General features: G+C 43.2%; 5 protein-coding genes, 3 long non-coding RNA genes and 11 pseudogenes across 41 annotated transcripts; 11 read left to right on the forward strand and 8 right to left on the reverse strand.

Annotated features, from left to right (window-relative positions):
* Positions 1–2,858: 2,858 nt before the first annotated feature.
* On the reverse strand, positions 2,859–7,267 carry LOC146754695 (uncharacterized; annotated as a pseudogene).
* Positions 7,268–13,335: 6,068 nt separating this feature from the next.
* Positions 13,336–192,682, forward strand: CHD1 (chromodomain helicase DNA binding protein 1). Of its 17 annotated transcripts, XM_085527728.1 has the most exons (38): positions 13,573–13,706; positions 15,673–15,730; positions 37,434–37,541; positions 62,031–62,235; positions 66,202–66,341; positions 81,690–81,757; positions 125,546–125,695; positions 125,941–126,197; positions 127,471–127,696; positions 128,623–128,723; positions 128,968–129,146; positions 132,285–132,412; positions 132,508–132,724; positions 133,308–133,397; positions 134,037–134,227; positions 135,297–135,485; positions 135,655–135,817; positions 138,944–139,096; positions 139,374–139,445; positions 140,965–141,114; positions 141,826–141,974; positions 146,353–146,449; positions 146,541–146,636; positions 153,838–154,014; positions 154,212–154,372; positions 155,652–155,693; positions 158,813–158,943; positions 159,359–159,497; positions 160,228–160,378; positions 162,238–162,360; positions 162,713–162,835; positions 170,776–171,033; positions 171,463–171,603; positions 187,181–187,359; positions 189,441–189,537; positions 189,760–189,817; positions 191,265–191,475; positions 191,715–192,682. In XM_085527728.1, exons 5-38 carry the CDS (start codon positions 66,294–66,296, stop codon positions 192,055–192,057), a joined length of 5,058 nt encoding a protein of 1,685 aa, XP_085383854.1. In that variant the 5' UTR covers positions 13,573–13,706; positions 15,673–15,730; positions 37,434–37,541; positions 62,031–62,235; positions 66,202–66,293; the 3' UTR covers positions 192,058–192,682. The 17 variants fall into 17 exon arrangements, 15 of the variants coding, with proteins under 15 accessions (XP_085383851.1, XP_085383854.1, XP_085383849.1 ...); XM_085527725.1 differs by lacking the exons at positions 13,573–13,706; positions 37,434–37,541; positions 66,202–66,341 and adding an exon at positions 13,336–13,483; XM_085527723.1 differs by lacking the exons at positions 37,434–37,541; positions 66,202–66,341 and having other exon boundaries at positions 15,598–15,730.
* Positions 54,768–56,642, reverse strand: LOC146754696 (uncharacterized). Its single transcript, XM_085527737.1, has one exon. It carries the CDS (start codon positions 56,640–56,642, stop codon positions 54,768–54,770), a length of 1,875 nt encoding a protein of 624 aa, XP_085383863.1.
* On the reverse strand, positions 103,595–106,297 carry LOC146754697 (uncharacterized). 6 transcript variants are annotated; one of them, XR_014939005.1, is made up of 3 exons: positions 106,081–106,273; positions 105,671–105,805; positions 103,595–105,091 (listed from the first exon to the last, which is right to left on the reverse strand). It is a non-coding gene; the product is annotated as an uncharacterized LOC146754697 (long non-coding RNA). The 6 variants fall into 6 exon arrangements; XR_014939001.1 differs by lacking the exon at positions 105,671–105,805 and having other exon boundaries at positions 106,081–106,297; XR_014939003.1 differs by lacking the exon at positions 105,671–105,805 and having other exon boundaries at positions 103,595–105,237; positions 106,081–106,291.
* Positions 112,490–114,181, reverse strand: LOC146754698 (uncharacterized; annotated as a pseudogene).
* A 7,338-nt stretch (positions 192,683–200,020) lies between the features above and the next one.
* On the reverse strand, positions 200,021–451,510 carry LOC146754699 (nipped-B-like protein). Of its 12 annotated transcripts, XM_085527739.1 has the most exons (48): positions 450,857–450,981; positions 433,588–433,651; positions 416,749–416,892; positions 415,560–415,725; positions 414,365–414,495; positions 364,125–364,227; positions 346,544–346,695; positions 341,927–342,087; positions 336,324–336,417; positions 308,985–309,614; positions 299,168–300,670; positions 282,386–282,568; positions 279,875–280,072; positions 279,626–279,697; positions 279,435–279,524; positions 267,426–267,529; positions 265,356–265,442; positions 255,889–256,120; positions 254,715–254,866; positions 254,233–254,313; positions 253,095–253,195; positions 250,467–250,605; positions 250,168–250,250; positions 249,165–249,297; positions 248,639–248,782; positions 240,518–240,607; positions 240,055–240,269; positions 239,851–239,953; positions 238,922–239,020; positions 238,666–238,812; positions 237,346–237,480; positions 235,770–235,868; positions 234,961–235,014; positions 232,952–233,060; positions 231,705–231,841; positions 212,421–212,561; positions 212,015–212,108; positions 211,755–211,909; positions 211,414–211,504; positions 207,418–207,591; positions 206,703–206,893; positions 205,511–205,618; positions 204,555–204,755; positions 204,020–204,166; positions 202,424–202,707; positions 201,973–202,147; positions 201,303–201,488; positions 200,021–200,750 (listed from the first exon to the last, which is right to left on the reverse strand). In XM_085527739.1, exons 3-48 carry the CDS (start codon positions 416,810–416,812, stop codon positions 200,385–200,387), a joined length of 8,304 nt encoding a protein of 2,767 aa, XP_085383865.1. In that variant the 5' UTR covers positions 416,813–416,892; positions 433,588–433,651; positions 450,857–450,981; the 3' UTR covers positions 200,021–200,384. The 12 variants fall into 12 exon arrangements, 11 of the variants coding, with proteins under 11 accessions (XP_085383865.1, XP_085383864.1, XP_085383867.1 ...); XM_085527738.1 differs by lacking the exon at positions 433,588–433,651 and having other exon boundaries at positions 450,857–451,510; XM_085527741.1 differs by lacking the exon at positions 433,588–433,651 and having other exon boundaries at positions 346,544–346,692; positions 450,857–451,387.
* Positions 213,904–214,897, forward strand: LOC146754700 (uncharacterized; annotated as a pseudogene).
* Positions 245,638–248,094, reverse strand: LOC146754701 (uncharacterized; annotated as a pseudogene).
* On the reverse strand, positions 257,076–264,650 carry LOC146754702 (uncharacterized; annotated as a pseudogene).
* Positions 325,471–327,012, forward strand: LOC146754703 (uncharacterized; annotated as a pseudogene).
* Positions 357,497–359,238, reverse strand: LOC146754704 (uncharacterized; annotated as a pseudogene). Its single transcript, XR_014939008.1, has one exon. The product of XR_014939008.1 is annotated as an uncharacterized LOC146754704 (transcript).
* On the forward strand, positions 421,084–422,034 carry LOC146754705 (uncharacterized; annotated as a pseudogene).
* Positions 422,044–422,648, forward strand: LOC146754706 (uncharacterized; annotated as a pseudogene).
* Positions 429,756–434,493, forward strand: LOC146754707 (uncharacterized; annotated as a pseudogene).
* On the forward strand, positions 450,925–453,415 carry LOC146754708 (uncharacterized). The gene is made up of 2 exons (XR_014939009.1): positions 450,925–451,062; positions 451,373–453,415. It is a non-coding gene; the product is annotated as an uncharacterized LOC146754708 (long non-coding RNA).
* Positions 453,416–453,708: 293 nt separating this feature from the next.
* Positions 453,709–454,700, forward strand: LOC146754709 (uncharacterized; annotated as a pseudogene).
* Positions 454,701–454,712: 12 nt separating this feature from the next.
* On the forward strand, positions 454,713–455,318 carry LOC146754710 (uncharacterized). The gene is given in 1 exon segment (XM_085527816.1): positions 454,713–455,318. A coding segment is annotated over 1 exon segment (606 nt).
* Positions 455,319–473,810: 18,492 nt separating this feature from the next.
* On the forward strand, positions 473,811–479,083 carry LOC146754711 (uncharacterized). Its single transcript, XR_014939010.1, has 2 exons — positions 473,811–475,303; positions 478,470–479,083. It is a non-coding gene; the product is annotated as an uncharacterized LOC146754711 (long non-coding RNA).
* A 5,705-nt stretch (positions 479,084–484,788) lies between these two features.
* Positions 484,789–488,684, forward strand: LOC146754712 (uncharacterized). Its single transcript, XM_085527749.1, has 2 exons — positions 484,789–484,925; positions 485,524–488,684. The coding sequence occupies exon 2, from the start codon at positions 485,627–485,629 to the stop codon at positions 488,120–488,122; it is 2,496 nt and encodes an 831-aa protein (XP_085383875.1). The 5' UTR covers positions 484,789–484,925; positions 485,524–485,626; the 3' UTR covers positions 488,123–488,684.
* Positions 488,685–558,729: the final 70,045 nt, after the last annotated feature.

The following is a 558,729-nucleotide window of genomic DNA, read 5'->3' on the forward strand; positions in this document are numbered from 1 at the left end:
CACCTGTAATATCAAAAGTCTCAGCTATTAGGTGCTCATGCTTTCCAGCTCGAGCAAGGAACAACAGTAAGATTGCACCGCGTGTTGAATGGTACTGAACAGGAGAGGTGGCCAATGCTTTATCTTTATACTGATTCATGGATGGTGGCAAATGCCTTATGGGGGTGGTTACAGCAGTGGGAACAAAATAACTGGCAATGGAGGGGTAAACCTATTTGGGCTGCTGAACTGTGGAAAGACATTGCTGCCCGAACAAAAGTTATGGCTGTAAAGGTGCATCACATGGATGCACACGTGCCCAAGTGTCGGGCTACTGAAGAACAACAAAAAAAACATCAAGTAGACTGAGCTGCCAGAACTGAGGTGGCTCAAATCGACTTGGACTGGCAGAATAAGGGTGAATTATTTCTAGCTCGATGGAGCCATCAAGGAAGAGACGCAACATATAAGTGGGCCAGAGACTGAGGGGTGGACTTAACTATGGATGCTATTGCACAGGTTATTCATGACTGTGAAACATGTGCCATAATTAAACAAGCCAAGAGGATGAAACCTCTCTGGGGGGAAGGGCGATGGCAAAATTATAAATACGGGGAGGCATGGCAGGTTGATTATATCACTTTGCCACGATCTCGCAATGGTAAGTGTTATGAGCTAACCATGGTGGAGGCAACCGCTGGTGCCTTGAAACATACGCAGTACCCCACGCTACCGCTCAAAACACCATATTGGGTCTTGAGGTCTTGCCCTACGATGAGACTGAGATAATTACCCGAAACAACAGCCCATCTTGCTAGAGGACACAATCCTCTTCAGCAATGGGAGGTTGATTACATTGGGCCCCTCCCTCGGTTTGAGGGGGCAAAAAATTCCCTGACCTGCATCGCCTACTGCAGGCCTATCCAGTGCTGAGAGCGAACCAGGCATATAAAATCAAGGCACTTAATAAACTGATGTCTGCCTATGAGACACCTCACGTCATCGAGAGCGACTGTATGGGAAATCACAGCCTGAACCTTTGATGAATTAGCTGAGGCAAGTGTTGGGTCAGCTGTGGGAGCACAGGTGAGAGTAATCTTTCTGTGCTCCCTAAAGGGGTGGAGCTCGACTCCACCTCCTCTAAGATCTCATTTAAGGGCTGACCACTGCTGAGGCAGCATCCATCTCTTGGAGATTGTTCCCTGGTGGAGATTGCCCCAGCTTTTCCAGCCAAGGCATCATCATCATTGGTGAGTTTTCCTTTGCGAATAAACTTTTGAATATTTACCATCATCTTTGTTAATATCTTCATATCATTCGACCTTACATTTGGTGAGCCAGCCAGGAGCCTGTGGTGGTGGCCATTACATCTTTCCTTTGGAAGATGTACAGCTGGATCAAGGGGGAGAAAGTTTCCCCCTTAGGGAAGATGCTCCCTGGAGAAATTCCAGGATTATGGGATCCCCTTGTTTCTAGCTTGCTACTATCATTGAGCAGTGGGGCCTATTACATGTGGTGGATTATATTACCCCATTCTGCTTGACTGAATATTTTCAAGATTTATATAAGGATGTACTGATCACTAAGGAAAGACAACTGGCTGCATCCACAGTGGTGTGACCTTTATTAACTGCCTTAAATCTGGCAGATACCAGGTCCAATAATGTTGAATGTGAAAATCAATTATTAAAAGCTTGAATTGAACAGCTAGAACATGAGCTTAGTCTGTTAACAGGGAAAAAAACCATCTTTTTTTTCCCCAAACCTGGTATATATATCACTGAATGATGAACAGGATCCTGAAACAACAGATCAGGATAAGAAGGAGGTCACGAAGGCTGATTTAGAAGAGCCACCTAGGACGGACTCATTAGAAGTCTGTCCTATTGTGACCCAGAAAACAAAGAAGGTCCAGGATCGACCAGCGGGGGTCCCTCCCAATCAATGTCCCCCTGCTGAGACTTACCTTCATGTGACAGCCCACCCCTATACTCCCATGTAGCTGATGGATTTGGTACAGTGTTTTAGACAGAAGCCACGGGAAAGCATCCTGGCCTGGCTATTATGCTTGTGGGATTCAGGGGCAGAGAGTGTAGTGGTCAGTGGACCTGAAGTTTCGAAACTTGCCACAGTAACTATTCACCCTGCCCTCAGGCAGAGACTATATGCAGGGATGCAATTTCCAGATGACAACCATTCCATTGTGGAATGGTTGATAGCAGCCTGCCATATGGTTTGGCCGAACAAAAACGATATGCTGGTCAGCATGGGCTTATGGTCCTCCATGGTGGATCTTCAGGATTTTATCAGGGAATTAGGTATGAGGGAGATCATTTCAGAAGATACATCTGATAGCCCGGACATAAGATTTACGGCAGGAATGAGAGACTTAACTCTACAACAAGCCCCCCCACATATGTACAGAACTCTGGTTTCCATACTAAACCCGCTAGTAGCGGCAGAAGCAGCAGTTCAGCAGGCGGCCTAATTATTCTTCAGCTGTAGAAACAGCTGAAGGATGAACAAAAATTCCAAAATTACCCCAGAAAACTGGGGGTAAGAATTGTAGAATGGCAGCTGACGATAGCTTGGAATTTGGAAAATAATATTGTCCCTAATAGGAAGAAAAAGTCGCCTCAAGTGTCCCAAACCACAATGCCTGAACCATCTCAGGTTAAAGATGTGAGTCTGGCCCAATTCATGGCGTGACAAGGGACACCAGTCCCTCTAGGGCCTCCAGATTGTTTTGTCGTTACTTCTTAAGTCCTTCCGATTGCCGCCATCATGCTGCCATTCTGCTGAACCTCCTCCTCTCAGTCAGATGGGTATCCTGTGTGTGATATCAGTCCTACGCCCTGGGGCAGAACAGGAAGGAACGGTCAACGGTTGAGAATGACACCGCTGGGCAGCCGGAAGTGCCCAAGCGGTCTTTTTTCAACACTGGATGCTAGCAGAACTGAGGGCAGTAGGTATCCGACCGTCCCAGTGAACATGTGCTGGGGCCGGTAACAGTGCCGCTCCTGGTACCCTTTGTAATTCTCATCTGAGGGGGTAGAGTGTGGTCTGGCCAGAGGGGTGCCTAATGACTCAGGGAGAATAGACTACGTGTCACCATTTAGCGTTTGTTTGTTTCAGAGTTTTCCAGTGTAAAATCTGAGTTCCCTAACGATTTGAAGAAGTAAATATGCAAAATACTTTAGTGTATTTTTAGAAATATAGCCTTTGAGTTGTTGTATTATGTAATTAGTTTTAGTTGCAAAACTGTAGTAGCTCTTAAATGTTGCAAATTGTCATATGAAATTTGAGAAGGAACTCATTAACTTCAATGTAGTGTTAGTTAGTAGGCATTCTTTACCTGTAATGACAGATATGCAAGGGGATATCTCCACCATAACTGTATGTACCTTGAACAAAAGACCTTCAGCTTATATACACGTGTTACATATGCAAAAGGTTTCCCAGTCAGCATATATGTATTCAGTATTCCTCCTGAAATCATTAACATAGGGTCTGACCTCCTTGCATGTGCTCAGTGACTTTGATTGGGGTTCTCAGGACACTCAGACATAAAAATAAGCAGTCTTCTTCATGACCACAAATGGCCCTCCTATTTTTTTTCCAGATTGGTAGTTTCAGAGTGATGTACTGGAGTCCCTGTAGTGGAATTCCAGGGTCACAGTCTGAACCAATGGGTGAGCTATGTGAGTGCCTGGAGTGGTGGTGGTGGTGGGGGTCTAGAACCACCCTATTTCCATGCAATCTGAGTCAGCGTGGATTTCCCCATTCCACCTGCCCTTCTCTCCTGCAGTGCAACTGTACAAATGGGGGAGGGTCATGTTCCTCAGCTCATCCATTTCTCCAAACTATTACTGGGAGGGGTGAGTTAATTCCTTTTGATATCTTTTCCTATAGTGCCCATTTCTCAAAGGCTCTGTCATCCTCGTTTGCTCTACAGCCCCCACGCTGACTTAGATAACAATGAAACTCTGGGCTTTTTGAGTAGATAAAGGATGTTTTGCTTAGCATTAACTAGTTTTGTAAAAGCAAGCGTTGTTCATTTAATTATGTTTAACATCAGACCAAGTGAATTTTGCTTGGTATTAGCTAATTTAGTAATATCACAATACTTATGGATGTAGCATTATAGACTAGAAAGCATGTTGTAAGGCTGTTCTGTTTTAACTAGAGAACTTAAGCAAATGAAACACAATAATAAAAAGATGCAAGTAAACTTATCAAACATCAAAAGAAGCCAGGGCCTCCACACAAGGCTGAATTGTCTCACTCCAGTAGATTGGGATGCAACAGGCAGACCTCAAGATACTCCCCTCTATCCTGCTCTATCCAACACCCCAGTAAATATCATTAAAAGACAGGTTGCCAAACTTATCTCTATTTAAGTACAAACATATTCAGAAAAAAAAATGGCTGAGTAAATGTTACAGTACTGGTATTGTAGTGGAAATGCTAAGTCACAGCTTGAACCAATGATTGAGCACCTTGTAAGAAGGCAGGGCCTTCTGATTTCTAATTTCAATTAGATTGTATTATGTGGAGTTATGTTGTATTCCAATATCATAGTTAGTAAAATAAGTTTTCCTCCATAGATCGTTGCTGCTTCTCTGTTTCTTTCCTTGAGCCCAGCTCCCATCTCCCTACCCCTTTCCCTTTCTCCCTTCCTATTTGTGCCGTGACCTTATTCAATTCTCTACAGTCTACTGTCATTCTCCATGTTCCATCCGACTTTCACACTGGCCAAATTGGGGAATTATATGGGCTACGTGCAGGCCTTATAATGCCCATTCTTTCTAATTCCTGCACTGTTTTCGTTATTTTGTCCTGCCCACCCGGGAGTCTGTATTGTTTTACATTAGTGATCCGGCGTGGCTTTGGCAGACAAACAGGCTCATGTTTTGCATGGCCTCTCAATATTGTCTGTATTGCTCGGATACTAATGCATCTCTGTCGGAGCCGGAACTCCCCCACCGTTGTGTGGAGAGCCAGGCCCCACAAGATGTCAATCCCCAATATATACTCTGTAACTGGGGCAATGGATACCTTATACTCCCGTGGTGGGAGGCGCCCAACCCCCAATTTTAACCAGGTTTGGGTGACTGGAATGGTCTGTCCCCCAAAGCCTCCAATCATCACTCTATCACCTTCGAATTTTGTTGGGTCTCCATATATTATAGATGTTTCTGCCCCTGTATCAACTAAAGCCATAACCTTTTGAATATTCTTATGGGACCAATATATTGTTAATTCTACATAGGGCCTTTGGTTCCATCTGGAGGCCCTAGGGGGACTGACATCCCTCGTCATGCCATGAATTGGGCTAGATTCAAATCTTTTACCTCTGAAGTCTCAGGTATCATGGCCCAAGACACCATGGATTTAATATGGAACCTAATGTTCCATACATATGTGAGGGAGCTTGTTACAATATTAGGTCCCTCATCCCCGCAGAAAATTTTACCATATCAGGGCTATCGAATGTATCTTCATAAATGGCTTCTCGCATGCCCAATTCCCGTATGTAATTTGAAAGCCCTCCATAGAAGACCACATGCCTGTGTTTACTGGTACATCGGATTTATTTGGCCATACCATGCAGCAGGCAGCCATCAACCAACCTACGACTGAATGATTTTCATCAGGGAACTGGGTCCCTTCATATAACTTTGCCTAATGGCAGGATGGATGGTTATAGTTGCTAGTTTAGATACCTCAGGTCCGCTAATTAATACACTTTCTGCCCCTGAATCCCATAGATGCAACAGCCAGGCCAGAACGCTTTCTCTCAGCCTTTGTCTAAATTGCTGAACTAAATCCATGAGTTCAGTGGGTGTGTAGGGACGGGCTGTTACGTGTAGGTAAGACTCAGCAGCGGGCCATTGATCGGGAGGCACCCCTGTTGGCCGGTCCTAGATCTTTTTTGTCTTTTGGGTCACCACAGGACGGACTTCTAATAGGTCCGTCTTTGGTGGTTCTTCCAGATCAGCTTTGGTGACTTTGTCCTGATCTGTTGTTTCAGGATCTTGTTCGTCATTCATTGAAATATATCAAATTTGGGGATTTGGTGAAAAAAAACGATGGATTTTTCCCCGTTAATAAACTGAGCTCGCTTTCTAGCTTTTCAATTCGAGCCTTTAATAATTGATTTTCATGCTCAATATAATTTGATCTCATTTTAGCCTGATTTAAAGCAGTTAGTAAGGGCCAGGCTACTGTGGACACGGCCATTTATCTTTCTCTGGTAGTAAGTATGTCCTTATGTAATCCTTGAAAATATTCAGTTAAACGGAATGTGGACATATTGTCCACCACCCGTAAAGGACTCCATTGTTCAATAATAGTTGCAAGTTGTTAATATGGGGATCCCATGAATCCTGGCATTTGCCCAGGGAGGATCTTTCCTAAAGGAGTGACCTTCTCCCCCTTGAACCAACTAAATATATTCCACAGGAAAGACATCTCTTTTCCCATGTCCACAGGCTCCTGGCTGGCTCGCCAAAATGTAAGGGTGGCTAATATAAGGATGTTAACTGTAAGGCTAATATAAAGATGTTAACAAAGATGATGGTAAATATTCAGAGGTTATTTGCAAAGGAAAACTCACCAATATCAATGCCTTGACCGGAAAGCTGAGGCAGTCTCCACTGAGAAGCAATCTCCAAGAGATGCTGCCTCAGTGCTGGTCAGCCCTTAAATGAGGTCTTAGAGGAGGTGGAGTCGAGCTCCACCCATTCCGGGAGCACAGTTGATTACTCTCACCTGTGCTCCCGCAGCTGACCCAACACTTGCCTCAGCTGATTAATCAGAGGATCAAGCTGTGATTTCCCATACAGTTCCCTTTCTTCAACAGTCCGAGCAGCATTTAGCCATGGGGAATCCACAAAAACATTGAGTTCTAAACTCCCCCAGAAATTCCTCTTTGGGGTATTAGAAGTCTGAGTGACAAACCAATGCATTAATCCTTTAGGACAATTCATTATAAGTTTGTATATTGCTGTTATTCCTGGTTAGCTTGTCAAGTGTAATACAAAGGAAAGCACAAGACAGGAAAGCAGCAAGATCCCAAATCACAGCAAGTAAAAATCCATTCAAATACCATCCCTGCGGCTTGAACCTTATCCAGGTCCATAGCCTGTGCGGCTGACTCAATCAGCTCGCCCTGAATCATCCATTGGATGAGCCCCTACGTGTAATTAGAAGACAATGTGCCCCCCGCCTCTTTTGCAAGCACTTTTAAAATCTTTACTGTCTCTTTAACGGATCCTGCCGCCATGGTAAAGACTCTCCTGGACTTTCCCATCCACTCTCTCTTAGCCGCTTCTCCCGGCTGCACTCCTGGCTGCTTCTCCCAGCCAGTCTACCGAACCTTCCTGTCCTCCCAGCCGCTTCTCTCGGCTGCTTCACTCACGGCCGCTTCTCCCGGCTGCTCTCTCAGCCGCTTCCTTGAGTACTCGAACACCAAACTCTATAAAACAATCACTTCTACACTCACACCACAAGCAAACTCCTCAATCGTAAATCAACCACACTATAACGTCGGGAGTCACCACTTGACGTATTCGCCAATTAAACCGACTTATCCCGGGACCTCAACTGTCCGGGGGAGAGAGAGACAAACATGGATGCCATCATGTCTTCTCTCAATTTATTGCTGCGTCACACACCTTATATACCATCCTAAATCCCATGCAGACGCGTACACCCGCTACGCAAAACCCTATGCACGCGAGAGAACCTATACACACACCTACCTAAACCCCCCGCCCACTAACTCTTAACCTACAGGCCATCACTCAGCTATTCTAGAACACTCCATCTACTCAGAACTACTGTATGCACTCATAAATCCTTGCAAAGACAACTTAGCACCCCAACAAAAGAGCCTCAGGAGAGACCCAAGGCCGACCCCTGGGATTTTGGAGTTGAGAGTACAAGGGGTCTGAAGAGTGCTACACTCCAACTGAGAAGGAGATCTTAACCGCATATGAGGGGGTTCGGGCTGCTTCTGAAGTACTCGGTACTGAAACACAGCTCCTTCTGGGAGCTCGACTGCCAGTGCTGAAGTGGATGTTTAAAGGAGAGGTTCTCTCCAGCCATTGTGCTACTGACGCCACCTGGAGCACGTGGATTGCTCTGATAACACAACGAGCGCAGATGGGGAACTTCAGTTGTCCAGGAATTTTAGAGTTGATCATGGACTGGCAGAACAGGGGTGAATTATTTCTAGCTCGGTGGGCCCATGAGACCTCAGGCCGTCAAGAAACGCGACATAATAAGTGGGCTAGAGACCGAGGGGTGGACTTAACTATGGACACTATTGCACAGGTTATTCATGACTGTGAAACATGTGCCATAATTAAACAAGCCAAGAGGATGAAACCTCTCTGGGGGGAAGGGTGATGGCAAAAGTATAAATATGGGGAGAGGTGGCAGGTTGATTATATCACCTTGCCACAATCTCGCAGTGGTAAGTGTTATGTGCTTACCATGGTGGAGGCAACCACTGGGTGGCTCGAAACATATGCAGTACCCCATGCTACTGCTCGAAACACCATATTGGGTCTTGAGAAACGACTCCTGTGGTGATATGGCACCCCAGAAAGGACTGAGTCTGATAACGGGACACATTTCAAAAATTCCCTTATAAATACTTGGGCCAAAGATCATGCACTGAATGGATTTATCATATCCCCTACCATGCACCAGATTTTGGTAAAACTGATCGATACAATGGGTTGTTGAAAACTATGTTGAAAGCAATGGATTGTGGAACATTTAAGCACTGGGTGAAGCATTTGGCAGAAGTCACCTGGTTGGTCAATACTAGTGGATTAGTCAATCACGATGGTTCTAGCCAATCCAGCCCCCTACATACTGTCAAGGGAGATAAGGTCCCTGTAGTACATGTAAAGAACATGTTGGGATAAGCAGTTTGGGTCCTTCCAGCCTCTGGAAAGGGTAAAACTCTCCGTGGAACTCTTTTTGGCCAGGGATCTGGATGCACTTGGTGGGTGATGTAGAAGGATGGGGATGTTCAATGTGTACCACAAGGGAAATTGATGCTGGGAGAGTGCAGTCAGTAATTCTATGTATCTATGTATATATTTGCATGTGTAGTGTATTTTAGTTATTATAGTTATACATTTAGTTATATTACATTTAATTGTACTATTTAGTTATCATAGCTTTATATACATGTATGTATATATATATATATATATATTAACCATGATGTAATAATGTAGATTAAGGGGTGGAATGTCATGGTTTGTGGTGTTGCTGTCAATATTCCACATCCTAACATCATGTGCAGTATGGATTATTGGAAGGTTCATGCTTCAGTTCCATGGAATGGCGGCGTCCCGAGTGCTCAGCTCTCGGAGGAGAACTACATATCCCAGAGGATGTCGCGGCCAGAGATGGGTCACGTGAGGAGGACATATATAATCTCGCTCCCGGGCTGGAGTTCTCTCTCTCTCTCTCTCTCTCTCGGACTCTCGGGGAGTGAGAAGCGCTCCAGCCGTGTCGCCTAGAGTTCACGGTGGGCCTCTCAGTGCATAGTGCACTCTAATGCCCTCAAGTCACCAAGGGATAAAATCAATTTATATTCAGGGGATGTCGTTACTGACAACTGACCCCAGGTTGGACCCCATCCAGAATGGACCCCGTCCAGAGAGAGGCACAGGCATGGATGCCATGGAGCCATCTCCCAATTTACTGCGTCACATGGCTTATATACCAGCATGGCTTCCACGCATGCGCATCCCATACACATGCTACACAATCGCAATATCCGTAGGCCATGTACCTACCACCAGAGGGACTACTGAGCTACCCACCTCCAACAATCACCCCCAAGGTGCAAGTAGGCCACGCCACTTGGGTCCTACCTGCACCTTCCAAAACCATTTTATTCTATGGTTTCTCTGATCTAAACTCTCAGGGACAGGGAGAAGAAGATTATTTTCATTACCAATCTGGGGTCTTACCTGATTATCAGTGCCCGTAATTTGGATTATAAGCGAGGAGGCCCATATTGTTTGTAGCATTTTCAGGGCACTAGGTCTGCCATCTCAAGGCCTTTTGTTCAGGTCCCGCAGTGTTTCATATATTCTCTTTGTCCACCCCTGCAGGGACTGGGAGTCTGTCTTCAGGGCAGCCTTGAGAATACCATTATAACGTTCAATGAGGCCTGCCCCTGTTGGATTATGCGGCAGATGGAATCGGCAATCAATGTTATTTTATTTTGCCAGTGTTTTATCATTGCACCAGTAAAATGAGTCCCTTGGTCGCTGTAAGGTCGAATGAAATGAAGATGTTAACAAAAATGATGGTAAATATTCAAAAGTTTATTTGCAAAGGAAAACTCACCACTGTCGATGCCTTGGCTGGAAAAGCTGGGGCAATCTCCACCAGGGAGCGATCTCCGAGAGATGCTGCCTCAGCAGTGGTCAGCCCTTAAAGGATTCAGGGGCAGAAAGTGTATTAATTAGCGGACCTGAGGTATCTAAACTAGCAACTATAACCATCCATCCTGCCATTAGGCAAAGTTATATGAAGGGACCCAGTTCCCTGATGAAAATCATTCAGTCGTAGGTTGGTTGATGGCTGCCTGCTGCATGGTATGGCCAAATAAATCCGATGTACCAGTAAACACAGGCATGTGGTCTTCTATGGAGGGCTTTCAAATTACATACGGGAATTGGGCATGCGAGAAGCCATTTATGAAGATACATTCGATAGCCCTGATATGGTAAAATTTTCTGCGGGGATGAGGGACCTAATATTGTAACAAGCTCCCTCACATATGTATGGAACATTAGGTTCCATATTAAATCCATGGTGTCTTGGGCCATGATACCTGAGACTTCAGAGGTAAAAGATTTGAATCTAGCCCAATTCATGGCATGACGAGGGATGTCAGTCCCCCTAGGGCCTCCAGATGGAACCAAAGGCCCTATGTAGAATTAACAATATATTGGTCCCATAAGAATATTCAAAAGGTTATGGCTTTAGTTGATACAGGGGCAGAAACATCTATAATATATGGAGACCCAACAAAATTCGAAGGTGATAGAGTGATGATTGGAGGCTTTGGGGGACAGACCATTCCAGTCACCCAAACCTGGTTAAAATTGGGGGTTGGGCGCCTCCCACCACGGGAGTATAAGGTATCCATTGCCCCAGTTACAGAGTATATATTGGGGATTGACATCTTGTGGGGCCTGGCTCTCCACACAACGGTGGGGGAGTTCCGGCTCCGACAGAGATGCATTAGTATCCGAGCAATACAGACAATATTGAGAGGCCATGCAAAACATGAGCCTGTTTGTCTGCCAAAGCCACGCCGGATCACTAATGTAAAACAATACAGACTCCCGGGTGGGCAGGACAAAATAACGAAAACAGTGCAGGAATTAGAAAGAATGGGCATTATAAGGCCTGCACGTAGCCCATATAATTCCCCAATTTGGCCAGTGTGAAAGTCGGATGGAACATGGAGAATGACAGTAGACTGTAGAGAATTGAATAAGGTCACGGCACAAATAGGAAGGGAGAAAGGGAAAGGGGTAGGGAGATGGGAGCTGGGCTCAAGGAAAGAAACAGAGAAGCAGCAACGATCTATGGAGGAAAACTTATTTTACTAACTATGATATTGGAATACAACATAACTCCACATAATACAATCTAATTGAAATTAGAAATCAGAAGGCCCTGCCTTCTTACAAGGTGCTCAATCATTGGTTCAAGCTGTGACTTAGCATTTCCACTACAATACCAGTACTGTAACATTTACTCAGCCATTTTTTTTTCTGAATATGTTTGTACTTAAATAGAGATAAGTTTGGCAACCTGTCTTTTAATGATATTTACTGGGGTGTTGGATAGAGCAGGATAGAGGGGAGTATCTTGAGGTCTGCCTGTTGCATCCCAATCTACTGGAGTGAGACAATTCAGCCTTGTGTGGAGGCCCTGGCTTCTTTTGATGTTTGATAAGTTTACTTGCATCTTTTTATTATTGTGTTTCATTTGCTTAAGTTCTCTAGTTAAAACAGAACAGCCTTACAACATGCTTTCTAGTCTATAATGCTACATCCATAAGTATTGTGATATTACTAAATTAGCTAATACCAAGCAAAATTCACTTGGTCTGATGTTAAACATAATTAAATGAACAACGCTTGCTTTTACAAAACTAGTTAATGCTAAGCAAAACATCCTTTATTTACTCAAAAAGCCCAGAGTTTCATTGTTATCTAAGTCAGCGTGGGGGCTGTAGAGCAAACGAGGATGACAGAGCCTTTGAGAAATGGGCACTATAGGAAAAGATATCAAAAGGAATTAACTCACCCCTCCCAGTAATAGTTTGGAGAAATGGATGAGCTGAGGAACATGACCCTCCCCCATTTGTACAGTTGCACTGCAGGAGAGAAGGGCAGGTGGAATGGGGAAATCCACGCTGACTCAGATTGCATGGAAATAGGGTGGTTCTAGACCCCCACCACCACCACCACTCCAGGCACTCACATAGCTCACCCATTGGTTCAGACTGTGACCCTGGAATTCCACTACAGGGACTCCAGTACATCACTCTGAAACTACCAATCTGGAAAAAAAATAGGAGGGCCATTTGTGGTCATGAAGAAGACTGCTTATTTTTATGTCTGAGTGTCCTGAGAACCCCAATCAAAGTCACTGAGCACGTGCAAGGAGGTCAGACCCTATGTTAATGATTTCAGGAGGAATACTGAATACATATATGCTGACTGGGAAACCTTTTGCATATGTAACACGTGTATATAAGCTGAAGGTCTTTTGTTCAAGGTACATACAGTTATGGTGGAGATATCCCCTTGCATATCTGTCATTACAGGTAAAGAATGCCTACTAACTAACACTACATTGAAGTTAATGAGTTCCTTCTCAAATTTCATATGACAATTTGCAACATTTAAGAGCTACTACAGTTTTGCAACTAAAACTAATTACATAATACAACAACTCAAAGGCTATATTTCTAAAAATACACTAAAGTATTTTGCATATTTACTTCTTCAAATCGTTAGGGAACTCAGATTTTACACTGGAAAACTCTGAAACAAACAAACGCTAAATGGTGACACGTAGTCTATTCTCCCTGAGTCATTAGGCACCCCTCTGGCCAGACCACACTCTACCCCCTCAGATGAGAATTACAAAGGGTACCAGGAGCGGCACTGTTACCGGCCCCAGCACATGTTCACTGGGACGGTCGGATACCTACTGCCCTCAGTTCTGCTAGCATCCAGTGTTGAAAAAAGACCGCTTGGGCACTTCCGGCTGCCCAGCGGTGTCATTCTCAACCGTTGACCGTTCCTTCCTGTTCTGCCCCAGGGCGTAGGACTGATATCACACACAGGATACCCATCTGACTGAGAGGAGGAGGTTCAGCAGAATGGCAGCATGATGGCGGCAATCGGAAGGACTTAAGAAGTAACGACAAAACAACGTAACGCTCACTGTTATTCCCTAGGCTCCTCCTTGCCTCTGTCTGGTTGGTTGGGGAGTGAGGGGACGGACTCACTCTATTGTTCGAGCTGGGTGGGGGGGGGAGCCATACAGGGGTTCGCTGCACAGGCCTTGCAGCTGTTGTGGAAGCAGTCTTTCGACTTTAGCAGAGACGTCTTTGTGGAAGGTAGTGCTGTCTCGGACTAGGAGGCTCACTCACGCAGGTAAGTAGAGGCCCGTTGTGGTTCTTCTCTTTCTGGTTTGGAGTTATGTGGTGACTTTCGAGAATGGATGTGGAGGCGGCTGGTACTGAGGGCAGAAAATGGATGCCTACTGTGTGTCTAGGCTTCTGGGCTCACTGACTGCTTTCCGACGGGGGGGGAACTGCGAGCTTTTGGGATCGAATTTTTTTCGTTGGCTCTTGTTGGGGGAACCTGTGATGAGCCGGCTGGGAGGCACGAATGCGGCCTTCGCTTTTCTCTGGCAATAGGGGATGCTGGGGGAAGCGAACATGGAGGATAGCGGATGTCTTGGTGCCTCTGGGAGTCTTGACCAGGAACAATGTCTGTGCAGGTTGCACTATCAGCGGAGGGCTGTTTCAGGGGGTGGGAGGTGGGAGGGCATCTTTGGCCTAGGCTTTTTCTGGGATCGTATTGGGAGCGGTCAGTCACAGGAGACTGCCAGAGCGCGGTGCGGGCAGTCGGGACACGGGAAAGATCGCAGTGGAGCGGTGAGCGGGAGACAAGGAGCGACTTCCGTGGCGCTAAAAATGTATATCCTAGGGTACTAGACATGGAGAAGGTAGAGTGTTTGTCCGCGTCCTGGGTGTGGGAGGACAAATAGTGGGAAGCTAGGCCTCATTGGGTACCAGCAGCCTGTCCTCGAGGAACCACTAAGCTGCCTGGCTCGCTGCCGTTGGGGCCCCGGCCTCGCTTTGTGGTCTCTCCGAGGTTACAGGGCTTCTTCCTGTAACTTTTCTTCCGCCGTTGCCTCTGGTGGCTAGAGTGGTGTTTTTGGCTGACATAGTGCTTGAGCGCAGGGCTTTTTCCACCCCAGAAGGAGATAGCCCTCACCCCCATCATAATCTGCGAGTCCGGAGAGCATTTTGAGGCAGATGACCCGCTAATTACTTTCACACCACTAAATCTGTGAGAGATGCTGCTCTTTAGCAGATTATCAGGGAGTTCATGCTTGTACTCCATTTGAAGTGAGCCTAAACTTTTTCTAGGTGCATCTGATACTATAGTGATCTGATTGAAAGTGTTTGTGTGAAATGGCAGTCGTTCCATCTAAAGGATCTTGCTAGCTTGGTGTAGAGTCATTTTTTTGAAATGGAATAGTTTTTATTTTCCTGCTTCTGCCCCTAACTGCATGTAAATATTATGTCTATATCTGGAAATGTTTATTTTGTGTATGAAATAATTTAACTAGTCAGATCTTAGAGCATTAATATCCTTAGTTTATATTTATGCTTTTGGAGAGGCTGTTTTTCCTTTAAAATTATGATCTGGTTGTTCTTAAGATAGTACTATAGCAAAAGTCATGCTACTAGTTATGGTGCGGATACACAGTAAGTCATTGTTCTCAACCGAAAATAATTAAGATGCTTTTCAAAGCTGGTCTGTGGGCAGACCAAGACTAGCAGCAGCTCAGCAGAACTTGTCACCTTTATTGCACCATCAATGAAAAGTTGCATAAAGGCCATAATGGCTTGTATGTTGGGAGCTGATTGCAATTGGGCAAAAAGCTAATCAAGTCTTTCCTTTTATGCATTTCATGTATTTCATTTAGTTATTTCAGTTTTTCAGTGTAGCATACCAAAATTCATTTTTAAAGTTAAAAAGTGTAAAAATGTTAGATACACCTTTATGTTGGTATGATGGGGCAGGTTATTTTCAGTATCTTTCAGTTGCAACCACCAAATATTTCAAATTGTCAACATTTTCCTTTATGACTTCAGGTAATTTGGAGGGAAAAAAAAATTAAAAAAATCAATGCATGCAGAGAACAGTTGAGTAAACACATCACCTGGAAAACAGAGTACTTGGAAGTGGATTCTTGACATCTACCTTGTAACCTAAGTGACTTCTATTTATCTTTTAAACTTCTTAATAGTTACAATGAGTGGGCCCAGTGATGAAGAAAGTATAACCTAAGTGACTTCTATTTATCTTTTAAACTTCTTAATAGTTACAATGAGTGGGCCCAGTGATGAAGAAAGTATAAGAAACAGTAGTGGGGACTCAAGGTAAGCACTTTGTCTTTTCAATCCTTGACTATGTATTCTCTTATATTTTGTTTATTAGAACTGCTTTACCTTTTAATTTTGTGCCTAGGGTTTCTAGTGAGCAAGCAGGCCATATTTAGGAGAACTGGCCATACTTTTTTACAGATAGCTTTGTTTAATAACTGTAATAATTATGTATATATCTTATATAATCGAGCTTAAGTAGTATTAAAACTATTGCTCTATCCTCAAAAGTTGCCTTAAAAATCTGTCTGAAACAGATTGGACTGAAATGTTAAAGTAAGACTCTTGTCTATGAAGTGCAGGGCATGCATAATATGTACTGTATAAACCCTGAACTGGACCATTTCTGAGTTTGGAACAGTGGGCTGTTAATTCTTTTGATATGTACTACTTCATGAGGCTTCCTTCTTTGTTGAGCTGTCAAATCAGTATAATGGAAAGTGTTAACTTCATGTTTGTTTTCCAAAGTGAAAGCACAGTTATCTCAGCTGTTTTCTTAATTAAAAAATAAAAAATCTACCCCTTTAATGTGAATTGCTGATGCTCTAGCATGTATACAGAGTTTGCTTGGCTGGAGAAGCCTGATTAGATCTTCCCTGGTGCAAGATGAGGACAACAGCGAACTTGTGTGTATTGCTTGTATTCAGTGAATTTGAACGTGTATTCTTCAGCCTGGAGAAGTTTGCGAAATGACCTGATAGCAGCCTTTCAGTTTCTAAAGGGGTGCTACAGGAATGAAGGGGATGGACTCTTTAGCAGGGAAATGGCTTCAAGCTCAAAGTGAGTAGATTGAGATTAGATATAAGGAAAAAATATTTTACAGTAAGGGTGGTGAGGCACTGGAACAGGTTGCCCAGTGATGCCCTATCCCTGGAGACTTTGAAGGCATTGCTGGATAAGGCCCTGGGCAACATGATCTAGCGGTGGATGTCCATGTTCATTGCAGGGGACTAGGTGGCCTTCAGAGGACCCTTCCAACTCTAAGGTTTCTATGACTTATATTCTTAGTCTAGAACACTATTAAGTTCAACAAGTCTCTACTGCTTGAGGAAGTTCATATTTCTAAAACTGAGAATATGGTAAATGCTGCAGATTTAAGAAGGCAGCGTGAACATTCAAATTTAAGTGTGGACATGCTGTCAGTCTACCCATCTTTCTGTCTTCCCCCTCTTTTTGATGACAGCTTTTTGAACCTGTTAGTTCATTCCATTAGTCATAGGTCATAAAGAAAATTGAGTTCTGTGGGCTTTTTATGAAAACTGACAGTTAAATAGAGGAGGTAGGTCTAAATTATTGCCCCAAGTGAAGAAGTGCAAGAGGAACATAATGGCCAGCTACCTAGTGAATGCGTGCTTGCATGTAAGTGAGTAAGGAGTGGGAAGAAGGGAGAAATATTTAGCTGATGTTAGGTGCAAATCTCTGGGAAATCTGAGAAACTTTAATTACTTGTGTTTAATTTTTAAAATTTCAATCTTCCTGTGGTAACAAGGAATATTCTAGAAAGTCAATAAACTTTTGATCTTGTGAATAATTTGGAAATTATTTCCAGTTATTAATATAAAAACAAATAAAACAAGCTTTGTTGGTCATGGCAATCTGGGTTCATATATGGGCCAGCCACTGAAGGAAGAGCATCTGTTGGACCTAGGCTGCTTCCTGAGGAGTACTGTATGGCTAGAGGTTTACTTCACCAGTTGAGTAAATTCATTTCTTTCTGTGTATGACTATTGGCCTACTTGTTAATACTTTGCTTGGTATTATTGAGAATCTGTCACAAGGAATTTTACTTCTTCTCTGTGAGCAGAACAAGTGTGAACAAAGCTAGTTTTCTGAAATTTTAGAAAATTATAAATGAGACCTTTAACAAATGTTAATTAGGGACATCTCTGATCACTTTGTGTTCATGATTTTCTTTACTACTAGAAACAAGCCACCTAGCTACAGATAATGTATAAAAAATGCTTCGTATCAAACTGTGACCACTCTGATATATAAATACTGGTATGTTAAAGTTATTAAAGAGCTATAGCAATTCTCATGGGGCTAAACCAAGTAAATATCATTAAAGCTTCCTGACAACTGTAATAAAAGTAAATATTGGGAAAAAGCAAATTATTTGAAACTTGATAGTTGCTGGTGAAGTAAGACTTTGTTCTGCAGCATTTGAGGCACGGGCTCAGATGTGAATGATCCAAATCATTTATTACAAGTTCTCACATCCCTTATATACCTTCACAAGTTGTTATTTTCTAACTTTCCCATCCGCCCTTACAACTTTCCCAAACACCTTTACGTGTCAACAAAGCATTCTACAAAACACTTTTCAACTGTCCATGCAAGCACATATCCAATCAGAGCTGTGAGACTCTTCTTCTCCTTGCAGAGGTGTCCTTGGTTCTCTTGCTGTTTATCTTGCTCCACAGCTGCTGCTCTGAACAGCTTTTCTTGTATTCCCACATTGTTATGCATCTTAAATGTGCTGTTGAGCACATTTTAAAGGTTTAAAAACATTTTAAAATATTAAATAATTTTCCCTAGGCTTAATCCTGTAGCGTAATTTACAGAAAAATCTCAGAAGGTGTATTTGCATATTTGCTATCAGGAAACTGTTTTTGTAAATGAAGGGTGAAACTTATAGTTTTAAAGAATTGAGCCCTCTTTCTATCTAGTGTATTTACATTATTAAAATAATTATTGTGAGGAGTTTATATTGTTTTACAGAAACTCTTATCGTGAGTTGCAGAAGTTGTGGAAAGCTTGTAGTATTCTCAGCAATAGGAGAACTAGAGAAGGGGCTAATTGGAAACCTTAGATTTTATATGTTGACCAACACCGTGGTAAGGAATTGTAGCTGTCTTCCATTCCCTGTGACTGGCAGTGAAAAGGCATTACTGAAACATGAGGAAATGAATGATTAATTTGCCAAGCTCCTGTGTTCCTTTCCACTCAAGTCTCTTCATCTGACTGGTAGAAATCCAGAAACCTTTCCATTGGTGCAGATGCTAAGCCTGAATTTCTGTTTTGCTACAAGTATAAGTGAATATTTTGTATTTTTCATACTTGAATAACTTGTGCTGTTTGGACACTGCTTTGTCTATGTTCATGACCTCTGAATCTATAAATCTGTGTTAGTACCAAGCACAGTGAAGGTTGTAGACAGACGTAAGCATTAAGCTAATCTTGCTTGATGTCATAATTTGTGTAATCATTACAGTGGAGTCTAATCTTCAACTTTTCATTATTTGAAATCATTGTTTTGGATTATTTTTAGTAGTTTTAGGTTAAATATCACAGATAACGTTCATCTGAATAGCAAGTAAGTATAAGCATAAAAACTTCATAGCAGTACTCTGAGAAACTGACTCTTAAAGTTAAGCAAAGCATTTGCATTTTTGTGTGTTTTCTTGAAAGCATTCTGTTGCAAGCTTGAATAGGAGTAAATACATATTAGCTAGTAACAGGAAAGTTTAATGAGCGAGGAAGGGCAATATAAGCTCTAGGTAGAACAGAGAATGTGGAAGTGAAACATTGGTGCCTAATGAGTAGCATCTCTTTTGTTCTGGAGGAAATATAGGAAGATCAAGACATGAAAAAGCAGAACTTAATTCTCCTTAGGTAAAAAGAGATGTGCTCAGTATGCTCCATCTGGAAAGCAGTTCCTTTTTTTCCTAAGCAGGAAGTGGATTCATGCACCTTTCTCATTGCTTACATTCATGAAAGCTGGTCTTAATACAAGACAGTAATTTCACACAGAATTGTAGGGGTTGGAAGGGACCTCAAGAGATCAGAGTCCATCTCTCCTGCTAAGCAGGTACCCTAAAATAGCGCGAGAGCGGGATTGTGGAACTCAGAGGCGACTCAATGTGAGTTAACAACTGAGTACAACTTTATGGCACAAACAACTTTTTATACCCCAACTGCAGTTGTGGCAGATTGGAAAATATGATTGGATACGACATGGCACAACAAATGATTGGCTGCCTTCCACCCAACTAAACAATTTAACAATACCCTGACACCGTGACAACTCGGGACCCTCACTGCCTAGTCCACACCCCTCTGCCCCTCTTGCTCACCAAGCCTTCTCACAAGGTCGCAATGTCCTTGAAGCTATCATGTCCTCCCTGTTCTCTCAACCAACTCCCAACAATTCCTCCTTTTTCTTTTTGGGCTATAAATACCATGGGAATCATGTTATGTAGTATGCGTCAAATCATATTGATCACTAGTTTGAATCTGATTATATGTCCCATGATGATGAACAACCGTCTAATTTCCTCCAAGACTAATTCTTTTAACCATCCACTTATACCTATTCTGTTAAGAAAGTCATCAAACGGGTTATGATTTTGAGTAATAGCTTGTGTATGATTTCTTAGCCACTGCAATTGTTTGTGCATGGATTCACTATGATCAGATAAATTGAAACAACACATTCCATCAAAGTCATCACAGCCATGGCCCTGTGCCAGAAGCAGAAAGTCTGTAGCGGTGCGGTCCTGAAGGACTGCATGACAGAGGCTGGATTGGTCCATCAACAATTCTGTGAGGGCAGCCGTAGTCACATTGGCTTGTTTTTCAGCCCAAGAAGCAAGTCTCTCAATCTGCTTCATGGCATGTCCAGCAACAAAGCCAGGCCACAGGAGTGATGCAAAGGTCTTAGCAGTGAGAGACCATAGTTCAAACCGGTCATTACAGGCAGAAGGGAGTGATCTGATGTATCCGCCAATTAACCCGACTTATCCCGTGACCTCGACCGTCTGGGGGAGAGGGACATAAACATGGATGCCATGATGTCTTCTCTCAATTTATTGCTGCGTCACACTCCTTATATACCATCCTAAATCCTGTGCAGATGCGTACATCTGCTACGCAAAACCCAATGTCACGCGAGAGAACCTATACACACACCTACCTAAACCCCCCGCCCACTAACTCTTAACCTACAGGCCGTCAATCAGCTATTCTAGAACACTCCATCTACTCAGAACTACTGTATGCACTCATAAATCCTTGCAAAGACAACTTAGCACCCTAACATCTCCCCCCTTTCTTTGCTAATGTGATGTTTCAGAGTCACACGTGGACAGTGGTTGATAGCCATCTCCATGTAGTGCACTTAAAACTAAATTAACTGCGAGAAGGCGACTAACCGCTCGATCCAGAACACGGTGAACAATATGAATTATAACAGGAATCAAACACACAGCAAGCAGAATAACTGCTAAAGCAATCACACCCAGAGTAAGAACATTCTCAAGTCGTCTAGGAAGACCAAGCAAATTGGAAAAGAAACCCCAGTTCTTGTCCTTCAATATCTGGAACATCGAGTCAGCTATGTCCTTTGCTTCCCATCGGATCTTGTCTATGGCCGAAGATGCATTTGCGCTGAAGTCAAGACAGCAGAATCCTTTCAGGCCTAGGTGTTGTTCCATCTCAGTGCAACCTAGACCAGTCCGAGCGAGCAGAAAGTCTACCGCCATCTTAGTCTGAGTCAGTCCAGTGTCAAGGGAACTCAGTGATTCAGCTATATCAGTCAGTGCACGGGAAGTGCGATTCGCATTTGCTGCCCAACAAGCAAGCTGTGCAGTCACGCGTGTATTACTGCAGCGTTTGAGGCACGGAATCAGATGTGAACATTCCAAATCGTTTATTACAAGTTCTTACATCCCTTATATACCTTCACAAGTTTTTGTTTTCTAACTTTCCCATCCGCCCTTACAACTTTCCCAACCACCTTTACGTGTCAACAAAGCATTCTACAAACACTTTTCAACTGTCCATGCAGGCACATATCCAATCAGAGCTGTGAGACCCTTCTTATCCTTCCAGAGGTGTCCTTGGTTCTCATGCTGTTTATCTTGCTCCACAGCTGCTGCTCTGAACAGCTTTTCTTGTATTCCCACAATTCCCCCTTTTTTGTTTATTCACAAACTACTACCATACTATACTATAAAGTAATAACACTAATTATATTAATAACGTAATCATTATAACTTAATCAAGGCCTCAATTGACAATACTCTAAAAATGAAAAAGGAGATAAGGCAAATGACAAGAAATACTGTTAAATCCACTAAAATATCAGACACAGTTTGCCTGCGGCCAAAGTTCCTACAACCTGGAAAAGAATCCCTGAGAATCCAATTCTGTGTAAATCTGAAATGGGTTAGAAAAAGACTTCAATTTCGTGTTATCCATTTTAGACCATCCCGTTAGCAGGAAGCGAATACTCCCTAAGCTAGCACATTATTTCTTATTGTCCTTGGAGAGGCAGAAAACTGCAGAAAAGGAGAGAGAAGGATCATGTTAGCGGTGGATGCGATAGGCAGCGCCAGCAGGGCGTCCCCTGCTTCAAGGTGCACTTTCCCTTTCTCACCTACCACGGATTCTCTCTTGCTCTTTTCCTACTCAGGGTCTGAATGGTATTTTCCATTTGTACACTGCATCCGCATGGCCAGTGCGTGATACAGAGCCCAAGTGGAACACCTGCTTGCAAAACAGAATAAATTGCTGAGGTTAGCTCTTTTAGCAAGAACCTTTGTTTCAACTGATGTATGGTCATATTTTGAAAATCCCAATTAGTGAGATGAAAAAAAAGTTAATCATTTTATATTGAAGAATCATCCCTTTGTCCAGGATTTTTTTCCAGGGTCTTGTACTTACAAACTAAGAAGAGGCTAGTTGATAGGCTAATAAAATCATAACTGAACATTACTAATACATTAAAAGAGCTATTCCCATAGATTCCTGCATCAGTAACAGCAAATCCTATTTAACTTATATTCGATCTATTATCAAAATAGATATCAAAATAATCGAGATAATGCTTAATAATTCTAATTCTTAAATTTGTACCAGTAATGTGGAAGAGTAACCCACTATGTCCTACTATTACTAAAATTATTTGCAATAAAACAAATTACAAAGCAATACCAATGAAGTAAGAAGCATATAATCGCAGACATTATTAAGGCTGGATGCTATTTTCTGCCTTGAGATGAGGCCAAACATATCGTGCCGGAACACATATAGGGCCAGTCCCTGTAGAAACACAAGCATATCCACGACCCCAGGTTATCAGTGGTAAGAAATCTTCCCAATGCCCTGTGGCCATATTTTGAATGTTAACCATTGGCCGTTCCTTGAGCACTGGGGAGGCCCCAAAATGACAATCCACACAAATTGTATTTGCATGATCACAGTTCAAAAAATTCAGCACAGACAAAGCCTTACATAATCTTTCTTGTGGTGTGTCTCCCATATTCCCCCTTCTTTGTTTAATAAGAACAGATTTCAATGTTTGATGAGTATGCTCAATGATAGCTTGTCCAGTGGGAGAATGAGGGATGCCTGTAATATGTCTAACCCCCCATTCTTGAAGGAAAGTTCGAATGGCCTTAGAGGTATACGCAGGCCCATTATCTGTTTTTATAGTATGTGGGATTCCCATAGCAGCATAAGCAGATAACCAGTGTTTATGGGCGTCACGACTGCGTTCACCTGTATGTGCTGTGGCAAATATGTAAGAAGAATGAGTATCTATCATTACATGTACATATTTTAGATGGCCAAATTCAGGAACGTGAGTGACATCTGTCTGCCACATTTGAAGAGGTGCTTTGCCACGTGGATTTGTCCCAATTTGAGGCAAAGGGGCAATGGCCTGGCAGTCTGGACATGTTAGAATAATGTTATGTGCTTGATCCACTGTCAGTAGGAATTGTTTTTGTAAGGCTCTCCTGTTCTGATGGAAAAATTGATGGGAAAGTCGTGCTTGCTCAAATAATTGAGGGGTAGCAAAAGCGACTGTGGCTTGATCAGCCTTACGGTTGCCCTCAGTTAAAGGACCAGGCAATGTAGTATGCGATCGAATGTGCATAATAAAATAAGGAAGAGTACGGTGAGAGACATAATGCAAGACATGCTTGAGCTGTACAAACAAAGCCGGGTTATTAACTTCCTTAAGAAAGGATCCTTCAGTCAGCTGAATGATACCTGTAACATACAAAGAGTCAGTTATTATATTAAGCTTTTGGACTGAAAAATTTGGAAAGCTCGAGCTACTGCAGCGAGTTCTACAACTTGAGGTGATCTATCAACAACATGTACGTCTGACTGCCATCGTGTAGCAGTCGCACGCCAAAGAACCACTGCTTGGTGTGTCTTTCCGGAGCCATCTGTAAATACAGTAACAGCATTAAGTACTGGAACATGTGAAAGTAAAGTATTAGTAGTAAGGGGGATATCAGTCAAATTACGTAGTAACTGATGTTTGGGGGGATGGGTGGACAATTGTCCGGTATAGTCTGCCATAGCAGTCTGAAAAGCAAGTGACTGCGCAAGCATCCAATCTAAATATTTTTTAGTAGCGGGTACATATATGCAATCAGGGTCAAGAGCTCGTACGATGTCGACCTCGCTGTATTAGCATAGCAAACATTTCCACTCGTGATGTAATCGTTTTTGAAAATGTATGAGGTAAAAATACCCATTCGAGGATAATGAGAGGATCCTTTCTTGAGGTATCTCATTGACATAACAAGCCGTATGGCTGATAGAAGTTGGATATTATTATGAGATGTACTGGAAGTGATAAACAAACACGATGGCTATATCGATGTTGCACTGATGTTATTACAGAGTCTAAGCACTGTTGTGCTTCTGGTTTTAATTGTCTTTTAGAAGTTAGATCTGGGTCTCGTTTGAGTAGGTTGAATAAAGGATGCAGTTCTTGAGTAGTAATTCCCAAAAGTGGTCGCAACCAATTTATGGTTCCTAATAACTTTTGCAGATCGTTTAATGTCTGTATGTGAGGTACTATGTTGAGGATTTGTGGCTGATACAACACAGGAAAGGCTTGCAATGTGTCAGCATCACCCCTTAATATTGCTTCTTTTCTGCACTGCTCTAAAACACCGCGGTACGCTGTAGAAAAATTTGTCGTTCCTGCTCCCTTTAAATTATCATCAGGAAGGAACGCGTCCGTTTCGCCTTCCGGATATACTGGACCGGGGTCACAACGATACCCTAGTTTCGGTCCGTCCGTGTCTTTATCCACGTTACACGCGGGCTGCAGGGACGCAGCAGCGCACGACGTGGGGAGGGGCGGAGGGCGGAAGCGCAGAGAATGTCGAGGGCGGAGCGGAGGGCGGGGTCGGATTCGGGCAGGGGCTGCTTCCTGCAGCGAGAGGCAACGGCGGGGTTGGGACGGAGGGCGGCAGGGAATGGTCGGAAGAAATTCTTCCTTGTCGAAATTGCTTAAGCCCTTCCGTTATCCGGCTCCAAACAGGTAACAGCTTAGCAGCTGTTCTGTCTTTAGCGAGAGAAGCCTCATAGAGTTTTGAGCCGATTTTGTCCCAAAGTTCTGCATCGAGAGAAAACTCAGTTTTCGGGAATTTAGGGACATTTTTGCTTATCCATTTAAGAAAAGTAGCTAATGCTGAAGTAGACACAGGCTGATTCTGAAAATGTAAAACTAACCGTAATACTTCGAGATTTACTTGTTGCTCCTTTGTTAGTGAGCTCCCCATAGTTTCCGACTGCTCACCTTCTGTCCTGCAGAACGGTGCAAACGCACGCAAAACAGTCTCTCAGAAGTTCAGTCGGACGACGCTGCCAGACCGCCACTGAGCAGCAGCTTGATTTGCTCCATGCAGTGGGCGCCATTTGCAGCGTTTGAGGCACGGACTCGGATGTGAATGATCCAAATCATTTATTACAAGTTCTCACATCACTTATATACCTTCACAAGTTTTCTTTTCCTGTCTTTCCTTTACATGTCAACAAAGCATTCTACAAACACTTTTCAACTTTCCATGCAGGCACATATCCAGTCAGAGCTGTGAGTCCCTTCTTCTCCTTCCAGAGGTGTCCTTGGTTCTCATGCTGTTTATCTTGCTCCACAGCTGCTGCTCTGAACAGCTTTTCTTGTATTCCCACGTATTACGAACTATTTGGGGCCAGATAAAGATAGTACCTAGGACCTGGCACACGCTCCCATCGATATATACGCGATCATTGCATTCTTGTGTCAGCGTCTCTATACTCTGCCACCAATGCAAACCCTCTGTGAGGAATCGCTCGATGTCACGTGGCGAGGTAGGCACTATTCCCAGCCTGCCCAGGTGTCACGGTTTAAACGAAAAATCCACCTGTGTCCGTGACAGGGGCCGTGGGCCCTGCAGGGGCCCTAGGCTGAAAGGAAAAAATGTTAATTAGGAAAAGAAAACAGCCAGGCCAGTCCATGATCACTTCTAGAATTCCAGGACGGCTGAGTTTTCCCATTCGAGCTCGTTGAGTAATTAATGAAATCCACTTACTCCAAGTGGCATCAGTAGCATGATGGGTGGAGGGAACCTGTCCTTTAAACATCCATAACATTATTACTGGCAAGCGAGGTGCTAGAAGAAGCTGAACCTCTGTCCCAACTACTTCAGAAGCAGCCCGAACCCCCTCATACACGGCTAAGATCTCCTTCTCAGTTGGAGTGTAGCGCTCCTCAGACCCTTTATATGCTTGACTCCAAAATCCTAGGGGTCGGCCTCGGGTCTCTCCTGAGGCTCTTTGCCACAAACTCCAAGTGGGACCTTTCTCTCCAGCAGCAGTGTAGAGGATGTTCTTCACATCCTGTCCCGTCCGTACTGGCCCCAAGGCCACGGCATGGGCTATCTCTTGTTTTATCTGCTCAAAAGCCTGCTGCTGCTCAGGACCCCATGAGAAATTATTCTTCTTCCGTGTTACCTGATAGAGGGGGCTCACTATGTGGCTGTAGTTTGGGACATGCATTCTCCAAAAGCCCACTACTCTCAGAAAAGATTGGGTCTCTGTCTTGTTGGTGGGAGGAGACATAGCAGTGATTTTGTCAATCACATCTGCTGGAATGTGACGACGTCCATCTTGCCATTTTATACCTAAGAACTGGACTTCCTGGGCAGGCCCCTTCACCTTGCTGCGCTTAATGGCAAAACCAGCTTACAAAAGAATTTGGATGATCTGCTTTCCTTTTGTGATTATCTGTTTCCCTTTCTTGGAAACTTCTGCTGCTGTATGGCCCCACACTACAATATCATCAATATACTGCAAGTGCTCAGGAGCATTACCCTGTTCCAAAACAGCTTGGATCAATCCATGGCAAATTGTTGGGCTGTGCTTCCACCCTTGAGGTAAACGGTTCCAGGTATACTGAATACCTCTCCAGGTAAAAGCAAACTGTGGCCTACATTTTGCAGCCAATGGGATGGAATAGAAGGCATTAGCAATGTCAGTGGTGGCATACCACCTAGCTTCTTTTGACTCCAATTCATACTGGAGTTCTAGCAGAATGGGGAGCAATGAGTCCCTATTGGTGCGGTACTGCCATCTGTGAACCACTTTGGTGGCAATTGGTACCTCTTGGTCTTTTACCTGGAGCATCCCCACAGCAGAAGGATCATCTGACAGACCAGGTAAAGCTTACAGCTGCTTAACACCGTTTGTGTTAACAGCAGCTATCCCAAAGGCCCATCGATACCCCTTGGGATCCTTAAAATATCCCATCCTAAGGTAATCGATACCCAATATACATGGAGCCTCTGGACCAGTCACAATAGAGTGTCTCTGCCAGTTTTTACCAGTGAGGCTTATTTCGGCCTCCAACATAGTCAATTCTTGAGAACCCCCAGTCTCTCCATGGATATGTATTGGTTGTGTCCCTTGGTGACTTGAGGGCATTAGGGTGCATTGTGCACCAGTGTCCACCAAGGCTTTATATTTCTGTGGTCGAGATGTGCCAGGCCACTTAATCCACACAGTCCAGTATACTCTATTCACCCTTCCCCCCCCCGGCTGGGGACAGGGCCCCTCTATTGTTTACCTCGATGGTTTGCAGCAACTGGAACTTTCCCCCTTTTGGAAGAGTTCACCTTGGTGGTTGTTTTGCATTGTTATTCTTTCACTTGTGCCTGAAGAGCAGAAGTGGATGAATTATACCACTTCTTTATATCCTCCCCATGATTCCTCAAGAAATACAACAATGCAAAACGTATGGTCTTATTGTTGTCACTTGCTTGAATATGAGGACATCTCTTTTTAATGGTTGAGATTTTCGATGATATGGGTTGGGAGGAACCCACGTTGTTTAGCTTTCTCAAGAGGCGATTGTGGGAATCCTGGTCCCCATCATCTGGTACCACCATGGATTCATCTACATCAGGCACGTTAGTCAACATGTCAATAATATCATTTTGTGTTGCCTCCATTCTGTTTAACCTTTCAACTATTTTGACAATGGCTGAAGTATAACGATTAACTTCTGTAGTGCTTATAGATAATTCAAGCTCCTGAAGTTTAGCAATTAGTTCATTCACAAGGGGTTTCCTTTCCTCTTGGCCATATACTAATGCAAGTGCACTGGCATGCTTTTCTGGAGCCGCCCTTGTAAAGTCACGCCACATTTGTCATGGAACACGGACTGTCTCAGGATCATGTAATTGGTTCGGGTCATTACAGTTGAAGTGGGAGCTGTATAGCATTTCCACCAGAGCACTTTCTCAAAGTTTGGATACCTTTCTCTATATCAGTCCATTTCTTTTTCTCAGGCTCTATGTCCCATTTAAAGGGGAATCTATCTTTTACCGCTATCAACATTGGCTTCCAGAGGGTGTAGGACTGATTTTGGCATGTGCCAATACCTCTGTCCACACGTGAGTCCCTGGAAATGCCACCCAGTTGGCGAGCTTCATTGCCATCGAGCCACACACTGCTGGCACCATTGTCACAGCATCGAAGTAACCAAGTGACCATATGTTTTTTTGGTTGATGTGTGAAATCCTTTCTTAGATCCCGAATTTCACTCAGTTTTAAAGATCAATCAATAATGGTCGTAATACTTTGCTCGCCTTTTGCTCTATCAAGAGTCCCAGGTGTTGATTGTGGCAACTGTGTTGATGAGGTCACCCCATCTAGAAGTTTGGACTCAAGAAATTCTCGTAAAGAAAATCTATCTTTTGGCTCCCCTTCTGACTCTGACTCTGACTCTTCTATTATTTCCTCTAGGTAACCCTCTTTTTTTTCCCTCTCTCCTAACTTCCTCTGCTCCTCTAACTTCCTCTGCTCTTCTGACTCCCCCTGCTCTCCTAAGTCCCTCCGCTCTTGCTAACTCCTTCTGCATTTTCTCTGAGTGGAAACTCGTTTTATTTTTCGCCCTCTTACTGGGGCAACCAACATTGTATCTGGTGCCCCCGGTGGTTGGTCAAGTTGTGGTACATACGGTTCAGACTTGAGGGTGTTCCCCTTGGACTGGAGGGTGCATAGCTTGGATTGGAGGAGATCGCGCTCGAACTCAAGGGTGTCGAACTCAGCCCTGAGGGCGTTGTACTTGGACTGAATTGTGTTGAACCCGGACTGGAGCATGTCGTGTTTGGACTGAGAGTGTCGCACTCGGATTGGACGATGTCGTACATGGTCCGGAGGGTGTTACGATCGAACTTGATGGCGCTGAACTCAGCCTTGAGGTCGTCGTACATGGACCGGAGGGTGTCTCGCTCAGATCGGAGAGTGTTACACTCGGACTGGAGGATGTTGTGCTCAGACTGTAGGGCGTTGTGCTCAGTCTGGAGAGTGTCGCGCTCGGATTGGAGGGTGTCACGCTCAGACTGGAGAGTGTTGCGCTCAGACTGGAGAGTGTCACGCTCAGACTGGGGGCTGCTATGCTCAGTCTGGAGGGCGTCATGCTTCGACAGGAGAGTGTCGTGCTCGGACCGAAGGACATTGTGCTCTGACTGGAGAGTGTCATGCTCGGACCGGAGGACGTTGTGCCCTGTCAGGAGAGTGTCATGCTTGGACCGGAGGACGTTGTGCTCTGACTGGAGAATGTCGAGTTTGGATTGCAGGGATTCTTTCTCATACCAATATGTGTCTCGTTGATATAGGAGGTCTTCTCTCTCAGCTCTGAGACTCTCTTTCTCATACCAGAATGAGTCTCGTTGTTGTAGGAGGTTATTTCTCTCATCAAGGAGACTCTCATTCTCAGCCCTGAGACTCTCTCTCTCAGCATCAAAAACTTCCTTCTCAGGAATGGTATTGAATAAGGCCCGATAAGCATTAGCTAGGCCCCAAGTCATTTGTGCCTCCTGAGATCTGCCTGAGCCACAACATTCCTGTCTCAAATATGCGGTCAAACTCTCAGGATTCTTTAAGTGTTCAGGAGTAAAGCTCCATGACACTAAAGACGTCTGTCTTTTAAAAGTCTCTCCAAAGTCTTTCCACACTCCCTGCCATTCAGTATTCTCTGGTTCTAGGGAAGACTTTCTCCGGATGTTATAATTCCAGATACTGAGTGAGATTATTACAATAACCGACAGTAAGTTCAGGGAGATTAACACGATTGACAGTGTGGTCCACTGGGCCAACTGGTCATTCGAAGACTGCTTAAAGGATGCAAAGAAAAAAGGAGGAGTACGCTCAAAAACCACCATTTCTGTACTATTAGTTGCATTAGTTGCTCCCTCTGGAGCTGCATGCAGATACCAAGTAAGCGTTGCTAACCTTGCTTTCAATCCATTATACATTTCTATAGCTCCATAGGAAAAAGTGGCTAGCTTAAACACGGTCCAATATGTTTGGAGCATCACAAAAGAGGAACTAATGACATGCAGTCCCTTGTAAAACAAATTTACTAGAGAAAACATTTTTTTCTTTTTTTTTTTTTTTTTTTTTTTCCTTCAATAGAAAGAAAAATGTAAAAAAGCAAAGCTCAGCAGTGTTTACAAAATATCCCGGAGTATTGGCAGTCCGCCTGGACTTTCAAGGTCAAGCTCGCAGGTGCAGAATTGCAAACCTAAGATAGCTCCTTAACAGGGAAAAAAAACTCGTAGCTCTGTTAAAAGAGCAACAGAAGAAAACACAGAAAAACAGCAGCTCAATTTGCCCGCATTCTCCACCAAAATCTGTCACTGTTTAAACGAAAAATCCACCTGCGTCCGTGACAGGGGCCGTGGGCCCCGCAGGGGCTTTAGGCCGAAAGGAAAAAAAGTTAATTAGGAAAAGAAAGCAGCGGCAGCGATCTAAGGAGGCACACTTATTTACTAAATTACTATATCAAAATACAGGATAACACAATATAATACAATATAATTGAACACTGAGCTAACGAATCAAGCAAAATAGTAGAGAGAATGAGTCCCGAAACCGAGAGGCCTACTGTGAATCTGGGCGAAACGGTGAAGGCTCCCACACACTCCCCTGAACGCCAGAACTCGAAAGAAAGTTAGTCTAGCCTGCGACAGAGATAATATAGCGTCCAGGTCCCGTGACCCATCTCTCTGTCCGTGTTGTTCTCTGGGAGATGTAGTCTTCTTCTGTAAGTTGCAGATTCAGTAAAATTATTCATGCTTTATATGATGTTATGATGTGGAATACTGATAGCAAAATTACAAAATTATTAAACCATGACACCAGGCTGCAGAGACTACCCATAGGTCGAATGGGTATAACCGGGTAGACATATCCTGACCCGCAAATCAGGACCATACCCATGGGCAAGTGTATAGGGGCATCATTCTCCAGCTCAATCATCACATGGACCTTAGCATTGCATCCAGGGAAGGTCTCACTTTCACAGAATCACAGAATGACCCAGGTTGGAAGGGACCTCAAGGATCATGTAGTTCCAACCCCCCTGCCTAGCAGGGCCAGCAAACATACGTCTTTACTAGATCAGGTGTGCCCCGGTGGCGCAGTGGTAGGAATGCCGCCTTGCAACACTGGGGCCCGGGGTTCGAATCCCCCCTGTGGCGCAAAGTGGTAGAAGTGCTGCTGTGCTATACAGGGGCTCAAATCCCGGGGGTTGGACTCGATGATCTCTAAGGTCCCTTCCAACCCGCATGAGACTATGAGGTCCAACCTGGTCTTGAACACCTCCAAGGACGGGGCATCCACAACCTCCCTGGGCAGCCTGTTCCAGGGCCTAACCACTCTCCTAGTGAAGAACTTCCCCCTAATATCCAACCTAAATCTTCCCTCTTTTAACTTAAAACCATTTCCCCGTGTCCTGCTATTGTCAGCCCTTTCGAAGAGTTTACTCCCCTCCTGGGAGTAAGTTCCCTTCAGGTATTGAAAGGTTGCAATGAGGTCACCCTGCAAAGTTTTTCTTGTGTAAGGTTGAATAATATGAAGATGATAAATATTCAAAAGGTTATTTGTAAAGGAAATCTCACCAATATTGATGCCTTGGCTGGAAAAGCTAGAACAATCTCCACCAGGGAGCAATCTCCAAGAGATGCTGCTTTGTTGGTGGTCAGCCTTTAAATGAGGTCTTAGAGGAGGTGGAGTTGAGCTCTATCCCTTCCGGGAGCACAGCTAGTATATTCTCACCTGTGCTCCCACAGCTGATCCAACACTTGCCTCAGCTGATTAATCAGAGGTTCAGGCTGTGATTTCCCATACACCTTGGATCGTAGTCCTGGCTGCCTTGCAGCCTTGCACTAGGTGAGATGGAGTGAAACCAGACACACCTCACTGCTGATACATTGGGATGCACGGTGGCCAGGGCCTGCCATCGAACATTGCTTGCTCGTGGGTCCTGAGGCTGCTGGAGAATTAGCAACCCTGTCACTATTGCTCTTTGCCACAGGAGCTTACCTCCTTGGCTGGTCTATCCTGTGCTGTATCAGATCCATTCGCACATTCACCTAACAAGGGGCAGACGATTACCTCTGTCATTCACCACCCTGATCTGATTCAGCAGATCACTATTGGTGCAGGCTGTCTTGTTGAAACAAGGCATAGTGTATGGCAAGAGCACAGGTACAAAATGGATCACCTACCACCAAAAGAGCCAAGCGCACCAGGGAAGAGTTAGTCAGCTTCGCATACTGCAGCCAAAATTTCCCGAATGACTCAGGGGTCATTAGAGTCGACACCTGCATTATTTCCTCCGACAGGCTCACTCCTAGTGGCAGGAGCAGAAGTAGAGACAGCAGCAGCTGGCAACCACAGCCAGACCAGACAGGCAGGAATCCACGGGGTTCTGGCTCCTGTGGAAATACAAGCATACCCTCGACCCCATGTGAGAAGATCTGTGGGCGTCATTTAGAAGATTCAAGCATCCAACAACAGACCCCCAAGAAGATACACCAGAGCTGCTGTCTAGTTGAGCACTACCAGCACCTATTGCAATATCTTGGTCAGATCACCCTTGGCAGCTTGCCCTCGTCTCCCCCCTCCTTTAACCGCGTTAGCTGCAAGTTTAGTGTCTGATTTGCGCGTTCGATGATCAGTTGGTCGGTACTGTTGTGCAAGATACCAAGCATATGGCATACCACTTAACTCCTATAACAGCAGAATTAGTGTTTAATGATGGTAACATCAGTTCCGGTATCCACTGTCAACCGTCTACTAAGCATGGTAACAATGGTTTGTTTTTTGTCATGTCCCAAATCCACCAATTTGGTCCTTGATGCCAGGTCCAGTCAAAGAATGAAAAGGAATTAATCATTTGCCCTGTGGAAATAAAGCAGAGGGTGAGGGTATCCATGTCATTATGTTAAGCACCCCAGCATGGTCAGCATCTGTAAGTCCTGGAAAAAACAAAAATTTTATCTGTGTAACAGAAGAATATCCTAATAAGAAAGCTTTATGCCTGTCCCCAAGGGGGCCCGTGACACCTGTTGGAATAAGAGTCACGGTGTTGTCAGTCTGCGGCACTGACTGGGCGGTGGCTAGATCCACTCCTGCACTGCCGGCAGTGGCTGGTCTGAGTGAGCTGGACAGGGAGTGGCCGACCAATTCCGGACCGTATTTGCTGTCATAGCGTGTGGTCACACGCTCCTCTTCTCGTTTCCTGACAGATCGCAGGGCTGTGCGGCAACAGGGAGTTTGGATTGGCATTCTCTCACCCTGTGCAACCCGCTCCTGCATTGGGACAGGGTCAATGTGGAATAGTATGAGCAATTTTATTTGCTTGTGCAGGCTTTTTACAGTCCCTCTGTACGTGACTAGGCTCCCCACAATTGTAGTATTTCATTCTTTGAACTGTTCCTGCATCAAGTCGAGAAACAGCCAAGAAATTTAATGTAGGGCTGGGCAGCCTCCTGCATAACTAATATAAGTGAGGCATTAGGTAAATTGGTATCAGGTATCTGACAGATAACACATTACACCAGTCTTAAGTTGATCAAGGCATTGCCTGTCCATCTTTGCCTGGGCCTGAAGTATTGCCCAGACCTGAAATCATAACATAACTGTCAGCAACTACAGAAAAAAGAAGTAAGTGATCGTCTCTGTCGGCTCGATGTCAGTGGTGACGCAAGACTAGTAACCAACTCAGCTATATCTCGATGCTGTGGAGCCAAAAGTGTTAACCTTCCCAGATGACATGGCCCACCTTAAGCATCTGCAGGGATACCGTTCCTCGCAAGATCCCCGCAGATGAATGTATCCTGGGGCAATGCTTTAGTGCTCTTATTATTCCATAAATACAGTCCACCATAGTTCCCATTTTTTGTAGTCCCATATGGGACAGCACAATTTGGCTGCTTGTTTCCTGTTGTGTCATTATGCCAACCACACCAACAGTTCTTGATTGGGTTAGAATAATTACCTACTTTCGGACTGAGGTTTGTGCCAGCTGAATTTTTTCTAGCAAATTTTCTCAACAATCATTTGGGTATCTTACTGCCAAAGATAAAACATGCTGATTCATTTATTGGCATTGGTCCCACCACTTTTGACCCTAACAAATTCAATTCCTGCGGATTCCATCAAAGATTGACGTTTAAATTCTAATTAAGCATGCAGAAATGTTGCTAACAGACAAACTATTGTTACACTCAATGCTAGGATAACTAATAAACTCATGAAACAATTCCAATTGGTTAAGTATCGGAAGACCTATCAAACACGTCTGAAACGGACTACTAACAGAGTGTAGGCTAAGACAGAAATCTGACTGGTTAACAGAATTGGCCCATGTTACCCATGCGTTTGTCAGAGGCTCGATCTTGTGAATGATTGCACTTGTCTGACTTGGCAACAGGAGGCTGGTAAGGGTGAGTCCAGTGAGCCAGGACCCACAGAGGATCTGGCTGCTTCAGACTGTAACCCATTTTCTGCAACTGTATTTCGTAGCTGCTGCAGCAGTTTCCAATCAAAGCTAACATATCGGGCCACCTGGCCCTGACCTTGTTGTTGATAAACTACAGGGAATGCACTGTTGGATAACTCCCCTACCAAACCCCATTCACCTTCTAGCACTGTGTCCTGCAAAATAGCTGACCATTCCCCCCCTGGGGTACATAATTGCAGCTGCCCCCTGCCTGCCGTGCCCGCTGAGGTGGATATGTGTCCTCGTCGGGGTGAAGAGCTTCCAGTCGAAACTCAGGCGGGAGGGCTCTGGTGGCATGGGCGGGGCAGTAGGCACCATTGTAGGATCCGGTGTGCCAGATGTGGTGGCAGGATGGCGCACTGAGACCTCAGGGATGGTCAGTGGGGGGGAGGGATTGAACAGGGACCACTGACCAGTCCCGAACATTGTATCTGACGAGCCTGATGCCTTCCCGTTGTCTCCCACGCTTAGGACCTGCACAGCTTGCTGAGTGGTGATGCGTTCCGTATGGTAGTGTTTCAAACAGTTAGTAACCTCCTGCCAGGGAGCTTGAAGTTTCTTGATATTTCTGTTCGTCTATAACTGCGTCCCACAGATCATCCCTGAATGCCCACCACTCCTTGACTTAAAAAAGGGTGGCATTCAAGTCCTTAAAATGCCCTTTAGCCCGACCTGCCATGACCAGCGCCAATAGTGTTTTGGCCCCGAGCTTCACCCTTCGCTTCTCTAAGAAGCTTTGTAATAAAGACAGGGCTACCTCAAGCTCCATGTTGTTTGTCAGTTGCGGCTTTGGTGCGCTCCCGGACGCCATTCTTTCCCCCACCGGCACACTTCCCTTGTCATCAAGCATGACTGGGTCCCTGTTCGGGTGCCATTTTTCAGGAGCGGGATTGTGGAACTCAGAGACTACTCAATGTGAGTTAACAACTGAGTACAACTTTATTATGGAGCAAACAACCTTTGATACCCTGTCTGCAGTCATGGCATAATACGATTGGATAACCCAGACATGGCACAACAAATGATTAGGTGCCTTCCACCCAACTAAACAGTTTAACAATACTCTGACACCGTGACAACTCGGGACCCTCACCGCCTAGTCCCTGCCCCTCTCACTCACCAAGCCTTCTCACAAGGTCGTAATGTCCTTAAAGCTATCATGTCCTCCCTGTTCTCTCAACCAACTCCCAACACAAGAGGTCACTCAGGCATCCATAAGGTTCTTCAATATCTCCATAGAAGGAGATTCCACTACCTCTTTGGGCAACTTGTTCCAGTGCTCCATCACCCTTGCTGTAAAGAAGTTCTGCTGTAAAGAAGTTCTTACGTATGTTAGTACAGACTCATAGAATCACAAGGTTGGAAAGGACCTACAAGATCATCTAGTCCAACTGTCCTCCCTTTAACATACCTACAGAAAAACCACTAAACCATATCTCCTAGCTCCCTATCCAGACGCCTCCTGAACACTGCCACGGATGGCGACTCCACCACCTCCCTGGGCAGGCCATTCCAGTGCCTGACCACTCTCTGAGAGAAAAAGCTCCTTCTTCTGTTCAGTCTAAACCTCATCTGATACAGCTTGTGGCCATTTCCTTGGGTCCTGTTTGTTGCCTTGGAAAAGTGGCCAAGCCCCTCCTCATCACAACCTTCCTTCAGGAAGTTGTAAAGTATAATGAGGTCTCCCCTGAGCCTCCTCTTCTCCAGGTTAAACAACCCCAGATCCTTGAGTCACTCCTCATAAGACTTGTGCTCCAGACCCCTCACAAGTTTCTTTGCCCTTCTCTGGACACGTTACAGGGTCTCAATGTCTTTCTTGTAGTGAGGAGCCCAAAACTGAACACAGAACTCAAGATGTGGCCTCACCAGAGCTGAGTACAGAGAGATGATTACCTCTCTGTCTCTGCTCCTGCTGGCCACACTATTTCTTATACAGGCCAGGATGCTGTTGGCCTTCTTGGCCACCTGGGCACACTGTTGGCTCACATTCAGCTGAGCATCAACTTTGTACGTTCAAGTTTTAGACCATTACTCCTTGTCTTATTGCTATGCACCACCAAGAAGAGCCTGGCCTCATCTATTAGCCTCCCCATCTCCCTTTAGATTTTTATAAACATTTATCAGATCCTCTTTTAGTTGTCTTTTACCCAGGCTGAACAGACCCAGGTTACTCAGCCTTTTCTCATATGGGAGATGCTCCAGGCCCTTAATCATAGAATCATAGAATGGTTTGGGTTGGAAAGGATCTTTTAAGATCATCTAGTTTTAACCCCTCAGCTATAGGCAGGGACACCTCCCTCTAGACCAGGTTGCTCAAAGCCCCATCTAGCCTGGCTTCAAATGCTTCCAGGGAGGGGTCATTCACAACCTCTCTGGGCAACCTGTTCCAGTTTCTCACCATCCTCACAGTAAAAAATTTCTTCCTGATATCTAGTCTAAATCTACCCGCTTCCAGTTTAAAACCATTTCCCCTCATCCTGTCGCTACCTGCCCTTCTAAAAACTCCCTTTCCAGCTTTCCTGTAGGCTCCCTTCAGGTACTGGAAGGCTGCTGTAAGGTTTCCTCAGAACCTTCTCCAGGTTGAAGAGCCCCAGCTCTCTCAGTCTGTCTTTGTAGGGGAGGTGCTCCAGCCCTCTGATGATCTCTGTGACCCTCTGCTGGACCCGCTCCAACAGCTCCATGTCCTTGTGTTGAAGGCTCCAGAACTGAGCAACAAAACTCCAGGTGGGGTCTCACAAGAGCAGAGTAGAGGGGCAGAATCACCTCCCTCACCCTGCTGGTCACATTTCTCTTGATGCAACCCAGGATAGGGTTGGCCCTCTGGGCTGCAGGTGCACGTTGCCAGTTCATGTTGAGTTTTTCATCAACCAACACCCCCCAACTCCTCCTCAAGGCTGCTCTCAAGCCATTCTCTGCCCAGCCTGTATCTGTGCTTGGGGCATATTTAATCAACTTGTTGGCACTTCACTGGACTCCTTCTAGGAGACCCCAGTCTTTTTTGAACTGGGGAGCCCAGAACTGGACACTAGTCTAAATGTGGCTTCACCAGGGCAGAGTAGAGGGGGCGGATAACCTCTCTCAACCTGCTGGCCATGTTCTTTTTAATCACAGAATGTTCGGGATTGGAAGGTACCTCGTAAGATCGTCTAGTTCAATCCCCCTGCTGGAGCAGGAACACCTAGATTAGGTCACAGGAATGCATCCAGTTGGGTTTTGAATGTCTCCAGAAAAGGAGACCCCACAACCTCTCTGGGCAGCCTGTTGCAGTGTTCTGTTACCCTTGCTGTGAAGAAGTTTTTTTTTTTCCTCATATTTATGTGGAACCTCCTATGTTCCAGCTTGCACCTGTTGCCCCTTGTCCTATCATTGGATGTCACTGAGAAGAGCCTGGCTCCATCCTCCTGACACTCACTCTTTACATATTTATAGACATTAATGAGGTCACCCCTCAGTCTCCTCCAAGCTAAAGAGACCCAGGTCCCTCAGCCTTTCCTCATAAGGGAGACGCTCCACTCCCTTAATAATCTTTGTGGCTCTGTGCTGGACTCTCTCAAGCAGTTTCCTGTTATCCTTGAACTGAGGGGCCCAGAACTGGACACAGTATTCCAGAATTGGTCTCACCAGTGCAGAGTAGAGGAGGAAAACCTCTCTTGACATACTAACCACATCCCTTCATCCTGCTGTCCATCAGGACCCCCAGGACCCTTTCCCCTACTCTGCTCTCCAACAGGTCAGTCCCCAACCTATACTGTTACTTGGGGTTGTCTCAAGTCCAGCCAATTCTCTATCCACCTCACCATTCAGTCATCTATCCCACACTTCCTAAGCTTACCTACAACTATATTATGGGATATGGTTCCAAATGCCTTGCTTGAGTCGAGGTACACAACATCCACTGCTCTCCCCATCTACACTGACAGGGGTGAAATCATAGAAAGCTACCAGGTTGGTCAAGTATGATTTCCCCTTGGTGAATCCATGTTGACTTCTCCTGAAAACCACTTTTTCTTCCAATTGCTTGGAGAAGGCATCCAGAACAAGTTGTTCCATCACCTATCCAGGGATGAAAGTGAGGCTGACTGGCCTGTAGTTTCCTTTATCCTCCTTGCTCCTTTTGAAAACTGGAGTGACATTAGCTATCTTCCAGTCCTCAGGCACCTCTCCCATTCACCAAGTTCTCTCAAAGATGACAGAGAGTGGTTCAGCAGTCACCTCTGCCAACACCTTTGGCAGACGTGGATGTATCTCACTGGGGCTCATGAATTTGTATGCACTGATTTTTTATTTATTTATTTATTTTTGGCTAGACATTGACCATTTCCTCCTCAACCCTAGGGAAGCTTTCCATTCCTCAGACTCTCTCTTTAACTCTGGGGTCTGGTATTCCCAAGGGGCAGTTTGTAAAGACTGAAGGCATTCAGTACCTCCACCTTCTCAGTGTCTCCTGTTATCAGGGCTCCCACTTCATTTAGTAGGGGATCCACATTTTCTCTCATATTCCATTTTAGGTAGATTTGTTTTGTTGATTTTTAATAGTCTGTGGACTACAAAAGATAGTTAAGTAAAGCCAGCTCTTTGTCAGCAAGCTTGAATTTGCATTCATGCCTGTATAGGTGGTAACTATACAGATGTTAACAAGAATGGTAACAAACATACAGAAAGTATAAGCAAGAGAGGAACTCACCAGTGGTGATACCTTTGCTGAGGAAGCTGGGGCAATCTTCACTGACAATCTCCAAGAGATGCTGCCTTAGTGAGGGTCAGCCCTTAAATGAGGTCTCAGAGGAGGTGGAGTCGAGCTCCACCCCTTCCGGGAGCACAGCTAGATTACTCTCACCTGTGCTCCCACAGCTGACCCAACACTTGCCTCAGCTGATTAATCAGTGGTTCAGGCTGTGATTACCAATCTCCCATACAATGCCTTCCACAGAAGGTTAAAAATAGGAATTGAAATCTGTTACTGTAGTATTCCGCTGTTAAGAAAATTATGATTCCTCTAATATACTTCTGTAAGTATTCTCATCTATTGATTTATTTTTGGTAGAAGTTTGATAGATAATATTAATAAAAAGTTAACAACTGTATATGTACATAGAGAAGGAAGCGTGTATGTGCAGAGTTGGTTGTGGTTTATGTGGTAAGGTTTTGGTAGCAGAAAGCTGCAGGGATGACCTCATGCTGGAATACACAGAAATGCCTTGAATGAAGCTGCAGCCTATGGGAAACCCACACTGGAGCAGGCATCTGGCAGGAGCTATGGCCTGTGGATGACCCCTGCTGGAACAGTTCTTAAATAACTGTCCCATGGGTGGAACTCCCATATTGGAGCAGGGGAAAAACTAGGAGGACAGAGATGAGCTGTTTTGAACTGACTGCAATCCTCCCATGTAGAATATTGCAGTGAGAAGATCAGAAGAATTGGGAATGAGGAAGTGAAGTTGAACCTGAGGAAAAGATGGGTGATAAGCCAGGAAAATGATGTTTTAGTTTTGGTTGTGCTGAGTTTCAGTTGTGGTTGTCACTGTTGTTTCTCACTATCCTACTTAAATTGTGTCACAGGTCTTTTGTTCCTATGGCAGGGGTTAGAGCTCCCTCTTATCTCTTGTATAGTTGGAATAATACAAGTGTATAGTTGTAATTACAGAGTAAATAGCCGGAGGGTATCTAAGGAGAAAAACCCACCAGTGCTGAGGCTTTCAGTTGAGATGGATGCTCACCAATGTTGAGACTCACCACAAAAACTCCACAGAAGAGCAATCTCCAGAAAGAGATGCTACCTTAGTGGTGAATTACCTTCACCTGTGCTCCCACAGCTGACTTGTTGCTTGCCTCAGATGGTTAATCAGAGGTTCAGGCTGTGATCAACAGTTTCCCTTATACCCCTCCTCCCTGGGGGAAGCAGGTGGAGAAGTGAGAAGGAGGAACTCAATTGAGATAAAGAGAAACTAATTTACTAGAAAAGGTAAAAGATTGTGTGATAACACAATAAAAAAGGAATCAAAGGTAATTAATCAAACAAATGGGGGAGAGATGCCTTTCTAACTGTGTTGCAGAAGGTGGTACAGCTAGAAGGAAGATAGTGGTTATGTCACCTCCTTTCTTCCCAAAAACCACGTGGAAATGACTGGAGCTGCTGGGAACTGTAGTTCCCACCCAGCAGCACCAGGAACTGCAGCTTCCTAGTAGCCCTCCCAGATCTGACAGTCCACTGTATGATATTATGACATGAAATCCCTATGGAAAACAATGATAAAATGGCAATACGTTAATTTTCACTAAGTTGGATCTGTTTTGCCCATGTCAGTCATTGGTAAGTGATCTTCCAGCATCTGTATCTTGACCCACAAGCTCTTTCTTAATTTGTCCATCTGCCCTTTTGGAGTGGAGGAATAGGAGTGGGGATTAGGTATGGCAGCCAGCCAAGGTTAACCTAACACAAGAGTATATACCTTAAAGTATAGATATCCATATATTTTAGTGTAGAAGTCTTCTGAGATCAGGAAAAAAAAATGCCTGGAATGTAAAGGAAACTTTAGGTAGAACTTCAGGTGAAGGGCTAGTGGATGAAGCAAGCTCTTTTGTTAGCAATATTCCTCTCTTTAATTATTAAGTTGTGATTTTTATCAAGAACATTTGTTGTGGAATTAAGCATACTGAAGCATTATCAAATGTCATAATTTAAAGTCATCATTTTTCTTCATCTTACAGTTCAGACCAGAAAAAAACATAAGTATTTAAGTATAGAACCCTTTTCAAGTAAAAGAAGAAATTATAAATTGATGATACAGCTTTTTATTGTGCATGTGGCCTTTAGCTTGGCTTTGGGATTTCAGATGAGGTTTTTCCAGTTCCCAAGCTTTGTATAAACTAACTGGGCTTGCGGATAATTTTTTCATGTATGTAGGTTGCTCTGAATGTAATGCCTCCTACTTATTTCCGTGAAAACCACGACAGATACAAAGAGCACAATAACACTATTTGATAGAGTGAATTCTCAGCTACAAAACACTAGTTTTCAACATAGTTACCACCATTCACTGCAGAAATGCATAGCTATGAATGAGAGCCTGCATGTTGTGCTCCACACTAGTGGAGGTGACCCACTATCGCCGCTGCTGAAACACACCACCCACTGCCTCACTGTGCTCACTTCCTCTCTTTGGTCTCCATCAATGTTCAGCAAGCATTGATGAATGTCAGTGGGTTTCATTTTTTTCTGCATGGAGGAATTGAGTGACACACATTTGCTTCCCCTGTACTCATCTCTGGTGAGGCCACACCTTGAGTACTGTGTCCAGTTTTGGGCCCCTCACTGCATGAAAGATATTGAGGCCCTGGAGCGTGTTCAAAGAAGGGCAACAAAGCTGGTGAGGGGTCTGGAGCAGAGGTCTTATAAGGAGCGGCTGAAGGAGCTGGGATTGTTCAGTCTGGAGAAGAGGAGGCTCGGGGGAGACCTTATTGCTCTCTATAACTACCTGAAGGGAGGTTGTAGTGAGCTGGGGGTTGGCCTCTTCTCTGGTGTAACTGGTGATAGGACTAGAGGGAATAGCTCCAAGCTGTGCCAGATGAGTTTCAGGCTGGATGTTAGGAAATACTACTTCTCTGAAAGAATGGTCAGGCACTGGAATGGGCTGCCCAGGGAGGTGGTGGAGTTACCAACCCTGGAGGTGTTCAAGGAACATTTGGATGTTGTGTTGAGGGACATGGTTTAGTGAGAACTGTTGGTGAGAACCATCGGTAGATGGTTGGACTGGATGATCTTGTAGGTCTTTTCCAACCTTGTTGTTTCTGTGATTCATACCGGTTGTGCTTAATCACCAAGCTTATCTGCTTCAGAGCTTTCCTGGCCAGAACCACAGTGACAGATCTCAAGGTACAGGGGGGTTTCGGGAGGTTCCTTTGCCAGGGGAACCCTGAGAAAGTGGAGTGACCCGGCAGCTCTCAGGAGGGCAGCTGACATGGCATGGACGTTCCCAGGGCAACGGAACTGCATCCGTGCCCTTTACGTTAGAAAAATCTTCTGGGACAGATTGCTGCCCACTGGATGCAGCGAGAAGTTAGCATGTGTGCAGCACGCACAGCATGCTGCAGCAGCAGGTGTGGTAGCTTGTGCAGCAGGGCACAGAAGTACTGTCCCTCCTTGCTCAGGAGACCAGCTTACCTACTGTTAATCTCTAAGTCCACAGATTTACCATGGTTTCCACCAGGCAACAAGATTGCCCCACAAAGACTGTGGCTACTCAGACAGAGACCCTGCCCAAGAATGTGGCTTTTCAGGTCTCCAGCTGAAGGGAGTGCCTGAGCCTGTTCCTGCCTGGGTAGGGCGTCAGGAACTCTACCTGCATGAGGTGTGAGCAGGTGGAAGATCTGCTCAGCATGGTGGCAGAGCTCAAGGAGGAGGAGGTGGAGAGGTTGAGGAACATCAGGGAGTGTGAGTGAGAGATTGACTGGTGGAGTAACTCCCTGGCATGCCAGAGAGAAAGGTGCCAAGGAGATAACCCCCAGAAAGTGATGGACCCCCTGCCCTGTCACTGTTGGACAGAGGGGGGGAACCTGAGAGATGGGGAAAGTTGGAAGACAGTCCCAGTTTGGCATCGTGGGTGACCCTCTTCCCTATCAACCTTACTTCCCCAGGTTGCCCCTAAGTAATAGGTTTGAGGGACTGAGCATTGAAGTGGGAAGTGAATTAAAAGGTGTGGGAAGGTTTGCCTAAGACATTGCCAAGGGTGAGGTGGTTGACTCCATGTCTTCAGACTGCCTCTGCCAAGAAAGACAGGAGAGTTGTTGTTATAAGTGATTCTCTCCTCTTGGGAATGGAGGGCCCCATATGCAGACTGGACCCGACTCATAGGGAGGTGTGCTGCTTCCCTGGAGCCTCAGTCAAGGACATAACTAGACAACTCCCAGATCTGGTTCACCTCTCTGATTACTACCCATTACTAATAGTTCAGGCAGGCAGCAATGAAGTAGCTGAGAGAAGCCTGTGAATTATCAAAAAAGACTTCAGGGCTTTAGGGTGGTTGGTTGAAGGAACAGGAACACAACTGATACTTATTTCTTCTATCCCTTCTGGGGTGGCGAGGGACATGGAATGAGCTAGGAAAATCCAGATAACGAGTAAGTGGCTGAGAGGCTGATGCCACCACATGAACTTTGGGTTTTTCAACCATGAGGCGATTTACTCGGCGCCTGGTCTAATGGTTGCAGATAGCTTTCACTTCTTGCTGCATTTGATACATGGACTCAAATGTGAACGATCCAAATTGTTTATTATAAGTTCTCACATCACCTATATACCTTCACAAGTTTTCTTTTCTTAACTTTCCTGTTCGCCCCTACGTGTCAGAACATTCCACAAACACTTCTTCAACCGTTCATGCGGGCACTTGTCCAATCAGAGCCGCGAGCTGTTCTTTTTTCTTCTAGAGGTGTCCTTGGTTCTCATGCTGTTTATCTTGCTCCACAGCTGCTGCTCCATACAGTCCTTCTTGTATTCTCACAACTTGTCTCTAAGAGGGAAATGGATCCTAGCTCTAGAGCTAGCAGGGCTCATTGAGAGGGCTTTAAACTAGGTAAGAAAGGGGAAGGGGATGCAATGAGGCTCCCTAAGGTAGAGGAAGTAGTCCAGGGCTTTATACTAGATCTGATGGGGGAAGAGAGTTAAGTGTGGCAGGGCAGAGAAAGGCTTGGGATTGCTATCACACCAGGAAGTTGTAGGGAAAAACCTCTGAACTGTCCTGTAGGATCTTGTGGGAACTCCTCAGAGGAAGTAATGTTGCTGACCCCCTGTCTGAAACCTTCTCATGTCCCTCTAGGACGCAACGGGAGAAAACTTCAGATTTCTTCCAGAGGTTTGAGGGAGGGCCCCTCTAGAAAGGTGGTGTGTCAGAAAGCCCAGATGAAATGCCATTACACTAATGCATGCAGCATGGGAAATAAGCAAGGGGAGTTGGAAACTGTGATGAGCTCAAAAAATTATGATCTGGTTGCTATCACAGAAACGTGGTGGGATGACTCCCATAACTGGAATATCACTGTAGATGGGTATTGCCTTTCTGGAAGGGATAGGCTAGGTAGGAAGGATGGGGGTGTTGCATTCTATGTTAATAACTAGTTAGACTGCGAGGAGTTTCCTCTGAGAAATGGTGAGGAGCAGGTTGAGAGCCTGTGGGTTAGAATTAGGGATAGGACTAATAAATGGCACCTGATGGTAGGGGTCTACTACAGGTGTCCTGATCAAGGGGAGCCTGCTGATTAGGCCTTCTTCCTTCAGCTGCAGGAGGCATTGTGTTCACAGGCACTCATCCTGATGGGGGATTTAAACCACCTGGATATCTGCTGGCAAAATCACACAGCAAGATGTAAGAGATCCAGGTGACTCCTAGAGTGTGTGGATAGACCAACCAGAGGTGAAGTGCTGCTGGATCTGGTGCTCACCAGTGCAGAGAAGATCATTAAAGGAATTAAGATTGGAGGCAGCCTAGGCTGCAGCGACCATACCCTAGTTGAGGTTGTGATCTTGAAGAATGCAGGCCTGGCAAAGAGTGGGGTCAGGATCCTGGACTTTGGAAGAGTAAACTTCAGGCTGTTTAAGGAATTGTTGGATGAGATCTTCTGGAAAGCTGTCATTAGAGACAAAGGAGTGAAAGAAAAGATGCCTTTTTGGGAGCACAAGAGCTCTCTGTCCCTCAGAATAAGAAAGTGAACAGGGGAAGCAGGAAACTGGCATGGATTGGCAAGGACCTGGTGGTCAAACTGAGGGATGAGATTGTACCAGCTGTAGAATACAGGGATGTGGTTTTGACTTGCAGAGAGGGGATTAGGAAAAAAAACAAGGCAGAGGCGGAACTGACCTTGGGAAGCAATGTTAACAACAAGAAGGAATTCTATAGGTACATTGACCAGAAGAGGCAGTCCAAAGAGAGAGTCCTTTGGTAAATGAGAAAGGAGAACTGGCTACAACAGATATGGAGGAGGCTGAGGTACTAAATGAGTTTTTTGCCTGGTTCTTCGCTGGCAGCTAGGATTCCTGTATTTCTCGCATCCCTGAAGCTTGTGTCCCTGGGTCTCTAGGTGCAAACTGGGGGAGTAAATTCCCCCCCCCCCCCCAAACTGCTGTAAGGGCAGAGCAAGTCCAAGACCACCTCATGAGACTGAAGGTATACTGGTCTATGGGGCCAGATAACATACATCCCAAGGTCCTAAAGGATCTGGCTGAAGTGATTGCTGAGGTGCTCTCCATCATATTTGAAAAGTTGTGGCTGTCAGGAGAAGTCCTTGGGGACTGGAAAAAAGGAAATATCACTACCATTTACAAGAAAGGGAGGAAGGAGAACCCAGGGATCTACAGGCTGGTGAGCCTCACCTCTGGGAAGATAATGGAACAGATCCTCCTGGAAGATATGTTAAGGCATGTGAGGGATGAGCAGGTGATCTGAGACAGCCAGCATGTATTTACCACGGGAAGGTCATGCCTGACCAATCTGGTGGTCTTCTATGATGGAGTGATGACATTGGTGGACAAAGGGAAGGCAACCGATGTCATCTACCTGGACTTGTGCAAGGCCGTTGCCATGGTTCCCCACTACATCCTTATCTCTAAATTGGAGAGATACGGATTTGAGGGGTAGACTACTTGGTGGAAAAGGAATTGGTTGGAAGGCCTGTTGTGGTTTTATGATTTTTGTTATCGGTATTGCACATCATAACATCATGTAAAGCACTGGGAGTTAGAGTTAATGCTCCAGTTCCGTGGACTGACAATTTTCTGGGTCTCCAATTCACAGAAGAACTACATACCGCAGAGCACTTTGCGTTCAGAGGGTGAGATGTCATGGTTTTATGGTTTTTGGTTATTGGTATTCCACATCATAGAATTTTAGAATCACCAAGGTTGGAAAAGACCCACAGGATCACCTAGTCTAACCATCCACCCATCACCAAAACTGCTTTTCAAGGGAATGCATGCCATTGTTTTTTCATTCTTAATGCTCAAAATGTGCTGGGCCTTAATTAAGTTTGTTACTTTGCTCTGTGGAGCTATAGGTATATATAATTGATTGAAAACAATGATGGAAATACCTACCTGGTATATGCATACAATGTGGGATACAACTCCAGAAGGAGTTGATAATTCTACAGAAGTTGTGTTTTTTAAACAGGCTCTTAGTTTCTCCCTTGAATCCTTTATGCATTTTTTGAATGCTTGTCTGATCACATTGTTAATCTCCCTGAATGTACTGTTGACTTTTTAAATTATTTCACTCAGTATCTGGATTGTAATATTTTGAGGAAGCCTTCACCCAAACCAGAGAATAGTGAGTGGCAGGGTGCGTGGAGAGGCTTGGGAGAGTCTTTAGACAGATGGACATCCTTGGTGTCATGGAATTTTACTCCTGAACACCTGCATGAACCTGACATCCTAAACAGATACTTGAGACAAGGAGGTTGCTGCCCAGGTAGATCTGAGGAGGCACAAATGATTTGGGGTCTGGCTAATGCTTATCGGGCCTTATTCAATACTATCCCAGAAATGGGGAGAGAGTTACTGAAATAAAGAGAGAGGAGAGTGTCTCAGAGCTGAAAGGGGAGAGTTTGAGGGAGACAGTACAAAATGAGCGAGAGAGTCTCCAAGTTGAAAAGGAGTTTCCAGGAGAGACTCCGAGCCAAGAGGGAGAATCTCTGGGCTGAGCTGGAGAGTCTCCTAGTTGAAAGAAAAGAGCTTCAATCTGAGCGAGACACTCTCTGGTCCTAGAGTGACTCCCTCCAATCCAAGCAGGACTCCCTCTGATCCGAGAGTTGTCCACCAAATCAAGAGAGACTCCCTGCAATCCAAACTTGACTACCTTCAATTTCAATAAGACACTCTCCAGTCCAAGAGAGATGCCCTCTGGTCTGAACGAGACACTTTCCAGTCCAAGAGGGGCATCCTCAAGTCCGAATGTGACGTACTCCGAACTGAGCGAGATGCCTTTCAGTTTGCAAAATTCAGTCTCCAAATTGAACTAAACAGCATTCAGGCTCATAAGCCATGCTCGAATCTGAACTAAATGCCCTCATAATAGAAGGAGACAGACTGAGCTGAGCTGGAGAGTGAGAGCATCAAAACTGAACAACATGATCAATCAGTACAGGAGGCACCAGAATCAATGTCAGTTGCCCCTGTAAGAGGATGGAAAATGTAACAAATCTCTACTCACTTAGAACAGAAGACAGAGGAGGAGGAGAAAGTAGAGGAGGCATCCACTGTAAGAGGAGAAAAGAGGTCAAGAGGAACATCTCTGAGATTGTCATGGTGTTATCTAGATCAATCTATGTCCATGACGGGGAGGCGGTAGGCCCATGGGACCCCCGGCCCCCAACAAAGAGGAAGGGAAAAAAGGGAAAGGGGTAGGAAGATGGGAGCTGGGCTCAGGAAAACAAACAGAGAAGCGGCAACGATCTAAGGAGGAAAACTTATTTTACTAATTACAATCTAATTGAAATTGAGGCTAATAAATCAAGTAAAATAAAAGAGAAAGAGAGAGGTTTCCGAAGACCGAGAAACCTACTTTAAAATTGAAGGCACCACGGCTTGGAAAGCACACCCGCACCCGCTGCCAGGCAGTCAGAGTGAGAGAGCCAGCGTCACTTCTGTGACGTGTTTCCCTCTCCGACCGTGAGGTCCTCTGAGACATGTAGTTCTTCTCTGTGCTCCACGTGATGTTATGATTTGGAATACCGATAGAAAAATTAAAAAACCATGACATTCCACCCCTTATTCTACATCACTGGATGATGTACTTTACGGACCCCTTGTATGCTCAACTCCAAAATCCCAGGGGTTGGCCTTGGGTCTCTCCTGAGGCTCTTTGCCACAGACCTTTCCCTCCAGCAGCAGTGTAGAGGATGTTCTTTACATCCTGTCCCATCTGTACTGGCCCTAGGGCCAAGGCACGGGCTATCTCCTATTTAATCTGTTCAAAAGCCTGCTGCTGCTCAGGGCCCCATGCAAAATCATTCTTCTTCCGCATCACCTGATAAAGGGGGCTTACAATGAGGCTGTAGTTTGGAATGTGCATCCTCCAAAAGCCCACTACACCCAGGAAAGACTGTCACTTTCTTGCTAGTGGGTGAATGTCACAGTTTAAATGAAAATCTACCTGCGTCCGTGACAGGGGGGGCCGTGGGCCCCGCAGGGGCCCTAGGCGGAAAGGAAAAGTTAATTAGGAAAACAGCGGCAACGATCTAAGGAGGCACACTTATTTACTAAATACTATATCAAAATACAGGATAACACAATATAATACAATATAATTGAAATTAAGCTAACGAATCAAGCAAAAGAGGAGAGAGAATGAGTCCCGAAACTGAGAGGCCTACTGTGAATCTAGGCAAACGGCTGAAGGCTCCCACACACTCCACTGAACACCAGAACTCGAAAGACATCAGTTTAGCCTGCGACAGAGATAATATAGTGTCCAGGTCCCGTGACCCATCTCTGACCGTGTTGTTCTCTGGGAGATGTAGTCTTCTTCTGTAAGTTGCAGATTCAGTAAAATTATTCATGCTTTATGTGATGTTATGATGTGGAATACTGATAGTAAAATTACAAAATTATTAAACCATGACAGTGGAGACATGGCAGTGATTTTGTCAATCACATCTGTTGGGATGTGACTACGTCCATCCTGCCACTCTATACCGAGGAACAGAATTTCCTGGGCAGGTCCTTTTACTTTGCTTCGCTTAATAGCAAAACCAGCTCTTAGAAGAATTTGGATTATTTGCTCTTCTTTCATGAAAACTTCCTCTGCTGTATCGCCCCACACAACAATGTCATCAATGTACTGCAGGTGCTCAGGAGCACCACCCTGTTCCAGTAAAGTTTGGACCAACCCATGGCAAATGGTTGGACTGTGTTTCCACCCTGCGGGCAAACGGTTCCAAGTATACTGGATGCCCCTATAGGTGAAGGCAAACTGTGGCCTACATTCTGTAGCCAAAGGAATGGAGAAGAAGGTGTTAGCAGTGTCAGTGATGGCATACCATTTGGCTGCTTTTGACTCCAGCTCGTACTGGAGTTCTAACATGTACAGCACAGCAGCACTCAGTGGGGGTGTGACCTCATTCAGGCCACGGTAGTGTACTGTCAGCTGCCATTCTCCACTGGATTTAGGCATTGGCCATATGGGGCTGTTAAAAGGTGAGTTTTACTGATCAATCCCTGATTCTCCAGCTGGCAAATCAAATCATGAATGGGGAGCAAAGAATCGTCCCTCAAGGGTCTGTCTTGGGACCGGTGCTCTTTAACATCTTTATTAATGACATCGATGAGGGAATGGAGTGCACCCTCAGCAAGTTTGCTGATGACACCAAGCTGAGTGGTGCAGTCGATACGGTGGAGGGAACAGATGCCATTCAGAGGGACCTTGACAGGCTGGAAAGCTGGGCTCGGGTGAACCTAATGAGGTTCAACACGGCAAAGTGCAAGGTTTTGCACTTGGGCCAGAAGAACCCCAGGCACCTGTACAGGCTGGGAGGAGTTGTCCTTGAGAGCAGCTCGGCAGAAAAAGACCTAGGGGTCCTGATAGATGAGAAACTTAACATGAGCCAGCAGTGCGCTCTGGCAGCCCGGAAAGCAAATGGGATCCTGGGCTCCATCAGGAGAGGGGTGGTCAGCAGGGATAGGGAGGTGATCATCCCTCTCTACTGTGCTCTTGTGAGGCCCCATCTGGAGTACTGTGTCCAGGTGTGGAGCCCTCAATACAAAAAAGATATGGAGGTTTTGGAAAGGGTCCAGAGGAGGGCCACGAAAATGATCAGGGGGCTGGAGCACCTCCCCTATGAGGACAGGCTGAGGGAGTTGGGTTTGTTCAGCCTGGAGAAGAGAAGGTTGCGGGGTGACCTCATTGCAGCCTTTCAGTACCTGAAGGGAACTTAATCCCAGGAGGGGAGTAAACTCTTCGAAAGGGCTGATAATAGCAGGACTAGGGGAAATGGTTTTAAGTTGAAGGAGGGAAGATTTAGGTTGGATGTTAGGGGAAAGTTCTTTACTAGAAGGGTGGTTAGGTCCTGGAACAGGCTGCCCAGTGAGGTTGTGGATGCCCCGTCCTTGGAGGTGTCACGGGTTACTTAGATTTACCTATGCCCGTGACAGGGGAAGCCACCCTGTGGGCCCCCCCGGGGCCCGGAAAGGAGGGGGAAAAAGGGAGTGGGATAAAACAGCGACAATCTAAGGAGGAAAAACTTATTTTACTAAATATGATACCGAAATACAAGATAACACAATATAATATAATTGAGGCTAACAAATCGAACGAAACAGAGAGAGAGAGTCCCCGAAAACCGAGAGGCCTACTGTGAACTCTAGGCGACACGGCTGGAACGCTTCCCACTCTCCGAGAAGTTTGAGAGAAGAAGGAGGGCCCTCCAGCCTGGGAACGAGATTATATAGAGTCCTGGTCCCGTGACTTATCATTAACCCTGTTGTTCTCTGGGATATGTAGTCTTCTTCTGTGGACTGCACATTCAATAGAAGTATCCATACTTTACATGATGTTATGATGTGGAATACTGATAGCAAAATTACAAAATTACAAAACCATGACATTCCACCCCTTATTCTACATTATTACATCATGGTAAATATATATATACATATATATACACATATGTAAAATTATGATAGCTAAACAGTAGAATTACATGTAACATAACTAAATGTACAACTATAATAACTAAAATACACTACACATGCAAACATATATATATAAATACATAAAATTATTGACTGCACTCCCCCAGCATTAAATTCCCTTGTGGCACACATTGAACATCCCCATCCTTCTGCATTACCCACCAAGTGCACCCAGGTCCCTGGGCAAAGACAGTTCCACGGATAGGTTTGCCCTTTCCAGAAGCTGGAAGGACCCAAACAGCTTTTCCCAACATGTTCTTTACATGTACAACAGGGACCTTATCTCCTTCTACAGTGTGTAGGGGGCTAGATTGACTAGGACCATCACGATTGACAGATCCTCTAGTATTCACCAACCAAGTGGCTTCTGCCAGATTCTTCTCCCAGTGCTTAAATGTTCCACCACCCATTGCTTTCAACATAGTTTTCAACAACCCATTATATCGTTCAATTTTACCAGAAGCTGGTGCATGGTAGGGAATATGATAAATCCACTCAATGCCATGATCTTTGGCCCAAGTATTTATAAGGGAATTTTTAAAATGTGTCCCATTATCAGATTCAATTCTTTCTGGGGTGCCATGTCGCCATAGGACTTGTTTCTCAAGACCTAATATGGTGTTTCGAGCAGTTGCATGGGGTACTGCGTATGTTTCAAGCCACCCAGTGGTTGCCTCTACCATGGTGAGTACATAACACTTACCACTGCGAGATTGTGGCAAGGTGATATAATCAACCTGCCACGCCTCCCCATATTTATACTTTTGCCACCGCCCTTCCTCCCAGAGAGGTTTCATCCTTTTGGCTTGTTTAATTATGGCACATGTTTCACAATCATGAATAATCTGCGCAATAGCGTCCATGGTTAAGTCCACCCCTCGGTCTCTGGCCCACTTATATGTCACGTCTCTTCCTTGATGACCTGAGGTCTCATGAGCCCATCGAGCTAGAAATAATTCACCCTTATTCTGCCAGTCCAAGTCAATTTGAGCCACCTCAATTTTGGCAGCTTTATCTACCTGATGGTTGTTTTGTTGTTCTTCAGTAGCCCGACTTTTGGGCACATGTGCATCCACATGACGCACCTTTACAACCATATTCTTTGTTCGGGCAGCAATGTCCTTCCATAATTCAGCGGCCCAAACAGATTTACCCTTCCGTTGCCAGTTGTTTTGTTCCCACCTCTGTAACCACCCCCATAAGGCATTTGCCACCATCCATGAGTCAGTATAAAGATACAGCATTGGCCACCTCTCCCGTTCAGCAACATCTAAGGCCAGCTGGACAGCTTTTACCTCTGCAAACTGACTTGATTCTCCCTTACCTTCGGTGGCCTCTGCAACCTGTCGTGTGGGGCTCCACACAGCAGCTTTCCATTTGCGATGCTTCCCTACAATGCGACATGATCCATCTGTGAATAGGGCATATTTCTTTTCATTTTCTGGTAATTCGTTGTATGGTGGGGCCTCTTTAGCACGTGATACCTCTTCTGCTGGTGATGTTCCAAACCTTTTATCTTCAGGCCAGTCCATGATTACCTCTAGGATTCCTGGACGATTGAGGTTTCCCATTCGCGCTCGCTGTGTAATCAGCGTAATCCACTTGCTCCAGGTGACATCGGTAGCATGATGGGTGGAGGGAACCTGTCCTTTGAACATCCAGTTCAGCACTGGCAGTCGAGGTGCCAAAAGGAGCTGTGTTTCAGTCCCAACTACTTCGGAAGCAGCCCGAACCCCCTCATACGCGGCTAGGATCTCCTTCTCAGTTGGAGTGTAGCACTCTTCAGACCCCTTATATGATCGACTCCAGAATCCCAGGGGTCGGCCTCGGGTCTCTCCTGAGGCTCTTTGCCACAAACTCCAAGTGGGGCCTTTCTCTCCAGCAGCAGTATAGAGGATGTTCTTTACATCCTGTCCAGTCCGTACTGGCCCCAGAGCTACAGCACGGGCTATCTCTTGTTTAATCTGTTCAAAAGCCTGATGCTGCTCAGGGCCCCATGCAAAATCATTCTTCTTCCGCGTCACCTGATAAAGGGGGCTTACAATGAGGCTGTAGTTTGGAATGTGCATCCTCCAAAAGCCTACTGCACCCAGGAAAGATTGTGTCTCTTTCTTGCTAGTTGGTGGAGACATGGCAGTGATTTTGTCGATCACATCTGTTGGGATGTGACGACGTCCATCCTGCCACTTTATACCTAAGAACTGAATTTCCTGGGCAGGTCCTTTTACTTTGCTTCGCTTAATAGCAAAGCCGGCTTGTAGAAGAATTTGGATGATCTGCTCTCCTTTTGTGAAAACCTCTTCTGCTGTATCACCCCACACAACAATGTCATCAATGTACTGCAGGTGTTCAGGAGCACCACCCTGTTCCAGTACAGTTTGGACCAACCTATGGCAAATGGTTGGGCTGTGTTTCCACCCCTGGGGCAAACGGTTCCAAGTATACTGAATGCCCCTCCAGGTGAAGGCAAACTGTGGCTTACATTCTGCAGCCAAAGGAATAGAAAAGAAGGCATTTGCAATGTCAATGGTGGCATACCATTTGGCTGCTTTTGACTCCAGCTCGTACTGGAGTTCCAACATGTCCAGCACAGCAGCGCTCAATGGGGGTGTGACCTCATTCAGGCCACGGTAGTCTACTGTCAGCCTCCATTCTCCACTGGCTTTACGCACTGGCCATATGGGACTGTTAAAAGGTGAGTGAGTTTTACTGATCACTCCCTGATTCTCCAACTGGCGAATCAAATCATGAATGGGGAGCAAGGAATCCCTGTTGGTGCGATACTGCCGTCTGTGCACTGTCTTTGTAGCAATCGGTTCCTGCTGCTCTTTTACTCGTAGCAGCCCCACAACAGACGGGTCCTCTGACAGGCCAGGCAAAACAGACAGCTGCTTAATGTTGTCCATATCTACAGCAGCTATCCCAAAGGCCCATCGATACCCCTTAGGATCCTTGAAATGCCCCCTTCTGAGGTAATCAATACCCAGTATACATGGAGCCCCTGGGCCAGTCACAATAGGATGTTTTTGCCAGTCTTTGCCAGTGAGGCTTATTTCAGCCTCCAGCGCAGTCAATTCTTGAGAGCCCCCAGTCACTCCAGAAATATGGATTGATTCTGTCCCTTCATGACTGGAGGGCATTAGGGTGCACTGTGCACCGGTATCCACCAGTGCCTTATATTTCTGTGGTTCTGATGTGCCAGGCCATCGAATCCACACAGTCCAATAAACTCTATTATCCCTTTCCCTCCCCTGACTGAGGGCAGGGCCCCTCTATTGGTTACCTGTGATGACTGGAGCAACTCCACTGGTGGTTGGTATGTCTAGTAGTTCTTTCACCCGTGCTCGTAGTGCAGAAGTGGGCTGATCATGCCACTTCCTCATGTCTTCTCCACGGTCACGTAGGTAGCGCCACATGGAAACACGCGGTGCAATCGTACTGTTGTTCTTTGCTCGAGCTGGGAAGCGTGTGCGTTTAACAGCTGAGACTTTTGATGATGCAGGTGAGGAGTAGGACTGGAATACTTTGATCAGATCCTTCATTAGACCTGGTGGCCCGTACGAGGATTGACCTTCATCAGTTGTTTCTGATACTATTACGGGATCATTGCAATTAGTTGATGGAAACAATTTCTTGCACATTTCATCTACTCGGTTTTCTAGCCGTGAGATGGCAGAAACTGCGGCATGCAGTTGAGGGAGCTGCTGATCGGCGGTTTGAAGCATTATAATCAGCTCAACAACTCGGGGCCATCTGTCCACGAACCCTTTAGTCCCTGTTACCAATGACTGTGCCTTTCTCTCTGGTGCTGTACTTGTGATTTTCTGCCACATGTCAGGATCGGCCCTCACTCTCTCAGGGTCAAGTTCGCTTGGATCAGGGCTGTACAACATTTTCGCCATGGCCAATTCCCTCAAGCGCTGAATACCTTTTTGGACGGTATTCCAACTATCAAATTTAGGCTTCAAAGCATCCTTATAGGGGTACCTTTCTCTCACGGCTTCTAACAGCCGCAACCAGAGAGTGGCAGCTCCATCCGAACATCTGCTAATCCCTCTGTCGATACCTGCATCTTGGGCAATGCTTCCTAGTTGGCGAGCTTCATTACCATCTAGAGATAAGCTGTTGGCCCCATTGTCCCAGCAGCGAAGCAACCAAGAAAGGATACCTTCATCTTGACGCCGTGTGAACTCCTTTCTTGAGCCTTGGATTTCAGTCAGCTTCAGAGGTCGACAATAGGTGATTTCCTCCTCATCATCAGTCTCTTCTTCATGCCTCTTGGTTTTTGCCTTTGCTTTTTTCGGTACTGCTCCATGCCCGGCACCTGGGTCTTCTGCAGCCCCCCCCTGTGCTTCTCCTTCTTTTCGTTCTAGACGCATGGACACCCGTTTCCATTTCTTGCCTTCCACAGGGGCAACTGATAATGCTACTGATGCCTCCTGTGACTGATCAGAATTAACTTGGGCTTGAATCTCAGATCGGAAACTCTCTCTCTCCAGAATAGTATGATACAAAGCACGGTATGCATAAGCCAAACCCCACATAAGGTTTACCTCCTTAGATCTCTGACCCAAATACTCACTTAATTTCTTAGGGTCCCTTAGGTGTTCAAGAGTGAAATCCCATGACACTGCGGGTCCCCATGCTTCCAAGACTTTTCCTAAACCTTTCCATATTCCCTGCCAGTCATCATTCTCTGGTTCTGGAGGAGACTTCCGCATAGAACGAATGCATAGGAACATATATGCATTCATTAATAGTGATAACATGGATGCAAGTATGAACCCTATCTCAGTTATTGAAAGGCCTGTGGAAACCTGAGAGTACAACCTAAATAAAAAGGGTTTTTTTAGCCTGTACAATGAATTAAACATGGTGCTGTTTGTAAAATTGCCTGTTCCATCTGGGATGCAAGTACTTGTAAGATTCGCAATTCCATCTGGGGTGTAGGTGCCAAAATTCTGACCATACCACATCTCATAAAAGTACCAGGCAGGTGTCTCCATCAGTATCCACCTTATTAGGCTATATACCTGCACAATTCCACAACACCAAATTATGGTGTTAATAGTTGACCAATACTTTAAGAAGATCATAATTGCTTTCAATCCCTTAAACAGAGCAACTGGGATGAAGAGTGGATTCATAGCTGGCAGGCTCTGTAAAAGTCAGAGCTAGCTAGCTTTGCTCTAAGGGAGAAAGAAATCCCTTTGTTTTCTACACAAAAGTTAGATAGCAGTGCTGAGAATGTACAGCAGCCCTTAATGTTGACAATTTGTCTGGTATTTCAAGGTCACGTTCTCAGTGAGCAGCTACGAAAAGATAACACTCCCCTAACGAAGCTCTTTAAGAGTAAAGAGAGAGTCGTTCTAAAAGCTAAAAAGCTCTATGCCCGCATTCTCCACCAAAAAATCTGTCACGGGTTACTTAGATTTACCTATGCCCGTGACAGGGGAAGCCACCCCGTGGGCCCCCCCGGGGCCCGGAAAGGAGGGGGAAAAAGGGAGTGGGATAAAACAGCGACAATCTAAGGAGGAAAAACTTATTTTACTAAATATGATACCGAAATACAAGATAACACAATATAATATAATTGAGGCTAACAAATCGAACGAAACAGAGAGAGAGAGTCCCCGAAAACCGAGAGGCCTACTGTGAACTCTAGGCGACACGGCTGGAACGCTTCCCACTCTCCGAGAAGTTTGAGAGAAGAAGGAGGGCCCTCCAGCCTGGGAACGAGATTATATAGAGTCCTGGTCCCGTGACTTATCATTAACCCTGTTGTTCTCTGGGATATGTAGTCTTCTTCTGTGGACTGCACATTCAATAGAAGTATCCATACTTTACATGATGTTATGATGTGGAATACTGATAGCAAAATTACAAAATTACAAAACCATGACAGGAGGTGTTCAAGACCAGGTTGGACGGGGCCCTGGGCAACCTGATATAGTAAATGTGTATGTTTGTTGGCCCTGCTTGGCAGGGGGGTTGGAACTACATGATCCTTGAGGTCCCTTCCAACCCGGGTAATTCTGTGATCTGTGATTCTGTGATCTGTGATCTGTTGTTGCGGTACTGCCGTCTGTGCACCGTCTTTGTAGCAGTTGGTACTTGCTGCTCATTTACTCGTAGCAGCCCCACAAAGGACGGGTCCTCTGACAGGCCAGGCAAAGCAGAAAGCTGCTTAATGTTGTCCATATCTACAGCAGCTATTCCAAAGGCCCATCGATACCCCTTAGGATCCTTGAAATGCCCCCTTCTGAGGTTGGCCACTTCTCTTGTTTAATTAGTGATAGGACTAGAGGAAATAGTTTCAAGCTGTGGCAGGGGAGATTCAGGCTGGACATTAGGAAATATTACTTCTCAGAAAAGGTGGTCAGGAACTGGAATGGACTGCTCAGGGAGGTGGTGGAGTCAACGACCCTGGGGGCGTTCATGGAACGATTGGATGTTGTGTTGGGGGACATGGTTTAGTGGGAGCTACTGGTAAGAGGTGAACAGTTGGACTGGATGATCTTTTAGGTATTTTCCAACCTTGGTGATTCTATGATTCTAAAACCTTAACCAAGTCTGGACTCTCAAAGCCATCATCGTATATTGCTTCCACCACTGACGTCCATAGACCATTATTTATCGGAATATCACTTTTGTTTAGCCACGTGATTCTACACGCTGCCATTACCAATTGAATTAGAGAATGGTTTTCGTCATTATGTATCACATGGGCATATAGCATTTGTCTGAGAGGCTGATGTGTGGTAATGGATGCCAGTTTAGAAGTCACAGCCCCATTAATTACCACACTTTTGGCCCCCATGTCCCATAATCTCAGCAGCCAAGCTGGTCTGCTCTCTTGTGGTCTTTGCTTAAATTGTTGCAACATATCCATGAGCTTGGCAGCTGTGTACAGGCATGCCATTGCATGTAATGTGGTATGTGCAGGGGGCCACTGTCATGGGTTACTTAGATTTACCTATGCCTGTGACAGGGGAAGCCACCCCGTAGGGCCCCCCGGGGCCCGGAAAGAAGGGGGAAAAGGGGAATAGGATAAAAACAGCGGCAATCTAAGGAGGACAAAACTTATTTTACTAAATATGATATCGAAATACAAGATAACACAATATAATTGAGGCTAACAAATCGAACGAAACAGAGAGAGAGAGTCCCCGAAAACCGAGAGGCCTACTGTGAACTCTAGGCAACATGACTGGAACGCTTCCCACTCTCCGAGAAGTTCGAGAGAAGAAGAACATTCCAGCCTGGGAACAAGATTGTATAGCGTCCTGGTCCCGTGACTTATCACTAACCATGTTTTTCTCTGGGATATGTAGTCTTCTTCTGTGGACTGCACATTCAATAGAAGTATCCATGCTTTACATGATGTTATGATGTGGAATACTGATAGCAAAATTACAAAATTACAAAACCATGACAGCCACTCTTCACGTGCCAGCCCAGCTTGTTTGTCTTGGAATTTCTTTGTCTTCTGAGTTATTATTGGCCTTTTTTCTAGAGGATCTGAGGTTCCCAGATCCTCCAGTTGGCTTTTAGATACCTTGGCCTTCTTGGGCTCAACTAGGATCCAAGGATCCTGCTAATCTAAGTCTTTTTCCCCTTCTAGCAAAATGGGTCTTAATTTCAAGGAGGAAAGTCCAGTCAAAGGTAGGGCAGCTTGCCCTGTCAAAGATGTAACTTTATTTTCCAGCTGTCTAATATGAGTTTTCAAAAGCATATTTTCATCTTTTAAGTCTTTATCCAATTAAAGATGCGCATTAATAGTGAAAAGCAGCAGCTGCGCTATGGCAGAAGCTGCTGCTATTTTTTCCTCTGTTGTCAGAAAGTGCTGTCCTAATTTACTCAGGAAATCAACCATTTTTGACATAGATGTAATAATGGGACTATTCTCCCTTATAGGTCCCCATTTCTTAATAATCTGAGTAGCACTTAACTGCATTGCAGTCAGCCCTTAAATTGCCTTCACCTGTGCTCCCAGGCCTGACTGGGTCTTTTCACCAGGTGCTCAATCAGTGGTTCAGGCTGTGACTCAACAGTTTCTATACACGTAGATACAAATTTTTGGAGTGAGGGATTACTTTTTGTGAGAGATAGTGTCACTGTTAAAGTTTGTTTCAATATATTAAATTTCTCAGAGAAAAGTCCTTTGGTAAACAGCTATTGGTGTTTTAAGTATTGTGTGTGTTGTGGTTTAACCTAGCAGGCAGCTAAGCACCACAGAACCATTTGCTCACTTCTTCCCTGCAAGTGGGATAAGGGGGAAAATTGGAAATAAAATAACTTTCATGAGTTGAGGTAAAAACTATTTAAGGAAGACAAAAAAGGAAAAGAGAAAATTAAATATACATAGGTCATTCCAAAAGTAATGCTTCCTATTTATTACTACACAAATGACAACAGATACAAAGTTACAGATACAGTACAATAACAGTATTTGGTAGAACTAATTCTCAGCTACAAAACACTATTTTTCAATAATCTCTACCTTTAGCCAGTTTGCGTGGATGAGCTAATTGAGACACTGTTCATTTCATGGTGTGACAGATGTACATGGCTTTCTAGAATGTTTCTTGTCTTTCACATCACTGTTGCCATTGCTGAAATGCCCTACCCACTCCTCACTGTGCTCGCATCCACTGTTTGGTCTCCACAAATGTTGATGAATGTGAGTGGATACCATTTTTTCCGCTTGGAGGAGTTCAGTGATACACCTTTGCTTCTTATGCACTTCCATGTCAGATATCATTTTGTCATACTGCCCCTCTTCTGCCACGTGTTGTACGGCAACAAGATGTAATTGGATACTGGTGAGAAGGTTCAACCTCTATTGCCATACCACTAGCATCTGCCTATGACATTTTGGGCCAACATAATGAAACAGGAGGCATTACTTTTGGAGCAGCCCTCATATTTAATGATTAGAATACTGGGTAGGGCTGTTCTTCATATAATGGTTTACACTGTTAAGCAACTATAGTGCTTCTGAAAACAGAATGAAGTTTGGATTCCTTTGTTGAATACCTTTTAGAAATTTCAAATTCAATTCCATTCAAGCTTGAATCAAAGAATCATAGAATATCTTGGGTTGGAAGGGACTTGAAAGATCATCTAATTCCTACCTTCCTGCTGTGAACAGGCTTGCCACACACTAGATAAGGCTGCCCAAGAACCCATCCAACCTAGCCTTGAGCACCTCTAGGGATACGGGGCATCCACTATGACGTATCAGCCAATTAACCCGACTTATCCCGAGACCTCGACTGTCCAGGGGAGAGACACAAACATGGATGCCATGATGTCTTCTCTCAATTTATTACTGCGTCACACTCCTTATATATCATCCTAAATCCCGCGCAGACGCATACACCCGCTACGCAAAACCCAATGCACGTGAAAGAACCTGTACACACACGTACCTAAACACCCCGCCCACTAACTCTTAACCTACAGGCCTAACTCAGCTATTCTAGAACACTCCATCTATTCAGAACTACTGTATGCACTCATAAATCCTTCCAAAGACAACTTAGTACCCCAACACCAATACTTTTCTGAGCAGCCTGTTTCAGTGCCTCACCACTCTTAGTGAAAGATTTCCCCCAAACATCTCATCTAAATCTCTCCCCTTTTTAGTTTAAAACCACTCCTCCCTTGTCTACCTGTGCGAAGAGTTTGTCTTCCTCTTGGTTATCGTAGAGTATCCTGAGTTGGTAGGGACTCATAAGGTCATTGAGTCCAACTCCTGGCTCCACCCAGGAGCACCCAAAAATCAGACCATATGTCTGTCTGGGCCATGACCACTTCCCTGGGGAGCCAGTTCCAGTGCCCAGCCATGCTCTTGGTGAAGAACCTTTTCCTGATATCCAACCTGAACCCCCCTTTTATGCTCCTTTTAAGTACTGGAAGGACACAATGAGGTCTCCATGGAGGCTTCTCTTCTCCAGGCTGAACACTCTCGGCTCCCTCAGCCTTTATTCATAAATGAGATGCTCCAGTCCTCTGGACTTGCTCCAACAGTTCTATGTCTTTCTTGTGTGTGGGCCTCCATTTTGTATATAGTTGGTCCAAATCACAACATAAAATGTTTTTGGCAAATACTTCTTTATAGCTTTTTTTTTTGTGTGTGTGTGTGTTGTTCTCATGAAAAAAAGGGAAACAAACTAAGCTATATTTTCTTTAAAGAAATGTGTGCTTAAAAAAGAAATAGTGTAGACATACATACAAAAACATGTAAATGTGGAGTTTGATAAAGCTAAGGGTTTGAGTAGGCGAGGAATACCCTTGAGTTACTCTAAATTATTGTTTTTTTTGTTTTTTTTGTTTTTTTTTTTTTTGTTAAAAGTATCTTTTGATTAAACTTTGAGTTTTCATTCCTGACTTACTTAATCCATTGGAATCATTTGTACGATATCCATGTTCCTGTACTTATTTAACAGTTGATTTATAGGTGAAGCTAAAGTCATTTTTTAATCATGTTTCCTTAGCTATTGCATAATATCCTGCTATCTTATTTGCAGCCAATCAGATGATGATTCTGGGTCAACATCTGCTTCTGGATCTGGTTCAAGCTCTGGAAGCAGTAGTGATGGAAATAGCAGTCAGTCAGGTAGCAGTGACTCTGAGTCTGCTTCAGAGTCAGGCAGTCAATCAGAACTGGAGTCTGATGCGTCTAGAGAGAAGAAACAAGTTCAAGCTAAACCACCAAAAGTTGATGGATCTGAGGTAAAATGACATAAATTAATGCTCTGTGGTGAAAAAACACTGTGCAGATTAGTTTCAAGAGCAGCCTTCATTTACACAATCAATAGAAATTTAATTAGAATTCTAAGGTTGGGTTAGTGAATGTGCATGCTTAGTTCTCAAGCATTGGGATCTTAAATTTTTCTGTTTGTATGTATTTAATTAGCTTTTTTTCCATGCAGAGGTATCTATTATTGCATGTTCTTTAAGACAAAGTAGCACAATATTGTTACATCTAAAATTGTATTTGTTTCTCTAATGCTTAGTTTTTTCATATAAAAAACTGACTGTACAATAATTTCAGGCTTATGTACTGTTTATTTTTTGTATGGGGAAAAGTTTGCTAAAACTAGAAAGGAAGGATTGTTTAATAATTTCTTAAATACAATGGATGAAAATTGCCTGAACTCTCCTCTGTTTCTCTGTGATATTTGACCTTAATTTGGATGATAGACCATATATATGAAAGGCAATAAAATATTCACTATGGTAAGATTCAAAGACTATTAAGGATTCTCTTCTTTACTCTTAATAAAATTGAGGTCCATCTTTAAAGGACTTCTTTGAGGGACTAGGGTATCTTGGATGAGGAAAGACTGAGAGAGCTGAGACTGATTAGAGTGGGAAAGAGACAGGTCAGGGGCCAATATTTATAAATACTTGAGGGTAGAGGAGTGTTAAAAGGATGGAGCCACACTCTTCTCAGAGGTGCCTGGTGAAAGAACAAGAGGCAATGGGCACATGCAGAAACACAGGAGGCTCTGGAACACAAGAATCATAGAATGATGTGGGTTGGAAGGGACCTTTAAGATCATCTAGTTCTGACCCCCCTGCCATGGACAGGGATACTAACAATTAGATCAGGCTGACCAGGGCCCCATCCAGCCTGACTGTGAATGCCTCCAGAGCTGTGGCATCCACAACCTCTCTGGGCAACCTGTGCCAGTGCCTTACCACCCTCTGAGTGAGTATTTTCTTCCTAATATCTAATCTAAATCTCCCCTCTTCTAGTTTAAAGTCATTCCCCCTTATCAGTATCTGCCTGTGTAAAACATTGGTCTCTCTCCTGCTTCCAAGCTCCTTTTTAATACTGGAAGGCTGCAATGAGGTTTCCCCTGAACCTTATCTTCTCCAAGCTAAACAAGCCCAGCTCCCTCAACCTTTCTTCATACGAGAGGTGCTCCAGCCCTCTGAGCATTGTTGTGGTCTTCCACAACAGCCTTGTATACAGTTGGCCTTTTGGGGCAGCAAGCACACACTGCTGGCTCATGTCCAGCTTTTCATCCATCATGACACCCAAGTCTTTCTCCACAGGGCTGCTCTCATGGTGTTCTTCTCCCAGTCTGTACACATAACCTGGGATTCCCCCAACCCAAGTGCAACACCTTGCACTTGGCCTTGTTGAATCTCATTAGATTCTCATGGGCCCTCTTTGCACCTGTCCAGGTCCCTTCAGATGGCATCCTTTCTTTCTCTTGTGTCAACTGTACCATCCAGTTCAGTGTCATCAGCAAACTTGCTGAGGATGCAATCAATCCTACTATCTAGGTCATTGATAAAGATGATCTAGATCTGAAATTCTGTCGGAACTTGATGGTGATTGTCAATAGTTTATGGGCTGGTTCGGCCCGATTCCATGATTAATGGGGCGGGGAGACTCACAAACCCATGCCCCAGTAAAGGGGGAAAGGGGGAAAAGGTAGGGAGATGGGCCTAAAAGCAAAACAGTGGCAATAATCTGAGGAGGAAAGTTAATTTACAAAATATGATATGGGAATGCAAGATAACACAATACAATATAATTGGAATTGAGGCTAATAAATCAAATAAAATGAGAGCTAGAGTGTCCAAAACCAAAGGCCTTCCTCTAATGCTGAAGGTGAGACAGCTAGGGAGCACACAACCACAGCGACGAGCAGTAAAAAATAGGGACAGTCTCATGACTTGTGAGCAGTATTATCTTTCCTTCTGAACGAGAAATGGAAACAGAATAGTGAAAGCCTTCTGGGAAATGTAGTTCTCTTCTGAGACAGGTATACTCAGAACTATTGACAGTCCATGGAACTGGAGCATTAACTCTTTAACTCCCAGTGCACTACATGATGTTATGATGAGGAATACCAGTAACAAAAAATCATAAAACCATGACAATAATTGAGTGTTGGAACAGGTTTCCCCACAGAGGTTGTAGTCTCCTTCCATGGAAATCTTCAGAAACCACCTGGACTTTACTTGCACCCTCCGTTTCCCTGAAATGCCTGCATACCAATGCACACAACATAGGAAATAAAAGGAAGAACTAGAGACCTGTGTGCAGTCACAGGGCCACGATCTCATTGCAATCACAGAGACATGGAACAGCTCACATCTGGAATGCTGTCATGGATGGCTATGTCCTCTTTAGGAAAGACATAATGGTGAGGCAGTGGAGTTGCTATTTACATGAGAGCAACTAGAATATATTGAGCTCCACTTGGAGGGGAATGATGAACAACTTCAGAGCTTGTGGATAAGAATTAAGGGGCAGACTAACATAGGTGACACTGTTGTGGATGTGTACTACAGGCTGCCTGATCAGGAGGAGGAAGTGGACGAAGTCTTCTACAAACAGCTGGAAGAAGCCTTGCAATCCCTAGCACTGGTTTTCATGGGAGACTTCTAACCATCCTGATATTTGTTGGATAAGCAACACAGCCAGGCACACAAGGTCAAGGCGATTTCTACAATGCATTAATGATAACTTTCTCACAGAGGTGGTGGAGGAGCCAACAAGGAGGGATGTGCTGCTCGACCTTCTTTTTACTAACAAGGAAGGGCTGGTCAGAGATGTGATGCTTGGTGGAAGTTTAGGATGCAGTGATCACAAGATAGTGGAGTTCAAGTGTGCTGAAGAAGCAAAGCAATAAGGAGAATTGCTACCCTGGACTTCAGGAGAACCAACTTTGACTTCTTCAAAGACCTATTTGGAGGTATCCCATGGGCTAGCGTTAGAAGGTAAGGGGGGCCCATGAGAGCTGGTAGGCGCTTAAATACCACTTCTTCCAAGCTCAAGATTGGTGCATTCCTAAGAGTAAGAAATAGGGGAAAGGTAGCAAGAGGCCTGTGTGGATGAACAAAGAACTCGAGGGCAAATTGAAAGGAGAGAAGAAGATCCACAATGTGGAAAAAGGACCTGTCCACCTGGAAAGAATATAGGAATGTTTTCAGGGCCTGTAAGACAAAAAAGAAGGCTAAGGCTCTCTTGGAATTAAACCTCGCAAAAGAGGTAAAGGATAACAAGAAAGATTTATTCAGTATGTCAATGGTAAAAAGAAGACCAGGGAAAATGTGGGTCTGCTACTAAATGAAGTGGGTGCCCCGGTAACAGGAAACACTGAGAAGGCAGAGATACTGCATGCCTTCTTTGCTTAAGTCTTTAATGCAAAGACTAGCACTCAGGAATCCAAGACCCTGGAGGTAAGAGAGAGCATCTGGGTAAAGGAAGACTTTCACTTAGTCGAGGTGGATCTAGTCAGAGAGCATCTAGCCAAAATCAACACACACAAATCTGTTGGTCCCAATGGGATGGACCCATGTGTGCTGAGAGAACCAGCAGAGATGATTGTTGAACTACTCTATCATCTTTGAAAGGTCCTGGCAAATGGGAGAGGTGCCTGAAGACTAGAGGATAGCCGCTGTCACTCCAGTCTTCAAAAAGAGCAAGTGCAGCATCTGATGCACAGACTCGGATGTGAATGATCCAAATAGTTTATTACAGTTCTCACATCACTTATATACCTTCACAAGTTTTCTTTTCCTAGCTTTTCTATTCGCCCCTACATGTCAACAGAACATTCCACAAACACTCTTCAACCGTTCATGCAGGCGCTTACCCAATCAGAGCCACAAGCTGTTCTTTCTTCTTCTAGAGGTGACCATGTTTCTCACACTGTTTATCTTGCTCCACAGCTGCTGCCCTGTACAGTCCTAGTATTCCCACAAGCAAGGAGGATAAAGGAAACCACACACTAGTCAGCCTCACCTCCGTCCCTGGAAAGGTGATGGAACAACTCATTCTGGATGCCATCTCCAAGCAATTGGAAAAAAAGGTGGTTATCAGGGGAAGTCAACATGGATTCACCAAGGGGAAATCATGCTCAACCAACCTGATGGCTTTCTATGATGTCATCTCTGGCTGGGTAGATGGGAGAGCAATGGATGTTGTGTATCTTGACTTCAGCAAGGCCTTTGACACTGTCTCCCACAACACCCTTGTAGGTAAGCTTAGGAAGTGTGGGATAGATAAGTCAATAGTGAGGTGGATTGAGAACTGGTTGGACCGGCAGAGCTCAGTGGGTGGTCATCAGCAGCACAGAGTCTGGTTGGAGGCCTGTAACTAGCAGTGTTTCCCAGGGGTCAGTGCTGGATCCAACCTTAATATTTTTACCAACAACCTGGGTGAAGGGAGAGAAGAGGAGGTCTAGCAGTCTAGGAGGTTTCTGGAGTGTGCAGAGGATAATTTTCTGACACAGCTGGTGAGAGAGCCTACAAGAGGAGCTGCCCCACTAGACCTGCTGTTCACAAACAAGGACTGGTGGGAGCTGTGGAGGTCGGGGGCTGTCTCAGACAGAGTGACCACGAAATAGTAGAGTTCTCAATTCTTGGTGGAGCCTGGAGGGGGAGCAGAAAAACTGCTACCTTGGACTTCCGGAGTGCAGACATTGAATTGTTCAGAAGACTAGTAGGGGGAAAGTCCTCTGGCATTCAGTCTTAGCGAGTAAACGGGTCCAAGAGAGCTGCTTGCTCTTCAAGAAGGAAGTCTTAAGGGCAGAGGAGCAGGCTGTCCCCCTGAGCCACAAAATGAGCCAGCAGGGAAGAAGACTGGCAGGGATGAATAGGGAGCTATTCTTGAGGCTCCAGGAGAAAAAGAGAAGAAGGGATGGCCAACTCCGAAAGAGTACAGAGAAGTTCTTAAGATATGTAGAGAGAAAAAAATCAGAAAAGGCAAAAGCCCAGCTGGAACTTAATCTGGCCGCTGGGGTAAAAAGGACCAAGAAGCTCTTTTACAAATACATCAACAGTAAGAGGAGGACTAAGGAGAATCTCCATTCTTTACTGGATGAGGCTGGGAATGTGACAACTGAGGATAAGGAAAAGGCAGAGGTTCTGAATGCCTTCTTTACATCTGTCTTTAAAGGACAGACCAGTTATCCTCAGAGTACTCCACTCTCTAACCTGAGAGTCTTGGCTGGGGAGCAGACTAACACCCCCACAACTCAGGTGGAAACAGAGACCATTCAGACCTACTACTCCAACTGGCCTGCCAGAAGTCCGTGGGGCAGGATGAGATTCACCTGAGAGTGCTGAGGGAATTGGCACACATTCTGACTACTGTGTTAAGTTCCAGGCACCTCAATTCAAAAAAAGATCAGGGTCTCCTTGAAGGAGTGCAGTGGAGGGCCACAAAGATGATGAATAACCTGTAACATATCCCACATGAGGAAAGGCTGAGTAACCTGGGTCTGTTCAGCCTGGAGAAAAGACAACTGAAAGGGGATCTGATAAATGTTTAGAAATACCTAAAGGGAGATAGGAGGCAAACGGATGAGGCCAGGCTCTTCTCAGTGATAGTGATGTGCAGAAACCCAACTCCATAGCCCAAGAGATATAGAGCAGGTATGTTTCTTTAAGCAGTATGCATACACTGGGTGCAAGGGGGGAAAAAACCAACCAAACAAAAAACACTCCTCCTAACTTATTACTAATACATAATCAATGATTTTCCCAGAATTTGTATAACATATTCATTATACTTCCAAGAATCCCTTAGCATATGGTCCCTCCCCCTTGCACATGCGTCATGAGCAGTGAGGGTCTCCTCCTGGTGGTCATGGGATGAAGGCTCATAGTCTTCCTCACTATAAACTTCTGACCTGTGGGAGGAATAGCCCCTGAACCAGTTCTAACTTGCCTTGTTGATATCTTCTCACTTACTAAACGTCCTCTAGTGCTGCATCTGATGCACAGACTCAGATGCGAACAAACCAAATTGTTTATTACAAGTTCTCACATCACTTATATACCTCCACAAGTTTTCTTTTCCTAGCTTTCCCATTCACCCCTATATGTCAACAGAACATTCCACAAACACTCTTCAACCATTCATGCAGGCACTTGTCCAATCAGAGCCACGAGCTGTTTGTTCTTCTAGAGGTGCCCTTGGTTCTCATGCTGTTTATCTTGCTCCACAGCTGCTGCTCCGTACAGTCCTTCTTGTATTCCCACACTCCATCCCCATTCTTTTAGCAGCCTCCACATACTTGCTTCTGTAAACTTATCTTTTTCCTTCATTTCTGTGAACCACCTTTCACTCTTCAATTTCCCCCATTTTCTTTAATCTAGCAGAAACACCTACCTGCTAGATTTTCCCCTTCCTCCCTAATGATTCCTGGAAGCAGGCCTCACTTCCTACTGTTTGTCTCAGCTTCTACCTCTTCTTCCACTTTTCATATTCCTTCCCTGTGTTCTGACATAATCACATTGAGCACCTTAGAGCTAAACACGTAAAACCTACCAAGAAGAATAGAGCTATACTTGCCAAGAAAACTTGCTTTAGCCACCGAAGATTTGGTAACCAACTAAGTTTATCCCATAGTCCAGAGAAAGCTGTTCCCCAATCAGCGTTACCCCTGCTTACTTCAAGCAAGATTTTTGTTTGTTGCCAAGTTTTCCTAAATCTGTCTCAATCCTCCGATCCTTGTTTATACACACACAACAACTTTGATTTATTAGAGTACACATTTCCCCTTCCTTTGCAGTTAACAAATCCAGCAGCATACTATTTTGCAATAAGATTTTGGATAAAGAGGATAGCTCCTCCAGGATTGTTCATAGGGCATCTGCCGTAGCATTCTCAATTATTCCTAAAGTTGCAGAAATTTCCACTATAGCCCTTTCCAGCTGTGCTACTCCTAAAAGGGCTCTCACAAAGCTATGGTATCCTATATTATACCTTACCAATGAGTTATTTAACCTTTTAACCGTCCTTGGATTTTGATACTGGCTCCACATAGTTCTCATTATGCCTGGTGGGAGTTTGAGCTCTCCCATCTCCCCACAGCCACCAAAAACCTTTACCCAAACGGCACTTGCTCATTAAATTACTTCCATTTTGATATTTGGGCCCACTAATGATAGCGCTATTACTTTCCTTAATAGCGGCCACTGTCAAATATAGCGCCTGCCCCTAAGTAAAGTGGCCCTTTTGACCACTTTTATATTTGTACTGAGCAGACTGATTCAGTGACAGGACCCCAAACCACAGTACTTCTACCCCTGCCTTTGGTAGTCATGGACAGACCCAGCAATCAGAAGTATAAAGTTTTAGGAAAGTTACTAATTACATTGTAAAAACAGTTATCTTCCCAGGCTAAAACACCTCCCGTGTACATTGAGATAAAGCAAATTAGTAACCGACTCCTCTTTGTGAGTTTAACAGTGCACTTACCTTGCTTTACGAGTTTAATGGTGCACTTACCTTGACAGACCAAGTAGCTCCCCAGCATCTTGGAATAACCTCCTGTAACAATACTTTAGTTACCCCACATGCCTTATTAGTTTTACAAGGAAATGCCTCCGTCCACTTTAAAAAGGTATCAGTACCAACATACAGCAACACCCCCTTTTCTTGGAAGTTGTGAGAAATCACTTTGCCGTTGTCACCCTGGAAGGTTCCCTTTCCCAATGGGCCCACTTTTACCCTGTTCCTGGTACTAGGATTGTATTTTGTAGCATCTGTTTGCCCAATATATTTTCTTATCTTCCCTTAGAACCAATTTCCATAAAATACTAAAGGGCATAACAATGTGTCCATCTGGGCTTGCACCCATCTGTCATCTTGCTCTCTCTCCTTCTAAATCATTAATTAGACTCTTATCCTCTTTAGGATATTTTACAGGTTTTGACTCAGTGTACAGTTGGAATAACGCAATAGCTACGTATAATACAAATAATACAAGAATAGTTGTAAATGGATAGCCAGAGGGCATCTATGGGAAAAACTTCACCAACTCTTTGGCCTTCAGTCAAGATGGAAAATGTTGAGGCTTGCCACCAGAACTCCACACAAGAACAATCTCCAGAAAAAGATGCTGCCTTAGTGGTGGTCAGCCCTTAAATGAAATCTAGGAGAAGTGGAGTCAAGCTCCACCCCTTCTGGGAGCACAACTGAATTATCTTCACCTGTGCTCCTGCAGCTGACCCAACACTTGCCTCAGATGGTTTAATCAGAGGTTCAGACTGTGATTAACAGTTTCCCATACACTTGGGTTCAGAGATTTTAAGGTTACCATCTAGAATTAAAGCCTTCTTCAACTACCTGTTTCGCCACCTGATTCATCATCTTATTTCCAATTTCCCGTACAGTGTTACCTTTCTGATGTCCTTTACAACATTTAATAGCCATTGGTAGATTTACCTCATGCTGTTTTCCTTGCATGTGAGCAATCCTAGCTCTTTTCAGACGGTACTATGCGTGTGTGGCACCCCAAGTAGCATCTGTCCATATACTTAAAGCTCTTGTCAAGGCAGTTTTCCCCTCGGAAGTCCCCACAGGTAATGGTTGTGCTTTGATTACCTTGTCAGTAGCAGTTACTGCATATCCTGCCTTACAGTCCTCTTGTCTCACAAAACTGCAACTGTCAGTAAACCAGGTGTCTTCTGCATCCTCTAAGGGTTCGCCCTTCAGGTCCAACCAAACAGCTGGAATGTGCAGCTTCAGTTGTTTCAAAGTAGCCATGTAATACTGGTTCTCCAGGAGTTCCACTAAGGAAAGATACTGGGTTGACAATATTAGTTACAATTATTTCTACATCACCCTGCTCTACCAGGATAGCCTGGTATTTCAGAAATCTTTGGGGTGAGAGCCAGTGCCCCCCCTTTTACCTCCAATACAGTTAACACTACGTGATATTAAAACTGTCATCCTCTGGCCCAGCGTAGATTTACAGGATACCTGAATACTGAACACTAGTGCAGTCACCGCCCTCAGGCACCCTGGCCATCCCTTACTCACTTCATCAAGCTGTTTGGAGCTTTACCATCAGTCTGTAGTTGTGTACCCACAGTCGGCACCATCCTGTCATTCATTCCTGGGAATGGACAGATTTCCCTAGCAGTTTGCAGCTCAGGGGTTTGGCAGATGGCTTCTCTCCTGGCAGTCCTTAAGGTTCAAAGTCCAGCTGTAATCTCATATCCCAAATATGTCACTTGCTGCTGAGTTATTTGAGCTTTCTGTAAACCTAAAAACTCAGCAAACTCACAGTCCATCACACACAGTCCTCTTTTGTTGCTGTGGCATCCACATAACGCAGTAAAATTCCACCCTGTGATGGAGGAACCCAGGTCTCAGGCTCACAAGTTGACCAGTTCTCAAAAATCATTAAGCTGTTCTCACAACCCTGGGTAACACTGTCCAGGTTAACTGAATCTCTTCTCCCCGTATTAGGGTTTTCCTATTCAAGGGCAAATAACCTTAGGTTTCCTTTGGCCAAACCAGGCAGAAGAGACATCCCACAAATCCCAAAGGTAAACACCACCTACTCTTTCCTTGAGTAATGAAGTGCGTGGATGTGCCACCACTGAGGGTATGCACTCCATAATTCTATTACTTGCCCTCAAATCTTGTACCAAACTAAAGCACTTGCTGTCCAAAAATTTGGCAAAAACTGGCAAAATCGGAGTTTTGTATTTGGATTCCCATTCAATTAGTAACCCAAACTCCAAGAAGCTATCTATCATTTCTTTTATCCTTCTACAGTCACATATCCTCAAAGGGCACTGCTTTACTCTGACTAGGCTGGCTCTTTCTTTTAACTTAACTTCTATTTAGGGCTTTTCTTTTGGCTCTGACAGTTATCCCTGATACCCACACTCCTAAGCATACCTGATTTACGATTCCTGTAACTTTTGGAGTACAACATTGTTTTTCCCAGTTTGTGTTAAAGCCAGACTTAAAATTTTCAATCAGTAGATACTGTTTGACTCTTAGCTCCAGTTTTATGGAATTTAATTTCTACATACTTTTGTTCTAATAAGTCTTGCCAGAGTAACAGTTTTAGAGAACACAGCATGTACAAGAATTTACATACTCTTGTTTTCTCATGCTATATTTAATTGATTCCAGAAAATTCCTGTTGGGTAGTAGCTCCTACTACTGTTACAAAATCATCTATGGGTAGTAAGAAGCACCTGTATCCACCAGAAGATAAACCTCTTTATTGGGCTCCCCTAGCTGCAGTTTAACCAGCAGATCTGCTAGGATAAACTTCCAGACTCCCATCATTTAGCTTTTGCAATCAGAAATGGATCCCGCATCTCAAGTATTCAACACAGTCACTTGCAATCACACACAGTGCCAGATTAATCGAAATCTGACTTCAAGACAATATTTCAAATGTTTTGATAACAATCATTTAAAAATACAGTACCAAATACTTACAACAGATGGTAATAACCACGCAACATATAACTCCTGATATTACAGTCAGGAGAACTCACATTACTATTCACAGGATGCCTACTATATCCTGTCCTCATAGGAGGAACTGACCTAGGTCTGACTTATTACCAATCACCTAAATGAAAGCTACTGCTCTTCTCCTCACGTACAACTTACAGGTCCCCTTCGTGGGAGATTCCCTAAGGAGCCTTCCCACCTCAGCTGGCAACCTAACCTGTGAGCTCAGGTTCCTCGGGGGGGAAGCATATATGCTCCTTCATACCCTGTGTAGGATGTTTCCTCATGACTTACGGGTTCCCCCTTTCTATAACTGTTGCAGGTTCCCTAGATCTACCTGTGCCCGTGACAGGGGGCAGCCACCCCGCAGGGCCCCCAGCCCAAAAGGGAAGGGAAAAAGGGAATGGGAAAAAGAACAGCAGTGGCAATCTAAGGAGGAAAACTTATTTTACTAAATATGATATCGGAATACAAGATAACACAATATAATACAATATGATTGCGGCTAATAAATCAAACAAAAGAGAGAGAGAGAGAGAGAGTCCCCAAAAACTGAGAGGCCTACTGTGAACTCTAGGTGACATGGCTGGAACGCTTCCCACTCTTGGAGAGTCTGAGAAAGAGCTCCAGCTCGGGAGCGAGATTATATATATGTCCTCATCCCGTGACCGCAAAGTCCTCTGGGATATGTAGTTTTCTTCTGAGAGCTGAGTATTCAGGACATTGTTATTCCACGGAACTGGAGTATGAACTTTTTAATGATCCATACTGCACATGATGTTATGATGTGGAACATTATAAAACCATGACATATACACATACCTGGTCTACTGATGGATGGCCCTTGCCTGTTCCCACAATGATAGAAGGAGAAAGGGGAGTCCTTCTGAGAAATCTTAGGGCATGCCAAAGGCATCCCCCCTCTCAGCCAGTCCTGCAGCTGAACAGAGGTTGTCCCATCTGGGGTGCCAAACTGACATGCAGAAATCAAACTCCATAGCCCAAGAGATATAGAGCAGGTATGTTTATTTCAGTGGTGCGCATACACCAGGTTCAAGGGGGATCACTCCTCCTAACTTGCACACTGTAGGGAAAAGTTTGATACAGATATAGGCAGAACTAATACATTATCAATGATTTTCCCAGAATTCATATACATATTCATTATACTTCTGAGAACCCCTTAGCATACAGTCCCTCCCCCTTGCACATGCATCATGAGCAGTGGAGGTCTTCCCCTGGTGGTCATGTGATGAAGGCTTGTCATCTTCCTCACGAAGGCTCATAGTCTTCCTTGCTGTAAACTTCTGTCCCTGTGGGAGGGGTAGCCCCTGAACCAGTTCTAACTTACCTTGTTGACATCTTACCACTTACTCACTAAATGTCCTGAAAACACTTATCTTTATGTCCTCCACCCCCTACATTGCCCTAATCCCAGCTTGTTATCATCCCCATTCTTTTAGCAGCCCCCACATATTTGCTTCTGTAAACCATATTTACCCTTTGTTTCTGTGAACCATCTTTTACTCTCCACTAGGAGAAGGAGTAACAGTCTAAAACTTGAACATACAAAGATCCATACTAACATGCAGAAGAACTTCTTTACAGCGAGGGTGACAAAGCAGTGCAACAGGTTGCCCAAAGAGGTTGTGGTGTCTTCTATGGATCTATTCAAGACCCTTCTGGATGCCTACCTGTGTGACTTATTGTAGGGTACCTGCTTCAGCAGGGAAGTTGGACTTTGTGATCTCTTGAGGTTCCTTCCAACCTCAGTGATTGTGTAATTCTGTAACATGGTCCTGGGCAACTTGGTCTGGGTGCCCCTGCTTGAGCAGGGAGGCTGGACCAAATGACCTCAACAGATCCCATCCTACCTCAACTACTCTGTGACCTTAACAGCAATTCTGTTCATGTTAAGAAAAGTATGTGGTATTCTTTAAAGTTTCAATCTGTTTAAATGACTCCTGTACATAAAATCAATTTTGACAGACCAATCCAAGCATACTTTCTTTACAGAGATCAGTAACACTCAAGAAGCAACAACAGCAAATGACAACTTCATCAGGTAGTGGTTCTGAAGAGGCAAATAACATAAGTTAATCTATTTAAATCTGAATATAAAAGTCCAATTTTCCCATATGTTAGAATTAAGTTTTGTAGAGTCATGTTACATTCTCTTAAGTGTTTATATACAAAATAACTTTTAAAGACTAAAATCAGACACACTGAAATGACTGATGTGCATAGAAGAAACCATAGGGGAAAAAAAAAAACCAAACAAACTTCATTTGCATGTTTTCAGGTGTCTTGTGCTAGACTTATAGTAGTCTAGACCAGTATTTTTAATGGAGATAATCCACTATAATCACTGCTGAAACACACAACCCACCACCACACTGTGCTCATATTCACTGTTTGGTCTTAAGGAATATTCAACAAGCATCAATGAATATCAACGGGTGCCACTGATTTCCACATGGAGAAGTTCAATGACACAACTCTACTTCATATGCACTTCCACATCAGACTGCTCTTCTACTACTATCTGTTGCATAGAAACAAAACGTAATGAAATAGTGGTGGGAAAATTCAAGCTCTGCTTCTATACCACCACCGTCTGCCTCTGATGCTGTGGGCCGATGTAACAAAATAAGAGGAATTACTTGTGGAGCAGCCCTTCCAGTACTAACTTCCAGTGTATTTCTGGCTTTTAAGTTGCATAAAAACAGCTAAAAATACTAAAAGACTTACAAAACACTGTTTTCATGTAACAATAGTTGCTGAATTTAAAAAAAAAAAGCAATTAAAAAATAAATAAATAAATAAATAAAAACCTCACCTATAACCCCACCCTAGACTTTTACAACTTCCATAAGTCAAAACAACTACTGTATTTAAAGAACCAAACTCTGATTGGAGCTATTTTTCAAAACTAAATGAAAGGTTCAATGAACATCTAGATTGTACTCCAGAAACACCTTTCATAGGCATTAGAGACAGAATTACAGTTGACATATAAAGCAGACTTCCATAATTTTGTGTATAATCAACAAACATACAGAGTGGCATAGTAAGACTAGTAATTACAGATCACATAACTACATAGATTATCATGATAGAAACAAACAAACAAAAAAAAAATTAAAATAAAAAAGTACTCACCCACATCCTAGACATACAGAAAAACTCCAAAAAAAACAAACTCCAGAAAATTATCCTTCCTTGGTGGCAGTCAGCCCTTAATTATGGGTCTAGGTTAGGTGGAACCAGGCTCCACTCCTTCCAGTCACACAGGTGAATTGCCTTCACCTGTGCTCCCACAGCTGACTCAGTGCTTGCCTCAGGTGATCAATCAGAGATTCAGGCCATAACTCAACAGTTCCTATACACTCCACCCCTTCACAGCATGAACCAATGATTGGGTTAACTAGAGGATGAGTCTTCCCTAATACAGAAATCTGACACATCATGATGTATGTTGACACAATTTAAGACAAGAGATGATTGGTGTATGATGAAAGTTCATGTTCTTTCATAGGCTAGTGCTTGATGGTGTTACTGGAAGCATGTAGTCATGAGGTGCAGGTCCATCCTATGCTCCATGAGTTCCATGTAGACCATCATCGGGGATCATACATAATCTCACAACAACACTGGAACACTTTGATGGCATTTTGTTCCTTCCAGTGATCCTAGAGGCCCAAAGCCTCACAGGGAGTAATACAGATGTTTCAGGATTACCAGGAGGAGAAGGTCTGCCCTCCAGGGCAAGATTCAGGCCATATTTCTATCCTGGATCAACACTTCAGCTTGTCCTGGGGCATGCCCTGGCCGCCTGTACCATACTTTCTGGCCAGATGTCTGTGGCTGCATAACTATATCAAGCACCAAAGGGGGTGTCTTAATCTGCCACAGGGACATGATGGGGGTGCAATGAAGATTGGAGTGTTGACCACAATATCTGTAGGCCATGTATCTATCACTGGAGAGACTACCGAGCCTCCCACCTCCAACAATCTCCCCCAAGGTGCAAGTAGGCCACACCACTAGGTCTTACCTGCATCTTCCAAGGCCATTTTATCCTATGGGTTCCCTGATCTAAATTCTCAGGGGCAGGGAGCAGAAGATTATTTTCATCACCAATCTGGGGTCTTACCTGATTATCAGTGCCCTTAATTTGGATCCTAAGCGGGGAGGCCCATGTTGTCTGTAGCATTTTCAGGGCACTGACTGCCACCTTAAGGTATTTTATTCAGGTCCCGCAGGGTTTCGTATAGTCTTTTTGTCCACTCCTGCAGGGACTGGTAGTCTGTCTTCAGGACAGCCTTAAGAATACCGTTTTAATGTTCAATGAGGCCTGCCCACGTTGGATTATATGGCAATTAGAATCACCATTCAATGTTTTCTCCTGCCCAGCATTGTATCATTGCACCAGTAAAACGAGTCCCTTGGTCTCTCTCAATGACTTGAGGTGCCCTGTAGGCAGACATCAGTTCAGTAAGTGCTTTGATGATATATGCCTGGTTCGCTCTCGGCACTGGTTAGGCATGCAGTAGCCCAGCTGCAGTGTTGACACAAGTCAGGGCATATCTCACCCCCTCAAACCGGGGCAGGAGCCCAGTGTAATCAACCTCCCATTGCTGAAGAGGATTATGTCCTTTAGCAAGATGGTCTGTTGTTTCAGGCAACGATCTTGGTCTCATCTTAGAGCAAGCATTGCAGTGTTGGCATGCCTATGCGATGTCAGACAGTTGTATGGGTAGCCCCCATGCTTTATCAGCTGCCCACATTGTCTTTTGTCCAGTATGGCACAGCATCTGATGTAACCAAATGTCATGGAATTATCTAGATCAATCTATGTCCTTGACAGGGAGGCAGTAGGCCTGTGGGCCCCCCGGCCCCAAAAACGAGAAGGGAAAAGGGATAAGAGGTAGGGAGATGGGACCTAGGCTCAAAGAAACAAACAGAGCAGTTGCAATGATCTAAGGAGGAAAACTTATTTTACTAATTATGATATTGGAATACAAGATAATACAATATAATACAATGTAATTGAAATTGAGGCTAATAAATCAAGTAAAATAAGAGAGAGAGAGTTTTCTGAAAACCGAGAAGCCTACTTTGAAATTGAAGTCTCATGGCTTGGAATCACACCCACACCTGCTGTCAGGCAGTGAGAGAGAGCGAGTGTCACTTCCATGATGTATTTTTCTCTCTGACCATGAGGTCCTCTGGGACGTATAGCTCTTCTCTGTGCTCCACATGATGTCATGATATGGAATACCAATAGTAAAAATTATAAAACCACGACACCAACAGGCGATATTCTCAAATGGTGAATTCTTAATCCATCAAACTCAGGCCAGTGTGTCGCTTCATCATTTCCTAGTGACTGTAGGGGTTGGTGACCAGAAACGTGGTAGACATGGAAAGTCTTGCGTTTAACTGCATTCCATATGTCTAACCACATATCTTTGCCCCAGATTGGTCGGGCGTGGATAGTCCATTCCTGGGCGGCCCACTGTGCAATCCAAAGAGTGAGCCCACGGTACACAGCCCAACTGTCTGTGCAGACGTTCAGGATACCATCACCGGGTTCGTTGGTTATAACCATCCACATGGCTGGGAGGGTAGGATTGAATATACCCAATGCCTGGGCTTGTTTAACTGCCTGTTGGAAAACTGTCCTGTTCTGTTCTCCCCGTGTCCCATATTTGCCCCTGTTTCATGAGTCTGTACAGTGGCCTCAGCAGCTGCACTAAATGAGGTATAAAGGAGTGCCAGTACACCAATATACCTAGAAACTCCTGCAGCTGCTTTTGTGTTGTAGGGACTGGGAATGCCTGAACCTTATCTATGACAGCACTGGGTAGTACTTTGGTCTTTCCTGACCAAACTACACCCAGGAATTTTACAGACAGGCATTGTCCTTGCACCTTCTGAGGATTTATAGCCCATCCTCTTCCTTGCAAATAGGTAGTTAATGAATCCGCTGCTTATCCTACCAACTCCAGTGAGTTGGAATACCAACAAAAAAAAAAAACCAAACAATCACAAAACCTCAACAAATGGGGTCTAGGAGTGGTGGAGCCAGGCTTCATCCCTTCCAGTCACACAGGTGAATTGCCTTCACCTGTGCTCCTGTGGCTGACTCAGTGCTTGCCTCAGGTGATCAATCAGAAGTTCAGGCCATGATTCAACAGTTCCCATACATTCCTTCATTATAAATAAATAAGCACTGAATCGTTGCTTCATAGAATGCTTTGGATTGGAAGGGACTTTAAAGATCATCTAGTCCAACCCTGCTGTTATGGTCAGAGTGACATCTGTCACTAGATCAGGCTGCCCAGGGCCTCATCCAACCTGACCTTTTGCACTTCCAGGTATGGGAGCATCCACAGTTTACCTGGGTAATCTGTTGCAGTGTCTTATTATCCTTACAGTGAAGAGTTTCTTCCATACATATAAGCTAAATCTACCCTCTTTCAGTTTAAAATCTCTTGTCCCGTTGATAAGTGCCTTTTTAAGAAGTCTCTCTCTCTCTCCATCTAAGTCATATCATAGTATCATAGTCTTGTGCGGGTTGGAAGGGACCTTAGAGATCATCAAGTCCAACCCCCCGGGATTCAAGCCTCTGTGTAGCAGAGCGGCACTTCTACCACTTGCGCCACAGGGGGGATTCGAACCCATGGCCTCCGGTGTTGCAATGCGGCATTCCTACCACTTGCGCCACCGGGGCACACAAAGTGTGTAAGTCCCCCTTTAAGTACTGAAATACTGCAATAACATCTCCCCAGAGCCTTCACTTCTCCAGGCAAAACAACCCTAGCTCTCTCAGCCTTCCTTCATAGGAGAGGTGCTCTAGCCCTCTGATCATTTTTGTATCTCTTCTCTGGACCTGCTCTAACTGGTCCACCTTTTTCTGGTGCTTGGGACCCCTAAGCTGAATACAGTACTCCAGATGGGGTCTCATGAGAGCAGAGAAGAGGAAGAGAATCACTTTTCTTTACCTGCTGGACACATTTTTATTTTTAATTTAATTCAGGCTACAATTAACTTTCTAGGCTATAAGTGTCCACTGCCAGCTCACATCAAATTGTTCAAACAGCAATATACTCAATCCTTTCTATTCAAGGCCATTCTCATCCCATTCATCTCCCAACTTGTATTAATGTTTGGGATTGGCCCAGCCCAAGTGCAGCACCATGCACTTGGCTTTATTGATCTTCAGGAGGTTATAATTTGGACCTACCTCTCAAGCTTGTCAAGGTCCCTTGGAATGGCATCTCTTCATTCTGTCAACTACAACACTCAGCTTGGTGACACCCACAAACTTGCTGATATAACTCTTGATCCTACTGCAGTCAGTGAGATCGATCAGTTTATCCCGTTGTAGTCATAAGTCTTACATATATATATATCTTTAAATCATAGTTAAAACAACAATTTATAGTACTTCATAAGTACGCTTTTCCTGAAAACTTTTTCATTATAAAAATGATCTAAACTTAATCCTTATGAGATTGGTTTTAGGATTTTCTCAGATCATTTTAAAGATAATTTTAAAGGGTTTCTGTTTGTTTAGGAGTGGAAAGAGAAGAAACATGCTGCAAGGTGGAATGATATAAAGATAATAACAGATAATCAAAAGGCTATTTATAAGGGAAAACTCACTGATATGGACACATTAACCAGGAAATACTGAGACAATCCCCACCAGGAAGCAATCTCCAAGAGAGATGCTACTTTAGTGGTGGTCAGCCCTTAAATGAGGTCTAGAGGAGGTGGAGTCAAGCTCCACCCCTTCCAGGAGCACAGCTAAATTACTCTCACCTGTGCTCCCACAGCTGACTCGACACTTGCCTCAGCTGATTAATTAGAGGTTCAGGCTGTGATTACTGATTTCCCATACACTTGCCTACTATTTACAAAAATTTCTTAGTCTTGTTTAAAAGTCAGAGAATGTAAAAACTGAGAAAACAATTGCCGGGTCCTGCACTTTGGCCACAATAACCCCATGCAGTGCTATGGACTTGGGGCTGAGTGGCTGGATGACTGTGAAGAGGAAAGGGACCTGGGGGTGTTGATTGATGCTTGGCTGAACATGAGCCAACAGTGTGCTCAGGGGGCCAAGAGGGCCAATGCCATCCTGGCTTGCATTAGAAATAGTGTGGCCAACAAGGAGGTAATCATCCCCCTGTACTCAGCACTGGTAAGGCTGCATCTCAAGTACGGTGTTCAGTTTTGAGCCCCTCAATATAAGAAAGACATTGAGGCCCTGGAACGTGTCCCCCCTTCCCACCAGACTGTGAGAGGGCAGATGATCCCCTATTGTTTGAGGAGCATCTCCCCCATCTTGTAGGGATGGTGGAGTGCAACTCTGCCAATTGATTTTCTTCCCACAATCTCTGGAATGGCCTGCCCAGGAAGGTGGTGGAGTCGCCATCCCTGGCAGTGTTCAAGTGGCGTCTGGATGAGGAGCTACGAGATATGGTTTAGTAGCTTGTGGTAGCAATGGTGATGGGAGGACGGTTAGACTAGATAATCTTGTAGGTCCTTTCCAACCTTGTGATTCTATGATTCTAACTCTCAAAGGACAGGGGATTTTATTGAGGCTTTTTGATAGAACCTTTGTCTTGATTTATTAACTTGCAGCAGTTTAAGCCACGACAACTATATGCAGACACAATGATTAAGACTTTTTTTTTGTTCTATTACAGTGTTCTACTGATGTTGTATATTTGTAGATGGAGATATATGGAATCAATAGTAACCATGATCTTATTCACTATCAATGGGTACACTGAGGAGGGTGAAGAGGTTAAAACATGAAGAATATGACTTCAGTTTGAAAGTGGGAAAATAATTATCTTTTTAATACTAAAAATGCTACATTATTTTTGTGTTAATGAATTGTATATACTATTTTCTTCATCTGCAGGATTTATTGAGCAGTGAAGATTCTACAGATGGCTCATCCAGTGAAACCAAGAAGAAAAAATGTGGAGAGTAAGTTATTTTTCATAAATATAATCATTTTTTGTTATTGCAATTACACATGCTTCACTCCTGTCACGGGTTACCTAGATTTACCTGTGCCCGTGACAGGGGCCACCGCCCCAGAAATGAAGGGAAAGAGGGGAATGGACAAAAACTGTGGCAGCAATCTAAGGAGGAAACTTATTTTACTAAATACGATATTGGAATACAAGATAACACAATATAATACAATATAATTGAGGCTAATAAATCAAACAAGAGAGAGAGAGAGAAAGTCCCCAAGAACCGGGAGGCTTACTGTGAACGCTAGGCAACAGGGCTGGAACTCAGAGACGACAGGGCTGGAACGCAGAGAGAGCGAAAGAAGAAGAGAGCGTTCCAGCCTGGGAGCGAGATTATATATGTCCTCCTCCAGTGATTAATCTCTGGCTGCAACGTCCTCTGGGACATGTAGTTCTCCTCCAAGAGCTGAGCACCCGGGACACTGCCATTCCACGGAACTGGAGCATGAACCTTCCACACTTCCACATACCCTCAATTACACTTTCACATACCCTCTATTAATCTTCCACATACCCTCAATTACACTTTCTTATACCATCAAAACAGTTTGTCCCATTCAAACACCCTTAATACCATATAACTTTCCCTTAGCAATCCGTATCGTTCAGTTATAAACATAAACTTACTTTCTCTTTAACCCTTTATACCCTCAGTTAATGATTCATACTGCACATGATGTTATGATGTAGAATATTGACAGCAACAGCACAAAACCATGACAGCTCCTCTGCACTTGAAATATATAATCTTGCGCTTCTCATTTTTAATTGGTGATTTAGAATATTTTAAAATAAATACTATAAAAGGAAGATATATATCTTTATTCAGATATAGACCAGATTTTCTCAGTAGAGAGATGGTATGCTATTGCTCGCCACTTGCTCGGGTTGCCTTTGCTGGATCCATCTGTGTACCAGGCATCTTCAGGAATAGGATATCTTCCTTACAGAACAGGACCGATGGAGCGGCCATTGGTTCTTTTGGTACATCACTGTGATACATTACTGGGCCTAGGATTTTTTGTAATTCTTCTTTAAGTGGAGATAAAGACAGGCTACTTCTGTGGCTGAGATAAGCGACCCATCGTGCTACCATTTGTGCTTGGGCCACCCCTGTCTTAGGAGGGGGGGTCAAATCCCTTACCCGCCCCTGGATTGGTAACGTAGTTTTAACTATGACTTCTGCTGTTTGTGTTATTGGCTCTACTGCTTGTAACGCTGAATAGGCAGCCAATAACTGTTTCTCAATCATGCTATATCTTTCTTCTGCTCCGTGCCAAACTTGAGACCAAAATCCAATAGGGGTCCGAACAGAACTCTGGCGTTGCCACAGGCCCCAGCCAAAACTATTCTGAGTAACATGAACATCTAATTCAGCTGGGAGGGTGTCACGGTTTAAATGAAAAATCCACCTGTGTTCGTGACAGGGGGCCGTGGGCCCCGCAGGGGCCCTAGGCCGAAAGGAAAAAAGTTAATTAGGAAAAGAAAACAGCGGCAACGATCTAAGGAGGCACACTTATTTACTAAATACTATATCAAAATACAGGATAACACAATATAATACAATATAATGGAAAATTGAGCTAACGAATCAAGCAAAATAGGAGAGAGAATGAGTCCCGAAACCAAGAGGCCTACTGTGAATCTAGGCGAAACGGTGAAGGCTCCCACACACTCCCCTGAACGCCAGAACTCGAAAAACGTTAGTCTAGCCTGCGACAGAGATAATATAGAGTCCAGGTCCCGTGACCTATCTCTGACCGTGTTGTTCTCTGGGAGATGTAGTCTTCTTCTGTAAGTTGCAGATTCAGTAAAATTATTCATGCTTTATATGATGTTATGATGTGGAATACTGATAGTAAAATTACAAAATTATTAAACCATGACAGAGGGTAGGATCAAATATACCCAGTGCCTGAGCTTGTTTAACTGCCAGCTTTGCCTGTTGGAAAGCGTCCTGTTCTACCTTCCTCCAATCCCATGATTGACCCTTCTTTGTGAGTTTGTACAATGGTCACAGAAGCTGCGCTAAATGAGGTATAAAGGAGCACCAATACCCCAATATACCCAAGAATTCTTGCAGCTGCTTCGATATCGTAGGGACTGGAAATGCCTGGACCTTATCTATTACCACACTGGGTGATACTTTGGTTTTCCCAGACCAAACTACTCCCAGGAATTTCACGGATAGCCTTGGACCTTGCACCTGCTGCGGGTTTATAGCCCACTGTCTTTTCTGCAGATAAGCTGTTAACAAATCTGCTGCTTCTCCCACTGCCTCTAATGAGTCGGATGTTAACAGGAGATCATCAATATAATTATATAAATTGACATTATCCGGCTTTTCCTAATTAGCCAGGTCACATGCCACTAAATTATGACAATAGGTGGGAGAATGCACGTAGGACCTTGCGGTAGGACCTGTGAAGTCCACTGCCTGCCTTCCCATGTAAATAAAAACTGGTCTTCTGATTCTAATTGGAATACTGAAGAATGCATTTGCTAAATCTAGGACACAATGGTATGTTTTAATTTCTCTAATTAATGTGTCCATTATGGAGGCAATATTGGGTACAGCTGCATGAATAGGCAGCATGACCTTATTCAGTTCTCTATAATCTACTGTCATTCTCCATGTTCCATCCAACTTTCGCACTGACCATATTGGGGAATTATATGGGCTATGTGCAGGCCTTATAATACCTACTCTTTCTAATTCCTGCACCGTTTTCGTTATTTCCTCTTGCCCACCCAGGGGTTTGTATTGTTTTACATTAGTGATCCGGTGTGACTTTAGCAGACAAATAGACTCATGTTTTGCATGGCCTCTCAATATTGTCTGTATCGCCTAGATACTGATACATCTTTGTCGGAGTCTGTACTCTCCCACAGTTCTGTGGAGAGCAAGACCCCACAAGATATCTATCCCCAATATATACTCTGGAACTGGGGCAATAGATACCTTATACTTCCGTGGTGGGAGGCACCCAACCCCCAATTTTAACCAGGTTTGGGTGACTGGAATGTTCTGTCCCCCAAAGCCTCCAATCATCACTCTATCACCTTCGAATTCTGTTGTATCTCCATATATTATTGATGTTTTTGCCCCAGTATCAACTAAGGCCATAACCTTCTGGACATTCTTACGGGACCAATATATGGTTAATTCTACAGTGGGCCTCCAGTCCTGTCTGGAAGCCCTAGGGGGACTGGTGTCCCTTGTCACGCCATGAACTGGGCCAGACTTACATCTTTTTCCTGAGATGTTTCAGGCATTGTGGCCCGAGACACTTGAGGTGACCTCTTTTTCCTATTGAGAACAATGAAGTCCTCTAGATTCCAGGTTACTGTCAGCCGTCGCTCTATAATTCTTACCCCCGGTTTTCTGGGGTAATTTTGGAAGTTTTGTTCATCTTTCAGCTTTTTCCACAGCTGAAGAATAATATGGTTGGGCTGGTGATCAATTTTTGCAAACTGAACGCCTGCCCATAGGAGATCGTTAAGCATTTGTTTCCGGGATACTCTTATTGGTCCCGACTGAGGGATTCATGGGGCCGGCCTTCTGGTTTTAATTACTGGTTACATTTCAGCCTCCTCTACCACCCAAACATTATGTTTTGTTCGCAGGCATTCTGTTTCCCCCAAATCAGCGACTAATTGGGCCACCTACTGAACTGCCGCTCCTGCTGCTACTAATGGATTTAATATAGAAACGAATGTTCCATACATATGTGAGAGGGCCTGTTGTAGAATTAAGTCCCTCATTCCCACTGAATAGGTCATCATGTCTGGGCTATCAAATGTGTCTTCATAAATGGCCTCCCTCATACCTAACTCTCTGATGTAGTCCTGAAGGTCTCCCATGGAAGACCATAAACCTGCGGTGACCAGCATGTCATTTTTATTTGGCCAAACCTTATGGTAGGCTGCCATTAACCAGTCCACGATAGAATGGTTGTCATCTGGGAACTGGATCCCTGCATATAGTCTCTGCCTAAGAGCAGGATGGATAGTTATTGTTGTGAGTTTAGAGACTTTAGATCCGCTGACTATTATGCTCTCTGTGCCTGAATCCCATAAGTGTAATAGCCAAGCCGGCACTCTCTCTCACGGCTTTTGTCTGAAGCATTGTACCAAATCCATTAGCTCAGTAGATGTATAGGGGCAGGCTGTCACATGAAAGCGAGTCTTGGCAGGGGGCCATTGATTGGGAGGCACCCCCGCTGGTTGATCTTGGACCTTATTTGTTTTCTGTGCCACGATAGGACAGATTTGTAATAGATCCGTCCTAGGTGGTTCTTCTAAATCAATCTTTGTAATTAAATTTCCTAACTCAGGAAGGAAATTTCCTAACTCGTGTAAGGAACTCCATAAGGCATTACACGACATAGATTTACTACTGTCATTTGCATGAGCAGGAAGATGTTTGCCTTTAATAGCTGAGATTTTTTATATGATATAGGTTGGGATCAGGTTTCATCACCTTTAATCAGTTTGTTCAGCTCCTTCAGTAGACTCCTTTGATCATCCTGATCTTCATCAGGTGTTTCTGGTACCACTAGATGTTCATCACAATTAGTTGATAGAGACAATTCATGCAGTATACCATCCTGTTTCTTCTGCATTTTATCTAGTCTTTCTGTTTCTTTTTAGATGGCTGAAATGTAAGACAGAGATAGCCGTTGTTCAAAGTTTGGAAGCATAATAATCAGTTCAAAAATTAGGGGTCTTCTCTGTTGTTCTTTGTATCTTTCAAACATTGTTGCTAGTGTACCAGTGTACCTTTCTGGTACTGTTCTTGTGATTTTCTGCCATCTAATTGATGTACTCTTTACTCTCAGGATCACGGTCTTGATGTGGATTGTTAGAAACAAACATGGGGTCGTACAGCATTTCCACCACAGCTGTTTCCCTCTTAATACTGGATACCTTTTTCAACCATATTCCACTTTTTCATCTCTGGCTCCAGATTGTCTTTGAAGGGATACCTTTCCTTCACAGCTAATAACACTCATTCCCAGAGGATGGCAACAACATCCAGACATCTACTAATTCCTCCGTCAATAGCTGAGTCTCTGGCAATGTTTCTTAGTCTGCAAGCTTCATTACCACCTAAAAGCACACTACTGGCCCTGTTGTCCCAACAGTGAAGCAACCAGGTGACAATAGTCTCTTTCAGGTGCCATATGAACTCCTTTCTTGAGCCTTGAATTTCAGTCATTTTCAGAGGTTGATGGGTAGTGGTAACAGTGACCTCCTCCTCCTTGCTCTCCTCTTCTTGTCTTTTAGCTTTTTCTGTTGCCTTTCTCAGTAACGGTGGTTTTTGGACCCTGCAGGCCCTGACAGCATTTCTATATTCTTCCCAAGCAGTCAGACCATTTTTCGACATTTCATGGACCTTCTTCTTCCCTTTGAGTTTGCGCATGAGCTCCTTGCTCATCCATGAAGGTCTCCTGCCACCCTTTCCTTATTTCTTGCTCACAGGGATGCACTGATCCTGAGCTTGGAAGAAGAGCTGTTTAAATGCTGACCAGCTCTCACAGGCCCCCTTACCTTCCAACACCCTAGCCCACGGGATAGCTCCAAGTAGGTCCCAGAAGAGATCCAAGTTGGCTCTCCTAAAGTCCAGGATCTACCTAAGCCAGAACAACCCTGACTTAAATACTTGCTTAGGTTCTCGGGATTCCACAGGTGTTCAAGTGTGAAATCCCATGACACCATAGGTCCCCATTCCTCTAAGATTTTTCCTAAACCCCTCTGTATGGTAACTGTTAAGTCATGGCCTGAACCACTGATTGAGCATCTGGGGAAAGGACCCAGTCAGCCCTGGGTGTACAGGTGAAGGCTACTAACCAGTGCAACCAGAAGGAGTGGAGCTCACCCCTCCCAGTAACAGCTTGGAGAAAGGGACAAGCTGAGGAATGTGACCCTCCCCCATTTGTACAGTTGTGCTGCAGGAGAGAAAGGGGCGGGTGGAAGGGGGGAACTCCCGCAGACTCAGATTGCATGGAAGTAGGGTGGCTTCAGACCCCCCTGCTGCTCCAGGCACTCGTACTCTCATAGCTCACCCATTGGCTCAGGCTGTGACCCTGGAATTCTACTACACTCTACCCCTCCACAGCATGGTAGGGGGTGAGCTCCTGCAACTTGGTGACTTAAAATACAACATACATTATGACACATGTACAATACCTGCCTCAATGTAGAATAAGACAATAAAGGAAATTATGGACAGTCTTTTCTGTGGTTCTGTTGGGCCAGCACTTGATGTTCTTTCTTGAGGCATATCTTCTTCAAGAACCAGTAGTAGTTCTGATTCACGCTTGCCAGTTCCCAAAAATTCAGCAGTGCACCACAGCGTGTCACGAAGTTTCCTCATGGACACTGGAGCATGCTGGAATGATGTTGCTCTTGCCGGCTATCCTGTGAACTTATAACCTCAAGGGGAGTAAAACAGAAGATGAATAGGTATGAGGAGGGGTATGTCTGCCCTCCATGGTAAGATACAGGCTGTATTTCAGTCTTGACTCAACACCTCCGCCTGTATCGGGGCACATCCTCGTCTTCGATACCACACCCTTTGGCCTGATATCTGTGGCTGAATTATTATATCAGGTACCAAAGAGGGGGTTCTAAATTTGCCACATGGACATGATTAATATTCCCTTTGCAAGGAAAACAGGGGTGTCAACTACTACATCTGCTGGCCATGCACCGATTGCTGAAGACTTTACTGATCCCCCAACCTCTAACAATCTCACCCAAGGTGCAAAGAGACCACACCTTTTTAGTCCTGCTTGAACCTTCCAAGGCCATTTAGCCTTGTGTTTCCCAGACTCTAGGTCCTCTGGGGCAGGGAGAAAAAGATTATTCATGGTGCCAACTTGTGGCTTGAGTGAGGTGTCCTTGCCTGTAATTTGTATCCTAAGCAAGGAGGCCCTAGTTGTCTTCAGCATTCTTAAAGCACTGGGTCTACCATCTCTTGGTCTCTCATTCAAGTCTTGCAGGGTTTCATAAAGCCTCTTGGTCCACCCCTGCAAGGACTGTGAATCTGCCTTCAGAGCAGCCTTCAGGATCCCGTTATATCTTTCTATTAGGCCTGCTCCTGTTGGATTATAGAGCAGGTGAAACTGCTATTCAGTGTTGTTGTCTTCAGCCCACTTCTGCACAGTTGCACCTGTGAAATGTGTACCTTGATCATGTCCTGACATGCCTGGACAATATATGGTAACCGTATGGGCAGCCTCCATGCTTTATCCGCTGCCCACATGGTTTTCTGTCCTGCATATTGTAATTTCCGATGCAGCCAGTGGGCTGTGCCTTCTGCTGGTGTACTTCCTAACCATTGGACTTGAGCCAGAGTATCAGCTTCGTCGTTGCCTGGTGACTGCAAGGGTTGATGTCCAGTGACATGGTATGCTCATACAGTTCTGTGCCTAACCACGTTCCATGTATCAACCCATATATCTTTGCCCCAGATAGGTCGGGCATGAATCATCCAATCCTGAGTGGCCCACTGTGATATCCAGAGAGTGAGTCCTCGGTAGAATGCCCAACTATCTGTGCAGATGTTCAGTGCGCTGTTGCCAGGCTTTTGAGTTATCACCATCCACACAGCTTGTAGTTCAGCCCACTGGCTACTTTATCCATCCCCTTCTTCGAACCATATTTATTCAGTTGAGGGATGGTATGCGACAGTTTGCCACCTACTTGAGCTCCCTCTGCTAGATCCATCTGTGTTCCATGCATCTTCTGGAATAGGGTATTTCCCGTCCTGTACAAGACTTTTCTCTGGACAAGTAACCACTATTTCCTCAGTTGTCTCACTGTGGCATGTTACTGGTCCAAGTATCTGCTGCACTTCTTCCTTCAGTGGAGACGATGACAGGAGGCTTCTTTGACTAAAATAGGCAGTCCAGCATGCTACTGTTTGTGATTGGTCACCCCAGTCTTGGGAATGTGGGTTAGGTCTTTTACCCACCCCTGAATTGGTAAAGTTGTTTTAACAATAACCTCTGCAGTCTGAGTTATTGGTTCTACTGCTTGCAATGCAGAATAGGTAGCCAATAACTGGTTTTCAACCATGCTGTATCTCTCTTCTGCTCCATGCCAAATCTGTGAACAGAACCCAATTGGGATTCAAACGGAACTCTGGTGCTGGCACAGCACCCAGCCAAACCCTTCTTTGGTTACATGCACATTTAGTTCGGCTGGAAGGGTTAGATCAAATATAACCAGAGCCTTGGCTTGTTTAACAGCTATTTTTGCTTGCTGGAAGGCTTCTTGTTCTGTTCTACCCCAATCCCATACTTGGCATTTTTTTGTTAATTAATATAAAGGTTTTAGCAATTGTGCTAAGTGGGGTATAAAGGATTGCCATAATATACCCCAGAACTCCTGCAACTGCTTTGGTTTCGTGGGAACCGGTAACATTTGAATCTTATCTATGATTGCACTGGGTAACACCTTAGTTTTACCTGACCAGACAACACCCAGGAATTTAACTGATAGCCCTGGTCCTTCTACTTTTTGTGTATTTATAGCCCATCCTTTTTCCTGTAAATAAGTAATTAATGATGGTACTGTCTTCTCTAATACCTCAATTGAGGTTAGCATCAAATCATTAATGTAGTGGTACGTTTTGACAGTAGATGGTTTGTTCCAATTTGCCATGTTGCGCACCACCAAATTATGACAAAAAGTAGGTGAATACACATACCTCTGAGGTAGGACTTGAAAAGTCCACTGCCTGCCCTCCCATGTGAATGCAAACTGATCTTGAGATTGCTTAGCAATTAGAATGCTGAAAAATGCATTTGTCAGATCCAGAATGCAGTGATATGTTTCTGTCTCTCTACTCGATGTATCCATGAGGGTGGCTCCGGTGGTGCAGTGGTTAAGGACGCCACTTTGCAACACTGGAGGCCCTGGGTTCGAATCCCCCCTGTGGCGCAAGTGGTAGAAGTGCCGCTCTGCAACAAAGGAGGCTCGAATCCCGGGGGTTGCACTCGATGATCTCTAAGGTCCCTTCCAACCCACACAAGACTGTGATACTGTGATACTGTGAGGCGATGTTGGGTACTGTTGTAGAACTGCGGGAGAAAAGCAAACGACCACACCTGTCATTGACATATGATCAGCTAATCTCGTTTATTCCTTGTCTGCATATACATTTATAATACGGATAATTAGCTCATACATATTGCAAAAGCGGAGCTCACCATTGGTTCCCAATTACATACCATCCCCGAGTATCTTAGCAGCTTTTTGTTACCATCCTGAAAGTTACTCCCTTGCTGAGTTCACAAAACCATGGCTAGTTTCTCACCATCCCAGGGCATCCTGTTGTTCTTGCTGTCCTTGCAGGTGGTATGGCTGCTTGATTAACTGCACCGTGTTTACGACCCTTCTCAGCTAACTAGCTGTAAAAAACACTCTCTACATTTCCCCCGTTTTCTTTTAAGCTGAAAAAGGCTCAGTTTACCGACAGACTAATCATATCTCACAAACAATTCAGTTCATTTGTTCAATTAGGTCTCATGCTGTTTATCCTGCTTCGTAGCTGCTGCTCTGTGAACTCCTTATCTCAATCCATGGCTGCTGCTCCATAAAATTCTTCTTGTATTACAACAATTTCAAGATACTGCCTATAGAATAACAACACTACTTATATTAATAACATTACTATCATAACTCAATCAAGGCCTCGACTGACAATACTCTAAAAGTGAAAAAAGAGACAAGTCAAATACAACATAACAACATTACTGTTAAACCTACTAAAAAGAATAAACGTGTTTGTACTGCAACCTAAGTTTCTGCAACCTAAAAATCAATCCGTGAGGGTCCCATTGTGTTAATCTGTAACTGATCAGGAAAAGTCTTCAATTTTCATATACTCTAATATAATGATTTTTAATGACCACTAAAATTTGTGCAATAAATGCTTTTTAAGATGCTCATAACCATGCTCTACCAACTGAGTTATCTGGGCTAATAATTGATTAATGATCATGCAATTTCATGAAGTAACATGTCAATGGGAATCAATTTTAGAGGACAAAAGCACTAGAGTATTACTAGGGGCATTATTACTTATAGACCCTTGAAAAACAGCAAGCCATGTTGGTGGTGGATGCAACAGGTAGTGCCAGCAGGGCGTCCCCTGCTTCAAAGTGCACCTTTCCTCTCTCACCCATCACAGATTCTCTCCTGCATTCAGGGTCTGAAGGATTTCTTCTAGTTGTACATCATATCCGCGTGGCCAGTGCGTGATATAGAGCGCAAGTGGAACACCTGCTTGGAAAACAGAATAAACTATCAAATTTAGTTCTATTAGCGTGCACTTTTGTCTAAAATGATGCATGGTTATATTTCAAAAATCCCAGTTAGTTGGATGTAAGAGAGGTATCTATTCTATGATACAGGGTAATCTCTTTGACTGGTATTCCTTTCCAGGTTTTGTCTTTGCAAATTAAGAAAAGCTAATTAATAGGCTAATAACATCATAACCAAGCAGTAATAAAACATTAAAAGAGCTATTCCTGTAGATTCTAGCATTGATTACATCAAATCCTGTTTAATACACATCTGATCTATTACTAAAATAGAAGAAGCACACAACATCCTAGCTAATGCCTTAAACTCTAACTCTTGAGACTGCATTGGTAAAACAGAAAATCACACACTATGTCAAACTACTACTAATATTATCTATAACACAGCAAGTTACAAAGCAATACTACTAAGTAAGAAACACACAATTACAATTACTATAAAGGCTGGATGCTATTTTCTTCCTTGAGATGAGGCCAAGCATATCATGCTGGAACCCACATAGGGCCAGTCCCTGTGGAAATACGAGCATATTCACGACCCCAAGTTGTCAGTGGTAGGGATCAGTCCCAAAGTCCTGTGGCCGTATTCCAAACATTAACCATAGGCTGTTCCTTTAGCACTGGGGAAGCCTCAAAATGACGATCCACATAAGCTGTACCTCTAAGAACACGATTCAAAAACTTCAGCACAAGCAAAACAAGCAAAACCTTACATAATATTTTCAAAAAATTCAGCACAAGCAAAACAAGCAAAACCTTGCATAATATTTCTTGTAGTGTGTCTCCCATATTCCCCCTTTTTTGTTTAATAATAAGAATGGTTTTATATGTTTGATAAATGTGCTCAGTGATAGCTTGTCCAGTGGGAGAATGAGCAATGGCTGTAGTATGTTTAACACCCCCTTCTTGAAGGAAAGTTCGGGTGGCCTTAGAGGTATACGCAGGCCCGTTATCTGTTTCTGTAGTATGTGGAATTCCCACAGCAGCATAAGCAGATAACCAGTGTTTACGGGCGTCATGACTGCGTTCACCTGTATGTGCTGTGGCAAATACATAAGAAGAGTGACTATTGTTACATGTGCATATTTTAGACGGCCAAATTCAGGAACGTGAGTGACATCTGTCTGACACAGTTGAAGAGGTGCTGTGCCACATGGATTTGTCCTAATTTGAGGCAAAGAGGTATCAGTCAAATTATGTAGACGGTATTCAGTCACAAACACGGTGTATTGCGTAGGAGAGAGGATCATTCTTAACACAATTTTCCAGTCGTGAGGGGTCATAGCGTAACTGTCACCGTTTGCAACCAAAAGATTGTGTGTAAAGGCTGACTGAACTCCATATGTTCTCACTGACTCCCTTAGCTCCTTCACTGCCTCATAAGGCAGGGATTCCCAACGGGGGGCCTGATTCGGCTGATACAACACAGGAAAAGTTTGCAACGTGTCAGCATCACCCCTTAATATTGCTTCTTTCCTGCACTGCTCTAAGACATCACAGAACGCTGTAGGGAAATTTGTCATTCCTGCTGCCTTCAAAGTATCATCAGGAGGAAATGCGTCCGATTCGCTTTCTGGATCTACTGGACCGGGGTCAACGATCCCCTGGTTTTGGTCCATCCGTGTCTCTAACCACGTTACACGCGGGCTGCAGAGACGCAGTAGCGCACTACGTGGGGAGGGGCGGAGGGCAGAGGCGCAGAGAACGTCGTGGGCGGAGCCGAGGGTGGGGGCGCGGCGGCCGTCGTGGGCGGGGCGAAGGGCGGGGGCGCCGTAGAGGGCGGCAACGCGGCGAACGTCGGGGGTGGAGCGAACGGCGGGAGCGCGAGGGGTGGGGGTTGCGGTTTTTCGTCTCCCCGAATCGGGGTGGGTCGGAGCCGCCAGTCGGATCTGGGCACGGGTCGCTTCCCGTAGCGAGAGGCAGCGGCGGGGGTGGGACGGAGGGCTGCAGGGAATGGTCGAAATAAATTCTTTCCCGTCGTGATTGCTTAAGCCCTTCCATTATCCGGCTCCAAACGGGCAACAGCTTATCAGCCGTTCTGTCTTTAGGGAGAGAAGCCTTGTAGAGTTCTGAGCCGATTTTGTCCCAAAGTTCTCCATCGAGAGAGAACTCAGTTTTCGGAAATTCAGGGACATTTTTGCTTATCCATTTAAGAAGAGTAGCTAATGCTGTAGTAGACACAGTCTCATCCTGATACAGTAACACTGACCGTAATACTTCGAGATGTACTCGTTGCTCCCTCGTTAGTGAGATCCCCATAGTTCCCGACTGCTCACCTTCTGTCCTGCAGAACGGTGCGGGCGGGCGCGAAACAGTCTCTCCGAAGTTCAGTCGGGCGACGCTGCCGGACCGGGCTCGCTCAGCCGCGGGTTGATTTGCTCCACGCAGTGGGCGCCATTTGCAGCGTTTGAGGCACGGACTCAGATGTGAACGATCCAAATCATTTATTACAAGTTCTCACATCCCTTATATACCTTCACAAGTTGTTATTTTCTAACTTTCCCATCCGCCCTTACAACTTTCCCAGCCACCTTTACATGTCAACAAAGCATTCTAAAAATGCGAAAGGAAATGCGTCCGATTCGCTTTCTGGATCTACTGGACCGGGGTCACAACGATCCCCTGGTTTTGGTCCATCCGTGTCTCTAACCACGTTACACGCGGGCTGCAGAGACGCAGCCGCGCACGACGAGGGCGGGGGGCGTCATGGCGAGGCGCAGAGAACAACGTGGACGAAGCAGAGGGCGGGGGGGCCGTAGAGACCGACAATGCGGCGAGCAACGTGGGCGGGGGAGCAGGCGGCCGCTGGCTGGGAACGGCTGCTTGTGTCGGAACGCGGCCGCTGTTCTTTCTCGCGCTGGGCTGGAGATTTCCTGACCGGCGACGGCAGGTGACGGTGTTGTGATTATCCGAGCGGCAGTTCTGGCACCACACACCGACAGCTTGGCAATTCCGTCGCAAATGTCCCTTAACGCCGCACCGGAAACATTTAAAAGAGGTGCTTGGGCCTGCACTGGTTACCGCAGACGCTTGTAAGGGTGCAAGAGCTGCTAACACTTGATTCTGAGAAGCCTCAGCCTGTGCCTTTAATCCTGCCCCTATCTCTTTAATAGCCTCAACTATGAAAACCTGAGCCCCTGTGGGCACACTCGATAATCTGTCTAACGCCTCCTCTATTGTCCAGTTACTCCTCAAAGTACTTAGAATGCCACGAGCTGTAGCATTACAATTCTGAAGTGCACAATGTTTTAGCATTATTTCCCTCACGTACTCTGGTACTCCAGCCTTCTCTATGGCTCCAGCTACCTTATCTAGAAACGCTCCAAAATCCTCATTTCTTCCCTGCTGGATTCCCATATAAGACGGCAGCCCACCTGGTGCCTTGATCTTATCCATAGCCTGCCTGGCCAGATACATTGACTCTCTACATTTAACTGGTCCTAATAAAGCCTGGGCCTCCGTCCGGATGAAAGGACCCACCCCTAAAAGTTCTTCAACGGTTACATTATACAAGGGATCTCCGGGCTGCCTAACTATCGCAACGCTCTGTTGGCACATCTCTTCCCAATAAGCATTAAATAGCAGTTGTTGGTGCTGCGAAGAAATCAACCTAGCTATAGCCCGACAATCAGATGGCAACAAAACCTGAGTACTCCAGATATAATCCAGTATCTGTCTCGCTGGCTCACTTTTTACTCAAAACTGACTGACCGTAGATCGCAATTGTGACAACAACTTCCAATCTAAAGCACTGATAGTAGCCTGTATCCCGCCTGCAGAATTAGGTGAATACCCCACCGGCAGCACCATCTTTTGCACCTCTTCCAACGCCTCACCGTCTCCCGCTTCTAAACAAGCAAGCGCTAGCGCAGCCCAAGCTCCCCCCTGCTCCCGCGCGACGGCCTCCGCCAGGGCACTCTGTGCCCTAGGGAGCGGCTCATTGCAAAGAGGGGTCGAGGGGGCCGGCTGTAGCGCCATGGTCGATGCAGGCAGCTCGTCTGATGCAGACGTGCCGGGAGACAGAGACGGTGCACTCGGCTCCGCAGCCACCGGCAACGCAGGCTCGGCGGCCGGCGGCAACTTTACGGTGGACACAGCATGGGGCATCGGGCAATCTGACCATTCATTATAATTCTTATTCCTCCCCTGCACAGCGCTGGCTTGCTCTGCCGCTTCCTTTTCTGCCTGATATTGCAGCAAATCATTATAAACCACACGCCACCACTTCCCGCATTTTTTAGCCATTTTCTCCCCATTGATCATTCCCTGAAAATTTGCATCTCCAAATTTACGCCACTCAGCAAGATCATGCACTAAATGCGGATTCTGAAATAACTCTTTAGCATACCCATACGCTAATAACTCGGGGAGTTCCTTTTGCAAGTCTGTCCCCTTAACCTGATGCTTTTTTTTCAGAAAGCAAGAAAATACCTGACGCTTTTTTTAAAAAAAGCAAGAAAATAATTCATAAACCGCTTGCCTTCTCATACCTATTTGTCAGAGCGCTGTTGCAGCCTTAAAGGACGTCGGCAGCCCGTATCGGCTAGGCCCTTCTATATGGTCACCTAGAGCACCTGCACCTTCTTTTCCTGGCGCATGCTGTCACCGCTGCTTAAGGATCCGAACACCTTCGCCGCTGCGATCCTTCCTGGTAGGCCACGTCGAGGGTCACCAATTGTTGTAGAACGGCAGGAGAAAAGCAAACGACCACACCTGTCATTGACATATGATCAGCTAATCTCGTTTATTCCTTGGTTGCATATACATTTATAATACGGATAATTAGCTCATACATATTGCAAAAGCGGAGCTCACCATTGGTTCCCAATTACATACCATCCCCGAGTATCTTAGCAGCTTTTTGTTACCATCCTGAAAGTTACTCCCTTGCTGAGTTCACAAAACCATGGCTAGTTTCTCACCATCCCAGGGCATCCTGTTGCTCTTGCTGTCCTTGCAGGTGGTATGGCTGCTTGATTAACTGCACCGTTTTTACGACCCTTCTCAGCTAACTAGCTGTAAAAAACACTCTTTACAGGGTACTACCACACGGATCAGTGGCGTGACTTTATTTAGTTCTCTGTAGTCTACTGTCATTCACCATGTACCATCTGACTTCCTGACTGGCCATATAGGGGAGTTGTATGGGCTGCGTGCAGGTCTAATGATCCCTACTCTCTCCAGCTCCTGCAGAGTCTTGGTAATTTCTTCTTGCCCACCCAGGAGTGTATACTGCTTTGTATTTGTGATCTGGCGTGGTTTTGGCAAACAAATAGGTTCAGTTTTTGCACAGCCCCTTATGATTGCCTGCACTGCCCAGATATTAATACATCTTTCCCTTAATCTCAACTCTCCACAGTGGTCTGGAGCGTCAGACCCCAGAGGATGTCTATCCCCAGTATGTGCTCTGGAACTGGGGCAATAGACATTTTGTACTCCCTGGGTGGTAGATGCCCAAACCCCAGTTTCAACCATGTTCAAGTTACGGGGATCATCTGCCCCCCCCCAAACCATTGCCTTAGTGCCTGAAAACTGATTTGGATCACCATATTTAATTGATGTATCTTTACCAGTATCTACTAATGCAATAAAATGCTGCACATTTTTTTGGGACCAATGCATCCTTAGTTTGACGTAGGGGTCTCCTGTCCCCTCTAGAGACCCTAGTCTTGGGTAATTATGGCTTCTCTGTCACGCCATCAACTCTGCAATCCCCAAGTCTTTTTCTTTTGATAACTTGACTGTGCCTGCCTGGGCCACTTGAGGAGGTTTACATTTTTTCTATGGGACTATGAAGCCTTCTAGATTCCATGTGTTTTGTGGAATCCGTTCTATGAGTCTTACTCCTTCCCTTTTAGGGGACTGTTGGAATCTCTGACTGTTATGCGTGAGGCGTCTGGCTCACAGGCTCTTGTCCTGGTGGGGGACTTCAACCATCCGGACATTTGTTGGAAAAACCACACGGCGAGCTGCAAGAGCTCCAGAAGGCTCTTGGAATCCATTGATGATAGCTTTCTGGTTCAAGTATTGGACAGACCGACCAGAGGTCAAGCGTTGCTGGACCTGCTGCTCACCAACGCTGAGGATATCATCAAAGGCATCAAGGTTGGAGGCTGCCTGGGCTCCAGCGACCATTCCCTGGTTGAGTTTGTGATCTCAAGTGATGTGGGCCTGGCAAAGAGCAGGACCAGGATGCTGAACTTTAGAAGAGCAGACTTCAAGCTACCCAATGGAATGCTGGCCAAGATCCCCTGGAGCGCTGCCCTCAAAGACAAGGACGTTGAGGAGAGCTGGCTGCTCTTCAAGGATGCCCTCCTGGCAGCACAAGAGGTCTCCATTCCCCAGAATAAGAAAGTGGGCAGGAGAGGTAGAAAACCGGCATGGCTCAGCAAGGACCTGCTGAGAGAACTGAGGGCGAAGAAAGGGGTGTACAAGCTCTGGAAACAAGGCTGTGTCACCTGGGAAGAATACAGGGATGCCGTCCGGACTTGCAGACGTGGGATCAGGAAAGCCAAGGTGCAGGCAGAACTGAACTTGGCGAGGGACATGAAAAACAATAAGAAAAACTTCTACAGGTACACTGACCAGAAGAGACAGGCCAAAACAGGCGTACCTACTTTGGCAAATTTAAAATGAGAACTGGCTTCAACAGATGAAGAGAAAGCTGAGGTGCTGAATGAGTTCTTCACCTCGGTCTTCACTGGTGGCCAGGATTCTAGTCTTTTTCACGTCCCTAAGTCCTGCACCCCCATACCTCTATGTGGGGACCAAGGAGGTAAATCCCTCCCCACTGTAAGGGTAGAGCAAGTCCGAGAGTGCCTCCTTAGACTGAATGAGTACAAGTCTATGGGGCCAGATGGCGTGCATCCCAGGGTCCTGAAGGAGCTGGCTGAGGTGGTTGCCGAGCCGCTCTCCATCATATTTGAGAAGTCGTGGCTGTCAGGTGAGGTCCCGGATGACTGGAGGAAGGGTCACGTCACTCCCATTTACAAGAAGGGGAGCAGGGAGGACCCAGGGAACTACAGGCCGGTGAGTCTCACCTCCGTGCCTGGGAAGATTATGGAACAGATCCTCCTGGACAACATGCTCGATCACATAAAAAACGAGCACGTGATCCGAGACAGCCAGCACGGCTTCACCAGGGGAAGGTCATGCTTAACTAATCTTGTGGCATTCTATGATGGAGTGACAGCGTTGGTGGACGAAGGGAAGGCGATCGATGTCATTTACCTGGACCTGAGCAAGGCCTTTGACATGGTCCCCCATCACATCCTCATCTCCAAACTGGAGGGAAGTGGATTTGATGGGTGGACAACTAGATGGATAAGCAATTGGTTGAAAGGCCGCAGACAGAGGGTGGTGGTCAATGGCTCTATGTCCAGGTGGAGGCCGGTAACGAGCGGTGTGCCTCAAGGGTCTGTCTTGGGACCGGTGCTCTTTAACATCTTTATTAATGACATCGATGAGGGAATGGAGTGCACCCTCAGCAAGTCTGCTGACGACACCAAGCTGAGTGGTGCAATCGATACGGTGGAGGGAACGGATGCCATTCAGAGGGACCTTGACAGGCTGGAAAGCTGGGCTCAGGTAAACCTAATGAGGTTCAACACGGCAAAGTGCAAGGTTTTGCACTTGGGCCAGAAGAACCCCAGGCACCTGTACAGGCTGGGAGGAGTGGCCCTTGAGAGCAGCTCGGCAGAGAAAGACCTGGGGGTCCTGGCAGCCCGGAAAGCAAATGGGATCCTGGGCTCCATCAGGAGAGGGGTGGTCAGCAGGGATAGGGAGGTGATTATCCCTCTCTACTCTGCTCTTGTGAGGCCCCATCTGGAGTAGTGTGTCCAGGTGTGGAGCCCTCAGTACAAAAAAGACATGGAGATTTTGGAAAGGGTCCAGAGGAGGGCCACGAAAATGATCAGGGGGCTGGAGCACCTCCCCTATGAGGACAGGCTGAGGGAGTTGGGTTTGTTCAGCCTAGAGAAGAGAAGGTTGCAGGGTGACCTCATTGCAGCCTTTCAATACTTGAAGGGAACTTACTCCCATGAGGGGAGTAAACTCTTCGAAAGGGCTGACAATAGCAGGACACGGGGAAATGGTTTTAAGTTAAAAGAGGGAAGATTTAGGTTGGATGTTAGGGGGAAGTTCTTTACTAGGAGAGTGGTTAGGCCCTGGAACAGGCTGCCCAGGGAGGTTGTGGATGCCCCGTCCTTGGAGGTGTTCAAGACCAGGTTGGACAGGGCTCTGGGTAACCTGATCTAGTAAAGGCGTATGTTTGGTGGCCCTGCTAGGCAGGGAGGTTGGAACTACATGATCCTTGAGGTCCCTTCCAACCCGAGTCATTCTGTGATTCTGTGATTCTGTAATTCTGTGATTCTGTTTGGTAACTGTTTCCATAGTTGTAATAAGACCTGATTAGGATTCCCATCGGTCTTTTGAAATTGAACTCCCGCTGTAATCAGGTCATTGAACATTTGTTTTCTTGAGACCCTGATGGGTCCAGACCTTAGGGACAGGTCTCCTAGGTCATGGTAGTGGATGGATGTCCGACTTTTCAACCACCATTCGGAAATTGCACCTGGCCCATAGGTGCTCTGTCTCCCCCAGATCTGCCACCAATTGGGCGATCTGTTGTATTATGGCCTCTGAGGCCACTAGGGGATTCAGTATGGATACCAAAGTACCATACTGATGTGGTGGAGCTTGCTGCAGGATGAGGTCCCTCATTCCTGCTGAAAATTTAATCATGTCTGGGCTCTCAAAATCCTCCTCATAGATTGCCTCCTTCATACCTAATTCTCAAATATAGTTTTGCAAGTCCTCCATAGAGACCATAGGCCAGTATTTAATGGTATATCACTCTTGTTTGTCCATATTGCATGGCATGCGTCCATTAACCATGTAATGAAGGAATGATTTTCGTCATTATGTTAAACGCTTTTGCATGAGCGCAGGGTGAGTAATAATGGATGCCAGTTTTGAAATTTCTGGTCTGTTCACCATGATGCTCTCTGCACCCATGTCATACAATCGCAGCAGGCACGCTCTCTCTCAGTTTTTGTCTAAACTGCTGAACTAAATCCATTAATTCAACTGCCGTGTATTGGCAAAATGTTACATGCAGCATGCCCCGGACAGGGGGACACTGGGCAGGGGACAGCCCCACTGGCCTATGTTGTGTTTTTTTTGTTTTTTGAGTTACAACTGGTCGGATCTCAAAGGGATCTACCTCTAGTGGAGCCTCAAGATCCAACCTTTTAGTGCTTTTATTTACAGAGTCCAGATTCTGTGGATTCTCTTGTAGAAATTCCCAGTAATTTCTAGAGAGATATTATGGACTTTTTGAAGGAGAATGATAGGATTAGTTGTTTTCCCTCTCAAAATTGCAACCTGTCTTCCCAGTTCTTCAATGCGGTCACACAATAGTTGATTTTTGTCAGTGAGAGCTGCTTCATTTATATTTAGCAGGTTCAAGGCCATCAGCAGTGGCCAAGCCACCGTGGAGGCAGCTAACTGTCGTTCTCAAGTAGTGAGTACATTTTTGTTTAAACTATTGAAAAACTCAGCCAGGCGGGCTGGGGACTCCTGAACATTTCCTCTGTCCCGCAGGGGGCCCCATTTTTCAATGATACAAACAATCCCATGATATGGGGATCCTAGGAATCCCGGGATGTGCCCTGGGAAAACTTCACTCATAGGGCTAGTCTTTTCCCATGCAAACCATCCCATGATGTTGTTCAAAAGTTTCGTGGTAATTATTTTAGGGGGCTTATAATTGGGTACCTTTAAAGGTATTTGGCTGCCTGGCTCGTCAAAATGTAGGGCAAATGAGGGCAATGACAGAGCCTTTATTTGAGAAATAGGCTCTATAGGAAAAGATATCAAAAGGATATCTCACCCCTCCAGGTAACAGCGTGGAGAATGGGACTAGCTGAGGAATGTGACCCTCCCCCAATTGCACCGCAGGAGAAAAAGGGGCAGGTGGAAGGGGAAACCCACGCAGACTACTCAGATTGTATGAAAGTAGGGTGGCTCTATACCCCCCCCCCCCTCCACCACTCCAGGCATTCACATACTCTTGTAGCTCACTCATTGGCTCAGGCTGTGACCCTGGAATTCCACTACAATTGATTATGTAACTCCAAAACTGAGGATGGCAAACTTAATAAGAAACCAGTACATTCCAAGAATTTTAAGTTCTGAACATAATGGCCTTTAGTTGTTTATATAACGCTCATAAAAAAAAAAAAACAGCTTCATAGTTGGCAGTTGCTAAAAGGGAAAAAGAAAAACTCTGTGTCCAGAGTGTGGCAGAACGCTTGGTTTATAGTTTAATCTATGAAGGTCAAAGATCGCTACAGCGCTCTGCGACTGTTTGGCTCTTTAATGAATCTCTTTTTTGCTAACATTAAAAAGTTAATTTTGTATTTACTGACCAATTTTCTCCTCTAATTGTCACCGTTATCTCTAGATCTACCTGTGTCCATGAAAGGGGGACAGCAGACCCACCAGCCCCCAAAATAAGGAGGGGTAGGAAGGGAAAGTGAACAAAGAGGGTTTTTACTCTGATCCGCCAGGGAGCAAAAAATATAGGCTTGTGATTTCCAGTCAGTTATATCTTTCCCACCGACTGGGAAAATGGAAACGGAACAAAAAAGTTTCTGGGGAACTGCAGTACATCTCTTCTGAGTCTCCCAGTGCACTACATGATGTGATGATATGAAATACCAGTAACAAAAATAATAAAACCACAGCACTAAGGCATAGTTTTTATATCCTTCTTATACTGTATTGTCCAAACCTGTACACAGCACTTGAGTTGAGTGGGACTGTCACTCCCCTCAACTAGCAGTGCTGGGCCTGATGCACCCCACAATACAGTTGGTCCATTTGGCTGCCAGGGCATGCTGTTGCCTCGTATTCAAGTAGTTATCAAACAGAAGCCCTAGATCCCTCTCTGTGGGGCTGTTTTCTAGTCTCTTGTCTCCCAGTCTTTACATATTTTGAGAGTTTCCCTGTGTCAAATACAGAATCCAGCACTTGGTCTTGTTAATTTTCATGTGATTGGTGATTGCTCAGCCTTACCTTTTGTGGAGATCTCTCTTCAAGGCCTTTCTACCCTCAAGGGAGTCAACAGACTCTCCTGAAGTAGTATCATCCAAATACTTACTTAGTATGCATTCAAGTCCTCTATCCAAATCATTTATGAAAACATGCAAGAGAAGTGGTCCCAAAATGGAGCCTGGAGGAATCCCACTAGTGACTGTCCTCCAGCCTACTGTAAACCCATTTACTCTAACATTTTAGTGTGACCTATCAAACAGTTGCTCACCCATCAAATTATCCGTCTAGCTGTATGTTGGGTATTTTGTCCAGAAGGATGATGTGAGAAACAGTGCAGGTAGAGAAACGCCGCCAAGCTTGGCGCAGGGAAGCAGGTAGCCGACTCAATATGAGTGATAAACAAGCTTCAACTTTATTGCCTGAAAAGCCGTACTTTTATAGCAGACAGATGAGGCTGTTTGAAAATCACACACATTAATTGGAGGAAAGCTACTGCAATAACAACCCTAAAACCCCTCTTCAAAGCTGTGAGCCATTCATTCTTTTTCTAGAGGTGTCCTTGGTTCTCATGCTGTTTATCTTGCTCCGTAGCTGCTGCACTGTGAAGTCCTTATCTTGATCCATAGCTGCTGCTCTGTAAAATCCTTCTTGTACTGCAACAATTCCCCCCCCTTTTTTTTTTATTAATTAGCAAGCTACCACCTATAGAATAACAACACTACTTATATTAATAACATAATCATTATAACTCAATCAAGGCCTCGACTGACAATACTCTAAACGTGAGAAAGGAGACAAGTCAAACACTGCATAACAACAATACTGTTAAACCCACTAAAAAGAACAAACATGTTTGCTCTGCAACCTAAGTTTCTGCAACCTGGAAATAAATCCCTGAGAGTCCCATTCTGTGTTGATCTGTAATTGGTTAGAGAAAAGTCTTCAATATTCATATACTCTGATGCACTGATTTTGAATGACCACTAAAATTTGTGCAACAAATGCTTTTAGGATGCTCATAACCATGCCTTTGGGATAATAAATGATTAATAGTTGTGCAACTTTATGAAGTTGCATGTCAAATAGAACCGATATTAGAGGACAATTTTGCTAGAGTATCACTAGGGGCATTATTACTTATTGAACCTTGAGAAACAGCAAACCGTGTTGGCGGTGGATGTGATAGGCAGAGCCAGCAGGGCGTCCCCTGCTTCAAAGTGCACCTTTCCTCTCTCACCCACAACAGATCCTGCTTTCAGGGTCTGAAGGGTTTTTTCCAGTTGTACACCATATCCACGTGGTCAGTGTGTGATACAGAGCCCAAGTGGAACACCTGCTTGGAAAACAGAATAAGCAGTCAAGTTTAGCTCTCTTAACGTGCGCCTTTGTCTAAAGTGATGCATGGTCATATTTTAAAACTTCTGATTAGTGGGATAAAAGAGACATAATCATTCCATGATACAGGGTCATCCCTTTGCCTGGGATTCCTTTCCAGGTTTTGTCTTTGCAAATTAAGAAAAGCTAATTAATAGGCTAATAACATCATAACCAAACAGTACTAAAACATTAAAAGAACTATTCCTGTAGATTCTAGCATTGATTACATCAAATCCTGTTTAATACACATCTGATCTATTACTAAAATAGAAGAAGCACACAACATCCTAGCTAATGCCTTAAACTCTAATTCTTGAGACTGCATTGGTAAAACAGAAAATCACACACTATGTCAAACTACTACTAATATTATCTATAACACAGCAAGTTACAAAGCAATACCACTAAGTAAGAAACACACAATTACAATTACTATAAAGGCTGGATGCTATTTTCTTCCTTGAGATGAGGCCAAACGTATCATGCTGGAACCCACGTAGGGCCAGTCCCTGTGGAGATACAAGCATATCCACAACTTCCAAGTTATCAGTGGTAAGGGACTTTCCCAAAGTCCTGTGGCCATATTCCAAACATTAACCATAGGCCATTCCTTGAGCATTGAGGAGGCCCCAAAATGACAATCCATGAGCTGTACCTGTATGATCACGATTCAAAAAATTCAGCACAAGCAAAGCCTTACATAATATTTCTTGTGATGTGTCTCCCGTATTCCCCCCTTTGTTGTTTACTAAGAATGGATTTCAATGTTTGATGAGTGCACTCAATGATAGCTTGTCCAGTGGGAGAATTAGTAATGCTTGTAATATATTTAGCCCCCCCATTCCTGGAGGAAAGTTCTGACCTGCGGAACAGCACTCAGACTCACAAGTCAGAATGTAGTTTATTAAGGTGTATATACCAGCACACTGGGGAGTTTGCACTACCCCAACTGTGCAAGTAGTGTCTCATAAGCAGTCATATTTATACCACACAAAATGCACACTCATGATTACACACAGCAGGTATTGCTAACTGATTCTAGACAGTGGGTTGTCCTATGCTAACTAATTCCTTGAATGTTTTCTTACTTTCCACTCCTTCTTGGACATGCGTAGTGTACAGTCAAGTCAGTTTGAATAAGTTTTCTTTTATGGTGATTGGTCCAGTTTCTTATCTGAAGGTTTCAGGCCTAGAATTCCAGGAGCTTCTTCCTTTGCAATGTGCTATGGATAAGCGAAAGTCTTGCCCCCATCCTACCAAACTCCTCCCAAGTCCTGCCTATTCCTAGTAATCCCCTCCCCAAACTCCGCCTAAACTCCCCGAAGTCCTTCCTATTTTTGGTAAACCACACCCCAAACTCCGCCTCTGAAGTAAGCTTTCCTCCCCTCTTTGATTTCAATGGAATTGAAGCGAGCCCCCCCCCCCCCCCCCCCCCGTACATGTACAGGGGGTCCCCCTGTACAACCCCCCTGTACAAGGATTACCCTAGGGTTTCTACCTTTACTCAGTTCGAGTGGCCGGTCCATCCTTGTCTTTAGAGAAGTTATGTGCAGGCTGCAGAGACTCAGCAGCAGACGATGTAGACGCGGCAGAGAGAGGCAGCGTCACGGCGAGCGACGTGGGCGGGGTGGAAGGAGGCAGAAGCATCTCCAGCGCCAGGGCCGGAGCGGAGGGCGGGGGCGCGCGGGGGGGTCGTGACTTCCCCTATCCTCAGCCTGGGGAGGGGGGGGTGGGGGGGTCGGAGTGAGAGTGAGAGGGAGGGCAATGGGGAACAGTCAGAAGAATCCCCTCCTTGTCTAATTTATCCAAGCCCTTCTGTCCATTCCTGAATGAACAACAAATATTCTGATGGTGTTAGTAACAACCGCACAAGATTACAAGTGTCTAGCGGCATTTGCACATCCACAGTGAGAATCCATTGAATAATGTGCTTAGAAGCTTCGGATTTTATACCATAGTCAGTCACAGTCTTACAAGCTTGTTGTAACAATTTCTAGTCATGCACTTCCCACCGAGCAGCTCCCTGCTGATCGTATATCACAGGCAAGCGAGCTGAGACACAGCTTGCCACTGTCCCTCCAATACTGTGTCTCTAGTAACCTCGGACCAACGCGAAAATGGAAGACTGCTACGTGGTGGGGGAATCAACATAGGCAGGGGATGTAAAGACACTGGTGGAGCGCTCAGAGAGACCGATGCATCCTTCATATGCAGTTCCAAGTCCTGCAGCTTCTCAGTTAATGTTTTAATATCTTCCTCTAACACTTTCCCATTCCCACCATAGTCCAAGTCTCTTTCGCTCTCAGGAGCTTCCTGCTGTTCTTATACTTTTTCAAACTATTGTCAAAGAGTTATCTAGATCAGTCTATGTCCATGACAGGGAGGCAATAGGCCCGTGGACCCCCCGGCCCCTGACAAATGGGAAGGGAAAAAGGGAAAGGGGCAGGAAGATGGGAGCTGGGCTCAAGGAAACAGAGAAGTGGCAACGTTCTAAGGAGGAAAACTTATTTTACTAATTACAGTCTAATTGAAATTGAGGCTAATAAATCAAGTAAAAAGAGAGAGAGAGAGAGGTTTCCAAAGAACGAGAAGCCTACTTTGAATCTGAAGGTGCCACAGCTTGGAAGCACACCCAAACCTGCTGCCAGGCAGTGAGAGAGTGAGCCAGCGTCACTTCCGTAACGTGTCTCCCTCTCCGAACGTGAGGTCCTCTAGGATGTGTAGTTCTTCTTCTCCATGCTCCACATGATGTTATGATGTGGAATACCAATAGAAAAATTACAAAACCATGACATTCCACCCCTTATTCTACATCACTACATCATGCTTAAAATACATACATAGATATACAAGTAAACAATAATTAAAATGCATTACGTGTTGCAGAACGGCGGGAGAAAAGCAGACGACCACACCTGTCATTGACATATGATCAGCTATTCTCGTTTATTCCTTGGCTGCGTGTACCTTTATAATACGGATAATTAGCTCATACATATTGCAAAAGTGGAGCTCATCATTGGTTCCCAATTACATACCATCCCCGAGTATCTTAACAGCTTGTTGTTATCAACAGAAAGCTACTCCCTTGCTGAGTTCCCAGAACCATGGCTAGTTTCTCACCATCCCAGGGCATCTTGTTGTTCTCGCTGTCCTTGAAGGTGGTATGGCTGCTTGATTAACCGCACCGTGTTTACGACCCTTCTCAGCTAACTAGCTGTAAAAAACACTCTCTACAATTAAGCACTCAGGTCTATATACATATATATACATAGAATTACTCCCCCAACATCAAATTCCCTTGTGTTACACATTGAACATCCCCATTGTCACGGGTTACTTAGATTTACCTATGCTCGTGACAGGGGAAGCCACACTGTAGGGCCCCCCCCCGGGGCCCGGAAAGGAGGGGGAAAAGGGGAATGGGATAAAAACAGCGGCAATCTAAGGAGGAAAAACTTATTTTACTAAATATGATATCGAAATACAAGATAACACAATATAATATAATTGAGGCTAACAAATCGAACGAAACAAAGAGAGAGAGTCCCCGAAAACCGAGAGGCCTACTGTGAACTCTAGGCGACACAGCTGGAACACTTCCCAATCTCCGAGAAGTTCGAGAGAAGAAGGAGAGCACTCCAGCCTGGGAACAAGATTATATAGCATCCTGGTCCCGTGACTTATCACTACCTGTGTTGTTCTCTGGGATATGTAGTCTTCGTCTGTGGACTGCACATTCAATAGAAGTATCCATGCTTTACATGATGTTATGATGTGGAATACTGATAGCAAAATTACAAAATTACAAAACCATGACATTCCACCCCTTATTCTACATTATTACATCATGGTTAAAATATATACATATATATTCACGTATGTAAAACAATAATAGCTAAATAGTAGAATTGCATGTAACATAACTAAATGTATAACTATAATAACTATAATACACTACACATGCAAACATATATATATATAGATACATAAAATTATTGACTGCACTCCCCCAGCATCAAATTCCCTTGTAGTACACACTGAACATCCCCATCCTTCTGCATTACCCACCAAGTGCACCCAGGTCCCTGGGCAAAGACAGTACCACGGATAGGTTTGCCCTTTCCAGAAGCTGGAAGGACCCAAACGGCTTTTCCCAACATGTTCTTTACGTGTACAACAGGGACCTTATCTCCTTCTATAGTGTGTAGGGGGTTAGATTGGCTAGGACCATCACGATTGACAGCTCCTCTAGTTTTGACCAACCAAGTGGCTTCTGCCAAATGCTTTTCCCAGTTCTTAAATGTTCCACCACCCATTGCTTTCAACATAGTTTTCAACAACCCATTATATCGTTCAATTTTACCAGAAGCTGGTGCATGGTAGGGAATATGATAAATCCACTCAGTGCCATGATCTTTGGCCCAAGTATTTAAAAGAGAATTTTTGAAATGTGTCCCATTATCAGATTCAATTCTTTCTAGGGTGCAATGTCGCCATTTATACTTTTGCCATCGCCCTTCCTCCCAGAGAGGTTTCATCCTTTTCGCTTGTTTAATTATGGCACATGTTTCACAATTATGAATAATCTGTGCAATAGCGTCCATGGTTAAGTCCACCCCTCGGTCTCTGGCCCACTTAAATGTCGCGTCTCTTCCTTGATGGCCTGAGGTCTCATGAGCCCATCGAGCTAGAAATAATTCACCCTTATTCTGCCAGTCCAAGTCGATTTGAGCCACCTCAATTCTGGCAGCTTTATCTACCTGATGGTTGTTTTGTTGTTCTTCAGTAGCCCGACTTTTGGGCACATGTGTATCCACGTGACGCACCTTTACAACCATATTTTTGTTCTGGCAGCAATGTCCTTCCATAGTTCAGAGGCCCAAACAGATTTACCCTTCCGTTGCCAGTTATTTTGTTCCCACCGCTGTAGCCACACCCATAAGGCATTTGCCACCATCCATGAGTCAGTATAAAGATACAGCATTGGCCACCTCTCCCGTTCAGCAACATCTAAGGCCAGCTGGACAGCTTTTACCTCTGCAAACTGACTTGATTCTCCCTTACCTTCAGTGGCCTCTGCAACCTGTCGTGTGGGGCTCCACACAGCAGCTTTCCATTTGCAATGCTTCCCTACAATGCGACATGATCTGTCAGTGAATAGGGCATATTTCTTTTCATTTTCTGGTAATTCGTTGTATGGTGGGGCCTCTTTAGCACGTGATACCTCTTCTGCTGGTGATGTTCCAAACTTTTTATCTTCAGGCCAGTCCATGATTACCTCTAGGATTCCTGGACGATTGAGGTTTCCCATTCGCGCTCGTTGTGTAATCAGCGTAATCCACTTGCTCCAGGTGACATCGGTAGCATGATGGGTGGAGGGAACCTGTCCTTTGAACATCCATTTCAGCACTGGCAGTCGAGGTGCCAAAAGGAGCTGCGTTTCAGTCCCAACTACTTCGGAAGCAGCCCGTACCCCCTCATACGCGGCTAAGATCTCCTTCTCAGTTGGAGTGTAGCACTCTTCAGACCCCTTATATGATTGACTCCAGAATCCCGGGGGTCGGCCTCGGGTCTCTCCTGAGGCTCTTTGCCACAAACTCCAAGTGGGGCCTTTCTCTCCAGCAGCAGTATAGAGGATGTTCTTTATATCCTGTCCAGTCCGTACTGTCCCCAGAGCTACAGCACGGGCTATCTCTTGTTTAATCTGTTCAAAAGCCTGATGCTGCTCAGGGCCCCATGCAAAATCATTCTTCTTCCGCGTCACCTGATAAAGGGGGCTTACAATGAGGCTGTAGTTTGGAATGTGCATCCTCCAAAAGCCCACTGCACCCAGGAAAGATTGTGTCTCTTTCTTGCTAGTTGGTGGAGACATGGCAGTGATTTTGCATGGTCAGCCAGTCAGCCTCACTTCAGTCCCAAGGAAGGTGATGGAACAGTTGTGCTGGATGCCATCTCCAGAAAACTGGGAGAAAAGGAGGTTATCAGGAGTACTCAGCATGGGTTCACCAAGGGGAGGTCGTGCTCGACCAACCTGGTGGCCTTTTATGAAGATGTCAGTAGCTGGGTGGACAGGGGGCGAGCGGTATATGTAGTCTACCTTGATTTCAGTAAGACTTTTGATACTGTCCCCCATGACATCTTTATAACAAAGCTGAGGAAGTATGGGATAGATGAGTGGACAGTGAAGTGGGTCGAGAATTGGCTGACTGGCAGTGTGCAGAGGGTTGTTGTTGGCGGTGCAGTGTCTGGCTGGAGGCCTGTAACTAGTGGCGTCCCCCAGGGGTCTGTGCTGGGTCCAGTCTTGTTCAACATCGTCATCAACGACCTTGATGAGGGGATAGTGACCACCCTCAGCAAGTTTGCTGATGACACGAAGTTGGGAGGATTGGCTGACACGCCTGAAGGCTGTGCTGCCATTCAGCGAGACCTGGATAGGCTGGAGAGCTGGGCATTAAGAAAGTGGATGAAGTTTAACAAAACCAAGTGTAGAGTCTTGCACCTAGGAAGAAATAATTGCATGCACCAGTACAGGCTGGGGGAAGACCTGCTGGAGAGGAGCTCTGCAGAGAGGGACCTGGGTGTCCTGGTGGATGACAGATTGGCCATGAGCCAGCAGTGTGCCCTTGTAGCCAAAAAGGCCAATGGCATACTGGGGTGCATTAAAAAGAGCGTGTCCAGCAGGTCGAAGGAGGTGATCCTCCCCCTCTACTCTGCCCTGGTGAGGCCTCATCTGGAATACTGTGTCCAGTTCTGGGCTCCCCAGTAGAAAAAAGACAGGGATCTCTTGGAAAGAGTCCAGAGGAGGGCCACAAAGATGGTGAAGGGCCTGGAGCATCTCCCCTATGAGGAGAGACTAAGCGAACTGGGTCTGTTTAGCCTTGAGAAAAGAAGGCTGAGAGGGGATGTAACCCAGGTTTATAAATACCTGAGGTGTGGGGGGCCATAGTGGCGAGGCTGGTCTCTTTTCAGTAGTACATGGGGACAGGACTAGGGGTAATGGGCTGAAACTTCAGCATAGGAAGTTTTGCATGAATGTGCGCAAGAACTTCTTTACAGTGAGGGTGACGGAGCACTGGAACAGACTGCCCAGGGGGTTTGTGGAGTCTTCTTCTCTGGAGATATTCAAGACCAGACGGGATGCCTACCTGTGCGACGTGGTGTAGGGAATCTGCTTTGGCAGGGGTTTGGACTCGATGATCTCTAGAGGTCCCTTCCAACCCCTACAATTCAGTGATTCCGTGATTCTTTACATCCCGTCCCATACGTACTGGCCCCAGGGCCATGGCATGGGCTATCTCCTGTTTAATCTGTTCAAAAGCCTGCTGCTGCTCAGAGCCCCATGCAAAATCGTTCTTCTTCCACGTAACCTGATAAAGGTGGCTTACAATGAGGCTATAGTTTGGAACATGCATCCTCCAAATGCCCACTACACCCAGGAAAGACTGTGCCTCTTTCTTGCTAGTTGGAGGAGACATGGCAGTGATTTTGTCAGTCACATCTGTTGGGATGTGACGGCATCCATCCTGCCACTTTATACCTAAGAACTTAATTTCCTTGGCAGGTCCTATTACTTTGCTTTGCTTAATTGCAAAACCAGCTCGTAGAAGAATTTGGATTATTTGCTCTTCTTTCATGAAAACTTCCTCTGCTGTATCACCCCACACAACAATGTCATCAATGTACTGCAGGTGTTTAGGAGCACCACACTGTTCCAGTACATTTTGGACCAACCCATGGCAAATGATTGGTCTGTGTTTCCACCCCTGGGGCAAACGGTTCCAAGTATACTGGATGCCCCTATAGGTGAAGGCAAACTGTGGCCTACATTCTGCGGCCAAAGGACTGGAGAAGAAGGTGTTAGCAGTGTCACTGGTGGCATACTATTTGGCTGCTTTTGACTCCAGCTAGTACTGGAGTTCTAACATGTCCGGCACAGCAGCAGTCAGTGGGGGTGTGACCTCTTTCAGGCCACAGTAGTGTACTGTCAGCCGCCATTCTCCACTGGATTTAGGCATTGGCCATATGGGGCTGTTAAAAGGTGAGTTTTGCTTATCGCTCCCTGATTCTCCAGCTGGCGAATCAAATCATGAATGGGGAGCAAGGAATCCCTGTTGGTGCGGTACTTCCGTCTGTGCACTGTCTTTGTAGTAATAGGTACCTGCTGCTCTTTTACTCGTAGCAGCCCCACAATAGACGGGTCCTCTGACAGGCCAGACAAAACAGACAGCTGCTGAATGTTGTCCATATCTACAGCAGCTATTCCAAAGGCCCATCGATACCCCTTAGGATCCTTGAAATGCCCCCTTCGGAGGTAATCAATACCAAGTATGCATGGAGCCCCTGGGCCAGTCACAATAGGATGTTTTCACCAGTCTTTACCTGTGAGGCTTATTTCGGCCTCCAACACAGTCAATTCTTGAGAGCCCCCAGTCACTCCAGAAATATGGACTGATTCTGTCCCTTCATGGCTCGAGGGCATTAGAGTGCACTGTGCACCGGTATCCACCAGTGCCTTATATTTCTGTAGCTCTGATGTGCCAGGCCATTGAATCCATACAGTCCAATAAATTCTATTATCCCTTTCCCTCCCCTGACTGAAGGCAGGGCCCCTCTATGCATTACCTGTGGGAACTGAAGCAGCTGTACTGGTGGTTGGTCTGTTTTGTAGTTCTCTCACCCGTGCTCATAGTATAGGAGTATGCTGGTCATGCCATTTCCTCATGTTTTCTCCATGGTCACGTAGGTAACGCCACATGGAAACACGTGTTGCAGTCTTCCTGTTCCTTGCTTGAGCTGGAAAGTGTTTGCATCTAATAGCTGAGATTTTCGATGATACAGGTGAGGAGAAGAGTTCATTACCTTTAATTAATTGGACTAGTTTGATCAGTTCCTTTATTAGACCTGATCGCCCATACAGGGATTGATCTTCATCTGTCATTTCTGATACTACTACGGGATCATCACTATTAATCAATTGAGATATTTCCTCTTGCATTTCATTCCGTGTATCGTTTACTTTTGATATGACTGAAATAGAGATGTGAGTTGGAGGTAACTTATTCAAAGTTTTGAAGTGCAAGAACCTATTCAAAAACTGGGTTTCTTCTATCTTGTTTCTCTTACCTCTGAAACTTTGCTGCTAGTGTAACAGTGTACATTTCTAGTGCTGTTTTGGTGAGTTTCTGCCATATATCAGGTGTTGTCCTCACTCTCTCAGGATCATGGTCTTGGTGAGGGTTGCTAGGATCAAAATCAGGGTTATACAACATTTCCACCACAGCTATTTCCCTCAAATACTGGATGCCTTTTTCAACTGTATCCCACTTTTTCATCGGAGGCTTCACATTGTCTTTGAAGGGAAGCTTTTCCCTCACAGCCACTAGCATTCACTCCAAGAGGGTGGCAGCCCCATCCAAACATTTGCTAATCTCTCTGTCAATAGTTGGGTCTCTGGAAATGCCTCTGAGTTGATGAGCTTCGTTACCATCTAGAAACAAGCTACTGTCCCCTCTGTTCCAACAGCGAAGCAACCAGTTAACAAGAGATTCGTTCTGGTGCTGTGTAAACTCTTTTCTTGCACCTTGGATTTCAGTCATCTTCAGGGGTCGACAAACCAGAGAGGTTTGTCCTTTTCCCCAGGGAGGTGGTTGAGTCACCATCCCTGGATGTATTTAAGAGTTGTTTGGATGTGGTGTTCAGGGATATGATTTAGCAGAGGGTTGTTAAAGTTAGGGTTTCATAGTTTCATAGTTTCGTGCGGGTTGGAAGGGACCTTAGAGATCATCGAGTCCAGCCCCCGGGATTCGAGCCTCTGTGTAGCAGAGCGGCACTTCTACCACTTGCGCCACAGGGGGGGATTCGAACTCCGGGCCCCAGTGTTGCAAGGCGGCGTCTTTAACCACTGCGCCACCGGGGCACACACACACCGGGGTTCTATGGTTAGGCTGTGGTTGGACTTGATGGTCTTCAAGGTCTTTTCCAACCTGGGTAATTCTATGAACAGTAATAGAGACTTCTCCTCATCAGTTTCTTCTTCATGCCTCTTAGCATTTCCTTTTGCCTTTCTCGGTGCTGATCCAGACCCGTCACGTGGTGAAGGCTTTACGACTGTTAATGACTTTATGATCTTGACTCCCTAGAAGTTCGCAGCTAGGCCAGTTACTGAAGTGGCACCAAGGTGGTGAGCAGTAAAATGGCAATTTATTGAAGCAAACACACACTTATATAAACTATGCCTTTCGTGTACGCCTACTACATTACACGTCACCGATTCTTCCAGAATTGGGTAAGGGCCTGCCACGTAACATCCCAATAAGCTCCCCGTACTTCGTCTAATACACATCTCCCTCTCCCCATGCTAAGAAAGCCTAACCCGTTACAATACACAACACTATAAACCCCCATAAATCCTAATACCTAATCCCTAATTCCTACCCTAAAGCCTATCCTGCATCTTATGATATTCTATTTGCATGTAAATCATTTTTTCAGCCATACGTTGTAAGCAACCTAGTAAGCAGTGAAACACACATGGCACACACAACATTAATGCAAAAACCATAAGAAGCCCTACCACTAATATCTTAAGCAACTGCTTGAACCATGGTGCAGTACTACCAAACAAACCCTCCAACCAATCCCCAAAAGGATCATCCTGTATTCCAATCTTTCCTGTGTGTTCTCTTAACAACTCCAATTTCTTATGTAATGATTCGCTGTGGTCACTCAGATTAAAACAACACATCCCGTCAAAGTCTTTGCACCCATGACTCTGTGCAAGAAGTAAGAAATCAATCGCCGCTCTGTTTTGAAGCACGGCATGTCTAATACTGCAGCGTTTGAGGCACGGACTCAGATGTGAACCATCCAAATCGTTTATTACAAGTTCTCACATCCCTTATATACCTTCACAAGTTGTTATTTTCTAACTTTCCCGTCTGCACTTACAACTTTCCCAAACACCTTTACATGTCAACAAAGCATTCTACAAAACACTTTTCAACTGTCCATGCAGGCACATATCCAATCAGAGCTGTGAGACTCTTCTTCTTCTTGCAGAGGTGTCCTTGGTTCTCATGCTGTTTATCTTGCTCCACAGCTGCTGCCCTGAACAGCTTTTCTTGTATTCCCACAATTCCCCCTTTTTTGTTTATTGACAAGCTACTACTATAAAATAATAACACTAATTATATTAATAACATAATCATTATAACTCAATCAAGGCCTCGATTGACAATACTCTAAAAATGAAAAAGGAGATAAGGCAAATGACAAAATATACGGTTAAGTCCACTAAAATATCAGATGCATTTTGCCTGCGGCCTACAGTTCCTACAACCTGGAAAAGAATCCCTGAGAATCCAATTCTGTGTAAATCTGAAATGGGTTATAAAAAGACTTCAATTTCGTGTTATCCATTTTAGACCATCCTGTTAGCATGAAGCGAATACTCCCTAAGCTAGCACATTATTACTTCTTGTCCCTGGAGAGGCAGAAAACTGCAGAAAAGGAGAGAGAAGGATCATGTTGGCGGTGGATGCGATAGGCAGCGCCAGCAGGGCGTCCCCTGCTTCAAGGTGCACTTTCCTTTTCTCACCCACCACGGATTCTCTCTTGCTCTTATCCTACTCAGGGTCTGAATGGTATTTTCCATTTGAACACTGCATCCGCATGGCCAGTGTGTCATGGGTTACTTAGATTTACCTATGCCCGTGACAGGGGAAGCCACCCCGTGGGCCCCCCCCCCGGGGCCCAGAAAGGAGGGGGAAAAAGGGAGCGGGACAAAACAGCGACAATCTAAGGAAGAAAAACTTATTTTACTAAATATTATACCGAAATACAAGATAACACAATATAATATAATTGAGGCTAACAAATCGAACGAAACAGAGAGAGAGAGTCCCCGAAAACCGAGAGGCCTACTGTGAACTCTAGGCGACACGGCTGGAACGCTTCCCACTCTCCGAGAAGTTCGAGAGAAGAAGGAGGGCACTCCAGCCTGGGAACGAGATTATACAGCGTCCTGGTCCCGTGACTTATCATTAACCCTGTTGTTCTCTGGGATATGTAGTCTTCTTCTGTGGACTGCACATTCAATAGAAGTATCCATACTTTACATGATGTTATGATGTGGAATACTGATAGCAAAATTACAAAATTACAAAACCATGACACAGTGCGTGGTACAGAGCCCAAGTGGAACACCTGCTTGCAAAACAGAATAAATTGCTGAGGTTAGCTCTTTCAGCAATGACCTTTGTTTCAATTGATGCATGGTCATATTTTGAAAATCCCAATTAGTGAGATGAAAAAGAGTTAATAATTTTATATTTAAGAATCACCCCTTTGTCCAGGATTCTTTTCCAGGGTCTTGTATTTACAAACTAAGAAGAGGCTAGTTGATAGGCTAATAAAATCATAACTGAATATTACTAATACATTAAAAGAGCTATTCCCATAGTTTCCAGCATTAGTAACATCAAATCCTATTTAACTTATATTCGATCTACTGCCAAAATAGGAAAGACACACAATAATCTAAATAATGCTTAATAATTCTAATTCTTAAATTTGTACCAGTAATGTGGAAGAGTTACCCACTATGTCCTATTATTACTAAAATTATTATTTGCAATACAACAAATTACAAAGCAATACCAATGAAGTAAAAAGCGTATAATCACAATCATTATTAAGGCTGGATGTTATTTTCTGCCTTGAAATGAGGCCGAACATATCTTGCTGGAACCCATGTAGGGACAGTCCTTGTAGAAACACAAGCATATGCACGACCCCAGGTTATCAATGGTAAGGGACCTTCCCAGTGCCCTGTGGCCATATTTCGAATGTTAACCATTGGCCATTCCTTGAGTACTGGGGAGGCCCGAAAATGACGATCCACATGAGTTGCATTTGTATGATCACGATTCAAAAAATTCAGCACAAACAAAGCCTTACATAATCTTTCTTGTGGTGTGTCTCCCGTATTCCCCCTTTTTTGTTTATTAAGAACAGATTTCAATGTTTGATGAGTACACTCAATGATAGCTTGTCCAGTGGGAGAATGAGGGATGCCTGTAATATGTCTAACCCCCCATTCTTGAAGGAAAGTTCGAGTGGCCTTAGAGGTATAAGCGGGCCCATTATCTGTTTTTATAGTATGTGGGATTCCCATAGCAGCATAAGCAGATAACCAGTGTTTACGGGTGTCATGACTGCGTTCACCTGTATGTGCTGTGGCAAATATGTAAGAAGAATGAGTATCTATCGTTACATGTACGTATTTTAGATGGTCAAATTCAGGAACATGAGTGACATCTGTCTGCCAAAGTTAAGGAGGGGCTGTTCCACGTGGATTTGTCCCAGTTTGAGGCAAAGGGGCAATTGCCTGGCAGTCTGGGCATGTTAGAATAATGTTATGGGCTTGATCCACTGTCAGTTGGAATTGTTTTTGTAAGGCTCTCCTGTTCTGATGTAGAAACTGATGGGAGAGATGTGCTTCCTCAAATAATTGAGGAGTAGCAAAAGCGACTGTGGCTTGATCAGCCTTACAGTTGCCCTCAGTTAAAGGACCAGGCAATGTAGTATGCGATCGAATGTGCATAATAAAATAAGGAAGAGTACGGTGAGAAACATAATGCAAGACTCGCTTGAGCTGTACAAACAAAACCGGATTATTAACTTCCTGAAGAAAGGATCCTTCAATCCGCTAAATGATACCTGTAACATACAAAGAGTCAGTTATTATATTAAGCTTTTGATCTGAAAAAATTTGGAAAGCTCGAGCTACTGCAGCGAGTTCTACAACTTGAGGTGATCCATCTACAACATGTACGTCTAACTGCCATCATGTAGCAGTCGCACGCCAGAGAACCACTGCTTGGTGTGTCTTGCCGGAGCCATCTCTAAATACAGTAACAGCATTAGGTATTGGAACATGTGAAAGTAAAGTATTAGTAGCAAGGGGGATATCAGCCAAATTATGTAGTAACTGATGTTTGGGAGGATGGGTGAACAATTGTCCGGTATAGTCTGCCATAGCAGTCTGAAAAGCAAGTGACTGCGCAAGCATCCAATCTAAATCTTTTTTAGTAGTGGGTACGTATATGCAATCAGGGTCAAGAGCTCGTAAAATTTGTAGATGATGTTGACCTCGCTGTATTAGCATAGCAAACATTTCCACTCGTGATGTAATCGTTTTTGAAAATGTATGAGGTAAAAATACCCATTCGAGGATAATGAGAGGATCCTTTCTTGAGGTATCCCATTGACATAACAAGCCATATGGCTGATAGAAGCTGGATATTATTATGAGATTTACTGGAAGTGATAAACAAACACGATGGCTATATCGATTTTGCACTGATGTTATTACAGAGTCTAAGCATTGTTGTGCTTCTGGTGTTAATTGTCTTTTAGAAGTTAGATCTGGGTCTCCTTTCAGTAGTTTGAATAAAGGATACAGCTCTTGAGTAGTAATTCCCAAAAATGGCCGCAACCAATTGATGGTTCCTAATAACTTTTGCAGATCATTTAATGTCCGTACGTGAGGTACTATTTTGAGGATTTGTGGCTGGATAGTGTGAGATGCAATTTTCCATATTGCTTCTTTTCTGCACTGCTCTAAGACACCACAGTATGCTGTAGAGAATTTGTCATTCCTGCTCCCTTCAAATTATCATCAGGAGGAAATGCGCCAGATTCGCCTTCCGGATATACTAGACTAGGGTCACAACGATCCCCTGGTTTCGATCCGTCCGTGTCTTTAACCACGTTACACGCGGGCTGCAGAGACGCAGTAGCGCACTACGTGGGGAGGGGCGGAGGGCAGAGGCGCAGAGAACGTCGTGGGCGGAGCTGAGGGTGGGGGCGCGGCGGCCGTCGTGGGCGGGGCGAAGGGCGGGGGCGCCGTAGAGGGCGGCAACGCGGCGAACGTCGGGGGTGGAGCGAACGGCGGGAGCGCGAGGGGTGGGGGTTGAGGTTTTTCGTCTCCCCGAATCGGGGTGGGTCGGAGCCGCCAGTCGGATCTGGGCACGGGTCGCTTCCCGTAGCGAGAGGCAGCGGCGGGGGTGGGACGGAGGGCTGCAGGGAATGGTCGAAATAAATTCTTTCCCGTCGTGATTGCTTAAGCCCTTCCATTATCCGGCTCCAAACGGGCAACAGCTTATCAGCCGTTCTGTCTTTAGGGAGAGAAGCCTTGTAGAGTTCTGAGCCGATTTTGTCCCAAAGTTCTCCATCGAGAGAGAACTCAGTTTTCGGAAATTCAGGGACATTTTTGCTTATCCATTTAAGAAGAGTAGCTAATGCTGTAGTAGACACAGTCTCATCCTGATACAGTAACACTGACCGCAATACTTCGAGATGTACTCGTTGCTCCCTCGTTAGTGAGATCCCCATAGTTCCCGACTGCTCACCTTCTGTCCTGCAGAACGGTGCGGGCAGGCGCGAAACAGTCTCTCCGAAGTTCAGTCGGGTGACGCTGCCGGACCGGGCTCGCTCAGCCGCGGGTTGATTTGCTCCACGCAGTGGGCGCCATTTGCAGCGTTTGAGGCACGGACTCAGATGTGAACGATCCAAATCATTTATTACAAGTTCTCACATCCCTTATATACCTTCACAAGTTGTTATTTTCTAACTTTCCCATCCGCCCTTACAACTTTCCCAGCCACCTTTACATGTCAACAAAGCATTCTACAAAACACTTTTCAACTGTCCATGCAAGCACATATCCAATCAGAGCTGTGAGACTCTTCTTCTCCTTGCAGAGGTGTCCTTGGTTCTCATGCTGTTTATCTTGCTCCACAGCTGCTGCTCTGAACAGCTTTTCTTGTATTCCCACAGGCTTGAACCTCAGCTCGGAAACTCTCTCTTTCCAGAATAGTGTTCTATAGAGCATGGTAAGCACAAGCCAAGCCCCAAATAAGTCGAACCTCCTTAGATCTATGTAAGGTGCACCATCCCTGACTCAAATACTGGCTTATTCCCTGCCAGTCAGCATTCTCTGGTTTTGGAGGAGACTTCCACATAGAACGGGTGGACTTGTGTACATTCAGGGAGATCGATAACATGCACACAATGAGCATGAGTATGAGCACTAACTCAGTGTTCGAAAAGTGTGCGGCAATCTGAGAAGACAGCCTGGGAACCAGATTGAACATCGTGGTGCCATTCAGAGGGACCTTGACAGGCTGGAAAGCTGGGCTCGGGAGAACCTAATGAGGTTCAACACGGCAAAGTGCAAGGTTTTGCACTTGGGCCGGAAGAACCCCAGGCACCTGTACAGGCTGGGAGGAGTTGTCCTTGAGAGCAGCTCGGCAGAAAAAGACCTAGGGGTCCTGATAGATGAGAAACTTAACATGAGCCAGCAGTGCGCTCTGGCAGCCCGGAAAGCAAATGGGATCCTGGGCTCCATCAGGAGAGGGGTGGTCAGCAGGGATAGGGAGGTGATCGTCCCTCTCTACTCTGCTCTTGTGAGGCCCCATCTGGAGTAGTGTGTCCAGGTGTGGAGCCCTCAGTACAAAAAAGATATGGAGATTTTAGAAAGGGTCCAGAGGAGGGCCACAAAGATGATCAGGGGGCTGGAGCACCTCCCCTATGAGGACAGGCTGAGGGAGTTGGGTTTGTTCAGCCTGGAGAAGAGAAGGTTGCGGGGTGACCTCATTGCAGCCTTTCAATACCTGAAGGGAATTTACTCCCAGGAAGGGAGTAAACTCTTCGAAAGGGCTGATAATAGCAGGACTAGGGGAAATGGTTTTAAGTTGAAGGAGGGAAGATTTAGGTTGGATGTTAGGGGAAAGTTATTTACTAGAAGAGTGGTTAGGTCCTGGAACAGGCTGCCTAGTGAGGTTGTGGATGCCCCGTCCTTGGAGGTGTTCAAGGCCAGGTTGGACGGGGCCCTGGGCAACCTGATCTAGTAAAGGTGTATGTTTGGTGGCCCTGCTAGGCATGGGGGTTGGAACTACATGATCCTTGAGGTCCCTTCCAACCCGGGTAATTCTGTGATTCTGTGATTCTGTGATTCTGGTGTTTGTAAAACTGGCTATTCCATCTGGGATGCAAGTGTTTGTAAAATTAGCTATTCCATCTGAGATGTAAGTGTCAAAATTCAAATTATACCACATTGTGTATATGTACTATGCAGGTGTCTTTATCAGTGCCCTTATTTGGTTATATATGAACACAATTCCACAACAAGAAGATCATAATTGCTTTTGTTGGAAATATCCTCAATAATTTTTGGTCAGGATGGTATCTCTGATAAAAGCAGTTTTTATTCGCAATTGCAATGGCGGGCTCCCTGATGGCAGAAGCGCGCCTATGGACATAATGTTACAGTTTTTATACCTTTTCTCCCATATGTTTCCCCCTCCACTCTCCCCTTTGGTTGGGTATTACAGGTTACAGTTTTACCCGAGGTTTGCATTTGTTAATTACATTCTGAAATTTGTTAGTTCACTTGCTATCTTGTGCCAGTCAGTCGCCATCCTGCTGTTTTTGTTTCCAAGATGTCTCGGTACTCTTATCGTATTGATATGTTGATTCCCTTCAAAGCTTCTTCCATTCTGTCCTAGAGGCCTTTGTTAAACAAAGAGCCCGGGGTGGGGGGGTGATTCCAGTCCTTCCCGATATCTCTTCAGGCACATCCTTAGGTATGTCACGACTTGTATATTTTTACAATGCGTACAACAAAACACTAAAACATACATTGTTGCTAGTTTATACAGGCATATTGTTAATTATTTCAACTTCTCCTCTTTGGATCGTTTATTACTCAGGTCTTATTTGTCCAGCACCAAAAATCAGTAGTTCTATTTCAGACAGCTGGACAGACAGGAGCTGCAGTCTTTGTACCTAATAACTTCTACCTAATAACTACAAATTGCTTCATTTATAGAATGAGACCTTGAAATATTTGAAAATATTCTTATCTTATTCTAAATGCAGAAACAACATTTGATTCCCACACTTTTAATCCCTTAAACAGAGCAGCTAGAATGGAGAGTGGATTCATAGATGGTAGCTGCTAAAAAAGGAAGGGAAAAACATAAGTGAAGAAGAAAAAACAGAAGACACTCTGTACAGTGTCTGGAGTTTGGCAGACTGCCCAGACTACAATCTAATCTATGAAGGTCAAATAGCAATGCTTTTGCAGTCTCTGGCTTAAAGTAATTCTTTTTTTTTCTTTTTTTTTTTTTTTTTTCTTTCTTTCGCATCCTCCACCAAAAACAGTCACAGAGTTATCTAGATCAGTCTATGTCCGTGACAAGGGGGCAGTAGGCCCGTGGACCCCCCGGCCCCTGACAAATGGGAAGGGAAAAAGGGAAAGGGGTAGGAAGATGGGAGCTGAGCTCAAGAAAACAGAGAAGAGGCAACGATCTAAGGAGGTTAACTTATTTTACTAATTACAGTCTAATTGAAATTGAGGTAATAAATCAAGTAAAATAAGAAAGAGAAAGAGAGGTTTCCGAAGACCAAGAAGCCTACTTTGAAATTGAATTGTGGGGCGCACCCACACCCGCTGCCAGGCAGTGGGAGAGAGAGTGAGCTGGCGTCTCTTCCGTAATGTGTTTCCCTATCTAACCTTGAGGTCCTCTGTGACGTCTAGTTCTTCCTCTCTGTGCTCCACATGATGTTATGATATGGAATACCAATAGAAAAATTACAAAACCATGACAAAAATAAATAAATAAATAAATAGTTTATAACTTCCTGCCACAATTTCATCAGTTTCTTTACTGTCTTATCATCGTCAATTACTAAATTCCATAAACATTCCCCGAAACTCCTGTTATGGTTTTGTAATTTGGTTGGTGTTGGTATTCCACATCAGAACACCATGCCTAATAATGGGAGTAAAGGGGACAAGTTTTTTTTTTCTGTGGACTGCCTTAAATGGGCATGTGGGGAGTGGCACCGGAGGGGAAGTGGGGAAGGGGACGGGGTTGCTGGCCCGGCTTCCTGCGAGGAGACAATGCGGTCGGAGCTTCCCGCCTTCCACAGCTCCATCGGTGAGATTGGGGACTTGGTATTCTCTTTGTTGAAACTCTCTTGTTGTTGTTTAGCGTTATTAGGTTATTAAACTGCCGTTCGTTCTCAGATCACCTTTTTCCTCCTTCATTTTTTTTTTAGACCCAATCACAATCTCCCTTCCCTTCCCCTCTCCTGAAACGCACGTGGCCGGGCCGCGCCGCGCCGTGCCGTACAGTGCCGCTAGAGAAAGGGAGGCACTTTTGTTCCTGCTCCCCCGGGTTTGTTCCCACTGTCCCGGAGTGAGCTCTAGAGAGAACTCCGTGACAACTCCTCCATTCATCTACCTCAAAATCTGATTCAACATTCTTAAAAAGCTCTTTGTAGCCCCAAAGGCTATAAGCCCTGGTACATGCTTAACCCCTTCAACTCCCCACTTTTCTAAAAAGTATTGTAATAAGTTGAGGGCTTCCACCTTATCCATGGTGTCATTTTACCCTTTTATCCGCATCTATCCGCGAGTTGCATCTCCATGTTTATCTTTGCTGGTAGTCCTCCGGACTGTGCAGACCCTTCTCAGTCGGTCTAGGACAGTCGATCAGACAACTTCGCCCTCCGGCTTGCTGCTAGCCGGTGCTTGTCCCCTCTGCGCTTCTCGGTTTCAAGTGGTCCCTGTTCAGGCACCACTGCGGGCGGAGGAATGCCACCAAGCTTGGCGTGGGGAAGCAGGTAGCCAACTCAATATGAGTGATAAACAAGCTTCAACTTTATTGCCCGAAAAGCCGTACTTTTATAGCAGACAGACGAGGCTGTTCGAAAATCACACACACTAATTGGAGGAAAGCTACTGCAATAACAACCCTAAAACCCCCCTCAAAGCCGCAAGCCATTCATTCTTTTCCTAGAGGTGTCCTTGGTTCTCATGCTGTTTATCGTGCTCCGCAGTTGCTTCTCTGTGAAGTCCTTGTCTTGATCCATAGCTGCTGCTCTTTAAAATCCTTCTTGTACTGCAACAAAACAGTATTGAAAGCTTTGCTGAAATCTGTAAAGATAAAATCATCTGTCTTCCCTTGATCAACTAGATGGGTAACCTTGTTGTGAAAGGAAGCTAAGTTAAACAGAACCTTCCCGTTACGAATCTTTGTTGTTTGTGATCAGTGACTGCACTTTCTTTCAGGTGTGTTGGGATTCTGAGGTAAGATACTGTTGATCAGGGGGTGATTCTTTCCTGTTGCAAAAGTAGATGATCATCTCAGCTAAGCAGGAGCATGGAGGTACATGGTATAATATATTTGTATAATATGGTATAATATTTGGCATATTATACCAGTGTAGTGGAAATGCTAAGACTTTCCCAGAACTCATTTAAGGGTTGGCAGTGGAGGTAAAGACATCTTCTTTGGAGATCCCTACCTACCCAAGGGCTATTTGGGCCTTCTGACAGTGTGCCCCGGTGGCGCAGTGGTAGGAATGCCGCGTTGCAACACCGGAGGGCCCGGGTTCGAATCCCCCCTGTGGCGCAAGTGGTAGAAGTGCCGCTCTGCTACACAGGGGCTCGAATCCCGGGGGTTGGACTCGATGATCTCTAAGGTCCCTTCCAACCCGCACGAGACTGTGATACAGTGAACAGTTTATTTCTCTTAGTTTTGTGCCTGCTGATGTGTTTGAGGAGTTTCTTACTTGCTCTGACCTGAGGTCTTGCTGTTCTGTGTCCTCTTTGTGCTTTCTGTTTTGTTACAGTTTTATTTTTTATCTCATGATGGTAGGAACTTTATGTCTTCAAAGGGAGTTATTTTTGCTTATCTGTTAGCCATTAATGATAACCTTTTGTTCTTTCTACTGAAAATAACAGTTACAATGTTTTCATTTCTCTGGAGAATGTTGAAATTAAATTAGCAAACGTGGTGTGATTTTTTTTGTTTGTTTTTGTTTTTTTAAGAACACAACAAAAATAACTAATGTGAGTTACTTTTTTTGTTTTCCAACGTGTACAGTGAAGACTGGCAAGTATCTAGGTCAGGGTCGATATTGGGAGCTGGTTCTGATTCTGAATCAGATGAAGATAGAGAGAAAAACAATTGTGAAGAGAGTGAATCTGACTATGAACCAAAAAACAAGGTCAAAAGCCAGAAACCTCCAAGGAGGTAAGTATTCTTGTATTTTGTTTCTAATTAGAAATCAAGTGTTGCACTATACTATGGGAAATGGGAAACTTTAAGGTACAAAAGATGTTATCTTACCAGTGCTTTGTGTTGACTGTCTCTTTACTATATCTGAAAGTGGTATAACTGAGCAGTCACAAAATATACGTATTCATAAATAAATAAATATGGCTTGTGGTTGTGCTTGTTGAAACCTCCTTATTGTGTTATATCTTACTGTCTTAAAGAATTAAGCCCAAAAGTTGCAAGAAGGGTACAGGACAGAAAAAAAGGCGGTTTGATTCATCAGATGGTGATGATGATTATGACAAGAGAGGATCTCGTCGCCAGGCAACAGTCAATGTTAGTTACAAAGAAGCTGAAGAAACCAAGACAGATTCTGATGAGTTGTTGGAAATTTGTGGAGAAGATGTCCCACAGCCTGAAGAAGATGAATTTGAAACTATAGAGAAGTTCATGGATAGTCGAATTGGCCGAAAAGGAGGTATTTTTTCTGAACTGTTATTAAGATGGTGGAGTGCATTGTGGTGCAGTTGGGTCTCAGCTGTAGTTCACGTGATGTCTGTAAACAGTAAGTTTAGAAATACCAGGGAGTCATTTTTTATACTCATAAGTAGGTGTTTCTTTTGTAAGCCTTATAAGGTAAAACACAGAAGAACTTAGATAACTAACACTGAAAGAGGAAAAAAAATTAAGTGGGAGATAAGAGCTCTTCTCACAAAAATGAGCCTGTTTAGAGCTGAAGCATACTAGAGACAGTAATAAAGACTAAATGTAATTAAAAATTGCCCTGCATAAAATTCCAAAAGCAGGGAGGGAGGGGAATTGGAGGGGGGAGAGAGGGGGGGGGTGGGGGGGGTGGGGGAGTAGTAAGGTGTTAGGAAGTAATAGCTGAAAATCAGTACATCCCAATGATCAAGAAGTTAGGCAAAAATGCCAGGAGGCCTGTGTGGATGAACAGGAAGCTTGTGATCAAACTCAGAAAGGGAGCATATAGAGGATGGAAGCAAGGAGGAGGGGGTAACCTAGGAAGAATACAGAAACTTTGTCTGGTCATCCAGGAACGAAGTCAGGAAAACTGAAGTCTGCTGATAATCGAATCTGCCATAGATGTCAAGGGCAAGAAGAAAGATTTCTCTAAGTATATATGATTACAAAAGGAAAGCTAGGGAAAACATGGGCCCTTGCTGAATGTGATGGGGAAATTAGTTACATGGGACAGTGTTTGTGCCTTTATTAGATTTGGTAATCAATGTAATAAAAGCATAGCAACTTTGGAGAAGCATTTTCCTGCACAAAGATTTTACATTCCCTTCCTTTCTTCCAAGGCTATTTGGGTTTTAGGTGTGTTTGATGGTATTTTCTCACAAGGTCTTGTTTTGAAGGTATTTGTGTCTCAGTATTTCTTCTTGCTGAATATTCTTAATCTGTTTTTAGTGCTGTCTTCTGCAGTCCCTGTGATACTATGATACTTTGCTATGCTTGGAAATGCTATTGTTTTATAATGCTCTAATATACCCAACGTTAAAGAGTAAGGTAATAGTTGTGTACAAGAGTACTACTATATTAAAATAGATTTGGTAATTCATGTTGGATGCTGCCATTAATTTCTGATAAATAGTTTAGACAAGTTGCATGTTTATATAAGAATATTAGATTGTTTTATGCAGTACGGGGTGTTGGGTTTTTTTGTTGGTCTATTATGGTAGTGCATGCTTAATTGAGCCTTATGGCATGGTTTCTTTTTTTTTTTTCAGCCACTGGTGCTGCAACCACCATCTATGCAATTGAGGCAGATGGTGATCCAAATACCGGATTTGAAAAGTCAAAAGAGCCAGGAGAAATACAGTATCTTATTAAGTGGAAAGGCTGGTCACACATTCATAATACTTGGGAAACTGAAGAAACTCTGAAGCAACAAAATGTTAAAGGAATGAAAAAACTAGACAATTATAAGAAAAAATGTCAGGAAACAAAACGATGGTATTTTTGTAACTACTTCCATGTATCAGTATGCATCTTTATTGTGATTATGTTCTCTGTCACCTGTTTATGAAGACATAGTTTAAAGTGCCTATACAGCAGAAAGGCAAAACTTTGAAGTCTTCTTAATACTTATAATCCTGTAACATTCAGAGCATACCAAATTTAGTTGAACAAGTGAATATACTCATGCCTTTCATAAAATCAGGCCTTTTAAGGAAGCAGCTTTTACACCTAGATGTAATGCATTTAGATTGCACCTAGATTTAAATGAAGGTTTAATGAGATGAGTGGTAGGTTTTCTGGTTTTGTTTTAATTCTTTTACTAGTTCTATCAGTGATTGGACTTGTATTAGAGCTCTAGGAGTTGCTGCAGAGATTTTAAAGATTAAAAAAAAAAAAAATCCAACAAAACCTGAAATTCCTAAGGCACTCAAAACGTTACAGCATATAGGTGTTTTGTTTTTTTTTTTTCTTGCTTAAACTTCTGTTAAATCTGCAGAACCAAGATCTGAACAAATACTTAGATTTTAGTGCTAACTGCTGGTGTTCAGTTTTATTAGTAGTCTAATATAATCGGTAAATACCAGTAGTTTTTTTTTAGTGTCTCATAAGATGGATTCTTATCAGAGGAAACCAACATCAGTGCTGTTCCATGAAAATAGTGTGATGTATTCTACTTGCTGTTGAAAATAAATAATTTAAATAATCTGCATGACTAGTACAAGTTGTAGCTAAGTTTCTCAAAAATACTTAGGCCAGATGCAACACTTTCATAGCAGGTATTTCAGAGTTGTAGTTTCTTCAAAAAAGCTTTCTAAGCAGCATTCCCATTATGCTTACATTCAGAGCTTTAGAATTCACAGATTTTCTTGGTTTTAGAATTAAACAATGTAATAAATACTTTAAATAAATTCCCATTTCAGGCTGAAAAATGCTTCTCCAGAAGATGTGGAATACTATAACTGCCAACAGGAATTTACAGATGATCTACATAAACAATATCAAGTAGTGGAAAGAATAATTGGTATGTGATAAACTTGTAGGCAGAAAACGTTCTTGAGGTTAGCGTGCTCATTGCTTGCGTGTTGCCTTTATAGTTAAGAAATTTAGGTTATAAAAATCCCTAAAAACTTAAAGCAAAATAAAATCTGAAAAAAAGAAGTCATACTGTTTTTGCTGTGAAACTAGTCCATGTCCTCTTAAAATTAGTGCTTTCATGAAATACCAAAGAAAAATACTGATCTAGTATCTCTGATATATTTTTGCAGCTCATTCAAATCAGAAATCAGCAGCTGGTTATCCAGATTACTATTGCAAATGGCAGGGTCTGCCTTACTCAGAATGTAGCTGGGAAGATGGTGCTCTCATTGCCAAAAAATTTCAGGCATGCATTGATGAGTATTTTAGCAGAAATCAATCCAAGACCACTCCATTTAAGGACTGCAAGGTGAGTCAGAAGATCTTTTGAAGATTGTTCATAATAGTAAAAATAGCTATATTTATATAGAGAATCACAGAATGATAGAATGGTTTGAGTTGGAAGGGACCTTTAAGATCATTTAGTTCCAACCCCCCTGCTACAGGCAGGGACACCTTCCTCTAGACCAGGTTGCTTAAAGCCTCATCCAGCCTGACCTTGAATGCCTACAGGAAGGGGACATCCACAAAACTCACCAGGCAACCTGTTCTAGTGTCTCACCACCCTTACAGTCAAGAATTTCTTCCTGATATCTAGTCTAAATCTACCCTCTTCCAGTTTAAAACCATTTCCCCTCATTCCATTGCTACCTGCCCTTCTAAAAAGTCCCTCTCCAGCTTTTCTGTAGGCACCCTGTTCAGGTACTGGAAAGCTGCTATAAGGTTTCCTCAGAGCCTTCTCTTCTCCAGGTTGAAGAGCCCCAGCTCTCTCAGCCTGTCCTCTGATCATCTCTGCACCTGCTCCAACAGCTTAATACCCTTCTTGTGTTGGGGGCCCCAGAACTGGATGTGTTTCACCAGGTAGGGTCTCACAAGCACAGAGTAGAGGGGCAGAACCCCTCTGATCACACTCCTTTTGATGCAACACAGGATAGGGTTGTTCTACTGGGCTGCAAGTGTGTGTTGCTAGCTCATACTGAATCTTTCATCAACCAACACCCCCAAATCCTTCTCCTCAGGGCTGCTCTCAAGCCATTCTGTGCCCGGCCTGTATCTGTGCTTGAGATTGCCTCTACCCAAATGCAGGACCTTGCACTTGACCTTGTTGATATTTATGAGGTTGGCATGGGCCCACCTCTCAAGCCTGTCCAGGTTCCTCTGGATAGCATCCTTTTTCTCTAGTGTGTCAACTGCACCACTTAGCTTGGTGTCATCTGCAAACATGCTGAGTGCACTCACGTGTTCATGTTGCCTAGAGAGATGTTAATACAGATTCCTGAGGAATGCTACTCATCGCTGGTCTCCACTTGGTCACTCAGCTGTTGACACTGTAACTCCATCATAAAAGACCAAGTTTGTCAAGCATGACCTGCCCTTGGTGAAGCCATGTTGTTCGCCACCAATCACCTTGTCTTTATTTTCTATGTGCCTTAGTAGTGCCTTCAGGAGGATCTGCTCCACGATCTTGCCAGGCACAGATGTGAGACTGACTGGCCTGTAGTTCCCAGGATCTTCTTTTTTACCCTTCTTGAAAATGGGGGTTATGTTTCCCCTTTTCCAATCAGGGGCAACTTCACTAGACTACCATGACCTATCAAATATGATGGATAGCAGCTTGGCAACTTCATCCATCAGTTCCCTTAGAACCCAGGAATAGATCTCATTGGGTTCCATAGACTTGTGCACCTTCAGGTTCTTTAGATTGTCTTGATCCTTATCTTCACTTACAGCAGGCAGATCTACTTTTTCCAGGTTCTTACCACTGCTGTCTGCAACTTGGGCAGTGTTGACAGAGCCCTTGCCTGTGAAGACTGAGGCAAAGAAATCATTGAGCACCTCAGCTTTCTCCATATCCCTTGTGACCAGGTCTCCAGTTTCCTTCCTGAGGAGGGCCTTCCCTGGCCTTCTTTTTATCACTGATATAGCTGTAGAATTTCTTCTTGTCCCCCTTGATGTTCCTAGCTAGATTTAATTCTACCTGGCTTTTATGTTTCCTAAACTGGTCTCTAGCTGCTCAGACAACTTCTTTGCAGTCCTCCCAACTAACCTTTTTCTGCTTCCACTCCCTATAGACTTTCTGTTTGCACTTAAATTAGTCCAGGAGCTCCTTGTTGATCCACGGAGGCCTCCTGGCATTCTTGCCTGCCTTCCTTTTTCTTGGGATGCACTGGATGTACTGCTTTTGGGCTTGCAGGAGATGGTCCTTGAATACCAACCAGCTTTCTTGGGCCCCTTTTCCCTCCAGGGTTTTCTCTCATGCCACCCTGCCAAGCAGTTTCCTGAAGAGTTCTAAGTCTGATCTCTCGAAGTCCAGAGTAGCAAGCTTGCTGTGCACCCACTTTGATACCTCAAGGATTTTGAACTCCATTATTTCGTGGTCACTACAGCCAAGGCTGTCCTTGAGCTTCACATTACACTCCATCTCCTCCTGGCTGGTGAGGACAAGGTCCAACATAGCACCTTTTCTCATGTGTTCCTGTACTACTTGAAAGAGGAAGTTATCATCAACACATTCCAGGAATCTTTTTGATTTCTGGTGCACTGCTGTTTTGTTCTTCCAGTAGATACTGAGGTGGTTGAAGTCCCCTATGAGGACCATGTTTTGTGAATATGAAGCTGCTCTTGTTTTTAGAGGGCCTCATCCACTTGGTCTTCCTGATTAGGCAGCCTGTATCAGACCCCCACTATGCTGTCTCCTTCCCTTTAATCCAAACCCATAAGCTCTCTATCAGCTCCTCATTCATCCCCAGGTGGAGCTCTACGGACTCCAGGTGGTTATTGATGTAGAGGGCAAAACCCTCTCTCCTTCTTCCCTGCCTGTCTTTCCTAAAGAGTTTATATCCATCTGTTCCTGCACTCCAGTTGTGAGAGTCATCCCAGTGCATCTCAGTGATGCCAATGACATCACAATCCTGTAGGCATATGCATGCCTGTAACTCTTCTTGCTTGTGCCATGTGTTCAGGCACTTGAGTTGGGCTCCCACTGAGCCTCATTTACCAATTGATCCCTTATCCTGCAATTTAGGTTTGATCCTGTTCCGGGGTACCCCTGAAACCCCCTTTTACCTCAAGATTGATTGTTCTAGTTCTGGCCAGGCTGGCTCCATTGCAGCTACTTTCAACAACTGCAAAATATGAAGACTTTTGCAGGCTTTTGTTCCCAACTTCTTATATTGCTGTTCAGAGATTGAGTTTGGTGCTATAATATTTTTTTACAAGTAACCTCTGTGAACGAGTGAATTTCATTTCTGTTGTGGAATTTAGTTCAACTATTAAGCTCATTTGAACTTGCAAATGAGTTAACAGTGTTATATGGCCTAATTTTCTGTGATGCATAAAGACTAGACTTGGTCACCCTACGGGTTACTACTGCTATTTTGTTTCTATAGGAAGATATTTTGGTAACTTCATTCTGTAGTAGTATTGACGCTTAATTTGCTTTAAACAGATTCTAAAACAGAGGCCGAGGTTTGTTGCATTAAAGAAGCAACCATCTTATATTGGAGGACGTGATTGTTTAGAGTTAAGAGATTATCAGTTAAATGGGTTGAACTGGCTTGCTCACTCATGGTGCAAGTAAGTATAGTCTTAAATTAGTTTTACTGTTTCAAAATTGTAAGCGTTCATAACAATTGTGGTTGTTTGTTTTTTTTGTTTGTTTTTTGTTTTAGAGGGAATAGTTGTATTCTTGCAGATGAAATGGGTTTGGGTAAAACAATACAAACAATTTCTTTTCTGAACTACCTGTTCCACGAACATGAACTGTATGGGCCTTTCTTGCTGGTTGTGCCACTTTCTACTTTGACATCTTGGCAAAGAGAGATTCAAACTTGGGCTCCTCAGATGAATGCTGTGGTTTACTTAGGAGATATAACTAGTAGAAATATGGTGAGTATTTCTTTGCATCATTGAAAAATCTATGGAGTAAACAAGATTCATTTTATGTTCCTGTCTTCTGCTAGTCTCCAATACTTTGGTTAATACTGAGCAAAATCTTGAAACATTATGTTTAAAATGCAAATTAAAATCTTAAGTTTTGATTTTATATAAATGTATGTGAAAGACTTCTTTAAGGCTTAATAATAAAAAAGATTTAAAATGTAACCTTGCATTTGAAAATATATTGTCTTTTGTTATGAAATTATTTAGGTGCATAAAATAAATATTTAAGTGCACAAGTCTATGATAATTTCCAAATTTCTTTTCTGAAAGGAGGAATTTAAGTAACTGTCTATTAAATTAAAAATAAAAAATTAAAAGTGGAAATTCTTTGACATTTCTTCAAAAATTCAATTAGAAAAAAAAAATCCACCTGGAATATTGCATTCCAGTTCCTTGATTCAAATTATTGTATGTCTCTCAACTTATACCTTGCTATAGTGCTTGAAGTCCCCTTGTCCAATAAGACCGTTTTTTCTCTAGCTTACATTTTTCCTGATTCTTTTTTTTTGTTGTTGTTGTTGTTTTGTAGATAAGAACTCATGAATGGATGCATCCACAGACCAAGCGATTAAAATTTAATATACTTCTAACAACTTATGAAATCTTGCTGAAGGATAAGGTAATCACTCTTATTTCTTCAGGGAGATGAAGTGAGTTTTACATTTGACAAATGTTTTTGAGTTGCATGTATTTGGGTTCTTTGTTTGAGCTTCTCATTACTGTAGTGATTTCTTTGCTTCTTAAAATGATTTACTTCCCTGTAGACCGTCATCCAGGAAATGGTAATCCAAACCTTAGCCTCAAACACCTGTGATTCACATCTCTGAAACCCCACATTTTTCTTTGTATTTGTGTATGCTGTAGTATATATATTAATATTTCCATGATAGCAGCCCCAGCCCATAGTTATTTTTAATCCTAACAGCATACGAAAATTTTAACAGAAAGCCAACAAGTAGAATTTTTTTACTTCATTTGTTTGTATATACTGAAGAGTGTTGTTTTTTGTGTTTGTTTGTTGTTGTTTTTTTTTTAATTTGAAAACATATAGGTCAACTTCTTAGCCTTTTGCTTTCCTTTTAAACTTGGAATGTTTCTATAGCCTTTAGTTGAATTCAGCAAACATAAAAACCCATAGGTACCAATATGGTATTAAAATAAAAAATATGGGATTTATAATGTCATGTAAAAATTCAGAAATTGCATGATAAATTAACTTATTTAATGTCTTCCCTCCCCCCCCTTCCATTTCTTTAAGTCATTCCTTGGTGGTCTGAATTGGGTGTTTATAGGGATTGATGAAGCTCATCGTTTAAAAAATGATGATTCCCTTCTGTACAAGACTTTAATAGACTTCAAGTCTAATCATCGTCTTCTTATTACTGGAACCCCTCTACAGAACTCCCTCAAAGAGCTTTGGTCTTTGCTGCACTTCATCATGCCAGAGAAGTAAGGAAGAGTTTTACGTGATTCCTCTTATTTATTTATCAACTTTATTGTGGTGGAATATTATAGTGATTGGATAATCAGTATAGAGAGAATTGTATTGTGAAATAGTTTAAATATTTTATATAAGATAGATATAAATACTTTTTCATGGTATTCTTGATAGATTGTTCTGGAAGCAGTTGCTGCTTTTTCTGTTTCAGTAGTCCACAAGAAAAAGATGGACTGATGAATGGGTCAAGTTCCTGAGAAGATGCATCTTAATCCACATGGTCTTCCTTTTAAATTTACTTTAGGAAATAGAATGCGGTTGAGAATATCTTTTTCTATGTTAGTACCATTAATAAAAACAAGTTTGTACCATGATGCCTGATATGCTGTAGTTCAATTAGACAGCCAATTTGCTTTTATGCTTTGCGTATAATAGATTTATTGTATTGATACTATTTTGTACTGACTTATGTTTATATCTGGGATAAATGAGAGTACATGTTCCTTTCAGATATCTTGTATATACAAAGCACTGTAGCTCCAATTAATTTTGGAGCTATGCATTTCATTGACTTCTTCAGAACCTCACAGTCCATTTTCTTAGTTTGTTAGCACATATCAGAGGATAATCAAATTTCAGCTAGTCCATATAAACTGCAAAACGTATGTAAAATGGACTGTTCTCTTGCACTTCTTCTAACCATGCAACTATTTTTTTCATGCTGCTCTCATGGAATATAGTAATGGGATTTCTATAATTTTCTACCCATGTTTCCATGAAGAAAAGTAAAATGCAGGGGTTTACACTGAAGAAATTATTCAATAGTTTATTTTTAACTTACATTTTGTAAAAGTGCTTGGAAAATTTCCATTCTACTATTTGCAGACAAAACTTTTTTGGGATGTAAAAATTCAGAAGCATATTAAATGAAACAGAGGAGAGAGAGGAAGACGTCCATATGCGTTTGTGTGCATGTCATGTATTAATGGGCTTTGTGTGTTCTGTTTCCTATTGGCTGTTGCTTCTTCAGGTTGTTCACATGATATCACTATTTTACCTTTGTTCTTTCTTATGTTGAAGGTTTTCTTCCTGGGAAGATTTTGAAGATGAGCATGGGAAAGGGAGAGAGTTTGGTTATACAAGTCTTCACAAAGAACTTGAACCATTTCTACTCAGAAGAGTTAAAAAAGATGTAGAGAAGTCTTTACCTGCTAAGGTTGAGCAAATTTTAAGGATGGAAATGAGTGCATTGCAGAAGCAATATTACAAGTAAGGAATGACACCTGAAATTTAGCTATTTTAATTAGATGTCTATATAAAAAGTGCTGAAGCGTAATAATTCTCATAATGCAATTTGAACTGATAGTTTGAGAGCTTATCATTTGTGGAAACATGACAAATGTTAGGAATTACTTCCACTGCACATTCTATATCATAGGTGGATTTTAACCAGGAATTATAAAGCCCTGAGCAAAGGTTCTAAAGGCAGTACCTCAGGATTTTTGAACATCATGATGGAACTGAAGAAGTGTTGTAACCATTGTTACCTCATTAAACCACCAGATGATAATGAATTCTATAATAAACAGGAGGCTTTACAGGTAATGTCACTTTGTTTTTTTATTTCTTCTTATAAACTTGTGGTTTACCTCATGCAGTATTTCTACTGTTCTGCCTATTTACTAGCTCTTACTAAAGTATATTAATAGAATTATATATTAAATATTTCATATTAATAAACAATTTCTCTATTAAATGTACATCCTGAGTTTTACAGGTAAGTGAATTGATTTTTATTTCTTAACTAAAAATGAATAATAGATCAATACTAAATAAGATTTATCTGACTTGAAATATGACCAAAATCAAATGGAAATAAATTTACTTAATCTGAAAATAAACAGACTTTTTCAAACTATGTCCGATTTTAAACACAGGTCAAAATAAAGCAGTTAAATAAACGGTAAACTTAATATAAATGAAAATACATGTGACTGGCATTGGTATACCAACAGTCCATGTTATAGCAGAAAGGGATCTGCAGAGTCTTTAAGCTTTTTTTGTAATCAAGCACTGTTCTCTGCATGCCCTCAAGCAACTAAGATGAAAGAATATAAAAATAATAAACATTTTCTGATTGTTTTGTGGTTCCTTTTTTTTCTTCATTTGTTTTTTTATTGTGTGTTTTTGTTTGTTGTTTTTTTTTCTTAATTTTTAAAGGTTAACTAATCTTTGTACTTGTATTGGGTTTATGTGGCAAAGTTCTGGTAGCAGCAGGGAGGCTATAGCAGTAGCCTCTGAAAAAGAGATCAGATCATCTCCCACAAATCAGATAAGAGCCAGTTTGAGCTGACTCTAAAAGGGACCCACCACTGGCCAAAGCTGAGCCAGTGAGCAATGCTAGTTGTGCCTCTGTGATAACATATTTAAGAAAGGATAAAAAATGCTGCACAGCAACTGAGAGAGAGGAGTGAGACAATGTGAGGAAACAACTCTGCAGACACCAAGGTCAGTGAAGAAGAAGGGGGAGGAGGTGCTCCAGGCAGAGATTCTCTTGCAGCCCGTGGAGAAGACCATGGTGTGAAATAAGTTGTTCCTCTGCAGCCCATGAAAGATCACGTTGGAGCAAATATCCACACTGCACTCCATGGAGGACCCCATGCTACATCAGGTGGATATACCCTAAAGGAAGCTGCAGCCCATGGGGGACCTATGCTAGAGCAGCATGCTCCTGAAGGACTTCTCCCTTGGAGAAGCTCCATGCTGGAGCAGTTCCTGAGGAACGGCAGCCTGTGGAAGCCATCATTAGAGAGGCTCATGAAGGAGGACTCTATCCCATAGGATGATCTCCATGCTGGAGAAGGGAAAGAATGTGAGGAGAAGTAGCAGCAAAGATTTATTATGGACTGACTATAATCCCATTCCTCACCCCCTGTGCCCCTCAGAGGGGAATAGGTAGAGAAGAGAATGGGGGGGGAAGTAGTTTTTAGTTTGCTTTTAGTGCTCACTATTCTACACTGTTATGAATTAGCAATAAATTAATTTTCCACAAGTCAAGTCTGTTTTGATCATGATGGTAACTGATGAGTGATTTTCCTGTCCTTAACTCAACTCATGACTTTTGTTTGTTTATTTGTTTGCTTGGTTTTTCATTTTAATTTTTTCCCCTTCTTCCTGCTGAGAAAGAGAAGGGGGGAGCAAAAGAGAAGCTTGGTGGGTACCTGGTGGCAATTTTGCCAACATAAATGCTTCTAAAGATCATTTTTTTTCTATAAGCTTTGAAGTTGATAATTTGAAGACTTTTTCTCCAAAACAATAGATTGTTCAGTGACAGCTTGTGATTTCAAGCTGGTTTATATCATGAAGTGTTTTTCAAGCTAAAGAGTATGAGGGTGATGTCATTGCAGCCTTCCAGTACCTAAAGGGAACCTACAAACAGGAGGGGAGTCAACTCTTTACAAAGGTAGATAATGGTAGGACAAGGGGAAATGGTTTGAAGTTGAGGGAGGGAAGATTTAGTTTGGATATCAGGGGAAGTTCTTTACTACAAGAGTGGTGAGGTGCTGGAACAGGCTGCTCAGAGAGATTGTGGGTGCACCGGGCGTCCCTGGAGGTGTTCAAGAACAGGTTGGATGGGGCCCTGTTCAGTCTGGTCTAGTATTAAATGTGGTGGTTGGTGGCCCTGCCTGTGGTGGAGCTTGACGATCCTTGAGGTCCCTTCCAACCCAAGCCATTCTATGATGATTTACAACTTGGCACACTCTAACTACCTAAATTATAATTAAATTCTTCAGAACTGTTCAGCCATTATTTGTAATAACTGCATATTTTTAACAATGATTTCCTTGACTCATCTGAATAAGCTTTGTTAGCTCTTATTATGAATTATGCATTCTTCTCTTTTCTGGCAAAAGGAAAAAAAACAACTAACTCCAAATTTTTTTATTCTGCATAATTCTATCCTGAACCTTTTCACCTAAAGTGACCTAATGTTTCCAACAGTAAGTTCCACATGCACCTAAATTTCTGTTCTAGTTGTTCCAACTGGAGCTGAGAAGGCATAATGCTGTAAATGTTGTAAAGCTTGTTGGACTCTACAAACAAGATTCCTCTCACTTATCTTGCCTGAGAAACTTGACAGATTTTTCATTATTGAAAAATAATTAGAGGAATAAGTAGCAGTGCTTATTTCTGTTCAAAAGATGGAAAGTAAGGAGTAAGTAATACTGAAGTAGTCAGATAGTCTTTTGTTGTTTTTTATTGTTGATTTGGTAGGAAAAAAAACCTTGAATCTGTATTCTATCTGCTCTAATATTTTGATTAAGTGTTAAGATGCTGTTTTATTAGCCAGAGAAATGCATTTCTTTTAAAAACATGCTAATTAGTATTTCTGTTGCTTTCATTTAGAGTGCTTTTTTTTTTTTTTTTTTTTTTTAATACAAGCTTTTACAAGACTAAATCCTTATTAAACTTTCATGTTCAGTTAATGCTGGATACTAGTAAATGTATATAGTGGTGTAGTATGGTTATCCGAACATGTTAATTAGATCTAGGAGATTTTGTGTGCATATTTTAAAATGCATTTTTAACAAAGTGTCAGGATTTCTGTCATTCTTCTTATGTCAGTAGACAAGAAAGCAGACACTAAATGAATGTCTAACCAACTGCAGTATACGTTAGTGTTGAGGTAAACTTATTTTGCAATACACAATTTCTTATCTTTGTAGCATTTAATACGTAGCAGTGGGAAATTAATCCTCCTTGACAAGTTACTGATTCGTCTACGAGAACGTGGCAACAGAGTACTGATTTTCTCTCAGATGGTGAGGATGCTAGATATCTTAGCAGAATACTTGAAGTATCGTCAGTTTCCTTTTCAGGTAAGAATTTTGATGGCAGTAGCCAGGAAGCCTTGATCTTTGTCACTTTATCTTAAGTAAAAGCGTTCTTTCTGTAGAAAGACTTATAAAAGTTTAATTTTACGTATAGAAAAAGACTGGCAATTACTATGGTGCAAGGTGTTGCATTATTCTCCTCCTTCTCCTTCCCCCCCATTCCTCCCCTTGCCCTCAATTGTTTTGGCAACTGTGTATTCAGGTTGCTCAGACTAGAATATAGTATGAGTTCCTTTTTAACTGTAATATTTGATCTCTTTAGAGACTTGATGGATCAATAAAAGGAGAACTGAGGAAACAAGCACTGGATCATTTCAATGCAGAAGGATCAGAGGTATGGTATTAGTGGGTGGTGTTTTTTTAATCTATATGGCAGGAAATATGAAAACAGAAAAAGTAAGGGATGGATAATGTTGAAATTTTATTTCTTATTCTATAAGGTTTACAATTCTTAATTTTTTTCTGAGAAGAGATTAAATAAGAAACAATTTATGAAAATGATATTTAACTATTATAGTTTTAGATTTTTGACAGTATTCAAAATTATTTTGATAGAGCGCTGTATAAACCCTGAAGAACTTAACCTCATTATTTTGTTATGTAGGATTAATCCTTCAGTTTTTACAGTAGCACTTAACACATAAGTCTTTGACATTGAAAACATACTTAAGGAATGGGCAGAACTGAGTTGTATATATCCTTGTATGAAGAAAAACTATTTTTAATATTTTTTAAAATCTGATTTTTGTTCATTTTCCAGTTTTTATTTCCTTCCCCTGGAAGAAACTGCTTTCTAACCATTGGTTCTGTACCACTATGAGAATCCTAGTTTATTTAGCATTCCTACTATGGAAGCCATTCCATACCTTTGATAATCGTTTTGTTTTTGTTCTGCACTGTCAAGGTTTTTTCAGTAATAGAAGCACAGCATTTGTCATTTACTGTTGAGCTTATATATCTGCTGTGGTTGAATAGGAAGGACATAATTATGTCTAGCATAGACATAATTGCATTTTTCTGGAATCCTTGTAGCTGTATTGTATGTTTGTTTCTTTAATGTGAAGGAGGGTCCAATCTTCATGTGCTGTTCAAAAAAATTGAGACTAATTAGAGTTGTGCAGCAACAAAATTGTTTCCTTTTTTATTCTCTATTTCTTTGCTAATAATCCATAAAACTTCATTTTCGTTTATTATTTTTGGCTATTACGAAGCAAAGGTCTCCGTGGAAATATTTATGGCAACTCCAAGGACTCATCCCTGAGCATTAATGATTTGCTATTACTTGTCATTGTATTTAACATCCAAAATTGTTCTCTACTTCACTTTATCTTCAAGTTCATGTGCTTTTTTTTTATTACCTGTCTCATAAGATCCTTCTGTAGTCCTTCGTACTTTTCCCTGAATAACTTCCTACCTTCTGAAAATTTCGATTGTATTATTTTCATATTTTTTATGAATGTATTGAAGAGCATTGATCCTAGAAGAATGCTTGTTTCCTGTCTCTTAACATCTTAACAAAAAAAGAAAATCATAAGCCCAAGGTCTTGAGCCTTGAGCACATAAAGGCTTTAATAGGGGAGTTCATATTTTGGCCCATATTTTGCTTGGCTTTTTTCTCCCCAAGTGGCTGATACTCATCTTCTTGATGCTGCTTCCTTTAAATCATGGCAAAATTGATAACTGTTCACAAGAGAAACTGAGATCAGTTTCCTTTATACTTAAAGAAGCTTCACCTATGGAACATCTATTTGATAGTGTATGAGTTGATAGTATGCTCCACTGCATATACTGGTTCCTTGAAGTTTATTGTAACTAATACATATATAAAGCTATTTCTTACTTTATGATTTCAGGATTTCTGCTTTTTGCTGTCTACCAGAGCTGGAGGATTAGGTATAAACTTGGCATCTGCTGACACTGTAGTTATATTTGATTCTGACTGGAATCCACAAAATGATCTGCAAGCGCAGGCTAGAGCTCATAGAATTGGACAAAAGAAACAGGTATGCACATTTCTTCTAAAATCCAAACCTGAATGAGGGTTTCACACAGCGTAGCCATAAGCTGTTTCTCTAGGCCTTTGTAGTCTTTGTGTATTTTAAGAATAACTAATACTTGCTAGGTATGTCTAAAAATGTAAATAATGCATCTTTGAAGTCTTAAAATAAAAAATCTCCCTATACAGACAGATGGTGTGGTAGCTGCAATATATGGATGGGTAGAGAGAATTGTTCTGGGCCTGTCCCATGTTCATTGGTTCATGTCATTCAAGATAATAATTCCTATATTTATGGCACATCTTAATGTTAAATATTTAGTGTTTCTATTTCAGTAGATATCTTTGAGTTTTGTTTCTTGCAGAAGACTTCAAGTAATAATATATTGGCACTTGTTAGTCACTGTGCTTATGCGCAATCACTGAAGTTTAAGAGGAGAGTTCTAAGAACACATTTCTTTAAATTTAATTTTATAAAAGCTTTATGTAGATACCATGGTAACATGATTGAATGGTTTCATATGAGAAGTACTAGTTCAGTAATATTAAGAAGATTTGTAGTTCAGGCTAACATTTCTCCCTGTTGTTGATCCAAGGTATTTTGTGCTGTGAGGTTTTTTGTTTTTTTTTAAATTTCTTTATGTTAATTTTATCTGAATATTGTCTTAATGTGTAATTTGTGAGCATATAAATAAAGCCTTTATTATAATATACATAGGTAAATATTTATCGTCTAGTCACAAAAGGATCAGTAGAAGAAGATATTCTTGAAAGAGCCAAGAAAAAGATGGTGTTAGATCATTTAGTGATTCAGAGAATGGACACCACAGGGAAAACTGTACTACATACAGGCTCTACACCTTCAAGGTATTTTTATATATTCTTTCATAGGAAATTATGCTTAACTATACTTGACTATTTGAGAAGAATGCAAATAATCGCATGTGGCAATGGGTTATATTTTATTTATATTATGTTTATATTTACAAGGGCTGCTCCAAAAGTAACGCCTCCTATGTTATTCTGTTGGTTCACAGTGTCAGAGGCCTATGTTGGTAGTATGGCAGTAGAGGTTGAACCTTTCCACCAGTATCTAGATACATGTTGTTGCCGTGTGACAGATGGCAGCATAGGGGCAGTCTGACAGAATGGCATCTGACATGGAAGTGCATGTGAAGCAAAGGTGTGTCACCAAATTCATCCATGTGGAAAAAATTACACCGACTGACATTCATCAACACTTGCTGAACACTTATGGTGACCAAACAGTGGATGCGAGCACAGTGAGGAGTGGGTGGTGCATTTCAGCAGTGGTAACAATGGTGTAAAAGACAAGCCATGTTCCAGACAGACATGCACAGCTGTCACAAAACGTAGAGTGTCTTGACCAGCTCGTTTGCACGAATCAGCAGATTACAACCAGTGACCAAACTGTGTACAGAGCTGAATATCAATTTCAATGTGTTGGAAGCAATAGTGGCAATGTCGCAATATCATAAACTTTACTCCAGGTAGGTCCCACAAATGCACACACAGGAACAGAAAGAACACACTGCATGCAAGTTTGTCAGGGCCTATTGAACCAATATGAGGCTGAAGCTGACAGTTTCCTGAATCACATCATTACCACTGATGTGACGTGGCGTCACCACTATGAGCTGGACTCAAAATAGTAGTTCATGGAGTGGTGACATACAAATTGCCCATCGAAGAAAAAATTCAAGGTGCAGCCCTCAGCAGCTGAAGTGATGTGCACTGTCTTTTGGGATAGGAAATGAGTGATCCTTCTGGATTTCCTGGAACCTGGACAGACTATCAACTCTGACCACTACATTGTGATGCTGACTAAGCTGAAAGCTTGAACTTCCATAGTCTGGCCATAGAATAATCATAGAATTGCTCAGGTTGGAAAAGACCTTAAAGATCATCTTAAAGTGAGGGAAAAGAGGAAAATGTACAGGAAGTGGAAGCAGGGTTATGTAGCCTGGGAGGAGTACAGGGCTGTTGTCCATGTGTGTAGACATAAGATTAGGAAAGCCAAGGCACAGATGGAGCTGAACTTGGAGAGGGATGTGAAAGATAACAAGAAGGGGTTCTACAGGTACATAGGCAGGAGGAGACAGGCCAAGGAGAGTGTTCTCCCTCTGATGAAGGGTAATGAGGAGCTGGCTTCCTCAGACATAGAAAAAGCTGAGGTACTCAATGAGTGCTTTGCCTCAGTCTTCACGGGTGGTCAGGCTTCCCATGTCTGTCAGGACCACAAACTTCTTGGTGAGGGTGTGGGGAGTGGTTTCTGTTCCACTGTAACAGTGGAACAAGTCAGAGTCATGAAACTGAATGTGTAAAAGTACATGGGGCTAGATGACATCCATTCTAGGGTTCTGAAAGAGATGGCTGATGTAGTTGCCAAGCCACTCTCCATCATATTTGAAAAATCATGGTTGTCTGGTTAACTCCCCAGTGACTGGAAAAAGGGAAACATTACTCCAGTTTTTAAGAAAGGGAGAAAGGAAGACCCAGGGAACTACAGGCTGGTGAGCCTCAGATCAGTGCCCGGGAAGATCATGGAGCAGATCCTCCTAGAAGCTATGTTAAGGCACATACAAGACAAAGAGGTGATTTGAGACAGCCTGCATGGCTTCACCAAGGGCAGATCTTGTCTGACCAATCTGGTGGCCTTCTATGATAGAGTGACAGCTTCGGTGGACGGGGTAATGTTGATGGATGTTATCTACCTGGACTTCTGCAAAGCCTTTGACATGGTCCTTCACCACATCCTTCTCTCTAAACTGGAGAGGCATAGATTTGAAGGATGAACTGTTTGATGGATTAGGAATTCGTTGGCTGGTCACAGTCAAAGGGTGGTGATTAATGGTTCTGTGTCAGGGTGGAGGCTGGTCACTAGCAGTGTCCCTCAAAGATTGGTCTTGGGACCAGAGCTCTTCAACATCTTCATCAGTGACATAGATGATGACATCGAGTGCACCCTCAGCAAGTTTGCAGATGACACCAAGCTGAGCAGTACAGTTGATACATTGGAAGGGAAGCCATCCAGAGGGACCTGGTCAGGCTGGACAAGTGGGTCCATGAAAACCTAATGAGGTTCAAGAAGGCCAAGTGCAGGGTGCTGCACTTGGGTTGGGGCAATCCCAGGTATTTATACAAACTGGAGGAAGATCTCCTTGAGAGCAGACCTATGGAGAGGACTTGTGGGTCCTGGTGGACGAGAAGCTGGACGTGAGCCAGCAGTGTGTGCTTGTTGCCCAGAAGGCCAACTGTGTTCTGGGCTGCATTAAAAAAGGGGTGGCCAGCAGGGAGAGGGAGGTGATTGTCCCCCTCTACTTGGCTCTTGTGAGGCTCCATCTGGAGTACTGCATCCAGGCCTGGAGCCCCCAGTACAGGAAAGACGTGGAACTCTTGGAGCGGGTCCAGAGGAGGGCCACTAAGATGATCAGAGGGCTGGAGCACCTCTCCTTTGAGGAAAGGTTGAGGGAACTGGGCTTGTTTAGCTTGGAGACAAGAAGACTCTGGGGATACCTCATTGTGGCCTTCCAGTACTTGAAGGGAGCATACAAACAGGAAAGGGAATGGCTGTTTACGAGGGTGGGCAGTTATAGGACAAGGGGGAATGGTTTTAAACTGAGACAGGTGAGGTTTAGTTTAGATATTAGGACGTTTTTCACACAGAGGGTGGTGATGCACTGGAACAGGTTTCCCAAGGAGGTTGTGGATGTCCCATCCCTGGAGACATTCAAGGCCTGTCTGGATGTAGCTCTGGGCAGCCTGGTCTAGTGGTTGGCGACCCTGCACGTAGCAGGGGGGTTGAAAATAGATGATCATTGTGGTCCCTTTCAACCCCAGACATCCTATGACCAAGTCCAACCACAACCTAACCATACTACCCTAACAATCCTCCACTAAATCATGTCACTGAGCACCATGTCCAAATGGATTTTAAACACATTAAGGGATGGTGACTCAACCACTTCCCTGGGGAAACTATTCCTGTGCTTAACCACACTTTCTGTACAGAAGTTTTTTCTGATATCCAACCTAAATTTCCCCTGGCGCAACTTGAGGCCATTTTCCCTCATTTTGTCACCTGACACTTGTGAGAAGAGACCAACACCATTCTTGCTGTAACATTGGTCCCCACACCAGATTGAAGACCCTGAACCACACTGCCAACCACACTCACAGTATAGTTCAGATTTGGCACCTTCTCACTTGCATCTATTCAGACCGATGAAAGATGGACTATGTGGGCAACATTTTCTTAGCAATTATGCCATCATAGCAGCTGTAAAACAGTGAGTCACCTCTGCTGGTGCAGATTTTTATGAACATTACATGTGGGCTCTTGTTCATCTCTACCAAAAATGTACAGCTAATGGTGGTGACTAAGATAAATATTAGCATTTTGTAGCTGAGAATTTGATCTATCAAATAGTGTTATTGTGTTCTTTGTATCTGTCGTTTCCTTAGACATAAATAGGAGGCAGTACTTTTGAAGCATCTAATGTGCATAGTAAATATAGCTTATATTTAACAATCAGTAGGAAGCTCTGACTTGCGGAATCAAACTCTATAATCCAGAGATGGGTTATAAAGCAGGTATGTTTATTCCAGTGTTGCGCAGCGCCGGGTGCAAGGGGGATAGCTCCTCCAAACTTGCACACCGTAAGGAGAAAAGTGTGTTACAGATATAGGTCAAGCTAATACATAATCAATAGTCTCCTCCTCAGTTTGATTACATATTCATTACATTCCCTATGGCCCCATTCCCCACAACCCCATTCCCTCATTCCCCCTGACCCCATTCCCCGCGACCCTTGCCGTTGTTTTGGGGTGAAATTCTTCTGTTTTCTTCTTGGTGTTATCTGCTGTTATTGTTCTCCCATGTCGGCATCATCTTGCCCGGGGGTATCTAATCCTTCTTCTTGTCAGAGGTCTCCAGACAGTTTCTTCTTATCTTTATTGCCCTCTTCTCTGGTTTTCTTTTGACTAAGTGTCAGTAATTCCCCCTTTCCCTGCCCTTTTAAATGTAAACTATCTACAGTTACCCTTTGTCTTGGTTTCTGTGAAGCTCCCCTTTCCCTTTCTATAGCAAAGTGTTACCTTGCCTCCATTTTGGGGCTTTGCTACTCTTCAGCTCAATTGACTCATGGTTATAGTATCATGATTATAGTAATTTGAAAGAAATCTCTAAGATAACATGCTTTTTCTGAAACTTTCTGTATTTCAGCTCAACTCCTTTTAATAAGGAAGAGTTATCAGCAATTTTGAAGTTTGGTGCTGAGGAACTTTTTAAAGAACCTGAAGGGGAGGAAGAGGAGCCTCAGGTAAATGGCAAAATACATACATACTTTATGGATATAAAAACCAAAACTGCCTGAAGTACATTATTGTAAAGAGAAACGACTTCTGTTTCAGGAGATGGATATAGATGAAATCCTGAAGAGGGCTGAAACACGAGAAAATGAGTCAGGCCCATTAACTGTAGGTGATGAGTTACTTTCACAGTTCAAGGTATTGCTCTGTTCCCTTCATCCTCCCGTAATTTTAATTTTTCTTTATGAATGTTTATTATTATTATTATTATGTACCTTTCTTTATTCCTGTAAAACAGATGCCACAATAAGTCAACTCTGTTGCACAGAATGTTTTTTCACCTATACAGGATAGTTACCACCAGTGCAAACATCTATGTTGATTGCTCTAAAAGTAGTGCCTCTTATTTATTTCCATGGAAATTACAACAGATGAAAAGAGCACAATAACACTAATTTGTAAAGCCAATTCTCAGATACAAAATGTTTTTTTTTCAACATAGTCACCACCAATTAGGTATACATTTTCACCAGAGATGGGGAAAAAAAAAATCTGCACAAGCAGAGATGACCCACTGTTGCTGTTGTCACTAATGAAATGCACCACTCACCACCTTACTGTGCTTACATCCACTACTTGGTCTCCATCAATATTCAGCAGGCATCAATGAATGTCAATGGGTGCCATTTATTCCACATGGAGGAATTCAGTGACACATCTTTGCTTCATAAGCAATTTCATGTCAGACACTGGATATTGGTGAGAAGGTTCAACCTCTACTGACATACCACCAGCTTCTGCCTATGACATTGTGGACCAACATAATGAAACAGGAGGCATTACTTTTGGAGCAGCCCTCATAAAAATACATGATGTATTCTACCAACGAAATACAGAAGAGATTTACATATACATTAGTCTTTGATTTAATGATTAGAATACTGGGTAGGGCTGTTCTTCATTTAATGGTTTACACTATTAAGCAAGTATAGTGCTTCTGAAAACAGAATGAAGTTTGAATTCTTTTGTTGAATACCTTTTAGAAATTTCAAATTAAATTCCATTCAAGCTTGAATGCCAGATCAAAGAATCATAGAATATCTTGGGTTGGAAGGGACTTGAAAGATCATCTAATTCCAACCTCCCTGCTGTGAACAGGTTTGCCACCCACTAGATCACGCTGCCCAGGAATCACAGAATCATAGAATGGCCCGGGTTGGAAGGGACCTCAACAATCATGAAACCCCCAACACAGGCAGGGCCACCAACCTCCACATTTAGTACTAGACCAGGCTGCCCAAGGGCCCCATTTCCTCTTGTCTTGTTGTTATCTACCCTTTCAAAGAGTTGACTCCCCTCCTGCTTATAGGCCCCCTTTAGGTACTGAAAGGCTGCAATTAGGTCAGCCTTCTTTTCTCCAGACTGAACAAGCCCAGCTCCCTCAGCCTGTCTTTGTAGGGGAGGTACTCCAGCCTTCTGATCATCTTTGTGGCCCTTCTCTGGACCTTCTTCAACAGCTCCGTCTTTCTTGTATTGGAGGCTCCAGACCTGGACACAGTACTCCAGGTGGGGAATCACAAGAGTAGAGAGGGTCAATTAATCACCTCCCTGTCCCTGCTGGCCACCCCTCTTCTGATGGAGCCCAGGATACCATTTGCTTTCTGATCTGCAAGAGCACATTGATGGCTCATGTTAAGTTTTTCATCAACCAGCACCCCCAGGTCCTTCTCTGCAGGGCTACTCTCAAGGACTGCTCCTTCCAGTCTCTACATGTGCCTGGGATTCCTCTGGCCCAAGTGCAAAACCTTGCTCTTTGCTGTGTTGAACCTCATTAGATTAACCCTGGATGTCAGGTGAGGTCCTGGACGATTGGAGGAAGGGTCACGTCACTCCCATTTACAAGAAGGGGAGCAGGGAGGACCCGGGGAACTACAGGCCGGTGAGTCTCACCTCCGTGCCTGGGAAGATTATGAAACAGATCCAACTGGACAACATGCTCGATCACATAAAGAATGAGCATGTGATCCGAGACAGCCAGCATGGCTTCACCAGGGGAAGGTCATGCTTAACTAATCTTGTGGCCTTCTATGATGGAGTGACGGCATTGGTGGACGAAGGGAAGGCGACCGATGTCATTTACCTGGACCTGAGCAAGGCCTTTGACATGGTCCCCCACCACATCCTCATCTCCAAATTGGAGGGAAGTGGGTTTGATGGGTGGACAACTAGATGGATAAGCAATTGGTTGAAAGGCCGCAGACAGAGGGTGGTGGTCAATGGCTCTATGTCCAGGTAGAGGCCGGTAACTAGCGGTGTGCCTCAAGGGTCTGTCTTGGGACCGGTGCTCTTTAACATCTTTATTAATGACATCGATGAGGGAATGGAGTGCACCCTCAGCAAGTTTGCTGACGACACCAAGCTGAGTGTTGCAGTTGATACGGCAGAAGGAAGGGATGCCATTCAGAGGGACCTCAACAGGCTGGAAAGCTGGGCTCGGGTGAACCTAATGAGGTTCAACACAGCAAAGTGCAAGGTTTTGCATTTGGGCCAGAAGAACCCCAGGCACCTGTACAGGCTGGGAGGAGTGGTCCTTGAGAGCAGCTCAGCAGAGAAGGACCTGGGGGTCCTGATGGACGAGAGACTAAACATGAGCCAGCAGTGTGCTCTGGCAGCCTGGAAAGCAAATGGGATCCTGGGCTCCATCAGGAGAGGGGTGGTCAGCAGGGATAGGGAGGTGATTGTCCCTCCCTACTCGGCTCTTGTGAGGCCCCATCTGGAGTACTGTGTCCAGGTGTGGAGCCCTCAATACAAAAAAGACATTGAGATTCTGGAAAGGGTCCAGAGGAGGGTCACGAAAATGATCAGGGGGCTGGAGCACTTCCCCTATGAGGACAGGCTGAGGGAGTTGGGTTTGTTCAGCCTAGAGAAGAGAAGGTTGCGGGGTGACCTCATTGCAGCCTTTCAGTACTTGAAGGGAACTTAATCCCATGAGGGGAGTAAACTCTTCGAAAGGGCTGATAATAGCAGGACTAGGGGAAATGGTTTTAAGTTGAAGGAGGGAAGATTTAGGTTGGATGTTAGGGGAAAGTTATTTACTAGAAGAGTGGTTAGGTCCTGGAACAGGCTGCCTAGTGAGGTTGTGGATGCCCCGTCCTTGGAGGTGTTCAAGGCCAGGTTGGACGGGGCCCTGGGCAACCTGATCTAGTAAAGGTGTATGTTTGTTGGCCCTGCTAGGCAGGGGGGTTGGAACTACATGATCCTTGAGGTCTCTTCCAACCTGGGTCAAAAAAAAACCCCAAACAAACAAACAAAAACAACAACAACAACAACAACAAAAAAAAAAACAAAAAAAAAAACCCAGGCCCACCTTTTCAGTCTGTTGAGGTCCCTCTGAATGTCATCCCTTCCTTCCATTGTGGAACCTATCCAACTTAGTCTCCAGGAATGGGGCATCCACTACTTTTCTCAGCAACCTGTTTCACTCAGTCACCACCCTCTGAGTGAATAATTTACTCCTAGTATTTAATCTAAATCTCCCCTCTTCTAGTTTAAAGTCATTCCCCTTTATCTTATCAGTATCTGCCTTTGTAAAACGTTGGTCTCTCTCCTGATTCCAAGCTCCTTTTTAATATTGGAAGGCTGCAATACGGTCTCCCCTGAGCCTTCTTTTCTCCAGGCTAAACAAGCCTAGCTCCTTCAACCTTTCTTCATAAGAGAGGTGCTCCAGCTCTCTGAGCATCGTTGTGGCCCTCCTCTGGACCCACTCCAACAACTCATGTTTTTCTTGTGTTGGGGGCCTCAGGTCTGGATGCGGTAGCTCAGATTGGGCCTCATGAAGGCAGAGTGGAGGGGGACAGTCCTCTCCTTCTGCCACTCCTTTGTTGATGCAGCCCAAGGTATTGTTGGCCTTAACATTGGGTTGGCCTTGTAACCAACCCATCCACCATGATCTCCAAGTCCTTTGCAGGGCTGTTATCAAGATGTTCTTCTTCCAGTCTGTACACATATCTGGGATTGCCCCAACCCAAGTGCAACACCTTTCACTTGGCCTTGTTGAACCTCATTAGGTTCTCAGGGGCCCACCTTTCAAGTTTGTCTGGGTCCCTTTGCATGGCATCCCTTCCTTCACTTGTGTCAACTGCACCACTCAGTTCAGTGTCTTCAGCAAACTTGCTGATGGTGCCCTTGATCCTATAATATGTCACTGATGAAGATTTTTAAGAGTACTGGTCCCAAGATAGTCCCCTAGGGGCCACTGCTTGTCATTGGCCTCTACCCGGACATAGAGCCCTTGACCACAATCTGTTGAGTGTGACCATCCAGCAAATTCCTTATTCACTGAGCAGTCCAACTTTCAAATCCACATTTCTCCAATTTAGATATAAGAATACGGTGTAGGACCATGTCAAACACTTTGCAGTAGCCTAGGTAGATTACATCAGTTGCCCTTCTTTTGTCCATCCGTTCTGTCATTCCATCATGGAAGGCAGGTATGAACTGCCCTTGGTGAAGATGTGCTGGCTGTAATGGATCATATCCTTGTCTTGCATATGATTTAATAAGTCTCGTAGGAGGAGCTGCTCCACAATCTTCCCAGGCATAGAAGTGAGGCTCACTGGCCTCTAGTTCCCTGGGTCTTTATTTCTCCCTTTTTTAAAAATGGGAGTAATGTTTCCCTTTTCCAATCGCTTGGCAGCTTCACCTCTGAGCAGTGACTTCTCAAATATGGCAGAGTGGCTTGACAAGCATGTCAGCCAGTTCTCTCAGGACCTGGGGATATACGTCATGGATACATGTCATTGGGTTCCATAGATTTCATAGAATTATTAAGGTTGGAAATGACCTTTAAGATCATCTAGTCCACCTGTCTACCTACCACTAATATTGCCCTCTAAACCATGTTCCTTAGTACTACCTCTACATATTTCTCAAACACCTCCAGGGATTCTACTACCTCCCTGGGTAGCTTGTTCCAGTGCCTGACCGCTCTTTAGGAGAATAAGTTTTTCCTAATATCCAACCTGAATCTCTCCTCCCACAACTTGAGGCCATTCCTTCTTGTGTTATCACTGTTACCTGAGAGAAGAAGCTGACACCCACCTTTACCACAACCTCCTTTCAGGGAATTGTAGAGAGCAAGATGGTCTCCCCTGGGTCTTCTCTTCTCCAGACTAAACGATCCTAGTTTCCTCAGCTGCTCCTTATAAGATTTGTGCTCCAGTCCCCACACCAGCTTTGTTGCCCTTCTCTGGATGCACTCCAGGGTCTCAATTTGTTTCATGTAGTGAGGAGCCCAAAAATGAATATGGTACGCAAGGTGCAGCCTCACCAGAGCAATGTACAGGGGGACAATCACCTCCCTGGTCCTGCTGGCAGCACTATTTCTGATACAAGCCAGGATGCTATTGGCCTTTTTGACTACCTAGGCATACTGCTGCCTTATGTTTAGCCAAGTGTTGACCAACACTCCCAGGTGTTGCATGAGGTTGTTGTGACCAAACTGCAGGACCCATCACTTTGTCTTGTTGAACTTCATCCCAGTGACCTCAGCCCCGCTATGTAGCCTGTCTAGATCCCTTTGTAGGGCCTTCCTACCCTCAGGCAGATTGACACTTCCTCACAGCTTGGTGTTATGTGCAAACTTACTGAGGGTGCACTCACTCCCCTCATCCAGATCATGTTAAACATGTACACATTCAGTCTCATCAGGTAGTCTTGGAACTTGCTTTTCGCTTACAGTAGGAGGAATTCTTTTTTTTCCCCCAGCCTCCATCTAGAAGTTTAGGGATGTGGGGGATGTGGAAATTCAACTACCAGTGAAGAATGAGGAAAAGAACTCATCAAGTACCTCAGCCTTCTCTGTGTCTGTTGTAGCAAGTTTTCCCTTCTCATTTATCAGAGGGGAATGTTTTCTTTGGTTTATCTCTTCTGACTAATGTACTTGTAGAATCCCTTTTTGTTCCTTTTTATATCCCTTGCCAAGTTCAGTTGCATGTGCATCTTGGCTTTCCTGATCCTATGCACATCTGGATGGCATCCCTGTATTCTTCCCAGGCTGCATGTCCTTGTTCAGCCATGCCAATTTCCTGCCTTCTCTGCTTGGTTTCTTATGCTGGGGGATGGAGAGCTCTTATGTTCTCAGAAAGGTGTCCTTAAAAAGCTTCCAGCTCTGTTCCTTTCCCATGTCCCTAAGGACAATTTTCTATCTCATCCAATAATTCCTTAAACAGCTGGAAGTTAACTCTTCCGAAGTTCAGGCTCTTGCCTGTTCTTTGCTAGGCCCATATTCCTCAAGATCGTGAACTCTACTAGGGCATGTTTGCTACAGCCCCTGCTGTCTCTGATCTTAAACTCTCTAATTATTTCCTTTGCATTTATGAGCACCAGGTCCAGTGCTACTTCAACCCTGGTTGATATGTCTTATACCTGTACCAGGAAGTTATCATTGATGAACTCCCAAGAGTTTCCTGTATTGCCTGCAGCCCAACATGTTGCTTTCCCATCAGGATGAGAGCCTGTGAGCAGGCTGCCTGCTGCTCTCCCTGGGCAAACTGCCCTGGAAATTGTCATACTATATTGTTTGCCTATGCTAGTTGCTAGTGCTCCCTGTGGGCTGCCTTTCTATGTGTGGATGTGTTAGACTGCTGCTCCTGGCCCTGCCCATGCCTCCTCAGCTACTCTCATGAGGGTCTCTTGGTGACTCTCTCCTTACCCTGGAGCCTCCTTGATTTCCAGACATCCCTCGCACACCATGATCCCATGCTCCACTGCAGAATGTGCCTGCACTGGATCTGATTGCTTCAGAGAGTGACCAGAAGTGCTTAATTGGATAACACAAAATATTATAGTGGGACCGAAGTGTGTGCTTGTATCTTGTGACTGTTTTTTTTTGCTCGTGTGTGATTTTATTTGTTTTTATTTTAAGCAAGGAAGGACTTTTCTTTACATCAGATTACTAAATCACCTTCCTGCTGATCATTAAGTTGCAATGTACTGTGGTTTCCACAGTTTATTAATGTTTGGTTAGTTCTATATAATAACATAGAGTTTTATGTTAACTTGAGCATTCAAATGCTGTTAGCATTTGAAGGAAATTAAACAACAATCACACAGCTATTGAGAAGGTATTTCATAGTGTTTCTATATTAATTAACTTTTAAAAGAAAAAAGAGCCTTATCTTTATATTCAGCTATCTTGCATGGAACGAATGTGTTTCATATATGAAGAATACTTTCATTAGAGATGTTCCTTCATGAAGTATTTTATATGCATACATTATTTTCACATAAATAAAATATGCCATTCCAAACTATTTTCTTAAAATGATATTAACTGAGTCCTTGTTTAAATAAAATCATGTATCTATTTGGTGAAAATACTTATGTTCCAAAACATAAGGTAGCTAACTTTTCCAATATGGATGAAGATGACATTGAGTTGGAACCAGAACAAAATCTAAGAAACTGGGAAGAAATAATTCCAGAAGTCCAGTGGCGACGAATAGAAGAGGAGGAAAGACAAAAAGAACTTGAAGAAATATATATGCTTCCAAGAATGAGAAACTGTGCAAAACAGGTATCGTTGGGTTTTGACTGATTTTTTTTCTTTGATACTTCCATTGCTGATGTTTTGGCTTGTACTTTTGTGTTGCGTGGTTTTCATCTGTTTTCCCCCCCAAATATTTTTAATGGACAACATTAAAACACGTGACTTAAACAACACATAAGTTGTTTTAGTCACGTAGCTTTGAACTAGTTACTCTGAACTTCCAGATCAGCTTTAATGGAAAGGAAGGGAGATGCAGTAGGATCAGAAGATATTCTGAATCTGATAGTGATTCCATCTCAGAAAGAAAACGACCAAAAAAACGTGGACGACCACGAACTATTCCCCGTGAAAACATTAAAGGATTTAGTGATGCAGAGATTAGACGGTAAGATGTTTGGGGGCATGCATGCTTAATGGGACAAAATAATCTATTTTATCATCTTGAGTTTGAAAATGTGAAAAGCAAGTCTGTCTTTCTTGACCTGAGTTGAAAATTTTTATTCTAGACATTTAAAGCTTTCCTTTTTGTAGCTTGTACCCATTTAGGTGTGCTATAAAATTGAGTTGAAAAACATTCTTTTTTTTTTTTCAATATTTAATTCATTATTCTTCCTGCATCCCCTGAAGACAGTAATTTTAAAAACAATTTTTTTAATGAGCGTGTTTTTATTAAAAAAAAAACAACACAAGAACTGACCTTTCCATCATTTTACCTAAAAACCAGTTGAAGAAAGCATACACACATCACTGTTAAAATACTTATAAAGGGCTAAAATAATTTTCTTTTAAAGGTCTTGTCACTGTAATTTAATTATTGTTATATAATGCTTTGTAAAACTAAAAAAAACCCAAACTATTGTGATTAGTGAATCTATACAGCTGGTCCCATCATTATCTTGTGCTAAAAATACCTTATTTTATTGAAGGAAGAGAAACTGTTTTTTTTTTTTTACTTTGGTTTGTGATATGCTATTTTTCTTCTATAATGTAAGTATTCATGTTTCTGTAAAATACTGCAATGCTTATAAAATATTTTTCATTGTATAAATAACTTTTTATGAGTTTCTATCTTAGCAACAGTAGTTTGCTGTTTTTGTCAAGGGGTATTCTCCTGCTTGCACTAGTAACTTGGGTTCTTGATTGTTAAGAAATGTATAATTTTTAAACAATTTCATTCTCTCTCCTTCTTGGATAATTCTAGTTTCTTTCCCTCATTCAATTACTTACTCATTTCTTCTGAGGGCAGTAACATTCCCTATCTTTGTTACTATGTTTTCCTAAATCTTAAAGTCACCTCAAAATTACAAATTGCTCCTCTTTATTATATGAAGCATAATATGTCTGAATTGTCTATTCACTGTAAATCCACGTGTGATTTTTATGATTAGACACATCATGTTGCTGAATCCTTTGTTTCGTGCAACTAGTAAAGTTACCTTTGAAATAAATTCTATCATCTATTGTTTTATTTGCATCAGTTATTAAGCCAAATAGAATTCTGGCTTTAAATGTGGCTTAATTGATATACTAATCTGATCTAGTCTCTCTAGTTCTTATTTCTTTGCATTGTCCATATACTATTGCACTAACACTTTACAAATAAATTTTAAACCCAGTATAGTTAAGCATATATTTTTAACTGCAGAATTATTTTCTATTACTAGATTTATCAAGAGTTACAAGAAATTTGGTGGCCCACTTGAAAGGTAAACTTATCTGATTATATTTGCATAGCAAATTGGAATCTTGCTGACACTTAAAATTAAATGAACAAACCAAGAAACCTTAGGTTGAAGAGAAAATAGTTTGCCTAATATTTTGCCTTGACTATAACATGAAATTCAATTAATATATTTCTTTTCTTCATACAGGGTATGTATGTAGATAGCTAGAAAGACAAACTCTTCAGTTTTGCAAGACTTTTCACTTTTGTTGTACTTTACCTACTGTCTTGTTTGATCTGCATTACTGATAATCATTTAGTTTAATTGTAAAAAGTAACAAGCCTATGGTTTTATGCAGTGTAACAGCCAGTTTTGCATGCTTATTGACAATTATTATGAGGGATGCTCTAAAAGTAATGCCTCCTATTTTATTATGTTGCCCCATGGTGTCAGAGGTGGATGTTGGTGGTATGGCACTAGAGGTAGCAGAACATTGGCTGGTAGGTTCAGCATTTGTTTGTCATGTGACAGATGGCAAGCAGATGTGCAATCTGACAAGATGATGCCTGACATGGAGGTGCATATGAAGTAAAAGAGTGTAAGTGAATTTCTTCATGTGGAAAAATTGCACTCATTGACATTCATCAATTCTTTCTCAAAATATATGGAGACCAAACAGTAGATGTGAGCACAGTCAGGGGTGTACCACCACTATTTGCCTCTGATGTTGTGGGCCAACATCAGGAGGCATTACTTTTGGAGCAGCTCTCATGTATATATATTGGTTCTTTTTCTTTTCAGATGAATTTAAAGTAATATATTGAAACTGTATGGTTAGAGACTTTTATAATTCATATTGTATTGCTCTCTAGTTTCTGAAGCACCTTTATTATATCTTTATATTTTGTGTATTCTTTTCTGTAGCTGTTTTTAACTGCATGGATCAAAAATGCACACAGCATAGCAAATGTCGGTGAATATTAACTTACATGATCAATTCTCTAGTTTCAAAGTCTGAAGGGAGTAATTGATAAATACATAGGTGACAAAAGGAAGACTTGAGAAAACATTGGTCTATTGCTAAATGAGATTGGGAACCTAGTTAAATGGGACAGGGAAAAAGCTGAGGTACTGAATGCCTTCTTTGCCTCAGTCTTTACCAAAAAGATTGACCCTTGGTAATCCCAGGTTCCAGAGACCTGGAGGAAGGAAAATGCACCCTTAGTGGGAGATTATCTGGTCAGAGAATACTTAAGCAAATTGAGCATTTGCAGGTCCATGGGCCCTTATGAGGTGCACGCACCAGTGCTGACAGAACTGGCAGATGTCATTACAGGGCCACTCTTGATAATCTTTGCTCAATCATGATGACTGGTGGAAGTACCTGAAGACAGGAGTGGCATTTGCTTCACTCTAAGAAGGAGGTTCAACAAAGCAAGGTGCAAGGTTTTGCACTTGGGTTGAGGTAATCCCAGATATGTATACAAATGGGGAGAACTCCTTGAGAGTAGCCCTGCTGAGAAGGACTTAGGGGTCCTGGTTGATGAAAAACTTAACATGAGCCACCAGTGTGTGCTTGCAGCCTGGAAGGCCAGTGGTATCCTGGCTTTCATCAGAAGAGGGGTGGCCAGGAGGGCAAGGGAGGTGATTGTCCCCCTCTCCTTTGCACTCATGAGGCCCTAAGTCTGGGGTCTCCAATGCAGGAAAGATGTGGAGCTTTTGGAGAGGGTCCAGAGGAGGGCCATGAAGATGATCCAAGGGCTGAAGGAACTGCTTTTTCAGTCTGGAAAAGAGAAGGCTGGGGAGGGACCTCATTGCAGCCTTCCACTATTTGAAGGGAGTTTATAAACATGAGGGAAACCGACTTTTTACAAGGGTAGATAGTGATAGGTTTTAAACTACAGATTAGGTGTTAGGGGATTTTTTTTACTGAGAAAGCAATGAGGTACTGGAACAGGTTGTTTGGAGAGGTTGTGGATGTCCAGTCCTTGGAGATGTTTAAGGCCAGATTGGATGGGACCCTGGGCAATCTGATCTAGTATGTGATCTAGCAACTGGCAATCCTGTCTGTGGCAGGGGGGGTTAAAACTTGATGATCCTTGAGGTTCCTTCCAAACCAAGACATTCTATGACTATAAAGAAGGAGGATCCAGGGAACTATTGGCCAGTAAGCCTCTCCTCCGTGCATGGGAAAGGTGATGGAACAGCTAATCCTGGAAACTATTTCCAGGCACATGAAGGACAAGAAAGTCATCAGGAGTAGCCAAAATGGATTCACCAAGGGATAGTCATGCTTGACCAACCTGGTAACCTTCTGTGATAAAATGACTGGCCTGATGGATGAGAGGAGAACATTTGACACTGTCCTCCACATGATCCTCATAGACAAGCTGCTGAAGTGGCCATCACTGGATGGGCTGACAGTGAAGTGGTTTGAAACCTGGCTGGACGGCCAGGCCTAGATGGTGGCGGTCGGTAGTAACTAGTGGTGTACCCCAGGGGTCAATACAAGGTCCAGTCCTGTTCAACATTTTCATTAATGAATCTGGACATTGGGGCAGAGTGTACCCTCAGCACATCATCAGATAACATAAAACTGGGAGGAGTGGTGGATATACCAGAGAGCAATGCTACCATCTGGAGAGACTGGGAAAGGATGGAGAGATGGGATGACAGGATCCTCATGCAGTTCAAGAAGGGGAAGTGCAAAGTCACACACCTGAGGAAGAACAATTCTAGACACAACTGCATTCTGGGAGAGCCAGTCATCTGGAAAGCAGCCTTGTAGAAAAGACCCCAGTGGACACCAAGCTGAGTGTGAGCCAGTAATGAGCCCTTGTCACGAAGAAGTTTAATGGTATCATGGCTGCATTAGGCAAAGTATCACCAGCAGGTCAAGTGAGGTAATCCTTTCCCTCTACTCAGCATTGGTGAGCAGTGTCCAGCTCTAGGGTCCTCAGTACAAGGGAGATATAGAGCTACTAAGAGAGTCCAACAAAGAAAGGGGTCACAAAGATGATCAAGGGACTGGAGCATTTCTCCTCTGAGGAGAGACTGAGAAAGCTGAGACTGTTTAGACTGGGGAAGAGAAGGTGGGGGGTGGGGGAAATCTACTAAAACTAACGTGTTAGAGCTGTAAAACTGTACTTGTTTTCTTACAGGTTAGATGCTATAGCTAGAGATGCTGAGCTAGTTGATAAATCTGAAACAGACCTTAGACGTCTGGGAGAACTTGTACATAATGGATGCATTAAGGCTTTAAATGATAATGATTTTGGTCAAGGAAGAACAGGTAATTTGTATATATGGGTCGGGGAGCGGAGTAAAAATGTCAAGAATCTGAACTATTCTAGCACTCTGGTTATAACTGTATATCTTGGGGGATAAGTGAAATAAAACCGTTAGTATATTTGGTGAAATTTAAAAAGAAAAAAAAATCCACAGCTTTTTCTCCCCATTCCCTGTATGCGTTGTCACAGTAGAATGCAGCACATTTTTGTTTTTATCATGAAATTTGAAAGTAATCTGCTATTATTTGGAAGACCTTGAGATTCTGAAGTTTAGAATGTTTGCTTAAGAAAAAGTTATTTGTTATAATTGAATGTCTGTTGCTATAGCATAAGCCTGTGGGGTTTATTTTCTTGACAGTTGTCTATAACATTCACATAAAGTCTGAATCTTTTAATAGCTTGATCTTTTATCTTAAGGTGGTAGATTTGGGAAAGTTAAAGGCCCAACATTCCGAATATCAGGAGTGCAGGTGAATGCAAAGCTAGTCATTTCTCATGAAGAAGAATTGGCACCATTGCATAAATCCATTCCTTCAGATCCAGAAGAAAGGAAAAGGTATTTATTTTTTTTTTCCTCCTAAAGAAAACCATAATCTAGAAAATTATTCAAGGCTTATAGGCACATGTTTAACCAGTCCAGACTCTAAGCACACTGGGATACCAGTCTGGCTTCATTCCCTGTAAGAAATGACAATGTAATCTGCTCCACATCCTTTGTTTATTCTTTCTTCCTTCTCCTTAGAAGCTAGTATTTGCTTTGGCTTCTGAAATGTGTTCACTGGAGGCTGAATTAAGTTACAGTTAATTACTCCAGACTTGAAATTAGGCTTGTTGAGGAGATGCTTTCTGTTACCTCTGCCTGAGGGAAAGCAATATCTGTCAAAGTGGAACAGACAGTAATCCTTGGTGGTAGTTTCAGCCCTCTGAACTTTTCAGCAAACTACCTTGCATATCACGGTCCCTAGACTATGCTTATGTAGTTAGCAGTTACACTAGAGTAATATTTGAAGCTTGTCTTCATTTTTAACCAATTCTGACTCAGTCCATGGCCACAGATATAAAGAAAAACAGATGGCTATCTTAATCTTGATCTGCTTTAAAACTTGTTTCAGTACTGATTTTAATAAATATTGTATAGAAATCGTAAGAAAATCTGTTTATAGTTACATGAATTACTAACCTAAAATACCAAGATGAAACTTTTTATTTTTACTATTCTTAGTCCATTCCCTTCTCCCTTGCTAAGTTTGCAAAGACGGCTTATGTTTCTAATTTGTTTCTACTAGATATGTCATCCCATACCACACCAAAGCAGCTCATTTTGATATAGATTGGGGTAAAGAAGATGATTCCAATCTGTTAGTAGGTATCTATGAATATGGTTATGGTAGTTGGGAAATGATAAAAATGGATCCTGATCTCAGTTTGACGCAGAAGGTATGTCATCTACAAAATTTCATTGAGGACTTTTTGCTTGTTTAAATACTGAAATAAGTTACTTTATGATGCCTGAAATTTCACAGAAATTAGGACAGTTGCACTCTTGTGGTAAATTAGTAGATTTCAAGATCTTGTGTATTCATTTGAATTATACCTTCTTACAGTCTGTTATGTTATTCCTATACATTTGAATCTCTATCACTTAAATTCTCTTCTATCTGTTGTTTTCCTATTTCAGATGCTCTAGTTATGTTATTTTTGAGCTTTTGGAGGGAAAGCTTTTTGGGGGGGAGGGGTTATGCTTGGTTTTCTCACTTCTCCTTTCTTTCCTGTCCCCAGTTTCTTTACTTGAAACTGCCTTTAATTCACAACATTTAGAGTAACTGTACTCATCAGACTACTAGTAGTATAATGACTGCCTAGAAGTAGTGAGAAACATATATTTAGGGAGAGACAAGAGTGAAGCAAACTCAGTGACACTGCCAACAACCTGTAGCTTTGGGATACAATGGGCCATCGTTTAATGACGTCCTACCTGTGCCTTCTATTATTTTGCCTGTTTTATGAAAATGTCATCTGAAATCTGGGAAGTGAACAAACTCCAATGTGATGTTAGAAAGCAGCATTCCTTTATTCCTCACGATGCATGCTGGATGACTTGATAAGCAAGCAGACCCTCTCAGAGCTCAGGTTCTACATTTAAACAATTAAGACATACATATGCAGTACATTGGCAAACATGCTTAATCTTTTTTTCAAGGTCTCATAGATACATGCTAATGTCCCTTTGGGCATGCTCAGAAGTATTTAGGGTAGTTGAGCACCCATCTACTTCCCCTTTTTTCACTATCAGCTTAATTACTGGAACCTTTGACTCACTTTCATTCATTTTTCCCCAGTTTGGAAGATTTCCATTGCTTATTAGGCCATAGAAAGCCATTTTTTAAAAAGTGGGGAAAAAAAAAAGTATGTGGAACTGCAGAGCAGGAGAATCACAGACTCTGCTGCTGGTGAGGAACACAGACCTTTATTGTATGTGCTTACAGCCTTTTATACCCACACAACAACCCCTTGGTCATGTGTACCAACCAGGCACCTTGTGTGTGTTTACATCTGGCACAAGTAGCTACCAAACTTGTTTACTCATTTGCAAGGTAATGACTTGCTTTGTCCCACAGAACCCAAGAAAAATGTCCTTGCACAGGTTCGAAGGCAAAAGATAAAAGTATTCTATTGCGACTACAGTACTTCTCATGAGGTAAAATCATTGAGGCAGAAGATAAAAGTAATCTATTACGCACCCAGTGCAAAACTGAGGGAAAAACAAGACTGCTCACTCACTAAAGTAGAAATTGAGAGTTTCAGAACTACTACTTGTGGATTCCTTTTGCTAAACTAATATATTGGTTCTTAAAGTAATGTACTAATCCCTATTGCTAAATAAGCCAACGTATATGAAAAACCCCCATTTATACTTTTGGTTTCTGAAATATGCTGTGGTAATGAGTTCTGCATCCAGAAGAAGCACAAGGCAGAAATACATCTGTAGATAACTGTAAAGGAGTTCTGAATTTGAGTTTCTTCAGTTTACTGGAAACTCTGTAAGGCCATTTCCAAGATTCTATATTACTTGTGTGTTAGCAGAAAATATATAATACTTAAATTATCTGTTAATTCAAGCATATCAGATAAACATGATGACATAATTGGAATTGATTTGTTTTTTTTTTTTTACCTTTCTTTTTTTCCTCCTCCTTTCCTAATGGAGCTTTTCCTGTTGTCAGAGCACCAATCTAGAAACTTCTAAATTCTGTAGTGTGTACTCATAGTTGATACTTAACATTGCTCTTCCCCAGATTTTACCTGATGATCCAGATAAGAAACCCCAGGCTAAGCAGTTACAGACCCGTGCCGACTACCTCATTAAATTACTGAATAAAGACCTTGCAAGAAAGGAATTGCAGAGACTTGCTGGTGCAGTAAGTAAAGCTTGACATTCAGTAGTGAGACAGATACACTTACATGGGCATGTCAGTAGATTTTTATTTTCTTGTCCTTAGTCCTACTTCATAGAGTTTTCTCTGTATCGCTTACCACATTATATGAGACTAATTCAAGGAACGAATTGTAAATTTAATATTGCTTTATTAACTTACTCTTACATATTCTTTACTATTACACTAAAATCAGTCTCCAGTCCTGAGAAAAGCGGTAGTCATTAGTGCTATTAAATAAGACAAATACTTTATTAAACATAAAAACAAGTTCTTTTTGTAACTGTGATGCAGATACTTGTCTGTTGACTAAATAAAGGTACCAATTTACATTCAGGGCAATTCTAAGAGAAAAAAAACAAGAAATAAGAAGAATAAAGCAACAAAGGCTGCAAAAGCAAAAGAAATAAGGAATGACTCCTCATCACCACCCTCAGAAAGATCTGATGAGGGTGACGAGGTAAGCATCCTTCATATGGTAAATGTAATTATTGAGTTGTTTATTAATAATACTTTTTGTTTGACTTGATAATATTGAAGTGTTGGATTTATGTACTTCTGCTGCAGACCACAATGCATTAAAATAATCATATGGAAGATTTTATCTTTTTTAATTTAAACATAAACCCTTAGCTGAAGATTGATTGTTCAAAGTTCTGTCATAAAATAATATTGTAGCTCAATTACAAGTGACATCATACAATTTCAGTGTTCTATAAAGACTTGAGCATTGTATCTGCTAGAAACGTAACTTTAATGTAACACCCCAAAACCTCAGTCATAATAAAAACTAAAGTCTCTGACTTACTATTATAATATCAAACAGTTATACAATTATACAGTCAATAGGCAAACAAAGGTTAAAAAGATTTTTCATATGAATCTCCAGAGAAAGAGACCCTGTCTTAGTAGTAGTCAGCCCTTAAATGAGATCTGAGAGCAGTGGAGCCAATCTCCACCCCTTTTGGTAGGGCAGCTGAATTACCTTCACCTGTGCTTCTGCATCTAACACATTGCTTGCCTCAGGTGGTGTCACAGAGTTATCTAGATCAATCTATGCCAATAACAGGGGGGTGGAGAAGAGATAGTAGGCTTGTGGGCCTCCTGGCCCCCAACAAATGGAAAGGGAAAAGGGGTAGGGAGATGGGAGCTGGGCTCCAGGAAATAAAACAGAGCAGCAGCGATCTAAGGAGGAAAACTTATTTTACTATGATATCAGAATGCAAGATAACACAATATAATACAATCTAATTGAAATTGAGGCTAATAAATCAAGTAAAACAAGAAAGAGATACATTTTCCAAAGACAGAGAAGGCTACTTCGAAATTGAAGGCACCACAGCTTGAAAGCACAACCACACCCACTGCCAGACAGTGAGAGAGTGCGTAAGCATCACTTCTGTGACATATTTCCCACTCCGACCATGAGGTCCTCTGGGACGTGTAGCTCTTCTCTGTGCTCCACATGATGTTATGATGTGGAATACCAATAGCAAAAATTACAAAACCATGACAGGTGGTTAATCAAAGGTTCAGGCAGTGATCAACAGTTTCCCATACAACTATCATTGTAGATAGTGCAGCAATGACAACAGAGCAGCAAGACCCTCAGCAGTAATGAGTGAGGATTCACTCAAACACAACAAACACAGAAAAAAGGAAAAGAAGCTGCTTACTTTCAAAAAGCCCCAAGTACATAAGGACCTCCATAAGAATATTCTTGGTTCCACTTACAGACCTTAAATGAGGTCTGGAATGGGTTGGATCCTGACTCCACCCTTTTTGGTCAGTCAGGTACATTGTATGTACCTGAGCTCCCCTGGGTTGACCCTGCTCAATCACTGTTTCAAGACATGACTCAGTATCTCCACTACAACAAAACAAATTAATAGTAGGGTTTGTGTTGTGCACCTAATATTTGAATTTGAAGGTAGGTGCCCCGTCCTTGGAGGTGTTCAAGACCAGGTTGGACGGGGCCCTGGGCAACCTGATCTAGTAAAGGCGTATGTTTGGTGGCCCTGCTAGGCAGGGGGGTTGGAACTACATGATCCTTGAGGTCCCTTCCAACCCGGGTAATTCTGTGATTCTGTGTGAAAGATAACCAGATTCTTTAGACAATCTTTAGAAAAGAGGAAGTTGGAACTCTGTTCCCTTCTCTCATGACTGTGATTGTTTAATTTGTGGTCTGTAAAAAAAGTTAATGGAAGAAAGCTAACCAGAACAGAGACTTTCTATCATCACCATCACTTGAGTGCTCTGAAAAATCAGCTCAATTATCTGAAGCCTAGATCCTTATTGCTTTAAGCTCTCTAAAGCTTATCTACCTTTTACAGAGGTAGATTTCTTTGGGGATATGAAAGTTAAATGGGCTTAATCACTCACCTTCCATTACAACTGTTATAAGGTTGAATAATATGAAGATGGTAACAAAGATAATTCAAAAGGTTATTTGTAAAGGAAAACTCACCGATAGTAAAGACTTGGCTGGAAAAGCTGAGGCAATCTCCACCAAGGAGCAATCTCTGAAAGATGCTGCCTTCGGGGGGGGGGGGGAGGGGGGGGGGTCAGCCCTTAAATGAGGTCTAGAGGAGGTGGAGTCGAGCTCCACCCCTTCCGGGAGCACAGCTAGATTATTCTCACCTGTGCTCCCACAGCTGACGCAACACCTGCCTCAGCTGATTAATCAGAGGTTCAGACTGTGATTACCAATTTCCCATACATTCCACCCCTTCACAGCATGAACCAATGATTAGGTGAGTTTTCCCTTATTACAGAGATCCAACGCAACATTGATACAATTTTCCATTGCAACGAATGTTGATATAATTCGGGTGATGATTTGATGGATGTTCACAATCCTCTGTGGCCAGTGCTTGACAGGTGTCACTGGAGACAAGCCATCTGGAGGTGCAAGTCTTATCTGCATTTCATTAGTCCCAAACAAATCAGCCTCCGGTGGTCCTGGAGGCTTAGAGACTCAAGGAGAATAGTACAGATGTTTCAGAGGTACTAGGAAGGGAAGGTTCACCTTCCAAGGCAAGATACAGGCTGTATTCTTATCTTGGGTCAATACTCCTGCTTGTACCGGATTACGCCCCAGTCACCGATACCATACCCTCTGGCCAGATATCTGTGGTTGTATAACTATATCTGGCACCAGAGGAGGAGTCTTAATCTGCCATAGGGACACGATAGGTGTCCCTTAAGCAATGAAGATAGGTGTATTGACCACAATGTCAGTAGGCCATGTACCTATCACAGAGGGGGTTACTGAACCTCCCACCTCCAATAATCTCCCCCAAGGTGCAAGTAGGCCATACCACTTGGGTCCTACCTGAACCTTCCAGGGCCAATTTATCTTATGGGTTCCTGGTTCTAAATTCTCAGGGGCAGGGAACAGAATATTATTCTCATTACCAACCAGGGGTCTTACCAGATTATCAGTAACCATAATTTGGATCCTAAGAGGGGAGGCCCATATAGTTTGCAGCATATTTAGGGCACTGGGTCTGCCATCTCGAGGTCTTTCATTTAGGACCCGCAGGGTATCATATAGTCTTTTTGTTCACCCCTGCAAGGACTGGGAGGTTGTCTTCAGGGCAGCCTTGAGGATACCATTATAACGTTCAATAGGGCCTGCCCCAGTTGGATTATATGGTAGGTGGAATCGCCACTCAATGTTGTTCTCTTCCGCCCAACTCTGTATTGTTGCACCAGTTAAATGAGTGCCTTGGTCGCTCTCGATCACTTGAGGTGTCCCGTAGGCAGACATCAATTTGGTAAGTGCCTTGATGGTATATGCCTGATTTGCTTTTGGCACTGGATAAGCCTGCAGTAGCCCACTTAAAGTATCAACGCAGGTCAGGACATATCTCACCCCCCTCAGACCAAGGGAGGGGCCCAATGTAATCAACCTGCCACCTTTGGAGAGGACTGTATCCTCTAGCAATATGGGATGTTGTTTCAAGCAACGGTCTCAGTCTCATCTTTGAGCAAGCGTCGCAATCTTGACATGCTTGGGCAATATCAGATAGTTGTACAGGCTGCACCCATGCTTTAGCAACTACCCACATTATCTTTTGTCCAGCATGCCGTAGTTTCTGATGTAACCAATGGGCAATAACATTCTCAGACTGCAAATTCTCAATCCATCAAATTCAGGCCAGTGTGTCAGGTATATCATTTCCCGGTGACTGCAGGGGTTGATGACCATAGACATGGTAGACACATACTGTCCTGTATTTGACTGTATTCTATATGTCTAACCACATGTCTTTACCCCAAATCGGTCGGGCATGGATAGTCCATTCCTGGGTAGCCCACTGCACAATCCAAAGAGTAAGCCCCCAGTACACAGCCCAACTATCTGTACAGATATTCAGAAAACCATCACCAGGTTCCTTAGTTATAACCATCCACACGGCTCGCAATTCTGCCCATTGGCTGCTCTGACCATCCCCCTCATCAAACCAGATTGTCTCAGTAGAGGGATGGTATGCTATTGCTTGCCACTTACTCGGGTTGCCTTTGCTGGATCCATTCATGTAACAGGCATCTTCAGGAACAGGATATCTTCCTTCCTTAATGGGACTCTTCTCTGGTGGAGCGATTATTGTTTCTTTTGGTGCGTCACAATGGTATGTTACTGGGCCTAGGATTTTCTTTAGTTCTTCTTTAACTGGTGATGAAGACAGGCTAATTCTCTGGCTGAGATAGGCAACCCATCATGCTACCGTTTGTGCCTGGGCCACCCCTGTCTTAGGAAGGTGGGTCAGATCTCTTACCCACCCCAGGATTGGCAAAGTGGTTTTAACTATGACCTCTACTGTTTGGGTTATCAGCTCTACTGCTTGTAATGCCAAATAGGCAGCCAATAACTGTTTCTCAATCATGCTATATCTTTCTTCTGCTCTGTGCCAAACCTGGGACCAAAATCCAACAGGGGTTCGAACAGAACTCTGGCATTGCCACAGGCCCCAGCCAAAACCATCTTCAGTGACATGAACACATAATTCAGCTGGGAGGGTAAGATCAAATATACCCAATGCCTGCGCTTGTTTAACTGCCAGTTACACCTGTTGAAAAGAATCCTGTTCTACCTTCCCCTAATCCCAGGACTCACCCTTCTTTTTAAGTTTGTACAATGGTCTCAGCAGCTGTGCTAAATGAGGTATAATGGAGCACCAGTACCCCAATATACCCAAGAATTCTTACAGCTGCTTCGATGTTGTAGGGACTGGAAACGCCTGGACCTTATCTACCACCATACTGGGTAGTACTTCAGTTTTTCCAGACCAGACTACTCCCAGGAATTTTACAAATAAACCTGGGCCTTGCACCTTCTGTGGGTTTATAGTCCACCCTCTTTTCTGCAAATAAGCTGTTAACAAATCTGCTGCTTGCCCCACGGCCTCTAATGAGTTAGATGTTAACTGGAGATCATTAATATAATGATATAAATTGACATTATCCAGTTTCTCCCAATTAGCCAGGTCACATGCCACCAAATTGTGACAATAGGTGGGAGAGTGCACGTACCCTTGTGGTATGATCTGAAAAGTCCACTGCCTGCCCTCCCATGCAAATGCAAATTGACCTTGCGATTCTTCACTTACTGGAATACTGAAGAATGCATTTGCTAAATCCAGGACACAATAATAAGTTTTAATTTCTCTATTTAGTGTGTCCATTAGGGAGGCAATATTGGCTACGGCCACATGAATAGGCGGTGTGACTTTATTCAATTCCCTATAATCTACCACCATTCTCCATGTTCCATCTGACTTTTGCACTGACCATATTGGGGAATTGTATGGGCTATGTGCAGGCCTTATAATACCCACTCTTTCTAATTCCTGTACCATTTTTGTTATTTCCTCTTGCCCACCCAGGAGTCTATGCTGTTTTACATTAGTGATCCAGCGCGGCTTTGGCAGACAAATAGGCTCATGCTTCGCATGGCCTCTCAATACCGTCTGTATCACCCGAATACTAATGCATCTTTGTCGGAGCCCGAACGCTCCCACAGTTGTGTGGAGAGCCAGACCCCACAGGATATCTATTCCCAATATATATTCCAGAACTGGGGCAATAGATACCTTATACTCCCGTAGTGGGAGGTGCCCAACCCCCAATTTTACCCAGGTTTGGGTGACTGGAATAGTCTGTCTCCCAAAACCTCCAATCATCACCCTTTCACCTTTAAATTTCATGGGATCTCTGTATATTATAGATGTTTCTTCTCCAGTATCAACTAGAGCCATAACCTTTTGAACATTCTTTCGGGACCAATATATTGTCAGTTCTACATAGGGCCTCCGGTCCTATCTGGAGACCCTAGGGGGACTGACGACCCTCATCAAGCCATGAACTGGGCCAGATTCAAGTCTTTTATCTCTCATGTCTCAGGCATCGTGGCCTGAGACACTTGAGGAGGCCTCTTTTTCCTATTAGGAACAATGAAATCCTCTAGGTTCCAAGTCACCATCGGCTGTTGCTCTATAATTCTTAGCCTTGGTTTTCTAGGGTAGTTTTGGAACTTTTGCTCACATGGTTGGGCTGACGATCAATTTTTGCAAATTGAATGCCTGCCCAGAGAAGATCATTAAACATCTGCTTCCAGAACACTCTCATGGGTCCCGATTGAGGGGTTTGCGGGGCTGGTCTCCTTGTTCTAATTACTGGAAATACCTCGGCTTCTTCTACTATCCAAATATTGCACTGGGTTCGTAAGCGCTCTGTCTCCCCCAGATCAGCTACCAATTGAGCTGCTTGCTGAACCACTGCTTCCAATGCTACTAATGGATTTAGTATGGAAACTAATGTTCTATACATATGTGAGGGAGTCTGTTGTAATATTAGGTCCCTCATCCCCACAGAGAATTTTACCATATTGGGGCTGTCAAACGTATCCTCATAGATGGCTTCTCACATACCCAATTCCCGGATGTAATTTTAAAGGTCTTCCATAGAAGACTATAAACCTGTGTTTACCGGTACGTTGGTCTTGTTTGGCCATACCATGTGGCAGGCCGCCATTAATCAGTCCACAATGGAATGATTTTCACCAGGGAACATAGTCCCTGCATACAATCCCTGCCTCAGGGCAGGATGGATAGTTACCATTGCTAGTTTAAACACTTCAGGTCTGCTGACTACTACGCTCACTGCCCCCGAATCCCATAAATGTAATAGCCAGGCTAGAACGCTTTCTCGTGGCCTTTGCCTAAAACATTGAACTAAATCCATTTGTTCAGTGGGTGTATAGGGGTGGGCTGTTATATAGAGGTAGGTCTCAGCAGGGGGCCATTGATCAGGAGGCACCCCTGCTGGTCGGTCTTGGACCTTTTTTGTCTTTGGGTCACAATAGGACAGACTTTTAATGGGTCCATCTTAGGTGGCTCTTCCAAATCAGCCTTGGTAACTTCCTTTTTATCCTGAGCCATTGTTTCAGGATCTTGTTTATCACTCATCAAAATATATCAAATTTGGAGGTCTGAGGAAAAAAAATGATGGTTTTTCTGCTGTTAATAAATTCAGCTCATGTTCTAGCTGTTCAATCCAAGCTTTTAATAATTGGTTCTCATGTGCAACATTATTAGACCTAGTTTCTGCCTGATTTAAAGCAGTTAATAGAGGCCACACAACTGTGGAAGCAGCCGGTTTTCTTTCCTTACTGGTCAGTACATCCTTATATAATCCTTGAAAATATTCAGTCAGATGGAACAGAGAAATGTTATCCACCACACATAACAGGCCCCACTGCTCAATAACAGTAGCAATCAAGAAACATGGGGAACCCATAAACCCTGGAAATTGTCCAGGGAGCATTTTCCCTAAGGGGACAGGTTTCTCCCTCTTGATACAGTTGTACAACTTCAAAGGAAAAACATAATGGCCACATCCACAGTCTTCTGCCTGGCTCACCAAATGTAAGGTTGAATAATATGAAGATGGTAACAAAGATAATTCAAAAGGTTATTCGTAAAGGAAAACTCACCGATAGTAAAGCCTTGGCTGGAAAAGCTGAGGCAATCTCCACCAAAGAGCAATCTCTGAGAGATGCTGCCTTAGTGGGGGGTCAGCCCTTAAATGAGGTCTAGATTATTCTCACCTGTGCTCCCACAGCTGACCCAACACTTGCCTCAGCTGATCAGAGGTTCAGGCTGTGATTACCAATTTCCCATAGAACTGTCTAATCATACTTGTTTTGTGTCATATCAAATAAATGAATGACTAGTCCTCATTTTTCTTCACAACTGCGTCCAGCTCTATTTGATAGGTATTAAACTAAAGTCTAAAGAAATCACACACACATTAAAAAATACATTTCATTCTATTTGGTTACAAGACTTGTATGTCTAGAAACTGTTTGATGTAATTTATGCTTGTATATTTCAGGATGAGATTGTTTCAGTGAAACATCCACATAAAAAAATAAAAGCAGAAAAAGAAAATGAAGAAAAAGATGAGCCAGATATTGGTATAAAGAAGGAAACTGGAGAAAAAAGAGAGACAAAAGAAAAGGAAAATAAGAGGGATTTGAAAAGGGAGAAAAAAGAAAAAGAGAATAAGAAAGAATTAAAATATATTAAAGAAAAGAGAGAAAGCAAAGTAAAAGAATTCACACAGAAAGTAAAAGAAGTAAAGGAAGAGAAGGTAACTAGTTTTATTTTTTCTTACATAGCACTAGAAAAGGCCACCAGTTTTTTGTGAACAATTTTGAGTTTAGAAGGTATCACTTTACAGTTGTGACTGAAATCTTTTGCATAACTTGAAGTTTTATTTTTACCACATGTAAATACATAGACAGAAAAAAAATAATGGGATATTACCCCTTTAAAGGGGTAATTATAGTTTAGTGGGACTGTGAATGGAAGTTGTGTATGAAACTCATAACTTCTCCATTCTCATTCTCCATCCCTCAGAGAGAGAAAATAAGATATACCATTACCAAATGTCAGAATACGTTCTTTTCTTGTTATTACTGGAGAAAATGTAGTAATTATGGTGATTGCCTAATTACCATATAATTCCAGCCAAAAAATAAGGTTTGCTGATCAGATACATTTTCATGTTTGTTCTTAGGTAAATGAAATAAAATCTGAATATAAAGAAAAAAATAAAAAAGTTCCATTATTGGATATTCCAGTTCATATTACTGCAATTAGTGAACCAGTTCTTATATCTGATGAATCTGAAGAACTGGATCAGAAGACATTCAGTGTGGTAAGTCCCTTGTTGATAACTTAGTGTTTACAATTGATGTTCCAATGAACACAATTTCTGATGTCTTTGATTCTGCTACTAGGCATTGCAACACCCATATCTATTGTCAGTAAAATCTCAGAATGATGAATGGTTATCTACACTATACTAAAGTCTGTTGTTTTTTTTTCAGGCTAGCAGTTTTATTTTATTTTATTTATATGGTATATTGAAGAATACTTGTCCAGTGGTCTGTGCACTGAATAATTTAAAAATACAGATTGTGAAGATACATCATCAAGCATAACTCATATATATATTGTTCATTAAAGGACAGAAACAAATTTTAACACAGCTGCTGTGGTCTCTCAGTCCTGGCCGTATCAAATACCCCTTTCCTCTTTGTAAGTGAATGAGAGAAAGTTGCTCTTGAAGACTTTGTGTGTTAGACACAGGAAGGATCAAATCGAAAAGTCTTTAGAAACATCTTGCCAGAGTAATCTCTCCAATACCACACAGACCACAACATAATCAATATTGGAAGCTAAAATTTAGGTAAACTCAATCTATACAGTTTTGGAGGTCGATTGGAGTATTTGGAAAGCTAATTTTCTGCTGTGGAACTTCTATCATTGAGTTTTAAACAGTTTTCTGTTACTGCTGGATGGGTTTATTGGGTCTACTGTGGTATTGGCTGTGAAAGGCAAAATTAACTGTTCTCATCAGTGTGATACTGACCAGTTTATGTATATTTTTATTCGTTCTTGTTGTTATAATGTTTAGTTTTTTAATTTAAACATTATAAGCTAATCATCCATGATTTCTGTTATATCTTGTGTGTGCATAGGTGACTGAAAATCATTTGATTCCCATACATAGTTATAGAATCATATCATAGAATGGCTTAGGCTGCAGGGGACCTTAAAGATCATCTAGTTCCAATTCCCCTTGCCATGGACAGTTGTCAACCACTAGATCAGGCTGCCCAGGAACCCATCCAACCTGGCCTTGAATGCCTCCAGGGATGAGGCATCCACAATTTCTCTGAGCAACCTGTTCCAGTGCCTCACCACCCTCTAAGTAAGAATTTTTTTTCTTAAAATCTAACCTAAATCTCCCCTCTTTTAGTTTGAAGCTATTCCCCCTTGTCCTGCCATTGTCAGGCCATTTAAAAAGTTGGTCCCCCTACTGCTTGTAAGCTCCCTTTGTGTACTGTAAGGCTGAAGTGAGGTCTCCCCAAGGGAGTTCACATGTTGGCACTCCATGGACTGCCATTTTGACTCCAGCTTGTAGCGGTGAAACCAAGTCACATCACTGGTAATGATGTGATTCAGGAAACTGTCAGCTTCAGCCTCATATTGGTTCAATAGGCCCTGACAAACTTGCATGCAGTGTTCCTTCTGTTCCTGTGTGAGCATTTGTGGGACCTACCTGGAGTAAAGTTTATGATATTGCAACATTGCTTCCTACACACTGAAATCGATATTTAGCTCTGTACATAGTTTGTTCTCTGGTCGTAATCTGCTGATTCATGCAAACGAGCTGATCGAGACACTCTACATTTTGTGTTGTGACAGCTGTGCAAGTCTGTCTGGAACATGGCTTGTCTTTTACATCATTGTTACCACTGCTGAAATGCACCACCCACTCCTCACTGTGCTCACATCCACTGTTTGGTCTCCATAAGTGTTTAGCAAGTGTTGATGAATGTCAGCGGGTGTCATTTTTTCCACATGGATTAATTCGGTGACACACTGTAGGGCAAATGAGGGCAATGACAGAGCCTTTATTTGAGAAATAGGTGCTATAGGAAAAGATATCAAAAGGAATTTTGTGTGCCCCGGTGGTGCAAGTGGTAAGAATGCCGCGTTGCAACACCGGAGGCCCTGGGTTTGAATCCCCTGTGGCGCAAGTGGTAGAAGTGCCGCTCTGCTACACAGGAGGCTCGAATCCCGGGGGGTTGGAATCGATGATCTCTAAGGTCCCTTCCAACCCGCACGATACTATGATACTATGATATGAATTAACTCACCCCTCCCAGTAACAGTTTGGAAAAAGGGACAAATTGAGGAATGAGACCCTCCCCCGTTCATACAGTCGCTGCAGGAGAGAAAGGGTAGGTGGAAGGGGGGAACCCACGCAGACTCAGATTTCACGGAAGTAAGTTGACTCTAGACCCACACCCCGCCGCTCCAGGCACTCACATACTCTCATAGCTCGCCCATGGGTTCAGGCTGTGACCCTGAACTTCCACTACACTCTACCCCTTCACAGCACGAACCAATGACTGAGCAGGTAGGGGGTGAGCTCCTGCAATTTGGTGACTTAAAATACAACATGTATATTTAACGTATATATAACAACATGTACATTTAACGTTACGCATGTACAATACCTGCTGCAATGTAGAATGTTAAGACAATAAAGGCAATTATGGACAGTCTTTTCCATGGTTCTATTGGGCCAGCACTTGATGTTCTTTCTTGAGGCATATCTTCTTTAAGGACCAGCAGCAGTTCTGATTCATGCTCGCCAGTTCCCAAAAGTTCAGCAGTGCACCACAGGGTGTCACGAAGTTTCCTCATGGCCACTGGAACATATTGGAGTGATGTTGATCCTGCCAGCTATCCTGTGAACTTAAAACCTCAAGGGGAGTAAAACAGATGATGAATAGGTATGAGGGGTGGTAGGTCTGCCCTCCGTGGTAAGATACAGGCTGTATTTCAGTCTTGACTCAACACCTCCGCCTGTATCGGGGCACGTCCTGGTCTTCGATACCACACCCTTTGGCCTGATATCTGTGGCTGAATTATTATATCAGGTACCAAAGAGGGGGGTTCTAATTTGCCACGTGGATGTGATTAATGTCCCTTTTGCAAGAAAAACAGGGGTGTCAGCTACTACCTCTTTGTACCTGCATGGAACTTGAACTTAAAAACTGCTCAGAGAAAGAATGCTTATCCTCTTAATGCCAAGTTTAATTGTTGCAGAAAGTATTCACTTGAAATAAATATGCTGAATTTTAACGCTGAGATTGTATAGCTTTCAAGGTCCTAAAAATTAAAATAAGTCCTGTCCTATATACCTATGATGTTAAACCCATGACTGTAAAACCCTACTGTAATTATTCCTTGTTTTTTTTAAATTTAATTAGTGTTTTCTTTTATATTTATGTTGCTGTCACGGTTTGAACGAAAAAAAATCCACCTGCGTCTGTGACAGGGGGCCGTGGGCCCCACAGGGGCCCTAGGCCGAAAGGAAAAAGTTAATTAGGATAAGAAAACAGTGGCAACGATCTAAGGAGGCACACTTATTTACTAAATACTATATTGAAATACAGGATAACACAATATAATACAATATAATTGAAAATTGAGCTAACAAATCAAGCAAAATAGGAGAGAGAATGAGTCCCGTAACCGAGAGGCCTACTGTGAAATCTAGGCGAAACGGTGAAGGCTCCCACACACTCCCCTGAACGCCAGAACTCGAAAGACGTCAGTCTAGCCTGCGACCGAGTTAATATAGTGTCCAGGTCCCGTGACCTATCGTGTTGTTCTCTGGGAGATGTAGTCTTCTTCTGTAAGTTGCAGATTCAGTAAAGTTATTCATGCTTTATATGATGTTATGATGTGGAATACTGATAGCAAAATTACAAAATTATTAAACCATGACAGTTGCATAAAATCAAATGCTTTCATATAGTAGCAAAATTTCAACTTGGTTTTAAAATTTTTTTCCAAATGAAAATTCTTGTAAATTCTTGTAAAACTAAATTTAACGAGCTGCAAGTAGTCTTCTTTTTCATTTGGCTTATAACAAAAGTTGCTGCAGAGACTAGCTTCAGAGGAGATAAGATTGCATTGGCCAAGGTATTTGGAGTAAAAAAGGCCAACAAAAAAAGCTCTTTTTAAGGCTTTTTTTGAAGCTAACAGTGCTACGCTTTTGCTGGGAGCTGGCAGCTTGTCAGGGGGACTCCTCAGTCATCAGGGGATGGAGCTGGTACATTAGAAGCACAGTTTAAACACCCACCCTTAACGTTCATACCTGATAATAAGCTTTAAATAGCCTCGGGGAGGGCAGAAGCTAGTCTTTTGCTTCAGATCACACCAGGTAAGTAACCATTGTTGCTGCCTACTGAGAACAGGGAGGTTCAGTGAGTGAACACAGTCCACACTGCCCATACAGTACTGCAGCTGTGGGTGTGGAAGGTGGGTCAAGTGGTAAGGACTGCAAGTATTGTTCTTCCTTGCTCAGGAGACCAGCTATCCTCTTGTCAATCTCTGAGACCACAGGCCTAAACATGGTCTCCACCAGAGAGCTGGCTTATTCCAAGAAGCCCATGGCAACCCAGACAGAGGGCCTGCCCAGAAATGTAGCTGTTCAGGTCTCTGGCTGCTGCTGCAGGGAGTGCCTGAGCCTGCTGCTGCCCAGGGCGGGTAGCAGGGATTCCACCTGTGTGAGGTGTGAGCAGGTAGATGATCTGCTCAGCCTGGTGGTGGAGCTCAAAGAAGAGGTGCAGAGATTGAGGACCATCAGGGAGTGCAAGCAAGAGTTCTACTGGTGGAGTGACTCGCTGGCATGCCCAAGGGAAGGGTGCCAGGGAGATACCCTCAGAAAAGTGATTGACCCCCTGCCCTGTCACAGTTGGACAGACCTGACTGATGAAGAGGGTTGGAAGAGAGTCCTGACTTGATGTCAAGGGAGCCCTCCACCTGCCTAGCCTGCTTACCCAGCTCCCTCTAAGCAACAAATTTGAGAAGCTGGAAATTGAAGGAGAGGTGAGTGGGGAGGCAATGGAGGATCTGCCTAGGAGGGAGCCTAAGGTGAGGCAGTCACCCCCACGCCTTGAGACTTCCTCTGTCATAAAAGAAAGAAGGGTGGTCGTGGTGGGTGACTCCATTCTCAGAGGAACGGAGGGCCCCATGTACAGACCGGACCCAAGCTGTCAGGAAGTGTGCTGCCTTCCTGGGGCCCGGGTCAGGGAAATAACCAGAAAACTCCCAAAGCTAGTTAGGTCCACTGATTATTTTCCACTACTCATAATTCAGGTGGGCTGTGATGAAATTGCTCAGAGAAGCCTACAAACTATGAAAAGAGATTTCAGGGGTTTAGGGCCTTGAGTTCAAGGAGTGGGAGCTCAAGTGATTTTTTATTTTTTTTTTTGTTCTATACCTTCAAGGGCAGTGAGGGACACAGAGCAGGCTTGGAAAACACAAGCAATGAATAATTGACTCAGAGGCTAGTGTCAAGGCAGAAACTTTGGGTTCTTTGATCATGGGGCAGTTTGCTTGGCCCCTAGCCTGTTGTCCATGAATGGAACCCACCTATATCAAAGAGGGCAATGAAAGCGCAGGAGCTAGCAGGGCTTATCGAAAGAGCTTTAAACTAGCTACGACGGGGAAAGGAGACAAAACAGGACTCACAAGAGATGAGCCTAGGGGAACAAGGCTTGAGCTGGGGGGTGAGGCAGACGACTCAGATGAAGTGTGTCTACACCAATTGTCACGGTGTATGGGAAACTGGTAATCACAGCCTGAACCTCTGATTAACCAGCTGAGGCAGGTGTTGGGTCAGCTGTGGGAGCACAGGTGAAGGTAATTCAGCTCTGCTACCAGAAGGGGTGGGTGGATCTTGACTCCACCTCTCCTAGACCTCATTTAAGGGCTGACCACCACAACAGCAGTGTCTCTGTTGGAGATTGCTTCTTTGTGGAGATTGGGTGGCCAGCCTCAGCATTTTCCAGCTAGACTGAGAGCACCAACATTGGTGAGTTTTTCCTATTGATAGCCTTTGGCTATCTCTAGCCACCATTTTTGTATTATTTCCTACTTTACATTTAGTGAGCCAGGCAGAAGCTGTAGTTGTGGCCATAAAGTCTTTCCTGTGGAATATATATATATATATATGTCTGTATCAAGGGGAAGAAAGTTACCCCCTTAGGGTAAATGCTCCCTGGACTAATCCCAGGGTTTATGGGCTCTCCTTACTTTCAAATTGCTACCATCATTGAACAATGGGGCCCAATATGAGTGGTGGGTAATGTCTCCCCATTCTGCCTAGCTGAATATTTTGAAGGCCTGTATAAGGTTGTGTTGATCACAAATGAAAGATGATTAGCTGCATCTACAGTAGTGTGGCCTTTATTGACTGTGTTAAATCAGGCAGAAATTAGATCAAATACTATTGAACATAAGAATCAATTAATAAAAGCTTAAATTGAAAAACTTGAGCACAAACTTAGTATACTGACGGGGGAAAAAACCTTTACTGTTCTCCCCAAACCCTCAAGTTCATAATATCTTGATAGATGATGCCCAGGTAAATGAAGCAACAGATCTGGTTGAATCAGAAAATGAAATTACCGAAGCAGACTTAGAAGAGCCTCCTAGGATGGGCCGTTACAACTCTGTTCTATTATAATACAAAAAACCAAAAAAGGTCCAAGTTTGACGGGCAGGGGTGCCTCCTGATCAATGGCCCCCTGCTGAAATACGTCTTCATGTAACGGCCCGTCCATACACAGCCAGTAAATTAATGGACCTAGCACAACCTTTCAGGCAGAGACCAAGGGAAAGTGTACCAGCCTGGTTATTATGTCTGTGGAACTCAGGCGCAGAAAGTGTAATGGTTAGTGGGACTGAGGTCTCTTAATTGGCAACAATAACTGTTCATCCTGCCCTTAGGCAGAGATTATATGCAGGGACCCAGTTCCCGGATGAAAATCATTCTATTGTGGATTGGTTGATGGCTGCCTGACGTATGGTCTGGCTGAATAAGAACAACATGCCAGTGAATGCAGGGTTATGGTCATCCATGGAAGATCTTCAAAATTATATCAGGGAGTTAGGAATGAGGGAGGCTATCTATGAAGATGCCTTTGCTATATAGCACCGATATGGTAAGAGTCTCAGCAGGAATGAGGGATCTAATTTTACAGTAGGCCCCCTCACATATGTATGGTATGCTGGTTTCCATACTAAATCCTCTGGTGGCATCAGAGGTAGCGGTCCAGCAGGCAGCTCAATTAGTAGCTGATCTAGGAGAAACAGAGTGCCTATGGACCAAATGTAATATCTGAGTAGTAGAAGAAGCTGAGGTCCTACCAGTAATTAAAATGAGAAGGCTGGCTCCACAAGTCACTCAATCGCTACCCGTAAGGGTGTCCTGAAAACAAATGTTCAACAACCTCCTCTGGGCAGGTGTTCAATTTGTAAAAATTGATCATCAGCCCAACCATGTTCTCCTTCAGCTATGGAAGCAGCTGAAGGATGAACAAAAGTTTCAAAACTGCCCTAGAAAACTGAGGGTAAGAATTATAGAATGGTGGCCAACAGTGCCTTGGAATTTGAAGGACTATATTGTCCCTAATAGGGAAAAGAGGCTGCCTCAGGTGTTTTGGGCCACAATGTCTGAGACATCAGAGATAAAAGACCTGAACCTAGCTCAATTCATGGTGTGACAAGGGATGTCAGTCCCCCTAGGGCCTCTAGATGGGACCGGAGGCCCTATGTAGAGCTGATAAAATATTGATCCCGAAAGAATGTCCAAATGGTTATGGCCCTAGTTGATACAGGGGCGGAAACATCCATAATCTACAGGGATCTGACTAAATTTAAGGGTAATAGAGTGATGATTGGAGGTTTTGGGGGACAGACCATTCCAGTCACTCAAACCTGATTGAAAATGGGAGTTGGGCATCTCCCACCCCGGAAATATAAGGTGTCTATTGCCCCAGTTCCAGAAAATATATATTGGGCATAGATATCCCGTGGGGTCTGGCTCTCCACATGACTGTGGGAGAGTTCAGGCTCCAAAAAAGATGTATTGGTATCCAGGCGATACAGACAATGTTGAGAGGGCATATGAAACATGAGCCTATTTGTCTGCTGAAGCCGTGCTGGATCACTAATGTGAAATAGTGTAGACTCCTGGGTGGGCAAGAGGAGATAATGAGAACAGTGCAGGAATTGGAAAAAGTAGGTATTATAAGGCCTGCACATAGCCCATACAATTCCCCAATATGGCCAGTGCAAAAGTCAGATGGAACATGGAGAATGGCAGTGGATTATAGAGAACTAAATAAGGTCATGCTGCCTATTCATGCGGCTGTACCCAATATTGCCTCTCTAATGGACACATTGAGTAGAGAAATCAAAACATACCATTGTGTCCTAGACTTAGCAAATACATTCTTCAGTATTCCAATTAGTGAAGAATTGCAAGACAAAACCTCTGATTAACCATCTGAGGCAAGTGTCAGGTCAGCTGTGGGAGCACAGGTGAAGGTAATTCAGCTCTGCTCCTGGAAAGGGTGGAGCTTGACTCTACCTCTCCTAGACTTCATTTAAGGGCTGGCCACCACAACAGCAGCATCTCTGTTGGAGATTGCTTCTTCCTGCAGATTGGGTGATGAGCCTCAGTATTTTCCAGGTAGACTGAAGGCACCAGCATCGGTGAGGTTTTTCCTTTAGATAACCTTTGGCTATCTATGACCACCTTTCTTGTATTATTTCCTACCTTACACATGGTGTTATCTAGATCAATCTATGTCCATGGCAGGAGGTAGTAGGCCCGTGGACCCTTGACCCCAAAAAATGGGAAGGGGTAGGGAGATAGGAGCTGGGCTCAAGGAAACAAACAGAGCAGCTCCCTCCTTAGGGAGGAAAACTTATTTTACTAACTATAATATTGGAATGCAAGATAACACAATATAATACAATCTAATTGAAATTGAGGCTAATAAATCAGGTAAAATGAGAGAGAGTTTCGTGAAGACCAAGAAACCTACTTTGAAATTGAAGGCGCACAGCTTGAAAGCACCCCACACCTGCTGCAAGGCAGTGGAAGAGAGAGTGAGTTTCACTTCCGTGATGTATTTCCCTCTCTGACCATGAGGTCCTCTGGGACGTGTAGTTCTTCTCTTTGTTCCATATGATACCATGATGTGGAATACCAATAGCAAAAATTACAAAACCATGACACCAATGCATGCAGCATTGGTAACAAGCAGGAGGAGCTGGAAGCGATTGTGCCTCAGGTAAACTATGACCTAGTTGCTATTACTGAAATGTGCTGGGTCCCCTCCCATGACTGGAGTGCTGTTATGGATGGTTACAAGCTCTTCAGAAGGGATAGATGAGGAAGGAAGGGTGGTGGTGTGGCCCTTTATATGAAAGACTCTTTTGATGTTGAAGAGCTAGGGGTTGGGAATGATAAAGTGATGTGCCTGTGGGTGAGGATCAGGGGGAAGGCCTGTAGGGGTGACATCTTGGTGGGGGTCTGTTACAGACTGCTTAATCAGGATGAAGAGATGGATGAGGCATTCTATTAGCTGCTTGCTAAAGTCGTGTGATTGCCAGCACTCGTTCTCTTGGGAGACTTCAATTTCTCTGATATGTGTTTGAAATATAATACAGTGCGGAGGAAACAATCCAAAAGGTTTCTAGAGTGTGTGGAAGACAGCTTCCTTACGCAGCTGGTATGAGAGCCTACCAGGGCTGGTGCCCTGCTAGACCTGCACTTCACTAACAGTAAAGGACTGGTGGGAGATGTGAAAGTTGGGGAATGTCTTGGGCAGAGCGACCATGAAATTGTAGAATTCTCTGTTGGAGATGTCAGAAGGATGACTAGCAAAACTGTTATCCTGAACTTCCAGTGGTTGGACTTTGTCCTGTTCAGGATGCTTGTAGCATGGGTCCCTTGGGAGTCACTCCATAAGGGTAAAGGGGTCCAGGAAGCCTGATGCTCCTCAAGATGGAAATCTTAAAGGCACAAGAGCAGGCTGTCCCTGAATGCCGTAAGGGGAGCTGTAGGGGAAGAAGACCGGTGTGGATGAACTGGGAACTATTGTTGAGACTCCGGAAGAAAAAGAGTCTTTGTCCTCTGGAAGAAGGGACAGGCTACTTGGGCAGATTACAAGGAAGTTGCTTAGGCAACTTCCCAACTCAAACTCGGATTGTCCACTGCAGTAAAAGAGAATAAGAATAATCCTTTTACAAATATATCAGTGGTAGGAGAAGAACCAAGGAAAATTTCCATCCTTTAGTTGATGCAGCGGGGAATGTGACCACTGAGGATAAGGAGAAGGCTGAGGTCCTCAATGCCTTCTTTATATCTGCCTTTAATAGGCAGATCTGTTATCCTCAGGACACTTTACACCCTGATCTGGAAGTCTAGGGTGCTATGCAGAATACACCCCTGGTGATTCAGGTGGAGACAGTTAGAGAGCTCCTCCTCCACCTGGACTGTTACAAGTCCATAGGACTGGATGGGCTCCATCCTAGGGTGCTGAGGGTGTTGGTGGGGGTGATTGCCTAGCCACTCTCCGCCATCTATCAGCGTTCCTGGCTATCTGGAGAGGTCTCAGAGGATTGGAGGCTTGCTGATGCGACTCCCATCTACAACAAGGGCTGTAAGGAGGATCCAGGGAACTACAGGCCCATCAGTCTGACCTTGGTACCAGGGAAAGTTATGGAGCAGATCATTTGGGGTGAGATAACACGGCATGTGCGTGGCATCCAGGGGATCAGGCCCAGACAGCACAGGTTCATGAAGGGCAGGTCATGCTTGACCAACCTCATCTCTTTCTATGACTGGGTGACCAGACTGGTAGATGAGGGAAAGGCTGTTGCTGAAATCTAGGTAGACTACATCAGAGCCTTTGACATGGTCTCTCACAGTATTCTCCTGGGGAAACTGGCTGCCCGTGGCCTGGATAGGTATACCCTTCTTTGGGTAAGGAACTGGCTAGAGGGCTGTGCCCAGAGGGTAATGGTTAATGGAGTTAAGTCCAGCTGGCGACCTGTTACAAGTGGTGTCCCCCAGGGGTCAGCTGTTGGCAAACCTGAAGGCAAAAGGTCAGCGTGCTCGGACAAACAGACACACACCAATATGGTTACATATAGTTACATCAGTTTATTGCCCGAAAAGCCATACTTTTATAGCAGACAGACGAGGCCGTCCAAAAATCACACACACTAATTGGAGGAAAGCTACTGTAATAACAACCCTAAAACCCCCCTTCAAAGCCACGAGCCATTCATTCTTTTCCTAGAGGTGTCCTTGGTTCTCATGCTGTTTATCCTGTTCCACAGCTGCTGCTCTGTGAAGTCCTTATCTTGATCCATGGCTGCTGCTCTGTAAAATTCTTCTTGTATTACAACAATCAGCACTGGGGCCCATCTTGTTTAGTATCTTTCTTGATGACCTAGATGAGGGGATTGAATGTACCCTTAGTAAGTTTGCAGATTATACCAAGTTGGGAGGTGGTGTCAATCTGCCCAAGGATAGCGAGGACTTTCAGAGGGATCTAGATAAGCTGGATCTCTGGGCTGAGATGAATGGGATGAGGTTGAACAAGGCCAAGTGCCAGGTCCTACACTTTGTCCACAATAATCCCACGAATCCTTGGGGATGAGTTGCTGGATGACTGTAAAGAGGAAATGGATCTGGGTGTTGGTTGATGCTCAGCTGAACATGAGCCAGCAGTGTGCCCAGGTGGCCAAGAAGGCTAACAGCTTTCTGGCCTGCGTTAGAAATAGTGTGGCCAGCAGGAGTAGAGAGGTAATCATCACCCTGTACTCAACACTGGTGAGGCTGCATCTTGAGTACTGTGTTCAGTTTTGGGCTCCTCACTACAAGAAAGACATTGAGGCCCTGGAATGTGTCCAGAGAAGGGCAACAAAACTTCTGAGGGGTCTGGAGCACAAGTCTTACAAGGAGCAGCTCAGGGATCTGGGATTGTTTAGCCTGGAGAAGAGGAGGCTCAGGGGAGACCTCATTGTACTCTACAACTTCCTGAAGGAAGGTTGTGATGAGGAGGGGCTTGGCCTCTTCTCCCAGGCAACAAACAGGGCCTGAGGAAATGGCCACAAGTTGTATCAGAAGAGGTTTAGACAGGACATAAGGAAAAACTTTTTCTCTCATAGAGTGGTCAGATACTAGAATGGCCTGCCCAGGGAGGTGGTGGAGTTGCCATCCCTGGCAGTGTTCAAGAAGCATCTGGATGAGGAGCTGCTGTGAGATATGGTATCTTGTGGTAGCAATGGTGATGGGAGGATGGTTGGACTAGATAATCATGTAGGTCCTTTCCATCCTTGTGATTCTATGATTCTAACTACATCAGTGAATAAGGGAAGAGCTGCTGATGTCACCTATTTGGACTTCAGTAAGGCTTTTGACACAGTACCACACAACATCCTTCTCTCCAAACTGGAAAGATATGGGTTTGATGGATGGACTGTTCAATGGATAAAGAACTGGCTGCAGGATCAAGTCCAGAGAGTGGTGGTCAGTGGTTCCATGTCTGGATGGTGACAAGTGGTGTCCCCAGGGATCAGTTCTGGAACCAATACTCTTTAATATCTTCATCAATGGCATTGACAGTGGGGTTAAGTGCACCCTCAGGAAGTTTGCTGATGGCACATAGCTGTAGGGTGCAGTTGACACACTGGAGGGACAGGATGCCATTCATAGGGACCTAGACAGACTTGAGCAGTGGGTCCAGGTATAGATTTAACAAAACCAAGTGCGAGGTCTTGCACGTGGGTCATGGCAATCCCCATTACCAGTACAAACTGGGGGATGAAAGGATTGAAAGCAGCCCTGCCAAAAAGTATCTGGGGGTACTAGTGGTTAGTAAGATGGATGTGAGTCAGCAATGTCCCCTTGCAGCCCAGAAGGCCAATTGTATCCTGGGCTGCATCAAAAGATGAGTGACCAGCAGGTCAAGGAAGTTGATCCTGTCCCTCTACTCTGCTCTGGTGAGGCCTCACTTGGAGTACTGCGTCCAGATGTGGAGTCCTCAGTACAGGAGAGTTGGAGTGCATCCAGAGGAGGGCCACAAAAATGGTCCCAGGGATGGAACACCTCCCTACAAGGACAGGCTGAGAGTGCTAGGGCTCTCTATGGTTCTGTGAAAAAGTCATCCGTGCAGCTCTGGGTACAGAACATTTTTGTAGCAAATGATTAAATACTGTATTTCATATAATAGAATCAGAGGATCTTGAGTTGGAAGCAATTTATAAACGTCTTCTCATCCAACTTTCCTGTAATGAACAGGGACGTGCACAGCTAGATCAAGTTACCCAGGGCCTGATCCAGCCTCATCTTGAATGAGTCCAGGGACAGGGCATCCACCACATCTCTTGGCAACCTGTCCGAGTGCCTCACCACCCTCACTGTAAGAGTCTTTTTCCTTATATCCAACCTAAGTCTCTCCCTCTTTAAGCTTGAAGCCATTTCCACTTGGTCTATCACCACAGATCCTGCTAAATAGCCTGTCCCCTACGTTCCTGTAGCTTCCCTTTAGATACTGAAAGGCTGCTCTGAGGTCTCTCTGGAGCCTTCTCTTCTCCAGGCTGAACTGCCCCAGCTACTTCTATTTACTTTATCGAAATCTACCTTAGCCTGTTATGCACTTTTTTTTTGTACAATGAAGAAAATAACACCAACAGAGAATGACAAAAAGGTGAGGAAAAACATTCTTTTCAGTGAAATTCCAGTGGTGAAAGAGCAAATAGGAATTTCCCACATAAACGCTCACTAACTATAGATTCTGAAAATCATAGAATGGCCCAAGTTAAAAAGGAGCATAATAATCACCTAGTTTCAACCCCGAAAACTGGGAAGGGAAAAAGGGAAAGGGGTAGGGAGGTGGGAGCTGGGCTCAAGGAAACAAACAGAGCAGCGGCCACGATCTAAGGAGGAAAACTTATTTTACTAACCGTGATATTGGAATGCAAGATAACACAATATAATCTAATTGAAATTGAGGCTAATGAATCAAGTGAAATGAGAGAGAGAGTTTTCCAAAGACTGAGAGGCCTACTTTGAAATTGAAGGTGCACGGCTTGGAAGCACATCCACACTTGCTGCCAGGCAGTGAGAGAGAGAGAGTCTTCCGTGACGTATTTCCCTCTCTGACTGTGAGGTCTTCTGGGACGTGTAGTTATTCTTCTCTGTGTTCCACATAATGTCCTGATGTGGAATACCAATAGCAAAAATTACAAAACAATGACATTGTACAAGTCTTTCTGGATGGCTTCCCTTCCCTCCAATGTGTCAGCTGCACTGCTCAGCTTGGTGTCATCTGCAAACTTGCTGAGGGTGCACTCGATGCCATTGTCTATGTCATTGATGAAGATGTTTAAGAGCTCCAGTCCCAAGAACGAACCCTGAGGGGCACTGTTTGTGACTGGCCTCCACCCTGACACAGAACCATTAATCACAACTTTGACCATGTCAACGGCTTTGTAAAAGTCCATGTAGATGACATCCATCACCCTTCCCCCATCCACTGATGCCATCACTCCATCATAAGGCCACCAGATTGGTCAGACGTGATCTGCCCTTGGTGAAGCCGTGCAGGCTGTCTCAAATCACCTCTTTGTCTTGTATGTGCCTTAACATAGCTTCTAGGAGGATCTGCTCCATGATCTTCCCAGGCACAGAGATGAGGCTCACTGGCCTGTAGTTCCCCAGGTCATCTGTTTTCTCTTTCTTAAAAATGGGAGTAATGTTTCCCTTTTTCCAGTCGCCAGGGTTTTCACTCGACAGCCATCATTTTTCAAGTATGATGGAGAGTGGCTCAGCAACCACATCAGCCATCTCTCTCAGAACCCTAGGATGGCTTTCAACAGTCCCCATGTATTTATATACATTCCTTTTCATGGGGAGGTCTCAGACTTGTTCCGCTGTTACAGTGGGACAGAATCTGCTCTTCTCACCCACAACTAGAGGTTCCAGGGTCCTGGCAGACATGGGGAGGAGCCTGACCACCAGTGAAGACTAAGACAAAACACTTACTGAGTGCCTCAGCTTTTTCCATAACTGAGGAAGCCAGTTCTTTGTCCTCATTTATCAGAAGGAGAACACTCTCCTTGATCTGTCTCCTCCTGCTTATGTACCTTCTTGTTAGTTTTCACATCCCTCACTAAGTTCAGCTCTATCTGTGTCTTGGCTTTCCTAATCTTATTTCTACACAATGCAGACAATGTCCCTATGTTCCTCCCAGGCTACGCAACCCTGCTTCCACTTCCTGTACATTTCTCTCTTTTCCCTCAGTTTAAGCTGCAGGTCCTTGCTCAGCCATGCCAATCACCCACATCCTCTGCTCTTTTTCTTCTGCTGGGGGATTGAGAGCTCTTGTACTGTCAGTAGGATGTCCCTAAAGAGCTGCCAGCCTGAGGACATCTGGCAGTGACGTGATTAGATGTCCACAGGGCAAGCTGGAGCCACTTTGGGGGGGTACCCCTCCCACAAGGTCCAAAGTTTACAGCGAGGAAGACTACGAGCCTTCGCAAGGAAGAAGATGAGCCTTCATCCCACGACCGCCCCCATGACTCACTACACACGCGTAAGGGGGGAGGGACCATATGCTAATAGGGTTATGGTTTAGTGGCTTGTGGTAGCAATGGTAACAGGAGGATGGTTGGACTAAATGATCTTGTAGGTCATTTCCAATCTTGTGTTTGTATGATTCTACGATTCTAATACTGTCTTTGCTATATAAATAGCAAAGTAATGGTGATTCATGTTATAAAATTCATTTTTTTACCCCTTTGAATTAATGTATTTCTTCTTTTCCATTTTACAGTGCAAAGAAAGAATGAGGCCTGTTAAAGCAGCATTGAAACAACTGGATCGACCAGAGAAAGGCCTTTCTGAAAGGGAACAGCTGGAACATACTAGACAGTGCCTAATCAAAATTGGGGACCACATTACTGAATGTTTAAAGGAGTACACAAATCCTGAACAAATTAAACAGTGGAGAAAGTAAGTTCTTCATTGTTTTCCTTGGGAAAAAAAAATGCATTATAGCTTCTGTTAAGCAAAATAATTTTTAATTATTTCCCTTGTTTCTTATTTCCTTTCTTGTATTTTTCTGCTGTTTTAAATAAATACTTTAAAGAAAATGATTATAAATGGCCCCAGCTTTTAATGGATTCACATTTATATATTTGTATAGCAATACATTTTGTCCAGTAGCAGAGTCATCTTACTTCTTAAAAGAAAACAAACAAAATAAGTGTATGTAGTGTGTATTTAATGTTTTTGGAAAAGTGTTCTTATTGTTAAAGAACCTTACTGTTTCAACTCTGAGGGTTTTTTATTTGTGCTAAAAGTAGGTCTTTATTAAATTTGTGAGTTGAAGTTGGAATGAATTTGAATTGCAGAATATTTAATTTTTAAAAATATAGCCTAAAATGTAATCATGTATTACCTATGACTTCATAAAAAGCATTTATTGTAATAAGGAGGGAGAGGTGAGTGAGGATGAGGTGGAAGGACTGCCTCCAAGCTTGTCGAAGGTGAGGTGGTCAGCTCCACACTTGAAGACTGCCTCCTCCAGAAAAGAAAGGAGAGTGATAGTCATAGGTGACTCCCTTCTGAGAGGAACAGAGGGCCCAATATGTTGGCCTGACCCTACCCATAAGGAGGTTTGCTGCCTCCCTGAGGCCTGGGTCAGGGATATTTCTAGAAAACTTCCCAGTCTGATCCACCCCTCTGATTATTATCCTTTATTGATAGTTCAGGCCGGCAGCGATGAGGTCACTGACAGAAGCCTGAGGACTATAAAAAATTATTTTAGGGGACTGGGGAGGTTAGTTGATGGAGGAAACATACAAGTAGTATTTGCCTGTATTCCTACAGTGGCAGGAAAGGACACTGAGATGTCCAGGAAAACCCATCTTATAAACAGATGGCTGAGAGGCAGGTACAAATGCAAAAATTTTGGGTTCTTTGATCATGGAGTGAGTTACTCAGCACCTGGCCTGAGGTCTGCCGATGGGTATCACCTGTCTCAAAGGGGGAAATGGGTCCTTTCCCAGGAGCTGGCAGGACTTGTAGAGAGGGCTCCTCACTGCAAGAAAGACATTGAGGCCCTGGAGCGTGTTCAAAGAAGGGCAACAAAGCTGGTGAGGGGTCTGCAGAACAGGCCTTATGAGGAGCAGCTGAAGGAGCTGGGATTGTTCACTCTGGAGGAGGGTCAGGGGAGACCTTATTGCTTTCTATAACTACCTGAAGGGAGGTAGTAGTGAGCTGGGGGTCAACCTCTTCTCTGGTATAACTGGTGATTGGACTAGAGGGAATGGCTTCTAGCTGCACCAGGGGAGGTTCAGGCTGGACGTTAGGAAATACTACTTCTCTGAAAGAGTGGTCAGGCACTGGAATGGGCTGCCCAGGGAGGTGGTAGAGTCACTGACCCTGGAGGTGTTCAAGGAACGTTTGGACGTTGTGTTGAAGGACATGGTTTAGTGAGAAATATTGGTGATCGGTGGATGGCTGGACTGGGTGATCCTGTGAGTCTTTTCCAACCTTGGTAATTCTGTGATTCTATGATTGTGATGTACTCAGAAAAATCCTGTATCTGATATTTGTAAAAAATAAGGCATGTAGATCAAATGTCTCGCACTACAAGAGATTTCACATTTGGAAAAATCATTACTGGATAGTAAATACTTAAGTTTTCTGACATATTTCAAATAATCTTTCAGAATGCTTTCACAGGAAATTGAAAACTATATTTTTAGGCAACTGCACATTCTCTGTTAACAGAATTTTCATTAGTACTACTTTTCATGCTGTGCATTTTGAAGTCATTCTGATAAACATTAAAAATGATAAATTACTAAAGAAATTCATTTTTCAAATGTTTGAAATACAGCTAAGTAACATTTGCTGTGAAGCTAAGTAATATTCTGTATAAGAGACTTTTACAGTTATTTCAGTTTACTCAATTACTGTTGAAATAATTGTCAATGGTTTAATTTCATTTAAGTCCATGTTCTTTTGTATGATGCAAGAAAAACTAATATATAGAAGTATTATAACCTTTCTTTCTTATTCCTCAGAAACTTGTGGATTTTTGTCTCGAAGTTTACAGAATTTGATGCCAGGAAGTTGCACAAACTATATAAACATGCAATTAAAAAACGCCAAGAATCTCAGGTAATACTTTCACTCTCTCTAAATATACAAATGTATATTCTAATTATTATAACTTATTAGATTATCAGTTCAGTAGTTTACTATGAACAATAACAAAATGATTACTTGAAGTGTATTTTTCTGTTCTTTGTGAACTAGTCATTTTTGTTAGTATATTTTCTGAACAACTCAGATGCAACTTTTGGATTTATCAATGTCAGTTTTTGTACTTGTCTCTTTCAGCAACACAATGACCAGAACATTGCTTCTAATATGAACATACAAGTAATTAGAAATCCAAGTAAGAAATCTTAAAGTATATTATTGTACTGTGTATTTTAAATGAGGGATGTAAAATGAAATAAGATTTAAAAATGTCTCCTAAAACTCCTGTAGTGCTGGATAAAAATAGTGATAGGATTACTTGGCATAACTTCACTAATTTGCTAATGAAATTGAACTGAGCACAGATTGAACCTGGTACTTACTGATTTAGTAGCAAGTTATTTGACCATCTTAAAAAATAAAAACTTCAATAATCTACTTAATTTTGAGCAGGGAGAAAGGCCTACTCAAAACTTGTAAACTTCTGAGAGGCTATGTGTATTTATTTGTAGCAGTTGCAATGTCACAATAGCTTCAGGGAATATGAGATGTCTTCTATTGTTGACAATAACAGTTTTTCTATGCTCCCACGCTTTTAATACTTACTTTTTATATCATGTTATCTAAAACCTTGAGTATGTTATCATGAATTTAAAAGGAACATAATGTGTTTTAGGAATTGTGGTTTAACCTAGCAGGTGGCTCAGCAGCACACAGTTACTCACTCTCCCCCTTCCCAGTGGGATGGGATGGGGGAGAGAATTGGAAAAAAAACAACAAAGTAGAACTCATGGATCAAGATAAAACTATTTACTAAGAAAGAGAAAAGGAAAAAGATAGTAGTTATGACAACATATATAAATGTCTATAACAAGTGATGCACAAGCAATTGCTCACCACCTCCCAGCTGATGCCCAGCTAGCCCCCAAGCAGCACGAGAGACAGATCAATTCTCACCACCTTCAAAATTCTTTCCACTTGATGCTCTAGGATATCAAATAGCCCTTTGTAATATATATAGAATATCCCTCCCCCCCCCCCCCCAGGCCTTCACTGAGAAACTGGAATGGCCTTGACTCTGTACAACACTGCTAAACAACAAAACATCAATGTGTTATCAACATTGTTTTTTTCCCCCCCAAAAAAAACCAAAACATAGCATTATACCAGACACTCTGAAGAAAACAATTCCATCCCAGCTGAAACTAAGACAAGAATATCACTAAAAATCTTTCATTAACAAGGTATACCTTTAAAATTGCTGTTCATGCTAGAGCTAGCTCCCATTCAAGAGGAACTTCCAATTGTTCTGTCTAAAAATGCCCTTTTAAAGGTATTCTACTCACCTCTCATTTGGACCACACTGATCCACTACATTTAGTCTGTAAGGTTGAAAAGTTTTAGTTTCTCAGCCCTACATACCTACATTCCTAGCTTGCTTGCCTTCTACTTCTGAGATCTCATTCAGTTCACTCACATCAGTGCATTTGTCTTTAAACTATTTAGATCTTGTTTCTGTCAAATGATAATGCCATTTTCATGTTACTTTAAATCTGACAGGTAGAAATGCTGTTTTAATTAGGTGAAGAAAAAAGTATAGTGTATGAGAATTCCTTATAACCTCTGTCTGTTTTATTAAACAGATGTGGAAAGACCAAAAGAGAATACAAACCATGATGACAGTATCAGGGACAGTTATTCTTCTGACAGACATTTGTGTAAGTACCATGATCACCATAAGGACAGAAATCAGGGAGATACTTATAAGAAAAGTGACTCTAGGAAAAGGCCCTATTCAGACTTCAGCAATGGAAAAGATCATAGAGACTGGGATCACTACAAACAAGACAGCAGGTAAGTTGGTTCCGCAATTGTAAAATCTCTTAAGAATTCCTTTCCTGTAGTATGTTTGTAGTAAGCACCAAAATGCTTTATTTATTTATTTATTTATTTATTTATTTATTTATTTATTTATTTAAATAATGCAGAATTGCCAAGAAATGTACTTCTGTTGAATTGACATCATTGTAATTCTTACTATGTATTTTGTAATACTTACTAATGTAAGTTTTGTTGGTGTTTTTTTTTTTCAGATACTGTAGTGATAGTAAGCATAGAAAGTTGGATGACCATAGGAGCAGAAATCACAAGTCAAACCTAGAAGGAAGTTTAAAAGACAGCAGGCCTCATTCAGATCACCGTTCCCATTCAGACCACAGGATACATTCAGATCACTGTTCCACTTCAGAGTACAGCCATCATAAATCTTCCAGAGATAGGTACCACTCAGACTGGCAAATGGACCATCGAGCTTCTGGTAGTGGCTCAAGGTCACCATTAGATCAGAGGTCTTCTTATGGTTCAAGATCTCCATTTGAACACTCATCAGATCACAAAAGTACACCTGAACATACATGGAGTGGCTGGAAAACATAACAAATACTGACATTTTCTGGACCTTCTTTTAGCCATATACAATAAACTAATACAGTAATTGCCTTATGTGACTTGAAAGACTAGATATTCTATCAGTAGCAGTATTGTTACTTCTTCCCAGGATGCAAGGTCTATTATTCCAACCAAAAAAAAAATATTTTTGTATTTGAAGTTTATGCTGCACAGTGCTGCAAATGCTGTGGCACTTTTTTTTTTTTTTTTTTTTTTTTAAAGAAATGAAAACTGTTTACTTTTACAGGGACCTCAACACTGCCCTGTTAAGACTGGATCTTATGAAACTATTTTTAAGCAGAATGCGATTGAAATTTGTAAATGAGTTTTTAAACACTGATATGTGATCTTGTTTCAAGAAGGAATGAGAAGTTTGCTTTGTTTTCTTAGTAAAGAATTCTCAAGGATTTTGTTCACTTTCCAAAGCTACGTTTACATTGTACACTGCAACCACCTAGCAGCTTTTCATCACAAGCTTAACTATTTAAATTCTGTACCTATAACTGTAAAATAGCTAGAATTTTTCCTGTTTGTGATCAGCTGTAATAAAGTCTTTTTTACACACTAAATAAATAAATAAATAAATAAATAAAATGGCTGCAAATAAATTAAATTTTCCTTCCATTTTGCTTGTTCTTTTCCCCGCCAACTCAGGCCTTCCTGTCACAAGTATTCAAAACAGGCAGTGTACTAATTATTTTTAATAAAATAGCTTGATGAAATCACTTCGGAATGTAGAAAAGGAACATTTTTCTTGAATTTAGTGCCCATTTTTCTTTGATACTACAGATAAATGTTTTGGGGTTTTATTCTAGTTAGCTTTTTTCCTTTTTTTTTCTTTTGAACTGTCAATATTGTTATTTCTTGCAGCAAAATGGCGGGAAATAGTCAAACTGTTTTCTGGAAAGTTTTTTCCAGTCCACTGGTTTTAAAGGAAGAGTGCAACGTTTGAGGCACGGACTCAGATGTGAACGATCCAAATCGTTTATTACAAGTTCTCACATCCCTTATATACCTTCACAAGTTGTTATTTTCTAACTTTCCCAACCACCTTTACATGTCAACAAAGCATTCTACAAAACACTTTTCAACTCTCCATGCAGGCACGTATCCAATCAGAGCTGTGAGACCCTTCTTCTCCCTGCAGAGGTGTCCTTGGTTCTCATGCTGTTTATCTTGCTCCACAGCTGCTGCTCTGAACAGCTTTTCTTGTATTCCCACAATTAAACGAGGCCCATGGGGCCAGTATGGATGGGACAGGATGTGAAGAACATCCTCTATACTGCTGCTGGAGAGAAAGGTCCCACTTGGAGTTTGTGGCAAAGAGCCTCAGGAGAGACCCGAGGCCGACCCCTGGGATTTTGGAGTCGAGCATATAAAGTGTCTGAGGAGCACTACACTCCAACTGAGAAGGAGATCTTAGCCGTGTATGAGGGGGTTCAGGCTGCTTCTGAAGTAGTGGGGACAGAGGTTCAGCTCCTTTTGGCACCTCGACTGCCAGTGCTGAACTGGATGTTTAAAGGACAGGTTCCCTCCACCCATCATGCTACTGATGCCACTTGGAGTAAGTGTATTTCATTAATTACACAACGAGCTTGAATGGGAAAACTCAGCCGTCCTGGAATCCTAAAAGTGATCATGGACTGGCCTGAGGGTAAAAAGTTTGAAACACCACCTACAGAAGAGGTATCACGTGCTAAAGAGGCACCACCATACAATGAGCTACCAGAAAACGAAAAGAAATTTGCCCTATTCACAGACGGATCATGTCGTATTGTAGGGAATCATCGCAGATGGAAAGCTGCTGTATGGAGCCCCAAACAACAAGTTGCAGAGGCCACTGAAGGTAAAGGAGAATCAAGTCACTTCGTAGAGGTAAATGCTGTTCAGCTGGCTTTAGATGCAGCTGAACGGGAGAGGTGGCCAATGCTTTATCCTTATACTGATTCATGGATGGTGGCAAATGCCTTATGGGGGTGGTTACAGCAGTGGGAAGATGACAACTGGCAGCGAAGGGGTAAACCTGTTTGGGCTGCTGAACTGTGGAAAGACATTACTGCCCGAATAAAGAACATCGTTGTAAAGGTGCGCCATGTAGATGCTCATGTGCCTAAAAGTAAGGCTACTGAAGAACATAAAAATAACCATCAGGTTGATCGAGCTGCCAAAATTGAGGTGGCTCAAATAGACTTGGTCTGGCAGAACAAGGGTGAATTATTCCTAGCTTGGTGGGCCCATGAAACTTCGGGTCATCAAGGAAGGGATGCAACATATCAACCATCAATGAAGTTGGGCAGAGACCGAGGGGTGGACTTAACTATGGACGCTATTGCTCAGGTTATTCATGACTGTGAAACATGCGCCATAATTAAACAAGCCAAGAGGATGAAACCTTTTTGGGGGGAAGGGCGATGGCAAAAGTATAAATATGGAGAGGCATGGCAGGTTGATTATATCACCTTGACATGATCTCGCAATGGTAAGCATTATGTACTCACCATGGTGGAGGCAACCACTGGGTGGCTCGAAACATATGCAGTACCCCATGCTACCACTTGAAACACCATATTAGGGCTGGAGAAGCAAATCCTGTGGCGGCATGGCACTCCGAAAAGTATTGAATCAGATAATGGCACTCATTTCAAAAATTCCCTTGTAACCACTTGGGCCAAAAATCATGGCATTGAGTGGATTTATCATATTCCCTATCATGCACCAGCTTCTGGTAAGATTGAACGATTCAACGGGTTGTTGAAAACTATGTTGAAAGCAATGGGTGGTGGAATGTACAAAAACTGGGAGAACCATTTAGCAGAAGCCACCTGGTTGGTCAACACTCGAGGATCTAGTAATCGTAATGGTCCTAACCAATCCAGCTCCTTACATACTGTAGAGGGAGATAAGGTTCCTGTAGTACACTGTCACGGAGTTCCCTCTAGAGCTCACTCCAGGACAGTGGGAACAAACCCAGGGGAGCAGGAACAAAAGTGCCTCCCTTCTCTAGCGGCACGGCACGACGCGGCGTGGCGCGGCGTGACCCGACCATGTGTGTTTCGGGAGAGGGGAAGGGAAGGGAGATTGCGATTGGGTCTAAAAAAAAAATGAAGGAGGAAAAAGTGATCTGAGAACGAACAGCAGTTTAATAACCTAATAACGCTAAACAACAATAAGACAGTTTCAACAAAGAGAATACCAAGTCCCCAGTCTCACCGATGAGCTGTGGAAGACGGGAAGCTCCGACCGCGCTGTCTCCTCGCAGGAAGCCCGGCCAGAAACCCCGTCCCCTTCCCGACTTCCCCTCCGGTGCCGCTCCCCACATGCCCATTTAAGGCGGTCCACAGAAAAAAAACTTGTCCCCTTAACTCCCATTATTCGGCATCATGTTCTGATGTGGAATACCAACACCAACCAAATTACAAAACCATAACATTCACATAAAGAGTGTGTTGGGAAAAGCAGTTTGGGTCCTTCCAGCATCTGGAAAGGGCAAACCTCTCCGGGGTACTGTTTTTGCCCAGGGACCTGGGTGCACTTGGTGGGTGATGGACAAAAATGGGAATGTCCAATGTGTACCACAAGGGTATTTGATGTTGGGGGAGTGCAGCCAATAATTTCTTGTATATATAAGTAGAGCCTCAGAGATATATGACGAATGTCCAGTTAGGTACAGGACTTAAGATAGGGTGGATTAATGTTAAGGAAACGCTTTTCTGTATACCTTAACTAGGCATTCTGTAAGCAAGTTTTCCATCTGGGCTCTATATCGTGCACTGGCCATGCATGTGTAGAGCACACATGGAAAGAAGTATAATTCAAAAGGAATCTGCTGTGGCGGCTGGGAAAGGATGAGTGCACCTTGATGAGGGGGCCGCCCTACTAGCGCTGCCTTTCCCCTCCACCGCTGTCATGTTTTCCTTTTTCTGGCAGTTTTGCCATTTTTCTCAAAATTAATAAATAATAGTGAGTTAAGTTATAGAGCTTTGTTCTCAACTTAGGGATTTGCATAGAATAGATATAAATTATTAAGAAAATAAGGTTGCTGATTGCTCACAACTATACATATGAGTGTGTATGTGTGTATAAGCATAATGTAATGATGTAGAATAAGGGGTGGAATGCTATGGTTTAATAATTTTGTAATTTTCCTATCAGTATTCCACATCATAACATCATGTAAAGCATCAATAATTTTACCAAATCTGCAACTTACAGAAGAAGACTACATATCCCAGAGAACATCACGGTCAGAGTTAAGTCACGGGACCTGGACACTATATTATCTCACTCCCAGGCTGGACTGATGTCTTTTGAGTTCTGGCGTTCAGGAGAGTGTGTGGCAGCCTTCGCCGTCTCGCCTAGAGTTTTACAGTAGGCCTCGGTTTTGGGACTCATTCTCTCTCCTATTTTGCTTGATTCGTTAGCTTAATTTCAATTATATTGTATTATATTGTGTTATTCTGTATTTTAATATAGTATTTAGTAAATAAGTGTGCCTCCTTAGATCGTTGCCTCTGTTTTCTTTGCTAATTAACTTTTTTCCTTCCTTTTGGGCTAGCGGCCCTGTGGGGTCCGCGGCACCCCTGTCACGGGAGCAGGTAGATTTTCGTTTAAACCGTGACACCGGTCTGACTTTTAAAGACAGATGTAAAGAAGACATTCAGAACCTCAGTCTTTTCCTTATCCTCAGTGGTCACATTCCCAGCCTCACCCAGCAAAGAGGGGATATTCTCTTTTGTCCTGCTCATACTGTTAATGTATTTATAAAAGAGTTTCTTGTTCCTTTTTACCCCAGCAGCCAGGTTAAATTCAAGCTGGGCTTTTGCCTTTCTGATTTTCCCTCTACACATCTTAACAACTTCTTTGTACTCAGAGTTGCCCGTCCTTCCTTCCACAGGCGGTAGATTCTCTTTTTCTCCCAGAGCCTTAAGAATAGCTCCTTATTCATCCATGCCAGTCTTCTTCCCTGCCAGCTCATTTTGCGGCTCAGAGGGACCGCCTGCTCCTGTGCCCTTAAGACTTCCTTCTTGAAGAGCAAGCAGCTCTCTTGGACCCCTTTACTCACTAAGGCTGAATGCCAGGGGACTCCCCCTACTACCTGGTGGCGCAGTGGTAGGAATGCCGCGTTGCAACACCGGAGGTCCTGGGTTCGAATCCCCCTGTGGCGCAAGTGGTTAGAAGTGCCGCTCAGCTACACAGGAGGTTCGAATCCCAGGGGTTGGACTCGATGATCTCTAAGGTCCCTTCCAACCCACACGAGACTATGATACTATGATACTATGATGATACTAGTCTCTTGAACAATTCCAAGTCCGCCCTCTGGAAGTCCAAGGTAGCAGTTTTGCTATTCCTCCTCCAGGCTCCACCAAGAATCGAGAACTCTACCATTTCGTGATCACTCTGTCCAAGACAGCCCCCAACCCACATCTCACACCAGACCTTCCCTGTTTGTGAACAGCAGGTCTAGCAGGGCAGCTCCGCTCGTGGGCTCTCTCACCAGATGCATCAGGATGTTATCCTCTATGCATTACAGAAACCTCCTAGACTGCTTCTTCTGCACTGTGCTGTACTCCCAGCATATGTCAGGGAAGTTGAAGTCCCCCATGAGGACAAGGGCTGGTGACCATGCAGCTCATTCCAGCTGCTTAGAGAACACCTCGTCTGTCTCTTCATCCTGGTTTGGCGGTCTATAACAGACGCCCAACCAGGATGTCTGCCTTATCAGCCCTTCCTCTGATCTTTACCCATAGGGGTTCAACCTTATTGTCCCCAGTAACAATCTCAGTAACATGAAAGCATTCCCTAACATGGAAAGCCACACTGCCATCCCTCCTTCCTTGCCTATCCTTCCTGAAGAGTTTGTAGCCATCCATTGCAGTGCTCCAGTCATGGGAGCAATCCCACCACATTTCCGTTGTGGCAACTAGGTCATAGTTTGCCTGCTGCACAATGGCTTCCAACTCTTCTTGTTTGTTGCCCATGCTGCGTGCATTGGTGTAGATGCACCTCAGCTGAGCCCCTTGCTTCACTCCTAATCCCAATACCACTTCCCCAGGCTGATCTCTAGCAGGCCTGGCTTTATCCCCTTCCCCTTTCATATCTAGTTTAAAGCCCTCTCTACATGTCCTGCCAGCCCCTGGGCAAGAATCTGTTTCCCCTTTGGAGCCAGGCAATTTCCATCAGCAGACCTCAGGCCAGGTGCTGAGTAGACCATCCCATGATCAAAGAATCCAAAATTTTTGCATTTGCACCTGCCTCTCAGCTGTGCGTTTATAAGATGGCTTTTCCTGGTCTTCTCAGTGTTATTCCCTGCCACCAAAGGGATACTGGCAAACACTACTTGTATGCCTGCTCCATCAACTAACTTCCCTGGTCTCCTAAAATCATTTTTTTATAATCCTCAGGCTTCTGTCAGCAATCCCATTGCTGCCGGCCTGAACTATCAATAAAGGATAGTAATCAGAGGGATGGATGAGGCTGGGGAGTCTTTTAGAAATATCCCTGACCCAGGCCACAGGAAGGCAGCACACCTCCCTATGGGTAGGGTCAGGCCAACGTATTGGGCCCTCTGTTCCTCTCTGAAGAGAGTCGCCTATGACTATCACCCTCCTTTCTTTCTCAGAGGAGGCAGTCTTCAAACATGGAGCTGACCATCTCACCTTGGGCAAGCTTGGAGGCAGTGCTCCCACGTCACCGTCACTCACCTCTCCCTCTGGTTTCAGGGCTTCAAACTTGTTACACAGTGGGACCAGGGGAACTGAGGTAGATCAGAATGGGGGTTGCTTGTGATGCCAGGCTGGGACCTGCTGCCATTCCTCCTCTCCTCTCAAGTTGTCTCTCCCTGCTTGACTATGGCAAGAGAGAGGGTACATTACTCCCTCCGTCTGGGAGGTCCAATCTCTGTGCCTTTCTCACAGAGAGTCACTCCACCAGTCGATCTTCCTCTTGCACTCTTTCCCTAAAACATTAACTGCTTTAGATTTTTCATTTATAGATCTGCTAGTTTTGTTGCTATCTAGAATATAAAATCGCTTATGATAGACTTGTGGTAATACAATTAAAACTTCTAAATGCTTTCAATTGCTTTTGGTTTTCAACTTAAAAAACATGAAAACATCTTTCAATTAGTTAAAAAGCCTAATTTACAAATATTTAAAATTAATTTGTGAAGGAACGTAGCATAATTATGCAGCTGCATACCCATTACTGGCTCAGATACTGGCAGCGATCTCTTTTTCACACAAACCTCTATATATTAACCCAGAGAAATGCTTATGTAGGAAGTTAGCACAAACAGAATACTCATTCAGCTTTCCCAACACCTAAACTATCTTAAATTGCCATTTAAATACCATTAGAAAGAAATTGAAGCTTACAAAGTACAAACTGTAGTTTCTTTTTATATTAAAATGTACTCTTGAAAATGTGTTTGACACAGTGTTAAATGTTTTAGTTAGTATTAAATATTGAAGTATACAATAAAATCCTAGAGTTGCGTTTATACCCTTTAAGGGATAAAAACTATTATCTGCCAATTATTCAGAAGCCAACCTATACAAACTGTATAAACAGTATCTTACGTCCTGTTTCTAAAAACACCGATAAATTTTACATAAAAGATTGTTTAAATCTATGCATAATATATCTTTCAGATCATTACAATAAGAAATTCAAATGGAAACAGACAAGTAACAAAGAGAAGTAAAAATATTTATTGCAGTATTTTCTCCACCAGAGGTCCGGGGGATTTATTTTCCTGTATTATTTTCAGTGTGACCTACTAACATCAAAATCTACACTTACAAAAACTCCTGCACGTAGGTCATAGATACTGCATGCTCCCCCCCCCCCCCCCCCCCTTTTTTTTTTTTTCCTTCAACAGAATAAATTATATATGCAGGAGATTCTGCCATTTTACAGAAACTGGGCTAATCTAAAGAAAGCCATCCGCTGCTAGGTTAAACTCCAAGAACACTTTATTAAGAACATTAACAGACTAATTTCCAACATTCACTTGTTTATTTTATTATTTTTTTTTTAAACAGAAAGGTGTTGTTTTTTTTTGCCAAGATATAAACAAATGTTTTAAACTATAATACAGTGGGAGTATAAATGATTTGAGAATTTCTGCTGCACAACAGCGAGGGAAGCTCCCACAAAAACATTTACCAAACATTTCCTTCTTGTTTTCTCCCTGTGTCCCAGGTTCTGTTCTTACTCATTTAATTGATTTTTAATTACTTTTTTGACAGAAAGTTAATATTTCATGTTTCCGTGTTATTTCAATTCCTGTAAATTTGGCTGCATGTACAAATTCATTAGCTAGAAGTTCCATCCTTGGCGGCATACAGCGATCGTAGAATCTGAACAACTTTATTAGTCAGTTTATTAGTGCTAGTTAGAGCAATTTTTTTGTAAATAATGTCTGACTCTTTAATAGTGTCTACCCAAGGCACCAGTTTGCGGCCATCACGGCGCTTAGCCTCAGTCCAGGAGCCACTGTAGGAGCCTGCCATCCACTGAACACTGAAGCCATTGCTGGTTTTCTGTACTACTCGTGCAATTTGTGGTCGATCTTTGTACTTTGGACAGCAAATAGCGATGACATCCATGACATCAACACTTTCATTCATCTGTGAAGCCAACTCTGTAGAGTCTGAATTTCGTTTTGACCTTCTCAATGACTAAAACATTGGAGGGAAAAAAGACCAAGTGTTACACAAAAGTACTTTAGTGAAAATATTGCTTTTATTGCTTTTAATCCCTTGCTGCCAGGAGTTGGGACTTCCCGGCACACATTCTATTGCTGGCAATGAGACGCACTGCGACCGCCAGCGCCAAGGGGTTAACATATCCTTGTAAAACCACATACTCTTAATTTGTACCCGTGTCTTTTTCTCTTATTGATATATAAAATTATATATACACACATGAATCAAAAAGCTACATAAAAACTTGGCAACAATAGAAAGGATAGCACACATTACACGTCAAAGGAAAATTAATAACTTTTTATACTGGATAAATCTCATTTTCTAGGATTTTTTTATTGTCTTTTCTGTTAAACTTTCTACAAAAAGTTGTATAAACGTTTAAGTAGAGAATCTCTATCTACAAAATGCTTTCATGTGGATTACATTACTTTGTGTACATTTTTAATATAGTAGGCTGACATAAGCACAAAATTCATTTTACGTAATACGCTGTGAAATACGTTGACTCCTCCTCCGCCTCACCCCTGAAGTGCCGCCTCCTCTATCCTCCCCATCACTTTCATCATCCTCTGTCTCAGCTGCACTGTTTTTAGGGCTGCCTCCTCCAAGCAGTGAGGTAATTGCTTTGTTCCGAGCATTTGTGCTAGCTGACACCTCTCCATCTTCTTCCTCTTCATCAGGATCCAAGTGTTCCATAAGGAGCTTGAACTATTAAAACAAAATAAAATTAACAACAATTAAAGATCAGTCTACATTGTACCATTAAAATAAACATTTATAGAACAGTGCATTAAACCAAACCAAAGGCAAGGAAACAGGATAAAACAAATAGCAGGCAACTTTAATCTCGAACAGCTCACATGATTTGTTCTACACATTTTTTTACTTTCATTTTCTACTAGGTATCTAAAACTTCCTGCATTTCTACAGTATGCAAGAAGTACTAAAGAAGTCTGTAAAGATATTCCTTAGTTGAAATAAAGTTGTTGTGTTTTAATTTATTAGAATACTTTGAAAGACAACCCCACTAAACATCCTGAAAGGAAGTTGTAAGCTATTGGAATACTACATAAGGTTACCAACCAGGAACATAACATTTTGAGATGTCTGTCCAATTCATCAGCATCTACTTTCAGATTGTGTTAGTTTGTTTAAAAGAGTTTTAAACTTTCTGCTGTGCAACTTTACTTACATCTAAATACTGTTTTACTATGCTCCTCTTCACTTCTTCAGTGATCTTAGAATTAGCCATATCACTCCGCAGAAAATCCAGAGTTTGTTTTGGATGGAAATGCACTCCTGCTTTCCTATTTATCGCTTTATCATAAACTTTTGCAGATTCAGATGGAGAATATTTCTGAATTTTACTGTTTAAAGAAAAGAAAAGTTTTTAAAAGGAAAATCCAAAACAATTTCAATGTAAAGCCTTTGAAATCTTCAAAATAGGCACTCATACTTTCATCACTCTGTATATAATAGACACAATGATAAGAAATTAAATAATTGCCCTAAGATAAAGTTTTATAAGGGAAAAATCCACTGCTAAAACAATTATTAAAAAGTTGATTTTTAACTAAACTTCCAACTTAATCCTTACAAAAAACTCATTAGATGTTAAGATCATACTATTAAAGTATCCTTACCTATCAGAGAATCCACAGAGATTCTTTAAGTGCTGTTTCAGCATCAAAAGTAATAATATGCCTTGGGAGACATTTGCAAATTCAATTAAAGGAGCTGAATTTTCTGGTAAACATTTCATCACCACATTTATATAATTTTCTTCATCAGAATCCGAATCAGAGTCTACTCGTTTCCGTAACCTCCGAGGTTTACAAGCCTCCTCTTCAATTTCACTACCACTGTCACTCTCAGCCTCTTCATCTGATGAAGGCTTGCTTTCCTTCTTTTTGTCTTTCACCATAGACTGTGAGACAGGGAAATTAATATACATTCCAAAATTAGGGTAAAGTAACATCATGTATATTTCTAAAAAAACTGTTCAAAATCATTGTTGACTGAAAACAGCAAGAATTCCCAATATCCCCAATTCTCAATAATCAAAAGATAAAAGTAATTTATGGCAAAAAGACCTTCAAATTGCCTGTCCCTCCCTCCAACCCCCACAAAAACTGATCAAAAGATCACTTTTTGCAAGTTGGATAGAACAGAAATGAGTGAAGCAACTGGCATATTTTTCTTAAACTGCTTGCGAGTTTTCTTTGCAGTGCCAGAAAAATAAAAGGCAGTATACAATAAATCAAGGAGAAAATTCCCTTTACATGTCACATATTTTTGTGCACTACATACATTTCCGTAAATACTTTGGTAAAGACCAGTCCAAGCCATTTTTAATCCTAACCGCAGTTAAAATTCTATGATATTAATTACACAGCTGACCAGAGAAATCCCAAGTGATCATGAACAGCTACTAAAAATCAGTTCTACTACTTGTAGCACCACAGAATTTCACTCTTGCATTATCACTACATATACTGTAACACAGAACTTAAGATGTCTCAGTATCTCATCCTTACTTTGCTGGGTCCTACACACTGGTGCCCAATCTGCAGAGCATAGTGTTTTTTTTCCAGCAGATTAAAATTCAACCTTGGTGGGGTAAGAACTCAAAGCAGGCTACTTTCCAGGCATCAAGTCTGAGTTGCAGTTAGTATCAGATTGGAAATTATTGAAATTGATTTGTTTCTTAACAGCTTGGACCTTTAACTGTAAAAGCTGTCCTGCCTGAAAAACAGCCTTTTTCATACAGGGTTGTGTATTAATATAACAGATATTATAGTATGACTGGAGTTTTTATATGCCGCCTTATGAAATTTCCTGCAGTAAACAATATATTTGAAAGCTATCAGATAACACACATGCAAGAACTTTACATCAAAAAGAATACCAAACCATATTTTATTATTAAAACAACCATAATAAACCAATACCTCCTGATGATTCCAGGTTCATGTACTTCCAGATGCAAGCAATTTATTAAAAAAATATTATGGAATAATAGGTATTAAATATTAAGATCTCATTTTTTAAAAAACTCTACTTTAATAATATAAGCAGCAATGTATGGAAAGTTTTCAAGTCACACCTTCCAGATCCAGGCCAGAACAGAAAGGGCCGTTTGATTTTTTTTTTAACTACTGGTTACAAAGTAATGCTTCTTGCGCTCCCTGAAAATTTGACCAAATTATAGTCAAGCTTATTAAAGTGAAGGCACATACCTCTTTAAATGACTGTAGTAGGTTGCTTCCAGAAACTGACAGCGTAATGTCTATATGATGCATTATAAACAATGGCTCTTCCTGTGTTTGATAAGGAAAACAGGCTAGATTGTCTGCTATGTATAAGAGCATATTCACCTCTGTTTTCTGAAAGTTAAAAGAAAACATTTAAGTGTACATATAAATACACATACAAATAAATTAGATTTATACACTTATCCCATGTTCTTAACAACATAGAGCAAAAAACAATCACAAATTCTATTTTAGAAACCTCCCACCTGACTCTAAAGAATATAAGCCATAGCTGAAGATACATAATTTCTGATCAATCCAATCTGGGTATAGGAAGATATAGAATGATGTGAAAGTAACAAATATCATATAGGTAAAAACCTCATATTACAAAGGAAAAGAAAACACATTAGGGAGATGAAACTAATTATGACAAAAATACTTGTAATGCTATATTTGATTTTTTTTTTAGATTTTTTTTTTTTTTAAAGTAAAGGAAATGTGAAAGTGTGATGCTTACTGCAGTATCATCAAAGAGGTTGAGTAAAGAAATTAGAAATGCTCGTCTGTGTTGACGGTTTCCTCGGATCATAGAGTACAGGTGCGAACACAACGCACTGGATGATTCATCAGGTCTAAAACCTCTTACAGGATCCTTTGTGCAGGTATTGATTGCTTGTTGTACCTGGTAAGACATTTTCATACCAGCCACTGCTTTCATCTGAAACGGAAAAGTATTTATTCAAACTATTACTTTAAAGCAGCAAAACAAAAGAAAATTTTTACAGTGGAAGATTAAACAAATGCCCACTTACACATTTTTAGCTTATTTTAGCTTATTTACTTTTAAGTGGTTGCTCATCTGAAGTTTAACTTTTAAATATGTACTGCAGCATATACTACCTCGAGTTGGCAAACAGAATAAATCAAAATTTATGGCAGAGAACAAAGAGTCTTGTGAACTGCTTTCACCATTCATTCTATGTTAAAAGCATACCTGCTAAACTGTTTAATAACTACATCCAGATATGCTAATTTAAGCTACTTACAAGAATGCTGAAACGTCCATACAGGAACAGAATATTTTACCAAGTATGTATGCTCATGTCAGCTATAGAGGAAACCAATACTTAGTCTATTTTAGTACAAACAGCACAGATTTACTTTTTTTTTTGCACATATCTTAGAATTTCCACCTGAAATCTATGCACTTACGTAATATTCAGTGTGAAAAAACTGAATCATAAATTAAAAGCAATTTTAGCCTAGCAGAAATTACTTCTATTTATTATATCCTATTACATCCTTTCTATTTCTAACAGTGGATCTCTGTACAGAGGAAAGTCAGGATCTTCTTTACTGCTTTATAAGTAATTGTTTGTTACTTTATAATCTATTTTCTGCAGCTGATGCATATTTAAGTGTTAAATCATCAGCAAACAGTATTCATCACAATTTTAAATTAGAATTACTTACATGAATGAATCCAGCATACTTCTTGTCAATTTCCACCAACTGCTGGTCAGCTTTGTTTCTCATAGAGGGCTCTGGATCTGTGCCCATAGCAATTAAGTATGGCACACACTTGAAAAAAAATAAATGACTGTTCAGTGTTATTATATCACCTCTTTATCACTCTGCCTTTGTTCCTCTATTACACTGTTGACCACATATTCTAACTACTCCAGAAACTAGGATAGGAAACTATGCAAACATAAGGTGGAATGGTACAAAGATGGTAACAGATATTCAAAAGGTTATTTATAAGGAAAACTCACCAATACAGATGCCTTTGCTGGGAAACGCTGAGGCAATCTCCAAGAGATGCTGGCTTAGTGGGGGTCAGCCCTTAAACGAGGTCTAGAGGAAGTGGAGTCAAGCTCCACCCTTTCCAGGAGCACAGCTAAATTTCTCTCACCTGTGTTCCCACAGCTGACCCAACACTTGCCTCAGCTGATTAATCAGAGGTTCAGGCTGTGATTACCAATTTCCCGTACAGCAACTTAACCACCTGACTACTTTTTGCAAGCAAATACTACAACATACAAGAGAGACCAGCATTATGATAGAAGTTGCATGAGGTTTTCAGTAGTATTCCTATTTTTCCTCAAACTCTAATGTCATTTTACACAACAAAAAAGGCCATTAAAAAAAACACAAAACCACACCACTTATGACTCAACACACATGATGACTGCATCATTAAAAATAAATATAAAACTTATGTAAGCAAAAAATAATGTACACGATGACTGAAGGCAGTTCTGACATTAGCTCTGGAATTTCATAGTATTTGGAGGATATAGAGATTGGGGCAGAGGCAAGATAACACAGTTTGCAGTACAGAGAATCAAAGGAAGAAAAAGGCCTGGCATACATATAAAATTTATACTTATAACAAAAATATCCAACATCCATTTGTAAGTGCTATTTAGGCACTGTTGGGACTTTTAAGTCTCAACCCCAAACCAAGAAAGTGTTCAGAATCTTAACGGCTAATCAACATAAAACATGTTTTGAAATATACTTACTATAAAGACCCCTTACTACAATAAGAAATTACTTTAACACAACTGAGAAGAGAAAAACTGAATTTTCTTCTAGAAAGTGTAAAAACTGCTGAAAACCTGAACAGCAACACCCACACCATCACAAAATCTTACCATACCTGAACAGGATGGATGAGACCCTGGTTTAATGTCAATGCAATGACATTTAGAGCAAAGTGGCGTACGCTGGACTGGGTGTGAAAGAAAGCCTCAAGGACCTGCTTGAGATATAGCTGCATGATAGAACTACTCATCCCTGAGGAAATATCACCCATTTCTTTCAGGTCTTCCTGTTTAGCTACTTTTTTCCCTGTAAAAAAGACAAAAGCAATAGCATGCTCACTACAATATAATCCACTTTTCCATTAATCAGTACTTTAAGCTTTACAATATATCCCATTTTCAGCTGTCTTAGAATGGGTTTACAATTTTCTGAAACATAGAACAATCTTAATAGTAAATATTTCTCAAGAAAACTAAAGATACAACCTTAAACTCTTGCTCTTAAAAAAAAGTCCACTTAAATACCTTATTATTTCTTATTTAGTATCTGTAAGTTAATCTTAAAGAAGACTTTGATAAAAAGTATTACTACCATCATTGCAGCAATTATGCATTCCAGATTGCTTCCAGGATTTATACATCTCAAAAGTTAATAAGCTGTGCTTCTCAATATACCTAAGCACATAATGGATTTTGAAGATTCTTCTAGTATACTTTGCATAAAAAAGTTATTGACAAAACAAGCTTAAGTGACTCAGTTCAAACATATGGTAATCGTAAGCAATAAAGCTGGATTTTGAATGTTTCATTAGCACAGACCTCAATACTTACAGTCTCTGTCTGCCTGCTGCATACGTGTATCCTCCTCTTGCAAGTAAGTCTGAAGATTTTTTAACACCTGGATCTTTAAGTTTACTGAACAGTTCTTATCTGAAAGAATACTGTTGTACAGAGTCTTTACTTCCTGTTCAAACATTAAGCTTGGGTGTTGTATAAATGCAAACCCTAAGGGGGGGGGGGAGGGGGGAAAAAGAAATATTCTACATTAATATCATCAAGCAGTTACATTTCTATTTTTTAAATCTTGCTTTAGAATTTAAAGTATGAAACATATTACCTCCCTGTAATGGAACTATTGAATCACAGCCCAAACCTTTGATTGATCACCTAGAATCATAGAATCACAAGAATGGAAAGAACCTACATGATCATCTAGTCTAAATCACTAAACCACATCACCTAGCTCCCTATCCAGATGGCTCTTCAACACTTCCAGAGCTGGTGACTCCACCACCTCCCCAGACAAACCATTCCAGTGCTTGATCACACTTTAAGAAAAAAAGTTCCTTCTTAAAACCAGTCTAAACCTCATCTGATACAATTTGTGGCCATTTCCTCAGGTCCTGTTTGTTGCCTGGTAGAAGAGACCAAGCCCCTCCTCATCACAACCCTTCAGGAAGTTGTAGAGTGTAATGAGGTCTCCCCCAAGCCTCCTCTTTTCCAGATGAAACAACCCCAACCCCCTGAGCCATTCCTCATAAGACTTACACACCAGACACCTGTAAGGTGGAATAATACAAAAGATGAAAATAATACAAAATGGATAACAAAAGATATTCAAATGGTTACATAGAAGAAAAACTCACCTTCAGTCTGGCTGGAAAACACTGAGGGTGGCTATCCAAACTCCACAGAAGAGCAATCTCAAAGAGACGCAGCCTTAGTGGTGGTCAGCCCTTAAATGAAGTCTAGGAGAGGTGGAGTCAAGCTCCACCCCTTCCGGGAGCACAGCTGAATTACCCTCACCTGTGCTCCCACAGCTGACCCGACACTTGCCTCAGCTGATTAATCAGAGGTTCAGGGTGTGATTACCAGTTTCCCATACACCCCTCACAAGTTTAGTTGCCCTTTTCTGGACACATTCTAGGGCCTCAATATCATTCTTGTAGTGAGGAGCCCAAAACTGAACGCAGTAAGCACCTAAGGCACACACTGAACACCTGAGGCAATAACTAAGTCAGCTGAGGGAGCACAGGTGAAGGCAATTCACCTGTGTGACCAGAAGGGGTGGAGCCTGGCTCCACCTCTCCTAGACCCCATTTAAGGACTGACACTAAGGAAAGATCTGTTTCTGGAGACTATTCCCTTTAGAGCTTTTTTGTGAGCTTAAGACATAGATGAGTATTTTCATTTATTTCCAATTATTGTTTTCCTCCATGTTAATCTTTTTAGCTATGCAAACTGTAGATATCAGTCTAATCACGTTACTCTTTATTTTTGTTGATTTTACACTTCTAGTTACTAGAACAGCTTTTCTAGTCCAAACAGCATTTTTTTTTTCTACAGATGTCATCTGAAATTTATAAGGAGTTATATTAGCTGCAATAGCAATACTCTTGATAAAGGCAGGGTGCCATTTCAGGGGCAGCTGCAGTAAGGAGTTAGGCAAGTTTGGATCATCCAGTGTAGTGGCCTGAATCTGAATGGGTGAGAGCTCTTTAAAGAACCTGTAAAGAGCATTTTTAATAGTATGGGTTTTTTTTGTTTTTTTTTTCCTATATATTTGGAGAAAAATATTCTGCAGACTTAGCCTTGGCAAAGAATTGGCCATTCTAAGTCAGAGAAGTCTTTATGTCATAGAAACTCTGATCTGAATTAGTGACTATACATACAGTTTTAGATTGCTGCTGACAAACTTTCATGGTATATCATAAACATAGTAACGGGAATGCTATAACTTTAACTATTTGCATATTTTTTTTAGACTGCTCAAGGAAAACAAATGTTAAGTGTCTTTTTCATGATGGTATGAAACTAATATTCTGAATGAGCAAACAGAAATCGTAAAAGAATGGGGATTAGAAAAAGTGAAAGCAAAAAATTATGCAATGTATAAAAGAGGCTGTTACAAAGTGAAGACTGAGTCAGTTTTTAAAAAACTAGTTCTGTGCACTGAGGAAAGACAGCGCAGGTGAAGGTTAACTGTATATTCCTGATGAAAAACAACATCTTGTTGTGGTCTTTTAAAGACTGACTTCCCATCTTGGGGCTGCAGTCACACTATTTTTCTTCATACTTTTGTTTTTCAGTCTGTTGAAAGTAAGAATTGAACTTGGTCGAATAAGCCACTGCCTGTTTGATACTTATAGGCTTAGCTAAAGTTACTAACAAAATGTTATATTCTTGACTTGCCTTGCATACACATTAAGAACAGAACCATAACCAGGCTTCAAAAGATTTATGGTTAAACATAATCCCTGTAGAACTGTTAGGTTGTGGCTTGAACTGGTGATTGAGCACTTAATGAAGGTGTGTGGTCGGTCCAGGGGGCACAGGCAGATTATTTCTAGCTGTGACCAGAAGGGGTGGACCCAGGGTGGAGGTACCCTGGGCTTGTGTGAGGGCCGGCCACAAAAAGGAGAGCATCTCTTAGACACAGTCTACTTTCTGATGAGGAATGCTGCATAGCTAGAGATCCCCTTCACCAGTTGAGAGAATTTTAGTTGTTTTTTTTTTTGTATAACAATGGTCCTACTTGTAAATGTTTTTCCTGGTATTGTCAAGAGCCTGTTAGAAGCGATTTTGCTTCTGTGAGCAGACTGATCCCTCAACAGGAGTGAGGCATCCCAAAGCAAAAGCTGTACCTGTTAAGCATCCTTACTGAAAGGACGCTAAATTACTGATAGGAAAATAAATATTCTTTATATAACATATTTACTGTCTATAAATGTTAAAATAGCTTTCTGGCTATTTTTACCTTATTGCTGCACACAAATGTTGAAAAATGTAACAACTTAGCTCAATTACCAGCTTGTAAAATGGGTCTTTGCCCTGTCTACCATGCAGCTACATGTACAACAGTTAATCTCAAAATGGAACCAGTATGTAGAAAAGATCAATCTATCACTCAAAACACTTGTCTGAGGTTTAATTAAAATGAAGAGTGATATGCTTATAGAGGAAAAAATAATCTGAACTTACTGATAGCCACCTACACCTCCTCCCCTTCCACTAAACTGGTCACAGTTCAGTCTGTAATTTAGCAATGTTTTTGGCAGTATAATATGGTCAGAATCCATAAAGCAATCACATCTATGGTTAGCATGGCTAACCGTAGCCCATTTCCTATATAGGGTAATTAATGTGGACAAATGACAAAAAGCATTGTACAGCTTGATGTAATGCCAAAAAAATCCTCCAGAACAACATAGCATTGCTATGGCGGAATGTGATATGCACCACTCAATTGCAGTTCACTCACTAGTTCAAGTGACTGATAGACCATACTGATGCCTTCAAATAGAGAATTTATTTAATACTGAAATACAGCCAAAATGTTAAAACAGTAATATTTAGGTTATGACATCTCAATGCCTTATGAAATTTCATAGAACAACTCCCTGATTGCTATAAACTCATGGAGTTCTCCTGTAGAAGATCTGGCCCTGAGCCTTAAATCGCAAGATTTTTTCAGATTTTTTTTTCGCTATACTTTAAGCATGCCTTGAGAAATTAAAAACAAGATTTGGAAGTAAAAATTACTTGCATGTGGAAGAAAAATAAGGAGTATCTATTACTTTGGAAGTCTACTACTTTTTAAAACTAGGGCACATATCAAAAAGGATTTCACTGTTAAAAGCATTCACTCTGTTGCAGTATACAACTAGAATCCTTTTGACCACATTTCTCTAGCAATTTCTCAAGTAAAATATGTAGTGAAGCTGATTTTAAACAAACTTCTCTGTTACTGTACAAATACATGAATTCCTGTTATAATGCATGGATATTTACCATAGCAGAATAATAAAAATTGTTAATATTTCTTACCCAGTCCAATAATGGCTTTTGTCTGTACTTCTTCATCTGAATGCTTTGTAAAATACATCAACAGTTCAAGCACTTTATCCTTGATGTTAACCTGAGTAAATTAAAAAGACTATTTTCATCTTCAAATTGTTATTTTTTTAATCTCTTACAAAAAACACAGATGTCAAAAAGAAAAGGAGAAACAATCTGCACAGTTTTTGCACATATTTACAAATTAAAAAAAAATATTGTATGCATTATGAAAGATACAGCATTAAGAGACTAGGAATACTGTGCTTTCAAATAAGCATATTGAATGTTTCACTTTTATGACTTGGAAAGTTAAATACAGGATATTTTACCTTACTGTTGCCTTTAAAATCTTCCTGATCAAAATCAAAATGCCGACATAATGCTCCAACAGTGAAAAGTGATCTAAGCAGTGCTGGTTTATTGGCTGTGAGTACTGTACTGTTGGGGTCTTCTTGGTGTTGACTTTTTAATTTTGAAAGTGCGCCTACAGTAAGATAAAAGTTTTAATCATAGTATTTAAACACAGTGCATCCCTAAGACTTGCAGCCCAAACTGAGATGTGAAACTTGCATATTGTGACTTCACTTACCATAGTATCTATTAAAACAGGCCCACACAAATTTATAGTTCTGAGTGACCTTGTTCACAACAGCCCCAAGACAGCTCACACAATGCTGAACAACCTAGGAGCAAGAAACAACAAATAGCTCTAGAAAAAATTCAAATTCTATGTAGAGAACCAAAACAAACTAACAGTTTATTTCATAGCCTGCTCTGTAAACCTGCCCGAACTCATAACCATTAAAATATGGCAGCAACACATTAAAAACTCCAGTAAACCGGAAATGCTTTTTTTTCTGTTGTTCCATGGCTCATCAGTTCTATGACCAGCATAAGCAATTTCATAATGAAGAAAAACTTTTATTTAATCAAAATAATGTATTTTGCAGTGTGAAACTGAATCAACATTTGAATATTAGCACTTAAAAACTTACCGCCATGCCATATTTGATGATGAGTTTCATGAGGTCTTCCTCAATAGTGGCAAGGAAAGTCTCACTTGGGTGCTCCATTAGTGGCACTACAAGCTCTAAGATTTTTGCAACGTTGCAGATCACCATGAAATCATTCTGTGTCTGAAACAACAGTATTTACAACGTTTAACTGTAACTATGAGGGTTGCTCTGAAAGTAATGCTTCCTCTTTTACTATGGCAGCCCAAGATGTCAGAGGTGGATGGTGGTGTTATGGAAGCAGAGGTTGAACTTTTTTACCGATGTCCCATTCCATGTTGTTGTAGTGTGACAAAATGGTGTCTGACATGGAAGTGCCTATGAAGGAAAAGGGCACCAGTGATATTCAATGATGCTTGCTGAATGTTTATGGAGACCAAACAATGGAAGTGAGAAGAGTGAGGGGTGGGTGGTGTGTTTCAGCAGTGGTGACAGTGGATCATCTCTGCTGATGCAGGTTTTTATAATCATGGCATGCTCGTGAAAATGCATAGCTAATAGTGGTGAGTACATTTGGTAGAGCAAATTCTCAGATACAAAATAATGTTGCTGTGCTCTTTGTATCCGTTGTAGTTTTCATGGAAATAAATAGGAGGCATTAATTTTGGAGCAACCTACATATAAAAAATATACACTGAGAGTCAAAAGCCCCCGCTCTTGCATTAGATATGACTAAGGTATTTAGTAGAATTTAGATATGTAAGATTTAGAAGGCTTTTTATACAGTTTACTTCTGATATTAAGTTACTTGTTATGAAAGTATTATTTTATTTTTAAATGGAACCTCTCTAGAAGCATAGCTTTACTTTTTATCAAGGCTGTGTGTGCACTTGAAAAATTTTGATCTTGATAATTTTATTTTTTTAGCATCCTATATATATTTCTCTATATATAAATATATATATATGTATATATAATATAATATATATAATATATATTTATATTATATATAAATATATATATAGATATATAGATAGATTTATATCTACAGAATGCTTCCTGATGCACACTAGAGAATGCACAACACCTGGCAACAGGTATCAGCAACAAAAGTTGTGCTATGGCTGAATGTGGCTTAAATAAAATATACACTAATATAGAAATTAAAGTTATTACTTGTATGGGAAATCACAGCTTGAACCACTGATTAATTAGCTGAGGCAAGTGTTGGGTCAGCTGCGGGAGCACAGGTGAGAGTAATCTAGCTGTGCTCCCGGAAGGGGTGGACTTCGACTCCACCCCCTCTGAGACCTCATTTAAGTGCTGACCACTACTGAGGCAGTATCTCTTGGAAATTGCTCCCTAGTGGAGACTGCCTCAGCTATCTGGTCCAAGCATTGACATTGGTGAGTTTTCTTTACTAATAACCTTTGACTATTTGTCACCATTTTGGTTTACATCTTCATATTAGCCACCTTTACATTTGACGAGCCAGGCAGTGTAACCTGTGGACATGGGAAAAAAGATGTCTTTCTTGTGGAATATGTTTAGTTGGTTCAAGGGGGAGAAGGCCACTCCTTTAGGAAAGATCCTTCCTGGGCAAATCCCAGGATTCATGGGATCCCCATATTTCCAACTCGTGACTATTATTGAACAATGGCGTCCCTTACGGATAGTGGACAACATGTCCCCATTTTGTTTAACTGAATATTTTCAAGGATTACATAAGGACATACTTACTACCAGAGAAAGACAAATGGCCGCGTCTATAGTAGCCTGGCCCTTACTAACTGCTTTAAATCAAGCCGAAATGAGCTGAAATGATATTGAGCATGAAAATCAATTATTAAAGGCTCGAATTGAAAAGCTAGAAAGCGAGCTCGGTTTATTAACAGGGAAAAATCCATCTTTTTTTCCACCAAATCCCCAAATTAGATATATTACAATGAATGATGAACAAGATCCTAAAACAACAGATCAGGACAAAGTCACCAAAGCTGATCTGGAGGAACCACCTAAGGCGGACTTATTAGAAGTCCGTCCTGTGGTGACTCAAAAGACAAAAACGATCCAGGACCAGCCAACAGGGGTGCCACCAGATCAATGGCCCCCTGCCGAGTCTTACCTACACGTAACAGCCCGCCCCTGCACACCTACAGAACTCATGGATTTGGTTCAGCGATTTAGACAAAGGCTGCGAGAAAGTGTTCCGGCCTGGCTGTTGCGTCTATGGGATTCAGGGGCAGAAAGTGTATTAATTAGCGGACCTGAGGTATCTAAACTAGCAACTATAACCATCCATCCTGCCATTAGGCAAAGTTATATGAAGGAACCCAGTTCCCTGATGAAAATCATTCAGTCATAGATTGGTGATGGCTGCATGCCGCATGGTATGGTCAAATAAATCTGACGTACTGGTAAACACGGGCATGTGGTCTTCCATGGAGGACCTTCAAAATTATATATGGGCATGCAAGAAGCCATTTATGAAGATACATTCGATAGCCCTGATATGGTAAAATTTTCTGCAGGGATGAGGGACCTAATATTGCAACAAGCTCCCTCACATATGTATGGAACATTAGTTTCCATATTAAATCCATTGGTGGCTTCGAAAGCAGCAGTTCAACAAGCTGCTCAGTTAGTAGCGGATCTGGGGGAGACAGAGCGTTTAAGAGCTAAGCGCAATATTAGGGTAATAGAAGATGCAGAGGTCTTTCCAATAACTCAAACTAGGAAACCAGCCCTGCGAACCCCTCAGTCGGGACCTATAAGAGTGTCCTGAAAACAAATGTTTGGTGATCTTCTTTGGGCAGGCGTTCAATTTACAAAAATTGATGGCCAGCCTAACCATGTCCTCCTTCAGCTGTGGAAGCAGCTGAAGGATGAACAAAAATTTCAAAACTGTCCTAAAAGACCAAGGATAAGAATTGTAGAACGACAGCCAACAGTAACTTGGAACTTAGAAGATTTCATTGTTCCTAGTAGAAAAAAGAAGCTGCCTCAAGTGTCTCGGGCTACGATATGTAAGACTTCAGAGGTAAAAGATTTGAACCTAGCCCAATTCATGGCATGACAAGGGACGTCAGTTCTCCTAGGGCCTCCAGATGGGACTGGAGGCCCAATGTAGAATTAACAATATATTGGTCCCGGAAAAATGTACAAAAGTTTATGGCCCTAGTGGATACCAGGGCTGAAACATCCATAATATATGGAGATCCAACGAAATTCAAAGGCAATAGTGATGATTGGAGGTTTTGGGGGACAGACCATTCCAGTCACCCAAACCTGGGTAAAATTGGGGGTTGGGTGCCTCCCACCACGGGAGTATAAGGTATACATTGCCCCAATTCCAGAGTATATATTGGGGATTGACATCTTGTGGGGCCTGGCTCTCCACACAACGGTGGGGGAGTTCCGGCTCCGACAGAGATGCATTAGTATCCGAGCAATACTTGTGTGCCACGGTGGCACAAGTGGTAGGAATGCCGCCTTGCAACACCAGGGCCCGGGGTTCGAATCCCCCCTGTGGTACAAGTGGTAGAAGTGCCGCTCTGCAGCACAGAGGCTCGAATCCCGGGAGTTGGACTTGATGACTTCTAAGGTCCCTTCCAACCCGCACGAGACTATTACTATTACAATACAAACAATATTGAGAGGTCATGCCAAACATGAGCCTATTTCTCTGCCGAAGCCACGCTGGATTACTAATGTAAAACAATATAGACTCCCGGGTGGGCAGGACGAAATAACAAAAACAGTGCAGGAGTTACAGAGAGTGGGTATATAAGGCCTGCACATAGCCCATACAACTCCCCAATATGGCCAGTACGAAAGCCGGATGGAACATGGAGGATGACAGTAGATTATAGAGAATTGAATAAGGTCACGCCGCCCATTCATGCAGCCGTACCCAATATTGCCTCCCTAATGGACACACTAAGCAGAGAAATTAAAACATACCATGTAGAGAGTGTTTTTTACAGCTAGCTGAGAAGGGTCGTAAACACGGTGCAGTTAATCAAGCAGCCATGCCACCTGCAAGGACAGTGAGATCAACAGGATGCCCTGGGATGGTGAGAAACTAACCATGGTTTTGTGAACTCGGCAAGGGAGTAACTTTCAGGATGATAACAACAAGCTGTTAAGATACTCGGGGATGGTATATAATTGGGAACCAATGATGAGCTCTACTTTTGCAATATGTATGAGCTAATTATCCGTATTATAAAGGTACACGCAGCCAAGGAATAAACGAGAATAGCTGATCATATGTCAATGACAGGTGTGGTCGTCTGCTTTTCTCCCGCCGTTCTGCAACAATTGGTGACCCCGACATGGCCTACCAGGAAGGATCGCAGTAGCGAAGGTGTTCGGATCCTTAAGCAGCGGGGATAGCATGAGCCAGGAAAAGAAGGTGCAGGTGCTCTACGTGACCTTATAGAAGGGCCTAGCCGATACGGGCCGCCGACATCCTTTAAGGCTGCAACAGCGCGCTGACAAATAGGTATGGGAAGGCAAGCGGTTTATGAATTATTTTCTTGCTTTTTAAAAAAAAGGTGTCAGGTATTTTCTTGCTTTTTGAAAAAAAAGAGTCAGGTTAAGGGGACAGACTTGCAAAAGGATCTCCCCGAGTTATTAGTGTATGGGTATGCTAAAGGGTTATTTCAGAATCCGCATTTAGTGTATGATCTTGCTGAGTGGCGTAAATTTGGAGATGCAATTTTTCAGGGAATATTAGATGGGGATAAAACAGCTAAAAAATGCGGGAAGTGGTGGCGTGTGGTTTATAATGATTTGTTGCTACATCAGGCAGAAAAGGAAGCGGCAGAACAAGCTAGTGCTGTGCAGGGGAGGAATAAGAATTATAATGAATGGTCAGATTGCCCTCGACCCCCCTTTGCAATGAGCCGCTCCCTGGGGCACAGAGTGACCTGGCGGAGGCCGTCGCGCGGGAGCGGGGGGGGGCTTGGGCTGCGCTGGTGCGGGCTTGTTTAGAGTCGGGAGATGGTGAGGCGTTGGAAGCGGTGCGACAGGTGGTGCTGCCGGGGGGGTATTCGGCTAATGCTGCAGGTGGGACACAGGCTGCTATCAGTGCTTTAGGTTGGAAGTTGTTGTCACAATTGCGTCCTACGGTCAGTCAGTTTGGAGTAAAAAGTGAGCCAGCGAGACAGATACTGGATTATATCTGGAGTACTCAGGTTTTGTTGCCATCTGATTGTCGGGCTATAGCTAGGCTGATTTTTTCGCAGCACGAACAACTGCTATTTAATGCTTATTGGGAAGAGATGTGCCAACAGAGCATTGGGATATTTAGGCAGCCCGGAGATCCCTTGTATAATGTAACCATCGAAGAACTTTTAGGGGTGGGTCCTTTCATCCAGACGGAGGCCCAGGCTTTATTAGGACCAGCTAAATGTAGGGAGTCAATGTATCTGGCCAGGCAGGCTATGAATAAGATCAAGGTGCCAGGTGGGCTGCCGTCTTATATGGGAATCCAGCAGGGAAGAAATGAGGATTTTGGAGCATTTCTAGATAAGGTAGCTGGAGCCATAGAGAAGGCTGGAGTACCAGAGTACATGAGGGAAATAATGCTAAAACATTGTGCACTTCAGAATTGTAATGCTACAGCTCGTGGCATTCTAAGTACTTTGAGGAGTAACTGGACAATAGAGGAGGCGTTAGACAGATTATCGAGTGTGCCCACGGGGGCTCAGGCTTTCATAGTTGAGGCTATTAAAGAGCTAGGGGCAGGATTAAAGGCACAGGCTGAGGCTTCCCAGAATCAAGTGTTAGCAGCTCTTGCACCCTTACAAGCGTCTGCGGTAACCAGTGCAGGCCCAAGCACCTCTTTTAAATGTTTCCGGTGTGGCGTTAAGGGACATTTGCGACGGAATTGCCAAGCTGTCGGTGTGTGGTGCCAGAACTGCCGCTCGGACAACCACAACACCGTCACCTGCCGTCGCCGGTCAAGAAACCTCCAGCTCAGCGCAAGAAAGAACAGCGGCCGCGCTCCGACACAAGCAGCCGTTCCCAGCCAGCGGCCGCCTGCCCCCCCGCACACGTCTCTCGCCGCGTTGTCGGTCTCTACGGCCCCCCCGCCCTCTGCTCCGCCCACGTCGTTCTCTGCGCCTCGCAGTGCCGCCCCCCCCTCGTCGTGCGCGGCTGCGTCTGTGCAGCCCGTGTATAACGTGCTTAAAGACGCGGATGGACCGAAACCAGAGGATCGTTGTGACCCCGGTCCTGTAGATCCAGAAAGAGAATCGGACGCATTTCCTCCTGATGATACTTTGTTTGGAGCAGGAATGACAAATTTCCCTACAGCGTACTGTGATGTCTTAGAGCAAGGCAGAAAAGAAACAATATTAAGGGGTGATGCTGACACGTTGCAAACCTTTCCTAATCAGGTCCCCCATTTGGAATCCCTGCCTTGTGAGGCAGTGAAGGAGCTAAGGGAGTCAGTGAGAACATACGGAGTTCAGTCAGCCTTTACATACAATCTTTTGGTTGCAAACAGTGACAGTTGCGCTATGACCCCTCACGACTGGAAAACTGCGTTAAGAATGATCCTCTCTGCTATGCAATACGCTGTGTTTATGATTGAATACCAGCTACATAATTTGACTGATACCTCTTTGCCTCAAATTGGGACACATCCATGTGGCACAGCACCTCTTCAACTGTGTCAGACAAATGTCACTCACGTTCCTGAATTTGGCCGTCTAAAATATGCACATGTAACGATAGATACTCATTCTTCTTACATATTTGCCACAGCACATACAGGTGAACACAGTCATGACACCCGTAAACACTGGTTATCTGCTTATGCTGCTATGGGAATCCCACATACTACAAAAACAGATAATGGGCCTGCATATACCTCTAAGGCCACTTGAACTTTCCTCCAAGAAGGGGGTGTTAAACATACTACAGCCATTGCTCATTCTCCCACTGGACAAGCTATCACTGAGCACATTTATCAAACACTGAAATCCATTAAACAAAAAAGGGGGAATATGGGAGACACACTACAAGAAATATTATGCAAGGTTTTGCTTGTTTTGCTTGTGCTGAATTTTTTGAAAATATTATGTAAGGTTTTGCTCGTTTTGCTTGTGCTGAAGTTTTTGAATCATGTTCATACAGATACAGCTTATGTGGATTGTCATTTTGAGGCTTCCCCAGTGCAAAAGGAACAGCCTATGGTTAATGTTTGGAATATGGCCACAGGACTTTGGGACTGTTCCCTACCACTGACAATTTGGGGTTGTGAATATGCTCGTATTTCCACAGGGACTGGCCCTACGTGGGTTCCAGCATGATATCTTCGGTCTCATCTGAAGGCAGAAAATAGCATCCAGCCTTTATAGTAATTGTAATTGTGTGTTTCTTACTTAGTGGTATTGCTTTGTAACTTGCTGTGTTATAGATATTATTAGTAATAGTCTGACATAGTGTGTGATAGTGATAGAACTAGAGGGAATGGTTTTAAGCTGCATCAGGGGAGATTCAGGCTGGACATTAGGAAGTATTACTTTTCGGAAAGAGTAGTCAGGCATTGGAATGCACTGCCTAGGGAGGTAGTGGAGTCACCGACCATGGGAGTGTTCAAGAAACGCTTGGATGTGGCACTGAGGAATATGATTTAGCCAGGAAGTATTGCTAATGGTTGGACTAGATGATCTTCTAGGTCTTTTCCAACCTTGATAATTCTGTGATTCTGTGATTTTCTGTTTTATCAATGCAGTCTCAAGATTTAGATTTTAAAGCATTAGCTAGGATGTTGTGTGCTTCTTCTATTTTAGTAATAGATCAGATGAGTATTAAACAGGATTTGATCTAATCAATGCTAGAATCTACAGGAATAGCTCTTTTAATGTTTTAGTACTGTTTGGTTATGATGTTATTAGCCTATTAGTTAGCTTTTCTTAATTTGCAAAGACAAAACCTGGAAAGGAATCCCAGGCAAAGAGATGACCCTGTATCATAGAACGGATACCTCTTTTACATCCAATTAATTGGGATCTGAAAATATAACCATGCATCATTTTAGACAAAAGTGCACGCTAATAGAACTAAATTTGATAGTTTATTCTGTTTTCCAAGCAGATGTTCCACTTGGGCTCTATATCACGCACTGGCCATGCGGATATGGTGTACAACTGGAAGAAATCCTTCAAACCCTGAATGCAGGAGAGAATCTGTGATGGGTGAGAGAGGAAAGGTGCACCTTGAAGCAGGGGACGCCCTGCTGGCACTACCTGTCGCATCCACCACCAACATGGCTTGCTGTTTCTCAAGGGTCAATAAGTATTAATGCCCCTAGTGATACTTTAGTACATTTGTCCTCTAAAATTGGTTCTATTTGACATGCTATTCCATTAAATTGTGCGATCATTAATCAATTATTAGCCCGGATAACTCAGTTGGTAGAGCATGGTTATGAGCATCCTAAAAGCATTTATTGCACAAATTTTAGTGGTCATTAAAATCAATATATTAGAGTATATGAAAATTGAAGACTTTTCCTGATCAGTTACAGATTAGCACAATGGGACCCTCACGGATTTATTTTCAGGTTGCAGAAACTTAGGTTGCAGTACAAACATGTTTGTTCTTTTTAGTAGGTAACAGTAATGTTGTTAAGTTGTATTTGACTTGTCTCTTTTTTCACTTTTAGAGTATTGTCAATCGAGGCCTTGATTGAGTTATAATAGTTATGTTATTAATTTAAGTAGTGTTGCTATTCTATAGGCAGTATTGTAAGAAGAATTCTACGGAGCGTCAGTCATGGATCCAGACGAGAAGTTCACAGAACAGCAGCTACGAAACAGGATAAAACTACATGAGAACTGACTGAACAAATGAACTGAACTGCTTGTTAAATATGATTAATCGGTTGTTAAATCAAACCCTTTTTCATCCTAAAAGAAAACGGGGGAAATGTAGAGAGTGTTTTTTACAGCTAGCTGAGAAGAAGTCGTCTGCTTTTCTCCCGCCGTTCTGCAACAATACCACTGTGTCCTGGATTTAGCAAACGCATTCTTCAGCATTCCAATCAATGAAGAATCACAAGACCAGTTTGCTTTTACATGGGAGGGCAGGCAGTGGACTTTCCAGGTCCTACCGCAAGGGTACGTGCATTCTCCCACCTATTGTCATAATTTAGTGGTGCGTGACCTGGCTAATTGGGAAAAGCCAGATAATGTCAATTTATATCATTATATTGATGACCTCCTGTTAACATCCAACTCTTAGAGGCAGTAGGACAAGCAGCAGATTTGTTGACAACTTATCTGCAGAAAAGAGGGTGGGCTATAAACCCACAGAAGGTGCAAGGTCCAGGGTTATCTGTGAAATTCCTGGGAGTAGTTTGGTCGGGGAAAACCAAAGTACTACCCAGTGAGGTAGTAGATAAGGTTCAGGCATTTCCAGTCCCTATGACATCTAAGCAGCTGCAAGAATTCTTAGGTATATTGGGGTATTGGCGCTCCTTTATACCTCTTTTGGCGCAGCTATTGAGGCCATTGTATAAACTCACTAAAAAGGGCCAATCATGGGATTGGGGGAAGGTAGAACAGGATGCTTTTCAACAGGCAAAACTGGCAGTTAAACAAGCTCAGGCACTGGGTATATTTGATCCTACCCTCCAAGCTGAATTAGATGTTCATTTTACTCAGGATGGTTTTGGCTGGGGCCTGTGGCAATGCCAGAGTTCTGTTTGAACCCCCATTGGATTCTGGTCTCAGGTTTGGCATGGAGCAGAGCAAAGATATAGCATGACTGAGAAACAGTTATTGGCTGCCTATTCGGCATTGCAAGCAGTAGAGCCAATAATGCAGACAGCAGAAGTCATAGTAAAAACTACATTACCAATCCAGGGGTGGGTAAGGGATTTGACCCACCTTCCTAAGACAGGGGTGGCCCAAGCACAAACGGTAGCATGATGGGTTGCCTATCTGAGTCAGAGAAGTAGTCTGTCTTCATCTCCACTTAAAGAAGAACTACAGAAAATCCTAGGCTCAGTGACATATCACAGTAATGCACCAAAAGAACCGATGGTTGCTCCACCAGAGAAGAGTCCCGTTCAGGTAGGAAGATATTCTATTCCTGAAGATGCCTGGTATACGGATGGATTGAGCAAAGGCAACCCGAGTAAGTGGCGAGCGATAGCATACCATCATCCCTCTACTGAGACACTCTGGTTTGATGAGGGGGATGGTCAGAGCAGCCAATGGGCAGGATTGCAAGCTGTGTGGATGGTTATAACTAAAGAACCTGGTGACAGTGTCCTGAACATCTGTACAGATAGTTGGGCTGTGTATTGGGGGCTCACTCTTTGGATTGTGCAGTGGGCTACCCAGGAATGGACTATCCACGCCCGACCGATTTGGGGTAAAGACATGTGGTTAGATATATGGAATGCAGTCAAACGCAGGACAGTACGTGTCTACCATGTCTCCGGTCACCAACCCCTGCAGTCACCAGGAAATGATGAAGCTGACACACTGGCCCGAATCCGATGGATTGAGAACTCACAATCTGAAAATATTGCCTGTTGGTTACATTAGAAACTACGACATGCTGGACAAAAGATTATGTGGGCAGCCGCTAAATCATGGGGGCTGCCTGTACAACTATCTGATATCGTCCAAGCATGTCAGGATTGCGACGCTTATCAAAGATGAGACCAAGACCGTTGCTTGAAACAACATCCCATATTGCTAGAGGATACAGTCCTCTTCAAAGATGGCAGGTTGATTACATTGGGCCCCTCCCTCGATCTGAGGGGGCGAGATATGCCCTGACCTGCGTCGACACCGTAAGTGGACTGCTGCAAGCCTATCCAGTGCCAAAAGCAAATCAAGCGTATACCATCAAGGCACTTACTAAATTGATGCCTACCTATGGGACACCTCAAGTTATCGAGAGTGACCAAGGGACTCATTTTACTGGTGCAATGATACAGCGCTGGGCAGAAGAAAACAACATCGAATGGTGATTCCAACTACCATATAATCCAACAGGGGCAGGCCTTATTGAACGTTACAGTGGTATCCTCAAGGCTGCCCTGAAGACAGACTCCTAGTCCCTGCAGGGGTGGACAGAAAGGCTATACAAAATCCTGTGGGACCTGAATGAAAGTCCTCGAGATGGCAGACCCAGTACCCTAAAAATGCTGCAGACTATATGGGCCTCCCCTCTTAGGATCCAAATTACGGGTACTGATAATCAGGTAAAACTGCAGGTTGGTAATGAAAATAATCTTATGCTCCCTGCCCCTGAAAATCTAGAACCAGGAGTCCATAAGATAAATTGGCCCTGGAAGGTGCAGGTAGGACCCAAGTGGTGCGGCCTACTTGCACCTTGGGGGAGATTATTGGAGGTGGGAGGTTCAGTAACCCCCTCTGTGATAGGTACATGGCCTACTGACATTGTGGTCAATACTCCGATCTTCATTGCTAAAGGGACACCTATCATGTCCTTATGGCAAATTAAGACTCCTCCTCTGGTGCCAGATATAGTTATACAGCCACAGATATCTGGCCAGAGGGTATGGTATCGGCGGCCGGGGTATAATCCGGTACAAGCAGAAGTATTGACCCAAGATAAGAATACGGCCTGTATCTTGCCTTGGAGGGTGGACCTTCCCCTCCTAGTACCCTTGAAACATTTGTATTACTCTCCCTAAGACTCTAAGCCTCTAGGACCATCACAGGATAATTCGTTTGGACTGATGAAATGCAGATAGACTTGCACCTTAAATGGCTTGTCTCCAGTAACATCTATCAAGCACTCGCCCACAGAAGATCATGAACACCCATCAAATCATCACTCAAATTATATCAACATTTATGGCGATGGGAAAATTGTATCAGTGTCGCGTTGGGTCTCTGTAATAGGGAAAACTCACCCAATCATTGGTTCATGCTGTGAAGAGGTGGAGTGTATGGGAAATCACAGCTTGAACCACTGATTAATTAGCTGAGGCAAGTGTTGGGTCAGCTGTGGGAGCACAGGTGAGAGTAATCTAGCTGTGCTCCCGGAAGGGGTGGACTTCAACTCCACCCCCTCTGAGACCTCATTTAAGTGCTGACCACTACTGAGGCAGCATCTCTTGGAAACTGCTCCCTAGTGGAGACTGCCTCGGCTATCTGGTCCAAGCATTGATATTGGTGAGTTTTGTTTACTAATAACCTTTGACTATTTATCACCATCTTGGTCAACATCTTTATATTAGCTACCTTTATACACCACCTTTACATTACTGATCTGCATAATCATTAAAAAAGGGAGCCTACAAACAGGAGGGGATTCTGCTCTACAAGGGTAGATAATGGCAGGATAAGAGGAAATGTTTTTAAGTTGAGGGAGGGAAGATTTAGGTTGGATATCTGGGGAAGTTCTTCACTATGAGAGTAGTGAGGTGCTTTAACAGGCTGCCTGGAGAGGCTGTGGATGCCTTGTCCCTGGAGGTGTTCAAGGCCAGGTTGGATGGGGCCCTGGACAGCCTGGTCTAGTATTAAATGTGGAGGTTTTATGACCCTGCCTGTGGCAGGAGGTTGGAGCTTTGATGGTCCTTGAGGTCCCTTCCAAATCAAGTCATTCTATGATTCTTATGTATTGTAAGTGAGGAATCTTTGAAGACATTTAATATATTAAATGTACATCCTGATAGAAATTGACTGTTTTGACAAATCAGGCTCGCTTATTGCAGTAATACAAGACAGACTATATTCACAGCTGAAGCTGTGGAGCAAGATAAATGACGTGAGAAAGCAAGGCTGAGAACCAAGGATGTTTCCAGAAGAAGAGAAAAACAAAGTCAAGTAAGCTGCATGATAGCCACATGATGATGACCCTGATTGGAAGGGCACGTGGCTAGGAATGATTGATTGGATAAGCACCTGCATGCGCAGTTAAGGAGTGTTTGTGGAATGTTTTGTTGATTTGTAAAGGTGGGTGAGAAAGTTAAAAGAGAGGACTTGTGAATGTATATAAGGGATGTAAGAACCTGTAATAAATGATTTGGATCATTCACATCTGAGTCTTTGCTTCAGATGCTGCAACTAATCATGATAATTCTCATATGCTACTAATTAACATATTCAAGCTGACAGCAGTGAATTTATTCTACAATCCATCTCAACTTCTGTAAGTACAAAACTGATGTAACCTACTTAAGAGTTGTTGAAGCAAGTAAATAAACAGTATAGGAAAGAGGTATCTGATTAATCAGAAACAGCTTTAAAAAAGGCTGTTGTAGATGTGCTTAGAGAATGTTACAGGGACGAACCCAGAAAATACTAGGATATACCTATTCTCAAACTTGTCCTTTCATGGGTAGCTGACGTAATGTGATAGAGTGCTGCTGCTCACTCACTCAGACACGCTCTTCCTTTAGCTGTGGCTGCATGATCTGCCCTGCTCCTTCCAGATCAGGGATATGTTACAACCTTCACTGAGCCAACTGTACTAATCAAAATAGCAGAAAGCTCCACAGAGTTTCAAAGGAGGGGTGTTAAACAAGCATTATAGCTCTACCATTTTTTTGAGCTAAACTATCTTATAGGGGCACACAATAAAACAGACTTGCATAAGTGGAAGCTAGGGACAACAGAGGTTAAGTGCTAAAGAGGACAGAGCAAAACATTTTGCTTGTGATATATTTGCTGTAAGTTAAATCATCTTGTCTCATAGAACCATACCTTTAATCTTAATTTCATGTTAAATCTTAACTGCTTTAATGGCTGTAACTGTAAAATACAACAATTTCAAAAATATTGTAACAAGTGGAAAAAATAATTTTCAGTGAAAACAGTAGAGGTTTCAGTTTCATTTACCTGTAAAATGTGAGGAATGGAATTTTAGAAACCACAGAGATCGTTAAAAGACCTAGTATCATTAAAAGATATGATACTGTGTGTACCTTCTGCAATTTTGCTGATAACACACCAAGCTGAACGGTGAAATTGATGTGATAGAAGGAAGGGAAGCCATCCAGATGGACTGGGACAGGCTCAAAAAGTGGGCCCATAAGAACCTCTGAAGTTGAACAAGGTCAGGTGCAAAGTGCTGCACTTGGGTTGAGGCAATCCCAGATATACATACTAACTGGGGGAAGAACTCCTTGAGAACAGCCCTAAGAAGGATTTGGGGGTTCTGGTGGACAAAAAGCTGGATGTGAGGCAGTAGTGTGTGCTTGCAACCTGGAAGGCCAATGGTATCCTAGACTGCATCAATGGTGGGGGGGGGGCAGCACAGCAAGGAGAGGGAGGGATTGTCCTGCTCTGCTCTGCCTTTTAAAGGTCCCAACTGGAGAACCACATCCAGGCCTAGGGCCCCCCATATAAGAAGAATGCAGACCTGTTGGAGCAAGACCAGAGGAGGCATTAAAGATGCTCAGAGGGCTGGAGCACCTCTCATACAAACAATGAGGGAGTGGGGGTGTTTAGCTTGGAGAAGAAAAGGCTTCATGGGGACCTTACTGTTGCCTTCCAATAGTTAAGGAGAACTTATAAACAGGAGGGAAATCGACTTTTTACACGAGTAGACGGTGAAGAGAAGGAGAAGGGGGAATGGTTTTAAACTAAAAGAGGGGATATTTAGATTAGACCTTAGGAGGAAATGTTTACTCTGAGGGTGGTGAAGCACTGGAACAGCATGCCTAGAAAAGCTGTGGGTGCCACATCCCTGGTGGTGGTCAAGGCCAGGCTGGATGGGGCAACCTGATCTAGTGGGTGGAACAACTCTCCCCATAGCAGAGGTGTAAGAGAACTGTAAAATCATGGCCTGAACCTCTGATTGACCACCTGAAGTGAGCAGTGAGTTAGCTGTGGGAGCACAGGTGAAAGCAATTCACCTGTGTAACAGGTCTACTAGACCCCATTTCAGGGCTGACTGCCACTGAGGAAGAATCTCTCTCTAGAAGTCACTCCTTGGAGTCTTTTTAGGCAAGCCCAGGACACAAGTAAGCTTTCTGTTCATTTCTGATTATTTGTCTCTAATGCGATAATCTTTCCAGTCTAACTTCACTTTGATAGAGTTCAGACTTTGGTAAAGGTGCATTAGCATCCAGGCGGTACAGGAAATATTGAGAGGCCATATGAAGCACGAGATTATTTGCCTGCCAAAACCGTGCCAGATTACTAATGTAAGACACTATAGGCTCCCAGGTGGGCAAGATGAAATATCAAGAACAGTGAAGAAAGTAATAAAAGCTGGCATTGTAAGACCTGTGCACAGCCTATATAACTCCCCCATATGGTCAGTGTGAAAGTCAGATAGAACATGGAGAATGACAGTGGATTATAGATAATTAAATAAGGTCACACTGCCCATTTGTGCAGCTGTAGGGAGATAAAAATCTACCATTGTGTCCTAGATTTAGCAAATGAGTTCTTCAGTATTCCAGTAGCTAAAGAATTGCAAGATCAGTTTCCGTTTACATGGGGAGGCAGGCAATGGACCTTTCAGGTCCATTCGCCATCATATTGCCATAATCTAGTGGTTCGTGACCTGGCTAATTGGAGAAAACCTGATAACGTTAACTTGTATCATTATATTGATGATCTCCTGTTGACATCTGACTCACTAGAGGCAGTAGGACAGGCGGCAGATTCGTTATCTACCTATCTGCAAGAAAGAGGATGGGCAATAAACCCTCAGAAGGTGCAAGGTCTGGGCCTGTCCGTGAAATTCCTGGGGGTAGTTTGGACTGGAATGACCCGAGTACTACCCAGTGCTGTAATAGTTAAGGTTCAGGCATTCCCAATCCCTACAACACAAAACATCTGGCAGGAGTTCGTAGGTATTTTGGGATATTGGTGTTCCTACATACCTCATTTAGCGGAGCTGATGAGACCATTATACAGACTCACGAGAAAGGGACAGCTATGGGACTAGGGGAGAATGGAACAGGATGCTTTTTGACAGGCAAAACTGGAAGTTAAACAAGCCCAGGCACTGGGTGCATTTGATCCTACCATCCCAGCTGAGTTGGATGTTCATATTCAATTAGAATGTCTTTGGCTGGGGCCTGTAGCAATGCTCTGGTTCTGTTCAGACCCCCACTGGATTCTGGTCTCAGGCCTGGCACAGAGCAGAAGAAAGATACAATATGACAGGAAAAACAGTTACTGGCTGCCTGCTCCTCGTTACAGGTGGTAGAGCCAATAACCTGAATGGCTGAAATCATAGTTAAGACCACTCTGCTGATACAGGAGTCAGTGAATAATGTGACACAACTTCCTAAGATGGAGGAGACCCAGGCACAAATGGTGGGATGATGCTATCTATCTCAGCTAGAGGAGTAGTCTGCCTTCATCACAATTAAAAGAAGAACTTGAGAAAATCCTAGACCCAGTGACATATCATAGTGATGCACCAAAAGAAACATTGGTTGCTCCACCAGGGAAGAGTTCTGTTCAGGAGAGAAAATATCCTATCCCTGAAGATGCCTGGTACAGGGATGGGTCTGGTAAGGGCAAGCTGAGCAAGTGGAGAGCAATAGCATACCATCCCTCCACTGAGACAATCTAGTCTGATGAGGGAGACAGTCAGAGCAGCCAATGGGCAGAACTGTGAGCCATGTGGATAGTTATAACCAAGGTACCTGTTGAGGGTATCCTGAACATCTGCACAAATAGCTGGGCTGTGTACCGGGGGCTCACTCTTTGGCTTGCACAGTGGGCCACCTAGCAATGGACTATCCATGCCCAACCAATCTGGGGCCAAGATATGTGATTAGACACAGGATTGTGTGTGTCTACCAGGTTTCTGGTCATCAGCCCCTACAATCACTGGGAAATGACAAAGCTGATACGCTGGCCCGAGTTTGATGTATTGAGAATTCACCATCTGAGAACATTGCCTGTTGGTTACATCAGAAGCTACGGCATGCTGGACAAAAGACAATGTGGGCAGCTGCTAAAGCATGGGGGCTGCCCATACAGCTATCAGAAATCACCCAGGCATGCCAAGACTAAGATGAGACCAAGATCGTTGCCCAAAACAACAGCCCACATTGCTAGAGGATACAATCCTCTCCATTGATGGCAGGTTGATTACATTGGGCCCCTCCCTTGGTCTGAGGGGGGATATGCCCTGACCTGTGTCAACACTGCAAATGGGCTATTGCAGGCCTATCCAGTACTGCAAGCAAACCAGGCATGTACCATCAAGGCACTTACTAAACTGATGTCTGCCTATGGGACACCATAAGTCACTGAGAACAACCAAGGGACTCAACTGGTGCAATTATACAATGCTTGGCAGAAGAAAACAACATCGAATGGCGATTCCACCTGCCATGTAATCCAATGGGGGCAGACCTCATTGAATGTTATAACGGTATTCTCAAGGCTGCCCTGAAGACAGACTCCCAGTCTGTCGCTTCAGGGCCTTGATGTCTTTCTTGCAGAGAGGAGCCCAACACTAAACACAGTACTCAAGGTGCAGCCTCACCAGTGCTGAGTGCAGGGGGAAAATCACTTCCGTGTTCCTGCTGTCAACACTGTTTCTGATGCAGGCCGGGATGCCGTTGGCCTTCTTGGCCACCTAGGCACACTGCTGGCTCATGTTCAGCCAGGCATCAATCAAACCCCCAGGTCCATTTCCTTCACACAGTCTTCCAGCCACTCTGCCCCAAGTATGTAACGTTGCCTGTGGTTGTTGTAGCCAAAGTGCAGGCCCTGGCACTTGGTCTTGCTGAACTTCATCCCATTGGCTTCAGACCAGCTCTCCAGCCTGTCCAGATCCCTCTGTAGGGCCTCGCTACCCCCAGGCAGATCCACACTTCCAGCCAACTTGGTGTCATCTGCAAACTTACTGAGGGGTGCACTCCATGCCCTCATCCAGATCATCATTAAAGATATTGAAGAGGACAGGCCCCAGCACCGACCCCTGGGGAACAGCATTTGTGATCAGTCACCAGCTGGATTTAGCTCCATTCACCACCATTCTCTGGGCCCAGCCCTCCAGCCAGTTCCTTACCCAGCCAAGTGTGTACCTGTCCAAGTTCAGGCTGAAGTGTTCACCCTGGATAATACGGCCTGTATATTACCCTGGAGGGCAGACCTTCTCCTCCTGGTACCCCTGAAACATCTGTATTACTCCCTGTGAGTCTTTGAGCCTCTATGATTACTGTAAGTAATGAAATACCATCAAAGCCTTCCAGTCTTGCTGGCAGATCACGTGCAACACCTGGTGATGGTTTACATGGGACTGATGGAGCATAGAATGGAATTGCACCTCACAACCACACGCCTCTGGTAATATCATCAAGCACCGGCCCATAAAAAAACATGAACTTTCACCAATCATCACTTGTCTTAAATTGTGTCAACATACAACACAACAGAAAATTGTATCAGCATCGCTATGAGTCTGTTCTCTGTATTTGGGAATACTCACCCTTTAGTTAATTCAATCATTGGTTCATGCTGTGAAGGGGTGGAGTGCATGGGAACTGTTGAATCACAGTCTGAACCTCTGATTGACCACCTGAGGCAAACAATGAGGCAACTGTGGGAGCATAGGTGAAGGCAATTCACCTGTGTGAGTGGAAGGGGTGTAGCCTGGCTCCACCTCTCCTAGACCCTATTTAAGGGCTGACTGCCCTTAAATCTGTTGTTTGCTCCTTTTGGAGTCTTTTTCAGTAAATTTAAGATATAGGTAAGCTTTCCATTATTTTTGATTGTTCTTCTCTAACTCAGTAATCATTTCATTCTAATTTCTCTATGTGCTTATTGATTATGCATTTGTATAATTGTAGGCTATACGCTCTCCTCTTTTTCCCTAGACACAAGTCCACAGCTTCCTTCTTTCTCCCCATTTGTCATGGAACTAAGCCAAGCTAGATTGAACTGTGTCAATTTTTAATACAGAAGCCCATTTGGTGTAGATTTTGCAGTACCACTCTCATTTCAGTGAAATGTGCTGTAAGTTATCGTTTTTCTAGTTTTCAAGTTTAAATTTGGGGTAGAATAATAGATGAAAAACACATGATACTCTGGAATCTATTATGTTCTAGTCTGTTTTGGTGAGCCTAAGACACAGATAAGCTTTCCATTTCTGATTTTTCCTCTCTAATGCAATAATCTTTCCTGTGTAACTTCTGTGTTCTTATCGTTTATGTATCTGTATATTCCTTATTTATACAAGGGGGTTGTGGCTAGATGATCTTTGAGGTCGCTTCCAACCCAAGTCATCCTATGATCTTATTTCTTTTTTCCTATTTTCAATTTTAAGCATGCAAGACAGTCATTCATTCCTATGCTTAATGACCTGAGGGAAAACAAGGCTGTTATTTTCTCTACTTACGCTACATTTAGTTGTCAAGTATGGCTGCATGGTCATAGCATGTTTGACCATTAGCTGGGGTCTGATTTTGCTGAATAAGAATAAAGTAGTTATGCAAGCAACCAAGCGACCAGAATTCATGTCTTTGTTGTCAGAATCTGCAAAGAATTAGAAAATATATAAGGTATATTAGATTCAAGTTTTGTTTGATTAATTAAAAACATATAGTCTAAACATCATAAGTTCATCTCTTCTATGACTTATCTTTCAAGACCAATATAGAATATTCTTATGCTTTCTTATTAGGTAAGAGCATTAGAGATAAATTTTTGTTTACATTTTTATAGGATCAGAAATTATGTGAAATGAGAAGCATATCTACTTCAAAGGAATTACTAATTTTAAAAAATATCTACTCTATACAGAACACTAGCTCAGCTATTATTTCCTATTATAACTGTAGGAGTTAGCTTTCTATTTTTGTTTTTAATTATCTAGAAGTTCTAACTTTTTCAAAGTAGTTCTGTTATTGAGGTTAGCTAGAGAAAAATTAGAGAAGCTTTATTATTATTCAGTGTTCAGAAGTTCATTATAAATTTAAATGCAATAAATTCACTACCTGTAGTTTTGAAATATGAGTTCTCTAACAAGATCATTTTGTGGTAGTAATTTTAACAATCACAAGTATAGTATTATGAGGGTTGCTCTGAAAGTAACACCTCAAATGTTATTTTGTTGGTCCACAACAGAGGTGGCTGTTGAAGGGTTGGCAGTAGAGGTTGAACCTTCCCACCAATATCCTGTTACATTTAGTTGCTGTATGGCATGTGGCAAAAGAGGGGCAATCTGACAGAATATTTGACATGTAAGTGTGTGTGCAGCAAAGGTGTTCACAGAATTCCTCCATATGGGAAGAGGGCACCCACTGATATTATTGACACATGCTGAATGATTATGGAGGCCAAACAGTGGATGTGAGCACAGTGAAGGGTGGGTGTTGTTTCAGCAGTGGTGACAATGATGTGACATGCACATCTGGCATACCATGAAATGAAGAGCATCTCAATTAGCTCATCTGCATGAATTGGCTAATGGAAATAACTATGTTGAAAACTAGTGTTTTGTAGCTGAGAATTTGCTCTATCAAGTAGTGTTCTTGAGTTCTTTCTACTTGTAGTTTACATGGAAATAAGTAGGAGGCAGTACTTTTGGAGTAACCTACATACAAAATCAAAGCAGTTTAGCTACTGGATTCTAAGTAGTATTACCTGATAAAGATTCCTCATACTTAAGGATATGTTCAACCAAATTGTCAACAAGCTGAGTACAGGCTTTCTTCACAGGTTTATATGAAGCATCCTCTTCTGACTTCAACAGCTACAGCAGATGAAACAAACAAAAAAATTGTAGTAAGTATTCGTTAATTTACTTTGGAGACATACTGGTTTTATAATAATTATTACTGGTACACAAGCATTTTGCATTGCAGAAGAAATTCTTTTTTTTCTCCGTAAAAGCTATGTAGCGAATAATATTTAAAGGAAATAATAAAAATGATCAACCCCCCAAAAAAATTAACTGTGACAAAAGGACAGAATAAAGCAGTTCTGATGTTTTGCCCTGAGATGCAAGTTAACATTGTTTTCCTCATAATTTCATGAAACGATCTAGTCAGTTTTTTGTTTTTTTTTTTTTAAAGTAACTAATAAAGTAACATTGTTTTCAGAATGATTAGGGGTGGGAAAAAAAAAAGCCAGTTCCAACATGATTGCTCTTTTGGAGAAGAAGCTTTTTCTAATATCCAAACTGAATTTCTCCTGGTGCATCTTGAGGCCATTTCATCTACTCCTATTGCTAGTTATGTGGGAACAGAGGCTGACCCCTGGCTCACTGCAACCTCCCTTCAGATAGTTATAGAGAGCAATAAAGTCTCCTGAGCCTCTTCTGCTCCAGACACCTCACCAGCTCTGTTGCCTTTCTCTGAACACGGTCCAGGGCCTTGATGTCTTTCTTGCAGTGAGGGGGCCAAAAAATGAACATAGCACTGAGGTGTGGCAATGAGTACCAAGGGATGATCACCTCCTGCTGGCTGCACTATTGCTGATAGAAGCCAGAATGCCATTAGCCTTCTTGGCCATCTGGGCACACTGCTGGCTCATATTTGGCTGAGCATCAATCAATACCCCCAGGTCCTCTTTCTCTATGTGGTCTTCCAGCCACTCTACCCCAAGCCTGTAGCATTGCCTGGGGTTGTTGTGGCCAAAGTGCAGGACCCGGCACTTGGTCTTGTTGAACTTCATCCCACTGGCCTCAGCCCAGCTATCCAGATCCTTCTGTAGGGCCTCTCTACCCCCAGGCAGATCAACACTTCCAACCAACTTGGTGCCCTCTGTAAACTTAATGAGGATGCATTTAATTCCTTCATCCAGGTCATCAATCGATATATTTAATAGGACAGACTTCCAGGTCAGAGGTAGAGGATAACTGGTCTGTCTTTAAAAGTCAGATGTAAAGAAGGCATTGAGAACCACAACCTTTTCCTTATCTTCAGTGGTCACGTTCCCCACCGTATCCAGTAAAGGATGGAGATTCTCCTTAGCTATCCACTTAATATACTTGTAAAAAGGGTTTTTGTTCCCTTTTACCCTAATGGTCAAGTTGAGTTCAAGTTGGGCTTTTGCCTTCCTGATTTTCTTCCTGTGTATCCTAACAACTTTTTTGTACTCTCCCTGAATTGCCCATCCCTTCTTCCACAGGAGGTAGATTCTCTCTTTCTCCTAGAGCCTCAGGGGACGATCCCTGTTCATCCATGCTAGTCATCTTCCCTGTCAGCTTATCTTGAAGCACAGGCAGATAGCCTGCTCCTGCACCTTTAAGATTTCCTTCTTGAGGAGTGACCAGCCTTCCTGGACTCCCTTTACCCTTCAGGACTGAATCCCAAGGGACCCTCCTTACCATAGTCCTGAACAATTCAAAGTCCATCCTTCAGAAGTCCAAGGTAGAAGTTTTGCTGGCTCCCCTTCTGACTTCATCAAGAATCATGAACTCTACCCTTTTGTGGTCACTTTTCTGAAGACACATCCCAACCTCAATGTCTCCCACTAGTCCTTCTCTGTTTGTGAATAGCATATCTAGTGAGGCACCTCCCCTGGTTAGGCTCTTACCAACTGTGTCCAAAAGTCCTCCACACAGCAGTCTTCCTTCAATGTGTTTTAGCATCAAAAGAGCTGTTAATATTCTTACAACAATTGTCATATATTAAAAATTTGTTACTTACATTTTGAAGAAGCTGTTCAAACCAATCATACCCTGTATCTCTACAAGCTGCAACCTAAAAGCAGTATTGAGAATAAACTGGTTAACAAAGGAATGTGAATATTACTTCAATGCAGATTTCATCTTTAAAGAAAAGTTAATGTGCTTATTTTTGTATGCATTCAGTACAATAATTTTATACCTTTGGAAAATAGAAACTATTTCCTGCATTTGAAAAAACATTCTCCTCATTTAAGCAGTTCCAGATTTTATATTCCATATAACGCAAAGCCTACATATTTTACTGACCACTGTAAAATTTGATTTTATAGTACATGTTGTACAGATTATATAAAGAAATCAATTCTGAAGTCTTATTGTATATCAAGATCAGCTCACAGGTGCTCTAAAGTGGAATTAGCAGAACTAAGTTAAGTTGAAGTCAAATTGACTGACTTTTCAGTCTGGAAAAATGCGTACTATGCTATTGTTAAGTAAAAATATTGAAAAGCAGGATAGAGATTAAACTGTTTTAAGTAGTAAAGCAAGTACTTGTTTTATCTTTACATCTTCAGTACACTGATATTAAAACACCTAAGCACAGTGATTTTACACAGAATGCACTTCCACTACAAACATATAGGGATTTTACTTAAAACAGATTTTTGAGACATGCTGTTTAATTCACTGTTCTTATAAAGTAGATTATGCAGGTATTAGTTTACTCTAGGTAAAGACAATAGACCACAATAAGACCATAGACAATATCTTAAAGATACTAAAAACATAATCAGTTTTTGCATGCAACTAATTTAAATCTGTATAATGTACCACATCAGTGATGTTTAGTATTTTCCTGGTCATTGCTTCTCTGTCATGGTGGGGAGTTGGAGTGAACCAGAGCTTCTGGAAAGTCTCATTTACTAATTTCTGAAGGGGGAAAAAAAAATAGCATTAGCACAAATAAGCAAGCTTATCTTGGCACAAAGGTGCTATCACTAATATATCCATACAGTATGTTGGAGATGTAGTCTACAAACAAAAACCCGCAGAAAAATATTTTTGAATAATTCATGAGGAATTATTCAAACTAAGATAGTTGCAGAGAATATTATCTGAGACAGACACAGATCTACTATTATGAGAGTTATACTGGTCTCTAAACAAGTAAAGTACCAAATGATCACTGGGAACTGATGCTATGAAAAGTGGAATTACAATTTTCCTGTGCTAGTTTGCATTCACGAGGAAAACATGCTACCCTGAGTGAATTACAACTGAACACAAGATTGTGACTTGTATAGTAGAATTAGCAGCACTGGTAGATCATTTGGGAGCTTTCAGAAGCTGTAACAAAGTGTGGGAGAGAACCCAAGCCTTTACAGCTAAACTTAGGAATTAGGCTCCTTTCCAATGTTTTTGGATAGTGGAAAAGGTGGAATAGAATCTAAGTGTACTATGCTATTCCTGCACTGTTTATAAAGCATATAGTTATAAGAATCTCTCCTCAACCATGGAAATATAGAAAATGAGTTGTGGAGACTGAGGTTGTTGGAAAGGCAAAGGAAAGAAGAGAAAACAAGGTCATCCTCCTTTCGTAGCAGCACATTACATCCAGCTTTCAGCACCCCAGATCCTGTGTCTTGATTTTCAGTCTTCACTGAAAGCCACTTGGCATTAATGCATCTCAAGTGGTAAAAATATATGCTGCTGCTTTGAAGATGCAGATTTCAAATCTCACTGAAAGTGTTACAAAAATTATTACAGATGTATTCTTAATAACCCAGATATTTTTGAAATTATTTTTGTTGAATCAAACAAAAACATCAGTGTCAGGTTTATGGTTTATCATATAATCTTAGTTTTGCGCCCTTCTGCATATACATTGCATGAAGAACAGAATTATTTGATCACATCAGTAACGTTTCAGGGGAAATAAATGATTCATTAAATGTTTAGAAATAATACCTAAAACATTACAAAGTACTTGTGTGCTTTTTTTTTTTAATGTATGACTTACATATCTGTTATATAATAATGTCAAGCACTTCATTTTGACCTAAATCTTATTTTGTTTGCAGAAAAGATTTTTATATTCCAGCTTTACTTCTTAGAGAAATATCAAACAGTGCTTGCAAGCAGAAAAAAAACCTATAGAATATACCTCTTAAAAAAAAAATAAAAAAATCTTTTGACAGCAAAAAACTTGAAGAAAATAAGAAAAACAAAAACAAGTGAGAATTTAAATTCAAGATACTAAATATCTCAAAAATTAAAAGTAAATAAAACTCATAAATCTTACTCTAAGATGCAATTAAATACTGTGGCTTTTTAAAAATTTTTTTGTGAAATATAAAAACGCTAAAACACTGGTAATTAAAATCTTGAAGGAAATTTTTTATTATACCTTAATGCCTTCTTCGTCATTGACTCTCCGAATCATTTTCACACACATCTCTGTAATTTTGGGAAATGTTGGTTGTTCAATGCAGATATCCCTAAGTATTTTTATCACTCTCTTTCTGACACTGATACCAGTATCCTGTGAGGAGAAAAACCATCACAACTCTTGAAAACAAATCCAACATATGAATTAATTTTCATTATATGAACTAATATTTGAAGATCAACCAATCCTATGTACAAAATATATTTAAAAGAAGCAGATAAAATATTCTGGAGTGCATTTATATGAAAGGTCAATGTAACTCATGCCACTTGAATTCTAAAAGCCTGGCTGAGTGTCCCAAATACTGAAATGCTTCCTCCACTTAAACTGAACTCTTAAATCAGAGGGTATAAGAATTCAGATGTTGTAAATGTATAATTCCACTTCTAGAGCTTACAAGTTACATGCAATGATGTTTTAACAACTTTGAACGTACAAGACCTTTTGCAGATCTGGACAATAATACTTCAAGCCTCAGAATAAAGATTATGCATAAGCCCTGTGCAACAATTTGTCTCCGTTTTCCTAGCCTTCATCTAATGAGATGGATAAGGAGCTTCACTTCATATAATCTTAATCAAAACATGTTTAATGTGAATGCCTGGATGAATTATTTTATATGCATACTTCATAAGCACACAGAACTATCTATAAAAGCCCTTCAGTAACATATTTTATCATGTAACTATAGCAAATGAGTAGCATTTGACTAAAAACCCATGCAACAAGAATCTTAAAAGCTAGTATTAGTCTTCTAGTTAAATTAACATTGTATTTTATTTGAGCATCCAGACAGGAAACTATTTAGTGAAAAAAAATAACAGGAGACTTTTGAAAATCCTAGAACATAACACAGAGGAAAAGAAAAAAAAAAAAAGTAGTTTTCTCTTTTTTCTTTTGGATTACAAATGGCGAATTTTAATTACTGTGCTGTAGATATTTCTTCGTTGTTCCCAATTGCCTTCAGAGATCTACTTCTCAAACTTCAAATGTGTGGAATAACCTATTTCACCTAATTTGTACCTTAACAGTGGAATTAAAGAAGGAACATAATCATGGTTCTGTTAAGGTACATTTCTATGTTTACTTTCTGACATAAAGAAGTTTTATTGGAAAGAAGTGATGTGTTTTACAGGGCTGGTCTTAGAAAGATTATGCTCCTCACTGAAAACAATAAAGTACAATTCACTTTTGGGGTGATAATTCCATATTATTAATTATATAAACTGCTGAAAACAAGCTTCCCAATGCCATTTACTTTATCACAAGTCACCATACCAATATTCTTTCAATCAGCATGTCGTAATACTGCTCAGCAAGCTGAGGACGACAGAGCACAAATCGGCCAAGCAGCTCTACAGCTGCTTCTCGTACACTAGTGGAGTAATCCATTAATCGTCCATGAACTCCTCGTTGCATATCCAGCTAAAAAGAACAAATAAAGCACAAATCCAAAATAAGAAATCAAGATTTCTTTTAAGTGTGATAAATATACACAGGATTTCCTTTTTTTTTTTTTTTTTTTTTTTTTTACCCTGGCTAGAATACTGGGGTCTACAGCAACAACCTCAGACAAACACTTCATGGCTTTTGTTCGAACAGCAATTGTATTTTCACCAAGCACACGCAGAATCTAATAAGAGAACAAAAACAAAATCTCAATTGCTTTGGGAAGGTAGTGAACAATGTTTAACAAAATACAGAATAACATGCAATCTATTTAACTAAAATAAGAATATCCATCTACTAAAAATTGAATACATATAATCATAGAACAGGTTGGGTTGGAAAGGACCTTTAGGATCATCTATTTCCAACCCCCCTGCTATAGACAGGGATACCTCCCACTAGACCACGTTGCTCAAAGCCCCATCCAGCTTGGCTTTGAATGCTTCCAGACAGTGAAGAGGCTCTATGGCACTGATCACTTGGAGCATGGAAATTTGCTAGGATTTGCTCCACCTCTAAGAATATTTCAAACAGGATTTATAGAGAGCCCATATGTTCACTTAAAGTAAAGGGACTTAAACCTCTAATTTTGCAGTTCAGATGTGGTTTCACTATGGTTCTAGCATGCACTTGTGCAAGCAAATGATCAAGTTGGCTTATATTTCCAAATCAAATTAAGACACATTTCATGAGTTAGCACTATCAAAAGAGCATGCATCATATAGAAACTGTGAACATTTAAACATTTTAATTATCCTTTTACTGTTTACATCTAATGATTTTGCAATGTACATACACAGACAAAAATAACATATGCACAATGTGATATATGAAATGCATGCAAGAGAAATAAGCACTTATGGCATCACTACAGAAAATTAAAGCATGTGGTGTTACCATGGTCTGTTAAATATTTGTGTTCAACGATTAACAGATATTTCACACTACCCCAAATGTGTTTGGAGTAAAAAACCAACTGTGTTTTACTCTACTAAGACTTCTGGCACAGTTTACCTGTGTCAAATAAATATCGAAGCTCTGGGCAAACGGCCTCATAGAGGCCAAGTAGCGAACAATCAAACAAGCATCTTCATAGTCCACAGTATCAGAATTCATTCTGCAACAAATTCAGTATGTTAATTAGGATACGTTTATTAAAACATAATTAAAAACATCAAATACATGGTTAATGAAAATATCAGCAGTACTGAAACATACTTTAATGTACTGAACTGAGATGCAGCAGTTGTAATGATGCTACGAAGAAACTTTTTGCGACTTTCTGCTCTGTTCATGATTTGTCCTGTGGTCTCAACATCCTTTGCATGATGAGTTCCTTCAGATGAATCCTCATCTTTCTGAGATTTAATTGCTTTCTCTGTCTCCATAGTTGTATCACGGAACCACTGAGCTATATAAAACTTCCGAGAAAACTGGAGAGATACAGTAGAATGCATAAAAACCAAAACCAAAACCAACAGATATAATATTAATAATTTATAATGAGATTAAGTAAGTCTAATAATGCATCAACCTTATTTTGGAAAAGATGCTCAACAGTATGTTGGAGTGACAATTTAAATTGAAGCACTAATATATATGACTGAAAGTCATTTATTTCAGGAGACATATTACTGAAATTATTTTTATATACGCTTAAGATCAGAAAGCTGAAGTTTACCACTAATGATGCATCAGTTTCTGTATTCTCATCTAGATAATCCAGCAAAGCCTTTTGTAGCTGTTGAATTTCATCACCTCCTCCTGAAACCTGTCAGGAGAAATATAGTTATAAAATACAGTATTGTTCAGTCAGTGGTAATTATCATCTGACAATCTGTATGTCCACTTATGAAATACGGTGAAGTTAGTTTTGATAACTGCAGAACATTAACAGTTTTTTAAGCAATTCCCCATAAACTGCATACAAGCTAAATAAAATTTGACTTTAGAACTCCAAAGTCTTAAAAAATAAATAAATTAAAAGCAGATTAAGACTGGTTTTAAAACAGATTGATTGATTTATTTTCATTCTATTATCTTGTGTGAAGATTCTTCATCACTTGTGGGAATACAAGAAAAGCTGTTCAGAGCAGCAGCTGTGGAGCAAGATAAACAGCATGAGAACCAAGGACACCTCTGGAAGGAGAAGGGACTCACAGCTCTGACTGGATATGTGCCTGCATGGACAATTGAAAAGTGTTTTGTAGAATGCTCTGTTCACATGTAAAGGTGGTTGGGAAAGTTGTAAGGGCGGATGGGAAAGTTAGAAAACAAAACTTATGAAGGTATATAAGGGATGTGAGAACTTGTAATAAACGATTTGGATTGTTCACATCTGAGTCCGTGCCTCAAACGCTGCAATCACTGAGAAAAAAAGGGCTGAAATCATACAGACTGACACAAGGTTTAATCTTTAAAAATCTTTGTTAGTTGTCTTACTAATAATAAAATACTGAAAACAGTGACTTCTCGGGTAAACAAGGGATAGAAGGCAAAACAGTCAAATGAAAAGAAATATGAAAATATAGACAACAGTAGAAAGGTATGGAAAACAACAAAAAAATAACCCTTGGTAAAAATATTTGGTATGACTATGAAAAGGAAAACTTACAGAGGTTGATCCCAAACCTCTCTGAGCTGTAGCAATAAAGAAGCAAATTGAGATTAAACAAAGTTTCTCTTAGTCACACATAGCACATAAAACCTTTTTACAGAATAGGATAATACTAATTTTCCTGTAAAGAACATTTAAGTTTGTTATGGGTTACCTAGATTTACCTGTGCCTGTGACAGGGGGCAGCCACCCCATAGGGCGTGGCCCAAAAGGGAAGGGAAAAGGGGAATGGGAGAAGAGAACAGCGGTGGCAATCTAAGGAGGAAAACTAATTTTACTAAATATGATATCGGAATACAAGATAACACAATATAATACAGTATGATTGAGGCTAAAAAATTGAACAAAATAAAGAGAGAATGTCCCCAAAAACCAAGAGGCCTACTGTGAACTCTAGGCAACACGGCTGGAACGCTTCCCACTCTCCAAGACTCCGAGAGAGAGAGAGAGCTCCAGCATGGGATCGAGATTATATATATGCCCTCCTCCAGTGACTTATCTCTGACCGCGAAGTCCTCTGGGATACGTAGTTTTCTTCTGAGAGCTGAGTATTCGGGACGTTGTTATTGCACGGAACTGGAGTATGAACTTTTTAATGATTCATACTGCACATGATGTTATGATGTGGAATATTGACAGCAACATTACAAAACCATGACATTCCACCCCTTATTCTACATTATTACATCATGTTTAATATACATACATATATACACGTATATAAAACTATGATATATGATATACTAAATAGTACAATTAAATGTAATGTAACTAAACGTATAACTATAATAACTAAAATGCACTACACGTGTAAATATATACATATATACATAGAATTACAGACTGCACTCCCCCAACATCAAATTCCCTTGTGGTACACAATGAACATCCCCATCCTTCTGCATCACCCACCAAGTGCACCCAGGTCCCCGGGCAAAAACAGTTTGATGGAGAGGTTTACCCTTTCCAGAGGCTGGAAGGACCCAAACAGCTTTTTCCAACATGTTCTTTACATGTACAACAAGGACGTTATCTCACTCTACAGTACGTAGGGGGCTGGATTGGCTAGGACCATCACGATTGACAGATCCTCTAGTATTGACCAACCAAGTGGCTTCTGCCAGATGCTTTTCTCAGTGCTTAAATGTTCCACCACCCGTTGCTTTCAACATAGTTTTCAAGAACCCATTGTATCATTCATTTTTACCAGAAGCTGGTGCATGGTAGGGGATATGATAAATCCACTCAATGCCATGATCTTTGGCCCAAGTATTTATAAGGAAATTTTTGAAATGTGTCCCATTATCTGATTCTATTATTTCTGGAGTGCCATGCCGCCACAGGACTTGTTTCTCAAGACCCAATATGGTGTTTAAAGCAGTAGCATGGGGTACTGCATATGTTTCAAGCCACTGTGGTAAGCACATAAAACCACTGCAAGATTGTGGCAAGGTGATATAATCAACCTGCCATGCCTCCCCATATTTATACTTTTGCCATCGCCCTTCTCCCCAGAGAGGTTTCATCCTCTTGGCTTGTTTAATTATGGCACATGTTTCACAGTCATGAATAATCTGCGCAATAGTGTCCATAGAATCTGGCCCACTTATATGTTGCATCTCTTCCTTGATGGCCTGAGGTCTCATGGGCCCATCGAGCTAGAAATAATTCACCCGTGTTCTGCCAGTCCATGTCTATTTGAGTCACCTCAGTTCTGGCAGCATTATCTACCTGATGGTTGTTTTGTTGTTCTTCAGTAGCCTGACACTTGGGCACGTGTGCATCCACGTGACGCTCCTTTACAACCATATCTTTTGCTCGGGCAGCAATGTCTTTCCACAGTTCAGCAGCCCAAACAGGTTTACCCCTCCGTTGCCAGTTATTTTGTTCCCACTGCTGTAACCACCCCCATAAGGCATTTGCCACCATCCATGAGTCAGTATAAAGCATTGGCCACCTCTCCCGTTCAGCAACATAGAAGGTCAGCTGGACAGCCTTTACCTCTGCAAACTGACTTGATTCTCCTTTACCTTCAGTGGACTCTGCAACCTGTCGTGTGGGGCACTACACAACAGCTTTCCATTTGCGATGCTTCCCCACAATACGACATGATCCATCAGTGAACATGGCACATTTCTTTTCATTTTCTGGTAGTTCATTGTATGGTGGGGCCTCTTTAGCACATGACACCTCTTCTGCTGGTGATGTTCCAAAATTTTTACTTTCAGGCCAGTCCATGATCACCTCTAAAATTCCTGGACAACTGAGTTTTCCCATCCGCGCTCGTTGTGTAATCAGCGCAATCCACTTGCTCTAGGTGGCATCAGTAGTATGATAGGTGGAGGGAACCTCTCCCTTGAATATCCAGTTCAGTACTGGCAGTCGAGGTGCCAGATGAAGCTGCGTTTCAGTACCAACTACTTCGGAATCAGCCTGAACACCCTCCTGCGCGGCTAAGATCTCCTTCTCAGTTGGAGTGTAGCACTCTTCAGACCCCTTGTACGCTTGACTCCAAAATCCCCGGTGTCGGCCTCAGGTCTCTCCTGAGGCTCTTTGCCACAAACTCCAAGTGGTATCTTTCTCTCCAGCAGTAGTGTAGAGGATGTTCTTTACATCCTGTCCCGTCCGTACTGGCCCCAGGGCCACAGCACGGGCTATCTCCTGTTTAATCTGTTCAAAAGCCTGCTGCTGCTCAGGGCCGTGTGCAAAATCATTCTTCTTCCGCGTCACCTGATAAAGGGGGACTACAATGAGGCTGTAGTTTGGAACGTGCATCCTCCAAAAGCCCACTATGCCCAGGAAAGACTGTGTCTCTTTCTTGCTAGTAGGTGGAGACATGGCAATGATTTTGTCAATCACTTCTGTTGGGATGTGACAATGTCCATCCTGCCACTTCATACTGAGGAATCGAATTTCCTGGGCAGGTCCTTTTACTTTGCTTCGCTTAATAGCAAAACCGGCTTGTAGAAGAATTTGGATAATTTGCTCTCCTTTCATGAAAACTTTTTCTGCTGTATCGCATCACAGAACAATGTCATCAATGTACTGCAGGTGCTCAGGAGATTCACCATGTTCCAGTACAGTTTGGACCAACCCATGGCAAATGGTTGGGCTGTGTTTCCCCCCCTGGGGCAAATGGTTCCAAGTATACTGAATGCCCCTCCAGGTGAAGGCAAACTGTGGCCTAAGTTCTGCGGCCAAAGGAATAGAGAAGAAGGCGTTAGCAATATCACTGGTGGCATACCATTTGGCTGCTTTTGACTCCAGCTCGTACTGGAGTTCTAACATGTCCGGCACAGCAGCACTCAGTGGGGGTGTGACTTCATTCAGGCCATGGTAGTCTACTGTCAGCCTCCATTCTCCACTGGCTTTACGCACTGGCCATATGGGGCTGTTAAAAGGTGAGTGAGTTTTGCTGATCACTCCCTGATTCTCCAGCTGGCAAATCAAATCATAAATAGGGAGTAAGGAACCCCTGTTGGTGCTGTACTGCCATCAGTGCACTGTTTTTGTAGCAATCGGTACCTGCTGCTCTTTTACTCGTAGCAGCCCCACAACAGACGGGTCCTCTGACAAGCCAGGCAAAACAGACAGCTGCTTAATGTTGTCCATATCTACAGCAGCTATTCCAAAGGCCCATCGATACCCCTTAGGAACCTTGAAATGCCCCTTTCTGAGGTAATCAATACCAAGTATACACGGAGCCCCTGGGCCAGTCACAATAGGATGCTTCTGCCAGTCTTTACCAATGCGGCTTATTTCGGTTTCTAACACAGTCAATTCTTGAGAGCCCCCAGTCACTCCAGAAATATGGACTGATTCTGTCCCTTCATGACTCAAGGGCATTAGAGCGTACTGTGCACCGGTATCCACCAGTGCCTTATATTTCTGTGGTTCTGATGTGCCAGGCCATTGAATCCACACAGTCCAATAAACTCTTTTATCTCTCTCGCCGCCCTGTCTGAGGGCAGGGCCCCTCTATTCATTACCTGTGGGAACTGGAGCAGCTGTATTGGTGGTTGGTCTGTTTTGTATTTCTCTCACCCGTGCTCGTAGTACAAGAGTAGGCTGGTCATGCCACTTCCTCATTGACCTTACATGTGGGGAGTACTGTTCATCAACTTTAATAAGTTTGATCAGCTCCATCAGTAGACTTCCTTGATTGTTCTGATCTTAATTGAACATTTCTGATACTTGTACGGGTTTGTCACAATTAGTCGATGGAAACAGTTTCTTGTGCATTTCATCCAGTCGGTCTTCTACTCGTGAGATGGCAGAAATTGCGGCGCACATCGGGGGGAGCTGCTGTTCATAGTATTAAAGTGTCATAATCAGTTCGAAAACTAGGTGTCTTCTCTGTTGGTCCTCGTATCTTCCAAACGTTGTTACCAGTGTCTGTGCGTATCTTTCTGGTGCTGTACTTGTGAATTTCTGCCACATGCTAGGCTTGGTCCTCACTCTCTCAGGATCACAGCCTTGTTGTGGATCAGGGTCATACAACATTTCCACCACGGCCATTTCCCTCAGGTACTGGACACCTTTTTCAGTGGTATCCCACTTAATAATATGAGGATTCAAAGAATGCATGAACGTGTACCTTTCCCTCACGGCTGTTAACATCCGGTCCCAGAGGGTGGCAGCTCCATCCAAACATCTGCTAATCCCTCTGTCTATAGCTTGGTCTCTGGCAATGCTTCCTAGTTGGCGAGCTTCGTTACCATCTAGAGACAAGCTGTTGGCCCCGCTGCTCCAGCAGTGAATCACCCAAGCAAGGAAACCTTCGTTTTGATGCCGTGTAAACTCCTTTCTTGAGCCTTGGTTTTCAGTCAACTTCAGAGGTCGATGAACAGTAACAGAGATTTCCTCCTCATCACTCTCTTCTTCATGCCTCTTAGCTTTTCCTTTAGCCTTTCACAGTGCCGATCCAGACCCGGCACCTGGATCTTCTGCTGCCTCCTCCTCTGCTTTTCCTTCTTTTTGTTCTAGACGCAAGGAGACCTTTTTCCATTTCTTGCCTTCCACAGGGGCAACTGATATTGTTACTGGTGCCTCCTGTGACTGATCGTAGTTGATTTGGGGATTTAATTTTTGGCTTGAACCTCACATCGGAAACACTCTCTCTCCAGAACAGTATTACACAGAGCACAGTGAGCTTAAGCGAAACCCGAAATAAGGTTTACCTCCTTAGATCTCTGTAAGCTGCACCATCCCTGACTCAAATACTCAATTTCTCAGTGTCCCTCAGGTGTTCAAGAGTGAAATCCCATGACACAGTGGGTCCCCACACTTCTAAGATTTTTCCTAAACCTTTCCATATTTCCTGCCAGTCAGCATTCTCTGGTTTTGGAGGAGACTTCCTCATAGAACGAATGTATTGGAGTACATTCATTGATATTGATGTTGATAACATGAATATGAGTATGAACATGAGTATGAACACTGGTTTGGTTTTCGAAAATTGTGAGAGAAGAAAGCCTGGAAACTGGATTGAACATCGTGGTGTTTTTAAAGTTAGCTGCTGTGAAATTAGCAATTGTGAAATCATCCATTGTAAAATTAACTATTCCATCTGGGATGTAAGTTTCAAAATTCGCATCATACCACATTGCATAGAAGTACCAGGCAGGTGTCTCCATCAGTGCCCTTACTTGGCTGTATAATTCATATATTCCATAACAAGAAATCAAAAAATTAAGAAGCAGCTGATAAGTTCTGAAGAACATGATGGCTTTGAATCCCCTATGCAGTGCTCCTAAAATAAAGAGCAGACTCACAGCTGGCAGTAGCTGGCAGGTGCTCTAAAAGTCAGAGCTAGCTAGCTGTGCTTTGAGAGGGAAAGAAATTTCTTTGTTTTCTTTACTAAAGCAAGAGTTTACAGCTACCCCTGAATTTATATCTTTCATAATGTATGGATGGTACTGTCTACCATCATTGATGCTAAGCTTCTTGAACAACTGAAAAAATGCGTTTAGTGCTCAATTTCCCAAAGCAATTTCATTTTCTGCAGATGCCAATGCCTAGTTACTGCCCGATGGTGTTAAAAAAAATAATTAAAACAAACAAACAAAAAAAAAAGACAAAAAAACCAAAACAGGTCACCATTTGCATATGCATTATTCTGGAATTTCTTTCAATACCATTAGAACTTCTGGAGAGAAGAAAAAAGATACTTCACTTGTAAAATATTTCCCTATGAAGTCTGATGGAGAATTGTTAAAATCACTACCATATAACCTACTAGCACATAGAGGCAAAAATGGCTAGTGCTGCTCCAAAAGTAAAGTCTCCTATTTTATGATGTTGCCATTATGGCAGCAGAAGCTTAACCTTCCTGCCAATATCCTGTTCTATTTTGTTACTGTATGACAGATGGCAGCAGAGGGGCAGTCTGACAAAATGGCGTCTGTCATGGAAGTAGGTATGAAGCAAAAGTGTGTCACCAAATTCCTCCATGTGGTAAAATATGGCACCACTGACATTCATTGATACTTGCTGAATGACTATGGAGATCAAACAGTGGATGTGAGCACAGTGAACGGTGGGTGGTATATTCCAGCAGTGGCCTCAGCAATGTGGAATAAAGTCATGTTCTGGATGGCCATGCAGATTTGTACAAGCACAGCATGCAGGCTCTTGTTCATCGTTGGCAGAAATTCATAGCTAATAGTGTTGACTACATTGAAAAGTACTGTTTTGTAGTTGAGAATTTGTTCCAGTCAACAGTGTTGTGCTCTTTGTAGCTGTTGCACTTTTTATGGAAATAAATAGGAGGTATAATTTCAGAGCAACCTATGTATATACATATAAAATATAATTATATATATATATATATATACACACACACACATCTATTTTTAATTTTTCAAAATAGAATTCAACTGATGTTGTTACTCCATTATTACCTTTCCTACTGCCACAGTAAAAAAGTTTCTACCACTGTCATTAAATTCTTAATATGATTACTGGGGGTGTATTGCAAAAAAGACAATGGCAAACTAAAAAATGTAATATTTGTAAACTGAACATGTTTGATTCAAAAGTATGAACAATGAAAATTGATTCTCCACATGCCAGTTGTTTGTTTTTTTTAGTGGAGCTTTTGTTTTTAAGAACCTCTTTATGATTTTCAAATATTTGAATGGATACATCTCTATCCAACTCAATCCAGCTGGCATAGGATCTCACCTGTTTGAGGATTCTGGCTATAGAACCTTGATCCATTTTGCTAGTGACTGCATCTTTCCTCAGTCTTGCAGCTACAGTTCCAAGATAGTCAAGTGACGCAACTCTTAAAGCCATTTCTGTTGATTTGTTACTGAATTGATGAACCTAAGAAAAACAGAGCACATTTTTTATTTTTAATATATGTAATTAATTTAATGTGTATTTATGCAGCTGAGATTCATAAAATCATAGAATGGTTTAGGTTGGAAGAAGCCTCAAGGATCATCTACTTCCAACCTCCTTATCATAGGCAGGGTTGCCACCCAATAAATCAGGCAACCCAGGGCCCCACCCAACCTGGCCTTGAATGCTTCCAGTTGTTAATGATCTTCTGACCTAAATTTTATCAACTATACATTATAGAATAGGGATATTCACAACAAAATCCTTAAACGATGCATATGTTTATCAAAAATCAAAAAGTATTATTATAACAGCTGAAACTCAAATAAAGAAGTCTTCATAGTTAAAAACAAGAATACCTTACCAATAGCCTTCCTAATAAGCTAAGCAGCAATTCTGCAGCTGGCCATTCTGGTTTATTGACTGTGGAAAGAAGATCTTGAATGAAGTTCTCAAACAGTGGCCTATAATCTTCTTCCCCTTGTTTACTACCACACCTGTTTAGAAGAAAATGCATAATGGAAGCAAATTTAGGAGCCACTTAAAGCTTTTCCTCTGATGTTAATAAATAAATAAATAGTATGTTTATCCAGAAAAAAAAAAAAAAAGAGGATAGACAAGGTAGGTAAAATTCTGAACCTCAAAGTTGGAGTGGTGTATTCAGTAGGTATTGAGCGTAGGCTCTATGCCTGGACTTACTTATTTCAGAGTGATAAGACATCTCAGTTATATTCTTCAAGATCCAAATCAGAATGTAAAATTCAAAAGAACATATCTGATAGAGTTTCACTTATATATGACATTCCTACCTTCTTTAATGATACCAGAAGCACAGAAAGATGACTAGCTCTCTAAACAGTCTCTCAGCTTAAGAGTAGAAATTAACATGATAAAAACTGCAGGACTTTTTCTAAAAATTCTTAGTTTGATTATTTAAGTATATTTTATTTTTTTCTCCTATCCAGCTACTGACATTCCTAACTTTAGCTAAATGAAAGTGATTTTAGGTTCTCTTTAGTCATCCTTTTGACTCAATGACCACTCAAATATTTATTCACCCTTCTCTTTCATGCTTCAGATGAATAACACCTGATAAAATAATCCTAGATAAACTATCAGACAGATTCTTAAATGTATGAAGTACACTCTGTAAAACTTTTGTGCCATAGTTTTGTCCAGAGGGAAAAAAAACAAAAACTACTGTCTCTTTCTCTCTCTTTCGCAGTGATCTAATAAAATATATTGTTAAAAGTAACTTTACTAGTAGGTATTTAGCATTGTGAAGTAATTAGTTATTGTCTCAAGGTATGGTATATTTCATTCAGATCTGGCTTCATTGATACACTAAAGAATGTAAAAGTACTTACTTCTTAAGGAAAATAGAAAGGAAGTTTTGTGCTGTTCTCATGGCTGTTTCATATGAATTAGTAATAAGCACATCTTGATCCACCTAAAGATAAGATTTATTAGTCTAATATTTTAGCATACACAGAAATATGATTTCCAGATCAGCATTTCTCATGCATCAAATAATTATGGCAAAGTTAAGTCATCTGCTTACTAGAGCACCATCATAAGGCATTATACCCACAAGCACACAGGCATTCCTGTACAAAAAATTAAAATATTATGGGTATTTAACAAACAAACAAAAAATTTTCCTTACTTTTTTATTCGATTCCTCCTCTGAATTAGAATCTTTTTCTGCTGATGGTAAGTGCACAACACACTGAATAAGCTGCAGAACTAGTGCCGTTACCATCTGAATATACATAGGCTCTCCATCAGTGTCACTACTATTTAACCTGTTAACGTGAAAAGGATAGTGTTAACATTAAAATAAAACAATTATTTTTGGTCTTAAATAATTTTAAGATTTATAAAAATTTTTACCACAGCTAGATATCTGTTCTAGATGTTTATTTAGTCATTTGCTCCTCTCTCATGAAGTGAAAGATTGAGTCTAACAAAAACAATATTATTCTTGGTAGGAGAGATGAACTGAAACAGCCCACAGATGATTATCAGAATATTTGTGAATCTCAGCAGCTGAAAATCTACAGAACATCTTCTTGTATCAAATTTTCTTTAACCTGTCCTCTTCATGACTGTAGACATAGAAATGTCCTTTAACATAAAAAAGGTAGAATTCTATAGATAAATAGTGTAATCACTACAAACATGAGATGGTGACTTCCTTTTGGCAAAGTTCCTAATTCAAAGAGAGTATCTAACAATTAAGGTCCTATGCCTACCACATTCCTATTTGCTAGATGTTTTTGATGTCTATAATTAAAACAACATGAAATACTAAGCATAAGCAATCATGTTAATATTACAGTCACTAAATTTTACTTAAAAGTTTCAGTGCATTTGTTTTACTGTGTATTTCCAGTTTATCCACCCTGGACTGGTTAACCTATTTCATTGACAATTTGTCTATCTCTAGGGGAAAGCTGTATACAAGCAAGGAATGAAATGAATGCCAACAACAATGATAAATGTTTTAGAATCACCTAATGTGTGGAATCCCAATTTTAACTGAAATCAGGTCAGATTATCTCCCAGACTCAACCTGAACCCATTACTTAAAAGATGCTCTGAAATCCAGCTGAAACATTTAAAACATGAAGTGAGCTGAGCAGTTCCTAAAAAAAATGCATTCAAAGAAGTATTAGCTTAGTTTTCATTCTCGGAAAGAATGCTCTGAAAATATCTTCAAAGAAATCCACCCTGATTTGTCCTATTAAGTTTGAGAAATGAATTACCTAACTCCAAATAAACAGAATAAACAATTTTCCAACAAAAATCCCTTTGAATGACCACTAGCATTATACTCAATTTACATCCCTAGTGAGAAGTCTAACAAGACTAAATATTGCAATTATTTTTGTAACCAAGTACAATGACATAATAAACAGTGACTATTATAAGATAAATCTGGTCACAAATGGTGTTACCCAGGTGTCGGTGCTGGGGCCTGTCCTCTTTAATATCTTTATTGATGACCTGGATGAGGGCATTGAGTGCACCCTCAGTAAGTTTGCAGATGACACCAAGTTGGCTGAAGTGTGGATCTGCCTGGGGGTAGCGAGGCCCTACAGAGGGATCTGGACAGGCTGGAGAGCTGGTCTGAAGCCAGTGGGATGAGGTTCAACAAGACCAAGTGTCAGGGCCTGCACTTTGGCCACAACAACCCCAGGCAGTGCTAAAGGCTTGGGGCAGAGTGGCTGGAAGACTGTGTGAAGGAAATGGACCTGGGGGTATTGATTGATGCTTGGCTGAACAGTGTGCCCCGGTGGCGCAAGTGGTAGGAATGCCGCGTTGCAACACCAGAGGCCCTGGGTTCGAATCCCCCCTGTGGCACAAGTGTTAGAAGTGCCGCTCTGCTACACAGGAGGCTTGAATTCCGGGGGTTGGACTCGATGATCTCTAAGGTCCCTTCCAACCCGTACGATACTATGAGACTATGATGATATGATACTATGATGAGTCAGCAGTGTGCCTAGGTGGCCAAGAAGGCCAATGGCATTCTGGCTTGCATCAGAAACAGTGTTGACAGCAGGAACACGAAGTGATTTTCCCCCTGTACTGAGCAATGGTGAGGCTGCACCTTGAGTACTGTGTTTAGTGTTGGGCTCCTCGCTGCAAGAAAGACATTGAGGCCCTGGAGCGTGTTAAAAGAAGGGCAACAAAGCTGGTGAGGGGTCTGCAGCACAGGTCTTATGAGGAGCAGCTGAAGGAGCTGGGATTTTTCAGTCTGGAAAAGAAGAGGCTCAGGGGAGACCTTATTGCTGTCTACAACTACCTGAAGGGAGGTTGTAGTGAGCTGGGAGTCAGCCTCTTCTCTGGTGCAACTGGTGATAGGACTAGAGGGAATAGCTTCTAGCTGCACCAGGGGAGATTCAGGCTGGACGTTAGGAAACAGTACTTCTCTGAATGAGTGGTCAGACACTGGAATGGACTGCCCAGGGAGGTGGTGGAGTCAGTGACCCTGAAGGTGTTCAAAGTTGTGTTGAGGGACATGGTTTAGTGAGAACTATTGTGATCGGTAGATGGTTGGACTGGGTGATCCTCTGGGTCTTTTCCAACCTTGGTGATTCTATGATTCTATGAAATTTGTAAGGAAATTCTGCTCTCACTGTAGAAATTTTGAAATATCAACATCTAAAAAACTGCAGTTTTTGAAGTTGTAATTTTTCTTAAGAAATTTTAATACTGAAATCTAAAATCCCAAATGTACAAAACTGTAAATTTTTCCATCTACAAGATAGTAATCTATGTCCAAAATTACCTGAAGTTTCTTAAACTCCTTTTGCTAGTTGGTAGTCTTGCAAGGGAAGTGAAGATTTCTTCCAGTATTAGCTGCCTATGTTTTTCATACCTGGAGAAGACCTATTTAACAGTCATATGATTGTTAAAAATTTGTTACATAAAATATTGATAAATTTATTGTTAAAATGATATATAGTACTATGCACTTCACGTGGCACTAAACAAATACCTTGGTTTTAATTCATTATTTTGTTTTTATTTCAAAGCATTTCTTTATAAAATACATTATGAAATTCAAATATTTTAAAAATCTTTAACAACACAAATGTGTAATAGCTCTTAAAAATACTGTATAATTTAGCGTTTTCTCTTAATGGTAGAAATAAACTGTATAAGAAAGTCAAATAGCAAAATGTCATGCTGTCTGACTCCAGTATATATAGCAAAACCCTATGCTAGCATAAATCAACTAACACGAACAAATACACAATGTTAGAACATAAGTGATAAATTAATTTAACTTCATATCTTAGTCTTCAATATTTGCCAGACATGCAATGTTCTTTCAATTTATGTGGTCAAAGTTGTAGAGTTTGCTTTTTGTTCAGGCAGAATTCCTTTTATAAGTATTGGAGCGTATCATTCTTAAAAAGACAGAAAACTTCCACTTGAACTAACACATACGTTGCACTGAATTTTTCCTGAAATAATATTTTATTTTCCCCATTATTTTTTCTTCCAAGGAGAAAAACTTATTCTATTACAAAAGTACTTTGATGTTCTATAGCTCATTCCATTGCATGTATTCAAACCTTAAAGGAAATTAGGAAAATCATATTGCTAGGATTTCTTACACAGCAAAGGACAGGTAAGAGAAAGGGGTTTGTGTTTACACTGTAAACCACATAACAATAATTCAGGAAGTTCCTTGTTCAAGTAGGCTAATTCTTCCTATAGAAAAAGAAAACTCAACAGGAAATAGGAGCAACTCAAGCAGATTTAATACTGTTCTTAGATTATGATACCAAACTGTAAAAACATTAAATGAAATCAGTTCTAAGCTCCAATTGTCTACCTTAAAAATACAGCCTATATAAATGTTCTAAAAACTCTCAGATGCACAGGAACATGAAATCACAAATTTAAAAATTACTTACTGCAGTCACTAATTTGATGGCACATAACTGTAGTTCACTAACATTTTCTACAAAGAATGGTGTTATTCCCATAGATGATACCTATGAATGGAAAAAAACTATTCTAAGGATATCTGACAAACTGATATTCATGCAATTTTACAAGCAGGTTATTGATTAAATGGATAAGTTATTCAATAATACGTTACTTCATGTTATTTGCAAATTGAATACAATCAGGTTAAACTTTTCTTAAATGTACAATAAAAGCCACTAAAGATTTGAACATGAAATGTTATCTTCCTGTTCTCTTCTGCAGGAAAGCACACATACTACACTACAGACTAGTCAGTCTAATTTTAGCTATTAAAAAGTTTGTACTGATTTCATATTTTATGTTATTGACATAATCACACCTTACAGTCTCTTTGGGAAAAGAAAGAAAGAAACAAAAAAACCCACAACACTCTCAGACAGGAGTTTGATATTCTGATAAAAAATACCTGAAGAATAGTTGTATCAGTAAGAAGCTGTATCTCTAACAACTCTGACAAACTGCTGACAATGTCACAAACTTTGTTATACAACATCACTATAACTCTTTGTTTGTGGGTGGAACACTTGGCACGTTTTGCTTTTGAACTCAAAACACCACCTAGAAAATAAAAAATATTTTCATTAATTTTTTCAGTGTTTCAGTTGCACCACATACTAGAAAGATGATTGCTTTCTCAAAAATGTCCCACAAACAGTTCTATATGCAGCTTTTACAGGGAAAAAAAAAGTATTTAGTAGTATCAGCTTAAAAGCAAGAATTTTACGACATTAATTTTTCATAATTCTTCTGAAATCTGAATCCAAGATTTTTTAAACAGTTATGAAGTTGGACACTCACATCTGAAGATATCACAGGATACCAGAATCATAGGGGTTGGAAGGGACCTCAAGATAATCAAGTCCAACTTCCCTGCTGAAACAGGTACCCTACAATAGGTTGCACAGGTAGGCATCCAGAAGGGTCTTGAATACCTCCATAGAAGGCGACTCTGAGCAACCTGTTCCACTGCTCTGTCACCCTTACCATAAAGAAGTTCTTCTACATGTTAGTATGGAACTTCCTATGTTCAAGTTTTAGGCCATTACTCCTTGTCTTAACACCATACAGCACCAAGAAGTTTGGTCTCATCCATTTGCATCCCACCTCCCTTTAAATATTTGTACACATTTATCAGATCCCTGATGTATGTATATGACCACAGAACACTAAATGCAAAATAATTTTCACCAATAAAAGTCATTATACAAACAGACTATGACTATCAAATGGCTTATTTATACACATAATAGCTGTACACAGAAGACAAACTTCAGACAAACTTCTAAATACTTTAGTCTAAATGATTATATTGACACTACATTCATTTCAGTATACCTAAACATTAAAAGTATTAAGTTATTCAGAGGACACATTTGTTATCTTACTCTACATTTCATCATTCTCAATATAGCAAAAAGCATTAATTGAGATACTGTATTTGATACGAAAGAACTATCAGCATAATAGTTGCATATAAAAATCTTCAGGGAAGTCATATCAGTTGCATCATCATACAATATAACAAAATAACAATTTTAGAAGGGGAAACAATGTAAAAAAAATGTTTAAATAATACTAACCGCCATGAGGATCCACTCTATATACAGGGTCATACTGAGGATAGAGAGTGTTCTGCAAATGAAATTTTGTGTACTGAATAATTCTTTCAATTACATCCTCAATATATACAGCTTTAGGCATATTTGGTGATGTCATAATATTGATAGCAGTAAGACAAGCATCAGCAGATTTTGTCACTCTCTCCATAATAAGATCTCTCCATAATCTCTCTTCATCTTCAGTGTCATTGTTCTGTAACAGGCAAGAAAAATGGGACAGTGTAAACAAAAAGACACATTTTTATCCGAACCAAGTATGATATAATGACATTATAGTAAACTCGCATACAAGCACATTCCTTTATGCTACAAGAATAGTTTTATTGATTTATTGTCTTACTAGCAACATTTGCAGAATGTCTAGCTAAGACATGTCTACCTATGTCACGGGTTCCCTAGATCTACCTGTGCCCGTGACAGGGGACAGCCACCCCGTAGGGCGCCCGACCCAAAAGGGAAGAGAAAAGGGGAATGGGAGAAGAGAACAGCGATGGCAATCTAAGGAGGAAAACTTATTTTACTAAATATGATATCGGAATACAAGATAACACAATATAATACAATATGATTGAGGCTAATAAATGGAACAAAATAAAGAGAGAATGTCCCCGAAAACCAAGAGGCCTACTGTGAACTCTAGGAGAAATGACTGCAACGCTTCCCAAGTGTCCAAGAGAGAAAGCTCCAGCCAGAGAACGAGATTATATATATGTCCTCCCAACATGACTTATCTCTGACAGTGAAGTCCTCTGGGATATGTAGTTTTCTTCTAAGAGCTGAGTATTCGGTACGTTGTTATTGCACGGAACTGGAGTATGAACTTTTTAATGATTCATACTGCACATGATGTTATGATGTGGAATATTGACAGCAACATTACAAAACCATGACATTCCACCCCTTATTCTACATTATTACATCATGTTTAATATACATACATATATACACGTATATAAAACTATGATATATGATATACTAAATAGTACAATTAAATGTAATGTAATTAAACGTATAACTATAATAACTAAAATGCACTACACGTGTAAATATATACATATATACATAGAATTACAGACTGCACTCCCCCAACATCAAACTCCCTTGTGGTACACAATGAACATCCCCATCCTTCTGCATCACCCACCAAGTGCACCCAGGTCCCCGGGCAAAAACAGTTTGATGGAGAGGTTTACCCTTTCCAGAGGCTGGAAGGACCCAAACAGCTTTTTCCAACATGTTCTTTACATGTACAACAAGGACGTTATCTCACTCTACAGTACGTAGGGGGCTGGATTGGCTAGGACCATCACGATTGACAGATCCTCTGGTATTGACTAACCAAGTGGCTTCTGCCAGATGCTTTTCCCAGTGCTTAAATGTTCCACCACCCATTGCTTTCAACATAGTTTTCAAGAACCCATTGTATCATTCATTTTTACCAGAAGCTGGTGCATGGTAGGGGATATGATAAATCCACTCAATGCCATGATCTTTGGCCCAAGTATTTATAAGGAAATTTTTGAAATGTGTCCCATTATCTGATTCTATTATTTCTGGAGTGCCATGCCGCCACAGGACTTGTTTCTCAAGACCCAATATGGTGTTTAAAGCAGTAGCATGGGGTACTGCATATGTTTCAAGCCACTGTGGTAAGCACATAAAACCACTGCAAGATCGTGGCAAGGTGATATAATCAACCTGCCATGCCTCCCCATATTTATACTTTTGCCATCGCCCTTCTCCCCAGAGAGGTTTCATCCTCTTGGCTTGTTTAATTATGGCACATGTTTCACAGTCATGAATAATCTGCGCAATAGTGTCCATAGAATCTGGCCCACTTATATGTTGCATCTCTTCCTTGATGGCCTGAGGTCTCATGGGCCCATCGAGCTAGAAATAATTCACCCGTGTTCTGCCAGTCCATGTCTATTTGAGTCACCTCAGTTCTGGCAGCATTATCTACCTGATGGTTGTTTTGTTGTTCTTCAGTAGCCTGACACTTGGGCACGTGTGCATCCACGTGACGCTCCTTTACAACCATATCTTTTGCTCGGGCAGCAATGTCTTTCCACAGTTCAGCAGCCCAAACAGGTTTACCCCTCCGTTGCCAGTTATTTTGTTCCCACTGCTGTAACCACCCCCATAAGGCATTTGCCACCATCCATGAGTCAGTATAAAGCATTGGCCACCTCTCCCGTTCAGCAACATAGAAGGTCAGCTGGACAGCCTTTACCTCTGCAAACTGACTTGATTCTCCTTTACCTTCAGTGGACTCTGCAACCTGTCGTGTGGGGCACTACACAACAGCTTTCCATTTGCGATGCTTCCCCACAATACGACATGATCCATCAGTGAACATGGCACATTTCTTTTCATTTTCTGGTAGTTCATTGTATGGTGGGGCCTCTTTAGCACATGACACCTCTTCTGCTGGTGATGTTCCAAAATTTTTACTTTCAGGCCAGTCCATGATCACCTCTAAAATTCCTGGACAACTGAGTTTTCCCATCCGCGCTCGTTGTGTAATCAGCGCAATCCACTTGCTCTAGGTGGCATCAGTAGTATGATAGGTGGAGGGAACCTCTCCCTTGAATATCCAGTTCAGTACTGGCAGTCGAGGTGCCAGATGAAGCTGCGTTTCAGTACCAACTACTTCGGAATCAGCCTGAACACCCTCCTGCGCGGCTAAGATCTCCTTCTCAGTTGGAGTGTAGCACTCTTCAGACCCCTTGTACGCTTGACTCCAAAATCCCCGGTGTCGGCCTCAGGTCTCTCCTGAGGCTCTTTGCCACAAACTCCAAGTGGTATCTTTCTCTCCAGCAGTAGTGTAGAGGATGTTCTTTACATCCTGTCCCGTCCGTACTGGCCCCAGGGCCACAGCACGGGCTATCTCCTGTTTAATCTGTTCAAAAGCCTGCTGCTGCTCAGGGCCCCGTGCAAAATCATTCTTCTTCCGCGTCACCTGATAAAGGGGGATTACAATGAGGCTGTAGTTTGGAACGTGCATCCTCCAAAAGCCCACTATGCCCAGGAAAGACTGTGTCTCTTTCTTGCTAGTAGGTGGAGACATGGCAATGATTTTGTCAATCACTTCTGTTGGGATGTGACAATGTCCATCCTGCCACTTCATACTGAGGAATCGAATTTCCTGGGCAGGTCCTTTTACTTTGCTTCGCTTAATAGCAAAACCGGCTTGTAGAAGAATTTGGATAATTTGCTCTCCTTTCATGAAAACTTTTTCTGCTGTATCGCATCACAGAACAATGTCATCAATGTACTGCAGGTGCTCAGGAGATTCACCATGTTCCAGTACAGTTTGGACCAACCCATGGCAAATGGTTGGGCTGTGTTTCCCCCCCTGGGGCAAATGGTTCCAAGTATACTGAATGCCCCTCCAGGTGAAGGCAAACTGTGGCCTAAGTTCTGCGGCCAAAGGAATAGAGAAGAAGGCGTTAGCAATATCACTGGTGGCATACCATTTGGCTGCTTTTGACTCCAGCTCGTACTGGAGTTCTAACATGTCCGGCACAGCAGCACTCAGTGGGGGTGTGACTTCATTCAGGCCATGGTAGTCTACTGTCAGCCTCCATTCTCCACTGGCTTTACGCACTGGCCATATGGGGCTGTTAAAAGGTGAGTGAGTTTTGCTGATCACTCCCTGATTCTCCAGCTGGCAAATCAAATCATAAATAGGGAGTAAGGAACCCCTGTTGGTGCTGTACTGCCATCAGTGCACTGTTTTTGTAGCAATCGGTACCTGCTGCTCTTTTACTCGTAGCAGCCCCACAACAGACGGGTCCTCTGACAAGCCAGGCAAAACAGACAGCTGCTTAATGTTGTCCATATCTACAGCAGCTATTCCAAAGGCCCATCGATACCCCTTAGGAACCTTGAAATGCCCCTTTCTGAGGTAATCAATACCAAGTATACACGGAGCCCCTGGGCCAGTCACAATAGGATGCTTCTGCCAGTCTTTACCAATGCGGCTTATTTCGGTTTCTAACACAGTCAATTCTTGAGAGCCCCCAGTCACTCCAGAAATATGGACTGATTCTGTCCCTTCATGACTCAAGGGCATTAGAGCGTACTGTGCACCGGTATCCACCAGTGCCTTATATTTCTGTGGTTCTGATGTGCCAGGCCATTGAATCCACACAGTCCAATAAACTCTTTTATCTCTCTCGCCGCCCTGTCTGAGGGCAGGGCCCCTCTATTCATTACCTGTGGGAACTGGAGCAGCTGTATTGGTGGTTGGTCTGTTTTGTATTTCTCTCACCCGTGCTCGTAGTACAAGAGTAGGCTGGTCATGCCACTTCCTCATTGACCTTACATGTGGGGAGTACTGTTCATCAACTTTAATAAGTTTGATCAGCTCCATCAGTAGACTTCCTTGATTGTTCTGATCTTAATTGAACATTTCTGATACTTGTACGGGTTTGTCACAATTAGTCGATGGAAACAGTTTCTTGTGCATTTCATCCAGTCGGTCTTCTACTCGTGAGATGGCAGAAATTGCGGCGCACATCGGGGGGAGCTGCTGTTCATAGTATTAAAGTGTCATAATCAGTTCGAAAACTAGGTGTCTTCTCTGTTGGTCCTCGTATCTTCCAAACGTTGTTACCAGTGTCTGTGCGTATCTTTCTGGTGCTGTACTTGTGAATTTCTGCCACATGCTAGGCTTGGTCCTCACTCTCTCAGGATCACAGCCTTGTTGTGGATCAGGGTCATACAACATTTCCACCACGGCCATTTCCCTCAGGTACTGGACACCTTTTTCAGTGGTATCCCACTTAATAATATGAGGATTCAAAGAATGCATGAACGTGTACCTTTCCCTCACGGCTGTTAACATCCGGTCCCAGAGGGTGGCAGCTCCATCCAAACATCTGCTAATCCCTCTGTCTATAGCTTGGTCTCTGGCAATGCTTCCTAGTTGGCGAGCTTCGTTACCATCTAGAGACAAGCTGTTGGCCCCGCTGCTCCAGCAGTGAATCACCCAAGCAAGGAAACCTTCGTTTTGATGCCGTGTAAACTCCTTTCTTGAGCCTTGGTTTTCAGTCAACTTCAGAGGTCGATGAACAGTAACAGAGATTTCCTCCTCATCACTCTCTTCTTCATGCCTCTTAGCTTTTCCTTTAGCCTTTCACAGTGCCGATCCAGACCCGGCACCTGGATCTTCTGCTGCCTCCTCCTCTGCTTTTCCTTCTTTTTGTTCTAGACGCAAGGAGACCTTTTTCCATTTCTTGCCTTCCACAGGGGCAACTGATATTGTTACTGGTGCCTCCTGTGACTGATCGTAGTTGATTTGGGGATTTAATTTTTGGCTTGAACCTCACATCGGAAACACTCTCTCTCCAGAACAGTATTACACAGAGCACAGTGAGCTTAAGCGAAACCCGAAATAAGGTTTACCTCCTTAGATCTCTGTAAGCTGCACCATCCCTGACTCAAATACTCAATTTCTCAGTGTCCCTCAGGTGTTCAAGAGTGAAATCCCATGACACAGTGGGTCCCCACACTTCTAAGATTTTTCCTAAACCTTTCCATATTTCCTGCCAGTCAGCATTCTCTGGTTTTGGAGGAGACTTCCTCATAGAACGAATGTATTGGAGTACATTCAGGGAGACTGATAACATGAACATTAACTCTATTTTCAAAAAGTGTGTGGCAATCTGAGAAGATAGCCTGTACACTGGATTGAACAACGTGGTGTTTGTAAAATTGGCTTTTCCATCTGGGATGCAAGTGTTTGTAAAATTAGCGATTCCATTTGGATGCAAGTGTTTGTAAAAGTAGCCATTCCATCTGGCATGTAAGTGCCAAAATTCAAATTATAACACATCGCATATAAGTACCAGGCAGGTGTCTCCATCAGTGCCCTTATTTGATTATATATGAACAGAATTCCACAACAAGAAAGCATGACGTTAATAATCAGCCAATACGTTGAGAAGATCATAACTGCTTTCAGTCCCTTAAACCAAGCAGCTGGAATGAAGAGTGGATTCATAGCTGGTAGTAGATGGCAGGAGCTGTAAAAGTCAGAGCTAGCTAGCTGTGTTCTGAGAGAGAAATCCCTTTTTTTTTTTTACTAAAGCAAGATAGCAATGCTCAGAGTTTACAGCTACCCCTGTATGTTGACAGTTCGCCTGGACTTTTAAGGTCACGTTCTCAGTGAGCAGCTACGAAAAGATAACACTCCCCTAACGAATCTAATGAAGCTCTCTGAGAGCAAAGAGAGATTCGTTCTAAATGCGAAAAAACAGCAGCTTTTGCCCGCATTCTGCACCAAAATCTGTCACAGGTTACCTAGATTTATCTGTGCCCGTGTCAGGGGGCAGCCGCCCCGTAGGGCCCCCAGCCCGAAAGGGAAGGGAAAAGGGGAATGGGAGAAGAGAACAGCAGTGGCAGTCTAAGAAGGAAAACTTATTTTACTAAATATGATATTGGAGTACAAGATAACACAATATAATACAATATGATTGAGGCTAAGAAAACAAAGAAAACAGAGAGAGAGAGTCCCCAAAAACCGAGAGGCCTACTGTGAACTCTAGGCGACACAGATGCAACGCTTCCCACTCTCTGAGAGTCCAAGAGAGAGAGCTCCAGCGTGGGAGTGAGATTATATGTATGTCCTCCTAACATGACTTATCTCTGACCGCGAAGTCCTCTGGGATATGTAGATTTCTTCTGAGAGATGAGTATTCGGGACGTTGTTATTCCAAGGAACTGGAGTATGAACTTTTTAATGATCCATACTGCACATGATGTTATGATGTGGAATATTGACAGCAACATTACAAAACCATGACAGAAACAAGAAGAGTTTTATTGATTTACTAATTGTTTTACTAGCAACATTTGCAGTATGTCTCCCTAAGCTGCAAGTCTTTTATTTCTCACTTTATTGTTCTGGTAAAACATAAAGAAGCTTTCTATGAAGGTTAACTGCTACATTCTGCTATATTGAGGTTCAACAAGACTAAGTGACAGGTCCTGCACTTTGGCCACATGAACTCCATACAACGCTAGAGGATTGGGACAGAGTGGCTGGAAGACTGCGTAGAGGAAACAGATCTGGGAGTATTGGTCAGTGATCAGCTGAACATGAGCCAGCAGTGAGCCCAGGTGGCCAAGAAAGCCAATGGCATCCTGGCTTGTATCTGAAGTAGTGCTGCCAGCAGGAACAGGGAAGTAACTGTCCTTCTGTACTCAGCACTCTTACTCTGTAAGAGTGGTCAGGCAATGGAATAGGCTGCCCAGGGTTGTGGTGGAGTTATCAACCCCGGAGGTGTTCAAGGAATGTTTGGATGTTGCATTGAGGGACATGGTTAAGTGAGAATTATTGGTGATAGGTGGACAGTTGGGCTGGATGATCTTGTAGGTCTTTTCCAACTTTGGTGATTCTATGATTCTCTACTTAAAACTGATGTACCTTAAGAAAAACTGAACTCATTCATCTATGCACACAATTGGCTGCTTTGACGAGTCTACTTTTCACCACTAGAGGGAATTCTCACACAATAAGACTGTTACAAGTCACATGAAATTCATGAGAATAACTCCTCCACAGCTAACTCATCTACTATCAATGGGTTAAAACTGTCTTATAAAATACATCCATTTAGTTTTAGCATGCGGTACAGAATTTGTTCTTCTATGTTTGAACAAGTTATAAAAGCAAACTGGAGTAATTATGAACATCCAGCATTATTGAAATATTGTTTATAATATTACCAATAGCAAAACCAGGGAGAATTTCCAATAACGTTTCCGATACAAGATATAGCCATACTCAATGACTGCAAAGTTGGCGAAACACTAATGTCTAACTATCAACTTTTTTTCCTTTAGGGTAAGACAATCTAAAAGTATTGCAGCGCATTACAAATACAATTTTCGTGGTTTTATGATTTTTGTTATCAATATTCCACATCATAACATCATGTAGTGCACTGGGAGTTAAACAGTTAATGCTGAAGTTCTCTGGACTGTAGATACTTCCAGAGTACCTTTTACAGAAGAGAACTACATCTCCCAGGAGATGACTTCACTGTTCTGTTTTTCATTCAAAAGAAAAGATAAAACTGCTCATGAGTCACAAGATTGCCCCTTTTTTTACTACTCATCTCTGTGGTGTATGCTCCCTAGCTGTCTTACCTTCAGCATTAGAGTAAGACACTCTCTTTCCATTTTATTTGATTTACTAGCTTTAATTCCAATTATATTATGTTATCTTGCATTTTGCTATCATATTTAGTAAATTAGTTTTCTCCCTTAGTTTGCTGATACAAATTTGTTTTTAGGCCCATCTCCCTACCCTTTCCCTACCCCCTTCCCCCTATCTCAGGGCATAGGTCCATGGGTTCTTCTGCCCCATTTAGTCATGGAACTGGGGTGGAACTGTTGACAATGGTATATATATATTTAAAATTAAAATAATAATAATTAAAAATAATAATAATCTATAAACACCTGCAAATTCCTGTAAATCTTTTGCATGGAATAATTAAGTCATATGTTCCTTGCACAAAGGAGGCATAAAAAACCCCACAAGCAAGTAGTTTTAAATCCTAATTTCTTGCTCATTAATTTAGTGAATAAAATCTATCTGCAAGTGCATTTTTCCTTTTAATAATATTCTGACATGACAGTAGGAGTATCTTCACTGCACTGTAAAATACCATAAGATTACTGCTTAGTACCTTGGCGTCCAGCCTCATGGCTTTCCTAGGCTGCATCAAGTGAAGAAGAATTGCCTTTGACCTCATATAAAATAAATAATATTTTATATTTGCTACCCCTATTACAACTATAAAGCCAAGCTTAAACAAGAATGTTTTGGAATTAGAAATAATTTTGAAATATATATTCATTCTAACGTATTGAACTATATACCTTTTTTTCCTTATACTTTACTATTACATTTTAGTTTTTATCATAAAACAAAGTGGCCACTAAATACACAATTCAGCAAATGCTCAAATTCTCAAAAAGTGAATAAATGTAGTTCTAACGTGCATCCTCTGTAAACTCGACTTCAGCATGGTTGGATTAGCAAACTGATACATGCTTGTATAGGCAATTATTATGCCTCCAAGTGGTCAGAATAGCAGAAACACTAAGCAAATACATATCACCCGAGCTTATTAAAAACATATTGTAAATTATTTTATACTTTTTGTGAGCTTTTTGAAACGCTGAAAATTACAAAATTTGTCAGCACTGCACAACCATTCTGGATATTTCTTCCACAGAAATTTAACTTATTAATTATTTTACAAAATAATCCAAGCCATCTGTCATACATATATAAAATCGAATTCCTTCTGCACACACAGAGTGTTTATAATTACCAGTAAATGTGACTCTGGTGAAAAAAATCTTATGCTAAACAATAGCATGAAATAACATAATTCAAAACTCACGTGGTTAAGTAATGTAGAAAGCTTTGATCCATCTTGGATATTCTTCTCCAAAATATTCAGAAGTTTTACTGTTTTATCTGTTGAGAGCTAAAACAAGAACCCCACATCAGGCAACTATAGGAACTTAGAGGCTTTCAAACCGCTGAAAAAATGTCCATGGACAAGGGATAGAACGTGCTATGTAAATCTAGCATTAAACTTAATTTGTAAGCACTTTTGAGATAAGGATCAGATATTGACTTCTTAGTTTCTGGTACAGCATGACTGAGAATGCTGATAATGTAATTAAACTAGTGAAATATGTTCTAAGATTGCAATCAAACTGCATTTTCAACCAGCAAAGTCCAATAAAAGATTTAAAACTGCATATCTACAAATAATCTTATAGACTCTTGATTCTAGAAACTGAAAGTTACCAAATACAAGTATGAATCACTAATTCTAGATGACAATATAGAGCTTTATTAAAAGAAAATCTAAACCTTGTAGATGAGCAGAAAAAAAAATTCCTTGGTTTTTGAGTGCTTATACAGAAGAAATGTATTCTCATAATTTGATTAACTTTAAAAAACTAGCATATTGAAAAGTAATTCACTTGATGTTATACAGAATAATAAATAGCCTGTAGAATACATTGAATTGTGGAAGAACTAACTTCTCTCATCCAGATAACATTGGTGTTCACCTCTACTAATAATGTATTTCTGACTTCATGTACATACATATATACAAAAGTATAAAAATTAGGAAATAAAGTTTAAATTTGAGAACTAACAGGAAAGCAAAATGGTCAGGTTGAAAGCATCCCATAAATGAAGGTAAGAAAAACTAAAAAAGAAGCCAGAAAAAATAACTAAATCTTGAGTTAAAGAAAACACAAAATAACTTCTATAATAAGTTCTAGGAAAATAAGATTATAGAAACCATCAGGTCATAGCCTGAACCAGTGATTAAACACCTAGTGAAAAGACATGACCAATCCTAGAAGCACAGGTGCAAGCAATTTACCTGTGCAACCAGAAGGGGTGGAGCCCAGCCCCACCCCTCCCTAATCTCATTTAAGGGCTGGCAGCCACAAGAGGAGCATCTGTACTGAGAAACAGTTTCGTTTAGAAGTTTCTAGGGAGTCTGGATTCTTAGAAAATGGGTAAGTTATTTCTTCTTTCATAGTAAATTAAAATCTCTGTCTTTCTTAGGTGATCTGAAACTGGTTAAAGACAACTGTATCATCTGCCTTTTATCCTTACAATAAGTAAAGGATGGATGTTATTTCTGGAGGTGCAATGCTGTTAATGGTTGATAGGCTGGTCTGGCCCAGTTCCATGATGAGTAGGGAGAAGGGATTTCACAAAATCTACACCTCTAGAAAAGGATAATGGGGTACCCCAAAATAATTAGAAACAGCAGTAGTGATCTGAGGCAAAACAAACTAATTTACTAAATATGGTATTGGAATGTAATATGGTTTGCACTAGTGCAGAAAACTTTCTTTAACTGAAGTAGACTGTGGCCAGGATATCCTAATGTGCTGTCTGCAAGAAGTGAGCTTTTTCACCCAAGGGATTATTATTTATTTATTTTTTCTTTAAGTTTGAATGGGTAAAGGAAACAATCAGTTCAATACAGTACTGAACTGACTTAATATACTTACAATGTACTGCTAGTTTATATTAGAGTGGATTTCTTTTTTGTTTTGTTTTTGGTAGGTTCTGTTTTACTGTGGTTACTCAACACTAGCTGTAAGGAGCAAAAACTATAAATTTATGTGTTTTTTATGAAAGTAGATTATTTTAGATTTTATTGCTCAGGCATGTGTGTTATGTATTGGTACATATTGCTCAACTGCTGTTGTAGGAAAGTTATTCAACAAAATTATATCAGTATTAGAAACACTAACAGTTAAGTTGTGGTAACTCTTAAAACACTTCAGCAAATTCAACAAAAGGATAACTATTTACAATATATCACATGCACAACTGAAGAGGGTGGAATATTATTATAGGGAACATGCTTTCATTAGATATACAGAAAACAAGTGTTTAAAAAGAAGTAAAGACTATGAAGATGTACCTTGTCCATAATGCCCATTGCCTTAATTTTTGCAGATTCACTACCCAACTCGCTTAGCTGATGTTTTCCCAGTAGCAGTTCTTGTGGAATCTCATCATCATCACCTTAAACAATTTTAAAAAACAAAAAAAAACCAAACAAAAAAACCAAGCACAATCATATTTCTAAAGACAATTCAAAGAAACCAGTATTTATAGCCAACATGAAAAAGTTATTACAAGTAAACTTGTCAGAGTTGATTTTTTTTTTTTTTTTTCTCCCCTCTTTCCAAGTACGTAATAGATAATGGCTTCTGGTGGTTAAAAACAACTGTACTTCTTCAAAAAAGATGGATCACATGCTCTGAAATATCAAACAGTCTAACATCAGGTCTTCATTTGTGAAAGTCATGAGTTAGTGATGTTTTTGTCATGACCTTATGATTTTTGTTATCAGTTTTCCACCTCATAAAATCATGTAGTGTACTGGGAGTTAACTAGTGCTGCAGTTCTGTGCATTGTTGATATTTCTGGTCTCTTGTTCTCAAAAGAGAAAAATGAACTACAACTCTTAAGGACTTCACTTTTCTGTTTCCCTTTTGGAGGGGGGAGAAAAAAAAAACAACCAACTAGGAGTCATGAAACTGCATCTTTGCTTTCTATACTCCTTGGCCATTTTTCTACAGCATTAGAGTAATGGCTTTGGTTTCAGCAACTCTCCTATTTAGTTTATTAGCTTAAATTCCTATCATATTGCATTATCTCATATCTTGCTGTTATATTTAGTAAACTAAGCTTTTTTTTGTTTGTTTTTATTCTTTTCTCCTTAGGAAAACAGCAGCCATGAGCTCATCTGGGGTTTTCCCTCTCTGTATGGGAACTGTTGAATTATGGCCTGAACCTCTCTGATTGACCACCTGAGGTAAGCAATGTTTCAACTGTGGGAGCACAGGTAAAGGCAATTCACCTGTGTGACTGGAAGAGGTGGAGCCTGGCTCCACCATTCCTAGACTGGGATTGGGGAAGGATCTCTCTCTGGAGGTTGTTCCTCTTAGAGTCGTTTTCAGCAAGCCCAAGGCATGGATAAGCTTTCCATTCATTTCTGATTATCTCTCTCTAATACTATAATCGTTCCAACTTCTCATACATACTAATTGATTGTACACTTGGTGAGCCAGGCACACCTAATATACTAAAATATATAATTATTTCTGTGGAATTACTATAAATGGTTGGGGGGGAATGTTTACCCCCCCCCCCCCTCCACACACACACACACACACACACAAAATGATTCTGGGACAGATCCCAGGATTTCTGGGAACCCATTATTTTGAACTAGCAACCATCATTGAACAATGGGGTCCCCTACACATTATGGGAAATATCTCCTAGTATTGCATGGCAGACTATTTCCAGCACCTAAGCAAAAATACTTATTACAAAAGAATGGAAGTTAGCTGCCTCTACAGTGGCATAGTCACTGTTAAATGATTTAAACCAGGCTAAAATAAGGGCCAATACTTTAGAAAATTAAAATGAGCTTCTGAGAGACTGCATTGAGAAGTTAGAATGAGAACTTGGTATATAGATATTGGGGTAGCAAACTAGTTCTGCATTTTCCAGTAGGACAGGTTTGTAATGTTTCAATAGACAATGACTTGTGGACATCCACAAGTCTGTGGGGCTGGATGAGATCCACCTGAGAGTGCTGAGGGAACTGGCAGAGGTGATAGCCAAACTGCTTTCCATCATCTATCAGTGCTCCTTGTTGATTGGAGAGGTCCCAGAAGACTGGAGGCTTGCCAATGTGACTCCCATTTATAAGAAAGGTTGTAAGGAGGACCTGGAGAACTACAGGCCTGTTAGCCTGACCTCAGTGCCAGGGAAGGTTATGGAGCAGATTGTCTTGAGGGAGATCATGTGGTATGTGCAGGATGACTGAGGGATCAGGGCTAGCCAGCATGGGTTAATGAAGGGCAAGTCCTGTTTGACCAACCTGATCTCTTTCTATGATCTAGTGACCCATCTGGTGGATGAGGGAAAGGCTATTGATGTAGTCTACCTAGATTTAAGCAAAGTCTTTGACACTGACTCCACAGTATTCTTCTGCAGAAGCTGTCAGCCCGTAGCTTGTACAGGTACGCTCTTGGCTGGGTAAGGAGCTGGCTGGAGGGCTGGGTTCAGAGAATGGTGGTGAATGGAGTTAAATCCAGCTGGCAACTGATCATGAATGGTGTTCCCCAGGGGTCACTGCTGGGGCCTGTCCTTTTAAATATCTTTATTGATGAACTGGAAGAGGGCATTGAGTGCACCCTCAGCAGGTTCGCAGATGACACCAAATTGCCTGGGCGTGTGGATCTGCCTGGGGTTAGCAAGGCCCTACAGAGGGATCTGGACCAGCTGGAGAGCTGGTCTGAAGCCAATGGGATGAGGTTCAACAAGACCAAATGCTGCATCCTGCATTTCAGCTACAACAACCCTGGGTGACATTACAGGCTTGGGGCAGAGTGGTTTTACAGCAGGCCCCTTCCCATATGTATGGTACCCTGGTTTCAGTATTAAATCCTTTGGTGGTATTAGAGGCAGTGGTCCAGCAGGTGGCTCAATTAGTAGCCAACCTGGGAGAAACAGAGCACCTGCGGACTAAATATAATATTTGAATGTTAGAAGAAGCTGAAGTTCTGCTGGTAATTTAAACCAAGAGGCTGGCTCCAGGAGCCCATCAATCGTTACTCATAAGGGTGTCCCAAAAGCAAATGTTCAATGGTCTTATTAGGGCTGGTGTTCAATTTGCAAAACCCACGTCCTCTTCCAGCTATGGAGACAGCTGAAGGATAATCAAAAATTCCAAAATTGCCCTAAGAAACTAAGGGTAAGAGTTAAAGAAAAAAGGCCAACAATAATGTGGAATTTAGAGGATGCTATTGTTCCCAGTAGGAAGAAGCTACCTCAGTTGTCTTGGGCCACAATGTCTGAGCCACCACAAGCAAAAGATTTGGCCTTAACCCAGTTCATGGCATGACAAGGGATGTCAGTCCCCCTAGGGCCTCCAGACAGGACTGGAGGCCGTATGTAGAATTAACAATATTCTGGTACCAGAAAAACATCTAGAGGGTTATGGCTCTAGTTGACACAGGGGCAGAAACATCAGTGATTTACAGAGATCCAAGTAGATTTAATTGTGATAAAGTGATTGGACATTTTGGTGGACAGGCCATTCCAGTCACCCAAACCTGGTTGAAATTGGGGGTTGGGCACCACCCACCCTGGGAATATAAGGTATCTATTGCTCCAGTGCAAGAACATATTCTGGGCATAGATATTCTATAGGGTCTGGCTCTCCAGATGACTGTGGGTGAGTTTAGGTTCTGACAAAGGTGCATAAGTGTCTGAGTGGTACAGGCAACACTGAGAGGCCATGCAAAACATGAGCCTATTTGTCTGTTGAAACAGTGCTGGATTACTAATGTTAGACAGTATAGACTCCTGTGTAGGCAAGAGGAAATATCAAGAAGGGTGCAGGAATTGGAAAAAGTAGGAATTATAAGACCTGCACATAGCCTGTCTAATTCTCCCATATGGTCAGTGCAGAAGTCAGATGGAACATGAAGAAGGATGGTAGATTACATAGAATTAAACAAGGTCACACCTCCTATTCATGCGGCTGTACCCAGTATTGCCTTCCTAACGGACATGTTAAGTAGAGAGATTAAAACATACTATTGTGTTTTAGATTTGGCAAATGCATTCTTCAGTATTATGATTGCTGAAGAATTGCAAGACCAGTTTGCATTCATGTGGGGAAGCAGGTAGTGGACCTTTCAGGTCCTGCTGCAAGGGTATGTGCAGTTGCTGACATACTGTCAAAACCTAGTGGCATGTGACCTGGCTAAACGAGAGAAACCTAATAATGTCAACTTGTATCAATATACTGATGGTCTCCTGTTAACATCTGACTCACTGGAGGCAGTAGGACAAGCAGCAGGTTTGTTAACAACCTATCTGCAGAAAAGAGGATGGACTATAAATCCTCAGAAGGTGCAAGATCCAGGCCTGTCTGTGAAATTCCTGGGGGTAGTTTGGTCAGGAAAAACTGAAGTACTACCCAGCGCTATAATAGATAAGGTTCATATGTTTCCAGTCCCTACAACACCAAAGCAGTTGCAGGAATTTTTAGGTATACTGGGGTACTGGTGCTCCTTTGTACTTGATTTAGTGCAGCTGCTGAGGCCACTGTACAGACTTAGGAAAAAGGGGCAGCTATGAGATTGGGGGGAAAATGGAACAGGATGCTTTCCAACAGGCAAAACTGGCAGTTAAACAAGCCCAGTCATTAGATATATTTGATTCTACCCTCCCAGCTGAATTGGACATTCATATTACTCAGGATGGCTTAGGCTGGGGCCTGTAGCAATGCCAGAGTTCTGTTCGGACCCCTATTGGATTCTGGCCTCAGGTTTTGCATGGAGCAGAAGAAAGATTGAAAAACAGTTATTGGCTGCTTATTTGGCATTACAAGAGGTACGGCCAATAACCTAAACAGCTGAAGTTTTAGTTAAAACCATTCTGCTGGTTCAGGGGTGGGTGAAAGATCTGACCCACCTTCCTAAAACAGGGGTGGCCCAAGCACAAACAGTGGCACAATAGATCACCTATCTCAGCCAGAGGAGTAGTCTGTCTTCATCACCACTGAAAGAAGAATTACTGAAGGTCCTAGGTCCAGTGACATACCGTAGTGATGCACCAAAAGAAATGTTGGTCACTCCACCAGAGAAGAGTCCCATTCAGGAAGGAGAATATCCTATTCCTGAAGATGCCTGGTACAGGGATGGATTTGGCAAGGGCAACCTGAGCAAGTGGAGAGCAATAGCCCATCAACCCTCTACCAAGAGAATCTGGTTTGATGAAGGGGATAGCCAGAGCAGCCAATGGGCAGAGAATTGCGAGCTCAGAGTTATAACCAAGGAACTCCATGACTGTACCCAGAACATCTGCACAGATAGTTGGACAATGTACTGGGAGCTCACTCTTTGGATTGCACAGCAGGCCACCCAGGAATGGACTATCCACACCTGACCAATCTGGGGTAAAGACATGTGGTTAGATACATGGAATGCAGTTAAACACAGGACTGTGCGTGTCTACCATGTCTTTGGTCACCAATCCCTATAGTCACTGGGAAATGATGAAGCTGACACACTGGCCTGAGTTCAATGGATTGAGAATTCACAGTCTGAGAACACTGCCCATTGGTTACACCAGAAACTACGGCATGCTGGACAAAAAACAATGTGGGCAGCTGCTAAAGCATGGGGGCTGCCCATACAACTATCTGACATCACCCAGGCACGCCAAGACTGTGATGTTTCCTCTAACATGAGGCTGAGATCATTGCCTGAAACAACAGTCCACCTTGCTAGAGTATCAAGTCCTCTCCAGCAATGGCAGGTTGATTACTTCGGGTCCCTCCCTCGATCTGAGGGGGTGAGATATGCCCTGACCTGCATTTATACTGTAAGTGGGGTACTGCAGGCCTATCCTGTATCACAAGCAAACCAAGTGTATACCATCAAGGCAATTACTAAACTGATGTCTGCATATGGGACACCTGTTGTAGGCATTAGCAGGGATTTGGGCTGTGATGTGGCAGGACCCCCCCTGCTCTGTGATGTAAATTTGGCACATGCTTTTCATGCACGCTTAAGGGCCATAGACAAAGTGTATTTAAGGTGCTAATTGCGCTGCAATAAACGCCATTTGCTGCATCCCCATATTGATTTGTCAGTGTAGCTATGGTCCTAGCAAGGGGAGATTGCTAGTTCCCCAGCATTACGTGTCTCAGACATGGGATTGTCTGCTGCAACAGACACCTCAAGTTATCAAGAGCAACCAAGGGAATCATTTTACTGGTGCAGCAGTACAGTGCTCGGCAAAAGAAAACAACATTGAATGGCAATTCCACCTGCCAAATAATCCAACAGGGGCAAGCCTCATTGAACACTATAATAATATTCTCAATGTTGCCCTGAAGCCAGACTCCCAGTCCCTGCAGGGGTGGACAAAAAGACTCTATGAAACCCTGCGAGACCTGAATGAAAGAACTTTAGATGGAAGACCTAGTGCCCTGAAAATGCTACAGGCAACATGGGCCTCCCCACTTAGGATCCAAATTACAGTGACTGATAATCAGGTAAACCCAGATTGGTAATGAAAATAATCTGCTCCCTGCCCCTGATAATTTAGATCTGGGAACCCATAGAATAAAACGGCCTTGGAAGGTGCAGGTAGGACCCTAGTGGTATGCCACCTTGGGGGAAATTGTTGGAGGTGGGAGGCTCGGTAGTCACTCTGGTGATAGGTACATGACCTACGGATATTGTGGTCAACACTCTAATCTTCATAGCTAAAGGGACCCACATCACGTCCCTATGGCAGATCAAGAGGCCTCTTTGGTGTCAGATACAGTTATGCAGACGCAGATATCTGGCCAAAGGGTGTGGTATAGGTGGCTAGGGCATGCCCCAGTACAAGCTGAAATGACACCATGAACCATGACACCCAGGATAGAAATACAGCCTGTATCTTGCCCTGGAGGGCAGACCTTTCCCTCCTAGTACCTTTGAAGCACCTGTATTACTCCCCCTGAGTCTTTGCGCCTCCAGGACCACCGGAAGGAACAAAACATCCTTAAAGTGTTACAGTGTTGCTGCCATGTCACGTGCAATTCCCGCTGATGACCTACATGGAACTGATGAAACATAAATGGTCATACACCTCATGATTACATGCCTCCAGTAACACCAATCAAGTGCTAGCCCATGGAAGAACGCGAACCTTCACCAATCATCACTCAAATTGTGTCAACATATATCACGACGGGAAATTGTATAAGTGTCGTGATGTGCCTGTTCTCTGTAACAGAGGAAAGCTCATCTAATCATTGGTTCATTCTGTGAAGGGGTGGAGCATATGGGAAACTGTTGATCACAGCCTGAACCTCTAATTAAAAACCTGAGGCAAGCAATGAGTCAGCTGCAGGAGCATAGGTGAAGGTAATTCAGCTGTGCTACTGGAAGGTGTGGAGCTTGGCTCCACCTCTCCCAGATCTCATTTAAGGGCTGACTTCCACTAAGGCAGGATCTCTTTCTCTGGAGATGGCTCCTTTGTGGAGTTTACTGCAAACCTTCAACATCAGTGAGCATCTTTCCTTTATCTTTCCATCACAATAATATTTTGTATGAAACATCTGGTTTAACCTCTGTTTACCTGTCAACTGTACAGTCCTGAAAGAAAATTCACAAAGCAACAGTGTTGGTTAACACAGGAGCAAAAACATCAGTAATTTACTTACAGAGATCTGACTAAATTCGATGGCAAAAGAGTGATGATTGGTCATTTTGGAGGACAGACCATTCCAGTCATACAAACATGGTTAAAATTGTGGGTTGTGGGTCTCCCACTCCAGGAGTATAAGGTGAATATTGCCCCAGTCCCAGAGTACCCCTTGGGCATAGATATTTTATGGGGTCTGGCTCTCCAGATAACTGTGGGAGAGTTCAGACTTTGACAACGGTGCATTATCATCCAGGCAGTGCAGGAAATACTGAGAGGCCATATGAAGCATGAGCCTATTTGTATGCCAAAACTGCACTGCATTACTAATGTAAGACAGTATAGGCTCCCAGGTGGGCAAGATAAAATATCAAGAACAGTGCAGGAAGTAGAAAAAGCTGGCATTACAAGACCTGCACACGACCCATGAACCCATGTAATACCCCCATATGGCCAGTGCGAAAACAGCCATACCCAATATTACCTCCCTAATGGAGGCATTGAGTAGGGAGATAAAAACCTACCATTGTGTCCTAGATTTAACAAATGAGTTCTTCAGTATTCCAGTTACTAAAGAATTTCAAGATAAGTTTCCATTTACATGGGGAGGCAGGCAATGGACCTTTCAGTTCCTGCCACAGGGGTACGTGCATTCACCAACATATTGCCATAATCTAGTAGTGCTTGACCTGGCTAATTGGAGAAAACCTGATAACATTAACTTGTATCATTATATTGATGATCTCCTGTTGACATCTGACTCACTGGAGGCAGTAGGACAGGCGGCACATTCATTGACTACCTATCTGCAAGGAAGAGAATGGGCTATAAATCTTGGGGGTAGTTTGGTCAGGAAAGACCAAAGTACTATCCAATGCTGTCATAGATAAGGTTCAGGCACAACACCAACACAACAGCGGGAGTTTCTAGCTATATTGGGGGTACTGGTGCTCCTTTATACCTAACTCAGTGCAGCTGCTGAGGCCACTGTATAGACTCACAAGAAAGGGGTACCTATTGGACTGGGGGAGGATGGAACAGGATGTTTTCCAAAAGACAAAACTGGCAGTTAAACCCAGGCATTGCGTGTATTTGATTCTACCCTCCCAACTGAGTTGGATGTTCATGTCCACTCAGGATGGCTTTGGCTGGGGTTCCAGAGTTCTGTGCGGCCCCCCATTAGGATTCTGGTCTCAGGTCTGGCACAGAGCAGAAGAAAGATACAGTATGACAAGAAAAACAGTTACTCCTCATTACAGCCGGTAGAACCAATAACCCAAATGGCTGAAATCATAGTTAAGACCACTCTACTGATACAGGAAGTCAGTGAAAGGCATGACACAACTTCCTAAGATGCAGAATGCCCAAGCACAAATGGTGGGATGATGGGTCAGCTATCTCAGCCAGAGGAGTAGTCTGCCTTCATCACGATTAAAAGAAGAACTTGAGAAAATCCTAGGCCCAGTGACATATCATAGTGATGCACCAAAAGAAACATTGGTTGCTCCACCAGAGAAGAGTTCTGTTCAGGAGGGAAAATATCCTATCCCTGAAGATGCCTGGTACAGGGATGGGTCTGGTAAGGGCAAGCTGAGCAAGTGGAGAGCAATAGCATACCATCCCTCCACTGAGACAATCTAGTTTGATGAGGGGGACAGTCAGAGCAGCCAATGCGCAGAACTGTGAGCCATGTGGATTGTTATAACCAAGGTACCTGTTGAGGGTATCCTGAACATCTGCACAAATAGCTGGGCTGTGTACCGGGGGTTAGATATGTGGTTAGACACAGGATTGTGTGTGTCTACCAGGTTTCTGGTCATCAGCCCCTACAATCACTGGGAAATGACAAAGCTGACACGCTGGCCCGAGTTTGATGTATTGAGAATTCACCATCTGAGAACATTGCCTGTTGGTTACATCAGAAGCTACGGCATGCTGGACAAAAGACAATGTGGGCAGCTGCTAAAGCATGGGGGCTGCCCATACAGCTATCAGAAATCACCCAGGCATGCCAAGACTAAGATGAGACCAAGATCGTTGCCCAAAACAACAGCCCACATTGCTAGAGGATACAATCCTCTCCATTGATGGCAGGTTGATTACATTGGGCCCCTCCCTTGGTCTGAGGGGGGATATGCCCTGACCTGTGTCAACACTGCAAATGGGCTATTGCAGGCCTATCCAGTACTGCAAGCAAACCAGGCATGTACCATCAAGGCACTTACTAAACTGATGTCTGCCTATGGGACACCATAAGTCACTGAGAACAACCAAGGGACTCAACTGGTGCAATTATACAATGCTTGGCAGAAGAAAACAACATCGAATGGCGATTCCACCTGCCATGTAATCCAATGGGGGCAGACCTCATTGAATGTTATAACGGTATTCTCAAGGCTGCCCTGAAGACAGACTCCCAGTCTGTCGCTTCAGGGCCTTGATGTCTTTCTTGCAGAGAGGAGCCCAACACTAAACACAGTACTCAAGGTGCAGCCTCACCAGTGCTGAGTGCAGGGGGAAAATCACTTCCGTGTTCCTGCTGTCAACACTGTTTCTGATGCAGGCCGGGATGCCGTTGGCCTTCTTGGCCACCTAGGCACACTGCTGGCTCATGTTCAGCCAGGCATCAATCAAACCCCCAGGTCCATTTCCTTCACACAGTCTTCCAGCCACTCTGCCCCAAGTATGTAACGTTGCCTGTGGTTGTTGTAGCCAAAGTGCAGGCCCTGGCACTTGGTCTTGCTGAACTTCATCCCATTGGCTTCAGACCAGCTCTCCAGCCTGTCCAGATCCCTCTGTAGGGCCTCGCTACCCCCAGGCAGATCCACACTTCCAGCCAACTTGGTGTCATCTGCAAACTTACTGAGGGGTGCACTCCATGCCCTCATCCAGATCATCATTAAAGATATTGAAGAGGACAGGCCCCAGCACCGACCCCTGGGGAACAGCATTTGTGATCAGTCACCAGCTGGATTTAGCTCCATTCACCACCATTCTCTGGGCCCAGCCCTCCAGCCAGTTCCTTACCCAGCCAAGTGTGTACCTGTCCAAGTTCAGGCTGAAGTGTTCACCCTGGATAATACGGCCTGTATATTACCCTGGAGGGCAGACCTTCTCCTCCTGGTACCCCTGAAACATCTGTATTACTCCCTGTGAGTCTTTGAGCCTCTATGATTACTGTAAGTAATGAAATACCATCAAAGCCTTCCAGTCTTGCTGGCAGATCACGTGCAACACCTGGTGATGGTCTACATGGGACTGATGGAGCATAGAATGGAATTGCACCTCATGACCACGCGGCTCTGGTAATATCATCAAGCACTGGCCCATAAAAAAACATGAACTTTCACCAATCATCACTTGTGTTGTCTTAAATTGTGTCAACATACAACAGGAAATTTTATCAGCATCGCTATGAGTTTCTTCTATGTATTAAGGAATACTCCTTAGTTAACTTAATCATTGGTTCATGCTGTGAAGGGGTAGAGTGTATGGGAACTATTGAATCACAGCCTGAACCTGATTGACCACCTGAGTCAAACAATGTGGCAACCATGGAAGCACAGGTAAAGGCAATTCACCTGTGTGAGTAGAAGGGGTGTAACCTGGCTCCACCTCTCCTAGACCATATTTAAGGGCTGACTACCGCCAGGGTAGGTTTTCTCTCTGGTGTTTATTCCTTTTGGAGTTTTTTTTAGCAAATCTTAGACACAGGTAAGCTTTCCGTTATTTCTGATTGTTCCTCTCTAACACAGTAATCATTCCAGTCTAATTTCTCTATGTGCTTTTTGATTATGCATTTGTATACTCACAGGTTATGCACTCTCACCTATTTTCCTGGACACAAGTCCACAGCTCCTTTCTTTCTCCCCTTTTGTCATGGAACTAAGCCAAGCTAGGCTGAACTATGACAATTTTTAATACAGAAGCCCATTTGTTGTAGATTTTGCAATACTCTCATTTCAACTTAACACTGTAAGTTACTGTAGTTCTAACTTCCAAGTTCTAATTTGGGGTAGAATAAAAGATGAAAAACACATAGTACCATAGAATACACTATGTTCTAATCACACGCAAAGTAAAAACCCATGACATTTCTTGATAAAAGTACTAATGATTTCAGTGTTTCTCTTTTAAATTTAGGAGTATAGCCATGATTGCTTTAAAAACAATAGTGTTTTGTTTACTGTGTTCCTCCCCCTGGTTCTAATACAATTATAAAAGATGGTAAGGAAAAAATATAAATGCTCTGTTATTTGTTTCAGTCAAAAGCCATCTTGGTCAACATGTACTACTATGACAAATGCTAATCTGGCTGATTTGACATTGAATTGAATGAATACACAGGTTAATTGTTTCAGTCCTAAGTGCTTAAGAATTCTGCTGCTTGAATTTAATAATCAAAGTCAGAGACAGCACACAGCAGATGTGCTCCAGTAGGCTATTATTTCTTACTTATGACCTGCTTAGATTCTGCAGAGAGAAGGAAGCGGAGTTATGTTTCTATAGCAGCAAGCAAAGGTATAGGTTCACTCTACTCAAGATAAATGCCATATAAACACAACCCACCCTAGCAAGTATCATAAGCAATTCAGTTAGAAACAAAGAAGTTTGAAAATACTGAGATGCAGTTTTTTGTGTGTGATTCTTATGTTTTTAACTGGGGGAAGCATTTTGATAATTTCTGAAATATTACCATAAGCTGTAAAATCCAAGTCTTCCAGATTTTCCAGAATATTCTCTATTGAAGCAGAAAACCTTTTAAAAGTTGAAGAATCCAACATTTCTGGTGGGGGGGGGGGGGGGGGGAAAAAAAAATATGTAAGTAACTACTTCATATATAATACAGGCTATACAATGGAAAGAAAACAAGTCTTCTAAGATTACCTTCAGGTGTTAGTTTAGGTTCGTAAGCTTTTCTTTTCTTTTGTTTTTCTCTTTTCTTCATTTTTCGAGCCACTAATTAAGAGAATAAAGAATGAAACAAATGCTTTTTTTAAAGTGAAATAAATGCTTATTTTCTTTTTTTTAATGCTTTTATTAAATACTACATGAGAAGTTATTTTCAAGTGTTCAACTTAAGGATTTTTAAAGGTTAAGTATTATGAAATAAAGTGAAATATAATGATCAGTTACCCTCACTGAGGCTAGGAGGAGGAGAATAATCATCCATATCAGAGTCATCAGGACTTCGATTACGGTAACGGCCACTACCAGAAGTCCTTCTTCCTTCATGATAATGACCACTTCTCCTGTGGTCAACAGAACTTCTTCTGTCGTGTTCTTCATACTCCCAAGCTTCATCTCTATCTTTTTTATATCTTTTTCGAGAAGCTAGAAATGTAATTCATTTTCATTTTAAGTATTGAAATTCAATTTAGTAGCTCAAAATCATCTATTCACAAGTTAAACATTAGCATATGAATATTCCATAAAACAAATGAACACTCTGAAACCTTTTCACGCTATTATGTTATGGCATTATTCTAACAGTTTCTTTAAATTACATAAAAACCATGCCTAAAATTGCTATAGACAGTAGCAAAAATAAAATCTGAACTTAAAGGGCACTTGTCCTTTTAAACAAAAGTGAGTGGGCCTAATTCAAGTAATTTTCATCCTTTTCTTTCATAAGGAAACTCTGAAATTTCTTCAGTTATGTAACTGATTATTAATAAGCATCTGTGTTATAATTCAGTGTTCCATTTGCTCATCCAACACTGCAAGTTCCTTCATTGCAATCTAGCTGCTTAAAGGCTCCCCATTTTGCAAGACATTTCAAAACTTGAAGTATATATTGCAGGTAATTCGGTGCAAAGAAGGCATAATTCTGAGCTCAACAGTGATTATATACCACTGAAGGTTATTATAACCAGTTTTCACTCGGGACCAGTAAGCACAGCAGAAACAAGTGTTGAAGAAACCAGGCTAAGTGTTCTCTACAGAGACTAGGTGGAAATAAGATATTGGGGGAGGAGAATCGAGAACTCTTATTTTCAGATACTTCTGTACATCTTAAAGGGGATAGAATGCTAAGACAAAACTTGAGAAGGATATGCAGGAGGACGTAGTCTCATAGAAGCAAAGAATAGTTTAGGTTGGAAAAGACCTTTAAGATCATCTAGTTACAACCCCCCTGCTATGGGGGGGGCACCTCCCATCTAGACTAAGTTTGCTTAAAGCCCCATCCAGCCTGGCCTTGAATGCTTCCAGAGAGGGTGCATTCACAACCTCACTGAGCAACCTGTTCCAGCATCTCACCACCTTCCCACTAAAGAATTTCTTCTTCATATCTAGTCTAAATCTACTGTCTTTCAGTTTAAAACCATTTCCCCTCATCCTGTCGCTACCTGCCCTTCTAAAAAAGGCCCCCTTCAGGTACTAGAAGGCTGCTATAAGGTTTCCTCAGAGCCTTCTCTTCTCCAGGCTGAAGAGTCCCAGCTCTTCCTGTCTTTGTAGGGGAGGTGCTCCAGCCCTCTGATCATCTTTGCTGCTCTTCTCTGGATCTGCTCCAACAACTCCATGTTCTTCATGTGGTGATGGCTCCAGAACTGAATGCAGTACTCTAGGTGGGGTCTCACAAGAGCGAAGTAGAGGGGCAGAATCACCTCCCTCACCCTGCTGGTCATACTTTTCTTGATGTGACCCAGGATAGGGCTGGCCTTCTGGGCTGCAGGCACACACACTGCCAGCTCACATTGAGTTATAGTTTTAAATAATAGCAAACAAAAGGGACATTCTATTCTTCTTTGATAAAGATCAGAGGCATCACGATTACATTTTTTTATATGTATGTGTTTATAATCACAGAATTGTAGGGGTTGGAAGGGACCTCTAGAGATCATCGAGTCCAACCCCCCTGCCAAAGCAGGCTCCCTACACCACGTCACACAGGTAGGCGTCCAGGCGGGTCTCGAATATCTCTAGAGAAGGAGACTCCACCACCTCCCTGGGCACTAATAATAATAATAATAATCACTACTTATTTCTTGGAAGAGAAATTGAAATGCATTAAAAAGCAAGACAATCACATCTTTCTCTTTCAGAGCCTAAGAAAGGCTAAGAAGCAAAATGCATTTTTCAAAAGTTCCATAAGAAGTTTACAAGCAAAATGCCTTCTCAGGTTAACACTAGCAAGTACTTTTGCTGTAGTCCTACTTAGGTAAAGCAGCTAAGACCTTACTCAGACTGAATTGATTTGCTCCATTTTAATCAAGTTTCTTTTCAGCATTGGCTAACTGAATCTTCATATTTACAAACTAATTTACTCTTAAGAAGTAGCAAATTCCCTTCCTAACTTAGAAGCACATACAAAAGTTACCAGATCACACAGCAAAATTTTAACTACACACTTCCTCTCTTCTGTTGAGATCCCTTAATTCAAGTCTACTAAATGATAATTTGAGAACCTATCAGAAGTAATTCCTGTTTTTCCAGCATCATACCAGGGAAACAGTAGTAGAAGTTGAGTTACAAATTCAAATCAAGCAATTATTCTTTTAAAAGAAGAAACCGAAAAAGGTGGACAGCAAACTTGTTCTCATATGTTTTAGGCTAGCCAACTTTTCAAAAATAATTTACATTTTGTACTACTTTAAAGTAAAATATTGGTCTTTAGCAATAGAAAAATAATGTTGTACTACTTACATTCAAAAGCTTCTTCACTGTCATTGTCTTCATCAGAACTGATTTCAGCATATTTTGGTTTCTCATTAACTGTGCTACGTTTGCGCTTGTTCATTTTCACACGTTCACAAAGCGGCATGGTGGATTCAATTTCTGCCAGTAGCTCAGGAGGCAACTCCTTTAATACTGACTGATCTATGCTACCTATTAATAGAGTAAGAAAAATAAATGTGAACGTAAGAGTTAAACAAAAAAATAATAAAAGCAAAAAGAAATTTAAAAAGAGACCCAATAATAAAGTCCTTTCTCAGGAACCACTTACAATATATCCACTAACAATTCCATTGTTAGACACACCTGATTGTTTTTGACAAGCTTTTCTAAATCTTTATATAATTTCCAGTTGCATTGTGAACAATAACAAAATAAATTGGTGAAATGCATTATTAAACAACATTCCTGCTCTACTTCCACAAAATTTAGTCTTTTTTTTCATCTTCTGAATTTAACAGGATTTCCAAAAGTGTAGGTAAACTAAGGACTCATTGTGCCTCATAATAACTGTTTATCAATCGTTATTTAGGATAGATAAGAAAATAAACTTCCCTTTTCCAGTGGGTAGGGAGAGTCAATCTGTAGCAGAACCACTAGGTTGTTATCCTGTCATCCCAAATTCTGCCTCAGATTATTTCTTGCCTCATACTAGTTGTTTTATAATACAACCCACATTTTTGCTTGATTTTGCTTTGAAGTGAAGTTGAAAGATGTGTTTCATACAAACAGCAACCTAGACCACGTGAGGTTTTTCCCCCCCCACTGAGGTAAACAGACGACATTGCACCATTCTCATTATATTATTAAACTAATCGTATTCATTACTTCATGTGTAGTTTCAAATTTGTAGGATAGCATCAATCTAATCTTTAGAAGGGTCCAAGCTTACTTTAACATTGAATTTGCAAGTTAAGATCTCCCTGATTCCAACAGAAGCACCCATTACCTGTACAGGAAGGAAAAGGAAGCAAGAAAGCAAACAAAAACTAAGGAAAACAGATGTATGATTTACATTTTCACAAAATTGTAGGGGTTGGAAGGCACCCCCCAGAAATTGAGTCCAAAGCAGGTTCCCTACACCAGGTTGCACAGGTAGGCATCCAGGTGGGTCTTGAATATCTCCAGAGAAGAAGACTCCACAACCACCCTGGGCAGCCTGTTCCAATGCTCCGTCACCCTCACCTTAAAGAAGTTCTTGCACACATTTGTGCAGAACTTCCTACGCTCTAGTTTCTGGCTGTTTCCCCTTGTCCTGTCTTCACACGCTGCTGAAAAGAGTCCGGCCTCGCCCCTTTGCCACCCACACCTTAGATATTTATAGACCTGGATCAGGTCCCCTCTCAGTTTTTTTTTCTCAGGGCTAAACAGACCCAGTTCACTTAGCCTTTCTTCAAAGGGGAGATGCTCCAGGCCCTTCTTCACCATCTTTGTGGCCCTCCACTGGACTCTTTTCAAGAGATCCCTGTCTTTTTTGTACTGGGGAGCCCAGAACTGGACACAGTACTCCAGATAAGGCCTTACCAGGACAGATTAAAGGGGGAGGATCACCTCCCTTGACCTGCTGGCCATGCTCTTTTTAACACACCCCAGAATGCCATTGGCCTTTTTGGCCACGAGGGCACACTGCTGGCTCATGGCCAACCCAGGGCACCCAGGTCCCTCTCTGCAGAGGTCCTCTCCAGGAGGTCATCCCCCAACCTGTACTGGTGCATGCAATTATTGCTCCCTAGGTGCAAAACTCTACACTTTTGTTAAACCTTATCTGGTTTCTTACCACCCAGCTCTCCAGCCTGTCCAGGTTTCGCTGAATGGCAGCACAGCCTTCAGGCGTGTCAGCCAATCCTCCCAACTTAGTATCATCAGCAAACTTGCTGAGGGTGGGCACTATCCCCTCATCAAGGTCATTGATGAAGATGTTGAACAAGACAAGACCCAGCACTGACCCCTGGGGAACACTGCTAGTTACAGGTCCCATCCGGACTCTGCACCGCCAACAACGACCCTCTGTGTTCTGCCAGTCAGCTAGTTCTCAACCCACCTCACTGTCCACTCATCTATCCTACATCATCTATCAAATGCCTTGCTGAAATCAAGGTAGACTACATCCACCACTCTCCCCCCATCCACCCAGAAACTACGTCATAGAAGGCTACCAGGTTGGTGAACCCATGCTGACTATTCCTGATAACCTCCTTTTCTTCTAATTGTCTGGAGATGGCATCTAGCACAAGCTGTTCCATACCCTTTCCAGGGACAGAGGTGAGGCTGACTGGCCTATAATTACCTGGATCTTCCTTCTTGCCCTTTTTGAAGGCCAGAGTGACATTGGCTATCCTCCAGTCTCCAGGCACCTCCCCCATTCTTCAAGACCTCTCAAAGAGGATAGAGAATGGTTCAGCAATCCCTTCTGCCAGTTCCCTCAGCACCCATGGATGGATATGGTGGATTTTGGTACTATTTCATATGAAATAACTAGCCACATTTTCAGATACATCTGTTGCAGCAAATGAACAAGAGTACCAAGAAAAACTGCCCTTGAAGTTCCTTATGTTGAGCTTTTCACATAAGTTAGCTAAAGCATTGTCATAAACATTTTTGTGTGCTAATAATTGGTAATAAGCAAAAGTACTGTTAATGAAAGTTCACATTTGCAATCTTGCATATAATTTTGCATTTTAGAAGTGCAACTTTTTCAAATATCAAGATGTTAGAGTGAAGAATACAGAAGGGTCTAAGAGGGAACAGTGCCATTTGTTTGGGGTGGGGATATGAATCTTAAATCTAAAATTTAAATTGAGCCATTCCACATTCTGGAACTTCTACAATGAATTCTCACACACCTTCATTTTGACATTAAAAATGAAAACTTAAACTACAGCTCAGTTTGTCCTCTCCTCACTCCTTTTTAGCCACATAAGACATTACCTGGCTATGGGACTCTTTTTACTTTGCTGATAACCAGTCTTGCTGTTATTCCATAGAGACCAAACTCAGTTCCCTTACACATCCTCTCTTAGCATTTGATAGAGGATGTTCCAGTGCTTTTAAATATGAACTGAGGCTTAGGATTTACCTCCCTTATGTATCACTAGCTTGCTGTCTTAACTTTCTCAAGTCACTCTGGGTCACTTCTGTAACTACACTGAATAAGACCTCCTGTATCAGACATGCACAGAAAGGAAAGCTGTTTCTTTCTGACTTAGCTCAAACAACCCTCAAGCCAAACAAAACACACTCTAAAAAAACTGCCTTATTTCTTGTTCTTGGATAGCCATGTCATAACTACAATGACAGAAACTCTCAACTTAATTCTATTAGTAACTCACGCAAATATGTTTATATTTTAATATGAAGAACTGAAAGAAAAAAAGAATCTAAGTACTTCCCTACCATACAAAGTAGCCTGAAAAGAAATACCCTTTTAAAATAGTTACGTACTACTACAAAATAGGTCTCAGGCACTACAGCACAAAGATTCACATTACTGTCTGTGAGTGATGAACAGCTTGCTTGTTAAAGATGAAAAATTTCAAATATCCCAAGTGTACAAACTTACAATACCCTTCCCACTGTGACTTCACTTCAGAATTCCCAGTATGCTCTTCACATGGCACAGCGAGTCCTTGGTGACACAAGTCCCTTGCCCACTGACTCCTCACTCCTCCAAACAATTCTATGGCCTTGACAAGTTCAAAAATTCAAGGGAAACTGCAAAGCTATTGCAGTCTTTTCCTACAAGAGCAATTTAAGGAATGGGGAAGATAAATCTGCTCATAAGACAGAAGTTCCACTTTTATCTCGATACTGTATCATCAGCTGAAAAACACATAGCCAAGTGGAACACTCACTAAAAAAAAATAATAATAATGAATGTAGACCATGCACATCAGTGACTTTCAACATTCCTCTCCCACTTTACCTTAAAGAATGTGGAAGAGCACACAAATAAATACAAACTCTTTATAAAGCCTATTAACCTAACCATTTGACATTCATTCATCAAGGGATAACTCCTGAGATCAAGACACAAGCAGCCAGCACCATCCCCCCTCCCCTCCAAAATGGGGCAAGACTCACATCACCCCAGCCCAAGGGACTGTGCCTATAGAAGTCTCTGCAGTACTGAATTTGGAAGGAAGGAAGGAGAGGTGTAGTGCTAAGATGTACGTCCTGTATCATTTCATAAAACCTGCTTGAGCATGTTTCTTTAAAGTAATTTTTCCCTCATCTACCCTAACAATGGCACAAAGAAAGGATTCTCAGACTCTGGCTAATAAAAAGAGAGATTCCGTCTCTGAGTTTATAATCTCAAGGCCAGAGCCGAGGACTGGAAATGGGACAAAGCCAGAGAAGAATGTGGACACAGCAACTGAATAAATCCCATGATGTAGCAGAGGTCATCACTGCCCACAGCTAAGTAGCACAAGTCATAGAATGGATTGGGTTTAAAGAGACCTTTAAGATCATCTAGTTCCAACCCCCTGCTATGGGCAGGGACACCCCCCACTAAACCATATTGCTCAAAGGCCCATCCACAGCAATTTCAACTAAAAAAAGCAACATGAATTAAATAAAATCAAATTACACTCCAGATTTCTTACCATCAAATGCCTTGAATGCTTCCAGGGAGGGGCCATCCACAACCTCACCAAGCAACCTGTCACTACCCGCCCTTCTAAAAAGCCCCTCCCCAGATTTCCTGTAGGCCCCTTCAGATACTTGAAAAGCCACTATGAGGTCTCCTTAGAACTTTCAGTTCTCTAGGCTGAAAAGTCACAACACTCTCAGCCTGTCATAAACTCAAGTGTTGTTATAATAGCAAAAAATACTTAGAAAGAAGAAACATGTTTTGATGGTGGAAAGAGATTTTCAGAGAGCACCCTGATAGATCCAGGCAAAAAGCAAGAAATACAGCAAAAATATGACCACCAAAAATATCAGAACCTACATTATTATGTTAGTGTCAATGATTACCCTCCTGCTACACGATTACTACAACAGCTATATCCATGAATTATTTTGTTCCTTACTGCTGCTAACCGACTTAGCTTTATATGTCAATAAAATGAGCCTTAAGAGGTCTAGTCTTAGAAGTTGCTTTACAAAAATACAATAGAATTCCAAGTAACATGGAGTAAATCGGCAACAAAAATGCAATGCTACACAAAGAACCTCACTTTTATGAATGAAAACATCAGGAAATTACTTCTCCAAAATAGACTTTTACTAGCAGGGCTTTTAAACATAAGCACTGAAATTTAAGCCAACTCAGTTTACTAAAAACTTAAACTGCTCTCCGAAGTGTACATCCAAATCAATTTAAAAACCAGGCCATAGATTTTCAACTAAAAAAAACAACATAAATTAGATAAAATCAAATTACACTCCAGATTTCTTACCATAAAAGAAGAAATCTAATATAAACAATATATAACAAACAAAATAAACAGAGAACAAAACCAAGACTAACATCTTATTCATAACAATGGGTACCTTTTACCTTCTGTTACCACTGAAAATGGTTTTACAACTGAAAAATATCACGATGCTCCTCTTGCTTTGTTTCTTCAAAGTAACTTATGTTAATAACAACAGTTGGCAATGCTTTAGCCTTCAATATAAAACACTACATAAGTATTACCTAAAAGCAAAAGTTACCCTAAATAAAGCTCATATAATGAGAATATCAACACAATAATTAGAAGAAAAAAAAACAACAAAAAAAACCCAAAACAAACAAACAAACAAAACCAAACACAACACAACATCCTTTCTCTAACACAAAGAAAAGTACAACAAAGAAAAAAGAGCAAGAAGATACCAGGCTGAAACCAACAAACAAACAACAAATTGAAACACAACAATATAAGACACAAAAACAAAATAAAGAAGCTACCTACCTTTACAAGACCTAATACATAAAAAGACATCCAAAAAAACCCATCTTTACCTTCATTGCCATTCCTTAAACAAAGTTGGGTACATTGCATGCACCTGAGCTCCTAATGGGATGGCTCTTTCTTTCTACCAGGTGCTCAATCACTGTTTCAAGCCTTGACTTAGCTTTTCCACTACACTCCATTGTTTATGGAGTGAACCAGTGATTGAGAAAGTTAAAGGTAAGCCCTTTGGATTATGATGACCCAGTACACTGCAATGCCTGTACAATTTGCCTGTCACCTGTTATAGCGTTCAATAAGGCTTACCCATCAGATTATATGGCAGGTAGAATTGCCACTCGTTGTTTTCTTCTGCCCAGTGTTGTACTATTGTGCCAGTGAAATGAGTCTCTTGGTTGCTCTCGATGTCTTGAGGTGTCCCATAAGCAGCCATCACCTTGGTAAGTGCCTTGATAGTATATGCCTGGTTCACCCTTGGCACTGGATACAGCTGAATTAGCCCACTTGTGTTATCGACGCAGGTCAAGGCATATCTCACCCCCTATACCAAGGGATGAACCCATTGTAATTGACCTGCCATCACCAGAGAGGACTGTGTTCTCTAGCAAGATGGGCTGTTGTTTCAGGCAACAGTCTCAGTCTCATCTTGGAGCAAGCACTGCAGCTTCAGCATGCCTGGATGATATCACAGTTGTATGGGTAGCCTTGATGCTTTAGCAGCTGCCCACGTTGCCCAGAGAAGCTGCATGCCACAGCTTCTGATGTAACTAAGGGGTGATGTTCTCGGATGGTGAATCCTCAATTCATTGATCTTGGGCCAGTGTCAGCTTCATCAATTCCTGGTGATTGTAGAGGACTGTGGCCAGAAACGTGGTAGACATGTACAGTCCTTTAACCACATTGCATATCTCTAACCACATATCTCTGCCCCAGATTGGTTGGCATGAATATTCCATTCTTGGGTGTCCCACTGTGCAATCCAAAGAGTCTATCTGTGCAGACGTTCAGGATACCATCACCAGGTTCCTTGGTTATAGCCATCCACACAACTCACAGTTCTGCCCATTGGATAATCTGACCATCCCCATCTTCAAACCTGATTGTTTCAGTGGAGGGATGGCATGCCACCACTTCCCACTTTTTTGGGTTACCCTTGCTAGACCCATCTGTATACCAGGCATCTTCAGAAATAAAATATTTCCCTTCTTGAACGGGACTCTCGTCTGGTGGAGCAAATACTGTCTCTTCTGGCATGTCACTGTGATCCTGTGCCTAGGATCTTTTGGAGCTCTTCTTTCAATGGTGATGAAGACAGACTACTCCTCTGGCTGAGACAGATGACCCATCATGCTGCCATCTGTGCTTGGACCACCCCTGCCTCAGGAATGTATGTCAGATCTTTCACCCACCCCCGAATTGGCAAGGTATTTTTTTCACTGTAATTTCAGCTGTTTGGGTTATTGGTTCTACCACCTGTAATGTAGAGTAGGTAGTCACTAACTGTTTTTCAATCATACTATACCTTTTTACTCCATGCCAGACCTTAAACCAGAACCCAACAGGTTCAAATGGAATTCTGGTTTGGCCCTAGCCAAACCTGTCCTGAGTTACATAGACATCTAGTTTGTCTGGAACAATGGAATCAAATATACCCAACGCTTGGGGTTGTTTAACAGCTAGTTTTGCTTGCTGGAATGCATCTTGTTCCGTTCTCCCCTGGTTCCATTTTTGGCCTTTCTTTGTGAGTCGGTATGAAGGCCTCAGCAGCTGTGCTAAGTGGGGTATAAAGGAACACCCTTATCCCAATATACCCCCAAATTCCTGCAGCTACCTTGGCACGGTAGGTATTGGGAACACCCGAACCTTGTCTATTATGGCACTGTGTAATATTTTGGTCTTTCTTGACCAAACTGCACCCAGGAATTTCACTTACAGGCCTGATCCTTGCACCTTCTGTGGGTTTATAGTCCACCCATTATCTTGTAAATGAGTAGTCAATGAATCTGCTGCTTTTCCTACTGCCTCCAGCGAGTCAGATGTTAGCATAAGATCATCAATATAGTGGTACAGTTTGATGTTACTGGGTTTATTCCAATCTGCTAGGTCATGCGCCGTTAAGTTATAATAATAGGTTGGTGAATGCATGTACCATAGTATCATAGTATCATAGTCTCATGCAGGTTGGAAGGGACCTTAGAGATCGTTGAGTCCAACCCCCGGGATTCGAGCCTCCTGTGTAGCAGAGCAGCACTTCTACCACTTGCGCCACGGGGGATTCGAACCCGGGCCCCAGTGTTGCAAAGCGGCATTCCTACCACTGCGCCACCAGGGCACACACCCTTGCAGTAGGACCTGAATGATCCACTGTCTGCCTTCCCATGTAAATGCAAACCAATCTTGCGAATCTTCATGGACAGGAATACTGAAGAACGCATTTGCCAAGTCTAGGACACAATGGTAGGTTTCTATCTCCCTACTCAGCGTCCATCAGGGAGGCAATATTGGGAACAGTTGCATGAATGGGCGGTGTGACCCTATTTAATTCTCTATAATCCACTGTCATTCTCCATGTGCCATCTCACTTTTGTACTGGCCGTATGGGGGAATTATATAGGCTATGTACAGATCTGATGATTCCTGCTTTTTCTAGTTCCTGCACTGTTCTTGAGACTTCCTCTTGCACCCCCGGAAGTCTATGTTGTTTAATATTAGTGATCCGGCCCAGCTCTGACAGGCAAATAGGCTCATGTTTCGCATGGCCTCTTAATAATGCACCGCCTGGATACAAATATATATCTCTCTCAGTCTGAGCTCTCCCACGGTCATCTGGAGAGTCAGACCCCATAGTATGTCTATGCCCAGGAATATACTCCAGGACTGGGGTAATAGACACCCTATACTTCTGGGGTGGGAGACGCTCAACCCCCAACTTCAACCATGTCTGGGTTATGGGGATGGTCTGTCCTTAGAACCCACCAAGCATCACTCTATCTCCATGGAATTTAGTTAGATCACCATAAATAATCAAGGTTTTTGTGCCCATGTCTACTAATGCCAACATTTGCTGTATGTTCTTCCAGGACCAAAATATATTCTATTAAACATAGGGCCCACCTGGGGTCCCTAGGTGCAGGGGGCTGGCATCCCCTGTCACTCAAGTAACTGCGCAACCACCATTTCTATTTCCTTGTGTGGCTTGGGCATAGTGGCCCAGGTCACTTGAGGAGGCTTTTTCCTTTTTTCACTAAGTATGAACACTTCCGTGTTCTCATTGGTACTTGTTCTTACCCCTGCTTTTTTGGGGGTGTTTTGAGATTTTTGATTTTCATCCAGCTGCCTCCATATCTGAAGGAGGACGACTGAGCTTGCAATCAATTTTTGCAAATTGAACCCCAGCCTGGTTTAAATCATTTAACGTCTGTTTTCAGGATACACTTATGGGTCCCAATTGAGAAATTCATAGGGCTGGTCTCCTAGTTTTAGTTATAGGGAGGACCTGTGCCCCTTCCACTATCCAAATATTGCACCTGGTCTGTAGGCACTCCTCCTAGACCAGCCACCAACTGGGTGGCTTGTTGGACAATGGCCTCTGAGGCTACAAAAGGGTTTAGTATGGACACTAGTGTGGCATACTGGTGGGGAGGCACCTGTTGTAATATGAGGACCCTCATCTCTGCTGAGAACTTAACTAGGTCCAGACTCTCAAAGTTGTCATCATAAACCACCTCCTTCATTCCCATTTCTCTGATATAATTTTGAAATTCCTCCATCAAAGTCCATAGAACAGCATTATTTAGACATTGCTTTTATTTGTAAGCGTGATTCTACATGCAGCTGCTATTCATTGAATTACAGAACGATTTGCCCCATTATGTATTACAGTTACATATAGTCTTTGTCTGAGGGCCAAATGTGTGGTGATGCAAGTTTAGAAATCTCTGGTTCATTAATAACCATACTTTCAACTCCCACATCCCATAATCTTAAGAGCCAAGCTGGTATGCTCTCTCACTGTTTCCGTTTAAATGATTGTAATAAATCCATGAACTCGGTAGCCACATACAGGTGCACTGTCACTTCTAATGTGAGTGTGGGCCACCTCGCTAGCCTATCTGGGACTTCCTTAGTTTTTTGAGTAATTATTGGTCTTATTTCCAGAGGATCTGAAGTTCTCCAATCCTCTAGTTGGACTTCTGTTTCTTGATTTTCCTTTTATTTTTAGATTAAACCAAGATCCAAGGATCCCATTGATCTGAGTCCTTTTCCCCTTCTAATGACATAATTATTAAATTTTAGAGGGGAAATGCCATACAAAGATGAGGCAGCTTGCCCTGTCAGAAATGTAATTTTATTTTTAACAGCTCATTTTGTCTTTCAGTCTCCCCTCAGAGAAACAATATTCATTAGTAGTAGTTACCATGCTACAGCAGATGCTGCTACTCCTCTTTCCTCTGTTGTTAGTGAAAGTCTGTTATTCTAATTTATTAAAAGATTCTGCCATCTTAGAAGGGGACTTAATATTGGGACCATTAGCCCTTATAGGTTCCCATTCTTCAATAATCCATGAGGTACCCAAGAATCCCAGTGTTTCCCCCGAGAGTTCCTCTTTTGGGGGTATTAGGGGCCCAGATAACCAGCCAGCGCATTATCCATTTAAGATAATCATCCTAACCTAAGTAAGCATGCCACTGTCAGGCTGTCAGCTTGTCTCACCAAACATACCATGACAGAAAGGGCAACAATCACAGCAGAACAGCAAGATCCCAAGCTACAACAAGCGATGATTTGCTCAAACGTAACAACAGTGGGCATAGAAAAAAAACAAACAAACAAAAAAAACCCCACAAAAACACAGAATAGAAGCTGTTTAACTTCACAAGGCCTCAAACATGCAGAAATCTTGAAAAATATGCTTTTGCCTTCCCCTGCCAACCTTTAAATGAGGTCTGGGAAGGGGTGGATCCTGGCTCCACCCCTTCCAGTCACTCAGGTACACTGCATGCATCAGAGCTTCCATGGGATGGCCCTGCCTTTCTACCAGGTGCTCAATCACTGTTTCAAGCCCTGACTTAGCATTTCCACTACAATTTACTTTTATGTTCATAGGTAATGTTCCCATGGCTGAAAAGTAAATGGCAATTTTCAAGTTAACAGTTTAAATACTCTTGCAAAAAAGCAGTAACCTAAAATGGGTGAAAAACCTGAGCAACAGAAATATTCATTTACCAGAACCATTTGTATTTCCACCATTTGTATTTTGTCAAATTTACCCTTTGTTTAAGAGCAAATTCAAACAAAAAATTTTGACTACACATAAGCTATTATATCTGTATTTAGATCTCTAGACAGACACACAAACAAGCCTGCACTGCATATTGTAGAGTCAGATAATTTGTTATCCCACAATTTTACATGTTGCAATGCAATTTTTCAAAAATTATTTATGGAAAATAACTAACTCTTCCCAGAAATAAGAGGAACTTGATCAACCATACAAACCTACAAACTAAATGTAGTTTCAGACTTTCAATGAACAAGGCTGATTGCTCTGACAAATTAAGTGATAATTAGGTGGCACTTACATGTGCCAAAGTTATTTTTCAAAAGTGAACAAATTAAATTGCAATCAAATAAGTAGGTTTGGACAAGTTTATTGTTACCATTAAGAATTACATGTGCAGTATGTGAAGTTTGTTCTTGTTACCCAGAAAAGACTTGAGAACTATGAGAGCAAGAATCAGAGTATTTACTTTAGTGGCAAAGATAAGAGTAAGAAAAAACCCAAGCAGCCTCCAGGCAAAGCCATGTCCTAAAAAATTCTCCTATTAAGAAAAGATCAGTACAAGAACGGACTCCAGTGTGCAAATGTTGAAATTATTCAACATCTGCTTCTGAAAAAAATAACACCAAAAATGAAGGCCTCAGAGAGTATACGTGATGCCAATACGCATCTCACCATACTTTCCAGGACAGGCACAATGTACTGTAAAAATAAAAAATAAAATAAAATCCCTGCAAATAGAAATGACCCATTCTGCTGCAAAGCATGCTGAAGAACTGAAGGGTGGACTGTTCAGTGGAAAAAGACTCGGTTGGATGGTTGTAGCCAGAGGGTTGTTGTCAAAGGCTCCATATCCAGGTGGAGGCCAGTGACAAGTAGTGTCCCTTGGGGATCCATCTTGGGACCAGTGCTCTTCAACATATTCATCAGTTACATAGATGATGGGACTGAATGCACCCTCAGCAGTTTGTTGATGAAACTAAGCTGAGCACTGCAGTCAATACAATAGAAGGAAGGGATGCAATCCAGAAAGACCTGGACAGGCTTGTAAAAGTGGGCCCACAAGAACATAATGTGGTTCAATAAGGCCAAGAGCAAGGTGCTGTACATGGTTTGGGGCAATCCCAGTTATGAGTACAGATTCAGAGATGAACTCCTAGAGAGCAACCCAGCCAAGAAGGAATTGGGAGTTCTGATGAATGGAAAGCTGGACATGAGCCAGCAGTTTTCGCTCAGAAGGCCAACGGTATCCTGGGCTGCATCAAAAGAGGGGTGGCCAGCAGGGACAGGGAGGGGAGTACTGTGTCCAGGTCTGAAACCCCCTGTACAGGAGGGATGTGGAGCTGTTGGAGTGGGTCCAGAGGAGGGCCACAAAAATGATCAGAGGGCTGGAGCATCTCTCCTATGATGAAAGGTTGAGGGAACTGAGGGCATTTAGCTTGAGGAAGAGAAGACTCTGGGGAGACCTAATTGCAATTTTCCAATACTTTAAAGGAGCTTACAAGCAGGAGGGGGAACAACTTTTTACACGGGTAGATAGTGATAGGACAAGGGGGAATGAATTTAAAGTGAAAGAGAGGAGGTTTAGGTTAGATGTTAGGAAGAAATTCTTCACTTAGAGGATGGTGTAAAAAAGTTGTTCTCCATCCTTTTAAATACTGAAAGAGTATAGAATTCTTATGAAAGTGATTTTTTTCCTAAAGATCCAGTTAAAATTTTAAAACTTAACAGTCATGTAACTATAACTACTACTTCTATTCATAAAGTAACAAAATTTCAAACTTGTCTATAAAATATGAGAAAAGCATTTATTTATCTTTTTCCAGAACAATGAAAGCTTATCCTGTATAATAAATACAGGATAATAAATATAGGCACAATAGAAGTATGACTTCCAAATTTAAAAGTTTTAAAGCAATATAAAAGTTGTATAGACTTTCAGTTTATAAAATGTTTATCTTAGCTTAAAAAAAAAACAATTCTTTTAAGTTTCAGAATGAATTGGCAATAGTCCTGTAAGACAGAATGACCATCTAGATTGTGTTTAGAACTAGTTGAACTTAGACTATTTTAAACTTAATTTAAGCTAGACCACAGCAATATTGTTGAATACGATAAGACCATTTCATGTGGGAGGGATGCATGACAAAGGGAAAAAAGGACAAGAAATACAAGTAGGTAAAAGAAGGAAAGAACAATCAAAACATACTAAACTACATTAAATTAGAGTGATGGGAGAAGAAATTGAATAGTGATGCTAAAGGTAACAACAGAAAAGATTTACTATAATCTATTACAGACAATATAGAATAAACTAAAATAATGTTTATGAAAAATGCATTTCCTATTTTTTTGTTTAAAACAAAAAATGGCACAAAGTTAAAAAATGAATACTATTTCTCTCATTTGGAGAGAGGGCACTGGAAATCACGTGAATATATTCTGTATCAGTCAATTGTTGACAAGTAGACTGGCTTATAAGAAGATAGATTTATGAATTATGAACCTTTTCAGACACCAGAGTTCACCTAATTATTTAGCATAATATATCCTAAGTAGTAAGTTAACAGGAACTTGGGCAAAAAGCATAAAACTAAAAATACACATGAAAAAATATGAAGTGAAGAATCTGCCTGTTTGAACATTTGAAACGTGATTTGTAAGAGAAATGTAGTTTACAACACTATTTTTTCTATGAAATCTATTTATAGTATCCCTGTAAGAATCTTAAATTAGATACAATAGCAAAGAGTCTGATTTCACATTTAAACTTTTTTTTTTCCTGGAAAATATGCCCCAAGTTATTGCAGAACATATAAAAATGTGTGACTTCTCAAAAAATGAAATAAACAAAAGCACTGCAGAAAAGTTATAAACCTGAGTTCAAAATGAATACATTCCTCATGAATGTCACAGCTCCTAGAGTCATGCCAGTTGGACAAGTCAGTAAAATCTTTATGCAAAACACTGTTTACATAATCACATGCTATGGACTAAGAGTCTAGTTCAGAAATAGTTTAGGAAGCATACATGCACTGTATATGTCTCTAAGGGAGCTAGAACCTCTAAATTTACTAATTTCCTGTTCATAGAACTGTACAAATTCAAAGTCTATCCTTTTGAGATAAGAACTGAATTGCATCTCTATCAAGAAAAAGCAGGTTTCATAGAAAATCATTAGACTTAGAAAAAAAAAAAAAAAAGGAAGTGTTAATATTTTGTAGATTAAAAGAAAATATCTAACAAGGAGGCTCGTATTTTACAAAATAATTAATTTTCATCTTGAATTATTCAGTCTTTACTAATAAAAAGAATCGGGTTAGTATAGATTTAGCACAGAAAATTCATTATACAGATATCATTTTCTACACATGCAAATAAACCATTTATTTGCAGATTTCTACATAACTCCTTATCTAATCAACACTGAAAAACATTTTAACCACACATTCACGATGATATTCCTGTAAGTGCATTCATAAATAATACTGTATACAGCTGAAATCCTCTCCCCTATCACTTGTTTTCTTTAAGAGGACAGATCTGTAAAACATATACATAAGAAATTTAAATGCTTCAAATGCCAAAAAAGGTAAAAAGGAACCTTGATCAGTCAGTAACATTAATTTCAAAATGTGAGATGATCTACTCCAGTTTGAAACCAAAGTAGTCAAAATTTTAGCAGAAAAAAAAAAAAAAAAAAGAAAAAAAGAAAAGCAATCATACAACAGAAGTAGTAACTACAGAAGAAACAAACGATAAAATATTAAACCTCACAAGCTATATGGAAGAACATCCTGTCCATATTACTAATTTTAAAATGTCAACCAATTTCTTACCACAGGCATGTCGAAACTGTGAGCTATATGTGGCCCAACCCAGCCCATCTTGCAGCTGCCCCCTGCCGCATGCCATCATGGCAGCAGCTCTTCCCTGCCAAGCAGCCTGGCCCAGCCATGGGCGCACACCCATCACTCAGCAGCAGCCAAACAGAGGTGTCTGATTGGCACTGTCTGGGCTGAAACCAAGGCATGGAACAGCGCAGGGCAATGCTAACTCAAGTTATGGCAAATAATTTTATGTGCTGTGAAACACTGGCTAAAAACAGTCCTGTGGACAGTGCAAAATATGCAGCCTTGCTTTCCAAGCAAATTGGAAAATGCAAGACCTGAGTATAATGTAGATGGTATAGAATAAGGGGTGGATACTGTACTAGTTTAAGATTCAATAGAGTTCAAAACCACAAGTTGTATCAGATGAGGTTTAGACTGGACATAAGAAGGAACTTTTTCTCTCAGAGAGTGGTCAGGCACTGGAATAGCCTGCCCAGGGAGGTGGTGGAGTCACTATTCCTGGCAGTGTTCAAGAAGCGTCTGGATAGGGAGCTGAGATATGGTTTAGTGGCTTTCTGTAGGTATGGTAAAGGGAGGTTGGTTGGACTAGATGATCTTGTAGGTCCTTTCCAACCTTGTGATTCTATGATTCTATGATTCATTTTCTTCATAGTATCTGGTATGATGCTAGGTTTTGGATTTAGGATGAAAATAATGTTGATAACATGTTTCGGTTGTTGCTGAACGGTGCTGCACAGAGCCAAGGACATTTTAGCTTCTAAAACTGCCTTTCCAGTGAGGAGGCTGGGGGGCCACAAGGAGCCGGGAAAGGGACTGAACCAGGACAGCTGACCCAAAGTAGCAAAGGGATATTCCATACCATATAGAGTTATACTAAATAATAAAAACTGGGAGGAGTTGGCCAGGGTCTGCCATTGCTCAGGAACTGGCTGAGCACCGGTCAGCTGGTGGTGAGCAACTTAACTGTGTATCACATACTCTATTTACCCTTTTCTGTTAATTTTTTTTCGACACTTTTTTTTTCCTTCTCTTTTGTTATTCTTGCATATTAAACTGTCCTTATCTCAACCCATGAGTTATTCCAATTCTGTTTTCAGTTTTCTTCCCCATTCTACTAGGGGTGCATGGCATTTAGCTGCCTGCCGAGTTAAACCAGAGAAAGCCTAAATTGTGGAGGCTCCTCACATGTGTTTTGTTTATAGCATAAGAAAGGCAGATGATATTTTATAACTCTATTCTTATTGCGTTACTTCAAAACATCTCTTGGAAAAACACATTTCAGTCCTAATTAAAAATATAAAAGAATCTTAGTGCTTGTCTAAGTACCATTCCAGGTACACTAATTTAGTTACAATAGTAACAGTCATTTTTCCAGACACACTTAAATGAGTTTAATTCATACATATATCAGACGTTAAACTACAGAAATTACCAATTAAACTAATTGTATATGAATGTACAGCTTAAAACTATTTAAGTTTTTCCACATAAGGTACTTGCATCAGAGTAAATAAATCACTTCACTTATACTGAAGCAGTATTTCCAATAACAAGTCCTGAATTGATTTTCACTTTGATTCCCCAAAATCACCATATAAGCAAGCATATAAACCATCAAACTTTTATCTTTAATGTTTAACCACAGGAATAGCAAATCTAAAAGAACAGAACAGGAGTGTACAAGATATAATGCATTTAAAAAAAACAATCTTACCTTTATTAGACTTGGACGACTTGTTCTTGTTAGGCTTAAAACATGAGCCCCTTGATTTATCTTCTCTATCCTTAATAAATTTCTGCACATCATCCAAAGAAAGCTTCTGAAGGACAACTACAGGCTTAGCTCCTTTATTTAGGTCTTCAACTAGCCCAATCTTCTCTACTTTGTCCTTCTGTTCACCTTTACATTCAGTTTTCCTTGACTCCTGAGTTACATTGCCATCTTTATCACGCTTGATTTTTGGAATGACAAAATGTTTCAATGTGCCTGATCTTGCCCCCAGCAAGTAACTGGGAAACTCTGCTTTATTGCCAGTATGTATTTTATTACTATCTACTTTACTCTTATTACCATCTGTCCTTCGTTCATCCTTGCTGTTGGGTGATTTTAAACCAGGTTTATCAGGTTTTGATTTACTACAGTCTCCTTTATTTTCCTGTTTAATACGAGGGCTGTCAGGTCTTGATTTCTGATCTCCAGATGAAAATCTTTCCCTTGATTCACCAGACTCATGTCTATGTTTCCTTTCAAATTTCTCAGTTTTTGAAACATCAGATTTTAAACCATGCTTAGAATCATGTTCAGTTTTGTTTGAGGATCTCAAATACTCAGGTCTTCTTATCTTGAACGGATCTCCTCTGTATCTCTCTGACTCCCCTCTATCCTCAGATCTTTGTTTAAGGTTAATATGGTCACATCTCAGTGTATCAGAAACTGAACGTCCATCAGGCCTTTGTTTCACTGAATCTGATCTACTTTCATATTTTATCTTGGAAGGATCAGATTTCACATCTGTTTTATGCCTAGATATTTCAATTTTCTTATCTGACAACGGTTTACTGGAGTCCCTCTTACTGTCATGTCTATGTTTTGGCATTTCAGGCCTGCCTTCACACTTCTGTTTTGGCATTTCAGGCCTCTGTCTTATTTCCTGTTTGCCATTATTTTGCTTTCCCTCATTTTGTTTTATCTCCATTTCCCTGCTCTCATTTTGTTTTGACTCTGTCTTTCTGTTTTCATTTTGTTTCAGCTCTATTTGACTGCTTTCATGCTTGCTTTCATATTTAGCCTCTATCTGTTTGTTCTCATTCAGTTTACTTTCCAACCTTCTGCTCTCATTTTGCTGAAATTCCATCTGTCTGTTTTCATTTTGTTGGATAGCTGTCTTTTGACCCCCAAAGTCTGCCTTTTTGTTAAAAATCTCAGGATGGTTTTCAGGTTTAAGTTGAATTCCAACAGTGTCTTCTTGGGGAAAACACAGGAACCCATCGTTGCATTGCTTTATTTCTTCTTTTTTTTTGAAGGCATCCAAATCCTGAGTTGATGTTGCCTGAGAATCCGTTCTTCCTGCTTGCTGAAGATCAATACTAACCATCAACAGTGGCCTTGCCCCATTTCCTGCAGAACATGTCTCCTGTGAAGTTGGTCTATTTCCTCCAGTAGCACTACCAGCCTCCTGTGGTTTGTTTTCTTGTTTTCGCTTCTTCAGAGGCTTATCTACAATTTAAAAGATAGAAGTCATAAATTTTATATACATATACATACATACATATATATATATATATATAAAGAGATTAAGTCTCCAAGCAAAAATACCCGTTCCCCTCTATTCCTACAAAGCATTTATGTGCACACATAACAAAACTCAATGAATTTAAAAGCAAGAATAGAACTTGTCTAGTTAATACTTTAAAGTATTCATAAACTATTATTCATTGTCAGTCTACCACAGGTGCCAATTAATCATTTAAAAAAACATTCACAAAACACATGAAATCCAAGTCCTTCTAAAATTCATAAGAGAACCATCTAAAATAAAGCAGTTGCAATATATAACGACAAAAAGAAAACAAAACAATTTAAGGTTGAAGCAAAAGTCTGCAAAGACATTGAAGATGCACCTTCATAACTGCTTTTTGATTAATACTACTGTAAAAAATTATCTGCAGATTCAGCCTGCTTCCTTATACAGGAAATAAGCAGTGATCTGCAGTGATTAAGACAGGGAATCTCCCTACGTGGTTCAGTGCATCAGTTAGACTTAATGCATATTATTGTTAGAAAACACAGGACCAATGTACAAAGATCATTAAAATAACTCCAACATTCCATTCCTCTTTTAGAAGCAAAGCAGTATACCACGAGTTGGTGTCTATATCATAATACATATATATTAGGTGAGAGGGCCTACACTTAAAATATTTACTATTTTTTCTTTGCAACCATAGTGCTTTCAATGGATAAAATAAAAAGTTCAGTGATAATTTTACATAGTGTCAAGAGCTTGACTCTGCAATTATATTTTCAGTTTGTATAAAAAAAAATCAAGAGAAGAATACAGAAAAATAAAAAGTGAGCCAAGAACACATCCTGCAATTTAGTAGCTTTCATAAAAATGAGAAAGACAGTGAAATATTAAAAAGAATGTGTTCTATTTAAACTATCACCGGATGTAATTAAGCCAACTCTATTTTTAGGAGCAGGGTAAGTATAAGCAATCAAGGAAGAGAGAAATAAACTCTAATCTTCATCCTTCTTATTCCACAGACAGTAGAATATCTTTTTATCATCAGGATTTAGGACTCAGTCAAAATATCAGACTAATGCTTTTCTTCCAAATCCCACAGAGGTAGTTTGACAAGCTCTTGAGACCAATAAAGTGTGATCAGGATCTTTTTGCTTCACTCTTTGTAACAAAAGGAATAGTTAAGTCACAAAAGGGCTTTCTAAGTTAGAGATCAGGCATCCAAGTTTGTTTTCTGATTCCTTTCTTTTTAGAAACATTATTCCCTTCCCCTATGTCATGGTTTTGTAATTTTGTAATCTTGCTATCAGTATTCCACATCATAAGATCATGTAAAGCATGGACAATTTTATCGAATGTGCAGTTCACAGAAGAAGACTACATATCCCAGAGAACATCACAGTCAGGGATAAGTCACGGGACCAGGACACTATATAATCTCGCTCCCAGGCTGGAGTTCTTTCTCTCTCGGACTTCTCGGAGAGTGGGAAGCATTCCAGCCGTGTTGCCTAGAGTTCACAGTAGGCCTCTCGGTTTTCAGGGACTCTCTCTCTCTGTTTCTTTCGATTTGTTAGCCTCAATTATATTATATTGTGTTATCTTGTATTTCGATATCATATTTAGTAAAATAAGTTTTTCCTCCTTAGATTGCCGCTGTTTTTATCCCATTCCCCTTTTCCCCCTCCTTTCCGGGCCCCGGGGGGCCCTACGGGGTGGCTTCCCCTGTCACGGGCATGGGTAAATCTAAGTAACCCGTGACACCCTACCTGTACCCCAAGAATATAGATACATCCAAAGTGATTCCTTGAAGAAATTTAAGACAGAGTACTGTCTGATCCTGGTTGTTCTTCTAGGTATGCATCATTTTGGTTTGGCAAATCCATACAGACATTCTCTTTACATTGCAACATACTCATCAAAACTTGGTACTCAAAGCAAGATCATAAGTCACCTCATTCTAAAATGTATTAAATGTGTCAAATTAAATGAGTCATCGTGGTACAAGAAACTAAACATTAATGGAACCACAAGTTTGAAATGAATAAAAAAGGTTAGCTGCATTTCCAAGTGGTTACTTCTCACCTGTCCTGTTATGAACAGTATTCCTGAAGAAAGGTGTAGCCATCATCTTTGGAAAAGTTTGTGTCAAAACTATGAGTACTTTCAGATTTAGAAAGTATTTGATTACTAAGAAACCTTTGCATGCATGTTAAAAATAAAAAATTACACTGGAGTAACCACAGACACCTCCAAATAAGCTTCCACTGAAACTAGAAGTCAACCACTTGAAGAATCTCTATTCTGAAAACTTGGAAGCTGAGCAAATGTTTCATAGTTTCATAGTTTCGTGCGGGTTGGAAGGGACCTTAGAGATCATCGAGTCCAACCCCCGGGATTCGAGTCTCCTGTGTAGCAGAGCGGCACTTCTACCACTTGCGCCACGGGGGATTCAAACTCCAGGCCCCAGTGTTGCAAGGCAGCGTCTTTAACCACTGCGCCACCGGGGCACACTAATGTTAACACTAACTTAACACTAACTAAATGTTAAGGACACAGGCTGGATGAGGGGAATTGGATTCAGGAAATGCCTCAGTTCCTCCATTTAACGTGAAATCTTTCTAAAGCAGCAGCCAGAACATCCTTAATATTCAAGTCTCCAACATTACTGCTTTCTTGCAAATCCAATGATTGCCTCAAGTACCAGATTATATAATAGGACAATAGCCTAAAAACTTTTAGAACTGCACGTTCTAGCAAATTGAACTGGGTCTTTTGAAAATGCCTGTTAAATGGTAACAAGTCTAAAGAAGAGGTTTGTTTTAGGAGAATGATAACACTTCACTATTAATAATCTATATTTTATAGACACCCAAATCCGGATACCTGAATGATCTGAAAAAACAATTAAATTATCACTTCCCCATTTACATCTTGTAATTAATTCAGTTGGAGACTTCAGATCCAAGATGGGTAAATGTGTATATATTCTTCTTCAGAACTACAAATAAGATTGATTCTCAGCACTAAGTTCTGGATGAACTACTGTACAGTAAAGACTTTTTTTTTTATGGCATAAAAATTTACTCTTGTATTTTAAAACTGACATTCTTCAGAGATTGTGAGGATGTCTCCACTCACATGAAACACCACTTATTTGTATTATTTAATTCAACAATAAATAAATTTATATCAAACATACCAACCCTAAACAGTTATTACTTCTTGTACAATCTTCCATGTTTGAACAACACGTCAGACAAATCAGCCAGAGGCCAATTACATGTTTATCTTATTTAACCAATCAAGACTGGGAATTTTCACCAAATAATATCTAACCATACTCTTAAATAACAAATTGGTGTTTAATGACAGTTGTTTCATTTTTCCTGGGAATTTTTCACAGTTCTCTTCAAAGTTGTCCAAACACCCTGTTCTATCAACCAAAAGTGTTTTTGCCTAAACCACTCAATATAATCAGAAGAAAGGTTTAAATATGAAATTACTTTAATGATACTGATGGATGACATCAGTGGAGTGAAGGCAAATATCCATTTTCATCTTTCTACTCCTTCATGAATTTTTAGCATTACTGAGCATGAGAGTTTGATCTCACCTCACCTCCTCCCTAAATCCATATTCCAAGAACCAAAGAAATGAACAATCAGAGAACCCTTCCAATCAGAAGAAGAGATTCCCACAGCACTTGCTTCTCCCCTTGAAGGAGAGCCTGAACAAACAGCTCAGCAATTTTAGTCTCACTGCTTGCTTCCTTACAGAGAAGAAACTAAGTTATGAACCTGGTACAGGAAGCCTTTCTAAACTGAAAATTCCAAAGCCTTCAGAATAATGAGAGACCAGACAGCTTCCAGTTGCTGCAGTTCAGAAAAAGGGATTTGAATCTGAACAGTAACAGATGCAAATTTTCAGTAAGCTGCCAACATAATTAAATCAATCTTCTAGTCACTGTGCAAAAGAAAAAAAAAAAAGCCCATCAGGCAAACTCATTCAGGACAAAACACAAAAAGACTAAAGCAGGCTCTGGCATGCCTCATGCCTTAGAGTGTAGCGCACTTCAGAATCTTCATTTTTGTAAAGTTTTGCACATTTTCTTAAATACGATAACAATACAATCAGCTAAAGAATTAAATATGATCTTAGGATTTTTCTACTTAAAAATGTCTTGTAACTCATTATTCCCTGTCAACTATGGTAATAGAGAAATAATACACTAGAAAATAAAAAGAACTGAACCACATAAAGTATAATCAAGCACCTACACTTGTTTAGAGAATGGAAGTCATAACTTAAAGTCCCTGAATTAAAATAATATTAGTTTCAAAAGCAATATTCATTTATAAGAGAATTTTCTCTCAAATTCTGGATTTTATCCATGTGATTGCTTTGTGAACAAATATAGCTTTCCAAACTCAGTTTTTAAAAAGATAAATTCCGAACAAAACCTAAAATACAATTACTTTTGAAATATACAAAGCAGCATCTAATTTCACAAGGAAAACAGTATGCTTAATAAAATATACTTACTTTACATGTCACAAATCCTCTTATCCAATTAGTTTTTATTCATTTGTAGAAAAAGTAAACTTTAAAAAATTATTAAGAGACGTTAAAAGTGTTTACCAATAAATTCTAATCTCCCTCTCAAATGTTGAATTTATTCCTAAATCATAACTTACATTAAAAAGCATCTTCAATTGACTAGATCAAGTAATATTTACATAGTACACTTACGGAAAAGGCTTGCCTCATCTTAGGTTGACATCAGAGCAAACTTGGTGACTGCAGTCTACAGAAATGCTGGGTTTGAACTCTTATTAAGCTTTTTTAATCATGCATATAATCATAGAATCACTCAAGTTGGAAAAGGCCTTAAAGATCATCAAGTCCAACCATGACCCAACCATACTACCCTAACTAACAACCCTCTGATAAATCAAGCCCCTGAGCACCACATCCAAATGGTTTTTAAACACATTCAGGGATGATGACTTAACCACCTCCCTGGGGAGCCTATTCCAGTGCTTAACAACCCTTTCTGCAAAGATGTTTTTCCTGATATCCAACCTAAACTTACCCTGGCACAACTTGAGGCCATTTCCCCTCATCCTGTCACCTGTCACCAATGAGAAGAGACCAATCCCACTTTTGCTGTAAGCAGCTTTCAGGTATTAGAAGAGAGCAATAAGATCTCCCCTCAGCTTCCTTTTCCCCAGACTAAACAGCCCAGTTCCTTCAGTTGGTCCTCATAGGGACATATTCTCCAAGCCCTTCTCAGGCCTTGTTGCCCTTCTTTGGACCTGCTCCAGCACCTCAATGTACTTTCTGTACTGAGGTGCCCAAAACTGAACACAGTACTCGAGGTGAGGCCTCACCAAGGCCGAGTACAGGGGCAGGATGACTTCCCTAGTCCTGCTCACCACACCATTCTTGATACAAGTCAGGATGCCATTGGCCTTCTTGGCCACCTGGGCACACTGCTGACTCATATTAAGCTGACTGCCCATCAGTACACCAAGGTCCCTTTCCATCAGGCACCTTTCCAGCCATACCTCCCCAAGCCTATAGGGTTGCCTGGGGTTGTTGTGACCAAAATGCAGGACCCGACGCTTGGCCCTACTGAAACTCATACAGTTTGCCTTGGCCCATCGATCCAGTCTATCCAGGTCTCTCTGTAGTGCCCTTCTCCCCTCAGGCAGATCAAAACTCCCTCCCAACTTGGTCTGCATCTGCAAACTTACTGAGGGTACACTCAATCCCTTCATCAAGATTTAACTCCATTGACCACAACCCTTTGGGCCTCAAGGGGAACCATATAATCCAGTTAATCACAGTTAAAGACAAAAACAGAGCACTGAAAAGCACTTTGGTATGGAGGCAAAAGGTCTATTATCCTACATGTCCAACCCATTGGCTGCATGCAGCACTGGACTGCTAGTAAGACAGCCCCACAAAATGATACACTTCTAGCGTTATTATGTTATTTTTGGCAGTATTTTTCATGAGTCGATAAAAAAGGACATTAAAAAAGGACTTGAAAATTGCTTTAATCAAGCATAGCAATTGTATAATTTTTGTCAGTATGTTCCAGAAAACCATCTCCACTACTTCCCTGAAATAAAATTTCCATCACACTACTGGCTCCAAAGCTCAGAAAGAACATGTCATATCCACCTTACTTTTTACGAAGAAGCATATTAATACCTTTGATGAAGTACTGTACTGTAGAGATTTCATATCTTAAAAAAGGACAGAGAAGACCACTAATCTTCTATCAAAATTCAAGTACAATTCCACTCAAAGTACTTTATGGAAGACAACAAAGAATACCTACACAGAAAGTGTAGTGTGACTCTGAGTATGTATTGTGTGTATTGCCATGTCTCAATTACAAAAGCAGCAAAGATGCTTTCGTGCAAATTTCAGCATATGCTAGCATATAAAGTAAGATTCCTAGAGGGACATTTACTATGTACAGTATCAGCTAGTATGATCTGAATTTACATTATATGTTCTCTAGTGCGTAAATGCCAGGGTTTTGCATAAATGCAGCTTCTCAAAAATGAATGACATATTTAGGAGGCATTAGAATATTTCTAATAGACATAATCCCATAGGAACTGTAGAGGAAGCTTCCTCCTGCAGTCACACAAAACCAAACAGCTATAACTATAACAGTCCCTGAGTATATCAACTTGCAGACACAGTACAAACTTAAAAGCAATAACAAAACCATGACCAAAAATAAGAATCGTATTTCTTCAAGATAACAGCTTTCTAGGCAACCTGCCATGAGACTAGTAAAAATTCTACTCAGTGTTTTCTTTATTCATGACTGAAACACCTTGGCAGTCAAAGAGAAAGGAGCTGCTGCCTAGCACAGGGGCAACTTACCACCAGAGAATAAATGGTGATCATTTGTCCCAAAATAAGGCAGCAGCTCTTGCACCTGATCCACAGCAATTGCAAGAACTCAGAAAGAACTGAGACCTGGCAGAGGATGTAGGCACAAGTGAAGCATAATGTTAGAATCCATAATTAGTAAGATGGTTATCAAGCAGCAGTGAAGAGGAAAGATCGCATTATACAAAAATCACAAATTAGTGTCTACCCATGGTTATGTAATGATGTTAAACAAACATCACAGCTAAAGTGTATAATTTCCTGAAAGCCAGAACAAAAAAAGGAAGAGTGTTTTTGTCTTGCTCTAAGAGCTTGAAGGCTGTTGTGCTCCATAAAAACAAAAACAAACAAACAAACAAACAAAAAAACAAACAAAAAACCCCCACATAAACAGCACATATTTCCAGATGTTTCTCAGCTAAAACATGCTGCAGAATCTAACCTAGCAGTTGAAAAATAAAAGTAGCTTTTGAAGAAAGAAAGTATAAAGAAACAAACCACAACCTTTCCATAAATAAATTTAAAATTAGTACAAGAGATGTAAACAGAGCAGCAAAATTCCCCCATTTAATTAACTCAAAATTAAATGTACTAGACACCTCTTTTGACACGAACACCCATTTTCTCAGTAAATTGACAAATAACATTTTTAATAAGATTCCTTATTTGGTAACTAAATCAAATATCTAAAGAGATAAACTTTTTAGTAACCACATCAATTATATTCTTATTATTCTCTCTCTTCCCCCCAACTTTTTTTCTTTTTAAAGAAAAAAAATCTTTGAATAGGGAGAAAACATCCTCTCTCCAGTGAACACTTGAACAATACACAATATAGAAGTATATATTACCCAATCGTTATTGTACCTTTAAAAGAATAGATATGATTTTAATATAACACCTCCTTTACATTAGGTTCAAATAGGGATATTAATAGATGAGGATAAGTTTTCCTACTTTTTCTTAAATTAGGTAACATAGGTAGTTAATGAATAATCCAACTACCATAACTTACTACAAATGTTATATTATGGTACTACTGGGATTTTAGAAACTTTATAAACAACATTAATTGTCCTTCATTCAGTCTCATAGTTCAAATAAGAATAAATAGCGTAAAAAAAAATCTGAAACACAAGAACTTCACTATCTAAACAGTAATACCCCAAATAAGGAATACCAGTTATTAAAAATATGCATGTATTAAAGATTTCAGTTCATTGTTGGAGGGAATGAAGATGAATGTCATAAAAGAACCTACACTGAATAAATAGTTCAACTACGTGACAATGAAAGGAAGTTAGTTTTTATATATTAGATATATAAAAATATATATAGTGTATATACACACGCACACAATCCTTTTACCTTTATCTTGCACTTCTTTTGAAAATCGCTCCCTTTCAATAGCTGATTCACGTTCTATCCGCTCAATTTCAGCCAACGCATCCAATTCTACTTCATCATATGACGTTATAGTTCCTTGTTGCGAAACCTGTTGCTGTGTCTGTACCACAGGAGTTTGAGGTTGTTTTGCAGCAACTGAAGTGTTCTGTTGTAAAACAGGCACTTGTGCCTGAAGGAAAACTGTCTGTTCATGCTGCGGCAAACACTGAGCAGTGTTTAGTGGACGGTTAACATCCTGTGGAGTAACGGGTGTTTTAGAAGTCTGTCCTGGGTACTGCACATTAAAAGGAATATCACCCTCTGACACACTGCTGTTTTCCAAACCACAAAGCATATCATCCTGCTGGTCCAAATCCGAAGATCTTACACGAGAGAGTCTTAATGTAAGCTTAGTGGAGTCCTTGGAAGGAGAGCTAATGATATCGTACATTGCAGCTTTTTCAGTCTGGTCTTTTTCATCCTTGCCTAACTTCATTTTCTTTTGTTTCTTTTGCTTTCTTTCTGGAGAATCTAACAATATGTCTGGGGGAACATCTCTAGGTGATGAATAAGGTGGAGGCTGAGATTGTAGGATTAAAGGTGGTCTTGATCCTAGAATAATAATTCAGAAAAACTGAACAGTTATGTTGTTTCATGTTTTATATAATAACACTCTATATATAACCTATATAATTTTAATGTGTATTTGTACATATAACTGTGTTCACAAAAGGTATAACTAATATTGGCAGGAAACACATCATTCCTAGATCAAGATGTAATCCAGATGTTCACATTGTATTTCCTAAGAGTTTAAGCTGTCCACTGCAACTGGAGAAGGGATCATTTCAGAGAAGATTGAACAAAACAAATTCAATTAAAAAGTAATAAAATAATACCTGCAGATTCATAATATAAACTATTAGAAAATAGTCAGTGACAGTAAGCTGACTATAGAAAAAGGAAAGATCAAAAATATTCTTCATAAGGTCCAGTAATGCAGACTTAATGATCAGTGTACTGGACAACACACAAATGTGTTTAGGGAAGATTTTCTACCTTACATGTGCATAAGAAGATGAAATTAGAAAATGTCTTAAAAGATAAATTGGTCTTTCCTTCTTACTTAATATTGATTCAAACAGTTCAATATTATTTTTAATTTATTTTTTTTTTACCATTCCTTGCTTTATCACCTTTTTTTTACTTTATTTAAAAGTATGAATGTTTACTTCTACATGCACTCATTCCAATTTTTAAGTATATCTAGAGGACGTTTTTCATTAAAAACATTCTCCAATTCATCATATTTGTTGTTCATCAAATTAAACCAACTCCCCGTAGCTGTCGGCCCAGAAAAAAACTTTAAAAAACATAACTTTCTGACTTCTCCTGACTTAGGATTTTAAGCTATAATTTTTAGTTTAAAAAGGAATATTGGTGTATATAAAAAAATTATAATTAAGGATCAATAAAGCTCCAACCTCTGCTTGTTCAACTAAAGCAAACATTTCTCTGATCCCATTCATCTACTAGGGAATACTGCTCTTCAGAAAGAAGTGACTGTTGTAGGTCATTGTAAGTCAGTACTACTAAAAACACTGAAAAAATTTATTGGATGACAGGTCCCCACATGCTCCATTCAAGAAACACCACTAAACAAGAAAACATCTTTATTCTGAAGCTTAAATGTCCAATGAATAATATTTCTTAAAATTTCTACTAAACAATGTACCGATGTATAGATGAAAAAAAGAATTACTACATCTACCAAAGGTTCAGTTCAAATGAAAGGTACATCTTTACTGATGAATTTATACAGACTAACATACTTCATTTTCTCACTCCAGTATATTGTGAGATATCCTATAGGCTCTGTATGCAGATCTGGGTATAAAACAGGTTTATTTACCCAGTTCTTCTTGACTATGAGAAACAACTCCATATCCTGTCAATAACATCCACAATGTTGGGAAGCCCTGTGTTGACTCAACCTGATTCTCAAGGTCTTTCCACTACTTCATTTTGCTTTAGGCAGCAAGCTGGTTGGGTTTATCACCAGGGCTTTAAACTGGAGTTGACAGGGGAAGGAGGTGTACTGCTGAGTGACAGAGAAGAGCTGTCTCTTTAGGAAGCCATAGGAAAAAACCTTAAATTTGTCCCAGAGGTTTGTGGGAAGGCTCCTCTAGGAAAGTAATGCATCTGAAAGCCCAGCTGAAGTGCCACGATACCAATGTACACAGAATGAGAAATAAGTAAGGGGAGTTGGTGCACTTGCACAACAATGATCTTGTTGATATGGAAACGTGGTGGGATGTTTCACATAACTATAATACCATGATTGAGGGATATAAACTTTTTAGAAGGATTAGGCAAGGTAGGAGGCGCAAGGGAGATGCTCTCTGTGTTAACGAGAAGATAGACTGTGAAGACCTGCCTGCTGAATGCATACAAGTCTATGGGGTCAGATGATATATATCTCAGGGTGCTGAAGGAACTGGCTAGTGTGGTTGCCAAGCCACTATCCATACCATGTGAAAAGTCATGGCTGTCAGGTGAAGTCCTTGGTGACTGAAAAAAGGAAAACATCACTCCCATATTCAAGAATGGGAAGGAGGACCTGGGGAACTACAGACCAGTCAGCCTCACCTCTGTGCCTGGGGAGATCATGGAGCAGATCCAGCAGATCCACACTGCCAGCTCATGGACAACCTGTCATCCACCAGTACCCCCAGATCCTCCTCCACAGAGCTCTTCTCCAGCAGGTCACATCCCAACCTGTACTGATACTTGAGGTTATTCCTTCCCAGGTGCAAGACTCCACACTTGCTTTTGTTAAGCCTCATCTGGTTTATTGCAGCCCAGAAATAAGGGTCGGGGCAATCCCAGTTACAAGTACAGATTCAGAGATGAACTCCTAGAGAGAAACTCAGCCAAGAAGGAATTGGGGGTTCTGATGAATGAAAAGCTGGATATGAGCCAGCAGTTTTCGCTTGCAGCCCAGAAGGCCAATGGTATCCAGAGCTGCATCAAAAGAGGGGTGATCAGCAGGGACGGGGGGGGGATTGTCCCCCTCTACTCTGCCCTTGCAAGGCCCCATCTGGAGTACTGTGTCCAGGTCTGAAACCCCCCGTACAGGAGGGATGTGGAGCTGTTGGAGTGGGTACAGAGGAGGGCCACAAAGATGATCAGAGGGCTGGAGCACCTCTCCTATGATGAAAGGTTGAGGGAACTGAGGGCATTTAGCTTGGGGAAGAGAAGACTTTGGGAAGACCTCATTGCAATTTTCCAATACTCAAAAAGAGCTTACAAGCAGGAGGGGGACCGACTTTTTATGCAGGTAGATAGTGATAGGACAAGGGGGAATGGATTTAAAGTGAAAGAGAGGAGGTTTAGGTTAGATGTTAGAAAGAAATTCTTCACTTAGAGGATGGTGAGGCACTGGAACAGACTGCCCAGAGAAGTTGTGGATGCACTAGCCCTGGAGGTGTTCTAGGCCAGAGTTCCTAAGCAGTCTGATTGAGTGGTTAGCAACCCTACCCATGACAGGGAGGTTGGAACTAGATTATCTTTGAAGTCCTTTCCAACCCAAGCCATTCTATGATTTCCCTTCCCCAATTTAGATACTACACTCAATCACAGAATTTTAGGAGTTGGAAGGGACCTCTAGAGACCATCAAGTCTAACCTCTCTGCTAAAGCAGGTTCCCTACAGCAGGTCACACAGGAAGGCATCTAGATAGGTCTTGAATATGTCCAGAGGACACTCCACAACCTTTCGAGGCAGCCTGTTCCAGGGCTCTGGCACTCTCACAGTGAAGATGTTCTTGCTTGTGTTAGTATGGAATTTCCTATGTTCCATTTTTGCCTGTTGTCCCTTGTCTTGTCGCTGCACACCACTGAAAAGAGCCTTCCTCCATCCAGTTGACTCCCACCCTTCAGATATTTATAAACATCATTATGTTACACTCACGGCCTTCTCTTCTCCAGACTGAAGAGTCCCATGGCTCTCACCATTTCCTCACATGGTAGGTACTCAAGGCCCCTCATCATCTTTCTCACTCAGCTGGACACTCTCTCGAAGTTCCCTTTTTTTCTTGAACTAAGGAGCCCAGAACTGGACACAACACTCCTGATATAAATCATCAAATCACCAAGGTTGCAAAAGACTGCCAAGATCATCTAGTTCAACCATCAACATACCACCAATATTTCCCCACTAAACCACATCCCTTATTACTCTACCTCTAAATGTTTCTATGGCCTCACTAGGGCAGAGTAGAGGGGAAGGATCACCTCCTTTGACCTGCTGGCCATGCTCTTTGTAATGCACCCCAGGATCCCATTGGCCTTCTTGGCCACAAGGGCACACTGCTGGCTCATGGCCAACCTGCTGTTCACCAGGAACCCCAGGTCCTTCTCTACGGAGTTCCTCTCCAGCAGGTCAGCCCTTCACCTGTACTGAGGCATGTGGTTATTCATGCTTGTTGTGCTTGTGTAGAGTGCAAGACTCTATGCTCGAGTCTTGCTGAGTCTTATCAAATTCTTCTCTACCCATCTCTCAGCAAGCCCAGGTCTTGTTGAATGGTAGCACAGCCTTCTGGTGTGTCAGCCAATCCTCCCAGCTTTGTATCACTAGCTGTCACGGTTTTGTAATTTTTGCTATTGGTATTCCACATCATAACATCATGTGGAGCACAGAGAAGATCTACACGTCCCAGAGGACCTCACGGTTGAAGAGGGAAATACGTCACAGAAGTAATGCTCGCTCCGTCTCTCACTGCCTGGCAGTGGGTGTGGGTGTGCTTCCAAGCCGTGGCGCCTTCAATTTCAAAGTAGGCTTCCTGGTCTTTGGAAACCTCTCACTCTCTCTCTTATTTTACTTGATTTATTAGACTCAATTTCAATTAGATTGTAATTAGTAAAATAAGTTTTCCTCCTGAGATCGTTGCCGCTGCTCTGTTTGTTTCCTTGAGCCCAGCTCTAATCTCCCTACCCCTTTCCCTTTTCCCCTTTCCCATCTGTCAGGGGCTGGGGGGCCCACAGCCCTACTGCCCCCCCTGTCACAGGCATAGATCAATCTAGACAACTCCGTGAAAGTTTTTAGTGGAGAATGTGGGCATAAGCATAAGATTTTAACGTTAGTTAGTAGGGAAGAAAAAAAAAAAAAGAAGGATTTCTTTAAGCCAGAGACTGCAAAAGCATTATTACTTGACCTTCATAGATTAGACTGTAGTCTGGGCAGTCTGCCAAACTCCGGAAACTGTACAGAGTGCCTTCTGTTTCGGTTCATCTTTGATTGTTTTTTCCCTTCCCTTTTTAGTAGCTACAAGCTATGAATCCACTCTCCATTCTAGCTGCACTATTTAAGGGACTGAAAGCAATTATGATTTTCTCAACATATTTCCCGATTATTAACATCATGCTTGCTTGTTGTGGAATTGTGTTCGTATATAACCAAATAAGGGCACTGATGGAGACACCTGCCTGGTACTTATATGCAATGTGGTATAATTTGAATTTTGGCACTTACATCCCAGGTGGAATAGCCAATTTTACAAACACCACAATATTCAATCCGGTTTCCAGGCTGTCTACTCAGTTTGATACATGCTTTTCGAAATTCGAGTTAGTGTTCATACTCATGTTCATGTTATCAATATCACTGAATGTACTCCTCTCCATTCGTTCTATGTGGAAGTATCCTCGAAAACCAGAGAATGCTGACTGGCAGGGAATATGGAGAGGTTTAGGAAAGATCTTAGAAGTGTGGGGGTCCGCAATGTCATGGGATTTTACTCTTGAACACCTGTGGGATCCCGAGAAACTAAGCCAGTATTTGAGTCAGGGATGGTGCAGCTTAGATAGATCTAGGCAAGTATGACTTTATCAGTCACAGGAGGAACCAGTAACAATGTCAGTTGCCCCTGTGGAAGGCAAGAAATGGAAACGGGTGTCCTCGCGTCTAGAACGGAAAAAAGAAGAAGCAGAGGAGGAGGCTGTGAAAGATCCAGGCGAGGGGGGGGCTGACACAGCACCGAGAAAGGCAAAAGTAAGAGGCATGAAGAGGCGAGTGATGAGGAAGAAGTCTCTCTTACTATTCATCAATCTATGAAGATGACTGAAATCCAAAGTCTCAAAAAAGAAAGGAGTTTAGACAGTGCCAGAAAAAATCTCTTGTTACCTGGTTGCTTCGCTGTTGGGACAGTGGGGCCAGTAGCTTGTCTCTAGATGGTAACGAAGCTCATCAACTAGAAGGGATTTCCAGAAACCCAACTATTGACAGAGTGATTAGTAGATGTATGTATGGGGCTGCCACCCTCTGCAAGCAAATGTTAGTGGTTGTGAGGGCAAAGCTTCCCTTCAAAGACAATCTGAGGCCACTGATGAAAAAGTGGGATAAAAAGTGGAAGAGCAAGTGTCTTTGTTGGTTAATCGAGATGATCCCATAGTAGTATCAGACACGACTGATGAAGGTCAGGATCATCAATGGAGTCTAATGAAGGATCTGATCAAACTAATGAAAATCCAGATCCAATTAATTAAAGGTGATGAACCCTTTACCTCACCGGTATCATCAAAAATCTCAGCTATTAGACGCACACGCTTTCCAGCCCAAGCAAGGAACAACAGTAAAACTACACCGCATATTGCCTTGTGGTATTAGCTACGTGACCATGGAGAAGACGTGCGGAAATGGCACGACCAACCTACTCCTGTACTATGAACACAGGTGAGAGAAACACAAAACAGACCAACCACCAGTACAGCTGCTCCAGTAATCACAGGTAATGAATAGAGGGGCCCTGTCCTCAGTCAGGGGAGGGAAAGTAATAATAACATTTATTGGACTGTGTGGATTCAGTGGCCTGGCACATCAGAACCACAGAAATATAAGGCACTGGTGGATACCGGTGCACAGTGCACTCTAATGCCTTTGAGTCGTGAAGGGACAGAATCAATCCATATTTCTGGAATGACTGGGGGATCTCAAGAATTGACTGTGTTGGTGGTTGAAATAAGCCGCACTGGTAAAGACTGGCAAAAGCATTCTATTTTGACTGGCCCAGGGGCTCCATGTATACTTGGTATTGATTACCTCCGAAGGGGGCATTTCAAGGATCCTAAGGGGTATCGACGGGCCTTTGGAATAGCTGCTGTAGATACGGACAACATTAAGCAGCTGTCTGTTTTGCCTGGCCTGTCAGAAGATCTGTCTGTTGTGGGGCTGCTACGAGTAAAAGAGCAGCAGGTACCTATTGCTACAAAGACAGTGAACAGATGGCAGTACCGCACCAACAGGGATTCCTTGCTCCCCATTCATGATTTCATTTGGATCGCAGATGGAAAGCTACTGTGTGAAGCCCCACACAACAGGTTGCAGAAGCCACTGATGGTAAAGGAGAATCAAGTCAGTTTGCAAAGGTAAAGGCTGTCCAGCTGACCTTCTATGTTGCTGAACGGGAGAGGTGGCCAATGCTTTATACTGACTCATGGATGGTGGCAAATGCATTATGAGGGTGGTTACAGCAGTGGGAACAAAATAACTGGCAACAGAGGGGTAAACCTATTTGGGCTGCTGAACTGTGGAAAGACATTGCTGCCCGAACAAAAGATATAGTTGTAAAGGTGCGTCACGTGGATGCTCATGTGCCCAAAAGTCAGGCTACTGAAGAACAATAAAACAACCATCAGGTAGATCGAGCTGCCAGAACTGAGGTGGCTCAAATCGACTTGGACTGGCAGAACAAGGGTGAATTATTTCTAGCTCGATGGGCCCATGAGACCTCGGGCAATCAAGGAAGAGACGCGACATATAAGTGGGCCAGAGACCGAGGGGTGGACTTAACTATGGATGCTAATGCGCAGATTATTCATGACTGTGAAACATGTGCCATAATTAAATAAGCCAAGAGGATGAAACCTCTATGAGGGGAAGGGCAATGGAAAAGTATAAATACAGGGAAGCGTGGCAGGTTGATTATATCACCTTGCCACGATCTTGCAATGGTAAGCGTTATGTGCTTACCATGGTGGAGGCAACCACTGGGTGGCTTGAAACATAAGCAGTACCCCATGCCACCACTCGAAACACCATATTGGGTCTTGAGAAACAAGTCCCGTGGCGACATGGCACCCCAGAAAGAACTGAGTCTGATTATGGGACATATTTCAAAAATTCCCTTATAAATACTTGGGCCAAAGACCACAGTATTTAGTGGATTTATTATATCCTCTACCATGCACCAGCTTCTGGTAAAAATGAACGATACAATGGGTTGTTGAAAACTATGTTGAAAGCAATGGGTGGTGGAACATTTAAGCACTGGGAAAAGCATTTGGCAGAAGCCACTTGGTTAGTCAATACCAGAGGATCTGTCAATCATGATGGTCCTAGCCAATCCAGCCCCCTACATACTGTAGAGGGAGATATGGTCCCTGTTATACATGTAAAGAACTTGTTGGGAAAAGCTGTTTGGGTCCTTCCAGCCTCTGGAAAGGGCAAACCTGTCTGTGGAACTGTTTTTGCCCAGGGACCTGGGTGCACTTGGTGGGTGATGCAGAAACATGGGTATGTTCAATGTGTACCACAAGGGAATTTGATGTTGGGGGAGTGCATTCAGTTGTTCTGTGTATATAAGCCTGTGTGTGTAATGCATTTTAATTGTTGTTTATTTATATATATATGTGTATGTATTTTAAGCATGATGTATTGATGTAGAATAAAGGGTAGAATGTCAGGGTTTTATAATTTTTGCTATTGGTATTCCACATCATAAAATCATGTGGAGCACAGAGAAGAACTACACATCCCAGAGAACCTCACGTTCAGAGAGGGAAATACATCATGGAAGTGACGCTGGCTCTCTTTCTCACTGCCTGACAGCGGGTGTGAGTGTGCTTCCAAGCCGTTGACCCTTCAATTTCACAGTAGGCTTTTCAGTCTTCGGAATCCTCTCTCTCTCTTATTTTACTTGATTTATTAGCCTCAATTTTAATTAGATTGTAATTAGTTAAATAAGTTATCCTCCTTAGATCATTTTCTCTTCTCTGTTTCCTTGAGCCCAGCTCCCATCTCCCTACCCCTTTCCCACCTGTTGGGGGCCAGGGGGCCCACGGGACTACTGTCCCCCCCATCACAGACATAGATTGGTCTAGATAATTCCATGACATTAGCAAACTTTCTTAGGGTAGACTCTATCACTTCATCCTGGCTTTTGATCAAGGTATTGAACAAGATCAGACCCAGCACTGACCCCTGGGGAACACCGCTAGGTAAAGGCCTCCTGACTCTGCCCTGCTGATTACAGTCCTCTGAGCTCTGCCATTTCTCAATCCACTTCACCATCCAGTCATCTATCTCACATTTTCTAAGTTGCAAAATAAGCTTGAGCGTAGTTTGGCATTCACTTCTGACAGCACTCATGGGTGCATCCCTTTAGGGCCTGTGAATCCACACCTGTTGATTTTGTCTAGATGCTCTCTGATCAGATTCTCCTTGACCAAGGGGAAGTCTTCCATTCCCCAGATTATCTTATCTCTAGGGTCTGGGATTCCCAAAGGGCAGTCTCAGTATGTCTTTTCTCTTTGTTCTAAGGCATTCAGTATCTCTGAAGAGTGAAAAGCACCCCATAATAAATGAAAAGGGAACACTTTGCTGCTGAAAGGGTAAGGGGGCCTTACAGAAACCAAGGCAAAGGGTAGTTACAGATAGTTTATGTTAAGGAGGGCAGAGAGAGGGGGAATTGCAGACACTAAGTCTGGGAAAACAAGGGGAAGAAGACCATAAAGATAGGAGTTTGGGAGCAGCCTGAAGACATCTGGCAGAAAGGTGATTAGATATTCACAGGGCAAGATGACACCGATGTGTGGGGGGTGCTCCACCTGTAAGGCCAAAAGCTAACACCAGAAGTAAACAAGAGTTCTCACAGCAGGAGAGGAATCTTCATCCCAAAACAACGATGGAGAGAAGGGGGGGGGGGGGGGGGGGGGGGAATCCTCTTTGCCAATGGCTTCCACACATCAGTCTCTGCCTTCTCAGTGTCCTGTTACTAGGACATCCACCTCATTCAGTTGTAGAAACATTTTTTCCCCTACTCTTCCTTTTAGTACTGATATTCTTAGAAAAGCCTTTCTTGTTGTTCTTTACCTACACCAGATTTAATTCCACAGGGACCTTAACCTTCCTCAATGCATCCCTACAGGCCCTGACAACATTCCTATATCCTTTACAATTGGACAGGCCCTTTTCCCACATTTTCTGGACCTTCTTCCCTTTGACTTTTATCCTTACACTCCTTGTTTATCCATATTGGTCTCCTACCACCTTTCAGGATTTAGTACTCTTAGGGATGAACCAATCTTCAGCTTGAAACAAGTCCGGGTTACATCCTACAAAGCTCTCTCTCACTTGTCTTCCACCAGCGTCCTATGCAGGCTGCATTTTTCTTCCTATGAATATTAGAGGCAGATCAAAAAACAGTTCATCTCACAACTTACTCTTGAATTAGTACTGAAATTAATAGTTATGAAATTGCAATAATGGAGCTCTTATTGTTCTACAGTTACACTTCAAATATAAGACAGATTTGATTCTCTCTTGCCCTAAACATTTAAGTAAATATAGTAAGGTCATTCTAATTCGGTATTCATTTAGATTTGTCATGCTAAAAAAATAACACTGCAGTAACAGATAAGGTGGTTCTTTTTCAGTCTTTGGATAAACTTGAAGAGGTTAGAAGGATTTCCATGTATTCCATTGAATATCTTAGATTCCAATAAATGAAGAAAACAAGTGCAGTTTTCCCTCTCCTAGGCAGCACTATGAATAGCTATCCCGCTTTTGAAGGAAATTTCTGAAAGGCACTGATGGTAAGGCCTGTAAGCTGCATTTTAAGAGTATGTGTTCTAGCACTAACTCCATATATTTATGAGATGTCTAATGATGGTTCAGCCTCCAGCAACACATGGGCGTAGAAACTACTATACCTAGGCACTGAAGTGAAAAAAAAAATGAAAAAGATTAAAAAGTATTCTGAAACACTTCTACCACAGATGTTAACAGTTTCAGAAACATATCACACATTGAACATGAACCACACACTGTTGGATACTTAAGCTTCAGACAAAACATCGCTCATTATACAGAGAAAGTTTTGCCTATTACTGTTGAAGTCAGTCTGGAATACTTCCTACAGGAGAAGGTTTAAACCATTATGTATCTGAGAACAAAGCTCTCAGAAGACTTGTTGATATCAGAATAATTTCTTATATGGAAAGAACACAGATACGTTCTGTTGCTGAAGCTATCAAGATTCCAAGGTTGTGAAGGTTTGTTGTGCAAAATGCTGTCAATTTAGTAAACCATATGATGATCTCTGAAAACCATCTCTGCAAATAACCTAAATTTTAGAACATTCTTATAGAACAGAGAAATATGTATGCAGCTTTCCTGCGTAAATCTAGAGTTGTTCAGTAATTCAGGAGAAAAAAAAGAAATCTGACTATCTGTAGTTGGTCTTCCATAGTACCAATAAAATAACTTTCTTCAAATGTTTTCATATGAAAAGAACATACAAAATCTGTGAGATAAAAAGAGATTCTCCACTGATTTAGAAAGGTTATTGCATTACTGAACAGTAATTGCTGACAGAGATCCAGATAATGCCAAATATAACAGACACAGGTATTATCATTCTCTACAGAAAAAAAATACGCCCATAAATAATACCTCCACAGCCTTCCAGTAAAAGGCATCCTGATCACACTATTTCCCTGGTAATTTATGACACTGAGTACGGAAGGAATTTTATGCAACCTTCAGAAATTTTCAAGTACTTGTTTTTTTGTGACTTTCAACTAGTTTCCTATCATGTCCTTTATAACAGAAGCAACTATAAAATACACTGTATTAACAGTGACTGAGCCATCTTCAGAATTTAAAGCTTCAAAAACACTTCTTGTTTACCATGAAACAGCTTCACTTGTTCACTGTGAATCAGTATCTTGGGGTAGCAAACAAATAAGCTTCTGCCCAGCAGATTATAAGATTTAGGGGTCACTGATACGTTTGTCTTTCCTTTGTCTGTATGCTTTCCAATTAGGTGAGTGCACTGGAATCTTATTTAACCATTCATTGGACTTTCCCTGAAAAAAGACCACTTGTCTTTAAAGGTTGGTACACCAAAACCCCACCACTTGGTCACGTTCTTTGTTGTGAGTCATACAGTTAAAAACAAACTATTAAGATTATCAAGAACTTAGGACTTGCTTATTTAAAGCAATTACTAGCTTTTCACTTGCATAACAACTTTGAAAGGGTCACTCCTAATAGTATCAACATATTCACTTCAATCCCTTGCAAATAAAGGTATCCAGAAGTTGAAAGAAAGCCTTTCACCAGTCCTATATGGTGTGTTGTTTTTTTTTGCCTTAAGTACAAGGGTTGCTGTTTTATTCTGCTGGCCCACAATGTCAGAGATGTAATTTGGTAGGATGGCAGTCCAGGTTGAACCTTCCCACCAATATCCCACTCCATTTTGTGTCTGCACAACAGATGGCAGCAGAGGGACAGTCTGACAGAATGGTGTCTGACACAAAAGTTCATATAAAGCAAAGATGTATTATTGAATTCCACCACACAGAAAAGAAAAGCAATACTATTGACATTAACCAATGCTTCCTGAATGCTTATGGAGATCAAACAGTGAATATGAGCACAGAGAGATGTGAGTAGTATGGAAAGTGGGCCATGCCAGCTGGTGCAGATTTTTATGATGCAGATATTATTTACGATGCAGATATTTATTTATTTTTTTTCCAGGGAGGTGGTTGAATCACCATCCCTGGATGTGTTTAAGAGCCATTTGGATGTGGTACTCAGGGATATGATTTAGCGGAAGATTTTTAGAGTTAGGGTACTGGTTTAGGCTGCGGTTGGACTTGATGATCTTCAAGGTCTCTTCCAACCTGGGTAATTCAATGATTCTACGAGCACAGCATGCAGGATCTTGTTCACAGGTAGTCACTATTATCTGTGTACTTCTAAATTGAAAAAGCAGTACTTTGTAGCTGAGAACTTGCTCAATCAAGTAGTGCTATCATGCTCCTTGTATTTATTGCAATTTCTATTGAGGAAAAAAAAAGGAGGAGGCATTACTTCGAGAGTGATCTACACTTTATTCCCTATGTAAAAAAGCTTCTAGTGAACAATGACTGACGAATAATACTTATAGCACACTGGAGAGAAATACCACAAACATTCAAGTGCTTTGTCTTTCTAAATTCATAAGTAAGTGACCCTCAAGACTCCATGAACATTATTTAAGTGGGGACTAAACTAGTACAAGTCAAACCTGGACACAGCATTGTAGACTTTTTACTGAAAATGTCTTCCAGAAGAGAAGCATAAATGAATGCATATGTTCTACAATTAAATTAAGATTTTACATTTAAGAATTTACACTGTAAGTTCTGAAAGGCAGAAGCTAGAAGAAAGATCAGAATGTCTATGTTGCACTAGTACTGATGTTTGTCTGTTGGAAAAGTTGAGAATTTGGTGATGACAGAATCTGAGGAACATTTTACACAGTGTAACTGTGTAAATGGAAACAAATTTTATTAAATACAACCACTTTCAAATAAATTAGATATTTTCATGGAAATGGAATCAAAAATTCATTCAAACTCTTGCTAAATCAGTCTCACAATTTGTAATAATCATTTTCAGAATTTGTGCCTCCAGCACACTCAAAAATGGAAAACAGTCAATTCAAAAAAGATAAGAAGACTGTTCTAGAGCATTATACATATTCTGTATGATTGCCATACATACTAGATAAAATTCTCTGTAAGCACTGAGAAAATAATGAAGAGATAATATTCTTAACAAACTCATTTGGAATAAGTACCAACAAATTAATTAACATTTTCATTCTATAAAGCAGTAGGTCTTATGGATGAAAGAAAGAAAGAAAGAAAGAAAGAAAGAAAGAAAGAAAGAAAGAAAGAAAGAAAGAAAGAAAGAAAGAAAGAAAGAAAGAAAGAAAGAAAGAAAGAAAGAAAGAGAATAACATACCCAGATTCAAGCAAAGCTTTCTATACAGCTTCTCATATCAATTTCGCTAACAAAAAGAAGAAGTTTGGTCTAGGAAAAACAATTGCAGAACACTCTTTCCAAAAAGAGTTTAAGAAAAAAAGGGAGAACAGTATGGCTAAACGAGTGCAGCTTTCCAGAATGCAATCTTAAAAATAACATTATTAAAATATTTGTCAATCCCAGAATCATAGAATCACAGAATCACCAAGGTTGGAAAAGACCTACAAGATCATCCAGCCCATCCAAACACCAATAGTTCTCACTATATCACATCCCTCTACACAACATCCAGACATTCCTTGAACACCTCCAGGGTCAGTGACTCCACCACCTCCCTGGGCAGCCCATTCCAGTGCCTGACCGCTCGTTCAGAAAAGTAGTGTTTCCTAACATCCACCCTGAACCTCCCCTAACACAGCTTGAAGCCACTCCCTCTAGTCCTATCACCAGTTACATGAGAGAAGAGGCCGACCCCCAGCTCACTACAACCTCCCTTCAGGTAGTTGAAGAGAACAATAAGGCCTCTGAGCATCCTGTTCTCCAGGCTGAACAATCCCAGCTCCTTCAGCCACTCTTCATAAGGCCTGTGCACCAATAACTACTTATAATAATATTAGAGAGTACTTTCACTAATCTAATGAGGATATCAAACTTGGTGTTGAGCATTTGAGAGGCTAGCAACTATTTTTAAAATAGAACCAAAATTTGTAATTATCTTTACTAATTGGAATAAACTTTTATTTCTAAAGAAATTCAGTAATAAGCACAAACTTCCTAGTCAACTGAGAAAAGGCAACTGTAATAACATGAAGGAAGATAAACCCTAAAAAGAAAAAAAACAAACAGCAATATGTTTATAGCAGCTTGCAACATGAATCAAAGTTACCACTAAAGAGGAACTATACTTATAGCAGGAGTATCATACAAGAAGTCTACTGTAATTTTCAACTAGTCAATTCTTTTAAGTCTTCAAATTAAGTTGTCTGTACAACTTTGTGCACAGCAATATCAAGACATGCAGATAAATTAGAGTTCAGATAAAAAGACAATTAGAAGTTTAGAAATGCTGACTTACATAGAGATAACAAGAAACAGCACTGTTCAGTCTGTAGATTAGATTGGAGCAAGACATTATAACAGTATTTCATATCCCTGACTATAACAGGAGGGTTGGAAGATCTTTAGGGTCTCTTCCAACCCAAACCATCCTATGATTCTAATGTTTCACATGAATCATTTTTTGTTGCAGTTAGGTATAACACTTCTCAACTTCTTTCCAGTGGTTAAGGAAAAACAATTTGTCCTTTCTTATGGTATAGCATTTGTTTACATATAGAATCATGCAAAATATTAGAATCACATAAAGGTTTCAGATACCACCCACTAGGCCACATTGCTAAAAGCCCCATCCAGTCTGGCCTTGAATGCTTCCAGAGAGGGGGCATCCACAACCTCACTGAGCAGCCTGTTCCACTGTCTCACCACCCTCACACAAAAGAATTTCTTCCTCATATCTAATCCAAATCAACCCTCTTCCAGTTTAAAACCATTTCCCCTCATCCTGTCACGTCCTGCCCTACTAAAAAAGACCCCCCTCCAGCTTTTCTGTAGGCCCCCTTCAGGTACTGGAAGGCTGCTATAAGATCTCCTCAGAGCTTTCTCTTCTCCAGGCTGAAGAGCCCAAGCTCTTCCTGTCCTCCTAAGGAAGATGCTCCAGCCCTCTGGAGCCATCTTTGTGGCCCTTTTCTGGACTCTCTCCAAAAGCTCCATGTCCTTCTAGTGTTGGGGGCTCCAAAACTGGACACAGTACTTCAGGTAGGGTCTCATGAAAGCAGAGTAGAGCAGCAGAACCGCTTCCCTCAACCTGCTGGTCACACTTCTCTTGATGCAATTAGGAGAAAACCTTTTTAGCAATAGGAATTTGAATAGGCTGCACGAGAAGAAGAAACTATCACAAATTTTGGCAAAAAAAAAAAATTAATTGAAGTTATCAGGAATCATACTGTGTATGGGAAATCACAGCTTGAACCACTGATTAATTAGCTGAGGCAAGTGTTGGGTCAGCTGCAGGAACACAGGTGAGAGTAATCTAGCTGTGCTCCCGGAAGGGGTGGACTTTGACTCCACCCCCTTTGAGACCTCATTTAAGGGCTGACCACCAATGAGACAGCATCTCTTGGAAATTGCTCCCTAGTGGAGACTGCCTCAGTTATCTGGTCTAGGCATTGACATTGGTGAGTTTTCTTTACTAATAACCTTTGACTATTTATCACCATCTTGGTCAACATCTTTATATCAGCCACCTTTACATTTGGTGAGCCAGGCAGTGTAGCCTGTGGACACAGGAAAAGAGATGCCTTTCTTGTGGAAAATGTTTAGCTGGTCCAAGGGGGAGAAGGCCACTCCTTTAGGAAAGATCCTTCCTGGGCAAATCCCAGGATTCATGGGATCCCCATATTTCCAACTCACAACTATTAATGAACAATGGTGTCCCTTACGGGTAGTGGACAACATGTCCCCATTTCGTTTAACTGAATATTTTCAAGGATTACATAAGGACATACTTACTACCAGAGAAAGACAAATGGCCGCGTCTATAGTAGCCTGGCCCTTACTAACTGCTTTAAATCAAGCCGAAATGAGCTGAAATGATATTGAGCATGAAAATCAATTATTAAAGGCTCGAATTGAAAAGCTAGAAAGCGAGCTCGGTTTATTAACAGGGAAAAATCCATCTTTTTTTCCACCAAATCCCCAAATTAGATATATTACAATGAATGATGAACAAGATCCTAAAACAACAGATCAGGACAAAGTCACCAAAGCTGATCTGGAGGAACCACCTAAGGCGGACTTATTAGAAGTCCGTCCTGTGGTGACTCAAAAGACAAAAACGATCCAGGACCGGCCAACAGGGGTGCCACCAGATCAATGGCCCCCTGCCGAGTCTTACCTACACGTAACAGCCCGCCCCTGCACACCTACAGAACTCATGGATTTGGTTCAGCGATTTAGACAAAGGCTGAGAGAAAGTGTTCCGGCCTGGCTGTTGCGTCTATGGGATTCAGGGGCAGAAAGTGTATTAGTTAGCGGACCTGAGGTATCTAAACTAGCAACTATAACCATCCATCCTGCCATTAGGCAAAGGTTATATGAAGGGACCCAGTTCCCTGATGAAAATCATTCAGTCATAGATTGGTTGATGGCTGCATGCCGCATGGTATGGTCAAATAAATCTGACGTACTGGTAAACACGGGCATGTGGTCTTCCATGGAGGACCTTCAAAATTATATATGGGAATTGGGCATGCAAGAAGCCATTTATGAAGATACATTCGATAGCCCTGATATGGTAAAATTTTCTGCAGGGATGAGGGACCTAATATTGCAACAAGCTCCCTCACATATGTATGGAACATTAGTTTCCATATTAAATCCATTGGTGGCTTCAGAAGCAGCAGTTCAACAAGCTGCTCAGTTAGTAGCGGATCTGGGGGAGACAGAGTGTTTAAGAGCTAAGCGCAATATTAGGGTAATAGAAGATGCAGAGGTCTTTCCAATAACTCAAACTAGGAAACCAGCCCTGCGAACCCCTCAGTTGGGACCTATAAGAGTGTCCCGAAAACAAATGTTTGGTGATCTTCTTTGGACAGGCGTTCAATTTACAAAAATTGATGGCCAGCCTAACCATGTCCTCCTTCAGCTGTGGAAGCAGCTGAAGGATGAACAAAAATTTCAAAACTGTCCTAAAAGTCCAAGGATAAGAATAATAGAAGGACAGCCAACAGTAACTTGGAACTTAGAAGATTTCATTGTTCCTAGTAGAAAAAAGAAACTGCCTCAAGTGTCTTGGGCTACGATATGTAAGACTTCAGAGGTAAAAGATTTGAACCTAGCCCAATTCATGGCATGACAAGGGACGTCAGTCCCCCTAGGGCCTCCAGACGGGACCGGAGGCCCTATGTAGAATTAACAATATATTGGTCCCGGAAAAATGTACAAAAGGTTATGGCCCTAGTGGATACCGGGGCTGAAACATCCATAATATACGGAGACCCAATGAAATTCAAAGGCAATAGAATGATGATTGGAGGTTTTGGGGGACAGACCATTCCAGTCACCCAAACCTGGGTAAACTTGGGGGTTGGGCACCTCCCACCATGGGAGTATAAGGTATACATTGCCCCAATTCCAGAGTATATACTGGGGATTGACATCTTGTGGGGCCTGGCTCTCCACACAACGGTGGGGGAGTTCCAGCTCCGACAGAGATGCATTAGTATCCGAGCAATACAAACAATATTGAGAGGTCATGCCAAACATGAGCCTATTTCTCTGCCGAAGCCATGCCGGATTACTAATGTAAAACAATATAGACTCCCGGGTGGGCAGGATGAAATAACAAAAACAGTGCAGGAGTTACAGAGAGTGGGTATTATAAGACCTGCACATAGCCCATACAACTCCCCAATATGGCCAGTGCGAAAGCCGGATGGAACATGGAGGATGACAGTAGATTATAGAGAATTGAATAAGGTCACGCTGCCCATTCATGCGGCCGTACCCAATATTGCCTCCCTAATGGACACACTAAGCAGAGAAATTAAAACATACCACTGTGTCCTGGATTTAGCAAACGCATTCTTCAGCATTCCAATCAATGAAGAATCACAAGACCAGTTTGCTTTTACATGGGAGGGCAGGCAGTGGAATTTCCAGGTCCTACCGCAAGGGTACGTGCATTCTCCCACCTATTGTCATAATTTAGTGGTGCGTGACCTGGCTAATTGGGAAAAGCCAGATAATGTCAATTTATATCATTATATTGACGACCTCCTGTTAACAGCCGACTCATTGGAGACAGTAGGACAAGCAGCAGATTTGTTGACAACTTATCTGCAGAAAAGAGGGTGGGCTATAAACCCACAGAAGGTGCAAGGTCCAGGGTTATCTGTGAAATTCCTGGGAGTAGTTTGGTCGGGGAAAACCAAAGTACTACCCAGTGAGGTAGTAGATAAGGTTCAGGCATTTCCAGTCCCTATGACATCTAAGCAGCTGCAAGAATTCTTAGGTATATTGGGGTATTGGCGCTCCTTTATACCTCTTTTGGCGCAGCTATTGAGGCCATTGTATAAACTCACTAAAAAGGGCCAATCATGGGATTGGGGGAAGGTAGAACAGGATGCTTTTCAACAGGCAAAACTGGCAGTTAAACAAGCTCAGGCACTGGGTATATTTGATCCTACCCTCCAAGCTGAATTAGATGTTCATTTTACTCAGGATGGTTTTGGCTGGGGCCTGTGGCAATGCCAGAGTTCTGTTTGAACCCCCATTGGATTCTGGTCTCAGGTTTGGCATGGAGCAAATATAGCATGACTGAGAAACAGTTATTGGCTGCCTATTCGGCATTGCAAGCAGTAGAGCCAATAATGCAGACAGCAGAAGTCATAGTAAAAACTACATTACCAATCCAGGGGTGGGTAAGGGATTTGACCCACCTTCCTAAGACAGGGGTGGCCCAAGCACAAACGGTAGCATGATGGGTTGCCTATCTGAGTCAGAGAAGTAGTATGTCTTCATCTCCACTTAAAGAAGTACAGAAAATCCTAGGCCCAGTGACATATCACAGTGATGCACCAAAGGAACCGATGGTTGCTCCACCAGAGAAGATTCCCGTTCAGGAAGGAAGATATCCTATTCCCGAAGATGCCTGATATGCGGATGGATTGAGCAAAGGCAACCCAAGAAAGTGGCGAGCGATAGCATACCATCCCTCTACTGAGACCATCTGGTTTGATGAGGGGGATGGTCAGAGCAGCCAACGGGCAGAATTGCGAGCTGTGTGGATGGTTAAAACTAAAGAACCTGGTGACGGTGACTTGAACATCTGTACAGATAGTTGGGCTGTGTATCGGGAGCTCACTCTTTGGATTACACAGTGGGCTACCCAGGAATGGACTATCCACACCCGACCGATTTGGGGTAAAGACATGTGGTTAGACATATAGAATACAGTCAAACGCAGGACAGTACGTGTCTACCATGTCTCCGGTCACCAACCCCTGCAGTCACCAGGAAATGATGAAGTTCACACACTGTCCCGAATCTGATGGATTGAGAACTCACAATCTGAAAATATTGCCCGTTGGTTACATCAGAAACTACGACATGCTGGACAAAAGATTATGTGGGCAGCCACTAAAGCATGGGGGCTGCCTGTACAACTATCTGACATTGTCCAAGCATGTCAGGATTGCAACGCTTGCTCAAAGATGAGACCAAGACCATTGCCCGAAACAACATCCCACATTGCTAGAGGATACAGTCCTCTTCAAAGATGGCAGGTTGATTACATTGAGCCCCTCCCTCGATCTGAGGGGGCGAGATATGCCCTGACCTGCATCGACACCATAAGTGTACTGCTGCAAGCCTATCCAGGTCAAAAGCAAATCAGGCGTATACCATCAAGGCACTAACTAAATTGATGTCTACCTATGGGGCACCTCAAGTTATCAAAAGTGACCAAGGGACTCATTTTACTGGTGCAATGATACAGTGCTGGGCAGAAGAAAACAACATCGAATGGCGATTCCAACTACCATATAATCCAACAGGGGCAGGCCTTATTGAACGTGACAGCGGTATCCTCAAGGCTGCCCTGAAGACAGACTCCCAGTCCCTGCAGGGGTGGACAAAAAGACTATACGAAACCCTGTGGGACCTGAATGAAAGTTCTCGAGATGGCAGACCTAGTGCCCTAAAAATGCTGCACACAATATGGGCCTCCCCTCTTAGGATCCAAATTACGGGTACTGATAATCAGGTAAAACCGCAGGTTGGTAATGAAAATAATCTTCCGCTCCCTGCTCCTGAGAATCTAGAACCAGGAATCCATAAGATAAATTGGCCCTGCAAGGTGCAGGTGGTAGGTCCCAAGTGGTGTGGCCTACTTGCACCTTGGGGGAGATTATTGGAGGTGGGAGGTTCAGTCACCCCCTCGGTGATAGGTACATGGCCTACTGACATTGTGGTCAATACTCCTATCTTCATTGATAAAGGGACACCTATCACGTCCTTATGGCAAATTAAGACTCCTCCTCTGGTGCCAGATATAGTTATACAGCCACAGATAACTGGCCAGAGGGTATAGTATCAGCAGCCGGGGCATAATCCGGTACAAGCAGAAGTATTGACCCAAGATAAGAATACGGCCTGTATCTTGACGTGGAGGGCGGACCTTCCCCTTCCTAGTACCCTTGAAACATTTGTATTACTTTCCCTAAGACTCTAAGCCTCTAGGACCATCACAGGACGATTCGTTTGGACTGATGAAATGCAGATAGACTAGCACCTTAAGATGGCTTGTCTCCAGTAACATCTATCGTGCACTGGTCCACAGAAGATCATGAACACCCATCAAATCATCACTCAAATTATATCAACATTTATGGTGGCGGGAAAATTGTATCAGTGTCGCGTTGGGTCTCTGTAATAGGGAAAACTCACCCAATCATTGGTTCATGTTGCATACAGATGATAAAGAGGGGGGAGATGTTGCATATTGGGTAGGTGGTGCCTGCATGCACCTGGGGTGGAGTCAGGGAGGTCACGAGGGTCTGCCAGGGGCGGTCACCTGTACCACTATATAGGGTTTGTTGCAAAGCATTAAACTTCTACTTTTGGCATTACGCACTGTGAGTCCCGTCTGTTTCCCCGTGTGTGGAGGCACAGTAAAGCCACTAGGCAGCCTTGATTTGTCGCCGGATCGGGAGGCGACAATTCACTCTGTGAAGGGGTGGAGTGTATGGGAAATCACAGCTTGAACCACTGATTAATTAGCTGAGGCAAGTGTTGGATCAGCTGTGGGAGCACAGGTGAGAGTAATCTAGCTGTGCTACCGGAAGGGGTGGACTTCAACTCCACCCCCACTGAGACCTCATTTAAGGGCTTACCACCACTGAAGCAGCATCTCTTGGAGACTGCCTCAGCTATCTGGTCCAGGCATCGACATTGGTGAGTTTTCTTTACTAATAACCTTTGATTATTTTTATCACCATCTTGGTCAATATCTTTATATTAGCCACCTTTACATACTGATACAGCAGTTCATCCAACTTGAGAGTAAAATGGGAATTTCCCAAGTCTTTTTCTGCTCTATTTTCTGATATCACATAATCCTCTGTAATTCTTCCCAAGATTTGTACTAGATATGAAGTACTCATTTATTTTGATTAACAGATTAAGTTTGATTTCTAAATGAAATTATGCTGTTTCAAAATAAAAGTCAACATCAAGGGATAGCAGATAAGACCAATAAAGAACATGTGTTTGAGTAGTTTTTGGAGCAGACTGTATGTATCCACTTCCCACATACTCTTTCAACAGATTTCAGGGAAGAAACTCTCCACTTCCTCCACAGCTTCAAAAACCATATAAAGAAATAAATTACTTTGTCTGTTCAAGTTTAGAATTGCTTTATACAGAAGCATCTTTTTACACAAAGTTAAAACTTGAAGCAAGGACCAATGCTTCATTTGGTCCTGCCAAGAAATATATTCAAATAAATTTCTACCTTTCTGTTGAGAGAGAGAGAGAGGATATCTTTTCTTTACAAATACCACTGGGACCACTGATGTCATCAAGAAAGATTTGAAAGCATTCTTAGTTCTCCTTACAACCCAGTACACACAGACCACAATTATAGAGGAATCTCTCTGGAGAAACCTTATAATACACCAAGAAAATAGAAGTAATCTTTCCAAATTATTCAGAAAATAATCAAGTAGTCACACTAATTGGGAAGATATCAGCCTTGAAAAAAAATCTGGGTATGGCTGAAATTTTCATGGTTTTATAAGATGTTGGAAGAGTATGAAGAAATATTTCCTGTAAGAGAAAGGTTATCAATTCCCAGAGGGAGTACAACTTATTTCTGGGAAGAAAAAAAAGTACAAAATAAAAGAGTTTAATAAGGGTTGCAGCTGTTCTTAGAGATGTTTCCACAGGAGTTCAGGAAAACGTATGGTAACGGGACTGTAAATGTATGAGCTCTTCTCTTTGAACAGCAGTAGACTAAGAACATCATGGAAGATTTTCCTTTATACACATCTAAAGAAGTCGTCCTAATTTTTTTTCTTCATGAAATTCCAGACTGGTAGGAAAATAGAGTACACAGAAAAGATTTTGATAAGTAATCCATCTTGGGTAATTGATTTCATAGGGTATTTTATGAAACTAGGAGAAAGAAGTTATTTCTTGATAATTATACATAGATGAATTCACAGGAATGAATTTTTCATGAAAGCAGAGACTATTCTGTTTACATAACTAAAGAACTAAAATAAATTAAAAAGAAAGGACAAAGTCCAGTCTAGGACCTCCCACATAAAACTTCAGCTTCTCTGTTAACTTTACTGGAGCAAAATAGGTGAATTTCTGTAACAGAGAAACTTTACTTCATTCAGTATGTGAATAACAAATAAAACTAATGTCACCTCTCAAATATTTCCCTGAGCTACAAACATTCTTCCTTATTTGTATTTCATCAGACAGCTATCATTCAGTCTTAAAATAATCCAGGACTATGCTGTCATGGATTTGTAATTTTTGCTATTGGTATTCTACATCATAACATCATGTAGAGCACAGAGAAGAACTACATGTCCCAGAGGACCTTACAGTCAGAGAGGGAAACAAGTCACAGAAGTGACACTTGTGCTCTCTCACTGCCTGGCAACGGATGTTGGTGTGCTTCCAAGCTGTGTCATCTTCAATTTCAAAGTAGGTTTCTCAGTCTTTGGAAAACTCTCTTATTCTTATTTTACTTGATTTATTAGCCTCAACTTCAATTCGATTATATTGTGTTACCTTACATTCCAATATCATAGTTAGTAAAATAAGTTTTCCTCCTTAGATCACTGCTGCTGCTCTGTTTGTTTCCTTGAGTCCAGCTTCCATCTCCCTACCCCTTTTCCCTTCCCATTTGTCAGCTACTGCTCCCCCATCATAGACATAGACTGATCTTGTTAACTGTGACATATGCAAACACATTGTCCAACACTAGAAAAACCCTTGCTATCTCCAAGTCAAAGAGTACAGAAAATGTAGTCTATAAACAAACCTTCCATAACTGTCTCTTATTTCTGTACTATAAGAAAATTTTGATATCGCAATCTCCTTTCCTGCGATCTCACTTCACTGATGGTATCAAGTGCCATTCTTTTTTATCCTCTCAAACAAGTATTTTGCTCATACTCCTTATCAAAGTTTTGGTTGACAAATAACTTTCAGGGCTAGTGATAGCAGCAAACAACAACAACAAAAACAACTCAGCATAAGTACTTGTTCGCTCATCAGCACAACCAACCACTTTCACTTCAAATCATAGGCCAAAACCTCACTGTCAGGGAGCACATACATATTCTAAGCTTTGTTGTAATTATCTACACATCTTTACTACATTTATAACATGTTTGATTAGAGAAAATAAGCATTTGGCAAGATGACTACAACATCAAAAACAGGTTCTCTCAGTTACGGTTCAGTCTTGAAAACAACAAATTGGTAGTGCCATTAATAACAGTATTTCAGTTGTGAGCTTTATCAATGGAAAAAAAGTAAATTGAACGTACAGGCAAATCAAGAAAAGATAATTCTTGCACTTTTTCAGCCTCTCTAATACTGAAGCATTACAATCCAAGTGGCACAATCAGATTGCTTTCAGAAATAATAAATATACCCCCTCAAAATGAATTCTGAGAAAAACAACTGAAACAGCTGCAATTTCACAAAAAAAATAATTCAAATATTCTTTTGGCTGAGTAGTAATCATGTGTCTGAATAGAAGTAGCTTAGACTCACAGTGCTGTAAACACTCTACAAATATGTATTTTGTTTAATGAGATAAAGAAAAACACTGAGTAAAATAAAGACAGTGACATTTAGTCTCTGCCATTTACATGTCTTGCACCAAGACCTTTAGCACAAGACACCCTAAGAACCGATATACTACACAAGTACTTCTCACTCGCATTTGAGTCACATTTTCCCCATCACAGGATAACCCAATATGTGGTTCATCTTCTACAGACATAGAGAGCATTTAGCAGTCATAAGATAATTTAGTTAAGAAGGTCTTTAGCCTATCCACCTGCTCAAAGCAAGGTCAAACCATTATGCTGGGCTTTATCCAGCCTGGTCTTGAAAATCTCTAAAAATGAAAAAAAGCACAGATTCTCTGAGCAACCTCTTCCTTATACCCAGTCAGAAACTCCCATTTCATTTTATATCCATCGTGTCTCATCTTTCCTCCACACCACTGTGTGGAGCACAACTCAGCCTTCCTGATAATCTCCTCATAGGTACAGGAAAGCTGCTCTAAGCGCTTCCTAATCTTAAGACTTGACTTACTCAGACTTAACAAGCCTAAAACCGTTGCCTTCTCTGTAATCTCCCCCATCTCCTGTTTTCCCTCTCAACCTAACCTGACCATCCAGACAGGCTCAATTTTGTTCCAGGGCTAAAAGAGAAGAAAACACCGTTTCATCTTTTTATTATTACCATATGAATACATATGGATGGAAAGCATGTAATATGAAAAATACACACCTCAGTCAATGCTTCTTAAGGATAATATAAACAGCAGTATTTATTCTAGATTTTAACATAAAAAAATTAATTTGAGCAGACTTTGTTACATTTCAACTGATGCATTGCTCTACTCCACAGCTAAGGTTTCCAGGCTTCATTTATACTATACATATTCTGTTCATTAAACTACTCTTAATTCCGTGTTCTTCAAATTTGATGACTGCAGTCAAAGACAAGCATTGCACATTAACACATTTGAATTCTTAACCAGCTCAAATATTTGTAAAGCTATCTTGAAATCATTTGTTATGCAGAGCAATCAAAATCTATTAATAACTTAATTCTCATATTATAAAGGAATTTAAATCCTTCCATTATGCATTATTTTGAGCTATGTTTTAATGTACCATTAGTCAATTTTCAGACCTTCAGAAACCTCCCCACTGGATGAGGGGATTGAGTGCACCCTCAGTAAGTTTGCAGATGCAGACCAAGTTGGGAGGGAGTTTTGATCTGCCTGAAGGGAAAAGGGCACTACAGAGGGACCTGGATAGACTTGATCAATGGGCCAAGATTAACAGCATGTTTCAGTAGGGCCAAGTGTCAGGGCCTGCATTTTGATCACAACAACCCCAGGCAACCCTACAGGCTTCGGGAGGTATGGCTAGAAAGCTGCCTGATGGAAAAGGGACCATGGCGTGCTGATGGACAGTCGGCTGAATATGAGCCAGCAGTGTGCCCAGGTGGCCAAGAAGGCCAATGGCATCCTGACTTGTATCAAGAATGGTGTGGTGAACAGGACTAGGGAAGTCATCCTGCCCCTGTACTCGGCATTGGTGAGGCCTCATCTCAAGTACTGTGTTCAGTTTTGGGCACCTCAGCATAGGAAAGACATGGAGGTACTGGAGCAGGTCCAGAGAAGGGCAACAAGGCTCGTGAAGGGCTTGGAGAATCAGCCCTATGAGTAGAGGCTAAGGAAGCTGGGGCTGTTTAGTCTGGGGAAAAGGAGGCTGAGGGGAGACCTTATTGCCCTCTTCCAGTATCTGAAAGGTGCTTACAGTGAGAGTGTGGCAAGTCTCTTCTCACTGGTGACAAGTGACAGGACAAGGGGAAATGGCCTCAAGTTGCACCAAGATAAGTTTAGGTTGGACGTTAGGAAACACTTCTTTACAGAAAGGGTAGTCAAGTACTGCAATAGGCTCCCTAGGGAGGTGGTTGAGTCGCTGTCCCTGGATGTGTTTATGAGCCGTTTGGATGTGGTGCTCAGGGATATGATTTAGCAGAGGGTTGTTAGAGTTAGGGTACTATGGTTAGGCTGTGGTTGGACTTGACAATCTTCAAAGTCTTTTCCAACCTGGGTAATTCTATGATTCTCTTCTGGACCAGGGATCAAAATAATTTTTTAAATCAAATCTAGTGACATACTCTAACAATATCTGAAAAGGTGTCAGGACTAACTAACCATAGAATGCCTTGGGTTGGAAGGAACCTTAAAGATAATCTAGTTCCAACTCCCTTGCCTAAATACCTCTTCAAACACTGTTCCTTTAAATTGGAAAAAGATACGTGTGTGTGTGTGTGTGTGTGTGTATATATATATATATATATATATATATAATAAAACTGCTAGACTACCTTTAGGAGTTCCATCACTTCCAGCTGGAGAGCAGACTGACTGTGGTGACCTCAAGGAAAAAGATGCAGCATTCCTTACTGAAGGATCGCCATCCTAAAGTGACAATGATAAAAATTAACATCATAAAAATGAAACAGACTGAAATCAACCCATATACTGATAAAATGAATTGGATGAAAAATAAAAATACTAGAAAAATTATTCATTATAAAGACTTTAAAATTTAGATTGCTATATAGGCAATATTCCAGATCACAACAGCACTAAGAATCTACCAGCAGAATATGCACACAAAAATTCACATACTTATTATTTAGTGGAAGTAATCACTTCTGACTGATATTAAGATTCAATTTAGAAGTCTTGTTACAAGAACTCATAGTAAAAGACTTAAAGCATTAGTAAGAACTTAATATAACAACTGAAACTGAGCCTAAAGAGTAGATTTAAAGAAAACTAAACATTTTTTTCTACTTCCTTACTTTTAAGCAAACTACCACTTTGTATTTATACCCTCCAGAATATAAAAACCAGAACTGAACAAAATCCGTAACACCTCCATTGCAGCAGCTGAGATGATTTTTTATCTATCACAACTTGAGTAATTTTAGCTTGTTATTTACCTGTAGAAGTACTACCATCTTATACATTCTGTACAGAACAACTTGTTTCAATAGAACTCCTTACTTTTGACAGAACTCAATTTTCAAGTACAAAGAGCATGAGCATCTTCCCAATCTTTAAGGTAAAAGTGAATTTTTCTCCCCCCACACCAGGTTAAAAGTAAATATGAAAGCCACTATTCAGATTCCCATTTAATAGGTTTCTTGTTTGTTTTGTTGTTTTTTAAAAATCCCTTTCATAGAGCCCTCCACTGATCAAAAGCATGCACATTCAGTCAAGGATCTTATTAGATTTAAGCTTTTATAAAACAGTATTTCTCATTAAAAAAAAAAAAAAAGCCTGCAGGGATTTGTGGGAAAGAACAAATTAACAACCCTTATATCTATAAAGAGACAATTAACAGAAATTATAAACAAATTGAGAAAAGTCTATTATTTTAAAAGAACCATGTGAGTGAAGTCTCTGAAGTGGTTGTAAGGTTAATCTTTGTCCCCTAATAAAATTCTGACTCTCATTTATTTCAGTAACTAATATTCTAATGCAGCTTGTATTGAGGTAGCTGCTCACATGTAATTCTTTTATATAACTCTTTTTCTTCTTCCTTTTTGGAAGACAACTCACATCCCATGTACACATGCCATTCCTACTATAGCTGATAGTTTTTTTAGACATTGCCACTCCCACAGTCACAGTTACCCAACCCAGAACTCAGCAGATCCCAGGATCACTGATTCAAGGCTAAAGGCAAAGGCAGAGAAGATACTGTCTCTCCTTTATTATCCCAATTTTCAAGGTGACCAAACAATGGACAAAAGTTTTCTTTAGTCCTTCTTTTGCTGTTAACATACTTTAAAACCCAACAACTTTGTTTCAGGTGGGTTGTTTGTTTTTTGTTTTTTTAAATTCATCACAGTACTAGCCAGCTTCAGTACCAACTGAGCTTTGGTTATGTTTTCTCTCTACAACAGCAAACAGCATCTCTGTAGTCCTCTTCCATACCCTGACCTTGCTTCTAAAGTCCATATGCTTTCTTTTTCCCCACTTAAGTTCCTGAATGAGATACCTGTTGAGCCAAGTCAATCAATAAGCTAAGTATGTTTCTTTTTGCCTGACCTTGAATATCTCTAGAGATGGGGGCACCCAACACATCTCTGAACAAGCTGTTCCAGTCCTTCATTACCTTTACTGTATGAAAAAAAAAAAAACAAAAAACTTCCTTATATGTAGACAATCTCTCCTCTTTTAGTCAAGCCATTTCCTTTGTCCCATTCACAACAGACCCTGCTAAAGAGTCTGTTGCCTACCTTCTTACAGACTCCCTTTAGATACTAAAAAGCTGCTCTCACGTCGCCCCAGAGCATTCTCTTCTCCAAGCTGAACAGCCCCAGTGCTTTCAGCCTGTCCTCATAGGGAGGCATTCCATACATTGGATTATTTTTGTGGTTTTCCTCATGATATCCCACAACATCATTCCCCACAACTAAAAGGGCAGAGAATACTATCCCATGCTCCTGAAAACTTCTCCAATCTCCCAAAACCTCAAGTCTTTTTGACTACCCTTGACTTCTCATGACTCTGTCACTACCCACGTGAAGAAAAGCAAAAGCAGATAATAATCTGAGGGCCATATCAGGCTAGGAAGTTTCCTGAATATATCCTTAAATCAAGACCCAGCGAGTCAGCAAACTTACCTAAAAAAGATCATCAGGCTCTAGTCCCCTACATCAATGTTTTCTTTATGGCAATAGTCATGATGTAAAGGGATAAGCTGACCTGACCTTGTTGACACTTCTTGTACAGATGTACTATCATTCATCTCACGATGACCCTGCCCTTCCAACTCCAGAGCCTTATATCTGCTGTGTAAGAGCAAGGGAAGGTAAACAGGGAAAAGCTTCTCCCACTGACATGAGCAGGGACTTATTTCCACTTAACTCTATCCCTCAAGCCAATGCCTTCTGCCTGGCAGAGTACAGAATCCCCCTTGTTATCTGTTATGACTAATTAACATTTTGGTTCCGCTGCAGGCAGAGTATAGTTCTACCAGTTTCCTCAGGCTCACAAATGTTCCTCAACCTGTCCACTTCTTCCCAAAGGCCAGCCACCAAGCTCAGCAGTTCTTCTGCCTAGGCATATCTGTAGGAGATATTCTTGCTACTATGTAAAGTAGAATGATATGAAAATGGTAACAAAGATGATGACAAATATTCAAAAAGGTTATTTGTAAAGAAGAACTCACCAATATGGATGCCTTTGCTGGGAAAAGCTAGGGCAATCTCCATGAGATGCTGCCTTAGTGGTGGTCAGCCCTTAAATGAGGTCTAGAGGAGGTGGAGTCAAGCTCCACCCCTTCTGGGAGCACAGCTAAATTACTCTCACCTGTGCTCCCACAGCTGACCCAACACTTGCCTCAGCTGATTAATCAGAGGTTCAGACTGTGATTACCAATTTCTCATACATACTGCCTTCAGACACCAATAGAAACCTCTGGTACATCCTGCACTGAAGACCCAGGTGGCTGTGTGTTCCCTTGGAAGTTCCATTTGGGTAGCCACATTGGTCCCAGCAGGTGCTAATACCAGAGGACACAACTTTCTGTTGAGTGGTCACCATTGCTTAAGCACCCTGACCACTGGGCCAAAGATGCTGGATGAAGAAACAAACACTCAGACAACCACCAGATACCTCACAAGCCTCACACTGCTCTCAGCAGCTGCAGGTGGAGTGTGCTTCACATGGCTTGAACTGGCACAGCAGGGACAACTGGAACTGTCCAACTCTCACCTGACTCCTATGATGAGACCAGTAAACCTGCACCAGCTAGTCCCTCCCCATACACAGCTCAAGGGCCCAGAAACTCCCTCAATCACCACCACACCAAAATATCTCCCAAACCTAACATTCTTCCCAGCAGGTGGCAGCTGTTGAGAGGGTTACTGCTTTTTTAAACTTTATGTTTGGCTGGAGAAACATTAAAGTATATTTCACATGTTTATAGCCTGTCAGTTCTGAATAAGTTTAATTTAACTTCCCACAGACTAGGATGCAGCTGTATTGATTGAATAGTGAATTTACTGCTGAATATTTTTAAATAGTGTGAAATTTAAACGTTGTGAAATAAATTATTCTAATATTAAGTGCTCAAATAAAGATCTTTTCTTAACAAAACCAAGATTCTCTAGATAACATACCTTTAATATAGCTTATTTAATGTCAAGAACAACTTTTTATTTTCAAGAACTTCCACTACTGAAGATTGAGCATAACTAATGTGTGTATCAGGATAGATTCTGTTACCACATCACTCTTAAGGTACTACATCCTAGCTAATAGTTTTCTTCAGCATAATTCTACTTAAAAGAAAACACTAACAACTCTCTTGGAAGACGACAGTATTAACCCTTGTCGACAGTTTTAACCCTTGTAAGGGATTTAGGGAGCCTGACTGCTAATAGCATACTTGTTGAATGTAACACTTCATTTGCTTCCACAAGCTTATTTAGAACAAAAAGAGTTACCCACAGTTCATGTAAACTAAAGAAAACAATTAAAGGTGAAAAAGAAAAGGCATACTTGCCACAAGCATTTTCATGAATTTTTTCTACTGCTATACCTACTATCACCAGGTATCCTTATAATCACACCATTCAAAGTGCTAGTCAAAAGTATCAATAGGAGGGCACTTAAGTTTCAATTAAGAGTTGCTGTTAAGAGATTGTATCAAGCTTCATCTGCAGGATTAAGATCCTCATTAAAATAAAAATTAAACAACAGTTCAACAACTGCAACTAGGATAGCCAACTGTGGAAGTAGACTGTATATGTAGATTTTTTGGGAAGGAGAGGGCTTTGTCTTTTTTTTTTTTTTTTTTTTTTTTTTTTTTAGAAGATATTAGCACTCAAGATCTCAATTTCTGCCAAATATCACAGTATCACAGTCTTGTGCGGGTTGGAAGGGACCTTAGAGATCATCGAGTCCAACCCCCGGGATTCGAGCCTCTGTGTAGCAGAGTGGCACTTCTACCACTTGCGCCACAGGGGGGATTCAAACCTGGGCCTCCAGTGTTGCAAAGCGGCGTTCTTAACCACTGCGCCACCGGAGGCACACAAATATGTCAAGACTGACTGAGAATTAATTACAGAGATCTTCAGAAAGATAAACTATATACCTATTGTCATGGTTTAATAATTTTGTAATTTTGCTATCAGTATTCCTCATCATAACATCATATAAAGCATGAATAATTTTACTGAATCTGCAACTTACAGAAGAAGACTACATCTCCCAGAGAACAACACGATAGGTCACGGGACCTGGACTCTATATTAACTCAGTCGCAGGCTAGACTGACATCTTTCGAGTTCTGGCGTTCAGGGGAGTGTGTGGGAGCCTTCGCCATTTCGCCTAGGTTTCACAGTAGGCCTCTCGGTTACGGGACTCATTCTCTCTCCTATTTTGCTTGATTCGTTAGCTCAATTTTTAATTATATTGTATTATATTGTGTTATCTTGTATTTTCAATATAGTATTTAGTAAATAAGTGTGCCTCCTTAGATCGTTGCTGCTGAGTTTTCCTAACTTTTTCCTTTCGGCCTAGGGCCCCTGCAGGGCCCACGGCCCCCTGTCACGGACGCAGGTAGATTTTACGTTCAAACTGTGACACCTATTTAGAATTCAGAAATGTTTAAATCAATGTGTTGATGCAATAAGTGTACCAACGCTCTACTTTTTCTTTAGAGTAACTCACATTACTTTTCATAATTTCAATAGAATAAATGTTATAAACTAGTCCAAAGGAAAGAGAACTTCTGGTAAAAAGAAAATCTCACATATATGCTCAATTGTGTTATTTTAACGTCTGAAACTTAAATATATTTTCACTGGTTTTATCTATCAGTGACAACATCATAAAATATCTGACTTCAAAAGCAGCTAAAGACATTTGTTTTATCATAATAAATAGATTTTTAGTAACATACTTCACTACTTAGTCTGTGAACCATCTGTAGGTAGTCTTCATTTGAGCCATGTCTAGAATTTTCAGCATGATGATTAGATGAATTTCCAGACAACTGACTAGAAACTTTATTTTCATGGAGATTCCTCATCCCAGCTGTGATGATGGGACTAGACAATGAAGCTGAAACACAAAGAAAAGTAAATAATTATGCTTATATATACACATACACAGACATACACACTAATTCTTAAATACTTCAAAGAAAGCACCATAATTTTGGATATTAGTGAGTTAAAAACAAGAAGTCTGGTTCCTTGATTGAACCCTTTTGCCAAAAACACCTTGAACAAAAAACAGATATTTAAGATTTGAGCTTTAAAGAAGATTCAAAAAAAAAAAAAAAAGTAAATCTCACATACAGATTAGTAAAGCTTTCTCTAAATCTATCCTAACTAGTAGCAGTTTCATTTCCATAAAGGTTACAGAAAATTATTTTCTTTTCTATAATCTGTATTCACTTCCTTTAGTATACAAAGCTCCCAATGTATTCATGAGACATGCTACATTGCATAAAGAACAGTTATATACATATTTCAAGGGGACTGCTTGTTGTGGTTTAACTCACAGGAGGCCACACAGTTGTTGGCTCAACAGGATGGAGAGAAGTGTTGGGGAACAAAGAAACAAAACAAAGTAGAACTTCTGGGTGGAGATAAAATCTACTTACTAAGATAGAGAACAGGAAAAGTATAACAGTTATAGACATTTTTATATATAGTCATAAACATAACAGCAAAAGCAATTGCTCAGCACCTCCTGACTAAAGCTCATCTACCCTCAAGCAGCAAAGTAGAAAAAGATGCACTCCTACCCCCTTCAGAACTCCTTCTGCATGATGCCATGTGATATAGAATATCCCTTTGGCCAGTTGAAGTCCACTGCCCTAATTCTGTTCCCTCTCAGCTCGTTGGGCCCTTTTCTGAGAATAGCCTTGACTTAACAAACATGATTAAACATTGGTGTGTTATCAACATTGTTTTTCTCCTAGAAGGAGAACACACATCATACCAGACACTCCGAACAACTCTGTCCCAGCTGAAACTAAGATGCCACTAAACTTCAAAACAGATTTAGTTTAAACTATTAAGAAATCTACTTACCAACAAAAAAAAAAAAACAAAAACAAAAACAAAAACAAAAAAACAAACAAAAAACTACCTATTTTTAGTAGTGGAGTTCATATTGTTCAAGATTGTATTTAGAAAAGATAAGAACAGAAACTCATTCATTCTGAAATTCATCTATGCCAGTTGCTGTGTGCTTTGAGTATAATCCTCAACATTCTAGCCTATATGACAAAGGTTTACTAAGGCTAAATAAGTTGTCAGAAAAAACTTAGTTAAATATGCAGAAAATGATGCTTTTGCAAGTACAGATAAATTTTGCAGAATCACAGAATTATCAATATTGGAAAAGACCTAGAAGATCATCCAGTCCAACCATCACCTATCCGTCCCAGCTAAATCATATTTCTCAACACAACATCGAAACATTTCTTGAACACTCCCATGGTCGGTGACTCCACCACCTCCCTGGGCAGTGCATTCCAATGCCTCGCTACCCTTTCTGAGAAGTAATACTTCCTGATGTTCAGCCTGAATCTCCCCTGGCGCAGCTTAAAACCATTCCCTCTAGTTCTATCACTGATTACATGAGAGAAGAGGCCAACCCCCAGCTCACTACAACCTCCCTTCAGGAAGTTATAGAGAGCTATAAGGTCTCCCCTGAGCCTCCTCTTCTCCAGGCTGAACAATCCCAGCTCCCTCAGGCTCTCCTCATAAGGCCTGTGCTCCAGACCCCTCACCAGCTTTGTAGCCCTCCTCTGAACAGCTAAATTTTAGAATCATGGAAAGGACTGGGTTGGAAAAAACTTTAGATCATCTAGTTCTAACCCTCTGCTATAAGCAGAGATACCTCCTACTATACCCACCACATTGCTCAAAGACCCACCCAGCCTGGCCTTGAATGCCAGAGAGAGGGGGCATCCACAACCTCACTGAGCAGCCTGTTCCACTGTCTCACCACCCTCACACTGAAGAATTTCTTCCTCATATCTAGTCTAAATCTACTGTCTTTCAGTTTAATACCATTTCCCCTTGTCCTGTCACTTCCTGCCCTTCTAAAAAATACCCCCCGTCCAGCTTTTCTGTAGTCTTCCTTCAGGTACTGGAAGGCTGCTTTAAGGTCTCCTCAGAGCCTTCTCTTCTCCAGGCTGAAGAGCCTCAGCTCTTCCTATTCTCATAGGGGAGATGCTCCAGCCCTCTGATCATCTTTGCAGCCCTCTCCTGGACCCTCTTCAACTCCACGCTCTTCATGTGTTGATGGCTCCAGAACTGGACACAGTATTTCAGGTAGGGTCTCATGAGAGTGGAGTAGAGAAGCAGAATCACCTCCCTCACCCTACTGGTCACACTTCTTGATGCAACCCAGAATAGGGCTGGCCTTCTGGGCAGGTGCACACTGCCAGCTCACATTGAGTCTTTCATCAACCAACACCCCCAACTCCTCAAGACTGCTCTCAAGCCATTCCCTGCCCAGCCTGTATCTGTGCTTGAGATTACCCCTACCCAAATGCAGGACCTTGCACTTGGCCTTGTTGATCTTCATGAGCTTGGCATGGGCCCACCTCTCAAGCCTGTCCAGGTCCCTCTGGATGGCATCCCTTCCCTCTAGCATGTAAGCTACTCCACTCAGCTTGGTGTCATCTGCAAACTTGCTGAGGATACACTTGATCCCACAGTCCACATCACCTACAAAGTTGTTAAATAACACCACTTCCAACACTGATCCCTGAGGAATGCCACTCATGAGTGGTCTCCACTTAAACATTGAGCTGCCAACTGCAACTCTTTGAATGCAACCATTCCGCTAATTCCTTATCCAGCAAGAGGTCCATCCATCAAATCCATTTTCCTCCAGTTCAGCAACCAGGATGTCATGCAGGATAGCATCAAACACTTTGCACAAGTCCAGGTAAATGATGCCAGTTGCTCTTCCTTTATCTACTAATGCTGTAATCCCATCATAAAAGGCCATGAAGTCTGTCAGGCATGACTTGCCCTTGGTGAAGCCATGCTGGTTACCACCAATCACCTTGCCATTATTTTCCACGTGCCTTAGTAGGGCCTTCAGGAGGATCTGCACCATGATCATGCCAAGTATAGATGTGAGACTGACCAGCCCATAGTTCCCAGGATCTTTTTTTCCCTTCTTGAAAACAGGGGTTATGTTTTCCCATTTCCAATCAGGGACAATTTCACTAGACATATCATGACCTATCAAATATGATGATAGCAGCTTGACAAATTCATCTATCAGTTCCCTCAGAACTCCAGGATAGATCTCATCAGGTCCCATAGACTTGTGCACCTTCAGGTTCTTTAGATGGTCTTGAACCTCATCTTCACTCACAGCAGGCAGATCTACCTTCCCCAGGTTCTTACCGCTGCTGTCTGAAACTCAGGCAGTGTTGCCAGAGCCCTTGCCTGTGAAGACTGAGGCAAAGAAATCATTGAGCACCTCAACTTTTTCCATATCCCTTGTGACCAGGTCTCCAGTTTCCTTCCTGAGAGGGCCCACATTCTCTCTGGCCTTCTTTTTTTAATCACTGATACAGCTGAAGAATTTCTTGTTCCCCTTAATGTCCCTAGCTTGATTTAATTCTACCTGGCTTTTATCTTTCCTAACCTGATCCTTTGCAGTCCTCCCAGCTAACCTGTTCCTGCTTCCACTCCCTATAGACTTTTTATTTGTACTTAAGTTAGTCCAGGAGTTCCTTGTTGATCCATGGAGGCCTCCTGGCATTCTTGCCTGCCTTCCTTGCTTTTTCTCAGGATGCACTGCTTTTGGACTTACAGGAGATGGTCTTTGAATACCAACCAGATTTCTTCGGCCCCTCTTCCCTCCAGGGCTTTCTCCCATGCCACACTGCCAGGTAGTTTTCATCATAAAAGGCCACCAGGTTTGTCAGGCATGACTTACCCTTGGTGAAGCCATGCTGGTTACCACAAATTACCTTACCATTATTTTCCATGTGCCTTAGTAGGGCATTCAGGAGGATCTGCTCCACAATCTTGCCAGACACAGAGACAAGACTGACTAGCCTTTAGTTCCCATGATCTTCTTTTTCCCCCCTTCTTGAAAACAGGGGGTTATTTTTCTCTTTTTCCAGTCAAGGGCATCTTCACCAGACTACTATGACCTTTCAAATATGGTGGATAGAAGCTTGGCAACTTTATCTACCAGATCCCTCATAACCCATCCAAGGTAAACAATGCTCATAGCTTTCAAGTGTTTTAGCCTATTGCCATATATAGATTATAATTATGCAAGATAGGTATAACACGGGAACAACATAACATGAAGATGTTTTACTTTTTTAGTTTTTAAATACAATAACACCCTAAATGGTTTGGTAAGCAAAACTAAATACGCCAAAGATAATGCTCAGTCAATACAAACATTTGCATTAAACATGCAACTCCTTTAAAGAAAGGAAAGAAATGAAGATCCATGAAACACACACATGAAAGCAAAGCTGACACAAGATAGAATAAAACAAACATCAAAGACCTACCTTGCTGCAACTGAGGATGCGGTGTATAACTCGGAGGATGTGAATATGGCACATATCCTGCAGGACTTTGAGGAGCATATGGACTAGGCACTGGACTGTTCTGTTGTGCCAAAAATCTGTTACTAGAGCTTGTCTGAGGTGGCACAAACCTGCTACAAATAAAAATAAAATTCAAGAAGGCTTTAGAGGTTACAAGAGCAAACATAGACAACTTACTTTTGAATTAATTTATCTCTGGAATGTTACAGCTTACAAGAAAGGCCACAAACTGCAATGTAACTAAAAAAAAAACCCAACAAAAACAACAACAACAACAAAAAACAACAACAAAAAACCACACCTTCAAGAACAGTATTTAAAGCTACCAAAGGTTAGTTCTAGCTTAGTAGAAGCCTGAATGAAAATCACGGAACTGCAAAACAACTTAGGTTGGTAAGTACCTTAAAGGTCATCTAGTTCTAATCCCCCATTGTAGACAGGGTTGCCACTCAACAGACCAGGCTGCCCAGAGCCCCATCAAGACTGGCCTTGAACACCTCCAGGAACAGGGCATCTCTAGGTAAACTGCTCCAGTGCATCACTACTCTGAATAAAGAATTTCTTCCTAACATCTAACCTACGTTTTCCCTCTTTCAGTTGGAAGTCATTCCCCCTTGTCCTATCAGCTTGTGTGAACACAGTACCCCAGATGGGGCCTCACAAGAGCCAAGTAGAGGGCAACAGTCACCTCCCTGCCTGCTGCTACCCCCCTCTGTTGATGCAGTCCAAGATACTGTTGTGTTTGACCAGCCCTGAAGGTCAGACTGCTGGTTTATGTCTAGCTTTTCATCCACCAGAACACCCAAATCCCTCTCCTCAGGGAAGTTCTCAAGGAGCTCTTCTCCCAGTCTGTACACATATCTGGGATCCCCCCAACCCAAGTGCACCACCTTGCACTTGGACCTTATTGAACCTCATTAGATTCTCATGGGAACACTTCTCAAACCTGCCCAGATCCCTCTGGATGACACCCCTTCTATTGTATTGACCATATCACTCACAGAATCACAGAATTATCAAGGTTGGAAAAGACCTAGAAGATCATCTAGTCCAACCACTACCATTACTTCCCGGCTAAATCATATTCCTCAACACAACATCCAAACGTTTCTTGAACACTCCCATGGTTGGTGACTCCACCACCTCCCTGGGCAGTGCATTCCAATGCCTGACTACCCTTTCCGAGAAGTAATACTTCCTAATGTCCAGCCTGAATCTCCCCTGACGCAGCTTAAAAACCATTCCCTCTAGTTCTATCACTGATTACACGAGAGAAGAAGCCAACACCCAGCTCACTACAACCTCCCTTCAGGAAGTTATAGAGAGCTATAAGGTCTCCCCTGAGCCTCCTCTTCTCCAGGCTGAACAATCCCAGCTCTCTCAGCCGCTCCTCATAAGGCTTGTGCTCCAGACCCCTCACCAGCTTTGTAGCCCTCCTCTGAACACGTTCCAGGGCTGCAATGTCTTTCTTGCAGTGAGGGGCCCAAAACTGAACACAGTACTCGAGGTGCGGCCGCACCAATGCCGAGTACAGGGGGACAATTACCTCCCTGTACCTGCTAGTAACATTGTTTTTGATGCAAGCCAGGATGCTGTTGGCCTTCTTGGCCACCCGGGCACACTGTTGGCTCATGTTCAGCCGAGCATCAATCAGTACCCCCAGGTCCGTTTCCTCCACACAGTCCTCCAGCCACTCCGCCCCAAGCTTATAGCGCTGCCTGGGGTTGCTGTGGCCAAAGTGCAGGACCCGGCATTTGGTCTTGTTGAACCTCATCCCGTTGGATTCGGCCCAGCTCTCCAGACTATCCAGATCCCTCTGTAGGGCCTCTCTATCCTCAGGCAGATCGACACTCCCTGCCAATTTGGTGTCATCTGTGAACTTACTGAGGGCGCACTCAATGCCCTCATCCAAGTCATCAATAAAGATGTTGAAGAGGACAGGCCGCAGCACCGACTCCTGGGGAACACCACTCATGACTGGACTCCAACTGGATTTAACTCCATTTACCACCACTCTCTGGGCCTGGCCCTCCAGCCAGCTCCTTACCCAGCTGAGAGTGTACTCATCCAAGCCACGGGCTGCCAGCTTTTGCAGGAGAATAGCATGGGAGACAGTGTTGAAGGCTTTGCTGAAGTCTAGGTAGACCACATCAACAGCCTTTCCTTCATCTATCAGACAGGTCACAGGATCATAGAAGGAGATCAGATTGGTCAAGCAAAACCTGCCCTTCACGAACCCATGCTGGCTAGGTCTGATCTCCTGGTCATCCCACACCTGCCGCATGATCTCCCTCAAGACAATCCGTTCCATTACCTTCCCTGGCACCGGGGTCAGGCTAACAGGCCTGTAGTTCCCTGGATCCTCCTTACAACCTTTCATGTAAATGGGAGTCACGTTGGCAAGCCTCCAGTCTTCCGGGACCTCACCCGTTAACAGGGAGCGCTGAAAGATAATGGAAAGCGGCTCAGAGATCACCTCCGACAGTTCCTTCAGCACTCTCGGGTGAATCTCATCCGGACACATGGACTTGTGGCAGTCCAGTTGGAGTAGTAATTCCCTGACCGCTTCTTCAAGAATCACAGGGGGTTCAGTCTGCTCCCCAGCCGAGACTACCAAGTCAGAGCGTGGGGAGCCCTGGGAACAACCAAGATGACTTTTAAAGACAGACGTAAAGAAGGCATTCAGAACCTCTGCCTTTTCCTTATCCTCTGTGATCACATTCCCAGCCTCGTCCAGTAAAGAATGGAGATTCCCCTTTGTCCTCCTCTTACAGTTGATGTACTTGTAAAAGGGTTTCTTGTTTGTTTTTACCCCAGCGGCCAGCTTAGATTCAAGCTGGGCTTTTGCCTCTCTGATTTTCCCTCCACACATCTTAACAGCCTCTTTGTAGTCATTCTGAGTTGCTCTTCCCTCCTTCCACAGGCGGTAGATTCTCTTCTTCTCCTGCAACCTTAAGAACAGTTCCCTATTCATCCACGCCGGTCTTCTTCCCCGCTGGCTCATTTTGCGGCTCAGGGGGACCGCCTGCTCCTGCGCCCTTACGACTTCCTTCTTGAAGAGCAACCAGCTCTCTTGGACCCCTTTGTTCGCTAAGACCGAATGCCAGGGGACTGCCCCTACTAGTCTCTTGAACAATTCAAAGTCTGCCCTCCGGAAGTCCAAGGTAGCAGTTTTACTATTCCTCCTCCGAGCTCCACCAGGAATTGAGAAATTTATCATTTCATGGTCACTCTGCCCAAGGCAGCCCCCAACCTCCACATCTCCCACCACACCTTCCCTGTTTGCAAACAGCAGGTCTAGCGGGGCATTTCCTCTGGTGGGCTCTCTAACCAGCTGCATCAGGAAGGCATCCACTATTGTCACGGTTTAATAATTTTGTAATTTTGCTATCAGTATTCCACATCATAACATTATATAAAGCATGAATAATTTTACTGAATCTGCAACTTAAAGAAGAAGACTACATCTCCCAGAGAACAACACGATAGGTCTCGGGACCTGGACACTTTATTAACTCGGTCACAGGCTAGACTGACGTCTTTCGAGTTCTGGTGTTCAGGGGAGTGTGTGGGAGCCTTCGCCGTTTCGCCTAGGTTTCACAGTAGGCCTCTCGGTTACGGGACTCATTCTCTCTCCTATTTTGCTTGATTCGTTAGCTCAATTTTCAATTATATTGTATTATATTGTGTTATCCTGTATTTCGATATAGTATTTAGTAAATAAGTGTGCCTCCTTAGATCGTTGCCGCTGTTTTCTTTTCCTAATTAACTTTTTCTTTTCGGCCGAGGGCCCCTGCGGGGCCCACGGCCCCCTGTCACGGACGCAGGTGGACTTTTTGTTCAAATCCTGACAGATTTTGGTGGAGAATTCGGGCAAATTGAGTTGCTGTTTTTCTGTGTTTTCTTCTGTTGTTCTTTTAGCTTTTAACAGAGCTACAAGTTTTTTTTTTCCTGTTAAGGAGCTATCTTAGGTTTGCGATTCTGCACCTGCGAGCTTGACCTTGAAAGTCCAGGCGGACTGCCAATACCCCGGTTTATTTTATAAACACTGCTGAGCTTTGCTTTTTTACTTTTTTTTCCTCTCTATTGAAGGAAAAAAAAAAAAAAAAGAAAAGAAAAAAATGTTCCCTCTAGTAAATTTGTTCTACCAGGGACTGCATGTCATTAGTTCCTCTTTTGTGATGCTCCAAAAATATTATAGCATGTTTAAGCTAGCCACTTTTTCCTATGGAGCTATAGGAATGTATAATGATTTGAAAGCATGGTTAGCAACGCGTACTTGGTATCTGCATGCAGCTCCAGAGGGAGCAACTAATGCAACTAATAGTTCAGGAATGGTGGTTTTTGAGCGTGCTCCTCCTTTTTTCTTTGCATCCTTTAAGCAGTCTTCGAATGACCACTTGTCCCAGTGGACCACACTGTCAATTGTGTCAGTCTCCCTGAACTTACTGTTTACTTTTTTACTTATTGGTTCTTGTATTTATTACATTTGTTACATCAGGAGGAAGTCTTCCCTAGAACAAGAGAATACTGAGTGGCAGGGAGTGTGGAGAGACTTTGGAGAGACTTTTAGAAGACAGACATCTTTAGTGTCATGGAGCTTTACTCCTGAACACTTAAAGAATCCTGAGAGTTTGACCACATATTTGAGACAGGAATGTTGTGGCTCAGGCAGATCTAAGGAGGCACAAATGACTTGGGGCCTAGCTAATGCTTATCGGGCCTTATTCAATACCATTCCTGAGAGGGAAGATTTTGAGGTTGAGAGAGAGAGTCTCAGGGCCGAGAATGAGAGTATGCAATCCAAACTCGATACCCTCCAGTCCGAGCACAACGCCCTCCGGTCAGAGCACAGTGCCCTTCGGTCTGAGTGTAACATCCTCCAGTCAGAGCACAACGCCCTCCGGTCCGGGTACAACACTCTCCAGTCCAAGTACGACACCCTCCAGTCTGAGCGCGGCACCCTCCAGCCCAAGCATGATGCCTTCCAACCCAAGTGCGACACCCTCCAGTCTGAGCACAACACTCTTCAGTCCGAGCACAACACCCTCCAGTCTGAGCACAACACTCTCCAGTCCGAGTACAACACTCTCCAGACTGAGCACAATGCCCTCTGGACCGAGCACAACACTCTCCAGACTGAGCACAATGCCCTCTGGTCCGAGCATAATGCCCTCCGGTCCGGGTACAACACTCTCCAGTCCAAGTATAACGCCCTCCAGTCTGAGCGTGGTACCCTCCAGCCCAAGCACGATGCCTTCCACCCCAATTGCGACACCCTCCAGTCCAAGCACAACACTCTTCAGTACGTGCATAACGCCCTCCGGTCCAAGCATAACACTCTTCAGACTGAGCACAATGCCCTCCGGACCAAGCACAACACTCTCCAGACTGAGCACAATGCCCTCCGGACCGAGCACAACACTCTCCAGACTGAGCACAATGCCCTCCGGTCCGAGCATAACATCCTCCAGTTCGGGTACAACTCTCTCCAGTCCAACTACGACAGCCTCCAGACTGAGCTTGGTGCCGTCCAGTTCGAGCGGAACACTCTCCGAAACCAGCTATGTGCCCTCCAGGGTGAACTGAATGTATTTAACCAACTACCAGGGGCACATGTAGTCCAATTTGACCAGCCATTGGGGCACATGTAGTCCAATTTGAACAGCCACTGGGGGCGCATGTAGTCCAATATGACCAGCCACCGGGGGCACATGTAGTCCAATCTGACCAGCCACCGGGGACACTTGTAGTCCAATTGGACCAACCATCGGGGACACCAGACACAATATTGGTTGCCCCTGTAAGAGGGCGAAAGACAAAACGAGTTTCAACTCAGTTAGAGAAAATGCAGGAGTTAGAAGAGCGGAGGGAGTTAGGAGAGCAGGACTCAGGAGAGCAGGGGGACTCAGAAGACCAGAGGAAGTTGGAGGAGCAGAGGATGTTAGAGGAGTATAAGAAGATGTTAGAGGAGCAGAAGAAGTTAGAGGAGCAGAGGAAGTCAGGAGATAGGAAAAAGAAGGAGGGTTACCTGGAGGAAATAATACAGGAGTCAGAGTCAGAAGAAGAAGAGGAGCCAAAAGTCAGATTTTCTTTACGAGAATTTCTAGAGTCCAAACTTCTAGATGGGGCAGCCTCATCAACACAGTTGCCACCATCAACACCTGGGACTCTTGATAGAGCAAAAGGCGAGCAAAGTATTACGACCATTATTGATCGATCTTTTAAAATGAGTGAAATTCGAGATCTAAGAAAGGATTTCACACGTCAGCCAAAAGAACATATGGTCACTTGGTTACTTCGCTGCTGGGACAATGGTGCCAACAGTGCGTGGCTCGATGGCAGTGAAGCTCGCCAACTGGGTAGCATTTCCAAGGACTCACGTGTGGACAGAGGTATTGGCACATGCCAAAATCAGTCCTACACCCTCTGGAAGCAGATGTTGATAGCGGTAAGAGATAGATTCCCCTTTAAACGGGACTTGGAGCCTGAGAAAAAGAAATAGACTGATATAGAGAAAGGTATCCAATTTTTGAGAGAAAGTGCTCTGGTGGAAATGCTATACAGCCCCCACTTCAATCGTAACGATCCAAACCAATTACATGATCCTGAAACAGTCCGCGTTCCACGACAAATGTGGCGTGACTTTACAAAGGCAACTCCAGAAAAGCATGCCAGTGCACTTGCATTAGTATATGGCAAAGGGGAAGGGAAACCCCTTGTGAATGAACTAATTGCTAAACTTCAGGAGCTTGAATTATTTATAAGCGCTACAGAAGTTAATCTGTATACTTCAGCCATTGTCAAAATAGTGGAAAGATTAAACAAAATGGAGGGAACACAAAGTGATATTATTGACAAATTGGCTAACGTGCCTGATGTAGATGAATCCATGGTGGTACCAGATGATGGAAACCAGGATTTCCACGATCGCCTATTGAGAAAGCTAAACAACATGAGTTCTTCTCGACCTGTATCATAGAAAATCTCAACCATAAAAAAGAGACGTCCTCGTATTCAAGCAAATGACAACGATAAGACACCACGTATTCAAGCAAATGACAACGATAAGACTACACGTCTTGCCTTGTTGTTTTTCCTCTGTAGTCATGGGGAGGACATGAAGAAGTGGTGTAATTCATCCACTTCTGCACTTCAGGCACAAGTGAAATAATTACAATGTGAAACAACCACCAAGGTGAACTCTTCCAAGAAGGGGAAAGTTCCAGTTGCTGCAAGCCACCGAGGTAAACAATAGAGGGGTCCTGCCCCCAGCCAGGGGGGGAAAAGGGACAATAGAGTATACTGGACTGTGTGGATTAAGTGGCCTGGCACATCTCAACCACAGAAATATAAAGCCTTGGTGGACACTGGTGCACAACGCACCCTAATGCCCTCAATTCACCAAGGGACACAACCAATATATATCCATGGAGTGACTGGGGGTTCCCAAGAATTGACTACGTTGGAGACCGAAATATGCCTCACTGGTAAAAACTGGCAGACACACCCTATTGTGACTGGTCCAGAGGCTCCATGTATACTGGGAATCGATTACCTTAGGATGGGATATTTCAAGGATCCCAAGGGGTATCGATGGGCCTTTGGGATAGCTGATGTTAACACAAACGGTGTTAAGCAGCTGTCAACTTTACCTGGTCTGTCAGATGATCCTTCTGCTGTGGGGTTGCTCCAGGTAAAAGACCAAGAGGTACCAATTGCCACCAAAGTGGTTCACAGAGGGCAGTACCGCACCAATAGGGACTCATTGCTCCCCATTCACAAGCTAATTCGCCAATTAGAGAATCAGGGAGTGATTAGCAAAACTCACTCGCCTTTTAACAGCCCCATATGGCCAGTGCGTAAAACCAGTGGGGAATGGAGGCTGACGGTAGATTACCGTGGCCTGAATGAAGTCACACCTCCATTAAGTGCTGCTGTACCAGACATGCTAGAACTCCAGTATGAATTGGAGTCAAAAGAAGCTAGGTGGTATGCCACCATTGACATTGCTAATGCCTTCTTTTCCATCCCATTGGCTGCAAAATGTAGGCCACAGTTTGCTTTTACCTGGAGAGGTATTCAGTATACTTGGAACCGTTTACCTCAAGGGTGGAAGCACAGCACAACAATTTGCCATGGATTGATCCAAGCTGTTTTGGAACAGGGTAATACTCCTGAGCACTTGCAGTATATTGATGATATTGTAGTGTGGGGCCATACAGCAGCAGAGGTTTTCAAGAAAGGGAAACAGATAATCCAAATTCTTTTGCAAGCTGGTTTTGCCATTAAGCGCAGCAAGGTGAAGGGGCCTGCCCAGAAATCCAGTTCTTAGGTATAAAATGGCAAGTCGTCATATCCCAGCAGATGTGATTGACAAAATCACTGCTATGTCTCCTCCCACCAACAAAACAGAGACCCAATCTTTTCTGGGAGTAGTGGGCTTTTGGAGAATGCATGTCCCAAACTACAGCCACATAGTGAGCCCCCTCTATCAGGTAACACGGAAGAAGAATAATTTCTCATGGGGTCCTGAGCAGCAACAGGCTTTTGAGCAGATAAAACAAGAAATAGCCCGTGCCGTGGCCTTGGGGCCTGTACGGACAGGACAGGATGTGAAGAACATCCTCTACACTGCTGCTGGAGAGAAAGGTCCCACCTAGAGTTTGTGGCAAAGAGCCTCAGGAGAGACCCGAGGCCGACCCCTAGGATTTTGGAGTCGAGCATATAAAGGGTCTGAGGAGCGCTACACTCCGACTGAGAAGGAGATCTTTGCAGAGGTAAAGGCTGTTCAGCTGGCTTTAGATGTGGCTGAATGGGAGAGGTGGCCAATGCTTCATCTTTATACTGATTCATGGATGGTGGCAAATGCCTTATGGGGGTGGTTGCAACAGTGGGAAGATGATAATTGGCAACGAAAGGGTAAACCTGTTTGGGCTGCTGAACTGTGGAAAGACATTGCTGCCCGAATAAGGAACATTGTTGTAAAGGTGCTCAATGTAGATGCTCATGTGCCTAAAAGTAAGGCTACTGAAGAACATAAAAATAACCATCAGGTTGATCGAGCTGCCAAAATTGAGGTGGCTCAAATAGACTTGGACTGGCAGAACAAGGGTGAATTATTCCTAGCTCGGTGGGCCCACGAGACTTCAGGTCATCAAGGAAGGGATGCAACATATAAGTGGGCCAGAGACCGAGGGGGGGACTTAACTATGGACGCTATTGCTCAGGTTATTCATGACTGTGAAACATGCGCCATAATTAAACAAGCCAAGAGGATGAAACCTTTTTGGGGGGAAGGGCGATGGCAAAAGTATAAATACGGAGAGGCATGGCAGGTTGATTATATCACCTTGCCACGATCTCGCAATGGTAAGTGTCATGTACTCACCATGGTGGAGGCAACCACTGGGTGGCTCGAAACATACGCAGTACCCCATGCTACCGCCCGAAACACCATATTAGGGTTGGAAAAGCAAATCCTGTGGCGGCATGGCACTCCAGAAAGAATTGAATCAGATAATGGGACCCATTTTAAAAATTCTCTTGTAACCACTTGGGCCAAAAATCATGGCATTGAGTGGATTTACCATATTCCCTATCATGCACCAGCTTCTGGTAAGATTGAACGATTCAATGGGTTGTTGAAAACTATGTTGAAAGCAATGGGTGGCGGAACGTATAAAAATTGGGAGAACCATTTAGCAGAAGCCACCTGGTTGGTCAACACTCGAGGATCTAGTAATCGTAATGGTCCTAACCAATCTAGCTCCCTACGTACCGTGGAGGGAGATAAGGTTCCTGTAGTACACTTAAAGAGTGTGTTGGGAAAAACAGTTTGGGTCCTTCCAGCGTCTGGAAAGGGCAAACCTCTCCGGGGTACTGTCTTTGCCCAGGGACCTGGGTGCACATGGTGGGTGATGGACAAAAATGGGAATGTCCAATGTGTACCACAAGGGAATCTGATGTTGGGGGAGTGCAGCCAATGATTTCTTGTAGATATATAGGTAGAGTCTCAGAAAATATTTGACGAATGTCCAATTAGGTACAGGGCTTAAGATAGAGTGGATTAATGTTAAGGAAACACTTTTTTTTTCTATATACCTTAATTAGGCATTCTGTAAGCAAGTTTTCCATCTGGACTCTATATCGTGCACTGGCCATGCATGTGTAGAGCACACATGGAAAGAAGTATAAGTCAAAAGGAAATCTGCTGTGGCGGCTGGGAGAGGATGAGTGCACCTTGATGTGGGGGACGCCATACTAGCACTACCTTTCTCCTCCACCGCTGACATGTTTTCCTTTTTCTGGCAGTTTTGCCATTTTTTCTCAAAATTAATAAATAGTAGGTTAGGTTATAGAGTTTTGTTCTCAACTTAGGGATTTGTATGGAATAAATATAAATCGTTGAGTAAATAAGGTTGCTGATTATTTCACAACTATACGTATGAGTGTGTATGTATGTATAAACATAATGTAACGATGAAGAATAAGGGGTGGAATGTCATGATTTAATAATTTTGTAATTTTGCTATCAGTATTCCACATCATAACATTATATAAAGCATGAATAATTTTACTGAATCTGCAACTTACAGAAGAAGACTACATCTCCCAGAGAACAACACGATAGGTCACGGGACCTGGACACTTTATTAACTCGGTCGCAGGCTAGACTGACGTCTTTTGAGTTCTGGTGTTCAGGGGAGTGTGTGGGAGCCTTCGCCGTTTCGCCTAGGTTTCACAGTAGGCCTCTCGGTTACGGGACTCATTCTCTCTCCTATTTTGCTTGATTCGTTAGCTCAATTTTCAATTATATTGTATTATATTGTGTTATCCTGTATTTCGATATAGTATTTAGTAAATAAGTGTGCCTCCTTAGATCGTTGCCGCTGTTTTCTTTTCCTAATTAACTTTTTCTTTTCGGCCGAGGGCCCCTGCGGGGCCCACGGCCCCCTGTCACGGACGCAGGTGGATTTTTCATTCAAACCGTGACAACTATGCACTCCAGAAACCTCCTAGACTGCTTCTTCTGTGCCGTGCTATACTCCCAGCATATGTCAGGGAAGTTGAAGTCCCCAATGAGGACAAGGGCTGATGACCATGCAGCTTGTACCAGCTGCTTATAGAATACCTCATCTTTCTCTTCATTCTGGTTTGGTGGTCACAGACGCCCACCAGGATGTCTGCCTTGTCAGCCCTTCCTCTGATCTTTACCCATAAGGATTCAATGTTATCATCCCCAGTCACAATCTCAGTAGCATAAAAGCATTCCCTAACGTAGAGAGCCACACCACCACCCCTCCTTCCTTGCCTATCCTTCCTGAAGAGTTTGTAGCCATCCATTGCAGCACTCCAGTCATGGGAGCAATCCCACCGTGTTTCCGTTATGGCAACTAGGTCATAGTTTGCCTGCCACACTATGGCTTCCAACTCTTCTTGCTTGTTGCCCATGCTGCGTGCATTAGTGTAGACACACCTCAGCTGAGCCCCTTGCCTTTCTCCTAGTCCCAATACCACTTCCCCAGGCCGATTTCTAGCAGGCCTGGCTTTATCTCCTTCCTATCTAGTTTAAAGCTCTCTCTACCAGCCCCGCCAGCTCCTGGGCAAGTATCCGTTTCCCTTTTGGCTTTTTGGCTGACCTCAGGCCAGGTGCCGAGTAGACCACCCCATGATCAAAGAATCCAAAATTTTTGTGTTTGCACCAACCTGTCAGCCATGCATTTATAAGATGGCTTTTCCTGGTTATCTCAGTGTTTGTCCCTGCCACCAAAGGAATACTGGCAAACACTACTTGTATGCCCGCTCCATCAACTAACTTCCCCAGCCTCCTAAAATCATTTTTTATAATCCTCAGGCTTCTAACAGCAATCCCATCGCTGCCGGCCTGAACTATCAATAAAGGGTAATAATCAGAGGGGCGGATAAGGCTGGGGAGTTTTGTAGAAATATCCCTGACCCAGGCTGCAGGAAGGCAGCACACCTCCCTATGGGTAGGGTCAGGCCGACATATTGGACCCTCTGTTCCTCTCAGAGAGAGTCACCCACAACTATCACCCTCCTTTCTTTCTTGGAGGAGGCAGTCTTCAAACGTGGAGCCGACCGCCTTACCTTGGGCAAGCTTGGCGGCAGCACTGCCACGTCATCATCACTCACCTCTCCCTCTGGTTTCAGGGCTTTGTACCTGTTACAGAGAGGGACCAGGGGAACTGAGGTAGGTCAGGGTGGGGGTCGCCTGTGACGCCAGGCTGAGACCTGCTGCCATTCCTCCTCTCCTCTCAAGCTGTCTCTCCCTGCTTGACTATGGTGGGAGAGAGGGTACATTACTCCCTCAGTTTGGGAAGTGCAATCTCTGCACCTTTCTCGCAGAGAGTCACTCCTCCAATCAATCTCCCATTCACATTCTCTGATTGTCCGCAGTCTAACTACCTCCTCCCTAAGCTCCACCACAAGGCTGAGCAGCTCATCTAGCTGCTCACACCGCACACAAGTCACATCTTTCCCATCCTCTCCTGGAAACAGCAGGCTGAGGCACTCCCGGCAGCCAGAGACCTGAACCGCCACATCATGGAGCAGACCCTCTGTCTGGGTTGCCACAGTCTTTGCATGGGAAGCCCAGTTCCCGGTAAGGACCATGTTTGAAGTGTTAGTGTCAGGTCCTGTCAACAGAAGAGCAAGTTACCTGAGAAAAGACAAGAGCACTCACCCCTGCTCACACAAGACAGCCTCCACTCCCACTGCTGCCTTATTGAGTGGGAAGTGCAGGCAGCCCTCAAACACTACCTCCAACCTAGATGCTCAGAACAGCTTTCCACACCTTCTGTGGTATGTGGGCAGAAACTAGTTCCCTGGTCTCTCTTTATCCACACAGCAAATGGGCCAAGGTCAATAACCAGTGATAAAGAGCAGGCAGTTCAGCTCCGCCCCTAGTGAGTCAGGAGCCCTCCCACAAGCTGCCAGCTGCTAGGCCAGGCACAGCACTGCTGCTGGCTCCAAAAAAAAACTCTAAAAAAAGAGCTTTTCTGTTCACTTTTCTTCACTTCACTTTCCTTCCCCAGTGCAGTTTTACCTGCTTGAAGCAGGTCTCTGCAGCCCTCAGCACTCAGCTTGGTGTTATCAGCAAACTTGCTGAGTACACACTTAATCCCACTGTCTACATCACTGATTAAGATACTGAAGAACACTAGTCCCAAGATCCCTAAGAAACACTACTTGGCTCTATGTACTGATGGAGACAAGTGACATTGCCAACCCTCTGGTGAGGATTATCAAACCAATCAATTATCCACTGAATAGTCAGCTTTCAAACCCATATTTCCCCAACTTGGAAGGGCCATGTCAAAGGCCTCGCACAAGTCCAGGCAGTAAAACTCTATCATAGAAGGCCACCAGACTGATCAGGCACGTTCTGCCCCTGGACATGCCATGCTGGCTGTCTCAGATCACCTCCTCAAATCATGTGTGCCTTTGCATTTTCTCTAAAAGGGCACGTTTCATGAGCTTCCCAGGAACAGCAGTGAGGATCACCAGCCTGTAGTTCCCAAACTTATCATCTTCCCTCCCTTTATTGAATATGGGAGTGATATTTCTCCTCTTCCACTCACCAAGGATTTTGCCTGACAACCATAACATCCCAAATACAAATGATAATGGCTTCACAAAGACGTCAACCAGTTTCTTCAGAACCCTGGGATGACAGCTAAATTTTAATTACCAAGCTTAGGATTAATAAGGAACCATCTACTCTAAATACAGTTTTCCCCAGATTTCAAAAGAACTTCACCTAATGCAACTATACTGCCAAGAAAAAAATGTGAAGTGTTTCATTTCCTGCCCAACTGTAAATCCACAGAAGACAACTTATTCTACCACTGGCTTTAGCGTGGACTTATTCTAAATCAGATAACATAAAAAAACAGATAAGCTTATTAGAAATAACACATGCATATTATAACTTAGATTATTTCCTGTGTTGTTGTTTTGTTTTTTGTTTTTTTAAATAAAATATGATGTCTACACACAATGTGCTATGCATATATAGAACTCATACAAAAAAACAAAGCTTATATGAAGGTTACTCCAAGAATATTCCTCCTATTCAGTTGATCCACAATGTCAGGGACATAATTTGGTAGGAAGGCAGCTGGTTTTATGTTTTTGGGTTATTGGTATTCCACATCATAACATCATGTAGTGCACTGGACCATTAACACTTTAACCCCCTACAACACTACACAATGTTATAACATAAAATACCGATAACCGTGACATTCTGTAAACCATTGACACTGATAGAGTTGTGCAGCCGCAGATATCTGTCCAAAGGGTGTGGTACAGGCAGCCAGGGCACACCTTATTGCAAGCTGTAGCATTGACTCAGGATAGGAATACAGCCTGTATCTTGCCCTAGAGGGTAGATCTTCCACTCCAGGCACCCTTGAAACATCTGTGCTACTCTCTGTGAGTCTTAAGAGTCTCTAGGATCACCAGAAGTAGCAAAATGGCATTGAAGCACTCCAATGTTGCTGTGAGACCATACACAACACCCGGTGATGGCCTATGTGGGACTGATGGAACGTAAGATTGACTTGCGCCAAACAACTGCATACCTCCAGTAACACCACCGAGCACCGGCCCATGAACTTCAACCACAAACTAACCATCAATCATCTTAGATTGTGTCAACCCGCATCACGATGGGCAATCATACGAGCCTCACAGTGTGTTGGATCTCTGTATTAGGGTAGGCTAACCCTCCAGCTGACTCAATCATCGGTTCATGCCATGAAGGGTTGGAACGTATGGAAACCGTTGAATCATGACCTGAACCACTGATTGAGCACCTGAGAAAAAGACCCAGTCAGCCCTGGGAGCACAGGTGAAGACAATTCACCTGTGCAACCAGAAGGGGTGGAACCTAGCTCCACCTCTCTTAGACCTCATTTAAGGACTGACTGGCACTGAGGAAGGATCTTTTTCTAGAGATCCCTCCTTGATGAGGCTTCCACTGCAAACCTTGTATTTTCAGATATGGGCATGCAATCTTCTTCCCTTCCCTATAACACCTTTCTGTTGTGCCAGTCCTTCTGTCATCACACCTTTGTTGTAATGCCTTTCCTATTATATTTATCTGCCCAATTGCTACAATATAAAAACATTTTTTCCTCAATTTTCTACTTCTAGAGTCAAAAGATCACGGTCATGAAGCTCAACTACTTTTCACAACTAAATGCTTTTGAATAGATTAGATTTATACAATTTTAATAGTTTTCAAAAACCTCAAGATCTACAGTGCAGAAAGCATTCCTGTTCAGGTAAGCAGTCTGACTAGAAGTCACTATTCAGTAATTTAGGATGGAGCATATACTGAGTAAGCGTAGTCACTTCAATAAGCCCCGTGTTCTAAAACACAAACGCTAACTTAATTTGACATAAGGCGTGAAAGGTTATATTATATTAATATTCCTTATGCTCCCCAAACGTTATACTTGTTCTCACACAACAAAACCATAAATTTCATACAAGTTCTGCTTAGAAAGTAATGCCTCCTATGTTACTGTGTTGGCCCACAATATCAGAGATGTATTTTGGTGGGATGGCAGTTGAGGTTGAACGTTCCCACCAATATTTTGTTCCGTGTTGTTGCTGTGCAACAGATGGCAGCAGAGGGGCAGTCTGACAAAAGGGTGTCTGACGTGGAAGTGCCTATGAAGCAAAGGTGTGTCACTGAATTCCTCCACACAAAGAAAATGGCACCCATTCACATTCTTTGACGTTTGTTGAACATTTATGGAGACCAAACAGTGGATGTGAGCATAGTGAGGGGTGGGTGGTACATTTCAGCAGCAGCAATAGTGACATGAAAGACAAGTCAAGTTCCAGACAGCCATGCACAGCTCTGTCACACCACAAAACAAAGAGAACCTCAATCAGCTCATCCACACAAATCAGCAGATTATGATTAGGGAACTGCATACGGAGCTGATTATTGGCTTCAGGGCGTTGGAAAAAATGGTGGCAATGTTGGAATATCACAAAGTCCACTCCAGGTGGGTCCCATGAACGCTCACACAAGAACGGAAAGAACAGCATGCGCAAGTTTGTCAGGGCCTATTAAAACAATACAAGGCCAAAGGTGACAGTTTCGTGAATCACATTGTTGCTAGTAATGAGATAACACATCCCTGTCAAACAAAAAGTCCAAAACTCATCCCTCAGCAGGTAGTGATGTGCACTGTCTTTTGGGACAGGAAAGGGGTGATCCTTCTGGACTCCCTGGAACCTGGACAAACCATCAACTCTGACCACTACACTGCAACGCTGACTAAGCTGAATGAGAGAGTTAAAATTGTGATTTCACCCACCCCCAGACTCACATTCCAGCTAGAGTACACTTAGATAAACATATAAGCAGATCGTGAGAGGCTCAACTGTCACCATCAGAGAAATGGAAGGGACAAACAAGATTAGCAAGAGGTAAAAAAAATTACAAGGTGAGAATGAGAGAGAAATTAAAGGTTGATGGGATTAGGATGTAGATACAATAGTAAGCCTAGGGTAGATTGTGAACCTGGAGTACTCAATTAACAAGGAAACTGGGGAGGAATTCTTGGCCTACTTGGATAGGTGGTATAAGGTTGTGATGTGGTTTTGGTTGCGTGCTCCTGCAAGGACCACCACCATTTCAACTGCAAATAAAAAAAATTTTTCACAAGAGATCCAGTCTCTGAAAAATCATTTCAGTTATTTATCACGGGAAGGCTCAAACTTCCAGACTCAGCCTACAGAAGACAATCTTTCTCTTGCAGTACAGTAACGCCAGGCTCCACACCAATTTGAAGAACCTGGATCACATTGTCAGTCTCGGATGGACTGTCCTACTACACCCACATTATAGTCCAGATTTGGCACCTTTCAACTTCCATCTGTCTAGGCCGATGACAGATGGACTTCATGGGCAACATTTTCCTAGCAACAAAACTGTCGTAGCAGCTGTAAAACAGTCAGTCACTTCTGCTGGTGCAGATTTCCACGAGTGCAGCACACAGACTCTTGTTAATCAATGGCATAAACATGTAGCTAATGGCGGTTAATGTGTTGAAAAGCCGTGTTTTGTAGCTGAGAATTTACTCTAACGGTGATCTTTCGTACCTGTCCTAGCTTCCATGGAAACAAATAGGAGGCAACCTATGTGCATGCTTTCACAACCCTCAGGTTCTAGACAGCAACTCTGAAAACGGACACCTTGATTATACGCACATCCTATTTGACAACATTCAAAGTTAGAATAAGCACAAGGAGTTGAAATAGAAAGCTGCCAACCCTTCTGGGCCTATCCTCTTCCAAGTCATCTTTCGTGTAACTTCTATAGCAGTAATCCATTCTTCAACAAGCATTTTCTCCCACCATCCTGTTATAATAGCACCATTACACATGCCAGAACACTTCCACTCAAATACTTAAAGGAAGAATTGAAATGCTCCCTAAAATTAGAGTCAAGTTCATCAGCCATTCCCTCCCCACCGTGTAAACACCACATTACCTGGAAGGGCTATGCGAGAGAGTGGTTTGTTGATAACTGGAAGATGCAGAACTACCACGCATAGGATTCTGAGAAATATTAAACTGTGATGACATCAGCATCCCTGTCAAAAAGATGACAACAGCATTACTTTACAGACATTTCCTTTTTAATCATATAAGTCTCTTATTTCAGAATTTATTGTACACGAACAGACCAGTAATTCCATATAGGTAGAAGATTCCGATATCTGTAATTGTTAGAAAAATGTTAACTAAAGAACAATTCTATTTAACACATCTGTTTTACACCACAGTATAGAAGACGTTTCCTAAAGTAAGTGTTAATTCAGTTAAATTTCAATAGTACTTCCTCTTAAATTCTTTAAGCTACCCAAAAATCTGCTACTAAACAGGAACATCTTGTAACAGGACATGTAGTCATACCTCAGAATAACATATACAGTATAGTGCCATTAAAGAAAACAATCGGGAATTTCACAAGTTAAAAGAACACAACCAGAAACTAGAGCATAGAAAGTTCCACACAAATGTGTGCAAGAACTTCTTTACAGTGAGGGTGACAGAGCACTGGAACAGGCTGCCCAAGGGGGTTGTGGAGCCTCCTTCTTCAGAGATATGAGACCCACCTGGAAGCGTACCTGCACAACCTGGTGTAGGGAACCTGCTTTTGCAGGGGGGTTGGACTCGATGACATCTGAAGGTCCCTTCCAACCCCTATGATTCTGTGATTACAGACAACTTACTTCCCACTTTTTGAGCAAGTAGAACTAACAATTATCTCATGCAGAATAGAGCAAAATGCTTTCACCATTCCTGAAATGCCTAGGTGGTTCCTTTCCACCCAGAGATGATCTTCCTATTTGATTTTCAACACACTTGAAAGGAACGTTGTCAAAGAAACTACTGAAATATTTTAAACAGCAAAGCAGAAACAGAGTCCCATGTGTAGATTCCCAAAGCATGTAGATTACTATACTCAGATGGAACACTTTTGAATTTCCAAAGTCTGACAAGTCCCAACTACCCCAATACTTGAAACTAATTCACATCTTCACAAGTGATAGTTAGTTTTTATCATTCCCCACTATCACCTTTTCAAAACAGGTGTTAAGAAGTTGCTAACAACCACATGACACTGGAAGTTGAAACAATATAGGTACACAAGAATTTACATAACTTCCAAAAACAGTTACTTTAATGACAGAACCAAACATCTCACAGCTAAACAGCAGAGTTCACATGCAAACTGAAACTTGGAAAGCCACAGGTGACCGACAGGTACAAGCACACTAGTTTTCCAACTATTTGATAAACTAAAAGCTTGATCAAAGGTTGGCTGTAAATCCACAACCCAGAGTGCCAGGGAGTTATCAATCACAGATCTCAATTACTGCAGTAATTTCCACAAGGAAAGCTTGTTTCAGAAATCCTCTGTCATCCTCTTTTCTCTTTCCCCTTCCTCAAGCAGAGAAAAGATGTGATAATGTACCAGGCAGTCACATACATATTCTGGTAGGTGTGAAGTACTGCAATTCAACCAGATTAACACCAGATAGCCATCAATGGCAGTGTCCCCCAGGGGTCTGTCTTGGGACCAGTGCTCTTTAACATCTTTATCAATGACATAGATGATGGAATCAAGTGAACCCTCAGCAAGTTCACTGATGACACAAAGATGAGTGGTGCGGTTGATACGGAGGGAGGAAGGGATACCATTCAGAGGGACCTGGACAGACTTGAAAGGCAAGCCCAGGTGAACCAAATGAGGTTCAACACGGCAAAGTGCAAGGTTTTGCACTTGGGCTGGAAGAACCCCAGGCATCTGTACAGACTTTGAAAGCAAGAATCAAGAAAATAAGGGCCCTTCATGAAGATTAAGTATCCTAGGCCTTGGGGGATGTCAGAAGAATAGGACGAGTGGGACATGTCGACATTGCTAATACAGCTGGGATAGCACAGCTGCGTCTATAGTTAAGACAATACACCTGGAAGGGATAGGTAGCCAAAGAAGCAGACTTTGACTCATTGAGTAGAGGAGCTGGGTCGAAGTAACCTGAGGAAGACTTCTGACTTCATCCCAACGACCACCGGAGCGAGACCTCCACTATGGACTGCGCACGTGTCAGTAGGAGGGACAGCATGTAAATGAGTTCCCAGATAAACAATGATTATGTTAATGATTTCTAAGAAATTTGATGAATATGTATACACTTGCTCTATAACTTTCCAACGCTTCTGTCCATTGATGCGCATGATTGGAGGAATTATCCCCCATGTGCCCAGCGCTGAATAAACGCATACCTGCTTTATAACCTATCTCTGGTTATAGAGTCTGATTTACGCACGTCAATTTTGGTGACCCAGATGAGCCAATCTCTGCTTGGCTGTGGGACCAGCTGAGAGGGGACGCCTTTGGCACGCCCCGAGATTTCTCGGAAGGACTCCCCTTCCTTACCTGATCACCGCAGGAGAAGACAAGGACCATCCATCAGCGGAAAGGTATGTGTATGGGATAAGGGGAGCCCGTAAGTCGTAAGGAGATGTCCTACGCGGGGTATAAGCAAAGCGGTTGTCGCTTCCCCTGTATGGGTGAGCTCACAGATCTGGTTGGTTGCCGGCTTGGGTAGGAAAACTCCTTGGGAGTTCCTACAAAGGAACCCATAATTTGTACGCGGGGAAAAGGTATCTTGTGGAATGATTTGTGGATTTCTGGGACCGTAGTAGCGGGAGCTACAGGTTGCCTTATTACTGTTATCACTCTACTCTGCCCTGGTGAGGCCTCATCTGGAATATTGTGTCCAGTTCTGGGCTCCCCAGTACAAAAAAGACAGGGATCTCTTGGAAAGAGTCCAGCGGAGGGCCGCTAAGATGGTGAAGGGCCTGGAGCATCTCCCCTATGAGGAGAGACTTAGGGAACTGGGTCTGTTTAGCCTTGAGAAAAGAAGGCTGAGAGGGGACTTGATCCAGGTTTATAAATACCTGAGGTGTGGGAGCCATAGTGGTGAGGCTGGACTCTTTTCAGTATTGCGTGGGGATAGGACTAGGGGTAATGGGATGAAAGTATAGCATAGGAAGTTCCTCACGAATGTGCGGAAGAACTTCTTTACAGTGAGGGTGACGGAGCACTGGAACAGGCTGCCCAGGAAGGTGGTGGAGTCTCCTTCTCTGGAGATATTAAAGACCCACCTGGACGCCTACCTGTGCGACATGGTGTAGGGAGCCTGCTTTGGCAGGGGGGTTGGACTCGATGATCTCTAGAGGTCCCTTCCAACCCCTACAATTCTGTGATTCTGTGATCATCAGTGAAAATTATAAAGTTGTGTTATTGCTGCTATTACCACCTATTGTTTATGGCCAGGTACCGTGTATTTGAGTAATTGCTATCAAAGCACTTGAAAAAGGGTCTGCAGCTCTGACTGAGTGAAGTGTGAAGCCGGCAGCGTGTGTGATTGAGAGTATGAAATATAAGGTTGTCTGATTGTTTGTTTACTTATGATATACAAAATTGCTGCTAATACTCATAATAGTTTGCGTACAAGTGTGAAGATGGTTTTGGCTGGGGCCTGTGGCAACGCCAGAGTTCTGTTCGAACCCCCATTGGATTCTGGTCTCAGGTTTGGCACGGAGCAGAAGAAAGATATAGCATGATTGAGAAACAGTTATTGGCTGCCTATTCGGCATTACAAGCAGTAGAGCCAATAACGCAAATAGCAGAGGTCATAGTTAAGACTTCATTACCAATCCAGGGGTGGGTGAGAGATTTGACTCACCTTCCTAAAACGGGGGTGGCCCAAGCACAAACGGTGGCACGATGGGTCGCCTACCTAAGCCAGAGAAGCAGTCTGTCTTCATCTCCACTTAAAGAAGAACTACAGAAGATCCTAGGCCCAGTGACGTATCACAGTGATACATCAAAAGAACCGATGGTTGCTCCACCAGAGAAGAGTCCCGTTCAGGAAGGAAGATATCCTATTCCTGAAGATGCCTGGTATACGGATGGGTCCAGCAGAGGCAACCCGAGCAAGTGGCGAGCAATAGCATACCATCCCTCTACTGAGACCATCTGGTTTGATGAGGGGGATGGTCAGAGCAGCCAATGGGCAGAATTGCGAGCTGTGTGGATGGTTATAACTAAAGAACCTGGTGACGGCGTCCTGAACATCCGTACAGATAGTTGGGCTGTGTACCGGGGGCTCACTCTGTGGATTACGCAATGGGCTACCCAGGAATGGACTATCCACGCCCGACCGATTTGGGGTAAAGACATGTGGGTAGACATTTGGAATACGGTCAAACACAGGACAGTATGTGTCTACCATGTCTCTGGTCATCAACCCTTGCAGTCACCAGGAAATGATGAAGCTGACACACTGGCCCGAATCCGATGGATTGAGAATTCACAATCTGAAAATATTGCCCGTTGGTTTCATCAGAAGCTACGGCATGCTGGACAGAAGATAATGTGGGCAGCCGCTAAAGCATGGGGGCTGCCTGTACAACTATCTGATATCGTCCAAGCATGTCAGGATTGCGATGCTTGCTCAAAGATGAGACCGAGACCGTTGCCTGAAACAACATCCCACATTGCTAGAGGATATAGTCCTCTTCAGAGATGGCAGGTCGACTACATTGGGCCCCTCCCTCGGTCTGAGGGGGCGAGATATGCCCTGACCTGCGTTGACACTGTAAGTGGACTGCTGCAAGCCTATCCTGTACCAAAGGCAAATCAAGCATACACAATTAAGGCACTTACTAAACTGATGTCTGCATACGGGACACCTCAAGTTATCGAGACTGACCAAGGGACTCACTTCACTGGAGCGATGATACAGCGCTGGGCAGAAGAAAACAAAATTGAATGGCGATTCCACCTGCCATATAACCCAACAGGGGCAGGCCTTATTGAACGTTATAATGGTATCCTTAAGGCTGCCCTGAAGACAGACTCTCAGTCCCTGCAGGGGTGGACAAAAAGATTATATGAAACCGTGCGGGACCTGAATGAAAGACCTCGGGATGGCAGACCCAGTGCCCTGAAAATGTTACAAACTATATGGGCCTCCCCTCTTAGGATCCAAATTACAGGTACCGATAATAAGGTAAAACCGCAGGTTGGTACTAAAAATAATCTTCTGCTCCCTGCCCCTGAGAATTTAGAACCGGGAATCCATAAGATAAATTGGCCTTGGAAGGTGCAGGTAGGACCCAAGTGGTGTGGCCTACTTGCACCTTGGGGGAGATTATTGGAGATGGGAGGTTCAGTCACCCCCTCGGTAATAGGTACATGGCCTACTGACATCATGGTTAATACTCCGGTCTTTATTACTAAAGGAACACCTATTATGTCCCTATGGCAGATTAAGACTCCTCCTCTGGTGCCAGACATAGTTATACAGCCACAGATATCTGGCCGGAGGGTATGGTATCGGAGGCCGGGACATAATCCAATACAAGCAGAAGTATTAACCCAAGATAAGAATACGGCCTGTATCTTACCCTGGAGGGCGGATCTTCCCCTCCTAGTACCTTTGAAACATCTGTATTATTCCCCCTAAGATTGATCCTAAGCTTCTAGGACGATTACTTTGGACTGGTGGAAAACGCAGACGGACCTACACTTCAAGATGACTTGTCTCCGGTACCATCTATCAAGCACTGGCCCATGGAGGATCATAAACACCCATCCAATCATCATCATTTGAATAATATCAACATCTAATGCGACGGGAGATTGTATCAGCGTCGTGATTGGGTCTCTATAATAAGGGGAACTCACCTAATCATTGGTTCACGCTGTGAAGGGGTGGAGTGTATGGGAGATCACAGTGTGAACCACTGATTAATCAGCTGAGGCAAGTGTGGGGTCAGCTGTGGGAGCACAGGTGAAAGTTATGTAGCTGTGCTCCCTGGAGGGGTGGAGTTCGACTCCACCTCCTCTGAGACCTCATTTAAGGGCTGACCCTCACTGAGGCAGCATCTCTTGGAGATTGCTTGCCAGGGAGGATTGCCTTAGCTCTGGTGAGTTCCCTTTTCCTTATACCTTCTGTATTTCCATCATTATCCTTGTAATTGCCATTCTTGTTAGTACTGGTATAGTTACTGCCAATACAATGGAGGAATGGTACTCCCTCAATATGGGATTCCATTCACCAATTGGACACTGTGGAAAGGAGCAATAGGTAGACTAGTAAGTGTAGGGGAATTTAATGTGTCCCTATGGAATGGAGTACAGTTTTGTAATCTTGAAAGCCCCAGAAAAAGTGGGAAAGATGACCCTTGCTATAATATCACTTTTTATAAAGGGTCAGAGAAATGCCCCTTGGGACCAGGGTTGTGGTGGCTTTGTGGTGATGGACAGGCAGGAAAGACTTAACCAACCAACTGGAGGGGACATCTGGTACCACATACTTCATTTTACAACAAAATGATTCTCCCTCCTGGGATACTAAGAATTCCTTGTAAGAAGGTGAAGCGTGTGAATAACCCCCTCATAGACAGGCCGACTGGCTTTCATAGTTTTGTTAGATGGTTCTTTCCGCGCTTAGGCATAAGCGAATTAGAGAAAGCAATCGTTAATATTTCAGCTACATTAGAAATAATAGAAAATGCAACTATTAATGCAATACGAGCGCTACAAGTAGAGGTTTCAACGTTAAGTAAGGTAGTACTGCAGAATAGAATGGCGCTGGACTTAATAACAGCAATGGAAGGGGGAGTTTGTGTAATCATAAATCAGAGCTGCTGTGCTTATATAGATGAGACACAAAGAGTAGAGACTGATTTACAGGCTATTGGGGAGCATACTAAAGTGCTCCATCAGGTTTCATTAGATGACACATGATTGGAGGAATTATCCCCCATGTGCCCAGCACTGAATAAACACATACCTGCTTTATAACCTATCTCTGGTTATAGAGTCTGATTTCCACACGTCAACTGGGAGGAGTGACCCTTGAGAGCAGCTCGGCAGAGAAAGACCTGGGGATACTGATGGATGAGAAACTTAACATGAGCCAGCAGTGTGCTCTTGCAGCTCAGAAGGCCAACGGTATCCTGGGCTCCATCAGGAGAGGGGTGGCCAGCAGGGACAGGGAGGTGATTCTCCCTCTTTTACTCTGCTCTTGTGAGGTCCCATCTGGAGTACTGTGTCCAGGTATGGAGCCCTCAGTACAAGAAAGATATGGAGCTGTTGGAAAGGGTCCAGAGGAAAGCGACGAAGATGATCTGGGGACTGGAACACCTGCCCTAAGAAGACAGGCTGAGGGAGCTGGGCTTGTTCAGTCTGGAGAAAAGAAGGCTGCGGGGTGACCTCATTGCAGCCTTTCAGTACCTGAAGGGAACCTATATCCAGGAGAGGAGTAAACTCTTCAAAAGGGCTGATAATACCAGGACACAGGGAAATGGATTTAAGTTGAAAGAGGGTAGATTTAGGTTGGATGTTAGGAGGAAGTTCTTTACTAGGAGAGTAGTGAGGTCCTAGAACAGGCTGCCCAGGAAGGCTGTGGATACCCCGTCCTTGGAGATGTTCAAGACCAGGTTGGATGGGGCCCTGGGCAACCTGATCTAGTAAACGTGGAAGTTCAGTGGCCCTACCAGGCAGGGGGATTGGAACTTGATGATCCTTGAAGTCCCTTCCAACCCGGGTCATTCTGTGATTCTGAACACAAGTTTAAAGTCTCTACTCAAGATACAAAAATACATAAAAACCTCTATACCTCACAACAGAAATAACTGTTCTAAATATCGGACAAAAACTCTTAAACTTCTGAAAAACATGTTTAAATAAACAGTGGGTACCCTGCCCAGTGTCAGGCAACAAGAAATCCCCCATTCAGAAGTGCAAACTACAAAGATACACTAGCAAATAAACCCCGAGACATTTCCTATACAGAAGTGTAATGCAATAAAAAGCACAACAAGATGACAGATCAACAAAGTTTTAGGCTACAACAAATAAGGACTTATACAAAAAAGCAGCAGGCAAAAAAATAAAAACACTACTTACCTTCACACAGCCCATAAGAACCACAAAAAAGCAAGTACCACCAAATAAAATAACTCCACCACCACTGACAACCATTAAATGAATTACAGGAAGGGTGGATCCTGTCTCCACTCCTTCTGGCCACTCAGCACTATTGCATGCACCTGAGCTCCCCTGGGTTGGCCCTGCCTTACCACCAGATGCTCAATCACTCAATCAACCCATGACTTAATGGTTCCACTACAAGTGGTTTTCTGCTAGAGGAAATTCTGAGTACCCACTGATTCACAAATTGCTGACGCTAACCAAAACACAGGAAACTCATCAACTAGTTACAAAATTTTGTCAAACTACTATAAAGGATCTGAAAATTAGTCTGAGATTATTAACATAAAAATATCTTGATAATTTTTTTACATTGTCCCATCACTAAATAACAGATTTAAAGCTCTGATGTGTATTTCCATACCTTAAATATTTAAAAACTTATTTGAAAAACAATTTCAATTTTAAAAGTTGATAATGTTCAGTTTTAAGAAAACATCATCCCAGTAATAACATTCCTATAATAAGTTTTCTTAACATATGCTACTAATTTGGACTGTATGCATTCTTTTGCTTGGAGAAAAGCGATATGCATAATTCCACTTTAGCATACCCACTAAATGCTGAAGAATGAGCTACATATGTCATGGTTTTGTAATGTTGCTGTCAATATTCCACATCATAACATCATGTGCAGTATGGATCATTAAAAAGTTCATACTCCAGTTCCGTGGAATAACAACGTCCAGAATACTCAGCTCTCAGAAGAAAACTACGTATCCCAGAAGACATCGCGGTCAGAGATAAGTCATGGGAGGAGGACGTATATATAATCTCACTCCCAGGCTGGAGCTCTCTCTCTCTCAGACTCTCGGAGAGTGGGAAGCGTTCCAGCCATGTCGCCTAGAGTTCACAGTAGGCCTCTTGGTTTTCGGGGACTCTCTCTCTCTCTATTTTGTTCGATTTATTAGCCTCAATCCTATTGTATTATATTGTGTTATCTTGTACTCCAATATCATATTTAGTAAAATTAGTTTTCCTCCTTAGATTGCTGCCACTGTTCTGTTTTCCCATTCCCCTTTTCCCTTCCCTTTCGGCCCGGGGCACTACGAGGCGGCTGCCCCCTGTCACGGGCACAGGTAAATCTAGGTAAGCCATGACAGATTTTGGTGGAGAATGCGAGCAACAGCTGCTGCTTTTTAGCATTTAGAATGAATCTCTCTTTGCTCTCAGAGAGCTTCATTAGCTTTGTTAGGGGAGTGTTATCTTTTCGTAGCTGCTCACTGAGAACGTGACCTTGAAAATCCAGGCGGACTATCAACATTCAGGGGTAGCTGTAAAGTCTGAACATTGCTATCTTGCTTTTGTAAAGAAAACAAAGAGATTTCTTTCTCTCTCTCAGAGCACAGCTAGCTAGCTCTGAATTTTACAGCACCTGCCAGCTATGAGTCTGCTCTCTATTTTAGGAGCACTGCATAGGAGATTCAAATCCATGATGTTCTTTGGAACTTATTGGCCCCTTCTTAATTTTTTTATTTCTTGTTATGGAATATGTTGGGTATTGAGTTGGGGGTGCCTGCGTGCACCTGAGGTGGAGTCAGGGAGGTCACGAGTGTCTGACAGGGGCGGTCACCTGTACCACTATATAGGGTTTGTTGCGAGGCATTAAACTTGTACTTTCGGCGTTACACACTGTATGTGAGTTCCTGTCTGTTCCCCGTGCGCGGAGGCTCGGTACTTTCACACGGCAGCCTTAACTTGTCGCCGGATCGGGAGGCGACAATTGGTGACCCCGATGTGATCTGGTGAGAGCGGTCTGGAGCGTGTGTGTGAGACAGCAATTCCATAATAGTTCTGATTATGGGACGGTACGTGAGTATGCTGTGGGGGATGGCTTCACAGGTGTGGTGTGAAGTGCATGATGAGGACCTCGATCCGCTTATTAAGTGGATGATGCGGAGAGGTCTGGCTGACAAAGCTTTTCACTGTGTTAGTCGGTCGGCATTAGAGAAAGCCAGCAAGGAGCTCTGTGATCCGGCTTGCACAGTGGACGAGGAGGCACAGAAGCTGCTACCCGCCCTTGGCGTTCTTAGAAAATTAACTAAATCAGCCAAGGGGGAGCGGGAACTATGGCGAGCCATTAACACCTCGTTGCGGCCTATTGATTCCGACGGGGAGGAGGAGAAGAATAAACAACAGGAGGCAGATGATCGAGAGGAGACAAAAGAGGGAGAGGCAGTAGAAGAGGTAGAGAAAGAAAGGGCCTTAGTAGCTGAGGAGAAACCCCCATTATTAGCCCCGCTACAGATTTTGGCTCCTTCCATGGGACATTTGAAGTGGGGGGAGGATGAGTCGGGAGGGCTCTGGGGTATGGGGGGTCGAGGGTTTATCTATTTTCCGGGGGAGAAACCGCCAGGACTGGTGGTGGACGCTGCTGCTCCTATTCAGCCGCCTGTGTTCTCTGCTATGCCACCCCCGTACCCTCAACAAAAGGTCTCTGAGGAAACAGAGAAGAGAGGGGAAGTAGAACGGCGTAGCGCCGGGGAGTCCTCAACTAGCGAGGAGGAGGCAGACTTTGAAAAGGAGTTAACGCAGACAAAAAATGCTGTCAGCCTCAGGTAGTGAGGCATCCTCGCGCTCTTATAGTAAAGCCGGTAGGAGTCCGAGCGATCGGTATTTGGGGAGGGAAGCAGCCAAGGCTGCTGAACGCTAGACCATCAAGGCACAAGAATGCATTCTGACCGGGTGCGATCTGATCTCTGAGATAAATGTCCGTAGATTGTGTTGTTCGGTGCTGGTGGGTTGGGGAGCTAGGGGTCTCCGGGTCTGCATACACATTGTTGGTTTGTTGACCCCATACGACCCTGGAGTTTCTGGTGGATACTAGTGCAGACGTTGCCACACTCCCTGTCACGGGTTACCTAGATTTACCTATGCCCGTGACAGGGGGGAGCCACCCCGTAGGGCCCCTCGGGGCCTGGAAAGGAGGGGGAAAAGGGGAATGGGATAAAAACAGCGGCAATCTAAGGAGGAAAATGTATTTTACTAAATATGATATCGGAATACAAGATAACACTATATAATATAATTGAGGCTAATAAATCGAAAGAAACAGAGAGAGAGAGAGTTCCTGAAAACCGAGAGGCCTACTGTGAACTCTAGGCAACACGGCTGGAATGCTTCCCACTCTCCGAGAAGTCCGAGAGAGAAAGACCTCCAGCCTGGGAGCGAGATTATATAGTGTCCTGGTCCCGTGACTTATCCCTGACTGTGATGTTCTCTGGGATATGTAGTCTTCTTCTGTGAACTGCACATTCGATAAAATTATCCATGCTTTACATGATGTTATGATGTGGAATACTGATAGCAAAATTACAAAATTACAAAACCATGACACTCCCATTGTGATCTTGGCCTGGAGAGTGGCTGCTGGAGCCAACGGTGCAGCTTGTGGGAGGGGTAGTCGGGACAGCGTCCGGGGTTCTGAGGGGGAATAAGTGTGCTGGTGCCGCTTGCTGCATGGCTGTGGTTGGTCTGTGTGCCACTGCTGAAATGTCACATAAGCAGTTCCATCAGTCAGCATTGTCACTACACAGGATGTTTCACATTTCAGTTGTTGTTGCACAAGACATTGTACCGAATTGCCCAGGTTGCCATTCAGCTAACACGATTCCTGCAGGGGTGAACCCAAGAGGTTTGAGACCAAATGACGTTTGGCAGATGGATGTTACAGACTTCCCAGAGTTTGGGTGTTTCCATCACTTGCATGTCACAATTGACACATGCAGTGGTTTTCTCTGAGCTGTGGCACAATCTGGACAGACTGCTATGCAGTGTATAAGAGTGTTGCACGTGGCCGTAACTGTCATGGGTGCACCTCAGGAGTTAAAGACTGACAATGGCCCAGGATATAGAAGTGCATGTTTTGGACACTGGTGTACAGTTTGGGGCGTTAAGCATACCTTCAGCATTCCTGGCAACAGCACCGGCCAGGCTATTGTGGAGTGTGCACATCAGACCTTGAAGGGGCATCTTCGTGCGCTTAAAGAGGGGGGAGGGCTGGAGGGGCCTGTGCTATGCCCACAAGCTCTCCTCCTGCGAGCACTGTTTAGTTTAAATCATCTGGAGAATTGGATGGGAGACCATCAGCTGACTGAACGGACTCCAATAGGTCAGGTCCTGATCAGACCTGACGGAGGGCCATGGCTCCCAGACCCTATGCCACTCCTCGTCATGGGCAGGGGATACGCCTGTGTCGGGATCCCAAGTGGGCCCCGCTGGCTGCCGGCACGTTGGGTTAAGCCAACACCAAATGACGAGCCATCCTGCGCACCATGAGCATCCAAACATTTCAGCACCAGTTTTGGTCAACGTCTCCTTGGTTAATGTCTCCATTGCAGCCAGTGATTTGATGTCAACACTGGCCAGCAGCTTGCTGGTAACGGCACGAGACAGTGTTGCTCCTAATGTGCCTAAAGGTATGAACTGGGAATCTAGCCTTCATGCTGGACTGATAGTTCATGACTGGGGGAGACCTTGTTCCTGGATAATCCCCCAGCGGTGGGCACTTGGAACAATTCTGCACAACTAATATGTTTTTGTCTAGTTATTTGGTTATGGAGCATGACATTTATAATGCACACTGGACTGAACTGGAATGCCATGAAGATTCTGTACAGTAGTGTTACATTGAACTTGAAAAAATTGTAACTCCACTGTGTACTGTGTTGTTATCTTGAACTTGAATGCACTGTTCTTTTCAAGTTGACTAAGTGCTGCCGTAAAGCATTTCAGTAATTGTTAGGCAGATAGTTGTTGTTATGTGTTTTCAGGTTTGTAGGCAGTGCAGCTGCATCTCTTTGGTATGTTGGTATGACAGCTTCATTGTTTTTTGCATATGTTTAATGTTTGATTTGCTTACAGAATAGCTTTAAATGTGCAAATCACTTTTGGGGTAACAGGGTAACAGGGAGTACGTGGGGGAACTTTTACAGGGGCTTGAAGATGATAAAGAGAGGGGAGATGTTGGGTATTGGGTAGGTGGTGCCTGCATGCACCTGGGGTGGAGTCAGGGAGGTCATGAGTGTCTAACAGGGGCGGTCACCTGTACCACTATATAGGGTTTGTTGCGAGGCATTAAACTTATACTCTCGGCATTACACACTGTGTGTGAGTTCTGTCTCTTCCCCGTGCGCAGAGGAACAGTACTTTCACACAGTAGCCTTAACTTGTTGCTGGATCGGGAGATGACAGAATATATGCATTATACAACCAAGTAAGAGCACTGATGGATACACCTGCCTGGTAATTCTATGCAATGTGGCATGATATGAATTTTGACACTTACATCCCAGATGGAATAGTTAATTTTACAATGGCTAACTTCACAATCGCAAATTTCACAGCAGCTAACTTTACAGAAACCAAGATGTTCAATCCAGTTTCCAGGCTATCTTTTCAGATTCCCACACGGTTTTCGAAAACCGAGCCAGTGTTCATACTCGTGTTCATACTCATGTTCATGTTATCAATATCAATATCAATTTGGCTGCAGAATGTAGGCCACAGTTTGCCTTCACCTGGTGGGGCATTCAGTATACTTGGAACCGTTTGCCCCAGGGGGGGAAACACAGCCCAACCATTTGCCATGGGTTGGTCCAAACTGTATTGGAACAGGGTGGTGCTTCTGAACACCTGAACATTGATGACATTGTTGTGTGGGGCGATACAGCAGAGGAAGTTTTCACAAAAGGAGAGCAAATTATTCAAATTCTTCTACAAGCTGGTTTTGCTATTAAGTGGAACAAAGTAAAAGGACCTGCCGAGGAAATTCAGTTCCTAGGTATAAAGTGACAGGATGGACGTCGTCACATCCCAACAGATGTGATTGACAAAATCACTGCCATGTCTCCACCAACTAGAAACAAAGAAACGCAGTCTTTCCTGGGTGTAGTGGGCTTTTGGAGGATGCACGTTCCAAACTACTGCCTCATTGTAAGCCCCCTAAAGGTGACGTGGAAGAAAAATTATTTCACATTGGGCCCTGAGCAGCAGCAGGCTTTTGAACAAATTAAACAGGAGATAGCCCGTGCTGTGGACCTGGGGCCAGTACAGACAGGACAGGATGTAAAGAACATCCTCTACACTACTGCTGGAGAGAAAGGTCCCACTTGGAGTTTGTGACAAAGAGCCTCAGAAGAGACCCGAGGCCGACCCCTGGGATTTTGGAGTCGAGCGTACAAGGGGTCTGAAGAGTGCTACACTCCAACTGAGGAGATCTTAGCCGTGTATGAGGGGGTTTGGGCTGCTTCCGAAGGAGTCGGTACTGAAACACAGCTCCTTCTGGCACCTCGAATGACAGGGCTAAACTGGATGTTTAAAGGACAGGTTCCCTCCACCCATCATGCTACTGATGCCACCTGGAGCAAGTGGATTGCACTGATTACACAACGACCACAGATGGGGAACCTCAATCATCCAGGAATTTTAGAAATGATCATGGACTGGCCTGAAGGTAAAAAGTTTGGAACATCACCAGCAGAAGAGGTGTCACGTGCTAAAGAGGCCCCACCATACAACAAACTACCAGAAAATGAAAAGAAATATGCCCAGTTCACTGATGGATCATGTCGCATTGTAGGGAAGCATCGCAAATGGAAAGCTGCTGTGTGGAGCCCCACACGACAGGTTGCAGAAGCCACTGAAGGTAAAGGAGAATCAAGTCAGTTTGCAGAGGTAAAGGCTGTCCAGCTGGCCTTAGATGTTGCTTTATGGGAGAGGTGGCCAATGCTTTATCTTGATAATGACTCATGGATGGTGGCAAATGCCTTATGGGGGTGGTTACAGCAGTGGGAACAAAGCAACTGGCAATGGAGGGGTAAACCTATTTGGGCTGCTGAACTGTGGAAAGACATTGCTGCCCGAAAAAAAGATATGTTTGTAAAGGTGCGTCACGTGGATGCACATGTGCCCAAGAGTCAGGCTACTGAAGAACAACAAAACAACCATCAGGTAGATCGAGCTGCCAGAACTGAGGTGACTCAAATAGACTTGGACTGGCAGAATAAGGGTGTATTATTTCTAGCTCGATGGGCCCATGAGACCTCAGGCCATCAAGGAAGAGACGCGACATATAAGTGGGCCACAGACTGAGCGGTGGACTTAACTATGGACGCTATTGCGCAGATTATTCGTGACTGTGAAACACGTGCCATAATTAAACAAGCCAAGAGGATGAAACCTCTCTGGGAGGAAGGGCGATGGCAAAAGTTTAAATATGGGGAGGCGTGGCAGGTCGATTATATCATCTTGACACAATCTTGCAATGGTAGGTGTTATGTGCTTACCATGGTAGAGGCAACCTCTGGGTGGCTTGAAACATACGCAGTACCCCATGCTACCGCTCAAAACACCATATTGGGTCTTGAGAAACAAATCCTGTGGCATCATGGCACCCCAGAAAGAACTGAGTCTGATAATGGGACCCATTTCAAAAATTCTCTTATAAATACTTGGGCCAAAGATCATGGCATTGGGTGGATTTATTATATCCCCTAGCATGCACCAGCTTCTGCTAAAATTGAACGATACAATGGGTTGTTGAAAACCATGTTGAAAGCAATGGAACATTCCATTCCATTCCAATGGAAATGGTGGAACATTTAAGCACTGGGAAAAGCATCTGGCAGAAGCCACTTGGTTGGTCAATACTAGAGGATCTGTCAAACGTTCACTGATGTCTCCACAGCCCCTGCCTCTGCCACTTCCCCCCCCCACGTAGCGATCCTCCACCTTCACGTTGCCTGGGGTTATTAGAGACGCAATATTGGAGGGACAGTGGCAAGTTGTGTTTCAGCTCACTTGTCCGGTGATATATGGTCTGCAGGGAGGTGCTCGGTGGGAAGTGCACGACTGGAAATTGTTACAACAGGCTGTTAAGACTGTGACTGACTATGGGATAAAATCTGAAGCTTCTAAGCAAATCATTCAATGGATTTTCACTGAGGATGTTCAAATGTCACTAGACACTTGTAATCTTGTGCAGTTGTCACTAACACCATCAGAATATTTGTTTGTTCAGGAATGGATGGAAGGGCTTAAACAAATTTGTCAAGGAGGGGATTCTTCTGACTGTTCTCCATTGCCCTCCCTTCCACCCTCGCCACTTCCCCTCGGTGCCGAAAACAGTCCCTGCCAGGATTCGATCCGCGGCGCTGACCCCCCACCCCAGGCTGGGGAGAAGGGAAGTCGTGACACCCCCGTGCGCCCTCGCCCTTCGCTCCAGCCCCGACGTCAGCTACGCCCGATGCTGCGGCTCCGGCCCTGACGCTGGCAGTGCCGCTGCCGCCTTCCAACCCGCCCACGTCGCTTGCCGTGACACTGCCTCTCTCTGCCGCGTCCACATCGCCTGTTGCTGCGTCTCTGCACCCTGCACATAACTTCACTAAAGACAAGAATGGACCGGCCAGTCGAACTTTCCTCCCAGAATGGGGGATTAAACATATTACAGGCATTACTCATTCTCCCACTGGACAATCTATCATTGAGCACACTCATCAAACATCGAAATCCATTCTTAGCAAACAAAAAAGTGGGAATATGGAAGACACACCACAATAAAAATTATGTAAGGCTTTGCTTGTGCTGAATTTTTTGAATCATGATCATACATATACAGCTTGTGGTTTGTAATTTTGGGGCTTCCCCAATGCTCAAGGAACAGCCTATGGTTAATGTTTGGAATATGGCCACTGGACTTTGGGATGGTCCCCTACTACTGATAACTTGGGGTCATGAATATGCTCGTATTTCCATAGGGACTGGCCCTACATGGGTTCCAGCATGATATGTTCGGTCTCATCTGAAGGCAGAAAATAGCATCCAGCCTTTATAGTAACTGTGATTGTGTGCATCTTACTTAGCGGTTTTGCTTTGTAACTTGTTGTGTTATAGATAATATTAGTAATGGTTTGACATAGTGTGTGATTTTCTGTGTTACCAATGCAGTCTCAAGAATTTGAATTTTAGGCATTATCCAGGTTCTTGTGTGCTTCTTCTATTTTAGTAATAGATCAGATGTGTATTAAACAGGATTTGATGTAATCAATGCTAGAATCTACAAGAATAGCTCTTTTAATGTTTTAGTACTGTTTGGTTATGATGTTATTAGCCTATTAATTAGCTTTTCTTAATTTGCAAAGACAAAACCTGGAAAGGAATCCCAGACAAAGGGATGACCCTTTATCATAGAATGGTTATCTCTCTTACATCCAACTAATTGGGATTTTTAAAATATAACCATGCATCATTTTAGACAAAAGTGCACGCTAATAGAACTAAATTTGATAGTTTATTCTGTTTTCCAAGCAGGTGTTCCACTTGGGCTCTGTATCACACACTGGCCATGCGGATATGGTGTACAAATGGAAAAAAACCCTTCAGACACTGAAAGCAAGAGAGAATCTGTGGTGGGTGATAGAGGAAAGGTGCACTTTTAAGCAGGGGATGCCCTGCTGGCACTGCCTGTCACATCCACCAACACGGTTTGCTGTTTCTCGAGTAATAATACATAATAATGACCCTAGTGATACTCTAGCACATTTGTCCTCTAAAATTGGTTCTATTTGACATACTACTTCAAAAAGTTGCACAACCATTAATCAATTATTAGCTTAAAGGCATGGTTATGAGCACCCTAAAAGCATTTGTTTCACAAATTTTAGTGGTCATTAAAAATCAATATATCAGACTATATGGAAGTTGAAGACTTTTCCTAACTAGTTACAGATTAACACAATGGGACCCTCAAGGATTTATTTCCAGATTGCAGAAACTTAGGTTGCAGAGCAAACGTGTTTGTTCTTTTTAGTACGTTTAACAGTATTGTCATTATGCTGTGTTTTACTTGTCTCTTTTTTTTTCACTTTTAGAGTATTGTCAGTCGAGGCCTTGATTGAGTTATAATGGTTATGTTATTAATATAAGTAGTGCTGTTATTCTATAGGCAGTAGCTTGCTAATTAATAAAAGAGGAATTGTTGTAATACAAGAATTTTACAGAGCAGCAGCCATGGATCGAGATAAGGACTACACAGAGCAGCAGCTGTGGGGCAGGATAAACAGCATGAGAACCAAGGACACCTTTAGGAAAAGAATGAATGGCTCGCAGCTTTGAAGGGGTGTTTTAGGGTTGTTATTGCAGTAGGTTTCCTCCAATTAGTGTGTGTGATTTTTGGACGTCCTCGTCTGTCTGCTATAAAAGTATGGCTTTTCAGGCAATAAATGGATGCAGCTATATTTAACCATATTGGTGTGTGTCTGTTTGTCCGAGCACGCTGACCTTTTGCCTTCAGGTTCGCCAACAGGTAGATGGAGTAATTTATAGGTACGATGACTTCTCGTCTGTCCAGCCATCTGGAATACCTCCGAGCCTTCAGTTAAAGACAAGTTAGGCATCCAATTCCTAAACAGTGTGATAATGCCTTTACAAATCAAAAACTCTTGACAAGGATATCAATAGAATCGTTACGTTGGAAGTCTACTACTTTTTGGTGCTGAACAGACAAGACCTGAATGATGCAAAACAAGGAGAAGTTAAATAATTAGCAACATACATGTATAGCTAGCAACAATTTGTTTGGAGTAGGGGGAGTCCCCGGGAATTCAGTCTTAGAGAGTAAAGGGGCCCAAGAAAGCTGGTCGCACTTCAAGAAGGAAGTCTTAAAGGCACAGGAGCAGGCTGTCCCCCTGAGCTGCAAAATGAGCCGGTGGGGAAGTCCAGCGGGGATAAATAGGGAGCTATTCCACATAGGTGGAATCTACCACCTGTGGAAGAAGGGACGGGCAACTCAGAAAGAGTACAGAGAAGTTGTTAAGATATGTTGAGAGAAAATCAGAATGGCAAAAGTCCAGCTGGAACTCAATGAGCTGCTGGGGTAAAAAGGAACAAGAAGCTCTTTTACAAATACATCATCAGTAAGAGGAGGACTAAGGAGAATCTCCATTCTTTACTGGATAAGGCTGGGAATGTAACCACTGAGGATAAGGAAAAGGCAGAGGTTCTGAATGCCTTCTTTACGTCTGTCTTTAAAGGACAGACCAGTTATCCTCAGGGTACTCCACTCGCTGACCTGGTAGTATCGGCTGGAGATCAGAAAAAACCCCCCACAATTCAAGAGGATATTGCCAGAGACCTACTACTCCAACTGGACTGTCACAAGTCCATGAGGCCGGATGAGATTCACCCGAGAGTGCTGAGGGAACTGGCAGAGGTGATAGCTGAGCCACGTTCCATTATCTATCAGCGCTCCATGTTGACTGCTGAAGTCCCAGAAGACTGGAGGCTTGCCAATGCGACTCCCATTTACAAGAAGGGTTGTTAGGAGGACCCGGGGAACTACAGGCCTCTTAGCCTGACCTCGGTGCCAGGGAAAGTTATGGAGCAGATTGTCTTGAGGGAAATCATGCAGCATGTGCGGGATGATGGTAATGGCAATGGTAAGATTCCCTTTGGTGAAGACAGATATTGAAGTTAACAGGATGTTGTTGAACTGGCCCATGAACAAGTCAACCCTCTGCAAAGGAGTCGTAACTTCTAAGCGGTATTCATCATCTTGTGCTCTGCAGTATGAAGCATTTCTTGAAAAAGCCCTTTTCAAGTAGTAGTGTGCCCCGGTGGCGCAGTGGTTAAGGACGCCGCCTTGCAACACAGGGGCCCGGAGTTCGAATCCCCCCTGTGGCGCAAGTGGTAGAAGTGCCGATCTGCTACACAGAGGCTCGAATCCCGGGGGCTGGACTCGATGATCTCTAAGGTCCCTTCCAACCCGCACGAGACTATGATACTATGATGATATGATACTATGACCAGGGGATCAGGCCTAGCCAGCACGGGTTCACGAAGGGCAGGTCCTGTTTGACCAACCTGATCTCCTTCTATGATCTAGTAACCTGTCTGGTAGATGAAGGAAATGCTGTTGATGTAGTCTACTTAGACTTCATCAAAGCCTTTGACACTGTCTTCCACAGTATTCTCCTGCAGAAGCTGGCAGCCTGTGGCTTGGATGTGTACACACTTGGCTGGGTAGGGAACTGGCTGGATAACTACCTGAAGGGAGCTTGTAGTGAGCTGGGGGTCGGCCTCTTCTCTGGTGTAACTGGTGATAGGACTAGAAGGAATGGCTTCAGGCTGTGCCAGGGGAGATTTAGGCTGGACAGTAGGAAATAGTACTTCTCAGAAAGTGTGGTTAGGCACTGGAATGGGCTGCCCAGGGAGGTGGTGGACTCACCGCCCTGGAGATGTTCAAGGAACATTTGGACGCTGTGTTGAGGGATATGGTTTAGTGACAACTACTGGTGATTGGTGGATGGTTGGACTGGATGATCTTGTAGGTCTTTTACAACCTTGGTGATTCTGTGATTGTGTTTAGCCAGTATGAATATATATTATATATATATATATATATATATATATATATATATAAAAATATATAAATATTTTGTCACTTGTTCATACATACTGCAAGAATATCCTGCACAAGAGAATGATCAAACCAGAGAACAAGTCATGACATGCCCAAGGAAGTAAAGGCAGTTGGACATGCCTATCTGAAGAAGCATCAGAAAACCTGGCACCCCCTGGTGCTCTTTGTTTAACAAAGGAAGTGTTGGACAGAATGATAGAGGCCTTGGAGAGAATCACCGTGTCAATACAATAAGAAGAATACTGAGACATCTTGGAAACAGAATGGCAACCAGCTGGCAACAAGATGGACTATGAATTAACAAGTGTCAGAATGTAATTAACAAATGTAAATCTTTGGTAAGATTGTGAACTTGCAGCACCCAGCCAATGGTGAAACAGGAGAGGGGGTAAGCTTGGGGTAGACAAGGTACAAAAGCTGTAATGTTTCCATAGGTGTGCTCCTGTTGGCAGGTCGTCCACCATTGCAATCGCAAATTAAAATTTCTTCACCACAGATCCTGTCTCCTAAAAATTATATCAGGCATTTCAGACATTAAGACACACACTCTTATTGAAAATTTGTCTGCAGTGCACTTACATTCTTGTATAAAGGGGAAAAAAAATCTAAGTAATTGACATTTTTGGAAAGTTGCACAGAATCCTGATTAAAAAAAGGGAAATGCAAGTTGTGGTAAATACTTTTGAGTGAAATGTATGACCTTCCTAAATCCTAAACTATGCTTTAAATACTAACCCCTTACAAAACATAATTTTAGCTTACCTTCCAACACATATCTGCTGAAAGACGGAGCCAAAGTGTTGAGAGGGAAAAAGAAGACAGGACACCAAAACAAGAAGTGTCCACATACTACCTCATTCTTGTATCATCATAGTATCATAGTATCATAGTCTCGTGCGGGTTGGAAGGGACCTTAGAGATCATCGAGTCCAACCCCCCGGAATTCGAGCCTCCTGTGTAGCAGAGCGGCACTTCTACCACTTGCGCCACAGGGGGGATTAGAACCCAGGGCCTCTGGTGTTGCAATGCGGCATTCCTACCACTTACGCCACCCGGGCACACAATAACACTTGTGTTATTCACAGAATCACAACACGGTTGAGGTTGGAAGAAACCTCTGGAGGTCACCTGGTCCAACCCCCCTGCTCAAGCAAGGATGCCCAGAGCAGGTTGCCTAGGACCATGTCCAGACGGGTTTTGAAGATCTCCAAGGAGGTAGATTCTACAACTTCTCTGGGCAACCAGTTCCAGTGCTTCCTCACCCACACAGTAAAGAAGTGCTTGCTCATGTTCAGAGGGAACCTCCTGTGTTTTGGTTTGTGCCCATTGCCTCTTGTCCTGGCACTAGGCACTGATACAAGTCATAACAATAATATTAAGCTTGCTAATGCTCATTGATAGATGGCCCTCTAGCTTGTTTAGAAAACAGGAAGTAGATAAGGATGATATGCTGAACTCTCTTTATCAATCAGATAAGAGAGTTCCCTCAAGTCTTTCTATCGAGCAGAACAGGGCAAGTTCTGCTTTGAATCAGCTGGTTGTGAAAGTAAGTATCGTGAACTCAAGGCAAGGAGGCAGAACCCTAAGTTAATGATTTTGGGGGAAGTATTGAATATGTACGTACTGCCTAGGAAAACCTCTGTATATGTAACACAAGTAATGTATATAAGCTGAAGATCTTTTGTGCAAGAGATATGCAATTTGGTTTGAAAGAATCCCCTCATGCTTCTGGCACCAAGAATAAAGAATGCCTACTACTACTGGGAGACTTCCCAATCTGATCTGCCCTTCTGACTACTATCCCCTCCTGATAGTTCAGGCTGGCAGTGAAGAATATGGTAAGAAAAGCCTGAAGGCTATCAAAGATGATTTCAGGGGACTGGGAAGGGTAGTTGAAGGAAAAGGTGTGCAAGTGGTTAATGCATCTGTACCTTCGGTGGCAGGGAAGGATACTGAGTTGGGCCTAAAAACCCACCTCTTAAACAAATGGCTGAAGAGTTGGTACAAACATAGGAGTTTTGGTTTTTTTGATCATGGGGCAATTTACTCGGCACCTGGCATGAAGGCTGCAGACGGAAGCGGCCTGTCTCAAAGGAGGGTTCTAGCCGAGGAACTGTCAGGACATATTGACAGGTGTTTAAACTAGGTATGAAGGGGGACAAAATGAGGGCCGCTGGGTCTGAGGCAGCAGTTCAAGACTTAAAACAGAGCTTGATGGGTGGAGACAATGGAGTACAAAGGCATGGAGAGGGGTGGGGAGATGCTGCTTCTCTCAAGTGCCTGTATACTAACGAGTGAAGCATGGGAAATAAACAGGAAGAACCGGAGTTCTGCGTGCGGTCGCTTGGCCATGATCTCATTGCGATTATGGAGATGTGGTGGGACAGCTCGCATGACTGGAATGTTGTCATGGAGGGCTATGTGCTTTTTAGGAAAGATCGGCTGGCAAGGCGGGGTGGTGCAGTTGCTCTTTATGTGAGAGAGCAGCTAGAATGTATTGAACTCCACCTGGGGGAGAGTGATGTAGCAATTGAGAGCTTATGGATGAGAATCAAGGGGCAAGCTGGTAAGGGTGACACTGTTGTGGGTGTGTACTACAGGCCCCCTGATCAGAAGGACGAGGTTGATGAGGCTTTCCGTAAGCAATTAGAAGTAGCGTCACGCTCCCAGGCAGTGGTACTTATGGGGGACTTCAATTATGCAGATATTTGCTGGACGACCAACATGGCCAGGCATGCACGGTCCAGACAATTCTGGCAGTGCATTGAAGACAACTTTCTGATGCAGGTGGTCGAGGAACCGACATGGGGTGGGGTGTTGCTGGACCTTATTCTCACCAACAAGGAAGGACTTGTTAACAAAGTAAAATTTGGTGGCTGGCTTGGGTTGTAGCGATCATGAGATGGTGGAGTTCGAGATCCTGAGTGGAGGAAGCAAAGCAAAAAGTAGGATAGCTACCCTGGACTTCAGGAGAGCCAACTTTGATCTCTTCCGATATCTACTTAGGGCTATCCCATGGGCCAGGGTGTTAGAAGGCAAGGGGGCCTGTGAGAGCTGGTTAGCATTTAAACGGCTCTTCTTCCAAGCTCAGGATCGGTGCGTCCCTGTGACTAAGAAATCGGGAAAAGGTGCCAGGAGACCTGCATGGATAAGCAAGGAGCTCATGTGCAAGCTCCGAGGAAAGAGGAAAGTTCATGGTATGTGTAAAAAGGGTCTGACCACTTGGGTAGAATATAAGGAATGTAGTCAGGGCCTGCAGAGATGCAACGAGGAAGGCTAAAGCCCACCTGGAGTTGAATCTAGCTAAGGAGATAAAGGATAATAAATAAGGCTTTTTTAAGTACGTTAACAGCAAAAGGAAGGCTAGGGAGAATGTGGGCCCCATACTAAGTGAGGGGGGCATTCTGGTAACAGGGGATGCTGAGAAGGCTGAAATACTGAACACCTTCTTTGCTTCTGTCTTTAGTGAAAGGGCTCTCCCTCAGGAATCCCAGACCCTGGAGATTAATGAGAGAGTCTGGGGAATGGGAGATTTCCCTTTAGTCAGGGAAGAGGTGGTCCATGAGTGCCTAGGAAACATTAAGGTCCATAAATCTGTGGGACCTGATGGGGTGCGTCCATGTGTGCTGAGCAAGCTGGCAGAGGTCATTGCTGAGCCGCTCTCTGTAATCTTTCAGAGGTCTTGGAGAACTGGGGAGGTGCCTGAAGACTGGAGGATGGCCAATGTCACTCCGGTCTTCAAAAAGGGCAAGAAGGAAGATCCAGGTAATTATAGGCCAGTCAGCCTCACCTCTGCCCCAGGGAAGGTGATGGAACAGCTTGTGCTGGATGCCATCTCCAGGCAACTGGGAGAAAAGGAGGCTATCAGGAGTACTCAGCATGGGTTCACCAAGGGGAGGTCGTGCTCGACCAACCTGGTGGCCTTTTATGAAGATGTCACTAGCTGGGTGGACAGGGGGAGAGCAGTAGATGTAGTCTACCTTGATTTCAGTAAGGCTTTTGATACTGTCCCCCATTACATCCTTATAACAAAGCTGAGGAAGTATGGGATAGATGAGTGGACAGTGAAGTGGGTCGAGAACTGGCTGACTGGCAGAGTGCAGAGGGTTGTCGTTGGCGGTGTGGTGTCCAGCTGGAGGTCTGTAACTAGCGGCATCCCCCAGGGGTCTGTACTGGGTCCGGTCTTGTTCAACATCTTCATCAACGACCTTGATGAGGGGATAGTGACCACCCTCAGCAAGTTTGCTGATGACACGAAGTTGGGAGGATTGGCTGACACGCCTGAAGGCTGTGCTGCCATTCAGAGAAACCTGGACAGGCTGGAGAGCTGGGCAGTAAGAAACTGGATGAGCTTCAACAAAAGCAAGTGTAGAGTCTTGCACCTAGGAAGAAATAATTGCATGCACCAGTACAGGCTGGGGGAAGAACTGCTGGAGAGGAGCTCTGAGAGGGACCTGGGCGTCCTGGTGGATGACAGGTTGGCCATGAGCCAGCAGTGTGCCCTTGTAGCCAAAAAGGCCAATGGCATACTGGGGTGCATTAAAAAGAGTGTGTCCAGCAGATCGAGGGAGGTGATCCTCCCCCTCTACTCTGCCCTGGTGAGGCCTCATCTGGAATACTGTGTCCAGTTCTGGGCTCCCCAGTACAAAAAAGACAGGGATCTCTTGGAAAGAGTCCAGTGGAGGGCCACAAAGATAGTGAAGGGCCTGGAGCACCTCCCCTATGAGGAGAGGCTAAGTGAACTGGGTCTGTTTAGCCTTGAGAAAAGAAGACTGAGAGGGGATTTGATCCAGGTTTATAAATACCTGAGGTGTGGGGGCCATAGTGATGAGGCTCGTCTCTTTTCAGTAGTGCATGGGGACAGGACTAGGGGTAATGGGATGAAACTTCAGCATAGGAAGTTCCGCACGAATGTGCGCAAGAACTTTACGGTGACGGTGACGGAGCACTGGAACAGCCTGCCCAGGGAGGTGGTTGAGTCTCCTTCTCTGAAGATATTCAAGACCCGACTGGACACCTACCTGTGCAACGTGGTGTAAAGAACCTGCTTTGGCAGGGGGGTTGGACTCGATCTCTAGAGGTCCCTTCCAACCCCTACATTTATGTGATTCTGTGATTCTTGTCAGCCCACCTCTCCAGCCTGTCAAGGTCCCTCTGAATGGCTGCAGGGCCCTCTGGCGAATCAGCAATTCTACCCTAGTTTTATTTCATATGCAGATTTACTGAGGGCGCACTCTACGCCATCATCCAGATTGTTAATGAAGATGTTAAACAAGATTGGATCCAGTATTGACCCCTGAGTTACTCCACTCATTACTAGCCACCAAAGTAGACTTTGCACCACTGACCACTAACCTCTAGGTCGGGTTGTTCAGTCAGTTTTTGATCCACCTCGCTGTCTGCTCATCCATTCCATACTTCAGCAGCTTCTCTACAAGGTTCTTATGGGAAACATTGTTAAAAGCCTTACTGAAGTCCAGGAAGATAATACCCACTGCTACCCTCCCTCAAGGAATAGCTTATCAAGTTGGTCAGGCACGACTTCCCATTGGTGAATCCACGTTGACTCCTGATGATTTTCTTCTCCTTTACGTGCCTGGAAATGGTTTCCAGAATTAGCTTGCCTGTAGTTTCCAGGGTCCTCCTTGCTCTTCTTGAAGATAAGAAGGATATTTGTTTTCATTCAGTCTTTGGACATTTCTCTCAGTTGCCACATCATATTTTTTCATCATAACCAAAGACAACTCTCACTATAAACTTAGTGTTGAATTACAGATTGATATGAGCTTGGAAGGAAAAAAGAAAGCAGCACAAAATTCTGCTTGTGCTTTACATTATATTTACAAGAATTCAAAATATAATATTCAGCTTTCTGGAAATGCTTCCATTTTCTGACAACTAGTACTAAACAAAGAATTTTATTCCATGTTTAACTCTTTAACCAGGTGGTTTTTCTGTTCCCACATCAGAAAAGAAAGTTGAGAGAAATGAATTTGAGTTCATTTGCCCATACTAATGCTAGAACTGACATTCAAGTGAACAATATGCAGAGACCCACTCTGGACCAAGTAAATTGATAGGGGACCACCTTCCTTTATTTGTCAATTGTGAGTATTACAAATACCGGGTCAGTACCTAACACTAACTTCACTGCACATGAGACTCAACAGAAGGCAGAAAGAAAATATTCAGAAGGAAGATAGTAAAGAAAACAAAAGACGCATATTTGAAATACTAGAAGGGAGTCAAAAATTCATTCTTCTAACTGGCAAAATACATTACATAAGATCTGTACGAAACCCTGTAATAATTCTATAAATCTTGACTATATAACGATCACAAAACTTGCTCACAAAACAGAAGAAAAGACAACATTTTCTGACCCAGTACAATTGTATAGCCTCCTTCAGTCCTGGAGATCTGAATGAGACATATTAACAGCCAATAAAACTACCACAATTTCCCAGTACTTAGCTCAAATATCGATCATAATTCCAGATAAGATTGTGGCCTTTTTCCATTGAAAATGATGTCACACTTTGCCTAGCTTTTCCAAAGATTCATTCTAAGAAATTCTTCCACTCAAAATAGTTTGTATTCTTTCTCTTCTCTTCCTCCTTTCTCTCTAGTTTTCTGATTTCACACTGTTATGGTTTAACCACCAAATAGTTGTTTGCTCACTCTCTATCTTCCCAGTGGGATGGGAGAAAGAGAATCGGGGGAAAAAAAAGAAGCATAACTCATGGGTTGAGATAAAACAGAGAAAAATAAAAGGATAATTATGACTATATATATATATATGTCTAAAACAAGTGATGCACAAGGAATTGCTCATCACCCTTGACCAATACCCAGTTAGAACCCCAAGCAGCAGAAGAAAGAATGGGATGCATTCCCACCCCCTTTAAAACTCTTTCTACTTGATGTCATGTGTTATAGAGCTATCTCTAGATCTATCTCTGTCCATGACGGGGGACAAAAGTTACGGAATATCCCTTTGGCCAGTTTAAATCCACAGTCCTAATTCTGTTCATTCCCAGTTCCTTGGGCCCTTTGCTGAGAATAGCCTTGGCTTAGTAGGTAAATATAAACATCAGTGTATCTATGGGGACTGCTGAGTCATGGCCTGAACCACTGGGGAAAAGATCCAGTCAGCCCTGAGAGCATAGGTAAAGGTAATTCATCTGTGCAACCATAAGTGGTGGAGCCGGCTCCACCTCTCTTAGATCTCATTTAAGGGCTGACTGCCACTACAGAAGGATCTCTTTCTGAAGATCTCTGGTGAAGCTTTCCACTGTGAACTTACAATATTCTGATGTAGGTGAGCAATCTTCTTCCCTTCCTTTATTACACCCTTTTATCATGCCAGTCCTTCCAACGTGACACCTTTGTTGTAATGCCTTTCCCATTGTATTGATCTGTCCAATTGCTACATTTGGCAAGCCAGGCAGGTACTTACTAATGATAGAGTACCTTAAAAGAATTATGTGTTGGATGGTCACTGGGATTCCGAATACACCAAAAGAGGAACTTTCAGGGGAAACTCTGGGATTCTTAGTTTCCCCGTGGCTAAGTGCTGCTTGGATTATTGAAGAATATGGACCTATAAGGGACAATGATCCCATTATTAAATCCTCATAAAAAAATGTCTGATTACCTGAATAAATTAAGACAAAACTTTTTGACAATCAAGGAAGGAATAGTAGCAGCATCTTCCATGACATAGCTGCATAATAAGGCATATCATTCCTCAGAAGAGAAATTAAAAGATGAAAATGAGCTTTTGAAAGCTTGTATTAGACAGCTAAAAAATAAAAATACATGTATGACAGGGCAAACTGCCCCACCTTTAAATGCAACTTCTCCTTTGAAATTAAGATCCATATCACTAGAAGGGGAAGAAGACTTAGGATCTCAGCAGGATCCTTGGAAGCTAAGAAGGCCAAGGAAACTAAAAGCTAACTAGAGAATCTGGGAACCTTAGATCCTCTAAAAATAAAGCCAGTAATAACTCAGAAGACAAAGAAAATCCAAAGCAGACCAGCAGGGTTGGCACCCGAAGAGTAGCCCCCTGCATATACCACATTATATATAATGGCACCCGTACAAGGCCACCAAGCTCAAGGATCTGTTACAGCAATTTAAGCAAAGACCATGAGAGAGCATACCAGCTTGGCTGTTGAGATTACAGGACATGGGGGGCTGAAAGCGTGGTAATTAATGGGCCCAATATTTCTAAACTGGCATCCATTACCACACACCCGGCTCTCAGACAAATGCTAAATGCCACTGTGATACATAATAATGAAAACCATTATCTAATTAAATGGATAATGACAGCATGTAGAATCACATTGCTGAATAAAAGTGATGTTCCAATACTCGTCTATGGACCTCAATGGAGGAACTTTAAATTGGGAATGAAGGAGGCAATTTATGATTATTATGATTATGACTTTGAAAGTCTGGACCTGGTTAAGTTCTCAGCAGGGATGAGAGTCCTCATATTACAACAGGTGCCTCCCCATCAGTATGGCACACTTGTGTCCATATTGAACCCCTTAGCTGCCTCAGGGGCCATCATCCAACAGATTACCCAATTGGTGGCTGATCCAGGGGGAGATAGAGCACCTTCAGACCACGTGCAATATCCAAATGCTGGAAGGAGCAGAGGTCCTCCCTATACCTAAAACCAGGAGACCTGCCCCACAGACTCCTCAATCAGGACCCATAGGTACTGTAAGACTGCAATTAGGTCAGCCCGTAGCCTTCTTTTCTCTTTGCTGTGCTGAACAAACACAGCTCCCTCAGCCTGCCCTCGTAGGGGAGGTGCTCTAACCTTATAATCATCTTTGTGGCCCTCCTCTGGGAGCAGTAGCTCCCTGTCATTGTCTCTGTCTTTCTTTCTGTCCCTTTTATTGGAGGCTCCAGACCTGGACACAGTACTCCAGATGGGGCCTCATGAGGGCAGAGTAGAGAGGGACAATCAGTCACCTCCCTGTCCCTGCTGGTCACCCCTTTTCTGATGGAGCCCAGGATACCATTTGCTTTCTGAGCTGCAAGAGCACACTGCTGGCTCATATTAAGTTTTTCATCCACCAGAAGCCCCAGGTCCTTCTCTGCAGAGCTGCTCTCAAGGATTTCTCCTTCCAGTCTGTGTATATGCCTGGGATTCCTCCAGCCCAAGTGCAAAACCTTGCACTTTGCTGTGTTGAACCTCATTAGATTCACCCAGGCCCACCTTTCAAGTCTGTTGAGTTCCCTCTGAATGGCATCCCTTCCTTCCACTGTGTCAACTGCACCACTCAGCTTGGTGTCATCAGCAAACTTGCTGAGGGTGCACTCAATTCCATCATCGATGTCATTGATAAAGATGTTAAAGAGCACCGGTCCCAAGACAGACCCCTGGGGGACACCGCTCGTTACCAGACTCCACCTGGACATAGAACCATTAATTACCACCCTTTGTCTGCAGCCTTTCAACCAATTCCTTATCCATCAAATCCGCATCCCTCCAATGTGGAGATAAAGATGTGGTGGGGGATCATGTCAAAGGCCTTGCTCAAGTTCAAGTAAATGACATCAGTTATCTTCCCTTCGTCCACTGATGTCATCACTCCATCATAGAAGGCCACAAGATCGGTTAGGCATGACCTTCCCCTGGTAAAGCCATGCTGGTTGTCTCAGATCACATGCTCATTACTCATGTGATCGAGCATGTCGTCCAGGAGGATCTGTTCCATGATCTTCCCAGGCACAGAGGTGAGACTCACCGGCCTGTAGTTCCCCGGGTCCTCCCTGCTCCCCTTCTTGTAAATGGGAGTGACGTGACCCTTCCTCCAGTCGTTTGGGACCTCACCTGACAGCCACGACTTCTCAAATATGATGGAGAGCGGCTCAGCCAGCTCCTTCAAAACCCTGGGATGCATGCCATCTGGCCCCATAGACTTGTACGCATTCAGTCTTATGAGGTGATCTTGGACTTCCTCTGCCCTTACAGTGTGTGTGTGGGGGGGGGGGGGGGGGGAATTACTCCCCCAGTCCCCACCTAGAGGTTTAGGGATGTGAGAAATATTAGAATCCTGGCTGCCAGTGAAGACTGATCCAAACAACTCATTCAGTACCTCAGCCTTCTCTTTATCTGTTGAAGCCGATTTTCCTTCTATATTTACCAAAGGAGGTACACTCTCTTCTGGCCAATGTACCTTTAGAACATCTTCATATTGTTTTTAACATCCTATCCCTAATTCTAACCCACAGGCAGGAACAATCTGTTCCTGACTGTTTCTTAGAGAGAGCTCCTCACAGTCTATCCACTTTTTCACAGAGGGAAACTCCCCCACCCTTCCTACCCTGCCTATCCCTTCTAAAGAGTCGATACCCTTCAATGGTGGTATTCCAGTTATGGGAGTCATTCCACCATGTTTCTGTGATAGCAACAGAGTCATAACTTTCCAATTGCATTATGGTTTCCAATTCCTCCTGCTTATTTCCTAGGCTGCATGTATCGGTATAAAGATATGTCAGCTGGGCTTTCTGTCTCACTGCTTTTCTAGAGGTTCTAGGATCTCCCAGAACAACAGCATCCCCTTACCCTTCTTCTTCCCTTCGTGCTCCACCCTCTTCATCCATCAAGTTTAGTACGAACCCGTGAACTACCTGTTCAACCCCAGGGGCCCTCATTTTCTCCCCTTCCCCCTTTGTACCTAGTTTAAAGATCTTTCAATAAGTCCCACCAGTTCCTGGGCTAGGATCCTTTTACCCCTTGGACTCAGGCTACTTCCACCTGCAGCCATTGTGCCAGATGCTGAATAAATTGCCCCATGGTTAAAAAAAAAATAAAATAAAAAAATAAAAAAATCCTGCGTTTGCACCAGCCTCTAAGCCATTCTTTTAATGAGGCTTTTTTTTGTTTGTTTGTTTTTGTTGTTTTTTTGTTCTTTTTTTTTTTACCACTGAAGGTATAGAAGAAAAACCACCTGCATGCCTGTTCCATCAACTACCCGTCCCAGTCCCCTGAAATCTTTTCTGATAGTCCTCAGACTTTTCTCAGCGACTTCATCACTGCCAACATGAACTATCAATAAGGGGTAATAATCAGAAGAGCAAATCAGACCAGGAAGTTTCCTAGAAACATCCCTGACCCGTGCCCCAGGGAGGCAGCACACCTCCCTACGAGTAGAGTCAGGATGACATATAGGGTCTTCCATTCCTCTCAGAAGGGAGTTGCCTACGATAATCACCCTTCTTTCCTTCAGAGTGGAAGCAGTCTTGAGGCATGGGGTCAACCGCTTCATCCGAGGCAACCTCACGGTTGGACCTCCCACCACACCCTCACTTCATCTCTCTCGAGTTCCAGGGCCTGAAACCTATTTCGCAGAGACGCCTGAGGAACCGAGGATGGTTGGGATGGAGGTTGCCTACTTCACCAAGCCAGTACCAGTTTCCACTCCTCCTTCTCTCTCAAATTGCCTCGCTCTGCTTGGCAATGGCAGTGCAGGGCGTCCACCACTGTCTGGTGAGTATCACCCAGGTGCCTTTCTTGGAGAGAATTACACTGCCAGTCTATATTTTGATTACACCCTCTGATGCTCCTTAACTGCTCAGCCACCATGCTGAGTAGCTCATCCACATGCTCACATCTCACACAGGTGAAACTCTTGCTATCCTCCCCTGGCAGCAGCAGGCTCAGGCACTCCTTGCAGCCGGAGACCTGAACCACCACATTTCTGGGCAGGTCCTCTGTCTGGCTCACCATGGTCTTCCTGGTACAAGCCTGCTGTCTGGTGGAGACCACATTTAAACCCACGGTCTCAGAGACTGCCAATAGAAGAGCTGGTCTCCTGAGCAGAAGACAGCACTTAACACGTGCTGCTGCTCAACCCACCTGCCACACCTGTTGCTGCAGTACCGTATGGGCAGTGGGGGCTGTGTTCACACAATGATTTCTCCTCCCAGTTCTCAGGGACAGCAACAGCAGTTGCTCACCCCACGTGCTCTGTGGGAAGAAGCTAGTTTCTGCCCTCCCTAAGGCTTCAGCCTGGATGTCAAGGGTCAAGGTCAGGGTCAAGGTGGACAGTACCGGCTCCACCCTTGCTAGCTCAGCAGCCCACCCACAGCTGCCAGCCCCTTAGCATAGGCACAGTGCTTTTGCTGGCTTCAAAAAAGCCCTAAAGAGCTTTTTTGTTGGCCCTTTTTGCTTTAGATCCCTTACCCAATGCAGTCTTACCTACCCTGAAGCTTGTCTCAACAGCAAAGACCATTTAACACATTGTTAGGGCTTTTAAACTTTACCACGGATGACCCGGGCCACTATGCCCAAGCCACCTGAGGAAAAAGAGTGGGCAATTGCACAGTTACTTGCGTGACAGGGGATGCCAACCCCCATGTAACTAGGGCCTCCAGAAAGGACTGGAGGCCCTATGTTAAGTTGACAACTTTTTGGTCCCAGAAGAACATATAAAGGGTTATGGCATTGGTTGATACGTATGCAGAAACATCAATTATTTATGGGGATAGAGAGATGATCAGCAGCTTTGGGGGACAGACCATTCCAGTCACCCAAACATGGTTGAAATTGGGGGTTGGATGTCTCCCACCCCAGGAGTATAAGGTGTCTATTGCCCCAGTCCCAGAGCACATCTTGGGCAAAGACATTTTATGGGGTCTGGCTCTTCCAGACAACTGTAGGAGAGAATTCAGACTCCAACAAAGGTGCATTAGTATCTGGGTGGTGCAGGCAATATTGAGAGTAAAGCATGAGCCTATTCACCTACTGGAACTGCGCTGGATTACTAACGTGAGGCAGTATAGACTATGGGGGAGCAAGATGAAAAATCAAGGACTGTGCAGGAATTAGAAAAAGTAGGGATCATAAAACCTTCACACAGCCCATATAATTACCCCATATGGCCATCACACCTTTGTTGTAACACCTGCTATCACACCTGATGACAGGTTCTGTCATGTTCTGTGATGTTCTGTCATCACACCTTTGTTGTAATGCCTTTCCCATCCTATTGAGCTGTCCCATTGCTACAGTGTGTTATCAACCGTGTTTTTCTTCTAGAGCCAAAACATGGCATCATACCAGATGCTATTAAGAAAACTATTCTGTCCCAGCTGAAACTAAGACGCACACTTAAGCTGCAATGTTTGTACTAGTATATGTATTCAGAATTAAGTAAAATAAAATAAAATAATCAAGGATGTTTTTAAAAAATTCTTATCTCTTCTGGTTCTCTGAAATGTTATTTTAATAAAGTTAACAAGGCATCAACTATTGTTTGAGTTTCACATTGATTTTTAATTCTGTACCAATATCAATATACCTTCAATTATAGGTCAAAACATATTTACTAAATATAGAGGTGCTTTTATTTCATTAATGATTACTCAAACTATTGAATCAAGCTCCAAAGCGTTTCCTCCTCTGAATCGCAATATTGGCCAAGTTTAGAAAGAAATTAACTAGCTTTGTTTTCTTTCTTTAAAAATGCTCCGCTGAATCCAGTAATTGTCTCACTCTTGAACTAGCAAAAAAAATATTTTACTGAACTGGTGCAAAATTCTGATTCAAGCATATGTTCTTTATGGTGCCATTCTGCAAATTAGCAGGACAGTCACAACTCTTCCCACAGCTGGAAAAATGACATTCTACCATAGCTGTCACCAAACATAGAATCTGGAGATTGTTATCAGAGCTTAATTTTCACAATCAATGAACTTATACAATATTTAGCATTGCCCTTAACTTTTTCATTCGAGAAAATTTCTGCATTCTTTCAAGAAATGTAACATGTTCTGTCCTAAGCAAGTTCTTTTCAAATATCATATAGATCTTTACTCACTAGCCTATGTGAATGAACTTAATCATCTAATCATTCCCCCTCCCTTCCAAAAATACCCCACATTTTCCATCCCCTGTAGACTCCTATAGAAATTCTACCTATGTTTCTACAATTATACCAAAGCTTTATCCTCCCACTGTGGAAAATGGAAATTCTCTTATTCATTTTAAAGTTTGGCAATTAAAGAACAGACTTCAGGTGCAAGAAAATAAGCCTTCAGATCTAAAACAAGAATCTGAATAATCCTTTGCTTGGTATCTGCACTTATCCATCTTTGCTATCCAGCAGTATACACCTGAAAAGAGAATCAGCTGTCAAAACCATAAAATCTGTAAGGCATCACACACTGCTGATAAGAATGGCAGGGAAGAACTGTTAAATATGGTTCATTCAACCCTATTCCTTACCCTAGAACTAATAAAGAACTGTCACTGCAGTGATGCACTGTAATACAGTTTTTCCACTAAGAACAAGGTCTATTTTCCCAACTTTAACTGTTTATTAAGATAAATTTATGAACTTTGCCAGAAAGAAATTCAAATAAAATGAAACTGAAATCCAATCAATCATCCAGGAAATTAAACTTCAGAAGGGAAATAAGACATTACTTTTACAAAATATACCCAGCAGAGTTATTTACATACTGTAGGAGAAATTGGGAGCCTGAACCTCTGATTAATCAGCTGAGGCAAATGTCAGATCAGCTGTGGGAGCACAGGTGAGAGTAATTTAGCTGTGCTCCCGGAAGGGGTGGAGCTTGACTCCACCTCCTCTAGACCTCATTTAAGGGCTGACCACCACTAAGACAGCATCTCTTGGAGATTGTCTTAGTGTTTCCTAATGAAGGCATCCATATTGGTGAATTTTTTCTCTATAAATAGCCTTTTGAATGTCTTTTACCATTTTTTTATTATTCCACCTTATATTTGGTAAGCCAGGCAAGAGACTGTGGTTATGGCTGTAATGTCTTTCTTGTGAAATATATATAATTGGATTAAGGGGGAAATGGTTACCCTCTTAGGGAAGATGTTCTCTGGACAAATTCTGGGGTTTATGGGGTCCTTCTATCTTCAAATTGCCACTATTGTTGAGCAATGGAGCCCATTACAAGTGGTGGATAACATCTCTCCATTCCACCTAGCTGAATATTTTTGATGCCTGTATAAGGATGTGTTAACCCATAAAGAAACACAACTGGCTGCATCCACAGTGGCGTGGCCTCTATTGATTGCCTTAAATCAAGCAGAAAGCAGGTCAAATACTGTTAAGCACAAGAATCAGTTATTAAAAGCTCAAATTGAAAAACTGGAGCATGAACTTAATTTGTTAATGGGGAAAAAAAAATCATTATTCTCTCCAAATACCCAAATTCATAACAACTCAATGAATGCTGACCAGGTACCTGAAACAACAGCTCTGGTTGAGAATGAAGTAACTAAAGCTGATTTAGAAGAGCCTCCTAGAATGGTTTCATTACAAATCTGTCCTATTATAACACAAAAAACAAAATAGGTCCAAGATTGACCAGCAGGGGTGCCTCCTGATCAATAGCCCCTTGCCAAAACACGCTTCCATGTGATAGCCCTCCCATATATGGCCACTGGATTAATGGACTTAGTCCAACATTTTAGACAGAGACCACGGGAGAGCATACCAGCTTGGTTACTACATCTATGGGACTCAGGTGCTGAAAGTGTAATGGTTAGTGGACGTGAAGTCTCTAAATTGGTAACAATAACTATCCATCCTGCCCTTAGGCAGTGATTGTATGGAAAGACCCAGTTCCTGGATGAAAGCCACTCTATTGTAGATTGGCTAATGGCTGCCTGCCGTATGGTCTGGCCAAACAAGACCAATATGCCAGTAAATACAGTTTTACGGTCTTCTATGGAAGACTTCAAAAATTACATCAGGGAATTAGGCATGAGGGAAGCCATCTATGAAGATGCATTTGATTTCCCCAACACGGTAAGATTCTTGGTGGGAATGAGGGACCTAATTTTACAACAGGCTCTCTCGCATATGTACAGAACACTAGTTTCCATACTAAATCCTTTAGGAGCATCAGAAGCAGTGGTTCAGCAGGCAGCCCAATTGGTAGCCGATTTGGGGGAGGCAGAATGCCTATGAACCAAGTGAGTGGTAGAAGAGGCTGAGGTCTTACCAGTAATTAAAACAAGAAGACTGGCCCCATGAACCCCTCAATTGGGACCCATAGGAGAGTCCCGGAAACAAATGTTCAATGATTTCCTCTGGGCAGGTGTTCAATTTGTGAAAATTAATCGTCAGCCTAATCACGTTCTCCTTCAGCTGTGGAAACAGCTGAAGGATGAACAAAAGTTCCAAAACTAACATATAAAACTGAGGGTAAGAATTATAGAGCGGTGGCTGACAGTAACCTGGAATCTGGAGGACTTTATTGTTCCCAATAGAAAAAAGAGGCCGCCTCAAGTGTCTTGGGCCACGATCCCTGAGACATCAGAGGTGAACGATTTGAATCTGGCCCAATTCATGGTGTGATGAGGGACGTCAGTCCCCCTAGGGCCTCTAAACAGGACCGGAGGCCCTATGTAGAACTAACAATATATTGGTCCTGAAAGAACGTTCAAAAGGTTCTAGTTGATACTAGGGCAGAGACATCTATAATATACAGAGATCCTATGAAATTTAAAGGTAGATAGAGTGATGATTGGAGGTTTTAGGGGACAGACCATTCGAGTCACCCAAACCTGGCTGAAATTGGGGGTTGGGCGTCTCCCACCACGGGAATATAAGGTATCTATTCCTCCGGTTCCAGAATATATATTGGTCATAGATATCCTGTAGGGTCTGGCTCTCCACACAACTGTGGGAGAGTTCAGGCTTCGACAAAGATGTATTGGTATCCGGGTGATACAGACAATATTGAGAGGCCATGCAAAACATGAGCCTATTTGTTTGCCAAAGCCACACCGAATCAATAATGTGAAACAGTATAGACTCCCGGGTGGGTAAGAGGAAATAACAAAAACAGTGCAAGAATTAGAAAGAGTGGGTATTATAAGGCCTGCACATAGCCCATATAATTTCCCAATATGGCCAGTGCGAAAGTCGGATGGAACATAAAGAATGACAGTAGATTATAGAGAATTGAATAGGGTCTATTCATGCGGCTGTACCCAATATTGCCTCCCTAATGGACACACTAAGTAGAGAAATTAAAACATACCATTGTGTCCTAGATTTAGCAAATACATTCTTCAGTATTCCAATCAGTGAAGAATTGCAAGATCAATTTGCATTTACATGGGAGGGCAGGCAGTGGAATTTCCAGGTCCTACCGCAAGGGTACGTGCATTTTCCTACTTATTGTCATAATTTAGTGGCGCATGACCTGGCTAATTGAGAAAAAACAGATAACGTCAATTTATATCATTATATTGATGATCTCCTGTTAACATCCGACTCATTAGAGACAGTGGGACAAGCAGCAGATTTGTTAACAGCTTATCTGCAGAAAAGAGGATAGGCTATAAACACACAGAAAGTGCAAAGTCCAGGGTTATCTGTAAAATACCTGGGAAAAGTTTGGTCTGGAATAACCAAAGTACTACCCAGTGCTGTGATAGATAAGATCCAGGCGTTTCCAGTTGTCATGGTTTTGTAATTTTGGACAGTATCAGTATTCCACATCATAACATCATGTAAAGTATGGATACTTCTATTGAATGTGCAGTCCACAGAAGAAGACTACATATCCCAGAGAACAACAGGGTTAATGATAAGTCACGGGACCAGGACGCTGTATAATCTCGTTCCCAGGCTGGAGTGCCCTCCTTCTTCTCTCGAACTTCTCGGAGGGTGGGAAGCGTTCCAGCCGTGTCGCCTAGAGTTCACAGTAGGCCTCTCGGTTTTCGGGGACTCTCTCTCTCTGTTTCGTTCAATTTGTTAGCCTCAATTATATTATATTGTGTTATCTTGTATTTCGGTATCATATTTAGTAAAATAAGTTTTTCCTCCTTAGATTGTCGCTGTTTTATCCCATTCCCTTTTTCCCCCTCCTTTCCGGGCCCCGGGAGGGGGGCCCACGGGGTGGCTTCCCCTGTCACGGGCATAGGTAAATCTAAGTAACCCGTGACAGATTTTTGGTGGAGAATGCGGGCATAGAGCTTTTTAGCTTTTAGAACAACTCTCTCTTTACTCTTAAAGAGCTTCGTTAGGGGAGTGTTATCTTTTCGTAGCTGCTCACTGAGAACGTGACCTTGAAATACCAGACAAATTGTCAACATTAAGGGCTGCTGTACATTCTCAGCACTGCTATCTAACTTTTGTATAGAAAACAAAGGGATTTCTTTCTCCCTTAGAGCAAAGCTAGCTAGCTCTGACTTTTACAGAGCCTGCCAGCTATGAATCCACTCTTCATCCCAGTTGCTCTGTTTAAGGGATTGAAAGCAATTATGATCTTCTTAAAGTATTGGTCAACTATTAACACCATAATTTGGTGTTGTGGAATTGTGCAGGTATATAGCCTAATAAGGTGGATACTGATGGAGACACCTGCCTGGTACTTTTATGATATGTGGTATGGTCAGAATTTTGGCACCTACATCCCAGATGGAATTGTGAATCTTACAAACACTTGCATCCCAGATGGAACAGGCAATTTTACAAATACTTGCATCCCAGATGGAACAGGCAATTTTACAAACACCACCATGTTTAATTCATTGTACAGGCTAAAAAAACCCTTTTTATTTAGGTTGTACTCTCAGGTTTCCACACGCCTTTCAATAACTGAGATAGGATTCATACTTGCATCCATGTTATCACTATTAATGAATGCATATATGTTCCTATGCATTCGTTCTATGCGGAAGTCTCCTCCAGAACCAGAGAATGATGACTGGCAGGGAATATGGAAAGGTTTAGGAAAAGTCTTGGAAGCATGGGGACCCGCAGTGTCATGGGATTTCACTCTTGAACACCTAAGGGACCCTAAGAAATTAAGTGAGTATTTGGGTCAGAGATCTAAGGAGGTAAACCTTATGTGGGGTTTGGCTTATGCATACCGTGCTTTGTATCATACTATTCTGGAGAGAGAGAGTTTCCGATCTGAGATTCAAGCCCAAGTTAATTCTGATCAGTCACAGGAGGCATCAGTAGCAATATCAGTTGCCCCTGTGGAAGGCAAGAAATGGAAACGGGTGTCCACGCGTCTAGAACGAAAAGAAGGAGAAGCACAGGGGGGGGCTGCAGAAGACCCAGGTGCCGGGCACGGAGCAGTACCGAAAAAAGCAAAGGCAAAAACCAAGAGGCATGAAGAAGAGACTGATGATGAGGAGGAAATCACCTATTGTCGACCTCTGAAGCTGACTGAAATCCAAGGCTCAAGAAAGGAGTTCACACGGCGTCAAGATGAAGGTATCCTTGCTTGGTTGCTTCGCTGCTGGGACAACGGGGCCAACAGCTTGTCTCTAGATGGTAATGAAGCTCGCCAACTAGGAAGCATTGCCCAAGATGCAGGTATCGACAGAGGGATTAGCAGATGTTCGGATGGAGCTGCCACTCTCTGGTTGCGGCTGTTAGAAGCCGTGAGAGAAAGGTACCCCTATAAGGATGCTTTGAAGCCTAAATTTGATAGTTGGAATACCGTCCAAAAAGGTATTCAGCGCCTGAGGGAATTGGCCATGGCGAAAATGTTGTACAGCCCTGATCCAAGCGAACTTGACCCTGAGAGAGTGAGGGCCGATCCTGACATGTGGCAGAAAATCACAAGTACAGCACCAGAGAGAATGGCACAGTCATTGGTAACAGGTTCTAAAGGGTTCGTGGACAGATGGCCCCGAGTTGTTGAGCTGATTATAATGCTTCAAACCACCGATCAGCAGCTCCCTCAACTGCATGCCGCAGTTTCTGCCATCTCACGGCTAGAAAACCGAGTAGATGAAATGTGCAAGAAATTGTTTCCATCAACTAATCGTAATGATGATCCCGTAATAGTATCAGAAACAACTGATGAAGGTCAATCCTCGTACGGGCCACCAGGTCTAATGAAGGATCTGATCAAAGTATTCCAGTCCTACTCCTCACCTGCATCATCAAAAGTCTCAGCTGTTAAACGCACACGCTTCCCAGCTCGAGCAAAGAACAACAGTACGATTGCACCGCGTGTTTCCATGTGGCGCTACCTACGTGACCGTGGAGAAGACATGAGGAAGTGGCATGATCAGCCCACTTCTGCACTACGAGCACGGGTGAAAGAACTACTAGACATACCAACCACCAGTGGAGTTGCTCCAGTCATCACAGGTAACCAATAGAGGGGCCCTGCCCTCAGTCAGGGGAGGGAAAGGGATAATAGAGTTTATTGGACTGTGTGGATTCGATGGCCTGGCACATCAGAACCACAGGAATATAAGGCGCTGGTGGATACCGGTGCACAGTGCACCCTAATGCCCTCCAGTCATGAAGGGACAGAATCAATCCATATTTCTGGAGTGACTGGGGGCTCTCAAGAATTGACTGTGCTGGAGGCTGAAATAAGCCTCACTGGCAAAGACTGGCAAAAACATCCTATTGTGACTGGCCCAGGGGCTCCATGTATACTGGGTATTGATTACCTCAGAAGGGGGCATTTCAAGGATCCTAAGGGGTATCGATGGGCCTTTGGGATAGCTGCTGTAGATATGGACAACATTAAGCAGCTGTCTGTTTTGCCTGGCCTGTCAGAGGACCCGTCTGTTGTGGGGCTGCTACGAGTAAAAGAGCAGCAGGTACCGATTGCTACAAAGACAGTGCACAGACGGCAGTATCGCACCAACAGGGATTCCTTGCTCCCCATTCATGATTTGATTCGCCAGTTGGAGAATCAGGGAGTGATCAGTAAAACTCACTCACCTTTTAACAGTCCCATATGGCCAGTGCGTAAAGCCAGTGGAGAATGGAGGCTGACAGTAGACTACCGTGGCCTGAATGAGGTCACACCCCCATTGAGCGCTGCTGTGCCGGACATGTTGGAACTCCAGTACGAGCTGGAGTCAAAAGCAGCCAAATGGTATGCCACCATTGACATTGCCAATGCCTTCTTCTCTATTCCTTTGGCTGCAGAATGTAAGCCACAGTTTGCCTTCACCTGGAGGGGCATTCAGTATACTTGGAACCGTTTGCCCCAGGGGTGGAAACACAGCCCAACCATTTGCCATGGGTTGGTCCAAACTGTACTGGAACAAGGTGGTGCTCCTGAACACCTGCAGTACATTGATGACATTGTTGTGTGGGGTGATACAGCAGAAGAGGTTTTCACAAAAGGAGAGCAGATCATCCAAATTCTTCTACAAGCCGGCTTTGCTATTAAGCGAAGCAAAGTAAAAGGACCTGCCCAGGAAATTCAGTTCTTAGGTATAAAGTGGCAGGATGGACGTCGTCACATCCCAACAGATGTGATCGACAAAATCACTGCCATGTCTCCACCAACTAGCAAGAAAGAGACACAATCTTTCCTGGGTGCAGTAGGCTTTTGGAGGATGCACATTCCAAACTACAGCCTCATTGTAAGCCCCCTTTATCAGGTGACGCGGAAGAAGAACGATTTTGCATGGGGCCCTGAGCAGCAGCAGGCTTTCGAACAGATTAAACAAGAGATAGCCCGAGCTGTAGCTCTGGGGCCAGTACGGACTGGACAGGATGTAAAGAACATCCTCTATACTGCTGCTGGAGAGAAAGGCCCCACTTGGAGTTTGTGGCAAAGAGCCTCAGGAGAGACCCGAGGCCGACCCCTGGGATTCTGGAGTCGATCATATAAGGGGTCTGAAGAGTGCTACACTCCAACTGAGAAGGAGATCTTAGCCGCGTATGAGGGGGTTCGGGCTGCTTCCGAAGTAGTCGGGACTGAAACACAGCTCCTTTTGGCACCTCGACTGCCAGTGCTGAACTGGATGTTCAAAGGACAGGTTCCCTCCACTCATCATGCTACCGATGTCACCTGGAGCAAGTGGATTACGCTGATTACACAGCGAGCACGAATGGGAAACCTCAATCGTCCAGGAATCCTAGAGGTAATCATGGACTGGCCTGAAGATAAAAGGTTTGGAACATCACCAGCAGAAGAGGTATCACGTGCTAAAGAGGCCCCACCATACAACGAATTACCAGAAAATGAAAAGAAATATGCCCTATTCACTGACGGATCATGTCGCATTGTAGGGAAGCATCGCAAATGGAAAGCTGCTGTGTGGAGCCCCACACGACAGGTTGCAGAGGCCACCGAAGGTAAGGGAGAATCAAGTCAGTTTGCAGAGGTAAAAGCTGTCCAGCTGGCCTTAGATGTTGCTGAACGGGAGAGGTGGCCAATGCTGTATCTTTATACTGACTCATGGATGGTGGCAAATGCCTTATGGGGGTGGTTACAGAGGTGGGAACAAAACAACTGGCAACGGAAGGGTAAATCTGTTTGGGCCGCTGAATTATGGAAGGACATTGCTGCCCGAACAAAGAATATGGTTGTAAAGGTGCGTCATGTGGATGCACATGTGCCCAAAAGTCGGGCTACTGAAGAACAACAGAACAACCATCAGGTAGATAAAGCTGCCAAAATTGAGGTGGCTCAAATTGACTTGGACTGGCAGAATAAGGGTGAATTATTTCTAGCTCGATGGGCTCATGAGACCTCAGGTCATCAAGGAAGAGACGCGACATATAAGTGGGCCAGAGACCGAGGGGTGGACTTAACCATGGACGCTATTGCGCAGATTATTCATGATTGTGAAACATGTGCCATAATTAAACAAGCCAAAAGGATGAAACCTCTCTGGGAGGAAGGGCGGTGGCAAAAGTATAAATATGGGGAGGCGTGGCAGGTTGATTATATCACCTTGCCACGATCTCGCAGTGGTAAGTGTTATGTACTCACCATGGTAGAGGCAACCACTGGGTGGCTTGAAACATACGCAGTACCCCATGCTACTGCTCGAAACACCATATTAGGTCTTGAGAAACAAGTCCTGTGGCGACATGGCACCCCAGAAAGAATTGAATCTGATAATGGGACACATTTTAAAAATTCCCTTATAAATACTTGGGCCAAAGATCATGGCATTGAGTGGATTTATCATATTCCCTACCATGCACCAGCTTCTGGTAAAATTGAACGATATAATGGGTTGTTGAAAACTATGTTGAAAGCAATGGGTGGCGGAACATTTAAGCACTGGGAGAAGAATCTGGCAGAAGCCACTTGGTTGGTGAATACTAGAGGATCTGTCAATCGTGATGGTCCTAGTCAATCTAGCCCCCTACACACTGTAGAAGGAGATAAGGTCCCTGTTGTACATGTAAAGAACATGTTGGGAAAAGCTGTTTGGGTCCTTCCAGCTTCTGGAAAGGGAAACCTATCCGTGGAACTGTCTTTGCCCAGGGACCTGGGTGCACTTGGTGGGTAATGCAGAAGGATGGGGATGTTCAATGTGTGCCACAAGGGAATTTGATGCTGGGGGAGTGCAGTCAATAATTTTATGTATTTATATGTATATATGTTTGCATGTGTAGTGTATTTTAGTTATTATAGTTGTACATTTAGTTATGTTACATGTAATTCTACTGTTTAGCTATCATAATTTTACATACGTGTATATATATGTATATATATATTTACCATGATGTAATAATGTAGAATAAGGGGTGGAATGTCATGGTTTTGTAATTTTGGACAGTATCAGTATTCCACATCATAACATCATGTAAAGTATGGATACTTCTATTGAATGTGCAGTCCACAGAAGAAGACTACATATCCCAGAGAACAACAGGGTTAATGATAAGTCACGGGACCAGGACGCTGTATAATCTCGTTCCCAGGCTGGAGTGCCCTCCTTCTTCTCTCGAACTTCTCGGAGGGTGGGAAGCGTTCCAGCCGTGTCGCCTAGAGTTCACAGTAGGCCTCTCGGTTTTCGGGGACTCTCTCTCTCTGTTTCGTTCAATTTGTTAGCCTCAATTATATTATATTGTGTTATCTTGTATTTCGGTATCATATTTAGTAAAATAAGTTTTTCCTCCTTAGATTGTCGCTGTTTTATCCCATTCCCTTTTTCCCCCTCCTTTCCGGGCCCCGGGAGGGGGGCCCACGGGGTGGCTTCCCCTGTCACGGGCATAGGTAAATCTAAGTAACCCGTGACACCAGTCCCTATGACTTCAAAGCAGCTGCAAGAATTCTTGGGTATATTGGGGTATTGGCACTCCTTTATACCTCATTTAGCACAGCTGCTGAGACCATTATACAAACTTACAAAGAAGGGTCAATCATGGGACTGGAGGAAGGTGAAACAGGACGCTTTCCAACAGGCAAAACTGGCACTTAAATGAGCTCAGGCATTGGGTATATTTGATCCTACCCTCCCAACTGAATTAGATGTTCATGTTACTCAGGATGGTTTTGGCTGGGGCCTGTGGCAGTGCCAGAGTTCTGTTCGGACCCCTATTGGCTTTTGGTCTCAGGTTTCGTACAGAGAAGAGGAAAGATATAGCATGATTGAGAAACAGTTATTGGCTGCCTATTCGGCATTACAAGCAGTAGAGACAATAACCCAAACAGCAGAGGTTATAGTTAAGACTACTTTGCCAATCCAGGGGTGGGTAACAGATCTGACCAACCTTCCTAAGACAGGGAAGCACAAATGATAGCATGATGGCTCGCCTGTCTCAGCCAGAGAAGTAGTCTGCCTTCATCACCAATGAAAGAATTACAAAAAATCCTAGGCCCAGTAACGTACCATAGTGACGCACCAAAAGAAATGATGAGCGCTCAACCAGAGAAGAGTCCCATTCAGGAAGGAAGATATCCTATTCCTGAAGATGCCTGGTACACGGATGGATCCAGCAAAGGCAACCCGAGCAAGTGGCGAGCAATAGCATATCATCCCTCTACTGAGACAATCTGATTTGATGAGGGGGATGATCAGAGCAGCCAATGGGCAGAATTGCAAGCCGTGTGGATGGTTATAACTAAGGAACTCGGTGTCGGCGTCCTGAACATCTGTACAGATAGTTGGGCTGTGTACCGGGGGTTCACTCTTTGGATTATGCAGTGGGCTACCCAGGAATGGACTCTCCATGCCCGACCAATTTGGTGTAAAGACATGTGGTTAGACATAATGGAATGCAGTCAAACACAGGACAGTATGTGTCTACCATGTCTCTGGTCATCAACCCCTGCAGTCACTGGGAAATGATGAAGCGACACACTGACCCGAATTCGATGCATTGAGAATTCACAGTCCGAGAACATTGACCGTTGGTTACACCAGAAACTATGTGTCATGCTTTTGTAATGTTGCTGTCAGGAAATTCAGTTCCTAGGTATAAAGTGGCAGGATGGACGTCGTCACATCCCAACAGATGTGATCGACAAAATCACTGCCATGTCTTTGCCAACTACCAAGAAAGAGACACAGTGTTTCCTGGGTGCAGTGGGCTTTTGGAGGATACACATTCCAAACTACTGCCTCATTGTAAGCCCCCTTTATCAGGTGACGCAGAAAAAGAATGATTTCACATGGGGCCGTGAGCAGCAGCAGGCTTTTGAACAAATTAAACAGGAGATAACCCGTGCTGTGGACCTGCTGCCAGTACGGACAGGACAGGATGGAAAGAACATCCTCTACACTACTGCTGGAGAGAAAGGTCCCACTTGGAGTTTGTGTTTGTGTGCAAAGAGCCTCAGGAGAGACCTGAGGCCGACCCCTGGGATTTTGGAGTCGAGCGTACAAGGGGTCTGAAAAGTGCTACACTCCAACTGAGAAGGACATCTTAGCCGTGTATGAGGGGGTTTGGGCTGCTTCTGAAGGAGTCGGTACTGAAACACAGCTCCTTCTGGCACCTTGACTTCCAGTGATGAACTGGATGTTTAAAGGAGAGGTTCCCTCCACCTATCATGCTACTGATGCCACCTGGAGCAAGTGGATTGCGCTGATTACACAACGAGCGCGGATGGGGAACCTCAATCATCCAGGAATTTTAGAAATGATCATGGACTGGCCTGAAGGTAAAAAGTTTGGAACATCACCAGCAGAATAGGTGTCACATGCTAAAGAGGCCCCACCATACAACCAACTATCATAAAATGAAAAGAAAAATGCACTGTTCAATGATGTATCATGTTGAATTATTGTAGGTAAGCATAGCAAATGGAAAGCTGCTGTGTGGAGCCCCACACGACAGGTTGCAGAGGCCACTGAAGGTAAAGGAGAATCAAGTCAGTTTGCAGAGGTAAAGGCTGTCCAGTTGGTCTTAGATGTGGCTGAACGCGAGAGGTGGCCAGTGCTCTATCTTTATACTGACTCATGGATGGTGGCAAATGCCTTATGGGGGTGGTTACAGCTGTGGGAACAAAACAACTGGCAACGCAGGGGTAAACCTATTTGGGCTGCTGAACTGTGGAAAGACATTGCTGCCCGAAAAAAAGATATGGCTTTTTAAGGTGCATCACGTGGATGCGCACGTGCCCAAGAATAAGGCTACTGAAGAACAACAAAACAACCATCAGGTAGGTCAAGCTCCCAGCACTGAGGTGGCTCAAATAGACTGGCAGAATAAGGGTGAATTATTTCTAGCTCAATGGGCCCATGAGACCTCGGGCCATCAAGGAAGAGACGCGACATATAAGTGGGCCACAGACTGAGCGGTGGACTTAACTATGGACGCTATTGCGCAGATTATTCATGACTGTGAAACACATGTACCATAATTAAACAAGCCAAAATGAAACCTCTCTGGGAGGCGATGGCAAAAGTTTAAATATGGGGAGGCGTGGCAGGTTGATTATATCACCTTGACACAATCTCGCAGTGGTAAGCGTTATGTGCTTACCATGATGGAGGCAACCACTGGGTGGCTCGAAACATATGCAGTACCCCATGCTACCGCCCGAAACACCATATTAGGGTTGGAAAAGCAAATCCTGTGGCGGCATGGCACTCCGGAAAGAATTGAATCAGATAATGGGACCCATTTCAAAAATTCTCTTGTAACCACTTGGGCCAAAGATCATGGCATTGAGTGGATTTACCATATCCCCTACCATGCACCAGCTTCTGGTAAGACTGAACGATTCAATGGGTTGTTGAAAACTATGTTGAAAGCAATGGGTGGTGGAACATTTAAGCACTGGGAAAAGCATCTGGCAGAAGCCACTTGGTTGGTCAATACTAGAGGATCTGTCAATCGTGATGGTCCTAGCCAATCTATCCCCCTACGCACTATAGAAGGAGATAAGGTCCCTGTTGTACATGTAAAGAACATGTTGGGAAAAGCTGTTTGGGTCCTTCCAGACTCTGGAAAGGGCAAACTTCTCTGTGGAACTGTTTTTGCCCAGGGACCTGGGTGCACTTGGTGGGTAATGCAGAAGGATGGAGATGTTCAGTGTGTACCACAAGGGAATTTGATGTTGGGGGAGTGCAGTCAGTAATTCTGTGTATCTATGTATATATTTTCATGTGTAGTGTATTTCAGTTATATATGTGTATATATGTATGTATATTAAACATGATGTAATTATGTAGAATAAGGGGTGGAATGTCATGGTTTTGTAATGTTGCTGTCAATATTCCACATCATAACATCATGTGCAGTATGAATCATTAAAAGTTTCATACTCCTGTTCTTCAGCTCTCAGAAGAAAACTACATATCCCAGAAGACTTCACGACCAGAGATAAGTCACGGGATGAGGACATATATAATCTCACTCCCAGGCTGGAGTTCTCTTTCTCTAGGACTCTCAGAGAGTGGGAAGCGTTCCAGCCGTGTCGCCTAGAGTTCACTGTAGGCTTCTCAGTTTTCGGGGACTCTCTCTCTCTCTCTGTTTTGATCGATTTATTAGCCTCAATCATATTGTATTATATTGTGTTATCTTGTATTCCCATATCATATTTAGTAAAATAAGTTTTCCTCCTTAGATTGCTGCCGCTGTTCTCTTTTCCCATTCCCCTTTTTCCCTTCCTTTTTGAGCCAGGGGCCCTACGGGGCGGCACAGGTTAATCTAGGTAACCCGTGACACTACGGCATGCTGGACAAAAGATTATGTGGGCAGCTGCTGAAGCATGGGGACTGCCTGTACAACTATCTGACATCGCCCAAGCAGGTAAAGATTGCGACACTTGCTCAAAGATGAGACTGGTACTGTTGCCCGAAACAGCAGCCCATATTGCTACAGGATACAGTCCTCTTCAAAGATGGCAGGTTGATTACATTGGGCCCTTCCCTCGGTCTGAGACGGTGAGATATGCCCTGACCTGTGTTGATACTTTAAGCGGGCTACTGCAGGCCTATCCAGTGCCAAAAGCAAATCAGGCATATACCATCAAGGCACTTACTAAACTGATGTCTGCCTACGGGACATCTCAAGTGATTGAGAGCGACCAAGGGACTCATTTCACTGGTGCAACAATACAGCATTGGGCAGAAGAGAACAATATTGAATGGTGATTCCACCTACCATATAATCCAACTGGGGCAGGCCTTATTGAATGTTTTAATGGTATTCTCAAGGCTGCACTGAAGACAGACTCCCAGTCCCTGCAGGGGTGGACATAAAGACTATATGAAACCCTATAGGACCTAAATGAAAGGCCACGAGATGGCAGACCCAGTGCCCTAAAAATGCTACAAACAATACAGGCCTCCCTGCTTAGGATCCAAATTACAGGTACTGATCATCAGGTAAGACCCCAGGTTGGTAATGAAAATAATCTTCTGCTCCCTGCCCCTGAGATTTTAAAACCAGGAATCCATAAGATAAATTGGCCCTGGAAGGTGCAGGTAGGACCCAAGTGGTGTGGACTACTTTTTTTTGGGGGGGAGATTATTGAAGGTGGGAGGTTTGGGAGGTTCAGTAACCCCCTTGGTGATAGGTATGTGGCCTACTGACATTGTGGTCAATACTCTGATCTTCATTGCCAAAGGGACACCTATCATGTCCCTATGGCAGATTAAGACGCCTTCTTGGGTGCCAGATATAGTTATAACAACCACAGGTATCTGGCCAAAGATTATGGTATCAGTGACCGGGGCATAATCCGTTACAAGCTGAAGTATTGACCCAAGATAAGAATAAGGCCTGTATCTTGCCCTGGAAGGCAGACCTTCCCCTCCTAGTACCTTTGAAACATCTGTACTACTCTCCCCGAGTCTCTGAGTCTCTAGGACCACCAGAGGATGATTCGCTTGGGACTGATGAAACACAAAAAGACTTGCACCTATTGATGGCTTGTCTCCAGTGACACCTATCAAGCACTGGCCCACGGATGACTGTGAACATCCATCAAATCATCACTCAAATTATACCAACATCCATTGCAATGGGAAATTGTATCAGCGTTGTGTTGGATCTCTGTAATAAGGGAAAACTCACCTAATCATTGATTCATGCTGTGAAGGGGTGGAGTGTATAGGAAATTGGTAATCACAGCCTGAACCTCTGAGTAATCAACTGAAGCAAGTGTTGGGTTGGCTGTGGGAGCACAGGTGAGAGTAATTTAGCTGTGCTTCTGGAAGGGGTGGAGCTTGACTCCACCTCCTCTAGACCTCATTTAAGGGCTGACTACCACTGAGGCAGTATCTTTTGAAGATTGGTCCCTGGTGGAGGTTGTCTCAGCATTTCCCAGTGAAGGCATCCATATTGGTGAGTTTTTCCCTATAAATAACCTTTTGATTATCTTTTACCGTTTTTGTATTATTCCACCTTACAGCATACTTATTATATTATAATCACTCTTAGAAGATGTCAAGATGTACAGCTTACTATTAGGTAGAATGTAAGGCATAAACACAGATGTAGTCATATATATTTGTTGTCAATATCATTCCTCCTCACTTACAGAACTTCAATCTTAACATAGAATCAAAAAGTCTTACCACTTTGTACCCCATATCTGGTCTGCATGCTTTTCTCCCTGAAAACATTAGGGTTCCTTGCCAGAATAGCCTGCAGCAAGACTGGTATATCTCCCTCTGGATCATCGCTGCCAAGATTATCTTTCAGTTCTCTGCAGTTGTGGAAGTAAGCAAATAAGGAAACAAATGAGTTTTCAAAGTTTTCAAACTGGAAGAAATAGTGTTTGAGTTTTAAAAAAAACAAAACAAACAAACAAAAAAAAAACCTGCTAAACTAAAGAGAAAAAATAAAAAATAAAAACAAGTCTAAAAAGCACTGTTCCCTGTCTGTATTTTTTTTTTCCCCCCTCTCTCTTTTTTAAGGAATGTATGGAAAACTATTCCTACCAGTCCATATTGTTATTTTCTGTTATTAAGCAGATATGCTTATGGTTATCAGTTACAGTTTCTTATGGCCACTTTTGTATCTTGATCTTCTCCACTGAAGACCACTTTGGTACAACGTGAAGAAAGTATTGTCCAAGTGAAAATAAGTAATACAACTTGAATATTTTGTGTTCATATATGTTTTGTAATGGAGTTTTAGAATATTATTGACATCACAGAATTTCCATTGAACCATAAAAAAATGTAATGGATTTCTATAAATGCATCTGTGCTTTCATTTAATTGTTTGTTTTGAGGACTTTATAAGAGCGGTTGCCATTTGATCAAAACAATTAATTGGAATATGTAGGAAAAAATGCTGTCAACATAAGATAATTCAAAGGAAATCACACAAAAATTAACAGAGGATACTTGCTGATTTAGTTCTTATAATATTGAAATTTAGTACCTAATCAGATTTGACACAGGTCTCAACAAAAAGTATCTTTTTGTGTAATACTAGATATCTAATTTCTCTGTAGGTATTATTTACATTGCAGTTTGGTTAATAAATGTTGAACAATAAACATCACAAAGTTTGCACTTGTAACTAGCATTATAGAACAAGAAGCAGGTCTATTAAAAAAAAAAAAAAAAAAAAAACCAGTTATGCTTAAGGGCTATTTGACTGAAACAACTGACTCATACAATGGTAATCTGTTAAACAAACCTAATAAAAAACATGCACATTTTCAGATTCTTACAAACACCCCTCTCAATCCAGTTAATTTTAACCTCAAGGAATAAAGATAGTGATCATCATGACATTGCTGAAGTTTAAAATACATACATGTGATCTGTTGACACCTGATTGAGACTGTGGATGAGCTGTGCAACCAAATTTTCATCCCTGCAAGCCAGAATGCAGTTCACTTCTTCAGCTATCCGTCCATTGAAGAGTAGGCTTTTTGTTGTTGTAGCAGGTAAAGGTGATGGAAGAGGCAGCTGGTTCAAAACTTATCAAATGACAGAAAGAAGTTCAGAAGATAGGCAACCTTCTTACTCCCTCACACAATTAAAGAAAAAAAAATTAAAAAATCACCTGAAAACTACATTTGAAATATAAAAAACATTTTCAATCTCTGGATTTATTTATTTAAAATCAGGAACACACGCAGAGGCTGGACTCTGTTTTAAACTAAGTAATGTAATCAATTCCACAAACTATAAAACCATTATAAATATTTAATTGTGCTAAGCCAAGTACTATGAATAAAAATATACTTCTAAACATTCCAGAATATAGTTATTTAAAATGTTAAGACAGTTTTCTCTTGGAGCTGAAAGCATTGATAATGGGAAAGAAGAAACTGCAAGACACTTAGAGTTACATGCAGTATTGAAAGCATATTAAACATATTAAGTTTTCTACTCAGAACTTCAAGTTTAACCTGTTTCTGCTTTTTATGGTCTGGATAGATTGAAAACAAAAAAAAACCAACAATCATATAAGCTACATTATCAGTTTATTCTACTCTTATTGTGTTCATTTCTTTGTAAGTCATCTTCTTAAGAAAAGGCTAGTATTATATTTAGGTAATGACAATTACAATGTTAATTCACTCAAAATGCCCATTCACAATGGGTATACATTTTTGGTAAAAAGATTTAATTGCTTAATGAAAAACACTCATCAAAATATTTCAATCAGATTACAAATGAGCATACTGTACTTACAGACAATTCTTAGGCCTACATGCGTAAAAAGGAAGTATATCAAATAAGAAGTCTTTACCTAGATGATTGACAGGGCTACATAGATAAGAGGAAAAACAAGCCAGAAGAGGCCAAAAAGCTAGCTATATTGATAAGTCACTTTCATGGGTCCAAGAAAACAAGTTTACTCTGACTACCCAGGCTGAGTATAGTACCAAGATAAAGGTTTTAACTAAACAATTAGAAATAACTTCAGAAAAAAAGAAAGGGCGGGGGAGGGAAAGGTAGAAAGCAACAGGAAAGATGAGAAAATGAGTACTTACGGTCTGTAAGACTAGCAATCCCTGCAAGAGTAGTGATAGGAACATGAGGCATATCCCCATTCATCCTGAAGTTCTGGGACGGTAGTGTCTACGCAAATACTTCAGTTCAGGTGCCAGCTATCATTACTTCCCATCTCCCAAACACTAAAAAGAATAAAACCAAATTACAGTGTTCAGTTTACTTTAAAAAAACTTTTAAATTCAATAATATAAATGATAAATGAAATGCAGGCCATAATCTCAGACACATATTAAGTAAGTTTTGTCAAGCATAGGTAGAACAATGTAGAACTGAAATATCAAATTACACTGAGTAATAAAAAGGCAATCCTCTGTTCTAAGAAGCAGAGCCCTTCACCTGAAATAAGACAAACAAAATTTTCCTCAGGTTATACAGAACTAAACTAATAGTCTGTCTAAATATTGAAGGTACAAAGACCTTATTTTTAAAGAAAAATTAAAAACTGAAAATATGGTAGCAAAACTTTTGCTGTTCATACTACAGTGGGGAGCACTTAATCCATGAACACTTTAATTAGCTGCTATATTCACTTTCCAATTTTGTAGAAGGAAGCAGATTTTATACAAAAGATGGCTAGCAAGAATAAATGGAATAATGTACAAATGCAAAAAATGTGACTAATAAAAAAAATCAAGCAGTTTCTTTCTTCTGCTGCATTTGTGTCTGTATTCATTTGCTGTAGCCAAAGGCTTTGCCATTCTGCTATTATTATCCCATTATATACAAACCCAGGCAACCCTACAGGCTTGGGGAGGTGTGGCTGGAAAGCTCCCAGACAGAAAGGGACCTTGGTGTGCTGATGGACATTCGGCTGAATATGAGCCAGCAGTGTGCCCAGGTGGCTAAGAAGGCCAATGGCATCCTGGCTTGTATCAAGAATGGTGTGGTGAGCAGGACTAGGGAAGTCATCCTGCCCCTGTACTCAGCATTGGTGAGGCCTCACCTCAAGTACTGTGTTCAGTTTTGGGAACCTCAGCACAGGAAAGACATGGAGGTACTGGAGCAGGTCCAGAGAAGGGCAACAAGGCTTGTGAAGGGCTTGGAGAATCAGCCCTACGAGGAGAGGCTAAGGAAGCTGGGGCTGTTTAGTCTGGGAAAAGGAGGCTGAGGGGAGACCTTATCACCCTCTTCCAGTACGTGAAAGGTTCTTACAGTGAGAGTGGGGCAGGTCTCTTCTCACTAGTGACAAGTGACAGGACGAGGGGAAATGGCCTCAAGTTGCACCAGGGCAAGTTTAGGTTGGATATTAGGAAGAACTTCTTTACAGAAAGGGTAGTCAAGTACTCCCTTGTACTTGGGAGTACAAGGCTCCCCAGGGAGGTGGTGGAATCACTGTCCCTGGATGTGTTTAAGAGCCGTTTGGATGTGGTGCTCAGGGATATGATTTAGAGTGGAGGGTTTTTAGAGTTAGGGTACTGGTTAGGCTGCGGTTGGACTTGATGATCTTCAAGGTCTTTTCCAACCTGGGTAATTCTATGATTCCATAGCATTATAACATTGGTTGCTGTGAGAGTAATGCTTTATATTTATTTACATAGAAACTACAACAGATACAAAGAGTACAATAACATTATTTGATAGAGCAAATTCTCAGCCATAAAGCACTACGTTTCAACATAGTCACCACCATTAGCTATGCATTTCACCAATGACGAACAAGAGCCTATATGCCATACTCGTATAAATCTGCTATAGCCATCTGGAACATGAGTAGTCTTTCACTTTGCTGCTGCCATTGCTCATTGCTCACCCATCACTGTTCTCGTATGCAGTGATTGGTCCCTGGAAATGTTCAGCAAGCATTGCTGAATGTCAGTGGTGCCATTTTATCTACATGGAGAAATTCAGTGACATGCCTTTGCTTCACATGCACTTCCAAATGGAAGTGCATGTGGAATGGAGTTAAATCCAGCTGGTGACGGGTCACGAGTGGTGTTCCACAGGGGTCGGTGCTGGGGCCTGTCCTCTTCAATATCTTTATTGATGACCTGGATGAGGGCATCGAGTGCACCTTCAGTAAGTTCGCAGATGACACCAAATTGGCTAGAAGTGTGGATCTGCCTGGGAGTAGCGAGGCCCTACAGAGGGATCTGGACAGGCTGGAGAGCTGGGCTGAAGCCAATGGGATGAGGTTCAACAAGACCAAATGTGGCATCCTGCACTTCAGCTACAACAAGCGATGCTACAGGCTTGAGGCACAGTGGCTGGAAGACTGCTGGAAGACATCGAGGCCCTGGAAGGTGTTCAAAGGAGGGCAACAAAGCTGGTGAGGGGTCTGGAGCACAGGCCATATGAGAAGAGGCTGAAGGAACTGGGATTGTTCAGCCTGGAAAAGAGGAGGCTCAGGGGAGACCTTATAGTTCTCTATAACTTCCTGAAGGGAGGTTGTAGTGAGCTGGAGGTTGGCCTCTTCTCTTGTGTCATTAGTGATAGGACCAGAGGGAATGGTTTCAAGCTACGGCAGGGGAGATTCAAGCTGGACATTAGGAAGTATTACTTCTCAGAAAGGGTGGTCAGGCACTGGAATGGACTGCCCAGGGAGGTGGTGGAGTCACCAACCCTGGGGGTATTCAAGGAACGTCTGGATGTTGTGTTGAGGGACATGATTTAGTGGGAGCTATTAATAACAGGTGAATGGTTGGACTGGATGATCTTTTAGGTCTTTTCCAAAATTGGTGATTGGAGAGAAAGGGACTTTACAGAAACTGGGAAAGGGGTAGTGAAAAGATTTATGTAGAAGTTGTTAGAAGAATGGGGATTGCAGACACTGGATCTGGAATAACAAGGTGGATGAAGGCCACAAAGATTGTGCAACAGCCTGAGAACTGTGAGGTGATTAGATGTCCACAGGGCAAGCTGGAACTGCTTTAGGGGGTGCCCCTCCCACAGGGTCGAAAGTTTACGGCCAGGAAGACTATGAGCCTTCATCCCACAACCACCCCCATAACTCACTCCACATGCGCAAGGGGGGAGGGACCGCATGCTAATGGAGTCTTGGGAATGTAATGAATATGTATCCGAATTTCTGCGAACTATCGATTATGTTTTAGTTTGGCCTATATATCTGTAGCACACTTTCTCCTAATGCTGTGCAAGTGAGGTGGAGCTATCCCCCTTGCACCAGGATATATGTGCATCACTCATTAAACATACCTGCTTTATAACTACTTTGTGGTTATGGAGTTTGATTTCTGCATGTCAAGACTGCCCCTCTGCTGCCATCTGCTGCACAGCAACATGGAATGGCATATTGGTGGGAATGTTCAACCTCAACTACCATCTATCAACATCCATCTCTGAATCTATAGGCCATTATAATAAGAGGTAGCCCTCATCTTCAGATTAAAAAAAAATAATTTTATATGACTGACTTAATATATTTCTGAGAAGATTAAAGAAAAAAATTAAGAACCTTTGCCTCATAACCAGTGATGAGGTTCCACATTTTGCAATAAGCTACATTTCTTGATAGTTAATATGTATGAATCTCTCCTAGTCTATAAGCTAATCCTAAGGGGAAAAAATCACTTCAGAAACAGGAGGAGAGGAAGAAAGTAATTTGCAGAACAAACTATAACCACAAAGTAGTTGTAGAGCAGGTATGTTTTATTTGGCTAGCTGAGTTCAGGGAGATAAATAATTCCTTCCTAGCCTGCACACGGAAAGCAGGCACTCATTCTTCCAATATCCCTTCCTTCTACATAGCACACATTGGTCATTCTCTAGGGGTCTCTGGAGCCTCTCAGGCCTCGTTTCCCTAGTTCCTCAAGGAACTGAGGCTGCCACCAACACTTTCCTATCTTTTCTCCTATCCTTCACTTCTCGATTGCTGTATATTCTCCATGCCTCATCCAGCAAACTTTGCAAATTCCTGCTCTCTGTTAAATTTAAATTCTGAAGCTTTTGTCTGATATTCCCTGCTAATTGCCCTATTGTAGTGGAATTCCAGGGTCACAGCCTGAAACAATAAGTGAGCTAGGAGAGTACTAGAGTGCCTTGAGCAGCGAGGGGGGTCTGGAGCCACCCTACCTCCCTACCTCCGTGCAATCTGAGTCTGCACGGGTTCCCCCTTTCTGCCCACCCCTTTCTTTCCTGCGGGGACTGTGCAAATGCGGGAGACTCACATTCCTCAGCTCCCTTTCTCCAAGCTGTTACCAGGAGGGGTGAGTTAATTCTTTTTTATATCTTTTCCTATAGCGCCTATTTCTCAAATAAAGGCTCTGACATTGCCTTCATTTGCCCTACATTCTGGCAAGCCAGGTAGCCAAATATCTTTAAAGATACCCAATTATAAGCCCCCTAAAATAATTACCATGACATTTTTGAACAATACCATGGGATTCTTTGCATGGGAAAAGACTAGCCCTGTGAGTGAAGTTTTCCCAGGGCACATCCCGGGATTCCTATCATGGGATTGCTTGGATTGTTGAAAAATGGGGCCCCCTGCAGGAAGGAGGGGGTGTTCAGGAGTCCCCAGCCCACCTGGCTGAGTATTTCAATAGTCTAAACAAAAATGTACGCACTACCTAAGGATGATAGTTAGCTGCCTCCATGGTGGCGTGGCCACTGCTGATGGCCTTGAACCGGCTAAATATAACTGCAACAGCACTCACTGATGAAAATCAACTATTGTGTGACCATACTGAAGAACTGGAAAGGCAGGCTGCGATTTTGAGAGGGTAAAAACCTAATCCTATCATTTCCATACAAAATAAATCCATATTATCTCTCTAGAAATAAGTGGGGACCCTGTACAAGAGAATTCACAGGATTTTATAACTGAAAGCACTAAAAGGTCAGATCTTGAGGCCCCACTAGAGCTATTTTCCTTTGAGATACGACCATTTGTAACTCGAAAACAACAACAAAAATAACCAGCACAACAGCGGGGATGCCCACTTACCAGTGGCCCTCTGACCAGAGTACACTACATGTAACAGCTTGCCCATACATGACAGCTGAATTAATGGATGAAGTACAGGAGTTTAGACAAACATCAAGAAAGAGAGTACCAGCTCCAACTGTACGACATGGGGGCAGAAACCGTTGTGGTGAGCGGACAAGAAATTTCAAAGCTGTTATCCATTACCACTCTCCTTGCGCTCAGGCAAAGACTATAGGAAGCTGTCCAACATAATGAAGAAAATCATTCATTGATTACATGGTTAATGGCCGCATGCCGTGAAACGTGGACAAACAAGAGTGATATACCATTAAATACCAGCCTATGGTTCTCCACGGAGGACTTGCAAAACTGCATTTGAGAATTAGGCATGAAGAAGGCGATCTATGAAGAGGATTTTAAGAGCCTGGACATGATGAAATTTTCAGAAGGAATGAGGGACCTCATCCTGCAGCAAGCTCCACCACATTAGTATAGTACTTTGGTATCCATCCTGAATCCCCTAGTGGCCTCAGAGGCCATAATACAACAGGTTGCCCAATTGGTGACAAATCTGGGAGAGACAGAGCACATATGGACCAGGTGCAATGCCCGAATAGTGGTGGAAAACACAGAGATCTATCCACCACCACAACCTAGGAGACCTGCCCATAAGGTAATTCAGTCTGGACTCATCAGGGTCTCAAGAAAACTAGTCTCACTGACCCAATTAGAGTGGGAGTTCAATTTCAAAACATTGATGAGCAGCCTAATCAGGTCTTATTACAATTATGGAAACAGTTAACAGACAGTCAGAGATTACAACCCTTGCCTAAAAGGGAAGGAGTTAGACTCATAGAACGGATTCCACAAAACACGTGGAATCTAGATTTCATAGTCCCATTGAAAAAATGTAAACCTCCTCAGGTGGCCTGGGCAGCCACAGTCAAGCCGTCAGAGGAAAAAGACTTGAGGACTGCAGAGCTAATGGCGTGACAGAGAAGCCAAAATTCCCCAAGTCAGGGGTCGCTAGAGGAGACTGGAGATCCTACATAGAACTAAAGATTCATTGGTCCAAAAAAATGTGCAGCAACTTATGACATTAGTAATCACTAGGGCAGAAACATCGATTATATCTGGTGACCCAAACCAATTTTCAGGCAGCAAGGCAATGATAGGTGGGTTTGGGGGGCAGATGATCCCTGTAACCCAAACTTGATTGAAAATGGGGGTTGGGCATCTACCATCCTTGTGGAGGTTGGGGGCTGCCTTGGACAGAGTGACCATGAAATGATAAATTTCTCAATTCATGGTGGAGCTTGGAGGGGGAATAGTAAAACTGCTACCTTGGACTTCCGGAGGGCGGACTTTGAATTGTTCAAGAGACTAGTAGGGGCAGTCCCCTGGCATTCGGCCTTAGCGAACAAAGGGATCCAAGAGAGCTGGTTGCTCTTCAAGAAGGAAGTCGTAAGGGCGCAGGAGCAGGCGGTCCCCCTGAGCCGCAAAATGAGCCGGCGGGGAAGAAGACCGGCGTGGATAAATAGGGAACTCTTCTTAAGGTTGCAGGAGAAGAAGAGAATCTACCACCTGTGGAAGGAGGGAAGAGCAACTCAGAATGACTACAAAGAGGCTGTTAAGATGTGTAGAGGGAAAATCAGAGTGGCAAAAGCCCAGCTTGAATATAAGCTGGCCGCTGGGGTAAAAACAAACAAGAAACCCTTTTACAAGTACATCAACTGTAAGAGGAGGACAAAGGGGAATCTCCATTCTTTACTGGACGAGGCTGGGAATATGATCACAGAGGATAAGGAAAAGGCAGAGGTTCTGAATGCCTTCTTTACGTCTGTCTTTAAAAGTCATCTTGGTTGTTCCCAGGGCTCCCCACGCTCTGACTTGGTAGTCTCGGCTGGGGAGCAGACTGAACCCCCTGTGATTCTTGAAGAAGCGGTCAGGGAATTACTACTCCAACTGGACTGCCACAAGTCCATGGGTCCGGATGAGATTCACCCGAGAGTGCTTAAGGAACTGTCGGAGGTGATCGCTGAGCCGCTTTCCATTATCTTTCAGCGCTCCCTGTTAACGGGTGAGGTCCCGGAAGACTGGAGGCTTGCCAACGTGACTCCCATTTACATGAAAGGTTGTAAGGAGGATCCAGGGAACTACAGGCCTGTTAGCCTGACCTCGGTGCCAGGGAAGGTAATGGAACGGATTGTCTTGAGGGAGATCATGCGGCAGGTGTGGGATGACCAGGAGATCAGACCTAGCCAGCATGGGTTCGTGAAGGGCAGGTCCTGCTTGACCAATCTGATCTCCTTCTATGATCCTGTGACCTGTCTGATAGATGAAGGAAAGGCTGTTGATGTGGTCTACCTAGACTTCAGCAAAGCCTTCAACACTGTCTCCCATGCTATTCTCCTGCAAAAGCTGGCAGCCCGTGGCTTGGATGAGTACACTCTCAGCTGGGTAAGGAGCTGGCTGGAGGGCCAGGCCCAGAGAGTGGTGGTAAATGGAGTTAAATCCAGTTGGAGTCCAGTCATGAGTGGTGTTCCCCAGGAGTCGGTGCTGCGGCCTGTCCTCTTCAACATCTTTATTGATGACTTGGATGAGGGCATTGAGTGCGCCCTCAGTAAGTTCACAGATGACACCAAATTGGCAGGGAGTGTCGATCTGCCTGAGGATAGAGAGGCCCTACAGAGGGATCTGGATAGTCTGGAGAGCTGGGCCGAATCCAACGGGATGAGGTTCAACAAGACCAAATGCCGGGTCCTGCACTTTGGCCACAGCAACCCCAGGCAGCGCTATAGGCTTGGGGCGGAGTGGCTGGAGGACTGTGTGGAGGAAACGGACCTGGGGGTACTGATTGAGGCTCGGCTGAACATGAGCCGACAGTGTGCCCGGGTGGCCAAGAAGGCCAACAGCATCCTGGCTTGCATCAAAAACAATGTTACTAGCAGGTACAGGGAGGTAATTGTCCCCCTGTACTCGGCATTGGTGCGGCCGCACCTCGAGTACTGTGTTCAGTTTTGGGCCCCTCACTGCAAGAAAGACATTGCAGCCCTGGAACGTGTTCAGAGGAGGGCTACAGAGCTGGTGAGGGGTCTGGAGCACAAGCCTTATGAAGAGCGGATGAGAGAGCTGGGATTGTTCAGCCTGGAGGAGGCTCAGGGGAGACCTTATAGCTCTCTATAACTTCCTGAAGGGAGGTTGGAGTGAGCTGGGGGTTGGCTTCTACTCTCGTGTAATCAGTGATAGAACTAGAGGGAATGGTTTTTAAGCTGCGCCAGGGGAGATTCAGGCTGGACATTAGGAAATATTACTTCTCGGAAAGGGTAGTCAGGCATTGGAATGCACTGCCCAGGGAGGTGGTGGAGTCACCGACCGTGGGAGTGTTCAAGAAACGTTTGGATGTTGTGTTGAGGAATATGATTTAGCTGGGAAGTAATGGTAATGGTTGGACTAGATGATCTTCTAGGTCTTTTCGAACCTTGATAATTCTGTGATTCTGTGATCCTGGGAATACAAGATGTCTATCTACCCAATTCCAGAGTACATATTGGGGATAGACATCCTGTGAGGTCTGACTCTACAAACCACTGTGGGAGAGTTCAGATTAAGGGAAAGATGTATTATGTCATGGTTTTGTAATTTTGTAATTTTGCTATCAGTATTCCACATCATAACATCATGTCAAGTATGGATACTTCTGTTGAATGTGCAGTCCACAGAAGAAGACTACATATCCCAGAGAACAACAGGAGTAACAACCAGGACTCTATATAATCTCGTTCCCAGGCTGGAGTGCCCTCCTTCTTCTCTCGAACTTCTCGGAGAGTGGGAAGCGTTCCAGCCGTGTCGCCTAGAGTTCACAGTAGGCCTCTCGGTTTTTGGAGACTCTCTCTCTCTGTTTCGTTCGATTTGTTAGCCTTAATTATATTATATTGTGTTATCTTGTATTTCGATATCATATTTAGTAAAATAAGTTTTTCCTCCTTAGATTGTCGCTGTTTTATCCCACTCCCCTTTTCCCCCTCCTTTCCGGGCCCCGGGGGGGGGCCGTGGGGTGGCTTCCCCTGTCACGGGCATAGGTAAATCTAAGTAACCCGTGACAGATTTTTGGTGGAGAACGCGGGCATAGAGCTTTTTAGCTTTTAGAACGACTCTCTCTTTGCTCTTAAAGAGCTTCGTTACGGGAGTGTTGGGAGTGCTATCTTTCCGTAGCTGCTCACGGAGAACGTGACCTTGAAATACCAGACAAATTGTCAACATTAAGGGCTGCTGCACATTCTCAGCATTGCTATCTAACTTTTGTGTAGAAAACAAAGGGATTTCTTTCTCCCTTAGAGCAAAGCTAGCTAGCTCTGACTTTTACAGAGCCTGCCAGCAATGAATCTACAATTCATCCCAGTTGCTCTGTTTAAGGGATTGAAAGCAATTATGATCTTCTTAAAGTATTGGTCAACTATTAACACCATAATTTGGTGTTGTGGAATTGTGCAGGTATATAGCCTAATAAGGTGGATACTGATGGAGACACCTGCCTGGAACTTTTACGAGATGTGGTATGGTCAGAATTTTGGCATCTACACCCCAGATGGAATTGTGAATCTTACAAACACTTGCATCCCAGATGGAACAGGCAATTTTACAAATACTTGCATCCCAGATGGAACAGGCAATTTTACAAACAGCACCATGTTTAATTCATTGTACAGGCTAAAAAAACCCTTTTTATTTAGGTTGTACTCTCAGATTTCCACACGCCTTTCAATAACTGAGATAGGGTTCATACTTGCATTCATGTTATCACTATCAATGCATGCATATATGTTCCTATGCATTCGTTCTATGCGGAAGTCTCCTCCAGAACCAGAGAATGATGACTGGCAGGGAATATGGAAAGGTTTAGGAAAAGTCTTAGAAGCATGGGGACCCGCAGTGCCATGGGATTTCACTCTTGAACACCTAAGGGACCCTAAGAAATTAAGTGAGTATTTGGGTCAGAGATCTAAGGAGGTAAACCTTATGTGGGGTTTGGCTTATGCATACCGTGCTTTGTATCATACTATTCTGGAGAGAGAGAGTTTCCGATCTGAGATTCAAGCCCAAGTTAATTCTGATCAGTCACAGGAGGCATCAGTAGCAATATCAGTTGCCCCTGTGGAAGGCAAGAAATGGAAACGGGTGTCCATGCGTCTAGAACGAAAAGAAGGAGAAGCACAGGGGGGGGCAGCAGAAGACCCAGATGCCGGGCATGGAGCAGTACCGAAAAAAGCAAAGGCAAAAACCAGGAGGCATGAAGAAGAGACTGATGATGAGGAGGAAATCACCTATTGTCGACCTCTGAAGCTGACTGAAATCCAAGGCTCAAGAAAGGAGTTCACACGGCGTCAAGATGAAGGTATCCTTGCTTGGTTGCTTCGCTGCTGGGACAACAGGGCCAACAGCTTGTCTCTAGATGGTAATGAAGCTCGCCAACTAGGAAGCATTGTCCAAGATGCAGGTATCGACAGAGGGATTAGCAGATGTTCGGATGGAGCTGCCACTCTCTGGTTGCGGCTGTTAGAAGCCGTGAGAGAAAGGTACCCCTATAAGGATGCTTTGAAGCCTAAATTTGATAGTTGGAATACCGTCCAAAAAGGTATTCAGCGCCTGAGGGAATTGGCCATGGCGAAAATGTTGTACAGCCCTGATCCAAGCGAACTTGACCCTGAGAGAGTGAGGGCCGATCCTGACATGTGGCAGAAAATCACAAGTACAGCACCAGAGAGAATTGCACAGTCATTGGTATCAGGATCTAAAGGATTCGTGGACAGATGGCCCCGAGTTGTTGAGCTGATTATAATGCTTCAAACCACCGATCAGCAGCTCCCCCAACTGCATGCCGCAGTTTCTGCCATCTCACGGCTAGAAAACCGAGTAGATGAAATGTGCAAGAAATTGTTTCCATCAACTAATTGTAATGATCCCGTAATAGTATCAGAAACAACTGATGAAGGTCAATCCTCGTACGGGCCACCAGGTCTAATGAAGGATCTGATCAAACTAGTCCAGTCCTACTCCCTACCTGCATCATCAAAAGTCTCAGCTGTTAAACGCACACGCTTCCCAGCTCGAGCAAGGAACAACAGTACGATTGCACCGCGTGTTTCCATGTGGCGCTACCTACGTGACCGTGGAGAAGACATGAGGAAGTGGCATGATCAGCCCACTTCTGCACTACGAGCACGGGTGAAAGAACTACTAGACATACCAACCACCAGTGGAGTTGCTCCAGTCATCACAGGTAACCAATAGAGGGGCCCTGCCCTCAGTCAGGGGAGGGAAAGGGATAATAGAGTTTATTGGACTGTGTGGATTCGATGGCCTGGCACATCAGAACCACAGGAATATAAGGCGCTGGTGGATACCGGTGCACAGTGCACCCTAATGCCCTCCAGTCATGAAGGGACAGAATCAATCCATATTTCTGGAGTGACTGGGGGCTCTCAAGAATTGACTGTGCTGGAGGCTGAAATAAGCCTCACTGGCAAAGACTGGCAAAAACATCCTATTGTGACTGGCCCAGGGGCTCCATGTATACTGGGTGTTGATTACCTCAGAAGGGGGCATTTCAAGGATCCTAAGGGGTATCAATGGGCCTTTGGGATAGCTGCTGTAGATATGGACAACATTAAGCAGCTGTCTGTTTTGCCTGGCCTGTCAGAGGACCCGTCTGTTGTTGGGCTGTTACGAGTAAAAGAGCAGCAGGTACCGACTGCTACAAAGACAGTGCACAGACAGTAGTATCGCACCAACAGGGATTCCTTGCTCCCCATTCATGATTTGATTCGCCAGTTGGAGAATCAGGGAGTGATCAGTAAAACTCACTCACCTTTTAACAGTCCCATATGGCCAGTGCGTAAAGCCAGTGGAGAATGGATGCTGACAGTAGACTACCGTGGCCTGAATGAGATCACACCCCCATTGAGCGCTGCTGTGCCGGACATGTTGGAACTCCAGTACGAGCTGGAGTCAAAAGCAGCCAAATGGTATGCCACCATTGACATTGCCAATGCCTTCTTCTCTATTCCTTTGGCCACAGAATGTAGGCCACAGTTTGCCTTCACCTGGAGGGGCATTCAGTATACTTGGAACCATTTGCCCCAGGGATGGAAACACAGCCCAACCATTTGCCATGGGTTGGTCCAAACTGTACTGGAACGGGGTGGTGCTCCTGAACACCTGCAGTACATTGATGACATTGTTGTGTGGGGCGATACAGCAGAAGAAGTTTTCACAAAAGGAGAGCAGATAACCCAAATTCTTCTACAAGCTGGCTTTGCTATTAAGCGAAGCAAAGTAAAAGGACCTGCCCAGGAAATTCAGTTCTCAGGTATAAAGTGGCAGGATGGATGTTGTCACATCCCAGCAGATGTGATTGACAAAATCACTGCCATGTCTCCACCAACTAGCAAGAAAGTGACACAATCTTTCCTGGGTGCAGTGGGCTTTTGGAGGATGCACATTCCAAACTACAGCCTCATTGTAAGCCCCCTTTATCAGGTGACGTGGAAGAAGAATGATTTTGCATGGGGCCCTGAGCAGCAGCAGGCTTTTGAACAGATTAAACAAGAGATAACCCGTGCTGTAGCCCTGGGGCCAGTACGGACTGGACAGGATGTAAAGAACATCCTCTATACTGCTGCTGGAGAGGAAGGCCCCACTTGGAGTTTGTGGCAAAGAGCCTCAGGATAGACCCGTGGCCGACCCCTGGGATTCTGGAGTTGAGCGTATAAGAGGTCTGAAGAGTGCTACACTCCAACTGAGAAGGAGATCGCAGGCTAGACTGACGTCTTTCGAGTTCTGGCATTCAGGGGAGTGTGTGGGAGCCTTCACCGTTTTGCCTAGATTCACAGTAGGCCTCTCGGTTACGGGACTCATTCTCTCTCCTATGTGTTGTCCTGTATTTCGATATAGTATTTAGTAAATAAGTGTGCCTCCTTAGATTGTTGCCGCTGTTTTCTTTTCCTAATTAACTTTTTCCTTTCAGCCTAGGTCCCCTGCGGGGCCCACGTCCCCGTCACGGACGCAGGTGGATTTTCTTTTAAACCATGACAGGTGGGTATGGACTTGGCTGCAGTTAATGCAGTCCCACTGTGCAAGGCAGAAATTAGAACGCTGCCAGGGGATGCTACTCTATCGCAAATGATGGAGATGTGTGTTCGTGCCAAAAAGATCAAGGCTCAGGAGCCGATGGCAGCGGCTATAGCCTCTGCTGTTCGGGAAGTTGTCGGGAACAAGTCATCCATGGGTAGTCCAAGACTGCATTGTTTCAAGTGCAGTGGCATAGGTCATGTTAGGAGAGATTGTCCTTCCCTGTTGTTGGTAAAAGCAGCTGGGAATAATTTTTTCAACTGTGGCAAATCGGGTCACCTCACTCAAGATTGTGCAGCAGGGTCGGGAAACTGCAAACAGAGCACTGCTCTGGGCGCGAGGACACAAATAAGGACAAAGAGCACCACCCAGCCAGCATTTCTGGCAATACCGTGGCCAGGCCCAGACCAGGAACACAATTGAGACCGGTGCATACCTTTTGTCATCACCCACTCTTCTTCCAGTAACCTCCGAAGACAGCAGAGGAGGTGAATGGTTTATAGTGGGGGCTCTTAAGATAGAGGAATGGGGAGCAGAGGTACGGCCACAGTGGGCTACAAAACCAGTTAATAACATTCCTCTGACCCCATTGACAGATTCACCAGTAAACATACCTGCAGACCTTCCCATTGCTGCTGCTGTATGGGAACTTCACGGTCACCCTAAGATTATCACATACCTCTGTTGGAATAAGCAGTACCACTGATTAAACTGCTTGGCTGATATGCGCAGAGATGTTACTGTCATCAGTGATCAAGATTGCTCCCACATTGGCCTACCAATGCTTGCCCATTGGCTATCTCTGGGGTTGGAGGTCAGCAGTTTGCATCCAGGAGTGTTAATGCTATTCAGGTCAGGATCAAAGGGGAGATGGAAACTGCCACTGCTTGTCCTTATGTTCTCCCTGGCCTCCCAGTATGCCTACTTGGACGTGATGTGCTTCAACAATTTGGAGCATGATTGGTTGCGGGTCATTTGGATTTTCCCAGAGGGGTCCTGGGTTGCTGATGGTGTCATGGTGCTCTGACAAGTCGGTGTGGGTCCCCCAGTGGCCCCCAAGTTGGGAGAAGTTGACCCACTTGCAAGAATTGGTGAACCAGGAGGTTGCAGCAGGCCATTTGGTTCCCACTACTAGTCCCTGGAATTCACTGGTTTTTGTTATTCAGAAAAAGTCAGGGAAATGAAGCTTTATATATGATCTTAGAGTGGTCAATGACACCATGGAGGACATGGGAGCCTTACAACCAGGCCTTCATATGCCTTCTATGTTGCCGCACAACTGGCAGTTGCTAGCGATAGATTTAAAAGACCATTTTTTCACCACTGTTTTGCACCATGATGTTCAGAAGAGTTCCAACTGTGAATAATGCTGCTCCTGCCCACCGGTATCATTGGACTATTCTGCCACAGGGTATGAAGAATTCCCCGGGCATTTGCCAAATGCACATGCATATGGCCTTATGATCGTTTCATGAAGAATACCCGGAGTTGCTGGTATATCATTATATGGATATTATAATATCATATCATTATATGGATGACACCTTAGATGCTGGCAGAATTCTGCCATCAAATTTGGAGCGTGACCTTTCTGGCAATCTGGCTGCAGTGGGTCTGCATGTTGCCCAGGAAAAAGTCCAACAAGCAAGTCCTTACACCTACCTGGATACTATTATCAGAGAGCGTTCGCTGTCCCCTCAGCAACTTCAAATTAATACACCAGTAGCAACAATTAACAACCTTCAGCGTTTGGTCGGAGGTATTCAATGGGTTCGATCCTTTGTGCCAATACCACAGCAGGATCTGCAGCCACTTTTAGATCATAGAATCATAGAATTACCCAGGTTGAAAAAGACCTCGAAGATCATCAAGTCCAACCACAGTCTAACCATAGTACCCTAACTCTAACAACCCTCTGCTAAATCATATCTCTGAGCACCACATCCAAATAGCTCTTAAACACATCCAGGGATGGTGACTCAACCACCTCCCTGGGGAGCCTATTCCAGTGTTTAACTACCCTTTCTGTAAAAAAGTGTTTCCTAACATCCAACCAAAATTTACCTTGGCACAACTTGAAGCCATAGATGGGTTAGCCAAACCTCCAGATCCAGTAGCACCTCGACGTCTGTCTGCAAAGCAGCATGACGCAGTGGTAAAAACAGAGAAGACATTATCTACCTATGTGTTGGGTCACTGAATTCCACAGCAGCCCTTGGAGGCATGGGTTTTTGTGCATGTGTCAGGGACGACAGCTTTGCTGTACCAATGGGATGAAGCCGCAGTGCTTGCTCAGCACTTGATCCTTTTTGTATGGCTGTACTCTGCAACTTTGGCACATACAGTCATTACATTGGGAGAAAGCCTAGCCGATATCATCACCTGAGTACAACGGCATGCCATTCAGATAGCGGGAATAGATGTTGCTCAGTTTTCATTCAACTTACCCCAAGCTACATGGGAAGGAGCAATCATTCACTGTGTCCCTTTACAACTTGCGTTATCAGGTTTTTGTGATCATATCAAGCCTCTTAGGTTGTATCCTTGGCTTGCACCTTTGCAGTCATTGCCTTGTCTCCCAAAAATACCTCTGTCCTCCCATCCAGTAAAAGGAATTACAGTATTCACAGATGCATCAGGTCAGACCAAACAGGCTGCATATGTTTGGTTTGATAAGGGAACATAGCAACAGCAGGTTTAGAGGGAGGAAAGCGTGAGTGTTCAGATGCTTGAGCTCAGTACGAGAGCAGTTTTGATGCAGTGGAAACATGCTCCATTGAACATTGTGATGGACAATCAGTACTGTTAAATTCTAATACAACATTTAGCTCAGGCTCTCGTGGTGCTGATGCCTGTAGCCCATGAGGTTCATACGCTTATGGCCTCCCGAACAGCTCTTTTTGTTACCCATGTGCAGAGTCATATGGGCCTACTGGGGCTAGCTGAAGGTAATAGTCATGCAGATGCGGCAGCAGGCCAGCTGCAAGTAGCTCTGACTACTCCTGCTCCAGATACTTTATCACAGGCACGGTCATCGCATCAGTTTTATCACCAAGGTGCTCATGCACTCGCACGACAGTTTGATTTAATTTTTCCTACAGCACTGTCCATTGTGGCAGCGTGTCCAGCTTGTCAGACTGTAGGAGGCATTTCCCCTGCAGTATAATTTAGGGTTAACCCTAGTGGTCTCTCAACAAACCAGACCTGGAAAGTTGACATCACTGATTACCCCCCATTCAGTCGTCTCCGCCATATCCATGTAGCAGTGGATACTTGCTCTCATGCAATGGTGGCTTTACCCACTACTCATACCACCGCTCACCAATCCATCAGGCATCTACAATTAGCCTTTTCTTTGCTTGGTGTGCCTGAGTTGATCAAGACTGACAATGGCTTCAATTACCGTTTCCATACTTTTCAACATTTCCTGCAACTCTGGGGTGTGTGTCATGCTATGGGCATCCCCCACGACAGCACTGGTCAAGCAATAGTCAAATAGGCTCATCACACCCTCAAAGCAAAGATTGTGCAGCTAAGGGAGGGGGGAGATGTAGGAGATCCCATAGCTGCAGTATAGAAAGCGTTGGTAGTGCTCAATCAATTTGCTACAGACAATGCCTTGTCTTCTATACGAAAGCACTTCCCAACGCAGCAGTGGATCTTTGGTGGTAAGGCAATCCCAAAGGTTCGCTTTCGGGCACCTGAGTCTGATAAATGGGAGGGTCCCACAGATCTTCTCACATGGGGCCGAGGGTATGCTTGTATTTCCATAGGAGCCAGAACCCAGCAGATTCCTGCCCACCTGGTCCAGCTGTGGTTGCCAGCTACTGCTGCCTCTGCTTCTTCTCCTGCTACTGGGAGTGAGCCTGTTGGAGAAAACAATGCAGGTGTTGACTCTAACGACCCCCGAGTTGTTGGAAAATTTCTGGCTGCAGTATGCAAAACTGACTAACTCTTCCACGATGTGCTTGGCCCTCTCAGCGGTAGGTGATCCATTTTGTACTTGTGCTCTTGCCATACGTTAAGCTGAAGTCCCTTGTTTTAACTGGAAGGCCTGCACCAATGATGATTTATTGAATCAGATCAGGGCGGTAAACAATAGAGGTAATCGTCGGCTCCTTGTTAAGTGCATGTGCGAAGGGATCTGGTACAGCACAAGACGGTCCAGCCAAGGAAGTGAGCTCCTGTGGCAAAGAGCAATAGCAACAGGGTTACTTGTTCTCCAGCAGCCCCAGGACCCTCGAGCAGGAAACATTCGATGGCAGGCCATGGCTACTATGCATGCCAACGCATCAGCAGTGGGGTGGGTTTGGTTTCACTCCAGCTCATCTAATGCAAGGCTGCAAGGCAGCCAGGACTACAACCCACGGGAAAGTAAGACCTTCCCCAGAAGCAACACTATGGTCTACATGACGATTGAGCCAGAGAACGATGCCCCTATACACCTACCTCCAGATACGGTCCTGATTTGCAAGTCAGGATATGTCTACCCAGTTATACCCATTCGACCTAAGGGTGGTCCCTGCAGCTTGGACAGGCTAGGTATAGCACCTACCACGCCACACGACATCAAACGATTCCTCGCAGAGGGCTTGCAGTGATGGTGGAGTGTAGAGACGTTGACACCAGAATGCAATGATCACATGTATCTCAATGGGAATGTTTGCCAGGTCATAGGTACTATCTTTATCTGGCTCCAAGTAGTTTGTAATACACACATGACTGAACGGCTTGCTTGTTGGGCAGCGAAGAATACAAATTGCACTTCCCGTGCACTGAATGATATAGCTGATATGCTGAGTTCCCTCAACACCAGACTGACTCAGATGAAGATGGCAGTAGACTTTCTGCTCGCTCAGACTGGTCTAGGTTGCGACGAGATGGAACAACACCTAGGCTTGAAAGGATTCTGCTGCCTCAACTTCAGCACAAATGCATCTTCGGCCACAGAGAAAATCCAACCGGAGGCAAAGGACATAGCTGATTCAACATTCCAGATAATCAAGGACAATAACTGGGGTTCCTTTTCCAATTTACTTGGCCTTCCCAGGCGACTTGAGAACGTTCTTACTTTGGGTGTGATTACTTTAGTTGTTACCTTGCTTGCTGTTTGATTCCTGTTATAGTTCACATAATTCACCATGTTTTAGATCAGGCGGTGAATCGCCTTCTCACAGTTAATTTAGTTTTAAGTGCACCACACGGAGACGGCTATCAACCACTATCCACTTGTGACTCTGAAACTTCACATTAGCAAAGAAAGGTGGGAGATGTTGGGGTACTGAGTTGTCTACGTAAAAATTAACGAGTGTGTACAGTAGTTCTGAGTAGATAGAGTGTTCTGGAATAGCTGAGTTACAGCCTGTAGGTTAGGGAATTAGTGGGTGTGGGGTTTAGGTAGGTGTGTGTATAGGTCTTCTTGCATGCATTGGGTTCGTGTAGTGGGTGTATGCGTCAGCATGGGAATTAGAATGGTATATAAGAAGTGTGATGCAGCAATAAATTGAGAGAAGACCTCATGGCATCCATGACTATGTCTCTCTCCCAGACGGTTGAGGTCCAGAGATAAGTCAGGTTAATTTGCAGTTACCACCAGGAAGGAAAATATCCTATTCCTGAAGATGCATGGTACACAGATGGATTCCAATAAGGGCAACCCGAGCAAGTAGAGAGCGATAGCATATCACCCCTCTACCAAGAGGATCTGGATTGATGAGAGGGATAGTCAGAGCAGGCAATGGGCAGAATTGCAAGCCGTGCAGGTGGTTTGTGATAACCCTTCTTTGTTTTCTGGCTCAAAGCCTGCTTCCTGAGGTATTTCTTGTGATAAGACTCCCACTGATTTATGAAGGAGGCAAGTGATGGGTGCTACCATGTGACAATCAACATCAGTTAGTGGACATTTGAAAGCACCTTACTCCAGAGCTGTTTGCCTCTGGAAGAGAGTGCTCAGGAGTGTTTACCGGCAGAAGATCTGGCCTGTGACTAAATAGCTCCAGCTTGGTATGGGAAAATTGGGGAATTACACCATCATGTCCTGTAAAAAAAAAGGATGCAGGTGGGCATCCCTGCTCCCTCTTATCTGCTGGCAATGCCCAGAAGATGGGAACAACAGAATTTTTGTTGAGATCCCAGAGCCAGAAGTTGGCACTCCTAAGGAAAGCTGACTCAATCACTTTGGCGTTATAAATAATTTTGTACTACCACTGGAAATTGTCACTGTGGTCACCATTATTGTCAACAGAACAACAATGCCTGATGACTCACCACTACTGAAGATCAATGACCAAACTACAAACCATGCTGGATCCATGGTGGTGACTATGTCCCTCTTGCTTCTTACAAAGACTCCTTGCTTCTTTATCCTCTTTTCTATCACTCTTCTTCCCTTCCCCATCACCCCTAACTCATAATAGTGTCCGTCCTCCCCTTCCCCATCTCCCTGATTAAGATTTGTAATAAAATGGTCGGACAAACATTTGAACTGTTGTTTCTTAATCTCACGCTGGGTATACATATACCAAAGAACCTCCTCTTCCTCCTGTAAATTGGAGTGAGACATGGTTATAACCAAGGAACCTGGTGACAGTATCCTGAACATCTGCAGATAGTTGGGCTGTGTACCGGGGTTTCACTCTTTGGATTACACAGTGGGCCACCGAGGAATGAACTATCCATGCCCAACCAATCTGTGGTAAAGACATGTGGTTAGACACGTGGAATGCAGTCAAACACAGGACTGTGCATGTCTACCATGTCTCTGGTCACCAACCCCTACAGTCACCGGGAAATGACAAAGCTGACACACTGGCCTGAGTTCAGTGGACTGAGAATTCACAGTCTGAGAACACTGCCTGATGGTTACACCGGGAACGATAGCATGTTGGACAAAAGACAATACGTGCAGCTGCTAAAGCATGGGGGCTGCCCACACCACTATCTAACATCGCCCAGGCATACCAAGACTGCGACACTTGCTCTAAGATGAGACTGCAATCGTCACCCGAAACAACGGCCCCCATTGCTAGAGGATACAGTCCTGCAATGGCAGGTTGATTACATTGGGCCCCACCCTTGCTCTGAGGGAGCGAGATATGTCCTGACCTATGTTGATACTACAAGTGGGCTAATGTAGGCCTCTCCAGTATCAAGAGCAAACCAGGCATATAACATCAAAGCACTTACTAAACTGACGTCTGCCCACAGGACACCGCAAGTCATCAAGAGCAACCAAGGGACTCATTTTACTTGTGCAACGGTACAACGCTGGGCAGAAGAAAACAACATTGAGTGGCAGGTGGAACTGCCATATAACCTAACAGGGGTGGGCCTAATTGAACACTATAACAGTATTAATGCTGCCCTGAAGACAGACTCAATTGTCATAGTTTTATGTTTTTGGGTTATTGGTATTCCACATCATAACATCATGTAGTGCACTGGACCATTAACACTTTAACCCCCTACAACACTACACAATGTTATAACATAAAATACCGATAACCGTGACATTCTGTAAACCATTGACACTGATAGAGTTGTGCAGCCGCAGATATCTGTCCAAAGGGTGTGGTACAGGCAGCCAGGGCACACCTTATTGCAAGCTGTAGCATTGACTCAGGATAGGAATACAGCCTGTATCTTGCCCTAGAGGGTAGATCTTCCACTCCAGGCACCCTTGAAACATCTGTGCTACTCTCTGTGAGTCTTAAGAGTCTCTAGGATCACCAGAAGTAGCAAAATGGCATTGAAGCACTCCAATGTTGCTGTGAGACCATACACAACACCCGGTGATGGCCTATGTGGGACTGATGGAACGTAAGATGGACTTGCGCCAAACAACTGCATACCTCCAGTAACACCACCGAGCACCGGCCCATGAACTTCAACCACAAACTAACCATCAATCATCTTAGATTGTGTCAACCCGCATCACGATGGGCAATCATACGAGCCTCACAGTGTGTTGGATCTCTGTATTAGGGTAGGCTAACCCTCCAGCTGACTCAATCATCGGTTCATGCCATGAAGGGTTGGAACGTATGGAAACCGTTGAATCATGACCTGAACCACTGATTGAGCACCTGAGAAAAAGACCCAGTCAGCCCTGGGAGCACAGGTGAAGACAATTCACCTGTGCAACCAGAAGGGGTGGAACCTAGCTCCACCTCTCTTAGACCTCATTTAAGGACTGACTGGCACTGAGGAAGGATCTTTTTCTAGAGATCCCTCCTTGATGAGGCTTCCACTGCAAACCTTGTATTTTCAGATATGGGCATGCAATCTTCTTCCCTTCCCTATAACACCTTTCTGTTGTGCCAGTCCTTCTGTCATCACACCTTTGTTGTAATGCCTTTCCTATTATATTTATCTGCCCAATTGCTACAATATAAAAACATTTTTTCCTCAATTTTCTACTTCTAGAGTCAAAAGATCACGGTCATGAAGCTCAACTACTTTTCACAACTAAATGCTTTTGAATAGATTAGATTTATACAATTTTAATAGTTTTCAAAAACCTCAAGATCTACAGTGCAGAAAGCATTCCTGTTCAGGTAAGCAGTCTGACTAGAAGTCACTATTCAGTAATTTAGGATGGAGCATATACTGAGTAAGCGTAGTCACTTCAATAAGCCCCGTGTTCTAAAACACAAACGCTAACTTAATTTGACATAAGGCGTGAAAGGTTATATTATATTAATATTCCTTATGCTCCCCAAACGTTATACTTGTTCTCACACAACAAAACCATAAATTTCATACAAGTTCTGCTTAGAAAGTAATGCCTCCTATGTTACTGTGTTGGCCCACAATATCAGAGATGTATTTTGGTGGGATGGCAGTTGAGGTTGAACGTTCCCACCAATATTTTGTTCCGTGTTGTTGCTGTGCAACAGATGGCAGCAGAGGGGCAGTCTGACAAAAGGGTGTCTGACGTGGAAGTGCCTATGAAGCAAAGGTGTGTCACTGAATTCCTCCACACAAAGAAAATGGCACCCATTCACATTCTTTGACGTTTGTTGAACATTTATGGAGACCAAACAGTGGATGTGAGCATAGTGAGGGGTGGGTGGTACATTTCAGCAGCAGCAATAGTGACATGAAAGACAAGTCAAGTTCCAGACAGCCATGCACAGCTCTGTCACACCACAAAACAAAGAGAACCTCAATCAGCTCATCCACACAAATCAGCAGATTATGATTAGGGAACTGCATACGGAGCTGATTATTGGCTTCAGGGCGTTGGAAAAAATGGTGGCAATGTTGGAATATCACAAAGTCCACTCCAGGTGGGTCCCATGAACGCTCACACAAGAACGGAAAGAACAGCATGCGCAAGTTTGTCAGGGCCTATTAAAACAATACAAGGCCAAAGGTGACAGTTTCGTGAATCACATTGTTGCTAGTAATGAGATAACACATCCCTGTCAAACAAAAAGTCCAAAACTCATCCCTCAGCAGGTAGTGATGTGCACTGTCTTTTGGGACAGGAAAGGGGTGATCCTTCTGGACTCCCTGGAACCTGGACAAACCATCAACTCTGACCACTACACTGCAACGCTGACTAAGCTGAATGAGAGAGTTAAAATTGTGATTTCACCCACCCCCAGACTCACATTCCAGCTAGAGTACACTTAGATAAACATATAAGCAGATCGTGAGAGGCTCAACTGTCACCATCAGAGAAATGGAAGGGACAAACAAGATTAGCAAGAGGTAAAAAAAATTACAAGGTGAGAATGAGAGAGAAATTAAAGGTTGATGGGATTAGGATGTAGATACAATAGTAAGCCTAGGGTAGATTGTGAACCTGGAGTACTCAATTAACAAGGAAACTGGGGAGGAATTCTTGGCCTACTTGGATAGGTGGTATAAGGTTGTGATGTGGTTTTGGTTGCGTGCTCCTGCAAGGACCACCACCATTTCAACTGCAAATAAAAAAAATTTTTCACAAGAGATCCAGTCTCTGAAAAATCATTTCAGTTATTTATCACGGGAAGGCTCAAACTTCCAGACTCAGCCTACAGAAGACAATCTTTCTCTTGCAGTACAGTAACGCCAGGCTCCACACCAATTTGAAGAACCTGGATCACATTGTCAGTCTCGGATGGACTGTCCTACTACACCCACATTATAGTCCAGATTTGGCACCTTTCAACTTCCATCTGTCTAGGCCGATGACAGATGGACTTCATGGGCAACATTTTCCTAGCAACAAAACTGTCGTAGCAGCTGTAAAACAGTCAGTCACTTCTGCTGGTGCAGATTTCCACGAGTGCAGCACACAGACTCTTGTTAATCAATGGCATAAACATGTAGCTAATGGCGGTTAATGTGTTGAAAAGCCGTGTTTTGTAGCTGAGAATTTACTCTAACGGTGATCTTTCGTACCTGTCCTAGCTTCCATGGAAACAAATAGGAGGCAACCTATGTGCATGCTTTCACAACCCTCAGGTTCTAGACAGCAACTCTGAAAACGGACACCTTGATTATACGCACATCCTATTTGACAACATTCAAAGTTAGAATAAGCACAAGGAGTTGAAATAGAAAGCTGCCAACCCTTCTGGGCCTATCCTCTTCCAAGTCATCTTTCGTGTAACTTCTATAGCAGTAATCCATTCTTCAACAAGCATTTTCTCCCACCATCCTGTTATAATAGCACCATTACACATGCCAGAACACTTCCACTCAAATACTTAAAGGAAGAATTGAAATGCTCCCTACAATTAGAGTCAAGTTCATCAGCCATTCCCTCCCCACCATGTAAACACCACATTACCTGGAAGGGCAGGTAACGTGGACAGACTTCCATCTGTCTGGTCTGATGACAGATGGACTGCATGTGCAGCATTTTCCTAGCAACAGAACTGCTGTAGCAGCAGTGAGACATTCAGTCACCTCTATTTGTGATTTTTATAAGCATGGCATGCAGTCTCTTGTTCATTGCTGGTGAAAATGTATAGATAATGGTGGTGATTATTGATTATTAGTGTCTTGTAGCCAAAACTTCTCTCTACCAAACAGTGTTATTGTGGTTTTTGTATCTGTTTTATTTCCCTGGAAATAAACAGAAGTCATCTATTTTTACTGTCCCTCAAAACACTTGTTCAAGTTAACAAGTCTACCAATGATTAGGTATAGATAGATGATCAGGTAAACAATGTATTCCATTGACTAACCTATACGGATCCCCTACTTAGTAACACAGGATTTATATGTTCCATTCCGCATACTCGCAAATCTTGAATTTGTGACTGACACCCAAGGGCTGACGTTCAACAGTGGTACAGCAACAGCTAAGACTCTTTCCAGTCCAGTTACTTTTTACAATACAGAAATCAAGATTAAAATTTTACTTGGTACACTGTGATAGTTGGTTTCCAAGGCAATACTTAAAAATATATGAAATTCATTTCTGTATGTTAAAATTCATATTGATAAAAATGTTGAAGATAAAAAAAAAAAAAGCCCTCTCAAACAGAACATTCAACAGAAAAAAAAAAAAACCAAAAAACAACCTTCACAGCAACAGATAATCAAACACTGCATTTTCTGTGAATTAACTCAAAGCTTTCAAGACTTCTACCAGGAAATATCACACCCCCAGACTAAAAGATCACATTTGCAAAATCAATCAAAAGAATTATATAATCATGTAACATTCCCCTCTCCCCACTCACAGGCCCAATCTACTCTGGAAATGAAACAGAATCTATTATAAGGTTGTAAGATCTGTTACATACATGACACTCCAAGTAAAAACAAAAGAGAAGCATGAAGCAAAAGAGACTGGAGATGAGATGGCAAAAAATAAAAAATAAAAATCTGATTCTATTTCTATTAGTAACAGCAAGTGTTTTTGTGTTCCTTTTTTCCTGCATGTGTGAAGCATTCCAACATTACAATACATTATAAAAAGAAGTCTGTAAGAAAATTAAGGATTCTATATTTGTAGCAGTGTTTAATGATTTCAAGTGATTAAAGCCAAGGACTTCACATTAAAGACCAAAGAGAAATCAAAATATTTAGTCAATAAAAAACAGGAATGAAAGCAATATCAGAAGTGTATCCCACAGGACATGATCAACAATATCTGAAGTCAATCCTAAGAGACATTAATCTAACCTGTTTTAATCTGGTTTTTTGTGGTTGTTTTTTTTTGTTTTGGTTTGTTTTTTTTGGGGGGGGGAGGAGATAGCTTTTTTTTTTTTTTTTTAAATCTCTATTAGCGAGGCCACTTTCAATCTATACAGTTAGTAAAACAGGCATATTGCTGTAGGAATAGTGACAACAGACTTAAAGACTACTACAGTGCATTCACAAAGATGAAATGCAGACTACACAGAATCTGAACTACACAATTCCTTACCATTTCCTCTTACAATAAGAACTCCACATATTCCTGGATGTGAAATAATGCTTATTTGCCCAGCCAATACTTGTTTTGTAGTTCTGGCTTTTCCAGCAATTTGTTCCTTCTTCCTTTTCTGGCCTGTCTCAGTACAGACTTCCCACCCACTCTCATCCCTAAACTGCTTCCTTGGACTGCACACCCAATTTTAGAGTATCCTTTTGTCTTTGTTTCTTGATAAAGCTATTTCATAGCTCTTGCAGTATCTTCACCATGAATAATTGTATCTGTCCTATATAACGGTTTTATGACTTTTGTTATTGGTATTCCACATCATAACATCATGTTATGGGATTTAAAGAGTTAATACTCCAGTTCCATGGACTGTCAATATTTCCAGGTACCTGGTTCTCAGAAGAGAAGAACTATATATCCCAAAAGCCTTTCACTGTTCCATTTCTGTTTTCCGTTTAGAGGGAAAGATAAAACTGCTTGCAAGGCACGTGATTGCCCCTTCTTTCACTGCTCATCTCTGCGGTGTGTACTCCCTAGCCATTTCGCCTTTAGGATTAGAGTAAGGCCTTCAGTTTTGGACACCCTCTCTTCTTATTTTATTTACTAGCTTCAATTACAATTGTATTGTATTATATTGTATTACCTTGCATTCCACTATCATATTAAGTAAATTAGTTTTCTCCCTTAGCTCGCTGCCACTGTTTTGTTTTTAGGCCCATCTCCCTACCTTTTTCCCTTCCCCCTCTCCTGGGGCGTGGGTACCTCTTGCCCCAATTACTCACAGAACCGGGCCTAACTGGCCCAAAACTGTTTACAGTCCTACCAGCTCCTTTATCCAATCCCATCACTTCCTTAGGAACTCCAAGCTTCTACCCTCCTCCAAAGTTCTTGCCCTTCAGACTTCCATTCCTTTCTCATCCTTGTAAGCTTAGTTGCAATTCATCACTCTTCAGTCCATTTCCCCTTCCAAACACCTGCAACCTCAGTTCTTGTCTTTTTCACATTTGAACAAATCAACACTGCATATAAGTAGTGAATGGCCACCAGAAGAGTCCATACTACATCTCGCTACTTAGAACTGCACTTACTTGGAAAGTCCTGTTACATATACAGCATTTTTCAACTTTAACAGCTATAATCAGAAGCCAGATAATTTCATTCATCGGTAACTTGCTCAATTTATTTTTTTTAAAACACACTTTCAAATGGCAACTAAATACTGCAAAAGTTACCTCAATTTAAGTTTTAAAGTCCTCTCCCAAATAATGCAGATATTCAAATTACTTGAAGGTCAGCAATTATTTTTGAACTTTTTTCTTCCTCTAGCCTGACACATAAGAGCCAATTAACCCTTCTGGCTTTTAAGCTTTATTAAAAGAGCAATCACCCAGCATGGAAAATTTCAGCTTAAATGACTCAAATATAGCAATTTCAGAAGGAAAAAAAAAAAAAAAAAAAAGCATCTTTTAGTGGCATTAGAAAACCAAGTGGAGCCACTACCACTCTCACCTATACAATCTAAGCAGGGAGCAACATCCTTTTAAAAAAAATAACTTCCAATTATGTTAGAGGTCATTTCTCAACATGAGTTTTCTTTAAAACTGCCAGAAAGAACCAATCATCACTGAGCAATCACGTCTCCTTACTTTGAACAAGAAATTCAACAAACAAATAATTAGGCAAATTTTAAATTTTCCATTCAGACAAAATAAACGTGAAAGTGATGTTATATCTACACAAAGCATTTGCCATGTGTTCTTACTACAGTTCTAAGAGTCTGTTGTGGTTTAACCCCAGCAGAGAGCTTAGTACCACACAGCCTCTTGCTCACTCACTGCAGGTGGGATGGGGGAGAAAATTGGGAAGGCAGAAGTGCAAGAACCCATGGGCTGAGATAAAGACAGTTTACTCGGTAGATCAAAAGCCACACGTGCAAGCAAAGCAAAACAAGGAATTCATTCACTGTTTTGCATCAAGAGGCCACTTCCAGGAAAGCAGGGCTCATCGTGCATAACTGTTTCTTGGGGAGATAAACACCATCATTCCAAAAATTCCCCCCTTCCTCCTTCTTCCTCCCAGCTTTTATTGCTGAGCATCACATCACATTGTATGGAATATTACTTTGATCAAGTCTGTATCAGCTGTCCTGGCCGAGTCACCTCCCAACCACTTGCATACCCTCCAGCCTCCTTGCTGACAGGGCTGCATGAGCAGTAGAAAAAAAAATCCTTGATTGTGTAAGCACTACTCTGTAACAAGTAAAAACATTGGAGCGTTATCACCGCTATTTTCATCAAAAACCCAAAACACAAGATCATACAAGCCTCTTGAAAGAAAATTAACTCTATCCCAGCTAAAACCATGACGGCGCCTTACTAAGATTTTCTCAAATTTTAGACAAAAAAAAAAACCAAAAAAACATGTTTTAGCTTATTTTTCCAACAGGTACTAAGGCAGTTACTGTACATAGCATCTGATAAGAGCTTTCTGAATTCCTCTCCCCACATTGAGAAATTACCTCTGAAGAAAGAGAAAGCAACATATCTGAATGGAATACAACATGCAAAAAGTGGGACAGTCTACTGTAATCCAAGATCTGAAAATAAAATTTCAGAGAAACTACTTGAAAATTTATCCTGAGTATCTAGTCAACACAGAGGAGATAATTGTTAGCTTAGACATAAGAGGTAGAGGTTACACTGTCACAGGCACGTGCTAACATCACATTTCAAGGAGTTTGATAAATTACATTATATTAAAAAAAAAAAAAAAAGAAGGTTAGAAGTATAAAGCCAAGTATTAAATGTTAAAACTAAGGTTGCTTACACCTATAATTCAGTCCCTTGTGCATTATGATAGTCTTCCAATAAATGATCATATACTGATTTTGCTACACACAGGATCCCTGCTTTATTCATAGTACATGACAGATGATGGTCATGAAACAAATTAGTTACATAGCAAGAAGATCTTATTTCTGTGGGTTGTTATGCTTTATTAACTGCATGTTCTTCAGGTTTTTTAGTAAAAACCATTTAAAAAAATCCCATCCAAGAGATCTTCTGCTAGAAACTTGTTCTACCTTTTCTATAATATACCCAGAGCCTCTGGGCTAAAGAATACATCTGTTCATAGTCATACAATTTAGCACAAATATTAATTGGACAACAGACTGACATTGCAATGAAATGGTCTGATGTGGAAGTATCCATTCAACCAATATACATGAACTACAATAATTACCACTTTAAGAGGCAGAGTTTCATCCTTAACAGCCAATTACCAATCCTTAGGACATTGGATCAGGAGCTAGTAATTGTGGAGAAGTAGCATTTTGAATGTTTCCAGTGTCGCAGACAAGCCTTTAATCACTTGAAGGTTTTTGGTTATTATCTAGTTAGCATCTCAGATCTTACTGAAGATATTTTGGCTTCTTCACATTATAGAGGGAGATTCTTTTTAATTTTTCAGGACACGAAACCTATTTTTGTTCAGCTCTTGGAATGATTGGGACAGTTGAAACTGAAAAGGTCATCAGTGAAAACCCATTCTATACTTCTTAGGGATGCAGTATGGGAAACAACAGGCCTGATATGTTCAAGTGCAAGCCACTCACATCCACAAATAAAAATCAAAGAAAATAATGTTATGAACTCATTATGTGCTATAACATAAGAAAAAAAATCTCAAGAATAAAGCATGTCAAATTACACACTCAAGATTTATAACCACTTTTTTAAACTTACAATTTTGACTCAGTTTTAGTCTCCTATATGTAAAATGGAAATAATATTTTACTGATATGCTAAAGAAATGTTCTCCAATGTTTTTGAAGCACAAATACATTTTATGATAATTTCTACAAATTATTAGATGAAAACAATTCAACGTTAACTAAAATATTTGGATGCTATACAGCAAATAATAAAGCAGCAGGCTGCAAACTGAATGACAAAGAAAAACAAATACATAAACTAGGTTGTAGCAGTATACTAGTCAACTGATATTTCTCACACACTGTATGAGGCACTGAATTGTGACTATAAGGGTAAGGGGGAAAAAATTATGTTAATACCCAGTGTATGGAAAAGGGGGCTGGACTGTGTTTATTTCTCAAGTCTTAGCCTGCTCATTCCTTATCTGGAATCCTTGACTTCACAGCATATATATATATTTTTATTTTTTTTTTAAACATTCTTCCTATAAAATACATTGCATGACTATGCATATACACTGCTGCAAATAACGTACTGTGCTTCACATCAAACCATAGCAATAATTTAAAGAGGAAAAAAAAAAAAAAAGGAATATCTAGCCATATAAAGAATTAAGAACTAATTAACATCTTCATCAATGACTTGGGTGAAGAAATGGAGTGCACCCTCAGCAAGTATGCCAATGATATAAAGCTGGGAGGCTGACACACCAGAAGGCTGTGCTACCATTCAGCATGACCTGGACTGGCTGAGTTGGGCAGGGAGGAATCTGATGAGGTTCAAATAAGAGCAAGTATAGAGTCTTGCACCTGGGGAGGAATAACCACATGCATCAATACAGGTGAGATGCTGACCTGCTGGAGAGGAGCCCTGTAGAGGATGTGGGGGTCCTGTTAGACAACAGGTTTGCCATGAGCCAGCAGTATGCCCTTTTGGCCAAGAAGGCCAATGGGATCCTGGGGTGCATTACAAAGAGCATGCCTAGCAGGCCGAGGGAGGTGATCCTCCCCCTCTACTCTGTCCTGGTGAGGCCACATTTAGAATACTGTGTCTAGTCCTGAGCTCAACAGTTCATAAAAGAATGGGGTCTCCTAGAGAGAGTCCAGCTGAGGGCCACAAAGATGATGAGGGACCTGGAGCAACTCCCATATGATGAACAGCTGAGAGCCCTGGGATTCTTCAGCCTGGAGAAGGCTAAGAGGGGATCTTATCAATGCATATAAGTATCTGATGAGCAAGAATCAACTGGATGGAGACAGGCTCTTTTCAACAATGCCCAGCAACAGAACAAGGGGCAACAGGCAAAAAAAAAAGGAACACAGGAAGTTCCATACAAACATGCAGATGAACTTCATTACCTTAAGGGTTACACAGCACCAGAACAGGCTGCCCAGAGAGGTTGAGGGTTCTCTTTCTATGGAGACATTCATGACTCATCTGGACACCTTCCTGTGTAACTCACTGTAGAGAACCTGCTTTAGCAGGGGAGTTGGACTAAATTATCTCCAGAAGTCCCTTCCAACATCTATGACTCTGTGATTCTATGTGATTTAAGAGAAACAACACTTAGAGCCAACTGACAAATATCAAAAGCAATAAACTTCTACAAATTGTTCTGAATGAAAGACTTTAACAAGAAAAATATTCTTCACTGTTTTTTAAAATGTTATTTGTGTAAACCAAGTAGTCAACTAAATTCAATTTAACTGGAATTCTTTTTAGCTTCTACACACAGCTTGATCAAAATCTTTTCTCCCATCCCTGCTGCTATTGACATTTTCCATGGTGAACAGTTGAGACAGGAAGTGACACACAAATCGTGGGTCCTGCACAAAGTTCTCAAACACAATTGCCTCACGCCTTGGGTGTAAACAACATCAATATAAAGCACTTCTCTCCCACATACTTTGCTGGCCAGGATCGTCTACTAAATATAGTTCTAATGCTAATAAAATATTAACACAAATATAGATGAATTGTATTCAAAGGTTTGAAATGACAGTATTATAAAAAGGATTTCCTTTTTCAATTACTATATCTGTATATTATTGGTAATAACTCTGTATCACCAATTTCAAACTTAGAAGGGAAAAGGTTTTTTCCCCAACGCAACTGAGTGCTCCTTACTGCTGATTATTCAAAATCAGAAGCTAACCTAACCTGTACTACTTCTAATAAAGGCATTTATAAAAAGAAGACTGAATGTAAGTTGCATCATACTGAAATGGACAGTTTTTTTTTCAAATGTTAAATATTTCTAATTACGTATTTTGCATCAGTAAATAGCTATTATAACACTGGAAGATCTGTCTCAAACCTACCAGACACCAAACTCTAAAGTTATCCAAACTCATATTTTTCTAATTATTTCCATAACCTGTCCAAATATCCACACACTGATGAACGCAGAATATATTCCTATAGAATAATTTCTAGAAAGCATATAGCTCTGAATTTGGAAACAACTTCTTCTTAGATCTAAATATTTAAAATCAAAGTATAATTTCTCCTAGTTACTAGCAAATGTCCACTAACCTTGCTAACTTGTTGCACCAATCCTTGGCTCAAATTAATTCACAATATCTATATATTTAATCTAGTATCCTTCAAAACATAGTTTATATTATAGAGGAATATATACACTAACCATTAAGGCTGCATTATCATCATACAAACAACAAATAGCATGGTTGCAACTCAAAGACATAACTACATCTTGTCTTGATTCTGCAAGAAGTCATATGAACATGACTGTTCAGAGTCCCAAATATGTTCTGTATGAGTGCAACTTCATTACAAGGATCTGCAAATTATTTTAGTGATATAATTAATCATATACAGCTCAAAAGAAAAAAAACAAACATTATAAATCACAAATAGCCAGTATCTTAAATTCCCCTTTTATTATATCAAAAATAGGTGCATTTATCAAGTGCATGTCTGATAAAAGAAAAAAAAGTCATAAATACAACCCTAGAAAGACAAACTTGACAGGAACTAAGTAACTACGGTAGCTCATTTCCTGCTCATCTCTCATATATTTAAATTAAATCTTCTGAAATGAAACATAAGTCAGAGAATTCACTACTCTTAGCTTAACATAGGCATTTTTATTAAAACAAGAGTTATTTTAAACAATGAGATGTTACAGCTAACGTTGCTTCCTGATGATGAATAATACTACCCAACTACTTCTGCACAGTCCTTTCTCTCCCGTAAAGCAGAATTACACTCAGCCCCTATACATGCTACCAACCAAAAGAAAACAACAACTCAACTACACATGGCAATAGGAACATTCTGAGACAACCAGTGGCTCCCTCTGCAATTAATAAAGTTTAAAAATAAAAAGCAGTTTTTTTTCAAGTGTAAATGCTTCTTTCTCCACGCATGTAGGCCTGAGATCCTGTTAACAGGACCAGGCAGCACAAAGACAGGAATGGGAGATTAGCGGGAGGAAGGAAAGCTGAGATTGAGGCTCAGCAGGATCCTCAGGGTTTTTAAAAATTCCAACTGCTCCCTGACTAATACAAATCACAGACACACTACTGACTTCTATATGGATTTACATCATTAAAAAAGATACTTTCCAAGTGACAACTATATTAACTTCACCCTTTAAGTGCGTATCAAGGCACTCAGAAACATGAAAGCAGTTTTTAAGACGCTAAACACAATATCCCAGAAAGTTATTTTCTCAGATACAATAGCCACTTATTATTATAACAAATCTGCCTGAACAAGTCAAAAATCTACTTGAAAAGACAAATTATAAGATATTGATCATTGTTTGTCATTTATAATTTCCTTTCTATGTGAAAGATGAAACTTGATATCTTAAAATTTCCCTCAATTATGTAATTTCTGGAGGAATATTTTTATTAGTTCACACTCTACCACACAGTAAGTCCACGACTTACTTAACTGGAAATTAGCTACCACTTATTTATGAAGACTTGACACTTAACAGTCATTTACAAAACATATTTGACCTGCTAAAGTGGCAACTACATATTCAAACATAATGAACAAAAGGCCAATAACAACCTCAATTCTGACAAGAAAGGATGACTTGTTTAAACATTTCTCACTTTTCACTTCACTAAATTCACGTTCAATTCCCAAGAACTGCAGGTAAGATCTCATCTTCATCTTGACCCCTGAAATGTCATAAATGTACTACTTCACAGACGATCCCTTTCCCATTTTCTGTTTACTACAAAGCATAAAATAGTATTTCTTCTGATTTTAGTACATATTCCTGTAACACCTACAACACATAAACAACATGACTGTGTGGAAGCCTGACACAATATGCTTGTCTATCTGTATTTCCTGGGTCTGAAGGTGCATGCGTTGTGCCAATATCCCCACAAAATCTAGTTTTACATTATACGTATACAAAGTTATTAATAGACTAATCAATCACTATCTTATTTAGAGATCAAACATTTGTCCAACTGAATATCTGAACATTCAAAATGGAGTTTGTTAGAAGGTGAAGAGAATACTGAAGATAGATATTTATATTGCCTCTTTTCCCCTATCCCTCCACTTACTCCCTCCTCAGCTCAGAGGGCTGTCTGCACTGAGATTTTACTTCCTTGCCCTGGTACAGTCAAATATGACACACTAGCGACTAATTGTATTGCTTCTCCTCCTACTCCTCTCTCGGCTGAGGCCTGTTACTGAGAAGCCGTTTTGCCTTTCTAATCCCCAAGCTCAAGTAAAGACGCCGGCCGACAGGCCTGCGTTCTCCACCGGGCCTAGGCCTCCTGGCAGCTTAGGAAGAACCAATCTCCTCCGCCAAACCCGAACAAGAAAGAAAGGGAACCGTGAAATAAACACTTCCAATTACCACCTATTCTCCTCTACCACAGTGAACAACTAATCCCTCTCTACTTCCGCAGTGGTGGGCCGCCTAGGCTGGGAGGCCCGGCCTACTGCTGGAGAGGGCAGGGAAGGGGAGACAAGGGGAGAGTTACCTGAGCAAATCGTCGTCTGAATCCAACGAGAATTGAAGAGGGAAAGAAAAATCCACTCCCTCCCTCCTCAGAGAAGCCGCTGCCGAGCCACCACCGTGGAGCAGGAGGAGGAGGGGAGAAAATATAACAACAATAATCCGGGCCGGGAGGGGGGCTGGTTCCTCTTCCGCCTCCTCCTCAGTGCAGCGAACATGTAGAGCCGAGCGGTGAGCGACCAAGACAAATCCCTTCCCCCCTGAGCTTGCTTCAAGTTATCAACATAGGCCGGGCTGAACTGGTTCCGACGCACAGTCCGAGCCACGGGGGGGGGAAGGGAAGGGAAGCAGTGCTGAGAAGGGGGCTGTCTCTGCTTGCAAGTGCAAGAGGGCGGGGGAGGGGACCGCCTAAGCACGGTGAATCGGTACCGAGAGAAGATGGGGGTGGGGGGTTGGGGGTTGGGAAGAGAAGAGAAAGGATAGAGTGGAATAAGATAGGATAGGATCGGATCCTGTATATACGCCTTTCTCGCTCCCTCAGAACAAAATGCCGACCGGAAGTGCAGCTGCAAGAACGACTCCCTCCACCGGCGCCAAACATAACAGCCTCTCCCTTTGCTCCACTGTCGCTTCCTCACTCGCTTAGCTAGTACTGCTTCCGCTGCCACTACGATGCTCTACGTTACCCTCCTTCCTGCTTTGCTGCAACCGAAGTTCCCTTGTCTCACCGCACCTGGCAGCGATTGGCACAGCTGAATCTCCGCTGCGTGGCTGTCACTCCACTTCTCACCCATCTGGCTCCCGCCTGAATTTTTCTTTTCCCTGCTGGTGTATGGAACTAGATTGGAGTTTGCTCTCAGGCCTGCACTGAAAGAAAAGCAGCTAGCGATTTGTGAAAAAGTGATATTTGAAAAAACAAAAACAAAAACAAAAAAAAACCCAACGCATTTTGGGTTTATTTTTTTTACCTTCCTTAAGGATGGTAGGGAGAAGAACTTACAAATGACTGCAAAATGCCACCTAATAGGAGGCAGACTTAAGAAAGCAACTTATAATAAAGCCATGAAGGCAGCACTCTCCATCAGCCCCAGCAAGCAAGATGTGGCAAATCTGGGACACTTACTGGAATTACTGTTACAATTACTGATAATCTCTGTGGAATTTAAGAGGCCGTGTCACAGGAACTAAACTAAAACACCCAATGCCGAAAGTGCTGCCAGGGCACATATCAAACTGGAGTGACTCCTGACAGTCCTTTTGGACAAACGCGAAGGAGAATGCAGATGTTAAGCTGAAGGATCCTATTCTGGAGGCTGATGCTCCTCACCAGCTCCAGATTTACTGGAAATATTTTAAGTGTGGGTTGTAAAGGACTGTTTGAAAAAAAATGTCTTAGTCTGAAAGATTTTCTGTTTTTCTTCTGTACAGGTAAAGCTCTGTATAATCATAGCACAGGATAATAGCGAAGAAGCATTTACATAGGATGCTCTGAAAGTAATGCCTCCTATTTGTTTCCATGGAAACTACAACGGATACAAAGAGCACAATAACACTATTTAATAGAGCAAATTCTCAGCTACAAAACACTACTTTTCAACATAGTCACAACCATTAGCTGTGCAGTTTGACCAGTCACAAACAAGAGCCTGCATGCTGTGTTCAAAAGAGTCTGCATGGCCATCTGGAATGTGGCTTGTCATTCATATCACTGTTGCCACTGCTGAAATGCACTACCCACCCCTCACTGTGCTCACATCTGCTGTTTGGTCTCTATAAACACTCAGCAAGCATCAATGAATGTCAATTGTACTGTTTACATCACAGGGAGAAATTTAGTGACACACTATTGCTCTATACCCACTTCCATGTCAGACACCATTTTGTCAGACTGCCCTTCCTCTGTTGCCATCTGTCGCACAGCAACAACATGGAACAAAATACTGGTGGGAAGGTTCAACCTCTGCTGCCATTCCACCAACATCTGCCTTTGATATTGTAGGCCAACATCATAAAATAAAAAATATTACTTTTGGAACAACTATCGTTACATCTAATGAATTAACTACATCTTTTCATACTAAATTCTACAGTCTAGCTCCTCAATAAATGGTCCAAAATCCTTTAGGAATGGTTAGGTCACAGCCTAAACAAGTGATTGAGGACCCAGTAAAGAAACATAGCCAACCCTGAGAGCCCAGGTGGAAGCAATTTACCTGTGCAACTGGAAGGGGTAGACCCTAGCTCCACCCCTCCCAACCTCATTTAAGGGCTGGTAGCACCAAAAGAAGCATCTTTACTTAGTGATTGTGTCCTTTGGAGCATTTGGTGAGCTCTGATACTGGGAAAAGTATAAACTATTGTAGTGGAATTCTAGGGTCACAGCCTGAACCAATGAGTAAACTGCATGAGTGCCTGGAGTGGTGGAGGGGCCTAGAGCCCCCTTATTTCCATGCAATCTGAGTCTGTGTGGGTTCCCCCTTCTCTCCTGCAGCAGGACTGTATGAACAGGGGAGAGTCACATTTCTCAGCTCATCCCTTTCTCCAAACCTTACCTGGAGGTAATAAAACTTAATTCTCAAACAAAGGTTCTGTTATTGCCCTCATTTGCCCTACAGACCCATATCACTAAAAGGGGTAAAAGACTCAGAAGAGCAGGATCCTTGGATCCTAGTTGATACCAAAAACAAAAACAAGGACAAGCAGACTAAAATCCAACCAGAGAACCTGGAATCCTTAGATCTTCTAGAAATAAGGCCAGTAATAACTCAGAAGACAAGAAAACCAAAAGTAGACCCAACAGAGTTAGCACCTGAAGAGTGGCTCCCTACATATACTGTCTTATGTGTAATGGCATGCCCATACATAGCTGCTGAACTCATGGATATGTTTACAACGATGTAAGTAAAGACCTCGAGAAAGCATACTAGTTTGAATATTGAAACTAAGAGACATGGGGGATGAAAGTTGGGTAATTAATTTGGTAATTAATCTTTTCCTATAGCACCTATTTCTCAAATAAAGGCTCTGTCATTACCCTCATTGGCTCTACATTTTGGTAAAGCAGGCAGCCAATTATCTTTACAGGTACCCAATTATAAGCCCCCTAAAATAATTACCATGATATTTTTGAACAATACCATGGGATTGTTTGGACGGGAAAAGACTAGCCCAGTGAGTGAAGTTTTGCAAGGGACGTTTCGGGATTCCTAGGATCCCCATATCACGGGATTGTTTCTGTTGTTGAAAAATGGGCCCCCCTGTGGGACAGAGGAAATGTTCAGGGGTCCTCAGCCCACCTGGCTGAGTATTTCAATAGTTTTTCTCTAGAAATTACTGGGGACCCTGTACAAGACAATCCACAGAATCTGGACTCTGTAAATGAAAGCACTAAAAGGTCAGAACTTGAGGCTTCAGTAGATCTAGATGCCTTTGAGATCCGACCATTTGTAACTCAAAATAAAAAAAAACAAATGCAGAAGAAGCTAGTGGGGCTGCCTACTGACCAGTGGCCCCCTGACCAGAGTACGCTACATGCAGCAGCTCACCCACATGTGGCAGCAGAATTAATGGATTTAGTTCAGCGGTTTAGACAAAAACCAAGAGAGACCGTGCCAGTGTAGCTGCTCTGATTGAATGATATGGGGGCAGAAAGTGTTGTGGTAAATGGACTATAAATTTCAAAACTGGCATTCATTTCCACTCACCCTGTGCTCAGGCAAAGACTATAAGAAGCTGTCCAACATAATGAAGAAAATCATTCATTGATTACATGGTTAATGGCCGCATGCCATGTAACATGGACAAACAAGAGTGATATACCACTAAATACCAGCCTATGGTCCTCCATGGAGGACTTGCAAAACTACATTCAAGAATTAGGCATGAAGGAAGCAATGTATGAGGATTTTGAAAGCCCAGATGAGATGAAGTTTTCAGCAGAAATGAAGGACATCATCCTGCAGCAAGCTCCACCACATCAGTATAGTACTTTGGTATCCATCCTGAATCCCCTAGTGGCCTCAGAGGCCATAATACAACAGGCCGACCAATTGGTGGCAGGTCCAGGGAAGACAGAGCACATATAGGCCAGGTGCAATGCTTGAATGGTGGTAGAAAACACAGACATCTATCCACCACCACAACCTAGGAGACCTGCCCATAAGGTAATTCATTCTGGACCCTCCAGTGTCTCAAGAAAACAAATGCTCGCTGACCCAATTAGAGTGGGAGTTCAATTTCAAAACATTGATGGGCAGCCTAATCAGGTCTTATTACAACTACGGAAACAGTTACCAAACAGCCAGAGATTACAACCCTTGCCTAAAAGGGAAGGAGTTAGACTCACAGAACAGATTCCACAAAATACGTGGAATCTAGAAGACTTCATAGTCCCATTGAAAAAATGTAAACCCCCTCAGGTGGCCTGGGCAGCCACAGTCGAGCCATCAGAGGAAAAAGACTTGGGGACTGCAGAGCTGATAGAGTGACAGAGAAGCCAAAATTCCCCAAGTCTGAGGTCTTCAGAGGGGACCGGAGACTCTACATCAAACTGACGATTCATTTGTCCACAGAGAATGTGCATCAGGTTATGGCATTAGTAGATACTGGGGCAGAAACATCAATTATATATGGTGACCCAAACTAATTTTCAGGCACTAAAGCAATAATAGGTGGGTTTGGGGGGGAGATGATCCCCATAACCCAAACTTGGTTGAAAATGGGGGTTGTGTATCTACCAGCCCAGGAGTACAAGATGTCTATCGACCCAATTCCAGAGTACATATTGGGGATAGACATCCTGTGGGGTCTGACTCTACAAACCACTGTGGGAGAGTTCAGATTAAGGGAAAGATGTATTACTATCTGGGAGGTGCAGGAAATCATAAAGGATCATGCGAAAATTGAACCTATTTGTTTGCCACAACCATGCGAGATCACAAGTACAAAGCAGTATAGACTCCTAGGTGGGCAAGAAGAAATTACCAAGACTCTGCAGGAGCTGGAGAGATAAGGGATCATTAGACTTGCACACGGCCCATACAACTCCCCCATATGGCCAGACAGGAAGTCAGATGGTACGTGGTAAATGACAGTAGACTACAGAGAACTAAATAAAGTCATGTCACCCATCCATGCCACCATACCCAACATCGCCTCCCTCATGGACACATTAAGTAGAGAGATATATTTCTATCACTGCATTCTAGATCCAGCAAATGCATTTTTCAGCATTCCAATTGCTAAGGAATCTCAAGACCAGTTTGCATTCACATGGGAGGGCATGCAGTGGACCTTTCTAGTCCTACCTCAGGGGTATGTGCATTCACCTACTTTTTGTCGTAATCTAATGGCACACGAAACTTGGCAAATTGTATCAAACCATCAACTGTCAAAATGTACCAATACGTCGAGGATTTAATGCTAACCTCTGACTCAGTCGAGGCGTTAGAGAAGACAGTACCATCATTATTTACTTATTTACAGGAAAAAGGATGGGCTATAAATACACAAAAAGTAGAAGGACCAGGGCTATCAGTTAAATTCCTGGGTGTTGTCTGGTCAGGTAAAACTAAGGTGTTATCCAGTGCAATCATAGATAAGATTCAAGCATTCCCGGCTCCCATGAAATCGAAGCAATTGCAGGAGTTTTTGGGTATATTAGGATACTGGCGATCCTTTATCCCCCACTTAGCACAACTGCTAAAACCTTTATATAGCTTAATAAAAAAAGGCCAAGTATGGGATTGGGGTAGAACAGAACAAGAAGCCTTTCAGCAAGCAAAAATAGCTGTTAAACAGGCCGAGGTATATTTGATGGTTTCTTCCAGCGGTACTAGATGTGCATGTAACCCCAGAAGGGTTTGGTTGGGGGCTGTGGCAGCACCGGAGTTCCATTTGAATCCCAATTGTGTTCTGGTCACAGATTTGGCATGGAGAAGAAGAGAGATTCAGCATGGTTGAACAGCAGTCATTGGCAGTCTATTCTGCATTGCAGGCGGTAGAACCAATAACTCAGACTGCAGAGGTTATTGTTAAAACAACTTGTCATGGCTTTGTAATGTTGCTGTCAGTATTCCACATCATAACATCATGTGCAGTATGGATCATTAAAAGTTTCATGCTCCAGTTCTGTGGAGAGATCCAGCCGTGTCGCCAAGAGTTCACAGTAGGCCCCGTAGGACCCCCGGCCCGAAAGGGAATAGAAAAGGGGAATGGGAAGTTAGAAAAGCGGTGGCAATCTAAGGAGGAAAACTTTTTTACACATTGTACATCCCCATCCTTCTGCATCACCCACTAAGTGCACCCAGGTCCCTGGGCAAAAACAGTTCCACGGAGAGGTTTGCCCTTTCCAGTGGCTGGAAGGACCCAAACAGCTTTTCCCAACATGTTCTTTACATGTACAACAGGGACCTTATCTCTTTCTATAGTGTGTAGGGGGATAGATTGGCTAGGACCATCACGACTGACAGATCCTCTAGTATTGACCAACCAAGTGGCTTCTGCCAGATGCTTTTCCCAGTGCTTAAATGTTCCACCACCCATTGCTTTCAACACAGTTTTCAACAACCCATTGTATCGTTCAATTTTACCAGAAGGTGGTGCATGGTAGGGGATATGATAAATCCACTCAATGCCATGATCTTTGGCCCAAGTATTTATAAGGGAATTTTTGAAATGTGTCCCATTATCAGATTCAATTCTTTCTGGGGTGCCATGTCGCCACAGGACTTGTTTCTCAAGACCCAATATGGTGTTTCGAGTGGTAGCATGGGGTACTGTGTATGTTTCAAGCCACTGTGGTCGCCTCCACCATGGTAAGCACATAACACTTACCATTGTGAGATCATGGCAAGGTGATATAATCAACCTGCCACGCCTCCCCATATTTAAACTTTTGCCATCGCCCTTCCTCCCAGAGAGGTTTCATCCTATTGGCTTGTTTAATTACAGCATATGTTTCACAGTCTATTTGAGCCACCTCAATTTTGGCAGCTCGATCTACCTGATGGTTGTTTTGTTGCCCTTCAGAAGTCTGACTCTTGGGCACATGTGCATCCACGTGATGCACCTTTACAATCATATCTTTTCTTAGGCCAGCAATGTCTTTCCACAGTTCAGCAGCCCAAATAGGTTTACCGCAGTTATTTTGTTCCCACTGCTGTAACCACCCCCATAAGACATTTGCCACCATCCATGAATCACTATAAAGATAAATCGTTGGCCACCTCTCCCGTTCGGCAACATCTAAGGCCAGCTGGACTGCCTTTACCTCTGCAAACTGACTTGATTCTCTTTTACCTTCAGTGGCCTCTGCAACCTGTCGTGTGGGGCTCCACACAGCAGCTTTCCATTTGAGATGCTTCCCTACAATATGACTTGATCCATCAGTGAACAGGGCATATTTCTTTTCATTTTCTGGTAGTTCGTTGTATGGTGGGGCCTCTTTAGCACGTGACACTCCTTCTGCTGGTAATGTTCCAACCCTTTTACCTTCAGGCCAGTGCATGATCACCTCTAAGATTCCTGGACAATTGAGGTTACCTATCCGTGCTCGTTGTGTAATCAACATAATCCACTTCCTCCAGGTGGCATAGGTAGCATAATGGGTGGAGGGAACCTGTCCTTTGAACATCCAGTTCAGCACTGACAGTCGAGGTGCCAGAAGGAGCTGCATTTCAGTACCAACTACTTCGGAAGCAGCTCGAACCCCCTCATACACGGCTAAGATCTCCTTCTCAGTTGGAGTGTAGCACTCTTCAGACCCCTTATACGCTCAATTCCAGAATCCCAGGGGTCGGCCTCGGGTCTCTCCTGAGGCTCTTTGCCACAAACTCCAAGTGGGACCTTTCCTCTCCAGCAGCAGTGTAGAGGATGTTCTTTACATCCTGTCCCGTCCGTACTGGCCCCAGGGCCATGGCACAGGCTATCTCTTATTTAATCTGTTCAAATGCCTGCTGCTGCTTAGGGTCCCATGCAAAATCATTCTTCTTCCGCGTCACCTGATAAAGGGGGCTTACAATGAGGCTATAGTTTGGAACGTGCATCCTCCAAAAGCCCACTACACCCAGGAAAGACTGTGTCTCTTTCTTACTAGTTGGTTGCAGTGATTTTGTTGATCTCATCTGTTGGGATGTGACAACGTCCATCCTGCCACTTTATACCTAGGAACTGAATTTCCTGGGCAGGTCCTTTTACTTTGTTTCGCTTAATAGCAAAACCGGCTTGTAGAAGAATCTGGATTATCTGCTCTCCTTTCATGAAAACTTCCTCTGCTGTATCACCCTACACAATGTCATCAATGTACTGCAGGTGTTCAGGAGCACCACCCTGTTCCAATACAGTTTGGACCAACCCATGTCAAATGGTGTTTCCACCCCTGGGACAAATGGTTCCAAGTAAACTGAATGCCCCTCCAGGTGACGGCAAATTGTGGCTTACATTCTGTGGCCAAAGGAATGGAGAAGAAGGCGTTAGCAATGTCAGTGGTGGCTTACCATTTGGCTGCTTTTGACTCTAGCTCGTACTGGAGTTCTAACATGTCCGGCACAGAAGCGCTCAATGGGGGTGTGACCTCATTCAGGCCACGGTAGTCTACTGTCAGCCGCCATTCTCCACTGGCTTTACGCACTGGACATATGGGGCTGTTAAAAGGTGAGTGAGTTTTGTTGATCACTCCCTGATTCTCCAACTGGCGAAACAAATCATGAATGGGGAGCAAGGAATCCCTGTTGGTGCGGTAATGCCCTCTACGCACTGTCTTTGTAGCAGTTGGTACCTGCTGCTCTCTTACTCGTAGCAGCCCCACAACAGACGGGTCCTCTGACAGGCCAGGCAAAACAGACAGCTGCTTAATGTTGTCCATATCTGTAGCAGCTATTCCAAAGGCCCTATGATACCCCTTAGGATCCTTGAAATGCCCCCTTCTGAGGTAATCAATACCCAGTATGCACGGAGCCCCTGGGCCAGGCACAATAGAATGCTTTTGCCAGTCTTTACCAGTGAGGCTTATTTCGGCCTCCAACACTGTAAATTCTTGAGAGCTGCTTAATGTTATTTGTTTCTATAGCAGCTATTCCAAAAGCCCATCGGTATCCCTTGGGGTCTTTGAAATATCCCCTTCTTAAGTAGTCTATCCCAAGTATGCAGGGAGCCCCCTGGCCAGTCACTATATGATGTTTCTGCCAGTCTCTACCGGTGAGGCTTATCTCAGCCTCCAACACAGATAGTTCCTGAGAACCCACAGTCACTCCATGTATATGTATCAGTTCTGTCCTTTTGTAACCTGAGGGTATCAGAGTGTACTGTGCACTGGTATCCACCATTGCCTTATATTTCTGTGGTTCTGATGTGCCAGGCCACTGAATCCACACAGTCCAATAAACTCTATTATCCCTCTCCCTTCCCTGACTGAGGGCAGAGCCCCTCTATTGGTTACCTGTGATGACTGGAGCAGCTGTACTGGTGTTTGGTATGTTTTTTAATTCTCTCACCCGTGCTCGTAGTACAGGAGTAGGCTGGTCATGCCACTTCCTCGTCTTCTCTGCAGTCACGTAGGTAGTGCCACATGGAAACACACGGTACAGTCTTACTGTTATTCCTTTCTCGAGCTGGAAAGCGTGTGCGTCTAATAGCTGAGACTTCTGATGATAAAGGGAAGGAGTAGGACTGAAATACTTTGATCATATCCTTTACTAGACCTGGTGACCCGTATGGAGATTGACCTTCATCAGTCGTTTCTGATACCACTACGGGATCATTACAATTAGTCGATGGAAACAGTTTCTCGTGCATTTCATCCAGTCGGTCTTCTACTCGTGAGATGGCAAAAACTGCAGCGCGCAGTGGGGAGCTGCTTTACGTAGTTTTGAAGTGTGTCACGGAGTTCCCTCTAGAGCTCACTCCGTGACAGTGGGAAGAAACCCAGAGGAGCAGGATCAAAAGTGCCTCCCTTCTATAGCAGCGCGGTGCAGCACGGCACGGCGCAGCGCAGCCTGACCACGTGTGCTTCAGGAGAGGGGAAGGGAAGGGAGATTGCAATTGGGTCTAAAAAAATGAAAGAGAAAAAAGAGTGATCTGAGAACGAACTGCAGTTTTATAACCTAATAACGCTAAACAACAAGAGAGTTTCAACAAAGAGAATACCAAGTCCCCAATCTCACCGATGGAGCTGTGGAAGGCGAGAAGCTCCAACCACACTGTCTCCTCGCAGGAAGCCGGGCCGGAAACCCCATCCCCTTCCCAACTTCCCTATCTGGTGCCGCTCCCCACATGCCCATTTAAGGCGGTCCACAGAAAACCCTTAACTCCCATTATTCGGCATGATGTTCTGATGTGGAATACCAACACCAACCAAATTACAAAACCATAACATTCCACCCCTTATTCCACATCACTATATCATGCTTAACTTTTATCAACATATAAACAGAACAGTAGTTAACATGCATTACATATGTACATACATAGATATATATACACACACATGGAATCACAGGCTGCACCCCCCAGCATCAAATTTCCCTGCGGCACACATTGAACATCCCCATCCTTCTGCATCACCCACCAGGTGCATCCAGGTCCCTGTGCAAAAACAGTTCCGCAGAGGGATCTCCTCTTTCCAGAGGCTGGGAGGACCCAAACTGCTTTTCCCAGCATATTCTTTACATGCACCACAGGAACCTTGTCTCCCTCCACGGTACGCAGGGAGTTGGACTGTGTAGGGCCGTCTCGGTTGGCTGATCCTCGGGTGTTTACCAGCCAGGTGGCTTCTGCTAGATGTTTTTCCCAGTTCTTAAATGTTCCACCACCCATCGCTTTCAGCGTGGTTTTCAGCAAATCGTTGTGGCGCTCGATATTACCAGCGGCCGGTGCATGGTAGGGGATGTGATAGATCCACTCGATGCCATGTTCTTTGGCCCAAGTGCTCACCAGTGAATTTTTGAAGTGAGTCCCATTATCTGATTCGATCCTCTCTGGGGTGCCATGTCGCCACAGGATTTGTGTCTCTAGGCCTAATATGGTGTTTCTGGCAGTGGCATGGGGTACCGCATATGTTCCAAGCCACCCAGTGGTTACCTCCACCATGGTGAGTACATAATGCTTACCATTACGAGTCCTTGGCAGGGTGATGTAATCAACCTGCCATGCCTCCCCATATTTATACTTTTCCCACCGCCCTTCCCCCCAGAGAGGTCTCATCCTCTTGGCCTGTTTGATCATGGCACAGGTGTCACAGTCATGCATAATCTGCGCAATAGCATCCATAGTTATGTCCACGCCTCGGTCTCTAGCCCACTTATGTGTTCCATCTCTGCCTTGATGGCCTGAGGTCTCATGGGCCCACCGAGCTAGGAATAACTCTCCCTTATTCTGCCAGTCCAGGTCTATCTGGGCCACCTCAATTCTGGCAGCTTGATCTACTTGGTGGTTATTTTGTTGCTCCTCTGTCGCTTGACTCTTGGGCACGTGGGCATCTACATGACGCACCTTTAGGGCCATATTCTTTGTTCGGGCAGCAATGTCCTTCCATAGTTCAGCGGCCCAAACAGGTTTACCCTTCCGCTGCCAGTTGTCTTGTTCCCATTGCTGCAGCCTCCCCCATAAAGCATTGGCCACCATCCATGAGTCAGTACAGAGATAAAGCACTGGCCATTTAGCCCACTCAGCAATGTCTAGGGCCAGCTGGACAGCCTTTACCTCTGCAAATTGGCTCAATTCTCCTCTTCTTTCCGTGGCCTCTGCAACTTGTCGTGTGGGGCTCCATACAGCAGCCTTCCATCTGCGATGTTTCCCAACAATGCGGCACGATCCATCAGTGAACAGGGCGAACTTCTTTTCGTTGTCCGGAAGTTCATTGTATGGTGGGGCTTCTTTGGCGCGTGACACTTCTTCTGCTGGTGGTGCTTCAAACTTTTATCCTTCAGGCCAGTCCATGATCACCTCTAGGATCCCTGGACAGCTGAGGTTCCCCATCTGGGCCCGCTGTGTGATTAGTGCAATCCACTTACTACATGTGGCATCTGTGGCATGGTGAGTGGAGGGAACCTGCCCTTTAAACATCCAATTCAACACTGGAAGTGGAGGTGCCAGGAGAATCTGTGTTTCTGTGCCAATTACCTCAGAGGCAGCCCGGACCCCTTCTGTTGGAGACGGCAGGAGAAAAGCAAACGACCACACCTGTCATTGACATATGATCAGCTAATCTCGTTTATTGCTTGGCTGCGTGTACATTTATAATGCGGATAATTAGCTCATACATAGTGCGGAGCTCATCATTGGTTCCCAATTACATACCATCCCCAAGTATCTTTGCAACTTGTAGTTGTCATCCTGATAGTTACTCCCTTGCTGAGTTCACAAAATCATGGCTAGTTTCTCCTCATCACAGGGCATCCTGTTGTTCTTGCTGTCCTTGCAGGTGGTACGGCTGCTTGTTTAGCTGCACTGTTTTTACGACCCTTTTCAGCTAACCAGCTGTCAATAACACTCTCCACATTTCCCCTGTTTTCTTTTTGGCTGAAAAGGCTCGGTTTACCGACCGACTAATCATATTTCACAAGCAATTCAGTTCATTTGTTCAATTAGTTCTCATGCTGATTATCCTGCTCCGTAGCTGCTGCTCTGTGAACTCCTTATCTCGATCCATCACTGCTGCTCCGTAAAATTCTTCTTGTCTTACAACAATTCCAAGATACTGCTTATAGAATAACAACACTACTTATATTAATAACATAACTATTATAACTCAATCAAGGCATCGATTGATAATACTCTAAAAGTGAAAAAAAGAGACAAGTCAAATACAACATAACAACATTACTGTTAAACCTGCTATAAAGGACAAATGCGTTTGCTCTGCAACCTAAGTTTCTGCAACCTGGAAATAAATCCTTGAGGGTCTCATTGTGTTAATCTGTAACTAGTTAGGAAAAGTCTTCAACTTTCACATACTCTGATATATTGATTTTTAATGACCACTAAAATTTGTGCAATAAACGCTTTTAGGATGCTCATAACCATGCTCTACTGACTGAGCTAGCCGGGCTAATAATTGATTAATGATCATACAATTTTATGAAAAATCAAGTCAAATAGAACCAATTTTAGAGGACAAATGTGCTAGAGTATCACTAGGGGCATTATTACTTATTGACCCTTGAGAAACAGCAAACCGTGTTTGTGGTGGATGCGACAGGTAGTGCCAACAGGGCGTCCCCTGCTTCAAAGTGCACCTTTCCTCTCTCACCCACCACAGATTCTCTCCTGCATTCAGGGCCTGAAAGGTTTCTTCCAGTTGTACACCATATCCGCATGGCCAGTGCGTGATATAGAGCCCAAGTGGAACACCTGCTTGGAAAACAGAATAAACTATCAAATTTAGTTCTATTAGCATGCACTTTTGTCTAAAATGATGCTGTCATGGTTTTGTAATTTTGTAATTTTGCTATCAGTATTCCACATCATAACATCATGTCAAGTATGGATACTTCTATTGAATGTGCAGTCCACAGAAGAAGACTACATATTCCAGAGAACAACAGGAGTAACAATAAGTCACGGGACCAGGACTCTATATAATCTCGTTCCCAGGCTGGAGTGCTCTCCTTCTTCTCTCGAACTTCTCGGAGAGTGGGAAGCATTCCAGCCGTGTCGCCTAGAGTTCACAGTAGGCCTCTCGGTTTTCGGAGACTCTCTCTCTCTCTGTTTCGTTCGATTTGTTAGCCTTAATTATATTATATTGTGTTATCTTGTATTTCGATATCATATTTAGTAAAATAAGTTTTTCCTCCTTAGATTGTCGCTGTTTTATCCCACTCCCCTTTTCCCCCTCCTTTCCGGGCCCCGGGGGGGGGGCCGTGGGGTGGCTTCCCCTGTCACGGGCATAGGTAAATCTAACTAACCCGTGACAGATTTTTTGGTGGAGAATGCGGGCATAGAGCTTTTTAGCTTTTAGAACGACTCTCTCTTTGCTCTTAAAGAGCTTCTTTACGGGAGTGTTGGGAGTGCTATCTTTCCGTAGCTGCTCACGGAGAACGTGACCTTGAAATACCAGACAAATTGTCAACATTAAGGGCTGCTGCACATTCTCAGCATTGCTATCTAACTTTTGTGTAGAAAACAAAGGGATTTCTTTCTCCCTTAGAGCAAAGCTACCTAGCTCTGATTTTACAGAGCCTGCCAGATATGAATCTACTCTTCATCCCAGTTGCTCTGTTTAAGGGATTGAAAGCAATAATGATCTTCTTAAAGTATTGGTCAACTATTAACACCATAATTTGGTGTTGTGGAATTGTGCAGGTATATAGCCTAATAAGGTGGATACTGATGGAGACACCTGCCTGGTACTTTTACGAGATGTGGTATGGTCAGAATTTTGGCATCTACACCCCAGATGGAATTGTGAATCTTACAAACACTTGCATCCCAGATGGAACAGGCAATTTTACAAATACTTGCATCCCAGATGGAACAGGCAATTTTACAAACAGCACCATGTTTAATTCATTGTACAGGCTAAAAAAACCCTTTTTATTTAGGTTGTACTCTCAGATTTCCACACGTCTTTCAATAACTGAGATAGGGTTCATACTTGCATTCATGTTATCACTATCAATGCATGCATATATGTTCCTATGCATTCGTTCTATGCGGAAGTCTCCTCCAGAACCAGAGAATGATGACTGGCAGGGAATATGGAAAGGTTTAGGAAAAGTCTTAGAAGCATGGGGACCCGCAGTGTCATGGGATTTCACTCTTGAACACCTAAGAGACCCTAAGAAATTAAGTGAGTATTTGGGTCAGAGATCTAAGGAGGTAAACCTTATGTGGGGTTTGGCTTATGCATACCGTGCTTTGTATCATACTATTCTGGAGAGAGAGAGATTCCGATCTGAGATTCAAGCCCAAGTTAATTCTGATCAGTCACAGGAGGCATCAGTAGCAATATCAGTTGCCCCTGTGGAAGGCAAGAAATGGAAACGGGTGTCCATGCGTCTAGAACGAAAAGAAGGAGAAGCACAGGGGGGGGCAGCAGAAGATCCAGGTGCCGGGCATGGAGCAGTACCGAAAAAAGCAAAGGCAAAAACCAAGAGGCATGAAGAAGAGACTGATGATGAGGAGGAAATCACCTATTGTCGACCTCTGAAGCTGACTGAAATCCAAGGCTCAAGAAAGGAGTTCACACGGCGTCAAGATGAAGGTATCCTTGCTTGGTTGCTTCGCTGCTGGGACAACGGGGCCAACAGCTTGTCTCTAGATGGTAATGAAGCTCGCCAACTAGGAAGCATTGCCCAAGATGCAGGTATTGACAGAGGGATTAGCAGATGTTCGGATGGAGCTGCCACTCTCTGGTTGCGGCTGTTAGAAGCCGTGAGAGAAAGGTACCCCTATAAGGATGCTTTGAAGCCTAAATTTGATAGTTGGAATACCGTCCAAAAAGGTATTCAGCGCCTGAGGGAATTGGCCATGGCGAAAATGTTGTACAGCCCTGATCCAAGCGAACTTGACCCTGAGAGAGTGAGGGCCGATCCTGACATGTGGCAGAAAATCAAAAGTACAGCAACAGAGAGAATTGCACAGTCATTGGTATCAGGATCTAAAGTGTTCGTGGACAGATGGCCCCGAGTTGTTGAGCTGATTATAATGCTTCAAACCACCGATCAGCAGCTCCCCCAACTGCATGCCGCAGTTTCTGCCATCTCATGGCTAGAAAACCGAGTAGATGAAATGTGCAAGAAATTGTTTCCATCAACTAATTGTAATGATCCCGTAATAGTATCAGAAACAACTGATGAAGGTCAATCCTCGTACGGGCCACCAGGTCTAATGAAGGATCTGATCAAACTAGTCCAGTCCTACTCCCCACCTGCATCATCAAAAGTCTCAGCTGTTAAACGCACACGCTTCCCAGCTCGAGTAAAGAACAACAGTACGATTGCACCGCGTGTTTCCATGTGGCGCTACCTACGTAACCGTGGAGAAGACATGAGGAAGTGGCATGATCAGCCTACTTCTGCACTTCGAGCACGGGTGAAAGAACTACTAGACATACCAACCACCAGTGGAGTTGCTCCAGTCATCACAGGTAACCAATAGAGGGGCCCTGCCCTCAGTCAGGGGAGGGAAAGGGATAATAGAGTTTATTGGACTGTGTGGATTCGATGGCCTGGCACATCAGAACCACAGGAATATAAGGCACTGGTGGATACCGGTGCACAGTGCACCCTAATGCCCTCCAGTCATGAAGGGACAGAATCAATCCATATTTCTGGAGTGACTGGGGGCTCTCAAGAATTGACTGTTCTGGAGGCTGAAATAAGCCTCACTGGCAAAGACTGGCAAAAACATCCTATTGTGCCTGGCCCAGGGGCTCCATGTATACTGGGTATTGATTACCTCAGAAGGGGGCATTTCAAGGATCCTAAGGGGTATCGATGGGCCTTTGGGATAGCTGCTGTAGACATGGACAACATTAAGCAGCTGTCTGTTTTGCCTGGCCTGTCAGAGGACCCGTCTGTTGTGGGGCTGCTACGAGTAAAAGAGCAGCAGGTACCGATTGCTACAAAGACAGTGCACAGACGGCAGTATCGCACCAACAGGGATTCCTTGCTCCCCATTCATGATTTGATTCGCCAGTTGGAGAATCAGGGAGTGATCAGTAAAACTCACTCACCTTTTCACAGTCCCATATGGCCAGTGCGTAAAGCCAGTGGAGAATGGAGGCTGACAGTAGACTACCGTGGCCTGAATGAGGTCACACCCCCATTGAGCGCTGCTGTGCCGGACATGTTGGAACTCCAGTACGAGCTGGGGTCAAAAGCAGCCAAAGGTATGCCACCATTGACATTGCCAATGCCTTCTTTTCTATTCCACTGGCCGCAGAATGCAAGCCACAGTTTGCCTTCACCTGGAGGGGCATTCAGTATACTTGGAACCGTTTGCCCCAGGGGTGGAAACACAGCCCAACCATTTGCCATGGGTTGGTCCAAACTGTACTGGAACAGGGTGGTGCTCCTGAACACCTGCAGTACATTGATGACATTGTTGTGTGGGGCGATACAGCAGAAGAAGTTTTCACAAAAGGAGAGCAGATAATCCAAATTCTTCTACAAGCCGGCTTTGCTATTAAGCGAAGCAAAGTAAAAGGACCTGCCCAGGAAATTCAGTTCTTAGGTATAAAGTGGCAGGATGGACGTCGTCACATCCCAGCAGATGTGATCGACAAAATCACTGCCATGCCTCCACCAACTAGCAAGAAAGAGACACAATCTTTCCTGGGTGCAGTGGGCTTTTGGAGGATGCACATTCCAAACTACAGCCTCATTGTAAGCCCCCTTTATCAGGTAACGCGGAAGAAGAATGATTTTGCATGGGGCCCTGAGCAGCAGCAGGCTTTTGAACAGATTAAACAAGAGATAGCCCGTGCTGTAGCCCTGGGGCCAGTACGGACTGGACAGGATGTAAAGAACATCCTCTACACTGCTGCTGGAGAGAAAGGCCCCACTTGGAGTTTGTGGCAAAGAGCCTCAGGAGAGACCCGAGGCCGACCCCTGGGATTCTGCAGTCGATCATATAAGGGGTCTGAAGAGTGCTACACTCCAACTGAGAAGGAGATCTTAGCCGCGTATGAGGGGGTTCGGGCTGCTTCCGAAGTAGTTGGGACTGAAACACAGCTCCTTTTGGCACCTCGACTGCCAGTGCTGAACTGGATGTTCAAAGGACAGGTTCCCTCCACCCATCATGCTACCGATGTCACCTGGAGCAAGTGGATTACGCTGATTACACAGCGAGCGCGAATGGGAAACCTCAATCGTCCAGGGATCCTAGAAGTGATCATGGACTGGCCTGAAGATAAAAGGTTTGGAACATCACCAGCAGAAGAGGTATCATGTGCTAAAGAGGCCCCACCATACAACGAATTACCAGAAAATGAAAAGAAATATGCCCTATTCACTGACGGATCATGTCGCATTGTAGAGAAGCATCGCAAATGGAAAGCTGCTGTGTGGAGCCCCAGACGACAGGTTGCAGAGGCCACTGAAGGTAAGGGAGAATCAAGTCAGTTTGCAGAGGTAAAAGCTGTCCAGCTGGCCTTAGATGTTGCGGAACGGGAGAGGTGGCCAATGCTGTATCTTTATACTGACTCATGGATGGTGGCAAATGCCTTATGGGGGTGGTTACAGCGGTGGGAACAAAATAACTGGCAACGGAGGGGAAAATCTGTTTGGGCCGCTGAACTATGGAAGGACATTGCTTCCCGAACAAAGAATATGGTTGTAAAGGTGCGTCATGTGGATGCACATGTGCCCAAAATTCGGGCTACTGAAGAACAACAAAACAACCATCAGGTAGATAAAGCTGCTAGAATTGAGGTGGCTCAAATCGACTTGGATTGGCAGAATAAGGGCGAATTATTTCTAGCTCGATGGGCTCATGAGACCTCAGGCCATCAAGGAAAAGACGCAACATATAAGTGGGCTAGAGACCGAGGGGTGGACTTAACCATGGACGCTATTGCGCAGATTATTCATGATTGTGAAACATGTGCCATAATTAAACAAGCCAGAAGGATGAAACCTCTCTGGGAGGAAGGGCGATGGCAAAAGTATAAATATGGGGAGGCGTGGCAGGTTGATTATATCACCTTGCCACGATCTCGCAGTGGTAAGTGTTATGTACTCACTATGGTAGAGGCAACCACTGGGTGGCTTGAAACATACGCAGTACCCCATGCAACTGCTCGAAACACCATATTAGGTCTTGAGAAACAAGTCCTGTGGCGACATGGCACCCCAGAAAGAATTGAATCTGATAATGGGACACATTTCAAAAATTCTCTTATAAATACTTGGGCCAAAGATCATGGCATTGAGTGGATTTATAATATTCCCTACCATGCACCAGCTTCTGGTAAAATTGAATGATATAATGGGTTGTTGAAAACTATGTTGAAAGCAATGGGTGGTGGAACATTTAAGCACTGGGAGAAGAATCTGGCAGAAGCCACTAGTCAATACTAGAGGATCTGTCAATCGTGATGGTCCTAATCAATCTAGCCCCCTACACACTGTAGAAGGAGATAAGGTCCCTGTTATACATGTAAAGAACATGTTGGGAAAAGCTGTTTGGGTCCTTCCAGCTTATGGAATGGGCAAACCTATCCGTGGAACTGTCTTTGCCCAGGGACCTGGGTGCACTTGGTGGGTAATGCAGAAGGATGGGGATGTTCAGTGTGTGCCACAAGGGAATTTGATGCTGGGGGAGTGCAGTCAATAATTTTATGTATCTATATATATATATATATGTTTGCATGTGTAGTGTATTTTAGTTATTATAGTTGTACATTTAGTTATGTTACATGCAATTCTACTATTTAGCTATCACAATTTTACATACGTGTATATATATGTATATATATGTATATATTAACCATGATGTAATAATGTAGAATAAGGGGTGGAATGTCATGGTTTTGTAATTTTGTAATTTTGCTATCAGTATTCCACATCATAACATCATGTCAAGTATGGATACTTCTATTGAATGTGAAGTCCACAGAAGAAGACTACATATTCCAGAGAACAACAGGGGTAACAATAAGTCACGGGACCAGGACTCTATATAATCTCGTTCCCAGGCTGGAGTGCTCTCCTTCTTCTCTCGTACTTCTCGGAGAGTGGGAAGCGTTCCAGCCGTGTCGCCTAGAGTTCACAGTAGGCCTCTCGGTTTTCGGAGACTCTCTCTCTCTCTGTTTCGTTCGATTTGTTAGCCTTAATTATATTATATTGTGTTATCTTGTATTTCGATATCATATTTAGTAAAATAAGTTTTTCCTCCTTAGATTGTCGCTGTTTTATCCCACTCCCCTTTTCCCCCTCCTTTCCGGGCCCCGGGGGGGGGGGCCGTGGGGTGGCTTCCCCTGTCACGGGCATAGGTAAATCTAAGTAACCCGTGACAGATGCATGGTTATATTTTAAAAATCCCAATTAGTTGGATGTAAGAGAGGTATCTATTCTATGATACAGGGTCATCTCTTTGCCTGGGATTCCTTTCCAGGTTTTGTCTTTGCAAATTAAGAAAAGCTAATTAATAGGCTAATAACATCATAACAAATCAGTACTAAAACATTAAAAGAGCTATTCCCGTAGATTCTAGCATTGATTACGTCAAATCCTCTTTAATACACATTTGATCTATTACTAAAATAGAAGAAGCACACAACATCCTAGCTAATGCCTTAAACTCGAATTCTTGAGACTGCATTGATAAAACACAAAATCACACACTATGTCAAACTATTACTAATATTATCTATAACACAGCAAGTTACAAAGCAATACCACTAAGTAAGAAACACACAATTACAATTACTATAAAGGCTGGATGCTATTTTCTGCCTTGAGATGAGGCCGAACATATCATGCTGGAGTATGTGGGATTCCCATAGCAGCATAAGCAGATGACTGTGTTCACCTGTATGTGCTGTGGCAAATACGTAAGAAGAGTGAGTATCTATCATTACATGTACGTATTTTAGATGGCCAAATTCAGGAACGTGAGTGACATCTGTCTGCCAGAGTTGAAGAGGGGCTGTGTCACGTGGATTTGTCCCAATTTGAGGCAAAGGGGCAATTTCCTGGCAGTCTGGGCATGTTAAAATAATGTTACGGGCTTGATCCACTGTCAGTTGGAATTGTTTTTGTAAGGCTCTCCTGTTATGATGGAAAATTTGATGGGAGAGTCGTGCTTGCTCAAATAATTGAGGGGTAGCAAAAGCGACTGTGGCTTGATCAGCCTTACGGTTGCCCTCAGTTAAAGAACCAGGCAATGTAGTATGCGATCGAATGCGCATAATAAAATAAGGAAGAGTACGGTGAGAGACATAATGCAAGACTTGCTTGAGCTATACAAACAAAACCTGGTTATTAACTTCCTTAAGAAAGGATTCTTCAATCCGTTGAATGATACCTGTAACATACAAAGAGTCAGTTATTATATTAAGCTTTTGTTCTGAAAAAATTTGATAAGCTCGAGCTACTGCAGCGAGTTCTGCAACTTGAGGTGATCCATCAACAACATGTACGTCTAACTGCCATCGTGTAGCAGTTGCACACCAGAGAACCACTGCTTGGTGTGTCTCACTGGAGCCATCTGTAAATACAGTAACAGCATTAGGTATTGGAACATGTGAAAGTAAAGCATTAGTAGCAAGGGGGATATCAGTCAAATTATGTAGCCGGTATTCAGTCATAAACACGGTGTACTGCGTATAAGAGAGGATCATTCGTAACACAATTTTCCAGTCATGAGGGGTCATAGCATAACTGTCACCGTTTGCAACCAAAAGATTGTATGTAAAGGCTGACTGAATTCCGTATGTTCTCACTGACTTCCATAGCTCCTTCACTGCCTCATAAGGCAGGGAGTCCCAACGGGGGACCTGATTCGGCTGATACAACACAGAAAAGGTTTGCAACGTGTAAGCATCACCCCTTAATATTGCTTCTTTTCTGCACTGCTCTAAGACACCACAGTACGCTGTAGGGAAAATTGTCATTCCTGCTCCCTTCAAAGTATCATTAGGAGGAAATGCGTCCGATTCGCTTTCTGGATCTACTAGACCGGGGTCACAACGATCCCCTGGTTTCGGTCCATCCGTGTCTTTAACCACGTTACACGCGAGCTGCAGAGACGCAGCCGCGCACGACGAAGGGGGGGCGGAGGGCGGAAGCGCGGAGAACGTCGTGGGCGGAGCAGAGGGCGGGGGCGCGACGAACGACGTAGGCGGACCGAAGGGCGGGGGCGCCGTAGAGGGCGACAACGCGGCGAGCGACGTGGGCGGGGCGGAAGGCGGCTGCTGGCTGGTAACGGCTGCTTGTGTTGGAGCGCGGCCGCTGTTCTTTCTTGCTCTGGGCTGGACGTTTCCCGACCGGCGTCGGCAGGTGACGGTGTTGTGTTTGTCCGAGCGGCAGTTCTGGCACCATACACCGGCGGCTTGGCAATTACGTCGCAAATGTCCCTTAACTCCACACCGGAAACATTTAAAATAGGTGCTTGGGCCTGAATTGGTTACCGCAGACGCTTGTAAGGGTGCAAGAGCTGCTAACACTTGATTCTGTAAAGCCTCAGCCTGTGCTTTTAATCCTGTCCCTAACTCTTTAATAGCCTCGACTAAGAAAACTTGAGCTCCTGTGGGCACACTCGATAATCTGTCTTACGCCTCCTCTGTTGTCCAATTACTCCCCAAAGTATTTAGAATGCCGCGAGCTGTAGCATTACAGTTTTGAAGTGCACACTGTTTTAGCATTATTTCCGTCATGTACTCCGGTACTCCAGGCATCTCTATGGCTCCAGCTACCTTATCTATAAACGCTCCAAAATCCTCATTTCTTCCCTGCTGGATTCCCATATAAGACGGCAGCCCATCTGGTGCCTTGATCTTACCCATAGCCTACCTGTCCAGATACACTGACTCCCTACATTTAACTGGTCCTAATAAAGCCTGTGCCCCCGTCCGGATGAAAGGACCCACCCCTAAAAGTTCTTCAACGGTTACATTCTACAAGGGATTTCCCGGTTGCCTAACTATCGCCGCGCTCTGTTGGCACATCTCTTCCCAATAAGCATTAAATAGCAGTTGGTGCTGCGAAAAAATCAACCTAGCTATAGCCCGACAATCAGATGGCAACAAAACCTGAGTACTCCAGATATAATCCAGCTGGCTCACTTTTTACTCCAAACTGACTAACCGTAGACTGCAATTGTGACAACAATTTCCAGTCTAAAGCACTGATAGTAGCCTGTATCCCGCCTGCAGGATTAGGCGAATACACCACCGGCAGCACCATCTGTTGCACAGCTTCCAATGCCTCACCGTCTCCCGCCTCTAAACAAGCCCGCGCCAGCGCAGACCAAGCCCCCCCCCCCCCGCTCCCGCGCGACGGCCTCCGCCAAGGCACTCTGTGCCCCAGGGAGCGGCTCATTGCAAAGGGGGGTCGAGGGGGCCGGCTGTAGCACCATGGTCGATGCAGGCGGCTCGTCTGATGCAGACGTGCCGGGAGGCGGAGACGGGGCACTCGGCTACGTAGCCACCGGCAACGCAGGCTCGGCGGCCAGCGGCAGCTTTACGGTGGACACAGCAGGGGGCATTGGGCAATCTGACCATTCATTATAATTCTTATTCCTCCCCTGCACAGCGCTAGCTTGCTCTGCCGCTTCCTTTTCTGCCTGATATTGCAGCAAATCATTATAGACCACACGCCACCACTTCCTGCATTTCTTAGCCATCTTCTCCTCATCTATCATTCCCTGAAAAATTGCATCTCCAAATTTACGCCATTCAGCAAGATCATGCACTAAATGCGGATTCTGAAATAACCCTTTAGCATACCCATACGCTAATAACTTGGGGAGTTCCTTTTGCAAGTCTATCCCCTTAACCTGACGCTTTTTTTTCAAAAAGCAAGAAAACAATTCATAAGCCGCTTGCCTTCCCATACCTATTTATCAGCGCGCTGTTGCAGTCTTAAGGACGTCGGCGGCCCGTATCGGCTAGGCCCTTCTATAAGGTCACCTAGAGCACCTGCACCTTCTTTTCCTGGCGCATGCTATCCCCGCTGCTTAAGGATCCGAACACCTTCGCCGCTCCGATCCTTCCTGGTAGATCATGTCGAGGGTCACCATTTGTTGGAGACGGCAGGAGAAAAGCAAATGACTACACCTGTCATTGACATATGATCAGCTAATCTCGTTTATTGCTTGGCTGCGTGTACATTTATAATGCGGATAATTAGCTCATACATAGTGCAAAAGCGGAGCTCATCATTGGTTCCCAATTACATACCATCCCCAAGTATCTTTGCAACTTGTAGTTATCGTCCTGATAGTTACTCCCTTGCTGAGTTCACAAAATCATGGCTAGTTTCTCCCCATCACAGGGCATCCTGTTGTTCTTGCTGTCCTTGCAGGTGGTACGGCTGCTTGTTTAGCTGCACTGTTTTTAAGACCCTTCTCAGCTAACCAGCTGTCAATAACACTCTCTACACAAAACTATGAACAACTGTTACCCCAACTCACGTCTCCATTTCAGCCATCTCAGAAGTAATGTACAGACTGAATGAAGTGGAAGAGTGGTCTCTATTGGTTAATCGAGATGAACCCGTAGTAGTATCAGAAATGATTGATGAAGGTCAGAAAGAGCTCATCAATCTAATGAAAATCCAGATCCAATTAATTAAAGGTGATGAGCCCTCCTCTTCACCTGTATCATCAAAAAATCTCAGCTATTAGATGCACGTGTTTTCCAGCTCAAGCAAGGAACAACAGTAAGATTGCACTGCATGTTTCTTTGTGGCGTTACCTATGTGACCACGGAGAAGACACGAAGAAGTGGCACGACCAGCCTACTCCTGTACTATGAGCATGGGTGAGAGAACTACAAAACAGACCAGTACAGCTGCTCCAGTTACCACAGGTAATAAGGACTGAGGCCCTGCCCTCAGTCAGGGGAGGGAAAGGGATAATAGAGTTTATTGGACTGTGTGGATTTGATGGTCTGGCATATCAGAACCACAGAAATATAAGGCACTGGTGGATACCGGTGCACAGTGCACTCTAATGCCTTTGAGTCATGAAGGGACAGAATCAATCCATATTTCTGGAGTGACTGGGGGCTCTCAAGAATTGACTGTTTTGGAGGCCTAAATAAGCCTCTCTGGTAAAGACTGGCAAAAACATCCTATTGTGACTGGCCCAGGAGCTCCATGCATACTTGGTATTGATTACCACAGAAGAGGGCATTTCAAGGATCTTAAGGGGTATCGATGGGCCTTTGGGATAGCTTCTGTAGATATGGACAACATTAAGCAGCTGTCTGTTTTGCCTGGCCTGTCAGAGGACCTGTCTGTTGTGGGGCAGCTACGAGTAAAAGAGCAGCAGGTACCAATTGCTACAAAGACAGTGCACAGAGGACAGTACCACACCAAGAGGGATTTGTTGCTCCCCATTCATGAGAAGATTAGCCAGCTGGAGAATCAGGGAGTGATCAGCAAAACTTACCTTTTAACAGCCCTACATGGCCAGTGCATAAAGCCAGTGGAGAATGGAGGCTGACAGTAGATTACCGTGGCCTGAATGAGATCACACCCCCACTGAGTGCTGCTGTGCCAGACATGTTAGAAGTCCAGTACAAGCTGGAGTCAAAAGCAGCCAAATGGTATGCTTCCACTGACATTGCTAACGCCTTCTCCATTCCTTTGGCTGCCGAATGTAGGCCACAGTTTGCCTTCACCTGGAGGGGCATTCAGTATACTTGGAACCATATTAGCTTTCAACCCTATAATCACTGTTACCGATTTCCACGCATTCACAGTCTTTTTTAACATAGAGAGCTACACCACCGCCTTTCCTACCTAGCCTATCTCTTTTGAAATGTTGGTAGCCCTCAATCACAGCACTCCAGCTGTGGGAGTCATTCTACCACGTTTCTGTGACGGCAACTATATCAAAACTTTCTGATCACACAATGGCCTCCAGCTCCTCTTGTTTATTACCCATGCTGCGTGCATTAGTGTAAAGGCACCTGAGCTTGGCCTCCTTGCGATCAGCAGCAGCCCTAATATCCTCGTGACCACTTTCAGGTGTTTCCACAGCCACCAGCTTCACACCAGCCCTCGTGTTTTTCCTGCAAGGGGGTGAGTTGCCCTCCTCCTTCACCAAGGGCCAAGACCTCGGCGGCTTAGAAGCACACCCCTCTCCTGCAAGCACAGGGACATTGCATACAGTCTCCATATTGGTGGCCCCAGCTACACCCCCACCCCACTTAGAACCTAATTTAAAGCCCTCTGGATGAACTTACCCAACTCCCGTCTTAAGACCCCTTTTGACCGGTGGGAGAAGCCACTCCTATAAGTCGCCAACTTAACTAGGTTGTTGTGAGCTTCTTCTATTTTAGTAGTAGATCGAATGTGAATTAAACAGGAATTGATATTACCAATTCTGGAATCTACGCGAATAGTTCTTTTGATGTATTAGTAATGCGTGGTTATGATGCTATTAGCCTATAAATTCGTTTGTTTTTTTTTTAATTTGCAAAGACGAAACCTGGAAAGGAATCCCAGGCAAAGGGATGACCCTGTACTATAGATTAACTTTCTTTCATCCTACTAATTAGTATCTTTAAAATATGACCATGCATCACTTGAGACAAAGGCGCACACTAAGAGAGCTAACCTTGATAGTTTATTCTGTTTTCCAAGCAAGTGTTCCACTTGGGCTCTGTATCACGCACTGGCCACACGGATATGATGTACAAATGGAAAATACCCTTCAGACCCTGAGAGGAATAAAATCAGAAGAGAATCTGTGTTGGGTGTGAGAGGAAAAGTGCACTTTGAAGCAGGGGATGCTTTCCTGGCACTCCCTATTGCATTCACCGCAAACACGTTTGGCACATTTGCCCACTAACACTGATTCTATCTGACATGCAACTTCATAAAGTTGTACAATCATTAATCATCTATTAGTTCAAAAGCATGGTTGTGAGCACCCTAAAAGCATTTGCTGCACATATTTTAGTGAGCATTCACAATCACTATATCAGAGTATATTGAAGTTGAAAGCTTTTTTCTAATCGGTTACAGATTAAAACAGATTGGGTCCCTTAGGGATTTATTTCCAGGTTGCTGAATGTTACTGATTTTCCGAAAACTGGGTTTTCTCTTGATGGGGAGCTTTGGGACAAAATTGGTACAAAACTCTGGGAGACTTCTATTGCTCAAGACAGAATGGCTGCTAAACTTTTGTCTGTTTGGCAGTAAATAATGGAAGGGCTTAAACAAATTTGACAAGTCTTCTTTCTTCTGACTGTTCCCTATTGCCCTCTCTCCCACCCTTGCCGCTGCTCCTTGGTACTGTTGGAAATATCCAAATAATTTATCAGGAAAGTATCTCTGATAAAGCAGATTTAATTCACAATTGCACTGGTGGGCGTCCAGAAAGCAGGAGTGCACGTAGAAAACTATGTTAACTCTTTTATGCCCTATTACCCGATGCTTATCTCTTTCTGCCCTGGTTCCTCATTGGCTGAATACTTCAGGTTCACAATCTTCTCGACATTTGACTATGTATATGAGTATTGGATCAACATAAATCGTGACTTAACTAAACATATGTTGCCAATTAGTAAAACTTCTTACATATACTCATTTAACACTAGGCCATTGTTTCCTGGACATTTGGCACCTTTGAATAGAGATATGCTTGGGAGAAATAATGTAGAGGAGTATCTGTTGCATTCCTCCCAATTAAAAGGTAGGACAGTTTGACCTTATGTAGGGGCCCTGAGTCATCCCTTTATTGCTGAGGGCCTCTTAGCAAAACAAAATAGTCTATACAAATCTATACAAATGTTATAATTCTGTAGCTATTGATTATTCTAACTTAACTACTAAACATGTATAAATATAGGAATTTTACCTAAAGAACAAGTGATGGAGACTATTAAAGATCCATCTCCACTGGAAAAAGGGAATCTTGGAAAGAATTGTTAGTACCAATAAATGACATTAGATGGCAGCAGGGGCCATGAAATACTCATCATGTTAGTATTGAATGCAGTAACAACATTTTATTTCCCACAGTACGAAAAACAGGCCCTGTCTGAATTCGACACGCGGCTCAGGGCCTCCCCTCCCCCTCGTGCTGCTCTCCTACGTTCCGCCCCCAACGCTGGCCGCGCCGCTCCGGCCCTCTGCCCCGCCCACGTCGCTCGCCGTGACACCGCCTCCCTACGTCGCGTCTACGTTGTCTGTTGCTGCATCTCTGCAGCCTGTCTGTAACTTGATTAGACAGGGGCGGACCGGAACCAGAGGAACTTTTTGATCCTGGTCCAGTAGATCCGGAGGACAAGCCGATCATTTTCCCTCATGATGATAATTTGAAGGATGCAGGAAAGAAGGTTTTTTTCTACAGCCTACCCTGGTGTTGCAATACAAGAAGGATTTTACAGAGCAGCAGCTATGGATCAAGATAAGGACTTCACAAAGCAGCAGCTGCAGAGCAGAATAAACAGCATGAGAACCAAGGACACCCCTAGGAAAAGAATGGATGGCTCGCGGCTTTGAAGGGGGGTTTTAGGGTTGTTATTGCAGTAGCTTTCCTCCAATTAAGTGTGTGTGATTTTTGAACACCCTCGTCTATCTGCTATAAAAGTACGGCTTTTTGGGCAATAAAGTGGAAGCTTGTTTATCACTCATACTGAGTCGGCTACTTGCTTCCCCGCATCAAACTTGGCAGTTTTTCTCCACCCGCAAGTGGCACCTGAACAGGGACCCTTGAAACCAAGAAGTGCGGAGGGGACAAGCACCAGCTAGCAGCAAGCCAGAGGGCAAAGTTGTCTGGATCTACCAGCATAGACTGACCAAGAGGGGTCTGCACAGTCCTGAGTGCTACCAGTGTAGATAGATACAGAGCTGCAACTCGCGGTGGGACGTGGTGAAGATAGATGCGGATAAAAGGTTAAAACGCCCTCACCTTATTACAGTGTTTTTTAGAAAAGCAGGGAGTTGAAGGGGTTAAGCATGTACCAGGGCTTATAGCCTTTGGGGCTGCAAAGGGGTTTTTTAAGAATGCTGAATCATATTTTGAGGTAGATGAATGGAGGAGTTTTGGGGACTGTTTATGCAATTTAGTAATTGATGATGATAAGACAGTAAAGAAACTGATGAAGCCATGGCGGGAGGTTATAAATAGTTTGAAAAAGTATAAGGTAGAACAGCAAGTAGCAGCGGTAGCCATGCAACAGTTAGGTGGACAGCCATGGGACTCTGTTATCTCGGAAAATAAGGAACATAAGCACTTGTGAGGCTTGGGTCCTACGTGGAGGCTGATTATAAATATATTGAAGAATATGCAAGCTGAGCGGCAGGTCGCTGCTGCTACAGTACAAGCCCTCTCCGGACCCAGTGCTCGGCCAAGGCCAGAATTTGATTCCCTGTTACCAGGAGTCTCGTACTCCATTTGCTCATCAGCCTCACAAGTTAGGGCTGCTGCAGAAGCCCCGAATACTCCCCCTACTTTGACCTCTTACACGTCCCCGGCAGGGCCGGTGGCAGCAAGTGAGGAAGATATGGTAGAGGGGGGTGAGGGGTATGCAGAGCAGCAAGAAGAAGCTCCTGAGAGTGCAAGCAATTTGGATGATGGATAATTTTTGGTCAGGACGGTATCTCTGATAAAAGCAGTTTTTATTCGCGACTGCAATGGCAGGCGCCCTGATAGCAGAAGCACACCTATGGACATGATGTTACAGTTTTTATACCTTGTCTCCCATATGTTTTCCCCTCCCCCTTCCCCTTTGGTTGGGTATTCCAGGTTACAATTTTACCCGAGGTTTGCATTTGTTAATTACATTCTGAAATTTGTTAATTCTTGTGCCAGTCAGTCGCCATCCTGCTGTTTTTGTTTCCAAGATGTCTCGGTACTCTTATCGTATTGATATGTTGATTCCCTTCAAAGCTTCTTCCATTCTGTCCTAGAGGTCTTTGTTAAACAAAGAGCCCGTGTGTGTGTGTGTGTGTGTGTGTGTGTGTGTGTGTGTGTGTGATTCCAGTCCTTCCCGATATCTCTTCAGGCACATCCTTAGGTATGTCACGACTTATATATTTTTACAGTGTGTACAACAAAACACTAAAACATACATTGTTGCTAGTTCATATTGTTAATTATTTTAACTTCTCCTCTTTGGATCCTTTATTACTCAGGTCTTATTTGTCCAGCACTGAAAATCAGTAGTTCTATTTCAGACAGCTGGACAGACAGGAGCTGCAGTCTTTGTACCTATGACTTCTACCTAATAGCTACAAATCTTCACTTATATAATGAGACATTGAAATAAAATATTTTTATCTTATTCTAAATGCAGAAACAACATTTGATTCCCACAATCCCCCCTTTTCTTCTTTATACACTGTTGATTTCTGCAAGTTTTGCTTTTTCTTTAAGGCATTATCTTGTAGACCTCTTCCTCTTCATCACTTCCTTCATTACCCGTCTCCTCTAATATCATCATTTTATCTGAGTATGGTGGTGGTTCCACTGGTGTTTGTTTTAATAATGCTGTCTCAATTGATCTCTGTACCAATCCCCTTACATGGGCTATAATACAGCATCCTATGGCCACCAGGACTCCTGCTACTGTAATCAAAGAAGTAAATATAGAAACAATCATCCCTTTTCATTTACCAAACCACGAGTCCATCCATCTAGTGATAGAGGTATCTGTTCCTGAATTTTCTGCCAATTCATTCGCAAGGGTAGTAAGTCCCTGCAGTGCATACATTATTGTGCCATCTGGAGCTGTGTTATTGGGGATGAAGGTACAACAGTGGGTTCCCAACATTACACACACACACCCCTTTTCAGCTAGCATCATGTCTAGAGCAATCCTATTTTCCCAGGCCATCCTACTCGTGGCATCTAGCTGTTCTGAAATTCCCTTAATTGCACTTTTTGTATCATTTATAAATCGCTGTTGATTATAATAGATGTAGTTAATCCAGTCTACATTCTTGTTGATCGTCACCCGCCAAAACAGTGACTCAAATCCTGCAGCATTTTGATTTCTTGCCTTAAGTTTATCAGGGACACCTCTAGGTACCTCGATTTAATCTCTATATATATTTCATCATCAAATGATACCCCTAAACTCCTTTTGGTTCTTCCAGAATTTTTCATATTCCTTTTTCAAATGCCAGGGTGAATGGTATAACTAATTGAACAAGTGCACAGGTGCCTCCCCAGTTAGATGGTAGGGTGGACCATAAAACCTTTCCCCCACAGTACCACCAGAGATCTGCCCTGGACATTCCCAGTCTTGAATAATTTCCTGATGAATCCTCCGTAACATTCAAGACCTCACTGCACAAGCAAAAGTTTCCCATAGGCCTGGTAGCCTTCACACCCTACCGTGAGAGGCAAGCTGTATGGTTACCTACCGCTGTAGAGACTGCAGGAGGGATCTTGACATCTGTATCAGGCACTGGAGGAGACAAGGGGGATAGAGATCTGCAGTCTCTGTTTCCCCAGGCAGTTTTCTCTTGGTACAGGGCAATCATGCATCGCATTCCCTTTGGGTCCTTGGTCCATCCCAGCAGAATGGGCACCGCCTGAGCTATGAGCCATCCGGATGCACAAGCATAGCAATTGCTATGGTTGAGACTCTGGACAGTATACTTAAACCATTCTACCCAGGCATTAATGTCCCCATATCCTGTTTTGATTTCAAATGTTTATCTAAGATCTTTTATCTCCTTAGCTGTCACAATTGCAGGGTTTTTAGGAAGATTTTCTAACCCCCTTTTTAAGCTCTTCCCTATCCTGGACAATTTGGATATTTTGGATACATACCCCTCTGGCATATGTAGTCTTCTTCTGTGTCATGGTTTTGTAATTTTGTAATTTTGCTATCAGTATTCCACATCATAACATCATGTCAAGTATGGATACTTCTGTTGAATGTGCAGTCCACAGAAGAAGACTACATATCCCAGAGAACAACAGGAGTAACAATAAGTCACGGGACCAGGACTCTATATAATCTCGTTCCCAGGCTGGAGTGCCCTCCTTCTTCTCTCGAACTTCTCGGAGAGTGGGAAGCATTCCAGCCGTGTCGCCTAGAGTTCACAGTAGGCCTCTCGGTTTTCGGAGACTCTCTCTCTCTGTTTCGTTCGATTTGTTAGCCTTAATTATATTATATTGTGTTATCTTGTATTTCGATATCATATTTAGTAAAATAAGTTTTTCCTCCTTAGATTGTTGCTGTTTTATCCCGCTCCCCTTTTCCCCCTCCTTTCCGGGCCCCGGGGGGGGGCGTGGGGTGGTTTCCCCTGTCACGGGCATAGGTAAATCTAAGTAACCCGTGACAGATTTTTTGGTGGAGAATGCGGGCATAGAGCTTTTTAGCTTTTAGAACAACTCTCTCTTTGCTCTTAAAGAGCTTTGTTACGGGAGTGTTGGGAGTGTTATCTTTCCGTAGCTGCTCACGGAGAACGTGACCTTGAAATACCAGACAAATTGTCAACATTAAGGGCTGCTGCACATTCTCAGCATTGCTATCTAACTTTTGTGTAGAAAACAAAGGGATTTCTTTCTCCCTTAGAGCAAAGCTAGCTAGCTCTGACTTTTACAGAGCCTGCCAGCTATGAATCCACTCTTCATCCCAGTTGCTCTGTTTAAGGGATTGAAAGCAATTATGATCTTCTTAAAGTATTGGTCAACTATTAACACCATAATTTGGTGTTGTGGAATTGTGCAGATATATAGCCTAATAAGGTGGATACTGATGGAGACACCTGCCTGGTACTTTTACGAGATGTGGTATGGTCAGAATTTTGGCATCTACACCCCAGATGGAATTGTGAATCTTACAAACACTTGCATCCCAGATGGAACAGGCAATTTTACAGATACTTGCATCCCAGATGGATCAGGCAATTTTACAAACAGCACCATGTTTAATTCATTGTACAGGCTAAAAAAACCCTTTTTATTTAGGTTGTACTCTCAGATTTCCACACGCTTTTCAATAACTGAGATAGGGTTCATATTTGCATTCATGTTATCACTATCAATGCATGCATATATGTTCCTATGCATTCGTTCTATGCGGAAGTCTCCTCCAGAACCAGAGGATGATGACTGGCAGGGAATATGGAAAGGTTTAGGAAAAGTCTTAGAAGCATGGGGACCCGCAGTGTCATGGGATTTCACTCTTGAACACCTAAGGGACCCTAAGAAATTAAGTGAGCATTTGGGTCAGAGATCTAAGGAGGTAAACCTTATGTGGGGTTTGGCTTATGCATACCGTGCTTTGTATCATACTATTCTGGAGAGAGAGAGTTTCCGATCTGAGATTCAAGCCCAAGTTAATTCTGATCAGTCACAGGAGGCATCAGTAGCAATATCAGTTGCCCCTGTGGAAGGCAAGAAATGGAAACGGGTGTCCATGCGTCTAGAACGAAAAGAAGGAGAAGCACAGGGGGGGGCAGCAGAAGACCCAGGTGCCGGGCATGGAGCAGTACCGAAAAAAGCAAAGGCAAAAACCAAGAGGCATGATGAAAAGACTGATGATGAGGAGGAAATCACCTATTGTCGACCTCTGAAGCTGACTGAAATCCAAGGCTCAAGAAAGGAGTTCACACGGCGTCAAGATGAAGGTATCCTTGCTTGGTTGCTTCGCTGCTGGGACAACGGGGCCAACAGCTTGTCTCTAGATGGTAATGAAGCTCGCCAACTAGGAAGCATTGCCCAAGATGCAGGTATCGACAGAGGGATTAGCAGATGTTCGGATGGAGCTGCCACTCTCTGGTTGCGGCTGTTAGAAGCCGTGAGAGAAAGGTACCCCTATAAGGATGCTTTGAAGCCTAAATTTGATTGTTGGAATACCGTCCAAAAAGGTATTCAGCGCCTGAGGGAATTGGCCATGGCGAAAATGTTGTACAGCCCTGATCCAAGCGAACTTGACCCTGAGAGAGTGAGGGCCGATCCTGACATGTGGCAGAAAATCACAAGTACAGCACCAGAGAGAATTGCACAGTCATTGGTATCAGGATCTAAAGGATTCGTGGACAGATGGCCCCGAGTTGTTGAGCTGATTATAATGCTTCAAACCACCGATCAGCAGCTCCCCCAACTGCATGCCGCAGTTTCTGCCATCTCACGGCTAGAAAACCGAGTAGATGAAATGTGCAAGAAATTGTTTCCATCAACTAATTGTAATGATCCCGTAATAGTATCAGAAACAACTGATGAAGGTCAATCCTCGTACGGGCCACCAGGTCTAATGAAGGATCTGATCAAACTAGTCCAGTCCTACTCCCCACCTGCATCATCAAAAGTCTCAGCTGTTAAACGCACACGCTTCCCAGCTCGAGCAAAGAACAACAGTACGATTGCACCGCGTGTTTCCATGTGGCGCTACCTACGTGACCGTGGAGAAGACATGAGGAAGTGGCATGATCAGCCTACTTCTGCACTACGAGCACGGGTGAAAGAACTACTAGACATACCAACCACCAGTGGAGTTGCTCCAGTCATCACAGGTAACCAATAGAGGGGCCCTGCCCTCAGTCAGGGGAGGGAAAGGGATAATAGAGTTTATTGGACTGTGTGGATTCGATGGCCTGGCACATCAGAACCACAGGAATATAAGGCGCTGGTGGATACCGGTGCACAGTGCACCCTAATGCCCTCCAGTCATGAAGGGACAGAATCAATCCATATTTCTGGAGTGACGGGGGGCTCTCAAGAATTGACTGTGCTGGAGGCTGAAATAAGCCTCACTGGCAAAGACTGGCAAAAACATCCTATTGTGACTGGCCCAGGGGCTCCATGTATACTGGGTATTGATTACCTCAGAAGGGGGCATTTCAAGGATCCTAAGGGGTATCGATGGGCCTTTGGGATAGCTGCTGTAGACATGGACAACATTAAGCAGCTGTCTGTTTTGCCTGGCCTGTCAGAGGACCCGTCTGTTGTGGGGCTGCTACGAGTAAAAGAGCAGCAGGTACCGATTGCTACAAAGACAGTGCACAGACGGCAGTATCGCACCAACAGGGATTCCTTGCTCCCCATTCATGATTTGATTCGCCAGTTGGAGAATCAGGGAGTGATCAGTAAAACTCACTCACCTTTTCACAGTCCCATATGGCCAGTGCGTAAAGCCAGTGGAGAATGGAGGCTGACAGTAGACTACCGTGGCCTGAATGAGGTCACACCCCCATTGAGCGCTGCTGTGCCGGACATGTTGGAACTCCAGTACGAGCTGGAGTCAAAAGCAGCCAAATGGTATGCCACCATTGACATTGCCAATGCCTTCTTTTCTATTCCTTTGGCTGCAGAATGCAAGCCACAGTTTGCCTTCACCTGGAGGGGCATTCAGTATACTTGGAACCGTTTGCCCCAGGGGTGGAAACACAGCCCAACCATTTGCCATGGGTTGGTCCAAACTGTACTGGAACAGGGTGGTGCTCCTGAACACCTGCAGTACATTGATGACATTGTTGTGTGGGGCGATACAGCAGAAGAAGTTTTCACAAAAGGAGAGCAGATAATCCGGATTCTTCTACAAGCTGGCTTTGCTATTAAGCGAAGCAAAGTAAAAGGACCTGCCCAGGAAATTCAGTTCTTAGGTATAAAGTGGCAGGATGGACGTCGTCACATCCCAGCAGATGTGATCGACAAAATCACTGCCATGTCTCCACCAACTAGCAAGAAAGAGACACAATCTTTCCTGGGTGCAGTGGGCTTTTGGAGGATGCACATTCCAAACTACAGCCTCATTGTAAGCCCCCTTTATCAGGTAACGCGGAAGAAGAATGATTTTGCATGGGGCCCTGAGCAGCAGCAGGCTTTTGAACAGATTAAACAAGAGATAGCCCGTGCTGTAGCCCTGGGGCCAGTACGGACTGGACAGGATGTAAAGAACATCCTCTATACTGCTGCTGGAGAGAAAGGCCCCACTTGGAGTTTGTGGCAAAGAGCCTCAGGAGAGACCCGAGGCCGACCCTTGGGATTCTGGAGTCGATCATATAAGGGGTCTGAAGAGTGCTACACTCCAACTGAGAAGGAGATCTTAGCCGCGTACGAGGGGGTTCGGGCTGCTTCCGAAGTAGTTGGGACTGAAACACAGCTCCTTTTGGCACCTCGACTGCCAGTGCTGAACTGGATGTTCAAAGGACAGGTTCCCTCCACCCATCATGCTACCGATGTCACCTGGAGCAAGTGGATTACGCTGATTACACAGCGAGCGCGAATGGGAAACCTCAATCGTCCAGGAATCCTAGAGGTAATCATGGACTGGCCTGAAGATAAAAAGTTTGGAACATCACCAGCAGAAGAGGTATCACGTGCTAAAGAGGCCCCACCATACAACGAATTACCAGAAAATGAAAAGAAATATGCCCTATTCACTGACGGATCATGTCGCATTGTAGGGAAGCATTGCAAATGGAAAGCTGCTGTGTGGAGCCCCACACGACAGGTTGCAGAGGCCACTGAAGGTAAGGGAGAATCAAGTCAGTTTGCAGAGGTAAAAGCTGTCCAGCTGGCCTTAGATGTTGCTGAACGGGAGAGGTGGCCAATGCTGTATCTTTATACTGACTCATGGATGGTGGCAAATGCCTTATGGGGGTGGTTACAGCGGTGGGAACAAAATAACTGGCAACGGAGGGGAAAATCTGTTTGGGCCGCTGAACTATGGAAGGACATTGCTTCCCGAACAAAGAATATGGTTGTAAAGGTGCGTCATGTGGATGCGCATGTGCCCAAAATTCGGGCTACTGAAGAACAACAAAACAACCATCAGGTAGATAAAGCTGCTAGAATTGAGGTGGCTCAAATCGACTTGGATTGGCAGAATAAGGGCGAATTATTTCTAGCTCGATGGGCTCATGAGACCTCAGGCCATCAAGGAAGAGACGCAACATATAAGTGGGCCAGAGACCGAGGGGTGGACTTAACCATGGACGCTATTGCGCAGATTATTCATGATTGTGAAACATGTGCCATAATTAAACAAGCCAGAAGGATGAAACCTCTCTGGGAGGAAGGGCGATGGCAAAAGTATAAATATGGGGAGGCGTGGCAGGTTGATTATATCACCTTGCCACGATCTCGCAGTGGTAAGTGTTATGTACTCACTATGGTAGAGGCAACCACTGGGTGGCTTGAAACATACGCAGTACCCCATGCAACTGCTCGAAACACCATATTAGGTCTTGAGAAACAAGTCCTGTGGCGACATGGCACCCCAGAAAGAATTGAATCTGATAATGGGACACATTTCAAAAATTCTCTTATAAATACTTGGGCCAAAGATCATGGCATTGAGTGGATTTATCATATTCCCTACCATGCACCAGCTTCTGGTAAAATTGAACGATATAATGGGTTGTTGAAAACTATGTTGAAAGCAATGGGTGGTGGAACATTTAAGCACTGGGAGAAGAATCTGGCAGAAGCCACTTGGTTGGTCAATACTAGAGGATCTGTCAATCGTGATGGTCCTAGTCAATCTAGCCCCCTACACACTGTAGAAGGAGATAAGGTCCCTGTTGTACATGTAAAGAACATGTTGGGAAAAGCTGTTTGGGTCCTTCCAGCTTCTGGAAAGGGCAAACCTATCCGTGGAACTGTCTTTGCCCAGGGACCTGGGTGCACTTGGTGGGTAATGCAGAAGGATGGGGATGTTCAATGTGTGCCACAAGGGAATTTGATGCTGGGGGAGTGCAGTCAATAATTTTATGTATCTATATATATATATATATGTTTGCATGTGTAGTGTATTTTAGTTATTATAGTTGTACATTTAGTTATGTTACATGCAATTCTACTATTTAGCTATCACAATTTTACATACGTGTATATATATGTATGTATATGTTTATATTAACCATGATGTAATAATGTAGAATAAGGGGTGGAATGTCATGGTTTTGTAATTTTGTAATTTTGCTATCAGTATTCCACATCATAACATCATGTCAAGTATGGATACTTCTGTTGAATGTGCAGTCCACAGAAGAAGACTACATATCCCAGAGAACAACAGGAGTAACAATAAGTCACGGGACCAGGACTCTATATAATCTCGTTCCCAGGCTGGAGTGCCCTCCTTCTTCTCTCGAACTTCTCGGAGAGTGGGAAGCATTCCAGCCGTGTCGCCTAGAGTTCACAGTAGGCCTCTCGGTTTTCGGAGACTCTCTCTCTCTGTTTCGTTCGATTTGTTAGCCTTAATTATATTATATTGTGTTATCTTGTATTTCGATATCATATTTAGTAAAATAAGTTTTTCCTCCTTAGATTGTTGCTGTTTTATCCCGCTCCCCTTTTCCCCCTCCTTTCCGGGCCCCGGGGGGGGGCGTGGGGTGGTTTCCCCTGTCACGGGCATAGGTAAATCTAAGTAACCCGTGACATTCTGTGAACTGCACATTCTGTAAAATTATCCATGCTTTACATGATGGTATGATGTGGAATACTGATAGCAAAACTACAAAATCATGACACATGCCTCTCCATATTTATACTTTTGCCATCGCCCTTCCCCCCAGAAATTTTTCATCCTCTTGGCTTGTTTAATTATGGCGCTTGTTTCACAGTCATGAATAACCTGAGCAATAGCATCCATAGCTAAGTCCACCCCTCGGTCTCTGGCCCACTTATATGTTGCATCCCTTCCTTGATGACCTGAAGTCTCGTGGGCCCACCGAGCTAGGAATAATTCACCCTTGTTCTGCCAGTCCAAGTCTATTTGAACCACCTCAATTTTGGCAGCTCGATCGACCTGATGGTTATTTTTCTGTTCTTCAGTAGCCTTACTTTTAGGCACGTGAGCATCTACATGGTGCACCTTTACAACAGTGTTCCTTATTCGGGCAGCAATGTCTTTCCACAGTTCAGCAGCCCAAACAGGTTTACCCTTTTGTTGCCAGTTGTTTTGTTCCCACTGCTGCAACCACCCCCATAAGGCATTTGCCATCATCCATGAATCAGTATAAAGATGAAGTATTGGACACCTCTCCTGTTCAGCCACATCTAAGGCCAGCCTCTCATGCCGTACGGCCGGGCCTCCAGCTGGCCAGACCGTGAGCAGCGTGGCCTCCTGCCCCGCAGCCATAGCGGTGGACGCCCGCTCAGCCCGGAAGCGCACCGACCCCTTCCAGATACAGAACAGACCCACCGGGAGAGCTGAGACCGGTGTCATCCACTCGGGGCTGCGCTGCTCTGCTACCGGCTGCCCTGGCTGGGCTCGGGGAGGGGACTCGCTCTGACCGGAGTTTGTTACACTCGAACTGGAGGATATCGCACACGGACTGGAGGGCGTCACATTCGGACTGGAGAGCGTCGTGCCCAGACTGGAGGGCGTCGCGCTCGGACTGGGGTGTATCTTTCCTGGACCAGAGGGCATCAAGTTCAGACCGGAGGGTGTCACGCTGATATAGGAGGTCATTTTGAACAGTGAAGCAGAAAACAGATGCTCTGCTGGAATTCAGAATAAAGGGGGGCTAAAAGGGGGATAGTTAAAGGTAGTTTAAGGAATGGAGACAGTGGGTCTGGGAGAGCAGGAAGGATGCATATTAAGGAGTGAGAACTCCCTGAGACACCTGGCGAGGAGGGGATTAGGTGTTGTAAATATCAAAAGAGGAGTTGCATCTCCCTGACAAGATGGGCGATAACAAGAGGGGGTGTGCATGATAAAGAATATGTATCAGAATTACGGGAAGTCATTGACTATGCATAAGGTGTACCTATATCTGTATCACGGTTTTACAAGTTGGTGTGCAAGTTTGGAGGAGCTATCCCCCTTGCACCCAGCGCTGGAGTAAACATACCTGCTTTATAACCCATCTCTGGATTATAGAGTTTGATTCCGCAAGTCAATTTCTCTCAGCTCTGAGACTCTCCATCTCAGCTCTGAGACTCTCCATCTCAGCTCTGAGAGTCTCTCAGCTTCAAAAACTTTTTCTCTCTCTGGAATGGTATTGAATAATGCCCGATAAGCATTAGCCAGGCACCAAATCATTTGTGTCTCCTGCGATCTTCCTGAGCCATAACATTCCTGCCTCAAACATGTGATCAAGCTCTTGGGATTCTTCAAGTGTTCAGGAGTAAAGCTCCTTGACACTGAAGATGTCTGTCTTTTATAAGTTTTATAAGTTTCTTCAAAGCCTCACCACACTCCCTGCCACACAGTATTCTCTGGTTCTGGGGAAGACTTCCTCCAAATATTATAGGTCCAGATACTGAGTGAGATTAATAAAATAACCAACAGTAAGTTCAGGGAGATTGACAAGACTGACAGTGTGGTCAACTGGGCATTCAAAAACTGCATAAAGGATTCAAGTAAGAATTTTTTTTTCTTCTCTCTCTTTTTTTCAGTAGCAAGATAGCAAAGCTCAAAGTTTACAAATATCCCGGGGTACTGGCATTTCGCCCGGACTTTCAAGTTCAAGCTCTCAGGTGCAGAAACGTAAACCTCAGATAGCTCACTAATGAAAACTCTCTGAAAAAAAGCTAAAAGAATAGCAGAAAAACAGCAGCTCGTTGCCCACATTCTCCACCAAAATCTGTCACGGGTTAACCGAAAATCTACTTGCGCCCGTGACAGGGTGGCAGCTGGCCCGCAGGGCTGCTGGCCCAAAAAGGAAAGGGAAAAAAGGAAAGATAGAAAAGAAAACAGCGGCAGCAATCTAAGGAGGCACACTTATTTACTAAATACTATATCGAAATACAGGATAACACAATATAATACAATATAATTGAAATTAAGGCTAATGAATCAAGCAAAATAGGAGAGAGAGTGAGTCCCAAAACCGAGAGGCCTACTGTAGCTCTAGGCAAAACGGCTGGAAGGCTCCCACACACTCCCCCCTGGCTCCGAGGATTCAAGAGAGCGAGTCCAGCCCCGAAGTGAGATTATATAGTGTCCGAGTCCTGTGACTTATCCCTGACCGTGATGTTCTCTGGGATATGTACTCTTCTTCTGTGAGCTGCACATTCGGTTAAATTATCCATGCTTTACATTATGTTATGATGTTGAATACTGATAGCAAAATTACAAAACCATGACAAACCCGAGGGAGAGGTGAGTGTGGATGTGGAGGGAGGCCCACCTGTGAGTGTGCCTCAGGGGAAGCGGTCACACCCGCGCCTCAAGACTTCCTCCACACAGAAGGATAGAAGGGTAGTATTCATAGGTGACTCCCTTCTGCGAGGAAAAGAAGGCCCTATATGCCGGCCCAACCCTACCCGCAGGGAGGTGTGCTGCCTCCCCGGGGCACGGGTCAGGGACATTGCTGGGAAACTTCCCAGTCTGATCTGCCTTTCTGACTATTATCCCCTACTGATAGTTCAGGCTGGCAGTGAAGAAGTTGGTAAGAAAAGCCTGAAGGCTATCAAAGATAATTTCAGGGGACTGGGGAGGATAGTTGAAGGAACAGGTGTGCAAGTGGTTATTGCATCTGTACCTTCAGTGGCAGGGAAGGATACTGAGTTGGGCCTAAAAACCCACCTCTTAAACAAATGGCTGAAGAGTTGGTGCAGACATAGGAGTTTTGGTTTTTTTGATCATGGGGCAATTTACTCGGCACCTGGCATGACGGTTGCAGATGGAAGCGGACTGTCTCCAAGGGGTAGGAGGGTTCTAGCTGAGGAACTGTCGGGATTTATTGACAGGTGTTTAAACTAGGTATGAAGGGGGAGGGGGACAAAATGAGGGCCGCTGGGTCTGAGGCGGCAGTTCGAGACTTAAAACAGAGCTTAATTGGTGGAGACAATGGAGTTCAAAGGCATGGAGAGGGGTGGGGAGATGCTACTTCTCTCAAGTGCCTGTATACTAACACACATAACATGGGTAACAAAAAGGAAGAACTGGAGTTCTGCGTGTGGTCGCGTGGCCATGATCTCATTGCGATCACGGAGACGTGGTGGGACAGCTCATATGACTGGAATGTTGTCATGGAGGGCTATGTGCTTTTTAGGAAAGATCGGCTGGCAAGGCAGGGTGGTGGAGTTGCTCTTTATGTGAGAGAGCAGCTAGAATGTATTGAACTCTGCCTGGGGAAGAGTGATGTATCAGTGGAGAGCTTGTGGGTGAGAATCAAGGGGCAGGCTGGTAAGGGTGACACTGTTGTGGGTGTGTACTACAGGCCCCCTGCTCAGGAAGAGGAGGTTGATGAGGCCTTCCGTAAGCAATTGGAAGTAGCATTACGCTCCCGGGCACTGGTACTTATGGGGGACTTCAACTATCCAGATATTTGCCGGACAACCAACACGGCCAGGCATGCACAGTCCAGACAATTCTTGCAGTGCATTGAAGACAACTTTCTAATGCAGGTGGTCGAGGAACCGACACAGGGTGAGGTGTTACTGGACCTTATTCTCACCAACAAGGAAGGACTTGTTAAGGAAGTAAAGGTCAGGGGCAGCTTGGGTTGTAGCGACAACAAGATGGTGGAGTTCAAGATCTTGAGTGGAAGAAGCAAAGCAAAAAGTAGGATTGCTACCCTGGACTTTAGGAGAGCCAATTTTGATCTCTTCCGGGACCTACTTGGGGCTATCCCGTGGGCCAGGGTATTAGAAGGCAAGGGGGCCTGTGAGAGCTGGTTAGCATTTAAACAGCTCTTCTTCCAAGCTCAGGATCGGTACGTCCCTGTGACTAAGAAATCAGGAAAAGGTGCCAGGAGACCTGCATGGATGAGCAAGGAGCTCATGTGCAAGCTCTAAGGAAAGAAGAAAGTTCATGATATGTGGAAAAAGGGTCTGACCACTTGGGAAGAATATAAGAATGTAGTCAGGGACTGCAGAGATGCGACGAGGAAGGCTAAAGCCCACCTGGAGTTGAATCTAACTAAGGTGATAAAGGATAATAAAAAGGCTTTTTTAAGTATGTTAACAGCAAAAGGAAGGCTAGGGAGAATGTAGGCCCCATACTAAGTGAGGGGGGCGTTCTGGTAACGGGGGATGCTGAGAAGGCAGAAATACTGAACGCCTTCTTTGCATCTGTCTTTAGTGAAAAGGCTCTCCCTCAGGAATCCCAGACCCTGTGTAGAGAGTGTTATTTACAGCTGGTTAGCTGAGAAGGGTCATAAACACAGTGCAGCTAAACAAGCAGCCATACCACCTGCAAGGACAGCAAGAACAACAGGATGCCCTGTGATGGTGAGAAACTAGCCATGATTTTGTGAACTCAGCAAGGGAGTAATTTTCAGGATGATAACAACAAGCTGCAAAGATACTTGGCGATGGTATGTAATTGGGAACCAATGATGAGCTCTGCTTTTGCACTATGTATGAGCTAATTATCCGTATTATAAATGTATAAGCAGCCAAGGAATAAACGAGATTAGCTGATCATATGTCAATGACAGGTGTGGTCGTTTGCTTTTCTCCCGCCGTTCTACAACAACCCTGGAGGTTAATGAGAGAGTCTGGGCAATGGGATATTTCCCTTTAGTCAGGGAAGAGGTGGTCTGTGAGTGCCTAGGAAACATTAAGGTCCATAAATCCATGGGACTTGATGGGGTGCATCCACGGGTGCTGAGAGAGCTGGCGGAGGTCATTGCTGAGCCGCTCTCTGTAATCTTTCAGAGGTCTTGGAGAACTGAGGAGGTGCCTGAAGACTGGAGGACAGCCAATGTCGATCTTAAAAACTGAGTGAAATTCGGGATCTAAGAAAGGACTTCACACACCACCCAAAGGAGCCTATTGTCACTTGGTTACTTTGATGTTGGGACAATGGGGCTAGCAGTGTGTGGCTCGATGGCAGAGAAGCTCACCAACTGGGTGGCCTTGCCAGGGAATCAGCTGTGGACAGAAGTACTGGCACATGCCACGATCAGTCCTACACCCTCTGGAAGCGGATGTTGTTAGCCGTAAAAGAAAGATATCCCTTCAAGGATGACTTGATGCCTGAGAGAAAGAAGTGGACTGACATGGAGAAAGGTTTCCAAATTTTGAGAGCAAGTGCTGTGGTGGAAATGCTACACAGCCCCCACTTCATCTATAATGACCCAGACAAACTACATGATCCTGCGACAATCCAGTGTACACGAAATATGTGGTGTACATTTACAAAGACTGCATAAGAAAAGCATGCCAGTACACTTGCAGCAATGTATGGCAGAGGGGCAAGGAGACCCCTTGTGAATGAACTGGTTAGTAGACTTCAAGACTGAGTTACATTTAGGCTCTGTACAAGTTTATGTTTCAGCCATTACCAAGGTAATTGAAAGGTTAGACAGACTGGAGAGCACACAAAAAGATATGATAGATAAACTGACTACCGTGCCTGATGTTGATGGATCCATGGTGGTACCAGATGATGGGGACAAGGATTCCCACAACCGCCTATTGGGAGAGCTAAACAACGTGAGTTCCTCCCAACCTGCATCATCGGATATCTCAGCCATAAAAAGGGGACGTTCTCGTGTCCAAGCAAATGACAACAGTAAGGCCGCACGTCTTGCCTTGTGGCTTTTCCTGCGTGATCATGGGGAAGATATGAAGAAGTGGCATAATTCACCCACTTCTGAATTTCAGGCATGAGTGAAAAAATTACAATGCAAAACAACCACCAAGGTGAACTCTTCCAAAAGGATGAAGGCTCCAGTTGCTGCAAACCACCGAGGAAACAAATAGAGGGGCCCTGCCTCCATCCAGGGAGGGGAAAGGGACAATAGAGTGTACTGGACAGTGTGGATTAGGTGGCCTGGCACATCTCAACCACAGAAATATAAGGCCCTGGTGGACACTGGTGCATAGTGCACCCTAATGCCCTTAAGTCACCAAGGGACACAATCAATTCATATTCATGGAATGACTGGGGATTCCCAAGAATTGACTATGTTGGAGGCCGAAATAAGCCTCACTGGTAAAAACTGGCAAAAACACCCTATTGTGACTGGTCAAGAGGCTCCATGTATATTGGGTATCGATTACCTCAGGATGGGATATTTTAAGGATCCCAAGGGGTATCGATGGGCCTTTGGGATAGCTGCTGTTGACACAGACAGTGTTAAGCATCTGTCAGTTTTGCCTGGTCGGTCAGAGGATCCTTCTGCTGTGGGGTTGCTCCAGGTAAAAGAACAAGAGGTACCGATTGCCACCAAAGTGGTGCACAGATGGCAGTACCGCACCAATAGGGACTCCTTGCTCCCCATTCACAAGCTAATTCGTCAACTAGAGAGTCAGGGAGTGATTAGCAAAACTCACTCGCCTTTTAACAGCCCCATATGGCCAGTGCATAAAGCCATTAGGGAATGGAGGCTGACAGTGAATTACCGCGGCCTGAATGAAGACACAGCCCCATTGAGTGCTGCTGTGCCAGACATGCTAGAACTCCAGTATGAAGTGGAGTCAAAAGAAGCTAGGTGGTATGCCACCATTGACATTGCTAATGCATTCTTTTCTATCTCATTGGCTGCAGAATGTAAGCTACAGTTTGCTTTTACCTGAAGGGGTGTTCAGTACACCTGGAACCATTTACCCCAAGGGTGGAAACACAGCTCAACCATTTGCCATGGGTTGATCCAAGCTGTCTTGGAACAGGGTAATGCTCCCGAGCACTTGCAGTACATTGATGATATTGTCGTGTGGGGCGATACAGCAGCAGAAGCTTTCAAGAAAGGAAAGCAGATAATCCAAATTCTTTTGCAATCTGGTTTTTCCATTAAGCACAGCAAAGTGAAAGGGCCTGCTCAGGAAATTCAGTTCTTAGGTATAAAATGGCAAGATGGGCGTCGTCACATCCCAGCTGATGTGATTGACAAAATCACTGCCGTGTCTCCGCCCACCAACAAGACAAAGACCCAGTCTGTTCTGGGTGCAGTGGGCTTTTGGAGTATTCATGTCCCAAACTACAGCCACATTGTAAACCTCCTTTATCAGGTAACATGGAAGGAGAATAATTTCTCATGGGGTCCTGAGCAGCAGCAGGCTTTTGAGCAGATAAAACAAGAGATAGCCCGTGCCGTGGCCTTGGGGCAAGTACGGACGGGACAGGATGTGAAGAACATCCTCTACACTGCTGCTGGAGAGAAAGGTCCCACCTGGAGTTTGTGGCAAAGTGCTTCAGGAGAGACCCGAGGCCGACCCCTGGGATTTTGGAGTTGAGCATATAAAGGGTCTGAGAAGCAATACACTCCAACTGAGAAGGAGATCTTAGCCGTGTATGAGGGGATTCGGGCTGCTTCTGAAGTAGTTGGGATAGAGGTTCAGCTTCTTTTAGCACCTCGCTTACCAGTAATAAACTGGATGTTTAAAGGACAGGTTCCCTCCACCCATCATGCTACTGATGCCACTTGGAATAAGTGGATTACATTAATTACACAACGAGCTTGAATGGGAAAACTCTGCAGTCCTGGAATCCTAGAAGTAATCATGGACTGGCCTGAGGGTAAAAAAATTGAAACATCACCTACAGAAGAGGTATCACGTGCTAAAGAGGCCCCCACAAACAACAAACTACCAGAGAATGAAAAGAAATTTGCCTTTTTCACAGACGGATCGTGTCGTATTGTAGGGAAGCACCGCAGCTGGAATGCTGCTTTGTGGAGCCCCACAGAACGTGTTGCAGAGGCCACTGAAGGTAAAGGAGAATCAAGCCAATTCGCAGAGGTAAAGGCTGTTCAGCTGGCCTTAGATGTGGCTGAACGGGAGAGGTGGCCAATGCTTCATCTTTATACTGATTCATGGATGGTGGCAAATGCCTTATGGGGGTGGTTGCAACAGTGGGAACAAAACAACTGGCAACAAAAGGGTAAACCTGTTTGGGCTGCTTAACTGTGAAAAGACATTGCTGCCCGAATAAGGAACATTGTTGTAAAGGTGCGCCATGTAGATGCTCATGTACCTAAAAGTAAGGCTACTGAAGAACATAAAAATAACCATCAGGTTGATCGAGCTGCCAAAACTGAGGTGGCTCAAATAGACTTGGACTGGCAGAAAAAGGGTGAATTATTCCTAGCTCGGTGAGCCTATGAGACTTCGGGCCATCAAGGAAGGGATGCAACATATAAGTGGGCCAGAGACCGAGGGGTGGACTTAGCTATGGACGCTATTGCTCAGGTTATTCATGACTGTGAAACATGCGCCATAATTAAACAAGCCAAGAGAATGAAACCTTTTTTGGGGGAAGGGTGATGGCAAAAATATAAATATGGGAAGGCGTAGCTGGTTGATTATATCACCTTGCCACGATCTCACAATGGTGTGCATTATGTGCTTACCATGGTGGAGGCAACCACTGGGTGGCTCGAAACATATGCATTGCCTCATGCTACCGCCCGAAATAGCATATTAGTACTCGAGAAACAAATCCTTTGGCGACATGGCACCCCAGAAAGAATTGAGTCAGATCATGGGACGCATTTCAAAAATTCTCTTGTAAATACTTGGGCCAAAGATCATGGCATTGAGTGGATTTACCATATCCCCTATCTTGCACCAGCTTCTGGTAAAATCGAACGATACAACGGGTTGTTAAAAACCACGATGAAAGCAATGGGTGGCCGAACATTTAAGCATTGGGAGAAGCATTTGGCAGGGGACACCTGGTTGGTCAACACTCGAGGACCTAGCAATCACTATGGTCCTGGCTGCTCCCTACATACTGTCAAGGGTTATAAGGTCCCTGTAGGACACGTAACGAACGTGTTGGGAAAAGTGGTTTGGGTCTTTCCAGCTTCTGGGAAGGGCAAGCCTCTTCGTGGAACTGTTTTTTCCCAGGCACCTGGGTGCGCTTAGTGGGCTATGCAGAAAAATGGGGCTATTCGGTGTATACCCCAAGGGAATTTGATGTTGGGGGAGTGCAGTCAGATATTCCTTGTAGTTATATGTAGGTTTGCGTGTGTGTGTGTGTTTAATCCTTTTTAATTATGGTTGTTTGTATATATTAAACATGATGTAGTGATGTAGAATAAGGGGTGGAATGTCATGGTTTTGTGATTTTTGGTTACTGGTATTCTACATCATATCATCATGTAGTGCACTGGGAATTAAACTGTTAATGCTCCAGTTCCAGGTACCTGTCCAGAAGAGAAGAACTACATACCCCAGGTGGCTTTGCGGTCAGAGAGGAGATATAACTCCTGGCAAGGTCACTTGATTGCTTGCTCTTCTCTCTCCTACTCTACCTCTCCTCGCTGCTGCCCGTCCCGACTGCACGCATCACTTCAGTATTAGTGTAAGGCCTTCAGCTTTTCGGACAGTCTTTCTCTCATTATATTTGATTCATTAGATTCAGTTCTAGTTATATTGTATTATAGTGTGTTACCTTGCCTTCCGATACCATATTTAGTAAGTTAGTTTGTTTCTCCTCAATCGTTGCTGCTGTTTTTAATTATTTTGGGGTCCCGTTTCCCTTTTCCGGAGGCGTGGATTTTGCGAAATCCCTCTGCCCCGCTAGTCACGGAACTGGGCCGAACCAGCCCGTAAACCGTTGACACTGTGCAGGCCTAATAGGTTACATGCAGGGGGCAATGTGTATTAGGCGAACTGGGAAGTCTGTAACCTCTGAGTACTTCAGCCATTGAGAAAGGGACAGTGTGATCAAGAAGTTAGAATAAAAGGCAACCTGTCAAGTCCAATAGTTTAAGAGATCCTGCCAGGAAATGCCCCCAGTAGTCTCTCCCTTTATTTTAATGAAGAAAGCTGGAGACTCTCTTCTGTCTCTGTTTGGGACAGATAATTGAGCAAGCGTATTTGAGCAAAATTTTTCCAGCGTGACTATGTTCAGGAATGCAAGCTGAGGCAGGTTGCTTGTGCTCCCAAGCTAACATGAGACCTTTTTCATGGGCTTGTCACCTGTTCAGGCTGCGATCTATATTTTTCCACTCAGACTGCATCAACAGACCAAGAAAGAGCAACTGTTGTCATCTTCCTGGACTTCTGCAAGGCATTTGATATGGTCCCACATTACATTATTATCTCTAAATTGCAGACAGATGTATTTAAATGGTGGACTCTGCAGTGGATAAAGAATTGGCAGCTAGAGGATTGTGGTCAATAGCTGTATGTCCAGGTGGAGGCTGGTGATGAATAACAACCTCTCAGGGATCCATCTTGGGACCGATGCTCTTTAACATCTTTATCAGTGACGTAGATAGTGGGATTGGGTGCACTGTCAGCAAGTTTGCTGATGCCAATAATCTGTGTGGTGCAGTTGATACAGTAGAAGGAAGGGATGTCATCCAGAGGGACCTGGACAAGTTTAAGAAGTGAGCCCAAGTGAACCCAATGATATTCAACAAGGCCAAGTGCAAGGTGTTGCACTTGGATCTTGGCAATCCCAGATATGTGTACAGACTGAGAGAAGAATTCGTTGAGAGTAGTCCTGCAGAGAAGGACTTGGGGGTTCTGGTGGATGAAAAGTTTGACACAAGCTAATAGTGTACACTTGCTGCCCAGAAGGCCAAATGCATCCTGAGCTGCATCAAAGGAGTGGTGGCCAGCAGGGCAAGAGAGGTGATTGTCTCTCTCTACTCTGCCCTCATAAGGACCCATCTGGAGTACTGCATCCCGGTCTGGGACCCTTAGCACAAGAAAGACATGGAACTGTTGGAGCGGGTCCAGAGGAGGCCATAAAGATGATCAAAGGGCTGAAGCACCTCTCCTATGAAGAAAGGCTGAAGCAGATGGGGCTTTTCAGTTTGTAGAAGAGAAGGCTACAGGGAGACCTCATTGCAGTCTTCCAGTACTTAAAGGAAGCTTATAAACAGGAGGGAGACTGACTTTTTACACAAGCAGATAGTGATAGGACAGGGGCAATTGGTCTTAAACTAAAAGAGGGGATACTTAGATTAGATTTTAGGCGGAAATGTTTTACTAAGAGGAGGTGTTCAAGGCCAGGCTGTATGGGGCCCTGGGCAGCCTGATCTACCAGATGTCAACCCTGCCCATGGCAATGGGGTTGTAACTGCTTGATCTTTGAGATCCCTTCCAACCTAAGCCATTCTATGATTCTATCATTCTATGACCCAACAAGATGCATCTCAGGGTACTGAGGGAACTGGCTGAGGCAGTTGCTAAGCCAGTCTTCACCATATTTAAAAATGTATGTTGGTCAGGCAAAGTCACTAGCGACTGTAAAAAAGGGAAACGTCACACTCATTGTGGAAAAGGGTAAAAAGAAAGACCCCGGTAACTACAGAACAGTCAGTCTTGCCTTTGTACCCAGGAAGATCATGGAACAAATCATCCTGGAAATCATGTTAATGCATATGGACAACAGTGAGGTGATTTGAGACAGTCAGCACGAATTCACTAAGGGCAAATACTTCCTGACCAATCTTGTGGCTTTCTACAATGGACTGACTGCAACAGCAGACAAAGAAAGAGCAATGGTTGCTATCTACTTGCTATCAACTTCTCTAAGACCTTTGATACAGTTCCCCGCAACATTCTTGCCTCTAAATTGTAGAAATATGGGTTTCATGGATGGACTGTTCAATTGATAAGAAATTGGCTGGATGGCCATGTCCAAATGTCAATGGCTCAATGTCCAAGTGGAAATCAGCAACGAGTGGGTCCATCTTGGGACCAGTACTATTTAATATATTCATTAATTATGTAGATAGAGGGATTGAGTGCACCATCAACAATTTTGTGGAAGACACCAAGCTGAGTGGTGCAGATGAGAGAACGGTTGCTGCCCAGAGGGACTCTGACAGGCTTGAGTGCCCATGTGAACCTCATGATGTTCAAATAGGCCAAGTGCAAGGCGCTGCACCTGGGTTGAGGCAATCCCTGGTGTCAGTACAGACTGGAAGTTGAATAGATTAAAAGCAGCCCTGAAGAGAAAGAATTGGAGATATTGGTAGATGAAGATATGAGCTGGCAACATGCACTTGCAGCCCAGAAAGCCAATTCCATGTTGGGCTGCACCAAAAAAAGTGTGACCAGCAGGCTGAGGGAGGTGATTCTCCCCACTCTACTGTGCTCTTGAGACCCCACCTGGAGTACTGCTTTCAGCTCTGGGGCTCCCAGCACAAGAAGGACATGGACCTGTTGGAGTGAGTCCAGATGAGGGCCACAAGGATGATAAGAGGTCTGGAACTCCTATCCTATGCAGAAAGGCTAAGAGAGTTGAGGTTGTTCAGCCTGGAGAAAAGAAGGTTCTGGGGGACACCTTATTATGGCTTTCCAGTACTTAAAGGGAACTTATAAGAAAGATGGGTAGAGACTTTTTACCAGTAATGGTTTTTAAACTAAAAAAAAAAAAAAGGGTAGGTTGATTAGACATTAGGAAGAAATTCTTTACTGAGGGTGGACAGACATTGGAACAGGTTAACCAGAGAAACTGCGGCTTCCTATCCCTGGGTGTGGTCAAAATCGGTTTGAATGGGACTTCGAGCAACCTGATCTAGTGAAACATGTCTCCTTTTGTCTATAATTTTGGACTGGGTTCTGCATACCACAATCTCAGCAGCTTTCACAATAATGACAGCCAGGCAGAAGGACTGATTAAAACACAGTTCCTTCTCACTTTTCAGGGGAGTCCTGACACAGTCTAAATTTTTTTGCAGTGTCTGTATTGTTTTGATTAATAGCAGGAGAATACGGTCATGGATGCTGGCAGCTTCAAGACAGAGCTGAGTGTAATCATCAGGTTTCAAACAGGTGCCATAAGTGATCAAAAATTTGCTCTACATCCCAAACAAATGTTTCACAAGTTTCATTTAGTAAAATCTGATCTAAACTAACAAACCTATATTCTACTACATGTTGCCTAGCTCCAAACCTCTGATTTGGCCTGTCCCACTGACTATCACTCTCTACAGAAGCCATGAACTGGACTAGTGCTTCTTTCACCACCCCTGCTACACTTGAGGATGGTGGTAAAGCTGGGCTTTCAAATGACGGAATCAAAGAATGGCCCAGGTCGGAAGGGACCTCAAGGATCATGAATCTCTAACCCACCCGCCACAGGCAGGGCCACCGACCTCCACGTTTAATACTAGACCAGGCTGCCCAGGGCCCCCTCAGGACTTGAGATTCCAACAGGCAGCCTCCCCAGGGAAACATATTCATTGTGTTTGACAGCTTATGCTCTACAGGAGACTGCAGTAACCAGGAAGACCCCTCAAGATGGTCATCATCTAGCTTCATGGGAGATGAGTTCACTGGCCTGTGACATTCAGAAAAACAGTTTGCATTTAAGGGTCCTTGAGGTAGTCTCTGTAACCCCTTGTCAAAAAGACACTTGCAGTGACAGAAAAATTATTTAGTTTTTCTAATTAGCAGTCCTGGGCTGCATCAAAAGAAGTGTGGCCAGCAAGTCGAGGGAGGTGTTCCTGCCTCTCTACTCTGCACTGGTGAGGCCTCACCTGGAGTACTTCATCCAGATGTGGAGTCCTCAGTACAGAGGAGACTTAGACCTGTTGGAGTGTGTCCAGAGGAGGGCCACAAAAATGATCCAAGAGATGGAACACCTCTCCTATGAGGACAGGCTGAGAGAGCTGGGGCTGTTCAGCCTGCAGAAGAGAAAGCTCTGAGGTGATCTGATAACGGCCTTTCAGTATCTAAAGGGGACCTACAGGAAAGAAGGGGACAGACTCTTTAGCAAGGGTCAGTGGTGATAGAACATGGGGAAATGGCTTCAAGCTTAAAGAGGGTAGATTTAGGTTGGATATAAGGAAAAAGTCTTTTACAGTGAGGGTGATGAGGCACTGCAACAGGTTGCCTAGAGATGTGGTTGATGCCCCATCCCTGGAGACTTTAAAGGCAAGGCTGGATCAAGCCCTGGGCAACCTGATTTAGCTGTGCATGTCCCTGTTCGTTGCAGGGGAGCTGGACTAGGAGACCTTTAAAGGTCCCTTCCAACTCTGAGGGTTCTATGATTCTATTTTTTTCTGTGTTGCTTACTTATATGCTAAGGCCCCAGACCTAACAGCCCCACCAGCACTTTTGTCACCACCATCCTACCTGCTACTCCTCTGTGCCTGAAAAGAATTGTGGTCTTTGAGTGCTAAAACCATTTGCTTACTGTTACACCCCCCAAAAAACTGGCTTATCTGTACTAATTACTGGCCTTGTTTGTAAATCTGTGTTTTGCTTTGATGTCCTGTGAACATTAGCCACAGCCTTATGAGCACAGCTAACACTTGTATGACAATCTCCCTGACTTGGGATAGCCTCTGTCATGGTACCACTGCCAGCCCTTTTATCGACAGCATCCTGATGGCTACTCCTCTGTACCAGATAATAGCCATGATCTTTCAGTTCTGCAATACCCATATTGCTCTTACTGATCCGCTTGCTCTTTCTGCAGTAGCTGTGGTCTCTAAGAGCATGGGGCTGCAGTCTGTGTCGCAAAGCCTGGGTCTTGCTGCTTTTGCAGGAATCAGGACAGTCTAAGAGGACAGTCTCAACTGCATGCTTGGTCCTCTGCCTCTTATCTGCAGCATCAACCTAAGGACAAGGAAACATATATAGCACCAGCCTGTGCCTCATCATGGCTTTACAGGTAGTTGTAAGACTACAAGACTATAAGGCTATAGACTACTAACCCACAGTTACTGGGAAAGGGATCTCCTCCACCATCACTCACTCTCTGCATTACACTTACCTCAAAATCTAGTTGCTGGTTCACAGGCCCATTGGTCAATTCTTCTTGTTTGTTTGGTGTTTTTTGGGATCCCTTTTGGGTCTTTTCTTTATTGTCCCCATGCACACGTTCTTCTGAAGCTGGCATTTTGTTCTGGTTTTCCATTTTTGCAGACAGTGTTGTCTGTCTTGCAGCACCATGCAAAGCCCAAAGTCTGCCCTAGTAATCCTGCATGGTCATCCTGGTGGGTTGAGCCCAGATGCGGGGGCCTCTCAGCCCAGCTCACCTGATAGGTCTCTTCTTTGCATGTGACAGTATTTGTGCCAAGGGTCCCCTTGGTAGGACTTCTAAGTGGGATCCATAGTCCTTGGGCATGTTCTGACTTGCCCACGCCTGCTCATCCTTTGGGTGCCCCTCCCCTATCCTCCCCTATCCTCCCCTATCCTTCCTTCCCCCCACCCCCCCACCCCCACCCCACGCCCCACGTGTCTGAACCTGTTCTGCAGCCTGCTAAAGAGGAGGAGACCAAACATGACTTTTGCTTTTGTTTAGTTGCTTTATATTCATATTTTAAATTTAATTATTCATTCAATTGTTTTATCAAATAGTATTTTGTAAGGATATGTGTAATATGAAAATGTTTATTCTTTGAAGTAAAATTGTCTGACTAAAGGCCCTGCAAAACTGGACTGCGGAGGAAAGGGCAGAGAACAAACAAATTTTGATCGATTGGTGTTTACAAAGACAATGACCAGAAACAAACCTGATCAAATGCACTAAATGATTGAGAAAAAGGAGTAGTGCGAGAATGTTTATTCCAGCAGAGCTATCTGATTAAGTACTGATAAACTGGGGCAAGGAAAAAGGGAAACAATAAATAAACATACACACTGGGACATAGATCTTATAAAACAAACATTAAGACAGTGTAAAGAAACAACCTTGTCAGTCTCACAATTTGATTTGCCATCCAAAAAACCGGGGGAGGACATGGGAGATGGGACTAGGAGTGGTACGGGAACTGATAGAACTACACAAACCCACGAAGGCATGTACAGAGGAAGGGGAGCAAGGAGAAACAAAGAGGAGGGTAAAGAGAAAAGGATATAAAAGGGGCCAGCTGCACATAAAATGGGGCCAGTCAGTATACTTGTCTGGCTGAGTCGTGCACCTGCTGAGCACTGCAGTCTGTCCTAACTTCTTCTATCTTCTCATTAAAACTTTTTCTTCTCTCTGCATAATCTCACTCTATACCATTTGTACGTGTGCTGCAGGGACTAAGCGACAGCTACTGGTAAGACCCGTGTGTATGGTTGGTGCCAGCTGCTGGAGTCAGACCCAGAGGTACAGGTGTCAATGGCCTGTGGTGTCAGCAACTGGAATGAACGGGGGTCCTAGTGTCAGTTGTTGGAAAGGCCATAGTGATGTGTGGAATCAGACCCTATAACCAAAACTAGGTTATAAAGCAGGTATGTGTTTATTCAGAAGTCTTCCTCAGGTTGACCTTCCTTCTTTGACCCAGCTCCTTCACTGACCAGTCAAAACCAGTTTTTTTGGCTGCTTTTCCCTTATGTTTGCCCAGCTGCATTGTCTTGACTGAAGAAACGCTGACATGTCTCACTGGTCTTGGACTAGATGATCTTTGAGGTCTTTTCCAAGCTTGGTGATTCTATGATTGTATGAAAACAAGCTACTGTTAGGGACTGGCATGAGTGAGGTGAGTGAGGGACAGTCACAGTCTGTGTGGCTTGTGGTGGCTTCTTGGGGAGGGGTGTGAAGTGTCTGCATCTTCTCCAAACCAGGTGCACGTGTGTGTTCACTAGCAAACATCAACTTGGACTATCTAGTGGTGGACTTGTTAATGTGGAGTGCCTGTGGGACAAGTGTGTGAGTGCTTGTCACGGGTTACTTAGATTTACCTATGCCCGTGACAGGGGAAGCCACCCCGTGGGCCCCCCCCCGGGGCCCGGAAAGGAGGGGGAAAAGGGGAATGGGATAAAAACAGCGGCAATCTAAGGAGGGAAAACTTATTTTACTAAATATGATATCGAAATACAAGATAACACAATATAATATAATTGAGGCTAACAAATCGAACAAACAGAGAGAGAGTCCCCGAAAACCGAGAGGCCTACTGTGAGCTCTAGGCGACACGGCTGGAACGCTTCCAACTCTCCGAGAAGTTCGAGAGAAGAAGGAGGGCCCTCCAGCCTGGGAACGAGATTATATAGCGTCCTGGTCCCGTGACTTATCATTACCCCTGTTGTTCTCTGGGATATGTAGTCTTCTTCTGTGGACTGCACATTCAATAGAAGTATCCATACTTTACATGATGTTATGATGTGGAATACTGATAGCAAAATTACAAAATTACAAAACCATGACATTCCACCCCTTATTCTACATTATTACATCATGGTTAATATATATATATACACATATATATACATATATATACATATATATATATACATATACAGGCTGGGGGAAGACCTGCTGGAGAGGAGCTCTGCTGAGAGGAACCTGGGCGTCCTGGTGGACGACAGATTAACCATGAGCCAGCAGTGTGCCCTTGTAGCCAAAAAAGCCAACGGCATACTGGGGTGTATTAAAAAGAGCGTGTCCACCAGGTCGAAGGAGGTGATCCTCCCCCTCTACTCTGCCCTGGTGAGGCCTCATCTGGAATATTGTGTCCAGTTCTGGGCTCCCCAGTACAAAAAAGACAGGGATCTCTTGGAAAGAGTCCAGCGGAGGGCCACTAAGATGGTGAAGGGCCTGGAGCATCTCCCCTATGAGGAGAGACTTATGGTACTGGGTCTGTTTAGCCTTGAGAAAAGAAGGCTGAGAGGGGACTTGATCCAGGTTTATAAATACCTGAGGTGTGGGAGCCATAGTGGTGAGTTTGGTCTCTTTTCAGTAGTGCGTGGGGATAGGACTAGGGGTAATGGGATGAAAGTACAGCATAGGAAGTTCCGCACAAATGTGCGGAAGAACTTCTTTACAGTGAGGCTGACGGAGCACTGGAACAGGCTGCCCAGGGAGGTGGTGGAGTCTACTTCTCTGGAGATATTTAAGACCCGCCTGGACGCCTTCCTGTGTGACATGGTGTAGGGAGCCTGCTTTGGCAGGGGGGTTGGACTCGATGATCTCTAGAGGTCCCTTCCAACCCCTACAATTCTGTGATTCTGTGATATATATACACGTATGTAAAATTATGATAGCTAAATAGTAGAATTGCATGTAACATAACTAAATGTACAACTATAATAACTAAAATACACTACACATGAAAACATATATATATATATATATATATAGATACATAAAATTATTGACTGCACTCCCCCAGCATCAAATTCCCTTGTGGTACACACTGAACATCCCCATCCTTCTGCATTACCCACCAAGTGCACCCAGGTCCCTGGGCAAAGACAGTTCCACGGATAGGTTTGCCCTTTCCAGAAGCTGGAAGGACCCAAACAGCTTTTCCCAACATGTTCTTTACATGTACAACAGGGACCTTATCTCCTTCTATAGTGTGTAGGGGGCTAGATTGACTAGGACCATCACGATTGACAGATCCTCCAGTACTGACCAACCAAGTGGCTTCTGCCAGATACATCTCCCAGTGCTTAAATGTTCCAGCACCCATTGCTTTCAACATAGTTTTCAACAACCCATTGTATCGTTCAATTTTACCAGAAGCTGGTGCATGGTAGGGAATATGATAAATCCACTCAGTGCCATGATCTTTGGCCCAAGTATTTATAAGGGAATTTTTGAAATGTGTCCCATTATCAGATTCAATTCTTTCTGGGGTGCCATGTCGCCACAGGACTTGTTTCTCAAGACCTAATATGGTATTTCGAGCAGTAGCATGGGGTACTGCGTATGTTTCAAGCCACCCAGTGGTTGCCTCTACCATGGTGAGTACATAACACTTACCACTGCGAGATCGTGGCAAGGTGATATAATCAACCTGCCACGCCTCCCCATATTTATACTTTTGCCACCGCCCTTCCTCCCAGAGAGGTTTCATCCTTTTGGCTTGTTTAATTATGGCACATGTTTCACAGTCATGAATAATCTGTGCAATAGCGTCCATGGTTAAGTCCACCCCTCGGTCTCTGGCCCACTTATATGTTGCGTCTCTTCCATGATGACCTGAGGTCTCATGAGCCCATCGAGCTAGAAATAATTCGCCCTTATTCTGCCAGTCCAAGTCGATTTGAGCCACCTCAGTTCTGGCAGCTTTATCTACCTGATGGTTGTTTTGTTGTTCTTCAGTAGCCCAACTTTTGGGAAAATGTGCATCCACATGACGCACCTTTACAACCATATTCTTTGTCCTTCCATAATTCAGCGGCCCAAACAGATTTACCCCTCCGTTGCCAGTTATTTTGTTCCCACCGCTGTAACCACCCCCATAAGGCATTTGCCACCATCCATGAGTCAGTATAAAGATACAGCATTGGCCACCTCTCCCGTTCAGCAACATCTAAGGCCAGCTGGACAGCTTTTACCTCTGCAAACTGACTTGATTCTCCCTTACCTTCAGTGGCCTCTGCAACCTGTCGTGTGGGGCTCCACACAGCAGCTTTCCATTTGCGATGCTTCCCTACAATGCGACATGATCCGTCAGTGAATAGGGCATATTTCTTTTCATTTTCTGGTAATTCGTTGTATGGTGGGGCCTCTTTAGCACGTGATACCTCTTCTGCTGGTGATGTTCCAAACCTTTTATCTTCAGGCCAGTCCATGATCACTTCTAGGATCCCTGGACGGCTGAGGTTCCCCATCCGGGCCCGCTGCGTGATTAGTGCAACCCACTTACTCCATGTGGCGTCTGTGGCATGGTGAGTGGAGGGAACCTGCCCTTTAAACACCCAATTCAGCACTGGAAGTCAAGGTGCCAGGAGAAGCTGTGTTTCGGTGACAATTACCTCAGAGGCAGCCCGGACCCCTTCATATGCGGCTAAGATCTGCTTCTCAGTTGGAGTGTAGCCCTCTTCCGACCCCCTGTATGCTCTACTCCAGAATCCTAGGGGTCGGCCTCGGGTCTCATCTGAGGTTCTCTGCCACAAGCTCCAAGTGGGACCTTTCTCCCCAGCAGCCGTGTAAAGGATGTTCTTCACATCCTGTCCCATCCGTACTGGCCCCAGGGCCACAGCACGGGCTATCTCTTGCTTGATTTGCTCAAAGGCCTACTGCTGTTCAGGGCCCCACGCGAAGCTATTCTTCTTTCGGGTCACCTGATAGAGGGGGCTCACAATGAGGCTATAATTTGGGATGTGCATCCTCCAGAAGCCTACCACACCCAGGAAGGACTGTGTCTCTTTTTTGTCAGTGGGCGCAGATATTGCACTAATTTTGTTTATCACGTCTGTTGGGATGTGGCGACGCCCATCTTGCCATTTCACCCCTAGAAACTGGATTTCTTGGGTAGGGCCCTTCACTTTGTCTCGCTTAATAGCGAAACCAGCAGACAGGAGGATTTGGATTATCTGTTCTCCTTTTTTAAAAACCTCCGTCGCTGTATCACCCCACACAACGATATCATCTATATACTGCAGGTGCTCTGGAGCACCGCCCTGTTCCAACGTGGCTTGGATCAGCCCATGGCAGATGGTCTGGCTGTGTTTCCACCCCTGGGGCAAACGATTCCAAGTGTACTGAACACCCCTCCAAGTAAAGGCAAACTGTGGCCTACACTCTGTGGCCAAAGGGACAGAGAAGAATGCATTGGCAATATCAGTGGTGGCATACCATTTTGCCTCTTTCGATTCCAGTTCATACTGGAGTTCCAACATGTCTGGCACTGCAGCACTCAATGGGGGTTGTAAGAGGCCATGCTTTTTACATTACTGTCTCAAAGTTTGCTGAAATGGACAAGTTCAGGCAAGTCCTGGCCAAGGTTCCAGGACTGCCTTTGTCTGAGACACACAGGAACCAAGTTTCGAGAAATCCCTTTGTTTAGGAGATGGACAAGTCCGGGAGCTAGGAAAGGGAGATAAGATACTGATCAATGGCCCTTAAGTGGTCTTTTGTGTTGGCCCATCTCAAGGAAGATTGACATCTCTGAGGAAGTCACAAGACTCTGACCCGAGCCGTCCCGAAATCTCTCGAAGGCTGGAAAGAAGGATAAAAAGGGCACGGACAAACCACGGTTTTGTGGGCATCTAGGTATCTGACCTCAGATTCCTCCACCGTTGTCCTACTGCTGCCTATTATCTCTTCTGGGATTGCTGCTCGAGACTCCACTTCCTGAGACCTCACTACTCTGACCATCTTCTCTGCGTTTCATCGATCTGCGGCCTGCTACTTCGCTGCTGCTCTCCCCTACGCTTATTTTGCCCCGGACCAACGTTAACAACGTGCTACGGGACGCTGCTGCATCCAGGAGGTGACTATTCCCCGCTTTAACGTAATTCTTGCTCTTTTCTACCTTTTTCTATCGCCTACTTTCCCTTCCCCATCACCCTAATTTTGGCATTTGCCGCTCTCCATTCCCCATCCCCTCAATTGTCTATTATTTCCAATAAACTGGTCGGATCAACATTTGAATGTTCTTCTTCTTAATCTCACGCCGGGCATAACATATCAAAAGAACCTTTGCCTCACTCCTAAAATTGAGCTAGACATTTTTTTATTGGCGTAGTCGGTAGGATACCCGTCGTGAGAGTGTTATCCTTCCAGTTTCTCTAAAACTTTTCTGTCTGTTTCTCCTGGAGTTGCAAGGAGCGATTGTTTTGATAACTTAATTTGACGTGTGCACCTCTCCAGGAAGACCGCTCCACATTCTGAAACTTTCTTTCTTACGTGTATACCTCTCGGGGACGAGTGAATTAATTTTGACTGTTTGCTTTTGTTTTACACGTGTGTGCCTCCCCGGGAAGACCATTTTGCATTGTGGTGGTTTTAAGTATCTTGTGACGTACCTTTGGTTTTAAAAGTTTTGTGTGTGCACCTCTTGGGGAAGTGGTGTGTGCTTCTCCAAGAAGTTTATTGCTTTTGAGAAACTTAGAAGTTACTTCTAACTTTTGTTGCTTGAAGGTTGAAGGTTTTCGTTGTGGCTTGACAGGATAGCCAGGACCGATTGAGGTTTTTACACTTTCTTTGGAAGTGTTGATTGAGTCGTTTGGTCTTTTGTGTAAAGGAGTGTTTTGAGCAGTTGTTGGTTTTGTTAAGTGTTTGCCTCTCTGAGGAGATAAGGAATCGCCTCCTCCTCCCTCAGTGTAGATTTCGTTGCCTGTAGATTTTTTTTGTTGTGAGTAAAATTACATTTGATATGGAAGGTGAAAATATGTTGTTTGATATCCTTGAAAAGCACGCGTCTCGGCCATCGTCATCAGGGATGGACTGGGCACGTGAAAACTGGTATAACTTGCAGGCTGTTTCTGACCGTATTTGCGTTTTACAACATGGGGCTCGTTCCCGAGCTGGGAAAGGCAAATCATTTATTTGTGCAGTACTCGGTGCTGCTTTAAAAGCAGCCGTGGAGTTCCGAGATCAGCAGTTAGAGGCGGAAAAACAGACTATACAGTCGTTACAAGAAACAGTTAAAACAACCCAGGAACTCGTGAAAGCCTTGCAAAACCAAATTGGAAATCTAGAAGTACAATTGGAAAGAGAGAGACATAATTCGGCCTTGTTACAAATGGCTTTTAAGGAAATGTTAACATATAAAGATACGGGTGACACTGATATTCATGGTGCACCACAAGGAAAACTGGATCCTCAGGAAGAACTGAAAGAACCGAAAGAAAATTTTGATAAGTTTGAAACCCCAATAGCCCCTCTGCGCCCTCTAATAAAAACAGAATATACCTTTGATAATGGAGAGGATCTGGATCCTCAAATGAATGTTAAAGAAATTCCCTTTTCTGCCACTGAATTAGCAAAACTGAAAAAAGATTTTAGCCGCTCTCCAAAGGAATCGGAAACGGAATATGTATGGAGAGTCAGCTTAACTGGTGGAGACCAAATAATGTTAACCGAAAAGGAGGCTGAGGGTTATTGGGGGCCAGGAGTATTTTTGACTACTGGTAATAACCGTGCTCCCTGGTCCCTAACACAGAGGGCTGCTTACTGGGCTGGTAGTCTCAACCCTTTAGAAAGGGGAGACCCTCTTGCCATTAATGGGACAGCTGATCAATTGGTTGAAAGTGTTCAAAAGGCTGCTTGTCTCCAAATGATGTATGATAGAAAGCTGCAGCCACATCATGAATCACCTATGATGATGCCTGTTGATCCCGAACGGATGACTCCTTTAATCAGGGGGCTTCCAGAATCACTGAAACCTATAGGCATACAACTACAGGGAAAAATACAATCTATGCCTCAGGGAGAAAGAACCCAGCCAGCATTAGAAGGAACTGGCACCTCAGGCCATTTGCAGTCAGGGTATAAGGTATGGACATGGGGGGAGGTTGCCCAAGAGTTGATTAATTATGAAAGCAAGTATGGGCCTGTGGCTTCTTCCAGTAAATCTGAGCCAGGGGAAGTAAGGCTCGCAGCAACCACCCTTGCTCCTAGGCCACCTAGCCCAAAGCTTAGTGGAAATGGAAGGGTCCCGTTGCCAGTAAGAACAGGTAGGAGAAATATTGATCATAAACGTAATCGTCTCTGGACACTGGGCTGGCAAAAGGGTGTTCCACGAGATTTGATGAATGGATTACCCACAATCAGGCTAGAGAAATTAGTTAACTTGTGGACAGAACAAAAGCCCAAGGAAAGTTGATACTTTCGCCCCCTCCCCCAGAGGAGAGGGAGGTGGGGGGGGAAGGCAGTGAAGGATGGATGTGTTAGAAAGCTCACAACAAAAGGAGCAGATAATTGTACTAACAAAGCCCCCAAAGGGCAAGTTGTCTTGTTATTTTTTTACAGAAGATCCCCGTGGGACCTTCACGGAACAGAATGGCTTGTAGTTGATTTTAACCATTTGTGTTTTGTGATAGAAAAATTGAAGATGTGATCATGCTAGAATACTGATATACCTCTTTATTACATATTTTGGTTGCAATAGTATTATGTTTTTGTTTGCTGTACTTATGAGTTGTGATTGGTATCAGTCTTTGGATCTGTTTAAACTTCACAATTGGGTTCAAAGTTTTTTCAGGTTATCCTGGCTTTCTTGTACTCTTCGCACAGTGATAATCATTTCTTTTGACCCCTTCTTTCACCTCTTTTGGTCAAACTTGATTGTGATTTGCATGTAACCATGGTGTTTCCAAATTCCTAATGAATTGGGAAATGAGCAATGGGACCCATCTAATATATGTTAGATGTGGTCACAAAAGTGAAATTTATCATAAAACCCTTTGCACTGATGCTTTCTAGTGTCTCATCAGCCCAGGAGTTCCATCCAAAACACGGTTGTTGGAAAGTGTCTGAGTTTTTTATAAGATGTGTATGTTTCTGGGATTATTCCCTATGATTTAAATTGTGGGGTATCCTACACTATGTTGTGACTATAACAGTTCGTAGACTTGCCAGACTAGTATTTATATCTCTCAACAATTGAACTGTTTTGGGAATGCTCAAGTGGAAAGTTCTCCTGACACAAATATCCCTATTGTTTTACTTGTTTATTTTTTACTATTGGTCATTGTTAAATGTATGGTTGTTTTCAATGTATGGTTGTTTCTTCTCACTTTCTGTCTTTTATTCATCATGTAATATTTGTGTCACCCCTCCTGAAGAATCACAGGGTGGTGTCTGTAGCAAATTAAATGATTCCACCTGTTGTCTAAAGATTGATAATGGTAAAGTTGTTAAACAATTGCTGAAGGTATACAGAAAATAGGACATGTTCCTGTCCAAACTTGGAAAAGTCCAGACCTTGACCTTTTTCCCTTGCTTCCAGGTGGACTGTGTGTAAAACGCATCTTATTTTATCTATTGTGTGTTGTCACAACTTTCATGTTTGTTCTGTGTATGATACCATGTTTCATTGAACTTATCCAATGTGTTGTATTGTCCATGTATTTTGTAACCTCCTCAAGTGATGGAGAAGTGGAGCACATCAAGAAATCTTTTGTAATGATTGTATTAAACATTTTAATTCCCCTGCCCTCTCCTTTTCTCCTCATGCTTGCTATCTTTTTCTCACCATCCTGGATCAGCAGTGGTCCATTTTTTAAGCAAACTTTGAGTCACGGGGTGGTGTAAGAAGCCATGCTTTTTACATTACTGTCTCAAAGTTTGCTGAAATGGACAAGTTCAGGCAAGTCCTGGCCAAGGTTCCAGGACTCCCTTTGTCTGAGACACACAGGAACCAAGTTTCGAGAAATCCCTTTGTTTAGGAGATGGACAAGTCCGGGAGCTAGGAAAGGGAGATAAGATACTGATCAATGGCCCTTAAGTGGTCTTTTGTGTAGACCTATCTCAAGGAAGATGGCCATCTCTGAGGACTGATGGCCCTTAAGTGGTCTTTCTCTCGTGTTGGCTCATCTCGAGGAAGATTGACATCTCTGAGGAAATCACAGGACTCTGACCCGAGCCGTCCCGAAATGTCTCGAAGGCTGGAAAGAAGGATAAAAAGGGCACGGACAAACCCCGAATTTGGGGGGTTTTCTGACACCAGATGCCTCACTACGGAAACAAGGAGGTTTTCTGTCATCAGATGCCTCTCTACGCGAGTGCCTGCATGCTGAAGAAGATGCCTGCATGCTGAAGAACCTTTGTGGGCATCTAGGTATCTGACCTCAGATTCCTCCACTGTTGTCCTACTGCTGCCTATTATCTCTTCTGGGATTGCTGCTCGAGACTCCACTTCCTGAGACCTCGCTACTCTGACCATCTTCTCTGCGTTTCATCGATCTGCGGCCTGCTACTTCGCTGCTGCTCTCCCCTACGCTTATTTTGCCCCGGACCAACGTTAACAACGTGCTACGGGACGCTGCTGCATCCAGGAGGTGACTATTCCCCGCTTTAACGTAATTCTTGCTCTTTTCTACCTTTTTCTATCGCCTACTTTCCCTTCCCCATCACCCTAATTTTGGCATTTGCCGCTCTCCATTCCCCATCCCCTCATTTGTCTATTACTTCCAATAAACTGGTCGGATCAACATTTGAATGTTCTTCTTCTTAATCTCACGCCGGGCATAACATATCAAAAGAACCTTTGCCTCACTCTTAAATTGGAGCGAGACAGGGGTGTGACCTCATTAAGGCCACGATAGTCCACTGTTAGCCTCCATTCTCCACTGGCTTTGCGCACTGGCCATATGGGGCTATTGAAGGGTGAATGGGTCTTACTAATTACTCCCTGACTTTCTAGTTGTTGAATGAGCTTATGGATAGGGAGCAAGGAATCCCTATTAGTACGGTACTGTCGTCTGTGTACTGTTCTCGTGGCAATTGGTACCTGTTGTTCTTCCACCCGTAGTAACCCCACAGCAGACGGGTCCCCTGATAGGCCAGGCAAATCAGACAGCTGCTCAATGTTGTCTGTTTCTATAGCAGCTATTCCAAAAGCCCATCTGTATCCTTTGGGGTCCTTGAAATGTCCCCTTCTTAGGTAATCTATTCCAAGTATGCAAGGAGCCCCCTGGCCAGTCACTATACGACGTCTCTGCCAGTCTCTACCAGTGAGGCTTATCTCGGCCTCCAACACAGATAGTTCCTGCGAACCCCCAGTCACCCCATGTATATGTATCCGTTCTGTCCCTTTGAAACCTGAGGGTATCAGAGTGCACTGGGCACCAGTATCCACCAGTGCTTTATATTTTTGTGGTTCTGATGTGCCAGGCCACCGAATCCACACAGTCCAATACACTCTATTATCCCTCTCCCCCCCCTGGCTGAGGGCAGGGCCCCTCTATTGGTTGTCTGAAGCGGTAGAGGCAACCTCAGTAGTGGCTGACCTCTTTTGTAATTTCCTTACCCGTGCTCTCAGTACAAAATTGGGTTCGTCATGCCACTTCTTCATATCCTCTCCTTGGTCACGCAGGTAGTTCCACATGGCACCACGTGACATAGGCTCACTGCGGTCCTTCACTCGGACAGTTGTGCGTTTGCGTCTGACAGCTGAGACTGCCACAGGTTCACTGTGGTTCCTTGCCGCAGACCAGCTCTTCTGCATGTTGTCCTGTTTTCTCTCCATTCGGTCCATTCTATCCACCATTTGACAGATGGCTGCGATGGTGGTACGGTGTGGCAGTAGTGAGTATTCGATATTTTGCAGTGAAAGGATGAGCTCAAAAATTTCAGGTCTCCTATTCAGCTCATCATACCTGTTAGAGTTCATTAATAATATACTGGAATACTTCCCTGGTGCTGACCATATGAGTTTCTTGCATATTTCCGGAGTACCGCTCACCTTTTCTGGGTTGTGGTAATCCTCTGGGTCCCCAGGGACAAACGTGGGATCGAACAGCATTTCTGCCACAGCCATTTCTCTCAGGTACTGGATACCTTCCTCAGCTGTACTCCATTTTTCCAGTACAGGCTCCAAATCACTTTTGAGAAGACAGGTTGCCTTTACAGCTGATAGCATCCTCTCCCAGAGATTGGCGACTCCATCGAGACATCTGCTGATCCCTCTATCAATAGATGAGTCTCGAGCAATGTTTCCTAACTGACGAGCCTCATCGCAGCTTAGGGACATGCAGGAGGCCCCATTGTCCCAACACCGGAGCAGCCAAGTGACAAGGCGTTCACCTGGGAGTCGGGCAAATTCCTTTCTCGCACTTTGGATTTCAGTAATTTTCAGAGGTTTACGAGTAGAGGAAGCAGTGACTTTTCCCTCATCATCACTCTCTTCTCCGCGTCTGTTAGTCTTCTGAGTTGCCTTTCTCGGTGGTTTTGGGGAGGGTCCCTCACCAGGATCTTCCTCTACTTCCTCCATCCGTTCCAGACGTGAGGGCACACGTTCCCATCTCTGGCCTTCATCGTCACTATCTTCTCCATGTCTGTTAGTCTTCTGAGCTGCCTTCCTTGGTGGTTTTGGGGAGGATCCCTCGCCCGGATCTTCCTCTACTTCCTCCATCCGTTCCAGACGTGTGGACACACGTTCCCATCTCTGGCCTTCCACTGGGGCGACTGACACTGATGCTGGTGCTTCCTGTGGTCAGCTGGGATTAACTTGGTGCCTTCCCTTTAGGGTTTGGATCTCATTCTCGAGACTCTCTATCTTTTTCATAAGCCATTCGTTCTGAGATCCCCCTGATCTCCCACCCTCACTCACCAGTTCTTTTAATCTCTCATTCAAAAGTTCTATTGATTTCCCAAGGTCCCTCTGGTGCTCAGGGGTGAGATTATCTGATACTGGGGGTCCCGATGCTTCTGGCCCTTTTCCTGAGTCTCTCTGCACTATTCTTTGCAAGTCTCTCAGCCCTTTATAGTAAACTACTACAATTAGAGAGACTAACAACACAGTATCCCATTTGACACCCCAGTCATACTTAAGGAATTCAGAGCATTCGTGAGCCAGTTCGAGCACAGTGCCTGTGATGTTCATTAGTCTGGAAGGGAGCCAGGCAGATATCTCTATCCCTGCCAGCCATCGGCTTAATAAATCTACCCCTACCCCCAACATCAGGAAGTTCTTAAGCCAGGACCACAGGAACCTAGGGGCTATCAGTCCTACATACAGGGCTGCTGAAAAAAACCACCTAATTACTGTCCAAAACATTGCCCAGAGCTCTGCCCGCATTCTCCACCAAAAATGTCACGGAGTTCTCTCTAGAGCTCACTCCAGGACAGTGGGCACAAACCCGGGGCAGCAGGAACAAAAGCCCCCCCCCCTTTTCTCTCACGGCACGGTACGGCACAGTGCGGCGTGGCCCGGCCCGGCCACGTGCGTTTCAGAAGAGGGGAAGGGAAGGGAGATTGCGATTAGGTCTAACAAAAAATGAAGGAGAAAAAAGGTGATCTGAGAATGAATGGCAGTTTAATAACCGAATAACACTAAACAACAACAAGAGAGTTTCAACAAAGAGAATACCAAGTCCCCAATCTCACCGATGGAGCTGTGGAAGGCAGGAAACTCTGACCACGTTGTCTCCTTGCCGGGAGCCGGGCCAGCAACCCCGTCCCCTTCCTCACTTCCCTTCCGGTGCCACCCCCCACATGCCCTTTTAAGGCAGTCACAGAAAAAAAAACTTGTCCCCTTTACTCCCATTATGAGGCATGGTGTTCTGATGTGGAATACCAACACTAACCAAATTGCAAAACCATAACATCATCCTACTGATGCCACTTGGAGTAAGTGGATTTCATTAATTACTCAACGAGCTCGAATGAGAAAACTCAGCCGTCCTGGAATTCTAGAAGTGATCATGGACTGGCCTGAGAGTAAAAAAATTGAAACACCACCTACAGAAGAGGTATCACGTGCTAAAGAGGCACCACCATACAATGAGCTACCAGAAAACGAAAAGAAATTTGCCCTATTCACAGACGGATCATGTCGTATTGTAGGGAAGCATCGCAGATGGAAAGCTGCTGTATGGAGCCCCACACGACAAGTTGCAGAGGTCACTGAAGGTAAAGGAGAATCAAGTCAATTCTCAGAGGTAAAGGCTGTTCAGCTAGCTTTAGATGTGGCTGAACAGGAGAGGTGGCCAATGCTTCATCTTTATACTGATTCATGGATGGTGTCAAATGCCTTGTGGGGGTGGTTGCAACAGTGGGAAGATGATAATTGGCAACGAAAGGGTAAACCTGTTTGGGCTGCTGAACTGTGGAAAGACATTGCTGCTCGAATAAGGAACATTGTTGTAAAGGTGCGCCATGTAGATGCTCATGTGCCTAAAAGTAAGGCTACTGAAGAACATAAAAATAACCATCAGGTTGATCGAGCTGCCAAAATTGAGGTGGCTCAAATAGACTTGGACTGGCAGAACAAGGGTGAATTATTCCTAGCTCGGTGGGCCCACGAGACTTCAGGTCATCAAGGAATGGATGCAACATATAAGTGGGCCAGAGACCGAGGGGTGGACTTAACTATGAACGCTATTGCTCAGGTTATTCATGACTGTGAAACATGCGCCATAATTAAACAAGCCAAGAGGATGAAACCTTTTTGGGGGGAAGGGCGATGGCAAAAGTATAAATATGGAGAGGCATGGCAGGTTGATTATATCACCTTGCCACGATCTCGCAATGGTAAGCGTTATGTACTCACCATGGTGGAGGCAACAACTGGGTGGCTCGAAACATACGCAGTACCCCATGCTACCGCCCGAAACACCATATTAGGGTTGGAAAAGCAAATCCTGTGGCGGCATGGCACTCCGGAAAGAATTGAATCAGATAATGGGACCCATTTTAAAAATTCTCTTGTAACCACTTGGGCCAAAAATCATGGCATTGAGTGGATTTACCATATTCCCTATCATGCACCAGCTTCCGGTAAGACTGAACGATTCAATGGGTTGTTGAAAACTATGTTGAAAGCAATGGGTGGTGGAACGTACAAAAATTGGGAGAACCATTTAGCAGAAGCCACCTGGTTGGTCAACACTCGAGGATCTAGTAATCGTAATGGTCCTAACTAATCCAGCTCCCTACGTACCATGGAGGGAGATAAGGTTCCTGTAGTACACATAAAGAGTGTGTTGGGAAAAACAGTTTGGGTCCTTCCAGCGTCTGGAAAGGGCAAACCTCTCCGGGGTACTGTCTTTGCCCAGGGACCTGGGTGCACGTGGTGGGTGATGGACAAAAATGGGAATGTTCAATGTGTACCACAAGGGAATTTGATGTTGGGGGAGTGCAGCCAATGATTTTCCTGTAGATATATAGGTAGAGTCTCAGAAAATATTTGACGAATTTTCAATTAGATACAAGACTTAAGATAGAGTGGATTAATGTTATGGAAACACTTTTTTTTCCCTATATACCTTAATTAGGCATTCTGTAAGCACGTTTTCCGTCTGGACTCTATATCATGCACTGGCCATGCATGTGTAGAGCACACATGGAAAGAAGTATAAGTCAAAAGGAAATCTGCTGTGGTGGGTGGGAAAGGATGAGTGCACCTTGATGTGGGGGATGCCCTACTAGCGCTGCCTTTCTCCTCTACCGCTGACATGTTTTCCTTTTTCTGGCAGTTTTGCCATTTTCTCAAAATTAATAAATAGTAGGTTAAGTTATAGAGTTTTGTTCTCAACTTAGAAATTTTTATGGAACAAATATAAATTGTTGAGAAAATAAGGATACTGATTATTCACAACTATACGTATGAGTGTGTATGTATGTATAAACATAATGTAATGATGTAGAATAAGGGGTGGAATGTCATGGTTTAATAATTTTGTAATTTTGCTATCAGTATTCCACATCATAACATCATATTGTGTGCCCCGGTGGTGCAGTGGTTAAAGACGCCGCCTTGCAACACTGGGGCCCGGAGTTCGAATCCCCCCTGTGGCGCAAGTGGTAGAAGTGCCGCTCTGCTACACAGAGGCTCGAATCCCGGGGGCTGGACTCGATGATCTCTAAGGTCCCTTCCAACCCGCACGAAACTATGAAACTATGAAACTATGAAACTATATAAAGCATGAATAATTTTACTGAATCTGCAACTTATAGAAGAAGACTACATCTCCCAGAGAACAACACGATAGGTCACGGGACCTGGACTCTATATTAACTCGGTCGCAGGCTAGACTGAGGTTCTTTCGAGTTCTGGCGTTCAGGGGAGTGTGTGGGAGCCTTCGCCGTTTCGCCTAGATTCACAGTTGTCACGGAGTTCTCTCTAGAGCTCACTCCGGGACAGTGGGAACAAACTCGGGGGAGCAGGAACAACAGTTCCCCCCTTCTCTCTAGCGGCACTGTACGACACAGTGTGGTGCGGCCCGGCCCGGCCACGTGCGTTTCAGGAGAGGGGAAGGGAAAGGAGATTGCGATTGGGTCTAACAAAAAATGAAGGAGAAAAAAAGGTGATCTGAGAACGAACGGCAGTTTAATCACCTAATAACACTAAACAACAACAAGAGAGTTTCAACAAAGAGAATACCAAGTCCCCAATCTCACCGATGGAGCTGTGGAAGGCGGGAAGCTCCGACCACGTTGTCTCCTCGCAGGGAGCCGGGCCAGCAACCTCGTCTCCTTCCCCAATTCCCCTCCGGTGCCACTCCCCACATGCCCATTTAAGGCAGTCCACAGAAAAAACTTGTCCCCTTTACTCCCATTATGAGGCATGGTGTTCTGATGTGGAATACCAACACCAACCAAATTGCAAAACCATAACATTCCACCCCTTATTACACATCAACACATCATGCCTAACTTTTATCAACATATCAACAGAACAGTAGTTAACATGCATTACATATGTACATACATATATATATATATATATACACACACATGGAATCACAGGCTGCACTCCCCCAGCATCAAATTTCCCTGTGGCACACACTGAACATCCCCATCCTTCTGCATCACCCACCAGGTGCACCCAGGTACCTGTGCAAAGACAATTCCGCGGAGGGGCCTCCCCTTTCCAGAGGCTGGGAGGACCCAAACTGCTTTTCCCAGCATATTCTTTACATGCACCACAGGAACCTTGTCTCCCTCCACGGTACGCAGGGAGTTGGACTGTGTAGGGCCGTCTCGGTTGGCTGATCCTCGGGTGTTTACCAGCCAGGTGGCTTCTGCTAGATGTTTCTCCCAGTTCTTAAATGTTCCACCACCCATCGCTTTCAGCGTGGTTTTCAGCAAACCATTGTGGCGCTCGATCTTACCAGTGGCTGGTGTGTGATAGGGGATGTGATAGATCCACTCGATGCCACGTTCTTTGGCCCAAGTGCTCACCAGTGAATTTTTGAAATGAGTCCCATTGTCTGATTCGATCCTCTCTGGGGTGCCATGTCGCCACAGGATTTGTGTCTCTAGGCCTAATATGGTGTTTCTGGCAGTGGCATGGGGCACCGCATATGTCTCAAGCCACCCGGTGGTTACCTCCACCATGGTGAGTACATAATGTTTATCCCCCCAGAGAGGTCTCATCCTCTTGGCCTGTTTGATCATGGCACAGGTGTCGCAATCATGGATGATCTGCGCAATAGCGTCCATAGTTATGTCCACACCTCGGTCTCTAGCCCACTTATGTGTTCCATCTCTGCCTTGATGGCCTGAGGTCTCATGGGCCCACCAAGCTAGGAATAACTCTCCCTTATTCTGCCAGTCCAGGTCTATCTGAGCCACCTCAATTCTGGCAGCTCGATCTACCTGGTGGTTATTTTGTTGCTCCTCTGTCGCTCGACACTTGGGCACTTGGGCATCTACATGACGCACCTTTAGGACCATGTTCTTTATTCGGGCAGCAATGTTCTTCCATAGTTCAGCGGCCCAAACAGGTTTACCTTTCCGCTGCCAGTTGTTTTGCTCCCATTGCTGCAACAACCCCCATAAGGCATTGGCCACCATCCATGAGTCAGTATAGAGGTAAAGCACTGGCCATTTCTCCCGCTCAGCAATGTCTAGGGCCAGCTGGACAGCCTTTACCTCCGCAAATTGACTCGATTCTCTTCTTCCTTCAGTGGCCTCTGCAACCTGTCGTGTGGGGCTCCACACAGCAGCTTTCCATTTGCGATGCTTCCCTACAATGCGACATGATCCGTCAGTGAATAGGGCATATTTCTTTTCATTTTCTGGTAATTCGTTGTATGGTGGGGCCTCTTTAGCACGTGATACCTCTTCTGCTGGTGATGTTCCAAACCTTTTATCTTCAGGCCAGTACATGATCACTTCTAGGATCCCTGGACGGCTGAGGTTCCCCATCCGGGCCCGCTGCGTGATTAGTGCAACCCACTTACTCCATGTGGCGTCTGTGGCATGGTGAGTGGAGGGAACCTGCCCTTTAAACACCCAATTCAGCACTGGAAGTCAAGGTGCCAGGAGAAGCTGTGTTTCGGTGACAATTACCTCAGAGGCAGCCCGGACCCCTTCATATGTGGCTAAGATCTCCTTCTCAGTTGGAGTGTAGCACTCTTCCGACCCCCTGTATGCTCTACTCCAGAATCCTAGGGGTCGGCCTCAGGTCTCATCTGAGGTTCTCTGCCACAAGCTCCAAGTGGGACCTTTCTCCCCAGCAGCCGTGTAAAGGATGTTCTTCACATCCTGTCCCATCCGTACTGGCCCCAGGGCAACAGCACGGGCTATCTCTTGCTTGATTTGCTCAAAGGTCTGCTGCTGTTCAGGGCCTGTCACGGGTTACTTAGATTTACCTATGCCCGTGACAGGGGAAGCCACCCCGTGGGCCCCCCCTCGGGGCCCAGAAAGGAGGGGGAAAAGGGGAATGGGATAAAAACAGCCGCAATCTAAGGAGGAAAAACTTATTTTACTAAATATGATATCGAAGTACAAGATAACACAATATAATATAATTGAGGCTAACAAATCGAACTAAACAGAGAGAGAGAGAGTCCTGGAAAACCGAGAGGCCTACTGTGAACTCTAGGCGACACGGCTGGAACGCTTCCCACTCTCCGAGAAGTTCGAGAGAAGAAGGAGGGCACTCCAGCCGGGGAACGAGATTATATAGCGTCCTGGTCCCGTGACTTATCATTGAGAGCAAGAGAGAATCCGTGGTGGGTGAGAAAGGGAAAGTGCACCTTGAAGCAGGGGATGCCCTGCTGGCGCTGCCTATCGCATCCACCGCCAACATGATCCTTCTCTCTCCTTTTCTGCAATTTTCTGCCTCTCCAGGGACAATAAGTAATAATGTGCTAGCTTAGGGAGACTGCCAGGCAATTGCCCCTTTGCCTCAAACTGGGACAAATCCACATGGAACAGCCCCTCTTCAACTCTGGCAGACAGATGTCACTGACGTTCCTGAATTTGGCCGTCTAAAATACGTACATGTGACGATAGATACTCATTCTTCTTACATATTTGCCACAGCACATAGAGGTGAACGCAGTCGCGACGCCCGTAAACACTGGTTATCTGCTTATGCTGCTATGGGAATCCCTCATACTATAAAAACAGATAATGGGCCCGCTTATACCTCTAAGGCCACTCGAACTTTCCTTCAAGAATGGGGGGTTAGACATATTACAGGCATCCCTCATTCTCCCACTGGACAAGCTATCATTGAGCGTACTCATCAAACACTGAAATCTGTTCTTAATAAACAAAAAAGGGGGAATACGGGAGACACACCACAAGAAAGATTATGTAAGGCTTTGTTTGTGCTGAATTTTTTGAATCGTGATCATACTCATACAACTCGTGTGGATCGTCATTTTGGGGCCTCCCCAGTGCTCAAGGAACGGCCAATGGTTAACATTCGAAATATGGCCACAGGGCACTGGGAAGGTCCCTTACCATTGATAACCTGGGGTCGTGGATATGCTTGTGTTTCTACAAGGACTGGCCCTACATGGGTTCCGGCAAGATATGTTCGGCCTCATCTCAAGGCAGAAAATAGCATCCAGCCTTAATAATGATTGTGATTATATGCCTTTTACTTCATTGATATTGCTTTGTAATTTGTTGTATTGCAAATAATAATTTTAGTAGTGGTAGGACATAGTGGGTAACTCTTCCACATTACTGGTACAAATTTAAGAATTAGAATTATTAAGCATTATTTAGATTATTGTGTGTCTTTCCTATTTTGGCAGTAGATCGAATATAAGTTAAATAGGATTTGATGTTACCAATGCTGGAAACTATGGGAATAGCTCTTTTAATGTATTAGTAATGTTCAGTTATGATTTTATTAGCCTATCAACTAGCCTCTTCTTAGCTTGTAAAAACAAGACCCTGGAAAAGAATCCTGGACAAAGGGATGATTCTTAAACATAAAAATTATTAACTCTTTTTCATCTCACTAATTGGGATTTTCCAAATATGACCATGCATCAATTGAAACAAAGGTGCTTGCTAAAAGAGCTAACCTCGGCAATTTATTCTGTTTTGCAAGCAGGTGTTCCACTTGGGCTCTGTACCACGCACTGGCCATGCGGATGCAGTGTACAAATGGAAAATACCATTCAGACCCTGAGTAGGATAAGAGCAAGAGAGAATCCGTGGTGGGTGAGAAAGGGAAAGTGCACCTTGAAGCAGGGGATGCCCTGCTGGCGCTGCCGATCGCATCCACCACCAAAATGATCCTTCTCTCTCCTTTTCTGCAGTTTTCTGCCTCTCCAGGGACAATAAGTAATAATGTGCTAGCTTAGGGAGTATTTGCTTCATGCTAACGGGATGGTCTAAAATGGATAACACAAAATTGAAGTCTTTTCTAACCCATTTCAGATTTACACAGAATTGGATTCTCAGGGATTCTTTTCCAGGATGTAGAAACTTAGGCCGCAGGCAAAATGCGTCTGATATTTTAGTGGATTTAACCATATATTTTGTCATTTGCCTTATCTCCTTTTTCATTTTCAGAGTATTGTCAATCGAGGCCTTGATTGAGTTATAATGATAATGTTATTAATATAATTAGTGTTATTATTTTATAGTATGGTAGTAGCTTGTCAATAAACAAAAAAGGGGGAATTGTGGGAATACAAGAAAAGCTGTTCAGAGCAGCAGCTGTGGAGCAAGATAAACAGCATGAGAACCAAGGACACCTCTGCAAGGAGAAGAAGAGTCTCACAGCTCTGATTGGATATGTGCCTGCATGGACAGTTGTAAAGTGTTTTGTAGAATGCTTTGTTGACATGTAAAGGTGTTTGGGAAAGTTGTAAGGGTGGATGGGAAAGTTAGAAAATAACAACTTGTGAAGGTATATAAGGGATGTGAGAACTTGTAATAAATGATTTGGATCGTTCATATCTGAGTCCGTGCCTCAAACGCTGCACTCTCCTTCCTGGTCCAGGACTTTCTTTTTACTAGTAACAGGCTTATTTCTTGTATCCATCAGGCAGCATATTCTGCCAAAATATTGATTTTCCCTGTAGTGACCCTCTAGGCCATATCTGTACACAATATTTAAACATCTTTTCCCTGTCCTTTTTCCTGATTGAGATCACTTTTCCCCATCCTCCAACTTATACTTTAACCACCAATTATTACAACCACCGATAGAGGGTCCTTGTCTGCTCCCGCAGTGATCGGATGAGGGAAGGGAGTGCTTCTGAGAAATCTCGGGGCGCGCCAAATATGTCCCCTCTCTCATCTGGTACTGCAGCCTAACAGAGAGGGTCCCATCTAGAGTGCCAAAATGATTTGCGGAATCAACCTCTATCAAATCTCAATCCAGAGATTGGTTATAAAGCAGGTATGTTTATTCCAGCATTGCGCAGCGCCCGGTGCAAGGGGGATAGCTCCAACCAAACTTGCACCCCAACTTGTAAAATCGTGACACAGATATAGGTACACTTAATACATAGTCAATGATTTCCTGGAATTCGGATACATATTCAATAGTTCTTTAGCATGCAGACCCCCTCTTGTTATCACCCATCTTATCAGGGAGATGGAACTCCTCTTCTGATATTTAAACATCTAATCCCCTCCTCACCAGGTGTCTCAGGGAAATCTCACTCCTTGTCTGCATCCTTCCTGCTCTCCCAGACCCATTGTCTCCATTCCTTGTTACTGTAACTAACTAGATCATTCCTTTTTCCACCTACAAACTACATTTAACTATCTCCCTCCAGCCCCCCTTTATTCTAAATTCCAACAGAGCCTCTGCTTCTTGCTTCAGTGTTCGCAAGGACCCTCTATCGGTGGATAAGGTATGTTTAATGGGTACAGGGGAATCTGTAAGTCGTGAGGAGACGTCCTACGCGGGAGGTGTGAGCTGTCAAGCTCTCCCCTTTGGTAAAGGACCCGGGTGGTTGGTTGTGTAATCACGATCAGAGGCCATGTAAATCGTGGGTTCGAGTCCCACTGAAGTGGCCTCAGAGCCATTTCAATCGTGGGTTTAAGTCCCACTGAAGCAGTCATAGCTATTCTAATTGTGGGTTTTGGTCCCACTAAGGCAGTCTCAGCTGTGGGCTCAGGTCCCACTGGGATTACCGCGTGTGCACGAGGAGAGTTATTTTTGCTCCCCCTTAAGGGGTTGGTTGGTGACAAAGTATAGTGGATACTCTATCAACGTTAACCTGGGTTTTCCTCGCTGTATTAGCAGGAATTGTTGTGTATTTGGCCATTATTAACATGTCTTATTAGCACTTGTTACTGTACATTTGAACTAAGTATTGAACCAACAACTTAGATATTTTCTGAGAAATGTTGTACCTTGAACTGTGTAAAGACCGGTCTTGTGCAGTCTGTGTGAGTGTGGTTGTGAGTGAGACGCAGCCCAGCTGCGGGGTGAGTGCGGAGTCCTGACCCGCAGTTCCGTCCTCTCACAAGGGAAATGGCAGGGACGGATGAAGCGAAAGGCCTCTATGTTCTATATGTTACGATGTTTTTGTATATATTACGATGTTTTTGTCTTATTAATTGTTGTTAGTATTGTGGCAACTGTAACACACATAATAGTGAAGTGCATCCGGAGTCGGGTGGTGGAAAGAAAGCCCACAAAGGCAAACCACAATTAGTATCGAGACGCTGTTGCTTTTGTTGTAGAAAAATACCGCGGTTTAAGTGTGATAAAGATCCAGATTAGAGAAACAATAGGGTTGTCTTACCTCCACTTTTACGTGTTAACTTTACGAAATTTGTTCTGAACCATTGTTCCCCAGTTGTGTGTGTACGAATCAATAGAAAACAGAGTAATGGGGGAACACAAGGGAAAGAGATACCTAAGAAAACTCCCTTAGCATGTATATTAGCATATTGGAGGAATACTGCTGGTAAACCGGGAGGGACTCTAAGGAAGAACACCCTCCTCAAATACTGTAATAATTGGTGGTTAGTGTCTAAGTTGGAGGACGGGGAAAAGTGATCCCAAAATCAGGAAGAAGGACAGGGAAAAGATGTTTAAATATTGTGTACAGATATGGCCTAGAGGGCCACTGCAGGGAAAATCAATATTTGACCAAAATACAGATCTGATGAAGGCTGGGTTTGTCAGATCTTGAATTTATATGTAAAGAACAAAACCCTTTTTTGAAGGAGGAATCAGAATATGCTGCCCGATGGATTCAAGAAATAAGCCTGTTACTAGAAAAAAGAAAAAGGCCTGGACCAGGAAGGAGAGGAATTAGAAAAAGGAACTAATCAATGGGACCCTCCTGAGAATCCCCCCCCCCCCATATAACCCCAATGTAGCACAAAGTGAGACAGGCACTGCCCCAGTAAGAGAAAATGGTAAAGCACTGTATGGGAAATCACAGCTTGAACCTCTGATTAATTAGCTGAGGCAAGTGTTGGGTCAGCTGTGGGAGCACAGGTGAGAGTAATCTAGCTGTGCTCCCGGAAGGGGTGGACTTCGACTCCACCTCCTCTGAGACCTCATTTAAGGGCTGACCACCACTGAGGCAGTGTCTCTTGGAGGTTGCTCCCCCAGTGGTGTCTGCCTCAGCTATCTTGTCAAGGCATTGACATTGGTGAGTTTTCTTTACTAATAACCTTTGACTATTTATTACTGTCTTGGACAACATCTTTATATTAGCCATCTTTACATTTGGTGTGCAAGGCAGGAGCCTGTGGACATGGGAAAAGAGATGTCTTTCCTGTGGAATATGTTTAGCTGGTTCAAGGGGGAGAAGGTCACTCTTTTAGGAAAGATCCTTCCTGGGCTATTCCCAGGATTCATGGGATCCCCGTATTTCCAACTCGCGACTATTATTGAGCAATGGGGTCCCTTATGGGTGGTGGACAACATGTCCCCATTTTGTTTAACTGAATATTTTCAAGGATTTCATAAGGACATACTTCTTACCAGAGAAAGACAAATGGCTGCATCTATAGTAGCCTGGCCCTTACTAACTGCTTTAAATCAGGCCGAAATGAGCTGAAATGATATTGAGCATGAAAATCAATTATTAAAGGCTCGAATTGAAAAGCTAGAAAGCGAGCTCAGTTTATTAAGAGGGAGAAATCCATCGTTTTTTTTCACCAAATCCCCAAATTAGTTTTATTACAGTGAATGATGAACAAGATCCTAAAATAACAGATTAGGACAAAGTCACCAAAACTGATCTGGAAGAACCACCTAAGGCGGACTTATTAGAAGTCCGTCCTGTGGTGACTCAAAAGACAAAAAAGATCCAGGATCAGCTGTCACGAATTACTTAGATTTACCTATGCCCGTGACAAGAGAAGCCACCCCGTGGGCCCCCCCTGGGGCCCAGAAAGGAGGGGGAAAAGGGGAATGGGATAAAAACAGCGGCAATCTAAGGAGGAAAAACTTATCTTACTAAATATGATATCGAAATACAAGATAACACAATATAATATAATTGAGGCTAACAAGTCAAACAGAGAGAGAGAGACCCTGAAAACCGAGAGGCCTACTGTGAACTCTAGGCGACACGGCTGGAATGCTTTCCACTCTCCGACAAGTTTGAGAGAAGAAGGAGGGCACTCCAGCCTGGGAACAAGATTATATAGCGTCCTGGTCCCGTGACTTATCATTACCCCTGTTGTTCTCTGGGATATGTAGTATTCTTCTGTGGACTGCACATTCAGTAGAAGTATCCATACTTTACATGATGTTATGATGTGGAATACTGATAGCAAAATTACAAAATTACAAAACCATGACATTCCACCCCTTATTCTACATTATTACATCATGGTTAATATATATATACATATATATATATATATATATACACGTATGTAAAATTATGATAGCTAAATAGTAGAATTGCATGTAATATAACTAAATGTACAACTATAATAACTAAAATACACTACACATGCAAACATATGTATATAGATACATAAAATTATTGACTGCACTCCCCCAGCATCAAATTCCCTTGTGGTACACACTGAACATCCCCATCCTTCTGCATTACCCACCAAGTGCACCCAGGTCCCTGGGCAAAGACAGTTCCACGGATAGGTTTGCCCTTTCCAGAAGCTGGAAGGACCCAAACAGCTTTTCCCAGCATGTTCTTTACATGTACAAGAGGGACCTTATCTCCTTCTACAGTGTGTAGGGGGCTAGATTGACTAGGACCATCACGATTGACAGATCCTCTAGTATTGACCAACCAAGTGGCTTCTGCCAGATTCTTCTCCCAGTGCTTAAATGTTCCACCACCCATTGCTTTCAACATAGTTTTCAACAACCCATTATATCATTCAATTTTACCAGAAGCTGGTGCATGGTAGGGAATATGATAAATCCACTCAATGCCATGATCTTTGGCCCAAGTATTTATAAGAGAATTTTTGAAATGTGTCCCATTATCAGATTCAATTCTTTCTGGGGTGCCATGTCGCCACAGGACTTGCTTCTCAAGACCTAATATGGTGTTTCGAGCAGTTGCATGGGGTACTGCGTATGTTTCAAGCCACCCAGTGGTTGCCTCTACCATAGTGAGTACATAACACTTACCACTGCGAGATCGTGGCAAGGTGATATAATCAACCTGCCACGCCTCCCCATATTTATACTTTTGCCATCGCCCTTCCTCCCAGAGAGGTTTCATCCTTCTGGCTTGTTTAATTATGGCACATGTTTCACAATCATGAATAATCTGCGCAATAGCGTCCATGGTTAAGTCCACCCCTCGGTCTCTGGCCCACTTATATGTTGCGTCTTTTCCTTGATGGCCTGAGGTCTCATGAGCCCATCGAGCTAGAAATAATTCGCCCTTATTCTGCCAATCCAAGTCGATTTGAGCCACCTCAATTCTAGCAGCTTTATCTACCTGATGGTTGTTTTGTTGTTCTTCAGTAGCCCGACTTTTGGGCACATGTGCATCCACATGACGCACCTTTACAACCATATTCTTTGTTCGGGCAGCAATGTCCTTCCATAATTCAGCGGCCCAAACAGATTTACCCCTCCGTTGCCAGTTATTTTGTTCCCACCTCTGTAACCACCCCCATAAGGCATTTGCCACCATCCATGAGTCAGTGTAAAGATACAGCATTGGCCACCTCTCCCATTCAGCCACATCTAAGGCCAGCTGGACAGCTTTTACCTCTGCAAACTGACTTGATTCTCCCTTACCTTCAGTGGCCTCTGCAACCTGTCGTGTGGGGCTACACACAGCAGCTTTCCATTTGCGATGCTTCCCTACAATGCGACATGATCCGTCAGTGAATAGAGCATATTTCTTTACATTTTCTGGTAATTCGTTGTATGGTGGGGCCTCTTTAGCACGTGATACCTCTTCTGTAGGTGGTGTTCCAAACCTTTTATCTTCAGGCCAGTCTGTGAATACCTCTAGGATTCCTGGACGATTGAGGTTTCCCATTCGCGCTCGCTGTGTAATCAGCGTAATCCACTTGCTCCAGGTGACATCGGTAGCATGATGGGAGCGAACCTGTCCTTTGAACATCCAGTTCAGCACTGGCAGTCGAGGTGCCAAAAGGAGCTGTGTTTCAGTCCCAACTACTTCGGAAGCAGCCCGAACCCCCTCATACGCTGCTAAGATCTCCTTTTCAGTTGGAGTGTAGCACTCTTCAGACCCCTTATATGATCGACTCCACAATCCCAGGGGTCGGACTCGGGTCTCTCCTGAGGCTCTTTGCCACAAACTCCAAGTGGGGCCTTTCTCTCCAGCAGCAGTATAGTGGATGTTCTTTACATCCTGTCCCGTCTGTACTGGCCCCAGGGCTACAGCACGGGCTATCTCTTGTTTATTCTGTTCAAAAGCCTGCTGCTGCTCAGGGCCCCATGCAAAATCGTTCTTCTTCCGCGTCACCTGATAAAGGGGGCTTACAATGAGGCTGTAGTTTGGAATGTGCATCCTCCAAAAGCCCACTGCACCCAGGAAAGATTGTGTCTCTTTCTTGCTAGTTGGTGGAGACATGGCAGTGATTTTGTCAATCACATCTGTTGGGATGTGACGACGTCCATCCTGCCACTTTATACCTAAGAACTGAATTTCCTGGGCAGGTCCTTTTACTTTGCTTCGCTTAATAGCAAAGCCGGCTTGTAGAAGAATTTGGATTATCTGCTCTACTTTTGTGAAAACCTCTTCTGCTGTATCGCCCCACACAACAATGTCATCAATGTACTGCAGGTGTTCAGGAGCACCACCCTGTTCCAGTACAGTTTGGACCAACCCATGGCAAATGGTAGGGCTGTGTTTCCACCCCTGGGGCAAACGGTTCCAAGTATACTGAATGCCCCTCCAGGTGAAGGCAAACTGTGGCTTACATTCTGCAGCCAAAGGAATAGAGAAGAAGGCATTGGCAATGTCAGTGGTGGCATACCATTTGGCTGCTTTTGACTCCAGCTCGTACTGGAGTTCCAACATGTCTGGCACAGCAGCGCTCAATGGGAGTGTGACCTCATTCAGGCCACGGTAGTCTACTGTCAGCCTCCATTCTCCACTGGCTTTACGCACTGGCCATATGGGACTGTTAAAAGGTGAGTGAGTTTTACTGATCACTCCCTGATTCTCCAACTGGCGAATCAAATCATGAATGGGGAGCAAGGAATCCCTGTTGGTGCGATACTGCCGTCTGTGCACTGTCTTTGTAGCAATCGGTACCTGCTGCTCTTTTACTCGTAGCAGCCCCACAACAGACGGGTCCTCTGACAGGCCAGGCAAAACAGACAGCTGCTTAATGTTGTCCATATCTACAGCAGCTATCCCAAAGGCCCATCGATACCCCTTAGGATCCTTGAAATGCCCCCTTCTGAGGTAATCAATACCCAGTATACATGGAGCCCCTGGGCCAGTCACAATAGGATGTTTTTGCCAGTCTTTGCCAGTGAGGCTTATTTCAGCCTCCAGCACAGTCAATTCTTGAGAGCCCCCAGTCACTCCAGAAATATGGATTGATTCTGTCCCTTCATGACTGGAGGGCATTAGGGTGCACTGTGCACCGGTATCCACCAGCGCCTTATATTCCTGTGGTTCTGATGTGCCAGGCCATCGAATCCACACAGTCCAATAAACTCTATTATCCCTCTCCCTCCCCTGACTGAGGGCAGGGCCCCTCTATTGGTTACCTGTGATGACTGGGGCAACTCCACTGGTGGTTGGTATGTCTAGTAGTTCATTCTCCCGTGCTCATAGTACAGAAGTAGGCTGATCATGCCACTTCCTCATGTCTTCTCCACGGTCATGTAGGTAGCGCCACATGGAAACACGCGGTGCAATCGTACTGTTGTTCTTTGCTCGAGCTGGGAAGCGTGTGCGTTTAACAGCTGAGACTTTTGATGATGCAGGTGAGGAGTAGTACTGGGCTAGTTTGATCAGATCCTTCATTAGACCCGGTGGCCCATACGAGGATCGACCTTCATCAGTTGTTTCTGATACTATCACAGGATCATTATGATTAGTTGATGGAAACAATTTCTTGCACATTTCATCTAGTCGGTGTTCTAGCCGTGAGATGGCAGAAACTGCGGCATGCAGTTGGGGGAGCTGCTGATCGACGGTTTGAAGCATTATAATCAGCTCAACAACTCGGGGCCATCTGTCCTCGAATTCTTTAGATCCTGTTACCAATGACTGTGCAATTCTCTCTTGTGCTGTACTTGTGATTTTCTGCCACATGTCAGGATCGGCCCTCACTCTCTCAGGATCATGTTTGCTTGGATCAGGGTTGTACAACATTTTCGCCATGGCCAATTCCCTCAGGCACTGAATACCTTTTTAGATGGTATTCCAACTATTAAATTTAGGCTTCAAAGCATCCTTATAGGGGTACCTTTCTCTCACGGCTTCTAACAGCCGCAACCAGAGAGTGGCAGCTCCATCCGAACATCTGCTAATCCCTCTGTCGATACCTGCATCTTGGGCAATGCTTCCTAGTTGGCGAGCTTCATTACCATCTAGAGACAAGCTGTTGGCCCCGTTGTCCCAGCAGCGAAGCAACCAAGCAAGGATACCTTCATCTTGACACCGTGTAAACTCCTTTCTTGAGCCTTGGATTTCAGTCAGCTTCAGAGGTCAACGATACGTGATTTCCTCCTCATCATCAGTCTCTTCTTTATGTCTCTTGGTTTTTCCCTTTGCTTTTTTCGGTACTGCTCCATGCCCGGCACCTGGGTCTTCTGCTGCCCCCCCCTGTGCTTTTCCTTCTTTTCATTCTAGACGCATGGACACCCGTTTCCATTTCTTGCCTTCCACAGGGGCAACTGATATTGCTACTGATGCCTCCTGTGACTGATCAGAGTTAACTTGGGCTTGAATCTCAGATCGGAAACTCTTTCTCTCCAGAATAGTATGATACGAAGCACGGTATGCATAAGCCAAACCCCACATAAGTTTTACCTCCTTAGATCTCTGACCCAAATACTCACTTAATTTCTCAGGGTCCCTTAGGTGTTCAAGAGTGAAATCCCATGACACTGCGGGTCCCCATGCTTCTAAGACTTTTCCTAAACCTTTCCATATTCCCAGCCAGTCATCATTCTCTGGTTTCTCTGGTTCTGGAGGAGACTTCCGCATAGAACGAAAGCATAGGAATACATATGCATTCATTGATAGTGATAACATGGATACAAGTATGAGCACTATCTCAGTTATTGAAAGGCGTGTGGAAATCTGAGAGTACAACCTAAAAAAAGCAGGTTTTTTTAGCCTGTGCAATGGATTAAACATGGTGGTGTTTGTAAAATTGCCCATTCCATCTGGGATGCAAGTATTTGTAAGATTCGCAGTTCCATCTGGGATGCAAGTGTTTGCAAGATTCACAATTCCATCTGGGGTGTAGATGCCAAAATTCGGACCATACCACATCACATAAAAGTACCAGGCAGGTGTCTCCATCAGTATCCACCTTATTAGGCCATATACCTGCACAATTCCACAACACCAAATTATGGTGTTAATAGTTGACCAATACTTTGAGAAGATCATAATTGCTTTCAATCCCTTAAACAGAGCAACTGGGATGAAGAGTGGATTCATAGCTGGCAGGCTCTGTAAAAGTCAGAGCTAGCTAGCTTTGCTCTAAGGGAGAAAGAAATCCCTTTGTTTTCTATACAAAAGTTAGATAGCAATGCTGAGAATGTGCAGCTGCCCTTAAGGTTGACAATTTGTCTGGTATTTCAAGGTCACGTTCTCAGTGAGCAGCTAAAAAAACAAAAGATAACACTCCCATAACGAAGCTAACGAAGCTCTTTAAGGGCAAAGAGAAAGTCGTTCTAAAAGCTAAAAAGCTCTATGCCCGCATTCTCCATCAAAAAATCTGTCACGGGTTACTTAGATTTACCTATGCAAGTGACAGGGGAAACCACCCCGTGCCCCCCCCCGCCCCCCGGGGCCCAGAAAGGAGGGGGAAAAGGGGAATGAGATAAAAACAGCGGCAATCTAAGGAGGAAAAACTTATTTTACTAAATATGATATTGAAATACAAGATAACACAATATAATATAATTGAGGCTAACAAATCGAACAAACAGAGAGAGAGAGAGTCCCTGAAAACCGAGAGGCCTACTGTGAACTCTAGGCGACACAGCTGGAACGCTTCCCACTCTCAAAGTTCGAGAGAAGAAGGAGGGCACTCCAGCCTGGGAACGAGATTATATAGCGTCCTGGTCCCTTGACTTATTATTACCCCTGTTGTTCTCTGGGATATGTAGTCTTCTTCTGTGGACTGCACATTCAATAGAAGTATCCAAACTTTACATGATGTTATGATGTGGAATACTGATAGCAAAATTACAAAATTACAAAACCATGACAAAGGGAGAAAGAAATCCCTTTGTTTTCTATACAAAAGTTAAATAGCAATGCTGAGAATGTGCAGCTGCCCTTAATGTTGACAATTTGTCTGGTATTTCAAGGTCATGTTCTCAGTGAGCAGCTACAAAAAGATAACACTCCCGTAACGAAGCTAACGAAGCTCTTTAAGAGCAAAGAGAGAGTCGTTCTAAAAGCTAAAAAGCTCTATGCCCGCATCCTCCAACAAAAAATGTGTCACGGGTTACCCAGATTTACCTATGCCCGTGACAGGGGAAGCCACCCTGTGGGCCCCCCCCCGGGGCCCAGAAAGGAGGGGGAAAAGGGGAATGGGATAAAGACAGCGGCAATCTAAGGAGGAAAAACTTATTTTACTAAATATGATATCGAAATACAAGATAACACAATATAATATAATTGAGGCTAACAAATCGAACAAACAGAGAGAGAGAGTCCCCGAAAACCGAGAGGCCTACTGTGAACTCTAGGTGACACGGCTGGAATGCTTCCCACTCTCCGAGAAGTTCGAGAAAAGAAGGAGGGCACTCCAGACTGGGAAAGAGATTATATAGCATCCTGGTCCCGTGACTTATCATTACCCCTGTTGTTCTCGGGGATATGTAGTCTTCTTCTGTGGACTGCACATTCAATAAAAGTATCCATGCTTTACATGATGTTATGATGTGGAATACTGATAGCAAAACTACAAAATTACAAAACCATGACATCATCCCTGTTACACCTTGCTTATCTTTGCCTTCCTCAGCCCATGTCCTTCCCAAACTTCCTCACTTTCCAAACTCTCATCATTACTTAAACTACTAACATCCTATTTCAGTTTCACCTCCTCTCCAGAGCCGTCCAGTGCTAACCCTGGGATTTCGGGTCTCCTAGATCTCTGCACATGAAGGCTATTCTCACTTCCAATGCCCTGTCCTCTCTGCCTCCCCCTATGCTGTTTACTGCAGCAGTCTCTGAACCCAGCTCTCTCTCTCGCTCCGAGAGTTCTGCTCGCAGGGGAATGGTTTAGCGGGTTGCTCTCATGCCAGCACAGAGAAAAACACTTTCTCTTTAACCCTTTTTCCTTTGTACACTATTTCACTATTTATACCCTCAAGTTACACTTCCACGTACCCTCAATTATACTTCCGTATACCATTAACAATTACACTTTCTTATACCATCAAAACAGTTTGTCCCATTCCCTTCAAAACCCACAAATCAAACAATACAGTTCTTCAGTTTCCATAAACACCCTTAATGCCATATAACTTTCCCTTAGCAATCTGTATCGTTTGGTTATAAACATCTCGCCGCAGAACCAGCACTGATTGACCCACCTCCCTTACACCTCCTTGCAAGCAGAACACAATATCACATAAATGTGTCGACACTCATTCCCTGAATGGAACAGGCATCCCTCTGTCAGACAACGATAATCATTACACTCTGCACTCGCCCTGCTGTGTCTCAAGTATTCAGCACGCTCACTCACAAATCACAATGCTGGCTTAATTGAAATCTGAATTCAAGACAATATTTCGAATGTTTTGATAACAATAATTTAAAGACATGGTACCGAATATGTACAACAGATGGTAATAATGACCACACAACCTATGACTCCTGCTATTACAGTCAGTAGAACCCACGTTATCATTTGACAGGACACCCACTATACCCTGTCACCGCAGGAGGGACCGATGATCCATGTCCATCCTATTACCAGCTGCCTAAGAGAGAGCTACTGCTCTTTTCCTCATGTATGACTTACAGGTCCCATTTGTGGGAGCCCCTCCAAGGAGCCTTCCCACCCTAGCCAGCAACCTAACCCATAAGCTCACATTCTTTGGGGGGGGGGGGGGGGAGCATGCACACTCCTTCATAACCTGCATAGGATGTCTCCTCATGACTTACGGGTTCCCCCTTCCCATACACATACCTGGTCCGCCGATAGATGGTCCTTTGTTGCAGAACGGCGGGAGAAAAGCAGACGACCACACCTGTCAATGACATATGATCAGCTATTCTCGTTTATTCCTTGGCTGCGTGTACATTTATAATACGGATAATTAGCTCATACATATTGCAAAAATGGAGCTCATCATTGGTTCCCAATTACATACCATCCCCGAGTATCTTAACAGCTTGTTGTTATCAACTGAAAGCTACTCCCTTGCTGAGTTCCCAGAACCATGGCTAGTTTCTCACCATCCCAGGGCATCATGTTGTTCTTGCTGTCCTTGCAGGTGTTATGGCTGCTTGCTTAGCTGCACCGTGTTTACGACCCTTCTCAGCTAACTAGCTGTACAAAACACTCTCTACATTTCCCCCGTTTTCTTTTAGGCTGAAAAGGCTCAGTTTAATGACCGACTAATCATATTTCACAAACAATTCAGTTCATTTGTTCAATTAGTTCTCATGCTGTTTATCCTGCTCCGTAGCTGCTGCTCTGTGAACTCCTTATCTCGATCCATGGCTGCTGCTCCATAAAATTCTTCTTGTATTACAACAATTCCAAGATACTGCCTATAGAATAACAACACTACTTATATTAATAACATAACTATTATAACTCAATCAAGGCCTCGATTGACAATACTCTAAAAGTGAAAAAAGAGACAAGTCAAATACAACATAACAACATTACTGTTAAACCCACTAAAAAGAACAAACATGTTTGTACTGCAACCTAAGTTTCTGCAACCTAAAAATAAATGCGTGAGGGTCCCATTGTGTTAATCTGTAACTGGTTAGGAAAAGTCTTTAACTTTCATATACTCTGATATATTGATTTTAATGACCACTAAAATTTGTGCAATAAATGCTTTTAGGATGCTCATAACCATGCTCTACCGACTGAGTTATCCGGGCTAATAATTGATTAATGATCGCACAATTTAATGGAATAGCATGTCAAATAGAACCAATTTTAGAGGACAAATGTACTAGAGTATCACTAGGGGCATTAATACTTATTGACCCTTGAGAAACAGCAAGCCATGTTGGTGGTGGATGTGACAGGTAGTGCCAGCAGGGCGTCCCCTGCTTCAAGGTGCACATTTCCTCTCTCACCCATCACAGATTCTCTCCTGCATTCAGGGTCTGAAGGATTTCTTCCAGTTTTACACCGTATCCACATGGCCAGTGCATGATATAGAGCCCAAGTGGAACACCTGCTTGGAAAACAGAATAAACTAACAAATTTAGTTCTATTAGCGTGCACTTTTGTCTAAAATGATGCATGGTTATATTTTCAGATCCCAATTAATTGGATGTAAAAGAGGTATCCGTTCTATGATACAGGGTCAAGAGCTCGTAGAATTTGTAGACGATGTCGATCTCGCTGTATTAGCATAGCAAACATTTCCACTCATGATGTAATAGTTTTTGAAAATGTATGAGGTAAAAATACCCATTCAAGAATAATGAGAGGATCCTTTCTTGAGGTATCCCATTGACATACCAAGCTATATGGCTGATAGAAGTTGGATATTATTATGAGATGTACTGGAAGTGATAAACAAACACGATGGCTATATCGATTTTGCACTGATGTTATTACAGAGTCTAAGCATTGTTGTGCTTCTGGTGTTAATTGTCTTTTAGAAGTTAGATCTGGGTCTCCTTTCAGTAGTTTGAATAAAGGATGCAGCTCTTGAGTAGTAATTCCCAAAAGTGGCCGCAACCAATTGATGGTTCCTAATAACTTTTGCAGATTGTTTTATGTCCGTACGTGAGGTACTATTTTGAGGATTTGTGGCTGGATAGTGTGAGATGCAATTTTCCATATTGCTTCTTTTCTGCACTGCTCTAAGACACCACAGTACGCTGTAGAGAAATTTGTCATTCCTGCTCCCTTCAAATTATCATCAGGAGGAAATGCACCCAATTCGCCTTCCGGATCTACTGGACCAGGGTCACAACGATCCCCTGGTTTCGATCCGTCCGTGTCTTTAACCACGTTACACGCGGGCTGCACAGACGCAGCAGCGCACGACGTGGGCGCAGCGGGGGGCGGAAGCGGCGCGACGAACGTCGTAGGCGGAGCGAAGGGCGAGGGCGCCGTAGAGGGCGGCAACGCGGCGAACGTCGGGGGAGGAGCGAACGGCGGGAGCGCGAGGGGGGGCGGCCGCGACCCCTCGTCTCCCCGAATCGGGGAGGGGTCGGAGCCGCCAGTGAGATCCGGGCACGGGCCGCTTCCCGCAGCGAGAGGCAGCGGCGGGGTTGGGACGGAGGGCGGCAGGGAATAGTCGGAATAAATTCTTTCCCGTCGTGATTGCTTAATCCCTTCCATTATCCGGCTCCAAACGGGCAACAGCTTAGCAGCCTTTCTGTCTTTAGCGAGAGAAGCCTTGTAGAGTTTTGAGCCGATTTTGTCCCAAAGTTCTCCATCGAGAGAGAACTCAGTTTTCGGAAATTCAGGGACATTTTTGCTTATCCATTTAAGAAGAGTAGCTAATGCTGAAGTAGACACAGTCTTATCCTGATACGGTAACACTGACCGCAATACTTCGAGATTTACTTTCTGCTCCTTCGTTAGTGAGCTCCCCATACTTCCCGACTGCTCACCTTCTGTCCTGCAGAATGGTGCGGGTGCGCGCGAAACAGTCTCTCCGAAGTTCAGTCGGGCGACGCTGCCGGACCGGGCTCGCTCAGCCGCGGGTTGATTTGCTCCACGTTGTGGGCGCCATTTGCAGCGACTCGGCACGGACTCAGATGTGAACGATCCAAATCATTTATTACAAGTTCTCACATCCCTTATATACCTTCACAAGTTGTTATTTTCTAACTTTCCCATCTGCCCTTACAACTTTTCCAAACACCTTACATGTCAACAAAGCATTCTACAAAACACTTTTCAACTGTCCATGCAGGCACACATCCAATCAGAGCTGTGAGACTCTTCTCCTTGCAGAGGTGTCCTTGGATCCCATGCTGTTTATCTTGCTCCACAGCTGCTGCTATGAACAGCTTTTCTTGTATTCCCACAAAGAATTATCCATTTCAGACAAATTTCCGATGTATTTCACACTAATATCAATACTTACACCAGAAAAAAATGTGTTCTCTCTTAGGTATCACTCTTGAATCTTGCAAAATATTCATTTTCTTACCAATACAAAGCTTTTCATCATTACAAGTAGCATTTTCTACCCAAAAAAAGTGGTTTTCATCCCCAATAGAAATCGGTTTCTCTAGAAATGGTCCCTTGTAGCAACATATGAAACACTGTTATTGGAATACCTCTTTCCCTCTTCAAAATAAGGACATTTCCAACAGAAATATCGATTTCTGACCAATTTTAGAAGAATGTCACACAAATATCAGTACCTATCCCAGAAATAAAAAGTTCTCTCCTAAGAATCATTCTTTATCCTTGCAAAAACATGGTTTTCTCACCAAAATAATGCTTTTTATCCCTTTAAAATAGCGTTGTTTCCCAGAAATACTGGTTTTCATCCCCAAAAAAAGACATTTTCTCTACAAAATGAAGCTTTGTAGCAAAATACGACACATTGTTTCCAGAATACCTTTTCTCTTCTACAAATTGAGGACATTACTAACAGAAATAACTTTTCTCCTCTACAAAATAAGGACATTTCCAACAGATATATCCTTTTCTGACAGAGTTTAGAAAAATTTCACAGGAATATCAATACTTATACCAGAAATAAAAAGGTCTCTCTTAGGTATCACTCTTTACCCTTGCAAAAATATGGTTTTCTTACCAAAATAATGTTTTTCATCTCTACAAACAGCATTTTCTAAACATAAAGGTGGTTTTCATTACCAAAGGAAATTGATTTCTCTACAAAATTATCGTTTGTAGCCAAATAGGACACATTGTTTCCAGAATAACTCTTTTCATCTAAAAAAGAATGTCATTTCCAACAGAAATATAGATTTCTGACAAATTTTAGAAGTAGGTCATATGAATATCAATACTTATCCCAGAAATGTAAAGTTCACTCTTAGGTATCACTCTTCATCCTTGCAAAACTATGGTTTTCTTCCCAAACTAGTGCTTTTCATCCCTACAAATAGCAATTTCTCCCTAAATTACTGGTTTTCATCCCCAAAAGAAGACACATTCTCTTTAAAATGATGCTTTGTAACAAATTATGACTCATTGATTCCAGAATATCTGTCTTCCCCTACAAAATAACGACATTAAAATAAGAATTATCCATTTCAGACTGATTTCCGATGTATTTCACACTAATATCAATACTTGCACCAGAAAAAAATGTGTTCTCTCTTAGGTATCTGTCATGGTTTTGTAATTTTGTAATTTTCCTATCAGTATTCCACATCATAACATCATGTCAAGTATGGATACTTCTATTGAATGTGCAGTCCACAGAAGAAGACTACATATCCCAGAGAACAACAGGGTTAATGATAAGTCACTGGACCAGGATGCTGTATAATCTCGTTCCCAGGCTGGAGTGCCCTCCTTCTTCTCTCGAACTTCTCGGAGAGTGGGAAGCGTTCCAGCCGTGTCGCCTAGAGTTCACAGTAGGCCTCTCGGTTTTCGGGGACTCTCTCTCTCTCTGTTTCGTTCGATTTGTTAGCCTCAATTATATTATATTGTGTTATCTTGTATTTCGGTATCATATTTAGTAAAATAAGTTTTTCCTCCTTAGATCGTCGCTGTTTTATCCCACTCCCTTTTTCCCCCTCCTTTCCGGGCCCCGGGGGGGGGGCCCACGGGGTGGCTTGGTGGCTTCCCCTGTCACGGGCATAGGTAAATCTAAGTAACTCGTGACAGATTTTTTGGTGGAGAATGCGGGCATAGAGCTTTTTAGCTTTCAGAATGACTCTCTCTTTACTCTTAAAGAGCTTCGTTAGGGGAGTGTTATCTTTTCGTAGCTGCTCACTGAGAACGTGACCTTGAAATACCAGACAAATTGTCAACCTTAAGGGCTGCTGTACATTCTGAGCACTGCTATCTAACTTTTGTGTAGAAAACAAAGGGATTTCTTTCTCCCTTAGAGCAAAGCGAGCAAAGCTAGCATGCTCTGACTTTTACAGAGCCTGCCAGCTATGAATCCACTCTTCATCCCAGTTGCTCTGTTTAAGGGATTGAAAGCAATTATGATCTTCTTAAAGTATTGGTCAACTATTAACACCATAATTTGGTGTTGTGGAATTGTGCAGGTATATAGCCTAATAAGGTGGATACTGATGGAGACACCTGCCTGGTACTTTTATGAGATGTGGTATGGTCAGAATTTTGGCACCTACACCCCAGATGGAATTGTGAATCTTACAAACACTTGCATCCCAGATGGAATTGCGAATCTTACAAGTACTTGCATCCCAGATGGAACAGGCAATTTTACAAACAGCACCATGTTTAATTCATTGTACAGGCTAAAAAAACCCTTTTTATTTAGGTTGTACTCTCAGATTTCCACACGTCTTTCAATAACTGAGATAGGGTTCATACTTGCATCCATGTTATCACTATTAATGAATGCATATATGTTCCTATGCATTCGTTCTATGCGGAAGTCTCCTCCAGAACCAGAGAAACCAGTGAATGATGACTGGCTGGGAATATGGAAAGGTTTAGGAAAAGTCTTAGAAGCATGGGGACCCGCAGTGTCATGGGATTTCACTCTTGAACACCTAAGGGACCCTAAGAAATTAAGTGAGTATTTGGGTCAGAGATCTAAGGAGGTAAACCTTATGTGTGGTTTGGCTTATGCATACCGTGCTTTGTATCATACTATTCTGGAGAGAGAGAGTTTCCGATCTGAGATTCAAACCCAAGTTAATTCTGATCAGTCACAGGAGGCATCAGTAGCAATATCAGTTGCCCCTGTGGAAGGCAAGAAATGGAAACGGGTGTCCATGCGTCTAGAATGAAAAGAAGGAGAAGCACAGGGGGGGGGTAGCAGAAGACCCAGGTCCCAGGCATGGAGCAGTACCGAAAAAAGCAAAGGCAAAAACCAAGAGGTATGAAGAAGAGACTGATGATGAGAAGGAGATCTTAGCCGCGTATGAGGGGGTTCGGGCTGCTTCCGAAGTAGTTGGGACTGAAACACAGCTCCTTTTGGCACCTCGACTGCCAGTGCTGAACTGGATGTTCAAAGGACAGGTTCCCTCCACTCATCATGCTACCGATGTCACCTGGAGCAAGTGGATTACACTGATTACACAGCGAGCGCGAATGGGAAACCTCAATCGTCCAGGAATCCTACAGGTAATCATGGACTGGCCTGAAGATAAAAGGTTTGGAACATCACCAGCAGAAGAGGTATCACGTGCTAAAGAGGCCCCACCATACAACGAATTACCAGAAAATGAAAAGAAATATGCCCTATTCACTGACTGATCATGTCGCATTGTAGGGAAGCATCGCAAATGGAAAGCTGCTGTGTGGAGCCCCACACGACAGGTTGCAGAGGCCACTGAAGGTAAGGGAGAATCAAGTCAGTTTGCAGAGGTAAAAGCTGTCCAGCTGGCCTTAGATGTTGCTGAACGGGAGAGGTGGCCAATGCTGTATCTTTACACTGACTCATGGATGGTGGCAAATGCCTTATGGGGATGGTTACAGAGGTGGGAACAAAATAACTGGCAACGGAAGGGTAAATCTGTTTGGGCCGCTGAATTATGGAAGGACATTGCTGCCCGAACAAAGAATATGGTTGTAAAGGTGCGTCATGTGGATGCACATGTGCCCAAAAGTCGGGCTACTGAAGAACAACAAAACAACCATCAGATAGATAAAGCTGCCAAAATTGAGGTGGCTCAAATTGACTTGGACTGGCAGAATAAGGGCGAATTATTTCTAGCTCGATGGGCTCATGAGACCTCAGGTCATCAAGGAAGAGACGCGACATATAAGTGGGCCAGAGACCGAGGGGTGGACTTAACCATGGACGCTATTGCGCAGATTATTCATGATTGTGAAACATGTGCCATAATTAAACAAGCCAAAAGGATGAAACCTCTCTGGGAGGAAGGGCGGTGGCAAAAGTATAAATATGGGGAGGCGTGGCAGGTTGATTATATCACCTTGCCACGATCTCGCAGTGGTAAGTGTTATGTACTCACCATGGTAGAGGCAACCACTGGGTGGCTTGAAACATACGCAGTACCCCATGCTACTGCTCGAAACACCATATTAGGTCTTGAGAAACAAGTCCTGTGGCGACATGGTACCCCAGAAAGAATTGAATCTGATAATGGGACACATTTCAAAAATTCCCTTATAAATACTTGGGCCAAAGATCAAAAGATCATGGCATTGAGTGGATTTATCATATTCCCTACCATGCACCAGCTTCTGGTAAAATTGAACGATATAATGGGTTGTTGAAAACTATGTTGAAAGCAATGGGTGGTGGAACATTTAAGCACTGGGAGAAGAATCTGGCAGAAGCCACTTGGTTGGTCAATACTAGAGGATCTGTCAATCGTGATGGTCCTAGTAATCTAGCCCCCTACACACTGTAGAAGGAGATAAGGTCCCTGTTGTACATGTAAAGAACATGCTGGGAAAAGCTGTTTGGGTCCTTCCAGCTTCTGGAAAGGGCAAACCTATCCGTGGAACTGTCTTTGCTCAGGGACCTGGGTGCACTTGGTGGGTAATGCAGAAGGATGGGGATGTTCAGTGTGTACCACAAGGGAATTTGATGCTGGGGCAGTGCAGTCAATAATTTTATGTATTTATATATATATGTTTGCATGTGTAGTGTATTTTAGTTATTATAGTTGTACATTTAGTTATGTTACATGCAATTCTACTGTTTAGCTATCATAATTTTACATACGTGTATATATATGTATATATATATTTACCATGATGGAATAATGTAGAATAAGGGGTGGAATGTCATGGTTTTGTAATTTTGTAATTTTGCTATCAGTATTCCACATCATTACATCATGTCAAGTATGGATACTTCTATTGAATGTGCAGTCCACTGAAGAAGACTACATATCCCAGAGAACAACAGGTTTAATGATAAGTCACGGGACCAGGACGCTGTATAATCTCGTTCCCAGGCTGGAGTGCCCTCCTTCTTCTCTCGAACTTCTCGGAGAGTGGGAAGCGTTCCAGCCGTGTCGCCTAGAGTTCACAGTAGGCCTCTCGGTTTTCGGGGACTCTCTCTCTGTTTCGTTCGATTTGTTAGCCTCAATTATATTATATTGTGTTATCTTGTATTTCGATATCATATTTAGTAACATAAGTTTTTCCTCCTTAGATTGTCGCTGTTTTATCCCACTCCCTTTTCCCCCCTCCTTTCCGGGCCCCGGGGGGGGGCCACGGGGTGGCTTGGTGGCTTCCCCTGTCACGGGCATAGGTAAATCTAAGTAACCCGTGACAGTATCACTCTTGAATCTTGCCAAAAATTCATTTTCTTACCAATACAAAGCTTTTCCAACAGAAATATCGATTTCTGACAAATTTTAGAAGTAGGTCACATGAATATCGGTACTTATCCCAGAAATGAAAAGTTCACTCTTAGGTATCACTCTTCATCCTTGCAAAACTATGGTATTCTTCCCAAATTAATGCTTTACATCCCTACAAATAGCAATTTCTCCCTAAATTACTGGTTTTCATCCCCCAAAGAAGACACATTCTCTTTAAAATGATGCTTTGTAACAAATTATGACTCATTGATTGCAGAATATCTGTCTTCCCCTACAAAATCTCAGAACATGGCATTTTATCCCAGAAATAACACATTTAGTACCCCAATACCTCTTTTTATTCCCGGGATCGCACATCTTCTTCAAAAAACATAGCTATGCATTTCGAAAGTAAGTTTTCTCTTAAAAACACCGCGTTTTGTCCCAAACATAACTTCTTTTCTCCCTTTAAATTTCACAGTTTATCCCAGAAAGAACACATTTTGATTCCAGAATATCGTCTTTTTGCCCTAAAATTAGTCATAATCAAGCCAAAATGCACTTTGTCCTTCCATTAATTCAACATCTTTTCCTCAGAACATCGCATTTTATCCCAGAAAAAAACACATTTAGTACCCCAATACCGCTTTTTATTCCGAGGATCGCACATCTTCTTCCAAAAGCATAGCTATGCATATCCAAAGTAAGAAGTTTTCTCTCCAAAACACCGCGTTTTATCCCAAACATAACTTCTTTTCTCCCTTACATTTCAGTTTTATCCCAAAAATAACACATTTTTACTCCAAACTATCGCCTTTTCGCCCTGAAATTAGTCATAATCTAGTCAAAATACAGTTACTCTTTCCATTAATTCAACATCTTTTCCTAAGAACATCGCATTTTATCCCAGAAATAACACATTTAGTACCCCAATACCGCTTTTTATTCCAAGGATCGCACGTCTTCTTCCCAAAATACAGCTAAGGATCCCCAAAGTACGACGTTTTCACTCCAAAACACCGCGTTTTGTCCCAAACATAACTTCTTTTCTCCCTTTAAATTTCACAGTTTATCCCAGAAAGAACACATTTTGATTCCAAAATATCGCCTTTTTGCCCTAAAATTAGTCATAATCTAGCCAAAATACAGTTACTCTTTGCATTAATTCACCATCTTTTCCTTAGAACATCGCATTTTATTTCAGAAATAACACATTTAGTACCCCAATACCGCTTTTTATTCCAAGGATCGCACATCTACTTCCCAAAATACCGCTATGTATCCCCAAAGTAAGACGTTTTCTCTCCAAAACACCGCGTTCTATCCCAAACATAACTTCTTTTCTCCCTTAAATTTCACAGTTTATCCCAGAAATAACACATTTTGATTCCAAAATATCGCCTTTTTGCCCTAAAATTAGTCATTATCAAGCCAAAATGCAGTTACTCTTTCCATTAATTCACCATCTTTTCCTCAGAACATCGCATTTTATCCCAGAAATAACACATTTAGTACCCCAATACCGCTTTTTATTTTAAGGATCGCACATCTTCATCCCAAAATACCGCTATGTATCCCCAAAGTAAGACGTTTTCTCTCCAAAACACCGCGTTCTATCCCAAACATAACTTCTTTTCTCCCTTAAATTTCACAGTTTATCCCAGAAATAACACATTTTTACTCCATACTATCGCCTTTTCGCCCTGAAATTAGTCATAATCTAGCCAAAATACAGTTACTCTTTCCATTAATTCAACATCTTTTCCTAAGAACATCACATTTTATCCCAGAAATAACACATTTAGTACCCCAATACCGCTTTTTATTCCAAGGATCGCACATCTTCTTCCCAAAATACCGCTAAGGATCCCCAAAGTACGACGTTTTCTCTCCAAAACACCGTGTTTTGTCCCAAACATAACTTCTTTTCTCCCTTTAAATTTCACAGTTTATCCCAGAAAGAACACATTTTGATTCCAGAATATCGTCTTTTTGCCCTAAAATTAGTCATAATCAAGCCAAAATGCACTTTGTCCTTCCATTAATTCAACATCTTCTCCTCAGAACATCGCATTTTATCCGAGAAATAACACATTTAATACCACAATACCGTTTCTTATTCCGAGGATCGCACATCTTCTTCCAAAAGCATAGCTATGCATATCAAAAGTAAGACGTTTTCTCTCCAAAACACCGCGTTTTATCCCAAACATAACTTCTTTTCTCCCTTAAATTTCACAGTTTATCCCAGAAAGAATACATTTTGACTCCAAAATATCTCATTGGAAGGACCCAAACCGTCTTTCCTAACACGCTCTTTATGTGTACTACAGGAACCTTATCTCCCTCCACGGTACGTAGGGAGCTGGATTGGTTAGGACCATTACGATTACTAGATCCTCGAGTGTTGACCAACCAGGTGGCTTCTGCTAAATGGTTCTCCCAATTTTTGTACATTCCACCACCCACTGCTTTCAACATAGTTTTCAACAACCCATTGAATCGTTCAATCTTACCAGAAGCTGGTGCATGATAGGGAATATGGTAAATCCACTCAATGCCATGATTTTTGGCCCAAGTGGTTACAATAGAATTTTTAAAATGGGTCCCATTATCTGATTCAATTCTTTCCGGAGTGCCATGCCGCCACAGGATTTGCTTTTCCAACCCTAATATGGTGCCTCAGGCAGTAGCATGGGGTACTGTGTATGTTTCAAGCCACCCAGTGGTTGCCTCCACCATGGTGAGTACATAACGCTTTCCATTGCGAGATCGTGGCAAGGTGATATAATCAACCTGCCATGCCTCTCCATACTTATACTTTTGCCATTGCCCTTCCCCACAAAAAGGTTTCATCCTCTTGGCTTGTTTAATTATGGCGCATGTTTCACAATCATGAATAACCTGAGCAATAGCATCCATAGTTAAGTCCACCCCTCGGTCTCTGGCCCACTTATATGTTGCATCCCTTCCTTGATGACCTGAAGTCTCGTGGGCCCACCGAGCTAGGAATAATTCACCCTTGTTCTGCCAGTCCAAGTCTATTTGAACCACCTCAATTTTGGCAGCTCGATCAACCTGATGGTTATTTTTGTGTTCTTCAGTAGCCTTACTTTTAGGCACATGAGTATCTACATGGCGCACCTTTACAACAATGTTCCTTATTCGGGCAGCAATGTCTTTCCACAGTTCAGCAGCCCAAACAGGTTTACCCTTTCGTTGTCAATTATCATCTTCCCACTGTTGCAACCACCCCCATAAGGCATTTGCCACCATCCATGAATCAGTATAAAGATGAAGCATTGGCCACCTCTCCCGTTCAGCCACATCTAAAGCCAGCTGAACAGCCTTTACCTCTGAGAATTGACTTGATTCTCCTTTACCTTCAGTGGCCTCTGCAACTTGTCGTGTGGGGCTCCATACAGCAGCTTTCCATCTGCGATGCTTCCCTACAATACGACATGATCCGTCTGTGAATAGGGCATATTTCTTTTCATTTTCTGGTAGCTGATTGTATGGTGGTGCCTCTTTAGCACGTGATACCTCTTCTGTAGGTGGTGTTTCAATTTTTTTACCCTCAGGCCAGTCCATGATCACTTCTAGAATTCCAGGACAGCTGAGTTTTCCCATTCGAGCTCGTTGAGTAATTAATGAAATCCACTTACTCCAAGTGGCATCAGTAGCATGATGGGTGGAGGGAACCTGTCCTTTAAACATCCAGTTTATTACTGGCAAGCGAGGTGCTAGAAGAAGCTGAACCTCTGTCCCAACTACTTCAGAAGCAGCCCGAACCCCCTCATACACGGATAAGATCTCCTCCTCAGTCGGAGTGTAGCGCTCCTCAGACCCTTTATATGCTCGACTCCAAAATCCTAGGGGTCGGCCTCGGGTCTCTCCTGAGGCTCTTTGCCACAAACTCCAGGTGGGACCTTTCTCTCCAGCAGCAGTGCAGAGGATGTTCTTCACATCCTGTCCTGTCCGTACTGGCCCCAAGGCCACGGCACGGGCTATTTCTTGTTTTATCTGGTAAAAAGCCTGCTGCTGCTCAGGACCCCATGAGAAATTATTCTTCTTCCGTGTTTCCTGATATAGGGGGCTCACTATGTGGCTGTAGTTTGGGACATGCATTCTCCAAAAGCCCACTACTCCCAGAAAAGATTGGGTCTCTGTTTTGTTGGTGGGCGGAGACATAGAAGTGATTTTGTCAATCACATCTGCTGGGATGTGACGACGTCCATCATGCCATTTTATACCTAAGAACTGGATTTCCTGGGCAGGCCCCTTCACCTTGCTGCGCTTAATGGAAAAACCAGCTTGCAAAAGAATTTGGATTATTTGTTTCCCTTTCTCGAAAACCTCTGCTGCTTTATGGCCCCACACTACAATATCATCGATATACTGCAAGTGCTCAGGAGCATTACCCTGTTCCAAAACAGCTTGGATCAATCCATGGCAAATTGTTGGGCTGTGCTTCCACCCTTGAGGTAAACGGTTCCAGGTATACTGAATACCTCTCCAGGTAAAAGCAAACTGTGGCCTACATTTTGCAGCCAATGGGATGGAAAAGAAGGCATTAGCAATATCAATGGTGGCATACCACCTAGCTTCTTTTGACTCCAATTCATACTGGAGTTCTAGCATGTCTGGTACAGCAGCACTTAATGGAGGTGTGACTTCATTCAGGCCACGGTAATCTACCGTCAGCCTCCATTCCCCACTGGTTTTACGCACTGGCCATATGGGGCTGTTAAAAGACGAGTGGGTTTTGCTAATCACTCCCTGATTTTCTAATTGGCGAATTAGCTTGTGAATGGGGAGCAATGAGTCCCTATTGGTGCGGTACTGCCGTCTGTGAACCACTTTGGTGGCAATTGGTACCTCCTACACCCTACACCTAAAAGACCTAATTGGTCTTTTACCTGGAGCAACCCCACAGCAGAAGGATCATCTGACAGACCAGGTAAAGCTGACAACTGCTTAAAACCGTTTGTGTTAACAGCAGCTATCCCAAAGGCCCATCGATACCCCTTGGGATCCTTGAAATATCCCATCCTAAGGTAATCGATTCCCAATATACATGGAGACTCTGGACCAGTCACAATAGGGTGTCTCTGCCAGTTTTTACCAGTGAGGCTTATTTCGGCCTCCAACATAGTCAATTCTTGGGAACCCCCAGTCACTCCATGGATATATATTGGTTGTGTCCCTTGGTGACTTGAGGGCATTAAGGTGCATTGTGCACCAGTGTCCACCAAGGCTTTATATTTCTGTGGTCGAGATGTGCCAGGCCACTTAATCCACACAGTCCAGTATACTCTATTGTCCCTTTCCCCCCCCTGGCTGGGGGCGGGGCCCCTCTATTGTTTACCTCGGTGGCTTGCAGCAACTGGAACTTTCCCCCTTTTGGAAGAGTTCACCTTGGTGGTTGTTTTGCATTGTAATTCTTTCACTCGTGCCTGAAGTGCAGAAGTGGATGAATTATACCACTTCTTTATATCCTCCCCATGACTACTCAAGAAATACAACAAAGCAAAACGTATGGTCTTATCGTTGTCATTTGCTTGAATACGAGGACGTCTCTTTTTTATGGTTGAGATTTCCGATGATACGGGTCGAGAGGAACTCATGTTGTTTAGCTCTCTCAATAGGCGATCGTGGAAATCCTGGTTTCCATCATCTGGTACCACCGTGGATTCATCTACATCAGGCACATTAGCCAATTTGTCAATAATATCACTTTGTGTTCCCTCCACTTTGTCTAACCTTTCCACTATTTTTTTCCCTATTTGGACAATGGCTGAAGTATAAAGCTTAACTTCTGTAGCGCTTATAAATAATTCAAGCTCCTGAAGTCTGCTAATTAGCTCATTCACAGGGGGTTTCCTTTCCCCTTTGCCATATACCAATGCAAGTGCACTGGCATGCTTTTCTGGAGCTGCCTTTGTAAAGTCACGCCACATTTGTCGTGGAACACGGACTGTTTCAGGATCACGTAATTGGTTTGGATCGTTACGATTGAACTGGGGGCTGTATAGCATTTCCACCAGGGCACTTTCTCTCAGAAATTGGATACCTTTCTCTATATCAGTCCACTTCTTTTTCTCAGGCTCCAAGTCCCGTTTAAAGGGGAATCTATCTCTTACCGCTATCAACATCCGCTTCCAGAGGGTGTAGGACTGATTTTGGCATGTGCCAATACCTCTGTCCACCCGTGAGTCCCTGGAAATGCTACCCAGTTGGCGAGCTTCACTGCCATCGAGCCACGCACTGTTGGCACCATTGTCCCAGCAGCGAAGTAACCAAGTGACCATATTTTCTTTTGGCTGACGTGTGAAATCCTTTCTTAGATCTCGAATTTCACTCAGTTTAAAAGATCGATCAATAATGGTCGTAATACTTTGCTCACCTTTTGCTCTATCAAGAGTCTCAGGTGTTGATGGTGGCAAATGTGTTGATGAGGTTGCCCCATCTAGAAGTTTGGACTCGAGGAATTCTCGTAAAGAAAATCTAACTTTTGGCTCCTCTTCTTCTTCTGACTCTGATTCTTGTATAATTTCCTCCAGGTAACCCTCCTTCTTTTTCCTCTCTGCTAACTTCCTCTGCTCCTCTGACTTCTTCTGCTCCTCTAACATCTTCTTATACTCCTCTAACATCCTCTGCTCCTCCAACTTCCTCTGGTCTTCTGACTCCCCCTGACCTCCCGAGTCCTGCTCTACTAACTCCCTCCGCTCTTCTAACTCCTTCTGCATTTTCTCTAACTGAGTTGAAACTCGTTTTGTTTTTCACCCTCTTACAGGGGCAACCAACATTGTATCTGGTGCCCCCTGTGGTTGGTTAGGTTGGATTACATATGGTTCAGACTTGAGGGTGTTCCCCTTGGACTGGAGGGTGCATAGCTTGGATCGGAGGAGATCGCGCTCGAACTCCAGGGTGTCGAACTCAGCCCTGAGGGCGTTGTACTTGGACTGAATTGTGTCGAACCCGGACTGAAGCGCGTCGTGTTTGAACTGGAGAGTGTTGCGCTCAGATTGGACGGCATCGTACATGGTATGGAGGTTGTTACGATCGATCTTGATGGCATCGAACTGAACCTTGAGGTCGTTGTACATGGACCGGAGGACGTCTCGCTCAGATCGGAGGGTGTTACACTCGGACTGGAGGATGTTGTGCTCAGACTGGAGGGCGTCATGCTCGGACCGAAGGACATTGTGCTCCGACTGGAGAGTGTCGTGCTCGGACCGGAGAGTGTTGTGCTCGGACCGGAGAGTGTTGTGCTCGGACTGGTGGGTGCTGTGCTCGGACCGGAGAATGTCGTGCTCGGACTGGTGGGTGCTGTACTCGGACTGGAGAATGTCGTGCTCGGACCGGAGGGCGCTGTGCTCGGACTGGAGAGTGTCGTGCTCGGACCGGAGGGCGCTGTGCTCGGACTGGAGAGTGTCGTGCTTGGACCGGAGGGCGCTGTGCTCGGACTGGAGAGTGTCGTGCTCGGACCGGAGGGCGCTGTGCTCGGACTGGAGAGTGTCGTGCTCGGACCGGAGGGCGCTGTGCTCGGACTGGAGAGTGTTGAGTTTGGATTGCAGGGAGCTTTTCTCATTTCAGAGAGCCTCTCCCTCATACCAAAAGGTGTCTCTTTGATATAGGAGATCTTTTCTCTTAGCTTCAAAAGCTTTTTCTCTCTCTACCTTCTCATCCCAAAGTTTTTCTGCCTCAGCTCTAAGACTCTCTTTCTCATACCAAAATGAGTCTCGTTGATACAGGAGGTCTTTTCTCTCAGCTCTAAGACTCTCATTCTCGGCCCTGAGACTCTCTCTCTCAGCTTCAAAAACTTCCCTCTCAGGAATGGTATTGAATAAGGCCCGATAAGCATTAGCTAGGCCCCAAATCATTTGTGCCTCCTGAGATCTGCCTGAGCCACAACATTCCTGCCTCAAATATGCGATCAAACTCTCGGGATTCTTCAAGTGTTCAGGAGTAAAGCTCCATGACACTGAAGATGTCTGTCCTTTGAGAATCTCTCCAAAGCCTCTCCACACTCCCTGCCACTCAGTATTCTCTGGTTCTAAGGAAGACTTCCTCCGGATGTTATAAATCCAGATACTGAGTGGGATTATTACAGTAATCAACAGTAAGATCAGGGAGATTAAGAGTGTGGCCCACTGATCATTCTAAAACTGCATAAACGATGCATAGAAAGAAGGAGGAGCATGCTTAAAAATCACCATTTCTGTATAATTAGTCGCATTAGTTGCTCCATCTGGAGCTGTACGCAGATACGAAGTGAGCATTGCTAACCATGCTTTCAATCCATTATACAATTGTATAGCTCCATAAGAAAAAGTGGCCAGCTTAAACATGATCCAATATGTTTGGAGCGTCTCAAAAAAGGAACCAATGGCACGCAGTCCCTTGTAAAACAAATGGAGTAGAGAAAACAATTTTTTTTTCCCCTTTTTTTCTTCAACAGAGAGAAAAAAAGTAAAAGAAAACAAAGCTCAGCAGTGTTTATAAAATATACCGGAGTATTGGCAGTCCGCCTGGACTTTCAAGGTCAAGCTCACAGGTGCAAAATCGCAAACACAAGATAGCTCGTTAACAGGGAAAAAAACTTGTAGCTCTGTTAAAAGCTAAAAGAGCAACAGAAGAAAACACAGAAAAACAGCAACTCAAATTGCCCACATTCTCCACCAAAATCTGTCACGGTTTCTACAAAAAATCCACCTGCATCCGTGACAGGGGGCCGTGGGCCCCGGAGGGGCCCTAGGCCGAAAGGAAAAAAAAAAAGTTAATTAGGAAAAGAAAACAGCGGCAACGATCTAAGGAGGCACACTTATGTACTAAATACTAAATCGAAATACAGGATAAAACAATATAATACAATATAATTGAAAATTGAGCTAACGAATCAAGCAAAATAGGAGAGAGAATGAGTCCCGTAAACGAGACGCCTACTGTGAATCTAGGCGAACGGCTGAAGGCTCCCACACACTCCCCTGAACGCCAGAACTCGAAAGATGTCAGTCTATTCTGCGGCAGATTTAATATAGAGTTCAGGTCATGTGACCTATCGTGTTGTTCTCTGGGAGATGTAGTCTTCTTCTGTAAGTTGCAGATTCAGTAAAATTATTCATGCTATATATGATGTTACGATGTGGAATACTGATAGCAAAATTACAAAATTATTAAACCATGACACAGAAATAACACATTTAGTACCCGAGTACCGCTTTTTATTCAGAGGATCGCACAACTTCTTCCAAAAACACAGCTATGCATATCGAAAGTAAGAAGTTTTCTCTCCAAAACACCGCGTTTTATCCCGAACATGACTTCTTTTCTCCCTTAAATTTCACAGTTTATCCCAGAAAGAATACATTTTGACTCCAAAATATCTCCTTTTTGCTCTAAAATTAGACATAATCTAGCCAAAATGCAGTTTCTCCTTCCTTGAGAAGTCGTGGCTGTCAGGTGAGGTCCCGGATGATTGGAGGAAGGGTCACGTCACTCCCATTTACAAGAAGGGGAGCAGGGACGACCCGGGTAACTACAGGCCGGTGAGTCTCACCTCTGTGCCTGGGAAGATTATGGAACAGATCCTCCTGGACAACATGCTTGATCGCATAAAGAACAAGCATGTGATCCGAGACAGCCAGCATGGCTTCACCAGGGGAAGGTCATGCTTAACTAATCTTGTGGCCTTCTATGATGGAGTGACGGCGTTGGTGGATGAAGGGAAGGCGACCGATGTCATTTACCTGGACCTGAGCAAGGCCTTTGACATGGTCCCCCATCACATCCTCATCTCCAAATTGGAGGGAGGTGGATTTGATGGGTGGACAACTAGATGGATAAGCAATTGGTTGAAAGGCCGCAGACAGAGGGTGGTGGTCAATGGCTCTATGTCCAGGTGGAGGCCGGTAACGAGCGGCGTCCCTCAAGGGTCTGTCTTGGGACCGGTGCTCTTTAACATCTTTATTAATGACATCGATGAGGGAATGGAGTGCACCCTCAGCAAGTTTGCTGATGACACCAAGCTGAGTGGTGCAGTCGATACGGTGGAGGGAACGGATACCATTCAGAGGGACCTCGACAGGCTGGAAAGCTGGGCTCGGGTGAACCTAATGAGGTTCAACACGGCAAAGTGCAAGGTTTTGCACTTGGGCCGGAAGAACCCCAGGCACCTGTACAGGCTGGGAGGAGTTGTCCTTGAGAGCAGCTCGGCAGAAAAAGACCTAGGGGTCCTGATAGATGAGAAACTTAACATGAGCCAGCAGTGCGCTCTGGCAGCCCGGAAAGCAAATGGGATCCTGGGCTCCATCAGGAGAGGGGTGGTCAGCAGGGATAGGGAGGTGATTGTCCCTCTCTACTTTGCTCTTGTGAGGCCCCATCTGGAGTACTGTGTCCAGGTGTGGAGCCCTCAGTACAAAAAAGATATGGAGATTTTGGAAAGGGTCCAGAGGAGGGTCACAAAGATGATCAGGGGGCTGGAGCACCTCCCCTATGAGGACAGGCTGAGGGAGTTGGGTTTGTTCAGCCTGGAGAAGAGAAGGTTGCGGGGTGACCTCATTGCAGCCTTTCAGTACCTGAAGGGAACTTACTCCCAGGAGGGGAGTAAACTCTTCGAAAGGGCTGATAATAGCAGGACTAGGGGAAATGGTTTTAAGTTGAAGGAGGGAAGATTTAGGTTGGATGTTAGGGGAAAGTTCTTTACTAGAAGGGTGGTTAGGTCCTGGAACAGGCTGCCCAGTGAGGTTGTGGATGCCCCGTCCTTGGAGGTGTTCAAGACCAGGTTGGACAGGGCCCTGGGCAACCTGATCTAGTAAATGTGTATGTTTGGTGGCCCTGCTAGGCAGGGGGGTTGGAACTACATGATCCTTGAGGTCCCTTCCAACCCGGGTAATTCTGTGATTCTGTGATTCTGTGGTAGAGCCCAAGTGGAACACCTGCTTGGAAAACAGAATAAACTATCAAATTTAGTTCTATTAGCGTGCACTTTTGTCTAAAATGATGCATGGTTATATTTTCAGATCCCAATTAACTGGATGTAAAAGAGTTATTTGTTCTATGATACAGGGTCATCTCTTTGTCTGGGATTCCTTTCCAGGTTTTGTCTTTGCAAATTAAGAAAAGCTAATTAATAGGCTAATAAGATCATAACCAAACAGTACTAAAACATTAAAAGAGCTATTCCTGTCGATTCGAGCATTGATTAGATCAAATCCTGTTTAATACACATCTGATCTATTACTAAAATAAAAGAAGCACACAACATCCTAGCTAATGCTTTAAACTCTAAATCTTGAGTCTGCATTGGTAAAACAGAAAATCACAGAATCATAGAATTATCAAGGTTGGAAAAGACCTAGAAGATCATCTAGTCCAACCATTACCAATACTTCCTGGCTAAATCATATTCCTCAGTGCCACATCCAAGCGTTTCTTGAACACTCCCATGGTCGGTGACTCCACCACCTCCCTGGGCAGTGAATTCCAATGCCTGACTACTCTTTCCGAAAAGTAATACTTCCTAATGTACAGCCTGAATCTCCCCTGATGCAGCTAAAACCATTCCCTATAGTTCTATCACTATTACACACTATGTCAAACTATTACTAATATTATCTATAACACAGCAAGTTACAAAGCAATACCACTAAGCAAGAAACACACAATTACAATTACTATAAAGGCTGGATGCTATTTTCAGCCTTCAGATGACACCGAAGTCTCTATTTCCCCAGGCAGTTTCTCTCGTGGGACATGCATCGCATTCTCTTGGGGTCCTTGGTCCACCTCAGCAGAAAAGGTCACCACCTGAGCTATGGGCCGTCCTCTCCTCTCCTCTCCTCTCCTCTCCTCTCCTCTCCTCTCCTCTCCCTCTCCTCTCCTCTCCTCTCCTCTCCTCTCCTCTCCTCTCCTCTCCTCTCCTCTCCTCTCCTCTCCTCTCCCTCCTCTCCCCTCCTCTTCTTCCCTCTCCCCACCCCAATTTCTCTCCTCCACCCCATTTCTCTCAACCACACTCCTCTCCTCTCCTCTCCTCTCCTCTCCTCTCCTCTCCTCTCCTCTCCTCTCCTCTCCTCTCCTCTCCTCTCCTCTCCTCTCCTCTCCTCTCCACTTTTCACCTCTCCTCTCCTCTCCTCCCTCTCTCCTCTCCTCTCCTCTCCTCTCCTCTCCTCTCCTCTCCTCTCCTCTCCTCTCCACTTTTCACCTCTCCTCTCCTCTCCTCTCCTCTCCTCTCCTCTCCTCTCCTCTCCTCTCCTCTCCTCTCCTCTCCTCTCCTCTCCTCTCCTCTCCTCTCCTCTCCTCTCCTCTCCTCTCCTCTCCTCTCCTCTCTTCTATCCCAGGCCACTTTTCCACATCATTCACTCCTCTCCTCTCCTCTCTCCTCTCCTCTCCTCTCCTCTCCTCTCCTCTCCTCTCCTCTCCTCTCCTCTCCTCTCCTCTCCTCTCCTCTCCTCTCCTCTCCTCTCCTCTCCCTTCCCCTCCTCTACCCTCCCCTCCCCTCCCCTCCCCTCCCTCCCCTCCCCCTCCCCTCCCCTCCTCTCCCTCCCCTCCTCTCCCCTCCCCTCCTCTCCTCTCCTCTCCTCTCCTCTCCTCTCCTCTCCTCTCCTCTCCTCTCCTCTCCTCTCCTCTCCTCTCCTCTCCTCTCCTCTCCTCTCCTCTCCTCTCCTCTCCTCTCCACTTTTCACCTCTCCTCTCCTCTCCCTCTCCTCTCCTCCCTCTCCTCTCCTCTCCTCTTCCTCTCCTCTCCACTTTTCACCTCTCCTCTCCTCTCCTCTCCTCTCCTCTCCTCTCCTCTCCTCT

Source organism: Coturnix japonica, chromosome W (genome assembly GCF_054131305.1).
Source record: "Coturnix japonica strain WE chromosome W, WE-NBRP24, whole genome shotgun sequence".
NCBI lineage: Eukaryota > Metazoa > Chordata > Aves > Galliformes > Phasianidae > Coturnix > Coturnix japonica.

What these genes read in the sequence shown, in the direction of transcription:
- CHD1 (XM_085527725.1), top strand. Translation starts at nt 15,678, where the DNA reads ATGAGTGGGCCCAGTGATGAAGAAAGTATAAGAAACAGTAGTGGGGAC. An exon ending in TCGAATTGGCCGAAAAGGAG is followed by an intron (nt 126,198 to 127,470) that starts GTATTTTTTCTG and finishes TTTTTTTTTCAG; the next exon opens with CCACTGGTGCTGCAACCACC. An exon ending in CTCCATTTAAGGACTGCAAG is followed by an intron (nt 129,147 to 132,284) that starts GTGAGTCAGAAG and finishes TGCTTTAAACAG; the next exon opens with ATTCTAAAACAGAGGCCGAG.
- LOC146754696 (XM_085527737.1), bottom strand. Translation starts at nt 56,642, where the DNA reads ATGAATCCACTCTTCATCCCAGTTGCTCTGTTTAAGGGATTGAAAGCA.
- LOC146754699 (XM_085527738.1), bottom strand. Translation starts at nt 416,812, where the DNA reads ATGAATGGGGATATGCCTCATGTTCCTATCACTACTCTTGCAGGGATT. An exon ending in TACTAAACATCACTGATGTG is followed by an intron (nt 235,015 to 235,769) that starts GTACATTATACA and finishes TACTGCTTTTAG; the next exon opens with GTTGCAGCTTGTAGAGATAC. An exon ending in TTGAACAGCTTCTTCAAAAT is followed by an intron (nt 233,061 to 234,960) that starts GTAAGTAACAAA and finishes CATCTGCTGTAG; the next exon opens with CTGTTGAAGTCAGAAGAGGA.
- LOC146754712 (XM_085527749.1), top strand. Translation starts at nt 485,627, where the DNA reads ATGTTGGAACTCCAGTACGAGCTGGAGTCAAAAGCAGCCAAATGGTAT.